The 536,316-nt window shown below is 40.1% G+C and overlaps 4 protein-coding genes, 1 long non-coding RNA gene and 1 pseudogene across 15 annotated transcripts; 3 read left to right on the top strand and 3 right to left on the bottom strand.

Moving 5' to 3' along the window:
* The first annotated feature begins 61,051 nt into the window (after positions 1-61,051).
* Positions 61,052-61,885, top strand: LOC100138079 (malate dehydrogenase, cytoplasmic-like; annotated as a pseudogene).
* A 20,253-nt stretch (positions 61,886-82,138) lies between these two features.
* WWP1 (WW domain containing E3 ubiquitin protein ligase 1) lies at positions 82,139-227,123 on the top strand. 6 transcript variants are annotated; one of them, XM_059893203.1, is made up of 26 exons: positions 82,139-82,329; positions 92,015-92,108; positions 109,245-109,339; positions 121,685-121,775; positions 137,905-138,043; positions 138,684-138,808; positions 158,708-158,845; positions 158,936-159,002; positions 163,153-163,334; positions 174,541-174,877; positions 181,565-181,660; positions 183,048-183,222; positions 184,953-185,007; positions 185,090-185,174; positions 185,305-185,433; positions 191,681-191,756; positions 191,864-191,935; positions 194,715-194,803; positions 199,116-199,275; positions 205,216-205,349; positions 205,439-205,579; positions 206,295-206,415; positions 214,109-214,213; positions 216,545-216,641; positions 217,055-217,127; positions 225,529-227,123. In XM_059893203.1, the coding sequence occupies exons 4-26, from the start codon at positions 121,706-121,708 to the stop codon at positions 225,626-225,628; spliced, it is 2,766 nt and encodes a 921-aa protein (XP_059749186.1). In that variant the 5' UTR covers positions 82,139-82,329; positions 92,015-92,108; positions 109,245-109,339; positions 121,685-121,705; the 3' UTR covers positions 225,629-227,123. The 6 variants fall into 6 exon arrangements, with proteins under 6 accessions (XP_059749186.1, XP_024857291.1, XP_024857290.1 ...); XM_025001523.2 differs by lacking the exon at positions 92,015-92,108 and having other exon boundaries at positions 158,939-159,002; XM_025001522.2 differs by lacking the exon at positions 92,015-92,108.
* Positions 227,124-229,339: 2,216 nt separating this feature from the next.
* Positions 229,340-265,794, bottom strand: RMDN1 (regulator of microtubule dynamics 1). Of its 5 annotated transcripts, XM_015474532.3 has the most exons (11): positions 265,561-265,651; positions 265,155-265,258; positions 248,436-248,553; positions 247,603-247,699; positions 245,032-245,191; positions 242,970-243,059; positions 238,965-239,020; positions 237,127-237,214; positions 235,813-235,843; positions 232,662-232,795; positions 229,340-232,087 (listed from the first exon to the last, which is right to left on the bottom strand). In XM_015474532.3, the coding sequence occupies exons 3-11, from the start codon at positions 248,548-248,550 to the stop codon at positions 232,037-232,039; spliced, it is 822 nt and encodes a 273-aa protein (XP_015330018.1). In that variant the 5' UTR covers positions 248,551-248,553; positions 265,155-265,258; positions 265,561-265,651; the 3' UTR covers positions 229,340-232,036. The 5 variants fall into 5 exon arrangements, with proteins under 5 accessions (XP_015330018.1, XP_024857285.1, XP_010810504.1 ...); XM_025001517.2 differs by lacking the exons at positions 265,155-265,258; positions 265,561-265,651 and adding an exon at positions 251,564-251,902; NM_001037600.2 differs by lacking the exon at positions 265,155-265,258 and having other exon boundaries at positions 231,962-232,087; positions 265,561-265,749.
* A 12,760-nt stretch (positions 265,795-278,554) lies between these two features.
* On the top strand, positions 278,555-326,977 carry CPNE3 (copine 3). 2 transcript variants are annotated; one of them, XM_005215676.5, is made up of 16 exons: positions 278,555-278,644; positions 291,841-291,980; positions 292,244-292,423; positions 293,943-294,017; positions 295,271-295,342; positions 299,914-299,997; positions 301,712-301,801; positions 306,208-306,306; positions 309,766-309,852; positions 311,152-311,211; positions 311,752-311,885; positions 316,597-316,651; positions 316,732-316,783; positions 320,043-320,176; positions 321,194-321,430; positions 323,751-326,977. In XM_005215676.5, the coding sequence occupies exons 2-16, from the start codon at positions 291,849-291,851 to the stop codon at positions 323,859-323,861; spliced, it is 1,602 nt and encodes a 533-aa protein (XP_005215733.1). In that variant the 5' UTR covers positions 278,555-278,644; positions 291,841-291,848; the 3' UTR covers positions 323,862-326,977.
* Positions 311,152-321,258, bottom strand: LOC132342229 (uncharacterized). The gene is made up of 3 exons (XR_009490549.1): positions 320,476-321,258; positions 319,083-319,502; positions 311,152-311,404 (listed from the first exon to the last, which is right to left on the bottom strand). It is a non-coding gene; the product is annotated as an uncharacterized lncRNA (long non-coding RNA).
* Positions 326,978-340,463: 13,486 nt separating the features above from the next.
* Positions 340,464-530,094, bottom strand: CNGB3 (cyclic nucleotide gated channel subunit beta 3). The gene is made up of 18 exons (XM_015474554.3): positions 529,984-530,094; positions 526,129-526,210; positions 510,050-510,176; positions 434,630-434,775; positions 433,478-433,606; positions 432,472-432,680; positions 424,743-424,793; positions 419,388-419,474; positions 416,081-416,145; positions 415,224-415,346; positions 401,423-401,564; positions 396,702-396,861; positions 394,526-394,623; positions 373,349-373,432; positions 366,809-366,927; positions 344,264-344,410; positions 343,846-344,020; positions 340,464-341,310 (listed from the first exon to the last, which is right to left on the bottom strand). The coding sequence occupies exons 1-18, from the start codon at positions 530,092-530,094 to the stop codon at positions 341,053-341,055; spliced, it is 2,313 nt and encodes a 770-aa protein (XP_015330040.2). The 3' UTR covers positions 340,464-341,052.
* Positions 530,095-536,316: the final 6,222 nt, after the last annotated feature.

Below are 536,316 nucleotides of genomic sequence, written 5' to 3'. Positions count from 1 at the left end.
AGGTAGATAACATGGAGATGTGATCATTGGGATCAGAACTAAAATAGATGAACAGTTTAACATGAAAAATCGATAGAGTGATATCTGCATAGTTCTCTAATGATAAAACAGAATCTAGGTTAAGGACCTATGAAACAAGTTGAGTTATCTTGGAAGGTGTAAAATAAAACTGAAAGGAAGGAGATGATTTCGGAGCGCGTCATTGTCAGGATTTTGCTTCGATGGTAGGAGCACACCTTAGTGATCATACCCCACGAATGTGTCAGGGTTGCAATCCCTTGCTGCCTGGCCAGCATGGGTCTATGGAGATTTTCTTTAGGGCAACACAAGTAAACAAATCCCAAACTAGAAAAAGTTCATACTATAAATCCACAAAACATCACCCAGCTGTGTTTCCATCAGAGGGTAGTAGGTTATTTGGTGTGATTTAAGAGGCAGGAGGGAATGGGGGGAGTGAAGTGAAGCAAAAGTCACTCCGACGTGTCTGACTCTTTGCGACCCCATGGACTTTACAGTCCATGGAATTCTCCAGGCCAGAACACTGGAGTGGGTGGCCCTTCCCTCCTCCAGGGGATTTCCCAACCCAGGGATCAAACCCAGGTCTCCCACACTGCAGGAAGATTCTTTACCAACTGAGCCACGAGGGAAGCCCAGAACTGGTGTGTTGACCAACAATTCCCTCAGCCTTTTCTGAGCTTTATTCCTTCCCCTCACCCCAAATACCTCCACTGCTAGGGCTAATATTTCAGCCACTAATCTCAAACCACATAATGAAGGATGCACCTTTTTGCTATTGAGTCATTGTGCATTCAGGATTTTCTCTTAAAAACTAGTGTGAAGGGTAAGCCATTTGCCTAACACCTTTTAGGATAGTCAAACACTGAGATTAATGGAGAAATAAGAGTGTGCAGAAGATAACTAACTAGGACACACGGACAAATGTTAGTCAATTCTCCCGCACACCCGAGGCTAACCCTTTGCCACTTTTAAGGTGCACATGTATGTCAGGGTATAATCACAATCATAAAACCTCATCTTACTGAATGTTTACTATGAGCCAGACACTGTGCTCAGTACTTGGTTGCCATTATTTATTCGTTTATTTTTTCAATTATTAAGGGTCAAACACTATTTTTGATACATGGGTTTTAGCGATGAAAAAAAATCAGATAAAATGCCTGTTATCACAGAGTGTACATATTAGTGATAAACAAAATGTCAATAGGTCAAATGGCTATGTTGAAAAATAAAGCAGGGAAAGATGGTTAGAGTTGATGCTTTTGAACTGTGGTGTTGGAGAAGACTCTGGAGAGTCCCTTGGACTGCAAGGAGATCCAAACAGTCTATCCTAAAGGAAATAAGTCCTGAATATTCATCAGAAGGACTGAAGCTGAAGCTGAAACTCCAATACTTTGGCCACCTGATGCCAAGAGCTGACTCATTAGAAAAGACCCTGATGCTGGGAAAGATAGAAGGTGGGAGGAGAAGGGGGTGACAGAGGATGAGATGGTTGAATGGTATCACCAACTCAATGGACATGAGTTTGTGTAAGTTCTGGGAGTTGGGGATGGACAGGGAGGCCTGGCATGCTGCAGTCCATGGGGTTGCAAAGAGTTGGACACGACTGAGTGACTGAACTGAACTGAACTAGAACTTCTAAAGAAGGGTAAATCATGGTGTAGTGTCCACGGCCAGTAATAAAAATTTTCCCAGTGCTCACTGTGGGGTGCCTAGCATCCTTTGCTTGTCCCTATGTGGTCCTTACCGTGCTCTACTCACAGTTCTCTGTCTATTTTCTAACTCTTCCATTGGGCTGTGAACTGCTGGAAGACAGGAACAATCATTCATTTTTATGTTCACAATATCTAGCACAATCCTAAGACCACAGCTGGTGGCCAATAAATAATTTCTGGATAAATAAATTAGCATTTAAGTTAGAATTTAAGAGAAATCTTTTGAAGAAGGTAACTGAAGTAGCCTTCATTCTAGATATTCTTTTCTGCCTTCCAACATACTCTCAGTGCATTGGTCAAGAGCTCGGACAGCAGAATCAGAAATTCTGAGATTAGATCCTCAGCCTCAATCTCATTAGATGTCTGTCTACTCCACTTCTCTAGGTCTTAGTTTCTTTACCTGCAAAACATCAACAATAACGATTTCTCATTTTTTGCTGCTATATTATATATATATATATATATATATATATATATATATATATATATATATATATATTCTTGGCAAAAAACCTAATTCTTATCATTGCTTCATACATGTTAGCTGTCATTATTATGATAGATACTTAACACAAGCCTATAATTATATACAGATTATCTCTCATGGACAGAGGAGCCTGACGGGGCTTTAGTCTGTGGGGTTGCAAAGAGCTGAGCATGACTGAGCACACAGCTAGCCTACCTTCTCCAGGTTTAAGTCAAGAACTTTTTGACCACGGTATGCTCAGTCATTCAGTTGTGTCTGAATCCAGTGGACTGTAGCCTGCCAGGCTCCTCTGTCCATGGAATATACTTTTTCATAATAAAAATGTTGCCACCTACTCATTCTTTCTATCAAAATCTTCCTTATCTTTTGAGGCCTTGAAGACCAAATAGTTTTTGAAACTCAAACAAAACCAGAAGGTTCAGATGGAAACTGTAAGGTGGTGGATTGACATTTTGGATTAGGAGTTCTCAAAGCTCCACTAAGAAGTTGTCTCTTCTACTTGTCATATGATTAAGAAGAAATGCAGAGTGTGAATTCATAAATGGCTTCCCTGGTGGCTCAGCTGCAAAAAACCTGCCTGCCAGTGCAGGAGACATGGGTTTGATCCCTGGGTTGGGAATATCCTCAGGAGGAAATGGCAACCCACTCCAGTTTTCTTGCCTGGAAAATCCCATGGACAGAGGAGCCTGGTAGGCTACAGTCCATGGGGTCACAAAAGAGTTGCACATGACTTAGTGACTAAAAAAATAGTTTCTGAATGTTCCAGTAATGGTTTGTATGCATGACTAGCTACAGAACTGCTCTTCAGAAACAGAGTTAGGCCCTAGGATACAGAGTGTCCCTGGGTGTATCCACTCTGTAAGGTGTTCTAAGGACTTCAGTAGCTCCAGTTTGCCTTTGATGGCATCAACATATTGTCCACTCATAAAATAAAAAGAATGATGAAATTGCAGCATGATGAAATTACAATGACATCACATGGTTCAACAATTTAATAGCTTCACTGAGTTCACTTTTTAAAAGCTTATGAATTATTTTTGTTCTCTTTCTAATGCCAGTATACCAAAAGTCACTTAGATTTTCCTCTTAAGAGCGGTTATATCAGATTTACTGTTCATGTCCAATAATGATATCAATGATGGCTGCTCCTGGACACTCTTACTTCTATACATTGCCCTTCTACACTCTTCTACAAGACCCTTGCCTATAAAGAACCTGAAGCAAAACAAAGCTACTCTGAAACTGTCTATTCACATTAAGTAATTGAAACAATGGAAACAAAAATTGAAACAAAAACCAATCAAACCAGTCAAAAAACCACTAAACCAAACAGTGAGATAGCTGTCATCTAATATTGTTTTCTTAACAAAAGGAAAAACAAGAGGGAAAAAATCCACAAGATGCTGAAGCAAAATTGGATGATTCAGTGTGATAAGCCTCCAAACCCCCCTGTTCTGAACCACTTCTAATTCACCTTGTTGGTGAAGGAGGGATTTTTCACCCTAAGTAGTTAGATATCTGAACACATGACCCCCAAAACTGGACAGATGATCCAGGGTATTCGAAGGAGAGACGGCATAGGCGAGGATCAGGATACAATAGCTTCAATTAGATATTAATTAAAGATATAAAGAGTAATAGAATAAGGATAGCTCAGTAGGAAAATTCAGTGGAGAAAAGAGGCTGAGTAGCTTGGTTTACGCGGGAGACCAATAAAACTTCAAGACAAGAAGTTTGCACCACTTACGTAGGCCACAGGCGTCCTTCCGTTCTCCCGAAGGAGAGGAGACACTGAGGCCTCCCCGGTCGGATCTTAGAAGCCCAGGCATAATTAGTAAGCATGGTGGGTTCCGCGCTCCAGATGGAGACTCAGCCAGAGTGAGAGAGAGAGCGACATGGGGAGACCAGTATTTCGAGAAACTGATCCCAATTCTTTATTTTCCAGAGTCTGTTTTTATACACTGAGATGTTATACAAAAGTCACGTGGGGACAGCAGTCCTGACTTTTATTAAAGTCAGGTGCTTCACACAAATGTATACAGAGGTCTTAGGGGTGTTACATCATCTTCTGGCCAGGGGGGCCTGCTGACAATTTACGACCCTCTCCTTGTGACAGCGGTCAGTCAACCAGGACACTTATTTCTCCAGGGCTGATTATTCTCAAAACAGATGCCACCCAAATAAAGTTACATTCCTACAGGGTGAGGGTGTAGTGGGTTTTAGTTAAGGAAAGAATTTACTTAGCCTAAGGTCTAACGTGATTAATATCAAAGGTTAATTCTATATATTCATTAATGTGTATAAGGGCAGGGGATATGGAGACTTAGCAACAAACATTGGCTCAACAAATGGAAAACCCTTCACCAACACAATTTCTAATTAGCCCACTATACTTATAGTTTTCTAACTTTTCTAAGGAACCTGTTTTTAGAGGGTTTAAAGCATCTTGTGCCTCTCAAGATTGGTTGGGAGGCTGTGAGCAATCACATGTGGCCCGACGAGCCTGTCAGGCAGGCTAGAGAACCTTCAGAGGAGTTTGTAGGTTAAAACACTCTTGTCACACCCAAGAGTTTTTATTGACTGGAGCTCTAGGTTAACTCCTTCTCCGAAAGAGGTCGTGGGGGACAGCCCCCCGTAAAGTCAGAGGTGTAGGTAAGAGCACAAAGTAGTAAAGTAGGCAGGCTCTGGTTATGGGGGTAGACGCTCGAGGATTTCCAAGGGGACTCCTGAGGCTCGATCCCGCCTTTGCGTATGTCGAGCCTCGTTCCTCATGATCTTTGTCATGGGCGGAGTACCTCACTCTGGCCCCCAACAGATGAGCACGACAGCAGGTTATCAGTCACAGAACTCACACCTTCAGGTCAGAGGACACTGCCCGCCGTGCAGAGCCATGCACGCCAGAGCAGAGGGAACCAACAGAGACTGTGGGAGTCAGGCTTTGCAGGAATAAGCGGATCACCCCTGGAGGACGTGATCGCTTGTTTGAATAATTTCCAGGCTAGCACAGAGGTAAAACCCAGTAGCTTAAGGACTAAGTACGGCAGGTCCGGCTGAAAGAGGTACTAGGCAGGGGAGGAGCCTCTCCTGTAGGGTGGGAGGCGTATCTACGAGAGCGGGAGTGGAAGGATGTCACGGCAGCACTGGAAATCGAATGTCCTCACCCCTCTCTACTGTCGAGTAAACAAATTCCTCAGAATTCTAACACTCCAATACTTAGCCTTTAAAATAAAAACTAAGTGAGTTATCTTATTTTTGTCATACACATGAGTGATGGGAAAAACTATCCCATGGCAGAAACTAGCCTTGAGTTTGATTCACAGTGAGTCACACTGAATTGGAGAACTTATCTGAGGCTTGATGGTACTTAACTGTTTACAATTATTTTTTGAGCACCAAAGCAGAGTGTGAACCTGCAGCAGAAACATTGTTATGTGTTCATTAAATCCTTCTAATGTTTCTGCTGAGCACACATTTTCTCTGTATCTCCAAGCTACTTTTCAACGACGTGTGGCCATGAAACTAAGTTTTGGCCAATGAAATGAGGGTAAAAGCTAAAAATGATACTGTCAGGCCCATGTGAGAGTATTTGTTTTCTCTTTCCTTTCCATTGATGACCCTGAGAGCCACGTGTTGAAGATGACAACCTCACAAGATGGAGGCTTTTAGCCCCTGAATGACTAGATGACAGTGGTCTTTCTCCACAATATCTCATTGGACAAAGACTAAAATAAGTGAACTAAAACAAGGTTTTATTGTGCTAAATCTCCAAGGTTTGAGAATCACTTGTTACAACAGATAGTTTAACCCTCATAGATAACCCCTGTACACAATGTTAAGAAAGCTTCAGATATGAGAGCAAAGCCTAGGTATTGTTACAAATACTAGATATAATGTCTTCTGAATTATCCCTTTCTCCTATGATTGTTTGTGCTATCGAAAACATCTCTAAATTGTATCACACAAAAGAAAGTCAACTCCTCCAGGCATGGTGTAAAGAAAACCAATAATTAAATATATTAGAACAAAGATAAATTCTGAACTACACTAACCAAGAGTGGGGCAAAAATAAATGGGTAGACAACCTACTATGGAAAAGTTTTTAAAAAGTTAAAAACAAAAGATGATAAGAACAGGAGAATAAATGAGAGATTATAAGAATCCAATTGAGGGGCAAAAGAACATCATTACAGATAAATGAATTTAAAACATGATGGACAGAAATGAAAGTTGAATTATTAAATAGATGAAAAATTTGAGAAAATCACCAATAAGATTAATCACCAGATAAGAATATGGCAAAGGTTTGCCTACTGAAATGATCAATTTCAGATTGGAGCACAGATGGCTACAATTCAATAGAAGCATTCTGAAACCAAAGAACTAAACAAATGTAAGAACAAAAGCCTCCAAAAAATTACTGCCAACTAATAACCCTCAAATAATGATTCCAGCAGACTGAACACACATAATCAACATTCATCAAGCCATAACTTGGTAAAATCATGATACTTTAAAAATAAAGAAAACAAACATAAGGAAGAAAAAGAGAGGAGAAAGAGAAGGACAGGAAAGGAAAAGTTAGGAAAAGAAGAAATCTTCAGACATCAGGTAGGAAAAAACTCCACTGAAAAGGAGAAAGAATTGAGGCACTGCTGCTGCTGCTAAGTCCCTTCAGTCGTGTCCGACTCTGTGTGACCCCAGAGACGGCAGCCCACCAGGCTTCCCTGTCCCTGGGATTCTCCAGGCAAGAACACTGGAGTGGATTTCCATTTCCTTCTCCAATGCATGAAAGTGAAAAGTGAAAGGGAAGTCGCTCAGTCGTGTCCGACTCTAGCAACCCCATGGACTGCAGCCCACCAGGCTCCTCCGTCCACGGGATTTTCCAGGCAGGAGTACTGGAATGGGGTGCCATCACCTTCTCCGAATTGAGGCACAGCATGATGCAAAACAAAACATAGCAGAGAGGCACATCCAGAAAACTCTAAAAGAGAAAAAAAAAAAAAAAAACTCATATGGCCCAAGGAAATAATACTCATCCAAGAAGTGAGAAAATCAAACAGACCTTCCATCTATTTCAAAGAAACTGCAAGAACATAGGACTCATGGGTTCTTATAAAGAGAAAAAGAAAGCAAAGCAAAAAACCCCCCAAAATTCCAAATTACTGAACTCAGAAACGGAAAATACAAGTAAAAGGACTGGGGGTGGAATGAAAGTCACGTTAAGTGTGAAATAAGTGCCTGAACTGTGGTGTTGGAGAAGATCCTGAGAGTCCATTGGGCTGCAAGGAGATCCAACCAGTCCATTCTGAAGGAGATCAGCCCTGGGTGTTCTTTGGAAGGAATGATGCTAAAGCTGAAACTCCAGTCCTTTGGCCACCTCATTCGAAGAGTTGACTCATTGGAAAAGACTCTGATGCTGGGAGGGATTGGGGGCAGGAGGAGAAGGGGACGACAGAGGATGAGATGGCTGGATGGCATCACTGACTCGATGGACGTGAGTTTGAGTGAACTCCAGGAGTTGGTGATGGACAGGGAGGCCTGGTGTGCTGCGATTCATGGGGTCGTAAAGAGTCGGACACGACTGAGCGACTGAACTGAACTGAAGTGAATTGTGTTCAAAACACAGTGGTATAAAGTTGACCCTTGAGCAACACATGTTTGAACTGTGAAGGTCTGCTTATCTATGGATGTTTCTATCTATCTGTAGATTTTTTCCAGTAAATGCATATTACACCACTACACGACTCACAGGTGGTTGGATCTGCAGGTGGAAAACCAGGGATATGGAGGACCACTTGTAAAGTTAACATGGATTGTTTTTGCTTCACCAAGCGATCGGCACCCCTTATCTCCAAGCTGTTCAAGAGTCAGCTGTGTATATACAATGAAATATTGTTCAGCCATTTAAAAAAAAAACAAGGAAAGCCTACCATTTGTGATAACATGGATGAAACTTGAAGACACTATGCTAACCAAGTCAGAGAGAAAGATAAATACTATACGATCTCACTCACAGGTAAAATCTAATACCAACAAACAAAAAAAACCCAAAAAACACCAAGCCCATAGGAAAAGAGATCAGATTTGTAGTTGCCAGAGGCAGAGGTTGGAGGTAGGGGCAGTTAGAGAAAGGTGGTCAAAAGGTATAAACTTCCAATTTTAAGGTGAGTAAGTACTAGTTTTAACATGTATAACATATTAACACTGCTATGTAAACAGAAAAGTTAAGAGCATAGATCCCAAGAGTTCCCATCACAAGGAGAAATTTTTGTCTTTTGATGGTATCTGCATGAGATGACAGATGTTAACCAAACCCTCTTGTGGTAATGATTTCATAACATGTGTAAATCAAATAACACCAGGTTGTACACTGGAAACTTATACAGTGATGCATGTCGATAAACCTGGTAAAGCAAAATGAAAAAAAATGAAAAGAGGTAGGAAAAAAAATTCAATTTCACCTTAAACTGAAGAACACAATGAGACAAAACAAATGGACCGTACGAAAAGTAGAAGTGGCATACAGTTTGACAAAATAAAAAAGAATTCGGCTAACCAACAGGGGTGCAGGCACCAAAGCGGAGCAGTGGAGCCAGGAAGCCAAGGCTTCGGGCCCCGGCTTCAACTCTGCTGCTGCTGCTGCTAGGTCGCTTCAGTCGTGTCCGTGCAGCCCATAGACGGCAGCCCACCAGGCTCCCCCGTCCCTGGGATTCTCCAGGCAAGAACACTGGAGTGGGTTGCCATTTCCTTCTCCGATGCATGAAAGTGAAAAGTGAAAGTGAAGTCGCTCAGTCGTGTCCGACCCTCAGCGACCCCATGGACTGCAGCCCACCAGGCTCCTCCGTCCGTGGGGTTTTCCAGGCAAGAGTACTGGAGTGGGGTGCCATTGCCTTCTCCGGGCTTGAATTCTAGCTTCACTGATTTCTTAATTAGTGGCCCTGGGTGATCGTGACATTTTCTTTACCTTAGTTTTTTCATGTAAAATAATAAGGATGATGCCTCTGTCTTGTGGGACTGTTGTAAGCATTCTATGATTTAATGCACTTAAAGTATTTAGAGAAGTGCTTGGCCCTTTGTAATCACTCAGTCACTGTTTGCTTTTGTTAGTAATGCCCTCATTTCCCACAGCAGAGACTTTAATCAATACCATTTAAAGTGGAAATAAGTAATTTTTAAGTATGACTCCAACTTCTTAATGCACTTTATTTTCTCTTAAGCTCAGATAAATCTTTCAGAACATAATGGCCCATTGAGAGGAATCTTATTCCTCTTAAACATGAATAAATTTAAATATAATATTTTTCATTTAGAATATGATCTCATTAAAAAATCACTTTCACCAATTTATATACCTATGCTTCCATTTATGCATATGTATAGAAAAGCATCTGGAGTAAAGTTATTTCTAAATAGGGGACTGGCAATGATTTTTTAACTTCTTTAAAAAACTTTTTTAACAAATCACTGCAGATGGTGACTGCAGCCATGAAATTAAAAGACGCTTACTCCTTGGAAGGAAAGTTATGACCAACCTAGATAGCATATTCAAAAGCAGAGACATTACTTTGCCAACAAAGATCCGTCTAGTCAAGGCTATGGTTTTTCCAGTGGTCACATATGGATGTGAGAGTTGGACTGTGAAGAAAGCTGAGCACCGAAGAATTGATGCTTTTGAAGTGTGGTGTTGGAGAAGACTCTTGAGAGTCCCTTGGACTGCAAGGAGATCCAACCAGTCCATTCTGAAGGAGATTAGCCCTGGGATTTCTTTGGAAGGAATGATGCTGAGGCTGAAACTCCAGTACTTTGGCCACCTCATGCAAAGAGTTGACTCATTGGAAAAGACTCTGATGCTGGGAGGGATAGGGGGCAGGAGGAGAAGGGGATGACAGAGGATAAAATGGCTGGATGGCATCACCGACTCAATGGACATGAGTCCGAGTGAACTCCAGGAGTTGGTGATTGACAGGGAGGCCTGGTGTGCTGCGATTCATGGGGTCGCAAAGAGTCAGACATGAATGAGCGACTGAACTGAACTGAACTTCTTTAAATGGCAATCCACTCCAGGACTATTACCTGGAAAATCCCATGGACAGAGGAGCCTGGTAGGCTACAGCCCATGGGGTGGCAAAGAGTCGGACACAACTGAGTAACTTCACTTCACTTAACTTCTTTATATAGATCCTTTGCTACTAAAATAAAATTAATATTACAAGGGAAGGAGAAAATTTGTTTCTTGCACTGTGGATTGTATATCTTTAGGTGTTACATACTTAGCTATATTTACTGTTGCAATAGCAAAGGATTTTGTACAAACACCATGCTCCTGGCAAAACTAGCTGGTTATAGTCTGTAGATCTTTTGGTTCAGCTCACTACCTAATAGAGCCTGCAGGAGGTTTTGGTGTTTTGGGGTTGTTTTTTTTTTTACTGTATTTATCTTTTAAAAATAATTTTAAACATTCTATATTGTAAAAAGTACTACAAACTCTTGGAACACTTCAAACAAAAAATGTGATGTGAAAAGCAAATTCTGTCATCGACAGTCCCCTCTTCCATTTCCATTGCACAACCTTTTTAAAAAACATTTAACTAAATAGTTGATTTGCACTATTGTGTTAGTTTCAGGTGTACAGCTTCAGATTTTTTTCCATGATAGGTTACTACAAGGTATTGAATAATGCTCCCTGTGCCATGCAGCAAATCTTTATTGTTTATCTATTTTATACATAGTGGTGTGTATCTTTTGATCCCATACTCTTAATTTATCCCTGCCCTTCCTCTTTCCCCTTTGGGAACCATAAGTTTATTTCCTAAGTCGGTGAGTCTGTTTCTGTTTTGGAAATAAGTTGATTTCTACTATTTTTTGGGCTGCACAGATAAGTGATATCAAATAATAATTGTCTTTTTCTGCCTGACTTGCTTCACTTAGTATAGTAACGTCTAGGTCCATCCATGTTGTTGCAAATGGCAATATTTCACTGTTTTTTATGGCTGAGTAGTATTCCATTGCATGCATATGTGTGTGTGTATATATATATATGTATCTCCGCCATGTCTTCTTTATCCACAACTTATTACATCATTTCAGACATTTTCTAAGCACCTACAAATGTGCACACATGCATAGAAAACATAAATCTAGTCATTATTTTTTACATACATAAGGTAAAACTACAAATATTGTTCACTGCCTTTAAGTCAGTTTCCTGGGAAATAGACTTGAAATGCAGATTTGCATGCAGAAGGTTAACAGGGAACTGATCTCAGGAATAATCCCTGTGGTGGATTAAAGTAAGTACTGAACTGCTGTGCTAAGAGCGTTGGTACCCAGGTTGCTCTCGGCAACTGCAATGATTCTATACAACTTCATCCTAACTTAACCTATCCCATTCTTACTACCAGAATTTACTTACGAATTAGATCAATATTCGGTTTCTCCAATGGAGTAATATGGGAACAAACAGGTCAGAGTTCAGAACCTGGGACTGGTATAAAAATCCACAAGAATTCTGACTTTCTATCGTTTCAATCTTCTGTTTATTTCACAGCTTTGAATGAGTTTTTCAATGCTGACCAAGACAGGCACGTTGTCCACATATCAGTTATTGCTGCGGTAATGATGCATAACAAACCAAATCAAATTCAATGACTTGTAAAAACAAGCATTTGTTCTTAAGTTTATTACATTTTATAGCATATATTTTAGTTACCATTAAGTTGTGAGCACTGTATCAAGTCATTAAATTTTCTTTTTAAACATGAGCTGTAGTCACGTATTGATGTGAGAGTTGGATTATAAAGAAAGCGGAGCGCTGAAGAATTGATGCTTTTGAACTGTGGTGTTGGAGAAGACTCTTGAGAGTTCCTTGGACTGCAAGGAGATCCAACCAGTCCATCCTAAAGGAAATCAGTGCTGAATATTCAATGGAAGGACTGATGCTGAAGCTGAAACTCCAATACCTTGGCCACCTGATGCAAAGAACTGACTCATTTGAAAAGACCCTGATGCTGGGAAAGATTGAAGGTGGGAGGAAAAGGATGAGATGGTTGGATGGCATCACCAACTCAGTGGACATGAGTTTGAGTAAACTCCAGGAGTTGGTGATGGACAGGGAGGCCTGGTATGCTGCAGTCCATGGGGTCACAGAGAGTCTGATACGACTGAGAGACTGAGCTGAACTGAATTTATTCGATAGTATACACTACTAGACATCGATGTGCATAAATTTTGGGACAACTCTGATTTTTTTCTGCTCATTGCCTTCTCACTCTGCTCTTTGTTCCAGTCACACTTGCCTTCCAGTTGCTTGTCAATATGTCAGACACATTCCTGCCTTAGGGACTTCGCACTGGCTGTTTCCTTGGTGTGGGGGAACGCTCTTTTCCCTTACCTTCTTGAAGCTTTTTTAAAAATCCCAGTAAAACCTTCTGTGATCACTCCGTTTGAAATTGCAACCCTTTGTCCTTTCTTTAGCCTCATCTTTTTTTGAACAACACTTAACATCTAATACCCTAACAACAATACCTTATAATATTCATCATCTAATACCTAAATTATTATTTATTTGCTGTATTTACAATTTATAGTCTCTCTCCTTTGCTAAAACTAAGGTCCATGAAAATAAAGATTTTAGTCTAATTTTTTCACATATAAATCCCCAGTGCCTAGAAAAGTGCCTAGAACTCACTAGATGCTCAGTAAAGATTACTAATTAATAAACATCTAGAAGTAGAATTAGACTGTATTTCTGAACTTCTAAAAGTTAAATTTACACCCAAAATTGGCTTAAGAGTAGGCATTTTTTAATCAGGTCACATGTTATTCAGTACACTTTATAGTGTGTCCAGATTCAAGCAAAAATTTTTTAATTTTATTAAAATTATTACCTATTCATAGGACACTTATACTTCTTGAAAGTTAAAAATTGATCATTAATCATACACAAGGCTGTCGAATTCTGTTACTAGAAAAACTGATCCCACTTCTGTTTAGTTAGCATGTCCGTAGTACGGCTAGATCATTACAATCCAACTTCTTCTTCTCTTGGCATAATTTAAGAACAGAGACAAAACTAAAAACCATTATTAAAGTCTCACATACGCTTTCTAAACTTCTTAAGCACTCACTAAAGAAGCAACAACCATGTACTCAAAAGGAACTTGCTTTCATTATTTATAACAGATACATGAGGTTTAGTGTTTTATTTAGGAAATTACTAATTTCCTACTTCTCTAGTCCTTGCTTTTTCCCACATTTCCACACCTTCCCTGGATACATTACTCCTGTTTAATACACGTTCTTCCCTTTGAGATTCTTATGGTGCACGTTCTTATTCTTTTTCTTATTTTTTTCCCATTTTCTGTACTTAACAAGAACTCTAAAATACTGCTGTTCTAATTTTCATTATCTTAAGGGCATATTTTCAAACTGACTTCACAACAAATATCTGTAAGAGTATTAGATATTGTTGGTTTGTTGGCATTTGTTTCTATTAATCTTCAGTATGTACTCTTTCAAGAGAAAATACCCTTTTACACTCATGAGCACAATTTTTATTAAAAAAAAAAAACAAAGTCACAAGGGTTGTTAAAAATATAAAGAAACTGAAACCTTAGTGTATTACTGGTGGGAATGCAAAATGGTGTAACTACTGTGGAAAATGGTATGGTGAGTACTCAAAAAATTAAAACTGGAATTTCCTTGTGATCCAGAAATTCCACTTGTGGTTATTAAAGTTAAATTAAAAGGATTAAAAGCAGATATCCAAGCTAATATTTGTACACCCATATCAATAGCAGCATTATTCACAATAGCCAAAAGGTGGAATTAATACAGGAGTCCAAAGTAAATGAATAAACAAAACACAGTATACATAACCAATGAAATATTGTTCAGTCTTAAAAGGGAAGAAAATTCTGACACATTCTACTACATGGATGAGCATGAAGACACCATGCTAAGTGAAGTAAATCAGCCACTAAAGGATAAATATCATGATTCTGCTTATATGAGTTACATAGAGTAGTCGAGTTCATGGAGACACAAAGTAGACAGATGATTGCCAGGGTATGCAGTGAGCGTGGGGGTGGGAAGTTAATGCTAATGGTTATGGGGTTTCAGCTGGGAAGAGAAAAATGTTCAGGAGATGGATGAGGTGACGATTGCTCAACAATGTGAAAATATACCATGTCACACAACTGTCCACTTATAAATGGTTAAAATTATAAGCTTTACATTATAAAGCTTTAAACATTTTTAGTGCCCAAGAACAGATAAATTAGAGTAAACACTCTTTTCAATTAAGAACTGTGAACTGCAAATTCTTCCAAAGATGTTATAGATGGTAGCCCTGTTCATGGGGTGCTTCAGGGTGTGTGTGCTCAGCTCCTTAGTCATATCTGACTCTTTGGGACCCCATGGACTGTAGCCCACCAGGCTCCTCTGTCCATGGAATTTTCCAGGCAAGGATACTGACGAGGATTGCCATTTCTTCCTCAAGGGGCTCTTCCCGACCCAGGGATTAAATCTGCACCTCCTACCACTGAGCCACCTAGGAAGATCTCAGATGGTGTTTAGGAAAAGTCTTATGAAAATGGACAACAACAAAGAAACCAGAAACTTTAGTCACATCTTTACTATGCAGTTTCAGTTACAGTATTTGAAATGCATTCAATATCATCAAAGCTCATATTATATTTAAGGATAAAAGTTTCCCTACACAGAAATTAGCTTTTTTTGTTTATGACAGATAATTACATATCTATATGTAACTATAACTGTACAAATTATATAAGTACAACTGTCCTCTACATATAGAGCCACGACACTCCTCAATAATTCAGTAGCACTTGAGCACTTGACGAAGATAAGCTCATTTTCCTCTTAGTTATTTACTATCAAAGATAAATAGACGACTTCTTAGAGTGTCTGAAAAAATAAGCAGAGAAGATACCACAGTCAGTAAAGGAACTGTTGTTAACAACATGCTTTGGAATCATCTGTGGTTCTTGTTGGAGAAGGCAATGGCACCCCACTCCAGTACTCTTGCCTGGAAAATCCCATGGACAGAGGAGGCTGGAAGGCTGCAGTCCATGGGGTCGCTGAGGGTCGGACACGACCGAGCGACTTCACTTTCACTTTTCACTTTCACGCATTGGAGAAGGAAATGGCAACCCACCCCAGTGTTCTTGCCTGGAGAATCCCAGGGACGGGGGAGCCTGGTGGGCTGCTGTCTATGGGTCGCACAGAGTCGGACACGACTGAAGCGACTTAGCCACAGCAGCAGTGGTTCTTCTGTTTCTCTAAATATCAAAGAAAAGAAAATAAGTACTGTTCATTAGTTATGATTTCTGAAAAAGATATGCTCTGCAATTCTAAGGAAATAGACACATATGTTCCAGACACCTATCACAGACTTTTCAAGGTGTTGAAAATTTCATCAAATTGAAACCCAGTTTCAAATATTATTACATCCTGTTCTCACATTGTGGGCCCCAATTTTTGGTTTAAATTATGGTAAATATAGAAATGAGAACAGGAAACTCTGATCTCTCACTAGAATGTGAGCTAGGGCCATTGAAGCTCTCTAAGCCTCAATTTCCTGAAACCTAAATAAATATGACTGATAATATCTACCTTGCAGTTATAAGAATTAGATATAATGTCCCTGGAAAACAGTAGGAATTTAGTAACTCATTATTAACATAAGTATATTCAATAATAATAGTACAAGAACGTGGTAGCACAGGGGCATCTGTTTGGATTATCTGTATCCTCCTGTTAACTTTGTGTAGTACTCACACACAACTAAACTGGTAAGAAGAAATAACTGATGTTAATAAAGGATACTGAAACACAATTATCATCTGTTCTTAGGACTCGAACCCAAGGCACAATAGAATAAATGCTTTTTATAAATTTTAACCCAAATTGCTTTTAAATTATTTGTGTACAAGAAACTGTACACTAGGCATCCCAGTTCCGGGACCCCACGTAGAGGAGACAAGGCCCCCAGGCTGCTGGGGAGAAAGCTGGGACAGATGGAAGATGCGAAGAAGCCTAGACTCCACTTGTGACGAGTACACGGGTGCTCACTTGCCTGCAGGCAGGGCAGAGAGAGCTCTGCACTAGCAGCTGTCCCCTCGCCTTACTCCCCAAGCCAAGCTGGGCAGACATACCAGCTCCACTCAGTCCATGCCATGGCACAGGATGTAGGGCAACCCGGTCCCAGAAAGGGATGATATGGTCCTACATGGATGACCAACAGGCCTGGGCAGTGATCCGTGGGAGGCAGCAGTGACCACGGTCGACACTTACAGAGGCAGCACCACAGATGTAGCCCAAACTTTTGGCAGCAATGTAGGTGCTCAAAAAACTCCTTGCAACCAAAACACTGCAACCCCAGTCCCAGCTGAGACATGCCTTGGCCCTGCCCACTCCACACCACAACTTTGCGCTAGATCTGGAACGCCCACAGAAGGGGAAGGGATGTGATTTTCAGCCTGAACAGGCAACATCTTGGACCTCTGTGAGTGCAAGAGCCTCCCTTTCCTATGCACTTCACTTCTTTGGGGAAAAGTCTCCAGGTCAGGAAGAAGAAAGGGCAGATACTTAAAGTGAGCTCAGCCTGCCTGAGCTAATCTTCAGGGCTTCCACTCCAACAACTGGGGAGTAGACCCCACCCCGGGCAGGGGGACCACAGTGATGGGGCAGGAAGTCCTGGCTCACGCCCTGCATGGGCTCTAGCACCTCCAACACAAGCTACACACCCAGACAAGATGACAGTGGCCAGCACACCCGCAGGAAAGACGGGGCTGGCATCCACACCAGATCCAGCCCTCCCTCCAAAGGCAAGAAGCAAAGCAGTCTACACAGGGAGTTCCACCAGAAGAGATAACGGTTTCATCCAAACTCATAGATACAGAGAAAGTGAAGTGAAATGAAAGGCAGAGGAACTACTTCCAGTTGAAAGCAAAAGAAAAACCCTGAAAAAATAAATAATGGAACATAACAAGTCTACCAGACACTCACGTCAAAAAGCTGGTAATAAAAATGCTAACTGAATTAAGAAAGAGTGTCAATGTAAATGTACATCATTTTAATAAGGAACTAGAAACTATAAAGACCACCCAATCAAAAGAGGATAATTCAATGCCTGAGATTAAAAAAAAAAAAACCACTTCAGAAGCAATAAAAAACTGAATAAATGACACAGAGAATGCATACGTAATCTGGAAGGTAGGATAATGGAAATCATCCAATCAGAACAGATAGAAAACAAATTTTAGAAAGTAACATACGAGAACCATAGGATAATATATTTGTGCCAACATACACATAATAGACGTTCCAGAAGGCAAAGAGACAAAAAGGAATCAAAAATGGTTTTGAAGAAATTATGGCTGAAAACTTTCTAAACCCGAAGAAGGAAATAGATTTTCAGGTCCTGGAAACACAGAAGATCCCAAACAAATTAACTCAAGGCATATTATAATTAAAGTTGTAAAAGTTAAAAATAGAGAGTTCTAAAGGCAGCAAGAGAAAAACAAAGAGTCATATATAAGGGATCCCCTGTAAGGCTATCAGTTGATTTCTCTGCAGAAATTTTGCAGGCCAGAAGGGAGTAGCATTATATAGTCAAATTCCTGAAGTGAAGAAACGTGCAAACTAGGATACTCTACTCAGCAAGTTACTATTTAGAAATAAAGAAGAGGTAAAGAATTTCTCAGACAGGCAAAAACTAAAAGAATTCAGCAATACCAAACCTACCTTAAATGAAATGTTAAAAGGTTTTCTCTAAGGGCAAAAGAAGCAAGAATCTATAGGAAAGGGACAGTCTCAAAAGGAAAGGCACATATACTGTATGGATCGAAGATAACTTATATAAGTCAGTATGTAAATTTTTTAAACACCCAAAGTGAACAAGTAACTATACCTACAAAAAAGAATAAGCATGAGATGTAAAATATGAGATGAAAAAAACAAAATGTAGGAAAGGATGGTAAAAAAAATGAGCTTTAAGAATATGAACTTAAATTATTACCAGTTTAAATCAAGTATATATAATTGGGGATCAACATATATGAATCCCACGGAAATCACAAATCAAAAATGTATAATAGATATGCAAAAACCAAAAAGAAAGGAAGTCAAGCCCACTACAAAAAAATCATCACATCACAATGGGAAAAACAAAAAAGAAAAATGAACAAAGAAATTAAAAAAAAAAAACTGGAAAACAAGGAATAAAAGGGCAATAAGGACATTGTTTTTTAGTTGCTAAGTCATATCTGACTCTTTTGGAACCCATAGACTGTAGCCTACCAGACTCCTCTGTCCATGGGACTTCCCAGGCAAGAATAGTGGAGTGGGTGACCATTTCCTTCTCCAGGGGATCTTCCGGACCCAGGGATCAAATCTGTGCCTTCTGCTTGGCAGACAGATTCTTTACTACTGTGCCACCAGGGAAGCCATGAGTACACACATACCTATCGGTAATTACTTTAAAAGTCAACAGACTAACTGCTCTGATCAAAAGACAGAGGGTGGATGATTAGGTTAAAAAAAAAAAAAGGAAAGCAAGAATCTTCAAAATGCTGCCTACAAGAGACTCACTTCAGGGTGAAAGATTGAAGGTAAGGTGAGGGGATGGATATTTCATGCAAATGAAAATGACAAGAATGTAGGAAAGCAATACGCATATCAGGCAAAATGCACTTTAAAGCAAAGACCATTTTTTTTTAAAAAAGAGGGACATTATATAATGATAAAGAAATCACTACAAGGAGGGAATATTACATTCATTAACATATATACACCCAATACAGGATCACATAAATACACAATCGAATACTAAAGGAGAGGGAGAAATTACAGGAAGGAAATGACAAGCCACTCCGGTATTTTTGCCTGGAGAATGCCGTGGTCAGAGGCTACAGTCCATGGGATCGCCAAGAGGAGACACAAGTGAACAACTAACAAGGACAATAATAATAATAGTAGGAGAATTTAACACCCTACTGACATCAACAGACAGATCCTTCAGACTGAAAGTCAATAAGGCAACAGATGTCCTAAATGACACAGCAGAACAGTTGGACTTAATTGATACCTACAGGGCACCACATCCAAACAAGAATATACTTTTTTCAAACGTGCGTGGAACACTCTCCAAGGCAGGCCACACAGCAGGTCACAAAATAAGCCTCAACAAATTTAAGAGTATAAAAATTATATCAAGCATTTTTTCCAACCACAAGACTATGAAACTAGAAATCAGCTACAAAAAAGAAAAATAGGAAAAGAACAAACATGTGGAGACTAAACAACATGCTAACAAAAAACCTCATCAGTCAGTTCAGTCGCTCAGTTGTGTTCGACTCTTTGCAACCCCATGAATCACAGCATGCCAGGCCTCCCTGTCCATCACCAACTCCCGGAGTTCACTCAAACTCATGTCCATCGAGTCAGAGATGCCATCCAGCCGTCTCATCCTCTGTCATCCCCTTCTTATCCTGCCCCCAATCCCTCCCAGCATCAGAGTCTTTTCCAATGAGTCAACTCTTCGCATGAGGTGGCCAAAGTATTGGAGTTTCAGCCTCAGCATCATTCCTTCCAAAGAAATCCCAGGGCTAATCTCCTTCAGAATGGACTGGTTGGATCTCCTTGCAGTCCAAGGGACTCTCAAGAGTCTTCTCCAACACCACAGTTCAAAAGCATCAATTCTTCGGCGCTCAGCTTTCTTCACAGTCCAACTCTCACATCGATACATGACCACTGGAAAAACCATAGCCTTGACTAGACGGATCTTTGTTGGTAAAGGAATGTCTCTGCTTTTGAATATGCTATCTAGGTTGGTCATAACTTTCCTTCCAAGGAGTAAGCATCTTTTAATTTCATGGCTGCAGTCACCATCTGCAGCGATTTTGGAGCCCAAAAAAATAAAGTCTGACACTGTTTCCACTGTTTCCCCATCTATTTCCCATGAAGTGATAGGACCAGATGCCATGATCTTCGTTTTCTGAATGTTGAGCTTTAAGCCAACTTTTTCACTCTCCTCTTTCACTTTCATCAAGAGGCTTTTGAGTTCCTCTTCACTTTCTGCCGTAAGGGTGGTGTCATCTGCATATCTGAGGTTATTGATATTTCTCCCAGCAATCTTGATTCCATCTTGTGCTTCTTCCAGCCCAGCATTTCTCATGATGTACTCTGCATATAAGTTAAATAAGCAGGGTGACAATATACAGCCTTGACGTACTCCTTTTCCTGTTTGGAACCAGTCTGTTGTTCCATGTCCAGTTCTAACTGTTGCTTCCTGACCTGCATATAGGTTTCTCAAGAGGCAGATCAGGTGGTCTGGCATTCCCATCTCTTTCAGAATTTTCCACAGTTTATTGTGATCCACACAGTCAAAGGCTTTGGCATAGTCAAAAAAGCAGAAATAGATGTTTTTCTGGAATAAGCATCTGAATGCAGAGTTCCAAAGAATAGCAAGAAGAGATAAGAAAGCCTTCCTCAGCAATCAGTGCAAAGAAATAGAGGAAAACAACAAAATGGGAAAGACTAGAGATCTCTTCAAGAAAATTAGAGATACCAAAGGAACATTTCAAGCAAAGATGGGCTCGATAAAGGACAGAAATGGTATGGACCTAACAGAAGCAGAAGATATTAAGAAGAGGTGGCAAGAATATATAGAAGAACTGTACCAAAAAGATCTTCACGACCAAGATAATCATGATGGTGTGATCACTCACCTAGAGCCAGACATCCTGGAATGTGAAGTCAAGTGGGCCTTAGAAAGCATTACTACAAACAAAGCTAGTGGAGGTGATGAAATTCCAGTTGAGCTATTTCAAATCCTGAAAGGTGATGCTGTGAAAGTGCTGCACTCAATCTGCCAGCAAATTTGGAAAACTCAGCAGTGACCACAGGACTGGAAAAGGTCAGTTTTCATTCCAATCCCAAAGAAAGGCAATGCCAAAGAATGCTCAAACTACCTCACAATTGCACTCATCTCACACGCTAGTAAAGTAATGCTCAAAATTCTCCAAGCCAGGCTTCAGCAATACGTGAACTGTGAACTTCCTGATGTTCAAGCTGGTTTTAGAAAAGGCAGAGGAACCGGAGATCAAATTGCCAACATCTGCTGGATCATCGAAAAAAACCTAATAAGTCAATGATAAAATCAAAGAGGAAATCAGAAATACCTCATGACAAATGAAAATGAAAATACAACTTTCCAGAATCTGTGGGATGCAGCAAAAGTAGTTCAAAAAGGAAAGTGCATAGTAATGCAGGTCTTCTTCAAGAAAACAAGAAATATCTCAAATAAAACACCTAACCTACCCACTGAAAGAATCAGAAAAAGAGCAAAGTCCAGAGTCAGCAGAAGGAAGGAAATAACAAAGATCAGAGAGGAAATAAATAAAATAGAGATTAAAATAATTGAAAAGATCAGTGAAACCAAGAGCTAGTTTTTGAAAAGATAAAACTGATAAAACTTTATCCAGGTTTACTAAGAAAAAAAAGAAAGAGGACTCAAACAAAATAAAAAATAAAAGAGGAGAAATAGCAACTAACACCACAGAGATACAAAAAAATTGTGATGCCATGATTCTCTACACCAGCAGTACCTAAACTTTTGGTGCCAGGGACTGGTTTTGTGGAAGACAGTTTTTCCACGGACTGGGGGGAAATGGTTTGGGGATGATTGAAGTGCATTAGATTTGTTGTGCATTTTATTTCTCTTATTATTGTATCAGCTCCACCCCAGATCATCAGGCATTAGATCCTGGAGGTCGAGGACCCCTGTTCTATATAAAGAACCCTAAATTCTCTACCCTAAAAGTATTCAAACTAATAAGTGAATTCAGTGAGTTGGCAGTATACAAGATAATGTACAGAAATCTGCTGCACTTCTATACACTAATAATTAAATAACAGAGTTTAAAAATTCCATCTAAAATTGCAAAAAATAAAAAAACCTAGAAATAAACTTAACCAAGAAGGTGAAAGATCTGCACTCTGAAAAATATAAAACACTGATGAAAAAACTGAAGATGATTTCAAACAATGGAAACATATCTCATTCTCTTAGATTGAAAAAATTAACGTTATTAAAATGTCCATACCATCCAGTGCAATCTACAGATTTAATGAAATCCCTATCAAAACACCCAGGGCTTTTTTCACAGAACTAGAATAAACAATGCTAAAATTTATATGAAAGCACATAGGAAACCTTGAGAAAAAGGAACAACCCTGCCTGTCTTCAGACTATACTACACAGTCACAGGAATCAAAACAGAATGGCACTGACATAAAAACAGATACATAAATCAATAGAATAACAAGCCCAGAAATAAGCCCATACACGTGCATTTAAGTAATTTACAACCCAGGTGGCAAAAACATACCACGGAGAAAGGATAGTTTCTTCAATAAGTGGTACTGGGGAAATGTATACTCACATGTAAAAAATGAAAATAGGACATTCTCTCAACCATATACCACACAGAAAAAAAACTCAAAATGAATTAAAACCTAAATATAAGACATCGTGAAGTCGTGAAGTCGCTCAGTTGTGTCTGACTCCTTGTGACCCCATGGACTATAGCCCACCAGTCTCCTCCATCCATGGAATTTTCTAGGCAAGAGTACTGGAGTGGGTTGCCATTTCCTTCTCCAGGGGATCTTCCCAACCCAGTGATCAAACCCGGGTCTCCCACATTGCAGGCAGATGCTTTACTGTCTGAGCCACCAGGGAATCGCTACAATATAAGACATATTACCACAAAATTCCTAAAAGAGAACATAAGCTAAATACTTCGACATAAATCATAGCATTATTTCCTTGGATCAATCCTCTAAGGCAAAAGCAATAAAAGCAAAAATAAATGAATGAGACATAATTAAACATAAGAGCTTTTGCATAGAAAAGAAAATCATCAACAAAATTAAAAGACAACCTATAGAATGGAAAAAAAATTGCAAATGATGTGTTCGATTCCTGGGTCAGGAAGATCCCCTGGAGAAGGGATAGTCTACCCACTCCAGTAATTCTTGGGCTTCCCTGGTGGCTCAGCTGGTGAAGAATCTGCCTGCAGTGTGGGAGACCTGGCTTCGATCCCTGGCTTGGGAAGATCCCCTGGAGATGGGAAAGGCTACCCACTCCAGTATTCTGGCCTGGAGAATTCAGTGGACTGTAGAGTTCGTGGAGTCACAAAGAGTTGGACACGACTGAGCGACTTTCACTCACAAGAGTCTAATATCTAAAATATACAAACAGCTCATATAATTCAGTATTTTAAAATCCAATGAGAGTGTGGCAGGGGCCACCACAGTGTTGTGAAGTGATTGTCCTCCAGTTAGAATAAATAAATAAATAATTTAAAAATCAATGGAAAAATAAGCAGAAGATCTAAATAGATATTTTTCCAAAGAAGGCATACAGATAGATAATAGGCACATGAAAAGATGCTCAGCATCACTAATTATTAAAGAAATGCAGATCAAAATCACAACCAGGTACCACCTCACATCAAACATCAGAAAGTCTATTAATAACAAATATGAAGAGAATTTGGAAAACAGGAAACCCCTGTACACTATTGGTGGGGCAACCATAGAGAAAACAGTATGGAGGTTCACACACACACAAAAATTAGAACTACCATATTATCCAGCAATTCCATTTCCAGTATATATCTGAAAAAAATGAAAATACTAATTTGAAAAGATACACAAATACTAATATTCAAACTATTATTTACAATAGTTAAGACACAAGTGAAAGCAACTCAAGTGCCTAGCAACAGATGATTGGCTTGAGAACATGTAGTGTGTGCATATATATAATGGAATATGCATCATAAAAAAGAAGAAATGCTATCATTTGCAGCGACATTAGTGGACCTAGAAATACGCTTAGTGAACTAAGTCAGGGTATCAAACACTATACAACATCACTTACATGTGGAACCTAAAATGTAATACAGATGGATGTTTATTCAAGACAAAAAAGACTCACAGAGAGAACAAGCTTGTGGTCACCAAAGGAGAGAGGAGAGTGGGGAGGGACAGATTAGCTGTATGCAAGGTTCATGGACATGAGAAAACAAGCTTGTGGTCACCAAAGGGGAGAGGAGAGTGGGGAGGGACAGATTAGAGGTATGCAAGGTTCCTGGACATGAGAAAACAAGCTTGTGGTCACCAAAGGGGAGAGGAGAGTGGGGAGGGACAGATTAGAGGTATGCAAGGTTCCTGGACATGAGAAAACAAGCTTGTGGTCACCAAAGGAGAGAGGAGAGTGGGGAGGGACAGATTAGAGGTATGCAAGGTTCCTGGACACAAACTGCTATAGAGTGGTAGTAGTGTTCACACGACTACTGTATATAAAGAAGATAAGCAACAAATACTCACTGTAGAGCACACGGAACTATACCCATTATCTTGTAATAAGCTCTAATGGAATGCAATAATCTGGTAAAATCCTGAATCACTCTGCTGTACACCTGAAACTAACACAATATTTTAAGACAACTCTACTTCCATTATGGAGAAGGAAATGGCAACCCACTCCAAGTAATCTTGCCTGGAGAATTCCATGGACAGAGGAGCCTGGCAGGCTACAGTCCATGGGGTCACAAAGAGTCAGGCATGACTGGGCAATTGTCACTCACTCATACTTCCATTAAAATAATAAGTAAACAAAGTACTTATATTTTTTCCAAAAAAAATAATGATTTTATTTCCTTTGGATATACACCCAGAAATGGAACTGCCACATTACATGGCAGCAATGTTTAAGTTTTTGAGGAACCTCCATACTGGCTTCACCAATTTACATTCCCACCACCAAAGTACTGGCTAGGGCTTCCAATACTACGTTAAATAAAAAAGACGAGAACACGTGTCCTTGTCTTGTTCCTGATCTTAGAGGAAAAGTTTTGAGCTCTTCCATGTTTAGCATGATGTTAGCTGTGAGCTTGTCATACACGGCCTTTAATATGTTTATGTATGTTCTCCTTATACCTAGTTTTCAAGAGTTTTTATCATGAAAGAATAATAAATTTTGTTGAAAGTTTCTTCTACCTCTACACTCAGTATGTTGAGAGTTTTTTTAATACCTCCATTTCATTCCTTAGGTCTAGAGGTCCCTAGCCAGTCTACCTTTTTTTTCCCACTGTTCAGAGTTTCTTTTTTGCTTTATATATGATGTCCAGAAGTTTTCACTGTATTTACTGGGAAGAATAGGGAAATACATGTCAACTTAACCTTCTCTGGAGCGAAGTCCTCCTGTGATGATGTTTGGAAGTGGGGTCTTTAGGAGGTGATCAGGCATGGAGGGTGGAGCCCTCGTGAGTGGGACTGGAACCTCTATGAAAGAGGACCCACAGCAATGTCTCTACCTTCCACCATGTAAGTCACAGAACAACAAAAAACAGCCATCTGTGAACCAGGAAGTGGGCTCTCGCCAGACACAGAAATTGCAGGCACCTTGATCTTGAACGTCTCAGCCTCTGGAACTGTGAAAAACAAGTTTCTGTTGTTTACAAACCACCTAGTTCACAGTATTTTACTATAGCAAACCCAGACAGAAGAGACTAAGCCTCCTGTTTAGCAGTTTTAAAAATACTGTAACATAGCAAACAGCGATATGCAGATTTTCTCATTCATCAGAATCTGAAGATTTCTCATACAGTTGATATTGTTGTGAGTTGTTATGAGCTGAACGTGTCTCTCTAAACATTTTTATATTGTAGTCCTAACCCCCCAATACCTTGGTTGGTGGCTCAAAAGGTAAAGAATCTGCCTGTAATGAAGGAGATCTGGGTTCAATCCCTGAGTCAGGAAGATCCCTTGGAGAAGGAAATGGCACCCCACTCCAGTACTCTTGCCTGGAGAATCCCATGGACGGAGGAGCCCGGTGGGCTACAGTCCATGGGGTCGCAAAGAGTCGGATCCAACTGAGCGACTAATACTAACCCCCAATGCTTCAGAATGTGACTCAGAGATAACGTCTTTAAAGAGGAAAATAAATTAAAATGAGGTCTTTGGGGTGGCCCTAACCCAATACGACTGCTGTCTTTCTAACTACAGGAAATTTGGACACACCACAGGCACAAGAGGAAGATCATGTGAAGACACAGAAGAAAGCTGTCTACAAGTCATGGGGAGAGGCTTCAGAGTAAGACAACCGTGCCAACACCTTCAGACTTCTAGCCTCCAGAGTTTTGCAAACATAAACTTCTGCTATTTAAGCCACCCAGCCTGTGGTACTTTGTTATTGCATCCTCGCCAATTGATGCAGTACCAGAGTATTAAAATTATTTAATTACAGAAAATGTTTTCTACATGATAGAAGATAGTTATCTTTTCTTATCTCTTCCTTTTGATTTAGACTAAAAAATCACAATTGTAATAGCCAGCATATGCTCAAAAAGAGAATTTCTTTTCCTCAAGAGAGATATTCGGAGTAAACAGTTAAAAGTTGAAAATCTGGAAAGTCTTCTGCTATTGACTCTGTTTCATAGCTTGCTGATTAAAGACTCCTAAAATCACGAGAGATATACCTGTCTGGAGCAAAGGCAGATGGTGCCAGAAAAGAAAACAGTCTTGAAAAATAAAGCCATGTAAATGTGGAAAATAGCCATATGGAATCATATGATGAGTCAAGTAAAAGAGAGACTGAAAGTTAGATGTACGCTCAGAAGAATAAATGAAAGGAAGAAAGACAAGAAGGACGAAGAGAGTGACGGGAAAGCCAAAAATAAAAGGCACTCAAGAAGGAAGAAAACAGAGGAAAGGAGTAGGCTGGAGAGACTGAGAGAGGAAAAGATTGTGAAATCATTTTTTTTTTTTCTTTATTTAATGTTGCTAATACATGCTGATGGAGCTCTTCCAGAGTGGAAGTGTTCATTTGGCTTGATAACAATTGTTTTGGAGAAAACGGCTAACGTGCAAAAAAATAATGTCACGAGTGTTTATGAAATAACTCCTTTGGTGTGTTCAGTTTTTGCAGTGGTCAGGCAGAGTGATTGGAGAGGCAAGGGAAGTTCTCTAACATGATGACTTTCCCCCAAATGGCAAGGCATAGAAAGCAGAGAGAGGCTTTTCCTCTTAGTAATTGGTTTCAGCAGTATTACACCTTCCAAGCATTTGTCAATACTGTTACCAATGACTGTTTTAATTCTTGTTACCGGCTAGTAACGATTCACGCTCTCATTCTCCAGAGTATTGCCCTCACCCAAGTGACACCCCCTTGCCTGGACAGAAACTAATAAAGGAAACCTTAACTGTGATACGATGTCTGCTCTAGAGCTCCCCTGCTGCTGCTGCTAAGTCGCTTCAGTCGTGTCCGACTCTGTGGGACCCCATAGACGGCAGCCCACCAGGCTTCCCCGTCCCTGGGATTCTCCAGGCAAGAACACTGGAGCGGGTTGCCATTTCCTTCTCCAATGCACAAAAATGAAAAGTGAAAGTGAAGTCGCTCAGTCGTGTCCGACTCTTAGCTACCCCATGGACTGTAGCCCACCAGGCTCCTCCATCCATGGGATTTTCCAGGCAAGAGTACTGGAGGGGGGTGCCATTGCCTTCTCCAAGAGCTCCCCTAGGGGAGAATAAAGCCTGCCTCTAGTTGAGACCACAATTTTGCTTAGCTTTTAATTTCCTGCTGTACCCTGCTTCCTTCCTTCCCCTTTATCTTTAGCATGTTCCTGCAATAAATCGCTTACAATTAAGATCCCCAGCCTCAGGCTCTGTTTATGTTCTAGAATGCAGTGTTACAAAGCAGTCTCTAAGGATGAGATTCTGGAGCTGCAAACCTGGTGAATGGCACTGAGGACCCATCACGGGCAATACGTGTAGCAGTCACTGTCACTGAATTGCTGTAGTTGTGTGATTGTGAAGACTTTCATTTCTGGCAAGCTGTAAATATGTGTAAGGGCTTACAAAAGCCGGTGCTATGGCTGGGGCATGTGAGAAGTATTAGAGAAAGCAGGCATAAAGATTGGAATGAAATGCTAAGTGTTACTGATTCATGGAAAAGAAAAAAATTAGTCTCAGATTTGTTAACCAACAACTTAAATATGATACTCAGAAGACTTCCTTGACTGCCTTTAAATAGAACTTCATGGTCTTATAGTTGAAACACTGAAGATCAGGTACAGGATTTGATTGTGAAGTGGCAGAACCACAGAGAAAGCTGGGTTCTCCTTCTGCGAATCTTAGATGGCAAAGTCAGTGTTCTGATAGGGAAAGGGGAGAACTGAGATCTGGGATCAGAACTGAGAGGGAGCCTTTGGGGCCTTCCTGGGACAGCTCCCGCCCTCAAATCCTCTGCTTAGGTCCTCTGTGAAGTCCCTTGATAACAGCATCTGATGCATATTTCCTGAGCTATTTTTACAGATGCTAAGGTCTCCTCTCCCCTCACCAAATGGATGATGTTAACTACATAGTCCCCAGCCTGCTGGAGCCTGATAATGTGAACCCCTGTGACACTGCCCGGTTATTTCACCATCAACCAATCAGATGATCACAGGCTCTGGGACTTCGCCCCTTCATCACCTGGCCTTTAAAAGTGCTTTCCTGAGACCCATCGAGGAGCTTGGGCTTTTTGAGCACTAGCTGTCCTGGACTCCTTGCTTGGTCCCTGTAATAACGCTGCACTTTCCTTCACCAAGACCCAGTGTCGGCAGATTGGCTTTATGGCACATGGAGGCTTGGATCCCAGTTTGGTTCAGTAACAGGCTGAGGATCACCAAGTAGAAGAACTTCAGAAGCCTGAATGTCTGCATTCCTCTGAGCCCTCTGGGCTTGCAGAATTGATCGACTTTCTCTTACTGACAGACAGATCCAACCTTCACTTCCCTGCTTGAAGGGTCTGTGGAGACTTCATATGAGGCCAAAGCCTGGCAAGATCACATTGCCTTCCTCAGCATCTGCTTCCATCTCCCTGGCTATGGACACACGATCAGGGTCAAATCTGCACAACAAGACTGGAGAAGTGCTCGGCCTGCTAAGGGAGGAGAGAGAGTGTATGCTAAAGTTGCTATAAGACTTTGCTGATGTATCCCAGCAGGAATCAAGAAAATGAGGGTCAGATCAAGCCAGATGGAATATGAAACTCCAAATGGGTGTTTTTCATTATAGGGATATCCTTCCGTAAGACGTTAACATCTTGGTCAAGGCTGTGGGTGAGGGTTCCAATATGCTACTGGGATAGTCCTGGAACTTCAGAAAAAAGAATGGCCCTCATCAGGCAAAGATGTCAGATCCATCATATCAAGTTAGTGGGAGAAGGAGTCAAAGGCTTGGAGAAGTGGGTACGCAGGGATGGGTTCACAGTGTGAGACTGGAAGACCCTCCATGTGACCATGTGCAGAAACTTCTGATCTTAAACTCAGAATTTACCCTCAAATTCCCTTGGATCTACCTGTCCCCCTGGTGGCAGGAGGAAGATGGCACTGGGAGAAGAGGGATGATTTACATTGCTTACCCGCGTGAGGAGCAGGGGTCTCATCCCAGCATCTGCTTCTGGTTCTCAAAGGCCTCCATGGAGGCAGAGCTTCTCTAGCTTAGCCTTTAGGCTTTCAGACTATTGCCTCTATTTTACAGTTTAACACCATTGATCCACAATTAACTGAAAAAGGCTTTTAAATACTCCTCTATCTGTGTGAGATCAAATTTTCTTTATGTAATTCAGCTGGACAGTATATTGTATATGACTGAATGCAAAGTAGGTAAGAGAATTCATTGATCAAGCCAAACTAAAGATATTGGCAAAAATATAAATATAAATATATATATATATATAGACACACATACTGTTTCTACTATTTGTTTAGAAAAATATAACTTCTTTTCATGAGTCTGCAAGGTTAACATGTGACAAGTTTACTGTTATTGGTAGTTTAAAATAAAGGAATACATGAATGTTTTCAATTGTCTCACTTTTGACTTCCCTGTGGCTCAGGTGGTAAAAGCATCTACCTACAATGCTGGAGACCTGGGTTCGATCCCTGGGTTGGGAAGGTCCCCTGGAGAAGGACATGGCAACCCACTCCAGTATTCTTGCCTGGAAAATCCCATGGACAGAGGAGCCTGGTAGGCTACAGTCCATGGGGTCACAAGAGTCGGACATGACTGAGCGACCTTACTTTCACTTTGGCTTATAATACAGTAAATATGTAGCTGCTTTGCAAGTCTGGTATTAAATGAGATCGTGCAAGGACACTGGAGGCTTCACAGGTGGTGTTAGTGGTACAGAACCCACCTGTCAATGGAGGAGACACAAGAGCCATGGATTTGACCTCTGGGTCTGGACAATCCCCTGGAAGAGGGCATGGCAACCCAATCCAGATTCTTGCCTGGAGAATCTCATGGACAGAGGAGCCTGGTGGGCTACAGTCCCTAGGGTCCCAAAGAGTTGGACACGACTAAAACAACTTAGCATACACATGGACAGTGCATGGTATGTACATACACGGAAATAATAACAGACTATCTTCATTATTTTGTCCACATAATAAATCCTTTGAGTGCCACTCAAAAATGACAGACGGCATTACTATTTTTACAGACCCTTCCTGGCACATGGTGGGCACTCAAATGGTATCAATGTCTGTTCTCATCCTTTCTCAACTCTCTTTACACAAGGACTATTCATTCATGACATAACCAAGTGAGCTAAATAAGTAAAATAAGAAAACACATTTTAAAAGCAAAACAATATATGGTAAAGGAACACAGATGTAAGCTACATTAACAAAAGCTCTTTGGAATCCTCCATAATCTCCAAGAGTGTAAAGAGTCCTTGAGATTAAAAGGCTTGAGAACTGCTAATCTAAAGGATAGTAATCAGAGTTCTACCTCTTCCATAAAAAACTGAACCAAACAGAAGCTTGAGCAGAGCATCCTAAACTCTTAAAATGATTGGCATACACCAATTTGGTCAGCACCATCCTGACAAGACAGCTCCTGCCGTGAACTCCTTGTTCTGTGGCCTCCCAGCTTCTTTGGGTCTTGCCTGTTCTCAAGCCCAAATCATCAGACTAAAATCCTGTATCTTTCCAATAAACTGATTTTGCTTAAATTTATAGGGTTTAATTTCTCTTGACTGTAATCCAATCATGCTAACAGAAAGCATCTAACAATACTCCTTTATTAGGTCTGAGTCTGAAATTGTTCCCTCACGGTGCAAACTCTGTTCTGTCAATGAGTTCCTGCCTATGGAGGCAAGCATCTCTGACATCAGAGGACCCACAACAACAAATGAGGAATTTAGCTGAAAGTGTGGGAAATCCAAGTCTCTTCTCCGTGGGCTGTTTTAAACAGTAAGCCCACAGACACCACCTCCTTCTTTGATTACATGTTGACAAACCAGTCATTAAAGATCTACCTAGCCCTTTATCACAGAGTCAGAGTGATTGTTATGTTTTATCTTCAAAGTGTGGTACACACATCTGTGGAATAGTCTACAAAATAAATATGGGTATTCCTGGAAATGTTACCAGCTGCATTTTGTAAAGTACAGCAATTAAATCTTTTTCCTTAGGTCCCCAGGGGGATACATATTTAAAAATCCTGGCTCCACACCTCACACCATTCAATGCAATCATGGCTCCCAGAATAAACATGAATGTTTAGCATGTGTACAGAAGGAATTTGAAGGCAGCATATTTATTGAACACATTTTCTATAAGGTCTTCTTTTAAACTACAGTAAACAATTCATGTTGCAAATGAATGTTTTTGCATGTTTGACTTCCCTCAAAGACAAATTTTACATTTTTCCTTTCTGTCAAGGTTATCTAATTTTTTTTTATCTTTCTTGGAAGAATATGTTCCCTGGGAGGACCTATACACTATCTTTTGTAAATGCAATAATCAAGCTCTAGTTTAGGTAAGAGATTTATGAAACCCATGGACCTATGTATGGTCTGAGAGTCAACAGACTTAATATCTAGAATTAGAAAAGATACAGCCCTGCCCTACACCTCCATCCTCAGACCGTATCTGGAGAGATGACATTTATTCTTGGGTCTCACATATATAGAAAATATATGAAGTAAAGAAAATTGACCAGGTTGATAAATCAGATAAAAATCAGATATTTTACAAAGAAATTAAGAATAATTAGCCTAGAGAAATAAGGGTCATGGCAATAGTTGCCTTCAGCTCCTTCACTGAAAGAGGTAGTAGATCCCACCAATTTATCACCAATTTGTGAAGGCTAAAGGCTTTCAGAGATGCTTTCATTCTATAACTGTTCTTGTTTGTTATTTAAATAGCTCCCGTGTCTGAATCTGAAACAAATTTTGAGTTAATGCAAATAACTATGCATCCTACATCATAAAAATAATTTTGGGCTTCAAGTCAATCAGTTAATAAAAATGAAGTAGCTCTAAGTATGTGTCCTATTTGTAATTGTATAAAAACATAGAAATGCTTTCCTAGGCATTTAAGAATACTAAGAAATGTACACAGAATGAAATGAATCACATTTTAAGATGATAGTACTAGAAATTTAAAAGTGGACACAGCAAATGAAGTTGTCTTCTAAACATGAAATCAAGGCCTCAAATAGGTTTTAGGGAAGAGAAAAAGATTTTATTTTTAGCAACTTTTGTTAATAGTGTAGTTTAGATTTAACAGAGAAGGAAAAAATAAAAAGAATAAATGAGTGGGATAGGCAGGTTATAATTTATGAAGATGTGAAAAGGGAAAGTCTCCACACTAAAAAAAGGCACCATCTCAGGGCAGATGCCGCCACCAGTTGCATGTAATAGAGTAAGTACGGATGTATCTCTACACATGGACATCACCAGATGGTTAACACTGAAATCAGATTGATTATATCCTTTGCATCCAAAGATGGAGAAGCTCTACACAGTCAACAAAAATAAGACCAGGAGTTGACAGTGGCTCAGATCATGAACTCCTTATTGCCAAATTCAGACTTAAATTGAAGAAAGTAGGGAAAAACACTATACCATTCAGGTATGACCTAAATCAAATCCCTTACGATTAGACAGTGGAAGTGAGAAATAGATTCAAGGGATTAGATCTGATAGAGTGCCTGAAAAACTGTGGATGGAGGTTTGTGACATTGTACAGGAGGCAGTGATCAAGACGGTCCCCAAGAAAAAGAAATGCAAAAAGGTAAGATGGTTGTCTGAGGAGGCCTTACAAATAGCTGAGAAAAGAAGAGACACAAAAGGCAAAGGAGAAAAGGAAAGATATAACCACTTGAATGCAAAAATTATACCTATTTGAATGCAGAGTTTCAAAGAATAGCAAGGAGAGATAAGAAAGCCTTCCTCAGTGTTCAGTGCAAAGAAATAGAGGAAAACAATAGAATGGAAAAGACTAAAGCTCTCTTCAAGAAAATTAGAGATACCAAGGGAACATTTCTTGCAAAGATGGGTTCAATAAAGGACAGAAATGGTATGGACCTAACAGAAGGAGAAGATATTAAGAAGAGGTGGCAAGAATACACAGAAGGACTATAAAAAAAAAAAAAAGACCTTCATGACCCAGATAACCACGATGGTGTGATCACTCACCTAGAGCCAGATATCCTAGAATGCAAAGTCAAGTAAGGCTTAGAAAGCATCACTACCAACAAAGCTAGTGGAGGTGATGACATTCCAGTTGAGCTATTTCAAATCCTAAAAGATGATGCTGTGAAAATGCTGCACTCAATATGCCAGCGAATTTGGAAAACTCAGCTGTGGCCACAGGACTAGAAACGGTCAGTTTTCATTTCAATTTCAAAGAAGGGCAATGCCAAAGAATGTTCAAACTACCGCCCAGTTGCACTCATCTCACATGCTAGTAAAGTAATGCTCAAAATTCTCCAAGTGAGGCTTTAACAGTATGTGAACCGTGAATTTCCAGATGTTCAAGATGGATTTAAAAAAGGCAGAGAAACCAGAGATCAAATTGCCAACATCCATTGGGTCTTTGAAAAGCAAGAGAGTTCTAGAAAAACATTTATTTCTGCTTTATTGACTATGCCAAAGCCTTTGACTGTGTGGATCACAACAAACTGTGGAAAATTCTTAGAGATGGGAATACCAGACCACCTGACCTGCCTCTTGAGAACTCTGTATACAGATCAAGAAGCAACCATTAGAACTGGACATGGGAAAACAGACTGGTTTCAAATTGGGAAAGGAGTACATCAAGGCTGTATATTGTCACCCTGCTTATTTAACTTATATGCAGAGTGCATCATGAGAAACACTGGGCTGGATGAAGCCCAAGATAGAATATAAGGGAGCAATATCAATATGATCAGATACACAGATGACACCACCCTTGTGGCAGAAAGCAAAGAAGAACTAAAGAGCCTTTTGATGAAAGTGAAAGAGGAGAGTGAAAAGGCTGGCTTAAAACTCAACATTCAAAAAACTAAGATCATGGCATCTGGTCCCATCACTTCATGGCAAATGGATGGGGAAACAATAGAAACAGTGACAGACTTTATTTTTGGGGGCTCCAAAATCACTGCAGATGGTGACTGCAGCCATGAAATTAAAAGACTCCTTGTCTTTTAACTAAAATTAAAAGAAATTTGCTCCCTGGAAGAAAAGCTATGACCAAACCAGACAGCATATGAAAAAGCAGAGACATTATTTTGCAAAGATAAGTCCGTCTAGTCAAAGCTATGGTTTTTCCAGTAGTCATGTATGGATGTGAGAGCTGGACTATAAAGAAAGCTGAGTGCTGAAGAATTGATGCTTTCGAACTGTGGTGTTGGAGAAGACTCTTGAGAGTCCCTTGGACTGCAAGGAGATCAAATTAGTCAAATCTTAATGGAAATCAGTCCTGAATATTCATTGGAAGGACTGATGCTGAAGCTGAAGGTCTAATACCCTGGCCACCTGGTGCGAAGAGCTGACTCATTTGAAAAGACCCTGATGCTAGGAAAGATTGAGGGCAGGAGGAGAAGCGGACAACAGAGGATGAGATGGTTGGATGGCATCACCGACTTGATGGACATGGGTTTGGGTGAACTCCGGGAGCTGGTGATGGACAGGGAGGCCTGGCATACTGTGGTCTGTGGGGTTGCCAAGAGTCGAATACGACTGAGCGACTGAACTGAACTGAAAGCAAGCATGCCAGCTGGCTGCTGCAGCTCCACTAAACTGTACCTTCTTAAGAAGCAGCCATGTGAATAAAGGCACTTGATTTTCATTTTAACAAAAAAGTTGTCTTTAAGTATAAATTTCGCTCAGTTTTAAAAATATACCTGTTACCATATGCTAGACACTACATATCTAGGAATATGTAGACACATGATCTCATTCTTAAAAAAGAAAAAGTGTATAGAACTTTCACACTGATGGTTTTACAAGGGTGTATCTCTTTTTTTATAAATACAAGAAACATTTATTAAACTCATAGCATGCTAAAACATTACTAAGAAATGGTCTACAAATATACAAATGGCTCTCAAGGAAACAGGGAGCCCTATGTTGTTAATAATTTCTCTTTTTAAAATTTATTTATTTTAATTGGAGGATAATTAAAATATTGTGATGGCTTTTGCCATATATCAGTATGAATCAGCCATAGGTATACATGTTTCCCCTCCAGAAGGATGTATCTTTACGTAGAATTTGGAGAATCTGTTTCCAGACACTTCAGAGAAGAAAGTATTCAACAGTAATTTTAAATATTAAATGATTTTTCTTTCAAACTCAATGGAAAGAAAGTGAAAGCACACTCAAGTTAATTATAATAGAAATTTCTATAGAGAAAGACAGATTTTTGAAATGTATCTGTGAAGGCTTGATCATTGGGATCAAAGCCAAGCAGAATTTAAGGGTTTCTCGGGAATAGGAAAAGAACAGTTGTTTTTTTAAAATTCTTTCTATAAAAATTCAGATTTTTTTAATGTATCTTCCCATAAAGATATAGGAAACAGTAGATGATTTACTGGAAAAAAATGAGCTAAAATTAAGTTGTTAGCTGAGACTCATTTTCAAGAGTTGTTTTATTTTTTGAAAGATATTAGTCCAAAAATCAACATTTAAGAAGCAGATTAATTAAGCAGCATCCCTCTTTTGGAACAGGGGTGTAAGGCTAAGCATTCTGCAAAACTAAGTGGAATAAATTGTTTATGAGAGTCCCCATGGAGCCAGTATAAGTATCAATAGGTTTCATCAGACAGATCTCAAGGCAGAAAAATGTCAATGATAAAAATCACTAGTAATATTTTCGTCTATTGCCATTCATCGTTGGAAAAGATTGACATCAAAAGGCATAATTTCAGGCCTGTGAAGTAGTGGAAATGAAGAGGGAATTTGGAAACTTGGCCAAAATAATTCCCCTTCAAAGTCTGCCAGGAGAAACATAAATCTCTGCTCTTACACTCTACTTGAATTTAGCAATCTGAGAATCCTCCTGCACTAACCTGTGCCTTTTGGAAGAAAGAAAGCAGACAGACACTTCTGACATACAATTTGAGAAAAGCAAGTGCTCTCCTCTACCCCAAAGTATCTCCACAGCTCGTGTGAGATGCTGCACCCCATAATTAGATGTGCATTCTTTCTGAGTCTTGAAGGGCTTTTGTGTTTGGTTGTCTTATGCAATTGAAAAATATTCTTGGGAAGAGTAAATCTATCAGTTAACACTTATTAACACTCTAGAGAGAATTAGTTACTAAATAAGGGAGTGAGAGATCCGAAGCAACACGAAAGAAGAAAAGCATGAAGCAGGGTACACCTGCAACAGATTCCAAACACTTCTCAGTCATCCCCAGGCTTTGTAAATGTATGTGCATAATACCATTAGTAACAATAAATAGTGCTCATTGAATATATTCTATGTGGCAGCGTGCCAGCCCCCTCCCATGGATAGCAGATTTGAAATGAACAGTCAAAAACTCTCAGATGCTCCAAATATGACTTCGTTCACTTCTCTAAGAGTTGAATATGAATCAGTATGTAAGTACCCATGTCCACTAATTGAGGAAAAATATAAATTTGCCCACCAAAGTAATTCCAGACACTTTCAACTGAAAAGAAGTAAACTCAGAACTTAATCTCGGTGCAAAATTTCAGCCTCTTGATCTCCTCTTCTCCTTGGTAAAGATGGGATGTAAAGACGGGCCCAGCCCAATGCCGTCAGTGATGCTCACAGGCCTCCACTGTGAGAAGACAGTTTCTCTAGTCCGGTCTTCAGCCTTTCAGGTTATTGTCTCTATTAGAGATGTTAACTTTCCATTTGGAAATTTAAAGATAAGCAGTTTTACTGACTTTTTAATTCTAGGCTGAAAACTCCAACTCCATATTGACTAATAATGAAAGCCCAGGACAAGAAATAAAACCTCAGGAAACACTAAGAATGAAGAAATTCTCTGTCAGTGCTGCACAAGGACGCTTCATTACACATGCATTATCGTCCTGAAGCTTGTTCGAAGGGTTACTGAGCAGAAAGTCTACGATTTTCCTCAGATGCAACCAAGTGCAGAGCCTGGCCAGCTGCTCACACCTATTTACACTGTCATTCAGAGGAACAAGACCACAATCCACAATGAACTCCTCAAATTGTTACAGCATTAACTTCAATGATCTCACAAAGGTCTAGGACCAGAAAATCAAAGAAAGAAGGGGGAAGATATGCTCTCGTGTGTTACTCTTAAAGAGAGACTCTAGGGAGAAATACCAATAACCTCAGATATGCAGATGACACCACCCTTATGGCAGAAAGTGAAGAGGAACTCAAAAGCCTCTTGATGAAAGTGAAAGAGGAGAGTGAAAAAGCTGGCTTAAAACTCAACATTCAGAAAACTAAGATCATGGGATCTGGTCCCATCACTTCATGGCAAATAGATGGGGAAAAAATGGAAACCATGACAGACTTTATTTTCTCAGGCTTCAAAATCACTGTGGATGGTGACTGCAGTCATGAATTAAAAGACATTCGCTCCTTGAAAGAAAAGCTATGACCAACCTAGACAGCATATTAAAAAGCAGAGACATCACTTTGCTGACAAACATCTGTATAATCAAAGCTATGGTTTTTCCAGTAGTCATGTACAGATGTGAGAGTTGGACCATAAAGAAGGCTGAGAACTGAAGAATTGATGCTTTTCAACTGTGATGTTGGAGAAGACCTTTGAAAGTCCCTCAGACAACAAGGAGATCAAACCAGTCAATCTTAAGGGAGATCAACCCTGAATATCCACTGGAAGGACTGAAACTGAAGCTTCAACACTTTGGCCACCTGATGCAAAGAGCTGACTGACTGGAAAAGACCCTGATGCTGAGAGAGATTGAGGGCAGGGGGAGAAGGGGACGACAGAGGATGAGATGGTTGGATGGCATCACCGGCTCAATGGACATGAGTTTGAGCAAACTCCAGGAGATAGTGAAGGATAAGGAAGCCTGGCATGCTGCAGTCCATGGGGTCTCAAAGAATCAGACACAACTTAGCAACTGAACAACAACAAAGGAAGATGCTGAAACATACCTTCCTTTGGAGCTGAGGTGCTCTTCAGAGATTGTATCCACTTGGGGAGACAAATCTCTAGGTGTCTCTTATTTCCCTGCACTTCTGAGTGGAGCCACGGATGGCCTTTGTTCTGGATGGTGTTTTCAAGAATGTGTGTAGAGCAAACAGCCTTGGAGGATACTGGTGTCTCCCACTCGAGAATACAGATTTATTTATTGGCAAAATAAAATCATGTCTTCCTCCAGAGCAAAAATTGGGGAGGTTTGATTGTGGTGCATTAAAAAAAGATTCCGGTTTCTTAAGCTTGTGGTTTTAATTGCATGTGCAGCATCTTCCCCAGGCCGCTCCACTTCACTTCTGACTTTGGGAAAAAGAGGAACCTCATGCTGCTTTTGGTGCTGTGATTGATACAGTCCTTTGTGTCTGATCTGGGTATCCTTTGACAGCAGCCATGAAACTGGCTGGTGAACTTGTGGGCTTACAAGTAGGATGACACCCCAGCAGCTTCACAGCTTCTGAAACTCAAAAAATCCTGTTCGTGCCTTAATGCAGCACTTTCTACAGTTGACCCCTGAATAACTTGGGGGATTAATCTGTGTATAACTTGTAGTCAGCCCTATGTGTCAGCAATTCCCCTGCATCTGTAGATGCAACTGGACATGGACCTTGCAGTACTGCAGTACTGATATCTACAATTGAAAAATATCCACGTGAGAGTGTGTCTGCACAGTTCAAACCCATGTAGTTCAACTGTAGAATGCTGTCCTGGTTTATCCTATTAGTATCTACCATAGGTTAAGAACTGTTGGAGAACAGCGAATCAGACAGCTTAGGCTAAGTTGTGGTGTGGTAATGAACAATCTCAACTATCAGTTTCTTTAAACACTGCTGCTGCTGCTGCTAAGTCACTTCAGTCATGTCCGACTCTGTGCAACCCCAGAGACAGCAGCCCACAAGGCTCCCCTTTCCCTGGGATTCTCCAGGCAAGAACACCAGAGTGGGTTGCCATGTCCTTCTCCAATGCATGAAAGTGAAAAGTGAAAGTGAAGTCACTCAGTCGTGTCCGACCCTCAGCAACCCCATGGACTGCAGCCAACAGGCTCCTCCGTCCATAGGATTTTCCAGGCAAGAGTACTGGAGTGGGGTGCCATTGCTTTCTCCGTGCCCTTATCCAGGACACACCAATTTGTAGCAGGGGAAAAGAGCAAGAGTGGAGCCATAGGATGACTCTTGGTGGTTCTGTTCTGAATTGCTGTAAGTCGCTGCTACTCACATTTTCTTAGCTAAAGCAGATCACCTGTCAAGGCAGACCCAGTAAAGAGGGGCAGCAAGTATTTTGACATTAATACAGTCTACAGTAAAGTGAATCATGTCTTACTGTTCCTTGAATCCACACCACCCAAGACAATACTTTGCACAAAGTACTAGGTTAAACAAAATTTAGCTAAAGTCTTAATGATAATCTTCAGTTCAGTTCAGTTCAGTTGCTCAGTCGTGTCCAACTCTTTGCAACCCCATGAATCGCAGCACGCCAGGCCTCCCTGTCCATCACCAACTCCCGGAATTCACTCAAACTGAAGTCCATCGAGTCAGTGATGCCATCCAGCCATCTCATCCTCTGTTGTCCCCTTTTCCTCCTGCCCCCAATCCCTCCCAGTATCAGAGTCTTTTCCAATGAGTCAACTCTTTGCATTAGGTGGCCAAAGTACTGGAGTTTCAGCTTCAGCATCATTCCTTCCAAAGAACACTCAGGACTGATCTCCTTTAGAATGGACCTTAGGACAGGCTAAAATGTTTGCCATAAGACCAGCTAATATTGTGATTTGCACTTTGTTTTCCATTTCCCTAGTTGTTTCCCAGAGGTTTATACAGACATCTCTGTGGAACCCCGTGTGTTTCTTAGTTAAGACTATTAATGTCTTAGAATTCCAAGCTCAGAAAAATTTATTGAACCCGTACTTTGGGTCAGGCATTGTTTTCGAATTTGAATAGATGGTAATATGAAGAAAATAAAGTTCTTGTTCTTACCGAGCTAAAAATCTATCAGGAGACTTTTCATAAACAAACAAACATGCCATTTTGTGACAAGTTCTATAGAGAAACATAACAAATAATATTTGCGAACCCGTTTTTATGAACACTTATGAACCCACAGCAAGAGTACAAAGGGAGGCTTACCTATATGGTCTTTGTCCAAATTAGTAGTGAAATCTTTATTTAGCAAAGAATATGAAGTTGCACAGATTTCATGACATACATGTATGTTGTGAATTAGATGAAAATAATCTTCCTGCTTGCTTTTATTATTTTAATCACTAATTAAATCTTCATTAAATAAAGAATATGCAATGTGTTTTCATGAATTTTACGTGGGTTGTTCTCGACTCTCATTGTTTCTGGTTTTCAAAAATTTAAGCAGTCTGCTTTTTTAGGAGATTTTCTGTTTAATTTTTATTTTCAGGTTTTCTTATTTGGGGGTCTCTGTCTTGTAATTTCAATCTGCTTTCAACTTGTCCTCATTCTCAATGATCTAAAGAATAATACATATACACATACATACATGTGTATGTATGTGTATATATAATAAAATTGTACTCAATGAGGTCATAATTTGAATATGTAGTTATCCAAAAATAAAATGAATATAAAGATTAAAATTTTGATTCATGTTTTCAGAAGTGTTCTACTGTTTCTAAAATGCTTAGAGTTATCTATTAAAATTAAGCAGCAAAATTCAATTCGTGACTAAAGAACATAAAAAATTTTAATTATATAAATAAAACAAACATTTGAATTTCATTTTCAAATTTTTAATTAAATCTTATTACATTTTTGTCAAAGAAGGAAAGCTATTTGTAATTTTATATTTTGGGCCTGATTGCCTATTATGCCTATTATGTGCCTATTATGCCTATTAGGCATAAAATGTAAAATGTAAAGAATTGATATTGTTTCATATGTTGTGTTGAGATCTACTTACATACAAATTTAGAAGTAAATATAAATTTTTAAAAAATGTTCCTCAGGGCCCACTTGCAATTATTGTTCCTCAGGTCCCAAACAATTTTTCTGAAGCATGAATCAAAACAGAAAAAATACGCAGGGCATACTGTGAAACATTACTTCATTACACAAGAATTTTTGGTATTCATGCTTTCTGAAAGGGTTTGAGAAGTTAATTATCAGTTGTGTTTTTTTTTTCTTTCAAATTTTACTGTAATCATGTACTTTAATACCTATGTATCTGCTTAAATTTTTAAAATTTATTTATTTTTTACTTGAAGGATAATTGCTTTACAGAATTTTATTGTTTTTTGTCTTTTTCTCTTAGATTCTTCCACTCCTTTTTGAAGTGCTGTCATTCTCAGCTGTTGGCAATAGCATAATCCACAAATATTCACAGCATTTTGAAGACCTAGGGAAAAGATGTAAAAGACACTTCCCTGGGGCCTAAACAGTGTTAGTCACAAAAGTGTAAGAGTAGGTTGGGGCTGTGCCATGCCCGTGCTGAGGAATGTCTCCTGAGTGACGAAGGTTACCTGTATGTCATCTAATAACATCTACTTTGGTGTGTTTTTCTAATATATGGGTGCCTCTAATGCATGGAACCATGCAATGTCTTGGAGGCAGTGGTAAAGGGTTTAGGTTTTATTTGGGCTATAAAATCTTTGGGGAGTTTTGAGCAAAGATGTGGCCTGATTTTACATTAATTTAAAAATTATTTTTCTGAACGCAATGTGAAGAATAGTAGGAGATCAAAAATAGAAACAGGGAAAAAAAAAAAAAATAGAAACAGGGAGACCAGTTTGAAGACTATTGCAATGGCCAAGTGGAAAATGATGGTTCAGACAACAGGGATGAATGTAGTCAAACTGGTCTAATTCTGGCAATATTTTGCAGGCGAAGCCCAAAGGATTTGTTGACTCATACCTCCACACTTCTAAGATTAATTTTCTTCACTTTGAAATGGAGTCTTATTAAAATTAGACTTATATGAAGATTAACTATTATAATCTTTATGAAAGTATTCTCAGGATGCTTTGTATATAATAAGCATATAATAAATATCAGCCATTAAATTACTTTTAAGGCATTTATCTGATAAACTCACTTTCCCCAAATATCCTCTTCCATGCCTCTAAATTTTGCACATTTATATTTCTATAATTGGAAACACATTTGATCCTATTCTGTTCTGGTCCAAATCTTCCTATCTATCTATTAAAGCTTTGAAAATCAAAAACCTTTTCAGACTCAAAGGAATGAAAAGAAAGTACTGAAAACAGCAGAGAATGGACTTGTGTTGGGGGGACGAGCGATCTTCCTCTTTACAAGTCAGTGGCATACACTGACCACCTGCTAACTCTGAAGCTGACTAGTGAGTACCACAGAGTACTAATTCACTAGCACTTCATTAATATTTTTTAAAAAATTTCACCTGTGTGCATGAATAGATCCATAAAAATAAAAACTAATCTTCTTCTCAAGAGAATAGTAATAATCTTTGCCTAACTGCCCCAGGAACCATTTTACCTCCCTAATGAAAATATATTTTGCACTGAACTGCAGAGACCTCATATTGAACAGGGGTTATATACGATACACAACAATACACTGAAAATTAGACCTAGACGGCATTACCGTTATATGTTTTACAGTTAGTAAATTAGCTGAGCTGTAAATAATTTTCCACATTGAAATTCTGAATACAGACTTCCAGTATCACAGAGCTAAAGTTGTCTTTTCAAATAGAGGAAAAATTACAAAGCCCATTGAATTTTAAAACTGGTTTCTCAGTTTTAACAGTCCTATCCCCCTCCTCTATCCATGGAATTCTCCAGGCAAGAATACTGGAGTGAGTTGTCATTCCCTTCTCCAGGGGATCTTCCCAGCCCAGGGATGGAACCCGGGTCTCCTCCATTGCAGGTAGATTCTTTACCATCTGAGCCACCGGGGACGCCCCCCAAAGTTATCTTTTCCAAACAGAGGACAAATTATAAAGCCCATTGAATGCTAAAACTGGTTTCTCCGTTTTAACAGTGCCATCTTAATAATGCAGTCCAAAGTGGATTGGCAAAGTGAAGACAGTTTCTCAAAGCAATTAACCCTATGTGATATTCAAAATGGCTGCCACGATAGTCATGACTGATTCAGCCAGGGCTGAAGAAGGGGGAACTTTAAACTTTGTGAATAATGAAAGCAGCTGGCCCTTTTGGCTAGCAGTTCAATTCAATTTTGTAAGGAAAAGACAGGAATCAGAAAGGCACTACATTCTCAGGCAGAAACACCAAAAAGAATGACCCATGTTATTGAAGGGGTGACTCTATCAGCCCATAAGACAGACACAACATTTGCAGAGAAGGAAGAAAGATAACATTTGAAAAGAATTACCCAGTGATGTATGCTTTAAACTACTCTTGAATGATAGCAGGAAATTCCCCTCTGATAACAAGAATGTTGCGCTTTTTGCTCCATTGAACTTAGTTGCACTCACTGCCCCTCCCTCAACATACATATTATCTTGGGTCTGACTCCATGAAGGCACAATTACAGTTCCATAAATGTTGTTTATCTTTATCTATTTCTTCCATTAAATTGTAAGCCACTGTTTAAAATAAGGATGACTAAGAAAGATCCTGATAGGGAGTGAGTGGTTCTATTCTGAACATGTCAAGTTTGGGATGCCCGTGAGGTAGCAGCCTGTCTTACCAAAGGAATACATATCTGCCAATTAACCCCTAATGAAAATTTTATTACTGGATTTTAAAGCTAATTATGTCATTCTGCAACAATAAATTTCACTCTAACTTGCTGCTTTCAAAGAAAGAGATCCTGTGTCAAGTCATCGTACAAAGTAGACATTCGCTTAATGATTCCAAAATTGACTTTTGTGAACAGAATGCTATTTTTACTTGATTATACCCTCTAAAAGAAATATGTATTTCCAGCGTGGCAGTGTTCATGCTGATAAATGGAGCCCCACCACTTGTCAAGAAGTGCTGGGCCAAGTTTGGATTCATTCAAACAGGTTTCTGAGAATGGAAAAGGAAATTGGGAGGCAGGGAAGGCTGACTCAGCGGGAGACTCTTTGTTAAAGTAAACACGTGCTGCACACATACTGAGCCACGTGGCTGCTTTTCAAAAAGCAAAGTACAGGGAGAAATTTCAGCTGTTTCCTGCAAACATGCTCACTTACACTTCCCTGAAAGAGAGGTTTTTATTACCTGCAAGAACTGAGGAGCTTGTTTATTGGGAAGAAAGGGACAAAATGGGGGGCTGGGTCGGGGACCCCTGGAGAGTCATCCCAGAAGCAGGCTGGGCAGGACAAAATACCCACAGCTGAGGGCTCCTTCCACGGGAACAAGTGGCTACACAGTCTTCCCTCCAGAAGTGCACAGTCACATTTTTTCCTCTTACAAAATCTGCTAAATCAGTTGGCAGCAGAATCTGGGTGTGGTTGGGCTGGGATGTCAGTGTGCATGGTTGACACCCACTCAAATTCTCTAAGTATATTTAAAATGCAGACAGCTTAATCCAGGGCTCTTAGGATCACCAGGACTCAGACTGTTGTCCAGGCCCTTGGCTGTTGACCGCATCACCGAGTTCATGGACTTCTGTTTATTTATTCAGTAGATATTTACCAAGAACCTACTAACCGCTGAGCAGTGTTCAAGGCGCTAAAAAGACAGCAATAGAGGAAAATACAGATTAATGTTTCTATTCTAAAGGAATTTACCTTTTACTGGGGGGAGATAAAAGGTAAGCAAATAAGATTTCCAGATGGTGATAAGGACTAAGAAGAAACTAAACTAGGGTAATGTGAGACATGACCTTGACATTCAGTAGAAGGAAATCCTCTCCAAGGTGCTGGGTTGGCACCATTGGGGCATGACCCTTCAGAGCCCCTGTGAGGATCGCAGACTATTCAAAAATCCAAGTCTATGCAGAAGATGGCACAGTCATCCCTCTTGGGCAACAGCTCTGAAGGCTCCTGCCTGGTCCTTACTTTGGCTACAAAAGGCTCTTTATGATCTAGAAGCAGGAATGTTGTCAATAACTCTGATATGCTCTGAAATTATGGGCCTCTTTCAGCAAATGCTCTCGACTGAAATACCTGCTCCCTCCAAGCATGCTCTGACTTATGACCTCTTTGATTATTTTTCTTGACTGCCTTAATATCGGTGGTATTAGTTTTCATTTAACCTTGAGCCTTGCCTGTTTTTTCTACCACCTTACCTACACTCTCTTGCTTGCTTTCTGCAACAAGCAAGCTTGCCAATCCTCTCTAGGGCTTAACTCCAGTTGTAACTTGGATGAAACATGCTGCTGACATGCCCCACAATGATGACATCCTGGCAGGATCTGGTCTTTGCTTTCCCTGTGCCAGTGTCAGGACTTTTGCCAACTGGCTTATACTTACAAATGCTCCAGCGATGCCTTTTAAATCTATACTATCTAGAATATTTTGCCAACTTAAGATTAAGATGTTACGATCTGAACACTTGGTAGTAAAAGGTCTTGAATGAGGTATCAAATGTCTAAGATTGCTAGTTGGCAGAGAATAACTCTACCCATCAGTACCAAAAATGTCAACTGCTTGTATATCCCTGGACACAAGAATTCAAAGTAAGTCACAGCAGAGTTTGACTTTGTAAGCAGTAGCATTTACTGGAACTGTAATATCAAATCTGTGCCAAAATGGCTCCAGAGAAGGACAAAAGGTTCACGTTAAACTGAAGTTCCTTAGGAACAGGAACTAAGAGCCGCATGAAAAAGCCTGACTGCCTTAAGGAGAATGAAATGGAAGTAAAGATGGAGAGATGCAGAGAACAGACATGGTGGTGACTGAAAAAAAAAAAAAAAAAACAAAAAGAAGAGAAAAGAGCTTGTCTGAAAATTTTCAGCATGTATGTGGCATGGTGGTACTACCTGCAGTTGGAGTATGGAGACTCCGACACAGTCTTCAAATAAACACCCTACTCAGCTGGCCCATCGGAAAATCTCCTTAGCTCTTTAGGTGAATGACTTTGTAAGCAGAATCTACAGAGCTATTTTAAGGCACCTCAAACTCTTTAACATAGCAACCTGCTGCTACTGCTGAGTCGCTTCAGTCGTGTACAACTCTGTGCGACCCCATGGACTGCAGCCTACCAGGTTCCTCCATCCATGGGATTTTCCAGGCAAGAGTACTGGAGTGGGTTGCCATTGCCTTCTCCATAGCAACCTAATCCCCTGTCTAATAAGTCTTGGGTAGGAATTCTTATTGCTACCTTGCTTCCTCTACCTGAGGTATACTTCTCAGATTGTTGACATTTTTGGTCCTGATGGGGAGAGTTTTTCTCTGCCAACCAGCAGGCCTAGAGTTTAGATATCTTATTCAGGACGCTTTACCACCAAGTGGTCAAAGTATAGCATCATAACATCACACTCTCAGAAAGAATCTTATTGGCCCTACTGAGCTTTAGGTTGCTTTAATCTGGGCTATCTGTCTAGTCAGCTATGCTAAGCCTTTGGGGTTGAGGACCTGAAGATTCTGTGCTATAAACATGGTAGCCATGGGTGTGACCAGGGGGAAGATTTCCTTTAGATGGAGGGCTGGGTGAGGGAAGCAATGATTAGTAGACATGACCAGCAAAGCTATAAAACCCAGTCACCACCCATAACCACCAGTGAGGCCACACTTTCTTGGCCAACACCCATGAAGAATCAGGTGCTTCCAACTTATATGAATGCTTGAATTGTCCAGTGTTGGTGTAGAATGTAGTACTAAATGTGTGCCCTTTCCAAAAGCAAACCAGATTGGAGACATGCTAAGGATAGAGATCTTGTAAATTGTAATCTAATACAATTTCTCTAACTAAACAAAAACTCTGAGGTAATGGTGAATAAGACTGTGAATAAAATATAGTTTAGAAGGAGCTAGAAAATGGAGGCAGGCTTCCTCACACTTGCATATGCTGATCGTCTCCCTAGAACGCCTTTCCTTCCACCGTCTCCTTGGCTAAGTCTCATTCGTTCTTCGAGACCTAGATTAACCATCCCTGCTGGTCATCTTTTTCATATGTGGTCCACTTTTCTCTTTCAGATCAAAGGCAATCTCTTCTTTGATCGACACTGCAACACAAACCTGGTTTCATCCTCCACTGCAGCAGTTCTCACACTAGCTTCTACGTGCTGCTTCACGACACTGCGTCTGAAATGAGACTTTCAAGTCCCTCCGGGGCTGAAATAGTGTCTTATTCGACTGCATATTCCTGGCATCTACCTCAGTGTCTGATACAGAGCTGGTGTTCAAGAAACGTGACTGAATGAGAGAGAGTAAAAAAAAAGTATGTTATTCATTTGGCACAAGCGTAGTCTAAGGAATCTTCTAGATAACTGAAGTTTATACCCTCAGTAATCAAAACTTTTAAAATGTTTTATGAAGGCAGAAATCTTTAGCAATTGTCTTACAGATTTTTCTGCCTCATTAAAGAAATGAAATTATAATGAATACTCTATAAGCTATTCAAATTCCTTTTTTTTGAATCTATCATATTTTTCTCTAACATGGTCTCAAGAAAGCTTAACTCAGGCTCCACATCCTCCAGGAACCCTATCCCATCAGACATCACTAGATACCATCTTATATTCACAGAACCCCATCTGTATACTGCTTACACTGTTATGGAAATTATCTGTTCACATGGTTTCACTACATCATATGGTCACACACATCCTATGTCTCTGTTAGACGGTGGGCAGCTCTGGACAGGAGACCATAACATTCATCTTTTCATTGCCAAGGCCAACCAGAGCATAATAGGTCTAAACAAATGCTGACCTTAAGTGAATAGATGTTATTATTGTAAAGATATTATTATGCCCAATTTTTCTGTTTTAATAATGTTAAATTTTTTATATTGTTTCTTTTTTCCTTCCCAATTATTTCATGTGACTTTATCAGATTAACTGTCTCAAGAAAGCTGCCCCTGTCCCTTGTACCAATTCAATGACTTACAAACTTTTTGGGTCACATATCTTGATTAGTAGACAGTATTTGAACCCACATCTCTATCAAATAAGGGAGAACAAATTTGCATATAAATTTATACACATTTTAAAATAAATTGCATACATGTATTATAGTACTGATATTTTGTGGATGTACACTCATAACCAGAAGCAGAAAAAAATAATTGAAAGGAAAGGTTAGATAGCAATGAAACCAATATTTTAAAACCAATGTGGTATTTTATTGTGTTTATTAACAATATAGAGTATTTTGCTCCCAGTTAGTGAAATTATCTTTTTTTCAATCTTGGTATAATATTTAGTGATATAATATTTTGATGGCTTGGGTTCTAAGTTCAACTGAATCAGTGCTAAATATTAACAGCTATCACAGATGAAAAAGACACTTCAAAAATGTTGACACAAATGGATTAAGTATATATCATTATCCTTAGTTTTAAAACACGAAATTCATGTTCACTCCCAGACACCAATTATGCCAAAGTTTTGAAATTCAGATAGGCAATTCAGTTCATCTTGATGTCACCTTGATGTAGGTGGTAATGGTTTAGTCGCTAAGTCATGTCCGACTCTTGCAACCCCATGGGCTGTAGTCTGCCAGCCTCCTCTGTCCATGGGCATTCTCTAGGCAAGAATACAGGAGAGGGTTGCCTGTTCCTTCTCCAGGGGATCTTCCCGACCTAGGAATCAAACCCAGGTCTCCTGCATTGCAGAGAGATTCTTTACAAACTGAGCTATGAGGGAAGCCCATAGGTACTGGGTTTAAAAAAAAAAGAAAAAAAGGCTAACCAAAAGGATTCAAATTTTTCATTTAGAAGATGATACTGTGGGAAATTCTATTTGGAAAGTTGTAAGTAAGGAATTTTACAGATGGCACACCTGTATCACTTTCAGCTATAATACCATATATTAATATAAACATTTCCAAACATCTGTTTTCAAATAGTTTCCACAATACAAAGTTTCCCCCAAATTGTTTATTTTCTATTCACTGTAAAAATGTGCCCTTTATTTTGATGATATGTAAAGGATAAGTGCACTCTGCAGACAGCCTTTTGTCATCAGTGAAAAGGTCAACACATTTTCAGCACTTATCTTTTTGTAAATGAAATACTTAATTTGTTTTTAAATTCAGCAACTCCTTAAGCACTTTTCAGTGGAATAATCAGTGAATTTCTCTGGCAGCAAATATTAACATTGTTATTCCCTATCTTATTACAAAGTCATATAAATATTTGATGTCATTTTGGAGTTGTGTTCTTGTGAAATTAGAAACATCATTGTTGATGCACTCCTGACTTCAGAGTCACTGATGAAAAACCTGGCTAATCAATGATGCAGTTAAGATCTCACGTATGAAAACATTCACAATTTTTAAATTCCATCAAAGCAATATACTTCCCATAAAACAATTTAAAAAAAATCAACAAGGATTCTCTTACTGCTGAGAGTTGATCTTCAATATACTCTTCCTTCAGAGGCACAAAATTATGATCAATCATGAGCTTTCTTTTTGAAATGCAATCTAGCAAGTATATTTTGAGACATGGTAGAAATGCTGATAGACTCACTCAGTTCTAACCCTGCCTAAATTCTGATGTTTGTTCTATTATCTGTTTCTCAAAGTCTTTAGAAAACTTTCTGTGTATCTTCTAACACTGCTGACAACGGACTACATATTAGTTTGTCTTATGTGGAAGGAAAACAGTTTTCCAAGGGGTCTTTTATTAGCAAGGAAACTTTTGAACATTTGTCATTAACGTCAGTGAAATTTCATTAAATGCCAGATTGAGTAACTCTTGACTTTGAAAATTTCTGAAAAACTTGTAAAAGATTGTCCTTATTTTTTTTTAATGCCTTGTTAATCACGAACACATCTCAAGGCACAATACATGCAGATAACTATCTTCATTACCAAGAATACCAAAAAATCCACATTTCAAATGTTTTCATCATAACTTTGATTCCAGGGGGAGATGGCTTTTTGTTAGATCTGATTAGATCTTGTTTAACAATTTGCAGAAAAAGCTTATTCACAAAGAGCAGTGTCACAGCTAAAATTTTCTTTTGTGTCCAATTGTGCTTGCGTTTTAAATTTTATTTGCTCTCACTTTGTGGGACTCTTTTAAGCGAGTTGTCCATTTCATGAACGTCAGTTAAAACTTAAGGCATGTCCCATAACTTGCAATGCCTCACAGTGAAGGATTGGAAGGAGCTTCCCTTTGTTCTGGGGGATGTAATTTCCACTTTCATTTCCATGTGATGCCAGGTCAAATACTAATACCATACATCCATGGGCTACCCATTGATAGTCCATTGTCAATCCTTTTTATTAAATGTTAGTAAGGACTAGATTCTTTTTTTAAAACCATTTCTAAATAAGTAGAAGTTTTAATATTTTCTTCCCAATCTACTACTATTACTACTGCTGGATGGTCTTGTCGTACTTTGGAGAAACTTCCAATGTTTGGTCGAAAGAGAAAACGTGTCCATCCTTTAAGAGATTTCCATCCATTGAAGTCTTAAGACTTGCATGATCTTCAGCACCAGAACATACCACTTATTGTTTGGTGTTATTTTCATGTTAAGTATATTTGTCTTACTGCCTCAATTAAATTATAAGCAAATTGAAGGCATGGCATACTACTTACTCGTTTCTTTTTTTCCCTCATATTACCTAGGACAATACGTTCTCTAAAAGATATAAAAGGCATATCTTTTCTCATGCGGAACTGTTTGCAAATTCTCATATGTTATTGTCTTTTTTGTCCTGGATTGCAGTTTCTATAAGGGAACCTATTCTGTGGATTCCTCACATCTGCCACATAACTTACAAGAACTTCAAATAAATATTTGTTGATATAAAACCAGATAACCAAACAGATTTGGGCAGTAATCTCATTTTACACAGAAACAAAGTCAGTAAACTGTTGAGCAGGGCTTTAATGGAATGCTGAAGAGTACAAACTAACTTTGCTGCTGCTGCTAAGTCGCTTCAGTCGTGTCCGACTCTGTGTGGCCCCATAGACAGCAGTCCACCAGGCTCCACCGTCCCTGGGATTCTCCAGGCAAGGACACTGGAGTGGGTTGCCATTTCCTTCTCCGATGCATGAAAGTGAAAAGTGAAAGTGAAGCCGCTCAGTTGTGTCCGACTGAGTGACCCCATAGACTGCAGCCTACCAGGCTCTTCCATCCATGGGATTTTCCAGGCAAGAGTACCGGAGTGGAGTGCCATTGCCTTCTCTGACAAACTAACTTTAAACAGTACTAATTACCTGCACCATTCCCATGAACATTTCATTCAATTAACAGATGTATTATAAGAGAAAAACATGCACATATTCCCACAAAGGGTACATATGCTTTCAAGCAATAGTATTAAAGTAATAATTTAATGATAAAAGACAAATTCTATGAGGAAATATTCATTTATTCTTTCATTCAATCAAGTAATGTTTATAGTGTGTTTTCCATGTGCTAAATATTAATTATAAATGTAGCATAATAAAACAGAAAGCAGAGGACATAAAGTAAAAACCTGATAAAGTAAATACGTTGTATAATCATCATGTGATAATCCATATTGAATAGAGACTTAACAAAGCTGTTACACACTCACAGGAAGCTATTCACTTCTGTTTGTAAACTCACTGTGCTTGTAAATTCTCTGTTCAATGTTGGCCTGCTTACCTCTCTGGACTATATGCTCCACTGGGGCCCAGAGCAGGTCTGAACTCATACTACTCTGCTCCTAGTGTGTATCACAATGCTGGCATAGAATGAAGTATTCAATAAGAATATGTTGACTAATAATATAAATGGATGTATGGGGTGAAAACCACAGCAAGAGTTGCATATATTTAAACATCCGAAAATAGAGATTAGGTTGTACACCTTAACCTTATACAGTGCTCTATGTATGTAAGTTACATCTCAAAAACTGAAAGAACAAACGTAGAGGGAATGATAAAACTGAAGATTAAGCTGTCTTTATTGAAGACATTTGAGAAAAATAAATTATTCAAGCAAATAAGTCTTTATGAATAAATGATTTTTTAAAAGAATAATTTAAAGATAACTTTCTGTTGTATTTTGGTAGGGGCTGATGCATTTGAGAATTCAGTGATTTGCTCAATATGGAGCTCCATACCAAGGTCACAGGTGTGAAGCCTTGTAACGAGGCCACAGATTCAGGGCCCTGCACCAGGGTCGTCTTCAGGACTGAGCCCCAGAGCGACCATCACCATGAGTCTCCCTGATCTAAACTTGCCAGCTCTCTCACCCCATATGAGGGTGGGTAAAAATACCCACCCTAACCAATCTCCTAATGCCACCCTCCCAGCAGGAATTTTCTGTATCTTGAGGCTATAAAAATTGGCTTCTAACCCATGAAAAGCATCGCCTCTCCCTGGTCTGTCAGGAGGTGTCAGTCCGCTGTGCTCTCCGTGTCCACATTATCTCTGTTCTTTGTTCTTAGCAAATTTACTCCTTCCTGAAATACTCTGTGTCTAGAAATTCTTTACCAACCCATGCTCAGTAAAACACTCAACATATATTACTGAATTCAAAGAGCCGGACCCTGTGCTGGGTGCTGAGATGCAGGAGAAAATAAGATAAACTTGGGCTCCATCCACACGGCATTTAAAGAAAACCCGAAGGTACTGAAAGGCTCAAAGATTATTTTCCTAACATGTAATATAAAACAAAAGTCTTATAACTACAAAAACTGCACAACTGACAACATAAGCAAATACCTAACAGGTCTTTAACTATACTTTGGCAAGTATAACTCCTGGTCCCACATGATGTTCTGTGGCCTCCAATATAATCCACGCTGTGGCACACTCCAGGTCATCATTCATACCCTTGTGCATGCATGCGTGCTCAGTCACTTCAGTCGTGTCCGACTCTTTGAGACGCTATGGACTGTAGCCCTCTGTCCATGGGATTCTTCAGGCAAGAATACTGGAGTGGGTTGCCAGGCCCTCCTCCAGGGGATCTTCTCGATCCAAGGATCTAATCCGCATTTCTTGAGTCTCCTGCACTGGGAGGCGGGTTCTTTACCTCCAGCGTCCCCTGGGAAGCCCTCATACCCTTGTAGCTTGCTGGAACTCATTTCCACCAAGGCTCATCTTTTACTTGCCTAAATCTACTCACCCTTTACGTTTCTCAACACAGCTCCCCGTCCAACATCTGACACCACTTAGATGATCACATGCTGTGTGTGAATGCCTCATCACTGTATTTGCCATACTGAAATGGTGATTTACTCGTCTGTCTCTTTTCCAGACTCTGAAGTTCCTCTAGGACAGAGGCTAATTTTCACTAACTCTGCATTCTTTTTTTAAAATAATTTATTTCTATTTGGGGCTGTGCCGGGTCTTCGTTGCTGCAGAGGCTTTTCTCTAGTTGCAGCGTGCAGGCTTCTCATTGCAGTGGCTCCTCCTGTTGCAGAGCAGGGCTCTAGGCTTCAGCAGTTGCAGTCCGTGGGCTCAGTAGTTGCAACTCCCGGGACCTAGAGTGCAGGGTCAATAGTTGTGGTGCACGGGCTTAGCGGCTCTGCAGCATGTGGGAGCGCCCTGGACCAGGTATTGAACCCATATCTCCTGCATTGGCAGGCAGATTCTTTACCATTGAGCCACTGGGGAAGCTCTTGATTTTGTATCCTTAATGCCTACTACTATACAACAGGTGATCAATAAATGTTTGTTAACTTGAACTGAAACCCCTGTGTTTTCTATTTAGAAACCTACATCTGCCTAATGTAAGAGTGAAGACTTCATGTGACAGCCTTTATTTCCAAATATCTTTAAAAAGCATCTATCAATACAGTCTATGAGATGTCAGGAAAGACCATACTGAAAGTATTCACAAACTTGGTTACACTCTCTTTTTTCTCATCCACACCTTAGGTGGACATGAGAATCTGAGCCAGAGAAGGGCATTATGTCCACCATCCTGATCACATAAAGCCCACACCTTCTTAACACTTCAAATACCAAACGATAGCCTAAGTCAGACAAGCCTAGGGTCTAAAACGCTACTCAAGTGCTAGAGGGAAACATTCTCTGGTACCAGAACTCTTCCTGGGGTAGTAAATGAGCTTTCTCAGAGACAGAAGGAAACAAAAAGAGATATGAACATATGAAAGTATCTACCATCTGTGAATATTATCTCTGATTTGGCACCTCAAATACACAGGAAGTTCCCCTCATTGATTAATTATCTCTGTGTTATCCATTGCCACAATTGTGCTTCATAATAAACCACTCCAAATTCAGGGCTTTAAAGTGACAAGCATTTATTTTGTTCACTACAAGTTGACGGTTTTGAATGAGTTTAGCTGGGCGGTTCTTCTGATCTCAGGTGGATTTCCCCACAGATAGGGGGCCCGGCTGGTAGCTGGCTGGTCTAGGGCGGCCCGAGCTGGGAGGTCTGGACTACACGTCGCTCACGTCCTTCCTGCAGACTAGCCTAGGCATGTTTGCAAAACACGGCCGAGGGGAATGGTGAGCAGGCCCGATTATGCAAGAGGGAAATAAAAGAGCATTTGTGCTTTCCAAGTCTCTGCTTGTATCAGGGAGGCTAACATCCTATTGCTCAAAGCAAGTCACATGCCCAAGTCTAGAGTCAAAGTGGGAGGAAACGTTCAAGTCATAGGGCAAACACAATGGACTTATGGAGGCCATTAGGTGGGGTCATTAACACAACTAATTGATGGACACCTGGATTCCTGAACCTACCATGACACTAAACTTCAAAAACCCATTCAAGAGAAACGGACATTTCCACATAATGAATTCTGGATACTTCAGAAAGTAGAGTTCTCTAAGAAATATACTGTGTGTTTAAAAGTTTTGAAGTTTTATTTGGAATTTGGCACAGTTTCACAAATCTACAGATTTTTTAAAGATATATGTATTCTCCGTCTGAGGTACACTCCTCATATATAAGGGTAAAAGAAAGCTATGCAAAAACAGCAATGGTAAACTGAAAGTAATTTTGTCAAATCCAGCAAAGTAAAACTGATAAGACAGGTAATACAGAGCATCCAACAAGAAAGAATGTAACAGAAAAAAAAATTTAACCTACGAACTGTGCATGTACAAGTATACACATGCATCCCCACAAATACATGAAAAAGTTTAGGCAAATATTTGGGATGCATACTAAAACAAACAACCCAAGACCAAAACAAACACAAATCTGGAAAATTGAATCTTGCTGTATTTGAAGAAAATAATTGCATTGGCTGTGTTTTTTTTCAGATAGCAAGAAGCCACATGTTGGTAACATCTTTTGATACAAGGGGATATATGCAAAAACAGTCTGTCAATAGTCCCACAGGTCAGGTTTTCTGAGAAACTGGAATGCCACTCGGGATGCACAGGTGCTGTGTCTCTGCAACTGCAGTATTGCAACGGGGGTCCTGTTCATCTACGACTGCTCAGCCCCATGTACCTGTGGCTCTTCACTCCAGCTGTCTTCCATACTCATGGCTAAGCCTACCTTTGCTCCTACAGTGACTGTTTCATTCCTTCAGGAAACTAGAAACTTTTATTTCACAGCCACTTTCATCCAACTGCTTTTACTTCTACTTCATGGCCTCTGGTTACTGCTTCTCTCTGTGAAGTTTCTTTGTTTCCACGCCATTCTATCATTTACCTCTCTCTCTCTCAGTGTCTGGTACAATCATCTTCCAGAAGACTGTGGCAAAACCTTAGTCCAGACCATGTCTTAAACTACAGTCTAATTTAAATATGAATGTCTTTGGGTTAAGAACCCATCACTGCTCTGCTCAGTTGTTGTCAAGTGTTTGTATTACTGGGGAAAAAAAAAAAAAAAGAATCCCCCAGTTGGGGGTATAAATATTACAAGCACACTGAGGCTTCTCAGAGTGGGGTAGCCTCATTGTCAAGCTGCTCTTAATTGACAGTTTAATATAAAGTGAAAGTGAAGTCGCTCAGTCGTGCCCGACTCTTTGTGACCCCATGGACAGTAGCCTGCACTAAGCTCCTCCGTCTATGGGATTTTCAAGGCAAGAGTACTGGAGTGGGTTGCCATTTCCTTCTCCAAGTTTAATATAAAAACCACTACAAACAAGAAAAGGCTGATACAAGAATGCAAGGACAATTCACTATGAGAAAACCTGTTTATACAATCCCAGTGTGTGTTTTCTCAACTCAGGAGACACTGACAGGAGTCTTACAATGTATCCCAGTTCTGACGCTAGCTACCTAGAGACAGATCATCAGATCCCATAGGTTAAGGGCTCAGTCCTTCAAAACTGCCTCACTGACCACTTCAGAAGCCAGTCCCCAGCTTAGTTTGTACCAGTGCTGTGGGCTATAGACGGGAAGTTCCCATGACCCCCTTCATGAGTTTAAGGAATTTGCTAGAGTGGCTCACAGAATTCAGAGGAATGCTTTCTTATTAGATTGCTGGTTTGCTATAAAAGGATGTAACTCAGGAACAGTAAGAAAGGATGTGTAGGGCAAGAGTTGGGGAAAAGTGCAGAGTTTCCATGCTCTCTCCAAGCACACGACTCTCCCCACAAGTCACATCATTAACATAAACTCAGGAGTAGTAGAAGGGGAGTTCTTATGAATATCAAGGAACTTTTCTCATCTTATTACATAGGAAATTCCAAGGGTATTAGGAGCTGTGTGCCAGAAACAACTGAAGACCAAATACATATTTCTTACTATAAATCACAATAATATAATAATACATCCATGGGCAAAGGGGAAAAATGGAAAGATGTATTGAAAAAAAGAGCTGAATCATTTGAAAAGACCCTGATGCTGGGAAAGATTGAAGGCAGGAGGAGAAGGGGATGACAGAGGATGAGATAATTGGATGGCATCACCGACTCAATGGACATGAGTTTGAGTAAACTCCGGGAGTTGGTGATGGACAGGGAGGCCTGGCGTGCTGCAGTACATGGGGTTGCAAAGAGTCAGACACAAGTGAGCAACTGAACTGAACTGATATTGAAGAAAGCAATTGATGTACTCAGATAGAGTTGACATTATTTCACATAGCTTTCTAGTAAGGTTCTTAATCTGGTGGGTCTAAATAAAGAAAACTGTAACATTTTGCTTGGGAAACACAGATGTAAACATTCTTTAATGAAAACACAGAAGTGATGGTGAGATTAAAGTGGAGTTACAGGTACCCAGGAAGACCTGAGTGGAGCCGTGGTCCCTGAGCACTGTATATACAGTGGGGCTTAGGATGGAGGAGGAAACGGCAACCCACTCCAGTGTCCTTGCCTGGGAAATCCCATGGGCAGAGGAGCCTGGCGGGCTACAGTGCACAGGGTCGCAAGAGAGTTGGGACACGACTGAGTGGTTAAACAGCAACAAGGATGGAAGAAGATAATGTAATGAAGAGATACATCACTGTGCCCCCTAAAAAAAAAAAAAAAAAACTTGTATGAAGAGAGAGTAAAGAGAGAAGGAATCACTGTGCTGGTGGAGAGAGGTGAGAAATTCTTGGCTGTATGTTGACTAAAGTTGTTTTGAAAGCAAGGAGTTTCCAGAGACTTTAAGCTGTTGGCACAGCTGCATGCAAATCCCCTTTGTCTCCCCCTAACTGTAAACGAAAAATGTTACACACGAAGAATCACTTTTGTGGGTGAGATTTTTTTTTAAGGGTTGGGATGTTGAGAAGGAATCCAAGAAAAAGAGTCTTGAGATTCATGCCTAGCGTGGGGCAGAGAGGACACCAGCCATGTGGGATGAGAGATCTGTGAAAGTAAACGTTAGTTTGACGCTAACACAGCCTGAAGACACCATTGGACACTGTCTCTGGAGAATTCAGAGAAGCTGTAGGAGGGAGGGAAGGCAATTGGACTTCTCATAGGATGCTGTCTGAGTCGTTAGAGTTGGTTTTCTTTAAATATCAAAAGGTGAACCAGCCTCAACTGACAACTGAGTTAACTAGTACATGTAGTAATTCAGTTCATGATTTTACAAGAAGAAAAAGTGGCATTATGAATCCATGCGAAAGGATGCATATATAAGAGAGAAAAAAAAGCAGCAGCCACCATTCCATACTGATTCAGCTAGGGAAGGATGGAGTCTTATCTGTGTGCTAAGTCACTTTGGTTGTGTCTGACTTTTTGCGACCCCATAGACTGTAGCCTGCCAGGCTACTCATCCATGAAATTCTCCAGGCCAGAATGCTGGAGTGGGTTGCCATGCCCTCCTCCAGGGGATCTTCCCAACCCAGGGATCAAACCTGTGGTTCTTAGGTCTTGTGCATTGGCAGGTGGGTTCTTTACCACTAGCACCACCAGGGAAGCCTTGTCTGAGTTTAACCAGGTATCTGGTCAAGGGATCATCCATTAAAAATTATACACCTACTCTGTGGCAGGCTCTGTCTTAGGCATTGGGAATAAAGCCACGAACAAAGTAGACGAAAACACCTGTTCTCAAAAACTTTCCATTCTGGAGGGTAGAAAAAGACATTTTGAAAGTGAATGGTAAAGCTCTTGGTGGTTTCGTAGCTAAGTCGTGTCCAAATCTTTGTGACCTCGTGGACTGTAGCCCTCCAGGCCCCTCTGTCCATGGGATTCTCCAGGCAAGAATACTGGAATGGGGTGCCATTTCCTTCTCCAGTAAAGCTGTTAACAATAGGCTATTTTTGGTATACTGAAAAGTATACTTTGAAAGTAGGGGATATGAATGAAGAGAATTTACATGGTGAGCAAAATGACGTGGAGAAACTACCTCAAGGTAACAATGGAGATGGGCCTTGAAAATTATAGAGTGATTAATTCACAATTTAAAGCAAGGGTCAGCAAACTCATTCTGTAAAGGGACAGATAATAAATATTTTAGGCTGTTATTCAGGCTATACTGCAACTTCTCAACTCTGCTACTATAGCTCAAAAGAACTCACAGACACTACAAAAATGAGTGTCCTTGGCTCTCCTGGGAATAAAACTTTATTTATAAAACAAATGGCAGTCTGCAAGCCATCGTTTACCTATTCCTCCTCTACAGTCAGGTTGGTTGTACTCAAACTTGGCTTCATCTGTTCCTTAATGCATGACCTTGTATAAATTACCCCAATTCTCTAACCTTCATATTTCAAAAGAAGAAAAGAAAATAATGCACCTAAATTGTCATAGTTTCTGGTTCATAATAAACTCTCAAAAGATCTTAGCCGTTATTTCTATGTGGCTATTTTTATTGTGATAATAAAATAGCTACTGATATTAAACTTTCTCCTTGATGAGTATGTGTGTGTGCATATGTGTATATACATGCTTGTATAGGTGTACATGTATACATGGAAATGTATGCTTGTGTGAGACTGATCTAACATCCACTTTCTAGATTATGAAAAGATTAAAGAGTGTGCAAATAATATTTCACCAAAAGTGAATATATTGGAGTTTTCATGGCAGAGGGGCTTTGGGTATCAAAATCACTTCACCTTCTGAGATCATCCCACTGGATCTGGAGGACCAAAAACCAACATAGATAGAGCTTCTGGGGCCCCAGAGCATTATTTTAGACAGAATAACTTAAGCTTTGGAATTCGATTGCTGCAAGAGCTACAGTAGAGGAAGACTCAATGGATACTAACGTGAAATTAATCCCGAGTTGATGTGACAACTTTGTAGAGCAAAGAACTTTGAGAGAAGGAAGCAATATGAAGGAGGAGACTCAGAATCCAGCACAGAGTCACCATGAGACTGCTGTTGAATACTCGGTGACACAGGCACGTGGTGAGACTTTTCAAAACTAGACAAAAATGGGCCGGGAGGCTGTAACGTGGACGATCCTCAAAGCTCACACAGAACTCGGAGATGTTTGAGTGCTGACCAGCCAGATTCCGGGAGTCATTTGAATACCCACAGTCTATTCTAAATCAGTCCACCAAAAAAAAAGCTTAAAAGCAAGGCTTAAGAGAATCTAGTCAAGGCAGGTGTTGAAACTGTCCACAGAGCCCCCAAACCTACCAACAGTGTTTCTAAGGGTTTCTGTCACAAAACTCTTGAAAGCAGAAGGCCCTTGACTACAAATTTTGAAACAAATCAGAGTCCTTATGACTGGAGCAGCTGGTCAAATCACATAGTCACTACTGTACGGTGTTAGAAACGGATCTGCCTTTGGTAAAGACCAGCCTATAATTTTTCTGCCGTTGGCTATTACTCTCATAATGGGTGTCTTGGATGGTGTCCTAATGGAACCGCAAGACTGGGCCCAACCCTCCTGAAAGAGGTCACTGCCGCAGATGAAAAATAAAACACAGATTGCCTCAAACACCTGGTCGTGGCCGTGCTTGTGGGCTCCACATCAAAAAAGGGATGGCATGGAGAGGAAAGATGTATTCAAAGCAAATATGAAAATCTTCAAATGCCAGGGTGCAGCCTTGAGAAACATGCCAAGAAGTCAGTTACGGTTCTCGTGGTAGGAAGTCCAGCCAATACCAATGGCCTGATTGCTCCAAGCCCATCCCCAGGGAGAACTTTGATTGCTTGACTCTTTTGGATCTTAACTGAGCTGATATGCTCTGTTAAACTCGGTGTAAAACTTGGTGTGACTTCTTTTTTTTTGTGGCTGTGCCATGGGGCATTCGGGATCTTAGTTCTCTAACCAGGGAGCAAACCCATGCCCCCTGCAGTGGAAGTGCCAGGCCCTAAACCCCAGACCACCAGGGAAGTCTCCAGTGTGACTTGCAATGGTGTGAAGAATGTCATCATCTGGGGAAACCACGCCTCACCTCAGTATCCAGATGTCAATCACGGCAAAGTGAAAGCGTACAGAAAGGAAGATGGTATTTCCGAAGCTCTGAAAGATGACAGCCGGTTCAAGGGAGGATTCCTCATGGCCGTGCAGCAGCATGGCACTGGGGTCATCAGGCCTGAAACCTACCCAGTGCGGTGTCGGCTGCAAAAGCCATCTGTGACCACCTCAGACACCACTTCAGACACGTCCGGTGTGGAACCCCAAAGGGAGAATTTGTGTCCTTTACGTGTTATCTCTTAAGGCAACTTTTACAGTATTTTGGGTGATCTGCTCATTACCTGTTATAATCAAGAACAAGACCTGCAAGGTGGTTGAAAGTCTCCCTATTAACGATTCCTCAGATGAGAGAGGACGGATCTTACTGCAAGGGAACGGGCAAAAAGAAAAGAAACTGCGTTTGCACTGCTTTCCTCTACATGACTAGATCATCATTTTGATGTCACTAAGTGCCCCAAAGCGGAAAACTCTAAAGGTTGTCTTTGACTCTAGTATCAAATAATAATAAGGCTATACTTAAATTGTGAAAACAACACATTTTAAAGATAGTGTGTTTCTTGGTATAAACTGGTAACAATTTATCATCGTGTTGTTACTGCTGCATCCTAAATAAAATATGTACTCAAAAAAAGGGAATCTAGTCAATTATTAAGTAACTTAGCTAACAGAACAAACTTTCACAGTTTAGCACTCTTTAAAAAAAAAAAATACATAAGGAAACAAAACCCAGAACTCAGCAGGCTCACACTTAAAATGCCCAGCATGCAATTAACATTTGCTAGACATGCAGAGAAGTATGAACTTGTTTCTCATACCAGATTTATAATCTGACAATAGAAACAAACTGGGAAGTGATAAACGATGGCATTAGCAAATAAGAATGATAAAAGAGCTATCTTAAACATATTCAAGTATCTAAAGGAAAATATGAATATAAAGAAGAGGAAAGAGAAGATTTTTTTTTAAAACGCCAAATATAATTTTCTAGGATTGAAAACTACAGCAACTGAAGTAGGAATTTACTAAATGTTCTTAAAAATATATTAGATACTATAAACGAAGAAAAAAATTCAGTGAAACTTGAGATCTATTAAAAAACAATTGAACTATCCAAACTGAAGTGAAGACAGGGAAAAAAAAAAACCACCTCTAGAAATAAACTGAAACATTAACAATGAAAACAGAGCCTCAGTAGCCTATGGCGGGGTGGGGGGAGCGTGGCGGGGGAATTAAGTAGTAATTATTTAAAATATGCCATTCCCAGGTGGCACTAGTGGGAAAGAACCCACCTACCAATGCAGGAGACCTAAGAAATGTGGGTTCAATCCCTGGGTCAGGAAGATCCCCTGGAGAAGGGCATGGCAACCCACTCCAGTGGGAGCCTGGTTCCTCCAGTTCTGTTTCTCTTTCTCAAGAATGTTTTTGCTATTCAGGGTCTTTTGTGTTTCCATAACAATTTTAAGAATTTTTGCTCTGGTTCTGCAAAAATTGCCACTGGTAATTTGATAAGGATTGCACTGAATCTGTAGACTGCCTTAGGTAGCATAGTCATATTGACAATATTGATTCTTCCAATACACAAGCATGGTATATCTATCTTTCCATCTGTTTGTGTCTTCTTCAGTTTATTTCATCAGCATCTTAAGTTTTTGGAGTACAGGTGTTTTGTCTCCTTAGGTAGGTTTATTCCTAAATATTTTATTCTTTTTGATGTGATGGTAAATTGAATTGTTTCTTGAATTTCTCTTTCTGATCTTTTGTTGTTAGTGTATAGAAATGCAACAGATTTCTACGCATTAATTTTGTAACTTGCAAATTCATTGATGAGTGTTACCAGATTGACCAATGAGCTCTGGCAGTTTTCTTATAGCATCTTTCGGATTTTCTGTGCACAGTATCATGTCATCTGCAAACAGTGACAGTTTAACTTCTTTTCCATATTCAATTCCCTTTACTACTTTTTCTTCTCTATTGCCATAGCTAGGGCTTCCAAAACTATGCTGAATAAGAGAGGTGAGAGTGGACATCCTTGAAATGAAACTAGATTATTCTTTAACAAAATACACAAAAGTAAGCTCAAAATGCATTACAGATCTAACTGTGAGACCGAAAACTATAAAACTCCTAAAGGAAAACATGCACAGAATACTCTCTGACATAAATCACGGCAGTATCTTTTTCAGTTCATCTCCCCAAATAAAAACAAAAATAAACTAATGGGACCTACTTCAACTCATGCACAGCAAAGGAAACAATAAACAAAATGAAAAGACAACACACAGACTGAGAGAAAATATTTGCAAATGATGTGACTGACAAGGGATTAGGCTCCAAAATTTACAAATAGCTCATGATGCTTAAAATGGGCAGAAGACCGAAACAGAGATTTCTCCAAAGAAACTAATAAACACAAGAAAAGATGCACAACATCACTCATTATTAAAGAAATCAAAACTACCAGGAGGTCATCACCTCACATCAGTTAGAATGGCCATCATCAAAAAATAGACAAACAGTAAAGGCTGGAGAGGGTGGGGAGAGAAGGCAATCCTCTTACACTGTCAATGGGCGTGCAATCTGATACAACTGTTATGGAGAACAGTATGGAGATTAAAAAACTGGTACTAAAACTACCTTGCTATGCTATGCTAAGTCACTTCAGTCGTGTCCGACTCTGTGTGACCCCATAGATGGCAGCCCACCAGGCTTCCCCGTCCTTGGGATTCTCCAGGCAAGAACACTGGAGTGGGTTGCCATTTCCTTCTCCAGTGCATGAAAGTTAAAAGAGAAAGTGAAGTCGCTCAGTCGTGTCCGACTCTTAGCGACCCCAAGGACTGCAGCCTACCAGGCTCCTCCATCCGTGGGATTCTCCAGGCCAGGCAAGAGTACTGGAGTGGGGTGCCATTGCCTTCTCCGATGACCCAGCAATCCCACTACTGGGTATGTGGCCTGAGGAAACCATAGTTGAAACAGACACACGTACCCCAGTGTTTGCTGCAGCACTGTTTACAACAGCTAGGACATAGAAGGCAATGGCACCCCACTCCAGTACTCTTGCCATGGGTGGAGGAGCCTGGTAGGCTACAGTCCATGGGGTCACGAAGAGTTGGAAATGACTGAGTGACTTCACTTTCCCTTTCACTTTCATGCATTGGAGAAGGAAATGGCAACCCACTCCAGTATTCTTGCCTGGAGAATCCCAGGGACAGAGGAGCCTGTTGGGCTGCCGTCTATGGGGTCACACAGAGTTGGACACAACTGACACGACTTAGCAGCAGCAGCAGCAGTACATAGAAGCAACCCAGATGCCCATCGACAGATGAATGGACAAGGACATTGTGGTATATATACACAATGGAATATTGCTCAGCTATAAAAAGCAATGTATTTGAGTCAGTTCTAATGAGGTAGATGAACCTAAAGCCTATTATACAGAGTGAAGTGAGTCAGAAAGAGAAAGACAAATATCACATACTGCTATATTTTTAAATGGATAACCAACAAGGACCTACTGTACAGCACATGGAACTCTGCTCAACGCTAAGGGCAAGCCTAGATTGGAGGGAAGTTTGATGGAGAATGGATACGTGCATATACAAGGCTGAGTCCCCTCACTGTTCACCTGAAACTATCCCAACACTGTTAATGGGCTACACTTCAGTACGAAATAAAAAGTTTAAAAAATATATCAGAAAAAGTAAATTTCAGAACAAATAAGACTAACATCTTAAGAGGGAAACTGTAATGGTAAAGTATATATAACTATCCTTATGTGTAAACACCTAATAAAAAATCCACACAATACATGAATCCAGAACTCACAGAATGAAAAGTGCATCCATTGAATAGATTTATAGACATTTTTTTATTCATCTCAGTAATTGATAGAACAAAGTAGACAAAATTCAGTAAAACTACAGAAAGTCTGAACAATACTATCATCCACTTGACTGAGCCATTTATAGAATTATCTTCACTCTTCCCAGCAAGAGAACACACACTATTCAGGTGCAAATTTTCACCAAGAATGCTGGAAAAGATATATAACAAAAGATATATGGAAAATTCCCAAATATTTGGAAAATGTACAACCTATTGGAGATCCAACCAATCCATCCTAAAGAAGACCAGTCCTGGGTGTTCACTGGAAGGACTGATGCTGAGGCTGAAACTCCAATACTTTGGCCACCTCATGCAAAGAGTTGACTCACTGGAAAAGACCCTGATGCTGGGAGGGACTGAGGGCAGGAGGAGAAGGGGACGACAGAGGATGAGATGGCTAGATGGCATCACCGACTCGATGCACATGAGTTTGGGTGAACTCCAGGAGTTGGTGATGGACAGGGAGGCCTGGTGTGCTGCGATTCATGGGGTCGCCAAGAGTCGGACATGACTGAGTGACTGAACTGAACTGAACTGAACTGATTTCCTAATAACTGATGGGTCAAAGAAGAGATCACAGGACTATCAGAAAATATTTATAACTAAATGAAAATTAGGATAAAATGTATTTAAATTTGGGGGGTATATCGAAATAAGGGCTCAGAAGAAACCTGTGCTCTGAATGCTTATTGTAGAAAATAAAAAAGGTCTCGAGTGAATAATGTAAACTTTCACCTTAATGAGTGAGAAAAAGAAGAGAAAATAAGCCCTAAATAATAGAAATATGGCAATGATAAAGGTAAAGGAAATAAAACGAAACAGAAATAAATAAAACAGAAGATGAACAAACAAAATTAATGAAACCAAAGCTTCTTTTTTTGAAGAGCTCAATCAAACGAAACACTTTAAACTAAGCTTATTGAGTGAAAAAAGAGAAAGTATAAAATACTAATATTAGGAATAAATGAGACATCAAACACTGAACAAATGTTAAAGAATAATAGAAGAATAAAATAAATAACTTAAGGCCAAAAAATATGACAAGTGAAATGGAAAAAAATCTTGACAGACACAAATTACCAAAACTGGCACAAAAAAGACATATAAAATTAAATTTTTTATCTACAAACACACTTAAATTCATAATTTACATTTTCTCCAAAAGGAGACTCTTGTCCTAGAGAGCTTCACTGATGAAAGCTATCATGTAAATCAATTATACTTCAATAAAAAATAAACTACAGTTTTTTGGAAAACCTTTCAAACATTTAAGAAGTAAATAATAAAAATATCACACAACTTCCTCATAAAATAGATAAGAAGCTACCATGCTCATCTTATTGGGCCAAGCTTACCCTGAAAACAAATCTAGAAAAAGACATTACAAGCAAACTACAGACCAATATTCCCAATGAATTTGGATTCTTTAATATTTTTAAAATTTAGCTAGTAGAATCCAACAATATATAAAAAGTATAATACACAAAGAACAAGTTTGGTTTACTTCAGGAATGTAACTTGGTTTAACATTAATCAATTTAATCCATCATCTCAACAATCTAAAAAGAAAAAAAAAAAAGATAAAATCATCTCAGTAGAAGCCCCTTGAAAGCAACTGATAAGTCAACAATCATTCATGATAAAAACTCTCAGCAAACTAAGAAAGGAAAGAAACTTCCTCAACCTGGCAAAGGACATATGCAAAAAATCTAGAGACAATATCATATTTAACAGTAAAACACTGAGTGATTTCCCTAAAATTAGGAACAAGACAAGGATGCTCTTTCTTATTACTTCTGTTTAGCATTGTACTGTGTGTTCTAGCCAGTACAATAAAATGAGAAAAGTAAATAAAAGCATGCAGGATGGAAAGGAAAAGTAAAACTCTCTTTATTTGCAGATATATGATCAGATCAGATCAGATCAGATCAGTCATTCAGTCGTGTCCGACTCTTTGTGACCCCATGAATCGCAGCACGCCAGGCCTCCCTGTCCATCACCAACTCCCGGAGTTCACTCAGACTCACGTCCATCGAGTCAGTGATGCCATCCAGCCACTTTATCCTCTGTCATCCCCTTCTCCTCCTGCCCCCAATCCCTCTCAGCATCAGAGTCTTTTCCAATGAGTCAGCTCTTCTCATGAGGTGGCCAAAGTACTGGAGTTTCAGCTTTAGCATCATTCCTTCCAAAGAAATCCCAGGGCTGATCTCCTTCAGAATGGACTGGTTGGATCTCCTTGCAGTCCAAGGGACTCTCAAGAGTCTTCTCCAACACCACAGTTCAAAAGCATCAATTCTTTGGCGCTCAGCCTTCTTCACAGTCCAACTCTCACATCCATACATGACCACAGGAAAAACCATAGCCTTGACTAGACAGACCTTTGTTGTTGGCAAAGTAATGTCTCTGCTTTTGAATATTCTATCTAGGTTGGTCATAACTTTCCTTCCAAGGAGTAAGCGTCTTTTAATTTCATGGCTGCAGTCACCATCTGTAGTGATTTTGGGGCCCAGAAAAATAAAGTCTGACACTGTTTCCCCATCTCTTTGTCATGAAGTGATGGGACCGGATGTCATGATCTTCATTTTCTGAATGTTGAGCTTTAAGCCAACTTTTTCACTCTCCACTTTCACTTTCATCAAGAGGCTTTTGAGTTCCTCTTCACTTTCTGCCATAAGGGTGGTGTCATCTGCATATCTGAGGTTACTGATATTTCTCCTGGCAATCTTGATTCCAGCTTGTGTTTCTTCCAGTCCAGCGTTTCTCATGATGTACTCTGCATAGAAGTTGAATAAACAGGGTGACAATATACAGCCTTGACAAACTCCTTTTCCTATTTGGAACCAGTCTGTTGTTCCATGTCCAGGTCTAACTGTTGCTTCCTGACCTGCATACAAATTTCTCAAGAGGCAGATCAGGTGGTCTGGTATGCACATCTCTTTCAGAATTGTCCATAGTTTATTGTGATCCACACAGTCAAAGGCTTTGGCATAGTCAATAAAGCAGAAATAGATGTTTTTCTGGAACTCTCTTGCTTTTTCTATGATCCAGCAGATGTTGGCAATTTGATCTCTGGTTCTTCTGCCTTTTCTAAAATCACCTTGAACATCAGGAAGTTCATGGTTCACATATTGCTGAAGTCTGGCTTGGAGAATTTTGGGCATTACTTTACTAGCGTGTGAGATGAGTGCAATTGTGAGGTAGTTTGAGCATTCTTTGGCATTGCCTTTCTTTGGGATTGGAATGAAAACTGACCTTTTCCAGTCCTGTGGCCACTGCTGAATTTTCCAAATTTGCTGGCATATTGAGTGCAGCACTTTCACAGCATCATCTTTCAGGATTTGGAATAGCTCAACTGGAATTCCATCACCTCCACTAGCTTTGTTCGTAGTGATGCTTTCTAAGGCCCACTTGACTTCACATTCCAGGATGTCTGGCTCTAGGTCAGTGATCACACCATCATGAATATCTGGATCGTGAAGATCTTTTTTGCACAGTTCTTCTGTGTATTCTTGCCACCTCTTCTTAATATCTTCTGCTTCTGTTAGGTCCATACCATTTCTGTCCTTTATCGAGCCCATCTTTGCATGAAATGTTCCTTTGGTATCTCCAATTTTCTTGAAGAGATCCCTAGTCTTTCCCATTCTGTTGTTTTCCTCTATTTCTTTGCATTGATCGCTGAAGAAGGCTTTCTTATCTCTTCTTGCTATTCTTTGGAACTCTGCATTCAGATGTTTATATCTTTCCTTTTCTCCTTTGCTTTTCGCTTCTCTTCTTTTCACAGCTATTTGTAAGCCTTCCCCAGACAGCCATTTTGCTTTTTTGCATTTCTTTTCTATGGGAATGGTCTTAATCCCTGTCTCCTGTACAATGTCACGAACCTCATTCCATAGTTCATCAGGCACAAACTAAGCCATGTCCGTGGGGCAACCCAAGATGGGCGGGTCATGGTGGAGAGATTTGACAGAATGTGGTCCATTGGAGAAGGGAATGGCAAACCACTTCAGTATTCTTGCCTTGAGAACCCCATGAACAGTATGAAAAGGCAAAATGATAGGCTACTGAAAGAGAAACTCCCCAGGTCAGTAGGTGCCCAATATGCTACTGGAGATCAGTGGAGAAATAACTCCAGAAAGAAAGAAGGGATGGAGCCAAAGCAAGAACAATACCCAGCTGTGGATGTGACTGGTGATAGAAGCAAGGTCCGATGCTGTAAAGAACAATATTGCATAGGAACCTGGGATGTCAGGTCCATGAATCAAAGCAAATTGGAAGTGGTCAAACAAGAGATGGCAAGAGTGAATGTTGACATTCTAGGAATCAGCGAACTGAAATGGACTGGAATGGGTGAATTTAACTCAGATGATCATTATACCTACTACTGCGGGCAGGAATCCCTCAGAAGAAATGGAGTGGCCATCATGGTCAACAAAAGAGTCCGAAATGCAGTACTTGGATGCAATCTCAAAAACGACAGAATGATCTCTGTTCGTTTCCAAGGCAAACCATTCAATATCACAGTAATCCAAGTCTATGCCCCAACCAGTAATGCTGAAGAAGCTGAAGTTGAACGGTTCTATGAAGACCTACAAGACCTTTTAGAACTAACACCCCAAAAAGATGTCCTTTTCATTATACGGGACTGGAATGCAAAAGTAGGAAGTCAAGAAACACCTGGAGTAACAGGCAAATTTGGCCTTGGAATACGGAATGAAGCAGGGCAAAGACTAATAGAGTTTTGCCAAGAAAATGCACTGGTCATAACAAACACCCTCTTCCAACAACACAAGAGAAGACTCTATAGATGGACATCACCAGATGGTCAACACCAAAATCAGAGTGATTATATTCTTTGCAGCCAAAGATGGAGAAGCTCTATACAGTCAGCAAAAACAAGACCAGGAGCTGACTGTGGCTCAGACCATGAACTCCTTATTGCCAAATTCAGACTTAAATTGAAGAAAGTAGGGAAAACCACTAGACCATTCAGGTATGACCTAAATCAAATCCATTATGATTATACAGATATATGATAGTACACATGAAAACTCTCAAGAAATCTAAAAAACACTACTAAAACAAATAAACTTATTAGCAAGGGTTCAGCATACCAGGCCAATATTAAAATATCAAATTATTTAAATATACTATCAATGAACCATTAGAAAATGAAATTAAGAATCCATTTATAATAGCATTAAAAGTATAAAATACTTAAGGATAAGTATCTGCTATACCAGTGTTATCAAAAATATAAAATATTGCTAAGAGAAATTAGAGAAGATCTAAATAAACTGAGATCTATACTGTATTTGTGGATTAGAAGACTAAATACCTTTCTTAAAAGACATTTTTCTTGATGGATTTACATCCAATTTACTTACTGGTGCACAAATCTTCATTGCTGCTCGTAGGCTTTCTCCAGTTGCAGCAAAGTGAGCTACTCTCTAGTTCAGGACTGAGGACTTCCCCTTGAGGTGGCTTCTCTTGCTGGCAAGCACAGGCCCCAGAGCACATGGGCTTCGGAAACTGCTATGTCAGTAGTTACGGCTCCTGGGCTAGAGATCACAGGCTCATTAGTCGTGATATGTGGACTTCGTTGCTCCACAGCATGTGGGATCCTCCCAGGTCAGATCAGATCAGATCAGTCGCTCAGTTGTGTCCGACTCTTTGCGACCCCATGAATCGCAGCACGCCAAGCCTCCCTGTCCATCACCAACTCCCAGAGTTCACTCAGACTCACATCCATCGAGTCAGTGATGCCATCCAGCCATCTCATCCTCTGTTGTCCCCTTCTCCTCCTGCCCCCAATCCCTCCCAGCATCAGAGTCTTTTCCAATGAGTCAGCTCTTCTCATGAGGTGGCCAAAGTACTGGAGTTTCAGGTTTAGCATCATTCCTTCCAAAGAAATCCCAGGGCTGATCTCCTTCAGAATGGACTGGTTGGATCTCCTTGCAGTCCAAGGGACTCTCAAGAGTCTTCTCCAACACCACAGTTCAAAAGCATCAATTCTTTGGCGCTCAGCCTTCTTCACAGTCCAACTCTCACATCCATACATGACCACAGGAAAAACCATAGCCTTGACTAGACAGACCTTTGTTGGCAAAGGAATGTCTCTGCTTTTGAATATGCTATCTAGGTTGGTCATAACTTTCCTTCCAAGGATAAGTGTCTTTTAATTTCATGGCTGCAGTCACCATCTGCAGTGATTTTGGAGCCCCAAAAAATAAAGTCTGACACTGTTTCCACTGTTTCCCCATCTATTTGCCATGAAGTGGTGGGACCGGATGTCATGATCTTCATTTTCTGAATGTTGAGCTTTAAGCCAACTTTTTCACTCTCCACTTTCACTTTCATCAAGAGGCTTTTGAGTTCCTCTTCACTTTCTGCCATAAGGGTGGTGTCATCTGCATATCTGAAGTTATTGATATTTCTCCTGGCAATCTTGATTCCAGCTTGTGTTTCTTCCAGTCCAGCGTTTCTCATGATGTACTCTGCATAGAAGTTAAATAAACAGGGTGACAATATACAGCCTTGACAAACTCCTTTTCCTATTTGGAACCAGTCTGTTGTTCCATGTCCAGTTCTAACTGTTGCTTCCTGACCTGCATACAAATTTCTCAAGAGGCAGATCAGGTGGTCTGGGAACACAGGATCCTCCCGGACCAGTGATCAAACCCATGTCCCCTGCACTTGCAGGCAGATTCCCAGCCACTCAATGACCAGGGAAGTCCCCTTGATACTTTTAATGTGTCAATTCTTCCTAAATTTATCTACATATTAATGATCCCAAACTCCTAGAGGTATTTTTAAAATAAAAATTAAATAGCTAATTTTAAAATTTGTATGGAAGTGCAAAGAACCTGGGAGAGTCAAAACCATTTTGAAAAGAACAACAAATTTGGAAAATTTACACTTTCTGGTATCCATACTTTTCAAAATTATTATAGTCAACACAGTGTGATAAAGATAGGCTTACAGTTAAATAGAATGGATTAAAGAGTCCAAAATGATGCTGAGTTTTCCCAAAGTTAAAGGACTGTCTTTTCAACCAATGATATTGAAATAATAGTATATCCATCTAGAAAAAAAAATAACATTGATCCTTTCCTTGAGGATACCTTATGCAAAAATTGATTTGAAATATATTACAGTTCCAAATGAAAAGGTTAAAACTACAAATTTCAAGAAGAAAACATGTAAAAACTTATTTTCTCTATTGCAGTAGGTAAACTTTATTTTCTCTGTAGGAGTAGGTAAACTTTCTTAAACATGTCATTCAAAAAGCATGAGTCACAAAACAAAGAGTTAATAAACTGAACCTTAGCAAAATAAAAGCTCTGTTCTTCAGAAGACATTGTTAAGAAAATGAGGAGTCAGTTTCACTGCTTCTGTGTAAAAAATTGCTCCAAAGCTTAGTGACTGAAAACAACAAACAACAATGATCACCTCTTACAGTTGTTGTGGATTAGGAATACGTGAATTTCTTGGCTGTCCAGTTGTGGCTTGGAGTGTCACATGCAGTCATCTGAAGGCTGGACAGAGGCTGGAGCGTTTGTTTCTAACGTGCCACATCTGACTGGCAAATTGCTGCTGGCTGTTTATCAACAGGTCTTGGCTCTCTTCCCAAAGACATTCTTTAGAACAAGCAATCCAAGAGGAAAGGGTAAAGGCTGTAAACGACTTTCACGACCTGGTACCAGGAGTCACGTACCATTGCTTACACAATTCCTCTTGGAAAATCTGACACGGGTCTGCTCTAAAGATGAGGAGACTGTCCAGGATCGTGGGTACCAGGAGGCAAGATCTCTAGGGTCCATCTTGGAGGCCTGCCTACCACAGCAAGCCACAGTCTGGGAGAAAAGATTCACAACACGGATCTGACAAAGGACTGGTGTATGGAACATACAGAGAATGGACAAAAACAATTTGAAAAGGACAAAAGACTGGAACATACACTTAATAAAAGGAAATAAACAAATAGGCCATAATCACATGAGAAGATACTCAACATCATTGGTTATCAAGAAAACCAAAATTAAAACACAGTGGCTTACTCTTACACATCATTACAATGGCTAATATCAGAGAGGACTGATATTACCAAGTGTTGGAAAGGAAATAGAACAGCTGGAGCAACTCCCATACATTGCTGGTGGTAATGAACAATGGTACAACCACTTTGGAGAAGAGTTTGGCAATTTCTTATAATTAAATATATACTTACTATGTGACCTAGCAATTCCACTCCTAGGCATTATTTATCCAGGAAAGATAAAAACCAATGTCATCACAAACACCTTTAACCCAGTGTTCATAGAATCTCTAGTCATTATAGCCAAAAAAAAAGTCAAGAAGCAACAGTTAGAACCGGACATGAAACAACAGATGGGTTCAAAATTGGGAAAGGAGTACAACAAGGCTGTATATTGTCACCCTGCTTATTTAACTTATATGCAGAGTACATCATGTGGAATGCGAGGCTGGATGAACCACAAGCTGGAATCAAGACTGCAGGGAGAAATACCAACCTCAGACATGCTGATGATACTATTCTAATGGCAGAAAGTGAAGAGGAACTAAAGAGCCTCTTTGATGAGGGTGAAAGAGGAGAGTGAAAAAGCTGGCTTAAAAAAATTTTGAAAGTTTGAAAAACTTTGAAAAATCTAAGATCATGTCATCCAGTCCCATCACGTTAAGGGGAAAAAGTGGAAGCAGTGACAGATTTTATTTTCTTGGGCTCCAAAATCACTGCAGACAGTGACTGCAGCCATGAAATCAAAAGACGGTTGCTTCTTGGGAGGAAAGCTATGACAAACCTAGATAGCGTATTAAAAAGCAGAGCTATCACTTTGCCGACCAAGGTGCATATATTCAAAGCTAAGGTTTTTTTCAATAGTCATGTACATGTGTGAGAGTTGGACCATAAAGAATGCTGAGTGCCGAAGAATTGATGCTTTTGAACTGTGGTGCTGGAGAAGACTTCTGAGAGTCCCTTGGACTACAAGGAGGTCCAACCAGTCAATCCAAAAGAAATCAACCCGGAATATTCCTTGGATGAATTGATGCTGAGGCTGAAGCTTCAATACTTTGGCCACCTGATGTGAAGAGTCAATCTATTGGAAAAGACTCTGATGCTGGGAAAGATTGAAGGCAAAAGGAGAAGGGGGCAGCAGAAGATAACATGCTTGGATGGCATCGCTGACTCAATGGACATGAATTGGAGCAAACAGCAGGAGGTAGTGAAGGAAAGGGAAGCCTGGTGGACTGCAGTCCATGGGGTCGCAGGGTTGGACATGACTTAGTGACTGAACAACAAAGCCAGAAACTGGAAACAAATTAAATGTTTACCAATAAGACAAATAGAGGGAGGCACTAGGGCCAGTTTCTGAAAGTTTGGCAGATCAAGACAATAGAATAATAGTCAGCAATGAGGAAAGAAGTGACTACTGCTGCACAAAACAGGAATGAATCTTTAAAATATGCTGACCTGAAGAAGTCAGCCACAAAAATACACACTGTATGATTCCATTTACCCTAGATCCTTGAAAAAGAAAAAAATATTCTCTAGTGACAGAAAGCAGATTGGTGGTTGCCTAGGACCAGGGGTAAAACAAGGTAATACAGTACTTAGAGGAGCAAAGGATGTGGAACGAATCTGTGTAAAAGAGAGAGAGTATAAGTGAGGGGAAAACGGAGAGGCTAGTGCAGGTTTTCTCATCTTCAGCATACCGCCATTCGGGATCTGCTCATGCTTTGCTTCTGTGGGGTATGTGTGTGAGTGTGTGTGTGTGTGTTGGCCTGTGCACTGAAGGATGCTTAGCATTCTGTGGCCTCTACCCACAAGATGCCAATGGAAACTGCCCCCAGCTCCCTAGCTGTTATTAATACAGTTAAAAATGGCTCACAACATTTACAAATGTCCTCTGAGACACAAGATGGTCCCCAACTGAGAACCACTGGGTTAGTCGGTTTATCATATTGATGCGCAAAAAATTGTCCCCCCTCTTTAGTGCCTTAAAGCAGTGAACAATTTATTACTTCACAGTGACTGTATGGGTCAGGTATTTGAGTTGAGGGTTTCTGGTTAAAGTCTCTAACGAGGTTGCATTCAAGATGTCTGATGCCTGACTGGGGCTGGTGGACCCACTTCCATATACAAGAGGGTTCCATACACATAGAGACTGGCAGGAGGTCTCACATCCTTGCTGGTTGCTGGCTAGATATTCAGTTCCTCGCCACATGTGCATCTGATAAAGCTATTGATATGCCTTCACGACATGTAAACTGCCTTCCTCAGAGCAAGTGATCTTAGAGAGAGTAGCGAGAAGCCACGACACCCTTTTAAGACTTGCTCTTGGAAAGTACATACGGTCACTTTTATGGTATTGTATCCATTAGAAATGTCACTAAATACAACCCACATTCATTTGAAAGGGACTTTGTCTCTACTTTTCGAAGGGAGGAGTACTGGATAAATTCATTGGCGTATTTTCAAATCTTCAGAGATGGAGAGAGAGTCTTTAACAAAAGAGCTGGGGGAGACCATGAGCTCTTTAGAAAAAGAAAAGGTAGATGAGAGTAAATTAAATCTAAAAGGATTAAATTATTTAATGGATAAAACAAAATGATCATGTAGAAAAACTCAAAGGCAGATAAATGACATGATCCCAGGGTGGTAATGGAGTTGTGAAGCAAAAAATAAGAGAAGAAAACAAAAATGAGAAAGTAATGATTTTATCTCACATCAGTATCTCAGTTCAGTTCAGTTCAATTGCTCAGTCGTATCAGATTTTTTGAAACCTGATAGACCACAGCACGCCAGGCCTCCCTGTCCATCACCAACTCCCAGAGCTTTCTCAGACTCATGTCCAATGAGTCAGCGATGCCATCCAACCATCTCATCCTCTGTTGTCCCCTTCTCCTCCCACCTTCAATCTTTCCCAGCATCAGGCTCTTTTCAAATAAGTCAGCTCTTCGCATCAGGTGGCCAAAGTACTGGAGTTTCAGCTTCAACATCAATCCTTCCAATGAACACACAGGAGTGATCTCCTTTAGGATGGACTGGTTGGATCTCCTTGCAGTCCAAGGGACTCTCAAGAATCTTCTCCAACACTACGGTTCAAAAACATCAATTCTTCAGCGCTCAGCTTTTTTATGGTCCAAATCTCACATCCATACATGACTACTGGAAAAACCATAGCTTTGACTAGATGGACCTTTGTTGGCAAAGTAATATCTCTGCTTTTTAATATGCTGTCTAGGTTGGTCATATCTTTTCTTCCAAGGAGCAAACTTCTTTTAATTTCATGGCTTCAGTCACCATCTTCAGTGATTTTGGAGCCCCCCAAAATAAAGTTTGTCACTGTTTCCATTGTTTCCCCACCTATTTGCCATGAAATTATGGGACCAGATGCTATGATCTTAGTTTTTTGAATGTTGAGTTTTAAGCCAGTATCCACACTATATAAATGTATCTATATTTATATCATCAATATCTACATTATATAAATTGTACATCACATCTAATTATATATTGTAATTGTACATTACAATATATGCATTATATATACATCAATATCTACATTGTATAAATTGATTTTTGTGAATACTCTAGCAATAAAATGGATAATGGACCAACAATAAGATACCATTTTTGCCCTGTGAAGAGAATATACCCAGATAAGACTTATACCATGATGACTTTGGCACAGTGAAGAAGGATAATCACATACTCTCATATGGTGGTATGGGAAAACTGAGAATGAAAATTATAATATCAGTAACTTATTATGTGCCACGTAGTTCTAGTTATTTTATTTGTAGCAACTCATTTTCTTTTTACTACAACATCATGTGGTGGTATTAAACCAACTTTTTGGTTGAGGCACAGACTAAAGATTTTGGCCAAACCTCATAGCTCATACGAAGCAGGAGTGTTGACTTATTCAATTGACAAGATAAGTACAGTGCCTCAGGCTAACCAGACTTTCAGAGGGCCATAGGGCTTCCCTCATAGCTCAGTTGGTAAGGAATCTGTCTGCAATGCAGGAGACTCCAGTTGGATTCTTGGGTTGGGAAAATTGACTGGAGAAGGGATAGGCTACCCACTCCAGTAATCTTGGGCTTCCCTGGTGGCTCACCTGGTAAAGAATTTGCCTGCAATATGGGAGACCTGGGTTCGATCCTTGGGTTGGGAAGAGTCCCTGGAGAAGGGAAAGGCCATCCACACTAGTATTCTGGCCTAGGGAACTCCATGGATTTTATAGTCCATGGGGTTGCAAAGAGTCAGACATGACTAAATGACTTTCACTATAATGTTTTACTGTCTTTTAAAATCAGAAAGAAAAAATGAATGCTTAGGCCAAAGAAATGTTTTAATGTATATTACCAGTATGCTATCTTTGTTTCAATGCAGTTATAATTTTAAATATTACTTTATGGAGGAAGAGGCCCAAGTAAAAGCACCCAGAATCCATGAAAATCTGAATGTGATGCTGGGTGGCAGAGGTGTGTTTTTTATTCCAGGCAATGTGATACCTACACTGACGTCCTTCCTGAAAGGTAACTTGCCAATATATTTCAAGAGGGCTAAAATTGTTCACATCTTCAATTACTTTTAAGCATATAAATTATGGCAGTAAGTTAGGACATGGGCAGTGATTTGTGAAAAGGTACTTATAATAGTGTTCATTTGAACACCAAAGAAACATTTAATAATGAAAGGCTGGTCCAATGTTGGCTATCAACTTAGGGGCCCTGGTGAGTACTGGGAACTTCTGAATGGAGCTCAGCAGAGGTGAAAACTGAGGACTCTGGAGAGCCGTAAGGAGAGCAAGAAGTGGGAGGAGGCCTCTGTGTGCAGCAGATGGAGCACAGACCTTGGCCAGGAATGTGTGGGTTTATGTCTCAGAGCACACTTGCCAGCATGTTCTTGAGTTTATTTTTAAAGGAGCTGGACAAGCAAAAAGGTGAGGGAAAGGTTAGAGGAAACAGTACTCTTCAAAGTAGAGATGAGTGAGTATAGTCAGGAACTTTGAAGACTTTGTCCTAACAGGAGGGAAAAGCCCATGAACATGAAAGAAGCCTTGAAGATTGTGTTAATTTTTGTCTCAAAAGCGCTGATGAGCCAATGAAAGATTTTAAGCAGTGGAGTCATGCGCTCCAAAGTATGTGTTAGAATAATCATTGTGGATACAGCTTGCGTGAGATTCAAGTAGGAAGTCAGAGGGTAGGAACTGATGGAGTAGAGAGGAAGACAATGTGCATTTATTTAAAAGATTTTTTGCTGAATCCTACAAATATTCAAGAAATGCAATGTTCTAGATACACAATTCTTTCAAAGGCTTAGTTATGATGGAAGAAAACAGAGAACCAGAAAGAAGTTTTAAAGTCAAGGGAAGCTTTCAGACACAAAAGTCTTACCTAATTATCCTGGAAAGTAATACCAAAAGGGATAATGTTAAAGATATGCCAAGGAGGGCTTCACAGTGGGGATCAGGCAGTGGAGAGGTTCACTTGGAGGGGAGCAGAGACACCCAGCCTGAGATAGAGGAAAAAGAGTAAGCTTGGGTGTGGACACAGGTAATTTATGGAGTTTGGGTGAGGCAACTGGGCACAAATTGTAGAAATCCATGCTGGATGACTTTATTATCTCTCTGACGTAGAGGATCAGTTCATCTTGTGAGTAACGTGGTCATTACTTTTTTATCTGCAGGGTAGCCTGGGTTCTAAAAGCAAGACACAGAGCCAAGAGCTCTTCTCCAGACTGCTGCTGCTGCTGCTAAGCCACTTCAGTCGTGTCCGACTCTTTGCGACCCCATAGACAGCTGTCTGGGGAGGCTTTACAAATAGCTGTGAAAAGAAGAGAAGCGAAAAGCAAAGGAGAAAAGGAAAGGTATAAACATCTGAATGCAGAGTTCCAAAGACTAGCAAGAAGAGATAAGAAAGCCTTCTTCAGCGATCAATGCAAAGAAATAGAGGAAAACAACAGAATGGGAAAGACTAGCGATCTCTTCAAGAAAATTAGAGATACCAAGGGAACATTTCATGCAAAGATGGGCTTGATAAAGGACAGAAATGGTATGGACCTAACAGAAGCAGAAGATATTAAGAAGAAGTGGCAAGAATACACAAAAGAACTGTACAAAAAAGATCTTCACGATCCAGATAATCACGATGGTGTGATCACTCATCTAGAGCCAGACATCCTGGAATGTAAAGTCAAGTGGACCTTAGAAAAGCATCACTATGAGCAAAGCTAGTGGAGGTGATGGAATTCCAGTGGAGCTATTTCAAATCCCGAAAGATGATGCTGTGAAAGTGCTGCACTTAATATGCCAGCAAATTTGGAAAACTCAGCAGTGGCCACAGGACTGGAAAAGGTCAGTTTTCATTCCAATCCCAAAGAAAGGCAATGCCAAAGAATGCTCAAACTACTGCACCATTGCACTCATCTCACACACTAGTAAAGTAATGCTCAAAATTCTCCAAGCCAGGCTTCAGCAATACGTGAACCGTGAACTTCCTGATGTTCAAGCTGCTTTTAGAAAAGGCAGAGGAATTAGAGATCAAATTGCCAACATCCACTGGATCATGGAAAAAGCAAGAGAGTTCCAGAAAACATCTATTTCTGCTTTATTGACTATGCCAAAGCCTTTGACTGTGTGGATCACAATAAACTGTGGCAAATTCTTCAAGAGATGGGAATACCAGACCACCTGACCCGCCTCTTGAGAAATCAGTATGCAGGTCAGGAAGCAACAGTTAGAACTGGACATGGAACAACAGACTGGTTCCATAGGAAAAGGAGTACATCAAGGCTGTATATTATCACCCTGCTTATTTAACTTATATGCAGAGTACATCATGAGAAATGCTGGACTGGAAGAAGCACAAGCTGGAATCAAGATTGCCAGGAGAAATATCAATAACCTCAGATATGCAGATGACACCACCCTTATGGCAGAAAGTGAAGAGGAACTCAAAAGCCTCTTGATGAAGGTGAAAGTGGAGAGTGAAAAAGTTGGCTTAAAGCTCAACATTCAGAAAACTAAGATCATGGCATCTGGTCCTATCACTTCATGGGAAATAGATGGGGAAACAGTGGAAACAGTGTCAGACTTTATTTTTTTGGGCTCCAAAATCACTGCAGATGGTGACTGCAGGCATGAAATTAAAAGACGCTTGCTCCTTGGAAGGAAAGTTATGACCAACCTAGATAGCATATTCAAAAGCAGAGACATTACTTTGCCAACAAAGGTCTGCCTAGTCAAGGCTGTGGTTTTTCCAGTAGTCATGTATGGATGTGAGAGTTGGACTGTGAAGAAAGCCGAGCACTGAAAAATTGATGCTTTTGAACTGTGGTGTTGGAGAAGACTCTTGAGAGTCCCTTGGACTGCAAGGAGATCCAACCAGTCCATTCTGAAGGAGATCAGCCCTGGGATTTCTTTGGAAGGAATGATGCTAAAGCTGAAACTCCAGTACTTTGGCCACCTCATGCGAAGAGTTGACTCATTGCAAAAGACTCTGATGCTGGGAGGGATTGAGGGCAAGAGGAGAAGGGGACGACAGAGGATGAGATGGCTGGATGGCATCACTGACTCGATGGATGTGAGTCTGAGTTAACTCCGGGAGTTGGACAAGGAGGCCTGGCGTGCTGCGATTCATGGGGTCGCAAAGAGTCAGACACGACTGAGCGACTGAACTGAACTGAGACGGCAGTCCACCAGGCTCCCCCGTCCCTGGGACTCTCCAGGCAAGAACACTGGAGTGGGTTGCCATTTCCCTCTTCAATGCATGAAAGTGAACTCATTAACGAGGATAATGGACCATTCTTATGGAACTGCTGTTTGGATTAATTGCACGTACACAAGCTCTTGCTTAGTATTTATCACTGTACTCTAGTGGGGTTCATTTCAGTTCAGTTGCTCAGTCCTGTCCGAGTCTTTGCAATCCCATGGACTACAGGACGCCAGCCCTCCTTGTCCATCACCAACTTCCAGAGCTTGCTCAAACTCATGTGCATCCAGTCTGTGATGCCATCCAACCATCTCATCCTCTGTTGTCCCCTTCTCCTCCCGGCTTCAATCTTTTCCAACATCAGGGTCTTTTCCAATGAGTCGGTTCTTCTCATCAGATGGCCAAAGCGTTGGAGCTTGTGGGGTTAGGGGAGTGAATGTTTAGGTTAGTAGCAAAAGTCTTCTGGTATGACCATGTGCTAAATGCAATTATTTACTCTTGCAATGGTTCTGGGTCAAACACTCAGCGAGATCACGGAGTATTAACAGCCTCCTTTTGCGTAAAGGGATCAAGGGAAGAACTCCACGGCCCCGTGAGCCTTACTGGAAGCCAGGCACCCGTTCGGCCGTGAACCAGAAAGTCCAGCCCGCAACACCCACGTCTGGCTTCCAGAAGCCTCTTCCCAAATCTCGGCGGCGGTCCCGCCCCTTGCACAGGCTCAGGCCCCGCCCCCTACCTCCCATTGGCTGGCCTTCCCCCTTCCTCGCCCGCCTCGAAGACCCGGAGGGGCGGAGTTCTCCACAGGCGGCCGCGGTGAAGGCGGGGCGGGGGGGCCGGGGCGCTCCCTCGCTGCGCATGCTCGCGGGGAGCCGGATTCCGGGTCCGGGCTTGGAAGCACTGAGCCCGGGCCGGCGCGGGGCGTAGGTGGCGGGGCGCGCGCGCGCTTGGGGAGCGGCGCCGGCTGCGCGGGCACGCGGCGCGCTCCCGGGCGGGGAGGCGTGGGGCCGGCTGGGGGCGGTGCGAGGCCGGGGCGGGGTGGGGGGAGGGGCGGGTGTCGGTGAGCGCGGCGAGCGGGTTCCTAGTGGCTGCGGGCGGCCTGGGCTGCCGGGGCCGCCGCCTGGGTCGCTGCCGCCGCCGCCGCCGCGCCTGCTGAGAGATGGCGGTTTTGGGCGCCGAAGGCTGAGGGCGCTCGCCTGTGGAGGAGGCGCCGCCGCCGGGGCCGCCGGGAGCCGACGGCTTCGCGCCGGGTGAGGACGCCGCGGCGCGCGGGGGCGCGGGGGCGCGGGCCGGGACCCCCTCAGGCAGAGACCCCTTAAGGCGGCGCCCGGGGCCAGCGCGGCCCGCCCCGGGGCGGGAACCCCCCGAGGGCCGTCGGGGCCCGGCGGCCGGCAGTGCTTTGAGGTGGGGTCGCGGGTCCGGGCCCGAGCTGACGAGACGGGCGCCCGGAGCTTCCGTGACTCGGCAGCCGCGGTCCTCGGGCTTCCTCGGCCCGCTCCCTGCCTACTCCTCGCCTCCCCTCAGAGCCCTCGTCCGGGGGCTCGCTGCCCCGGCTTCCACCTCAGTTCCGCCGTCCCGAGGCGAGGGTCCCCGCCTCACAACGCCTTTTTTTTTTTCCTGACATGTTATCGCCACCGGTTCTTCCCCGACTCTGCGGCTCCCCCCCAACGCAACCCCCACCTCCACCTTTGTGACCTGCTGGGTCCCAGTGACCTTGCAGTTTTTACTCGTCCTTATCTTATTGTGACTCGGACCTTTCTCCTTTTCGTCTCTTTAGACATTTAGAAATTTTTTGTCATCTGCCCATTGCTTTTTGCAGCCTTTAAACCATCCGTCTTGTGCACAACCAGCCTTTTCTTTGCTCCATAGGTTTCGGAGTTGAGCTTCCTTTGCTTCACCGTGATTCTATGAAACCTTCATCACCAAAGAAGAAAAGTATTTGTTACGTTTGCATTTTTGCTCTTCCAGGATAAAAATTTTTTCCAGGGCTTTTCATGTGGCTTTCTTTTCCTGTTTGCTTGGTTTTTATCTCTCTGTGTAGCTAGTGTGCAAAAGATGTGAGTTTCTGCTTTAAAATGTTACTGGTAATAGTAGTGTAAGGGATACAGTCCAAAGTTACCTTCCTTCTCTTTGGATTTTTGTTTTTTGCCTGAAATACCTGGTGTACAGTTGTATGTACATTTCTGCAAGGGCTCATGCTTATGTGTAAATCCACTCTACCTGTCTCATTAAGTCTGTATGTATTATGTAAGCGAAATGGACCTTTTAAAGAAGGAAGGCATTCTTTTATTTATATGACTTGTTTTTAGTCATAAAGTAGATAATTATCTGTGGCTGAATTTATCACTTTTCATAAATAGTTAATATTTTTTAAATTGAAAACAGTGTTGGGAGCTCTTCAAATTGAGAAGTGTAAAGTATGTGGGAAAACCTTTCTTTCTCAGGTAGCTTATTAACATTTTTAAATGGGTCTTCCCTTATAATGCAAAACTTTATATGACCTACAACATAGGGGCTTTGAAAGGCAGTAACAAAAGGTTACATTTTTGGAAGCTAGAATGTTGCATGTAAGGTCTCTGCCTTCAAGAGATAATAATCTGCTTATCCTGTGAAGGCTGAAATTTCTTCTACTTCCTTACACGATTATTAAGCATCTACTGCATGACTGCAGTGTATTTGGGGGAATATGAAGATGAGGGTGTTAACACTTTCTGCCTTCAAGGACTAGTTAGGCAGGAAGTTCTGTACACAAATGTCTAATTTGTCTTTTAATACATAACATTAAAAGAATCTGAATCATATTGAATTCAGATTCATAGGGGTTAGAGCTCACATCTTATTTCAAGGTGAGAATTAGAGGGGTTATTTCATAGAGCTTCTGGTTTTTGAAATCTTTGGTTTGAAGAATGACTATAGACTTTTGATAGGCTGGGAATCCAGGCAGAGAGAAGGGATTAAGAGAGCTCAGAGTTCATACATTTGGGGAAGAGGCAAGTATGTTTGGATGAAATATAACTTAGCAGTGCCAATATAAGGGGCCTCCCAAGTGGCACTAGTGGTAAAGAACCCACCTGTCAGTGCAGGAAATGTAAGAGATGTGGGCTCAGTCCCTGGGTCAGGAGGATCCCATGGAGGAGGGCATGGCAACCCACTCCAGTATTCTTGTCTGGAGAATCCCATGGATGCAGGAGCCTGGCGGGCTATAATCTGTAGGGTTGCAGAAAGTCAGACACGACTGAAGCAACTTAATACACATGCATGCATAATGGGTGGTAAAGCTTCAAGTAAAAATTTCAACCAGTTTATGGGCTGTTTTTAAAGCTGGGCATGTAACCTTGGATTTAGTAGGTGACGGGGGTTTTACAGATGATTTTTGAGTTGGGAAGGAAATGATTAAAGCTTTGTTTTCAGAGGATTAATCTGGCAGCAGCTTGTAGCATGAATTGAAGTAGAACTTGGAGGTACAACAGACGTCATTGCTGTGGTCAAAGGTGTCAGGGTGTCAACTCTACTGGCAGTAGTAGGGATGGAGGAAGGAAGTAGAATAGACAGAATTTGATAATGAGAGAGAAAAGAAAGTAAAGTAACTGAGGTTCTGATCCAGGCTGGTTGAGAGAATAGTGGTACATTTTGAACAACATCCACGGAAGCTTTATCTTCAGCCTACTTTACAGCGGTAGTTTTCAGGTAGTTCTCAACCTTTCAGGGATTAGTAACCCTTGCTGAAACTAAAGAAATCTGCTGGCCTGGAAAATTTCCATATATACCTGTGCTTTGTGGATAATTTTCGAGGAGTCTGGACCACCTAAATCTCCTTCATGGAACCTATAGGCTGGTGGGTTGGGAGCAGTGCTTAGAGTTACTGGGGACCTTTTAAAACAATAGAACCTTCAGATGTTTCCTATTACCAGTAAGAACCTCTGCTGTAGAGAGGTAGGCACATCTAGTGACAGTGTCTCCTTAGACTTGTGGTTTTTCACTTACCGAGAATTTTGACTAACTTATTTACTATTCAGTTACAGAACCAACTAATCCAAGAAGTTAAGTGATTTGTCTCAAGTGTTTCAGTTAGCGAATGGGTAAAGTAGAATCAGGAGTTGATGGACAGTGATGGTTTTCTTGTCTGGAAATGTGTACAACCGATTTACCATCAGTTGAATGCAATCACTATCTTTAAGTGACCTCATCAGTAGGGAAACTGGGAGGTTCCTTCCAGTTCTTAACATTTTGTGATTCTTGGGTTTTAGATTTTTATTAGACTGTCTGTACCTTTCCTGTTTTCTATGTACAGGGGAGCTAGTGAGACTGATAGGTGAGTTGGGTATATGGAGATCAGATAGGAATACCAAAACAGTCCTGCTCTCATTTATTTCCTTTGTATCTCACTTTGGGTTGGAGAGGTGGGGCTGGAGGGGAAGTAAGTGGAATAAGAACTTTTAAGAACTTTTATCTTCTATATTCAGGTGTTCCTACTAGAGAATAGTTCTTCATTCAGGAACACTTTATTAAGTAAAAATTAAAACTTTACAGAATACTGAAGTGTGGAGACCTAGTCAGCGATTTTTTTTTCGTTGGATTAAGTAGCTAATGCTGCATGTTATGGTTAAAGTGTAATTTGATTAGTAAACGGTTGACTTTTCTGCCTCTATAGGATTGTCTTCTTGGTAGGGAACCAGAGTAAGTTATTACACAGTATCCTTTATAGCTCTGGAAACTTTGATTCCATAATTATTAGAAAGGCTAGGATCTTTTTTACTCTTTCTATAAAAATATGATGTAATAATAACAAGCACTATACACTAATAAATTAGCCTTAGTGGTGGTTATAGAAATAACTAGCTAGTAGTCCATGGAGAAGGGTGTGGCAACCCACTCCAGTGTTCTTGCTTGGGGAACCCCATGGACAGAGAAGTCTGGTGGGCTACAGTCCGTGGGGTCGCAAGGAGTCCGACACGACTGCGACGACTTAGCACGCACCCACACATGCAGCTGGTAATACACAGTGGAGGAAAAATGTCTGATAAAAAGCACATACAGGGGTGGTTTTTTTACTCCCTGCTGGTGCTAAGAAGGATATCATATTTTATATATTACAGTATTTTACATGTTTTCATCATGGGTTATATACGTCATCATTTGATTCTCATGACAGCTGAGCAGTAGGTGTGTCAGGAATAATTGCCTTTTAGATGAAGACAGTGAAGCCCAAGTGAAAAAAACATGAAGTTTCCAGGATATATGGCAAGCAAGCTAGCAAGTGGCTAAAATTAGAACTAGAGCTAAAACCCATCTTTTTGTTCCTGAGTCAGTATTCTTTTCCCATCAACTCTTCATCTAAAATGGAAATTTAACTGAAGATTTTATGTGAGGAATTTGAATTTACCTGTTTGGAACCTGTGGTAAACTTTTTTACTTTAAAAAAAAAAACAAAACTTTTTTTACTGTGTAGATCTGAGCTTGTCTGTTTCTTCCTTTGTATTAAAATGGTACCTTCATTGTAGTTGCTATTGGTAACGTAAATTTGAAAATTTTAAGTATTTATCACAAGTAGTTATCCTTCTATCAAGGAAAAAGCAAAAGGTGATTTCTTGTCTGAAAAATACATTGGTGAAATGTAGATATTAATTTCCTTTTAAAAATCTGTTGGTTTTAATTCACCTGTTTTTACATTAGAAGTTCTTTTATAAGCTTTTTAAAATGAATATTTGTATTTTGGAAGCATATAAATCAGGATCTGATTTTCAAAAGTGTGTATCATGATACTTCACAGTTTTTGCCAGTATGTAAGAAGCTTTATCATTTAAAAAGAAATTTACCTTAAAAGCTCTTAGGATACATTTTAAATTCATATGTTTAAATGACTTTTGGGGCGTATATTTTGTAAAGCCATTTGTCAGGTAATTCCTAAGGTTTGTTAGGAATTTGCTGTCTAGGTCTGACCAACCTAGACAGCATATTAAAAATCAGAGACATTACTTTGCCAACAAAGGTCTGTCTAGTCAAGGCTTTGGTTTTTGCAGTAGTCATGTGTGGATGTGAGAGTTGGACTATAAAGAAAGCTGAGCACCGAATAATTGATTCTTTGAACTGTGGTGTCAGAGAAGACTCTTGAGAGTCCCTTGGACTGCAAGGAGATCCAACCAGTCCATCCTAAAGGAGATCACTCCTGAGTGTTCATTGGAAGGACTGATGTTGAAGCTGAAACTCCAATACTTTGGCCACCTGATGCGAAGAGCTGACTTACTTGAAAAGACCCTGATGCTGGGAATGATTGAGGGCAGGAGGAGAAGGGGATGACAGAGGATGAGATGGTTGGATGGCATCACCGACTCAATGGACAGGGGTTTGGGTAAGCTCTTGGGAGCTGGTGATGGACAGGGAGGCCTGGCGTGCTGCGATTCATGGGGTCACAAAGAGTCGGACACGACTGAGCCACTGAACTGAACAAAGAAAGACCCACATCTGCCTTGACTCTCCTGGAGCCTGTCATTTGCTCACAGCACTCCGCGGTGTCCCTGCTGCCTGGTTGGCCGGGGTCTCAGGGCTGGGCGGGCAGGGCCGCGAGGATGGCCCGGGAGCCTGCGCTCTGGGTTCAGGGAGCTAAGGGGAGGTTCTGACCGCGGGAAGGGCACGGACGTAGTCTTCTGGGATTGTGTGAATAGTTCGGATTGTGATAATTTACCTTTGTCGTTTTTTCTGGGTTTTGAACAAGTGATGCAGAAAGACAAGGGGAACAGAGGAGCCTTGTTTCAGGTTACTTACTGTGTAACAAACGTGAAAATAAGTGACTAAACAACCAGATTTTTGGCGGGGAGGTTGTTTTTGGGGTTTTTCTTTTTTGTTGTCCTTTCTTTTTTGTTTTTGGTTTGCAAGTTTGCTCTCCCAGGCTGGGCCACTTGAGCAGTTGTGCTGGTTTTGCCGGTGATAGCTTAATGGCTAGCATCCATTTAGGTGCTGGTCTTCTCTCTCTTTCTCTTCCTCTGTCTCATTTACCACACAGACTTGTCTCAGGGCCAGTTTTCTCCATTGGCCTTTCCAGGATTGCTGGCCTCACATAGTGGCTTAGGGCTTCCAGGAGTGCAAAAGCAGAAGCCACCAGAACTTCTTAAGGCATAGGCTTGGAACCAGCCTAGTTTTATTTCTGCCACATTCTGTTGGTTAAAGCAGGTCACAGGTCCAGCCCAGATTCAAGGGAAAGGGACTAGACAAGTATGTGAATCCCGGGAATCGGGCTTCTGGAAAACTATTTTGGCGGCTGAGACTTGAGCTGCCTGATACTTTCAGTTCTTGGAGTCTGGGCCTGTCAGATGGAAAGCTGAGTCTCAAGTGCAAATGATAGTGTGTTTGGCTTGTTACACAGATGGGAATAGCCAGTTGTCCTGGGGTAGAAAAGAAGAGAAAGTTTGCGGTCTCTGGGGTTTGACCCAGTGTGCCACCATAATGGGCAGGATCGACTTGCTGTACTTCAGGGTAAGAAAGTTCTAGATCCAGAGCTCAGGCCCCTCTGAAGCAGTGATTTACTCAGGTTAACCGTTTGGATCAGACAAATCCCAGTCAGCATCCCGTGCATAGACAGAGATCCATTAGTCCTTGTGATTCAATGCCAGACCTGGGGTAGCAGAGCTCCTGGCCTTAACTAGCCTTGAGCAAAATGGTGCCTCACAAATAGTATTGTCTGTTTGCAGTGTTGGGAAAAGTTTAGGATAAGCTGCCCTTTCTTGGAGAGTGTTAGAATGGAGAGAATATTCTTTCCTTTTGGAGACTGGAATGGAAGTCCTGTATCTCACTGTCACTATCTCAGTAGTATGTTTTTTTTTTTTTTTTTAGTTCGAGTTATATGCTAAGTAATATTATGGCTAACTATGGAATGAAGAAATTAAATGTATGTTTTGTTGTTATTATAGCTTCTGCATAGAATAATGAATCAGTATATTTCATTTGAAGAATTTAGGTGTAGATTTGGAGCATTTTTTAATTTTGAATAGATTTCTGCCTCCTGGTACAAATCTCTTTGCAAATTTCTGAGTATAGTAGGATGTTGGCTCTTGTGGGCAGAACTTGGTAATTGAGTGTACGCACTGAGAAACATTATTTATATAAATAGGAGCAGCTAGGGCACAGAGAAAGGTGTAGATCGAATTACCTTAAGGTGTTTCTTTATGACCCTCCTCCCTGTCCTAAATTACATGAGTGGTTTAAAAATATGCTAGCATTAACAGAATTGCTGGTGTGATAGCTTTTTATTTAACTAAGGAAAACAAGTTCTTTGATAGCTGTTTAGTATACCCGTAATTAGGGCCACACGGGACGGGTAGAAGCAAACTGCCTTGCGTCCTGACTTGAAGTCCGATACTCCTGTCGTACCTTAGCTCCAGCTTGCCACGGTGAACCACGCTTTGTGTTTAGTTAGTATGGGGAGGAGAATTAGTCAAATGAACTTGCTCTGTATAAATTAGGGCATACTTATTTTACCTTAGAAGTAAATAAATTAGATCTTTCTGCTCTTAAAATCAGTTTAAGAATTAAATGTGTGCATTCCTGCATGTGGGTCAGGAGCTGTAGCTTTAGAGTCAGGCACACCTGAGTTCTGTCAGTGATTGTTAATAGCAGTGTTACCTCAGTTTCTTCTTCTGTAAAAGGAAAAAAAATATCTTCTGAGTTTTTGTAAGGATTCATTGAAATATTATTATAAAGCAGAAAGAAAATGTGGTCCATTGGACATTAGCAGCCCTTGAACCATTTTTACTGCCCTCAATTCATTATTATTAACAAGTTGAAAATTTTCTGTGAGCCACTCATTTCTCAAGGACAGATGTAGTTTAGTTTGGCATAGGCAGAGCTGCATGTCAAATCTCACCTCTTAGCTTAAAAAATAAGTTGCTGAAAGGTTAAGAGTGAATCTGAGAAAGACACTGACTCAGCAGGGCTGCAGTATATCAGCTGGTGATGGTTTGGCTATACAGTCTGGGAACAAGAAACTGTTCACAGCGTCATTGGCTGAAGTACAGAGTGGGTCATAAGTTGTTGAGGTGCAGTCCCTGTATCATGGTCGTCTGGTTTACCAACATATTGGTTAAATGTAGGTTCTGTACTCTTCAATATCTGTGGTATGTTCCTAGTGGAGCTCAGGAATCTTCATTTTTAGTAAATACCTCAGATGATTTTGTACAAGTTAGTTTGAGAGCTGTTGGTATAAACTGAATGGATAATTTGGGGTTCTCATGTTCTTTGAGACCATTTTTTAACCTGTAGGATTCAATAAATTGTTGTTCGGTCACTCAGTCATGTCCGACTTCACAGCCCCATGGACTGCAGCACACCAGGCTTACCTGTCCTTCACCATCTCCCAAATTCTGCCCAAACTCATGTCCACCGAGTCAGTGATGCCATCCAACCATCTCATCCTCTGTCGTCCGCTTCTCCTCCCACCTTCAGTCTTTGCCAGCAAATATTGGTCTTTTCCATTGAGTCGGCTCTTTGCATCAAGTGGTCAACGTATTAGAGCTTCAACTTCAGTCCTTCCAGTGAATATTCAGGGTTGATTTCCTTTAGGATTGACTGGTTTGATTTCCTTGCAGTCCAAGGGACTCTCAAGAATCTTCTCCAACACCACATTTTGAAAGCATCAGTTCTTAGGTGCTCAGCCTTTTTTATTGTCCAGCTCTCACATCTGTACATGACTACTGGAAAAACCAAGCTTTGACTATACAGACCTTTGTCAGCGAAGTAATGTCTCTGTTTTTGAATATGCTGTCTAGGTTTGTCATAGCTTTTCTTCCAAGGGGCAGACATCTTTTAATCTCATGGCTGCAGTCACTGTCCACAGTGCTTTTGGAGCCCAAGAAATATATATGTATAATGTAAATACAAGGAGAACTTAACATCTGAACCTTTCAGATAGTTGTCCGGCTTCCCAGGCAGCTCAATGGGTGAAGAATCCACCTGCAATGCAGGAGGTGAGGGTTTAATCCCAAGTCTGGAAAGATCCTCTGGAGGAGGAAATGGAAACCCACGCCAGTATTTTTGTCTGGAAAATCCCATGGAGAGAGGAGCCTGGTGGGCTACAGTCTGTAGGCTTGCAAAGAGTCGGGCACAACTGAAAGACTGAGTATGAGCAAGACAATTGTCAAGGACTTGGTCCAAGCAACCTACAGAAGCCTAATACATAGAAATTACAGTGAGAAGCAGGCAAGAGAAGTAACCCTGAAAGAGGCACCCATCACGAGTCCTTGTTTAAAAAGTTTCCCTATATTTCTACAAAATATGTTTTTATGAATGAAAGTATTTCTTTTTTAAAAACTGGCTTAGCTGAAACAGTTAAGTTAGATACTATGATTATTTATCCAGTAATCTTCCTGCTTTTCACTTAAGAGAAATTAAGCTACTCAGAAATGGAGATTTTGAATGAAGTGTGTTTAATTTGGAATTTTTTCTTTTGGGTAGAAAGTAGTTTGAATGGGGCCATGATGTGTCTTTTGTGGAGAAAAGCCATTGCTTTGAATAAGGATATTGATTTGAGAAGAAAGTCGTGAGAGAAAGTTTAAATTTTAAATCGATCAATCCAAAAGAAAAAAACAACAACAAAGCCTTGAAGCTTCTTTTCTCTGACTTGTGTTCAGAGCAGTGGTCCTGACGACTTGCATCTGTGTGACTGTGACCCTCCTCAGTCCTGTGATCCTCTCTCTCGTTGGAACAGCAGGTCTTTACATTGGGGCTGTTCCCGGAAAAACTTAAGCTACGTATCAACCTTATTTTTATCGTCTTAGTACATATTGTGGTTAAAAAACATGCTAAACCCATGATTCTTTCTAAGTTTCAGTGGAAAGGATCAGTTGGCATTTGTTTAAGGAGCCTATTGTTTTCGTCTATTTCCACTGACTGACCAGTTCTTTGGGAAAAAAAGTGACAATAAACTCATCTCTTTTTGTCCTTCAGGCTGTGAAATGTGTTGATGTTTAGATGTGACTACCCAGAAAGGAAAGTGTACATCATACTCAGGAATTTCAGTGTGCTACATTAGAAGTTTTTGGTAATTATAATTTGTTTTAAAAAATTTCATTGTGACTTAATTTTCCTGTAAAGTATTAGCTAAACTGTTTAAGAGCTTAGGCCTTCAAGTTAAACAAACCTAGACTTCAATTCTGGCACTTATTTATTGGTTTGGCTTCCCAGGTAGCTCAGCCGGTAAAGAGTCGGCTTGCAGTGCAGGAGATCCGGATTCGACACCTGGGTTGGGAATATCCCCTGGAGAAGGGATAGGCTACCCACTCCAGTATTCTTGCCTGGAAAATCCCCGTGGACAGAGGAGCCTGGTGAGCTCCATAGTCCATGGTTGCAAAGAGTCAGTTATGGCTGAGACTAAGCACACACGGCACAGTGACCTTGGTGAAGATGGCCTTAGATTAGACCCTAGTTTCAGTGTATGTAAACTGGGTATTTACATGTAGAATGGTAATAGTAATAATAAAACCTATTCGTAGATTCATTGCATGACTTACACCTGACAGTACTGAGTAAATATTCACTAGGATGGGTTTATACCTTGTTTTTGGTGTCAGATGTGTTATAGAAATAATTCTTTTTTTTTTTTAATTTTAGAAATATGTAATTACTCCATATTCTTTGTTATATAAAACCCCAATAAAACCTTAGGGAAGCACTCTATACTTTCCCTGGCAAATGTTTAGTTATGGATAAATGAGGACAGTAGATAGTCACACATCTGATCAAATTTTGCTGCCAGATGAGCTCAGGTCAGTTCGGTTTTTGTCGCCAAATGAGTTACGAAGTTAAGTTTGTAAGAATGGGGATATCTGAAAGTTCATACTTAGCAGCCTGGTTTAAAATTCTTTGTAAAAAGTAAATTAGCACTGTGTTTTGTTACTGGAGTAGCCGTAAAGTATCTTGAAATCATGTAATTGTAGAGAGTTTTGCAGTACTATGTACCTTCAAGTGATTCAGTGTGGTTTTGATCTGATCCTTACTACAGATGTGGGCAGTTTGCTTTGTATCTCTTTGCAACATGGTCATGTGATGGACATGCTCCTCAACCTGCTGTCCTCTGTACTGTTGTGGAAGTATTGATATGGCAGAAAAATAGTGGAGTTTCTCAGAGTAATTGAGAGTATTGGAGTGGTGGTAGTGATGAGAGTTACCAGTTTAGGAAGTTACCAGTTTAGGAAGTTAACAGTTATTAGACATCTTCTCTATTTCATTCTGGAAACAATTCCAGTGTCTTAGAGTTAATGGTAACACTTTTCCCCTTCACGAAAGATAAGTTGATATCTTCATTTTACAGATAAGAAAACCAAGCCTCAGAGAGGGTGGTGAATACAACCGAGTAGGAGAACTGAAGTTTGGACTCTGCTGACATTGTCCAGCATGCTCTTCTCACACTAGGAACTGGCACTTTGAAACTGGAGAGTTAGCAGATCTCCACGGCTGCTTACCTGCTGGGAACTGAGAAGCCTTCATGTATTTGGAGATAGGCAGGCCGCGTTGTGGGGTGAATGTCGCTTTGGGTTGTGCTGTCTAGTGGCCAGTGCAGGGCAGAGGGGTGCTGGCCTCAGCAGCGGGCCTGGGTTTGGCCTTGACATTAGGAACCTTTCTGTGTGTCCCTCAGCGGTTCTCTCAATCACCTCTCAGCCTCAGCTTCGGCTCTGATTGGTGACTCGGTGCTTTTTGCTACTTCAGAGCAAATACTGTGTATTTGAAAAATACCAAGCCTTTAACATTTTTGAATTTGAAGGAAAGTTTTATAGGCACATATTATTAAAATACTGCACTTTGAAAGAAATGACAGATTATTGATGGAAATGTTTGTCATTTTGAAATATGAACTGTTACATGATGTAATTAACTTGAAATTTGATCTTTGCAGAGTGAGAATGTTACATTGGCCTGGATGTTGTTTCCCAGAATACATGGAAATGATTTATTAAACACAGTCCCAGCAGTCTACCTTCTTCATTGTTATGTGTTTATGCTTTTTACACATTCCTTGTTTTAAAATACTTTTTGAACTTTCAGGGAAAGCATTTTTAGTGACCTAGCTTAAAAGCCCCACAAAACCACCCTATTATAAAGTTGCTTAAGTGATAAAATAGTAAAAGAATAGAACATCAGATTGATATAGGAGACTATTCATGTTCAGTCTTGGGTTTAGCTCAGCATTTCTTTTTTTACTATCCTTTTTGTAACACAAATGTTGTGAAAGAGCATTGGCTTTGAGCCCAGGAGATCTGGGTTCAAAATTCTGACTTTGTAACCCTTTGTAACCCTGTGCAATTTACTTAAATTCCTAAAACCTCATTTTCCTTACCTGCTAGAAGAAATAGTAAAGACTGTGAAGGACATTAGAGATAGTTTGGGGGACTTTTTTTTGCAACATAACAAGACAAATAATAGGAACCTAATAAATGGTCATTGTGATTTTTACTATTTTTGGAGTCAGAGGCCTGACGATTCACATTCCAGGTTTAAGATTGGCCATGTTTCTGTGTCATTTAGGTGCCCCACATAAGTGCTGCCCAGCTGCCAGTCTCACGTAGCCACGCTCTGTCATCTTATTCTGCTGCCTAGGGGGGTATATTTATGAAGCTTTTTTTTTTTTAAGTATTATCTTAAATTGGTTCTGTAGGTTTAGAACCCAAGTTTTAAGATGCTGTTATTTGATTTTTCTTTTAATTGACTTCATGCACCACAGGAATGAGAAACCAGCCTTCTACTGATACTCAGTAGGGTGTAGGGAAAATGACCAACTGCAAACATTTTTCTGCTTGAAAAGCTTTGGTTAAAAAAAAAAAAAAAAAAGCTTTGGTAATTTGCCGTTACAAGCATAATATTGTGTAAGAAACTGAGAAATTGTGCAGATTAGAAACTATGTCATTTGCATTTTGGTGTAGTTTACCTTTGTTGATGGAAATACATTTTAGTATCAATTCTTTTAAAATAGTAAAAGAATTTTTTTTTTAAATTATGTTAGTCAATGTTAGTTGACTTATGTTAGAATAAGGTTCAGTTCAGTTCAGTCGCTCAGTCGTGTCCAACTCTTTACGACCCCATGAATCGCAGCATGCCAGGCCTCCCTGTCCATCACCAACTCCCGGAGTTCACTCAGACTCACATCCATCGAGTCGGTGATGCCATCCAGCCATCTCATCCTCTGTCGTCCCCTTCTCCTCCTGCCCCCAATCCCTCCCAGCATCAGAGTCTTAGTCAATAAGTAAAAATGTTTTCTTTTTTCATGTTTTGTTTTTAGTGTCCTGAAGGAGGGGATGGAGCAGGGCGCGAAGGAAAGATTCGTGTGATAGAAGACACAATAATAGTGTGGAGTCCTGTGTTTTTAAGGACCGTAACTGTTGCCTTGAAAATCAAAACAGTTGCTGCTAAATTTGATGAGTATATTTTCTTCCTCATTAATGTTTTCTAGTAGGTAGAGTACAGACATTTTAATATTCTTTACTTGGAAGTGGAGGAAAACTATTAGTATTTTGGAAAGTTGGTATAAGATACTCGATTATATTTTTAAAAGGTGCGCTTCCCTGGTGGCTCAGAATGTGTAGCATCTGCCTGCAATGCAGGAGATCCCGGTTCGATCCCTGGCTCAGGAAGATCCCCTGGAGAAAGGAATGGCTACCTACTCCAGTATTCCTGCCTGGAGAATTCCCATAGACTTAGGAACCTGGCGGACTACAGTCCATGGGGTCACAAAGAGTTGGATGGGACTGAGTGACTAACACTTTGTTTTAGAGAGCAACATCACCATCTTGTGGCCTTCTAGAAAATTGTTGCCAGAGGTATACTGTGAAAACTACAAGCATCAATTAAGTTGTTCTCTGATGTTGGCCAAGGACTCAGTCAAATTTGTATTCAGTACTTCTTACTATATGTAAGTGGGAGATTGGAGTTAGAAAATAAAATGATTTGTACGGCTTTGATTGCAACTTTGTAAAAATAATCAATATTGGAGGAAAATAACAGTATAAAAATGGAAACAGTTGCAAGTTGAGTTGATGTAAAGATTGTGGATGATTGCTACTCTCTGTTTTCATGAAATAGGCAGTGTTTGTAGTCAAGCAGTTCTGAGCTAGAAAAATCTCCATGTGTTCTGTCCTCCATTTCTGAATTAATAAGATTACAAGGCCAGAGAAGTTCTGATGCCCTGTCTCATTCAGTCATTTAGTGAGACTTTATCTTGAGCAGTGTTGGCTAAGCTGGTGACTCCTAGGAGTATTTTCTACATGAATTTTTATATGTAAAAAATAAAGGAGTGTTTTCTACATGAATTTTTATCCTTTTTTCCTTCATTTTGGAAGTAGTTTTAAAAGGAGAAAAAAAATCAATTTGAGAAGTACTGTGGTTCACTTAAGAGAGCACCTAAGAACTAAATAAAGCTATTTGATTTTACGCCTGTAGTTTACTTAGTTGTTTTTTAAGATTCATTTTGTTGACAGTAAGTATCCAAATATAATTATCTAAATAGTATTAAGCACTCCTGTGTGCCAAGCTTTGAGGGAGGCATGGTGAATAGGCCAGGAGTTCTCTGCACTCTTGGAATTTACAGTCTAGAATGAAGTGAGAAAAATAAAGATATTTGATTAACACAAAAGTTTGAAATCAAAGGTCTTGGGGGAAAATAGCTATAATTTAGGGTAAAGACTGTTTATCATAAAAAAAATATTTATCATGTGTCAAGCACTGCAAAGTGCTTTTGGTATTTTTTTTTCTCAATGTCATTTGTTTATTTTGGAATTTTGCTTTCGTTTTTGCATATGTATACAAATAAGCTTTTGTGGAAGCTCTGAAACATCTCTGTGGACAGTAGTAGATTGGTACAAAAGTAATTGTGGTTTCAGACCGTGAATTGTAAATCGTTTTACTAGGCTCAAACACATCTTTATGAATCAAAATAGGAACTGTTAAAATCAACACATTTTTGCCACTGAGAAGTAAGTTTGTTTATTGTTGTAGCATAAAAATTCGTGCTTCAGGATTTGAGAAACTCTTGGAAAGCATTTTCTGCTTCCTGCTGGTTGTGGAAGCGTTTTACCTGCCAAAAGTTGTTGAGATGCTTGAAGAAGTGGTAAGTTGGTTGGTGAGAGGTCAGGTGAATATGACAGATGAGTCAACACTTCGTGGCCCAGTTCAACTTCTGAAGTGTTGGTTGTGCAGTGTGCAGTCAGACATCCTTGTGGAGAAGAACGGGGCCCTTTCTGTTGGCCAATGCCGGCTGCAGGCGTTGCAGTTTACAGAGCATCTCACTGATTTGCTGAGCATACTTTTCAGAAGGAATGGTTTCGCCAGAATTCAGAAAGCTATAGTGGATCAGACCGGCAGCAGACCAATGACCACTGACCTTTTCTTGGTGCAAGTTTGGCTTTAGGGAGTGCTTTGGAGCTGCTTCTTGGTCTAACCACTGAGCTGGCCATTGCTGGTTGTTGTATAAAATCATTTTTCGTTGCATGTCACAATCCGATGGAGAAATGGTTTGTTGTTGTGTAGAATAAGAGAAGATGACACTTCAAAAATGATGATTTTTTTGATTTTCAGTCAGCTCATGAGGCACCCACTTATTGAGCTTTTTACCTTTCCAGTTTGCTTCAAATGAGGAATGACCGTAGAATGGTCAATGTTGAGTTCTTTGGCAACTTCTCAGGTAGTTGTAAGAGGATCAACTTTTTTTGATGACTGCTGTCATTCGGTTATTGTCCACTTCCGATGACCAGCCACTGTGATCTCCATCTGCAAGGCTCTCATCTCCTTTGCAAAGCTTCTTGAACCACCACTGCACTGTGTGTTTGTAGCAGTTCCTGGGCCAAATGTGTTCATGTTGCAAGTTGCCTGTGCTGTTTTCTGACCCATTTTGAACTCAAATTAAAAAAAAAAAAATCACTCCGATTTGCTTTTTGTCTAACATCATTTCTGTAGTCTAAAATAAATATCAATTAAATGGCAGGTAATAGTCATTAGCAAAAAAAACATAAAGTGAGAAATGAGCATTAAAATGATGTATAACATAACCACATTTACTGAAGAATGTAATCCATTATCAAATGACAAAGTTCAACAATGCAAAACCGCAATTATTTTTGCACCGACGTAATAACAAGTGGTCTGGCTCTTACGGGTTTGCTAGGCTCTTGTAGCTTGGTCTTGGCATCTCACCAGCACTTATAGCATTTCTGTTGGGAAAATCTGTACCATGTTCTAAGTAGCTGTCTTTCCCCCAGACTTTTAGAGTCTGCTTTATGTATGATTTGGGGATTTGCTTATGACTTCTGAATTATTCTGAATAGTTAGGGACAGAAAGTATTGAGTTTCATGAGCTCTTCTCTTGTTAATATATTTTTGGATATTTGAGTATTTAATAAGTCAAATGAACATTTTAGGTAACAATTATCCTCTACTTTTGTATTGAACGTTTTTTAATTGAGACTTTATTGTGGGCTGTCATGTTGGTAAGGTTGCGCATGGACTTGGTACTCAGAATTATCCAGGCCAAGATGGGAGGGGGTACAGGTGGTTTATGGTCCCACCTGTATAGGATTTTCCTTAATATTTTAATTTAAAAGTTTCAGTTCTATGCTATATAAGTATACTGTTTAACATAGCCACTCTTTTTACCATTTCTACAGGTTAAAAATTTCATTCATTGTGAATCTTCATTCAGCACAGGTTTTTTGAGTGTATAGTAAGGGATGAGCAGTGGGCCAGGGGCTGGAATTATAAAGATGAGAATTAGTAAAGAAATTTCCAGTGTAGTGGGGGTAGATAAAGAAAAAACACGGTTACAGTGCTATGTTTGCTTGAGCTGAATCTTGTGGGATGATTAGAAATACGTAGATGAGCAGTAGGAATAATGTGTAGGAAGTCACGGTGCCCAGATGTGTCTGTGAGAAGCACTTGGGGCCCGCTGGCAGAATCCCCTGGCAATTCTGACATGCAGCTCCGTTGAGGAAAGCTGGTAGTGGATTAGAAATGTGTCATTAGTGAGCTTTGGATAAAGAGCTTTCCTTTTTTTTTTGAGAAAACCAGTTATTTTCCCTAGCTGAATTTTAATGAACAGAGGTGGCAGAGACTGTGTATACTTAATGCATCTGAATAACCACAAATATTATAGTTTGTTAGTAGCTAGAACAGACCTGTTTCTCGTCTAGACCCTATGCTCTAAGCAGTTCTGCCATGGCTTTACTTGTAGGCGTGAACTGTGAAGGTGAATTGGAAAGAAAGGAAATCACGCAGGGATGGGTGCTGCTGCCTGCCTTGAGTTCCTTACCTACCACGTCCCTTGTAAAACAGGGATTGTTGTCTGCGTTTATTGACCGTTGTATTCCCCAGTGCCTCAGAGTGCCTCCTTCACCGAGGGAATTGGCAGTTAATCCCCTCCTTAACTTTCCAATATCGGAGATACCTGCATTTTCACCCATTCTTTTCTCTCTCTAGTCTCACTTGTAAGGATTGTGTTTCTGCCTCTGGGTTAAATCTCAGCCAGTGCTTCTCAGAGATCTTGCCTTAGCAGTCATTGTCTTCTCTGTGACGTCAACATTTTCCTGCCTGAAAGCCCATTCAGGTCTCTTCTGTCTTCAAAAACAAAGCTATGTACCCCTCCCTTTAAGACTGCATCTCTTTTCCTTTATTATCACGCATCTGAAGAGGTTTCTGGCTGTTGATTTGCTTCTGAAGCTTGGCCTCTGGGCCTCCCACTCTGTTAAAATTGCCCTTGCTGAGGGTCTGGTGGCATCCCTGTAGTCTAGTAAACTGTTTTCTCTTTTACGGATCTTACTGGAGTACTTGCTGGGCTGAGCCACTCTTCTCCTTCAAATTCTTAAACTTTTGTTTTTTTTCAATTCTGTGCACAGTCCGAATCTACCGTTCCACCTTTCAATATTGCTGTTCGCTAGGTGCTATCTGTACTGCTAATTGTGTGCCAGTGGCCTTTCCTGGGTGAAAGACCACCTGTCGCAGCAGGTGGCTTCCGTTGGTTCTTGAGCTCCTGCTTATGGGATGTCATGTGAACATTTACCTCTAGCATCTATTTTCTGAGCTCTGTCTCAGTTGGTCAGTAATAATTTTGGGGGGCCTTCACTCAGCCAGGCTTTAGCCTGGGTTCTGGGAATGAATGAGATAGAATTTCTGCCCTTGGAGGTAGATACAAGGTTGGAGATAGAAATAAGAGGGTAAAATAACTGAACATAATGAGAATTACTAGGAAAGATAAAATAGGGTGAGGTGGTAGAGTTGAAGGAGCGGGGCTCTTTCTGTGCCTGGGCTAACTGGAGATTCTTTTCGGATGGATTATATTTGAGTGGAGCCCTGAGGCTGAGAAGGTAGCTGAGGGACTGTCAGATGGAGCAGGGGAAACAGAGAAGAGGGGAGGAGAGAGGTATGAGTTGTAGGGGCAGCAGGTCACATGGAGCCAGGTTTGAGTTTGGGTTTAGTGGAGTTAGAATGAGAGACCTTTGGAGAGCAAAAGAGTTTTTGCGATGATCCTGCTTTGGAAAGCTCGCTCTGACCACTGGATCGGGGATGGATGTGAGGGGCATGCAAGCATATGACGTGAGAGGAGGAGTTGAGAGGCGGGGCAGGGAGATCACATGCTGCAGTCTAGGTGAGAAATCATGAAGCTTGGAGAAGAAGGTGGTATTGGAGAGGTGAGAAGTAATCTCTTTTATCCCTGCATCTGATTAGTCCACCAGTTATTATAGATTCTGGACTTACTATCGCTGCTGCTTCCTCTGTTTTTAGTCCCTTTCCAGCCTAGCTCACTGTCAGGCTCCCCTCACAACACTGTTAGAGCAGTTCTTCCAGAGTGGGAGTCCTTCCCTGGTGAAAATGCACTGGTGCTCTGAGGCTTTCTCAGTACTCTTCAGGGGCAGCTTCTTTCTCGCTCCCTTAAGGGCTCATCTCTTGAAACTCACTCTCCACAAACTTCCCTGAGCGGAATCAGTGATGTATTCGCTGTCCATATTGGTGGCCTTCTCTGAGTACAGAAGGCTTGAAAGCACTCTTTCCTCTCGTATGGACAGCCTGACAAAGGAGTCCTGCACTGCTCATCTCCGCTGTTGACCATCTCTCAGAAGCCTTTCCAGACACCTTGTCACTGTCCCATGGAATCTGACTTAGATGCTCCTCTGCTGTTGTTTAGTCACCAGGTTGTGTCTGACTCTCTGTGACCGCGTGGACTATAACACTCCACGCTCCTGTGTCCGTGGGATTTCCCAGGCGAGCATACTGGAGTGGGTTGCCATTGCCTTCTCCAGAGAATCTCCCCAACCCAAGGACTGAACCCACGTCTCCTGCGTGGGCAGGCGGATTCTTTACCTCTGAGTCACTGCTCCTGGGGAAGCCCGCCCTTCCTCTGTATTTCTGCTGCATTCTCTGCACTGCCCTGTCAGCTTGATGCTGCTTATTGCTTTGTCTGTTTTTATGGCGAAATTATAAACTCACTGAGGGCAAAGAGCCTATCAGAGATGAGTTTTGTATTCCTAGTGTCTAACACACTACCTGATAATATGCATTAGTAGATTTATATGCTGAATGACTTAATTCAGAAGTGTTAAAAGATGCCTACTTTGATTATTGATTTGATTATTGATACCTACTTTGATTATCAGATACCTGCTACCTGCTTTGTTTACTGATCAGCTCTGTTCTGTCCCATGGCAAATTGATTGTCTTTTACTGGAAAGGTTAGAGGCCTGAGTCAGGATTTCATAGGGAGCGTATGGAGGCCCAGACCGTGTTTATTGAGTGGATCCCTGTCTGACGGTGCAGAGAGCCGCAAGAGAGAGTGGGTGTGAGGTGGCCATTTGGTCACGGAAGAAGAGGAAGATGTTTCAGCAGAGGGTGAGGTGGCAGCTAAACCGCATGGGTGGAGAAGTGAGCAGGAGGTGAGAAAGGTTGGCTTTTCCTTTGAGAGGTTATTTGATCAAAGCATTTGGTCTTTCTTTTTATTGTCTTCTTGTTTTTTTTAAATAACATAAGCCTCAGATCAATTTGATGGCTGAAAAGACGAGGGTATAAATGGGAGGAGAGAGTATATTTAGGAGGTGAAAAATGTGTAGGTACTCAGTCACTTTGGAAAGGAGAGTAGTCTTCATTTTCAGAGACTCAATACTAGGACAGGGTCTTGCATAATATATTTTTATAAGAATCTCCCTCAGAAATTATTTAAAATATGGTAGATGGGGTGAGTATCTCAGAAGGCTAAAGAGTTGAGTTTAAAAGCAACCTCACTGTTCAGAAAAATTTATTGATAGAATTGCGATAAGCAAGATTATATTTTTTATAAATGCTTTGTCATTGTCTTATATGTAATGTTTTCCTGTGTTATGTGCTTAATAATTTAGTATTTATATATCACTTTGTAATTCACAAAGTGCCGATACAATAGTAATTTCTCCTAAGACATGTGCTGCTGAGAGAGGTTAAGTTACTTGTTGAAGGTTATGTCAGTTTACTTATTAGGCCTTTGTAAGCCAGACTGTTTTCTTAGCCATTTGTCAATATTAACCCATTTAATTCTCTTAATAAATCTATGAGGTAGGTACCATTATTTTATAGGTATAAAAACTGAGGCAGTGTAGGATAAGGAAGCTTGCCAGTAGTGGAACCAGGATTTGAACCTAGACAATCTGGCTGCAGAATTTACTCTCTCAACTACTGTTATGGTGTCTTTTAGTAAATGTGGGTGCAGAAGTTCAAATTCAGACTTGCCTCTGGAAATAGTTCTTGTTTTCAATCATTGTTACTCTCTTCCCCCTACTCCCACCCCCATCGGCCAGACTGAAGGACTGCTATCAGTGAAAGTTTACTTGTTGACAGGATCTGAGTTGGGTTTCTTCTAACATTACTAGATATTGAGAGTTTTATATTAAGTTTGCTGTAAATGTAGTGTTGTTTTTGTTTTTTTACTAACCTCTGACTTGGCATCTGGTCTTATCACTTCATGGGAAATAGATGGGGAAACAGTGGAAACAATGTCAGACTTTATTTTTGGGGGCTCCAAAATTACTGCAGATGGTGATTGCAGCCATGAAATTAAAAGACGCTTACTCCTTGGAAGGAAAGTTATGACCAACCTAGATAGCATATTGAAAAGCAGAGACATTACTTTGCCAACAAAGGTCTGCCTAGTCAAGGCTATGGTTTTTCCAGTAGTCATGTATGGATGTGAGAGTTGGACTGTGAAGAAAGCTGAGCGCCGAAGAATTGATGATTGGTGTTGGAGAAGACTCTTGAGAATCCCTTGGACTGCAAGGAGATCCAACCAGTCCATCCTAAAGGAAGTCAGCCCTGAATATTCACTGGAAGGACTGATGCTGAAACTCCAATACTTTGGCCACCTCATGCGAAGAGTTGACTCATTGGAAAAGACTCTGATGCTGGGAGGGATTGGGGGCAGGAGGAGAAGGGGACGACAGAGGATGAGATAGCTGGATGGCATCACTGACTTGATGGAATGAGTTTGAGTGAACTCTGGGAGTTGGTGTTGGACAGGGAGGCCTGGCGTGCTGCAATTCATGGGGTCACAAAGAGTCGGACACGACTGAGCAACTGAACTGAACTGAACTGACTTGGAAAATGGCAAAACTCAGTATTTCTGTCAGCTCCAAATGGAAATATCTTTGATATTTGATCTCAACTGTCCTTTACTTTTTGTGTGTTATAGTTACTGCTAGCTTAGCCTCTAGTGTGAAGTAAAAGCATTAGTTGCTCAGTCATGTCTGACTCTTTGCAACCCCGTGGATTGTAGCCCTCCATGGCTCCTCCGTCCATGGGATTCTCCAGGCAAGAATCCTGGAGTAGGTTGCCATTCCCTTCTCCAGGGCATCTTCCCCACCCAGGGATCAAACCTAAGTCTCCTGCATTGCAGGCACATTCTTTACTTCCTGGTCTGAGCCACAAGGAAGTACAAAGTCTGTTGTTGATTATTAATTGCTTTTTGGGGAAGGAATTTGCATTCTGTACGGACAGGAAGATCTTGTAAATTTTGCTGACTGGAAGTTTAGTGAGTAAAGATGTAGGAAATAAACTAGGAAATAAATTGCAGGGAATTAATAGGCAGTAGGTATAAGGGTATATGTCCTGATAATTTGAGGAGGCATGAGCTTCCCTGGTGGCTCAGAGGTTAAAGCGTCTGCCTGGAATGCAGGAGACCTGGGTTCGATCCCTGGGTCGGGAAGATTCCCCTGGAGAAGGAAAATGGCAACCCACTCCAGTACTCTTGCCTGGAGAACCCCATGGAGGGAGGAGCCTGGTAGGCTACAGTCCATGGGGTCACAAAGAGTCAGACACAACTGAGCAACTTCACTTTCACTTTTAAGGTTAAATTCAGCGAGGCTTTTGACTGTTACAGCAAGGGAAATGCAGTAACAATACAAGTATTTGAAAATTTGAGAAAGGAAAAGAAATTTTTATTAATTAGGTAACTGATTGAGTAGATTGATTACACAGAGTGAGTTGAGAGCATGGTGGTCACATAGTGTGAAAATCTGAAACTGGGTGGAGATAAATAATAAGAGTTGGATATTAATACAGACTTAGGAAATTTGACATTTTGAGGATAAATACATTTTCCTCATTAAAAAAAAACACCTCCTGTGTTCGTCCTATAAACTGGCATGTATTGGGCACTAAAATAAACTTTGAAGTTTACTGCAAGTACAGAAAGGTGGAAGCAGATGCAGAAAGGTAGAAGAGAGAAAGTTGTGATTATTAGATCCTATGATTAAATAGGCACTTTTAGATTAAAAACAAAACAAAACACCCAGACTACAGTTGGAGGATAAAAAGTTCCTGTGGATGCTGGTCTTCGTTAGTCCATTGTCTGGCAGATACTGCAAGTGCTCTTCAAGTCACTGGAGTTACATGAGTCAAAAGCGTTATTTTCACTCAGTGGCACTTGCAGATGTGATCAGGAGGGTGAAATTCCTGTGTTTTGCTTTTAAAGGATTAGTCAGTGAAGTTTATACAGAGGTTAGTGTGGACAAGTAAATTTTTAAGAAATCTTCTAGGTTCTATCCCAAATAATTAAAAGTACACATTGAGACCTCAGCACCAAGTTTATTTGAAGGTAGAGGAGAAGGCACAGTGGTTGAGGGCTCCTGGGAAGAAAGCCCTGTAGGAAATAGAGAAGAAATGCGGACACAGACATAGAGAACAGACTTATGGACACAGGGTGACGGAGGAAGGAGAGGGAGGGACGTATGGAGAGAGTAACTTAGACACAAACATTGCCACATGTAAAACAGATAGCCCATGGGAATTTGCTCTAGGACTCCAGGATCGCGGGGCTCGGTCACAATTGAGAGTGGTGGGATGGGGAGGGAGGTTCCTGAAGGAGGGGACATACAGGTACCATGTTGATATTTGGCAGAAACCAAGGCTGTAAAGCAATTATCCTTCAATTAAAAATAAGTAAATTTTTAAAAATTAAAATTCAACCCAATAAAAAGAGAATAATGTTAATGTTGCAGTGTTAAATCTGAAATGGTTGTACTTAGCCTGTTTCCTTGAGATGGGAATGTGAATGTGTAACTGGGAAGTGCTATGCAGACATAGGTAGAGGTGCTCTCGGCCGGCGGAGAGCTGGGGGTCTGAGGGGCTCGAGTTCCGTGGACAGGACACAGCTCCTGGAGCCCGGCACGGGGTCGCCCCTGCCTTCGGTGAGATGGAAGGGGGCGAGACCCAGGGTTGGTGCAGATGCCGAGGCTGGAGCGAGGGCGGCGACCTCAAGTGGGGAGGAGGCGTAGGACTGTGTTCAGAGGCCGCTCGGGAAAGCGGAAGTAATCTCGGAATCGTAGGAGACCATGGTGGTGATCATTCGGAGAGTTCGATAAAAGGGAACGATTCTGAAGTTGAAAGGAACTGGGTACTGAGAAGGGTTTTCCTCCTTCCTCTCCCCTTCTGCCCACGTGCAGTCACCTGGGCTTTGAAACTGAAGCCTCGTAATATGTAGTCCAGATAAAATGGATCTTTCCTTTCTGAATATTTCGGTCCTACAGAGACTGTAAAATTTAACAGAAGTGTGCTTTATTATATCAGGATTCTAGTGAAATATTCTTGAGATACATCCAAAAGCTATCTCGGCAGTTAGAGCCATTGCATTGTTTTCTAAGGTTACCCTTTAGGGTCCCCATGTACCCAGGACTGAGACGTTCCCAAGAAGCAGGACTCAGCCTGGATGGTCTGTCTTTATCTTTGCCACATTCATTGAGTTTTAAATTTTAATTCATTGTTAAAATTCATTGAGTTTTAAATTTTAAATTTTGTTGCCTAAATGGCTTTTTAACCTTTCAAGTTCCGTGTCCATTGGACTAACTTTCTTTATCAGCTGATATGTACCATCCTGTCTTGTTGCTGGGATGTCACCTGTGTATTAATGTCCTCAAACTAGAGTACCAGTGTGGAAACGGGAACCACTTTTGTGTCCTTGCCATACCCACTTTAATAGACTAGGCAGTCACTAAGTATATTTATTAATTGATCCAGGCAGATGGATACATGATGATATTTCTCTGCCTTTTCTAATCTGTAATGCTGTGCATAGTATGCAAAATGAATCAGATCTGTTGGATTTTTTTAAAAAAAAATTTGCTTCTGACTCAAGAATGACATCTTAAAGTAAGCAGGCAATTAAGATCAAGACAGTATGGTACTGGCACAAAGACAGAAATATTGATCAATGGAACAAAATAGAAAGCCCAGAGATAAATCCACGCACATATGGACACCTTATCTTTGACAAAGGAGGCAAGAATATACAATGGATTAAAGATAATCTCTTTAACAAGTGGTGCCGGGAAAACTGGTCAACCACTTGTAAAAGAATGAAACTAGAACACTTCCTAACACCATACACAAAAATAAACTCAAAATGGATTAAAGATCTCAACGTAAGACCAGAAACTATAAAACTCCTAGAGGAGAACATAGGCAAAACACTCTCCGACATACATCACAGCAGGATCCTCTATGACCCACCTCCCAGAATATTGGAAATAAAAGCAAAAATAAACAAGTGGGACCTAATTAAACTTAAAAGCTTCTGCACAACAAAGGAAACTATTAGCAAGGTGAAAAGGCAGCCTTCAGAATGGGAGAAAACAACAGCAAATGAAGCAACTGACAAACAACTAACCTCAAAAATATACAAGCAACTCCTACAGCTCAACTCCAGAAAAATAAATGACCCAATCAAAAAATGGGCCAAAGAACTAAATAGACATTTCTCCAAAGAAGATATACAGATGGCTAACAAACACATGAAAAGATGCTCAGCATCACTCATTATCAGAGAAATGCAAATCAAAACCACTATGAGGTACCATTTCACGCCAGTCAGAATGGCTGCGATCCAAAAGTCTACTAGCAATAAATGCTGGAGAGGGTGTGGAGAAAAGGGAACTCTCTTACACTGTTGGTGGGAATGCAAACTAGTACAGCCACTATGGAGAACAATGTGGAGATTCCTTAAAAAACTGGAAATAGAACTGCCTTATGATCCAGCAATCCCACTGCTGGGCATACACACTGAGGAAACCAGAAGGGAAAGAGACACGTGTACCCCAATGTTCATCGCAGCACTGTTTATAATAGCCAGGACATGGAAGCAACCTAGATGCCCATCAGCAGATGAATGGATAAGAAAGCTGTGGTACATATACACAATGGAATATTACTCAACCATTATAAAGAATACATTTGAATCAGTTCTAATGAGGTGGATGAAACTGGAACCTATTATACAGAGTGAAGTAAGCCAGAAAGAAAAACACCAATACAGTATACTAACACATATATATGGAATTTAGAAAGATGGTAACAATAACCCTGTGTACGAGACAGCAAAAGAGACACTGATGTATAGATTAGTCTTATGGGCTCTGTGGGAGAGGGAGAGGGTGGGGAGATTTGGGAGAATGGCATTGAAACATGTATAATATCATGTATGAAACAAGTCGCCAGTCCAGGTTCGATGCACGATACTGGATGCTTGGGGCTGGTGCACTGGGACGACCCAGAGGGAGGGTATGGGGAAGGAGGAGGGAGGAGGGTTCAGGATGGGGAACACCAAGGAGTATACCTGTGGCGGATTCATTTCAATATTTGGCAAAACTAATACAATATTGTAAAGTTTAAAAATAAAATTAAAAAAAAATTAAAATTAAAAAAAAATTAAAATAAAAAGTTAAAAAAAAAGATATATTTTCTGAGTGAGGCATTGATAGGTCTGTAACCTTGGAGGACTGGAAATGTCATTTATTATCTACATTCAGGACTCTCGCTGTTCTTGGCAGTTGAATAGTAATGAGCTCTTATACAACTCTGTGATATTTTTAAAGGATTGAACTGGACGTAATCAGCTTTGTTATGACCTAAATTAATTTGGACGAGTAACCAGTTCACTCAAAAGTTTGTTAAAACTCAGACTTTGTTTTTTCCTTTTGCCACGCCTGGTCACACAGCTGTTTCAGTGGCAGAATTGGAAATGAAATTCAAATAGTCTGACTGCAGAATTGGCCCTTGAAAACTCTGTGGCATGTTGTCTTCCACAATTCGTTCCTCTTCTGTTCTCTGTCCTGGTTATGGCTCCGTTGTCCACCCAGATAACGAAGTGGGACATTTTAGTTGTGTGGAATCCTCCTCCTTCTAAGACTCAGCTATCCATAATCATCTGTCAGAGATCTTACATGTATGCTGAGCTTTCTCCTTCTCATACCCAGTGCTGTGGTTCAGATAAACTTGTTACTTTAAATCTGGACCCATTTCTACCGAAGTATTCTTCTAAAATGCAGTTCTTGCTATGGAAACCTATCAGTGTTACCTTCAGGATAAGCTTTAAACTTTAAACTACTGTGCTTTGTTTACTTTGGATACCATATGAACTATCCCATAGGGTTCTTTATGGTTTAGATTACTGTCTGCCTGTGGGCCTCCTCCCTTTGCACCAGTCTTACAACAGTTTTCTGAATGCTCCATATTTTCTGTGATTCGTTATTGAAGAATTGCACTCTAACACAGTTTATTCGAAGGTTTCTTTCTCTGTGAACCTCTTCCTGACTGAATTACCCACTTTCTCTCATGTGCCCCAGATGTAGTGGTTGCCATTTTGCATCTGTTTTAGTAACTGTCACACTGAAAGCCGCTTATCTTTTTATAGGTTGTCTCCTCACTAGACTATGAGCTCCGTGGAAGAAGGAATCGTGTCTTACTCATCTTTATATCTCCAGTGTCTAGAACAGTTCCTGGTACAAAGTAAGTGATTAACTAAGACTGTATTTAGCAGTTAAACTCCAGACATGTTGATAGTTAAGTATACCTATGTAGACTGAGAATGTATTGTCATAAAAAATATGGTTGTGGACTTTTAACACTTCTGAGCCACAGTTTTCTCATCTATAAGATGGAAATAGTACCTCCCTACTCATACAGTGTCACTGTAATGCTCATATTAAAGAATATATATATAGGTACAGAAGCAACCTAAGTGTCCATCAGCAGGTAAGTGGATTAAGATGTTATGATGTGTGTGTGCGTATATGTGTACAGTGGGGTATACATTTTAAGTGGCCAGAAAAAGGAATGAAATTTTGCCATTTGTATCAACAGATGAACTTGGAGGGTATCATGCTCAGTGAAATAAGTCAGACAAAGGCATACTGTATATCACTTATATGTGGAATCTAAAAAAGCAACCAACTAGTGAATGTAACAGAAAAGAAAGACTCAGAGATACAGAGAATGAATTAGTGGTTACTGGTGTTGACAGGCAAGGAGGAGGGGTAATATAAGGATAGGAGATTAAGAGGTATCAACTATTATGTGTAAAATAAGCTACACAGATGTATCTGTACACTTGGGAATACAGCCACTATTTTAAAATGATTATAAATGGAGTATAATCTTTAAAAATTATGAAACTATACTGTACATCTATAACTTACATAATATTGCACATCAGCTATACTTCAATAAAAAATTCATTATCACATTAAAAAGTCAGGTATGTAGCAGTACTTTCAGAGAAGGCAATGGCATCGCACTCCAGTCCTCTTGCCTGGAAAATCCCATGGGCGGAGGAGCCTGGTAGGCTGCAGTCTGTGGGGTTGCTAAGAGTCAGACACGACTGAGTGACTTCACTTTCACTTTTCACTTTCATGCATTGGAGAAGGAAATGGCAACCCACTCCAGTGTTCTTGCCTGGAGAACCCCAGGGACGGGGGAGCCTGGTGGGCTGCCGTGAAATGACTTAGCAGTAGCAGTGGCAGCAGCAGTACTTTACGTGTATTTTAAGTGCGTGCCTGCTAAGTCACTTCAGTTGTGTTTGACTCTTTGCGACCTTATGGACTGTAGCCCGCCAGGCTCCTCTGTCCGTGGGATTCTCCAGCAAGAATACTGGAGTGGGTTGCCATCCCCTCCTCCAGGGGATCTTCCTGACCCAGGGATCAAAACTTTGTCTCTTAGGTCTCCTGCATTGCCAGGCACATACCAGGCATTTACCACTAGCACCCCCTGGGAAGCCCTTAAGTGCCATGCAACTTTGTTATTAAACGAAATATGAAAGCTAAGTGTTGAAGTAGATGATTTTGTTTGCTGTATATCTTGCCTGTTAAGGCAAAGTAGTACTATTTTTGAACCATTTTTATCACTTGCAGTTTAAATTTTCAGTTACTGGTGACTAGAGGCATGTACTCTAGCGTCTGAGGACTGGTCTGTATAGAACAAAGGGAGTAATAGCTCGGGGGTGGAAATATGGGAACAGAAAAAGTTTTAAGCAGTTAGCACGAACAGTCTTTTGCCTAGTTGGCAGTTTCATAGTCTGCACAGCGTTTTAAACTTTACAATTCTTTTTAAGTAACTCTTCCTCAGTCTTTATCCTCAGCAGTGACCTTTTGGTCTAATTCACTAATAAAGTCCCTCAATTTTCTTTTAATCTACCTCCAGATTAATTCATATCTTCACTTATCCTTCGATCCCTCATTTACTGTTCAGGGGAAGAAGTACTTCCTTTTCTTGGAAGACATCTGTGGGAACGTTGTGGCTTTTCTTTGTTTGGCTTATCAGGCTGCAGGCGTACTCCCTACCTCATCTGATGAATTGATGATCGACACTTTTCTATGTCTACTTCCTTGTCATCATGTATTTTTTACACTTTTTAAAATTCTGTAATTTGAACATGCCAGTTCTGGATTGTATTAATATGCAGAAGTTAATAATAAAAGCAAACCTTTGGGAACCAGTTACTCTGCTCAGAACTGGGTCAGTACCAACACAGTTAAAGAGGTACCTGTGAGTACCTCTGTTACCTACATTCCCTGCCCTGCCGCAACCCCTGAAGTAATTGCCATTTTCAATTTATTTTTAATTATATTTAAAAAAAAATAGTATTACCACAGATATGTTTCTTTATTTTGAATTTAATGTTATGTTTAGAGTCTTTTTAAAGCTTGCACAAATGATGTTTTAAGAAAAGTCTAGTTTATAAACAGATCTTTATATTTCAATGAAAATATCCAAGCATCATAAAAGAATGATAGAAAAGGCTCAGTGCATATTCAAATTTATAACAAGAAATTAACCATGGAGAAATATTTTTGTACAATGTGGATATTGCTGTACCATATATAAAAGAAAGCTCCTTAGAGTGCAGAAGTGTAGCCAGATGTATCTCCACACTGTGGTTTCTTGAATTTGTGAAGAATGTTTCAGTTAGATTCATAGCGTCCTCCTTGAAGAGTGGTGACTGTCCTTTGCTTGCCCTTTGCACCTCAGCAGTTCTTCGGTGGGCCTCATTCAGTTGTTCATACTGATCACGTAAGCTTTTGAGACACAGGATCCACAGTGTTCCCATGTTTCTGGATTGTTTTCTTTTTTTCTGTTGTGTAATTGTAGCATTTTCAGAAGAAGTACATAGCAAAAGATGAGGCTATGGTAACTGCCAAAAGAATTCATTTCTTCTTTGTCGTTAAGAATTGGAAGTCTTCCTTGATGCTCAGTGTAGAACATTAAGTCTTGGAGGTGGGACTCAGTGAAAGAAAGATGTTACTACTTTGAACTCCTTTTTGTCTGTTTTCATTTACTATTCCGTTTTCTAAGATCCATTCATGTTGTTGCCTACAGCTATAGTTCATTCATTCTCACTACTGTATAATGTTCCATTGTGTATTAGCCTAATTCTTTTAACCATTTTTCTGCCAGTGAACATTTGAGCATATTGGTGATGGCTTTTATTATGAAGAATGCTTAAATTTGGAATGAGTATCTGTGCAAAATTTTTGTAGTATGTACCTAGAATTGTTTGTTAAGGACATGCAAATGATCAACTTTATAAAATAATGCCAAGTTGTTTTCCAACAAGTTTACCAAATTTAATACCTACCAGCAGTTTAAGCTTTGCCAGTTTAAACAACTAGCAGCAGTGTGTAAAGAGTCACCACTGCCCCACCTTTTTTTCTTTGCATTATTTAGGTCAAAATTCCTAGTCTTTACCATTCTTGTGAGTTTGAAAATAGCATCTCTTGTGGTCTTAACTAGTATTTCTCTGATGAATAATTGAGATTCTGTATTTCTTAAAAATACTTCTTGGCCAGACAAGTTTCCATGTCTATAAAATTTCTATTCAGTTTGTTTTCTTTTCCCCACATTTGCTTACTTTTTTTTTTTTTTCAATTTTTTTGTCAAGGTTCTTACATAGTTTAATTACTAACATTTATTCAGTTTTACATTTTGTAAATATCTCCCAGTTTGTGGCTTGTCTTTTAGTTGTTTGTTTTTAATGATGTGTTATGCTAAATAGAAGTTCTCAGTTTCCACACAGTCAAAATATTCATTCTTTTCTTCTTTGGTTAGTATGCTTAAGAAATCTTTCTTTTTGGGAGGATGCAAAACAATAGTATAATTTCTTTTAAAACTTTGTCTTTCATACTAATATCACTAGTCCATCTTGAATTGATTTTGTATATAATGTGAGGTAGGAATCCAGTCTAATTCTTCCAATGTAGATAATATCAGGACCATTTAATTGTCCCTCCTTTCTCACAGTTCTGCATTGCTACATCTGTTGTATTAGTATGTCCTTAGATATGTAGGTCTTTTGGGAAATTTTATTTTTTACTTTTTATTTTGTGTTGAAGGATACCAAATTAACAATGTTGGGATAGTTTCAGGTGGACAGCAGTGGGACTCAGCCACACGTATACATGTGTGCATTCTCTTGTGGGCCTCTTTATGTTGTTTCACTTTATTTGCTGTTGTTTTTATTCAGTCGCTAAGTTGTGTCCAACTCTTTGCAACCCCATGGACTGCAGCATGCCAAGCGTGCCTGTCCTGCACTAACTCCCGGGGTTTGCTCAAACTCATGTCCATTGAATTAGTGATGCTGTCTAACTCTTTTATGCTCTGACATGAACTTCTCCTCTTGCCTTCAATCTTTCTCAGCATCAGAGTCTTTTCCAGTGAGTCAGTTCTTCACATCAGGTGGCCAAAGTATTGGAGCTTCAGCTTGCATCAGTCCTTCCAGTGAATATACAGGACTGATTTTCTTTAGGATTGACTGGCTTGATCTCCTCACAGTCCAAGGGACTCTGAAGAGTCTTTTACAGCACCACAGTTCAAAAGCATCACTTCTTCAGTGCTCAGCCTTCTTTATGGTCCTACTGTCACATCTGTACATGGTTACTGGAAAAACCACAGCCTTGACTCTGTGGACCTTTGTCAGCAAAGTGATGTCTTTGCTTTTAATATGCTATATAGGTTTGTCATAGCCTTCCTTTTCTCCAGACAAGAATCCCAGAGTGGGTAGCCATACCCTTCTCCAGGGGATCTTCGCAACCCAGGCATCCAACCCAGGTCTCCTACATTGCAGGCGGATTCTTTACTTCCTGAGCCACTAGGGAAGACCCTCCAAGGAGCAAGCGTCTTTTAATTTCAAGGCTGCAGTCACCATCAGCAGTGATCTGGGAACCCAAGAAAATGAAATCTGTCATTGTTTCCACCTTTTCCTTCTTCTATTTGCCATGAAGTGATGGGACAGGATGCTATGATCTTAGTTTTTTGAATGTTCAGTTTTAAGTCAGCGTTTTCAGTCTCCTCTTTCACTTTCATCAAGGGGCCTTTAGTTCCTCTTCACTTTCTGCTGTTAGAGTGGTATCATCTTCATATCTGAGGTTTTGATATTTCTGTCACCAATCCTGATTCCAGCTTGTGCTTCATCCAGCCCAGCATTTCACATGATGTCCTCTGCATAGAAGTTAAATAAGCAGAGTGACAGTATATAGCCTTGACATACTCCTTTCCCAATTTTGAACCAGTCAGTTGTTCCATGTAAGGTTCTAAATGTTGCTTCCTGACCTGCATACATGCTTCTCAGGAGACAGGTAGGATGGTCTAGTATTCCCATCTCTTGAAGAATTTTTCACAGTTTGTTGTGATTCATATAGTCATTGAAACAAATATTTTTTGGAATTCCCTTGCTTTCTCTATTATCCTACAAATTTTGTTAATTTGATCTCTGGTTCCTCTGCCCTTTCTAAACCCAACTTGTACTTCTGGAGTTCTCAATTCATGTATTACTGAAGCCTAGTTTGAAGGATTTTGAGCATAACCTTACTAGCATGTGAAAAGAGTGCAATTGTATAGTTTGAACATTCTTTAGCATTGCCCGTCTTTGCAACTGGAATGAAAACTGATCTTTTTCAGTCCTGTGGCCACTGGTGAGTTTTCCAAATTTTCTGGCATATTGAGTGCAGCACTTTCACAGCATATTCTTTTAGGATTTGGAATAGCTCAGCTAGAATTCCATCACCTCTACTAGCTTTGTTTGTAGTGGTGCTTCCTAAGGGCCACTTGATTTTACACTTCAGGATGCTGGCTCTTGGTAAGTGACCACACTATCATGGTTATTCAGATCATTATGATCTTTTTTGTATAATTCTTGTGTGTACTCTTGCCACCTCCTCTTAATCTCTTCTGCTTCTGTTAGGTCCTTACCGTTTCTGTCTTTTATTGAACCTGTCTTTGCATGAAATGTTCCCTTGATATCGCCAATTTTCTTGAAGAGATCTCTAGACTTTTCCCATTTTATTGTTTGCCTCTACTTCTTTGCATTGTTCATTGAAGAAGGTCTTATCTTCCCTTGTTATTCTCTGGAACTTTGTATTCAGTTGGTTATATCTTTCCGTTTCTCCTTTGCTTTTCACTTTTCTTTTCTCAGCTATTTGCAAAGCCTCTTCAGACAACCACTTTGCCTTCTTGCATTTCTTTTTCTTTGGAATGGTTGTGGTAACTGCCTCCTGTGCAGTGTCACAAACCTCTGTCCATAGTTCTTCAGGCACTCTGTCTACCTGATCTAATCTCTTGAATCTATTTATCACCTCTACTGTATACTCATAAAGGATTTTATTCAGGGCATACCTGAATGGCCTAGTGGCTTTCCCTACTTTCTTCAATTTAAGTCTGAATTTTGTAATAAAGAGTTCATGATGTGAGCCACTGTTAGCTCCAGGTCTTGTTTTTGCTGACTGTATAGAATTTTTCCATCTTTGGCTGCAAAGTACAAAATCAATCTGATTTCAGTATTGACCATTTGGTGGTGTCCATGTGTAGAGTTGTCTTTTGTGTTGTTGAAAGAGGGTGTTGGCTATGATCAGTGAGTTCTGTTGGCAAAACTCTATTAGCCTTTGCCCTGCTTCATTTTGTACTACAAGGCCAAACTTGCCCATTACTCGAGCTATCTCTTGACATCCTACTTTTGCATTCCAATCCCCTATGCTAAAAAGGACATCTTTTTTGGTGTTAGTTCTAGAAGGTCTTGTAGGTCTTCATAGAACCAGTCAACTTCAGCTTCTTGGGCATTAGAGGTTGGGGCAGAGACTTGGATGGCTGTGATGGTGAATGGTTTGCCCCCTGCTCTTCCCCTGTAGCATATTGGACACCTTCCAACGTGTTGGGCTTATCTTCCACTTGTCACATCTTTATGCCTTTTCATATTGTTCATGCGTTCTTGTGGCAGGAATACTGCACTGTGTGGTTCATAGCTTCGTTGAGTCACACGAGCTCCTTCACCACAGCCAGGCTGCGATCCATGAGGCTGCCATTGTATTTACCCTTCACCAAGTCTTGCCAGACATTTATTTGTTTTAATATTTTCTAAGAACTGTGACTTTGTTGATATTCTCTGTTACTTTTTTTTAACTTCATTAGTTTGTTTTTTTATTAACTTTTGCTTTCTTAGGGTTTACTGATTACTATCTTTCTAATTTAACAGATTGTCCTGTTAACTCATTTATTTTCAGCCTTTCTTCTTTTCCTAGGACAAGTCATTAAGGCTATAGATTTGCCTCAAACTGTAACATTTACTGTATTCCAAAAATGTTTGTAATTAAGTTACATTCATTTTTTAGTGTTTTTTTGGAAGCCTTATGTGCTGCAATCCATGGGGTCACAAAGAGTCGGACACAACTTCACAGCTAAACAACAAAACATTTTTATTTTTTGAAATTGTATTCAGTTATTTATGTTTGGTTGAGCTGGGTCTTCATTGCCACTCAAGAGCTTTGTCTAGTTGCAGTGAGCAGGGGTTTTGCTCTTGTTGAGACGTGGGGGCTTCTCGTTGCGCTGGCTTAACTTGTTACAGAGTACGTGCCCTAGGGCAGGAGGCTTCAGTACTTCTGGCTCGAGGTTTCTACAGCACAGGCTCAGAACTTGTGCCCTGTGGGCTCAGTTGCTCCTGATGTGTGGAATCTTTCCAGACTGGGGACCTCACCTGTGTCCTCTGCATTGGCAAGTGGACTCACAACCCCTCTTCCCAGGGAGTCTAGTTTTTAGTATTTTTAGAAAAATTTCCATTACCATTTCTGATGACTCATGCAATATTTAGAAGTGTTATTATTTTCTATTTGTATTTTAAAAATTAATCTTTTATTACTGATTTTTAACTTAACTGCATTTTGATCAGCACCCAGGAACAAAATTATACATATTCTTTGAAATTTAGTGACATTTTCATTACCTCCCAACATATGTATTGTTTTTCTATATGTCCCATGTATTCTTGAGAAGCCGAGAAGGCAATGGCACCCCACTCCAGTACTCTTGCTGGAAAATCCCATGGATGGAGGAGCCTGGTAGGCTGCAGTTCATGGGGTCGCTGACTGAGTGACTTCACTTTCACTTTTCACTTTTATGCATTGGAGAAGGAAATGGCAGCCCACTCCAGTGTTCTTGCCTGGAGAATCCCAGGGACGGCGGAGCCTGGTGGGTTGCCGGCTATGGGGTCGCACAGAGTCGGACACGACTGAAGCGACTTAGCAGCAGCAGCAGCAGCATCCTTGAGAAGAATGTTTGTTTTCTAACACTTATTAGGTTCTGTTCATTAAATTCTTGTTCATCATTTTTTGATTCACTTGATCTATAGAAAATTAGTGTGTGTTGAAATCACCCGAATCAGTGGTCAGTTGGTCAGTTTCTTCCTGTAGTTCTAACAATCTTTACAGGCTTTTATCCTCCTGGGAGATTGTGAATTATTATTATTATTATTTTTTTTTTGCCTTGTCTGGATAGAGATTTGATTTGCTTAGAAATGTTTCAGGGTAGAGAGAGGCTAGGAGAAAGCACAGGGTGTAGAATTCTCTTTTTAATTTTCACTGTCAACTGGGAAAGCAGTGTACTCACAGTACTGAAACTTAGAAGCTGCGTTCTTCAGGTTCCTTTGGGTTCTCAGATGCAAGTTAGAGCTCTTGATCCTTTTTGTTCTGTCTCCTCTCGGGCTTCTTCCATTTGTCCTTATTACTTCATCTCTTGGTCCATGCTGGTGTTCCCACTTTCGACCTTTTGGGGCACTCACCACATCTGCCTTATTTTCATCTTTCCAGGTTGATTGATCCTTGCTGAGATGGTTGAACTGGAGTGGCATCTCCCCATCATTTGTAGGGGACTGCTGCTCTGTGTTTGAACTGAGATCAACAGAGGATTAGCACTTCACTTCACCTAAGCATTCTCTCGATAGAGGGGCCAGCATTTCCTCTGGTAGCTCATCAGGTTTTGGAGGCTTAGAAGTTGGAGAGTGACAGTCTTTTGGTTTTACTGAGTATTTCGTCTTTTTTCCAGAGAGGTCTCACTCTGTTTCACACACCCTGATCTGACTTCTGGTGGATACGGCAAGGTCCCAGTCCAAGGTGACTCACTTCCTGTTCTCGACCATCACTGTTCTTGAAATTCTTTACTTTGCCAGTTTTGGTGTCCCTCCGAGGCTGTCACTGCAGTTGGAGATCAAACCAGTCCGTCCTAAAGAAAATCAGTCCTGAGTGTTCATTGGAAAGACTGATGCTGAAGCTAAAGCTCCAGTACTTCAGCCACCTGATGCAAAGAGCCAACTCATTGGAAAAGACCCTGTTGATGCTGGGAAAGATTGAGGGCAGGAGGAGAAGGGGACAACAGAGGATGAGATGGTTGGATGGCATCACCAACTTGATGGACATGAGTTTGAGCAAGCTCCGGGAGAGGGTGAAGGACAGAGAAGCCTGGCGTGCTGCAGACCATGGGGTTGCAAAGAGTCGGACACGACTGAGCGACTGAACAGCAAGCTGATGCTGCCATTTCTCCCGTTCCTTCTGTAGCTGCTCTTCTGCTTGTTCTCTCACAACTGGGGCATCAGGCTGAGCTTTGCTGCTCCAAAGATAGAAGCTGCCTGAAAGCTAGATAAGGAGATACAAGCAGAGGAGACATCTGTTAGGAGTACTCTGAGGCTTTAAATGCAGTTTGGGTCTCTGGAAGGGTCCTCTTGTCGTCATACCTATAACATCTTGAGAGCAGTTGTCTTTGGTGCTCCGCGACTGAACGTCCTATCTATAGAGCTTCACAGTCATTGTCCTCTTGTACCCGCTACAGCTTGCCTTTTTCCACTGTTTATCCTGAAGTCATGGCCTCTGTCACGGCCTCTGCTGCCTTAGTCATGACAGCAGTCGTGGGCTCCATAGCGATCATGTTGTTTGCCTTCAAAGCTCTCTTCACCTCTTCTAGGTGAATAGGCAAATCCAGGCCGTCTGTGCAGGACAGCTTCTCTGGTCCGTATTTGTTTTGTGAAAATTCTGATTTCTTTTTCAGTGAAAAGAACCACCATCCTTATCCCTGTCCTGTCCTTGATTAGCAGTGTTCCCTGGAATTCTGTTGTCTAGAGATTCTTTACTGAGGCTCTGGATGCTGAACAGGGACTCCAGGTTCTCAAACTGAGCATAATGAAAACCTTTCAACCTCCCTGCATTACTGGATTCTCATGGTAAATGCTCGGTGCTGATAACTCGCTAAAGAATTCCTGAGTGGAGACTCCTGCCTCTCACAAATTGGGCTCCCTAGAAAGACAGTGTAGGGTGGCAGATGGGGAAGTGGCCCTGTTCCCAGCAGCCTGCTGAGCGGTGGGCAGGATGGAGCAGTCAGTCTCAGGTGCTGTGACGTGCTGTCATCGTAACTGTGCCAAGTGGTTGAAACAGCTGCCAGATAGTCTGTTTCGGGGTCGCAGATGCTGTTTCTACCATGCTATACCATTCCTCAACCCGGAAGTCTGTTAGGGACTGCCCATCCTTTTTGGCTGAGATCACTTTGTTGGGCTGGGAGAAGGAACCAAAGCTAGGCTATTTTTTTTTTTTTTTAAAGCATGCAAATTTGGAGTTCTCTATCTGCTTACTTAGATTGAATCTTGTATCATTTTCTTTGTTTTCCCTAATAATGCTCTTTTTCTGCTATTATAACTCAGCCCAGCTTTCCTTTTGTTTGTATTTGCCTAATACGTCCTTTTCCATATTTTTGCTTCCATGCTGTCAGCATCTTTATTTTATGGGCATCTCTCATCTTACTCTTGAATTTCCTGTTACTATGATTATTTCTATATTTGCACTCTCTTTCTTTTGCTTTCTGATAATGCTGGTCGTTTATGCCTTTTTTTTTTCCTTTTCTAGCCGTTTTTTGGGAATTGAGTTTTTTTTTTTTTTAATTGTATTCTCTTCTACTCTGCTGGTTTGGAAATTACACTCCTATTTCTGTTCTTCTGTGGTTACCCTTGAAATCCTGCTGGGAATGCTATGTAGTCCAGAGTTAAGCCAGAGCACAGGCCCTCTGCCGGGTGATGCAGAGAGTTGACCTCGTCAGTCCCTGTCCTCTCACTCCCTGCCCAGCCCCTCCACTCTGTGCTTCTGTATTTTAATGGTTTATTCTGGTTTTATTTACATACCGTAATAAGATGTCACTGTTGTTATTTTATTGGCAGTGTTTATCTAGATGTACTTGTATGCTGACCAGTTTCTTTACTCATCTTTCCCTTCCTGCATCTCAGAGCACCCTCCTGTGTAATTTTATTCTTTTTTGGAAAATGTGTCTTTCAGATTTTGTCGAAGTAAAGGCCTGCTGTTGGTAAACTCTTTTTGGTTTCTCTGGCAAAATCTTGATACCTTCTGTGTTCCAAAGAGAGTTTTGGTGCTTGAATAAATTTTCTCAGTTTTCGCAGATAGGTGCTTGTTCCGCCTTCTTTGTTTCCATCGCTGCTTGTTGAGAATTCTGCTGTCACTTGACTCTCTTCTGAGTGTCGTCACTCTTGTCTCTGGCTGCTTTTAGCATGCCCTGTGTTTTGGTGCTGTGCGGCGTGACTGCTGTGTGTCCCTGGGTGTCCACACGTGAGTGTCTTCATGTTTACCCCAACTGTTTTATTCAGTGTTTCTTAGAATTGTGAACAAGTGTATTTCACGGGTCTAGAAAACTGAGTCATTTTGTCTGCTAGTATGACCTCCTGTGTCTTCATTTTCTGAGATTATGAGTAGAAATATATGTCAGGTCACATTTTATCTTTTCATGTCTTTTAGTTTCTCTTTGATTTTTCAAGCTGTTTATCTCAGCATTACTTCTAAATGAATTTTTAAACTTTATATTCAAGTTTGGTGATTCTCTCTTAAGTGCTATCTAATCTGAATAAACTATAGGCTCTAATTAGTAACAATATATTGATATTGGTTCATTACTTATGACAAATATAGCATCCTAATGTAAGAAATCAATAGTAGAGGATACTGGGTATAGGATATATGAGAATGCTATTTTCTTTACAACTTTTCTGTAAATCTGAAACTGTTCTAAAATGAAGAGTTTAAGCAAATTTGAAATGGTTCTTTTTCAGATATGCAATGCCATTTTCATGGTCTCTTTGCTTGACCAATATGCCTTTTATTGCTAAAACTAATTTTTTAAAATTTATGTTTAATAATTTTTATTATTTTTATGTTTATTAAATTACGCTTAATAATCATAATAATAAAGTCCATAAGGGTAAGAAACATATTTATATTACTTTTTTCAATCTTGCCCTTAATGTTCATCTTTATCTTAGTAGGTTAAAGGTGAATAGAATTTAGCCTTAAAATAGTTGCCATGCAGGAGAAAGCTGAAGTAGCTCAGCTTTGTGTTTTATTTAAAAAGTAAAAATAGGGTAGGGCAGTGAAATAGAACTTGAAAAAGTTATCTATAAAAGGAAACATGCAAGATTTACTGGGGACAAGGTGTTAATTGTATTGAAAATTATAGTCTCTAGTCTAATATATGAATAAATTAACTTTTTTGTAGATTTAAGCTGAATTTTGGGACATGGCCACTGCTTCACCAAGGTCTGATACTAGTAATAACCACAGTGGAAGGTTGCAGTTACAGGTAACTGGTAAGTTGTTTTCACAGTAATTTAAACTAATAGTTCTCTGATGAAACTTTCTTTTTAATACCTAATTTAGCAGACTTATTTCATAAGTATCTTTTCTTTTAGATTCATGCCATGGTGTATTTGTTGCAATAGGCCTCAAAGATAGAAACTCTGTAAAAATATTTATTCCATGAGTATTTACTGAACCTGTACTGGATGCAGAGGAGCTCTATCCTTTTTGGTAGTGGGAGAATTTGGGTATTAGAATAAGCCCTATTGAACTGAGCTGGTCTTTAAATGATTATTAGAATGGAGAAAGATGCTAAAAGCCCTTTTCCATGCATTTAAGCCATTCATTCAATCATGGGCAAATATTTGTTAAGTGGAAATCCATATATGAAAACACAAGACCCTAGTACTCCAGGGACTTACTATATAATGTCAAGCAGGTTTGTTTTGCATGGACAGTTACCATGCAAAGTGACTATTAACTGGATGCAGTGAGCACTTAAAGGGAAGTGTCATAGTTCTGCTTGGAACTGGAGATGGCCTACAGGTCTGTGAAAGTAGGGTAAGAGAAGGATTCACAGACGGTAACACTTTGACTCTTGTAGGAAGGATTAGAGTTCATTGCAGATTGGCAGCCAAAGGTATGCGAGGGAGAAGGAACAGCAAATGTAAAAGCATGGAAGAGCCTTGGTTCAGATCATTTATTCTAGCTAACTGGAGTAATGATTCAAAGAGTGGTCCTTAAATCAGCAATTTTACTTGTATAAATTTATCTTGCAGGTATTTATATTGTTTATATATGCATATAAATAATGTCCACATATAATGTATGTGGATAGTTTATATGTAAATATCTGCAAGATAAATTAGTAGGAGTAACAGAAAAAGAATCTTTAATACCAAAAGATTGGCAGAATTCTAGATAAACAATGATGTGAAATGAATATGTGTACCAGTAACAGCCAAGTTCTAAGGTAATATTTTTAAGTGAAAGAGCAAAGTATGAAATAGTGCATATAGCCATATGGATATGAAAAAGGAGGGGTGTTTGTATGTGGCTCTGTGTTTAGAACATTAGAAGTAATATTTGCCTTAGGAAAGGCAGGTTGAGTTTTGGATAAGAAGGAGATAGACTGTAATTCCCATGGTACTCATAACCATCAGGTCAGCTGTTAATAGGAGTTTTCAGTGAACAGAACTAGAAGACGTTTATTGTCTTAGCAAAAAACCAATCCCGAGTTCATGCTGATATTGCTAATTCTAAAGAATAGCTGTAGTCTGTAAATAACTATTTTCCACTAAAAGTTGTTTTTACTTCATTTTACTTTATATTTCTGTTTTCTCTTAACTTCAGAATTTTAATTCTAAATAATATCAGCACAGGTATATCTGTTTTATCCTAACACACACACACACACACAAGAAGTCTTAGCAGTGTTAAAGTTACTGAAAGTAACAGGCCCTCTCATTGCAGTTTTAAGATTTCTCTGTGAGAAATGCCTCATATGCCTTCTTCATATGTATAGTCAGAGTTATTTTTACATTTGGTTATTTTACATTTGGTTATGCCACCAACTGGGTTAGTCAGATTCATTGTTTTCAGTTATTTATTTTTTATTTAATTTTATTTTATCACCATATAAGGCATTTATACAGTTCTAGAGTCAAAATTGTTAAGTCAGGATGATATTTGGAGAAGTCTGGGTACTCTGTCCATTCCTTCCCCTTCTTTCTCTTCCCCTTTGGAAACATTTTTATTAGTGTTGTTTTATCCATCTGTTGTTTTTTTTTTTGAAAATATAAGCAGGTATACACATTATATGCATGCATATCTCTCCTCTCAATCTTCCTAGTTCTTAGCATCTAGTTCCTGACCTTGCTTTTCTTCATTTAACAGTAATATCCTAGGGTAATGTCCATAGCAGAGTATTCCATACACCTTTTTATCGCTGCCCAGTACTGTTAACTGGATGTACCAAAGTTAATTCAACTAGTGCCCTACTGATGGACATTGGGTTCCATTTTTTGCTATTGCAAATAGTGCTACAATAAAGGGCTTCATGTGTCATTAGGATAGAATTCTAGAATGAGATTGCTTGATCAAATAGTAAGCACGTGTGATACTATCAATCACAGTTGACCCCTGAACCACAGAGATTATGGTGCCGAGTCCTGCGCATTTGAAAAATCTGTGCATAACTTTACAATCAGCCCTCAATATCCATGGTTCCATATCCATGAATACAGCCAACTCCTGATGGTATAGTACTGTAGTATGTCCTTATCTTAAAAAATCTGTGTAGAAGTGTATCCCCATGATTCAAACCACTGTTGTTCAGAGGTCAGCTGTTGTGAAGTTCCTTTCCATAGGGTCTGTACTATTTCTGTGTTCCCACCAGGTGTCTGTGAGAGTGCCTGTTTTCCTATAGCCTCATCAAGATACACTATCAGGCATGATGACACTTAGGTAAGAGGCAGTATCTGAAGTGTCATTTTATATATCATTTCTTTCATTATGAGTGAGGTTGAGGCATATTTCAGGGATATTTGTATTTAGTTTTCTGTGAACTGTGAACTTACATATTGTCAAGCAATTCCCTGATGATTCTGATGTGTATTCCACATAAGTGTAATTCCTGATACTTATGCTTTTCCTCTGCATAAGCTTAGAGCTGTATCCTTGGTTATTCACTGTTACTTGTGCAGCACCTGTGGCTACCATATCTGAGGTGTAACTTTCTTCTTGGTCTTTATCTACTGTATGAGTACTTAACTGAAGTAACAAAGACCTGGTCTAGCTGATTTGGGCCAAAAGGGACCTTAGAGAAAAGCTATCAGGTAGCTAATAAATAGAATCACTCGAAGCCTGGAGAACCAATTGGAAAATAGATATGGACCAAAGGAGTGTAAGTAGCCAAGATAGTGCCTCCACAGTATTTATCATTTTGAGTATCAGTTAATACAGCTAAAGCCTTTGACTGTGTGGATCACAACAAACTGTGGAAAATTCTTAAAGAGATGGGAATACCAGACCACCATATCTACCTCCTGAGAAATCTGTATGCTGGTCAAGAAGCAACAAGTTAGAACAAGACATGGAACAACAGACTGGTTCCACATCGGGAAAGGAGTACGTCAAGGCTGTATATTGTCACCATGCTTATTTAACTTATTTGCAGAGTACATCATGTGAAATGCTGGGCTGGATGAAGCGCAAGCTAGAATCAAGATTGCCAGGAGAAATATTAATAACCTCAGATGTGCAGATGACACCACCCTTATAGCAGAAAATGAAGAAGAACTAAAGAGCCTCTTGATGAAAGTGAAAGAGGAGAGTGAACAAGCTGCCTTAAAGCTCAGCATTCAGAAAACTAAAATCATGGCATCTGGTTCCATCACTTCATCTCAAATAGACAGGGAAACAATGGAAACAGTGAGAGACTATTTTCTTGGGCTCCAAAATCACTGGAGATGGTGACTGCAGACGTGAAATTAAAAGACACTTGCTCCTTGGAAGAGAAACTATGACAAACCTAGACAGCGTATTAAAAAGCAGAGACATTACTTTGCTGACAAAAGTCCATCTAGTCAAAGCTGTGGTTTTTCCAGTAGTCATGTATGGATGTGAGAGGTGGACCATAAGGAAAGCTGAGCACCGAAGAATTGATGCTTTTGAACTGTGGTGTTGGAGAAGACTCTTGACAGTCCCTTGGACTACAAGATGAAACCAGTCAATCCTAAAGGAAATCACTCCTGAATATTCATTGGAAGGACTAATGCTGAAGCTCCAATCCTTTGACCACCTGATGTGAAGAACTGACTCATTAGAAAAGACCCTGATGCTGGGAAAGATTAAAGGAGGGAGGAGAAGGGGATGACAGAGGAGAGATGGTTGGATGACATCACCAACTCAGTGGACATGAGTTTGAGTAAGCTCTGGGAGTTGGTGATGGACAGGGATGCCTGGCATGCTGCAGTCCTTGGGGTTGCAAAGAGTTGGATAAGACTGAGCGGCTGAACTGAACTGAGCATCTGAACACACACACACACAAGTTGTTTATCTATGCATCTACTACATCTTGGTTACTTAGATGTTTTGACAGTTGTATAAACAAACCTGTGATAAATATCCACTTGGAGGCTTTGTGTGGACATAAGTTTTCAGCTCCTTTGTGTAACTACCAAAGAGTGCAATTATTGGATCACATGGTAAGCCTATGTTTAGATTGTAAGAAACCGTAAAACTATCTTCCAAAGTGGTTGAACCATTTTGCATCTCCGCCAGCCATGAATGAGAGTTTCTCTTGCTCCACATTCCCCCAGCATTTGTTGTGGTTAGTGTCCCAAATTTTGGCCAGTCTAATATGTGTGTGGGCTTCACTGGTGGCTCAGTGGTAAAGAACCCACCTGTCAATGCAGGAGACATGGGTTCTATCCCTGGGTTGGGAAGATGCCCTGGAACAGGAAATGGCAACCTGCTCCAATATATCTTGCCTGAGAAATCCCATGGACAGAAGGAGCCTGATGGGTTGCAGTTCATGGGGTGGCAAAAGAGTGGGACACGACTTAGCGATTAAACAACAGTAGGTGTGTAGTGATATCTTACTGTTCTTTTAATTTATGTTTCCCTGATGACGTGTGTTGTTGAGCTTACTTGCTATCCATGTATCTTTGGTGAGGTGTCCGTTAAGGTCCTTGGTCCATTGGGTTGTTTGTTTTCTTATTGTTGACTGAAGAGTTTGTTGTATGTTTTAGACAATAGTTCTTCATCAGATATGTCTTTTTTTTTTTTTTTTTTTTTTTTTTTTTTTTTTTTTTGTTCACACTCACTTATTTTTTTTTTTTTTTTAAACTTTACATAATTGTATTAGTTTTGACAAATATCAAAATGAATCCACCACAGGTATACATGTGTTCCCCATCCTGAACCCTTCTCCCTCCTCCCTCCCCATACCATCCCTCTGGGTCGTCCCAGTGCACCAGCCCCAAGCATCCAGTATCGTGGATCGAACCTGGACTGGCAACTCGTTCCTTACATGATATTTTACATGTTACAATGTCATTCTCCCAAATCTTCCCACCCTCTCCCTCTCCCACAGAGTCCATAAGACTGTTCTATACATCAGTGTCTCTTTTGCTGTCTCGTACACAGGGTTATTGTTACCATCTTTCTAAATTCCATATATATGCGTTAGAATACTGTATTTATGTTTTTCCTTCTGGCTTACTTCACTCTGTATAATAGGCTCCAGTTTCATCCACCTCATTAGAACTGATTCAAATGTATTCTTTTTAATGGCTGAGTAATACTCCATTGTGTATATGTACCACAGCTTTCTTATCCATTCATCTGCTGATGGACATCTAGGTTGCTTCCATGTCTTGGCTATTATAAACAGTGCTGCGATGAACATTGGGGTACACGTGTCTCTTTCCCTTCTGGTTTCCTCAGTGTGTATGCCCAGCAGTGGGGTTGCTGGATCATAAGGCAGTTCTATTTCCAGTTTTTTAAGGAATCTCCACACTGTTCTCCATAGTGGCTGTACTAGTTTGCATTCCCACCAACAGTGTAAGAGGGTTCCCTTTTCTCCACACCCTCTCCAGCATTTATTATTTGTAGACTTTTGGATTGCAGCCATTCTGACTGGTGTGAAATGGTACCTCATAGTGGTTTTGATTTGCATTTCTCTGATAATGAGTGATGTTGAGCATCTTTTCATGTGTTTGTTAGCCATCTGTATGTCTTTTTTGGAGAAATGTCTATTCAGTTCTTTGGCCCATTTTTTGATTGGGTCGTTTATTTTTCTGGAGTTGAGCTGTAGGAGTTGCTTGTATATTTTTGAGATTAGTTGTTTGTCAGTTGCTTCATTTGCTATTATTTTCTCCCATTCTGAAGGCTGTCTTTTCACCTTGCTATTAGTTTCCTTTGATGTGCAGAAGCTTTTAAGGTTAATTAGGTCCCATTTGTTTATTTTTGTTTTTATTTCCAATATTCTGGGAGGTGGGTCATAGAGGATCCTGCTGTGATGTATGTCGGAGAGTGTTTTGCCTATGTTCTCCTCTAGGAGTTTTATAGTTTCTGGTCTTACGTTTAGATCTTTAATCCATTTTGAGTTTATTTTTGTGTATGGTGTTAGAAAGTGGTCCAGTTTCATTCTTTTACAAGTGGTTGACCAGATTTCCCAGCACCACTTGTTAAAGAGATTGTCTTTAATCCATTGTATATTCTTGCCTCCTTTGTCGAAGATAAGGTGTCCATATGTGCGTGGATTTATCTCTGGGCTTTCTATTTTATTCCATTGATCAATATTTCTGTCTTTGTGCCAGTACCATACTGTCTTGATGACTGTGGCTTTGTAGTAGAGCCTGAAGTCAGGTAGGTTGATTCCTCCAGTTCCATTCTTCTTTCTCAAGATCGCTTTGGCTATTCGAGGTTTTTTGTATTTCCATACAAATTGTGAAATTATTTGTTCTAGCTCTGTGAAGAATACTGTTGGTAGCTTGATAGGGATTGCGTTGAATCTATAAATTGCTTTGGGTAGTATACTCATTTTCACTATATTGATTCTTCCAATCCATGAACATGGTATATTTCTCCATCTATTAGTGTCCTCTTTGATTTCTTTCACCAGTGTTTTATAGTTTTCTATATATAGGTCTTTAGTTTCTTTAGGTAGATATATTCCTAAGTATTTTATTCTTTCCGTTGCAATGGTGAATGGAATTGTTTCCTTAATTTCTCTTTCTGTTTTCTCATTATTAGTGTATAGGAATGCAAGGGATTTCTGTGTGTTGATTTTATATCCTGCAACTTTACTGTAGTCATTGATTATTTCTAGTAATTTTCTGGTGGACTCTTTAGGGTTTTCTATGTAGAGGATCATGTCATCTGCAAATAGTGAGAGTTTTACTTCTTCTTTTCCAATTTGGATTCCTTTGATTTCTTTTTCTGCTCTGATTGCTGTGGCCAAAACTTCCAAAACTATGTTGAATAGTAATGGTGAAAGTGGGCACCCTTGTCTTGTTCCTGACTTTAGAGGAAATGCTTTCAATTTTTCACCATTGAGGATAATGTTTGCTGTGGGTTTGTCATATATAGCTTTTATTATGTTGAGGTATGTTCCTTCTATTCCTGCTTTCTGGAGAGTTTTTATCATAAATGGATGTTGAATTTTGTCAAAGGCTTTCTCTGCATCTATTGAGATAATCATATGGTTTTTATTTTTCAATTTGTTAATGTGGTGTATTACATTGACTGATTTGCGGATATTGAAGAATCCTTGCATCCCTGGGATAAAGCCCACTTGATCATGGTGTATGATCTTTTTAATGTGTTGTTGGATTCTGATTGCTAGAATTTTGTTAAGGATTTTTGCATCTATGTTCATCAGTGATATTGGCCTGTAGTTTTCTTTTTTTGTGGGATCTTTGTCAGGTTTTGGTATTAGGGTGATGGTGGCCTCATAGAATGAGTTTGGAAGTTTACCTTCCTCTGCAATTTTCTGGAAGAGTTTGAGCAGGATAGGTGTTAGCTCTTCTCTAAATTTTTGGTAGAATTCAGCTGTGAAGCCGTCTGGACCGGGGCTTTTGTTTGCTGGAAGATTTTTGATTACAGTTTCAATTTCCATGCTTGTGATGGGTCTGTTAAGATTTTCTATTTCTTCCTGGTCCAGTTTTGGAAAGTTGTACTTTTCTAAGAATTTGTCCATTTCTTCCACGTTGTCCATTTTATTGGCATATAATTGTTGATAGTAGTCTCTTATGATCCTTTGTATTTCTGTGTTGTCTGTTGTGATCTCTCCATTTTCGTTTCTAATTTTGTTGATTTGATTTTTCTCCCTTTGTTTCTTGATGAGTCTGGCTAATGGTTTGTCAATTTTATTTATCCTTTCAAAGAACCAGCTTTTGGTTTTGTTGATTTTTGCTATGGTCTCTTTTGTTTCTTTTGCATTTATTTCTGCTCTAGTTTTTAAGATTTCTTTCCTTCTACTAACCCTGGGGTTCTTCATTTCTTCCTTTTCTAGTTGCTTTAGGTGTAGAGTTAGGTTATTTATTTGACTTTTTTCTTGTTTCTTGAGGTGTGCCTGTATTGCTATGAACTTTCCCCTTAGGACTGCTTTTACCGTGTCCCACAGGTTTTGGGTTGTTGTGTTTTCATTTTCATTCGTTTCTATGCAAATTTTGATTTCTTTTTTGATTTCTTCTGTGATTTGTTGGTTATTCAGCAGCGTGTTGTTCAGCCTCCATATGTTGGAATTTTTAATAGTTTTTCTCCTGTAATTGAGATCTAATCTTACTGCATTGTGGTCAGAAAAAATGCTTGGAATGATTTCTATCTTTTTGAATTTACCAAGGCTAGCTTTATGGCCCAGGATGTGATCTATCCTGGAGAAGGTTCCATGTGCGCTTGAGAAAAAGGTGAAATTCATTGTTTTGGGATGAAATGACCTATAGATATCAATTAGGTCTAACTGGTCTATTGTATCGTTTAAAGTTTGTGTTTCCTTGTTAATTTTCTGTTTAGTTGATCTATCCATAGGTGTAAGTGGGGTATTAAGGTCTCCCACTATTATTGTGTTATTGTTAATTTCTCCTTTCATACTTGTTAGCAGTTGTCTTACGTACTGTGGTGCTCCCGTGTTGGGTGCATATATATTTATAATTGTTATATCTTCTTCTTGGATTGATCCTTTGATCATTATGTAGTGACCTTCTTTGTCTCTTTTCACAGCCTTTGTTTTAAAGTCTATTTTATCTGATATGAGTATTGCTACTCCTGCTTTCTTTTGGTCCCTATTTGCATGGAAAATCTTTTTCCAGCCCTTCACTTTCAGTCTGTATGTGTCCCCTGTTTTGAGGTGGGTCTCTTGTAGACAACATATGTAGGGGTCTTGTTTTTGTATCCATTCAGCCAGTCTTTGTCTTTTGGTTGGGGCATTCAACCCATTTACGTTTAAGGTAATTACTGATAAGTATGTTCCCGTTGCCATTTACTTTATTGTTTTGGGTTCGAGTTTATACACCGTTTTTGTGTTTCCTGTCTAGAGAATATCCTTTAGTATTTGTTGGAGAGCTGGTTTGGTGGTGCAGAATTCTCTCAGCTTTTGCTTGTCTGAAAAGCTTTTGATTTCTCCTTCATACTTGAATGAGATCCTTGCTGGGTACAATAATCTGGGCTGTAGGTTATTTTCTTTCATCATTTTAAGTATGTCTTGCCATTCCCTCCTGGCTTGAAGAGTTTCTATTGAAAGATCAGCTGTTATCCTTATGGGAATTCCCTTGTGTGTTATTTGTTGTTTTTCCCTTGCTGCTTTTAATATTTGTTCTTTGTGTTTGATCTTTGTTAATTTGATTAATATGTGTCTTGGGGTGTTTCGCCTTGGGTTTATCCTGTTTGGTACTCTCTGGGTTTCTTGGACTTGGGTGATTATTTCCTTCCCCATTTTAGGGAAGTTTTCCACTATTATCTCCTCAAGTATTTTCTCATGGTCTTTCTTTTTGTCTTCTTCTTCTGGAACCCCTATGATTCGAATGTTGTAGCGTTTAATATTGTCCTGGAGGTCTCTGAGATTGTCCTCATTTCTTTTAATTCGTTTTTCTTTTATCCTCTCTGATTCATTTATTTCTACCATTCTATCTTCTAATTCACTAATCCTGTCTTCTGCCTCTGTTATTCTACTATTTGTTGCCTCCAGAGTGTTTTTAATTTCACTTATTGCATTATTCATTATATATTGACTCTTTTTTATTTCTTCTAGGTCCTTGTTAAACCTTTCTTGCATCTTCTCAATCCTTGTCTCCAGGCTATTTATCTGTGATTCCATTTTAGTTTCAAGATTTTGGATCAATTTCACTATCATTATTCGGAATTCTTTATCAGGTAGATTCCCTATCTCTTCCTCTTTTGTTTGGTTTGGTGGGCATTTATCCTGTTCCTTTATCTGCTGAGTATTCCTCTGTCTTTTCATCTTGTTTAAATTGCTGAGTTTGGGGTGTCCTTTCTGTATTCTGGCAGTTTGTGGAGTTCTCTTTATTGTGGCGTTTCCTCACTGTGTGTGGGTTTGTACAGGTGGCTTGTCAAGGTTTCCTGGTTAGGGAAGCTTGTGTCGGTGTTCTGGTGGGTGGAGCTGTATTTCTTCTCTCTGGAGTGCAATGAAATGTCCAGTAATGAGTTATGAGATGTCTATAGTTTTGGGGTGACTTTGGGCAGCCTGTATCTTGATGCTCAGGGCTGTGTTCCTTTGTTGCTGGAGAATTTGCTTGGTATGTCTTGCCCTGGAACTTATTGGCCCTTGTGTGGTGCTTGGTTTCAGTGTCGGTATGGAGGCATTTGATGAGCTCCTGTGAATGAATGTTCCTTGGAGTCAGGAGTTCCCTGGAGTCAGGGTTTGGACTTAAGTCTCCTGCTTCCGATTATCGGTCTTATTTTTACAGTAGTTTCAAAACTTCTCCTTCTATACAGCACCATTGATAAAACATCTACATTAAAGATGATAAGTTTCTCTACAGTGAGGGTCACTCAGAGAGGTTCACAGGGTTACATGGAGAAGAGAAGAGGGAGGAGGGAGTTAGAGGTGACCCAAATGAGATGAGGTGAATCAATAGTGGAGAGAGTGGGCTAGCCAGTAGTCACTTCCTTATGTGCACTCCACAACTGGACCACTCAGAGATGTTCACGGGGTTATACAGAGAAGAGAAGAAGGAGGAAGGTAACAGAGGTGGCCAGAAGGATAAAAGCGGGGAATGAAAAGGAGGGAGACAGATCCAGCCAGTAATCAGTTCCCTAAGTGTTCTCCACCGTCTGGAACACACAGAAATTCACAGAGTTGGGTAGAGTAGAGAGGGGTTAGGGAGGAGACACAGGCGACCTGGTGGAGAAAAAGGAGGGTCCAAAGGGAGAGAGAGCAGTCAAGCCAGTAATCTCACTCCCTAGTGAAAAATGGGTCCTGAAGATTGGGTCCTTAAAGGTACAAAATTGGTAACAAATACATAAAAGCAAAAATTAAAAATCTAGAGTAGTGTTTGGAATTTCAAAAATACGATGTTAAAGAAAAGAAGAAGGAAAAGAAAGAGAGAAAGAACGAACAAACGAAAACAAACAAGGTCGCGAAAATTATAAAGAAAGTACAGGTACAAAATTGATAACTAATACCAGAAAGCGAAAATTAAAAATCTAGAGTAGAGTTTGGAATTTCAAAAATACGATGTTAAAGAAAAGAAGAAGGAAAAGAAAGAGAGAAAAAACGAACAAACAAAAACAAACAAGGTCGCGAAAATTATAAAGAAAGTACAGGTACAAAATTGATAACTAATACCAGAAAGCAAAAATTAAAAATCTAGAGTAGAGTTTGGAATTTCAAAAATACAATGTTAAAAAAAAAAAAAAAAAAAAAGAAGAAGAAGAAAAATAAAGAGAGAAAACAAACAAACAAATACGAACAATGTCACAAAAATTATAAAGAAAATACAGGTACAAAATTGATATCAAATACCAAAAAGCATAAATTAAAAATCTAGAGTAAAGTTTGGAATTTCAGATATACAATGTTATATAAAAGAAGAAGAGAAAGAAACAGAGAAGAAGAAAAAAAAAAAAAAGTCACAGAAATTATATAAAAAAAAACTATAGGTACAAAATTGATAACATATACCAAAAAGCGAAAATTAAAAATCTAGAGTAGAGTTTGGGATTTCAAAAATACAATGTTAAAGAAAAGAAGAAAAAAACAAAAACAAACAAACAAAAAAAACAAGGTCAAAAAATTATAAAATATATATATATGAAGTTTGCTGAAGAAGAAAAAAAAATAGGGTTTTTTTTTTTGCAAAGTAATAGGTTATAAAAGTGAAAATTAAAGGAACAATAGAGGACTTAAAATTTTTTTTTTTTTAATTAAAAAAAAAAAGAAAGAGTGATCGTAAAAATAATAAAAATATATCTAGGACTTTTTTTTTTTTTGGGTGTTGTGGGTTCAGTTCATTTTTGGCTAGTTCCTTGGTCAGATTTATATTTCTCAAGATCTAAAGGCCCCTTCCTATGTAGTCCGTAGTAACCACAGGGTTTTGATCTATTGTCTGTAGCTTCCAAGGCGTTTCCCTCTGTTATATCTTCTTCTGTTTGCTAGGCTCTTCAGTATCTGGTTTCCGCCCTGACTCAAAGGGCACGGTGGAGGACACTTTTTTTTTTTTTTTTTTTTTTAGGCTTACTTGTTCAGTCGCGCTGTGGGGAGGGAGGGAGGGATGCTGCAAACAAATAACACTGGCGTGGGCTCGCAGTGCCTCAGCCACCCTGGGTCTGCCCCTGCTCACGGCGCGTGTAGCCTCCCTGTCCACACTGCTCGGACTCTAGGTTGTTCCGCCGGGAACAATCCGAGGCTGGCCCTGGGCTGCATGCACCTCCCAGGTCCAAGCCGCTCAGGTTCAGGCACTCGGGTAGTCCTCAGAGGCGCAGACTCAGTTGGGCCTGCGTTTTGTGCTCTTCCCAGGTCCGAGCGCCAATTTGCTCTTCCCAGGCGAGCGCCAATGCTGCGACTTATCGCCTCCCCGCCACTCGGTTATCTGGATGTAAAACTGGCGCACCTTCTCAGGCAGATGTTGACCGTCCAGACCCCCAAGAAGTTTTAGTTAGCAAAGAAGCCTGCTTACAATTTTATAGATAATGTCTCTCTGGGGCTGCGATTGCCCCCTTCCGGCTCTGGCTGCCTGTCACCGGAGGGGGAAGGTCTGCAGCCGGCTATCTCTGTTCAGTCCTTTGTTCCGTGCGCGGGCCTGGCGGTCTTAGGTTAGGGCTGGCTTTTTGCGTGGTAGGTATCCCACAGTCTGGTTTGCTAGCCCAAATTATTTCGCTCAGATAGCGCTCAGGGTATTCAGGCCAGATTCTTACTCTCAGCGATGCAGCCCACGCCGCGCCTCCCTGCCCAGCCCCGGTTTGCTAATGGCGGATGCAGGCGTCTGCGTTGCTTCTCTGCTGGGGGAGTTACTGTAGGGCTCGCAATCTGCGAGTTTTAAATTGTTTATTTATTTTTTCTCCCTTTTATGTTGCCCTCTGTGCTTCCAAAGCTCGGCACAGATTCGGCAGTGAGAAGGTTTCCTGATGTTTGGAAACTTCTCTCTTTTTAAGATTCCCTTCCCGGGACGGAACTCCGTCCCTCCCTCTTTTGTCTCTTTTTTTTTGTTTTTAATATTTTCTCCTACCTCCTTTCGAAGAGTTGGGTTGCTTTTCTGGGTGCCTGATGTCCTCTGCCGGCATTCAGAAGTTGTTTTGTGGAATTTACTCGACGTTTAAATGCTCTTTTGATGAATTTGTGGGGGAGAAAGTGTTCTCCCCGTCCTACTCCTCCGCCTTCTTGGCTCCTCCTCTTCATCAGATATGTCTTTTGCAGGTATTTTCTCCCTGTCTGTGGCTTGCCTTTTCATTTGTCTTGACTTTGTCATTCACAGCGCAGTTTTGAATTTTAATTAAGTGATACTTGTAAGTTATATCTTTCAAGGACCATACGTTTGGAAAGTGAAAGTGAAGTCGTTCAGTCGTGTCTGACTCTTTGCAGCCCCATGGCCTATAGCCTACCAGGTTTCTCTGTCCATGTGATTTCCCAGGCAAGGATACTGGAGTGGGTAGCCGTTTCCTTCTCCAGGCGATCTTCCCAACCCAGGGATCGAACCCGGGTCTCCTGCATTTGTCATTATCTAAAAAGACATCTATCACCATACCTAAAGTCACTTAAAGTTTTTCCTGTGTTATCTTTTACGAGTTTTAAGTTTTGTGTTTTGCCTTTAAGTCTGTGATACATTTTGAGTTAATTTCTATAAAGGGTATAAGATCTGTGTTTACATTTATTTATTTGCATGTGGATGTCCAGTTGTATGTGCACCATTTGTTGAAAAGATGTCTTGTGCTGTTAACACCATCCAATACTGCCTTTCCCTTCTTCCAGTACACAGATAAGTCCAGCGTATACTGAGGAAATGACTTTCATTTGGAGTGAAGAACTTTGGTTGGGGGATGTCTAGGGAGAGATCTAGTCCTTCTGTATCACATTAGTGATACAGAGTTTAGAGCAGTTTGGAACAGAGAAGGATGAAAGTGAGTTTTGCCATCACCCTAATAATAACACTTCAGAGGTAACATTAAACACTGTTTGATTGTTTTATGTTGCTGGTATATAAGTATAGTATTCCCTTTGAATCTCTTCCTGTTCTTCAGTTGTGAACTGAGGACTGCTGTATTTCAAATAGTCTACTTCTGCTCCGGCTTTTTTCACTTCATGTTTCTGTGACTACTTGTTTGCACCACTGTCCCCTCACAGTAGAGTGTGAGCTTGCATCAGCATGTTTATGTTCACATCTTAACATGCGATACCCACATGACATGGAGATGGCTTTCCCTTCTTATCTCAGACTCACAGTGTTCATCGGTGATTGACTACAGAAATGATCTTAATAAGTTCTTATGACTACTTGGTAGTCAGTACTTTGCCCTGGAATTATGTATTCCCCATTTGAATTAGTAGTTTTAAAAGTTATTTAAAAATCAGATGTTTAGCCTAAATTAAACAAGTCTTCCTCCAAGTCGGATAAATTCACTTTCAAATTCACTTTCTGTAAAGAGGTATGATTAGCTTCTATAGTGACATTTTGATTTCAGAATTTTTCTTTGAAAAGGCAGATAACCTCCTTTTTTTGAAACCAACTTCCTAGGAAAAGCATTTTTTTTTTTTAAATTGCCAGTGTTTGTGTAATTTCAGAAGGGTAAGTTATGAATACTACCTCACGGAGAGGTTAATAGATACATTGAATCTGAAGACACTTACCTTTCTCTTAATGCTGGAGGCAGCTTAGAATTAGCAAAGATGTGGAGAAATCAGAACTCTTATACGCTGCAGCTGGGTGTGTAAAATGGTACAGCCATCATGGAAAATAGTCTAGCCGTTATTCAACAGAATTACCATGTGTGTGCGTGCATGCTAAGTCGCTTCAGTCCTGTCTGACTCTGTGCAGCCCTGTGGATTGTAGCCCGCCAGGCTCCTCTGTCCATGGGATTCTCCAGCAAGAATACTGGAGTGGGTTGCCATGCCCTTCTCCAGGTGACCTTCCCCCCTCAGGGATCAAACGTGTGTCTTTTAGTCTGCCGCATTGCCAGGCGGGTTCTTCACCACTAAAGCCATCTGGTAAGCCCCAGCCATTGCACTCCTAGGTAAGAGAAATGAAAACAGATGCCTACACAAAACCTTCTAAGTGAATGTTTGTAGCAGTATTATGCACAGTAGCCAAAAAGTGAAAACAACCCAAATGTCTTATCAGCTGCTGAATTGATAAATAAAAAGTGGTATGCCTATACAGTGAAACATTATGTGTAAATAAAATGAATGAAAATACTCATGTATGCTACAACCTGGATGAAGTTAGAATGCTAAGTGAAAGAAGCCAGTCACAAAAGACCATGTTATGTGAATCTAAATCCACTATTTGAAATGTTTAGAACAGGCAAATCTATACAGACAGAGAGTAGATGAGTCATTGCCTAGGGCTGGTGGGGTGGAGGAGGTGGGATGAAATAGAAGGGTGACTGCTTAATGGTATGAGGTTTCTTTTTGGGGTAATAAATATATTTTAAATTGCTTGTGGTGATGGTTGCATAACTCCTGTGACTATAATGAAAACTATTGTGCAGTTTAAATGGGTGAATTATATACTATGTGAATATATTTCAGTAAAACTACTTAAAGCCAAATGGTTCTCAGGCGTTAACAATAGCCCTTTTGTATTGTTTCTTCATCTTGCCAGCAAAAAGAGTCTGAGTTGCTCAAGAAGCACGATTCCATTCGTATTGATTTATACTATTTTGTATGCTAAGTCGCTTCAATCCTGTCTGACTCTTTGTGACTCCATGGACTGTAGCCCGCCAGGTTGCTCTGTCCATGGGATTCTCCAGGTAGGAATACTGAAGTGGGTTGCCATGCCCTTCTCCAGGGGATCTTCCTGACCCAGGGATCGAACTCAAGTCTCCTGTATTGGCAGGCAGATTTTTTACCACTAGCACCACCTTGGAAGTCCCTAATAGTCGGACACAACTGAAGCGATTTAGCACACCCACACTTTGTGGCTAAATATATTCACTAGTGGTTATCGTGTTTCTTGTTAGTTTCTAGTGCCAAACTAAAAAGAAAAAAGAACTGGTTTGGAACAGCAATATATACAGAAGTAGCTGCAGATGGAGAAAGTAAGAAAACAGCAAAATCCAGTAGTTCTTCTAATCCAAAATGGGACGAACAGCTAACTGTGTAAGTATCTGGTGTAAAGAATGCAAAATTTTCAAACGAGTGTCGTTTGGGGAATGTTTTTCTGGTGATGGGTTTTTTTTGGTGATTTTCTGTTGTTATTTTGGTAAGATAACTTCAGAGTAAGGAATTCTATATTTTAGTGTGACTAGACAATTTTAAATGTGAAAAAAGTTTTGGATAATTTTATTTTCTTTAGAAATGAAGCATAATAATCCTTGGTTTCGCTTTACAGACTTTTCCCATATAATCATATTTTCTCTTAATTGTCTTGTAAAAATAAATAGAGCAGAAAACCATTTGGCATTTCTGAAATACAGTGTTACAAGTTTGTGTATAGTAAAAGTATTATAACTAATGCAGTCAGCTTAAATCTTTAGATATTTGTTCAAGTAGAAGTAATGTTATTGGGAAGTCTTAATAAGACTTTTGATGTATTGTTGGTGTTTTGGTTTGTCAATTGCAGAAATTGTTTAGGTATTGAATTCCTAATGTACTTGAAAATAAATGTTTTTATTTATAATTCAGCTAGTTTACTGTTTCATGTAGTATTTTTCCTTAAATAAACTGAATTCGTGACTTTTTCAAAGTTATTGAAGTAAATGTATTCTCCTGTATTTTTGTTACAATTTTACCTTTACAGAAATGTGACCCCACAGACTACATTGGAATTTCGAGTTTGGAGTCATCATACTATAAAAGCAGATGCTTTGTTAGGAAGAGCAACAGTAGATTTGAAACAAGCTCTGTTAATACACAATAGAAAATGTAAGTTTTTTGTTCTAATCTTTGTGTTTTTTTTTAACTTTATTTTAGACATTCTTAAAATATCCTGAAGTCTAAAAGCCAAAAAAAAAAAAGTTTTATATTTATAAAAGGAGAGATTCATTTATTGCCTGTGACTTTTTAAAAATTTATAACATTATATGAAATACAAAATATATTCACTGGCATTTCTCTATCCAAGAAATTTATACAAAATAACCCGAGTCATCTGTGAATATACCCTTTTATCAGTGATCATCAGTGATTTATTTTATATTCAAAGACTTGAACACAATAATCATTATCTGAGCCTACTCTTTGTTTCTTAGTTAATAACAATTTTGTTTGTACAAAATAGATTCTGACTCTTTAATTTTCTTTTTTCATTATGTAGTTCATGTTTTGAAAATATGGAGTCTATAGAAAATCACAGAGGAATATAAAAATTACCTGTAATTTTTACTATCCAGAGATAACTATAGACACATTTTTTTTCTTCTTTTGTTATCTATTGGTTTATCCTGTATCATTACTCTACATACGAATGCTTCTATATTTTAAATAAAATATTCTCTGATAAAAAAAAAAAAGAATATAATATGAACGTTATGTTTCCGTTACATAAAATTTTTCTAGCATAAGAATTCATAAAAGTAGTTTAAGTATTGTAAACTTTCTATCATGGTATACAAAAATTTGGGTGTATATACTTGTTACTTCTAATTCTAAGAAATTGCTTTTGTGAAATTCTCAAAATATTGTGTGATCCAAAGAGTATTAAAAACTGGATGATTTAACTGATTTCTTATTTGATGTTTAGGCAGTTTCTAATAGTTCACTCAAATACAACTGTAAATCTTTATGTTCATCATCTTATTTCCTTAGAAATTTTCTTATTCCTAACAAATGTGCTAAAATGCTTATTTTTAAAATGTTAATTTTTTTTAAAAACTGTTTTTAACAAAAAATTCATATTAACTGAAAAATCTGTTTTTAATATAGTTTTTGGACATAAGGAGTTATGAGTCAAGAAAATGTAAAAGCCACACTGATTTTTATGTATGAGTGCATGCTAAGTCACTTCAGTCATGTCTGACTCTTCGTGACCCCCATGGACTGTAGCCCACCAGGCTCCTCTGTCCATGGGATTCTCCAGACAAGAATACTGGAGTGGGTTGCCATGCCTTCCTCCAAGGGATCTTCCTGACCCAGGGATTGAACCCACATCTCCTGCGTTGGCCACCAGCGCCACCTGGGAAGCCCCAATGTTTATGTATAGTGATTTAAAAAAAAAAAATTAAGCATTGAAAGTTTAATTCTCTGTTACGTTATGGCTTTTGGTCATTCAGTTCATCTTTGTGACAGAAAGTAGTAGGTCTTGTATGCAAAGGTACGTTGCTTGGTCTGATGGTGGCTGGATTTGTACTTTCCCCAGCTCTGTGGCATTATTGGTATAAATATGTAACACCTCTCAGTTTACCTGTGTTATTTCAGAATTGACTGTTCGGTTTCACCTCTTTATATGCTGTTTCTACTCTGGATTAAGCTTTTACACGGGACCTCTTTTCTAGTACAGTGATTTTTTTCTCATAATCTCACAGCCTAGAGATAATGAGTGCTAATATTTTGGTGAATTTTGTCTACATGTGTACATGTATAATAATTGGGATCATATTCAGCTTCATATTCTGCATAACTCTCCATGTTATATCTTGTGCATTTCTCTGTAATTCAGTGGTATTCTTTGAAAGCTAATTTTAGTAGTTTCATAATATTTTACCACAAACCATGATTTTTAAACCATGTTCCTACTGTTGCCATTTAGATTGTGTCCAAATCTGTTACATTAGGTTGTATTGAACCTTCCTATAAAGTTTATAATTATGCTCTATACAAAGATTACAATGTTTATCTGCCAAAGTGATTTTGTGGAAAGGTTGTAATGTCTGTATACTTGGAGATGAAACTCTTATGAACTGTATATACTTAAAATTATCTCTTATGACTTAATTAGGCAGAATGTTCTCAGAGGAAAAACAAAATTTTATAAACATTCTTGCATGTTTAAAGTCAGAGGTTTCAGAAATTGTAGTAGGAACATACTGTACACCCTAGGCAGTCAGTGTTTTTTTTTTTTTTTTTTAATTGAAAGGTATATTAGTTTTCCAGGGCTGCCATACCAAAACACCACAGACTGGGTAGCCTAAACAAAAGAAATGTACTCTCTCACAGTTCTGGAGGATAGAAGTCTGAGATCAAGAGGTTGACAGGGTTGGTTATTTCAGAAGACTTCTTGGCTTGTGGCTAGCCATCTTTACCTTACATCTTTACGTGATTTTCCCTATGTATGTGCATCAGTTTGGTTCAGTTCAGTTGCTCAGTTGTGTCCAACTGTTTGTGACCCCATGAACTGCAGCATGCTAGGTATATCTGTGTCCAATTTCCTTTTCTTGAAAGGACAGCAGTCGCATTGGATTAGGACTACCCTGGTGATCTCATTTTAAGTTAATTACCTTTTTAGAGATCTTCCATATAAAAAAGTCACCTTCTGAGGTACCAGAGGTTAGAGCTTAAACGTATGAATGGTACTTAGCTTATAACAAAAAGGGAAGTAAATTAGTAAATTAACTTCAAAAATTAAAAATGTTATTGAATCATAGTGCCTTAAATGCAAGAGAAACCTGTGAGCATTAATCCCAGTCACTCATTTTGTTGATTAAATAAATTAACCTAAGTTAATTGCTTGGGGCTTCCATGGTGGCTCAGATAGTGAAGAATCTGCCTGCAATGTGAGAGACATGGGTTCGATCCCTGGGTTGGGAAGATCCCCTGGAGAAGGGAAAGGCTACCCACTTCAGCTTTCTTGCCTGGAGAATTCCATGGACAGACGAACCTGGCGGGCTATAGTCTATGGGGTCACAAAGAGTCAGACATGAAGAACAGAAATAATCACAGATTTTGAACTGGAGTACAGATTTTCTTATTCTTAGCTGCTTAATTTTAAGTAGAAGTAATAGAAAAGTAATATGGTTCTAGACAACCTTGTGGAATTTACAGATATACTCATAGTTGATAAAATCCTTGGTTGCCTTTGATTCAGCCTCTTGGTTTAGCACTTGAACATTGTCCCTCTTCAGATTTATGAGGCTAACTTCTTCCTGTACTCAGGGCCTTGACCTTTTCTTCTCATAAGCTCATGTTTTTATGTATCTGCTCTCCTGATATATTTGGGATAGAGCCAAGGATTAATTCATTTGAATAGTTTTTTTTTTAATCTGTTTTTGAAGATATTTACTTCTTCAGGCTTCATGGTGTAATATGAACTGGTAGTCAGCCATGCTGCTGTTCAGTTGCTAAGTCATGTCCAGTCCTTTGTGACCCCGTGGACTGTAGCCCCCCAGGCTCCTCTGTGCATGGGATTTCCTTGGCAGGAATACTGGAGTGGGTTGCCATTTCCTTCTGCAGGGGATCTTCCCGACCAAGGGATCAAACCCACATCTCCTGTGTTGGCAGGTAGATTCTCCAGGCCAGAATATTGGAGTGGGTAGCTGTTCCCTTTGCCAGTGGATCTTCCCAACCCAGGGGTTGAACCCAGGTCTCGCGCATTACAGGTGGATTCTTTACCAGCTGAGCCACCAGGGAAGCCCAAGAATACTGGAGTGGGTAGCCTAGCCCTTCTCCAGCGGATCTTTCTGACCCAGGAATCGAACCAGGGTCTCCTGCATTGCAGGTGGATTCTTTACCATCTGAGCTATCAGGGAAGCCCCTGATATAAATCTTCAAATTCTATAGAGATAATTGGGCATTTCAAAGGGAGAATAGGGGAGTAGAAAGAGGGGTAAGTGGAAACTAAGTGGAGTCCAGGAAGTGAAAAATTACAACGAATTGATCAGTGTAAATGTAATTAGGCCAGCTTTCTCAACTGCTTAGAATTTCATTCTCCCACAAAGCCTGAGACCCCATCCTTCCTGATGATTACGTTTTAGAGGAATAGCTTTGAGAAAGACACTTCTGAATAGTGGACACACACACATCTTACAGGGACAAAGGCAGGCTCCCTCATTGTAAGCCCTTTCTAGTCACACCTCTTGGAAAGGGTGGCCTGTCACAGGTGTTGCCTGAAACAAACAGTAGATTCTTTCAAGGCAGGCTAGAGTCTAGAGTCTCCTTGAATTATTAAAATGTGTTACTGTTTGTTAAAGTGTTTTCATTTGGGGAAGAGGGGGGTGGATAAAATCTTTTGTGCTTTTATTTTTACAGCCAAGGTTGAGGCTTAGTGGAGAAGACAGCTCAGAGGAGCCTTAGTTGAATTTGGGCAAGGAGAAAATCCTTGTCATTATATTCATGGGTGAACAGTGTAAGAGCAGTGTAGCTAATTCTAAGGTTGGCCTGAATACAGAATTTCATTTTATATTTCAGTTTTGAAACTGTCAGAGCCACTTGAAACACTCCAGAGAGGAGTCAGATAGCTGCCTTTTAAACACTGGAATTACACTGTTTTTTGTTTTTCATGGCTTTTTAGCTTTTATCAACAAAAGTATTTTGAAATCCATTAAGATCACTTCAAATTGAATATGTCCAAAATGATTTACAGTGAACATTATCTCTTTAACATTGGATGATAGAGAAACAAAGCAGAAGAATGTGTCATTTATTGTAGAAGACAGAGCATAGTCAAATTTATTAAAATATTTTGTTTTTAGCCTAATTTACTTGGTTAATGCTATTTGTTTAGTTTACTAAGTCTTAAGTTCTCCTTTGAAAATTCACTTAGTATCAGAACAACTTAAGATATTTTAAGCCAAGGATTTGAACAAACAATATTTTTATTACTGGTGATACATGTGTTTCTAGTCTTAAGAAAGATTTTTAGGATTGAAATTACTTGGTGGAAGGGAAAATAGTATTAAGCCTCTTAGCTATGCATGGCTGTCTAGTTGCTTTCCTTAAAACTTAAAATAATTTGTACATAAAATGTAGCATATGAGAGTGCCCATTTGGAAATATTTGCCATACTGATAGATAAAAAAGATGAATATTTTTCTTACCAGAACATTTCTTTAACTTTTAATTAAGTTAGATGTTTATTGATCAATCATATTTCATCATTTGTGATTGTCATTTTCTTACTTTTTTTTTTTTTTGCTGGTTTGTTCCTTTTATTCTTCACTAATTTGTGAAAGCTCTTTTTTTCTTCCAGCTAATCATTTACCTCCTTATTTTTGTTCCCAGTTTTTATTTACAGAAGTTTAATATTATTTCAGTCATTAAAGTTTATTCATTTTCCATTATTACTAAGCTCAAGAAATCCCTTCTAGTACTTATATTTAATAATTATCCATTTTCTTCCACATTGTAGCTTTATTTTTAATTTTTTTTTCATAAATTCTGAAATTTATTTTGTTACATAATAGGAGATGGGAACCTAGCACACTAACTCATAGTATGATGTGATGGAAAGACTTAGAATTCAGAAAATCTGGTTATTCTTGAGACTGTTCCTTACAAGCTTTTGTAACCTAATGTACTCATTCTTTTCTGAAATCCTGTTATCATATTTATGTGTATGTTGGCTAGCTTCCAGAGTGGCCCTTATATATTCTTATCTTCTATTTCATACATTTCTGTAGTCCCCTCCCACATTGAAACAGAGATGGTCTGTGTGAAAAATAGAATATGCAGAAGTAATGGTATGTGACCTCCAAGACTTCATCAGTGAAGAGATTTCAGCTTTTGCCCTGGTCTCTTAGATGCCTCACTCCAGGAAACAAGTCACCATTGTGAAGACTGTCGACAAGTCCGTGGAGGGGCCCAGGTGGAGAGGAAACTGAGGTGGCTTCATCAATGCCAGCTTGTCAGTTCTGTGCATGAGTCACCTTTTAGGCAGAGTTTCCCACCCCTCCCAAACTCCTGGCCCAGAGAAACTATGAACAAGATTAAGTGGCTGTTGTTATTTTAAGTGACTGAATTTTAGGATAATTTGTTCCTTTGCAGTAGATAGCACTATATGCAAGCACTTTTAAAAAACAGCTTCAGAATGTGACTGTGAGCTCCCGTCTAATTCTATAAAATGCCGTGAAGACCAGGATTTTTGAAGATCTCTTGTTTTCTGTGATACAGAAAGAGTATATGTTTTTGACAAGCCCATGGTGAAAGACTGTTGTTTTGCCCAATCAAAACTAAGGAAGAGGACTTCCTGGTGCTTCAGCGTATGGGAATCCACCTGCCATTGCAGGAGACATGGGTTCCATCCTTGGTCTGGGAAGATCCCATGTGCCGTGGAGCAGCTGAGCCCCTGTACCCAGACCTTGTGCCACAGCTCCTGAAGCCTGTGCACCCTGGAGTCCACATGCCTCAACTACCGAGCCTGCGTGCTGCAGCTGCTAAAGCCTGAGGGCCTGGAGCCTGTGCTCTGTCACAGGGGAAGCCCACGCACCGCAAGGAAGGGTGGTCTCACCTCGCCGGGACCAGAAAGCCTGAGTGCAGCAGTGAGGACCAGCGCAGCCAATCAGTGAATGAGACTAAGCCAGAGTGTCTCGGAGGCAGGAGGAAAATCAGCTACTGCCTCGCAGGTTTTCTGAGGATAGCCTTATCTCCATAGTTGATTTTAAACTTTATTAAGCACCTGCCTTTTGTCGAATACTGAGGACATGCCACTGAATTAGATCTCTGCTCTCTTGGAGACTTCACTTAAGTTGGGGAGGTGGGCTCCCGCTCCCAATTCTGGTGGTAAATCTATTGAAGGAAATAAGTGAAGTGATGGTAGGAAAGAGGCCTGCTTTAGGCAAATCCAGGTTTATCCTGCTTTCCCAGAGTGCAATATCTGACACACACCATGCATTTGCATACTGAATGAACAAATATGTCAGAGTTGGTTTGTTTATACAATAATGGAATAATACCCTCATATTCCACCCCCAGCCCCCCACACACGTAGAATTATTAATGTGATAGTTCTCTCAGTTTAATGACTCATAAATGTTATATCCCAGTCTTCCATGTTTAGAATTGTGAAAGGCTTGATGTTATAAAGAACCTCCCACTGCAGAACAATTAGGTCCTGAATAGGGCGGCTTTCTATGGCCTTGATGAGTTTTGCAAAGAGGCAAGGGTGGTCTGCAAGGCCCTTCTTCGAAAACAAAAAGGCAAAGAAAACTTATGAGCTAGAGTTATATTAGTGGATGATGCTGAGCAGTTTTGACTGACAGCCTGCTGGGGAGCTGAGCTTAGACTCCTGTAGTGGGTGTCTTCACACCACTGACACAGTAAGAAACAGACCCTGCCTGTACTAAAGCCCAAAGTCTACCCTAACATTAAGATCAGAAAGTGAACTCACCATCAAAGATTACAAATTACAAAAAGCCACCCATAAGCAGAGGTTGGCAAACATTTTTTCTAAAGGACCAGATGGTAAATATTTAGTCTTTGCAGGTTATATAATCTCTGTTGCACTTATTTAGCCCCGTTGTAGTCAGAAAGCAGCCATTGAAAATATGTACATGAATGAACATGGCTGTGTTCAAATAAAACCTTATTTACAAAAACAGGTAATGGGCCAGATTTGGCCTGTGGTTTATAGTTAGTTTCCTGAGCCCTGGATTAGTGGGTGGAGTAGAGGAGATATTTTAAGAGATAATGGCTGTAGTAGGGTTTTTGAGCACGGATGAAAAATAAATCCATGATTCATGGTATTCAGAGCAAGATGATAAAGAGGAAGTCATGCTTTCATCAGAGTGAAATACCTGACACCAGTGGACGGGAGGCCTGGCGTGCTGCGGTTCATGGGGTCGCAGAGTTGGACCCGACTGAGCGACCGAACTGAAAGTCCAAAACCATCTGTGGAACAAAATAGGTCATTCGTGAAGATTTATAAATTAGACAACATAATTAACAATAGTAGGATAGAACAGTAGAAAAATATCTTCCAAGAGTTGAGAGAGATTATCGATACTAAGTGGGCATACCCAGGAAATCTTTCAAGGATGAGAATCCAAACATTTACAGGTTAAAAAAAAAAAAAGAGAGAGAGAAGGAGAACAAGATGATGGAGGAGCAGGTGAACATGGAGTAAATCTGTCTCCACAGACACATCAGGAATATGCCTTCAGACAGAGAAGTGCATGCAGAACACCAGCTGAGAGCCCACCGGAGTACCTGACCAGTGGAAAAGAATATGTAGAACTACACAAAACTTGGTAGGATGAAGGAACTAGGGGGAGAAACAGGAGTGTTCGTAGGACTGGACCTACCCTCAGCGGGTTGGGGAACTGAAGCAGGGATCCGATCCCCACGTGGGGGCAATTGTCTGAGTCAGAGGAGAAACATTTGAGGCTGAGAGTGAAACAGCTGATCTGTGGCAGCCTAAATGGAATGAGAATCAGACAGCCCTTGCCGCAGCCAAACATACCCCAGACAGAGACGCAGGTCCCTTAGAAGGTGCAGCGGCCGCAAGCCGGTGTTTAGGGATTGTGGAGCAACCCCAGAGTGAGGGCTGCTGTTGACTGTGGAAAGACAGATCGAAGGGATGTGAGGAAGGAGATTGTGGTGGGAAATGCCTGTGGAGGAAAGCCAGGCAGCCATGGAAGCGAGGCGATACTGCTGAGTCACGCATAGTGGGTGGAGCCATCACCACAGCCCCTCTCCCGCCACAGCCAGCATCTGCAGCTGAACAATAAAGAGGCTGGCCCATCAAACGCCTGAGGCACTGAACTACAGAGTAGGACCCCACCCAGGGTGCCCCTTTAGTGCCTGATGTACTACTGATCTATAGAGTAGGACCCCACCCAGGGTGCCCTTTTAAGTGACTGACGCACTGATCTACAGAGTAGGATGCCAGCCTGGGGGGCCCCTCTATATGCCTGATGCGCTGAACAGAGAAGGACCCCAGGCAAGGGACCCTGCTAAGTGCCTGAACGGGCAGAGCTATGGAGAAAGACCGCCCAAAAAGGCCTAATTGCCAGCTACAAGAGGTTAGAAAAAAGACTCTGGTAGGGCCATAACTCAGAGAAGACGATGGCACCCACTCCAGTGTTCTTGCCTGGAAAATCCCATGGATGGAGGAGCCTGGTGGGCTGCAGTCCATGGGGTCGCACAGAGTTGGACACGACTGAAACAACTTAGCAGCAGGGCCATAACTCCTGCAACGGAGACAATCTGAGTCCCTGCACACTTGGCGCCACCAGGGTCTCCGCAACCCCAGCAGCTGTGCTACCTTCACGCTCAGCCTTCACTGGGGCAGAGCTGCCACAGGCTAAAAAGTCTTGCATCTGTGCACGTGGAGTCGCTTCAGTTGTTTCCAGCTCTTTGTGATCCTGTGGACTGTGGCCTGCCAGGCTTCTCTGTCAGGGGGTGTTCTCCAGGCAAGAACAGGAGTGTATTGGCCAATACTGGTTGCCGTATCTTTCTAGAGAGCTATATTTCCTGCTGCCATACCCGCCAACTCCCCCGAGTACCTGATGCTGCCAGAACCCCTATGACCCAAGCAGCTGCACCACCTCCACACCTGGCCCTCACTGGGGCAGACCCAAGTCCTCCAGGGCAGCCTCAGGAGCAAACCCCAGTGGACGACCCACATAAAAAAATAAAAGGTGCAAATAAAACTACAGTTGGAACCCAGGGGTAGTACAGGTAAGAAGACCCAAAACCATCCCACCAACTGTACAAGCTGCAGATTAAATCCACATGATCAACTAGGCACACTCTATGTCTATGGAATATATAAAAGGAAGCCGAGAGCCCCCATGAAAGAAAACGCACTAGTTCTGATAGCTGTGGACATTGGAGGCAAGAACACATGGAGTAGGACCAGACTAGAATCTGGGCTGCCCCCACCGCAAGTCCAGAGCACAGTGTTGGAGGGCATCCTAGGCAGGCAAGGTGGACTGTGACTCCCAGAGAGGGAAAGGGCTGACAGCAGTGACTCAGGAAAAACGTTTATTATTCTTACGTTTTGACTTGTTCTGTACATTCTTTTGTTCTTTTTTTTCTTTTCATTTTATTCCCCCTCTGTTGTAGTTGTTGATTTTCCTGGAAATATGAAATACAGTTAAGCTTTTGAACTTTTTTTTTCCCCTCAGTTACATTTTTTATTGTTGTTATAAACCTCTGGCTTTTGCATCTCTGTGGGGTTTTCCTTTTTTTTTTTTAATCTTCCTTTCTCTTTTTTTAATTTTAATTTTTTAAACCTGTTATTATTTTTTCTACATTTATTCCTTTGTTTGCTTTCACTACTGTTCTTTTCCTCTTGCAGTTAATCTTTAACGTATTTATATCTTCTTTATCCACCTATATCTAACTTTGCATATCTAGTTTTTCTTTTCTTACTCCCCTTTCCTCTCAACATATTTGTTTTGTTTTCATTGCTTTATTCCCCAATTGGCACCTTGCTTTAGTTTTGTTTTCCACCTTGTGCTTTAGTTAATTTTGTTCTGGTAGATATAATTTTTGGTTTCCTTTGTTCACTGGATCAATCTATTGTACTTTAATTTTGTTGGACTGTTTTTTGCTTATAGGAGTATATGTATATGTGAATATTCAGCCACATTTTTTATTGTTATAAACCTCTGCCTTTATGTTGGGCTTTCTTGAAGCTCCGTGGAGTTTTCCTTTTTTCTTCCATTTTTTTCTTTCCTTTTTTTAATAATTTTAATTAAAAAATTTTTTTAAACCTGTTTTATTTTTTCTACACTTATTCCTTTGTTTGCTTTTCCTATTGTTCTTGTCCTCTTGGCAGTTAATCTTTAATGTATAAAAATCTTTATCTAGCTCTTCAAATTTGCATACCTATTCTTTCTTTCTTTTCTTTCCTCTCAACATATTTGTTAGTTTTGTTTTCATTGCTTTATTCTCCACTTGACACCTTGCTTTAGTTTTGTTTTCCAGTTTGTCTTTTAGTTTTATTCTTACCTAATAAATATTTTTGATTTCCTTTGTTCGCTAGGTCAGTCTACTGTACTTTATTTTTGCTGGACTGTTTTGACTTTGCTCATGGGTGTATATGTATATTCCATTATTTTAATTATTATTTGCCTGATTTTGTAACGGTCATTTGTCTGGGGTTCACCTTTGGTTTCTCGTTTTTGGATATTTGTTTTAATCTCACTTAATGTCATAACAGACAACTTGCGGAATCTTCATTCCTGACCAGAGATCAAGCCCTGAGCCGTTGGAGTGGGAGCACTGACTCCAAGACCTTAGACTACCAGTTTAGTCTCTCAGTCATGTCCGACTCTTTGTGACCCCATGAATAGCAGCACGCCAGGCCTCTGTGTCCATCACCAACTCCCGAAGTTCACTCAAACTCATGTCCATCGAGTCGATGATGCCATCCAGCCATCTCATCCTCTTTCGACCCCTTCTTCTCCTGCCCCCAATCCCTCCCAGCATCAGAGTCTTTTCCAATGAGTCAGCTCTTCGCATCAGGTGGCCAAAGTATTGGACTTTCAGCTTTAGCATCAGTCCTTCTAATGAATACCCAGGACTGATCTCCTTGCAGTCCAAGGGACTCTCAACAGTCTTTTCCAACACCACAGTTCAAAAACATCAATTCTTCAGCACTCAGCTTCCTTCACAGTCCAACTCTCACATCCATACATGAACACTGGAAAAACCATAGCCTTGACTAGACGGACCTTTGTTGACAAAGTAATGTCTCTGCTTTTGAATACGCTATCTGCTGCTGCTGCTGCTAAGTCACTACAGTCGTGTCCGACTCTGTGTGACCCCATAGATGGCAGCCCACCAGGCTCCCCCATCCCTGGGATTCTCCAGGCAAGAACACTGGAGTGGGGTGCCATTGCCTTCTCCCAATATGCTATCTAGGTTGGTCATAACTTTCCTTCCAAGGAGTAAGTGTCTCTTAACTTCATGGCTGCAAGCACCATCTGCAGTGAATTTGGAGCCCCCAAAAATAAAATCTGGCACTATTTCCACTGTTTTCCCATCTATTTCCCATTAAGTGATGGGACCAGATGCCATGATCTTCGTTTTCTGAATGCTGAGCTTTAAGCCAACTTTTTCACTCTCCACTTTCACTTTCATCAAGAGGCTTTTTAGTTCCTCTTCACTTTCTGCCATAAGGGTGGTGTCATCTGCATATCTGAGGTTATTGATATTTCTCTTGGCAGTCAGGATTCCAGCTTGTGCTTCCTCCAGCCCAGCGTTTCTCATGATGTACTTTGCATAGAAGTTAAATAAGCAGGGTGACAATATACAGCCTTGACATACTCCTTTTCCTATTTGGAACCAGTCTGTTGTTCCATGTCCAGTTCTAACTGTTGCTTCCTGACCTGCATATAGGTTTCTCAAGAGGCAGGTCGGGTGGTCTGGTATTCCCATCTCTTTCAGAATTTCCCACAGTTTATTGTGATCCACACAGTCAAAGGCTTTGGCATAGTCAGTAAAGCAGAAATAGATGTTTTTCTGGAACTCTCTTGCTTTTTCCATGATCCAGTGGATGTTGGCAATTTGATCTCTGGTTCCTCTGCCTTTTCAAAAACCAGCTTGAACATCTGGAAGTTCACGGTTCACATATTGTTGAATCCTGGCTTGGAGAATTTTGAGCATTACTTTACTAGCATGTGAGATGAGTGCAATTGTGTGGTAGTTTGAGCATTCTTTGGCATTGCCTTTCTTTGGGATTGGAATGAAAACTGACCTTTTCCAGTCCTGTGGCCACTGCTGAGTCTTCCAAACTTGCTGACATATTGAGTGCAGCACTTTAATAGCATCATCTTTCAGGATTTGAAATAGTTCAACTGGAATTTTATTACCTCCACTAGCTTTGTTTGTAGTGATACTTTCTAAGGCCCACTTGACTTCACATTCCAAGTCTGGCTCTAAGTGAGTGATCACACCATCGTGATTATCTTGGTCATGAAGATCTTTTTTGTACAGTTCTTCTGTGTATTCTTGCCACCTCTTCTTAATATCTTCTGCTTCTGTTAGGTCCATACCATTTCTGTCCTTTATTGAGCCCATCTTTGCATAAAATGTTCCCTTGATATCTCTAATTTTCTTGAAGAGATATCTAGTCTTTCCCATTCTGTTGTTTTTCTCTATATCTACTACTGTGGGCAGGAATCCCTTAGAAGAAATGGAGTAGCCATCATGGTCAACAAAAGAGTCCAAAATGCAGTACTTGGATGCAATCTCAAAAACGATAGAATGATCTCTGTTCGTTTCCAAGGCAAACCATTCAATATCACAGTAATCCAAGTCTATGCCCCAACCAGTAACGCTGAAGAAGCTGAAGTTGAACGGTTCTATGAAAACCTACAAGATCTAACACCCAAAAAAGATGTCGTTTTCATTATAGGGGACTGGAATGCAAAAGTAGGAAGTCAAGAACTAACCCTAGGGAGTATCAAATAAGGGAGTATCAAATAGTGAGAACTCACACAAATGAAATCACTTGACCACAAGACCCAACATCACCCAAGCCCCAGTAGCACCCTGTGCAGGATGCCTCATCTAAACAACAAACAAAACAGAAATACAAACCCAGTCATCAGCAGACAGGATTACCACCTCACTCAGCCTTGCCCATCAGAGGAAAAACAAACAAACAAGAACTCAGCACAAATCTCACCCTATAGGAAGCTTACACAAATCACTGGACCAAACTTAGGAGGCCAGAAACCAAAAGGAAAACAGAATTCAACCTTCTTAAAGGAAATAATTCAGCTTTCCTTGAAGCCTGGGAAAAGGAACCCTCAAACACAGTAAGTTTAAAAAAAAATAATGAAAAGGCAGAGAAATACTATGCAAATGAAGAAACAAACTAGGAACACAAAAGTCCAAATAAATGAAGAGGAAATAGGCAAACTACCTGAAAAAGAATTCAGAATAACGATAGTAAAGATGATCAAAAACCTTGAAAACAAAATGGAGAAAGGTCAAGAATCAATTAACAAAGACCTAGAAGAATTAAAGAATAGGCATACAGAGACAAACAGCACAATTACTGAAATTAAAAATACTCTAGACGGAATCAATAGCAGAATATCTGAAGCAGAAGAATGAATCAGTGAGCTGGAAGATAAAATGGTGAAAATAACTTCTGAAGAGCAGAATAAAGTGAAAAGAATGAAAAGAACTGAAGATAGTCTCAGAGACCTCTGGGACAGTATCAGACACACCAACATTTGAATAATAGGGTCCCAGAAGAAGAAAAGAAAAAGAAAGGGTATGAGAACATTTTTTGAAGAGATTACAGTTGAAAAGTTTCCCAGCATGGAAAAGGAAATATAGTCAATCAAGTCCAAGAGGTGCAGAGTCCCATACAGGATAAACCCAAGGGGAAACATGCCAAAGCACATACTAATCAAACTAACAAAGACTGAACACAAAGAATATTAAAAGCAGCAAGGGAGAGCAACAAGTAACATACAAGGGAAACCACATACACTTAGCAGCTGATCTTTCAGCAGAAACTCTGCAAGCCAGAAGGGAATGTCAGGATATGTTTAAAGTACTGAAAGGGAAAAATCTACAACTAAGATTACTGTACCCGGCAAGGATCTCATTCAAAATTGATGGAGAAATAAAAACAAAACAAAAACTTTTCAGACAAGCAAAAGTTAAGAGAATTCGGTACCACCAACTGAGCTTTACAACAAATGTTAAAGGGGCTTATATAGTCAAGAAATACAAGAGAAGAAAAAAGATCTACAAAATCAACCCCAAACAATTAAGAAAATGGCAATAGGAATATATATATCAATAATTACTTTAAATGTAAATGGATTAAATGCTCCATCCAAAAGACACAGACTGGCTGAATGGATACAAAAACAAAACCTGTATATATGCTCTTTACAAGAAGACCACGTCAGATCTAAAGACATGTATAGACTGAAAGTGAGAGGATGGAAAAATATATTCCATGCAAATGGGAAGCAAAAGAAAGGTGGAGTAGAATCCTCATATCAGACAAAATAGACCTTAAAATGAAGATTACAAGAGATAAGGAAGGACACTGCATAATGATCAAAGGATCAGTCCAAGAGGAAGACACAACAATTGTAAACATCTATGCACCCAACATAGGAGCACCTCAGTACATAAGACAAACACTAACAGACATAGAAGGAAAAATTGACACTAACACAATAGTAGGAGATTTTAACACACCAATGGACAGATCATCAAAACAAAAAATTAATAAGGAAACACAAGTCTTAAATGATACATTAGATGAGATGGATCTCATTGATATCTTCAGGACATTGCATCCGAATGCAGAAGAATACACCTTCTTCTCAAGTGTGCATCGAACATTTTCCCAGGTAGACCACATGTTGGGTCACAAATCAGACCTCAGTAAATGTAAGAAATGTGAAATCGTATCAAGCATCTTCTCCAACAACAGTGCTATGAGACTTCATATCAGTTACAAGAAAAAACTGTAAGAAACACAAACACATGAAGATTAAACAACACGTTTCTAAATAACCAGCAGATTACTGAAGACATAAAAAGGGAAGTCAATAAATTTGCAGAAACAAAACAATGAGAACACGACAACTCAAAACCTGTGGGATGAAGCAAAAGCAGTTCTAAGAGGGAATACAATCCTACCTCAAGAAACAAGGAAAACATCGAATAGACAGCCTAACTTTACACCTAAAATAACTGGAAAAAGACAAACAAGAAACACAGAATTAGTAGATGGAAATAAATCATAAAGAGCCGAGTTGAAATAAATGAAAAAGTAATGAAAGAAGCAATAGTAAAGATTAATAAAATTAAAGCTGTTTCTTTGAGAAGGTAAACAAAAGTCACAAACCTTTAGCCAGACTCATCAAGAAAAAAAGAGAAAATCAAATCAACAAAATTAGAAATGAAAAAGGAGAGGTTACACTAGACAATGCAGAAATAAAAAGGATTTTAAGAGACTGTTATGAACAGCAATATGGCAGTAAAATAGATAACCTGGAAGAAATAGACAGATTCTTAGAAAAGTTCAGTCTTCCAAGAAGAAATAAAAATTATCAACAACCCAGTTGCAAGCACTGAAATTGAAGCTGTGATCAAAAATCTCCCCAAAAAACAAAAGCCCAGGACCAGATGGCTTCACAGGAGAATTCTATCAAACATTTAAAGAAGAGCTAATTCCTATCCTTCTAAAACTCTTTCGGAAAATTGCAGAGAAAGGAACACTTCCGAACTCATTTTATGAGGCCACCATCACCCTGATACCAAAACCAGACAAAGACAACACAAAAAACTATAGGCAGCATTACTGATGAACATAGATGCAAAAATCATCAACAAAATTTTAGCAAACAGAATTCAGCAACACGTCAAATAGCTCATTACACAATGGTCAAATTGGGTTTATTCCAGGGATGCAAGGATTCTTCAATATATGCAAATCAATCAGTGTGATACACCATATTAACAAATTGAAAGATAAAAACCATATGATAATCTCAATAGATGCAGAAAAAGCCTGTGACAAAATTCAGCATCCATTTATGATTGAAACTCTTCAAAAAATGGGCATAGAAAGAATCTACCTCAACATAGTAAAGGCCGTATATGATAAGCCTATAGCAAGCATTATTCTCAATGGTGAAGAAATGAAAGCATTTCCCCCTAAGATCAGGAACAAGACAAGGGCGTCCACTTTTGTCATTATGATTCAACGTAGTTCTGGAAGTCCTAGCTACAGCAGTCAGAGAAGAAAAGGAAATAAAAGGAATCCAGATCAGAAAAGAAGTAAATCTCTCACTGTTTACAGATGGCATGATGCTGTACATAGAAAACCCTAAAGATAGTATTAGAAAATTACTAGAGCTAATCAGTGAATTTAGGAAAGTTGCAGAATAGAAAATCAATGCACAGAAATCACTAGCATTTCTGAAAAATCAGAAAGAGGAAAAGTCAAAGGTGACATAAACAGATGGAGAGATTTTCCATGTTCCTGGGTAGGAAGAATCAATACTGTGAAAATACTGTAGTACCAAATTTAATCTACAGATTTGATACAATCTCTATCAAATTACCAATGGCATTTTCCCCAAAACTAGAACAAAAAATTTCACAATTCATATCGAAATACAATAAGACCCTGAATAGCCAAAGTAGTCTTGAGATAGAAGAATGGAGCTGAAGGAATCAACCTTCCTGACTTCAGATTATATTAGAAAGCTACAGGCATCAAGACAGTATGGTACTGGCACAAAACAGAAATACAGACCAATGGAACAAGATAGAAAGCCCAGAAATAAACCCATGCACCTATGGCTACCTTATTTTAGACAAAAGGAGGAAAGAATATACAGTGGGGCAGAGATAACCTCTTCAATAAATGGTGCTGGGAAAATTGGACAGCTACATGTAAAGGAATGAAATTAGAATACTTCCTAACACCATGCACAAAGATAAACTGAGAATGGATTAAAGACCTAAATGTAAGACCAGAAACTATAAAGTTCTTAGAGGAAAACATAGGCAGAATACTCAATGATGTAAATCAAAGCAAAATTCTTTATGATCCACCTCCTAGAGTAACGGAAATAAAAGTAAACAAGTGGGACCTGATGAAACTTAAAAACTTTTGCACAGCAAAGGAAACTATAAGCAAGGTGAAAAGACAACCCTCAGAATGGGAGAAAATAATGGCCAATGAAACAACTGACAGGATTAATTTCCAAAATATACAAGCAGCTCATACAACTCAATACCAGAAAAACAATCAACCCAATCAAAAAGTGGGAAAAAGACCTAAACAGACATTTCTCCAAAGAAGACATGCAGATGGCTAACAAACACATGAAAAGATGCTCAACATCGCTCATTACTAGAGAAATGAAAATCAAAACTACAATGAATTATCACCTCACACCAGTCAGAATGACCATCATTAAAAACTCTACAAACAATAAATTCTGGAGAGGGTGTGGAGAAAAGGGAACACTCTTGAACTGTTGGTGGGAATGTAAATTGATACAGCCACTATGGAGAACAGCATGGAGCTTTCTTGAAAACTAGGAATAAAATCACCGAATGACCCAGTGATCCCACTCCTAGGCATATACCCTGAGGAAACCAAAATTGAAAGAGACACATGTATCCCGTTGTTCATTGCAGCACAATTTACACTAGCTAGAACATGGAAGCAATCTAGATGTCCATCGACAGATGAATGGATAAAGAAGTTGTGGTACATACACACAATGGAATATTACTCAGCCATAAAAAGGAATGCATTTGAATCAGTTCTAATGAGGTGGATGAACCTAGACTCTATTATACAGAGTGAAGTAAGTCAGAAAAAGAAAGATAAATATCATATTCTAATACCTATATACAGAATCTAGAAAAATGATACTGAAGAATTTATTTACAGGGCAACAGTGGAAAAATAGACATAGAGAATAGATTTATGGACATGGAAGAGGGGAGGAGAGGGTGAAATGTATTAAAAGAGTAACGTGGAAACTTACATTACCATATGTAAAATAGATAGCCAACGGGAATTTGTTGTATGACTCAGGGAACTCAGGGACTCTGGATCAACCAAGAGGGTAGGATGGGGAGGGAGGTTCAAAAGGGAGGGGATATATGTATACCTATGGCTGGTTTTGTATGTGTATTTAAGACTATACTTCAACTAGTGTTTGTATCTTCAGCATGTGTACTTTAATCAGGTGGTGAATTATTCTTTCAGTCTTTGGTAGTAACTGGAAGTTGTCTTATGCTTTTGGTATTGCTTTGTAAAAGATTTTTATTTCAGAGAGGAGTGTTCACCTTTACCATTTAGTATAGTGATTTAAGTGTTGATCATTCCATTCAAGGAGAGTCATAATTTTTAATGTTAAATAGTGAGGTTTTGGTGGCTCAGATGGTAAAGCGTCTGCCTACAATGCAAGAGACCCGGGTTCGATCCCTGGGTCGGGAACATCCCCCTGGAGAAGGAAATGGCAACCCACTCCAGTACTCTTGCCTGGAGAATCCCATGGATGGAGGAGCCTGGTGGGCTACAGTCCATGGGGTCCCAAAGAGTCGGACACGACTGAGCGACTTCCCTTTATGGCTGATTCATGTTGAGGTTTGATAGAAAGCAAAATTCTATAAAGCAAGTATCCTTCAATAAAAAATAAATACATTTTCTTTAAAAAAGAGTGTTTTCCATCAAGAGACTCACTTTAAAGGGATTTCAAAAGGCTTTTTTAAAAAAATGTTACTGAGGTACAGTTGATTTGCAGTGCTGTTAGTTTCAGGTGTACAGCAAAGTGAAGACATATACATCTATCCACTCTTTTCTAGATTCTTTTCACACATAGGCCATTATGGAGTGAAAGGCTATTAAGAATCTCCTTAGCTAAATATTTTAAGAATGAGAGCTAAGCCCCCAAATTGCAGATGAATGAGACAGGATGGTGGTCAATAACTTTCTTCAGATACAGTTTGTTAGAATCTAGATACAACTGAAATTTATGCATTTGCAGGGTTGGGTTTTTTCCTTGGTACTTTAAAATTTCCTCTAGTTTTTCTGTTTTATTAATGTTGATTTTGTGATTTTAAATGGAAATGTGGTTTATGGGGGTGAAGATGGTTGGGGTAGGTCTTCTACAAGGCTTTCTTTATTGCATGGTCCTTAACTTTTTTGCAAAGAATTCCTGTGTAATGATTAGAGGTTCCAGATTTTTGTTTGTCTTATCTTGGATAATTAAAGTACATGTGCTAGATATTTGGTAAATGGGAAAAAAATCTTGTTAAATGTAAGAGGAACCAAGAAGGGCCTACAGATAAAAACACAAATAATTCCTTTCACACGTAGCCATCAAGCACTAAATAAGAGTCATTCTTGATATATAGTTTTGATTTCTGAAACATGTTTTTGTACATAACAAAAGCTTTTAAATTAGTTTTTCTTTTCCCCCCCTCCCTTAGTGGAAAGAGTGAAAGAACAATTAAAACTTTGCTTGGAAACCAAGAATGGTGTCGTGCAAACTGGTGAATTAACAGTTGTGCTTGATGGACTGGTGATTGAGCAAGAAAATATAACAAACGGCAGCTCATCTCCAGCCAGTAAGCTAACTTTGGGTTATTAAAATTTGAAGGGAAAAAAAAATCAAGAAGTATGTAAAAAACCTAATGTCTGTCTCTTTTGTCCTTCAGTAGAAGTACAGCAAAATGGTGATGCCTTACATGAAGACAGAGAGCCTTCAGCAAGGACGACCACCAGGTAGAGTGTTTTATTTTGGCGTTTGTGGCAAAGTAACACCACATTTCCCATATATGAAGTTTCTAACCTTCGTTTAGAGTTTGCCATAGACTTTAAAAGCTTATATCTAAATGTATTATTTGGTTGAATTCTTATCAAAGTGGTTTAAAAAAAAAACCACAGCTGTAACAAGATATATTATTGGAATAAAGTGTATATCTCAGTGGTTTTTAGCTTAGCAGAGTTGAGTAACCGTCACCAGTGTCTCATTTCAGAACATTGTCTTCACCCTCAAAAAGACACTGTACCCAGGGGTATTCTCTCTCCACCCCTCTTTTTTCCCAGCTCCTGCCAGCCACTCACCTTCTGTCTCAGTGAATTTGCCTTTTCTGGCCATTTCTTGTAAACGGTGTCATACAATATATGACCTTCTGTCACTGACTTTTACTTAGCATATGATTCATCCATGCTGTAGGAAGTATCAGAACTTCATTCTTTTTTATTTTTTATTGGAAATGGCTCTTAAAAATCTGTATTTAGGCATATTTTATCAGTAAATAGAGTCAGGTGATGTGGAAAAATGGTTATCTCACTGCTGTCTGAGTTGGCGGCCTCCTGATTACTGTTACTGATCTGTAACCACTAGAAGATAGATATTGCACTAATTGTGGTCTCTTCTTAGAGGTCACCCTGCCATCTCAGCAACTCCCATAGATTCACATTTGATGACAGTTAATAGAGACTTTCTGTTTGAAATAATTTGAATTAGAATAAAAGCATGTAATAGATCAATTATAATGGAATGAATATGTGAAAGTACATTGCTGTGAAATACATTTGAAAAATCATGCTGGTATATGAGACAAAGTGTGACTTTTATATAAATCTACAGTTACTGATATTGCTACTAAATTGCTGTTAAATGATCTTCACAGAGCCTTTGAACAGATCAGTATGTCTTCTGAATACATATTTGGCTTAAATAAATGTATTTATTTAGTATCCACATGATTATTCACATAGAGAAAATTCAAAAGTGAAAAGTCATTCAGTCATGTCCGACTCTTTGCGGCCCCATGGACTATACAGTCCATGGGATTCTATAGGCCACAATACTGGACTGGGTAGCCTTTTCCTTGCTCCAGGGGATCTTCCCAACCCAAGGATCGAACTCAGGTCTCCCACATTGCAGGTGGATTCTTTACCAGCTGAGCCACAAGGGAAGCCCAAGAATACTGGCGTGGGTAGCCTATGCCTTCTCCAGTGGGTCTTCCCGACCCGGGAATCAAACTGAAAGGATACAGCAATTAGGTAGATTAAAATGCTCTAGTGTGTATGTGTGTGTGTGTGTGTGTGTGTGTGTGTGTGTGTATATATATATATATATGTATCAAAAATTATAATTTTTGAAATGAAATTTTAGATGGTTAAAGGAGCCTGAATCACTACAAACCTAAAGATTAATGTTACCTATTACATAGCAATACATTTTGAATTAAAGATTAGTTCTACAGCACCAGGAAAACTTGAGTTGCATTCTTTTACTATGTCTCCCAGGTCACTGATCCTTGCTGAGTGGCTTAGGGAAGGGTGTACAAAGTAGATTCACTTGAGAGAAATTTCAAAGCTTTGTGTGCCTGCTAAGTTGGTTCAGTTGTGTCTGACTCTGTGTGCTATGGACTGTAGCCTGCCTGCCTCCTCTGTCCATGGGGATTCTCTAGGCAAGAATACTGGAGTGGGTTGCCATACCCTCTTTCCAGGAGATCTTCCTGACCCAGGGATCGAACCCAAGTCTTTTAGGTCTCTTTCATGGGCAGGCAGGTTCTTTACCACCTGTGCCCCCTGGGAAGCCCTTTCAAAGCTTTACCTGCCCCAAATTCCTGAACACATCTTATTCCAAATATGTGGGTGACAAGGAAAAGTGTTGTTAATTTGTCCAGGTGCTTACTGAGTGCCTGTTTGGTGCCAGGCACTAGTCCAAGCACTAAGAACACTAGTCCTGTTCCTGTGGAATTTTCATTCTGGCAGGATAGAGGTAGATAGTAGACAAGTGGGGAAAGAAATTAGCTAATTGGAGATAGTGATAAGATCTATGAAGTCATCGAAACACAGGACAAGGTGACAGGAATGTAAAGGAACCCTTTATAAAGAGAAATGTCACGGAATCATCTCTGTGGAAGTGCCATTCAAGCTACAATTAAAAGGCCAAAAATGTGCCATCCATACAGAGATTTGAGAGAAGAACATTCCAGAGGAAATAGCAAGTAGAACAAGGACACTGATTCTTTCTAGTTAGTTTTTGTTCTGTGTGCGTGCTCGTGTGTGCTCAGTCCTGTCTGACTCTTTGTGACCCTGTAAACTGTAGCCCACCAGACTCCCCTGCCCATGGGATTTTTCAGACAAGAGTACTGGAGTGGGTTGCTGTTTCCTCCTCCAGGGAATCTTGCCAACGCAGGGATCAAAACCATGTCTGTTATATCTCCTGCATTGCAGGCAGATTCTTTACCACTGAGCCATTGGAGAAGCCCTTTTGCTCTGCAGATTCTTCTAACTCTAGAATATATTTAACCTTTCTTTGATAATCTTGTAAGTCATTATAATTTTACTCCCTGTATCTAATAGTTTGTAATAAACATTTGAAGACTCTTTGGCATGATTTTCGTATAAAATTGATATACTAATATATCTATTGCAAGGTAGGCAAGGAACAGCTTGGAGAGAAATAGATCAGAGAGATAGATGAGGTGGGGCAGGACTGAGATGTGCTCTGATTTATTTATTTTTTTAAATTAAGAAAAAAAAATTAAGGCTGCTCTGTGGAGAAGACATATAGGGTTACCAGTGTATTTGGGAAGGTTCTCCTGGTTACTTATGTGATACTGCCTAACTCTATGCCAATAAGATTTAAAATGCTTGATTTTGTAATTGTAGACATATTTATTTATTTCCAGTAATGAATACACTGTAAATTCTTCTAACTCTGGAATATAATATTTAGCTTTCTCTGATGATCATGTGGAGAAGGCAGTGGCACCCCACTCCAGTACTCTTGCCTGGAAAGTCCCATAGACGGAGAAGCCTGGTGGGCTGTAGTCCATGGGGTCGCTGAGAGTTGGACACGACTGAGTGACTTCACTTTCACTTTTCACTTTCATGTATTGGAGAAGGAAATGGCAACCCACTCCAGTGTTCCTGCCTGGAGAATCCCAGAGACGGGGGAGCCTGGTGGGCTGCCGTCTATGGGGTCGCACAGAGTTGGACACGACTAAAGCAACTTAGCAGCAGCAGCAGCAGATCATGTACTCATTATTTTAGTGCTGGTAATAGCTTGTGATCAATATCGTAAGACGTTTTTGGTCTTTTCAGTACTCAACAGTTTGGAATTGATTTTTATAAGTTTCATGACCTTTTTGAAAATATTTCCAGACATTTTAAAAATAAATCTAATATTCTTAAACTTAAATATTTAAAATATACAATTTGATCATTGCTTTGAGGTACTTTTGACAGTATGATTATATATCTCAATATACGTTTACTGTGTGGATACACTTAGAACTGAAAGTAATTTAAACTTGTGCTGCTGCTGCTAAGTCACTTCAGTCGTGTCCGACTCTGTGTGACCCCATAGACGGCAGCCCACCAGGCTCCCCCGTCCCTGGGATCCTCCAGGCAAGAACACTGGAGTGGGTTGCCATTTCCTTCTCCAGTGCATGAAAGTGAAAAGTGAAAGTGAAGTGGCTCAGTCATGTCCGACTCTTAGTGACCTCATGGACTGCAGCCTACCAGGCTCCCCTGTCCCTGGGATTTTCCAGGCAAGAACACTGGAGTGGGTTGCCATTTCCTTCTCCAATGCATGAAAGTGAAAAGTGAAGGGAAGTCACTCAGTCGTGCCCGACTCTTCGAGACACCTGGGCTGCAGCCCACCAGGCTCCTCCGTCCATGGGATTTACCAGGCAAGAGTACTGGAGTGGGGTGCCATTGCCTTCTCCAATTTAAACTTTTAAGTATGTAATAAAATGTAAAAAATAAAATGTTTTAAAAACATAATCAAGATATCTCTTGTTCATTACTCTTTATACCTATCATTTTGCTTAACTTCTGATGAAAAGTTATATGATTGTTTTTAATTCCTTGAAGTAAGATATCTTTTTTGTTTGTTTTTTTGGAGATTGGCTGCTGAAGATACTAACGGGATAGATAATTGTGTACCTACAAACACTGTAGTACAAAACTCATGCTGTTCATATGTAGTTAATGGGGACAACACACCATCTCCATCTCAGGTTGCTGCCAGACCCAAACACACACCAGCTCCAAAACCACTCCCATCTGAGCCTGCCAATGACACTGGTAAGCATGGTTACTTATGACATTATTTAAATGAAAACCAAATTTTATGTATCTGTACATATACTTTCCTTATTGTACAGTCTTTCTTAATCTTCAGTTTTATAAAAGGAGTTTGAAGATTACACCACCTGAATTTTTTTTTTCATAATTTGATTTTCCTAGATTATTTAGGAAGATATTCCAAAAGTACATTATAATAGCACATTTCACTAAGCAAGTACAAGTACTTGCATGATAGTCAATCTTAGGCTTTATGCTACAAAAAAAAATACTATTTATAATGTAGAATGTATTTCTAAAAGCACTTTAGGGAATTCATTGATTTGTTGTTAGTGATGAATGATTCCTTTAACCATTTTGGTTAAATGCTTCTCTTTTGCCAGACAGATATTTACTGCTTGGCATGTAACTTAGTAAAAAAATGTATTGTGAGGTGATACAGCACTCTGAAAGTTTTATATTTTCTAAGGAGAAGTGTTCTACGATTATAGAAGGACTGTCTATGGAAGAATTTTTTCTGTAATCCTGTTTTTCAGTGGATTCAGCTGTAATAGTCATACATCATTTTTTGTTCGATCTTTATAAATTAACTCTTTCAGTTGAATTTCTTGAAACGCAAACATCATAAGATTACTAGTGTATGTCTTGAGGCTAGAATTGGCATCCTGTCTTTCGATCCCAGAGCCTGTATTCTTTCCCTCATCTATTTATGGGATTATTCAAAAGTAGAAACATGTAAAGAAGTAATTATATGAAAATAGATGGGGATGGGTTTGTAGAGAAGACTGTTGTATATTTATACTGAAGGTTGGGGAAATATTGACTGTGTGCATGTTGTGAGTTTTTGTAAATGTGGGAACTGACATGGTTTTCTGAAAATGTAATTTATTAATGCTCCTCTTTTTTTATAAAAAAGTTAGGCTTAAACATCCTAAGTCCTCACAATAAATTGATGCTTTCATTATTAATTTAAGGTGTCTGGAAAATGAGAGAAAATAAACACAGATTACCAGGCTGAAATGAGTGAACAGGATCATTTGTTTTCTGATTCTGGTATGCTTTCTAGTCAGAACGTTTGTCTCAGATTTATTAGCAAAGGGATAAAGGAACAAATTAAAAACAGACCAGTTAAAACAATTCCCATTGGGAATTCCCTGGTGGTCCAGTGGTTAGGATTCAACACGTTCACTGCCAGAGCCAGGCTGAGGTTTAATTATCTGGGGGACTAAGATCCCACAAGCTTCAAGGTGCAGCCAAAAAGCCCCTCCCAAAACAAAAAATATGAACACCAGCTTTTATGCCTGATGTTCCATCTTATGGATCTGTATGAAAAAGCATCATAATGTGATCAGTATCCTTGCTAATTCCAAGAGAGTAAATACAGTAGTGAGTTTCATAGAACTCTGCTTATATTATGGGTCCTAAGTTAAATTTATAGTTTTAAAAAATAGTCTGGGAAAATAAGTGTGGGAAGGACCACCCATGTATATACTGCTGCTGCTGCTGCTAAGTTGCTTCAGTCATGTCCGACTCTGTGCAACCCCATAGACGGCAGCCCACCAGGCTCCCCCGTCCCTGGGATTCTCCAGGCGAGAATACTGGAGTGGGTTGCCATTTCCTTCTCCAATGCATGAAAGTGAAAAGTGAAAGTGAAGTCGCTCAGTCGTGTCCGACTCTTAGCGACCCCATGGACTGCGGCCCACCAGGGTCCTCCGTCTATGGGACTTTCCAGGCAAGAGTACTGGAGTGGGGTGCCATTGCCTTCTCCCATGTATATGGGTTACCACCAAATAATCACCCATAGAAAAAAGGTTTATATTAGTACTAGAGTTCTTAATAATAAAACATAAATCCAGGGCATTTGACCTATAGATCTGTAGATTATCAAATAGTTACCTGTATTTACTCATACCAAAAATGACACACAAACTAGGTATCCACCCATAAGGAAATTTAGATTGTAAGTATTGTAACTCCCTTGAGAACGCTCTGAAGAGGTTGTAAAAATAAAAATACCCTTATGTGACCAGACTTGATTTGTTATATGGGATTATCATTAGATTCATTAGAGTGGTAGATCCAATTCCATTATTTCTGTAAGTAATTAGACATCAGGACCAATTACTGAGTCTATTCTTTTTTCATGAGAAGTATAAGAAATTTGAATGCTCATTTTAGAAAGGCTTATACAGTCATTCTATTTCATACTTGTCATCACCTTTCCAGTTAAAAATGTATGAAATTTGGAGATTTAGCTCTTCTTCCTAAAATATTTAGCTGTTAGAATAGATTGGGCAAAGTATCTATTGACCACTAGATAGTTGCATGTTTGGGCTTGTGGGCTTATTCAGATGTTGTTGCAAAAGAGAGAACTTTCTGAGTTCCCTCTCATTGTAGAATCTCCAGTTTATATTCTGCTTCTAATTTTGTACTTACAGACTGCTTCTGTTGGGAACAGATTTGCCTTCCACATTCTTGTCTTATCCTTGCCTGAAATTTCAAGTTGAAAGCAAAACACACACGAGGAACTAGAAATGAAGGCGCCATTGTAAATAATTCCCATGACATTCTCCATAATTGCAAGGAAGCCTAAGACGATCAGAATAACAGCTAATATCTGTGCTACACGTGTTGCAAACACCATATACCCACCGATCAATACAGCTCTCAGGTTAACTCTCTGAAAATAGGCACTAGTGTTTTTCTCCTGAAGGAACTGAGGCCCAGAGATCCCAGCTGGTGGAGGAGCTGTCCCTGACACCCACCTCGGTGGTCCTCTCCTCCCCGCTCTCCTGTTCATTTAGATGTGTGTGATATCTGTAGTGTCTCAGTGTTGGGTTGTTCATCTTTTACACCTTTGATAAACTTCAAATAATATTCCCCCAGTCAACTTAGTGATTGTTTGCATGTTCTTTGACACATGACAAAACAATCCAACTGCCCTCATTCCATTGGCTGGTTTAGAAAGGCTTCTGGAATCTACTCTGTTGGTAGAAACCACTTTATCAGTGTCTTCTGTATGATCTGTCATCCCTCAGTAGGAAGATGAATTCAGGTATATTTTTCAAGGGGTAGTCTTCTTTAAGGTGTTGGTGTAAAAATAGGATTCTTTTTTCTGTAGTCAAGAACTTTAAAAATCAGTTTTCATTGTTAGAGTGGTGATGGAGTGGAGTGTGCATATTGTGTGTGTAACATATTACATGTTTTTAATCCATTACCTGTGATTCCAAAATCCTAAAATCCTTAAAACCAAAAGTTTTTTGGTAAACTCACTCGATAGCAAAATGACTAGGACTAACTTGAAGGTATTTATAATTTTTTTCTGCTTAGTATGAGTATCCTGTTTCACTCCAGAAATGATACTGTGTTTAGCTACAGTGTCTAGCCCCCAGTCTGACTTGATATTAGTGTAATAGATAATATATGTGCCATACTACCTTTCTACATTCCACAGTTATGAATTCTGAAACACACTTGGCCCTAAGAGTTTCAGATGAGGGGTTGTGGTCCTGGAACTGCAGATAAATGATTTCTTTTCACCAAAGACAGTATTGTACATGAGGGCTTTGGAGGGGAGGGCATTTTCCCTCACCCCAACCTGTTCTTTTGAGTCTTAAGAAGATCCATTTGCTAAGTTTAGTTGGTAAATGCTGATACTTTACGCTAAAGTGGGAGGCAGTCATGATTGAAAAGATTAGATTTGGTTTCTAACAGGACTGCGTTCCAGTCCTAGCTCTGTCATTGAACACTTTAACCATGGGTTGTCATTCCGTTGCTCAGTCGTGTCTGACTCTACAGCCCCATGGACTGCAGCATGCCAGGCCTCCCTGTCCTTCACTATTTCCCGAAGCTTGCTCAAAATCACATCCATTGAGTCGGTGATGCCATCCAACCATCTCATACTCTGTCGTCCCCTTCTCCTCCTGCCTTCAGTCATTCCCAGCATCAGGTCTTTTCCAACGAGTCGGCTCTTCACATCAGGTGGCCAGAATATTGGAGCTTCAGCATCATCATCAGTCCTTCCAATGAATATTCAGGACTGATCTCCTTTAAGATTGACTGGTTTGATCTCCTTGCTGTCCAAGAGATTCTCAAGAGTCTTTTCCAACACCACAGTTGGAAGCATCAAATTCTTCGGCACTCAGCCTTCTTTATGGTCCAACTCTCACATCCATACATAACTACTAGGAAAACCATAGCTTTGGTTTTTCTATATGGACCTTTGTTGGCAAAGTAATGTCTTTGCTTTTTAATACCCTGTCTAGGGTTGTCATAGCTTTTTTCCCAAGGAGCAAGTATCTTTTAATTTCATGGCTGTAGTCACTGTCTGCAGTGTTTTTGGAGCCCAAGAAAAGAAAGCCCATCACTGTTTGCATTTTTTTCCCCACCTATTTGCCATAAAGTGATGGAACCCAATGCCACGATCTTAGTTTTTTGAATATTGAGTTTTAAACCAGCTTTTGCCCTCTCCTCTTTCACCTTCTTCAAGAGTCTCTTTTGTTCCTCTTCTCTTTCTCCCATGAGGGTGGTATCATCTGCATGTCTGAGGTTGTTGATACGTCTTCCAGCAGTCTTGATTCCAGCTGGTGATTCATCCAGCCAGGCATTTCACATGATGTACTCAGCGTATAAGCATGTGATCTTGGACAAATTTAGCATTCTAAAAATTTAGGTTCTCCACTTATAAAATGATACAAATACTTAATAATACCTTACAGGATTGTTTCAAAGGTTAAATGAGATAAATTTAAAACATCTACCATGTTTCTAAGACAGAGGTATTTAAGAAAAATATGATTTTCTTCTTTACTTTTCCCCCTTGCCCTTAGCTTCTAGAAGAAATGACTTTTTCTAACGTATAATTATTGTTTTATTAATAAAACAGAGCTCAGTGTAGTAAGGCAGAACTAACCGATTTCACAAATTTATTAGACTTTTGCTTTTAGTTTTTTATTTTGAAATACAGATTCACAAAAAGTTACCAGGAAATGTACAGGGAGGTCCCGTGTTCCCTTCATTGGCCTCCCTGAATGTTAATGTCTTGTATAACTATAGTACTGTATGAAAATGAGGAACTTGACATTGATACAGTCCCCATTTCACCGGTTATACCTGCAGAGAGAGAGAGAGAGAGAGTGTGTGTGTGTGTGTGTTCGTGTGCGTGCACGTGTGCAAACGTGCGTGCAGTTTTGTCATGTATGGCTTCACGTAACTAGCACTGCAATCAGTACACGGAACTGCATCATCACCAAAGGCTTCCGTGTGCTCCACCTCCTTTAAAGCCATAGCCACTTTCAGGTGTGAATTGTAAAGAAATTTAGTGTATATATATGTGTGTGTGTGTGTATATATATATATACAAGCAGTTTTTCATGTCATACTTTTTAAAAGGGGCAGAAATGATACTAGGTACTTCAATATTCCCTCCTTTTCCTGCTTTATTTGGCTGAACCATTAGAGGACAATGCATGGTACTATGAGATGTACATATCATAAAGTCCATGGGAAATTTACTTCTCAGAGATAAAACCTGAAGTGAGGGAGATCTGCCTCCTAAATCAAAAGTCATAATTCATAAAGTCAGGCTTGAGATACACTCATTAAGAAACCAAGTCAGAGGGTGTGATCTCACATCTGTAGAGAAGGAAATGCTTTGCATAAGCGTCTACTGTCATTGCTGTCACATGGGATTTTAATTATTTGCCTCCGTACAATTTTTTGTTCTTTCCTGAGGAGGGAACCTATGATCCCTCCCTCCCTGCCTGCCTCCTTGTTTCTCATCGTCTTTATTGTCAAGTTTATCCATTCAGTCATCCTTGTATCATTTGTTAAAGAGGTATTTATTTTGCAACTACAATAGACTGAACGCTGCCTGGTTGCTGATTATATATGCATTAATCAGAGTTTCTCAGCTTTGGCACTCTTTGACATTTTGGGCTAGATAATTCTCAGTTGTGGGTGGCTGTCCTGTGCATTTTAGGATCGCAGCCTTTCTGGCCTGTACCCACTAGACGCCAGTAACACCCACCCATTCCCCTAGTTGTAACAACCAGACATGTCTTCAGACATTGCTAAATTTCTTCAGTGGATGTCCCGTTGAGAACCATTGATATGTATGAATAGTCATCCCTCTAATCAAATGCATGCTCCCGGTACCCCACTGAGAACTTGCCCTGCTATTAACATCTTGCATTACTGTGGCATATTTGTTATTAATATAATTAATGAACCAGTATAAATGCATTATGATTAATGAAAGCGCACAGTTTATGTTAAGGTTCCTCTTGGTATTGCCTGGGTTCAGTGAGATTTGAGAAATGCATATTGCCATGTGCTGACCATCACAGTATCATTCAGAATTATTTCACCTTAACAGTCGCTATGCTCCAGTCATTCGTCTCCTTTCCCACACTCCTAGCAGCCACGGATCCTTTACTGTCTCTCTAGTTTGGCCTTCTTCACAGTGTCATGTGTAGCCATTTCAGATTGGCTTCTTTTACTTAGAAATATGAATTTAAGCTGAGTGCCAAAGAATTGATGCTTTTGAACTGTGGTGTTGGAGAAGACTCTTGAGAGTCCCTTGGACTGCAAGGACATGCAACCAGTCCATTCTGAAGGAGATCAGTCCTGAGTGTTCATTGGAAGGACTAATGTTGAAGCTGAAATTCCAATACTTTTGTCCACCTGATGCAAAGAGCTGACTCATTTGAAAAGGCCCTCATGTTGGGAAAGATTGAAGACAGGAAGAAAAAGGGACGACAGAGGATGAGATGGTTGGATGGCATCACCAACTCGATGGACATGAGTTTGAGTAAACTCCGGGAGTTGGTGATGGACAGGGAGGCCTGGTGTGCTGTGGTCCAGGGGATCACAAAGAGTTGGACACGACTGAGCGACTGAACTGACCTGATGAATTTAAGGCTTTTCTATGGATTTTCGTGGCATGATATCTCTTTTATGTTTGTTGCTGAATAATAAATATTCTATTGTGTGGATGTACCATAGAGTGTCTATCTGTTCACCTATGCTTTGTCCACAACCAAGCATTGTGGAGGTTTATAGTTTTTCGCAATTATGAATAAAGCTGATGTAAATAGTCACGTGCAGGCTTTGGTGTGGACCTAAGTTTTCAGCTGAGCTGGGTTGAGGACTGTCACTTCGGGATCTTACAATAAGAGTGTTATTCCTTTTGTAAGAAGCTGCCAGTGCCACACTGACACCCAAAACGGCTGTGCCCTGTGCGTTTCCACCGCCAGCGAACGAGAAGTTGTGCGTTTGGAGGATAGTTTACTTTTTAAATTTTGAAGCAACACTGAATCTTCTCATTCAGAGAGAATTCTGTCTCCAATCTATGCTTTAAACCTTTTAGAAATGTTTTTTCTTTTTCTTCAGATAGGTCTTGAGTGTAATCTTGATGTTGAACTTGAATCTATCTGATCATGGTGCTGAAATGTTTTGGTCAAATTAATAATTGGTTCTAATTTTTTTTTCAGTTGATTCTCTTGTGATATAAATAAGTACTCTTATCTCTCTCAGTGAGTTTTACCATTTTATATCTGGTATTTTTCACTTCTCTTTTGTCTTAATGCATTTTCGTACTTAAGCCATAGTATTGAAATGGAGTGGTAATTGTGATCTTCCTTGTTTTGTTCTGATTTTAAAATTTGTTCCTGATCTTGATAGAAATTCTTCTAATGTTTTACCATTAATATATCATGCTTACTCTTGGTTTCTGGTGGATAATCTAGATTATTTTTGAATTTTCCTAGATTCCTCTTATCAACAGTTTTATCAATATTTTTTGATCCTTTTTGATTTGTATTGAAAATTAACGTGTAGCTTTTAACTTTTAACCTGTTAAATATGTTTTCCTAACATAATTTCCTATTATTGACCCATTGTTTAATTTATTCAGTTTCAGTTTCAGGGTTATATTACTCTTGAAGAATAAATTAAGAAACTCCTTTTTCTTTTTTGCCACCAATGTACTGTTAACATTTCAGAGAACACGGGGGCAATCTGTTCCTTGAAGGCTCAAAAACTGAATCTGTTGACTTTTGGAGGGATACTGTTCGATCTTTTATCCCCTTTTACATTTCTACTCTGATTGATCAATTTTTCTTTCTCTTGAGTTAGTTTAGTTAATATTTTAGACTTACTGATATAAAGTTGTACATGGTATTCCAAATGCTATTGAAACTATATTTTTCTTTATAAAATTTGCTAAGGCACTATTTCATAGTTTTTCCAACCTTACTTGTAAGAATTCATCTGAAGCATTTGCTAAAAATACAGATCCCAGAGATTCCCTAGGAGATTCAGTAATTCTAGAATGGAAAGTGAGATCTATACTTTCTATAATATCCTACAGATTCTAATCAGGTTAGGAAATTCTGATCTATTATATTTTTCTTATAATTCCTTTCCTTCTACCATTTTCCCCTGGGTCTGGAATTGAATGCTAAGCTCATTTATGGCTGTTCGTTCTTGCTGCTGCTGCTAAGTCGCTTCAGTCATGTCCAACTCTGTGAGACCCCACAGACGGCAGTCCACCAGGCTCTGCTGTCCCTGGGATTCTCCAGGCAAGAACACTGGAATGGGTTGCCATTTCCTCCTCCAATGCATGAAAGTGATAAGTGAAAGTGAAGCCGCTCAGTTGTGTCCGACTCTTTGGGACCCCGTGGACTGCAGCCTACCAGGCTCCTCTGTCCGTGGGATTTTCCAGGCAAGAGTACTGGAGAGGGGTGCCATTGTTCTTATACCCTTGGAAACCTCTTTGCCATGTCAAATATTTCATACAAGTATTTTCATGCCATTAATTTCCTTAAAGTTTGTAATTTCATAACTATCATTTTTCTTTAACTTAATAATTATTTAGGGTTTTATAAAAAAATCTTCTAAGCTAAACTGGTTGCAGGTGGGGGAGAACTATCATTTTTATAGACATGTAAGCATCCATCTTCTTACTAATAAAATGGGTAGTATCTTCCTCATAGCATTGTTCTGTGGGAATTAAATAACATGATCCTTAAAAAATGTTTTACAGAATCTGCCAGACTTTCAGTAAACATTTCAGTAAGTTGTATTTTGTTTTGTTTCTAGTTTACTTGAATTATGATCGGTTTCACCTCCTGATTGTAAAACTGGAATTTTCCTTTGGTCCTTTACGTGTCACTTTTTTTTCTTAAAATGCCTAGATTGTTTGGATGGAATATGTATGTAATGAAAACTCAGAACTCCTTCTCTAATGCTGTTATTTAGAACAGGTTTATTGACTGTGTCATTCAATCCTTCATGTACTTAATTAATGTTTCTACTAATGTTCTTTTTTTCTGCCTAGCTTTGAGAGAGATATGTTTACTTCTTCTGTGATTTGCCCTTACTTAACATTTCTTGTTTTCATATGCCAGGTGCATTGTAACTGTTGAGAATACACAAGTGGAACAAGTCTGACAAAGTGTTGGGTTTTGAACTAAAGGAAAACTAAAAACAAACTGTTTCAGAACATGAGAAGGAAAACAGTCTAGTAGGCAGCCTGGGCCGAGGGTGGGGCAGGTGAAGAATTAAATAAGGTGCCTGAGCGCTGCCTTTCTGAAGGAGTGGTTGAGCCTGCCCGCTGCCTGATAAGAAGCAGGAGCTCTTCTGAGGCCAGCGAAGCGGCCAGAGCACGTCCCTGAGGGGAGGGAGTTGGCTCTGCTCACAAGATGGAAGGGAGACCCCTGTGAGAAGTCAGGTGGAGCTGTGGGGCAGACTTATGTGGAGTCTTTGTCATGAGCCATGGTAAAGAACTTGGAATTTACTCTGGGTGCAATAGGTGTGTTTAATTAGGGAGTGAAAAGATCTTTTGTATGCTTTAAAGAGATTACTTTGGCTGCTGTTTGGAGAACGGGTTGGAGTTGGACCAGAGAGGAAGCAGACCAGTTAGGACGCTGTTGCAGCGAACAAGGAACAATGAGGGGGGCGGTGGTACAGATGGAGAGAAGAGCTGAGAGCACTTGGAGGAGCTGAATTGTTGTGGGAGAGAAGGGTTTGCCTTGAACAACTAAGAGCTGCTGTTTAATAATTAATTTTCCGCTTCTGTTTTTAACACTTTGTTAGCATGTGTTATGTTTTAGTATGATAAGGGTTTATGATTCTTTCTTATTGGGCTGGATTATGTTGTCTCAAATATTCCTCTTTTTCCATTTAGTGTTATTTTGCTTTCCAAAGACTGTTGCTAATCTTTTCTTTTTTTTGGAAATCAATTTCTACATTGTTCAAGATTGAAAGTTAAATGAAAAAGTTCACTTTTAGACATCATATAAGAGACCAGAATTTACTCTCTCTGTACACATTCTCTTTTCTTCATGTTTTCTAAGTGTTGAGTACAGGTAGCACTGTGCATTTTTATTTCTTATGTTTTCTTATTGATATTTTCCCCAAAGTTGCTCTCCCCTGTAGTTGGTACAGAACTTGATTGGTTCTGTTTTGCTCCTACAGTTTGATTCATTTTAATAGTACTCATTTCTCTTCTTCCCACTGTTTACATCTCTTTCTTTAAAAATCTACCTGACCGTTCCATTACTCTTAATTATGTCTCCTTCCTCTGTTTCAATTAGAACTTTGCTGTGTAATTTTCTAATAGGTTTTCTTCAATAATCTATTCCCTTCCCAGTTTTAATTTGACTTTCTCTTATAGTGACATGTAGTTGAATGGATCGATTACATTTAAAATGAAAGAATTTTTAAATTATGTCAGTGGATCTCAATGCTGGGTTATTTCTCCAGCAAGTGTGGAATGAATTCCTGGATCTTTTTGCAGTCCCCTACAGTACTGTCTTAAGAGTTAATGCCACTTTATATTTGACAAGAATTCTTTTGATATTAGCTGTATTTGCATAGGAAAAGGGAGATTGAATGGGGTCATTTTGAAGTTTTTATATAACCCATGTAGATACTCAGAATTTATTGTGTGGAGGAAAAATGTTTGTTCATGTTGATTTCTCTTTGCTTAAGTTTGGGTTATTGTTACATATAAATTCTTATGTTTTTATTATTTAACATTCATCTCAAAAATACGAGCCACAAAAAGTATTATCTGTCTTATTTCCATCAGTACCTAATACGCTGCTTGGTGTGAATTAGGCTCTAAATAAACACAGTTGATGAGTTAATTGGGCGCTTGGTCATTTCTCAACAGATCATCTTACTGATTTTCCCTTTTCAGTTAATGGAGACTCACCCTCATCTGTACCGACTGATAATGCTTCCAGCACGGGTACTGCAATAGGATCTGGAGAACCCGCCTTGTCTTCAAATTGCACTAGTACTCCTGTTGAAGACCCTCCAGTTCAAGAAACACTGACCTCCTCGGAAAACAATGAATGTATTGTCTCTAACAGTGCAGCCTTTGGATCTGAAGCTCAAAGTACATTAGATCCTTCCACCTCCAGTTCTGCAAGTAGCTCTGCTTTTGAAGCAGCCAAATTAAGACAGCCCGACGGATGTGTGGAACCTGTCCGGCAGCAGTCTGGAGGTGCCAACACAGAAACGCTGCCATCAGGGTATGTTATTTATTTATTTTTTTTAAAGATTTGTGACTTACATTTAATTGCAACTTTTTGGTAATAACCTGAGTGTTGAATATGTATATGAAATTTTTCCTTTCAGTTATTTGAAATCTAAGTTGGAATCTAATTCATACAATTTATTTGCTACAAACCAAGTATTTTTTAAAAACTAAGAACAATTGCTAGTTATAGTTATAGCATGTGCTACATGACAGGAAGAGGAAAAAAACCTTATATTAATTTGCAAGACTGTTGATTTGATTCTTGGCTTACTTTTAGAGAAGAGTGACCCTGACACACTCTATAATAGCCTCAGTTCTCTAGCTTTCTTTACTGTTGCCTCCCCAGGCTAAGCTTGAAGCAAGTAGCCATCTTTTTTTCTCAGTTTATACTCAGTGCTGGGAAGGATCTAATAAGCCTGCTGAGAAGCACTGTTACGAACTCAGGTTTTCATTGAAAGTGAAAGTCACTCAGTTGTGTCCCTTCTCTTCGACCCCATGGACTATACAGTCCATGAAATTCTTCAGGCCAGAATACTGGAGTGGGTAGCCTTTCCCTTTTCCAGGGGATCTTCCCAACCCAGGAATCGAACTGGGGTCTCCTGTATTGCAGTCAGACTCTTTACCAGCTGAGCTACCAGGGAATAATTCTTCATCTTTTAATTTTCCATGGTAATAATTCAGCTTCCTATGATTTTCTTTAAAGAATATTCTGTGTATTCCATTTGGTCATCTCTCCCATATTCACTTAATATGTTTTGAGCTCCTTTGAGAATCGAGTGCTGCTGCTGATCTGACAGGAGGCAGCTTGCAGGTGGTAACGTGAGCTGTGGGGAGCAGCCCTGAATACAGATGAAGATCCTTCCTCTCCACCGCCACTCCCTGCCACCCTGCTCTGCTGCACGCCCCAGTTCCTGACAGGCCAGGGACTGAGACCAGTCCATGGCCCTAGAGTTGGGGACCCCTGGTGGATGCAGTGTCCTGTATCCAGGACAGTGTACACAGTCCTACCTCCTACAGCCGTTAGAACTGTCTCCTCTCGCAGCTGTGAAAACGGTGCCTCTGGTGGTCTCTGCCTCCGTGCCCTCATTCTCCCATCACAGCTGCTGTGCCCGCAACCCTTTCTGACTTTCTGAGCTGTTTTTCTCGGTGCTCTTTATTGGATTATAGAACTTTGCCTGTTGCCTGATTGTGGTTTCAGGCTTTGGTCTGCTCCTGAATGGGTACTTCTCTTGAGTCTTGCATTCTCCCATCGTTTTAACTGTTAAATTTATATGTGCAGGCCAGACCTTTCTCTGAGCTTATTTTTATCCACTTACTGGAAATCTCCACTGTTTCCTGCAAGCATTTTTGGCCATGAAGTATCTTTCCTTGCTCTCAAAAACCTCTCATTGTTCCTTTGTCTTCTCTTTGACAACTTATCATTAGTCATTTATCTTAGTCTCACGTGTCTGCCCTTATGACATTGATATGTAAGAAGCTTTCCATACTGTCAAGAACCTCTGATCTGATGGGAGATAAAAGTAAGTAAATAGTCATTGACTGTACAATTTAATTAAAGCTAAGCTAGAGGTCCAAGTTTAGGGTGCTGTGGAGGGAGCGGAGCATGTGTAGAGGGGGTTAATAGGATATCCTGTGATACTGAGATCAAAGAATACTTTCTGGAAGAGATGACCCTTCAGTGGTTTCTAAAAGAGGAGTAGGCGTTAGCAAAGCAGCAAAGAAGGCACATGTGGTGCAAGATTTCATTTTTAGGGGAGCTATCTGCATGTTCAGCTCTCTGATACCCATACATGAATAAGCTGACCTCAGGAAGTGGTATTTTGTTACAGCTTGAGTTGAGCATTCGAGGAAGCAAGCTGTGTAATACTGAAGAATAAACAGCCCTCCGAAGAGTTTTGTATACCTGCTGAAGCTTTGGAGTCCTGCCCCCTCCACCCTCCTCCACTCCGGCCCCCGGAAACCATGGATAAACATACAGGAATTTTAAGCAGGAGAGTGGCACAGTCATATTTGCATTTAAAGATTATTCTAGAAGTGGTACAGACAGATGAGGAGTTAAGGAGACAAAGCAGAACAAAACAGACCAGGCTTTTGTAAATGAGAAAAGTGGGCACATTCCTGTTTAAAATGATAAGTACATAAACTTAATTCTGTGGGGCCAGGTAAATGCTTCTGTGTGCTTGTAGCCACTGTATGTGAACTTTGCATGAAGAGAAGTTTGTAGGAATCTACATGAGTGAGGAATCTAGATGAGTGATTTTCAAATCACAAGTTGCAGCCTGTTAATAGATTGTGACCAGCACTTGAAAGCATAATAAAGTAAATCAGTATTGACCAGATTGGAAACCTGGAGTGTGTTAAGTAAGCATTTTTTCCTGGCAGTTTGTTTTTCCGGTATGTTTTTGTGTGTATAAAATTTGTAGGTGAATAGCAGCCTAGGACAAACAGATATGTTTATATAAGATGTATTCTTACTAAAAGGTTAGAAGCAACTAACCTGAGTAAGAAATTAAAATAGACTGCCCCAAGGTGGATGCTAGTCTTCTGGGCTGATGTTACGATGGGTTGTGGGAATTAGCTGTGGGAGGTGGAATGCGAGAGTGGGGCCAAGGTTGGTTCTTCTGGCTTAGGCAGTACTTGGCTTCTGTAACCACCTTAGCAGTTTGCAAATCTACATCATCTTCCCTCTTTCCTCAGAAATCTTTCTTAGTTCCTTTATTTTATCTCTTTGGTGACTTATTTCACTGGTGCCCAGAATTACGAGCGATCTGAAGGGAGCCTGTTCTAGCCTGGAGGGTTATCCAGCGTGGTCTGACATAAGCCCTTTGCATTTGCTCTCACTTCCGTGTGGAATGTTATTCCTCAGATAGGTGCATGGCTCTGCCCAAATGTTACCTTATTCCAGAGGTCTTTCCTGATTCCCTCTGGCCAAATCAGGCCCCCCCGCCGTCCTTATCCCAAGCCCCTGCCTTATTTTTTTCCAACCTTCTGTTAAGAAAATTTACAAACATGCAGGAAAATATAAAGAATTTTACAGTGAACACCTGTGTATCTGTCTATCACCAAGTTCTAGAGTTGACATTTTACTCTCTTTGCTTTATCGCATATCTCTGCACCTCTCCATTTGTCTAATGTTTAAGTCTAATTCAGTAAGTTGTAGTTGTACATTTTGCCCCTCAAAACTTCAGCTTGCATGTCATTCACTAGAGGTCAGTATTTGTTTATGGATTTTTAGGTAAAGTTTACATAGAAATGTGTAAGTCTTAAGTATGTCATTGATGAGTTTCGACAGGTGGAAATAACCCAAACTTTATCAAAATTAGAGTGTTATCATCACCTTAGAAAGTTCTCTCAGGCCCCTTTCAGTCAACCCCCGCTCCCGCTTTTAGGGAGGCAACACTGTACCTCCCTGAAAGTGTTTTTCCACAATAGATTATAGATTAGCTATGTTAAGTTGGTGGAACTTAACATAAACGGAATCAGTATAAACTTTTGAGTAGGGTCCTTTTAATCAGCATGGTGTTATTTGTATTACTGTTCAACACTTAAATCATTATGTGACGTATTTATGTGTTTATCAGTTTTCTCTCCACTGCACTGAAAAGGGAGCTTTATTTTGTCCGTTTCTGTATCCCTTGTGCCTAAGACAACACCTGCCATATAGCAGGTCCCAGTAAACGTAAGTGAACTAGTGCTTGATGCAATGGTTTTGAGTGAGTGAGCAATTGGGCAAAGGCCCTGGCTTGCAAATGCTTAGGAGGAAATTGTTAACAAGGTCAAAACCTACTGAAAATTCAAGTAAGATAAGAACTGAAAAGGCACCTTTGAATTTAGCAACAAAGAGATTATTTATTGTTGACCTTTGACAGAATGATTTCTGGGAAGGAGAGCTACATTCTGACTGCTGTGTGATGGAGTGAATGGGATGGGTGGAAATTTGATAGAAAACTGTTTGAAGGAGTGAGAAGTAGTGCATGCAGGTTTTTCCCTGTGAACACACGGGGAAAGAGGAATGTTTGGTAGAAGCAAGCAAGAAAAGACCCAATATTGAGGAGTAGTTTTTTGGTTTAAAAAATGAGAGTGACCTGAAGGGTGGGCAGGAGAGAGATTAGCAGGCCAAGCAGCAGCGGAGAGGGGCAGCCATTGACCGTGGTTTGTGAGAGCCCAGTCGTCATCCAGTCAGTAACTACATTCTGTCATTTTTACTGTAATACATTTAACAAAATTCTCCCACTCTTATTATTTCTTTCTTTTTTTAAAATAAGGTCTTTTTCAGCAGTAAGTTTTAGAAATGTGTGTATATGAGATAAGGAAGCCATATCTGAATACTAGGGACAGGAGAGTATTATGGTTGAAGGTGACATGTAGCAGTTATAAATTAGCACATATCCCTTTGAAATCGAAGAATTCTGTTGGGAAGTCCCATCACTCAGCCTGGTAACTTGTGCCTGTTTGTGGCAACCCACTCCAGTTTTCTTGCCTGGAGAATCCCAGAGACAGGGGAGCCTGGTGGGCTGCCGTCTATGGGGTCGCACAGGGTCGGACACGACTGAAGCGACTTAGCAGCAGCAGCAGCAGGAGTCTCCACTGCGGGGATGCTCTAGCCTCTAACCAGTTCTGTTCTGGCCCATTGCTGCTGCAGGACACACGGGCTCAGCTCTAGCTGGCTGTCACTGAGTCCCCGGCCAGGCCCGAGGCAAGCCCCTTACCCTTGTACCGCCTTCTCCCCCGCCAGCACCTTCTCTCCTCCCTGCTGCCCGACATTAGCTCTGGTCACCCCACACGCACGGGGGCTCCTTCTCGGCAATGGTACTGCCCCAGAAGGTAAACTCTCACTCTGGGAGTGACAGTTTAGCAAGTTACCTCCCTGTGAACCAGCTTCTGGGGGAGGAGGAGAAGCACCCTGAGACCCTGGTCACTGGGGCGGGTGGTGGAATTGACCAGGCTCCTCCCCCGTGGGCCAGGAGTTCTTTGTTGCAAGAATGTTGTCAGCATAGCACAGCTGGGAACATGGCACATCCACAGCCTGAGTGACCTACCTCAAGAAGACACGGTGGGGCATGACAGGAGTTTTTGCTCTTACTATGTTAGTACCTACATAATAGTCCTGATTTTGCCTTTTGGCCCACAAAGTCTAAAATATTTACTGTCGAGTACTTCACAGAAAAAGGCTGCCTTCGCTTGATCTAATGAATGGAATGTAGAAAATTACAAAGATAATATCCAAAAGGGGGTCTGGTCTTCATATGATGTGTGTAGCAAGCAATTTAGTTTGAGGAAGATAAATTCTCTTTGGAGGAAAACCCTGAAATCTGGAAGTGATATGGAAAAATTAATTGGAAAAAGTAAGAACTAGTGGCCAGAATTATAGTTGGAACCTAAGTGCTTACTGAATATTGAATATTAAATTAGAAATATTTCCAGCTAACTTAGGATCAAATTAGAAATGGCTTCATAGCCCATTTTATGGATGGTGCACTCGGTTATGTACATTACACTCCTCTTACATTACACTCCTTGCAATTCAGGAGACCAGGTCTGGAAGATCCCCTGGAGAAGGAAATGGCAACCAGTCCAGGACACTTTCCCAGGGATGGAGAAGCCTGGCAGGCCATAGTCCCTGGGGTCGGAAAGATTTGGCCATGACTGAACAACTTTAAGTTTCACTTTTCTCTAATTAAAAAGAAGTCAGATTAAATTGAATCCTCGTGTTTGAGAAAGGAAAATATTTCCCATTTATTCTACTTTCAGCTGAGAACAAGAATGTTAAACTCAGAAATAGGAAGTTTTTGTTTTTAACGTTTGAAGTTTTTTCTTCTGTGCCATTCCAAGGAGAGAGTGGAGAGTGTAGAGGAGAGAACGAGGGTGGGGAGAGGAAGAGGTGGAGTGTGTCTGAGACGGAACAGAGAAAGACAAATGAGGATGTCCTTAAACTCAGAGGTGCACCAAAGACAAAAGAGGGGTAGCTATACACAGAAAGAAGACCCTGTATGCAGATGGAAGAAGGAACGTTCATGGAACTGTCTCACTACATACTTTAATGCAGTTTCTGCTAAAATCTTTTAGATGTGTATTTTTTTCAGTTGCCAAAAACAGATATTACTTAATTGACATTTTGTCCTTTGGGCATGATATTAGGGTGACAGTTCCTCAGCTCTTGATTAAATTTCTGTTTGTGATGATTTGGAATTCCATGAATTAGTCACTTTAAAAAACTTTGGGTGTTATTCTGTCTTCCTCTGCTAAATGTACTTACTGAGTTTCCAGTGTGTGCTGTGTGGTAAGTCGCTTCAGACATGTTCGATTCTGTGCGACCCAATGGACTGTAAGCCACCAGGCTCCCCTGTCCCTGGGATTCTCCATGCAAGGATACTGGAGTGGGTTGCCGTGCCCTTCCCCAGGGAATCTTCCCCACCCAGGGATTGAACCCACATCTCTTATGTCTCCTGCATTGGCAGGTGGGTTCCTTAGCACTAGCGCCCCCTGGGAAGCTGGGAAGTTTCCAGTACTGCTAATGAAAAGGGAATAATTAAGCATTTACAAAGCTCAAAAGAAACAACTTCATTTTGTGGGTATACATGACTCTTTAAAACGTACCTGTAATTTTTTGGCTTATAAAAAGGAATCGTTCTTCAGATAGTCTGTAGCTTATTCTTTTATTTCTGTATTTTTATTAAAGGTGGGAACAGAGAAAAGATCCTCATGGTAGAACCTACTACGTGGATCATAACACACGGACGACCACGTGGGAGAGGCCGCAGCCTCTGCCTCCAGGGTAAGGTAGCGTCTTCTCCAGCTTCAGCTGTGTTGTATACGTGGAATTTTAAAAGTTCAGTTAATGCAATATAAAATGGTTCTTTTCTACTACATGTTACGTTTCCTTGATTTGCTTTTATGAATAGTAAATGTTCAGTAGATGAGATTTGTTACCCTGTATCTCATTTACAGTTAGTCTGAAGGGCTTCCTGAAGAGATTAAGAGATGTCGAACACTGGCATGAGTTTACTGAGAGGAGTTGCAGACTTCTGATCCAGTGTCAGTCCTTGCTGTTTTTTTAAGGAATGAGAGTCATATTTAGGGCAATTTGTGTGTATGTTTCCTCATAGACAGGGATCTAAAGTATGCTATTGCATGATATTTACATAAGAGATCCTAGTGTTCAAAATTATTATCTAAAAGATCATTACAAGTAAAATTGTATTAATTATGGCTGAAGTTAATAGAGCATTTTAAATGAAGAGGCATTCCTATTACATACTAAATAAAGCTTGTGCTGTTAGGCTGTTATTCACTAACAGTCCTTCCAGATGCAACTCGGAGCTCGCCAATATAAACATTCAAAGTCCAGAAAATTAAAGGCAACAAGTGTGTTATCTCGTGAAATTGGTTGCTGAAAGGATATCGAAAGCCTATGAATTAATAATACAGATTGATTGGAGGTGAACGGAACCCTGGAGGGTAGGGGTTCAGGAGGACAGGGCGTCTTCTAGCTGGTGGAAAAGGGTATTCCGTTGGCTGAGAGAGGATTGAAACAAAGGCATGACGGGATGAGACGTCTGACATGTTTGGGGCCCACCAGGAGTTGATTTGGCCCCTCGGATGGGTCCCTTGAAAGAAAGGAAAGTGAGGGTGAGGCTGGAGAAGGGCAGTGAGGCTGAGGTGGTGACTGGGTTCATTGTTTTGCCATGCCAGCAAACGGTGATAGGCAGAATGGCATGGCTCCATCTGCACTTTGGTTCAGCAGAAGTGTAGCCGCAAAAGGTGGATTAAAAAGCTGTACAAGTTGAGTTAAAACCCTTCACATGGACAGGGATGATAGAGGCAGATTGCTTGGTATACAGTTAGCACTCAGTAAATATTTATCAAAGAAAGAGGGAGAGTAGTCACATGGATAGTGTTCAGTCTATGACCTCTTTTTTAGACAGTCCTTAGAAATCATGTATGGGAAGAATGGGAAGGTAATTTAGCTAAATAGATAGCAAGTTACATGTCTGTAATTTTTCTGAAGAATATCAATATTTACATTCTTTTGAACTCATCATCTCTTGGACTTGATTTTTAAATTATTTAGGTAACATGTTGCTTAACTACTTTCCAGTTTCTTATATAAAGAGATGGTTGTTTATTTTCATTTTCACTGCTGCTCCGTTTATCTTTACTAGTTGGGAAAGAAGAGTCGATGACCGGGGCAGAGTGTATTACGTGGACCATAACACCAGGACAACCACCTGGCAGCGGCCCACCATGGAGTCGGTGCGGAACTTTGAGCAGTGGCAGTCCCAGCGGAGCCAGCTGCAGGGAGCTATGCAGCAGTTCAACCAGCGATACCTCTACTCGGTAATTAGGAAGTTACAGGCGTTAACGCATCTTTTTCTTCCAGACGTCTTCCCTGTTCTCCCTTAGTGACTTTTCTTAAATGTTATAGATTGTAAGATCATTTTTAGTTGATCTTTAATAACTAATTCACATTTCTGATATGCATAAGCACTTTAAGTTTTTTTTAATCCTAGTTTACATAGCTATACACTCATGCTTTTGTCCTTATTAAGAGGTAGTCTCATAAATGCAGTTTCTTAATAATATAATTTGTCTTGGTCAGTTCCCAATCTTCTACTTTCGGTTATAATCATTTTGTTTGCTTTAAACAAACCTGGTTGCCTCCTGACTTTACTGAAGGCCAGTCTGGCCATATCCCGCTATCCTGGTTCCATCCCAGCTTTGTAGAGACGCTGTCATCTGTTTTGGCCCACTAAATATGTATTCCTGGGATCGGAGATAGTTTTGTCCAAAAAAATTTAATGCTGTCTGAAAATTTGATCAATTGGTGATTTACTGCCATAAGCAAGCATCCACGGGAGTGTGGAGGATGGGGGGAGGATTTCTGTCTAAATAGATTTGATCTCAAGAAGTAGAACGTATAAATCTCAAGTACTGGGCATCTCTAGGTAGTGTTTCAGGGCAGCTTGAAACCCCAAAATGTGGAAAGAAATTAGGAAAGATACACAACGAAAACAGCTCTTCAGAATCCTGCCTTGGGCAGGCTCATTCAGCTCTGCGTTTTTGGGAGGTTAAGTAGCAAGGTTTGGTTGCTCTCATTTGCAGGTTGGTCCACTCTCCTGGTTGTCTGACCATCAGAGAGTGGGCCGGCCCAGCCTGCTCAGCATCTCGTGTGGTCAGTTCTTGGTTCCTGAGTAGCTTGTGCAGAAATCTGTGGGGATGTTCCACCGTTTAGCTGTATGTACTAAACAGATTGTGTGTGTGCATTTGTTTTGGTTGGACTTTGCTGTATCTGTGGAAAACCTTGGGGAAACAGGGCAGAATTAGGTAATAGTGTGCATCAGAAGTGTGCTCTTCTGCAGAAACAGAATATCCTAAGGTTGAGATTTAGTTGTCTAAATGATATTGAGTACAATTTATAGTATCTGTTATGAAGTTATAAAATATTTATCAAGATGTATATATTGTATCATTAAGAAATGATTTTTCAGGTAATAAGTTTTTGTCTTTCTTTAAAAACTGATGGTAAAAATGTTTATTTTCTTTGAATATAGTTCTGAGTTGTCATAATATGTGAGCATTAATATGTTTTTATGTATGTTTGAATATATAAAATATACTAATACAAAGGTAAAAGTTTATTTTTACAAAGATAATTCTGGAGTTTAATATTATTATGTTAGTAGACATTTGTTTTAAAGAGAACTGTGGTAATTATTCTGTTTTTCAGCAAATAATGTTACCTCTTTAAACACTACAATTTTCTATATGTTATTCTCTCATGTCATTTCACTCTTATGGACTGTTACAGAAGGGCTAAGAGATTAAAGTGCTAATGTTGATACATTATTTGTAAATCATTGTAGAAAAACTAATAATTTATCACTTATTTAACTCCTCTTAACTCATGACAATTTTAGAATTCTGTGCCTTGAAATTACTATATTCACATTTCTTTATCATATTTTTTAGAAAATGACTATTAAATGTGATTCAGCCAAGTGCTTAGTTTATGCTTTTATATTAAAAATCTGTTCTTTTAACTTCTCCTAATCCTTTTCTCCATTCAGGCTTCAATGTTAGCGGCAGAAAATGACCCATACGGGCCTTTGCCACCAGGCTGGGGTAAGCTAATGTGTTGTTGATAAAAATATTGAAATGTATATATAGCAAATAGTTATTAAATGCCATGCTCACTCTTTTTTAGAAAAAAGAGTGGATTCAACAGACAGAGTTTACTTCGTGAATCATAACACAAAAACAACCCAGTGGGAAGACCCCAGAACTCAAGGGTATGTATATCCTGGAGCCTTACTTAAGTGAGCTTACGTGTCGGGAGACAGAATCAAGTGAACCTCAACTCAGACGTTTTTAGCACCTTGAAAATGTTCACCTTGTGTCTCTGTGACTTTTATCTTTTAGTTTGCAGAATGAAGAACCCCTGCCAGAAGGTTGGGAAATTAGGTATACCCGGGAAGGTGTGCGGTACTTTGTTGATCATAATACAAGAACAACAACATTCAAAGATCCTCGCAATGGGAAGTCATCTGTGTAAGTGAAGTTCTGAGATGCTGTTTAATGAGAACGTAAAGTTTGACTTCTAATTTAGCCTCAAGCAAATTTTACATTATGTATCGAGAAAATCTACGCAAGTAATAATCTAATATACCTGTTTTGCTCTACTGTATATATTATAGAGTGGATTTGTGGCATATAATTCCTTAAGAAGAACAATAGTAAATATTTATCTAGTGATTACTATGTGCCAAGGATTCTTCTAAGCACTTAATTTATATAAAGCACTAATTTATATAAGCTTTTATCTTCTAACAGTTCCTTGAGGTTGATACCCTTACTTTCCAAGTGTGGAAACTGAGGCCTAGGGAGCATAACTGACTTATGCAAAGTCATACAGCAAGTGATGAGAGTGGTTTCAGACCAAGGCAGTCTGTCCACGGAATGTGTGCTCTTAACAGGCACATCCTGCCTCTGCAACATCAAGGACTGAGACATTTAACACGGTTTTCCTGGTAAAAATAGCTTAATTAAGTATTTGAAAGGTCTCTCCTTCATCCTTATTCTTAGATGTGATGTCTTTACATTACTAAGAAAATGGAAGCAACCATTAAAGTTATTCACGAATTCCTACTGTTACATCTCTCTACCAGTCAGCATCTGTCTTCCCTCTTCATCCTGAAGTTAAATTGTCGTTATTCCTATCAAAGGCCAATCCCTCTGCTGGTGCTCCAGATCTTTCCCCTGTCTTCCGATTAGCTACTCCAACAGTAATTTTCATACCATCCATCTTTCTCTGCTGCATCATTCCCATCAGGTGTTACTTCTCTGAGATTAGAAATGGACAAATGGAAAGCCATGACTCATCACCTTATGAGTCCATTTAATGGAGAATTCATTTTTATTGCTACCTCTACAAGAAAACTCGGAGAAGGCAGTGGCACCCCACTCCAGTACTCTTGTCTGGAAAATCCCATGGATGGAGGAGCCTGGTAGGTCGCAGTCCATGGAGTCGCTAAGAGTCGGACATGACTGAGCGACTTCACTTTCACTTTTCACTTTCATGCACTGGAGAAGGAAATGGCAACCCACTCCAGTGTTCTTGCCTGGAGAATCCCAGGGACGGGGGAGCCTGGTGGGCTGCAGTCTATGGGGTCGCACAGAGTCGGACACGACTGAAGTGACTTAGCAGTAGCAGCACAAGAAAACTACCTGAACGACTTGCCTGTGTAATTGCTGTTTCTAGTTTCTCTCTCAAACCAACAACAAGAAAGTTTCACTGACCCTGACTGACCTTACTAAGGGGACCAGTGTCCTCCACTTGGTTAGTCCCTAGGTTGGTTTACAACTCTGTCTAATTTGGCACAGTTAGGAGTATTTGAAGGAAGTTTCTCTCTCCTGAGAAGTAGTACAGGGACTCTGCTTCCTGATTACCTTCTGCCTGTCTGGTCTTACTTCTTCCTCTTCCTTTTTGTGGGTGACGGGGGACCCTTCTTTCCTGTCAGCCTGTTAACATTGACCTACCCAAAGTGCCTCCTCAGATCTCTTCTCTCTGCTATCTATACTCATGCTCTTGGTGAATCTTACCCAGCTCACAAATGTTTTTCTCTAGCGTTTCACTTGTAATTTTGTTGCTACTTACTTGATAGCTATTCTTAACTTCTTCCTGATAACTACCATCAGTCAGACTTATTCTTCCTGGGATATTTCCCATCTCAATGGAAGGGACCTCCACTCTTAGGTGTGTTTGAGCCAAAAATCTTGGAATTGTCCTTGACTACTCTCTCTCTCACGTCACATACATCATGAGTTCCAGTTACCTCAGCTTCGAATGTATTCAGGACCAGCTGTGTCTCACATCCACTGCTGTCACTTTGGTCCAAGCTACCGTGGTCTCTCACCCGGAGTGCTTCTCTGAGTATCACTCTGCTTTCTACCTACACTTCATGTAACACTGTCCCCCATACAAGACTTTTTACTTTTTTATTTTTTCTTTTAAGTAAGAAGTTACTCCACAAAACCCTTCCGTCGCTTCCATCTTAATCTGAATAAAAAAGCAGAGTACTTGACTGTGTCCTCTAAGCCCTTGGAGCATCTGACCCCTGTCACCTTGTCAGCCTCACGTCTGACATTTCTCCTCATTCACTCTGCCTCAGCTTCCCTAGCGACTTAGCTGTATCTCAGACATCTGAGGCTTCCTCGTCTGGGCTCTGATTTCCTCTGGTTGGCATACGCTTTTCCCCAATAGTACCTGTATGACTTACGCCCTCCATGTTTTCTGCTCAGACGCTGTTCTATGAATCCTACTCTGTTTATTCTGTTCACAGTTGAAAAATTCTTCTCCGCACTTCACTCCTTGTCCTTTTTTCATCTTTTTTTCCCTGTTTTAGGAGTGGGAATGGTGACACGTTTATGCTCTTCTAACACTAAATGTATAGTTTACTTTTTCATTGTCTCTTTTCTGTTCTCTTCACTAGTACATAGACCACACAGAAAGAGGTGTTGTTTTTCAGTTTGTTTTATCAGCCAGTAGTACTCTGTCTAGAACAGTACAGGGTACATACTGAGCATTTTGTAAATATTTGTAGAATGAATTCAGTTGAAGCTGACAGCAGAAGAGAACATTTTCCATCCATTCCAAAATGTTCCCTAGGAATGTAAAAGTTCTTCATGCCTGTCTCGTAGGCTGTCGCTCAGTGGGAAAAAGACCCAGGTGCTCTCAGTGTGAATAGAACTTCCCCTAAATGCCGCCCACCCTGCTTTTTCCCTCACTGACCTACTGAGCTGGGTGACCTGGACATCACTTCCTAGGAGCTCAATTTTGCTTTGCTTACTCTCTCCAGCAGTATTTCTTTTGATTTCAGATTAACTTTAACATGTGATAGAATATCCTTTCCTGTCTCTTCTACTTAGAGCCTCTTGTCCTCCCCTCCTTGGATTTAAGGGTTAGCAAGTTTTTTTTTTTAAATAGTCATAGACTTTCATATTTAACTAACTTTTTAATATAACATAACATTAAATATTTGCACTCTAATTCATGGTTAAAATCTAAAATGTGGTGGAAAGTATAACCCCAGAAAAAGCAATATATACCATCGGCAACAAGTCCTGGTGCCAATCCTGGTGTTATGACACAATTCAGCTTTATATTTTCTTTATATTATAGGTATTATGCCTATCGCCCCCTTCCCCATCTATATTCCTGCAAATTCAAGTGTTAGTTTATATTTTCTAATAAAAATGTAAATCTCATTATGTTAGTGAGAAGTAATCCTTTGAAACATATATTTTTTTCACCTGCAACACTGTGTTAGAAGTGCTGGGTTATTTGAAAATCTATCCTTTTTTTTAATATCTTTTAAATTTTTAAAAAATTTCATTTTATATTGGAGTATATTTAATTTATAATATTGTGTTAGTTTCAGGTATTTAGCAGAGTGATTTAGTTATACATATCCACTCCAATATTCTTGCCTGGGAAATTCCATGGACAGAGAAGCCTGGCGGGCTGCAGTCCCTGGGGCTGCAGAGTCGGACACGATTGAGCACGCATCAGGTCAGTGCAGTCACTCAGTCTTGTCTGACCCTTTGCGACCCCATGGACTGCGGCACGCCAGGCCCCCCGTCCATCACTAACTCCCGGAGTTTACTCAGACTCGTGTCCATTGAGTCGGTGATGCCATCCAACCATCTCATTTTCTGTCGTCTCCTCCTCCTGCCTTCAATCTTTCCCAGCATCAGGGTTTTTTCAAATGAGTCAGTTCTTTGGATCGGGTGGCCAAAGTATTGGAGTTTCAGTTTCAATATTAGTCCTTCCAATAAATATTCAGGACTGATTTCCTTTAGGATGGACTGGTTGGATCTCCTTGCAGTCCAAGGGACTCTCAAGAGTCTTCTCCAACACCACAATTCATAAGCATCAATTCTTTGGCGCTCAGCTTTCTTTATGGTCCAACTCTCACATCCATAGATGACTACTGGAAAAACCGTTGCCTTGACTAGATGGACCTTTGTTGGCAAAGTAATGTCTCTGCTTTGTAATATGCTGTCTAGGTTGGTCATAACTTTTCTTCCAAGGAGTAAGCATCATTTAATTTCATGGCTGTAATCACCATCTGCAGTGCTTTTAGAGCCCCCAAAAATAAAGTCTGCCACTGTTTCCCCATCTATTTGCCATGAAGTGATGGGACCAGATGCCAGGATCTTAGTTTTCTGAATGTTGAGCTTTAAGCCAACTTTTTCACTCTCCTCTTTCACTTTCATCAAGAGGCTTTTTGGTTCTTCTTCGCTTTCTGCCATAAGGGTGGTGTCATCTGCATATCTGAGGTTATTAGCATTTCTCCCGCCAATCTTGATTCCAGCTTGTGCTTTGTCCAGCCCAGTGTTTCTCATGATGCACTCTGCATGTAAGTTAAATAAGCAGGGTGACAATAAACAGCCTTGATGTACTCCTTTCCCTATTTGGAACCTCTGTTGTTCCATGTCCAGTTCTAACTGTTGCTTCCTGACATGCATGCATACATATATCTGTTCTTCTTCAGATTCTTTTCCCATATAGGCTATTACAGAGTATTGAGTAGAGTTCCCTGTGCTATATATATAGTAGGTCTTTGTTGCCTATTTTAGTTTATTATTTTTTAGTTTTAATTAAAAAAGTTTTTTTCATTTTTGCCAGGCAAAAGTATCTTTGTGTGGATTTATATTCCACACCTCTCCCCCACAAAGAAAGATAGCTATAATGTGCTAAAGGGATTCTTTTAATCTCTAGCTAAATTTTAGATACTTACATAAGTTCTCTGAAACTTTTCAAAGAGAGGTTAAACTATTGATAATTAGGCTTATTTGGTATGTTGAATTACATGGGCTGCTACTGCTGCTGCTAAGTCGCTTCAGTCGTGTCCGACTCCGTGTGACCCCATAGACTGCAGCCCACCAGGCTCCCCTGTCCCTGGGATTCTCCAGGTAAGAACACTGGAGTGGGTTGCCATTTCCTTCTCCAGTGCATGAAAGTGAAAAGTGAAAGTGAAGTCGTCCAGTCGTGTCCGACTCCCAGCGACCCCATGGACTGCAGCCTACCAGGCTCCTTTGTCCGTGGGATTTTCCAGGCAAGAGTACTGGAGTGGGGTGCCACTGCCTTCTCTGAATTACATGGGAAGCACTGTCAAATGTAATGATAAAACTTCTTAGATTCTACAGCTAAATGTTAATTAATGTAAATGTTCTAGAAATTATATGGCATTCCTCAAATTGGGTATATCCTGGAATAGTGTTGCGTCATAATTTTAGTTTATCTTAAGATGTTATATGTTGCATAAATAGCCAGATTTCTTTTTCAGTTGCATTGCAGTTGATTCTTTAATCATGCCGTTTCAATTCTTTGACATTTATATTACTTTGATGCTTTTACAAATATGAAGATCTTCCAGAAGATTCATAGAGAGGACTTTTTTACAAATATAGGTTTCTAATAACTTTTAGATCATACCACTTAACTGAGTAAGAAATTACAGAATTCTAATGGAAAACCTGATGGCTTCATAAACTGCTAATAAGAGATCAAGACCAATAAGAATAATTACATGGGACTGAAAGAACAATACGATTTATGTTTTAAATGCTTTTTTTGTCTGAAATACTACTGGCTTTTAATATTTGTTTTCCAGATATGAGAAAACATTTCCCATTATGCTAACTGTAACTATGTATAATATACATATATATTTAAATTCTATCACATATTTTCACTGTTTTGTACATTTTTTATTTATTTGGAGTTACTCACATATTGAATATTGTTCCTGCGTCTTCATTCTGTTATGTGGGAACTTCTTCCTCTTAAAAATATTTTTTACTATTACCCTTTAGTTTGTTATGCTAATGACAAATCTGTTTTTTGTTTTTCTATAAATGCTTTCATTTTTTCCCAAAAGATGTTTTTGCTTATATACAGTTCTTTTGTTTGTTGTTATATGTTTCTAGCACAGTAACTAGCTTCTTTATGTGTTGTATCCTTTATGTGTTGTATCCTTTAAGTACATTAACTAACTGCTTTATAAAAGATCCATCCATGCACATCACCCCCATCTGTGTGTGTATATCATGTGTCCTCGTTGCTCAAGTCTCTGTTGGCCCCTAAATATTACCTTCACTTCTCTCCCAGCAGGTGTTACAGAGTAACTTTCCTGTCATTTGTAGGACACCGGTACACTCCAGTTTCATACTGAATAGTGAACATCCAGCTTTATTATTTATTAATATATGGTTTGTTTTTCTTATTCTTTAGAACTAAGGGTGGTCCACAGATTGCCTATGAACGCAGCTTCAGGTGGAAACTCGCTCACTTCCGTTATTTGTGCCAGGTACTGCGGTGGTAAATAAACCTTCTGTTCATAATCATTTAGTTTTCTTGTTACAGGGCACACGTACTGTAACTTACATGATATTGCAATATTATTTTTGTTTTCAGTCTAATGCTTTACCCAGTCACGTAAAGATCAATGTGTCCCGGCAGACGTTGTTCGAAGATTCCTTCCAACAGGTGAGAAAGATGTACCAGAATAAAATTGTATAGTCAGCCCTCTGTATCCACAGATATAATAGCATCCATGGATTCAACCAACTGTGGATAGAAAATATTCTGTGGTGGGGTGGAGGGAGATTTCCAGAAAGTTTCAAAAGGCGAAGTGTGAATTTGCTGCCGCTAGCAGATTGTTTTACTGTGCCTTGCTTTATTTCACTTTGCAGATACGGTGGTTTTCACAGGTTAAAGGTTTATGACAGTCTTGTGTTGAGCAAGTCTCACAGCACCGTTTTTCCAACAGCATGTGCTCACTTGGTAGTGTCTCTGTCACATTTTCATAATTCTTGAAATACTCCAAACTTTTCAATATTATTAATTTGTTAAGGTAATCTGTGAACAGTTATGTTTGATTTACTGTTCCAAAAAGATTCAACTTGCTCAGATCACAGCATTTTTTTTTAACAATAGAATATTTTTTAAATTAGGGTCTGTACATTGTCTTTTTAGACATAATACTATTGCCCCCTTAATAGACTATAGTACGATGGAAACATGACTTTTATATGTACTGGGAAACCAGAAAATTAGTGTAACTTGATTTATTGTGATATTCTGTTTATTGTGGTACTCTAGAACCAAATCTGTAATATCTCTGAGGTATGCTTGTGTGTATGTGGTATTTATATTGTATTAAATATTATAAGTAATTTAGAGATGATTTAAAATTATATGGGATGATGCACATAAGATGAGCACCCCCATATTTTGGTATCTGTGGAGCTGTCCTAGAACCAACACACCTTGGATACTGAGGGAAATCATACAACTTGAGTCATTATATTCGTTATATCTAAAGGGAGTTAAGGTTTAGAAGTTTTTAGCCATTTAGAATACAACTGTGACAATGACTGCCACTTACTGAGTGTCCCTTATAATAATAAAATCCATCATGTATTGAGTGATTTTAATATGCTTAGCACTGGCACCTTCCATTTATCATTTCATTTAATTCATCACAAAATCCCTTTGAGGTAGCTCCTGTCATTATCTCCCATTTTGCAGGCACAGGTACCTAGGCTGAGAAACAAAACCATTCTACTGTGAATTAGATTACTAAAATAAAGTATAACGAGCTCTGGAACAAGTTGACATATTTTGACACCTATCTAGTTTTTTACTAAGACCTTATTAACTCAAAGCAGAAAAGTCGTGATATGAGACTGAATTAAAATTAGATTGGTATAGGCACTGTATTCCCTTTAAATAATTCTTTCATACCCTAGTGTTAATACTCACATCCTCCTGGTTTCTGTTAAACGTCATGACCTCAGACCTTGTCCAAGCACTCATTTAAGATGGCAGTTCTCTGCTCACCTCCCTCACAGTCCCATTGTAGCCAGTCATGGTGCTTCATTCCTGTTTGTAACACTTCTCCCCACCTGTGGAGAAGGACTGGCAGCCCACTCCAGTAGTCTTGCCTGGAGAACCCCATGGCGCCTGGCGTACCACAGTGCACGGAGTCACAGAGTTGACACAACTGAGCGACTAAACCACCGCCAACACCTGACACAGTTTACCGCCCTTACCAGAATGAAACTCCAGGAGAGCCCAGCTATTTTGTTTACTGCTGCTTTGCACAGTACCCAGAAGCAGTGCTTTGCACATAGCAGGTATTAATAAACAGTTGGTGGCATGAACAAATGAATGTAATACCTTTGCTGAATTATCTGTAGAATAAAGATGAAAAACCAAAATATTGCCAGTTCTTTTTTTCTGATGAGGTTGAGAATTTTTCTTCTCAGTCCTCTCCCGAAGTATTACAGTGATGAATTAAAATTCTCTGTGTGTTCAGGTACACAGGGACTTTTATGTATAGAAGCCAAAATGGAATAACAGTTCATAAGTCAGTGATGTTCAAATCCTAGCTTCAGTTTAGTCACTTGCTGCAGTTTGGACAAGTTACTTAATATAGCTATCATCAGCAACTCTATTTGATTTAATAAATTCTTATCTTGTTCCAAGCTCTGTGTAAACTTTTTTTTAATACATACACATCTGAATTCATGGTAGATTTTACTTGGCTTTGTCCTCTGGCTTGCGGAGAATCGTGCCCTGTGAGCCCATGACTCGCTGTAAAGTGGAGGCCAGCTAGTGAGCTGTCGCCTCACCCAGGCCAGTCCTGGCTTTGGAATGTAATTCGCTTTATCTGGAAGTAAAGCTTATTTACTAGTAACCTTAGTGTGAGCCTTTAAGGCTTATAAAAAATCTAGTGTAGATATAGTTTTAAGATAAAACTTTTTATGCTAAAATTCATCATCTTATAATTAATTATTCACAAGAGCTGAGTTCCTTTCCTACTGAGAAATGGAATGTGTGGTGTAGGCAGTAGATTCTACTTCTCATTAAGTTGCTCATGAAAAAAATTTGCTAGTCACCTTTTATAATATTTCGGTAAAATTCGGAGAGTGACAGAGAAGGGAATATTTTCTAACCTGAAAAACATCCTGTTTCAAGCTGTTCCTCTCTTGCTACTAACCCAAAGTAGAACTACCATTTAACACCAGAAGAGGGGAAAGAGATTTGTGAAAGTTAATCAGAGAAAGCTTAGTAGAGTAAGATGCATCTTTGCTAGTTTGTGGAATAAACCAGTTGATCTCTTTGAATTAAAAGCATTGTTGTATAAGATAACGAAATGTGTAATTTTGAAAACACAGATGAAATTTAAATAAAACTGTTTTTGGAGGAAACTTGTATTGCATATGAATGTTTAAGCATCCATGTTTTTGTTTTTAATTAGATTATGGCATTAAAACCCTATGACTTGAGGAGGCGATTATATGTAATATTTAGAGGAGAAGAAGGACTTGATTATGGTGGCCTAGCAAGGTAAAATAAAAGACATATCTGCTTTGAAATAAGTGTATCTCCACTGTAGATATATTCTTGAAAAGATAACATTTTTTCAGTAGCAATCTAGAATTATTTTTAAAAACAAAAATTGAAATATTCACGTAAATCTAGCAGTAACCATTATTATTATGTTGTTGTTTATCCCATGCATTTTCTCTGTATATTCATTTGACCCTTGAAAACACAGGGGTTGGGGTGCTGACCCCTATGTTGTCAAAAATCTGTATACTGCTACTTCTGTTTCAAAAACAAAAGAGTATGGAATTAATCAATACAAGCTACTATACATAAAATAGATAAGCTACAAGGATTTACTGTATAGCACGGAATTATATTCAATATCATATACAAACCTATAATGGAATATAATCTGAAAAATTCAACTGAAACACTTTATGCCTTAAAACTAACACAATATTGTAAATCAACTTTACTTCCATTAAAAACAACATAAAACAAAGGATTTGATGATTGATTTACCAAAGGACAAGAAGCTAAAGCAGTTTGGATAAAATCTGGATTCAAATCCCTAGTTCTTTCATTTCCACACACTGTGATCTCTAATTGACTTTTGCTGCACTTAATTGATTTTAAGATATTTGTAAAATGAAAATACAGGTACTATATTTATTGAAAAAAAAATCCACATATAAGGGGACTTGCAGAGTTCAAAAGCATGTTGTTCAAGGGTCAACTGTATATAAATTTGAATATATGTGTGATATCATACATATTTGCTGATTTTTTTAAAACAGAATTGATCATACAATTTGCAAAATATAGCAGCTTGATTTTGTTACTTTGTATATCATGGATATCTTTCCATATCAGATATAGACCTTATACTCATGGTTGCATAATCTTCCCTTGTTTGGACATAGTATAGTTGATGAATCAGCATGAATAAGGTTGTTTCTTATTTTTTGCTATTATAACAATTTATGTTGGTTTGATGTTTGTGTTTTTAATCCAGTCTGAGTCCTTTTGACTAAATAGTTTTCCACATTTACTAAATATTTTTTTAACAGACATTTATGAAGCAATAAGAACGGGAGATCCTTTTTAATTTTTTTTTCAATTGCTTTGCTCAGACCTAATTTGACAGCAGTTTATTTTTTAGTCAAAGCATTTTCATTAAATATTTACAAAGAATTAAATTTTCTTTTCTTAGAAACAGCTCTCTTTTTGAACTCGTACTTCATGGGTGTTCAAAATTACATAATCACAATTTTAGTACAGCTGACTTAAAAACAGGTAGACAGCTAGAACTGGCGGAGTTATCAGAGCTGGTTGTGTTAGTATATTTTCTCATCTAAGTTTTTTTGGAAGAGAAAACTGCCTGTCACCATGGATATTCATATCACATCTATTGTGATTTGTCTCAATTTCAAAAATGTTCAGACATTAAAAAGGCACATCTTAGAAATGAAATATGGTATTGTTTTTACAGTGTATGACTTTATAATATTCACATTCTTAACCATTTTTTACCTCAACTGTTTGGGTTTTGTTCTATATTTTGTTGGTTTTAATGTATCTAATGTACATAATCAGTTACTGCACACCATGTTTTTCTTATTCCCAAATTATTTATTTTAATTCATGTATTGGTTTTGGTTTAATCAGTTCACAAGGGTGATATATCCCTCTAGTTTTACGTGTTTGAGAATATGTTTTCTGCTGCTTTTGTATTTAAACAAGAACTTCACTAGATATAAATTTCTCACACAATACTTGTTTCTCCAGTGCTCAGTAGACACTGCGTCACTGTCTTCTAATTGAATGTAAACGCTGTCAAATAGGAGGCCAGCCCCTTGTAGGGAGTTTTTTTCCTCTGGGTTCCCATACAGGTCTTTTCTTTGAAGTTCATTAATTTCAGTGTTGATTGTTTTATATCTTTTTTTGGAGCTTATTAAGATCTTCCTTAATTTAAGGGACATTTTCTTCTATTAGGTCTTTGAATATTTTTTCTGTTCCATTTGTTCCATTTTTCTTCGGGAACATCAGTCATGGGTATGTGGACTCTGCTCTCTCAGTCGTACATGTCTGTCATCTCTTCTCAGGTCACTTTCATCTTTGTGCTTTTCATTCTGTTCTGATTTTGTCCGCGCATCTCTGATTGCAGTACTGCCCTGTGTTTTGCTGCTTCTAATGTGACTTTTCATCGTTGGTGGTTTTACTGTTTTCCTCTCTAGGCTCTGCTTACTCATTCGTTGTCTATTAATTTTTTCAACCTCTTGTAACTCTTTATTTGAGAGTATATGGAAGAATATGTTAACAGGAACTCTTCTACCTCTTGTTACTTAGAATTTTTCCTTCTTTTTTCTTACTGTTAGAGTATATAGGTTAGATGCCATGCTGTGGTCATTCTTTTTTTCAGTGTACCCAGTTTTCTCTGCGCTGATTGCTGAAAGTCATCTGCAACATCTGGGAGTTTTATTTCTAGTTTTTTTGTCTAAACACATTCTCACTGATGCTGCTGCTGCTGCTAAGTCACTTCAGTTGTGTCCGACTCTGTGTGACCCCATAGACGGCAGCCCACTAGATCTGTTCAGTTCTCTTCCGGGGGACATGTGTTACTTCAGCCTCACCATAGTGGGAAGTCAACTTGGTTCAGCTACTATTTTGGGACTGAATTTCGTTTTATAAATTGGTTTTAACATTTCTCAGTTGATTTAGACTCCCTTCTCTACCCTTCATTAAGTTTCCAAGATTATATTTTTAAAGTTTCAAAAAAGCATTTCTGAACAGGCTGCCAGGCCAGACCTAGCTTGCATATTGATGGCCCCCATTGTGATTTTAATTTTTTTATATTATTTGACAACATTAAAGAAATCACTAGATTACTCTTATGAATCAAGATTTTCGGCCTCTTTTTAAAAACAATTGCCACACCTTCTCACGTGGCATCAATTGCTGAATCAGAGTAGCTGCTTTCCCTGTTGGGTATCATACATTCTTTTTCACTTCCTGCCCACCATAGCCAAGTTGTCTAAGGACTATGATAGATGCCTAAAAGTAATTCTTCCTAGACCAGTGGTAACTTTTATCTGGGATACAATGAGGAATAGGGGTTTGTGACTGAGTAGAAGACTCTGAGCCCATGCAGAGAAGGAAGCCCCTTGTACTCACTAATATCTTTAGGTATTTGAGTTTGGAACCCTGTATTAGAAGAAATTGCTATGGAAGACAGTCTTTGCATATTGAGTTTATTTTATAATACAAATTATTAGTCTTTTACCTAGTCAGGTTTTCTGTATTGGACTTTTTAAAATGAGACAAATTACATGGTAATAAGTTAGATAATGCCTATCCCATTTAAAGATTTCACCTTTTAAAATTTTAGTTCCATTTTTAATCCATTGCCTGAAAAAAACAGTTAAAACTGTCCATAGCGGCCATGCTGTGTTTCCTCAGTATCACCAGCAAATATTCACTGAAGCCTATTGTTCAGGGCTTCCCTGGTAGCTCACTGGTAAAGAATCCACCTGCCAGTGCAGGGGACATGGCTTCCATCCCTGGTCTGGGAAGATCCTGCGTGCTGCAAGACAGCTAACCCGTGTGCCACAGCTATTGAGCCTGTGCTCTAGCACCCAGAGCACAGCTCCTGACACCCGCGTGCCCTAGAACCCTGTTCTGCAATAAGAGAAGCTCTTCCAGTGAGAAGCCCGAGCACCACAATCAAGAGTAGCCCCGTCACCACAGTTGGAGAAGGCCCGCATGTAGCAACGAAGACCTAGCACAGCCACAAATAAATAAAATAAATCTTCCTTATAAATCTAGTGTGTATAGGTTGTCAAGTGCCTATAAGAGTTAAAGGTACAAAAAATAGAGACATGGCTTTTGTTTTTGAATTGCTTACAGTCTGGTGGATATAGTGGTCATGTGGGCCAGTCACGTGCAGAAAAATGAATAATATTGTGGGATTGTTACCACAGAGTATTAAGTGACTGAGACGCTGAAATACACTGAAAAATGCTTCCAAAAATTGCTGAAATAGATATCAGCTGAACTTGAAAGTGGGATCCCCATAGGCTGAGTGGAAGTTCAGGGTTCATACACAAACATATGGCCTAGGAAGAAGCACACAATATGTGAGAAATACCTAGTTTATAGTTTGGCATTGTGGGAACTGGCAGGTAATTTAGAATGGGCGGCTTAGGAATTGGACAGTAGAGTTGTTAAAGGCTGCTGAGTAGAGATGTGATGTTATGTATGAATTTATTTAAGGTCTGTTTTTAAATTTATATATGGTTGCTAAAAATAATATTGACTTATCTTCTTCTAGAGAATGGTTTTTCTTGCTTTCACATGAAGTTTTGAACCCCATGTATTGCTTATTTGAGTATGCTGGCAAGAACAACTATTGTCTACAGATAAATCCAGCATCAACTATTAATCCAGACCATCTTTCATACTTTTGTTTCATTGGTCGCTTTATTGCTATGGTGAGTCTTGACTTTCCATTACCTATTTATTTATTTGAATTTTGCTTACTCCAAAAGTATTTCAGAGAAGATTTTTTTTTTAAGTGATACATATCATCCTTGGTTACATGTGTTCACAAATTTGGTTACCAAGGAAGTTTGCCTAGAGAGTATCAAAATAAGTTCCTGTGTGAAATCAAGATTGTGAATATAAGGATTATTGATACAGCCAGTTGGTCTTTAGAAGTCCTTTCATTTAAGCCTAATTGTAGTATGACCACTTTTCAATAAGGGGAAAATCCGAGTTGTACATATAATCATTGAACTTGATTGATATTTTTGGAATTTTCATAGCTTTGCAGAAGATCTTGTGGGACTGTAAACTTCTTGAGAAGTGTTTGTGTTTATATATGTATTTGCACTTTATTATCTATCCATTCATTCAGCAAATATTCATTGCCTGCTATGGTATCATAGTATGAACGGGATGAAACCATGATAAGACACAGTCCTTGTTCTTAGGGATATAAATATTGTTAGAGGGAGACAATAATAAATATATACTGAGGGAAAGGAAGTGTTGCTCTGTTATTTAATATGAGTAGAGGAGGCCTGTCTGACGGGCAACACTTGAACAGAAATAAGAAAGCAAGGGATTGAATCATGCAAATATTTTGGAGAACAACATTTGAGGCACAGGGAACAACCTGAAAAAAAAGATCTTGGGTAGAAGTACGTTTCTGAATGAAAATGTCATAGCTGGCGCATAGAGGGAACGTGGTAGGAGATGAGACGGAGGCAGTTTGTAGGATCATTCAGAAATTCAGCTAAGGGTTTTGAGCTAGGAGTGGTGTGATCTAAGGAACATAATATGACCATGGATTTGATTAAGCTCAGTTTGCTGCCTTGTAGAAAGAGACTAATTGAGGGCAAAGGAAAGCAAGAGGAAAAGCAGGAAGACCACTCGCAACAGCTCAGCTGAAAGATGGCACCTGAGTCCTCAAGCTCGGACTCAAGAGCTATAGCCGTGGAGGTGGTGAGGCGTGCTGTGTGGGTTCTGGATGTATCTGTACGTAGAGGCAATCAGGTCTTCTGTCCATTTAGATGCAAGATGTGCGAGTCAGGTGTTGCACCAAACTGTAAGGTCTGTGCATCTGGTTGCAGCTGCCATTTCCCAGGATGGCAGGGTTGTGACAAAGAGGAAATTTGTGGGGGAGGGACTCCAGAATTGGGATTTGGTTTAAGATTCCTGCTGACTTTCAAGTGGGGATGTAGAATAGATAGTTGGATATACAAGTCTGGCAATGAGGGGATATCTCAGTAAGACGATATAACCATTTAAAGAATCAGTGTAGACAGAGAAGTTGTTTAAGGACACTTATAAGTTGGGGAGATAAGAAGGAACTGGCAAAAGAGCCTTGGCAGAGGAGGAGATAGGAGAATAAATACACATGGTTTCCAGAAGACCAAGGAAGAAGAAAGTGTGTTTCAAGAAATAAGAAGTGATCAGCTATGTCGAATGCTGCTGGCTGATCAAGATGAGGTTCAAGAAGTAAATGTTTGATTTGGCCAGGTGAATGATATTCATGTGCAGTGGAGAGGAAAGGTGGATGGGAGGAGCCCCAAGAGAGAATGGAAGGAGAAATGGGGACAATAAATATGAACTAATCTCTTAAATAGGAAAAGATGTACGTGAAGGCTGTATATTGCCACCCTGCTTATTTACTTATATGCAGAGTACATCATGAGAAATGCTGGGCTGGAGAAAGCACAAGCTGGAATCAAGATTTCCAGGAGAAATATCAATAACCTCAGATATGCAGATGACACCACCCTTATGGCAGAAAGTGAAGAAGAAACTAAAGAGCCTCTTGATGATAGTGAAAGAGGAGAGTGAAAAAGTTGGCTTAAAGCTCAACATTCAGAAAACGAAGATCATGGCATCTGGTCCCATCACTTCATGGCAAATAGATCAGGAAACAGTGGAAACAGTGGCTGACTTTATTTTTCTGGATTCTAAAATCACTGTGAATGGTGATTGCAGCCATGAAATTAAAAGATGCTTACTCCTTGGAAGGAAAGTTATGACCAACCTAGATAGCATATTCAAAAGCAGAGACATTACTTTGTCAACAAAGGCCCGTCTAGTCAAGGCTATGGTTTTTCCAGTGGTCATGTATGGATGTGAGAGTTGGACTATAAAGAAAGCTGAGCACTGAAGAATTGATGCTTTTGAACTGTGGTGTTGGAGAAGACTCTTGAGAGTCCCTTGGACTGCAAGATCCAACCAGTCCCTCCTAAAGGATATCAGTCCTGGGTGTTCATTGGAAGGACTGATGTTGAAGCTGAAACTCCAATACTTTGGTCACCTGCTGGGAAGAGCTGACTCATTTGAAATGACCCTAATGCTGGGAAAGATTGAGGGAAAGAGGAAAAAGGGATGACAGAGGGTGAGATGGTTGGATGGCATCACCGACTCGATGGACATGAGTTTGGGTAAACTCCAAGAGTTGGTGATGTGTAGGGAGGCCTAGTGTGCTGTGGTTCATGGGGTTGCAAAGAGTCAGACATGACTGAGCAACCGAACTGATGAATCTCTTAAAGGAGCCTCCCTGGTGGCTCAACTGATAAAGAAGCCACCTTCAGGGTGGGAGCCCTGGGTTGGGAAGATCCCCTCGAGGAGGGCATGGGAACCCACTCTAGTATTCTTGCCTGGAGAATCCTATGGACAGAGGAGCCTGGAGGGCCACAGTCCGTGGGGTTGCAAAGAGTCAGACACGACTGAGCAACTAAGCACACACACACAAAATCTCTTAAACTTGCTCTAAAGGATTAAAAAGAAATTGGGCAGTACCATGAAGTATGTATGGAACCAAGAATGGGAGGAGAAGAAAACATTTATATGCTGCCGATGATCAGTAAGAGAAGAAGGAATTTGATGAGGTCAGAGAGATAGGGGATATGGGAGCAGTAACCTTGAATAGGAAAACAAGGACACTCTGTCCAGTGCACAGAGAAGTCATAGCTTCTCCACAGTAGGAATACATAGATTCAGATACTGTTAGGTTTGTGCAAATGTAAGTACAGTTTCAGACAGTGAATTTTAATTCATTATAACTAGACTTAAACACATCTTTATTAATCAGAATAGAAACCATTACAATCAGTGCATTTTTGCCAATGAGAAATAAGTTCGCTTATTCCTGTGGCATAAAAATCCGTGCTTCGGAATTCCACGAACTCTTGGAAAGCATCTTCTGCCTCCTGCTGGTTGTGGAACTGTTCTCCCTGCAAAAAGCTGTCGAGATGCTTGAAGAAGTGGTGGTCTGTTGGTGAGAGGTCAGGTGAATATGGTGGATGAGGCAAAACTCCATGGCCCAATTCATTCAACTTTTGAAGCATTGGTTGTGCAACGTGCAGTCAGATATCATCAGACACTGTCAAGGAGAAGAATTGGGCCCTTTTCTGTTGACCAGTGTTGGCTGCAGGCATTGCAGTTTTCAGTGTATCTCATCGATTTGTTCAGCAAATGTCTCAACTGTAATGGTTTTGCAGGGATTCCGAAAGCCGTAGTACATCCGACTGGCAGCAAACCACCAAATAGTGACCAGTACCTCTTTTTGGTGCAAGTTTGGCTGTGGGAAGTGCTTTGGAGCTTCTTCTCAGTCCAACCACCGAGCTGGTTGTCACCAGTTGTCATATAAAATCCACTTTTCTTCACACATCACCATGTGGTTGAGAAATGGTTCACTGTTGTTGCACAGAATAAGAGAAGACACTTCAAACTGAAGATGTTTTAAATTTTCGGTCAGCTTATGAGACACCCACTTATTGAGCTTTTTCACCTTTCTGATTTGCTTCAAATGCCAAACGAGTATAGAATGATGAGCTTTGAGTTCTTCGGCAGCTTCTCATATAGTAAGAGGATTGTCTTTGATGATCTTCTCAGCTGGTCATTGTCAACTTCTGATGGCCAGCCACTACATTTCTCAACTTCAAGGCTGTTGTCTCCTTTGTAAAACTTCTTGAACAACCACTGCGCTGTGCGTTTGTTAGAAGTTCCTGGGCCAAATTGCATTGTTGTTGTGAGTTGTCTACGTTGCTTTACGACCCATTTTGAACTCGAATTTAAAAAAAACAAATCACTCAATTTGCTTTTTGTCTAGCATCATTTCTATAGTCTAAAGTATATAGTAAACAGCAAGTAATAGTTATTAGCAAAAAAGAACACTATAAAGCAAGAAATATGCATTAAAAGGATGTATAATACAACTACATTTATTTAGAATGTATTCTGCCATCAAATGGCAAATTTCAACATTGCAAAAACTGCAGTTCTTTTTGCACCAACCTAATACTAGTGAGCAGGTGTTGGGGAAGCACAGAAGTTCTCTCGTGGTGGCTATTTCCTCCGTGAGATGGAGAGCACGCTCGTTAGTGCAGAGTGAGGAGACAAGGTTTGAAGGTACACGGGACAGGTGGCCAAGCGGTTAAGGTGATTGTGCTCTGAAGGTCCACGGGAGTAACTTTAGTGACTGACGATGGAATCTAAACTGAGTAAGGGGAGGACTTCCCTGGTGGCCGAGGAAATAAGACTCCTGAGCTTTCCACTGCAGAGCGTGTGGGTGCCATCCCTGGTTGGGGGAACTAAGATCCCACATACCATGTGGTGGGGCCAAAATTTTCAAGAAAAACTGTGTAAGGGGAGAAATAACTTCATAAGGGGGCTGAGCGACAGTGACAGGCTAACAAGTTCGCTGGAGTTTTTTAGATCCCAGTAGGGTCAAAACTTGCTGGTGTTTACTGCTGAAGGTGGTGAGCTGGAATGTCAGGAGCTCTTTGGAATTCAGTTTATGAAGGAATTGCAGTCAGTGCTAATAACAGTGTCGAGGGTATGGTGTTGAGAACATTTAACTAAGTTAAAGACTAAGATCACAGAAAGGATTAAAACGTGCCAGGGTAGTAAAAGAATCATCAGTGCAGATCATGAAATCTTAAAAATGATGACGGTTGTGTTAAAAAAGCATGGGACTGAATGAGTAAAGGGGGGAAACCGGAAGATCTAAGGATGACTGCAGTGAGGAAGTAGGGGGTAGTGAGCCATGAACGTAGAGGGCTGGCATGGTCTTGCATGCTGGGGCAGGTGAAGGAGGTGAAATCAGTGATGAGAAGCAACAGACACCCACTCCCAGACTTGGTGACATGGGGATAGGAGAGAGACAGCCTATTCCTAATCCTGTTCCTAGGATTTGAAAGGAAACAGGGTCCTCAGAAAAATGCCAGATTTTTGTTAGAACAAGATGCGAAAGGATGAATTGAGAATGTGGGGGGATTTTGCTAATGATGGACCATGAGCTTGAAGAGGACAAAACATAGTAGGGTGGTTTTGAAAGTTAGGTAAGACGTGAGACACGGACTCAGATTTCAAAGTAGACAGGCGGGTGGTGGTGAGAGTCAAGGTACTGCAGCTCTGGGGCTGTCTGCATTGGCTATTGTGAAGGCAATACAGGTTAGTCCTAGAGCTCTCTCAGGCAACTGTGGGATAAGAAAGGAGTTGGGGAGGGGTCTTCCCAGGTGCACAGGGACCCCCAAAATGCCTTCTTTTCTGTGTCCAGTGGGGTTAATGTAATTCATGAAACGTATTTAAAAGTGGGAGTTTGATAAGGCTCCACTATCATCCTCTTTTAAAGTTATTGACAGGATATTATATAGCTAAGTGTTTGACCTCAGTTAAAGAGATACTGTTTTCACTCTAAATTTGTTTTTCATGCTTAGCATCTTATAGAATATTTTATTTTTTAGTTTTCATGATTTCAATCTTTTAGTTTTCATGATTTATGCTGATTAATGATTAAGTACTTTTTTGCCTGTAAAGGCTTATGATACCTCTGTTATCATTGTGCCCTGAATAGGAAAATTGCTACTTTGTAAATTTTTTCAATTTTTTGTTTTTCTTGGCAGGCACTCTTTCATGGGAAGTTTATTGATACTGGTTTCTCGTTACCCTTCTACAAGCGTATGCTAAGTAAAAAACTGACTATTAAGGATTTGGAATCGATCGATACTGAGTTTTATAATTCCCTTATCTGGATAAGGTTTGAAGATTTATCTTTCAATAAGGTATTTTCTTGAAACCAGTTTTACATATTTTGTTAATTATTGGTTGTATCTCTCTATCACCCAGAGACAACAACATTGAGGAATGTGGCTTAGAAATGTACTTTTCTGTTGACATGGAGATTTTGGGGAAGGTTACGTCACATGACCTGAAGTTGGGAGGTTCCAATATCCTAGTGACAGAGGAGAACAAAGATGAATATATTGGGTAAGGTGACTGTCCCTACGTTCTACAACTGCCAGAGCGTCTTAAAACTGTCTTTCTATACCCTTGTCTTTATGCCTTGTTTGCTCCTCTGGGGACATGTTTCACATTCATTCCCTCTTTCAGTGATCCTTTTTAATTATTTTTTTCTACTCAATATTCCTCTTAATTTATAAACATGTTGCAAAAGCACTCAAAAATTCAAATATAATTTTAAGAAAACTCACTTCCCTTGCCTCTGACGTACATTTATTTAAGTTCTTCCCAACAGTACTAACATTCTTGGAAAAAAGTGTATATGATGACCTCCACTTTCCCACTGCCACTTACTGTATTGCATCCTGCCTTGTCTGGATCAAAAATCAGAGAACATTGGTGCTAAAGAAGGGCTTTCCAAAGCCCATGCACTTCTTCATTTCTAGATGAGGAGATGGAGGCCCTCTGTAGATAGTAGCAAAACCAAGTCTGGAGCCGCACCTGACAAGCACTGTAATACTCATTCCTATTCCATTTCACTCTCCCTTTTTAACTTATTCTTTTAATAGTGCTCACCGCAACTTCTGATTTGAAACTGTGCTCACTTGAATTCTACAATCCATAAAACTTACTGATTTTCTTCACTTTCTCTTTTAATGATGGTTAAGAAGTACTCTGTGTTTTAAACCCTTTTACCTTACATAGAAAGTACCATCTTTTTAAATACCATCTTTATTTTCAGTTTAATGACTGAGTGGCGTTTTTCTCGAGGAGTACAAGAACAGACCAAAGCTTTCCTTGATGGCTTTAATGAGGTTGTTCCCCTTCAGTGGCTGCAGTACTTTGATGAAAAAGAATTGGAGGTTAGGATCTTTTATTATGCTATTATAGGGAAAGTTAATGGGAGGAGGGTCTGTTGTTATGCTTCTATAATAGAATGTCCACAAGCTTTAAAAACATATGGCACCATCTTCAATCCGCTCTCTGATTCATCGAAATGTTTAGGGGGTGTAAACCTCCAGCACTGAGTAAGGGTCTTAAGTTCTCCCAAATGTGATGCTGTCATAGCGCAAAATCATCAATCAGTGCCAACTCTTAGGGCTCCTGAAGAGTGCAAACTTATTAATAATTGGGGGAACTCAAGTAGGGGAAATCATACAATATTTGTCTTATTGTGACTGCCTTATTTCAGTTACCATAATGTCTTCATGGTTCATCCATATTTTAGCATGTGTAAAAATTTTTTGCTTTTTAATACTGAATATATACAATATACAGATATACATATATAACATATATGTATATATTTTCAGTATTTACTCTATATATGTAAGTAACATATATATCCTGGAGGAGGAAATGGCAACCCATTCCAGTATACTTGCCTGGAGAATCCTGTGGACAGAGGAGCCTCATGGGCTACAGACCATGGGATGACAGAGTCAGGCACGACTGAGTGACTGAACAACAACATATATATGATAAACAGTAAGAAAAGGCAAAAACATGTGACACTGAGAAATGAACTCCCCAGGTCAGTAGGTGCCCGATATACTACTGGAGAAGAGTGGAGAAATAGCTCCAGAAGGAACAAAGAGGCTGAACCACAGCAGAAGCAACGTCCAGTTGTGGCTATGTCTGGTGGTAAAAGTAAAGTCCGATGCTGTAAAGATCAGCAGTGCATAGGAACCTGGAATGTTAGGTCCGTGAATCAAGGTAAATCGGAAGTGGTCAAATAGATGGCAAGAGTGAACATCGACATTTTAGGAATCAGTGAACTAAAATGGACCAGATTGGGCAAATTTAATTCAGATGACTATTATATCTACTACTATGGGCAAAAATCCCTAGAAGAAATGAAGTAGCCATCATAGTCAACAAAAGAGTCTAAAATGCAGTACCTGGGTGCAATCTCAAAAATGACAGACTGGATCTCAAAAACGACAGACTGGTCTCTGTTCATTTCCAAGGCAAACGACTCAATATCACAGTAATTCAAGTCTATGCTCCAACCACTAATGCCGAAGAAGCTGAAGTTGACAGGTTCTGTGAAGACCTACAAGACCTTCTAGGACTAACACCGAAAAAAGATGTCCTTTTCATCATAAGGGACTGGAATGCAAAAGTAGGAAGTCAAGAGATACCTGAAATAACAGACAAGTTTGACTTTGGAGTACAGAATGAAGCAGGGCAAAACCTAAGAGAGTTCTGCCAAGAGAACACACTGGTCATAGCAAACACCCTCTTTCAACAACACAAGAGATGCTTCTACACATGGACATCACCAGATGGTCAGTACCGAAATCCGATTGATTATATTCTTTGCAGCTGAAGATGGAGAAGCTCTATACAGTCAGCAAAAACAAGACTGGGAGCTGACTGTGGCTCAGATCATGAACTCCTTATTGCCAAATTCAGACTGAAATTGAAGAAAGTAGGGAAAACCACTAGACCATTCAGGTATGACCTAAATCAAATCCCTTACAATTATACAGTGGAAGTGACAAATAGATTCAAAGGATTAGATCTGATGGGCAGAGTGCCTGAAGAACTAGGGGCAGAAATTCATAACATTGTACAGGAGGTGGTGATCAAAACCATCCCCAAGAAAAAGAAACGCAAATAGGCAAAATTGTTGTCTCAGGAGGCCTTAAAAATAGCTGAGAAAAGAAGAGAAGTGAAAGGCAAAGGAGAAAAGGAAAGATATACCCATTTGAAGCAAAGAATATCAAGGAGAGACAAGAAAGCCTTCCTAAGTAAACTGCAAAGAAATAGAGGAAAATAATAGAATGGGAAAGACTAGAGATCTCTTCAAAAAAATTAAAAGATACCAAGAGAACATTTCATGCAAGGTTGGCACGATAAAGGACAGAAACGGTATGGACCTAGGAGAAGCAGAGATTATTAAGAAGAGGTGACAAGAATACACAGAAGAACTATACAAAAAAGATTTTAATGACCCAGATAGCCACAATGGTGTGACCACTCACCTAGAGCAAGACATCAAGGAGTGCAAAGTCAAGTGGGCCTTAGGAAGCATCACCATCAACAAAACTAGTGGAGGTGATGGAATTCCAGCCGAGCTACTTCAAATCTTAGAAGACGATGTTGTGAAAGTCTACACTCAGTATGCCAACAAATTTGGAAAACTCAGTTGTGGCCACAGGACTGGAAAACAGATTGAGTTTTCATTCCAATCTCAAAGAAGGTCAGTGCCAAAGAATGTTTAAACTACTGCACACTCATTTCACTTGCTAGCAAAGTAATGCTCAAAATTCTTCAAGCTAGGCTTCAACAGTACATGAACTGTGAACTTTCAGATGTTCAAACTGGATTTAGAAAAGGCAGAGGACCAGAGATCAAATTGCCAACACCCAATTTGATCATCAAAAAATCTAGAGAGTTCCAGAAAAACATCCGCTTCACTGACTAGGGTAAAGACTTTGACTGTGTAGACCACAACTGTGGAAAATTCTTAAAGAGATGGGAATACCAGACCACCTTACCTGCTTCCTGAGAAACCTATTGCTTCTATGCAGATCAAGAAGCAACAGTTAGAACCAGGCATGGAACAATGGACTGGTTCCAGATTGGGAAAAGAGTACATCAGGGCTGTATATTGTCACCGTGTTTATTTAACTTTTATGCAGAGTACATCATTGAAGTGCCAGACTGGATGAAGTGCAAGCTGGGATCAACATTGCCATAAGAAATATCAATAACCTCAGATAGGCAGATAACACCATCCTTAGGATAGAAAGCGGAAAGGGCCTAAAGATCCTCTTGGTGAAGCTGAAAGAGGAGAGTGAAAAAAGTGGCTTAAAACTCAGCATTCAGAAAACTAAGATCATGGCATCCAGTCCCATCACTTCATGGCAAATAGATTGGGAAACAATGAAAACAGTAACAGACTTTATTTTCTTGGGCTCCAAAATCACTGCAGATGGAGATTGCAGCCATGAAATTAAAAGACACTTGCTCCTTGGAAGAAAAGTTATGACAACTTAGACAGCATTTTAAAAAGCAGAGTCATTACTTTGCCAACAAAGTTCCATTTAGTCAAGGCTATGGTTTCCAGTAGTCATGTATGGATGTGAGAGTTGGACTGTGAAGAAAGCTGAGCGCCGAAGAATTGATGCTTTTGAACTGTGGTGTTGGAGAAGACTCTTGAGAGTCCTTTGGACTGCAAGGAGATCCAACCAGTCCATTCTGAAGGAGATCAGCCCTGGGTGTTCATTGGAAGGACTGAGGATAAGGCTGAAACTCCAATACTTTGGCCACCTGATTCGAAGAGCTGACTCACTGGAAAGATCCTGATGCTGGGAAAGATTGAAGACAGGAGAAGGGGACAAAAGAGGATGAGATGGTTGGATGGCATCACCAACTCAATGGACGTGAGTTTGAGCAAGTTCCAGGAGATGGGGAGGACAGGGAAGCCTGGCGTGCTGCAGTCCATGGGGTCACAAAGAGTTGACTGATACATCACAAAGGTCACATCTGATGCACGTAATACATATATGTGTGTATTTTCTTTATCCATTCATCAGTCACTGAATCTTTGTCTTCATTCCACCTTTTGGTGATTGTGAATAATGCTGCTCTATACATGAGTGTACAGAATATTCTTTGAGACCCTGCTTTCAGTTCTTTTGAGTAAATACTCAGGAGTGGTATTGTTCTATCAAATAGTAATTCTCTATTTAACTTCTTGAAGAACCGCTACCGTTTTCCATAGCAGCTGTACTATTTTCCATTCCCACCAAATGTATATAAGGCTTCCAACTTCTCCACATCTTTTGCCTATACTTGTTATTTTCTGTTTTTGTTTTTAATAGTAACAATTCCAGTAATAATAGTATGAGGTGGTAGTTCGCTGTGGTTTTGATTTATGTTTCTCTGATGATTAGTTATTGTGAATTCTCCAAGTCTCTCCCATGTAAATTAGAAGGTAGGGAGGGCCATTTAGGAAAGTGCTTGCATTTCCCCCTGCCACCTTTTGGGGGCAGTATTTTAACTTCAGCCATCTTGCGTCCTCTGTTAAGAAACTTGGTTTGTCCATGTGATCAAAATGTGCATATGAAAAAATTAGCATTTTAAGTTTTATAAAGTAATAGTCCTATGTAGGACTTAGCCTTCTAGAAACTCTGACACAGGAAATACATGAAAATCAGGACTCAGAGCCTGAATTACAGGCAGACTCTGTAAACCTTAGTTAATGGCTCTTTCCTAACAGCTTGCTTACACAGATTAGCAGAAATGCATTAGTAGAATGGAAGATACTTTTTAGAGTAGTATTAATCATTTTTTTAAATCACCAACTGTATTAAGAATCTGAAGAAAATGAAACAATTTTGCATCCTCAAAATGCTTACATCTAAAATACTCTGTACCCTTGGTTAAGAACTGCTGTCTTAGAGGCCACTCAGTGAGAGAGGGGTGTTACGACAAGAGCCTGACATCAGAACCCAGAGGAAACTTAAGACAGTAGATAAAGAAAGATATTAACAGGTGCATACTTTTATATCACCCATGGTAGCGCTTACAGTCTTCTCACAGGACACCTTGTGAAATAGTCTGGCTGCATGATAATTTTCTAACCCAGATAAGGAGACTAAAAGCCTAATTGCTTACTGATTTGCTTTTAGCTCACGGTACAGAGCCATGAGGAAATAGAAATTTGTTTTGTTTTGTCCTGTCTTTCTCTTGTTTCTTCTTCTACTCCCATTCATTGTCTCTTTTAACCATGAATAATACCACAGTAAAGAATATTTACACCATTATCCAAAAGAATGGTTATCCATAATCATGCCCCTTTTTTACAGATTAAAATCTGTTTGTAAGAAGATAAAACAGTCATTCTGTATAAAAACTCTTCATCACACTAGGAATAGAAGGTAGCCTTCTCAGTTTGATAAAGGGCCTCAACAAAAAAGATAAATCCTAACAGCATTCTAATGGTGATACCTTGGATATTTCTCACTGAGATTGGGAACTCAGTGATGTCCACTCTCATCACTTGTGTTCTCCATTGTACCAGATTCCGAAGCCAGTGCAATAAGGCAGAAGTAGAAGCAAAAAGCATAAAGTTTGGAAAGAAGTAAAACTGCCTTTATTCACAGATGATAACATGATTGTCAATTTAGAAAATTCTAAGGGACCTACCAAAAAACAACTAGAAATGATAACGAATTTTAATAATTCATTGTAGGGTGCAAGCTTAGTTATTAAAAAAAATCAATTGTGTGTCTTCTGCATGCTAGCAGCAAACATTTAGAAATTGAAACTTCAAAGTTTCATTTACTAAAGCATTAAAAAAAAAATGAACAAATGTAGCCAAAGCCATGTAAGAACTCTAAAAACTGGAAACATTGCTGAGAAAAATTAAAATTTTAATAAGTGGAGACATATTTCATCATATGTATTGGAAGATTCGGTATTGTAAATATCAGTTTTCTCCAAATAACACAATCCAATCAACATCCTGGTAGAATTTTCTGTAGAAATTGATCGGCTAGTACGCTGCAGTCCATGGGATCCCTAAAACTCAGATATAACTGAGTGTCTTCACTTTTCACTTTTCACTTTCATGCACTGGAGAAGGAAATGGCAACCCGCTCCAGTGTTCTTGCCTGGAAAATCCCATGGACAGAGGAGCCTGGTGGGCTGCAGTCCATGGGGTCGAGAAGAGTCGGACACAACTGAGCAACTTCACTTTCACTTTTCACTTTCATTCACTGGAGAAGGAAATGGCAACCCACTCCAGTGTTCTTGCCTGGAGAATCCCAGGGACGGGGGAGCCTGGTGGGCTGCCGTCTATGGGGTCGCACAGAGTCAGACACGACTGAAGTGACTTAGCAGCAGCAGCAGCACTTCTAAAATTACAAGGAAATGCACAGGTTCTAGATTAGCCAAAACAGTTTTGAAAAAGGACAAATCTTACAGGATAAACGTTTACTACCTGATGTCAAGGATTTTTATAAGCCATAGTAATTAAGATAGTGTGATATTTGTGTGAGGATAGACAGACAGGTCAGTGAAACACTTTAATTAGAGTCCAGAATAGATCCACATATATATTGTCAATTATTTTCATCAAAAGTACTAATATATTTTTATGGGGAAAGGGGAAAAGTCTTAAACAAGTGATTCTGGATTAACTTGATATTCATATAGAAGAAAATTAATTTTGACCCTGTCAGCTCATAAAGATTAATTTGAAATAAATTATGAACATAAATATGAAAACTAAAAATATAACATAGTAGAAAAATCTTAGTCTAGACAGAAGTGTCTTAGGAAGAACACAAAGGATGTTAGATTTCATCAAAATTAAAAACTTCTCTTCAAAAGATGCTGTCAAGTAAATGAAAAGGCAACCTACCTGCTGAGAGAAACTCTTGAGACAAAGGTGTTACATCCAGACTATATTAAAAACCTATCACTCAATAAAAATACAGTTTTTAAGTGGACAGAGGCTCACTTCATTAAAGAAGCTCTATTGATGGCATAGAAACACGGGGAGATGCTCACTAATCATTGGGGAAATACAGATTCAAGCTGAATGAATCGTCACTGTTACACACGCCTCCGCTTATGCCCTAGCGGTCCCACTAGTAGTGCTTACTCATGTGGAAATGAAACACGTATGTTCACAGAACTTTTCCATAAATGTTCATCACAGTTTTATTCATCAAAATCAAAAATTCGAAGTAACCTAAATGTCCATCAACAAGAGAATGGGTAAATAAATTGTTGTATATTTATGAAATGAAACACCACTCAGCAATATGAAAGAACCACGGGTGCCCCTCACAGCGTGGATGAATCTCATAAACATTCTACTGGTGAGAAAAGAAAACAGAAAAGAGCGGATGAGTGTAGTCTGTCTGCTGCGTTCAGAAATCTAACCTGTGGTGAGATCACTGAGGTGGTTAACAGGTGTATATACTGCTGTCAAAATGCATATAACTCTGTACTTAAAATATGCATGCTTTATTGTGTCTAAATTATAGATCATAGTTGATATGAGAAATAAAGTACAGGTTATTATGCCCAAAATAGTTTTCATCCCATATATAATAAACTAGAGTTACTTGAGAATTTTGCATATCTAGAAGATTTTATTCTCAAAGCCTGGATAGATGAATAACAGGAGGTTAGTATACTTTTAATTTTAAATAGGTAAGGTAGCGTAGATTAAAAAAAAGAAGAAGAACCAGAAATTTATGTTTAAAACTTATTTGTAATGTATGTGATTTGGGATATATGTGTAGTAAAAGTGATTGTTTTTGTATAGCTGATGTTTTTCTTGAAGAATAGTTACTTTTGAACGTTTTTAAGTTCAGTAAACATGAATAAGATAAGAACCAAAGAATTCTGCATGTTAAATTGCCACACAATTTAGTTAGACTTGCTTTACTGTGATCATTATTTGATGTACACATAGCCATTTGACATAATTAGCATGTGCATAGCTGGGCATTAGCAGATTTCTGTCCTGTAGTTACTGTCTTCACTAAATCTTTCCTCTGACCTGATACTGTGCTCATTCCCCAGGTTATGTTGTGTGGCATGCAGGAGGTCGACCTGGCAGATTGGCAGAGAAACACTGTGTATCGACATTATACCAGAAACAGCAAGCAAATCATTTGGTTTTGGCAGGTATTTGCTTTTATCTTCTTAACACTAAATACTGAAAGAAAATGTTTTCTGATGAAGTGGTAATTTGAAAAGTTAATTTTTAAGGTTGAGACTGCTTTTGGACATGGTATTTAGTCTTTGAATTTTAAATTAGAAGTGGATAGTGTAAAAACTTGTTAAAGGATTTTCCATTTCTTATTTCCTAAATGAAAGAACAAATGACCATCTTTAAATAATAGTTTAACGGTAATGGTTTTAGGTATAATATTTTTTCTAGTAGTATGAAAGTATTCTATAAATTCTACTTAATTTTGGAAGTAAAAGAGGAGTATGTTTTTAATGAGAAAGTCAATGAAAATACTTAATTCCTCTAAAGGTGATAATATGCCAGCAAATTAGAACAATCTAGAGGATAATGTTCAAGAATGACTTTTCTTTCCTTTCCTTTCTCTCTCCCCCTCTCCCTCCTTCTCTCTTTGTCCATCAGGGGAACTGAGTAAATAAATTGTAATATATCCGTTCTGTAATTCCATACCTTTTTGTCATTCTTTTTCTTAATGCAAATTAACAAAAATATTGGAGAATAATGTTTTTCAATACAGCATTAAGCTTAAAAGGAAGTTGTATCTATTACTTGGCTTAAAGGAAAATATCTATTCTATCTAGACGAAGTGTCTGCTAGTGTATGAACACAACCTCTGAGAAGGTGGCGGGCGCCTGGGCAGAGAGCTGCCCTGAGGCAGAGGTGTGCGCGGGGGCGTCCCGCTGCGCCCTCCTGCTGCCTGAGGTCCACACCCCATGCACATGTTATCTACTGCAAAAAGTAAATGAAAAGTGGGAATAACTCTGTTTTCAAACCTAACACATCAGAATTGCATCCATACAGAGCACATGCAAGTGTCTGTATCTTCCCTTTCGGCTCTTCACCAGCTTCCTTGTTCCTTTTGTTCCCTGACACTCCCTTTGGGCATTTCTTCCTATACACCTGAGGAGCTTAAGCACTGGGTTATATAAATCCAAGTGAATAGTTGTATTTTCTAAATGGGATTTCCCTGGAGAAGGAAATGGCAACCCACTCCAGTATTCTTGCCTGGAAAATCCCATGGACAGAGAAGCTTGGCGGCCTATGGCCCATGGGGTCACAAAGACTCAGACAAGACTAGCAGCTTCACTCACTCAGCTCATTCCAATGGGTTTGTTCTGGGGAAAGTGGTGAGATTTATGCCAGCCCTGTTCACCTCCATTTCTACGTCTTGATGAAACATGTTGCCTCAGCGCAGTTCTGTGCAGAAACATTATTTTTTCGTATTTAGCACAACATTTTGTCTTATTATTAGCTAAAGTTTAGTCTCTTGTTTTTAAGATACATTTCTACTCTCACACTGTCCCCTAAGTTCCTTACCTTCTGTTGTAAGACACTCAGAGCAATTCAGATCAGTATTACCTGTCTATGTCCACTTTGAAAAGAAATAGTCCATGAAGAGAGATATTTTTAGAAGAATGCATACTTTGGGTTTTCAAGTATGAAGAATATAGTTGGGAAAGTGATGTTTAGTGAAAGAAAATATCAGAAACTGCTGAGAGTGGCAATTGAGAAGGATTTGTTCACCGTCACCGTCAGTAGCTTGCAGGGTAGTCCGCTCAGGTCAGGATAACAGGCCTTTAGAGCTCAGTTAGACCTGAGTTCAAATGTTAGTTCCACCACTTAGTAGCAGGTTGAGAAGGACAAATTCTTTCACCTCTCCAGGCCTCCATTTTCTTTTTTTCTGATTACTTGTTTATTTTTGACTATGCTGGGTCTCTGTTGCTGCACACGGGCTTTTCTCATGTTGCGGCGAGCAGGGGCTCCCCTCTGGCTGTGGTGCATAGGCGTCCCATCGAGATGTCCTCTCTCTTGTGGAGCACAGGCTCTGGGGCACGAGGGCTTCTGGAGTCGTGGCCTGTGGGCTCAGAGGTGTGGCTCCTGGTCTCTAGAGCACAGGCTCAGTAGCTGTGGCCCACGGGCTTAGCTGCTCCGTGGCATGTGGGATCTTCTGGATCAGGGATCGAACCCATGTCTCCTGCATCAGCAGACAGGCTCTTTACCACTGAGCCATCAGGGAAGCCTGGCCTCCGTCTTCTGAACATGTGTCGTGGGGATGCTAATGATAGTTCCTGTCTCATAATACTGTTGTTAGGGCCAAATACACAAGAAGCATATGGCGCATCCTCTGTTTTCATTTTCCTCTTAAAAATAGGAAATTGGGCTTTGAAATCAATACAAGAGTTGTAAGTTAATTTGAAAATAGAAATAGAATTTTAGTACGAATAACTTTCACCAGGTTGTAAAGTAAACTTGCTTTTGTTCCGCAGTTTGTGAAGGAGACAGACAATGAAGTGAGAATGCGACTACTGCAGTTTGTCACTGGAACCTGCCGTTTACCTCTAGGAGGATTTGCTGAACTCATGGGTAAATGTGGTTTTCTCTGTAAATAATTTTGTGATAATGCGTCTAGACACACAGCAGACTTAAGCCTAAGGATTATTCTTCTATGCTTTAGGTAGGGCATCTACTGAAATAAAGACAAATTAATGCTTAATATCAGGTACATTTGTAAGATAGGTTTGAAAGTCTGCTCTCAGAGGCTGGTTGGCCATTGCTTTGTGAGGGGATCACAATTCTTAGACACTGATCTTTCTACTTTGTGATTCCTATTGCTGGATCTCTGCAGCATTAACAAGCTTCTCTGGGCAGAAGCCATTTACATTGTAGTTTATTCTGTATCATTTATGTTGATTCTGTGATGTGTTCTGGTTTGACTGGTTGTCAAAACTAAAAAGTTTAAAGGACCAAATAAATTTTGTCATATTTTCCTGATTTAGGAAGTAATGGGCCTCAAAAATTTTGCATTGAAAAAGTTGGCAAAGATACCTGGTTACCAAGAAGCCACACATGGTAAGTTCAAAAATCTTAAATAGTACAGTGACTGAGTATAATTGTTGATTCATTAAAGTAGTCAGAATTTTAGTTTTTACTGATTAATATGGCACTCTATAACTAAACACTTTAGAGTGACTGGTTAATATAAATACTTGAGAAATGTATTCATTGATTCAAAAAATATTTAAAGTACCACTAGGTATAAAATAAAATAAGATTGAAGTGCTCCCTGCCTTTTATGAAGTTTGTACTCCATTGAGGGTGGGGGCACAAAAGACAAACAGGTCAACACCTCTTTACAAATGCTAGGAGTCCTTTAAAGGGAACCAGGAGAACAGCTGGAGAGGAATCCCCACCAGATTGGTGGTCAGGGAAGTTTCTTGGAAACAGTGATGTTTAAGTTGAGTTTGATGAATAGCATGCTGTGGGAAGAAATGGGGAGTATATACTTTGTATAGTCATTTTTAAAGGAAATAAAAGATGACTTGGTATGAATGGAACTTAATGATTCCGAGGAGGAAGATAAAAGAATTTGGAAATGCAGGCAGGGGCTACATTATGTAGAGGTTAATAGGCTATGATGAGCAGTTAGATTCTAAATACAATTAGGAGCCATTGAGGAGTCTTATATAAGAATAATGAGATCTAAGAAAAACGACTCTGGCAGCAGGGGGCGGGCGGGAACTGGGCGAGTGAGACCAGGGAGGTCAGAGCTGTTAGTCATCCAGACAGAAGATGGTGATGGCCCGAAGGTATGCGTTGCTGTCAGGAGGTCAAAGTCAGTTTTCACACTGTCCTTTTTTTGCCTTTTTGTTGTTTTGACATTTGCACTTGTGGTACCAAAGTAATGGTGGGTCAACAGCTGTTGCCTTAGCACAAGTCAAGGAAAAGGCAGTTGACACCAAACTGCTGTCTCTGCATTTTTCAACACCACACATTTGAAGTTTAAAAAAAAAGGAAAGAAAAGGCCAGGCTTATTGAAAGTTGTTGATTATGAAGTAGTAAAAACTATTAACTTTATTAAATCTTGACACTTGAAGTATATGTGGTTTTTTTTTTTAATATTCTGTATGACAAAATAAATGGCAAGTCTACATGAAACACTGGTTTTTGTCTTGTGAAGAAGCTCTTAGTTGTCAAGTTGAAAGCTGCAGAGCTTGCTTTTTTTGTGAAATGCTCTAGTTACTTGAAAACATAACAGACTGTTTCATTCAGACATTTTTCTTGAAAATTAAGTAAAAGCTCATCATTTTAAGGAAAACAGCTAACAGCATTTATTGGTGATGATAACATTGAGGTTTCATACAAAAATCAGAATTTTGGAAAACTTGTATATTCAGCTTCTCAGCTTCCCAAGACTTTTAATATTTTAAAATTCATTATAACTTGGTGAACCTGTATTTCCAAATAACTGATACATGATGTTATAAACTCATGCATGAGAAAAACATCCAGAGTGCAAAATAAACCAATGGCTTTCATATAACAGAATACAAAGGGTTCTGTGATATGATTTCAAAACCCATATTATGCATAACCTTGTCAAACTTAGTATATCGTCAAAGAATAGTATCCATAATTATCTGGAAAAAATTACTTGAGTATATCTCTGTTTTCTAATTGCATATCTGTATGGGAAGAGTTTTCATATGCTTAATCTAAAACAATGCAGTTTGATAGTATAAACACATAGGTATTAGAATCCAGATGTCTTCTATTAAACCTGACATTAAAATAATTTGCAAAAATATGAAACAAGGCTACTTTTTTCACTACTTTTTTGAAAACAGTCACTTTTTTCATAAAAATAACTTACTTTCATTTTCACAGTAAATTATTTTTAAAATTTATGGTAAATATCAATAGTTATAATTCACATAAACAGAAAGCTCTTTGGATTTCTCAATATTTTTAGATGTGAAAAAGGATCCTGTTCACCAAAAACTTTTAGGAACACCAGGTTAGATTAAACTGGTGAGTTCAATGCAGGAGAGAGTGTTGAGGCAGGGGACAGAGAATTCATAACCAAAGGAGATGGAAAGAATTGGGATTCTGAGTGTGAGTTAAGGAATTCACTTTTGATGAAAACAAGAACATTTCCTTTGTTGTAACAGAAGAGGAAGAAAAGTTGGGTTAAACTACAAATAGATTTTAGATTTTGTGAAGGAAAAAAGAGTTGATCAACTGTTGATTTTTTTCCTCCAAGTATTTATAAGGTGAAGTCACTGGCTAACAGTGAAGAAGGGAAAGACTTGGAGAAAGAAAGGGAGAGTTGTCAGGGACGAGACAAGTGTTTTCTAGAGAAACATGGCTGAGAATGCTGGGCAGCATTGGATTGCCCACTTGGATCTAGTAGTTAATGTGAAGTCGTCAGATATCCCCTGCAGTAATTTTCAACTGATTAGGTACAAGGAATGAGAAAGTAGAAGGCTGAATTCATTCAGAGTATGAGTAAGTTCAAAAAGGAGAGATAAGATTTTAAAGTATTTGCAAGGTAGTGATTTTAACGATGGACCATGACTTCTATAAACTATTAGGTTGGTGCAAAAGTAATTGCAGTTTTAGACCATGAATTTTAAATCATTGTAACTAGGCTCAAACACATCTTTATTAATCAAAATAGGAACCATTACAGTCAGCACACTTTTGCCAGTGAGAAATAAGTTTGTCTGTTCCTGTAACATAGAAATCCATACTTTGGGATTAGACAAACTCTTGAGGAAAGCATTTTCCCTGCAGAATGTTGTCCAGATGCTTGAAGAAGTTGTAGTCAGTTGGCGAGAGGTTAGGTGAATACGGTAGATAAGGCAAAACTTCATAGCCCAATTGGTTCAACTTTTGAAGCACTGCTTGTGCAGCGTGTGGTCGGGTGTCGTGGAGAATTGGGCCCTTTCAGTTGACCAATGCTGCCTGCAGACGTTGCAGTTTTCAGTGCATCTCATCAATTTGCTGAACATACTTCTCAGATGTAATGGTTTCACCATGATTCAGAAAGTTGTAATGGATCAGACGGGCAGCAGACCACCAAACTGTGACTGTGACCTTTTTTTTTTTTTGTATTTGACCATGACCTTTTTTTGGTGTAAGTTTGGCTTTGAGAAGTGCTTCGGAGCTTCTTCTCAGTCCAGCCACTGAGCTGGTCGTTGCTGGTTGTCATATAAATCTACCTTTCATCACATGTCACAATCCAATCGAGAAATGGTGTGTTGCGTACAATAAGAGAAGATGGCATTTCAGAAAAACAGTTTTTTTAAAATTTTCAGTCAGCTCATAAGGCACCCACTTACAGAGCCTTTTCACCTTTCCACTTCCTTTCAAATGTGGAATGACCGTGGAATGGTCAACGCTGAGTTCTTCAGTCACTTCTGCAGTGGTAAGAGGATCAGCTTTGATGATCTTCTCAGTTCATCATTGTAACTTCCGATGGCCAGCCCTTACGGTCCTCATCTTCAAGGCTCTCATCTCCTTTGCATACTTCTTGAAACACCACTGCACTGTACGTGCATTAGCAGTTCCTGGGCCAGATGGGTTGTTGATGTTGCAAGTTGTCTCTGCTGCTTTATGCCTCATTTTGAAATCAAATAAGACAATCACTCGAATTTGCTTTTCATCTAACATCCTTTCCATAGTCTAAAGTAAATATAAAATAAACAGCGTGGCCACAGGACTGGAAAAGTTCCATTTTCATTCCAATCCCAAAGAAAGGCAATGCCAAAGAATGCTCAAACTACCGCACAATTACACTCATCTCACATGCTAGTAACGTAATGCTTAAAATTCTCCAAGCCAGGCTTCAGCAATACGTGAACCATGAACTTCCTGATGTTCAAGCTGGTTTTAGAAAGGGCACAGGAACCAGAGATCAAATTGCCAACATCCGATGGATCATCGAAAAAGCAAGAGAGTTCCAGAAAAACCTTTATTTCTGCTTTATTGACTATGCCAAAGCCTTTGACCTTGTGGATCACAGTAAACTGTGGAAAATTCTGAAAGAGATGGGAATACCAGACCACCTGACCTGCCTCTTGAGAAACCTGTATGCAGGTGAGGACCTAACAGAACTGGACATGGAACAACAGACTGGTTCCAAATAGGAAAAGGAGTATGTCAAGGCTGTATATTGTCACCCTGCTTATTTAACTTATATGCAGAATACATCATGAGAAACGCTGGGCTGGAGGAAGCACAAGCTGGAATCAAGATTGCCAGCAGAAATATCAATAACCTCAGATATGCAGATGACACCACCCTTATGGCAGAAAGTGAAGAGGAACTAAAAAGCCTCTTGGTGAAAGTGAATGAGGAGAGTGAAAAAATTGGCTTAAAGCTCAACATTCAGAAAACTAAGATCATGGCATCTGATCCCATCACTTCATGGCAGATAGATGGGGAAACAGTGGCTGAATTTATTTTTCTGGGCTGAAAAATCACTGCACATGGTGATTGCAGCTATGAAATTAAAAGATTCTTACTCCTTGGAAGGAAAGTTATAACCAACCTAGATAGCATATTGAAAAGCAGAGACATTACTTTGCCAACAAAGGTTCATCTAGTCAAGGCTATGGTTTTTCCTGTGGTCATGTATGGATGTGAGAGTTGGACTGTGAAGAAAGCTGAGCGCCGAAGAATTGATGCTTTGGAACTGTGGTGTTGGAGAAGACTCTTGAGAGTCCCTTGGACTGCAAAGAGATCCGACCAGTCCATCCTAAAGGAAATCAGTCCTGGGTGTTCATTGGAAGGACTGATGTTGAAGCTGAAACTTCAATACTTTGGCCACGTGATGCGAAGAGCTGACTCATTTGAAAAGACCCTGATGCTGAGAAAGATTGAGGGCGGGAGGAGGAGGGGACGACAGAGGATGAGATGGTTGGATGGCATCACCGACTCGATGGACATGGGTTTGTGTGGACTCCGGGAGTTGGTGATGGACAGGGAGGCCTGGCATGCTGTGGTTCATGGGGTAACAAGGAGTCGGACACGACTGAGTGACTGAACTGAACTGAATCATTAGCAAAAAAAAACATAAAGGGAGAAACGTGCATTAAAGTGATGTATAACATAACCACATTTATCAAGAATGTATTCCAGTATCAAATGGCAATTTCAACAGTGCTGAGACTACAGTTAACCTTTGCACCAACCTAATACTTACAATGATGGGCTGTGGCTTAAGAAGTGAAGATCAGAAGAGTCTGTGGACAAGGTATGATGGTGAGAAAGTATTGGGTTAATAGGTTGGCATTTTGATTGAAGTAAGTTGGGGAAAACAGATAATCAGAGAATAGAGTGTCTCAGTTAATAATTTCCTTCGCTGCTGGTGACCAAGTTCAAGGTATGATACTAAAGTAGGGGAACAGATCCCTGAAGAAGGGCCAAGACCTGGGAGGCCGTAGCGTTGCCTGTCACCTGAGTGAACGAGAGGACTGTGAAGCAGGGGCCAGAGGTGTCAGTGAGCGAAGGAACATGGTCAGGAAGGAGGTGATAGCAAGAGTGCAAAAGGCTTCATCGCCAGATCGTTTGCTTCAGAGGACGAAAGTGTGTTGGCTGGCTGCAAAGGAAATGGACTGTTTCAGACTAGCTGAGTTTTAGTTAAGGCAAGAGAGGAGCTGTTAAGACTGTCTCCAGGGGATCTTCCTGACCCAGGGATCAAACACAGCTCTCCGCATTTACAGGCAGATTCTTTACCATCTGAGCCACCAGGAAAGCCCATTAAGACTATAGAAGCCTGCAAATCATGTAATATAAGTTCAAAAGAACGGACTGGAACGCTGTGAGATGGAGGGCACAGGTGGAGATACTGTTCAGATCGGGGGAAATAGAGTAGATCAGGACTGGGGTGAGGATTTAGGTGAAAAGATGACGCAGAGAGACTTGCATGTCCGGCAGTGACTGAGGGGCGCGGTGCGGTACCTGCAGTCTGGGGAGGCAGTCCTGATGGCCCTCAGACGGGGTCCCGCTGCTGCGGTCCCCAGGGCTTTGCTTAGAGAGGTGGCTGCTCTCTGGATATGGGGACAGCAGGCGACGTACGTGTGAAACAAGCTAATGGGGTACTTGTCCCCTCCCCTTTTTACATATAAGAAAATAGAAGTAGTGAACACTACCTACTCCAGTTTTAGTTTAGTTTAAAAAGCTAAACTAAAACAGTATTCTGATATTCACATAGTAGATACTCAGCAAAAGATGAGTATTTTTAGTATGTTTTTGTCTTTTTGTAAAGCAGCATAGAACAGAATAGCTCATGTCTTAGAGCCATGGTTTTGAATGCTTTAAAGATACCCATTTTCTTACATGGTTCAACTCAACATGTACTAAATGTCTCCTGTACGCAAAATGGGTCTGTGTCAGGAGAATAAAGGGGACTCTGCCCTTGTGAACTTTAGAATCTAATGGAAGAAACCAGTCAGTCATAATACAGAGTAAATCCTAAATAGAAATAAAAAGACCTTATGGAGAGCGGAATTACGAAGTCTGTATAACGTGTTCAAGAAGAATTCTTGGAGGAAGTTTTGTAGCATTTGGACTGATTCTTAATAATAATTTCATAGGCAGAAAGGGTATTCCGGAACATCGGAGAGCCGTAAATAAGAGCATAGCCGTAGAACAGACGAGCGTGTGGTCTGCCTGGAGAACACTGAATAAGCGGTGGGGCTGCACCAAGAGGCCCAGGCCTCCCCTCCCACTCCCCCTCCACAGGAGTTAGCAGCAGCAAAGGGGCTTTGCACTTGCATGTCTTTTTAATAAAGGACCGCTGAAGGTGATGTAAGGCCAGATAGATTGTGAAGAAGTGAAAAAGAAAACTGTACACAAGACCAGTAGGCAGGAAATTCTGATGGTACAGATAAGAGGAGGAGGAAGTAGATGCAGGTGGATATGGCAGCAACAGAGATGACCGGGGGGAAACGGCGGGGCGACCTGATGAGCAGGACAGTCTGACACAGGCAGGGGATCGGCTGTCCTAGTGTGGGACTCCTGTTGGGAAGTCTCACCTGGCCTCAGTCCACTGTCAGACTGCACCTCAGGCAGAGGCGGCGGGAGGGGCCGGGGGAAGAGAACGCTTCCCTTGCTTGGTACTGTGAACAGCTTTTCAGAGGGAAACATGGTCTGAGAAGAACACAGTTTTAATTGGCTGCCTTTCCTGTTTCAAAAGGCTCTCTCCTGATGTAGTTTCCTGACTAGGGCAGATAACTGGTAGGAGGAGTAGAAGGGAACTGGACCATCTCTAGAAGCCTTCCACATGAGAAGATAAAAGTACAGAACGGTTTTGACTTCTCAGAGCTATCTCACTAGACCCTAGTAGAGTGGGGACCGAAATCCAAAACTCCTGAATCCTGACCCAGATACTCAGTGATGTATCTTAGAAAAATTAAATGTTAGTCTACACCTGTTTAAATTGTAAAACAAAACTCTGGTGATTTAAGCATTTTCCATGTTTTTTGTATTTCATCAGTTAATCCCAGCAGGGAATTCTCTTTGAGTCTGGCAAGACTGCAAGCATATTATTTTAGAAATAGTTCTACATACGACAAGTGAAAGTGAAAGTCGCTCCCTCGTGTCCGACTCTTTACGACCCCATGCACTATACAGTCCATGGAATTCTCCAGGCCAGAATACTGGAGTGGGTAGCCTTTTCCTTCTCCAGGGGATTTTCCCAACCCAGGGATCGAACCTAGGTCTCCCACGTTGCAGGCGGATTCTTTACCAGCCGAGCCACCAGGGAAGCCCAAGAATACTGGAGTGGGTAGCCTATCCCTTCTCCAGCGGATCTTCCCCACCCAGGAATAGAACCGGGGTCTCCTGCATTGCGGGCGGATCCTTTACCAACTGAGCTACCAGGGAAGCCCAACATAGGACAAGATACTTGAAAAGACAAAAGTATATATTTGGTGATAGACAGTCTCCACCCTAGAATATAAGTTCAATGAGAACATGGACCTTAGTTTTTCATCTCTATCACTAGCTCCTGGGAGAAATACCTGGTACAGAAAAGATTCAGTAAGTAACTGATGAGTGAGTGAATTCATAGGTGAATGAGTGAAAGAAATGGACTCTTTTAACCCAAGAGAAGTTAGGGGGATTTCAGAAACAATGTGACCTGATACTATAGAGAAGAGGAAAAATATTCCAGTGGTTTTATCCATTACTGCTACAGTTACATTTGTAATTCCAGCTTTCTCTGGGAAACACTAAAATATTTTTATGAATAGGTCTTAAAATTGAGTTGATTGCTATAAGAAAATTTGTATATTTAATATGTTCACTAAGTATTAATATAGTAGTAAATTGTCTGTTAGAATACTTCCAACAAAATTTTTATATTCTTCCTGTTCAGTTTTTCAAATGTATTTTTAAAATATATTGTATTAGAAATATTTTGTTTATTTTATTGAAAACACATTTTGTTTTTGTTTTTGTTCAGTTTTAATCGCTTGGATCTACCACCATATAAGAGTTATGAACAACTAAAGGAAAAACTTCTTTTTGCAATAGAAGAAACAGAGGGATTTGGACAAGAATGAATGTGGCTTCTTGTCTTGGAGGAGCTCTTGCATTTAAATACCCCAGCCAAGAAAAGTTGCACAGATAGTGTATATAAGCTGTTCATTCTGTACAGTGAATTTTCTGAATCTCTCAAAAGTATAAATGTTTTCCGTTCTTCCACAGAAATATGCAAAACAGCTCATCCTTTTCTACTTTTATTTATTGTTCCCTTGAAATGACTGACCAGGAAAAAAAAAAAATCATCCTTAAATTTTGAAGCAAGCAAGAGACTTTATTAAAAATAAGTATATATCTATATAAGCATATATGATAGTGGCTCTAGTTTTATAGAGCTCAGAGTGTATTAAACGTGACAGCCACTCATTTGAAAGTAGTCTGGATTTGCTTTACCTTGTTTTCTGTTATCCAGGGGAAGAAGTTCAAATTGCTCCATGTTTTTTTCCCTGATGTAACATCTCTTGAGGGTGTTTAGCTGCAATGGCTGTTCAGGAAGGTATTAAGGGCTTAGGCCAAAATCTTACTTTGAATATGTTAAAAAAGTGCTGCTGGCTTTTCTTAAGATGGGTGCTTGAACCTGTCAGTTTATTTTAAATAAATACAGTAGTTGAAAATTTTCCCTCTTTGCTACATCACTAATACAGTCAGTCAAAGTCATTAATGAAACCGTAACTTACATGAGTAAATCATATACTAGATCTACTACCATTTAGTTTATTCTGGAAATTGGGGAGAATTCACTGAGCAGCATAGAGGTCTGTTTACATGTTACTTTGAGATGCTAGCTTTTTGTGGAATTAAAAAGAATCAGACACTTCTGTACTTTAGTTTTAGTATCTATGATGTTCTTTAAATACAGAATAAATTGATATAATTTGATACTTAGGAACATATAAAAAGGTAATGTGAACTTTTCTGCTTTTGTGTTCGAAATTTTGGTTTTATAAAACCAGATGGATTGAAGACTTAACATAAGCATCTAAATATTCAAATAAGTCTAATGATTTCCTATTACAGTTTGAATATCTTCATTCCTCTTAAATTCATAAAAGTTCTATGTATCTGAATAAGCATATAAAAAATATTTTGGTCTTCCCCCCTTTTTATATAAATTATTATTTTTGTCCTAGGTAAATACTTTGTTTTTCATTATCAAAGACATTTACTGAACTACAAAAATGTGTAACAATCTGATGTGAATGGTATTAATGCTACTTTAGCAAGTGGGGCTTCCTTATTAATATAAAAATTTAAATTTCCACTTGTATCATTTCAGTATACACTATAAATTTCATTAACGTAAATTTTTTTTAACCATGGAACTGACATCTTAGAATGTTACCAGTAACATATTTCACTAAGTACATACAGATAATACTAGGATACAATTTAACTTCTCTAAACAATACTTTTTGCTTTGCCAAAACTTTTTCTACATATTTAGATTATGTTCTACGTTTTTATTCAGAATTCATAGTAAAGATGAAATAAAAGTCCGTGATCCACTTGGTTGAATACTTTTCCCAAATCCTCATTCCTGACTTTCTAGTTATTCTCATGCCTAAAGAATAAAAAATAAGAGAATGAGTGTACAGGACAGATTACACATGCGAGGGTGCCCAGTCTTTGAGAAGGGCCACTTGACTTAGACCATGAGGGCAGCGCCGCTGAGCTTCGCTGAGACGGCAGTGGCTGTCGCCCAGCGTGCGGAAAGGGCCATGTGGCAGGCCTGACGGAGCTCTCAGGGTGCCCGTGCCTGCCTCCTCACTCCCGGTAAGAAACTGCTGTACCACAGGGGCTTCAGAGAGGAAACCAGCGTCCTGGAGAGCTCGTCAGGCTCTTCTGTCTGATTCCTAGAAACCCAGGCCTGTAGGCAGGATATCCCGGCTTGTCTGGTATGTGCACTCTGGCCGTGAGAGGAACCTGAGACCTGTGTCCTCCCCTCCCTTGGCAGTGCCCGTCCTGGGCTGGGCTGAGCAGAGAGAAGTTGAGTGCAAGGCCCCCGGTGCCCGACCACAACCCCGCAGTGGGTGCAGAGGCGGGCCCAGCACCCTTCACTCCCAGCACCGCGCGTCAGCGCACGAGTCCACCCATCAGAGCAGCTGCCTGCCTGCCAGGGAGAGAGGCCACCCGTGGGGTTTGTGTGTTCAGTGCTTGTGGGGCAAAAGGGTTAACCAACACTTGCGCCCTTGGGCCGCAGCTCAGACACCCTAGCTTTTCCCGTTTTCAAAACTAGGTAGGTTGGTGTGCCAACAGTGCTGTGGGCAGTACCTTTTCTGTTCATAAAAAGGACCCCTAACTGGTACATTGTGTCCAGACTGGGAAGACTCCAGATACTTGATAGGAAACCACAGCTGCGGACTTCCCGGGATGGGAAAACTCTTACGGGCCTGTCCCTTTGGGATTCCCGAGCTGTGACCCGGGGCGATGGTCGTTCTGGAGCTGCACGGATGCGCTGCTCCTGATGCTGCTGTAAGGTCATCCGAATGTCGGGAAGCCTGACATGGACCGCCAGGGCCAGCTTGGTTTTTGTCCATCTGAGTGAACTGGTGCCAGATGAAGCCTGTCACAGGCTTTTTGAGTCTGAATATTTGGTTGAACCTCAAAAGAGTCTCCAATGGGCATTACAGAATGTACCAGAAATATTCTGTGGTTGAAGTAGGTAAAAAAAAAAAAAAAAAAAGGGCAGGGGGATCCCAAACCAATAACAAAGAGTAATAGTACAAAACTGGCACCTTCTGCCCTCACTTCCACAGCACATGCACTCTAGTTGGAACAGAAGTGGCATTCTCCTCAATTCCAAATTTTCTCTCCCCAGTCTTTGACCAAGGACAATCAGATGTTAACAGCATTTTTAAATATTTACTGATACTCTTGGTAAATACATGTTTTTTAATCCTCAAAATTCCATCAAGTTCTCAGGGTGTTTTGTTTTTTCCTTGATGTAATTATGTTTATTTTAAAAAGTGAGTCTGAGAAAAATCATTTTTACAAAATCTATAACTAGTCCACTCAGATAGGAAAATTTCTGGCAACAAGAGTAGGATAATAGCCACTTTCCAAGTCAGATGTCTGCTCTCATTCTTAAAAGGTAACAGGTGCACAAGCAGAGGCAGTTGTAATCACCCGTAGCCCATGTCTACGGTATGCTTAGAAGACAGAATACAGCACACTTCTGCTGACATGTATGTGGGGAAATAGGCATCTCAAACTAGCAGTCAGCTCTGGACACGAGCCGATTAAGTGGGCACTGCACAGGAAGGGGAATAATGGGGCCCCAGAGCTCACTCCCGGAAGCAGCAGTTCTCATCCAGAGTGGAGAGATGCCAGGAGGCAGTGTGAGACCTGGGAGGTCAGACTCCTGGGAAGTCAAAAGAGGCTGAAAAAGCACACAATCAGAATCTCAGGAAGGTGCCACTTCTTGGAGAAGGGGGAGCTATTCCTTTGTAAAGGGGCGGGGGAAGAAACACAGCAGCTCTATAAAAGACCCGGCAACCACACTCCTGGACGTTTATCCCAGAGATGAAAAGCATGCTGATAAAAGTCATACCTTATGTTCACAGACGCCAAAGTTGGGAAACCACCCAAATGCCGCAAGGTGGCTAGTTTAAATAAACTGGTACGCCCATTCAGTGAAATATAATCAACAATAAAAAGGAACTGTTGACTAAATTTAGATGGATCTCAAATGAGTTATGCCAAATGAAAAAAGCCAATCTCAAACGATCACATTCTGTATGATTCATTTATATACTGTTTTTGAAATGCCAAGATTATAGAGGACTACAGAGAATTATTTGCAGTTGTCAGGATTAGGGATGGTGGCAGGCAATGTGTGTGACCGTAAGGGACGGCACTAAGAGTTTTTGTGATGGAACACTTCTATGTTTTCATCATGGCAGTTACAGAAATTTACATGTGACACAACTGCATACATGACACTGTGAGATGACTTAAAAGTGGTAAAACCTGAATACTGTCTGTGGACTGTACAGTCTCCTGGCTTTGATACTGTACTGCCGTTAACTGTTACCATTGAGGCACAATGGGGGGAGGATCCGCAGGACCTTTCTGAGTAGTACGTTTTGGCAACTTCTTACAAATCTATTGCAAAGGGAAACAATTTTAAACAGCTCTACATAATATCAAAGACAGATCCTCCCCTCCATAAAAGGCTTTGTGACTAAAAGAAATCTTATTTTTACAAAACTATTTCATTTTGTAAATTACTAAGGATGTTACTGAACTAATCCAAACTGCTTACCTCCCATTTGATAAAGTGGCATTGCTGGTTATTAAATACATACAAAAAAGTCATACCTCCAAAAAATGACATTCAAAGTCACTCTAAAGAGAAAACTGAAATTTCAGGAAACGAAATTTCAGATGAAAATGCTAAACAGGAAAAAAAAAAAACAAAAACACAGTAAAATCCTTAAACACTAAGTACTAGTCTGAATTATATCTAAATAATAATTGCAGACGAGAAAAATCCAAATTAGAAATTCAGAACTGGACCAAAAAACATGAAGATGTGAAATGCCTACTAACTTAAATCAGGGGGAAAAAAAAAAAACACTGAAGAAAAAGAAACATCTCAAAAGTGAACACAAGCAGTAGCTATCAGAGAAAGTGATAAATATAAACGTCAAAGAAGATCTAATATACATATAAGATGAACAGTGTTTCTCTAAAGGTGGTCAATAAGGCCATTCTGGAAGGAGGGACGGTTTGAAAGACAACTGGACTGGCCTTTTTAAAAACTCAACGCTGTGAGAGAAAGATGGGTTACTGTTCTAGATTTTAAAAAACTAAGGTGGAAAATTAAATGCAATGTATGATCTTTGAATCTTGGTTTCTAGAAGTATAAGACATTTTGGGACATTTAAGGATATTTGAATATGGCTGGATATTAAAGAATTGCTGTTAACTTTCTAGTTGTAATATGAATTTGTGTTTAGAAGGATGTCTTTATTCTGAGACAATGAATGCTGAAATATTTAGGGATGAAATATGTTGTCTACTATTTCAAAAGTTTACAGATACTTGTAAATATATGAATATTTACACCTAAGTAAAATATAGCAAAAGATTAGCAACTGTTGAATCAGAGATGGGTATAAATAGTCCAATACTTTGAGTGTTTGCTTCTGTTTGAAAATACACATGATAACCACAAAGAGTACATACGCACACTGTATGTTTTCCCTTTGAGAAAACTCCACCTAGACATACACTCAGATGTCTCTAAGTGACATTCAAGACACCACTTCTCACAGAACTTAGGGTCTGCACTGGTGGCACCCCAGGGATCACTGTCCTATTTAAACACCGTCGTTTCCATTTCTCCTTGAGTTCCACGTTCCTTTCACCCATTAGGGAATAGACTTTGGGCTCACCAACCTAGATAGCATATTCAAAAGCAGAGACATTACTTTGCCAACAAAGGTCCGTCTAGTCAAGGCTATGGTTTTTCCAGTGGTCACGTATGGATGTGAGAGCTGGACTGTGAAGAAGGCTGAGCACCGAAGAATTGATGCTTTTGAACTGTGGTGTTGGAGAAGACTCCTGAGAGTCCCTTGGACTGCAAGGAGATCCAACCAGTCCATTCTGAAGGAGATCAGCCCTGGGATTTCTTTGGAAGGAATGATGCTGAAGCTGAAACTCCAGTACTTTGGCCACCTCATGCGAAGAGCTGACTCATTGGAAAAGACTCCGATGCTGGGAGGGATTGGGGGCAGGAGGAGAAAGGGACGCCAGAGGATGAGATGGCTGGATGGCATCACTGACTCGATGGACGTGAGTCTGGGTGAATTCTCGGAGTTGGTGATGGACAGGGAGGCCTGGCGTGCTGCGATTCATGGGGTCACAAAGAGTCGGACACGACTGAGCGACTGAACTGAACTGAGTGACAAAATCAATCCACTTTTAAGACTACCTCACGTTTTAAAAAAGAAACCACTCCATTTTCAGTCCTCTCCTGACAGCTCTTCCCTTATGCAGGCTGGCTCCAAGACACATCAATTAACTGCTGAGCTCCTGTCACTGTTGCTTCTCTGCAAGGGCTCAGCTTTTCAGTCCAACTTGAAAATGCACCCCTCCTAAGCCAGCGCTTCTGCACTGTAGCTTTCCTTTCTTGATCCCCATCCTGACATGCTGCCATCCCCCTTGGCAATCTCACGCCCTGCTGTATCGCTGGCAGCTTGGGTGCAGTCATCTCTGCCTCTCAGCCATAGAGACGTCTCTACCACTCTTGTGGGAACCATTTCTTTTGCCTTGTTATTTGTGAAGAAATCTAGAGTTTTGTATATCTGTTAAATGGTCACAACGTTAAAAGAACAGTCATAGAACAGTTATAGTTAATGTATTTATTATCTTTAAAATCTGATGAAAAGGCAATGCTCCTTAGGTACTTCACTGAAAAATTCTCAGTTCTTGTCACTGAAACCTCTAAGTAGCTGAGCAGCTTCTGTCTGTATCTAAAATGGAAGAATGCATATTATAAATAAACAATACAGCACAGAGATCAACTTGTGAAACAAGTTTATAAAGTAGTTTTCTAAGAGTTTCAAAAAAAACCAGACTAGTACACAAAGAATAAAATTCCTTAGAGAACTCAAGAGATGAGACGCTTGGAGAATTCTTTCACATTAGCACACATTCCTTGCCTTTTATGTTTTAGAAATCTTACCTGATCTGTTATATATAGATATGTCAAACAGGAACAATTCTATATTGTAGTGAGAAATTCATACATGTTTGTTGGTAGTAACTAAATATTTGCTATGTGTGTGTATTCAGTCGTGTCCAGCTCTTTGCAACCCTATGGACCGTAGCCCGCTAGGCTCCTCTGTCCGTGGGATTTTCCAGGCAAGAATACTGCAGTGGGTTGCCATTTCCTTCTCCAAAAACATTTGCTATATACATTTGAAATAAGCACTATTATTTAATAATATGCATTTAGACAATGACATTTTTAAAGCAGTTCTTGATTCCCCTTTCCTTCACGTGCCTCAGTGGAAACCTGTTTGCCTTGTTCTGGAGATGCTGTACCTGTTTATCCTCCTCTGTGTGCGCTGGGTAGTCCTTGGCCTTTGTTAGCCAGAAAGCAGCGAGCTTTTTGTTGTGCAGCTTCAAATATGTCTTTCCTAGAAGGAGCAAGTTTTTGCTGTAGAAGTTTGGATCCACTGTACGTAAGAAAGAAAAAGGATTTACATTTTATCTCCAGTGAAACAGTATTGCTCTTATTTTGCAAGGCTTAAATTTTCTGGTCTAAATGCCAATACAGTAGGTCCCCTCCATTTGAACAAGACCCATTCTGAGAGTGCACACATTCGTACGTCTGGTTGGTTCCTAAGTCCAAGAAAGTTAGCCTAGGCCAACTAATACAATGGGCTATGTAGTATTGTAGTGGAATACTTTTCACAAATAATACATAAAAAACTTTACAGTACAACAGCTGGCATCCAGGGGCTGGCACTGAGCGGACAGACAGAGTTACTTTGTGGAGGAGGAGGAGGGGAGATGGCAGAGCTGAAGGGTCGTCAGTCGGCACAGGAGATACCAGCTACAGCCCTGCTGCTCTCACACCTGCTCCCGGACCTCCTGGGCGTGAAATGAAGACCCTGCACCTCCACAGCACTGCCCAGCACACGGAAGCCCACACTCCTGTAGGGGACGCGCACGCTGACAGTGTACACCAGATACGTGAACTAACGTAACTATCTCTTCAGGTTCCCAACTTGAAAGTTTGTATGTAAGGGACTTACTGTAATATACTAGGCTAATGAGGATTCTATTTCGCTCAACTATTCCTATCAAAAAATTTTGAGATAATTACTATTTTTTGAGTGTCTACTTTGTGCTGGCCATTTATATTACACATATTTCTTATTTTCACAGCAATTTTATAAAACTGGTACTCCATTTAATAGATGAAAACCTGAGGGGTCCTGATAGACAATAAGCCCCACCTCTTTTGTTCCCTGGATCCTAAGTGCCTAGAACAGTGCCTCGAACTGTGCTCAGTATGTACTTGGTGCCTGAGTAAATGAAGTCATGATGAGTGTGTGTGTGTGTGTGTGTGTGTGTGTGTGTGTGTGTGTGTGTACACAGATTTGATCAGCCTTTACTGAATGTGGGCTATGTTTGGTGGTGGTGCCCAGTTGTTGTCTGACTCTTTGTGACCCCAGGGACTGTAGCCCACCAGGCTTCTCTGTCCACGGATTCTCCAGGCAAGAATACTAGAGTGGGTTGCCATTTCCTTCTCCAGGGGATCCTCCTGACCCAGGGATCGAACCCCTGTCTCCTGCATTCCAGGCAGATTCTTTACTGCTGAGCCACCAGGGAAGCCTGTGGGCTGTGTTTAAGCACAGATAAAGTCTCTGCTCTTTTGGAATTTGTAATGAAAAGCAGTGACAAGCATTAGCACATATGAATGTAACATAAGAATAAAGAGACTGCTTTGACAGGAGTACAAATTTTAAAGTTCTATGGGAAACCGAAAAAAGCAGCTAAGAGGTTACACACGGGCTGACTTGGGGGCTGAGCAGAATTTTAACATCTAAGTGGAGAATATGTTTGGCTGAAGCAAAAATGTGAACAAAAAGCCTATGAAGGAAAGCATGGGACTGTCTTACTGCATTAATTTATAGTTTCCTCCTATCAACCTGGGACCCTTCTATTTTTAAAGTATAATTTTTCCTGGATATGATTTATGATTAACTACATTTGTTTCTTAACCCAAACTTGTTTTAGTTCTTTAATCTGAAGATGTTTGTAAGATGCCATGCTGATGTGCGTAAGGCTTCCTCAGAGTTAAGCAGACTCCGTCATTCTGCCCCCGCTTACGCCGCCCTTTGGCAAGTCTGCCCAGTGTTCTGTGCTAAGCGACGAGGGTGCCATGTACGAAGAAGACAGTCACATCTTCCCTGAATTTCATTTCATACAGGGAAATAGTCACACTGTGGACTGCTAAGGGCCATGAAGGGGGAAATAAAGGGTACTAAAAGCATGGGAAGAGCTTCTAAACCAAACATCAGCCATAAGCAAAGGCCCCCGAGAGGAGGTGACCGTACAGTGAAGCCTGGAGGATGATGGAATTACCAAGGGTCATTTGGCTCCATAAAAGTATGACCATGTTCTTCTCAGCAACCCAAATGCTTAAGTCTCTTAAGGTGCTTTTTTAACTTTGTAGTTATACTTCTAAGTTTGAGAAAAATGCATTCCCACATCATACCCATGATAATGTAAAACTACCATCATGAGAGGATGTCAATGGAAAGTCATTAACAGTGTCAGAATTAACACATAACAGTTAACATTCAGACAAAATTCTTTAGAAGAAATGTGTTTCAAAAATGCTTGGCTATTATGAAAGCATTTGAACAAGTCCATATGAGTAGGCTCTCAAATTTAGTAAATTGTTTTAATTTTCTTCTGATTAAGTTTTATAGACATATTGGCAATGGTGTTTTTTTTTGGGGGGTGGGAGTATTTGGACCTTAGGCTTCTGTCTCTGACGTCTCTAGTTTCTGCCGTTAGAAAGGATAAACGTAAGCTAATGTTTTCTAGGCTGGCTGTTTCTTCAAAGTAAGGGTAACATAAAACTCTTCACCACAAAAGGCTATCTGCAACAGAACAAAGACTGACCTGGTTTAAAGCAGAGAGTTCTCATTTAAATGCCATCTGAAATTTGCTAAGACAGTTGATCTTTAAAAAGTGTCTTTTGGTAACTCTGTGAGGTGACAGGTGTTGACTGGACTTGCTTTTGTGATCATGATGTGTTTCATGATGTCTGTGAATATCAAGTCATGCTGTACACATGAAGCTAATACAGTGTTATATGTCAATTATACTTTGGTGTTAAAAAATAAAAATTTTAAATGAAGATAAATACATGCTTCTGATTTGCTGTGCAATCTTAAAGAGTTAATCCGTCAAAGCCTCCTCTCAAAAAGGAAGGTTGAATTACATCAAATGAAGGACTGTTAGAACTGCAGCTCTAAATTCACTAGTAGTCTATTTCTTTCTCAGATCTTTACTAAATAAGGACTTCTAAAAATTGTTTGAGGACTTCCCTCGTGGTACACTGGACGGGAATGCAGGGGACACGCATTCTACCCCTGGTCTGGGAAGACCCCACAAGAAAAATTACTATTACATGTCTGACATTCATACAGTTATATGAAATAAAAAAGGTTACCTTGCTCTGCCCTGTGAAAGTAGCCTAGGGCCTGTCAAATACACAAAAATTGTATTTTCAATACATTGAAAAGGATTAAAACAGAGTACTGAAAAAGCATTTTTTCAAAAGATCTATTCCTACATTAAATATAGGAAGTAAATCAAACCATCCTAAAATAATGATCCCCTTAAATAACAGTCAGTTCATCAACAATGAGAGTTAATATAGCAAAATTGAACATAACACTATTAAATCATCAGAATACAGATTACATACATTTCTAGTAATAACTTGATTGTTACTCAGAACTCGGACTGAAACCAGCATCACATGAAGAGAGGAAAGATCATTATCATGTACAACTCAGATTATTCTGACATTTTTCTTCTTCAATCAGAACAGTGGCTTTATGAATAAAAACTAGATAAAATTAAAAGGTGTGTTTACAGCGATACACAGGTTGGGCCAATGTATCTCTAAGAGTCCTTTGTAACAGAAATCCCTACATAAGATGTTCATGTCCACCTGCAAGTCCCTGCTAATTCCTTTTTGTCCCACTTAAACTTGTTTCCATAGTACATCAACTGACACTTAATCTTTTAGATACATAACTAATTTGTTGGAGTAGGGATGATTCTGTCTTTTTTGTGAGAATGCATTCTTTTTAATAAAAACAAATATTTCACAACTCTACCTCAAATTCTACACTATAGCTTCACAGAAAACACTGTGATCAAGTATTAGGAAATGTTTTTCAACCGTCTCCTTCCTTACCCTGAAAATTTTGTGATAAGTAAACCCAAAATATGTGCCCTGAAATCCCTTTCAGGTTTTACTTTTAACAGGAAAAGCAAAGACCTTAGAAATGAGACTATAAGGCTTTCAAACCTGCTTTTACAAAATGCTCTAAGTACTATCTATCAATACAAACATGCTCTAATTCCCAGACGGCTGTTATCTTACAGAATGTGTGCCATCTGGGCCACCAGGGAAGCCTAGAATGTGTCCTTAAAATATACTGAGAAGCAATTGCGTATTTCCTGCTCTACTTTATAATTTTCATATGTTACAGATTTCAAAAAGAAAATGAAGGTAGCTTTCAGCCACGGGGTTCTTTAGGGGCAATATACCAGAATGATCAGCCATTCACCTAAAGGGGAAACAAACACTCACCATCACGGATCATAAGCATTAGGCCTCTGTGATAAGAGCCGCACGGGGCCATCAGAACGTGCTGGCGGCCCTCACTGCTCAGAGCTCCGGATGAGTGGACACCGCAGAGCGGCCCAGCGGTTAAGAAACCAGAATAACCAACAAAGGACCTCACACTACCTCCTCATAGGTGGAGCCAGGCGGAGTTGCAAACAGCACTTTAGCGATCCTTCTTTGATACCACGGCATTTCAGCAACTGTGTAACACCTACAGGGAAAGAAAATGACACATGTATTCAAATTGCACCTCCTTTTTTTCTCTTAAAGAGAACTAAGCATATTAACATATATAAAGGGGATCTTCTCCTACTGTATATTTAAACAGCTTATACTTCTCATAATACCCAGTAGGTTAATATTTATACTGAGTTATTTAGAGAATGACTGATATTGCTCCATTGATCACGGTGTATTTTGTGACTAGGTGTAAACAGTAAGCAATATTTATAATAGTAATGATACTACAGTGTATCATTCACCACTGAGTACTCACTTTGTACAAAGTGCTGAGCTGAGTGATTATCTCATCTACTCCTTACAATAATAAAATGAGATAGAATCATTACCCCTATTTTTTTTACATAAAAACTAACTCAGAGAAGTTTTTAAAAAAACAAGAAAAATAACAAAACATGGTATACTTAAATGACAAGAACAACCAACAAGTTTACAAATGTGAAAGGGAGAGGCAGTAATGAACATCGATAGTAGAGGAGGCCCTTGCTGCTTATCCATCTTAAACACAGCAGTGTGTGCCTGTCCATCCCACACTCCCTAAATTCTCCTTCCCCACTCACCTTCCGCCCCCACTAGCAGCCCTAAGCTAGTTCCACAACACAGGGAGCTCTGCTCAGTGTCACGTGGCAGCCTGGATGGGAGGGGGTTCGAGGGAGAAGGGACACATGGATATGTACGGCCGAGGCCCTGGCTGTCCACCTGAAACCATCACAGCATCGCTAACCAGCTATACTCCAGTACAAAATAAAAAGGTTAATAAAAAAAGTAACAGCAAAACTCTCGACAACTTTCTGAAATAAGGAGGAAAAAAGTGTTCGATCTTTGATTAGGGTCTGAAGTCCTTGAGAAAGAAACTAGTTCATTCATATTTGGTCACCAGCATCTGAATTACTATCCCTCAATCATCATTAATTCTCACTCAGTATGTGTTTTGTTAAAACATGTCCTTTATCCAGTATTTACTTCTCTTTAAAGAGAGTTTGATACGGGACTTTGCACCCCTCATGCTGCTGCTGCTGCTAAGTCGCTTCAGTCGTGTCCAACTCTGTGCGACCCCATAGACGGCAGCCCACCAGACTCCTCTGTCCCTGGGATTCTCCAGGCAAGACCACTGGAGTGGGTTGCCATTTCCCTCTCCAATTGCACCCCTCATGGAAGACAATAAATACTCAGCTCTGTAGACCACACATAAAGAAAATGGTGGTAAACCTAAGACTCTCAAACCAGTAAGCATTTAACACACTGGTGTATGCTCATACCAGCAAAATAAGGATGTGCTTTGAAGAGAGATTACATAAAAATGGAAAGATACTAAAATTCCTCAGATGAATCACACTGTATTTGACATACTTTGAAGATACAAAGACCCTCTGAGGCCATCCTATTTTTATATAGTTAGCTTAATCCAACTCCATTTAGTCTGGTAAATGAGAATAATCTTTCCCAAAAAAGGGAATGTAAAGTCTAATGAAAAGTTTCAATGCCTGTTTAGTCTTAGTACCTATTTCTAAATAATCTGAACAACAATATTTAACAAAATCACAATCAAATTTAATATTTTCTAAATACTAAACACTAAATAACCACTACAACTGTAAGTTAATCTAATGGATTAAACACTCTTGACTCCCAAATATTTGAAACATTTTACTTTTTTATATACTACAAAATAAGATGATAATAAGTACCACTGAAATATTTATTTCAAGAAATTTTCTTACCAAATACCCATAAGGTGAATTGAAGTAGCGTCTTTAGGGTTCAGTTCAATTGCTTTCTAACAAGAAATGAGAAAATAAATCATATTTGTTTTCTAAACACCAATAAGTACGTTACCATATTTGCTGACAAAACCCATGATTTAAAAAAAAATGCAACCAAGAATTTCATTTTTCTAAGATAATCAACACCAATTTTCTTCCTTTTGACTCTTTAAATTTATTTCAGCACACTATTAATTACTTAGATTACTATTTTATAAGAATCAGAAACTGATAGCAGGATATAGCAAGAGGAAAGAAAACAAAATCTGTGAATGAATCGAATTTGAAAACAGTGATAATATATCACTCTCAGTTATATCTTCAAGATTAAAGGAAAACAAAATAATAGTTCTTTGTGGCAAGTCCTATATGACTGTTAAGTAAAATTATTCTTTGTTAGAAAAACAAAATACATAATTTTAGAAAGTCTCTTCCTATGTGCAAATTTGGTTTAACTTCCCCATCTATATTTAACAAAGGGAGAATAAATACTACTTATTCACAGAATTCATTAATAGAATAATTATGTACAATATAAAATATACTGATAGTCTCCCTAGTTTCTATTTACTATGTGCAGGTCCTATATGAATTAATGTAAAGCATAAACTACAGAACTACAACAACAACTTTAAAAAAATTACTCCTCAATTTTTCATTATTTTGTTGAAAACCACTAAGGAAATCTCACAGATTAATGTTAATCCTATTAAATATATATATTAAAAAAAAAAACAAACCCTTTTTAAGACTTCCTAGCTTACACTTTTCTATAAAAACACATTTTCACTTTCAGTTGATAATGTGTGAAATACACATTTTTAAGTACCTGTACTAGTTACTACAGTGACTCTGAAGTCAGACCAAATAGGGTTCAAATCACAGCTCAGTGACCTCTAACTTTTTGACCTTAGCAAGTTCTATATTCTTTCCAAGCCTGAGTTTGCTCTTGTACAAAATCAGGAAAGCAGTACACTTAACTTATAAGGTTGTGGTAAAAATTAAATGAGCAAGTTAACAGAAGGTGCTTAACACAGTAATATTTTCTATCATCAGAGTCATCATTATTTTTACTTTTTTGTAAGTCTCATAATGTTAGTAATGAGAGAGAGAATAGCTAAATAAGGCTAATCACCTATGACTTGGCGGAAATCTCGTTACCAATAATATGGGTAGGAATCACCACTGACCTAATTTTGACTTTTCTATAAATAAAGTGATGTGCTTTACACAGAAGAATATATTTTAAAGTATATACAGCTCATATTCTAAGCAGGCTTTCCAAATCAGAGTTCCACCAGAAAATTAAGCCCTACAAAATATTATACAAGTTACTATATTTTCCATTCTGCCAAGAATGGTACAGAGCTAGTCCATTTTGATGCAAAGGAAAGAAGTTAATTCACCATATACAACTGATGCCTTGGGATATTACAGTTTAATTTACTTTTGGGATGTATTCAGAGGGGCTATACTTAAGCAAATCTTTTCTTTTATAATCCTTTCTGTCATAAGTTTAAGTTTCTTCAAAAACAATACCGAGATAGTAATTCCTTATAGTTTTAGATGTAATAATGGAATGTGAAATAGAAATAGTTTAAATGATCTTTTAAGTATATAAACACTAAACACTGTCATTTAAAAAATATAGTTAATATACACACTTAAAAACTTAGAAACATTGCTTATTTTTAAATAATCTATAGTCTTCACAGTTTCTTTGAAGTGTATGTTAATTTATTATATGCAGTGTTTCATTATTCACTTGGAAGTTATCAGGTATTTCTACATCCCAAGGCACAAAATAATCTAAGTGATTTATCTAATGCATCTGAGATTCTATTTCACTGAATCTCTAAGATAACATAAAAGGTATGACATCATCATTTTATGTACCACTAAGAAAAAAGCACTGCTGATTATATATAATGCAATCTGATTTCAAAGGTCTTAAAATGTGAAAAATCTATATTACTAAATCAAAATATGTATGTATGTATATCAACGTATATGTGTGTGTGTGTGTGTATGTATACATGTATATATATACTATTGATGCCCAAATTAGAAGCTAAGTCTTCTGACTCCTAGTCCAGTGCTCTTTCCTGCTAGTCATTACAATAATTAGGAATTGAATCAGTAATGATAAATATGTTTGTTTTCATCACTTTCTCTTAATTTGTATTTTTGAGATGGTCTATAATATCAAAAGATAAATACACTGGGTTTTTAGCTGCAGTTTTTTTGTTGCTTGTTTTTGGACAATAGAATAATGTGTAAGTACAACATGAAACATACAAATTCCTGGAGAGTTTCTGGCACCTAAGGAAGAGCTTACTATAATAAGTAAATGAACTTTGGGGGAAATATTAAAACACAGAGATCATACTCATATATAGTACTATTACCTTTGCAAGTGGTATGTTGCGGGGAGCAAGCTCCGCCCCTGGCAAAGGTCATGAGGAAGGAGGCTTGGCATACGCAAAGGCGGGATCAAGCCTCAGGAGTCTCCCTGGAAATTCTCGAGCAATCTACCCCCAAAACCAGAGTCTGCCTACTTTCTGCTTTGTGCTTTCACCTACACCTCTGACTTTACGGGAGGCTGTCCCCCACTACCTCTCTCTGAAAAAAGAGTTAGCTTACAGCTCCAGTTAATAATTCCTGGGTGTGACAGTGTTTCAACCTACAAACTCCCTTGGAAGTCCTCTAGCCTGCCTGAATAGGTTTTTCCGGCCACATGTGATTGCTCAGAGCCTCCAAACTGTGAGAGGCATGAGATGTTCTAAACTGTCTAAATACAGATTCCTTTGAGCAGTCAAAAGATTGATTAGAAATTGTATTGGTGAAGGGATTTTCACTTGTTGGGCCAATATTTGCTGCTAAGTCTCCATATCCCTTACCTGCTGTGTGCCTGGCAGTGTATTGATTAATATAATTGGTGTAAATAGTAGCTTTAATGTTTGTAACCTGGGACCCTTGAGTTAATTCTTTTTCTTGTTATAGCCCACCACACCTTTGCTTTGTAGGAATGCAACTTTATCTAATGCTTTTTGGAGGCTGGCGCCTGACTTTAGCCTCCGGGCCAGAAGATGATGCAAATCACCTAAACTTTTGCATATGATAAGTTTGCAGGAAGAAAGCCTGGCTTACAGCATGACTCTACCCCTTCCCCCATTATCCTCTATGCATAACTTAAGGTATAAAAACTACTTTGGAAAATAAAGTGCAGGCCTTGTTCACCGAAACTTGGTCTCATCATGTCGTTCTTTCTCTTACCTTCTGGCTGAATTATTCAGCCTCTTTTCTCCACTGAATTTCCTCACTGAGCTATCCTTATTCTATTACTCTTTATATCCTTAATTAATGTTTAATTAAGCAGTTATTTCCTGATGCTCGCGGATGCCGTCCCCGCTTCGAATTCCCTGGATCCACCGGGGCTGGACCCCGGCAGTATGTCAATTATATTAGACCGCTGGATGAGACCATACCTCCTGGCACGCAGGACTTTGTATAACCCCCTCTCACGTTCTCTGGTCTTGGCCAAATGACTTGTTTAGGCCGACAGGTTATTACTAAGTGTGATGCAAACATGCTTGATAAAAGTCTGCACAGTGGAACTTTTCCCCTGGCACGCTCACTCTTGGAAGCAGTGACTATGCGACACAGAAGCGTGGGCTACAGCACTAAATGATGAGAAGAAAAGTAGGGAGAAATGCCACACGCGAGAGGGCATCTCGTCCATTCCTGTCCGAGCTGAGGTCCAGGTGAAGGGAGCCCTTTAAATGACCTCAGCCACAACGAGCAGAATGGAGGCACGACTGTGCACGGTTAGTCCACAGAATTTTGAGAAATAATTTGTCACTGTTTTAGGCCACTGAGCTTTAGGTGGTTTGCTATCCAGCAAGAAATAAGTGAAACAGAAGTCTACTCAGAAAACTATTGACTCTTCAAGTCCATCGGTACCTCAAAATGCTCCTTGATAATGTAGGCATTTGCAATTTTAGCCTTGATTCCTTCATAATCTCCAACATCACCAATACAGATTGCATACCACTAAAAACAGAAGAAACAAAGGTATAAGAGCACTAATATTCCATAATATCCCATTCAATACCAGGCTGCAACTCCTCAGTAGTTATTCTCACTTAACAAAAGCTGAGCACAAAACCTGTATTAAATATACTAGAAAATACAAAGAAAAAGTAGACATAGCCCGTATAAGTTAGGACATGTTTATAGAGAACTATAATATAAGACAGAGGTCAGTGTATCTCTAAGAAAGTTACCAACACAATGGGGATATAATGATTCATATTTATGATATGAATATAAATTTATAAAAATGTGCAATTTAACATTATCGTTTTATTTTCTCAACCTATTTTCTGGGCACTGTTTCTTATTTCACAGCCACGTTACTATAGTAATAACGGCCATATCTATCAATCGTGACTTTGTCTTCACGCCCATAGCTGGACAACAAACCCAAACTGAGATAATCTGAGCTTCTTCCCTGAGAACTGAAACCAAATATCCAAGCTTCATAAACCTAGGTGCTGGCGAAAGTCAGACTCAGGACAAGAAATGTAAATCGAAACCACAATGAGGTTTATCACCTCACACCAGTCAGAATGGCCATTGTCAAAAAGTCTACAAACAATAAATGCTGGAGAGGGTGTGGAGAAAAGGGAACGCTCTTGCACTGTTGGTGGGAATGTAAATTGATACAGCCACTATGGAGAACAGCATGGAGCTTTCTTGAAAACTAGGAATAAAACGACTATGACCCAGCAATCCCACTACTGGGCATATATACCCTGAGGAAACCATAACTGAAAAAGACACATGTATCCCAATGTTCACAGTAGCACTATTTACAACAGCTAGGACATGGAAGCAACCCAGATGTCCATCGACAGAAGAAGGGATAAATATATGGTACATATATACAACGGAATATTACTCAACCATAAAAAGAATAAATTTGAGTCAGTTCTAGTGAGGTGGATGAACCTGAAACCTATTATACAGAGTGCAGTAAGTCCAAAAGAGAAAAGCAAATATAGTATATTAACCCATATATACAGACTCTAGAAAATTGGTATTGATGAACCTATTTGCAGGCAAGGAATGGAGATGTGGATGTGGAGACTGGACTTATGGACACAGAGGGGGAAGTGGGACGAACAGAGAAAGCAGCATCAACACATACACACTACCACGTGTAAAACAACTTGACCGGAATGACACGCATGACGCATGCGCAACAGCAGCTGAATAAATACGCCTTCCCTGTGCAAAAAGAACATGTACAAATATGGACATATTCCAGGCCATAAACAAGTCATAACAAATTTAAAGGGTCTGTATGTTTTATTCTTAATATAAACAAGAAAACAGTGGTGGTGGGGATCAGGCCAGATGGAACCATCCCCTAAAGGGAGCATTTGCAAATGCGTAAAGACAGAATTCGGCTGTCACAATGACTTGGGGGCTTCCCTGGGGACAGTCTAATATGGTAAAGTAAGGTCCTAATCCAAAATATCAATAGTGTCCCTTGGCCTCCCCACCATGTCCATTGAAAAGATTATTCTAAACCAGTCAGGAAATCTAGAAGCTAGTGGAGTCACATGTAAAAAGTTACACTAGGTATCTGCTGTCCAGCTGCTATACTCCTATCTCCACATGAGACAGACATAAAATGTGAGGAAAATGAGAAAACATTAGTCCCGTGTTTTTACAACTAGAACTAGAGAGAGAGGTAACTGATGGAACTAATGCTTCAGTTTAAAAATAAGCCTTCACAAAGTAATTTATCGAGCACACTAATGAATCTAGAACAGATGTTCAAGAACACAAAGAAAAATACTACTTCTTTTTGAAAAAAAGTTTATAAAAATAAATTTCTTCCCTACTTCTTTAAAAGAGAGCGATTTCGTTCCTATGTAAGTTACATATAACAGATAAGTACAGACCAAAATCCGTTTCAATACACGGTAACAGTCTCATTACTTAAGCACCTCACCTTATGGGCTGCACAACTGGATTCGTTTTTCTCTAGTGCCCTTTTCGCATACTCTAGGGCTTCATATACCAAGAACTTTTTCTCCTCTTCCGAGGTTCCACTAAGCTGAGCTACATCACGTGATGCCCGTGCCAAACGCCACAGTAACTCTGCATCTTCACTGATGTGAAATAAATATAAAACAACAACCATTTTAGCTCACACTTTCATGGTTAAAGGTCATATCACTAATGAATACATACAGTCTTTCAGGTCAGTGAGGACATAGCAAGCAACACAATATCAAAATCCATAATTCATAATGTTAAATTTATTATTTTCTATCACACAAATCTATATGTGCTAAAATTTCCTCCAAAATATCCAATATTATATACAAACATTAAGTTACCTGTAATATCTAAAATACTAATTTCCTTAGAAAATATCTTTATATTTGAATTCTCTAAACAATTTCCCTACAAAATTCAACATATAACTTGACATTTGAGTTCGGTGGCACTGTGCTTCAGACAACTCACTAACTGCTTCAGACAGGACTATAAAATATATTAATTTAAAGACAAGGTTATGCACTATAAAACAAAATGCTGTATCCATAGCTCCAAATATAGTACCTGGCATACAAAAATATATATGATAAATACCTGTTAATGAATGATGATTAAATATAATGTAATCTCAAAATAAATCTTATCTTTGAATATGTCACCCATACCATGATGCATGGAATATTTAAAGCAAGGGCTCTGGACTCCTTGAAGAACTGCCGTTTAAATAAAATTATATAAGATAGAAATGTCTAATAAATAAAACAAATTGTGCATGCATGCTCAGTTGCTCAGTCATGTCCAACTCTTTGCAACCCCCATGAACTACAGTCCACCAGGCTCCTCTGTCCATGAAATTTTCCAGACAAGAACACTGGAGTGGGTTGCCATTTCCTCCTCCAGGGGATCTTCCCGACCCAGGGATCGAACCCACGTCTCTTGTGTCTCCTTTATAGCAGATGGATGTTTTACCACTGTGCCACCTGGGAAGCCATTTTAATAAAAATTCCTTTTATTAAATGTTTCTCTTTCAACCTACTAAGTTATACTTTAAAACAAAAATAGTATTCGATGGGGAACACGTGTATACCTGTGGCAGATTCATGTTGATATATGGCAAAACCAATGCAATATTGTAAAGTTAAAAAATAAAATAAAATAAATAAATATTACTTAAAAAAAAAAATTGAGTGAAACTAAAGGTAGGGACTTCCCCGGTGGCCCAGGGGTTAAGAATCCACCTGCCAATGCAGGGCACATGGATTTGATCAGTGGTTCAGGAAGATCCCACATGCTGTGGAGCAGTGAAGCGCATACACCTGGAGGCCGTGCTCCTCAGCAGGAGGAGCCACCACAGAGAGCAGCCTGCGCACGGTGGCCCCGCTCTCAGCAACCAGAGGCAGCCCACGTGCAGCAGTGAAGGCCCAGCTCAGCCCGAGACAGTTAAATACGTAAATCAAAGTAAAATCTAAATAAAATATCATTAAAAAGAGAAACGGAGGGTAAGTAGCAATAGCATATCTATAATCCAGTGAATATAGAATAGCCTCCTGACAGCCTCCCTGGTGGCTCGGTGGTAAAGAACCACCTGCGATGCAGCAGACCTGGGTTCCACCCCTGGGTCAGGAAGACCCCCTGGAGGAGGGAATGGCAACCCGTTCCAGCGTTCCTATCTGGAGAATCCCATGGACAGAGGAGCCTGGCAGGCTATAGTCCATGGGATCAGCAAGAGTTGGACACAACTGAGCCAGAGAACAACAGCCACCTTATAGCTTATGTTGCTATTACTGAAGTGACTATAAAATGCCAAGTCAACCACCTCAAGTTACTGAGGGGACGAAGGAGAAGAGAAGTTGGATCCTACAGATATTTAGGAAGTGAAATTGATGGGTCTTCTGGGGAAAACTGGTTTGGGAAAATCTAAGAAAGTCGGTTGAAAATGGCTCAATATTTTTAGTTCAGTAGATGAGGCAGATCAATGACCTGGAAATGCCATTTAGCCTGATTTGACTTATTTTATTGGGCTGAATCTCCTCTTTCCATCTCCATTCTCCCCCACAAAATGAGTACACATTAATGTGCTGGACTAAGCATGCATGCTAATATTAAAAATAGGAAAGGGATTATTCAAAGGTGACAAAAAAATCCTAGTTCATTCAAATCCTACAGCAGTAAGAAATTAACTCAGAAGAAATGAAAAATATATGACATAGATAAAGACAATAAACGTCTATTTAATGACTACCTTGTATTCAAAGCAAAGTAACAAAAAGAAAAAATGTCAACATTACCTAGAATGAGTAAGTAGAACCACCTTTTCTAAATCAATGAAATATATGTAGCACTTTTGAGTCACTTAACATAAGAAAAAAAAATACTATAAATTAAACTCTAAGAAATATTACTTTGAAGTAAAAACTTTTAAAAACTATAAAAATTCCAAGCACCAAGAATATGTTAATTATTAAATAACAGAAAATTTCAGTCAACAGCAAACCTAGGCCTATGATACATCACCCACCTTTCCTTGTACTGGGTTAGCAACTGGTAAAGTTTTTCTGTTTCTCCACTTTCATATAAGTAGTCTGCTTGTTCAAGGACTTCTTCAATTTCGAAGACTATAAAAGAAAAAAGGCAAAATAAAGTAAGTCTTCCCAAGCCAGTTGGCAATAATTCTAAGACACATGAACACTTTTACATAGAAGCAAAAGAAATCAGATACAGAAATCACCTATAAAGAAAGATCAGAAATTCTGAACAATCAAAATGTGAAGTGTAGTAGAAATAAGTATGAAGCTATTACACATAATACTTAATATTCACTTACTTAATGAATATGAATATTCATGTTACTTAATATTCATTTATTAAAACCTTCAAAAATAAAAAATTAGAAAACTTACTCTAGTACTAACTAAATATGACACAGTTTTAAAAATGAAAAAAGTAATTCCCTGTGAGGAATTTATGATACCCTTACCTACCACACAGAGCCTTTGTTATTGCTGCTGCTGTGGTGCGCTCAGTCATGTCCCACTCTAAGACCCCAGGGACTGCAGCCCGTCAGGCTCTGCTGTCCACGGGATTCTCCAGGCAAGAATACTGGAGTGGGTTGCCATTTTCTTCTCCAGGGGATCGTCCCAACTCCGGGACAGAACCTGGGTCTCCTGCATTGCAGGATTCTTCATCTGAGCCACCAGGGAATATATATATATAATATATATATATATATATATTATATATATATATATACACACATACACATCAGACTGACATTCAAACATAGTAAGTTATTAACAAAATATAACAAATACAAATAACTCTAAGTGTTCTCGATATTTAGCTTAGGCTTACCTTTGGCTGCAGCATGAACCAGAACAGCCTGGGAAATGACTTGATAAGTTTCAAAACCCAAATAAGACAGGGCAGAAAATAAAAGACTTCTTTTGAAAGTTCCTGAGTTTCCCATCGCCTATGGAAAGAATTATGATCAGGGTTGTGAAACAGAAAATTTGAAGAAACTGCTACCACAAGCAAAGAGTACATCAATTTTTTCCCCACCCTCAAAGCAATCAATCCTAAGAGTATTACAAGTGCAAAATTTACTTTGACAAAAATAGTTTTACTTTGACAAAATTTTTACTTTGTCAAATTCTTCTGTAAAACTATTTCACATAGCTACTTTATTGAGAGAGCACATCATGTTAAGGAAAGACTCTTAGCAGCTAATGATGGTAGCTTGATGTAACAATCTCAGTTATCCTGGTAAATGCTAGATTGGAAGATCTACATTCTGTTTGAAGAAGCATGGATATTATAATTTCTTGAAACAAATAAAAGACACCAGTATATAATCAGTATCAACCTTAAGAACAGACAAGATGAAGAATATCAAACACGGCAATTATATATAAATAACATATATGGCTTTAAATAAAGCTATCTTCAAAAGTGACCCATGAAGTTTTAAAATAAACAATGAATAAAATAAAAAGCATATCCAAACAGATTTAGAAATTCATTGTCATAAACATGGGCAGAATTCTCAAGACCAATGGCAAAGGAATATATGGATATCACTACAGAAACTCTTCTCTTTTCCCATGACGCTTTTCCTTTCACATAGCATCTATTTTTTCCAGTCAATTTATTACCATCTATATAAAAACAAGCTAACCTACCTTTGTAAGCTGTAACTGTTCCCTTCTTAAAAACAAAACAAAAAGCTTCCTTTTGACTTCACATCTCCCTTCAATCTCATTTTTCAAATTCTCTTTTCAGCAAAACTCTTTTAAAAAGTTGTCTGGAGCTCTGTCTCTATTTCCTCTCTTCCCATTCTCTCTTGAACTCATACAAATCACACTTCTATACCCACAACTCCACTGACAGTATTCTAGTTAAGGCAAGCAAGGATGCTATTTCCTAGAAAATTCTCATCTTACTTGATCTATCAAAAGCATTTGACAGCTGTTCACTCCTTCCTTTAAAAAAAAAAATAAATGAATATTTAATACAAGAAATTTTTTAAATGTTGCCTTATTGAGAAATTGGACTTCTCTGGTGGCTCAGATGGTAAAGCATTGTAGTGGGAGACCCGGGTTCAGTCCCTGGGTGGGGAAGATCTCCTGGAGAAGGAAATGGCAACCGACTCCAGTACTCTTGCCTGGAAAATCCCATGGACAGTCCATGGGGTCACAAAGAGTCAGACACGACTGAGCGACTTCACTTATTGAGAAATAAGTGATATAAAAACTGCATATGTGTAACATGCAGCATATGTGAAGGATACATGTAAACCTGTAAAACCATCCACAATCAAGATAATGAGCACATCTATCAATCCCCCAAATTTCCTCATGTCTCTGTTTCTTTTCTAAACTCTCCTTGGCTGCACTGGGTCTCAGCTGCAGCACGTGGCACCTTCTGTTGTGCTGCCAGTCTCCTCTCGAGTTGTGGCTCACAGGCTTAGCTGCCCTTCAGCATGTGGGATCTCAGTCCCCAGCCAGGGCTCGAACCCGTGTCCTCGGCCCTGGAAGGCAGATCCCTAATCCCTGGACCACCAGGACCGCCCCCTCATGTCTGATTCATCCAACCCCCTTTTCTTCAGTACTTGCTGTGTTCTCTCACCCTTGAGACGCTCTCCGCCTGGCTTTAAGAATACTACTCTCGAATTTACTCCTGTTCAACAGCTGCTCCTTCTCTTCTGTTGGTTCCTCATCTCCAAAACCTCACTGTCCAGGTGTGTCCCGTGCTCAATCCCAGAGCTTCGCTCCTCTATTCATATCATTTTGGTGATTTCATTTTGTCTTATGGCTTGCAATGCCATCAACATGCCAAAAACATGCAAATTTAATATAGCCAAGAGGTCTCCTCTTAACTTCAGAATCATATATGCAGCTGCCCAAACAACATTTATGTCCACATACAGCGTAAAAGGCGCCTCAAGCACCAGCCAGTGACTGTCTCCCTCAAATTCACTCAGTCTTCCCCTTCTTGGTAAACAGCAACTCCATGCTTACAGTTTCTCAATTTGAAAAAACAAAACTTTCACTCACAACCCAAATCTGAACCGTATTTTAGCTTCTCATAAGTATCTAGGATAAGAATGAGGAATTCAACATACTATAGTTTGCTGAGTGCTTTATTTACTTTCTTGAGCTTGAATATCCAAGATACCAAATACATCTGGATTACAAACAAACCAACAGCAAAGCAGTAAAACCAAATTTGACACAGTCACATTTCTTTCATTGAATGTTCTGAGTTTACTCATAGTTAGCAAAGAGAACGGAGACCCGGCAGGAGCACAGCAGATGGGGGTGGAGGGTGTGCATGGTGATGGCAGTACAGGGAGAAGAGGGGGAACCACTAGGATCTTTCAGTAAGCCCCTGGTTTCACCTACTGTTCTGGCAGGTGTACCACATAGAAGAAAAGATGGCACAGATTATCACAGCTTGAGGAAACTATATATTTAGGGTGTCTAACGCCCCTGCTGATACGATGCTCAGTAAACAATATCCTGGCTTTCTTAGAGGGGAGAAAAAACACTGTTGGGCAGCTGACATTTCTATTCCTTATTCTACCTTAATGACGTGACAGCTGACCAGTGGAACTTTGACATCAGTTTGGTTAAGGTGAAAGAGCTCTCTGCTCACTTCTGAGAAAGTAAACAAAAATCATGTTTCTAGAACTCAAATAGTCAACTGAAAGAATCATAACTTTGTGACACCTCTGAGATGCTAACAACTTGTGAGACTGTCTGAGCTAGAATTTGCCATTTCACCTCGAACATTAGGTATTACTCAACACAATGTCTTTCATACAATGAAGTCTGAAAAATATATGTGTTGAAAAAAAATGTTGAACAAAAGAAGCCAGCTATCTCTTTGACATGTCTTTCCTTCAACATTGATTATACTGTTTTCAAGCTAGAAGGAATTAAAAACTACAGACCCATCACCAGATGGAAAGAATGTGTCACCTTCATCTCCTGCTTTTTTCTAACTTCCGGCCAGCTCCTCCTCCTCCGCTTAAATGGTGGACTTAAATTGTTCCCTTTGGTCCTGTCCCAGGAAACAGCGCCACCATCCACACTACTGGAGGAGACAGAACACGGAGAATCATCCTTGACTTCTTCCTTTGAACTCCCTCATCAAAGCTATCTTTTAGGTACACAAATTTCACATCACTGACATCCTTTTATGGTATCCACCTATTCCATTTCCACAGCTACCACTAAAGTTCAAACCACCACAGCATACTCATCCTCTATACCGAACCGAAAGTCGCTCAGTCGTGTCCGACTCTTTGCGACCCGTGGACTGTAGCCCGCCAAGCTCCTCTGTCCATGGGATTCTCCAAGCAAGAATACTGGAGTGGGTTGCCATTTCCTTCTCCAGGGGATCTTCCTGACCCAGGGATCGAACCCAGGTCTCCCGCATTACAGGCAGACGCTTTAACCTCTAAGCCACCGGTAATCTTTTAGTTTCCAGCATCCACACTAGCCTACCTATTCCTGACACTGGGCAGTTATTTTTTAATTCAAATCTGAGCTTATGAATTCTCTGTTTAAAAGTCTTTCATAGTTTCCTATAACCTTTAGAATAAAATAAATACTTAACATGGTCTACAGGTTTTCAGAATTTAGTTGTGGTAAGCAGCCTTGAAAACGATCCCCACTGGGTCCTAGTTTAAGACAGCAACCTAGGAGGATGCTGAACCCACCTCCCACACAGACACACCAGACCTACAGTTACATTTAGTAAAGAAAGAAAAGGTTTCTTTCTCTGAAAGAAATGCCCAAACCAGCTGAGTGACTCCTTCATATCAGGCAAAGGAAGAAAAACCCACTTCAAAACAGGTAGGAAAGACTGAGACAAAATTTTCCCACAAACCACAGTTTTGGTGAGGAGGGAGGCAACTCACAACCCTGAGCTTCTCCCTGAGGAATGAAGGGTTTGAACCCCACAATGGGCACCCCAACTTAAAAGACCTATACCTGAGAAATGAGCGCTCAAAGTATCTAGCTCAGAAAGGCAATGGAGCTCGGGTCTATGACATGTAGAAGACTGCAGCGCACTGAGAAGTGGCTCTTAAGGGCTCACTCAAGCTCACCTACCCCAGTGTCCAGCACAGAGGCAGTCAGCCTTTCCATGAAAGAGCCTTATTGGCTTACATTAAAACTTCAGCCTGAGGAGCAGGCATCTACTTTAACACGTGTCTAGGGGCCTAGAGTAATCACTTCAGAGAACTCAGAGGGTGGGCATGTCACGGCACTCTCCCTTGGCCATGCTGCAGGTAACCAGTATCTCCCCCAAGACCTGTGCATACTGAAAGGGCTTCCCTGGAGGCTCAGACATAAAGCGTCTGCCTGCAACGCGAGAGACCCGGGTTCAATCCCTGGGTCAGAAAGATCCCCTGGAGGAGGAAATGGCCACCCACTCCAGTACTCTTGCCTGGAAAACCCCATGGACCGAGGAGCCTGGTAGGCTACAGTGTATGCATTCCCAAAGAGCTGGACATGACTGAGCAACTTCACTTTCACTGGTGGCTCAGACAGTAATGCATCTGCCTGCAGTGCAGGAGACCCAAGTTCTATCCCTGGGTCAGGATGATCCCCTGGAGAAGGCAATGACAACCCACTCCAGTGTTCCTGCCTGGAGAATCCCCATGCACAGATGAGTCTGGCGGGCTGCAGTCCCTGGGGTCACAAAGAGTCGGGCCGACTGAGCGACTGACACTTTCACTTGGTGCTCCAGTCTGCGCAGCTCCCACCAGGGGGCGCTCCTGGTTCTCTTGACTCTGATGGCCAATGAGGCTTAACGTTCATGAGTTTCACAGACCTGTAACAAACAGAAAAACAGTTCTACAGTGGCTAGCCTCCCTAACCCCCAGGGCACAGTACAGTTAAGTCCCCTACACGTGAACCTTCAAGGAGCAAACTTTCAAAGACGTGAACGTGCATTCTCATCCTAATCACCTAAGTTAGTTCACGTGACCAGTGTACACTGTCACCTGCATGCATACTCCATAAGTGGTTGTGCTTTTGTGCACTTTACTGTCCAGTACTATTATACAGAGCACAGCAGTAGGGTATCTTTATTTCATGCCCAGGATGCTTGGAAGCAAGCGTAACAGTGGCGGTCAAGTAGCTGGTACTGCTAAGAAACAGTAACGATGGAAACAGAAGCGAAAATAATTGAGAGAGGGGAGCAAGGCGAAAAGATAGGAGACATTACTTGTTCTTAAAACATGAATCGTTCCACACGATTTTAAAGCAGCAGCAGGATTCTAAAGAACAAGATCACAGAACACATGAGGTCTGCTGTCGATGATGTCAACAGTAACACCAAAGCGCGGAAGAGTGATGGAGAAGACGGAGAAACTGCTTGGTTTGTGGATGCAGGGTCAGCATCAGCCTTGAGTCCCACTAAGTTTAACACTGATTCAAGAGAAAGCTAAAACCCTTTATGAAGACTTGAAGCAGAATCACAGCGAAGAATCAGAGGACGCATCTCTTAATGCCAGCCATGGCTGGTTTCATGAGTTCAAGGCGAGAGCCAAATTTCACAACGTAAAAGTAAGTGGTGAGGCAGTGAGTGCAGATAGAGAAGCTGCCCAGGAATTTCCTGAAATGCTTTGAGAAATTATTGACGAAGGTACGTATTTACTCAAGCAGGTTTTTAACGTGGATGAGATAAGCCTGTTCTTGAGAAGATGCCAGACTGAAGTTACATCAGTATGGAGGAAAAATGACGCCGGGCTATACAACAACAAAGGACAGGCTAACTCTGTTGTTCGGTGGCAATGTTTAGGCGACATGAAGCTGAAGCCTTCCTTAGTTTATCATTCAGAGAGCCCTAGAGCCACTGAAAACATAGCCAAGGGCTCTCTTCCTGTTGCATGGAAGAGTAACCCCAAAACTTGGGTTACACAGGCCATGTTCCAGGACTTGTTTTTCCACCACTCTATCCTGGAGATAGAGAAATACTGCTTGGAGAAGGATGCCCCATTCCACAATGTTTTGCCATTCAACAACACTCGATGTCACACCATATTCATGGATGACTTTCATCCCATGTACTGCATCTGCCACAAAATATTCATTGCTCATCTAACTCATGGACTAGGCAGTTAAGAGTCACTTTCAAGAAATATTATTCATGTCATACTTTATCGAATCAGGAACAACCTGTGACAACTTTGGAAGAACTATAACATCTACAAGGCATAAAAAAAAACATTGACTTTGCTTGGTGTGAACTTATGGCCATCATCATGAATGAGGCTTGAAACAAGCCCACAGTCTGTTCACAATTTTCTTGGATTTGAAAAAGTGGATGAGGAGTTCAAAGAGGTCTTCAGCAACTTAGTGACCCTCAGCAAGAAGCTGGAACTAGATCTGCAAAAGGACGACTTAACTGAACTCATGGCTGTGCAACATGAGGAGCTTACTAATGATGATCTGATGGAACTGGAGGTCCAAGGAAAGAATGAAGAGAGACAAGTGAAAGAAGTAACTAAAGAACCGAAGAGATTCATGGTGCAGGAAACAGCAAGGGCATTTTCTTTATTTGAGGAGGCACTGTTAGTTTCTGAGGCACAGGACCTGAATGCAGAACGGTACACAAAGGTTGCAGGAGCCATCAGAATGCAGTCCAGTGCTATCATGTCATCTATGATATGAAAAAGACCTACTACTCAGACAGCACTGGATCATTTTATCAAGAGGGTGGATAAAATAGAACCACAAGGAACCAGAACCTATGCCATCAACATCATGTGTGAGTCATATTGCAACTTGCCCTCTGTCCCCTTTGCTGATGACCCTTCAGCTCTACTTGGGCTGTTCAGTCACTCAGTCGCAAACCCAAAGACCACAGCACACCAGGCTTCCCTGTCCTCCACCATCTCCCAGAGCATGCTCAAGTTCATGTCCACTGAGTCAGTGATGGCATCCAACCATCTCATCCTCTGTCATCCCCTTCTCCTGCCTTCAATCTTTCCTGCATCAGGGTCTTTTCTAATGAGTCAGCTCTTTGCATAGGCGGTCAAAGTATTGGAGATTCAGCATCACTCCTTCCAATGAATATTCAGAATTGATTTCCTTTAGGATTGACTGGTTTGAACTCCTTGCAGTCCAAGGGACTTTCAAGAGTCTTCTCCAACACCACAGTTCAAAAGCATTAATTCTTTGGCACTCAGCCATCTTTATGGTCCAACTCTCACATCCATGCCTGGCTACTGGAAAAACCATAGCTTTGATTTTATGGACCTCTGTTGGCAAAGTAATGTCTCTGCTTTTTCATACACTGTCTGGGTTTGTCACATCTTTTCTTCCGAGGAGCAAGTGTCTTTTAACTTCATGGCTGCAGTCACCATATGCGGGGATTTTGCAGCCCCGGAAAATAAAGTCTGTCACTGTTTCCATTGTATTCCCATCTATTTGCCATGAAGAGATCAAACCAGATGCCATGATCTTCATTTTATTAATGTTGAGTCTTAAGCCAGCTTTTTCACTCTCCTCTTTCACCTCTATCAAGAGGCTCTTAAGTTCCTCTTTGCTCCTCCACCCCGTAAGGGTGGTGTCCTCTGCATAGCTAAGGTTACTGATATTTTCTCCTGACAACCTGATCCCAGCTTGTGCTTCATCCAGCCTGGCATTTCCCATGTTGTACTCTGCATGTGAGTTAAATAAGCAGAGTGACAATATAAAGCCTTGATGTACCCCCTTTCCCAATTTGGAACCATTCTGTTATTCCATGTCAGGTTCTAACTGTTGCTTCTTGACCTGCACACAAGTTTCTCAGGAGGCAGATAAGGTGGTCTGTTATTCCCATCTCTCTAAGAATTTTCCAGTTTGTTGTGATCCACACAGTCAAAAGCTTTAGTGTAGTCAATGAAGCAGAAGTAGATGTCTTTCTGCAATTCTCTTGCTTTTTCCATGATCCAACAAATGTCGGCCATTCAATCTCTCATTCCTCTGCCTTTTCTAAATCTAGCCTGCACATCTGGAAGTTCTTGGTTCACATACTGTTGAAGCCTGGCTTGAAGGATTTTGAGCATGACCTTGTTAGCACGTGAAATGAGTGCATTTGTGCAGTAGTTTGAACATTCTTTGGCATTGCCCTTCTTTAGGACTGGAATGAAAACTGACCTTTTCCAGTCCTGTGGCCACTGCTGATTTTTCCAAATTTGCCAGTATTATTGACTGCAGCACTCTAAGAGCATCATCTTTTACGATTTGAAATAGCTCAGCTGGAAATCCACCATCTCCACTAGCTTTGTTCACAGCGATGCTTTTTAAGGCCCACTTGACTTCACACTCCACGATGTCTGGCTCTAGAAGAGTGATCACACCACTGTGGTTATCTGTGTAATTAAGAGCTTTTTTGTATAGTTTTTCTGTGTATTCTTTCCACCTCTTCTTAATATCTTCTGCTCCTATTAGCTCTACTATCGTCTACCTTTTCTCCCTCTTCCAGTCAGGAACTCTTCTTGCCCGTTCGCTCAATGCCAGCCCCCATATGTCACATTCGGTACTGTACCACTGTACTTTTCAAGGTAAAATACTATAAAATATCAGATGTTTTATTTTTGATGACTTTTTAAATGTATTATTTGTGTGAAAAGTATTATATTTTTCCTATATGTATAGTATGACCTATTACAGGATCATACCATACAGCCAACACAGTACAAGACTGTGCTAGTTAGATACCTAGGCTAACTTTGTTGGACTTAGGAACAAATTGGACTTAACGAATGTTCTCTCAGAATGGAGTTCACTCATATATAGAGGATTTACTGTACAGAGAAAACAGACCAAACTTCCAACCTTTCTGTGACAGAGGCCTATTAGTTTATCTTCAAAGCTAGGCCTAAGGGAAGGTTGCTAATTAAACACACAGATAAGGACCAGCTGTAATCCTCTCTTATAAGGCCTCAGAAAAAGACCTTAATGAAATGGAAATCAGGGATTTATCTGACAGTGTACAAAATAAGCCATAAAGATGCTCACTGAGCTCAGGGGGAAAACAGATGAAGGTCAGAATTTCAACAAAGGAAAAGAAAATACAAGAAAGCAGCAAACAGAAACCACAGATCTGAAGAATACAGTAACTAAATTGAAAAATACAACAGAGGGCTTCAACAGCAGACTGGAAGAATGAAAGAAGGTATTAGCAAACTCAAAGGCAGAGCAATGGAACTCATGTAATCAGAGAATCACAAAGGGAAAAAAGAATACAGAAGAGTGAAGATAACTTAAGGGACTTAAGGGACAGCATCAAGCAGACCAATCTTTGTATTGTAGGTGTCCCAGAAGGAAAAGAAGAAGGGCATAAAACTTATTTGAATAAATGGTGAAAACTTCCTTTACCTAGAGAAGAAAACAAGTATCCAGATCCAGGAAACCAAGGCAAAAAAAAAAAAAAAAAGATGAATCCAAAGAGACCCACACCAAGACACATGAAAACAAAAGTGACACAACAAGCAGGAGACCTTAAAGCAGCAAGAGAAAAGCAACCTTTTACACACAAGGGATTCCCCGACCCCGCCCTGCAAGATTTATCAGCAGATACTTCAGCAGAAACTCTACAGGCCAAAGGGAGATAAATAGACAGGATATATTCAAAATGCTGAAGGGAAAAACTGCCAAATAAGAACACTCCACCCAGAAAGTTGCCCTTTAGAATTGAGGCAGAGATTCAGTTTTCCAGACAAGTAAAACCTAAAGAAGTTTATCATCACTAGAATGGTCTTACAAGAAACCTTAAAGGGACTTAATCTGAAGCGAAAAAGTGCTGATGAATAACAGGAAAACACATGAAAGTATAAATCTCACCTATACGAAAATTCAAAAATCTAATGTCATAAAGATGAGTTAATCGCTTATAAAGCTAGTATGAAATTTAAAAGACAAAACTAGTAACAATAAGTACAATAATTTGTTAACAAACACAAAAGATAAAAAGAAATATATTGTGATACCAAAAACATAAAACATGCGAGCGGGGAGCAGCAAAAACTTACAGCTTTAGAAAACATTCAAACCTAAGTTACTATCAACTTAAAATAGGCTGTTAAAGCTCCAAAATGTTTTATGTAAGCCTCATGGTAACCACAAAGCAAAAACCTATAAGAGATACACCAAAGAGAAAGACAAAGGAATATAAGCATTCTATTTTGAAAAATAAATCACAAAGAAAGACAACAAAAGAATAAACAAAGGAATAACAAAACAACTAAAAAAAATTAAGAAAATAGCAATAAATAAAAGAGTTAGTCACTCAGTCACATCTGACTCTTTACAATCCCATAGACTGTAGCATGCCTTGTTATTGGAATTCGGCCCATGGGACTCTCTAGGCAAGCATTCTGGAGTGGGTTGCCATTTCCTTCTCCAGGGGATCCTCCCAACACACGGATCAAACCCAGGTTTCCTGCATTGCAGGCAGATTCTTTACTGTCTGAACCATGCATGTGTGCATGCTAAGTCACTTCAGTCATGCCTGACTCTATGTGACCGTATAGACTGCAGCCTCCCAGACTCCTCGGTCAATGAGGATTCTGCAAGCAAGAATACTGGAGTGGGTTGCCATGCCCTCCTCCAGGGGATCTTCCTGACCCATATCTCTAACATCTCCTGCACTGGCAGGCAGGTTCTTTACCACTAGAGCCACCGGGGAAGCCCGTCAGAGCCACAGCTATCAATAATTAGTTTAAAACTAGATAGACCAAATTCCCCAATCAAAAGACAGAGAGTGGCTGAATAGATTGTTAGGAATATTTTTTTTTTTTTTAACCTTGTGTATTTTTTATCTTTGGCTTCAGAATTAGCAAAACAGACCTCTGACCTGCTTCTGACCTGCCTGGACACTGCTCGGATTCCATGCTTGCCTGCAAGCACAGTAAGTTAGGCAGCACTTTAGATAAGAAAGGGAGTAGATAAGAAAGGGAGTGGGTCTTGGAATTCTTGAATCCAAGGAGGCCTGGCCAACCCTCTGGGCTCTAACAAAATCATAAGACTCACAAAGTGAAACAAACAGCATTGTAAAAGTTAAAAAAAAAAAAGTTGCATTATTGTATGCAAACTGATGATGATAACCAATACAACAGAAGTACAAAGTGCCATAAGAGATTACTATGGAAAATGACACACCAACAATTTGAATCCAGAAGAAATAGATCAATTCCTACTAGCAAACAACTTGTCAAGACTGTATTATAAAAAAAATTTTTGAACAGACCGTTTAAGACAACTGAGTCAGTAATCAAAAGCCTCTCAACAAAGAACAGCCTAGGACTAGATGGATTCACTGGTGAATTCTATCATTTAAGGAATGAATACCAATCCTTCTCAAATTCTTTTAAAAGTTGAAAAGGAAACTGCCAAACTATTTTTATGAGCCTAGCATTACCATAATACCAAAGACAGACAAGAACATTAAAAGAAAAAAAAAAGTACAAGCCCATATTCCTGATGAACATAAATGCAAGAATCTTCAACAAAATTAGGAAATGAAATTCAACAATACCTTAAAATAATCATAAGCCAAGATCAAGTTAGATTTATTTAGAGGATGCAAAAAGGTAACATGTGCAAATCAATCTGATATACTACATTAACAAAATGAATGCCAAAAATCGTACAATCATCAATAGATGCAGAAAAAGCATTTGACAAAATACAGTATCTATTTAAGATAAAATTCTGAACAAAGTGGGAACAGAGGGAATGTACTTCAACAAAATAAAAGCCATAAACAACAAGCTCATAATCAACATTACAATGAATCATTAAGTCAGAAGTTTTCAGAAGTTTTTTCTCTAACGTGAGAAACAAGACAAGGATACCCTCTCTTTCCACTTTTATTCAGTATAGTATTGAAAGTTCCAGCCAGAACAATTAGGCAAAAAAAAAAAAAAGTAAAACTGTCAGTATCTGCACATGACATAATAGTACACACAGAGAACCCTAAAGACTCCACCAAAAAACTATTAGAAATAACATATACATTCAGTAAAGTTGTAGCATACAAAATCAATATACAAGAATATACTGTTTTTATATACTAATAAAAAACTATCAAAAAGAGAAATTAAGAAAACAATCCCATTTATGATTACACCAAAGAGAATAATACCTAGGAATAATAAACTTAACCAAGCAAGTAAAAGACCCGTACACTGAAAAGTATGACTGATGAAAGAAACTTAAGAGAGTGTACTGGAAACACATTCCACGTTCATGGTTTAGAGGAATTAATATCGTTAAAAGGCCCATACCACCCAAAGCAATCTGCAGGTTTAATAAAATCCCTATCAAAATTCCAATGGTGTTTTTCACAGAAATAGAACAAACAATCCTAAAATTTGTATGAATTACAAAAAATTCGAAGTAGTCAAAACAATCTAGAGAAAAAAGAGCAAACCAAAGGCATCATGCTTCCTGATTTCAAACTAAATTAGTGATCAAACTAGTATGGTATTCACATAAAAAACAGACATATAGACCAATGAAACAGAATTGAGAGCCTGGAGATAACCCCATGCCTATGTTGCCAGTTAATTACCGTCAAGAATATATAATGGAGAAAGGATAGTCTCCATGGTGTTGAGAAAACTGGACAACCACATGCAAAAGAATGAAACTGGACCACTTCCTTACTCCATACACAGAAATGAGCTCAAAATGAATTAAAGACTTCATTTTAAGACCTGAAACCATGAAACGCCTAGAAACATAAAGATAAGCTCCATGACACTGATTTTGGCTATGACTGAATTTGACACCAAAAACAACGAAAGCAAAAAAAAAAAAAAATAATAAGTGGGATTTCATCAAACTAAAACAACCTCTGCACAGCTAAGGAAACAATGAACAAAATGAAAAGGCAACCTCAGTTCAGTTCAGTTCGGTAACTGAGTCATGTCCGACTCTTTGTGACCCCGTGAATCGCAGCACGCCAGGCCTCCCTGTCCATCACCAACTCTCGGAGTTCACCGAGACTCATGTCCATCAAGTCAGTGATGCCATCCAGCCATCTCATCCTCTGTCGTCCCCTTCTCCTCCTGCCCCCAATCCCCCCCAGCATCAGAGTCTTTTCCAATGAGTCAACTCTTCGCATGAGGTGGCCAAAGTACTGGAGTTTCAGCTTTAGCATCATTCCTTCCAAAGAAATCCCAGGGCTGATCTCCTTCAGAATGGACTGGTTGGATCTCCTTGCAGTCCAAGGGACTCTCAAGAGTCTTCTCCAACACCACACTTCAAAAGCATCAATTCTTTGGCCCTCAGCTTTCTTCACAGTCCAACTCTCACATCCATACATGACCACAGGAAAAACCATAGCCTTGACTAGATGGACCTTTGTTGGCAAAGTAATGTCTCTGCTTTTCAATATGCTACCTAGGTTGGTCATAACATTTCTTCCAAGGAGTAAGCGTCTTTTAATTTCATGGCTGCAGTCACCATCTGTAGTGATTCTGGAGCCCCAAAAAATAAAGTCTGACACTGTTTCCACTGTTTCCCCATCTATTTCCCATGAAGTGATGAGACCAGACGCCATGATCTTCATTTTCTGAACGTTGAGTTTTAAGCCAACTTTTTCACTCTCCTCTTTCACCTTCATCAAGAGGCTTTTTAGTTCCTCTTCACTTTCTAACATAAGGGTGGTGTCATCTGCATATGTGAGGTTATTGATATTTCTCCTGGAAATCTTGATTCCAGCTTGTGCTTCCTCCAGTCCAGCATTTCTCATGATGTACTCTGCATATAAGTTAAATAAGCAGGGTGATAATATACAGCCTTGACATACTCCTTTTCCTATTTGGAACCAGTCTGTTGTTCCATGTCTAGTTCTGTTGCTTCCTGACCCGCATACAAATTTCTCAAGAGGCAGGTCAGGTGGTCTGGTATTCCCATCTCTTTCAGAATTTTCCACAGTTTATTGTGATCCACACAGTCAAAGGCTTTGGCATAGTCAATAAAGCAGAAATAGATGTTTTTTCTGGAACTCTCTTGCTTTTTCGATGATCCAGCAGATGTTGGCAATTTGGTCTCTGGTTCCTCTGCCTTTTCTAAAACCAGCTTGAACATCAGCAAGTTCACGGTTCACGTATTGCTGAAGCCTGGCTTGGAGAAGCTTGAGCATTACTTTACTAAAGTGTGAGATGAGTGCAATTGTGCGGTAGTTTGAGCATTCTTTGGCATTGCCTTTCTTTGGGATTGGAATGAAAACTGACCTTTTCCAGTCCTATGGCCACTGCTGAGTTTTCCAAATTTGCTGGCATAGAGTGCAGCACTTTCACAGCATCATCTTTCAGGATTTGAAATAGCTCAACTGGAATTCCATCACCTCCACTAGCTTTGTTCATAGTGATGCTTTCTAAGGCCCACTTGACTTCACATTCCAGGATATCTGGCTCTAGGTCAGTGATCACACCATTGTGATGATCTGGGTCGTGAAGATCTTTTTTGTACAGTTCTTCTGTGTATTCTTGCCACCTCTTTTTAGTATTTTCTGCTTCTGTTAGGTCCATACCATTTCTGTCCTTTATCGAGCCCATCTTTGCATGAAATGTTCCGTTGATAACTCTAATTTTCTTGAAGAGATCTCTAGTCTTTCCCATTCTGTTGTTTTCCTCTATTTCTTTGCACTGATCGCTGAGGAAGACTTTCTTATCTCTTCTTGCTATTCTTTGGAACTCTGCATTCAGATGTTTATATCTTTCCTTTTCTCCTTTGCTTTTCACTTCTCTTCTTTTCACAGCCATTTGTAAGGTCTCCCCAGACAGCCATTTTGCTTTTTTGCATTTCTTTTCCATGGGGATGGTCTTGATCCCTGTCTCCTGTACAATGTCATGAACCTCAGTCCATAGTTCATCAGGCACTCTATCTATCAGATCTAGTCCCTTAAATCTATTTGTCACTTCCACTGTATAATCATAAGGGATTTGATTTAGGTCATACCTGAATGGTCTAGTGGTTTTCCCTACTTTCTTCAAAAGCAACCTAGTGAAAAGGAAAAAATATTTGCAAATCATATATCTGATAGGGGGTTAGCAACTAAAATATATTAAGAACTCATACAATGCAACAGCAAACAAAAAATCATGCATTAAAAAAAAAAATGAGCAGAGGATCTGAAGAGACATTTTCCCAAAGATTTAAAGACAGCCAACAGGTACATGAAACGGTACTCAACATCACTAATCACCGGGGGGGAAGCAGATTAAAACCATAATGAAATCTCACCTCACACCCATTAGGATGGCCATTATCAAAAAGACACGATATAGCCGTTCTTAATTCATAAGGTTCATGGAAACATTTCAGTAAACAAATCAGGTAATATTTAACATATAATGCCTGGTTATAGTAATGGTTCAACAAATGTTAGCTGTTATTATCTAAACTATGATCATTTCACTAAAATGGAATTTTTAACTCCCCAAAGCTCTAATTTGGAAACTTGAGGCTAATGTCATACTTAATACACCTCCTGATGAAAGGGAAAGTGGACAGTGAAAAAATTGGCTTAAAGCTCAACATTCAGAAAACGAAGATCATGGCATCCGGTCCCATCACTTCATGGGAAATAGATGGGGAAGCAGTGGAACCAGTGTCAGACTTTATTTTTGGGGGCTCCAAAATCACTGCAGATGGTGACTGCAGCCATGAAATTAAAAGACGCTTACTCCTTGGAAGGAAAGTTATGACCAACCTAGACAACATATTAAAAAGCAGAGACATCACTTTGCCAACAAGGGTTGTCTAGTCAAGGCTATGGTTTTTCCAGTGGTCATGTATGGATGTAAGAATTGGACTATAAAGAAAGCTGAGCGTCGAAAAATTGATGCTTTTGAACTGTGGTGTTGGAGAAGACTCTTGAGACTCCCTTGGACTGCAAAGAGATCCAACCAATCCATCCTAAAGGAGATCAGTCCTGGGTGTTCACTGGAAGGACTGATGTTGAAGCTGAAGCTCCAATACTTTGGCCACGTGATGCGAAGAGCTGACTCATTGGAAAAGACCCTGATGCTGGGAAAGATTGAGGGCAGGAGAAGGGGACAATGGAGGATGGGATCGTTGGATGGCATCATCAACTCGATGGACATGGGTTTGGGTGGACTCTGGGAGTTGGTGATGGACAGGGAGGCCTGGCATGCTGTGGTTCATGGTGTTGCAAAGAGACGGGCAGGACTGAGCGACTGAACTGAACTGAATACTCCTCCCATTCCTCTGTTCACATCATGAAACATCAACTCATGTGGCTATAAGCTCTGACAAGGAAAGGGATCTATCCTTACGGTCATTCATCCCTCCCTCACCCCAGAACTCTGAACATAGCAGGAAATTAAAAATGTGTGTTTAAAATAATGAAGCCTCTAGTTCAAACGATACATACCCAAAGCGCAACCTCGCCCTTCCACCCTGTTTCACAGATTACACAAACCAAGACCAATCAGTCTAACAGAAATGCCAAAACTGGGATGACAGTCTATCCCAACATCCTTCCTTACATTATGCAGATGAAGCAAGAAACTAGAAAATAATTTTTTAAACCTACATAGCAAAAAAGTCTGAGTCGCAGGAATTTTCTTTTCACACCGCAAGCTTTCCCAGGTACGACAGACTGACAGCCTCAGGAGCCGTCACTGTATCGGGCCATCACTGAAAGGGAAAAGCATCTCAGGGCGGTCAAGGGCTTTCTCCCCACAGGCAGGAGCAGGTTCTCCCGGGCCCTCGCTCCTCCTCCAACCCCGGTTTTCAGAAAGGAAAGCAGGCTTGCGCAAAGGAGAGGACCTACATCCCTCGCGGTCACGGGAGTGCTCCAGGCGCACGGCCCTGAGGTCCTTCCTCAGCTCCCCACGCACCCTAAGGCGACGCGGGGCCCCCGGGCCTCAAGAAGGAAGGCGCCGCCGGAGAACGGTCGCTAGGGGAGGAAAGCGGGAGAGCTGGGGCAGCGAAGGTACCTCAGAGGCGCCGAGTCGCCAAGGAACGCGCTGCCCCCGGCTGCCGGCAGCACCTGCCGGAAGTCTAAGTCCCCAGGCGGCGCTACGTCCCACAGGGAAAAGGCACCAAAAGCGCACGGCTAGCGCCATGTCGTATAACTCTCAGTGCTGACTTTTCACCTCTTCAGCCGCAAGGAGCGGGGCAGAGCTAAAGGCGTTCCGTCTCTCCAGAGGGAGTCGCGCCTGCCCACTTCCGGTTTCACGTCCGCTTCCGGTTTCACCCCCGCTTCCGGTACCGCGCGGCAGCTTCCGGCGCACTACGTCCGCGGGCGGGCAATGCCCCATTAGGTGGGACGTAGTGGCTACTCTCCCCTGCGCCCGCTGGGACGCGGCCCGGAAGATAGCGACTTTCTGGCTGCAGACTTCTACCCATCCTAGGAGTTTGTCTTGGCTTTGGCACAAGGGCAGATCAGCATTCCGTAATTTACGTCAGATCAGTCGCTCAGTCGTGTCCGACTCTTTGTGACCCCATGAATCGCAGCACGCCAGGCCTCCCTGTCCATCACCAACTCCCGGACTTCACTGAGACTCACGTCCATCGAGTCAGTGATGCCATCCAACCATCTCATCCTCTGTCGTCCCCTTCTCCTCCTGCCCCCAATCCCTCCCAGCATCAGAGTCTTTTCCAATGAGTCAACTCTTCGCATGAGGTGGCCAAAGTACTGGAGTTTCAGCTTTAGCATCATTCCTTCCAAAGAAATCCCAGGGCTGATCTCCTTCAGAATGGACTGGTTGGATCTCCTTGCAGTCCAAGGGACTCTCAAGAGTAATTTATGTATGCAAATACAAAATGCTTTAAAAAAAAAAAAAAAATTCTCTGCTGCCTCCAGAGGTGGGGAGAATGCTGGTACTGGAGGGTCCGTTAAGGAAATAAATGCTTGGGAGGATTAAACTATTCTATGTAAAGGAAAGAATGAAGGAGGAGGAGGATGTCAGAGAGAAGTCAGAGACAATGACCAGCCTAGGGACTTCCCTCCTGGTCCAGTGGCTAAGACTCCATACTTTCAACTTAGAGGGCCTGGGTTCCATCCCTGGTGAGGGAACTGATCCCGCATGTTGCAACTACAAGTCCACAATCTTCACCTAACAAGGGGCTTAGCCGAATAAACAATGACCTGCCAAAACTGATGCAGTAAGAAGGACTAGAAAGAGGAAGCCTTTGGGCAGAAGGTTGACAGCTGTTATATGCTTTGGATTGTATGGTATGAAACCCCTGGCTTACCCTCAAAGTATTCAGTACTGTGGGCCTTGCTTCTCACTGGACTAGAATTCTTTTGAAGGGAAAGAAGAGGTTTTGAACCTACCTCAGAGTTGATGTGAGAGAAAATACAGGCTGAAAACCTAGTAAATGGATTACATGAAAAATTTTTATGGCCAATAAGGGAAGATAGTTACAGTTTTGTTTTTTAATTAGGTTACACTTATATAGTACTCTTAATACTATGTAGTGAATTAACACACACTTTCATTTCATTTGATCTTCCCAACTACATTGTGAAGTGGTATCCAAAATTAATAAACAAGTGAACTATAGCTTAAAGAGTTTTATTATTCAAGGATACATAGCTGGTAAGTATTGATTGGTCATTGCTCAGTCCTGTCCAACTCTTTGCGACCCCATGGACTGTAACCCGCCAGGCTCCCCTGTCCATGAGGTTTTTCAGGCAAGAATACTGGAGTGGGTTGCCATTTCCCCCCTCTAGGGGATTTTCCCAACCCAAGGATCCAACGCCCATCTCCTGTGTCTCCTGCATTGGCAGGCGGATTGTTTATCATGGAGCCATCAGGAAAGACCAGTAAATATTGGTAGAAGAGTTGAATTCATGTCTTCCAACAACAAGTTCAAAGCTTCGTCTATGGGATTTCTCCTTCCACCGGTTGATCAACCACATTTCTTCAGGATTATATCAGTGATATCCCTATTGTGTTTATTTTTAAAGCATTTTGTAAAAGATATACAGGTCCTTTTCACAATTTACTTTCTCTTTAAAAAAAATTTCTACTGGTAGCTTTCTCAATATTGCTGAATAATAGGTTTTTACCACTGAATGGCATCATAATCCTGAGATTGACTTTCTGATATTTAAACCAGAGTTAAAATTTTAATTAAATTTTTTATTTTGAAAAAAAAAATCTAGATCCTTAGAAAAGTTGCAAGAAATCTGATATATTCTTTGCCATCCATTATTTTTAGATCCTTAGAAAAGTTGCAAGAAATCTCATATTTTCTTCACCTAAATTCATCCATGATTAACATTTTGTCACATTATCTTTAAGTATCATACATATAACATGTATATTTTATTCCTGTTATTATTTTCTATTATTGAACTTGTTAAGAGTAGATTACACATATCATGACTCTTCAAGCCCAGAAACAAGGACATTCTCTTATTTAGTCCTAGTGAAGTGAAGGTCGCTCAGTTGTTTCTGACTCTTTGCAACCTCATAGACTATACAGTCCATGGAATTCCCCAGGCCAGAATACTGGAGTGGGTAGCCTTTCCCTTCTCCAGGGGATCTTCCCAACCCAGGGATCGAACCCAGGTCACCCACATTACAGGCAGACTCTTTACCATCTGAGCTACCAGGGAAGCTCAATAATACTGGAGTGGGTAGCTTATCCCTTCACCAGCAGATCTTCCCCACCCAGGAATCAAACTGGTGTCTCCTGCGTTGCAGTTTAGTCCCAGTACAATGATCAAATTCAGGAAATCAAAGTTGACAGAATATTATTGTTTAATATACAAGGTATGCTTATTGTCCCAATGCTTTCCTTCATAGTAACAATTTTCCCCAACTCAGATAAAATCCTGATTACTTGTTGTGTTTAAGTCCTGTTTCTTTAGTCTCCTCAAGTCTGTGATATTTCTCTCTTGGCTCCAGGGACAGTATCTTTGCTTACCTCCCGTGAGCCTCAGATTTCCCTCTGTGATATTTTTTCTGTCAGGATTCCTTCCCATTCTATTTACTTCCTTGTCACCCTCCCCTGTCCCCTGATCACACTCCACTATTCCTTACCTAGGTAATTCCTATTCATCTTTCAACTCTCTGTCCAAATGTTACTTCCTCAGAGAAAATTTTCTTGATTCCCCTTAGTATATTTTCATTTTCTTTATGACTCTAAGCACATTTCATAATTTATTTTATATATTTGTGATTATTTGTCAATCTGGAATAAATTTTAAAGATAACAGTGATAAGAATCAATAATATGTGCCTTCACTATACTGTAACCTCAATGATGTGTCAGATTTTTGCATATAATAGGGCCTGACACAATTTCTTCACTCCTTAAACAAATATATTTTGCTCTGCTATAGTATGCCTGGGAGAAGTCAATGGCACCCCACTCCAGTACTCTTGCCTGGAAAATCCCATGGATGGAGGAACCTGGTGGGCTACAGTCCATGGGGTCACCAAGAGTCAGACACGACTGAGTGACTTCCCTTTCACTTTTCACTTTCATGCACTGGAGAAGGAAATGGCAACCCACTCCAGTGTTCTTGCCTGGAGAATCCCAGGGACAGGGGAGCCTGGTGGGCTGCCATCTATGCAGTCGCACAGAGTCGGACACGACTGAAGCAACTTAGAAGCAGCATAGTATGCCTGATATTCTTCTAGGCTGAATGAGTAATTCTTAGTGGAGTATATGTTTCAGCTGGGAAGAGATAGTAAACAAGATAAAAGATATGATAGATAATAAAAGATATAATGTGTGTGTTAGTCGCTCAGTCGTGTCTGACTCTTTGCAACCCCATGGACTATAGCCCACCTGGCTCCTCTGACCATGGGATTCTCCAGGCAAGAATACTGGAGTGGGTGGCCATTGCCTTCTCCAAAGATATGAGACAGTGCTAAATGCTGAAAAGGAAGATAAGCAGGAAGGGGTATAGGTATGCTTCTTTGTAGGCATTACAGTTTTAAATAGGTTGGTGGCCACAGAAGAAATCACTGAGTGAGAAGGGGGAATGAGTCATTGAAGATATATGGGGGCAGAGCATATCATGTGGGGGGAAATGAAAGTGCAAAGGCCTGAATTAGGAAGTCAAGCGACATTTTCTCTGAACATAAGGGCTTCCCTGGTGGCTCAGATGGTAAAGAATCTGCCTGCAATGCAGAAGACCCAGGTTTGATCCCTGAGTCAGGAAGATCCCCTGGAAGAGGAAATGACAACCCATTCCAGTATTCTTGCCTGGAGAATTCCATGACAGAGGAGCCTCGTGTGGTAGAGTCCAGAAGTCCTAAAGAGTCAACACAACTGTGTGATTAAAACTAACTAACTAGCACTCTAAATTGAATGAGCAAGGAGGAGAGTATTAAGAAGAGATAAGGTCAGAGAAGAGATGGGGACCAAGTAATGTAGGACCTCATAAACCATTGTAAGTGTTTTCCCTTTTTTTCTTTGTATGATTGTATGTGACACAGGCTTTCCAGGTGTCTCAGTGGTAAAGAATCTGTTTGACAATGGGGAAGATGCAGGTTCTACCTCTGGGTCAGGAAGATCCCCTGGAGTAGGAAATGGCAACCTGCTCCAGTATTATCGCCTGGAAAATTCCATGGACAGAGGACCCCTTGTGGGCTGCAGTTCATTGGGTTGCAAAGAGTTGGACATGACTGAGCACACACACACACACACACACACACACACACACACACGACACAGTCTAATTTACATTTTAATTAGATTCTTCTGACAGTTTTGAAAACAGACTAGGGGAGCTGGTAAGGAAGCAGTTACTAGGATTTACTGTAATCTAGAAAGAAATTGTGGTGACTTGGACTAGGCTGGAAAATAGTCAGAAGCCAGACGTAATTTGAAGGCAGAGTTGATAGAATTAGCCAACACCCTGGACCAGATGAGGTGGGATCTGACAAAGGCAAAGATTTCTCCAAATGTTTTGGCCCAAACAGCTGACATTACTTGAGATAAAGACTCTGGGAGATACAGATTTTGGAAGGAAGATCAGGAGGGTATATTTGTACATTTATATTTGAAATGATTATTAGACATCTGTGTTAGCCACTCTTCAAGATGGTCCACAATGGTTCTTAACTCCTGAATATACTCCTTTGTGGGATTCCATCTCAAATTAGATATAGTTAGTTCAGTTCAGTTGCTCAGTTGTGTCTGACTCTTTATGACCCCATGAATCACAGCACGCCAGGCCTCCCTGTCCACCAACTCCCGGAGTTGACTCAAACTCATGTCCATTGAGTCGGTGATGCCATCCAGCCATCTCATCCTCTGTCGTCCCCTTCTCCTCCTGCCTCCAATCCCTCCCAGCATCAGGATCTTTTCCAATGAGTCAGCTCTCCCCATCAGATGGCCAAAGTATTGGAGCTTCAGCTTCAACATCAGTCCTTCCAATGAACACCCAGGACTGATCTCCTTTAGGATGGACTGGTTGGATCTCCTTGCAGTCCAAGGGACTCTCAAGAGTCTTCTCCAACACCACACTTCAAAAGCGTCAATTCTTCGGCACTCAGCTTTCTTCACAATCTGACTCTCACATCCATACATGACCACTGGAAAAACCATAGCCTTGACTAGATGGACCTTTGTTGGCCAAGTAATAGCTCTGCTTTTTAATATGCTATCTAGGTTGGTCATAACTTTCCTTCCAACAAATAAGTGTCTTTTAATTTCATGGCTGCAATCACCATCTGTGGTGATTTTGGAGCCCCAAAAAATAAAGTCTGACTCTGTTTCCATTGTTTCCCCATCTATTAGCCATGAAGTAATGGGACCAGATGCCATGATCCTTGTTTTCTGAATGTTGAGCTTTAAGCCAACTTTTTCACTCTCCTCTTTCACTTTCATCAAGAGGCTTTTTAGTTCCTCTTCACTTTCTGCCATAAGGGTGGTATCATCTGCATATCTGAGGTTATTGATATTTCTCCCAGCAATCTTGATTCCAGCTTGTGCTTCTTCCAGCCCAGCGTTTCTCATGAGGTACTCTGCATATAAGTTAAATAAGCAGGGTGATAATATACAGCCTTGATGTACCTTGACTTTCCTATTTGGAACCAGTCTGTTGTTCCATGTCCAGTTCTAACTGTTGCTTCCTCACCTGCAGATAGGTTTCTCAAGAGGCAGGTAAGGTGGTCTGGTATTCCCATCTCTTTCAGAATTTTCCACAGTTTACTGTGATCCACACAGCCAAAGGCTTTGGCATAGTCAATAAAGCAGAAATAGATGTTTTTCTGGAACTCTTTTCCTTTTCCCATGATCCAGCAGATGTTGGCAATTTGATCTCTGGTTCCTCTGCCTTTTCTAAAACCAGCTTGAACATCAGGAAGTTCATGGTTCACATATTGCTGAAGCCTGGCTTGGAGAAGCTTGAGCATTACTTTACTAAAGTGTGAGATGAGTGCAATTGTGCGGTAGTTTGAGCATTCTTTGGCATTGCCTTTCTTTGGGATTGGAATGAAAACTGACCTTTTCCAGTCCTGTGGCCACTGCTGAGTTTTCCAAATTTGCTGGCATATTGAGTGCAGCACTTTCACAGCATCATCTTTCAGGATTTGAAATAGCTCAACTGGAATTCCATCACCTCCACTAGCTTTGTTCATAGTGATGCTTTCTAAGGCCCACTTGACTTCACATTCCAAGATGTCTGGCTCTAGGTGAGTGATCACACCATTGTGCTTATCTTGGTCATGAAGATCTTTTTTGTTCAGTTCTTCTGTGTATTCTTCCCACCTCTTCTTAATATCTTCTGCTTCTATTAGGTCCATACCATTTCTGTCCTTTATTGTGCCCATCTTTGCATGAAATGTTCCCTTGGTATCTCTAATTTTCTTGAAGAGATCTCTAGTCTTTCCCATTCTGTTGTTTTCCTCTATTTCTTTGCATTGATCGCTGAGGAAGGCTTTCTTATCTCTTCTTTCTATTCTTTGGAACTCTGCATTCAGATGCTTATATCTTTCCTTTTCTCCATCTTTGACTGTGAAGAATAAAATCAGTCTGATTTTGGTGTTGACCATCTGATGATGTCCATGTGTAGCGTCTTCTCCTGTGTTGTTGGAAGAGAGTGTTTGTTATGACCAGTGTGTTTTCTTGGCAAAACTCTATTAGCCTTTGCCCTGCTTCATTACATACTCCAAGGCCAAATTTCCCTGTTACTCCAGGTGTTTCTTGACTTCCTACTTTTGCATTCCAGTCCCCTATAATGAAAAGGACATCTTTTTTGGGTGTTAGTTCTAAAAGGTCTTGTAGGTCTTCATAGAACCGTTCAGCTTCATCTTCTTCAGTGTTACTGGTTGGGGCATAGGCTTGGATTACCGTGACACTGAGTGGTTTGCCTTGGAAACGAACAGAGATCATTCTGTCGTTTTTGAGATTGCATCCAAGTACTGCATTTCGGACTCTTGTTGACCATGATGGCTACTCCATTTCTTCTAAGGGATTCCTGCCCACAGTAGTAGATATAATGATCATCTGAGTTACATTTTCAAATTAGATATAGACTGGTTTATTTGACCACTGGAATATGGCAAAAGTGATTGTATATGACTCCTGAGGCTAAATCATAAAACTCATTGAGCTTTTGTTGTGGTCTTTTAGATTGTTTGCTCTGGGGCAAGCCAGGAGCCGTAGGATACTCAAGCAGCCCTATTGAGAGGGGCCGGTGGGAACGAAGCTGAGGTCTCCCACCAGCAAAGTGCACCACTGTTACATGTAAGCAAGCCATCTTGGAAGTGGATCCTCCAGCCCCAGAAGACAGCTGCAACCCTGAAGAATACCTGCCTGCAATTCTCATGAGAGATGATGAGCCAGAACCACAGAGCTAAGCCACTCTGAAGTTCCTGAGACACAGAATTTATATAATAAATGACAACTTTATTTTTGTCATCAGTCAGTTCAGTCTCTCAGTAGTGTCCGACTCTTTGCAACCCCATGGACTGCAGCATGCCAGGCCTTCCTGTCCATCACCAACTCCTGGAGTTTACTCAAACTCATGTCCATCGAGTCGGTGATGCCATCCAACTATCTCATCTTCTGTTGTCCCCTTCTCCTCCTTCCCTCAAGCTTTCCTAGCATCAGGGTCTTTTCCAATGAGTCAGCTCTTCATATCAGGTGGCCAAAGTATTGAAGTTTCATATTCAACATCAGTCCATCCACCCAGGACTGATCTCCTTTAGGATGGACTGGTTGGATCTCCTTGCAGTCCAAGGTACTCTCAAGAGTCTTCTCCAACACCACAGTTCAAAAGCATCAATTCTTCGGTGCTCAGCTTTCTTTATAGTCCAACTCTCACATCCATACATGACCACTCAAAAAACCATAGCTTTGATTAGATGGACCTTTGTTGGCAAAGTAATGTCTCTGCTTTTAAATATGCTGTCTAGTTTGGTCATAACTTTTTTCTTTCCTTAGTCATATCTCATTGAATTTAAGTTTTTATTGGAGTATAATTGCTTTACAATGTTGTGTTAGTTTGTGCTGTACAACAAAGGGAATCAGATAAATGAATACATATATCCTCTCCTGCTCAGACCTTCCTCACTCCTTCCTGCCCATCTGACCCCTCCTGGTATCACAAAGCACCAAGCTGAGCTCCCTGTGCTGTACAACAATCTGCTTTACACATGATAGGATATATATGTCAATGCTACTCTCTCAATTCATTTTACCCTCCCTTTCCCTCTCTGTGTCCAGAAGTCCTTGCTGCATGTCTGTATCTCTATTCCTGCCCTGCAAATAGGGTCATCAACACTATTTTTCTAGATTCCATGTATATTGTTTTTCTTTTTCCGACTTACTTCATTTTGTATGACAGAGTCTGGGTTCATCCACATCATTACAAATGACTCAATTTCACTCCTTTTTATGGCTGAGTAATATTCTGCTCGCAAAGAGTCGGACACAACTGAGCGACTGAACTGAACTGAACTGAATGTTCATTGTATGTATATATCATATCTTCTTTACCCATTCATCTATTGATGGACATTTAGGTTGCTTCCATGTCCTGACTATTATAAATAGTGCTGCAATGAACACTGGAGTACATGTATCTTTTTTAGTTATGATTTTCTCAGGGTATATCCTGCCCAGTAGCAGGATAATAAATGACTACTTAATTGCAAGCCCCTAAATTTGGAGTAATCTGTTATGGAGTAGTAGATAACTAATACACCCCCAAAGTAGAAAGCTGGAATCTAGAGTTTCAGGATTTGGAAGTTTGGTAAACTTCACAATATAGATGGAGGACCTCCCTGGTGGCCCAGTGGTTAAGAATATGCCTGCTAATGCAGTGAGCTTGGGTTCAACCCCACAAGCCTGGGAGCAACTAAGCCCGTGTGCCACAGCTACTAAACACTCATTCTAGATCCTGCAAGTCTCAGCTACTGAGCCGAGTGCTGCAACTACTGAAGCTCATGTGCCCTGGAGCGTGTGTTCCGAAACAAGAGAAGTCACCACAATGAGAAGCCCACGTTCTACAATGAAGAGTTGCACCCACTCGCAGCAACTAAAGAAAGGCCATGCACACAAAATACATAATAAATAAATAATTTTTAAAAAGAATATAGATGAATTTCAAAGCTGTAAGGCTAGATGAGATAGCTAAACGTTTGGATGAAGATAGAAAAAAGGAAAGTCAAGATCTAAACCCTGGGGCACTCCAGTGTAAGAACTGGGAATAGGAGGACCAAAAACCAAAGGATATATGAAGGAATAACAAGTGAAGTAGAAGAACACCAAAAGAATACATATATATATATATATATATATATATTTTTTTTTTTTTTGTATTTCTCGTTCATTTTAGCATCCCTTTTCATCCCTTTAAATCTCCGGCAGGTGTTTAGTCCCATGTCTATTTGTTCTTTGTTTCTAGAACCTTGTTATGCCTGATACATAATAATCATTCAATACATGTTGAATAAAAGAGCGCATAAATAAGTACAAAAGTAGAATGGAATTAAGACTATAGTTTGAGAAGAATAAATAAGTTAATCAGCAACAGCACTGTCCATTTAGATGAGAGAATGCTTATTGGACACTAAAAGTACAAAACCATTTCATTGTCTCTGCTCCCAGTGGTAGTGGAGACAGAGGTCATCAAAGTTGGTATTGATATTATGTATTCTGAAAATTTTGAAACTTGCAACAAAATTAAGGTAACCCAAGGACCTTCACTTTACTGTTAAAACAGAATAAAAACCAAAACATAAAGGTTGTTTTTACCAATCTTTTAGTAAAAACAAAATAAGATACTTCTCTTTCCTTTCTGCTATGTTCCAACCACAAAGGTTGCTTCTGTTCCTGCAGTTTGCCAAGTCTAGACTTGCCTTTGCCCCTGCTGTCTTTCCTCTGCCTTCAGATCCTCTTCACATGACTGGCTCTTTAAATAAAATACTGTAACCTTAGAGAGGCCTTCTCTGTCTGAATAGGCTCTCATTATCCTCAAGTCCCTTTCTGTCACATTGTGTTGTTGTTCATTCATCCAGTCATGTCTGAATCTTTGTGACCCCATGGACTGCAGCACGCCAGGGCTCCCTGTCTCTCACCATCTCCTGGAGTTTGCCCAAGTTCACGTCCATTGCATCAGTGATGCCATCCAGCCATCTCATCCTCTGAAGCCCTCTTTACCTCCTGCCCTCAATTTCTTCCCAGCATCAGGGACTTTTCCAATGAGACGGCTCTTCACATCAGGTGACCAAAATACTGGCGCTTCATCTTCAGCATCAGTCCTTCCAATGAATATTCAGGGTTGATCTCCCTTAAGACTGACTGGTTTGATCACCTTGCTGTCCAGGGGACTCTCATGAGTCTTTTCCGGCATCACAGTTTGAAGGCGTCCATTATTTGGCATTCTGTCTTTACGGTCTAGCTCTCACAACTGTACGTGACCGTTGGGAAGACCAGAGCCTTTACTATATGGAACTTTGTCAGCAGAGTAATGTCTCTGCTTTTCAACACAATGTCTAGGTTTGCCATAGCTTCTATCACATTACTCTGTATTATTTTCCGCATAGTACAATAATGTGAACAATAATCCATGTCAAGGTTGCAACAATGAGCTTTACTCAAGGGCCTTAGGAATTGCAATTTGGGAGACAAGGACTTGGGTAAAAACCAGAAGAGTGCTTCTGGAGAGAGAGCCAGGGGCTTATAAAGGGAGATACTACGAGGTTGTTAAAGTTGTCTGGTGAGAATTATGGCTGATTCTGATGCAGAAAAGAAGATATTTCTTCTTAATGGGGAGCTGTTACTAGGGTCAGATAAATATCTTGAGTCTCATGGATTTTGGGCAGATGGTCTAGATGCTCCTACTAAGAGTCCACCTGAGCTGAGATGTGCATGTCTCACTCCCTCAAGGGTTCCTGGCTCCATTTTAGGAAGCTCTTTTAGCAATATCTACTCCATTTCGATTTTTCTCTCACAGCACTTATGGTTATCTGAAATCATTTTGGTTCTTTTAATAACCAAAATGATAGGTTCTCCCTCTAGAATAGAAGCTTCTGTTTTTTTGCTAGTTTATCCCATCTCTATAGAACAATGCTTGGCACGAAACAAGGACCCAGGAGGTGTTGAGTAAAGGAAGGAATCTTCACTTGCTTTGATACAATTATACTTTGCATATTTTTGGATTAAAAGAGAAGCCTGGTTTAGAAGTCTGTATTTCTTCATTTACTTTCCCATATCTTCCGTAATTAAAAAAAATTATCCTTTGCCCATTTTTCTATTTTTTTGAAAGCAATTTATACTTAAGATACTAACCCTTTCTTTGAAAGTCAGTTTTGTAGCAAATATTTTTTTCTCATGTTTGCCTATTGATCTTTGTCCCGTTTTTTTTGGGCGGAAGTTCAGATTTCAAGCAGTCAAATGTAGCAATGTTTTCCATAATACTGATAATTTGTTTTAACTCAGGCAGCATCAAGTCACAGTTAGGTGGGGTGCTTAGAGATTACTTTGAATCTGTGAATTCGGGCAGTAGGCCAATTACTTAGCTATCAAACCTCAAGTTACTCGTATTTTTCTAATTTGCAAAATGGGGATAATGGCACTAAATACGTCACAAACTGTGAGGACTGAATGAAATTAAGAATATCAAATAATTCCGATAGTGTGCACATTGAAAGCGCTCTAACAGTGGTTCAGTTCAGTTCAGTCGCTCATTTGTGCCCAACTCTTCGCAACCCCATGGACTGCAGCATGCCACACCTCCCTGTCCATCACCAACTCCCGGGGGTTTACTCAAACTCAAGTCCATTGAGTCGGTGATGCCATCCAACCGTCTTATCGCCTATCGTCCCCTTCTCCTCCTGCCTTCAATCTTTCCCAGCATCAGGGTCTTTTCAAATGAGTCAGTTCTTTGCATCAGGTGGCCAAAGTGTTGGAGTTTCAGCTTCAGCATCAGTCCTTCCAATGAATATTCAGGACTGATTTCCTTTAGGATTGACTGGCTTGATTTCCTTGCAGTCCAAGGGACTCTCAAGAGTTTTCTCAACGTAACAGAGGGTAGGAGTTAGCACTTGTCTACTTTCATGCTGAACCTGATTCTTTCCTGGTTCACAATGCGGTCTAAATTTTCTCAAATGTAAATTCTTATATTTTCAGGAATTTATTTTGGTGTACCGGATAACTTACTTTAAAAGCCTGAAGTTTCCTAGGGGTTTTCAGTAAGAAACCAGTTTCCGGCAGGCAGTGGCCGAGGTGGGCGGAGCCGGTCTCAGCCCCGCCCCACCCCGCCCCTCAACCGGGCCCCGCCCTGCCCCTCGTCCGGGCCCCGCCCCTATCCCCGCCTCGTCCCTCGGCCGGCCCCAGCCTCGCCTTGCCCCTCAGCCCCGCCCCGCTTCGCCAATCATCCCCGCCCCTCGCCCCGCCCCTCCACCCCGCCCCTAGGCCTCGCCCCTCGACTGGGCCCCGCCCATCAGCCCTGGCCCTGCCCCGCCCCTCGGTCCGCCCCTCCGCCCCGCCCCGCCCTTCGGCCGATCCCCCGGGTTTCCTTGGACTCACGGCGACTGGGAGACTGTGCGGTGTCCGCCTGCCGGGTCCTTACGGAGGGACTCCCATCCCTGTGGCCGAGCCGTGAGTGCGGACTCTCCTCTGCTTCGGGCCCGGTGTGGCGGGGCACCCGGAACCCAGCGGTCCCCTGGAGAGGAGAAGGAGCCAGGTCGGGAGAGCCGGGGATCCGCGCGACTGGGCCGGGCCGCACTCGCGCTGCGGGCGCATCCGGGGCTCCGCGCGGCCCGGACTCGGCCGGGCGCATGGGGCCTCTGCAGCCGCTGGACGGGCGATCGGCGACCGACCCAGGGCCAGAGTTGCCCGGAGTCTTCCGGGGGAGCCGGAGCTCCGGGCTCAGCTCCGGGCTACAAGGCGCCGCCTGCGCTTGACCTCTGGTGCCCGGGAACCCACGGCCTCCTCCGGCGGGGTTGGCGGGCTTGCGGCCCGGGGAGACACGCGGACTCGCGGCCCGCTCTGTGTTTCGCTAGTACCGGGGGGAGCGGGGCGCGCCTCGGTAGCGGGGGACCCCAGGGGAGCTGCCAGATCGTGGGGTGGACAAAAGTGACTCCGTATGGGGGTAACGCAGGAGGCTGCGGGAAAGCGTATCCTAGCGGCTCCAGTTCCGGCTCCAGCTTCGAATTTCTAAGGTTTAGTGTTTTGGGCTCACTACCACCGAGGGCGTGGAGGAAGTGCGGTTAGGTTTGTTTTGCATTACCAGAACCTCTGGGAGACCGAGCAAACCTATCACTGACGTTACCTGTGATGGTGATCCACACTTTCTGTTTATCCTCGGTACTATCTTTCCGTGGCTGCCTCTGTAACTGCTAATCAGGTAGGAGGAAGAGTGGCATTGAGTGCACCGAGTACTGGTTACAGGATGGCACAAACCCTGCTAGACAACTTTCCTATATGTTAGTTCACTGAGTGCTCACAACCATCAGCTTAAGTGGTATTGCTATTTCGTTTCATACTCGAGGAAACTCAGATTGCATAAGTTTCCAAATTGCACAAGGATTAAGTGGTAGTAGCATTAGAACTGAAATTCAGATCTGTATGATTTCTGCACCCAGGCTTTATGGCCTAATGTGAAAAAACATTATTGGGGCTTTTCTGATGACTCAATGGTAGAGAATCCACCTGCTAATGCAGGAGAGGAGGGTTTGATCTCTGCGTTGGAATGATTCCCTGGAAAAGGAAATGGCAACCCACTCCAGTATTCTTGCCAGGAAAAATCCTATGGACAGAGGAGTCTGGCTGGCTACAGTCCATGGGGTCGCAAAGAGTCAGACATGACTTTGCGACTGAACAACAACGAAGAATATTATTACTCTTTGGGATAAGATGGATACCAAGGTTTGAGATCTATTCTTTGAGATTTGTTAGCTGTATGACCTTGGGCGGGTTGCTTAGCCTTTTAGGGCCTGTTTCTGCACTTGTAAAATAGAGATAAAATACCTCCTATGTCATAGGGTTGTTATGAAGATTGAATAAGATCTTTTTAGACCACACTTAGCCAAGTGTCTGGCACATAGTGGTGAACTATATATAGCAACATATATCCCACTGTTGTCATTAATTGTGGACGGCAGACTGCACCTCTGAGTGCTGCCAGCTAGCACTTATGCGGACCTAGAGCAGAGGCAGAGGGAGGCAGAAGAGGGTCAGAAGGGAAAGCTGAGGACAGATGGCACGGATGGTGGCGATTATGGGCGTGCCAGTGATCTGTGCGGCCCAGGGCCACTCTTCTGCTTTCATGAGAGTTTTTTAAAAGGCAGTTTGTTATAGCTGATGAACTGGAAAAACATCCCACTCTGGGCTGAAAACATTCTGAGAGGTGTCTGGGAGGGGACTGTGCTGAGGACTCCCGCCTGTGAGGGGGAGCGCGTTTCCACAGGGCCTGGCACAGCCTTTCAGGATTTCTTCTCCCAGATCGAGCGCCTGAAGAAAGGAGAAAGACAGGAGATTTCAGGTTGGGGAAAACAAAACACCTCTTTGCCTTTTCACTTCAGTTCAGTTCAGTTGCTCAGTTGTGTCCGACTCTTTGTGACCCCATGAATTGCAGCACGCCAGGCCTCCCTGTCCATCACCAACTCCCGGAGTTCACTCAGACTCACGTCCATCGAGTCAGTGATGCCATCCAGCCATCTCATCCTCTGTCGTCCCCTTCTCCTCCTGCCCCCAATCCCTCCCAGCATTAGAGTCTTTTCCAATGAGTCAACTCTTCGCATGAGGTGGCCAAAGTACTGGAGTTTCAGCTTCAACATCAGCCCTTCCAATGAACACCCAGGACTGATCTCCTTTACGATGGACTGGTTGGATCTCCTTGCAGTCCAAGGGACTCTCAAGAGTCTTCTCCAACACCACAGTTCAAAAGCATCAATTCTTCAGCGCTCAGCTTTGCCTTTTAAGAGTTGGTAAATGGCTGGACACTTCTTCTAATTTTACCTGTAGCTGTGGACACTTTATAGACAATGATATTCATTTTCACTCAAAGTTAAGGCAGCCTAAATGTTGCAAATTTGTACAGCCTCTTTACAGGGCTCTCACTGTTGCCCTGAGTATTTCCTCTGTAGCGTGGGTCCAGACACCCAGCTCATACCGCACCCTAGCTCCTGTCAGTTCTCGTGTGGCTTTGGACACAGTTTACTTGCCCTCTTTTTTTTTCCAGTGATTCCTGTGATTTTTTTTCTCCTACTATTATTATAATTTACTTTTCTGTTTCTTTTTTCAAAACTTTATTTAGCCAGTGATTTACTATACTGGAAAATATGCCTGTCAGCAAAACCTAGAGAGTTAAAGTAGGATGTGAAAGTTGATTCAATAACACTTGAACTTCAAGGATTTGTGATTGGCTACTCTTGTACATCAAAAGCACGATCTTTCAGGTAGCTCTCTCAACAAGGATTAATACTACTTCCAATGGTGCTATTCAACAAGTTGAAGAGTCCAACTTTGGCCATTCCTTTAATTTACCCATTATTACCTTCACCCTATAGGCCAGCTTCCTTCCCACCAATATTTTCCCTTCCTGTTCTTTCTTACCTTTTAAGGATTGCTAATTGGTTAAAGTCCAGACAATTAAGTAGAATATTTGGTAGAAGATTTAGTAAAAGATTGGCTGAGAAGAAGGTTTAAATTAACATCTAAAAGTAAAGTATCATAGATTTAATTTGACTACATTATTTGAGTTTCTAATATGATGATCAAAGGCAGACATTATATATACATTTTATTTATTTAGTTGAAGTATAATTCATCTACAGTACTATGTTAATTTTAGGTGCACCAGTGATTCAATATTTTTATACATTACATTACAAAATGATCACCACTATATATATTTAGGTAAGATTATACCTACAATTCAGCCAGTTATTCTGGTTAAAATCTATTTAGAAGTTGAAACAAGGAGAAAATGGGATTCTTTTGGAGAGACTGTTTACTCTTTTAATATATAACAGCTCATGAGTGTGCATAGTTTTTAAAAAGACCTTAAAATTAGCCTATGTGATAGTCAAATTTACCAATATAAATTAGATGGCTAGCATACTAACACAGTTTCCCCATAAAAATAGCAGGAAATTACTACATATTCATTTTAGCAAACAATTCTGAAATGGATGTATTTCAATTTTGAAATGGATGGTACACTTGGATGTCCCAAGTGGATGTATTATGTCTGGTTCCTGTGAAAATTACCAAAGCAAGAGTGTGGCTGCAATATGTGTCGTCACCAGGCTACCTCAATATCCTTAGCATTTAGCTTACCGTGTCTCTAGACCCTAAGGTGATAGATGGGACATGTTAAAATAGATATCTGAGACTGTATGGAGAAACTTGTCGTCACTCCCTCCTCCCCCATTTCTTGGTATTTCACTTATTTTATATTTAAAAAAAGCAGGCTTCCCTGGTGGCTCAGTGGTTAAAAAAAATCCACCTGGCAATGCAGGAGATGTGGCTTTGATCCCTGAATTGGGAAGATCCCCTGGTAAAGGAATGGCAACCCACTCCAGTACTCTTGCCTGAGAAATCCCCTGGACAGAGGAGCCTGGCGGGTACAGTCCATGAGGTCAACAAGGAGTCGGACACGACTTAGCAACTAAACAACAACAGCAATAAAAATACACAACCTAAATATATGTGACACTCTCTATTTAAGACAAAAACACTGTTAGATTTAACATTTTCAGTTATTTCAACAGAAAGCAAATATGTAAATGGCCTTATAAGAACAAAGTGTTTCTTTAGAGACTCTGCATTCCAGGTCTAAGGGAAGAATACCACTTGAGTGAGCCATTTAGGAAGTAATCCAAGTCTCCAACTCTCCAGCATGTTATTTCACCAGCAGGACCTTTATCACACAGTATCATAACGCACTGCTTGTTAGATATAACCTAACATCCACACTCCAAGTTTAAGGTTTTATCTTCCCTAAAAGCCTTTAACAAAAAAAACAGTGTACAATCTGCCTAGTCGTCAGGATTTTTTTAAAAAGAAGGGAAAAATTTTTAAAGTTTTTTTTCAATGATGTCATCAAAATAAGTTGATAAAAATATATAAATATTACACCCATCTGCAATACTTCTTGATCCCCTTCTGTGCTTTATTTCTCTCTTTAGCACTTACCGTCACCTAGCATACTATATATCTCCCTACAGTGTAATCACATCAAAGTAGGGATATTTGCCTGCTTTGTTCATTGTTGTCGCCTAATCCCTTAGAATAGTGTCTGACACACAGGCATTCTGTATTTGTTGAATGAGTATGGAGTGAATGAACAGTACTATCAAACTGTTCATGATTGGGAAATATAAAGTGGTTGGCCAGAATGTTAAAACCGATGAAATGTGTGCACTCAGCATCCAGAAAACGAATATTCTTGAAATCAGGAAATGTATAACATCCCAGGTCCTTTCTCAGCATTACAAACTTTTAAACCTTGAGGACCAAGGAAGGTTTTACAGTCTAGTTGTTGCAGCTCTAAAAGGAAAGAATTTTCATTATCACTGTTCACCATGAACGAGAGAGGAGCATGAAGTGTTAAAATGTGAAAACACCTGTCTTGCCCAGTTAAATAGTACATGTGCCCAGCTAAGAAGAGAAATAAGGGAGCCAGGTTTTAGAAAGCACGCTTTCAGAATTGGGCATCATTGGGTAACACAGAGGGTGAGACCTTCTAATGGCTGGTCCAGCCTCTGGTAGATTGAAGAAGGTAGGCAGTTCTTAAAATGCTCAGAGGGAAGTGAGAACCCCAAGGAATGCCAGTAGGTTGCTGTGCCTTAATATAACATCCAACCAGTGCTGAATATTTGGCCAGTAGCTTTACTGAGTCTCTGTTGCTTTTTACTTGCTAAGTCATGTCTGGCTCTTTTGCAACCCCTTGGACTGTAGCCCACCAGTTTCCTCTGTCCATGGATTCTCCAGGTAAGAATATTGGAATGGGTTGTCATTTCCTTCTCCAGGGGATCTTCCCTACCCAGGGATCAAACCCACATCTCCTGCATTGGAAGGCAGACTCTTTACAATGGAGTCACCAGGGAACCTTAAATTTTCGGTTGAGCATCCTGGAATTTTCTGCTAGGTGATGCAGCTCTGATTTTTATCAAAGGTGTTTTGGTAAAAGATGATTCACTTAGTAGGTAAGGTACGTATAAGTGAAAGTGAAAGTCGCTCAGTTGTGTCTGACTCTTTGCGACCCCATGAACTATACAGTCCGTGGAATTCTTCAGGCCAGAATACTGGAGTGGGTAGCCTTTCCCTTCTCCAGGGGATCTTACCAACCCAGGGATCAAACCCAAGTCTCTGGCGTTGCAGGCAGATTCTTTACCAGCTGAGCCACAAGGGAAGCCTAAGAATACTGGAGTGGGTAGCCTATCCCTTCTCCAGGGGATCTTCCTGACCCAGGAATCAAACCGGGGTCTCCTGCATTGCAGGTGGGTTCTTTACCAACTGAACTATCAGGAAGATCCCCTGGAGATAGGGAAAGGTATGTATACTCTGTAGCTAACTTTGCCAAGATGCATGTTTCATAAGGTGAGGCAATATGATGTGATCATTACTTCTTTTATTAACACTTCACTCACTACTTATGGTGAACTGTTCATTTGATATGCTTGAAAGTAAAATAACCGGTGACATTTCTAAAATGTATGTACAGCAACCAGGGGATTAGTAAAGCAGGACAACCTGAAGCACATGGTAAGTAAACTGAATGATAGCTCAGGCCAGTGCATCTCAGAAATTTTCTAGAGAAATCAAGGGAGGGGCCTTAATTGATTCCTCACTTTGTGGTGGGTGGGATAGAGTAAAACTGCACTAACAGTTTAAAGAAAGAGGGGTCAATGACAACTCTTTCATATTAACCTCTGCTGACCCCAGTTCTGCATGTCCAAGTATCAGCAATAGTGTTGGTTTAGATTTTATTAGGATGATTGAAGAATCTGGAAGTTCAATAAAAAAACAAACAGTGGCCAAAAGCTGATTCCTTCATTCCTGCCATGATATGAACTGAGAGTTTAATAATGTGAGATTCTGTGGATGGTCGTAAAATTCACTTCCTTACTATGCTGCATGTACCTAATAGACTGAGCCCTCTGTTTTGTTTGTTGATGTGGATTATTTTTTCAAGTCATCTTGGGATGGAGAATTGAATAACAATTTTAAGTGAAGGTGCCTCCTTCAGTGGGCAAGTATCTGAATATATATATTTTTTCAGATATAGCTTTTTCAATAGTGGGAAACGGAGTTTGGAAACCTGTATCTTTTTTATTTCTCTTCTTGGTTCTTAAAATTTTCTGTTCCCCTTTAAAAAAATTAAGAAAAAAAAATATTTTTAAAGGAGTAGGAGCTCCTTTAGTTCAGTTCAGTCTCTCAGTCGTGTCCGTCTCTTTGCGACTCCATGTTCTGCAGCACGCCAGGCCTCCCTGTTCATCACCAACTCCCAGAGTTTACCCAAACCCCTGTCCACTGAGTCGGTGATGCCATCCAACCATCTCATCCTCTGTCATCCCCTTCTCTTCCTGTTTTCAATCTTTTCCAAGCATCAGGGTCTTTTCCAATGACTCAGTTCTTTGAATCAGGTGGCCAAAGAATTGGAGTTTCAGCTTCAACATCAGTCCTTCTAATGAATATTCAGGACTGATTTCCTTTAGGATGGACTTGCTGGATCTCCTTGCACTCCAAGGGACTCTCAAGAGTCTTCCCCAACACCACAGTTCAAAAGCATCAATTCATCAGCGCTCAGCTTTCTTTACAGTCCAACTCTCACATTCATACATGACCACTGGAGAAACCATAGCCTTGACTAGACGGACCTTTGTTGGCAAAGTAATGTCTCTGCTTTTTAATATGTTGTCTAGGTTGGTCATAACTTTCCTTCCAAGGAGCAAGCTGGTACTTCTTTAGTACTAGTTCCTAAACAAGTGCTTTATTCACTGTCATTAAGTTGGGATCATAGAACATTAACGGGAAGGAGCCTTAGGAGTTAAAGTGATTGACTCGACTCTTAGCTTTGACTCTTAGCTTTCCGGACTGAAAGAGCCCGAGGCCCAGAGAAACTGACTGCAGCGCTTGCCCTCCTGTGGTGACTGACACCGAAGTGCTTCCCGTCTGTCCCGCTCTCCTTGGTTCCTTTTGCACACTGAAAAGAACACTCGCCCTCTCTCTGTTTTTATGCTTCTGTACTTCATTCCCTATCCCCATGTGTAGTATCCCACGGCAAGGATTAAATAAAAAAGTGGGCATCCCTATCTTCTGAGTACTGGGCAAACTCAGTGTACTTTTCTTTACTGTGAGGTGTTTGATCTCAGTCTGGGCTGTTAAGTGCAGCGTGTTCTGAGGATAGTTTTGCCTCCTTAAGCTGGTCCAGCAGGGCCCTCTGAGAACACTGAGATCCCGGGACCCTGTGTAGATCTGCGTGTGTGGGGACTTTACAGAGAAAATACCTTCTTAGCCTGAAGTCGTTTACAATCTCATGGGCTGTCTTGAAGAGAAACTGCTGTGATGTAAATATAAACCTTTCAGCTCTTCCCAGTCTTTGGCAAGTTACTGTTATTCTGTTTACATTTGTTTCAGAATATAGTAATAGTTATAGTATAAGTATTAATCTTGTAATTTTGTACGATCCTATTCATTAAGTTGTGCCGGGCTGAATATTAATTTGACACACTAACTAAAAGGTCATAAGGAAATTAATAAGAGAATATTGCTGCTGTATTAAATAATGATTAATTAGAGGCTTCGGTGCCCTCAGGGCATTCTGGCAAGAGGGGGGAATAATCTAAGTGCTTTCTTTGGCCTTGCTACTTATTAGCTTGTTTATCTAGGGTAATTAACCTTTTTGGATAAATTCATTTTTTAAAATGGATACTATGCATTGTTTTGAAAACGTAACAATGTGCTAAAAATTATCAACATATTCAGAGGCAATCTAGTTATTTGCAGGCTTACTGTTATAGTTACAGCTGTGATGTATTGACCTCTTATCACGTAGGAGTGCTCCTTGTCCTGGCCAGTTCACTAGGATTTTTTTTGGAGAGCACAGAATAAAATATATTATTTGGAAGCACTTTGAAAACTGCAAAAAGCAAACCCGCAGATTATCCAGATGAATGAAGTTGTTAACTCTTTCCTTTCCCACTGTCCTTCCCTTCTCTGCTCCCCCGGTCTCTCTCTACTTAAAGGGAGTCAGTGACAGTATGAATGCAAATGTTTTTATAGTGAATATAGTTTTCATCCTCAGTTTTGAGGATTAAAAACCTCTGAGGTGTTCTGTTGCTCTGTCTGAGCCACGGTTTGGATATCTTTGTATACAGAGAGAGCCAGGGGTTTATGTTGTCTTCTGTTTGCATCCCTCCATCCTCTGCATTTACAGCACTTGGAGGATCCTGTGTGGAATGACTGGGTGCCCAGCGTGCTTATCATGAGCTCCAAGATCTTCCATTGTTGCAGCACCCCTCCCCCAGCCCCGTGTCCTTAGCACAGTGATTGGTATATAGCTGGAGAAGGACATGGCAACACACTCCAGTGTTTTTGCCTGGAGAATCCCAGGGATGGGGGAGCCTGGTGGGCTCTGTCTGTGGGGTTGCACAGAGTCGGACACAACTGAAGCGACTTAGCAGCAGCAGCAGCAGGTATATAGTAACCTCTTAGTATATACATCTGTTGGTTTGACTTGGGGCTTCCAGGTAGGGTGGCAGCTCTTGGATTTACTGCCATCTGACCCTTTTCCCACTTTGTTTGGAGGGGGTCCCCGTTGCTGTTGTGAGTCACGCAGTCTGAGAGCCCTTGTCTAGGCATGCACTGCTGATGCTGCTGGGCCGCCTTCCAGCCGCCCCAGGGTGGCCCCGGTTGGTTCCCTTTCAGAGGAGGTCGTGCAGGACACGCTGTGGCTATCAGTTAGTGAGTCATGATGCTGGAACCAGGAGAAACCTTTGAGGACATTTTAGTACTGCCAGACTCCTCATTTTGTTGAAGGGAATGGAAACCCACTCCAGGATTCTTGCCTGGAGAATGCCATGGACAGAGGAGCCTGGCGGGCTACAGTCCATGGGGTCACAAAGAGTCGGACCCAGCTGAGCTACTCTCACTCGCTCCTCCTTTTGTAGCCAAAGACTGAAGTGTACTAAAGGCACTGGCGGGTGGGCCCCGCCTTTTCCCTCCCGATCGCTTTAGGGCAGATCATGTTATTGTCGCTGGTCCCCGTGCAACTGTTGCAGCTGCTCAGATAAATAAACTCTCCCGAGAGGATTTAGGAAAATTAGCACTTACCTGTAGTCAAGGCTAACTCCTTTGGCAAATTCATTTTGTGTAAATTCCAGAGGTTATTGTGTTATCATTCCAAGATGTTCTTCATAAGCAAGGATGAAAAAGGTGCTTTATGTCTTACTATTTAATAATGAGCCACCAATGCGTAGACAATCAACGGAAATACTTGAGTACTTAATAAAATAATAATCGCTACACTTTGTGGTGTGTCTAATATACATGCAGTTTGCATGCTGCAAACCCACGACCGTGAGAAACAGCTGTTTGGGTAGGATGCAACAGCTGTAAACAGAGCTGTGAATTCCAGGCAGAGCTGAGTGGACTAGGGTATGCCCTGGGCAGCCAGTAATGGTTATTATTATTATTTTTTTTCATCAGAATTGATAAAATCGTGATGTGAGTTGAGGGAAGATGGCAGTGGGAAGACTCTTAGGAGACTATTACAGTAGGCAGAGGAGCGCTACGGAATACCTGAAGTTGTGACTGTGGGTGAAGGAAGATGCTGTGCCTCCACCTTGGAGAGATTTGGGGTTATCGCAGGCGGACTCTGCTGCCGAGGGAAGATGGAAACTCGGGAGCAGACGAGACTGAAGGATTTTCAGCGAGGTCGTGGGAAAAACCATATGCCTTAAATTTCACACCTCAGGTCCTACTTAAGATATTAGGCCTTAATTTTCAATTCCTTTGACTGATCTGTGTTATATAGTGTTGATTCAGGAAAGTTCGGGTGACTCGGAGAATGACCGAGATGCTTTCTAGGAGTTATTTGCATTTAGAAACCAGATGACTCCCCAGTAAGCGATCTGTACCATCAGAGAAGCCGTTGTCTAATCCTGGGGACCCTTCCTATCTTCTCTGTCACATGGCTTCCTCTGCCCAACCGCTTGTCCCAGGAACGTCTCCTATTTTCCATACTAAAGGATACAAAATAGTTGCTTCATTTTCTTCCATCATGAAAGAATGCCTATTGCTCTTTAAAAAGCTGAACATTTTAATATAATTGAATAAAAATTATTCTGTGCTCAGTAATTACTTAGAAAGGAAATGAAAATAACATCTTCATGTTAAATATTCAGAATGTTTCAGACCAGTGTGTTTATGTAATTTCTCCCATTTGCATTCAGTCATAATGGGTTTCTAGATAAAAATGGTGCTGCGTTGAGAGTCCTTTTCAGGCGGGGCGAGGAGCACTGCTAATGGGGACACTCGTGTCCCGGCTACAGTGCAGCAGTGCAGCTGTCAGCAGTTTAATAGTGCTCAGTAATCGGTGTGCCTGGCATGTTGTTTTTGTATCTCTTGTGTGAGCACTGTTAAGGGAAAAATAACACTCTTCTGATATGTGATGTCTCTTTCCTATGAGACTGACTTTACATGTAAGGATTACCTTCACTGGGCTCCCCCAGTGGCTCAGCAGTAAAAGAATCCACCCGCAACGCAGGAGAAGAGGGTTTGATCCCTGGGTCAGGATGATCCCCTGGAGGAGGGCAAGGCAACCCACTCCAGGATTGTTGCCTGGAGAATCCTGTGGACAAAAGAGCCCTTTGGGCTACAGTCCATAGGGTCAAAAAGAGCTGGACATGACTGAGGCAGCTTAGCACCCACTCATGCCACTTCCTATTCCAGGGGACCTTCCCGACCCAGGGATCCAACCCACATCTCTTGTGTCTCCTGCACTGGCAGGTGGATTCTTGACCATTAGGGCCACCTAGGAAGCCCCTTGTAATAGTAATCCTTATTATTTCAGACTTGACCACACATTTTGTAGAGCCCAGAAATCTCTTGACTGTAACAAGATGATGAGTAGATTTATTCTACTGTATTTTCAGAATTTCAGCTCAAAATGGAGTGCAAAGGGCACTAACCACTCCACATTCTAAGGACGTTGCCAGCAGCTCTAAGGGAGGGGGTACTTTTCTACCGCTAGGACCCGAAAGCTTCACTTTGCTTTAGACTGCCAGCTAGGTGGACTTCCAGCTGGGGAGTGCAATGCCCGCTTCCTCTTCTGATACCTGCAGGCCCTTTCCCCTGGTTCAGGGAAGAAAGGGCTCACCCTCAACCCCGCCTGCGTCTCAGGGCAGCACCCACCGCTCTGCCCGCTCCCGGGTCCTCTCTGTATCCTGATGGGGAGTTGGGGCAAGCAGGGTGAGTGAACGCGAGGCCAACTCTCGGGTTGTCTTGAGGAAAGGGAAGCCATGCTCGTTTGCTGGATACATTGTAGGTCGTGCTTCCCCAGTGGCTCAGCAGTAAAGAAACCGCCAGTAACACAGGCTGTAATGACCTAGGCTTCCCCGGTGGCTCAAACTGTAAAAAGTCTGCCCGCAATGTGGGAGACCCGGGTTCGATCGCCGGGTGGGGAAGATCTCCCAGAGAAGGAAATGGCAAGCCACTCCTAGCATCCTTGCCTGGAGAATCCTATGGATGGAGAAGCTTGGCGGGCTACAGTCCACGGGTTGCAAAGAGTCAGACACGTGACTGAGCGACGGACACACACTGTCATGCAAAAGACAGTGGAGACCCTGGTTCGATCCCTGGGTCGAGAAGATCCCCTGGAGGAGGAGGGACAACCCTCTCCAGTATCCTTGCCTGAAAAGTCCCATGGACAGGGGAGCCTGGTGGGCTACAGTCCATAGTGCCGTGAAGAGCTGGACACGACTGAAGCAGCTGAGCGTGCTCTGTAGATGGTAGTTTGTCGACCTTGTCTGCACATGGAAATTATCCAAGGAGCAACGCCCAGGCTGCACCCTAAACCAGTTAGAGCACATCTCTTTGTGTGGGCCACCAGCCTGAGGGGCTTTGTAAGCGCCCGGGTGATTCCAAGAGCAGCCAGGCCTGAGGACCACTGCTCGAAAACGTGCAGGGAGGGGCGCAGGGGTATGTGAGGGTCTTTTATTCCCCAGGTCTGGGTCTTAGCCAAAATTCCTTGAAAACAGCAAGTATCTCACTCAGTATTTTGTCAAACAAACAAAGTTAAGATTAAGGTTGAGGTTTAATCTGTCTCGTGAAGCAGAAGGCTATGTTTGCCTTTCCGTGAAAGGTCACGATTACACTTGGACTTTTTCTGAAGGGTAAAATGTACAGGGAAATGATAAGAAGATTAGTATATCTTATTTGCCATCTTGAAAGCTGCATTTTATTGTCACACTGTAAAATGAGTTTTATCCCAGAAAGATAACCTGGCGGAAGCAGTATGATTGGCACGGGGTAATGAGGCATCTGAGTCCCCTGGAGACACATGCAACAGTCTTATTCCAGCAAGTCCACTCTGTTATCCTGTTCTGACTGTGTGTCTTAAGAATTTAGGTGTTTCATTAAGAATGCATGTGCCTTTTTCTTTGTTCTTTTTTTGGCTGCTTCACATAGCTTTCAGGGTCTGAGTTCCCTGACCAGGATCAAACCCCGGATGGAAGTGAACACAGAGTCGTAGCCGCTGAACCTTGAGGGAAATCCCAAGGAAAGCGTGTGCTTGTTAAAGGCACCGCTTCACTGGCTTACTCATTTCTTTCTTTTTCTCACAGCTCAAGAGATGGCTGCCCAGTGCGTCACAAAGGTGGAGCTGAATATTTCCTGTGACAATCTTCTGGATAAAGACATAGGGTCAAAGTCAGACCCTCTATGTGTGTTATTTTTGAATACGAGTGGTCAACAGTGGTATGAGGTAATATTAAATACTTGCAGCTGAAACGCCGCCTGAATTGCTTTTTTGACAATATGAAGAGTTTATTTAAAAAATAAAGCCATCTCATCTGTTAGTGCAGTTTTTCAGGCAAATTAGTCCTTGATTGTGAAATATTTCATATACATATAGACACTTCTTTTAGCTATCATGCCAATATTTAGTCACATCTAGTATATAAAGATAATAAACAAATGCACCTTTCATCTGAGGTAGCTTTTTTTGTTTTGGTGGGGTGAATATAGGTTGAGCGCACAGAAAGGATTAAGAATTGCTTGAACCCCAAATTCTCCAAGACATTTATTATTGATTACTACTTTGAAGTGGTTCAGAAATTGAAATTTGGGATTTATGACATCGACAACAAAACTGTCGAGCTGAGCGATGATGACTTCTTGGGAGAATGTGAATGCACCCTTGGACAAGTAAGTATGAATGGTACAGGTGTTTTCTACAGTTGAACCAAAGCATCAGGTGTTTTTGATAAATTCTCTTTAATTGTTGGGCTTTCCAGGTGGCACTAGTGGTAAAGAATCTGCCTGCCAGTGCAGAGGCTTGGGTTTGATCCCTGGCTTGGGAAGATCCCCTGGAGTAGGAAGTGGCAAGCCACTCCGGTATTCTTGCCTGGAAAATCCCATGGACAGAGGAGCTTGGAGGGATTCAGTCCATGGGGCCACAAAGCGTCGGACACGACTGAGCGACTGAGCTTGTGTTTGCCTTAAACATTATGGAATTTATCTTACTTTTTATGGGGGTAGGGACCATGGGTTTTTTTGTAGACTGTATATTAGTTCTTATGAGTTAAAGATGTTCCATTTGCCATTTCAATAAATAGTCCCGTTACTCTAGCTGCTTGTCTGCAGTACAGTGTTGTTCTTACGTTTAGGTCATAAATGGTGTCAAGGTGACGGCAACTTCTCTGACGTTCTAACTTGCATGACCGATGCCTCTTGACCCCTTGATAGCCCAGCACAGTCCCTTTTCCTGGCTTGCTCCTCCTTTTGCCTTGGGTATGAACCCAACGCCCCCTCGCAAAGCCTTCTCTGACACCCTAGAGTCGTTTGGGTCACCCTGCTGTGCTCACTTGGTGGTCTTCTCCACTCCTTCTACCTTAATGTTCATCATATTTTATTGTAGTTGCTTAATTTTCTGTCTTTCTAGGATATCACAGGTTGGGTCGGAGCACGGGTGTGTCTGTGGGCTCACCATTGTGCTCCCAGCTCGGTTTGACTTCAAAGGAGAGCCAGTGACCATGTTTATGGGACTTTCAGAGGGAGAGGTTATTTTTTTTCAGTGGGTGACATCTAAGATTTGTCTTTTATGAGTTTATCTTTTAGTCTTGAATTTTTTGGAGATCATTGTATTTCCTGTGTCTCAAGGACAACATGGAGCTGGTCAGATTTCTAAAACTTTGATAGTTGTATCAAAAAGAAAATTAAAGAAGTATTTATTTTTTGGAAAAAAATCACTGTATCTAAAATTATAGCAAATTTGAGAAACATACTTGTGTGAGAGTATGTGTGCTTACTGTATTATTCTAATCAAAATGATATCTTATGAGGATCATACATTGAAGTTATGTGTCAGTTGAAAAATTGGCAGGTAACCCCTGTTTCCTATAGGGGTTTCGTTTCAGCTTAGGGATTTGTATATGTGATGAGAATCTGGCCCTCTTTTTTCTTTACAAGGAAGAATTTGAAGTGGTTGATAAAGAAACTAGTGGTGTGGGGAGATTTTATCCGCCAGGATTGGCTCCTTGGGAGTCTTTTCCATTTGGGTGCAGATGCATTTTGTAATCTCCAAATCTTCAAGGAATGAACTTAATGTTTCCGTTTCTAATAACTTTCTATACTGTATTCTCAACTGTCTTTTGAAAACTGTTTAGTTTAAACGTTTACATGTTGAAGTGAAATAGCTCTTTGTATCACTTTCCGATTTTAACAGATTGTTTCCAGTAAGAAGCTAACGCGACCACTGGTGCTTAAAAATGGCAGACCTGCAGGAAAAGGGAGCATTACGGTAAAATAAGACCCTTTAAAATACAAGTCTTTTGCCTCCTGAGACTTAGCACAAGAGGACAAGCTGAGACTGTGTATATCAGACAGAGATTCTACAGCAGGCGTTATCGTTTGATCCTGAATGTTGCCCTCCACCCACCCTTGACTTGCCTTAGAGTGATCGGAAATGGAAACTGTGCTGTGCCTAAAAGAAAGTCACACGCATCGTGCTAATGCCTGCCTCTTCCTGATGGAAGCATCAATTCCCAGATTAGGAGGAAATTACGTAATAATGTGAATGGATCAATTTGGCTCTCAACAAATCAAACGTAGGCCCCTCGGCATGACAGAAACTTTCCATAGTGGTTTTGATTCCCGAATGATCTTGTAGTATGACATGGCCATTGAACCGCTCAGCTTTTAACCATGTTTTTTTTCATGTGTGTGTGTGTGTGCGCGCGCACGTGTGCACTTTGCTACCTGTCCTCTTACCTAAATTTTTCCTTGCTGATTGCTGGACCTGGGCAAGTGAATATACGTATTATCTTATTTTAGATTTCAAATTATATAGTGCCATGCTTTTAAATGTTCTAAATGTTCTAGAGTTGCTGTCCGGGTAGTCACAGCTGTCTGAAGAGACAGCTGTCTTACTTTAGCTCTGCCCGGGAATGGCTCCCTGAGAGAGTCGTGTTTGAGGATTATTGCAACTACCAAACACATTTCTCTGAGAAGTTTGCTCTAGTTTAGGTGCCATAAGAATGTCCAGTCTGTTGGGGGTGTTGACTTCTATGTAGGGAACAGAGATCATTACAAGTAGTTAGCTTTATGGCTTTTGGGACCATCACAGCCTGGAATTTGTTTTTGAGTAGAGTAAGTCTTTCAGTTACCTTGGATGAAAAATGCGGAGCTGATATTTGAATGTGTAATGTTCTCTAGGTATAACTTACTCATGCTTCTCCATCTCTGGAGAGCTCTCGCTAGTGCTGTGCATGGCTTTGATTTTTTCCATCGGAAGAAGGAAGATCCAGTTTTGGCAACAACATTAAAAAGAAAGTTGCATGTGTAAATTAGGCGTATTTTGAAAATATATTTATTTCACATGCATAAAGGAAATAATGACAAATCTTTCTTAATGGTACCATTTTGTTACTTATTTTAGACTACCCTATGTTAGTGTAGACTTTGTATACTATTAGATAACAGACTAAATCAATACTTCATGACTGTATCAGAATCCCCAAAACACTTTCTTTTACTTACCTTGTCTACTCATAGATTTCAGCTGAAGAAATAAAGGATAACAGAATTGTCTTGTTTGAAATGGAAGCAAGAAAACTGGATAATAAGGTAGGTGGGTGATGCAGATTTCAACAAGGATATCATCTTTTTTTCCCCTCACATTGGTCACTTTTTGAGAAAATAATAATGCAATTAATATTATGAACTCTATCATCTAAAGCATCATTTAGAGTGTTATTTCCAATTTACATTTTCTGGATGTGTGTTTAAGCAGAAGATATTTCTCTTTACCTCTTTCCTCTGGATGTAACCGAAGAGTTTGTATAGCTTAAAAGAAGAGTTAATACAAGCATTAACGTTATTGTAAGAGATATTTTAGAGTGTATTTGAATTACTTAAGGAAAAAAGCGAAAATTCCATGCTTTATTTATTAGATTTTCCTCTTTGGGAAAGGAAAGGTGGCGCTAGTGGTAAAGAACCTGCCTGCCGATGCAGGAGACGTAAGAGTCGTAAAGAACCTGCCTGCCAGTGCAGGAGACGTAAGAGTCGTAAAGAACCTGCCTGCCGATGCAGGAGACATAAGAGTCGTGGGTTCGATCCCTGGGTCTGGAAGATCCCCTGGAGGAGGGCTTGGCAATCCACTCCAGTATTCTTGCCTGGAGAATCCCATGGACAGAGGAGCCTGGCGGGCTTCAGTCCATAGAGTCTCAAAGTGTTGGACACGGCTGAAGCACAGATATTGAATCAGAATTCAGCAAAGCCTTTTCTTTTTTGGAGAAGAGAAAGGCTACCCACTCCAGTATTCTGGCCTGGAGAATTCCATGGACTGTGTAGTCCACGGGGTCACAAAGAGTTGGACATGACTGAGCAACTTTCACTTTCACTTTCCTTTCTGCATTCAAAATTTAGGATGAGTACTAATAAGAACACTTAAGTGTAGTGTATACCCTGGATTGGAATAATTCTTTGAGTGAATTTTGTATGTAATTCTATAATGCAATCAATATTCTTCATCATTTTCATCTACCTTACAATGCAGTTTACAAATATCTTAGACCAGTAGTCAGTTATCTTTTAAAAAATATTTTGGAAAAATTTAAACATACACAAAAATAGAATAGTATTTCTAAAAAATTCCATGTTCCCACCACCTATCTTTAAAAATGTTAAAGCTCATGACCAATTTTATCTCATCCTTACCCCTGTCTACTTTCTCTCCTCCCAGACAGCATATCACTGCATCCATAAATGTGGATGTATCTCTAAGGACTTTTTAAATAATACAGTTGATTAATGTGTCTCTTACATTTTTTAATCTTTACATTCTCCCCTTCCCTTTACTTCTTCCCTTTTTCTCTATTGCTCTCTTGTTCCCTCTCTCTCCCTCCGTCCATCCATGGATTTATTCAATAAACTGACTCCTTTGTCCTATAGAATTTTTCACACACAGTGTACGCTAATTAAATCCCTGTGATGTCATGTAATATGTTTGTCTCTCCACATTTTATTTCCTGATTTCTATCAGCTGAAATTGAATCTAGAGTTATGATCTCGTGGCATTTTGAATTGGTATGAATTTCATAGGTGGTGACACTAATTCCATCAAGAGGCTCACATTGTCAAGTTCTGTTTTTTGGGGTCTTAGTGACCACTGATGGTAACTACCTAGATATACTATCTTATTAAGAGTCTTGCTGCTGCTGCTGCTGCTGCTGCTGCTAAGTCGCTTCAGTCGTGTCCGACTCTGTGTGACCCCATAGACGGCAGCTCACCAGGCTCCCCCGTCCCTGAGATTCTCCAGGCAAGAACACTGGAGTGGGTAACCATTCCCTTCTCCAATCCCTCAGCGACCCCATGAACTGCAGCCTACCAGGCTCCTCTGTCCATGGGATTTTCTAGGCAAGAGTACTGGAATGGGGTGCCATTGCCTTCTCCAATTAAGAGCCTTAAAATAGTGTTATTCTCATGCTGTCATTGCTTCTTCTTTTATTAGCGAGAATACTTCTCTAGAGAGAAGTATCTTTCTTCACATTAGGTATTTATTTATTCCAAGATAGTTTGTCCAGAAAAGGCAAGTTGAAGTGTTTGATTTTTTTTTTTTTTAATATTTACTATTTTTTAGAAGAATAAATTTCTTTAAACGTGACTTTTACAGAAGAACTTAAAAAAAATTTTTTTTTTTGGTATTTCTAGGAACTCTATTCATACTTATTGATGCTTCAAGCATCCTAGGTTTGACCTATGGGGGAACCTGTTTAAGTTTGTTCCTGAGCCATTTGGCAGGGTCTCAGAAGCCTTTGGCTAGCTTCTTGCTCTGTGGCATGACAGATGTTCCGTGCTTATTTTATCTAATTTCTGCCCCAGATTAGCAGGTTAAAGGGAGCTTTTCTATGGTGAGTCCACGATGTGGTACTAGGGGTACTTAATGTTTATTGATTGCTGTTGCTCATTCTTTCTAGGACTTTTCAGTAGATAGCTATCGGAAAGTCTTTTCTTTTTTAAGGAAAACTAAATCATAAACTTGTATAACAAATTCCAATTCAAATGTAAAATTACAAGGCTGTTATTTCTTTAATTCTGTAGTTGCACCTATTTTTACTTATGTCAAATGTTGATTCATAAGGAAACTAACGTAACTGCTTATGTTTTGCCCTATATAATATCTAACAGTTTAAGAATACAAATATACATGTTATAGCAAAAATATTTTTACTGAAAATAGTTTGAGCTTTCTTTGAAGTTCTTTTTGCCTTTAGGGTTATATATTCCACTTGAATTATACGAATTTAATTCTTGGGTTTTAAAGGAATAATTGTTCTCCAAGTGGTTATGCTGTAACATTAACACATAATCAAATTTTGCTTTTGGTATTTAGAGATTGCTTTAAAATTTTGGGGGTTTAATTTTGCTGTATAATCATGTATAAGATGGTTCCAAAGCCAATAGAAAACAAGGTATATTCAACAAATTTAGCTTCTTTCCCTGTCCACGCTGCAGTTTTTTCTCTTGCTGTATTTTATTCGTTTGTAAAATTTATATTTAATGGCTTAATCCTTCATTTTCCAAAAAACGAAGGGTTTTTTTGTGTGTGTATGTACACGTGTGTCTCTCTGTGTGTATATAAACGTACAAATAGATAGATATGGATGTATATGTCATATAGGTAGATATGAGTGTGCACGCCTGTGTATATGTATATATTTACATTTCCATACCCCAGCCCAGCCCCAGTCTTTGATTAAGTGTAGCATGATATATTAATACTACACATGCATCTCTCTGTCTTGTTCTTTTGACTTAACTTATCCTGGAGATAAGATTCAGGGAGTTTTACTTCTTGTTTTAGTTCTACTGTTGACAGTTTCATGAACTGTCAAGCAGGGTCTGTTTTTTGACCTTCATTATAGTAATAATGATATTCTACCTTTCTCAAAAGATTATCTCTAAGATAAAAGAGACAGAGGACGTTCATGTGCTTTTGGGAAAGTTAGCTTCTCTAGGTATAATATTGTTCCTAGTTTTATAAAATGGAGCATAGAGAGGCTTATTACATTGCTTAAATTCTTCTTAGAGAGAAGGTTAAATTTTAAAAGTTCTGTGTAGTCTTTGTGTTTTTATTTTTGACTATGAGAGATGTATTCCTTTCTTAACATTAAACTATGCTGAGGAAGGAAATAATATTATCTTAGTTCTTAATTTAATATTGAAGTAAATTCAAGACTGAAAAAAATCTTCGGTTTAGGAATGTATCTGCTTACATTCCTGTGGGCTTAACCAATGTCTTTTCACTTTCACAAATAATAAGTAGTAATGCTAAGGAGGATAGAAATTTCAAAACGAAGATAAATGAAAATGAGAAAGTAAAGTCATCCACAATCTTACTATCTTTACCTTTGTGCATCTCTCCAGGATTTTATCTCCCTGTGGAAGAGTCTCTGGGTGTGTGTGTGTGTGTGTAAGATGGCCATGAGGGGACGTTTGCACCCTCACTGTGCTTGCGCGTTGTACAGGAGAGCTGTGCGTGGTGAATCACAGAGGAAATAGGGTGTGCCTTGTGCTCTCCAAGCACTTCTGTTGTGCACTTCCCGTGTCTCCTTGTCTGTGCTCTCTTGCGTTTGTGTAAAGAAACGTGTGGGATTGCCGAACAGGTATTGGACATAGAAGGGTAAGATGTGAACTCAAGGCTCAGATTCATCACTTCATTAGATGTGTGATTTTGGCAAAGTCTTTAACTCCTCTGAATCCAGTTTGTCCTGCCTCTCGTGGAGCTAGTACGACTACTGTATGGGATTATATAAGACTACTTAGTGCTGTTTGAATGAGTGAATGCTGCTAATAATGAAAACCAGCTAAAAGCGTCCTGTGTTGATCATGGGTTCCATTGATCACTGTATTTTAAAGCCATCTTGTGTTTTGAGATGTAAGGGTGTAAGGATAATGAGCATTTATCAGGAATGCCTTAAACGTTCTCCTCGTAGACTTCAGCAGGTTTATGTTTGTGAGGAATGTATTGGGATTTGTATTTACTGTTGTATTGTACTATATATATGTATATATATATATATGTTTATCTGTACTATAGAATTAAACTTCAGGTACTACAGACATGTAACATATACAAAGTGTGTTTCACATGTTTTAGGAGGAGAATAATTGCTTTGCTTTTTATTTTAATGTAGGATCTATTTGGGAAGTCAGATCCTTACCTAGAGTTCCACAAGCAGACATCTGATGGAAACTGGCTAATGGTTCATCGAACGGAGGTGAATATCTGAATTTGAAAAGTAGGGTTGAAGTTTCCTTTGGAATTGTGGTAATCTGAATTTTAAAAATGTATGTATTTATAAAAATATTCATCTGAATTCAGACGTATATAACTGCCAGAGACACAAGGTCAGCGTGCTCGTTTCTTTTTTTTTAAATGAGAAGGTGCTGCTATGCTTAGTTGTTTTTAAATTCTTTACTTTTGGCTCAGCTGGGTCTCTGCTGCTGCCCACGGGCTTTCTGCGGTTGCAGTGAGTGGGCTCTGCTCTCTAGGGTGGTGCCCGGGCTTCTCATACTGCTGGCTTCTCCTGTGGGCCGAGGGCTCCAGGCGTGTGGTTCAGTGGTCGTGGCACTCATGGGCTTAGTTGCCCCAAGGCCTGTGGGATGCTCCAGGGACTGAACTGTGTCTCCCGTGTTGGTGGGTGGATTCTTCGCCTCTGGGCCCCCAGGGACGTCCCTCTGCCTTACTTTTAAAATCCTGTAAAGGACACTGAAATGTATGCCAGTGTGTCCTTCACCTAGATTTATCAAACGGTCACACCTGCACACGGGTGTGTGCTCTCTCTTGTTCACGCCCACGTCCATGCCCTTTTGCAAAACTATCCTAATGTAGGCAGCAGACATCGTGGCTCTTCACCTTTAACTGCTACAGGTATTTCTCAAGAACAAAGGCGTTTCTCTACACCTCCATAACTGAGAGAGTTAGCATTGATTTAGTAACATCATTTACTATACCATGCATCTTCAGATCCTCCCAATTTCCCCAAACACGATTTTTATGTGTTTTGTTTTGTTTAATACAGGGTCCATTCCAGGTTCACAGTTTGCATTTGGCTATTATGTTCCCAGGACTCCCAGGTGACTCAGTGGTAAAGAACCCTCCTGCCAATGCAGGAGACTTGGGTTCGATCTCTGGGTTGGGAAGATCCCCTGGAGAAGGAAATGGCAACCCACTCCTGTATTCTTGCCTGGGAAATCCCATGGACAGAGGAGATGGACTGGCTATGGTCCATGGGGTCACAAAGAGTCAGACGCGACTTAGTGACTAAACAACAACAAATCAGTCTTTAAGCACTGTCTTATTTTATGTGAAATTATGTTGTCAGTTGACCTAGTACTTACCCTATCCCGTCTGGAATGAACTATTTCTCTTAGGAAGCCTGATTTTTCCTTTAAGAGGGTAGGATTTGCACAGCAGGGTATGAGTGCTCATTACTGCTGAGCACTTTCAGACCTTTTCAGTGGACATAAATGATAAATATGTTTGTGTATATATGTTTATATATATTAAACATTAAAAAAAACCCTAAAATCATAAATTTACACCATTTTTCTCATTCAAATCAAACATAGCAAGATCCTTTCCCAACTTTTCTTATTCCATATTTGAATCTTGTGTCCTGCAGTGAAAACTCTGGTTTCCAACAAAACCAATAATCTTCTGTAATTTGTAAGTGCATCTTGTAATGGCTGGATACATTTCCCAGTTTTTTTTCTTTCTCAGAATGTATCTTGACTAGACAGTCCCTCACATTTTTCATATAACAGGTGTATAATATGGTCCTGGCTAGATTTTCGCTGACGAAGTTGGGTGGGTGAAGAGGTGAAGGATGAATGGTATGCCTGGTGGGAACCTGGGAAAGGCAAGAGCAGAACATTGATGATGAGTGGAATGTTTTTCTAACTGACCTTCATTATTATTTTTTTAAATAGGTTGTTAAAAACAACTTGAATCCTGTTTGGAGGCCTTTTAAGATCTCTCTTAACTCTCTGTGCTATGGAGATATGGATAAAACTATTAAGGTAATTTGAAATTATATATATATTATGTACACACATACACACTCACTGCTTTTATAAATTAATTCATTGGCTAGTACTTAAAGAAAGTAAATGATGTAAGTTTGAATTTTATGTATATTTAGGAATGCTAAAATAGAAATGTTTCTGATAAGCAGTCAGTCTAAAGGAGCAGAGACATTTTGAGTGATCTGTTGACCTGTTGAATGCTTAATCAAACATTGTGGTTTTTATTTTATTCTTCATTTTTTAAAATAGAGTATTAAAGTCTTCCCTACTTTTTAATAAGATTCTTCTGCTCTGGGAATAGAAACGGTTAACTGCACTCTTTGCCTTTGGTGTGTCCCTTGCAATAAAAGTAGGTATTACTTTAACTGAGAACCCAGAGCTTCCTTCTGCCTTCAGCGCAGAGCACGATAGTGGTGACACTTGCATCACTGATGTTCAGTTCAGTCCAGTCGCTCAGTCGCGTCTGACTCTTTGTGACCCCATGGACTGCAGCACGCCGGGCCTCCCTGTCCATCACCAACTCCCGGCGCTCAGAGGAAGGTATAATTTACTACAACATTTGGATGGCTTTAGTTTTAGAGTTTTTAAAGGAAAGCAAAGTAGAAGCAGGGAGCTGCAGCAGATAGCTAAGAATTTTCTTAAATGTTTTCACTTCTAGCCAATATAGATATATTATTTTAAAGACACGTTTATATTAGTCACCTTTTTACATAAGATTCCCGATAGGAGCCTTTTCATGTATTGCAGAGGTCAGCAAACTGGGGTGAGTTTTTTGTTTATTTGTTTTATTTTTTTTTTTTCTTTTGATAATTAGTATGGTGAAAGCAGGAAAGGTCATGAAGGGACCTGGAGTCAAACCATAGTCCAAGTCTTGACTTAGACCTTTAACCAGCTAAGGGATCTTGAGCAGGTTATCTAACTTCCTTACTTAACTTCCTTACTTATATAATGGAGAACATAATGTCTACATGGCAAAATTAAATCAGGATTAAATTAATGTACGTGAAAAGTTTCATAAACTGTTAAACACAGTAGAGATGCTATTATTATTGAAAACCATTTCATTTCTTAGATCCATAAATGTTTTCCTCATTTTTCAGAGAACTTTAAAGATCAATATGATTTGTGTGATATTTCAAACAGCAGTGAAAATTTTGGTACAAAATAAATAGAAAAGTAGCTTTGTACACTACTGTGGTCAACTGTAAAAAATGCACAGCGTGAGAGTTTTGAGTTAAGTTTTATTTGGGACAATCTGAGGGCTGCAGAGACAGCACCTTGGAGAGCTCTGAGAAACTGTTCCAGAGAGGCAGGGGAAAGGTCAGTGTTCATGTGATTTTGGTAAAGGGGGAAATACATGGAATCAAGCACAGGTTTTCCCTAAAGGTTTCTACGAGTCTTGTGAAGCTTCTGCTAGTCATGAGAAACCGTCGTGACCGTGAAGGATTTTAGTGCTTTTCTAGATATGCGGAGATGCAAGAATTGGCTTCATAAAATCAGACAGTATTTAACTGTCTGAAGACCTGTCCTGCCAGTTTTTCCCTGAACACAGGGTGCCTCCCTTCTGCTCTCCACCCTAAACTCCTTCAGGGGCCATTAAACGTCTGCAGCTGCTGCTTCACTTGATTTAATCCCTGTAGAGGTGATGGCAAGCCCCCACGGAGAGGGCCAATCTGTGGTTGACACTTTTTACTGTTATATTAAATCTAGACCTTTTGCTTTTCACATTAAAAATAACAAGTTAAGGCTTCATTAGATCTAAGGTAAGAAAGGCTAGGAAAAAAATGCCTAAACAGTTTGATTGTTTGTAATAATATATTAACAACGAAACAATATTTCTTTAACTTCTTTTTTTTGTGCACAGCGTCATGCTCACAGGGCTATTTTATTATAGTAAGTAAACTGATTTTTTGAGCTCTCTCTGATGAACGTCTTCATTCTTAAAAGATTCTCCACTTGTTTTCACTATGCGCCAGCTGGTTGGCCACCCCATCTCTGTCTGTCTTTCTTTAGTTCTGTATTTCTTGCAGTCATCAGAAAGCCATCCATCACCGATTCTCTTGGGGTTTGGAAGGTGCTTAGAGGTGTAGTACAGAGTTATAGAGCAGAGAACAGAGTCGGAATCATTGGTGATTTCTTTGCTGCAGTGTGAACGTCCCAGTGTTACCATTCTAGCATGGATTATTATTTTCATAAGAGTGTGTGAATAAGAAGAATAACCATGCATGTCTAAACTGAGAATGCATTAGTGAATGTAGTATTGTGTGATGTGTGCATTCTTTGCATATATACATATGCACATGTGTATATATGTGTACATTTCAGGTTCACAGACTGCTGAAGCTGTTGTTTAAAACAGCTAATAGTACTGGTTTTTGAATTCTTGAGAAGAGAAATTAAATGACATAAATCGTTACACCCTTTGCCTCAGGCTGTATCTGAGCACATGTCAGCAGAATAAATATCACATTTTCCTTTAACATCTAACATTTGTCTTTGATGGGGCAACAGTGAGCTTTTCCTATATGTTTATTACAGTGAGTTATCAGGAATCACATTCTAAAAATGCTTTGCATTCCCAGAAGTTTTGGACAGTCTAAACATGAACTGTTTTAGCTCTTCCATAAGTTTTGTTTAAATAAAATCTTGGTCTTATCAAAGCCTGATCTTGTTGTCTTAGGTATAAATTGGAGTTTCCTGAATGTAAATCTAAAATCCAATGTTCTGTTTTCTGTAATTAAAAAAAAAAACCTCTTAAAAATGAAATTATTAAAATATTATTTTAACTTTAATTTTAATTCCTCTGGAAAAATTATTGATATCATTAATTTTCTGTCAGATAAAGGGCTTTTGGTTTAAAAATTGAGTATGAAAAAAATAAAAATGAGTATCAGATGTATAGATCAAGAGTTCAAGATCAAGATGTATAGGTCTTGCTAAGAGTTCACTCTTGATCTATACATCTGATACTCATTTTTATTTTTTTCATACTCAATTTTTAAATTGAGTATGAAAAAAATAAATTGACTGAAGTACTGGAAACAAATAAAAGCACTTACTGTTACTCAGAATTGCAATTCTAGACCTAGTTTGTATTCATTTATTGATCGTTTGATTTTTAGTCTTGAAAAATAATGAAAATATATGCAGTGAAAGACTTCCTGTTTTGATAAGCACTCAATTCACTTTTCATAGAACTGAGGAAGAAAAATCACCTTGCTTGGTGAATATATATAAATCCTGAGTGTTTTAGCTTGATGATTAATATAACTTTGTAAAGGATTATAGCATAGGGTAAATGCAAATTGCTTTTCAATCATAGACTTTTATCTTAAATCACAGGCTCTAGAAGTATTCAAAAGTTTCCTTGGCACAGATGTGCTTTGTCGGTTACCACACAAGATAGGTCATCTTCTAAGACTATTAAATTCTTCTGTCTACCTGACATCCTCAGTAGATGCTGTGTGCAGTGCACATAATGAATGTTTGCGGAAGAAATGTTTGTAATTATAAAGCAGTATAAAAACTTAAGTTATTTATGATCACAGTGAGCACTTCTGCTTGCTAAGAGTTCACACCGTGTTAATTTTCTCACTGCAATGAATATTCAGATATTCTTGTGAATATTTACTCTTTGACAGCATCTGCCAACATGGGAATCAGATACCCTCAGCTCTCTTCCATGTGTTTTCAGAAACAGTGAGCATTTAATGGAAGCCACAGCTCAGACTGGACTTGGCCTTGTCTTATATGGAGACAGTGTTGTGATGGCCCAGTGTAGACACTTCCTCAGTGGGTTAAATACCGTTTTCCTGGAATTTTCCTTTTCATTGTGGGAGTTGTGATCCTCACAATGATGCAAATCCAACTTCATTTAATCGAACTCCTAAAAGAAGCCAAGCCTCACCAGATTGCAGCTAATGAAATACATTTTCCATAGTTATAAACCATCTAGAATTTAATTATATGATTTTTAGCTGCCTAGGATACTGACTTCCTTTCTTCCTTCAGATAGATAATGGCTTTTAGCCACTGTAAAATAGCAAGGTGAAAAGTGGGCGAGAGAGAAGGTCTAATTGCATTTCAGTTTTATTAGAACTTGTAAAGGGCATATACAAGAACTGGAAACTGGTCAACATGGAATTTCAACAGTATTTGTGTTTTTCATGTGCCTGCAATCTGTCTTAGAATCCCATCCCAAGAATAGCCAGGGCTTGAAAGAGTTTCAGTATTATTCCTCTAGGAACTTAGTTCCTGCTTCTCCAAGTAGGACTGTGTATTAAACATTTTCACTTATTTGAATTAAAAGTGCACTTCTTGGTAAGTCCCATTTATTGCAACCAGTTCTTTTAAACAAGATTGTATATATTTTTATATATTTATATTATGCTTCCTTATAGGTAGAGTGTTATGATTATGACAATGATGGGTCGCATGATCTCATTGGAACCTTTCAAACCACAATGACAAAACTGAAAGAAGCCTCCAGAAGCTCACCTGTGAGTTGCGCCTTTGTTTTTGAGTATACCTTATACTTGGCCGTGTATTTATTACTTCATTTTTTTCTCTTGAAATAGCAAATAGCTTTCCTTGCTTTTACTCTATAATATGTAATATTCTGAAATCTGTGGATTTTGTTTAAGTAGTCAGATGACTCAAAATTCTTACTTGGGGTGAGTTTACATTTATGTTTAGAGGTTTGGTTTCCTTTCGCTATGGACAAATTATGTGGTTTGTTTGAAAAGCCTTCGTTTTAAAGATCTTGGCATTTCATTAGCCACAATAATTAATATCTACATGAGACAAATACCAAGGCTTAAATTGTGGACATTTATTCTCCTTTTGGATACTTTAGAAATTGGCTTTTACCTTCTCTCCCTCTCTGACATGTCCTTGCCCAAAGGATGGATAAAAGAATAGGTATACTACTTCAAATTATGTAGTATTAAGCTGCCATCTAATGGACTGACTTTGTTAGGATCATTTGTTTGCCTTAATTGCATTCAGTTTGTTAGCTAACATCCCCACATATTTCTACGATTGCTTCTGAAACTTTCCTGTCTCTATGGCAAAGTGCCTAAAAACTATTCCAGAGTGTTTTTTTATAAATAAAACTTATAAACTGCTTCCCTCTTACTTAACTTTCTAGTTTGAATGAAATAAGTTAATTCTCTTTCTAGCTTGCCTAGAATAATCTGAAATGTTTTTACCTGCTTAGTGACCTGAATAATGCTCTTGTATATAGCATTTGCTTTTGAAAATCCAAACACGAAGTTTAAAAGGTAAGAGATTATGGTCAGATGGCAAGGTCTTTTTTACCAAGTTATGTAAGTGAAGTGACCCAAAAGAAGATACTGATAGTTTTAGATCAAAACTTAAATACTAAATGAATAAACAAAACTTAATAGCTTTTTGATTTACATAATTGGGAGAAGTGAGTTTTGAGCTGACATAGTGGGACTAGAATTCTCAGGAGGTCATACAGAGATCTCTAGTCCTATCTCTACAGGCTTGCCGTGTGGCTCAGGGGTAAGAATCCGCCTGCCAATGCAGAAGATGTGGATTTGATCCCTGGGTCAGGAAGATCCCCTGGAGTAAGAAATGGCAACCCACTCCAGTACTCTTGTCTGAAGAATTCCATGGACAGAGGAGCCTGGTGGGCTATAGTCCATGGGGTCGCAACGAGTCAGACATGACTGAGTGACTGAGCACACAGTCCTGTGTCACAAAGCCCAGGTACTTGTGTAGCAGAAGTACTTGTGTGAAGTAAGAAGGGCTTTTCCAACCACGCCTAATGGTTTAAATGCAAAGGTTGAATTAACAGTTTAAATAAAAACAACAGTAAAATTCAGCTGTAAATATTCTGCTGAAAGATATATATGTTTATTTTTAAGGGCAGAAATAATGGAAAATTGTGACAATCTGAACATTTCTATAAAGCAAGCTTCCTAAAAGAACTAAACATGAGGAGTGATGTGTATCGTTGTTTCGCTGGTTTCAGTTTGTTGTTGTTTTGCAGAACCAGTAAATGACCTGTTTTTAGAAGAGAATGAACCAGAAACTAACTGTGTAATACTTTACAGAGCATGTAGGTGATGGTGGTTTAGTCGCTAAGTCGTGTCTGACTCTTGCGACACCATGAACCATAACTCGCCAGGCTCCTCTGTCCAGGGGATGTTCCAGGCAAGAATACTGGAGCCAGTTGCCATTCCCTTCTCCAGGGTATCTTCCTGACTCAGGAATCGAACCCGGGTCTCCTGCACTGCAGGCAGCTGATTTACCAACCGAGCTATGTGGGAAGCCCCTTCAGTTCCTAAAAGGGGACATTAATTCTACATTACAAGGTTGTTGGGAGAATTACATGAGATAATTGATGGAAAAATAAAGCGTTCGGGGTCTAGGAACTCACTCCTTTGGTGCAGTTGAGGAGAGGATGCCGTCTTAGCATGCGGAACTCTCCTAAATCCAGCTAACTTGGTCTTTCCCTCCCCCATGATAGAATGAGGCTTTTAATACTATTACAGTGACAAGGTTTACCCACTCGATCTTCAAAGACAGGACTCTATCTTATCAACTCTGTGTTCAGGACCTAGAACGGTGCTTGTTGCTTGGGTGGATACTGTAAAAATGTGGATAAATGAAGTGAAGTAATGTAGCCTTTTACCAATGAGAGTTCTGCTTAGGGCATTTCTGCATCTCTAATATTCAATAATTAGTGTGTATGATGGAGAAGGCAATGGCAACCCACTCCAGTACTCTTGCCTAGAAAATCCCATGGACGGAGGAGCCTGGTAGGCTGTAATCCATGGGGTCGCGAAGAGTAGGATACGACTGAGCGACTTCACCTTGACTTTTCACTTTCATGCGTTGGAGAAGGCAATGGCAACCCACTCCAGTGCTTTTGCCTGGAGAATCCCAGGGACGGGGGAGCCTGGTGGGCTGCCGTCTATGGGGTCGCACAGAGTTGGACACAACTGAAGTGACTTAGCAGCAGCAGCAGCAGCAGTGTGTATGATAATGACTGAAACTCTGGCAGGATCCTAAACCATCAAGAGATTTTTTTTTAAACATCATTTTGTTTGGTATCATTGTTTCAAAGGTATTTTTAAATGTTTGATTCTTAGAAAATTAGTAATGCCTCTGGCTAAAGTATGTAAGTTGCTTTCTATTGACCAGAACAGGTGACTTACCCAGTATTCACTGAGTGTCTCTTATTATTTGGCAAGACAGTGAGAATTTCAGGGTATAACTTGGAAGTGACTGTACCCTAGCTATGAAAAAAATTAATGAAATGAAACAGTTGAGATTAATGCCAAGTATGTAAGTTTTATGTAGTTGTGGAAGCTTAATGAGAGAGATGGCGATCAGAGAAGACCAGAACAGGAGTTGATGCTATGGAGAAGGATGACTCGAGCCAAGCCTTCCAGAGGCATAGTGGGTAGGCGTTGGAAGGGAAGATGGTCTGTTTGTGGGAAGAAGACATTAGATCTGTTTCTATGCATATTCCCAGTGGAAAGGAATGATCTTTGCTGCATATTTTACCATAGAGTTGGGCTTCATATATTTCTGTTTTCTGATGGTTGTTTTTTTTCTTTTTCAAGCGGTATGTTTTTGTACTTTGTGTGGGTGACAGCTAAAAATAATATTTTATTTCTTTTGTTGTAAAGAAAAAAGATGATTACTTGGAGCGTTTATAAGGAAATGATCTACAAAGGAAACATTTATACTTAGAAACTATTTTAAAAGGTACAAAGTTTTAGAAGTGCTTTTAGGAAACGGGACTGATACATATTTCATATATATAATATAGTGTGCAATTGTTTCACAGTTGTATTTTGTAACAGACCTATATCAGTAGATGGTTTGTTTCTAAGAGAAAAAAGTCATTCACTTAAATTTACATTGGCATTTTCTAATATCACTAATAATATTGAACATTTTGTCTTTTCTTCCTACAGGTTGAATTTGAATGCATAAATGAAAAAAAGAGGCAAAAGAAGAAAAGCTACAAGAATTCAGGGGTGATCAGTGTGAAACATTGTGAGGTCTGTTGCTCTTGACAGCTTATAGTGTAATGAGATCACATTTTAAGTTCTTCCATCAATATGGTATATATCACACAAACACTTTGAACAGTTGAAAATTACATGAGCATCTGGGCCCCTTTAGAGAAGAAAATAGGAAATAGTAGAGAATTCTTTCAAGTAACTTTGCTTCCAAGATTTGACAGCTCTCTAACAAAGGAAAAATTAAAGTTTTTCATTATCTTAGGAAATACCGGGCACCATTGGTGTTTTTCTGGTGCATCAGTGGAAATGACTTAACTCAGTGCATCAGTCCTGGTTATAATTTCAAGATGAGATGTTATGAGTGAAGGGGAAAAATCCAAGAGTTTCTTAAATGAGTGGGAGTTTTTGCTTTTGTTTTTAAACTTATTAAAGTCTCAACATATTAAACTCATTACTAGTTTCTTAAACCAGTGCATTTCATCTTTGGCTATTGATATTCTAATCTTCAGTTCAGTTCAGTCGCTCAGTCTTGTCCGACTCTTTGTGACCCCATGAATCGCAGCACTCCAGGCCTCCCTGTCCATCACCAACTCCCGGAGTTCACTGAGACTCACGTCCATTGAGTCAGTGATGCCATCCAGCCATCTCATCCTCTGTCGTCCCCTTCTCCTCCTGCCCCCAATCCCTCCCAGCATCAGAGTCTTTTCCAATGAGTCAACTCTTTGCATGAGGTGACCAAAGTACTGGAGTTTCAGCTTTAGCATCATTCCTTCCAAAGAAATCCCATGGCTGATCTCCTTCAGAATAGACTGGTTGGATCTCCTTGCAGTCCAAGGGACTCTCAAGAGTCTTCTCCAGCACCACAGTTCAAAAGCATCAATTCTTCAGCACTCAGCTTTCTTCACAGTCCAACTCTCACATCCATACATGACCACTGGAAAAACCATAGCCTTGACTAGACGAACCTTTGTTGGCAAAGTAATGTCTCTGCTTTTGAATATGCTATCTAGGTTGGTCATAACTTTCCTTCCAAGGAGTAAGCGTCTTTTAATCTCATGGCTGCAGTCACCATCTGCAGTGATTTTGGAGCCTAAAAAAATAAAGTCTGACACTGTTTCCCCATCTATTTCCCATAACATGCTATAATTATCTTGAATCTTACAGATTCATGACATGTAGGGGTAGGTTGCTTTAAATTCAAATGTAGGGGTGGGTTCTATGTGTTTGTATCTTGTGCTGTTCAGTTTATAGATGATTAAAAATGTATACCAGGGAGCTCTTTGCTTCTCTTAAAAAAGTAGGAAAGTTTTAATTTTGTTTACTATTTATTTTTAGATTACAGTGGAATGTACATTCCTTGACTATATCATGGGAGGCTGCCAGCTGAATTTTACTGTGAGTAACACACTGGATTTTTCACAGTAGACTGTAACATGTGGCTTTTTCCCTCTATTTTACAGTGTTTTTTCTTTTACTGCCAAACTGACTTTGTGATGAAATGTACACAATCTGTTGAATATGGTCTCTGCAGAGAGTTTGTCTAGGTTGATCCAGAAGCTTTTGGCCTTGTCGATAACACTTTTTCCACCTGAAAAAAAGCATTTGTGTATAAATCAGTGATTATCCTGCAGAAATTTAATTAATAAAAAACATTAATCAAATGTACCCAAAAGTCCTCTATGTCTAAAGTCATAGATATAATAATCTATGATTTAAGACGTCTAGAAAATTAGGACTAGCAGGTTGCTTCAAGCTGAGGCTGTAATTGTTTCATTGTCGTGAAAATACCTGTCGGCTCAGGGACTTGTTAGCAAATCAGAGTAGGCTCAGGGATGAGTGTTTCTGTGTCAGCATTCAGTGTGTGCGTTTTCCTGGACAGCAAGCAAGGATGTCCCTGCCTTCCCTTGAGTAAGGACCGCAATTGTCATTTGGCAGGTGGGAGTGGACTTCACTGGCTCCAATGGTGATCCGCGTTCTCCCAACTCCCTTCACTACATCAGCCCCAATGGTGTTAATGAGTATTTGACTGCAATCTGGTCTGTGGGACTGGTCATTCAGGACTACGATGCGTGAGTATGACTCCAGTGCATGACTCCCCAGAAACGGCAGTGTCTGGATCTTCTGCTGATTCTCTGATGTAGTTGATGGGATAACCGTGCTGGGGAGAAGTAACTTTCTCCTTAAAATTTCTCTTATCTTTTCTATTTTTCCCTTTGTGAACAGTCAGTGTTTACCTTTGGCCTCTAATCTCTGGCTGTGATTAGTTGTATTATGCGTAGCGTCCTTCTCTAACAGCTGACTGTTGGCAAGGCTTTTGTTTCTTTGATCCGGTTTTCTTGGGGCTTACTCATTAGGGATAAGTTATTTCTGTGGTTGAAGTCCAGAAGACACATTTTGTAAACACTCATAGACACTAATTTTTAACGTCTATTTTCTAGGCGGTTGTTGTCAAATTAGTTTCTTAATGGTGATTTTCAGCAAGTGCTACAGGATACCTTGATATAATTGCTGTGAAGTATTTTGAATTGATTCTCAATGGATAGATTTTGAATAGATTAAAATAGGTCCTTCTGAAGGTGTACTAAACAATAGAAAAAAATCCACGTTATTAATTTTTTGTTCTGTATCTGTTAGGGTACAGTATACGTTTTCACTTGTTTTTGTCTGTCATTTTATGATAAAAGTCCATACATGTTGATGGGATTTTTCGTTAATCTGTTATGCCATTTAGATGAAATTCTTAGACAAACAAGTTTAAGCCAAGGGTAGCAGTTCCAATACCAGCCTAACAGAATTTAAGACAAAACTCATTAAAGGCAATTTAAAAGTTACTTTATAGACACTTTGTTGTATAATCCAAAATGAAAATGTAAGCATGGATATGGTTAGTAATACAGTATCAATGTATTTCAATTGAAAATAGCTAGAAATATGATAAAAATTTCAAAGAAACACAGTTGTAATGGGACTTAGATAAAAAAAAGTAGTAAATTTACAGGGTTACTTTTTCAGACTGCTTCTTGGAAGTTAAAACAAAAAGTTAACTAAAAAAAGCTTACCACATGAAAATTAAAAAAGCTCTTCAGTAGTTCTTAGATCAAAGAGGAAATCAGAGTGTAATAACAGACTGTCTAGAAATAAAGGGTAATGAGAAGGCTATACATGATCTCCAGCAACTTAGCTCCCCAGCCCACGGCAGTGAAAGCATCAAGTCCTAAATGCTGGACCACCAGGGAACTCCTCTTACTTCATTTTTTTCTTCTTTTTTTTAAAGCATCTCCAGGGACTTGAACCTATGCCCTCCGATTAAAAGTCTGATTACTCTACCAACTGAGGTACCCAGGCAGTACTCAGGCATCTTTATAAAGGAAGATTTCTGACACTTTTATTTTTTAAAAAAGAATTGAATATAAATGAACTAGCTTTTCAACAAAGTAAAATTCAAGGATAGAAAGAAAAATATACACACAGTAATAGTAGGAGATTCCATATACGTGTTAGCTGTTATATGTCAGGGAAAATTTTAAATCCTTTCTATATGATATTCATCTAGTCCTCATGCTTGGTTGTGAGAGAGGTGGTATCATCATCTTGATTTTACGGATGAGAAGCCTGAGGCAGGAAGGCTAAAGTCACGTGTCCAGGGTCCCTCAGCGGGTAACGGCAGACACAGAACCACACCTGGGCTGTCTGGCTCCGGAAACTTGTCCTCACCACTTGGCTGTGCTCTGCTTCCTCCAAACACACAAAGTGATGACTTACACACACCAAGTTAATAAATTAAATGAAGAGATGATTCTTTGCAAGTTCAACAAAATTTAGGAAAACCTTTGTTGACACCGATCCCCAAGAAAAAGAGAAAACACATAGAATATTAGTAATGAGACAGAGATCATAAGCATAAATTCAGAAAAAAAATCATTAAACATTTGTATGTTATGTTTGGTAACATGTTATACTATTTCAGTGAAAAAATCTAGGTTGCAGGATGATTCTTTTAGAAAGCTACAAATTACCAAACTTGGCTCAAAGAGGCAGAGAACCTCCTCAGACCAGGAACTGGTCAAAGAGCTCTTCTCACAAAGGCACCAGCCAAGACAGCTTCATACATAAATGAGGAATGAATTCAAACCTGAGAGAATCAAGTGAAAAATGTTAGAAAGTAGTGAAAGTTCAAAATGTGGTTACATACAACATAAAATAAAAAATCAGCAATTTTTCATGAACTATCAAAAACCAGTTGAAGAAACTGGAGTGAATAAAAGATCACAGTTCATAATGCAATAAAAAATGAGAATAAATTTAGTCAAAGGTCTAAAGTGAGAGAAAACTACAGAATTATACCCAGGGACAAAGAAGGAAAGATACGCCATGATTCTAGATAGGCAGATGTCACAGTGATGAAAATAGAATGTTTCTCTCTGGATTATTCAGTTTTAATCAGAATTCCAGTGGAACCTTGACAAAATGATTCTTATAATTTTCTAGAGGGCAAAATGAATAAGAATAGCCAAGTTTTTCAGGAAAGAAAAAAGGAAATTTGTGCTTGTAGATATTAAAACTTGGTATGTATACATATATGATTTATTTCCCTAGTGGTTCAAACAGTAAAGAATCTGCCCACAATGTGGGATACCCGGGTTCGATCCCTGAGTCAGGAAGATCCCCTGGAGAAGGGAACGGCTACCCACCCCATGGCTATTCTCTGTAGTATTCTTGTCTGGAGAATTCCATGGACAGAGGAGCCTGGTGGCTACAGCCCATGGAGTCACAGAGTCAGACACGACTGAGTAACTAACGCTTTCACTTTGGGCTTCCCTGGTGGCTCAGCTGGTAAAGAATCTGCCTGCAGTGTGGGAGACCTGGGTTCCATCCCTGGGTTGAGGAGACCCCTGGAGGAGGTCACCGCAACCCACTCCAGTATTCTGGCCTGGAGAATCCCGTGGACAGAGGAGCCTGGTGGGCTACAGTCCATGGGGTTGCAAAGAGTCGGATACGACTGAGTGACTAAGCACAGCACAGCAACATTATATATGTTTCCTGTGTACGATATTAAGTATATATTGACAGCATGGAACTATTACATGACCAGTAGAAACACGCAATCTTGAAATAGACCCAAGAATGTCTGTCAATTTAAGTATATGATAGAGATGGGGTTGTAACAACTGTCAAACTGCTCACGAACTGGATTTGAATCCCTAACTTGTGCTTGTATATGTTAGGATACTTCTGTACAGACTATGGATAGAACTGCAGAAATAGATACCCCAGCACACCGTGATTTTGACAAAATAGAGATTTGTGTCTCGTTCCTGTTGCACGTCTAGAGATAAGCAGTTCGGGGCCAACAGGGCCATGCTGCCACTCAGAGCGTCCACCCTGGGTCTGAGTTCTCGTCCTCTCCAGCCAGTGGGAGGAAGACAAAGGGACTGAGGATGCATGTGCTTTCCCCAAGGGTGCGATTCAGAAGTGGCTGCAAACCCCTCCACTCACACATCCGGCTAGAACCTCGCCCCCGACCACTGCCAGCACAGAGGCTGGATCGGGAGAATGTGGTCACCGGGGCCCACGGGATCCAGGGTTAAAGGGGGAGAGATGGATGCTGGTGGATCCACATGAGCAGTTTCTGCTTCACATGCCACTCCGGATGAATTATACGTTTAATATCAAGATCAAGGCTTGGAAGTCCTAAGAGAACATATATGTGAATTGTCTATAATACTGCAGTGAGGACAGCCTTTAAGCAAGACAGAGAAGGCAACAATCATGAAATAAGTTTTGGGTGTTCACAGTCATTAATGTTAATAACTAGAAAAGGGAAGCTCTTTTAAAGTCAAAGGCAGACTGTTGACTGGGAAACATATTGTAACATCTGTGACACAGGTTCTAGCCTTGGTGCAAAAAGAACCATTGAGAAGTAATATAAAAAAGAGTCCCGCTAGTAGAAATGTTAGTATCATCGTTACAGGGTTCTGCTATGGCCAGCCGCTGGTGTCTGTCCGTTGGGGGAGAATCTCCGTACAGTGGAACACTTGGCAGCCACTCTCATGATATTGTATATTCTGTCCAAATTATCTCTAAGCCCTTGGGTCAAATATTCATATATTTTGCTGCAGAAATGGAGAGTTTTATGATGTGTAGCATTTGTACCATATTTCTGTGGCCAAACGTATGATATCTTATTCATATTAAGTGGTATAAATAAATACAGGCTATAAATAACCTCTTGTCAGTTGAGGTCACGTTTTGCTGCCAAATGACTATTTTTTTGTAGACAAATGAAAAACTTGTGCTTTTTAAAGCTTTATTAATTTATTTACATATTTATTTAGTGAAATGATAAATGATACATAAGTAGAGGTGTGTTAAGTGTTAATTGCTCAGTTGTGTCCAACTCTTTGCCACCCCATGGACGGTAGCTCACCAGGCTCCTCTGTCCATGGAATTTTCCAGGCAAGAGTACTGGAGTGGATTGCCATTTCCTCCTCTAGAGGATCTTCCCGACCCAGTGATGGAACCCAGGTCTCCTGCATTGCAGGCAGATTCTTTACTGTCTGAGTCATAAAGTCCATATTAATAAACTCGTATAGAAAGACTTTAAATTCCTTCAATGCACAGAAAAATATTTAGGATGAGAGTTTCCAAATATTAACATTAGTTCTAGTCTTTATTTTTAGATTTTTCTAATATTTTGAATGTTTTAAAAGTAAGCTCGTATTGTCTTATTATGAGTAAAGAGACAAATGACCTTTTGCTTTTTTCAAATTTTCCTTTTAGTGATAAGATGTTTCCAGCTTTCGGCTTTGGAGCGCAGGTCCCACCTCAGTGGCAGGTAGGAAGAGCTCATTGTGAAGGTTTGCCTCCTGGCAAAGCAAAACAAGCCTCATCAGTCCTTCTTTCATCTTTTGGCAGGTTTCTCATGAATTTCCAATAAACTTTAATCCATCCAATCCCTACTGTAATGGTAAGTTAAAAATCAACGTGAATTTTTAAACTGAAAGGCTTACTAAGTCTTTGTCAGTTGTTTTTTCCTCTATGATTGAAAGCTACTCAGATTTCCTTTCTAATATATTTTTGATATATATATATCTAATATATATATATAGTATAATATATATTATTATATAATATAATATATATATATCTAATATAATAGAATAATATGTATCTAATATATATTTTGTGATATATTAAATTTCCTATCACGTAAAGTAGAATTTTACACCAAGTTGGTGGTTAGTGTAGTAAGAAGGCAAATCACTATGATAATGATGAAGACTGCTGGCTAAATTCTTCTACCTTAAGAGGTCTAATAGAATAAAAGATTTCTCAGTCTTGATGGTAGATCAGTAAGAGTGATCATTTTATATTCACATATAAGTTGATTTAAAAATAAACCTTCAATAAAATGAATCATTTAATATGCAGCTGTTTTTCTCAGATTAACAGTTAACTTTCTATGAAGAAAGTGTTCAGCAGCTAATTACTTGTTACACAGGTTCTGTAAGGAGGTGGATATAGGCTAAAGAAGCACAGAATTAAGCTCTGGGAGTAGCTTTCCTTTGTGTGGAAAACAGGCATAAATATTGCTGTCATTCCACTTTTCTGTTTATCCCTCAAATATCCCAGTGCCTCTTCCTTTTTACCATATTGCTGCTGCTGCTGCTAAGTCGCTTCAGTCGTGTCCGACTCTGTGCGACCCCATAGACGGCAGCCAACCAGGCTCCTCCATCCCTGGGATTCTCCAGGCAAGAATACTGGAGTGGGTTGTCATTTCTTTCTCCATTTTACCATATTGAGCAATGCCAAATCTCCCACAAAATTAATATAAAACTAAACAGTTTGGAGGAGGGAAAGAGGTGGGGGCAGAGGCATACAAGTGTAGACCCTAAGCTAATTTTCTGCAAAGTGTCCTTTTAACAGTTGCAAAATATATAGATTTCTAATAGAAGATGATGTCCTTCCCTCCTCCTCTTATGATATTCATAAAGTAGAAGAGCATGAATATTTTGTTGGGAGTAGTTTGTATTAGGATTTTCTCCTTTTTTGCAAAACTCTTTTCTCATCCTTTATGCACGTTCAGCAGCTTTGGTTGTGGCCTTTTATATCCCTAGCCATATGAAACTGGGAATATTTTTCTTTTTTTGTATTTGGCAATGGTTAATTGGATATGATACCAACACAGGCAACAAAAGAAAAAATAGATACATTAGACTAAAATTTAAAACTTCTGTAAATCAAAGGACACTGTCAAAAGAGTGAAAAGTCAGCTCATAGAATGGGCATTGTCACTTCATACCCACAATAAATAGCTATTATTTCTTTTTTTTTTTCAGTAATTTTTTCTTTTTAAAAAATGTGCTTCGTGCTTATGATGAAATTGGAACAGTTTTTAGAATTTGTTGTAATTAGATTTTGTTTTGCAAGTAAATATGGATGACAGATCGTAGGATGATTCGTTTTAGAAGTTCATCCACTCTGAGTAATAAGAGCCTGTCTGTGGGCTGTCACGATGTGCAGCTTTTCTGCTTTCGGTTTAGTCTGGACAAAAGAAAGGATCGTTTTGGTTTCAGACAAAGGAAATGTCACATAGAAAACAATACAACTTTATTTTAAGACAAGGAAGTTTAATCCTCTTCTCTTAATTAGTCATTGAATTTAGTTGCCCATAAAAAAACATGTCTCAGTTGTTCCTTTAATGCAATGGAAAGATACTAGCATAATTCAGTTTTAGTTGAGGAATTGAAGGCTGTTGATATTTATGAAAACATTTAATAGCTTGTATACCTTATTGAAAAGCAAGCTAGATGATAGAAATGGAAGAAAATATTACTGTTGCTTTGGTTATGGGTTCAATTTTTCTATAGCATATATCATTACAGAAAGATCCTGCTGCTGGCTTATGTTAATACTATTTTTGTTACTACTGGATTGACTAACCACTAGTTACAGCCTCACCTTATGCCTGTAAAATCATCTCTCTGTATGAATTAGTTACATTCTCAAAGGTGGTTCATAAGACCACTTATTCTTAAATTCAAAGTGCCTAAGGAGTCTATTGGCACTCATTCTAAGTGGAGAAAGTTGATCTCGTTAAGCTTTAAACCAAATATACGCTGCTCCTCCTTATTAATCTATGTTCTACGGGAAATTTTAAAAGCAGGACACCTGTTTTGGTTGACATTAAAAAGTCTTTTCAGATTTTCTTGATACTCTCAGCAAAGTACTATGGGGGAATTACTATAGGCTTTCTAGTCTCTTACCTACATCCCAGACACTCTTGTGTATTAAGGGCAGATTCATCAGCAGTGCCTTAATCAGGAATGCTGTTCAGCTCTTGATAGGCTGTCTGCGGTAATCAACATTCTCCAACTGTCAGTAATTTGTAATGACAATGATTTATGTCTCGATCACTTGACAAATCACTCGACTCTTGGTTAGACCGCTGCACTCCCCTGTTCCTTCTCATTCTGGGTCTCAGGCAGTCTGGAATACGCTGTTCCCATAGCAGGGCGGAAAAGCAAGACAGCTGGCAAAAACCGGCAGTAAAGATTCTTGAAACATCTGCTTAGACTTGGCTGTCGCGTCCGATCACTTGCACTGGGCGAAGCTACCCTGCAGGCCTAAGCCGCAGCCCACAAAGACATGCTTGAGTGTTTCTGCAGCAAAATGTGATAAACAACCTGGAAGTGAATACTTGCAATTAGTGCAGTCCACTATACCACGCTTCATCTCTAAGTTATCCAATAAACCCTTGGCTAGAATTGACATTAAGTTCACAGCTGTCTGACATTTTTGTAGACCCTCTGGTCATATGTGCAAAGGTTTCCCATTTTTATCAGTTACTTTTTCATACCTTGTCATCAGTTGTATGTTGCAGCATCTTTCGCATGGTTCTTTTTCCGTCAGAGTCTCATTCTCAAAACATATCAAAATTAAACAGTATAACAACCCTACTGAAGACTAATGAATAATTTGACTGAGGTGAAAACAAATGCCTTCTACTGGGGGAGAGTAAAGTTTATAGGTTTTTTTTGTGTGTGTGATGGAGCATCGCTATGGAGCTTTGTAATATATACCTTAGAGAACTCCTAAATATGGAACTTTTGACTCTTTAAAGCACTGTATGTTAGTATATAAATTAAACCAGCCACTATGGTGAAAAGTAGACAATTAAATTGTGCTTGACAATTTTTAATCCTGCTTTTTTTTTTAAAATCTAGGAGTCCAAGGCATTGTAGAGGCATATCGGGCCTGCCTTCCTCAGATAAAACTCTATGGACCGACCAACTTTTCTCCAATCATAAACCACGTGGCCAGGTTTGCCGCTGCAGCCACACAGCAACGGACAGCCTCTGTGAGTGCCCTGTTGCCAGGGGCAGGGAGGACATGGGCTGGTAGTTGGCCCCAGTGCCCCTTTCCTGCTTATTTGGTCTGTCGAGATGCAAACACAGGGCATGAAGCAATGATGTGTCCTCCTTGGTTTGGGAGTAACATCTGTTAAATCGGTGATCGTTAAAAACAAGAGAACAGCAAAACAACCTTTATACTTAATGAGTTTGTTCTCTGTCTTTTGAAATAATTTTCCTGGGTAGGTTCTGGAAAAAAAATTTTTTTTTGAGTAGATTTAGCAAGTTAAGGCTTGAGGAGACTTACCACTTCGGTTGCTGTTGCAAAATGCCTGTTCGACCCTGGAGAACGAACCTCATTCAGCTTCATATCTTCAGAAATGAGTCAGGGATAACTGCCTCATACAGTTATTGAAAGAAGTGTGAGGAGATAAACCGTAAACACCCAGCACATGATAGGTTCTATTATAATTCTGCTTTCCATTCCAGATGTAGATGACCCAAAAGATGGAGTCGCAACTTTATGTCCCATGGTATCACTCTCTAAAATGATTCAGCAGAGATGGCAGGATTGAGAGAAAGATTCCCTTCTGCCCCTCCCTGAACCATATCCACTTATTCAAAAGCATATTTTAGCTTGATAAACAATTCTACTTCCATATTTGATCTTTTAAGAATGTAGTTGTTGCCAGTTGCTCCCTTGACAGGTACTTTGACATATCCAACCCTCCAGATCAATCAAAATGTTTCTGTGCTAACTGAAAGTTTCATCTTGCTTCTGTGTATTTTTCCCAACGTTCTTCTGTGGTCTGTTGCACTTTTAATTAACCTACAGTTTTCGTATCAGTTAATTTCCTTGTCATCAGAGAATCTTGGAAAATTTCATATAGATGGTATCCTGGGTAGAGACTGACAAGGAAAATGAGCGACGAAATGACTCATCAGGCGGGAGATGTCATTAATTGTTGCTTTTATTCTTGGGGAGCTCAGCTCGCTCAGCGGACATCATTGTCTTTTTTTGGCAGCAATACTTTGTGCTCTTGATCATTACTGATGGCGTGATCACAGACCTCGATGAGACCAGACAGGCGATTGTTAATGCTGCCAAGCTGCCTATGTCCATCATCATCGTCGGCGTTGGAGGCGCGGACTTTGGCGCCATGGAGTTCCTAGATGGCGACGGCGGAAGCCTCCGCTCCCCGACCGGCGAAGAAGCCGTCAGGGATATTGTCCAGTTTGTGCCTTTCAGGCAGTTCCAGAACGTGAGTACCACGCCTCCCTGCCCCTCACGCGCTCCAAGGTGTTTGAACAGACTCTGCCTGTCCGTAGCCGGGCAGTTAAGAGTAGATGTCCGGAGTCGCCATGCATATATGCTGAGTTGTGTCCCACTCTTGGCAACCCCATGGTCTGCAGCTCACCAGGCTCTTCTGTCCCTGAGACTCTTCAGGCAAGAAGACTGGAGTGGGTAGCCTTTTCCTCCTCCAGGGGATCTTCCTGACCCAGGGATCAGACCCAGGTCTCCTGCAGATTCTTCAATACTGAGCTAGTAGAGTGTGTGAATTTTCCATTTGAAGAACCTTGATTAGATTTGGCTGTTTTTTTTTCAAGGTTGTATTCTTGTGTACCTCTTATAGTCCCTATGATAAATTATTTAAAACGATGTTGTTGTGACTGCTGTTTTAAAATATATTTTATCTTTACAAATGTAACAAGAGAAAAACTATGTAAGTATATGATGAATTTACCAAACTAGAAGTTGATTTGATGAAAAACCTCTGAGGAGACTGTTTTACCCAGATTCCTCTAATGGTAACATCTTGTAAAACTATGATCCAGAATCATAACCAGGATATTGACGATACAATCAAGGTCCATCACAGCAGGCTTCCTCACGTAGCCCTTTTACAATCACACCACTTCCCGGCCACCTTCGCTCCCTCCTTAACCCCTGGCAACCACCAGTCTGGCTTCATTTCTATGTTTTTGCCATTTCAAGAATGTTATATAAATCACATAGTATATAACCTCAACATTGTCTTTTTTCCCACTCAGCTTAATTCTCTTAAGAGTCTTCCCACTTGTTGAATATATTCCTTTTTTATTGCTGAGTAGTATTCCGTGGTATGGGTATACCAGTTTAACCATTCACCCATTAAAGGACATCTTCAGTTGTTTCCAGTTCTCATCTGTCATACACAAAGCTGCTGAAAACATTCATGAGCAGGCTGTTGTGTGCACATAAGTTTTTATTTTTCTGGGATAAATACCCATAAGTGCAGTTGCTGAGTTGTATGGTTGTTGCATTTTAGTCATTAAAGAAGCTTCTGAACTTTTCTGGCATAATTGTGTCCTTTTACACTCCCACCAGCCAGGGTGTGCCTGGGAGTGGATGGAGGGGAATGAGCTGGGTGTGTATGCAGAAGGTGGCAATGTTAGGGATCTTTGTGATAATGAAGCTGTTCTGTGTCTTGATTGTGATGGTGGTTATACAGATAGACCCCGATGAGAAAATGACGTATAACTGTGTACACACAGACTGGTGAAATCTGAATATGACAAAAATGTCATATAATGTAAATCATGTCATTTACATAATTATGTAAAATTATGTCATAGCTTTACATTCCCACCAGCCAGTGTATGAGTGGGAGTGGGTGGAGGGGAATGAGGTGGGTGTATATTAAAAAAGGTGGCAGCGTTAGGGGTCTTTGTGATGGTGAAACTGTTCTGCATCTTGATTGTGACAGTGGTTATACAGATATGCTGCTGCTGCTAAGTTGCTTCAGTCGTGTCCAACTCTGTGCGACCCCATAGACGGCAGCCCACCAGGCTCCCCCATCCCTGGGATTCTCCAGGCAAGAACACTGGAGTGGGTTGCCATTTCCTTCTCCTATGCAGGAAAGTGAAAAGTGAAAGTGAAGTCGCTCAGTCGTGTCTGACTCTTAGCGACCCCATGGACTGCAGCCTACCAGGCTCCTCCATCCATGGGATTTTCCAGGCAAGAGTACTGGAGTGGGGTGCCGTTGCTTTCTCCCTACACAGATATACCCCCATGATAAAATTACATATAACTATATACACACAGGCACACACACACACACACAAATGAGTACATGTAAAACTGGTGAAATCTGAATAAGTTGTGAGAACCGTACCAATGCTGGCTTCCTAGTTTTGTTATTGTCCTATAGTTATAAAAGATGCTACCTTTGGGGGAAACTGGGTAATGGGTACATGGGAGCTCTCTGCACTATTTGTAATTATTTCAAAATAAAAAGTTAAAAAAATTAATACCCAGAGAATGAAAGACCCACATTTAAAAGTTGAAAAGCAAAAGAACCAACATCATTAAATGCCAAAATGCAGGCACCAAAAAAGGACTTGTTAAATGTGAGCATACTAAAGCGTTCCCGAGTAACGGTTTGTTGTGTGTTTCGTGGCCTATTCTCGAGACAAGATACAAGCCTAGAAATTGGGAACTAACTGCTTTTTCCCGGTGGGGGAGGAGTTCTTAGTCTTTTATCAAAATCCCAGTTAAAACTTGGTTGCTAATAAAATTGCTTTGATTTCATCTGTTCACAGGCTCCAAAAGAAGCACTTGCTCAGAGCGTCTTGGCGGAGGTCCCCCAGCAGGTGGTGGGCTACTTCAACACATACAAACTCCTTCCTCCCAAGAACCCGGCTACGAAATGAGAGGCGCCCTGGTCGTCCGAGCAGAATTCTGTTGTGCTGTGTGGAGCAACAGATTTCTCACCATCTCAAATCGCGAATCTGTCATTTTACACCCTTCTCAGAAACCCTACGATTTACAATGCAAACCTAGCTCTCTCTGGAGTATGTCTATTTAAAGCATTCTTTTTATACTGTTTTTGGAGGAGAGCGCTAACTTAGGCTTTGCCCAGTCAACCCAGTGATTGCCAGTCATTGCAGTAATTGCGGTGAGGCTGTTTGGATTAGGAGCCGGTGCGAGAAAAGCACACGTTCTTGTGGTTGTTTACTTTCATGTGATGAAAATGCTGTTTTTGAATGTTTGTCAATAGAAAGAATGGGAAATTGTTGGAATGATGCAATTTACAGGTTGCTGTGCTTTGCTTAGGCGATATATGTATTATAAGCCGATGTCCACACCAGATGACCAGAGTTTCTTAAATTAGATGATACTGAATTTGTATCTAGAACTATATTTTATGCTTTTCCGTGGGATAAAACTACCTTCACTTGTGCTTGAGTTTTGCTGCAACTTAGACATGCACAGTTCAAAACAGAATGCATCCTCAGAAGACTTCATAAGAAGTCCCAAATTAGAAAGGAAGACACATACATATTCAGTTCTTAAAGCTGTAAAATCAACAAGTAGAAGGAACTTCCTGTAAGCCATTTTATTTGCCTTCCTGGATCTTTCATTTTCACTATTTAATATTGTAAATGTGGTCAGATTTGACCTTTTCATTGATTGTATGTGACACTCGGGATTCTGTATGTGCATTAATGATAGCTTGTCCTAGACTCAGCATTATTAGATGATTTCAACTGGAGTTTGTTAAAATGGGTAGGACTGGGTTTGTCCAGGAAAAGCTATAAGGACCAAACATATAAGGGGAAATTCGGAATTGCACTTTCTGTTAGTTAATGAAAGACATTACTTATTAAAAAAGGCAAGCTTTATATTTTCCTTTATATCTTCCAAGGTCACATACATTGATTTCTACATTTATATAGATTCATTTAGGTATTTTCTCCTTTTTTTGTTAAAGTGATTTTTTACTCTGATTTTTTAAAACTCATGATAATGGTTATTAATCAAAATCCTATTTTACATTTTAATACCATGCTGCTTCCTAAGCCCAAAATGTATGGTATTAAGCAAAAACCTACTATAACTTAAAAAAAAAAAATCCAACTGCTGCATAGGATAGAATGGACTTTCCATGCTTTTTTTTTTTTTTTTAGTATATTTTTTTTTCCTGATGTTTACACTTTGGAATATAATCCTTAGCAAACATTACCTTTTCAGAATGGATTAAGGTTTTACTGAGGACCTGTGTGCCAAGTACTACACATGTCCGTGTGCTGGCCGGTCATGAAGTAACATCTGGTTATTGAGGACTGCATGTCGGTCACAGATCCGTATGGGATGCACCTTGTGCTGTGCTGACGTGCCTTCCAGGGTTACTGAAAATGTGCCACCGCGCGGGTCTTTTGTCCCCTGAAATATTTGAAGGAAGCGAGCCCTCAGCCATGAACAGCTTTTGGCTTCTCGGAAGCCGCTCATTGTCCAGGTCAGGCTGAGAGGGGCTCTGCTGACCATCGTGGGTGCCTGCCCCCGGCGAGCAGAGAGGGCGTCTGCTGACCATCGTGGGTGCCCGCCCCCGGCGAGCGATTAACACTTTCCACTCAGCTAGCTGGCCTCTGGATGTGCGTTGTTAACCTGAAGGTACTTATTAACTAGTCGTCTATTACCCTATAGTATGACTTATGAGATGACAAGTCATCTTGACGTCCGTCAGGAGAGGAATGAACTGCTGACTCTCCCAGGAGTTTGCAGCCTCTGTGTCTAAGATGCCCTGCTTTCAGTTCTTTTTGGTGCTGGGGAACAGCATATATAGTTTGCTTTGGTTTTCAGAATTTTCTTTTGTAAACATACGCGGCCTTTAAAAGAAACGATTTGCATGTGATCTTGGTACACTGCAAGACAGAAGTAGAGGTTCTAGTGTGAAGCTGAGGTCCAGGGGTCACCGGGCCCCCTCCTCAGTCTCCTGAGCCCCATCCTGGCGGCACTGGGGCCGCCTGCAGGGCACCTGGGCACCGCTGGTCAGAAGCATTCATTGCTTTCATCGGCCAAACCAGTGTCCTGTCACCACTGTCATTGATTTGGTCTTCATAATTTTATATTCTGATTTTAACCAGAATTGTTCTCTTTTGAAAATTAATTTTGTATTATGCATTCTTGATTTGGTTCATCAGTAGGTGCTATTATTCATAAGACCTGTGATTCCAGTAGATTAGGGGAATTGATACCTTTTTGCAGTTTTGAATAAAAGTGTTGATAATTTCTAAATTATCATTTATAAAATTCTTAGAGCTTCAACATTTTGCGTCATCACAGGCTGATTTAGTATTGTTTTGTATTAAAATAGTCCTTTTCCCTTTCGTGCTGCCATTCATTCCGTGCCATTAGTCCTTAAAATGCGTTTAAAGAAGAAATAGCCAAGTTGACTGTTACACCTCATCCAAACAGATACATCACAAACATACGAGGGCGACAGTGCCTGGGATGGACGTGGTACTTCTCAGTCTGCCTGTTCTGAGAGAAGAGCAATTAGCATGGTCACGTCACCTTGTGCTTGAAGTGGAAAACTTTAAGATCGGAAAAATTTAAAGTCAGATCAGGGATTTACAGCTGTCTACTTTGGTAGTGCCTTAGGCAGCCTTTCCAGAGTAAATTCAGGGCCCCCTTGTTGCCTATGCCTTATTTAACATACTTTGCCTTATTAATTGTGTAAATTTTCTGGAAAATCATCTTCAATAAAATTTCTCCTAGTCTCTTTATATGTGTGGTTGGTAGTCATGGAAGTGACACATATGGTAAACCAGAAGCTTGGTTGAGATTTCGAGAGACTATTTTGTGGTTTTATGTCATATTTGATAATAAGTATGTAAGTTACTAATATATGAATTGATGTTAAGTATATCTTCCATTTGGATAAAGTCATTTCTTGATGTGTTACAATAGTACCTTGTTTTTATTTTTGTTCTTTCTTCAAATGATATTGGTCAAAAAGTTAGAAATAAAGTTAGTGCTTTAATCAGCCTGTATTCTGTGTTTTTCTGAATTAAACAGTTTGGGGGGTTTATTCTTTTATGGGATGTAATCACTTAAAGATATTGAATGTATTCAAGGTATTTTTCAGGGTACAGTAAGGGAAAGGTTCCCAGCTTAACTAGGGTGCTCACATGAGAACTGTGCCCTCCTATTTTATCGGTTGTTGGGCAGGACAGTATATTCACCTAACTTTTTCTTCTAAGTTGCTTCTATCGTGTTGCAGTATTGGGCAAGGTCTTGGGGGAACAGTGTGACCTCGGAAGCCAAAGTTGCCGCCTTCATGGAAATAATGGACCGGAAGAGAGAGGAAAGACTAAGTAATTGTAGGGACATGAGGTCAGGGGGGAGACCCGACCCACCTACTGCCAAGGAGCACTTTTCCCAGGATGTGCACCCCCATTCAAGTTGAGACCTGAACCCTCACTGGACGACGAACGTTCAAAGCATTTATGAAGGTGTCGTATCAACAGCAACTGTGGAGTTGAATGTTTGGGGAATGGGAAGAATTTAAGTTTGCTGGAATGCAAAGTGCGAGAGGGAGAGTGTGAGAGAAGAGGGGAGAGGGGAGACGGGGTGGCGGGTGGCTTTGCATCCTGTCCAGCCCCCGGGGGCATTCAAGGGCGTCCCTGCTTAGGCTAAAAGGAATGGGATGCCACCGAATGGACTTAGCAGCTCTGATACGATCCAGGTCAGGTTTTTGAAGAACAGAAGGGCCTTACGTTAGAGGGGTAGGAGGGACCCCACTGCCAAAGTTGCTGTGGTCACAGTGGCCTTGGTGAAGGCCTGATGGAATAGGTGGTGGTCACCTTATGGCAAAGACTCCGCTGTTTGGTTACCCACTTGCCAAGTTCGGATTCTAGGTCAGTTTCTGAATTCTAGACTTTTTCTGCCACAGCCCTGCCTCCACACTGAATCATCTATCGATTAGCCCCATGTCAGTTCTTTCATGGCTCCAATGCTGACTCACACCTGATAATGGCACAGAGTCCCAGCATTGCCAAAGCCTTCTCATCTGTCACCCTTGTAGCAAGACCAACACCCTCGTCATTTGTCATTGAGCGTTCCCAGGTGGCTCAGTGGTGAAAGAATCTGCCTGCCAATGCAGGAGATGCGGGTTCAATCCTGAGGTCCAGCAGACCCTTTGGAGGAGGAAATGGCAACCTGTTCCAGGATTCTTGCTTGGAGAATCCCATGGACAGAGGAGCCTGGTGGACCACAGTCTACGGGGCCGCAAAGAGCAGGACAGGACGGAGCGACTGAGCACACGGCTGTTTGGCCAACTTCTCCAGAATACTCTCAAGAGGTTGCAGTGTCCTTGAAGAGTTATACTTTGTCTTGGCTATTGATCTTCTCTCTAAAAGGAAATGATCAGGAAGCAAATATCATTATAAGCAGAACTGTGACCTCTTATAATAGGTAAATGAGAGCCCTAGTATCTTTGATTTTTTCATAAACTCACAGCGTGCCAGGTTTCACAACAGCGCTTGGTCATCTAGGACTGGACGCAAGAATCTTGGGTTGGGGAGCTCCAGAGAGTTCACAGAGAGAAGACTGAGTGTAATAGGATTAGTCTTCAGCCACGTCTTCCAGCCAGTAAAAATTATTTGCTTGTTTTTGAAGAAATATTGAATAGTTTAGTGAAACTTGCTGAGTCATGTCTGACTCTTTAGGATCCCATGGACTACACTGTCCATGGAATTCTCCAGTCTAGAAAGTCCAGAATACTGGAGTGGGTAGCCTTTCTCTTCTCCAGGGGATCTTCTCAACCCAGGGATTGAACCCAGGTCTCCCGCATGGCAGGCAGATTCTTTACCAGCTAAACCACCAGGGAAGCCCAAGAATACTGGAGTGGGTAGCCTTTCCCTTCTCCAGGGGATCTTCACAACCCAGGAACCAAACCAGGGACTCCTGCATTGCAGGCGGATTCTTTACCAACTGAGCTATCAGGGAAACCCAAATCGTTTAGTACTAGCAATCAACAGGTGAAGTCAAAGTGAGTAAAATTTCTTAGTAACCTCAAAGAGTTTATGATCTAATATGAGAAAGGAGACAGTACATGATGCTAAAACAAGCAAGGTGAGGCAGGCTTTTTGTGAGACTTTACCTATTTTTTTCCCCCAGTTTCTCCGTCCCAGGAGGTGGGGTCGCTGGGAGCGGGGTGGGCAGGAAACTTTGCTCCGGGGCCACGGAGTCCGGGCTCCTTCAAGGCCCTGCGGGTGCACGGGTGCAGCGGTTGACCAGGCGGCCGCCCAGCAGCTCGCTGTAAGAGTGGACCTGATGGATGCGGTGCAGCCTGCAGAGCGCGCAGCCTCGCTGGAGCCCCGAAGGCCGAGAGCCGGTCCTGGACCCCGCGCACCGCGGTGTGCTATGCCCGCTTGCCCGCGGCCTGCGACAGCCACTGCCTGGGTTCGGAGAGAAGCCCTCCGGCTCGGAGGCGTGGGGCGCTTTGATGGTCCATATGAACATCCTTTGCGTGACGCACAGGGACTGCGGGGACCTGCAGAGGCACCGACCGACTCTCGCCCATACCGTTCCTTATCCCTTCAGTCATCTTGGTCAACAGTACAGTTGTTCAGTCGCTTAGTAGTGCCTGACTCTGTGATCCCATGGACTGCAGCACGCCAGGCCTCCCTGCTCCCTGTCCATCACCAACTCCCGGAGTTCACTCAAACTCAGGTCCATCAAGTCGGTGATGCCATCCAACCATCTCGTCCTCTGTCGTTCCCTTCTCCTCCTGCCCTCAATCTTTCCCAGCATCAGGGTCTTTTCAAAAGAGTCAGTTCTTCGGATCAGGTAGTCAAAGGATTGGAGTTTCAGCTTCAGCATCAGTTCTTCCAATGAACATTCAGGACTGATTTCCATTAGGATGGACTGGCTGTATCTCCTTGCTGTCCATGAGACTCTCAAGAGTCTTCTCACAGTTCCAAAGCATCAATTCTTCAGCGCTCAGCTTTCTTTATGGTCCAACTCTCACATCCATACATGACTACTGGAAAAACCATAGCTTTGACTATACAAACCTTTGTTGGCAAAGTCATGTCTCCTGCTTTTTAATATGCTATTTAGGTTGGTCATAACTTTTCTTCCATTCACTTAGCTACCTTTTATTGAACACACGCTATTAGTTATGCTATCCTGGGGTGGGGGCAACCCCACCTTATACAAATTTTTCATTTTTAATCAGAAATTATTTTTGAAATTCATAAGGGAAAGTGTCTCCCCCATCTATGTTTTTTTACCAGGTTCTCACTGTCCCCTCCACATATTTCACATTTTTAAGCAAAATATGGAATTGTTATCAACAGTGGGTTGTGGGCTTGGTGTCTGCTAGGAACTAGGAGATGATACGGCCTTTTGGTTTTACGTAGAATGAATGAATGTATCAGAGTTTGTTGAGAGAAGTGTGGTCAACATCTGTGGAGGTTGTGTGTGTGCGTGTGTGTGCGCACTCAGTGGCTAAGACATGTCCGACGCTTTGTGACCACGTGGGCTGTAGCCCACCAGGGTCCTCTGTCCATGGGATTCTCCAGACAAGAATACTGGAGTGGGTTGCCATTTCCTCTTCCAAGGCATCTTCTGGACCCAGGGATCAAACCTGCGTCTCTTGCATCTCCTGCATTGGCAAGCAGATTCTTTACACTGAGCCACCAGGGAAGCCCCATGGAAGTTACAAATCCAGTTTTCAACTACTGTTCTTCTCTGTAACTAAGGTGCTGGGAACTCTGTTTGCCATGTACCCAGCAAATGAGCTGATATAATTTAAGGTGGGCATTATGTACATTCACTCACAGCTGTGGCTCCCTTGGTATGGTTATTTCACACCTCCACAGACCTGTCTTATCAGGTCTGCCTCTTGAATCTCCATGAGATATTTCTCATTCTTATGTCCTGCTTCTCCAACCAACAGCTATCTCCTGCCATAGTTCATGAAATTAAATATGTTAGTCTCCTGGTGCTGTTGTATAGAATAGTATGTATAGAATGCGTATTTAACAACAGACATTTATCTTCTCACAGTCTGGAGGCTGGAAGTCCAAAATCAAGATGCCTGAACTTTTGGTTTCTCCTAAGGGTACTCAGTGATTAATGCAAAGAAATAGAGGAAAACAATAGAATGGGAAAGACTAGAGATCTCTTCAAGAAAATTAGATATACAAAGGGAACATTTCATGCAAAGATGAGCACAATAAAGGACAAAAATGGAATGGACCAAACAGAAGCAGAAGATATTAAGAAGAGGTGACAAGAATACATAGAAGAGCTATACAAAAAAGATCCTTTTGACCCAGATAATCACGATGGTATGATCACTCACCTAGAGCCAGACACCCTGGAATGCTAAGTCAAATGGGCCTTAGGAAGAATTACTATGAACAAAGCTAGTGGTGTTTCAAATTCGAGTTATTTCAGCCGAGTTACTTCAAATTCTAAAAGATGATGCTGTGAAAGTGCCGCACTCAGTATGTCAGCAAATTTGGAAAACTCAGCAGTGGCCACAGGATCACAACAAACTGTGGAAAATTCTTCAAGAGATGGGAATACCAGACCACCTGTCCTGCCTCTTGAGAAATCTGTATGCAGGTCAAGAAGCAACAGTTAGAACTGGACATGGAACAACAGACTTGTTCCAAATCAGGAAAGGAGTAAGTCAAGGCTGTATACTGTCACCCTGCTTATTTAACTTATATGCAGAGTACGTTATGAGCAATGCTGGGCTGGATGAAGCACAAGCTGGAATCAAGTTTGCTGGGAGAAATATCAATAACCTCAGATATGGAGATGACACCACCCTTATGGCAGAAAGAGTAGAACTAAAAAGCCTCTTGATGAAAGTGAAAGAGGAGGGTGAAAAGTTGGCTTAAAGCTCAACATTCAGAAAACGAAGATCATGGCATCTGGTCCCATCACTTCACGGGAAATAGATGGGGAAACAATGGAAACAGTGACAGACTTTGTTTTTTTGGGCTCCAAAATCACTGCAGGTGGTGACTGCAGCCATGAAATTAAAAGATGCTTACTCCTTGGAAGGATAGTTATGACCAACCTAGATAGCATATTAAAAAGCAGAGACATTACGTTGCCAACAAAGGTCCATCTAGTCAAAGCTATGGTTTTTCTAGTAGTCATGTATGGATGTGAGAGTTGGACTATAAAGAAAGCTGAGTGCCAAAGAATTGATGCTTTTGAACCATGGTGTTGGAGAAGACTCTTGAGAGTCCCTTGGACTGCAAGAAGATCCAACCAGTCCATCCTAAAGGAAATCAGTTCTGAATATTCATTGGAAGGACTGATATTGAAGCTGAAACTCCAATACTTTGGCCACCTCATGTGAAGAGCTGACTCATTGGAAAAGACCGATTCTGGGAAAGCTTGAAGGTGAAAGGAGAAGGGGGTGGCAGATGAGATGGTTAGATAGCATCACTGACTCAGTGGACATGAATTTGAGCAGACTCCTTCAGATAGTGAGGGACAGAGGAACCTGGCGCGCTGTAGTCCATGGAATAACAGTGAGTCGGACGTGACTTAATGACTGAACAACAGCAAACCTCTGCCTTTCCCCAAGATCCTATCATAACTCATCCTTTTTTGTGCTTGGTGAAACCCTCATGTTTCCTCTAGTGATTGGTCTCCCCTGTTGCTGCAGGTTAATAAACTTGGCTTTTTCAGGCTACAGATTTGTCCCCAATAGTCTTGATTAGGTCGGCTTTATAAAAATGTGATGCATGGTATAACTAAAGGTCTCATTCTTTTTTCTTACTTAAAAAAATACACTAGTTTTAAAAGAGACCTATCCATGTTGTTAGATGTAAATCTAATTTGTTACTTTAATGGCTGAATAAAATTTCATTAAAACACATCCATACTCCACATACCATATATAAATTTTTACCTATTCTGCTAGTATGGCCTATCTGGTTGCCTTTAGGTCTTTGTGTACTACAAGCAATGCATTTCCTCTTGCATTTTGTTGTATGGGCCTACTTGAGGATTTTCTGGGATGTATGTAAATATGAGCCAGTACTGCTGGGTTCTAAGATGTACTGCCAGAACAGTAGCCCAAATTTACATACCAGCACTCAGTATTATTGTCTACTACCAAATATTTTCCCACTTGATGGGTATATTCCTTTTTCATTCTGATTTATATTTCTTTGAGCATGAGTGAAGTCAAGCCTCTTTTCTATGCTGATGTCCTATGTAGTCTGCTTCCATGAATTCACTATTAATAATCTCTCTCTTTAAAAACAAAAAAACACAGTGGGGCAAGGAGAGGGTGGGACAGATTGAGAAACTAGCATTGACATATATACACTGCCATGTGTGAAATAGATAGGTAATGGAAAGCTGGTATACGACGCAGGGACCGCAACCTGGCATTCTGTGCAGACCTAGAGGAGTGGCGTGGGGTGTGGGGTGGAACGGAGGCTCAACAGGGAGGGGACAGATATACGCTTACGTATGTGTATGTGTATACACAATGTATATACTGATTTTTGTTGCTGTACAGCAGAAACCAACACAACATTGTAAAGCAATTATCTTCCAATTTAAAAAAAGTTACAAAAATAAAAAGGTGAAAACAAAACAAACAACCCCTGGGCTTTCTGTCTTTATAGAAATAAAGTGTAAGAGCTAGTCTTTACCTTATTGTAATATAAAATTAAGCAGAAGTTAGAGAACAACAGAGACATTACTTTGCCAACAAAGGTCTGTCTAGTCAAGGCTATGGTTTTTCCAGTGGTCATGTATGCATGTGAGAGTTGGACTGTGAAGAAAGCTGAGCGCCGAAGAATTGATGCTTTTGAACTGTGGTGTTGGAGAAGACTCTTGAGAGTCCCTTGGACTGCAAGGAGATCCAACCAGTCCATCCTAAAGGAGATCAGTCCTGGGTGTTCATTGGAAGGACTGATGCTGAAGCTGAAACTCCAATCCTTTGGCCACCTGATGCGAAGAACTGACTCATTGGAAAAGACCCTGATGCTGGGAAAGATTGAGGGTGGGAGGAGAAGGGAATGACAGAGAATGAGATGGTTGGACGGTATCACTGACTCAATGGACATGGGTTTGGGTAGGCTCCGGGAGATGGTGATGGACAGGGAAGCCTGGCGTGCTGTGATTCATGGGGTCGCAAAGAGTCGGACACGACTGAGCGACTGAACCGAACTGAACTGAAAGAACAACGGAGGGCTTTACTGTGTGATAATCCCTTGAAACTGCAGCCATCAGCAGTGGGAGAGGTTTGGAAGTACTGGAAAGAGGTAAGTGATGGAGGAAGAATGATGCTTCTACTGTGGTAGAAGCATGGACAAATGCCAGAGGGTGAAAGGCGGGTGTTGGTTCCAGAAAAAGCAAGATGGCTAGCTTCAGTGGAGAGTATGGTTGGGATAGTGGTAATCACATTTGGACAAAGAAGATTTAATCACTAGGATGAATTAGTAGGTCCCTGAGCAGAGAAACAACATGGTCAAAAGTAGTTGCCATGGTTTGAATGTTAGTGTCCTTCACCGCTGCCTCTCCCCAGTTGCAGCAAAATTGTGTATTGAAATCCTCACCCCAAATACGATAGGATTAGAAGGTGGGGCCTTTGGGAAGTGCTTTGGGAGGTATTCAGCTCTCGTGAACAGGATTTATTTTCTTGTTCAGTCACTCGTTTGTGTCTGACTCTTTGCAACCCTATGGACTGCAACACGCCAGGCCTCCCCATCCTTCACCATCTCCCAAAGCTTGCTCAAACATGTGCATCGAGTCGGTGATGCAATCCAACTATCTCATCCTCTGTCGTCCCCTTCTCCTCCCCCCTTCAAAGTTTCCTAGCATCAGGGTCTTTTCAAATGAGTCGGCTCTTTTGGTGGCCAAAGTATTGGAGTTTCAGCCTCAGCATCAGTCCTTCCAATGAACACCCAGGACTGATCTCCTTTAGCATGGACTGGTTGGATCTCCTTGCAGTCCAAGGGACTCTCAAGAGTCTTCTCCAACACCATAGTTCAAAATCTTCAATTCTTTGGTGCTTAGCCTTATTTATGATCCAACTCTCACATCCATACATGACTACTGGAAAAACCATAGCTTTGACTCTACTGACCTTTGTTGGCAGAGTAATACCTCTGCTTTTTAATATGCTGCCTAGATTTGTCATAGCTTTTCTGCCAAGGAGCTAGCATCTTTTAATTTCAGGGCTGCAGTCACCATCTGCAGTGATTTTAGAGCCCCAGAAAAGAAAGTCTGTCATTGTTTCCCCATCTATTTGCCAAGAAGTGATGGGACTAGATCCTATGATCTTAGTTTTTTTAATATTGAGTTTTAAGGCAACTTTTTCACCCTCCTCTCACTTTCATCAAGAGGCTCTTTAGTTCCTCTTCACTTTCTGCCATAAGGGTGGTGTCATCTGCATATCTGAGGTTATTGATATTTCTCCCAGCAATCTTGATTCCAGCTTGTGATTCATCCAGCCAGGCATTTTGCATGATGTACTCTGCATACAACTTAAATAAGCAGCGTGACAGTACACAGCTTTGATGTACTCCTTTCCCAATTTTTAACCAGCTTGCTGTTCCATGTTCAGTTCTAACTGTTGCTTCTTTTTTTTTTTTTTTTGGTCTTTCTTTTTTTTTCAATTTTATTTTATTTTTAAACTTTACATAATTGTATTAGTTTTGCCAAATATCAAAATGAATCCATCACAGGTATACATGTGCTCCCCATCCTGAACCCTCCTCCCTCCTCCCTCCCCACACCATCCCTCTGGGTCGTCCCAGTGCACCAGCCCCAAGCATCCAGTATCGTGCATTGAACCTGGACTGGCATCTCGTTTCATACATGATATTTTACATGTTTCAATGCCATTCTCCCAAATCTTCCCACCCTCTCCCTCTCCCACAGAGTCCATAATACTGTTCCATACATCAGCGTCACTTTTGCTGTCTCGTACACAGGGTTATTGTTATCATCTTTCTAAATTCCATATATATGCGTTAGTATACTGTATTTAACTGTTGCTTCTTGACCTGCATACAGGTTTCCACCAGCTAAGGTGGTCTGGTATTCTCATCTCTTTAACAGCTTCCCACAGTTTATTGTGATCCACACAGTCAAAGGCTTTACCGTAATTAATGAAGCAGAAGTATATGTTTTTCTGGTATTCTCTTGTTTTTTTCTATGATCCAATGGATATTGGCAATTTGAACTCTGGTTCCTCTGCCTTTTCTCAATCCAGTTTGAACATCTGGAAGTTCTCAGTTCATGAACTGTTGAGCCTAGCTTGGAGGATTTTGAGCATGACCTTGCTAGCATGTGAAATGAGTGTAATTGTGTGGTAGTTTGAACATTCTTTGGCATTGCCCTTCTTTGGTACTGGAATGAAAACAGACTTTTCCAGTCCTATAGCCACTGCTGAGATTTCCAAATTTGCTGGCATATTGAGTGCAGCACTTTCACAGCATCAACTTTTAGGATTTGAAATAGCTCAGCTGTAATTCCATCACCTCCACTAGCTTTGTTCGTAGTGATACTTTCTAAAGCCCATTTGACTTTGCACTCCAGGATGTCTGGCTCTAGGTGAGTGATCACACCATCATGGTTATCTGGGTCATGAAGATCTTTTTTGTGTAATTCTTCTGTGTATTATGGCCACCTCTTCTTAATATCTTCTGCTTCTGATAAGTCCATACCGTTTCTGTCCTTTATTGTGCCCATCTTTGCATGAAATGTTCCCTTGGTATCTCTAATTTCTTTGAAAAGATCTCCAGTCTTTCCCATTCTATTGTTTTCCTCTGTTTTTTTGCATTGATCACTGAGGAAGGGTTTCTTATCTCTCCTTGCTGTTCTTTGGAATTCTGCATTCAGATGGGTATATCTTTCCTTTTCTCCTTTGCCTTTCACTTCTCCTCTCTTCTTAACTGTTTGTAAGGCCTCCTCAGACAACCATTTTGCCTTTTTGCATTTCTTTTTCTTGGGGATGGTTTTGATCACTGTCTCCTGTACAATGTTATGAACCTCCACCCATAATTCTTTGGATCTAATCTGTTGAAACTATTTGTCACTTCCACAAATCCTATGAATAGGATTAGTGACTCCATAAAAGAGACTCTGGAGGGATCCCTTGCCCATTCAACCCTGTGTAGACAGTGAGAATGAGCCTTCTAAGAACCATGTTGGGCTTCGATCCTGCATTTCCCAGCCTCCAGACCTGTGAGAAATACACTGTGTTGTTCATAAGCTACCCTGTATGTGGTACTTTTATTACAGCAGCCCAAACGGTCTAAGACAGTTGTATTTGAGAAAGGCCTGACTTTAGCCATGGCAGAAGGACCGAGAAAGATAACGTGATTAAAGCGGATAGTGGGTAAAAAGTGATTATTTATTTGAATTGAACAGAAAATATGAACTGGATGGTTAGCATTGAAGTTGAAAAGGAAAGGGAAATTAGTAAGATTTAAGAAAGAGACAGGATTTGGTGCACTATATAAGCAATGGAAGAATTGCTAATTATTCTTAGATTTGAGTCTGAGAGTCTGGTAGGATGAAGATATTATCTAAAAAAGGATAGTTTGGGAGAGAAAATAAATGACAGAGGAAGAGCATAATAGAGGTTAATTTTACTTTCTTTATAGGATATAAGGGGAACATATAATTCATAAGCTCAGAACTTTTCTCATTTATTTTTTTCCTTATTATCAGACTTTTTAGAGGTCCTATTTTTACCTAACAGAAGCAGAAGATATTAAGAAGAGATGGCAAGAATACACAGAAGAACTGTACAAAAAAGATCTTCACGACCCAGATAATCACGATGGTGTGATCACTGACCTAGAGCCAGACATCCTGGAATGTGAAGTCCAGTGGGCCTTAGAAAGCATCACTACGAACAAAGCTAGTGGAGGTGATGGAATTCCAGTGGAGCTATTCCAAATCCTGAAAGATGATGCTGTGAAAGTGCTGCACTCAATATGCCAGCAAATTTGGAAAACATAGCAGTGGCCACAGGACTGGAAAAAGTCTGTTTTCATTCTAGTACCAAAGAAGGGCAATGCCAAAGAATGCTCAAACTACCACACATTTGCACTCATCTCACACGCTAGTAAAGTAATGCTCAAAATTCTCCAAGCCAGACTTCAGCAATATGTGAACCGTGAACTTCCTGATGTTCAAGCTGGTTTTAGAAAAGGCAGAGGAACCAGAGATCAAATTGCCAACATCCGCTGGATCATGGAAAAAACAAGAGAGTTCCAGAAAAGCATCTATTTCTGATTTATTGACTATGCCAAAGCCTTTGACTGTGTGGATCACAATCAACTGTGGACAATTCTTCAAGAGATGGGAATACCAGACCACCTGATCTGCCTCTTGAGATATTTGTATGCAGGTCAGGAAGCAACAGTTAGAACTGGACATAGAACAACAGACTGGTTCCAAATAGGAAAAGGAGTTCGTCAAGGCTGTATATTGTCACCCTGTTTATTTAACTTCTATGCAGAGTACATCATGAGAAATGCTGGACTGGAAGAAACACAAGCTGGAATCAAGATTGCCAGGAGAAATATCAATAACCTCAGATATGCAGATGACACCACCCTTATGGCAGAAAGTGAAGAGGAACTCAAAAGCCTCTTGATGAAAGTGAAAGTGGAGAGTGAAAAAGTTGGCTTAAAGCTCAACATTCAGAAAACTAAGATCATGGCATCTGGTCCCATCACTTCATGGAAATAGATGGGGAAACAGTGGAAACAGTGTCAGACTTTATTTTGGGGGGCTCCAAAATCACTGCAGATGGTGACTGCAGCCATGAAATTAAAAGACGCTTACTCCTTGGAAGGAAAGTTATGACCAACCTAGATAGCATATTCAAAAACAGAGACATTACTTTGCCAACAAAGGTCCATCTAGTCAAGGCTATGGTTTTTCCTGTGGTCATGTACAGATGTGAGAGTTGGACTGTGAAGAAAGCTGAGTGCCGAAGAATTGATGCTTTTGAAGTGTGGTGTTGGAGAAGACTCTTGAGAGTCCCTTGGACTGCAAGGAGATCCAACCAGTCCATTCTGAAGGAGATCAGCCCTGGGATTTCTTTGGAAGGAATGATGCTAAAGCTGAAACTCCAGTACTTTGGCCACCTCACGCAAAGAGTTGACTCATTGGAAAAGACTCTGATGTTGGGAGGGATTGGGGGCAAGAAGAGAAGGGGACGCCAGAGGATGAGATGGCTGGATGGCATCACTGACTCGATGGACGTGAGTCTGAGTGAACTCCAGGAGTTGGTGATGGACAGGGAGGCCTGGCGTGCTGCGATTCATGGGGTCACAAAGAGTCAGACACGACTGAGCGACTGATCTCATCTGACCTGATTTTTACCTTTAAAAAACATTTTTTTTTTACCTTTTCTTTCTGGCTCTTGTAATCACTCTCCACAACAAACTCCCATTTACCAAATAAGCACTATTTAACAATTTCTCTCTGTTTGCTTAACTATGGAAAAACACCACCCAACCTTTTGTAAAATTTGTCATGTCTCTGTGATACTCTTAATATTTTTGCATATAAAAATGGGAGTAACAAATGATACATTTTCTTCTAGTGATTAATTTATACATGGTTTGCTGAATGTGTCTGTGTTATAGGCTTCTTGGCTAATATAATTTGTTAAAACACTCTCAGCAAAGTGCTGTTACAGTGACCATCTTCTGAGACTTGGAAATAGCCTTATTATACTGAACGTAATGTTATACAGTAACGGCATTTTTTAGAATGGAATTCTATATGTATTATTACCTCCGACAGCAGCCTGGCTTTTTTAGCCTCCTCACAGCATGAGACTTTGGTAATTATGCTAATGCTAGCTGATTCATGAGGACAACTTCCTAAAGTGCACTTAATTAACTCGGAGATTTTGTAAACAGCTGTACATGTAGTTTCCGGAAATTGTAGGGATATGTCAATCTGACATGTGTACAGTCTGCCTTCCTAACCTCATCAGTTTTTACTAAAGCTGAAAACAAGAAGCTCAAATTTGGCACCTTCTGAAGCAAATGCCTGCAAGCTTCTGAGAAATGTTGCTTTAGCCTCCTGGAAGATGGGGACAATCTGATTTCTCCTGTTTGAGTCTGTTGAGCCAGATGAGACTTCTAAGCTGGTATGAATGAAAATATTAAAGCGTTGTCTTTAGTAAAGGGTATAGTTTTTCCAACATGTTGCTGCAATGTGATTTTGCTTGTGGGTTTGGGCTTCCCTCTTGGCTCAGAGGGTAAGGAATCTGCCTGCAATGCAGGAGACCTGGGTTCGATTCCTGGGTCAGGAAGATACCCTGGAGATGGGAATGGCAGCCCACTTCAGTATTCTTGCCTGGAGAATCCCACAGAGAGAGGAACCTGGCTGGCTACAGTCCATGGGGTTGAAAAGAGTCTACACAACTAACACTTTCACTTTCACTGTTGTTAGTATTGCTGACCAGCTGTGGTCTTCAGAGGACTCCTCTGCAAGGTGGGTTTTATATCCATTGAGTTCATAATGATTGCTTCCTTTAATCCCACCTGGTGGGTTGATCTGATACTTGACTGACATAACCCTGGCTTGGATAAAAATCAGTTGATGTTTGACATTTTATTAAAATCTCACACTCCCCAAGTAAGAGGTAATAGTCATATACATAGAACATTTAACCAAGACTAACAGTGCAAGACTTTAACACACACACACACACACACCACACACACACAATTAAGAGAAAAACCTAGTGAATTATTTCAGAGCCAAGACCAACCTAATCAAAACGGAGGGAAGAAACATCATCAAGAAAGTACAGAAGAAAAATAACCTTCTAGGTACCATTAGGAGAATACCAATTGCACAAAGCTGATGACAACGGAGAATAGGGATTTTTTCCTTAATAATCTTCTTATTGCCACTGCAGAAGATCACACTCTCAGATACGCCCTAGAAACTAAGCTAGAGATTTGCCTGTGGTTTCTCAAGGGTGCCGGCAAGGTCTTTTCCTGTCATTAGATTAAACTCCGATCCTGGCTGTAATCTCTCAGGGAACTAGCTAGAGTATGTCTAAAGATCATCACATATTTATTGCTTAGCCTTTTCTTTGACTTCGATCGTCAGAACCTCTTCCCCGGCCTCGGCAGAAGGAGCCATGCTGATGATGAGCGAGTGACGGGTAGTTCCTCTGGGCAAAACCGCCTTTCTAGTTGCCTGGGGCGCTTCCTCCGCTGTAATGGAACTCGTTTCACATTTGGATGTTTCAAGTGGTTTCTCTGCTGTTGCTCTTCCTTTATCTTCAGATTCTTTTCCTTTATCCTCTTCTTCCTGGTTTTCGTCTTTTCTCTAGAAGAAAGTTATTGAAAAGAGTTGATTGGTGCTGAAATCTTAATCGAGGATGTTGGAGTCTTTTGATTAATATGCAATACCTAAGGATCGCCGTCAAAAGACTGACGTAATATGGGAATCATGTCTGCCTTTGACTATCCTTTAACTAAGTTTTCAGATGTGCTGGAGAATGGGGTTGAGCTGTCACCTTTGAACTCAGGGTTAGTGTGCCTTACATTTCTGTTCCTGCCAAGGAATTTGCTCCCTATTGGCTCCCATGGTCTCTGAATTATTAGACTTAGTGCTCAAGACGCTTTGCTTTTCAAATATTTACTTATTTATTTTATGAAGATGAAATTTTAAATATTTATCTTTTAATAAAAAAGTATTAGCTCAATACCAAATAATGCTGTAAAAACACTCTAGAACTATGGTTTCCCTCCTGCATAAGCTCATGGGAGCATCTCAGGGAGAAATTCATGTCTCCTTCCTAGTACAGTCTTCTCCATTTGCTCCATGGGTATTTGATATAATTTTAGAAGCTTTGGCATTTAGGGTCATCTGTATAATTTTCAGATTAAGAAACATACCATGCTGTTTGCTGGTGATGCTTGAGATCAGTTTGAAAGAGGCTTGTACAGGGTATGAAGGTGCATATACAGAGTTGAAAGCCTTAATTAACACACTGACCTACAGAGTTGTTTTCCCCATAAGTCTTCTACACAGATTATTATTTGTCTGCCAATTAAACGAGGCATCTGGTGTACCCTGACCTCTATCACAGTGTTGCGTGTGTGGAAAAGGAAGAAGCAACTTTGAATCTCTTGAGTGTGATTGACTTTATAATATTTGCTTTACCAATTTTCAGAAAGAGTCAGATACTCATTTCTTACTGTTTTAGAGACAACATAATAACTAGATTCAGAAAACTTGAATCTTTGCTCTGTTTTTCAGGATCTGGCCTCATAAACTTATCATGAGAATCAAAGAAATATAAAAAAAAAGAGAAAAACTAAAACATTTCCGTTTCATGACATTTCTAGGAATTAGGAGACAGCTTGGTGTAGGTGTTGAAGTCTGAATTTCTGACTAATAACTTTTGCTCTGTCATTGATGGTGATCTTATCTAAATAATTGATCTGGATCTCAGTTTATTCAGCTATAACATGAAGGCTGTGATGCCCTCTGTGAGGTTACTTCTGTCTTAGTAATTGAATGAATACTGGTGAAAATGTTTAATGGCTGGTAAAATGTCTTACACATTTATAGGTATATATATGTTTATATAAATACAGTTGATCCTCATTATTCATGGTAGTTTTGTTCTATAAAGCTTCCATAAACACTGAACTAGCAAACCCTTCTCTTTGGGATAATGCAAGTTTAGGATCCTACAAGCCTCTGGTTTTAACATTTTTGTCAACTCCTCAATACATAACCTTGTTTTACATACATTTCTATTTAGAAACACCTTATTTAATATGTATGGTTTATTCATTACATTGAACTCACAGCCAGTAGCACTCTGACTCATGCCCGGATGAAGCTTATCTAATACACGTGTTTCTCTGTAGGGCACATCACTGCTTTTTTGCCCTTTGGAACACAGTACTTTGGCACTATGTTTGAGGGCCATTTTTAATAGTGGGAGGGGGGAAATGCACAAAAATACAAAAAACGTGACAATAAATAGACCATGAAAAGTTCATTCATTCACAGTGTGAGAGCTGAAACAACAAGGCAGAGTGTCTCCTTGTTCAAATTCAGCTGAAAACATGTGCCCCCAGCAACTTAAATTTTCGCTATTCTGTACATGTATGCCTGTGAATGACCCCCCAAACCCCTTAAATATTGGTTTTGAGGCTACAAACACACTTTAGTGAGTAAGCAGTTTCACAAACACAGAAAACACAAATCGAGCCGCCAGGGATGCCATATACACACAAGTGCGGTGTTGGGTTTAGTTGCTCAGTCGTGTTCAACTTTTTGTGACCCCATGGACTGCAGCCCACCAGACTCCTCTGTCTATGGGGATTCTCCAGGCAAGAATACGGGAGTTGATTGCCATTCCTTTCTCCAGGGTATCTTCCTGACCCAGGGATCGAATCTGGGTCTCCTGCATTGCAGGCAGATTCTCTACCGTCTGAGGAATATAGAATCCAACAGAAATCAGTCTAGATTAAAATGGCTACCTAGTCCAGTATTCTTGCCTGGAGAACTCCTTGGACAGAGGAGCCTGGCGGGCTATAGTCCATGGGGTCGCAAAGAGTTAGACACTGCTGAGCGACTAACCCTTTCACCTTTTCTCATATATATATATATATATATAGTCACAAAACACTGAAACTGTCATAATAAACCCAGGGGGTTAACTGTGATGATACATGGGTATACAGTAAATAATAGTAAGTGCTGTGTATAATGTAGCAATTATATGCATTAGATGAATCCAGATTATCCCAGTGTCTGACACAGGATTAAAGTAGGAGCTTGTCTGAGTGTATTTCGTCCGGGGGTCTCTGTTACAGCCCTCCTTTCCCTCTGTCCTATTACCTGAGCGGTTTGTTCTCTCTTCAACGTGAGTAGTCTTGCAAGACCTGCTTTTCCAGAGCTTCCCAGAAGAGCTTTAAACATTTTGGGTGTTTCTTGTTTCGGTGGGAAGAGAAAGGCAAGTCCTTTGTTTGGGGGGGTTGCCCCTGTGCCTGGAGCTTTGTTCTTTAGAAGCACTCTGTGGGCAGGAGAGAAAGGCCATTTTAGATAGCATTGTGAGGATTCTGGAAGAACTTCCCAGAAATACTATCTTTTCGCCTAATCTGTGAAGTTTTCAATGCATAACCGCGTAAGCAATAGTATGTTAGGTGGTTCTCCTGGAAACAGTTAACTGCAGCCATGAACACAGTGTCAAGTGAAGCCAACTCCTCTCTAATGGGTTTTTTTTTTTTTTCCTCTAATGAGATTTCAAAGATGGTACCTGGCTTTCTTCATGAGCAGCTTTTCAGAATCTGGATAATGCACTAGAATTTCTTGGAGGGTCTTTTTGTCGAGAGTTAAAAGATTGGCAAAGCCGTGGGCCACCACGTTGGCTGTTCTTCGGTTTCCTCCTCTTGCCGCTAGAAGGCTGTAAGAGAGAAAAGCAAATCTTTGCCACAATTTTCTATCTCCCTCCACCAAAATCTTTTAAAAAATAAATACCACATGTCAGAGCCATTTATACTGCCTCGGGGTAATTCCCTGGGGTGAGAGGTCAGGTGATCCTGTGGAGAGAGTCAGGATGTGGCGGCAATAGAAGTGGCAACAGCTTTTGACATGTTTGGCATCTAACTCCCACCTCAAATCAAGGCTTTGTAGCCATCAGAGCCCGGGAGACTCTTCCTCCCAGATTCCAGAAGCGCTGCCTCTCTTTGGTGGGAATCCTTTATTTGCTCTTCCAGACTCACCTTTTATCCCTCCTGACCTCTTTGCCCTCCAGGAAGCTGAATTGCGGGTTTGCTCTCTGACTTTGATTTGGGGTGAGCCAATGGGAAATATGAGGAGGAAGTCAGAAAGCAGGTAGAGAGTGGTTTTGGAGCATTTATTCCCCCATTCTTGCCCTGCCAGGACTTAGGTTAGCAACGGCTGCAGTTGCTACCAAAAATCCACAGCCCCTGACACGTGGCCGTCTCCTAGAACAGCTGCCACAGATTTCTTTCTGGGCCCTGATAACATGCCCTGCCCTTGTCCCCTTTAGGCTTGGCTGTGAAAACAGCTCCCTTGTAGCTAGCTTTGAGATGTATCAGCATCTCTTGTTGGGTACTCTTAGATTTGTCTTTTAATTTTCTTTGACTGACTTCTGTCAATAATCCCTTTATTAAAGCCTTCTTAGTTAATTTCCTTAAATGTACATTCTGTTTCGCCTGTACTCTGAGTAATAAAGCTCTGACAGCAAATCTTAATGATACTTTGGTAACACTAGGTGAATTCAGTCTCTTCCTGTAAGTAGTTTCCAGATCAAATTATTTCTCAGTATCATAAATTGCTCTGTAGTATGGTTATTAGGGCTTCCCAGGTGGCTCAGTAGTAAAGAATCTGCCTGCCAAGCAGGAGACACAGGTTCAATACCTGGGTGGGGAAGATCCCCTGGAGAAGGAAATGGCAACCCTTTCTAGTATTCTTGTCTGGAAAATTCCATGGGCAGAGGAACCTTGGCAGGCTACAGTCCGTGGGGTTGCAAAGAGTTGAACGTGGCTTAGTGAAACAATAGCTATGGTCATTCATATACCACTTCCCACTTGGAATCTTCGAGAATTGTGGGTTTTATATCTCTCAGGGTATTAGATCAGATCAGATCAGTCACTCAGTCATGTCCGACTCTTTGCGACCCCATGAATCGCAGCACGCCAGGCCTCCCTGTCCATTAACAATTACCAGAGTTCACTGAGACTCATGTCCATCGAGTCAGTGATGCCATCCAGCTATCTCATCCTCTGTCGTCCCCTTCTCTTGCCCCCAATCCCTCCCAGCATCAGAGTCTTTTCCAATGAGTCAACTCTTCCCATGAGGTGGCCAAAGTATGGAGTTTCAGCTTTAGCATCATTCCTTCCAAAGAAATCCCAGGGCTGATCTCCTTCAGAATGGACTGGTTGGATCTCCTTGCAGTCCAAGGGACTCTCAAGAGTCTTCTCCAACACCACACTTCAAAAGCATCAATTCTTCAGTGCTCAGCCTTCTTCACAGTCCAACTCTCACATCCATACATGACTACAGGAAAAACCATAGCCTTGACTAGACGAAACTTTGTTGGCCAAGTTATGTCTCTGCTTTTGAATATGCTATCTAGGTTGGTCATAACTTTCCTTCCAAGGAGTAAGTGTCTTTTAATTTCATGGCTGCAGTCACCATCTGCAGTGATTTTGGAGCCCCCCAAAATAAAGTCTGACACTGTTTCCACTGTTTCCCCATCTATTTCCCATGAAGTGATGGGACCAGATGCCATGATCTTAGTTTTCTGAATGTTGAGCTTTAAGCCAACTTTTTCACTCTCCTCTTTCACTTTCATCAAGAGGCTTTTGAGTTCCTCTTCACTTTCTGCCATAAGGGTGGTGTCATCTGCATATCTGAGGTTATTGATATTTCTCCTGGCAATCTTGATTCCAGCTTGTGTTTCTTCCAGTCCAGCGTTTCTCATGATGTACTCTGCATAGAAGTTAAATAAACAGGGTGACAATATACAGCCTTGACGAACTCCTTTTCCTATTTGGAACCAGTCTGTTGTTTCATGTCCAGTTCTAACTGTTGCTTCCTGACCTGCATACAAATTTCTCAAGAGGCAGATCAGGTGGTCTGGTATTCCCATCTCTTGAAGAATTGTCCACAGTTGATTGTGATCCACACAGTCAAAGGCTTTGGTATAGTCAATAAATCAGAAATAGATGCTTTTCTGGAACTCTCTTGTTTTTTCCATGATCCAGCGGATGTTGGCAATTTGATCTCTGGTTCCTCTGCCTTTTCTAAAACCAGCTTGAACATCAGGAAGTTCACGGTTCACATATTGCTGAAGCCTGGCTTGGAGAATTTTGAGCATGACTTTACTAGCATGTGAGATGAGTGCAATTGTGTGGTAGTTTGAGCATTCTTTGGCATTGCCTTTCTTTGGGATTGGAATGAAAACCAACTTTTTCCAGTCCTGTGGCCACTGCTATGTTTTCCAAATTTGCTGGCATATTGAGTGCAGCACTTTCACAGCATCATCTTTCAGGATTTGGAATAGCTCCACTGGAATTCTATCACCTCCACTAGCTTTGTTCGTAGTGATGCTTTCTAAGGCCCACTTGACTTCACATTCCAGGATGTCTGGCTCTAGGTCAGTGATCACACCATCGTGATTATCTGGGTCATGAAGATCTTTTTTGTACAGTTTTTCTGTGATTCTTGCTATCTCTTCTTAATATCTTCTGCTTCTGTTAGACCCATACCATTTCTGTCCTTTATCGAGCCCATCTTTGCATGAAATGTTCCTTTGGTATCTCTGATTTTCTTGAAGAGATCCCTAGTCTTTCTCAGGGTATAGCTGGGGCATTTTGCCTTTTGGAAGTAGCCAATAGATAGTTATCAAATAAATGAACAACGGAGTGAATGAAACAAATAAATATAACTTCTATAATTCAGCAGTAATCTAGCAAATGAGGGTTGATCTTTGAAAACAAGACAATAAAAAGCACATTTCAAATGTTAAAAAAAAAAACACACTACAGGCTCGGCAGTGAGATGGTAACACTCACTGAGATTCAGCCTCTTGGAGTCAACCATTTAGGAATGGAGAAAGAAGTCTCACATTAATGAAAACAATCTCCAGGGTTGGGAAGGACTGAGCAAGCGGTCTGGCAATGGAAATGCTCACGCTTTCACAGCCCTGCCTTTGGGGGCAATGAGATGTGAGAAGCTGCCTGGATCTTGGGCCTGAAGATTGATATCAGACCATGTGTACTTCTCCAGCTGTTGTTGCAGAAAATGGAACATTCTGACTGGCCGTTAATCATTAGAAAACTAACAGAGTTTAGCTGTGACATGTAAAGAGCGTGGAAGCTGTCATTCCTGTCTTTACCACTTGAAAAAGTTGAACAAACTGAAAACCCAATGACTTTTCTCAGACCTGTCAGAGAACTGAGGTTGCAAGGTCAACGCCCACCCCAATCTGGATAATCAGATGCTTTCAGAAGGTCATGGCCAGACCTGCTTATCTGGGCAGAAGCCCCTGGAGCTGTAACTGGGAGGGAACACGTAAACGGTCATTTTGACAAACTGCTATAGGTTGAGAGTAAATCATCAAGAGAATGAGAAACTCAGAGGGTCACAATGAGGGGGAAACTGATACTTTTATGGGTTTGACGTTGAGAAACTCCAGCAAATCCTCATGGTTGAGAGCCAAGAAAGATCTGCTTGTTGCTCTGGCAGTAAGAGGGGATAATTAATCATTGTTAAAAAACAAAACAAAACAAAACTCCCAGGGTGTATTTTTTTCTCCATCACAAAGGCCTACATCCAGGGAAAAAGATTACCAGAGTCTTATCCACCTTCAGGAAGGGCATTTCTCTCACTCTAGGCACTTCTAGCCTTCCTGTCTTATGTAATAGGATAAGAAGGACCTGTGAAGATCGCCTTCCAGGGACATAAGTGCCCTAAGAGACTGAGATTTAATCCTAAAGTCTGAGCTCTCCCCCATACCTTAGCACCATGTCAAAGGGGCTTCTGTATAAAAAGAGTGGATTGTAGTTGCAAAATGCAGACTTGCTCTGAGGAGGAGTATTTAAGGAAGGCCAAAGGCAACAGAGGAGATGGAAACAAGGGCGCTGGAGACATTTAGAAGGTCCAGCACCCACAGCTACAGCAAACGGTAAACACAGCTCGACTCCTAATGAGAGTAATATAACATCTCATTCTAAACCTTTTGCCTCAGTTCCCATTACATCATGTACAATTTTTAACAAAAATTACAAAGCACGCTAAAAAATTAGTGAAATACAGCCGGAAGAGCCAAAGAAAGCATCAGAACCAGACTGAGATGTAAAACAGATGTTGGAATGATCAGATAGAGAGTTTAAAATAACCATGATTAATATGTTAAAGGATCTATTGGAAAAAGTAGACATCATTCAAGAACAGATGGGTAATGTAAGCAGAGAGATAAAAATTCCAAGACAGGTTCTAGAGGAAATGTTAGAAATCAAAAATACTGTAGCAGAAATGAATAGTGACTTTGATGGGCTCATCAATAGACTGAGTATGGCCAAGAAAAGATTACATGAGACGTGTAGAAAGTTCCTGAACTGAAATGCGAAGAGAGAAAAAGAAAATAAAAACAGAACATCGAGAACTGTGAAATATTCTCAAAAAGTATTATATATATACACACACACAGAGAAGCAACTACCAATCTCTAATACTAAAAAAAGAACTTGAAGTAATTATGGCAAGAACTTTCCCAAATTAATGACAGACAACAAACCACAGTTCCAGGAAGCTCAGAGAATACCAAGCAGAAGAAATTCCCACCCCCATTCCTGAGCATATCATATTTGAATTGCAGTAAACCAAAGACAATCTTGAAAAGAGATAAGAGGGGAAAACATTACTTATAAAGGAATGATAATAAAAATTATGGTGAACTTTTCATCAGAAACCATGCAGGTAAGAAGAGAGTGGAGTGAAATATTGTGCCTGAGAAGAGCAAAATCATCAACCTAGAATTCTATGCATAGTAAAATTACTCTTCAAAAGTGAAGGAGAGACAAAGATTTTCTCAGAAAACCAAAAACTGAAGGACTTTGACATTAGCAGAACTACTTTTAAAAAATGTTGAAAGAATTTCTTTGGGAAGAAGTAAAATGATACAGATTAAAAACTTAGGTCTATAAAGAGAATTAAAGGGGAGAAGGAATAAGTAGAGGTAAATAAAAGTTTTATTTTTCTTATTTTTAATTGATCTGAAGTATAACTTTAAATAAAGTAGCAGTGTATTGGGTGACTGAGCATGGGGAGAAGTGAAATGACCGACATTAATGTCTTCAGGGCTGGTACGGAAGGCCGTTATAAAGCTCCTGGATTACCTGGTAGGTCAGTCAGTTCAGTCCCTCAGTTGTGTCTGACTCTTTGTGACCCCATGGACCACAGCACGCCAGGCCTCCCTGTCCATCACCAACTCCTGGAGTTTACCCAAACTCGTGTCCGTTGAGTCAGTGATGCCATCCAACCATCTCATCCTCTGTTGCCCCCTTCTCTTTCCGCCTTCAATCTTTCCCAGCATCAGGGTCTTTTCCAATGAGTCAGCTCTCGCCATCAGGTGGCCGAAGTATTGGAACTTCAACTTCAGTATCGGTCCTTCCAATGAATATTCAGGACTGATTTCCTTTAGGATGGACTGGTTGGCTCTCCTTGCAGTACAAGGGACTCTCAAGAGTCTTCTCCAACACCACAGTTCAAAAGCATCAATTCTTCAGTGCTCAGCTTTCTTTATGATCCAACTCTCACATGTATACATGACTATTGGAAAAATCATAGCTTTGACTATACAGAACTTTGTTGGCATAGTAATGTCTCTGCTTTTTAATACGCTGTCTAGGTTGGTCATAGCTTTTCTTCCAAGGAGCAAGCGTCTTTTAATTTCATGGCTGCAGTCACCATCTGCAGTGATTTTGGAGCCCTAGAAAATAAAGTCTGTCACTGTTTCCATTGTTTCCCCATCTATTTGCCATGAAGTGACGTGTGATAGTGGTTTAGTGTAAATGTGAAGGTAAACTTATTTTAAAATGTGTATTGCAAACACTGAAATTTTTGAATCATCATAGATATGTTAAGAGAAAAACAGAATTATATAAAATGCTCAATTAAAACCAGAGAAGGCAAAAAAAAAAAAAATAAAATAAAATAGAGGGAAGAAAAGCTTACTGTTAGGCCACCATAAGGCATCAGAGACCCCACCTGAACTTCATGTTAAATTTGAGTCCAAGACTATTCAGGTCACTTAAGAATGGATTTACTCCTCCTAGATGGAAACTATTTCTTTGGAATCCACACAAATTGAGCATGTTAATGCCTAATTTTGCTCAAGATCTCACATTAAAAACTTAAAAGTTTGTTTCTCCATGGCCAAAAAAACCCTATTTACTTTATAGTCCTTTCCCGAGGTTCTCCCCAAGACAAGCTCTGCCTTCAATTTCTTTTCTTTTTTGAGGAAGAAAAAGAAATTTTACTATATCATTCATCTATTTTATCATCTGTCTTCCTACCTATCTATGAAATGGATGTTACCATTTGAAGGACAGTGATTGGATGAGCCTATTTCATTCACAGTCCTATCTCCTTGGAATAGAGTAGTCCAGTGCCTAGGCAGGGCTAGATGGCATTGAGGGGCTTAATTTGGACCTTAATTTGGACCTGAGATTGTCTCTGTGTGTGTCAGACTATGAGAGCAGAACAGAAAATAACATATTTAAATGTCAAGTTATTTTGAGATTTCTCAAGCCTTAATTAAAGTTGCCTACAGGTTACACATTTGGAGCGCTTGATGAGTTTTTGAACGGAAGAAATAGTCCTTCTGCCAGATGGATTTTGCCCAAACTCTCTCAGCAATGTTTAAAATAGCATCTTTTTTTTCCTTCTGTCCACAAAATGCTTCTCCAGCATTCCACCAATGGAAAGTTTCGCTCACTAAATAGCTTAGTAAGAAGATCTCTAAATATTTCCAAGCCCACAGAGTTTCGGAAAGAGCACGTGCTGGAGGGTGAACAGCTGAGGTTAATGATAAGTGTCCCCAGGTCAAAAATAGTGAATAGAGCAACAGCTCGGAAAACGATGGGATGGATTCTAATTCCAGGTCTGCCTCTGTTTGCTGGGACCTTAAACAAGAACTTAAGGACCTTTTAGATGTTTCCTCCAAGCACATAAGTAATTATTGAGCACCTATCATGTATTCAGCAGGCCTGAAGGAAAAACACTAAAGCATGATATGGTTTTGTGCGAAGAGTACAGATTTTGGAACCAGATAACTCTACCATTTATTTATTTATAATGCTTAAAATTTTAAAAATTGAACTATAGTTGAACTTTGCTATTTATTAAGTATAGTTCTGAGCAAGATACTTAATCACTCTTTTGGGAAGCAAGACCATCTTTTAGCACCTACTATCGGAGAAGGCGATGGCACCCCACTCCAGTACTCTTGCCTGGAAAATCCCATGGATGGAGGAGTCTGGTGGGCTGCAGTCCATGGGGTCACAAAGAGTCAGACACGACTGAGTGACTTTACTTTCACTTTTCACTTTTATGCATTGGAGAAGGAAATGGCAACCCACTCCAGTGTTCTTGCCTGGAGAATCCCAGGGATGGGAGCCTGGTGGGCTGCCGTCTGTGGGGTCGCACAGAGTCGGACATGACTGAAGCGACTTAGCAGCAGCAGCAGCAGCATAGGTATCATTATCCTTAGGGAGAAATAGGTGTTTGTAGACTCCTGACGTTCAATTATGAAGGTGTAATTAGGTAAAACTCCTGGCTGAGAAGTTTTAAACCCTAATATGGGGTATGTAATTGTAACAAGTATCAATAAGTATAATAAACTTTATTATTCAAGGTTTTCCAGAGAAACAGAAAAAACTAGGGTGTGTGTGCACGCGCGCAAGTGCACACGTGTGTGTGCATTCGCACACACACACACACATTTAAGTATGTACGTATAAAAGGAGATATATTGTGGGTATTGGCTCACGTAGTTATGGAGACTGAGAAGTCCCACCGTCTGCCACATACAAGCTGGAGACCAGCAAGCTGGTGGTACAATTCAGTCTGGGTCCAAAGGCCTGAGAAAGCAGAAAGAGGAGCCTCTGGTGCAAGTGCAAGTCTGGGTCTGAATGTGCAGAACCAGGAGCTCTGATGCCTGAGGGCAGAAGGCAGATGCGCTAGCTCAAGCTGAGAGGGTGAATCTGCCCTTTTTTTGCCTTTTTGTTCTTTTTTTTTTTTTTTTAAACTTTACATAATTGTATTAGTTTTGCCAAATATCAAAATGAATCCACCACAGGTATACATGTGTTCCCCATCCTGAACCCTCCTCCCTCCTCCCTCCCCATACCATCCTGGTGATTCCTCCTATGTTGCTGAGGGTGATCTTCCTTACTCTCTTTGATTCAAATGCTAATTTATTCCCCAAACACGCTCACAAACACACCCAGAAACAATGCTTTATCAACTATCTGGGCATCCTTTAGGCTCATCAAGTTGACATACAAAATTAACCATCATATTACTAGCATGAGAAAGGTGAATAAGTGAATGAAATCGGTGATGGGAATGTCAGAAGCAAAAGGTATAAATATATTTAGTGTGAGATGACCTGTATGTGCAAAACTTGATAAATGTCAGGAGTCAGTAGCAATATGGAGGTTATATATGTACGTATTAGCATATTTACATACACATCTATTCTACACGTATAATATACACATATATTATACATGTATGTAATAAACACATCATATACATATAATATGTAATATGCACATATACAATAAACAATTATGCCTATATATGTGTTTATGTATACATATGTGCATGTTGTGCGCATACATCAGAAAGAGCTAGAATATTCAGATGGTCCATTGTCAGTCATTCGTTCCCAGTTCTTTTCCAGGCCTGCCACGTATGGCATCATAAATTGTGCACAGCACACACCAACTATAATATGACTGGAACACACCCTCACAGCCCTTTTTAGCAGAGCTGGTTTACGCAGAAAGCATTCACAAGGATAAGTAGAATACAAAAGAGCCTAAGAGCAAAAGAAAAACAAGAATGGAAACATAAAATGAGGTTTACACAAGATTGCGAACTCTGCCACCAGAGGGCTTCAAATTTGGCTTTAAGTCTCTTACATCATAAAAAGCAATCAGTTCTTAGTTTTAAGACAGAAATACCTCCTGAAGGGCTTTAGTAGAGAGGCCACTATGAAACTGGTGGACAACATGTTCATATTCTTATTACAGATGCGAAACTAAGCTTGCCAGCACCGTTTGTGATGTGGACCTCAGTAAACGCCGTGTGTCATTCGAAAGTCCAGTTCCATCAGAGCAATTCTGTGGGTGGGAAGGGCAGTCAGTGTAGGGCATATCAGATACTCCTCTCTCTTTGTTTTCAGTGGTACCCAGACTATCGAGAAAAAAATAATCCTCCTAAACAATGTCTTTCTCAACTGTTCTCTTGATTAGTAGTTTTTTCTAAGAGTTTGAGATTGTACGGACCATTATACTTTGGAGGCCAATCATGCAGAAACATATAAGAAATCCACTGTATGAACTGAAAAGGAAAGGAAAAAAGAAATTAGAGATAAATTAGGAGTGTGTAGAAATAGCATACTCCATAATGACCTAGATACTGTGCTAAGTTCTGGGGTTATAAAGATGATTAATATCTGTCCTCAAACCAAGAGGGCACCCACCTACACTGTTGGTGGGAATGTAAATTTGTGCAGCCAGCGTGGAGAACAGTGTGGAGGTTCCTTAAAAAACTACCATCTGGTTCAATAATCCCACTCCTGGGCATGTACCCGGAAAAGACAGAAGCGCTAAAAAAGATACATGCGCCCCAGTGTTACAGCATCACTACTTACAATAGCCAAGACGTGAAAGCGAGTGTGCATTGACAGATGAATGGATAAAGATGTGTTATACACATCTTTGTGTATGTGTTACACACACATATACACAATGAAATATTAGTCATAAAAAAGAATGAAATAATGTCATTTGCAGCAGCACAGATGGACGGAGACATTATCATATAAAACGAAGTAAGTCAGATAAAGACAAATATTATATTACGTATATGTGGAATCTAAAAATTAGTACAAATGAACCTATTTGCAAAACAGAAATGGACTCACAGACATAGAACACAAACTTATGGTTACCAAACAAGAAGGGACAGGTGGTAAATCAGGAGTATGGGATTAACAGATGCACACTACCAAATATAAAATAGATGCACAAAATTATTTACTGTAGAGCATGGGGAAGTATATTCAATATCTTATATAAACTATAATGGAAAAGGATAAAAAAAGAATATAGATATATACATATATATGTATAACTGAGTCCCTCTGCTGTATATCTGAAACTAACACAATATGGTAAGTCAGCTATATTTCAAATTAAAAAAAAAACTATCTGACCTCAAGTTTCTTGCGATTCAGGAGTGGGAGAAGCATGAGTGAGGTTATCCGACTTTTTCTAGTTGTCTAGTCAACCAGAAAATACTGATAGTGATATTAGTAATAGTGACAGTTTTATAGTAATAGCTAATATTTGGGGGTATTTTTCTAAGTTCTTTTTGTATATTAATACATATAATGCTTTTCAAATCCTATGAGGTAATTATGTATTATTATTACTCCTTTTAACTTTCATTTCATGAAGAAATGAAACCTCAGTTTGGAACCTTGCCCAGAGTCACACAGCTCATTGTTGATGAGTTGGATGCAAACCCAGACAGACTTCTTAAACAGAGACGCACAGTTCAGAATGATTAATGCCTTGATAACTGTAAGAAATGAGAATGCTTCCTAAAATGAAGAAGTTTCTTGACTAAAAGCATTTTCTCACATAGAATTATTCCCTATAGTAGAAATAAATCCAACTCTAAATACTGTCTATGGAAAAATAGCAATCATATCCCATGCCGAGTGAGAGATCACAACTTCAAATATCTACTCTCATTAAGCAAATTTCCAACTGGATTATATTTGGAAGGTAGGAGGTTAGGTCACCTAAGTAGGATTTTTGAGATATTCTTTAAATCTTTTCAGTGTTATTGGAAAATACTTCGTTGCTTGAATATTTTTTACCACTTCACTAAAAATAAATTCTTATGAAACTTTAGTGGGTTAGCAAATATCAGACGACATTCTTATGTCACCTCTGCCCAGGCTGCTTGCTCTTTGCCGTGACTTTGATATTCATAAAATTACTGCAAGGCAAACACATGTTAACCTACATGTTTGAGAAAAATCTCTGGGTATGGATTTTCATCAGGGTTAGAGGGTTCAGATTTCACAGAAACAAAACATGTAGCCCTCTTTCCCCCAAGAGGTCTTTATTTCAGAGTTGAATTGGCCTTAGAAGTGGATGATCAATGAAGAATCCAGGTAAAAATTCTAAGAAAGGAGAAAGGAAAAAAAGAATATCATGCACTTTTTACTCCATGCTTTACTTATATCCCTTCAACTATCCAGGAAGATATATGATACTCTGCTAGAAAATAGCTAACGATGTGATACGTTAATGACCACATCAACCTGGTGAGGTAGGTTCTCAGCCTACACTTATTGACATGGAAACTGAGGCCCAGAGTCCAGTGAAGTGACTTATTCCAGAACAGATACTTATGCTTTCCACTGTTGAAATCCAAGATCAGAGCTGACCTCAAGTCTTGAGGTCTTTTCTTTATACCCTAACTCTAGCGCTGCTAATGAAGCCATTGTTATTGTTCTAACATTACGGATTTGCCTATGGATGTCAGAAAAAATCAGGGAGGAAGCCTGCTAGGCTGGCCAGGATAAGCTCTGCCAAATTCTGAGCGTTAGATTCTTTACTCCCTCTCTGCTCTTCCAATTAATGGTAAAGATCCTTGATTTTCATGGAATTAGAGTTACCAGGTAGCCACTTTATGAGGAGTTCTGAGAACATCTGAATACAGGTTTAAACTGGTACTGATAACAAGTATCAGTGTTCTCCAAGCCAGGCTTCAACAGTAGGTGAACCTTGAACTTTCAGATGTTCAAGCTGGATTTATAAAAGGCAGAGGAACCAGAGATCAAATGGCCAACATCTGCTGGATCATGGAAAAACCAAGAGAGTTCCAGAAAAACATCTACTTCTGCTTTATTGACTATGCCAAAGCCTTTGACTGTGTGGATCACAATCAACTGTGGAAAATTCTTCAAGAGATGGGAATATCAGACCACCTGACCTGCCTCTTGAGAAATCTGTATGCAGGTGAGGAAGCCACAGTTAGAAGTGGACATGGAACAACAGACTGGTTCCAAATAGGAAAAGGAGTACGTCAAGGCTGTATATTGTCACCCTGCTTATTTAACTTCTATGCAGAGTACATCATGAGAAACGCTGGGCTGGATGAAGCACAAGCTGGAATAAAGATTTCTGGGAGAAATATCAATAACCTCAGATATGTAGATGACACCACCCTTATGGCAGAAAGTGAAGAGGAAGTAAAGAGCCTCTTGATGAAAGTGAAAGAGGAGAGTGAAAAAGTTGGCTTAAAGCTCAACATTCAGAAAACTAAGATCATAGCATCTGATCCCATCACTTCATGGCAAATAGATGAGGAAACAGTGGAAACAGTGAAAGACTTAATTTTTTGGGCTCCAAAATCACTGCAGATGGTGACTGCAGCCATGAAATTAAAAGACGCTTGCTCCTTGGAAGAAAAGTTATGACCAACCTAGACAGCATATTAAAAAGCAGAGACTTTACTTTGCCAACAAATGTCAGTCTAGTCAAAGCTATGGTTTTCCAGTATTCATGTATGGATGTGAGAGTTGGACTATAAAGAAAGCTGAGTGCTGAAGAATTGATGCTTTTGAACTGTGGTGTTGGAGAAGACTCTTGAGAGTCCCTTGGACTGCAAGGAGGTCCACCCAGTGCATCCTAAAGGAAATTAGTCCTGACTATTCATTGGAAGGGTTGATGCTGAAGTTGAAACTCTAATCCTTTGGCCACCTGATGTGAAGAACTGACTCATAGGAAAAGACCCTGATTCTGGGAAAATTTGAAGGTGGGAGGAGAAGGGGACAACAGAGGATGAGATGGTTGGATGGCATCACCAACTTAATGGACATGAGTTTGAGTAAACTCTGGGAGTTGGTGATGGACGGGGAGGCCTGGCGTGCTGCAGTCCATGGGGTCACAAGGAGTCAGACATGACTGAGCGACTGAACTGAACTGAACTGATAACAAAGTTGTTCACAGGAATATTGTGAAACTTAGGTGAGGGTTGCTCTTTGCTCTAAGGAAAAAGATGTTACACAATCAAAGACACTGTCTCTTAAAAAATGTGATGAAAATACAAACACGTTTTTAAAAACGTGGGTAGTATTCACAGTATTGAGCTAGAAAAAGATGGAAGTAAAATTTTTCTCCTTCAGTATTAATCAGTCTTCTTACCCCTTTCATACTTCCAATGTATCTACTATTTCTGTATTTTAGGAAAAGCAGTGTTGTGGAGGAAGTGATAACAGAGTTATTCTGATGAAGAATAAAAGTATGGAATTAAAATAGTTGGAAATAACTAAAACTCTGCCTTATGTGCTTCTGTGTGCTAAGTCACGTCGGTCATGTCTGGTTTTGAGATAGTATGGACTGTAGCCGGCCAGGCTCCTCTGTCCATGGGGATTCTCCAGGCAAGAATACTGAAGTGGGTTGCCATGTCCTCTTCCAGGGAATATTCCTGACCCAAGGATCGAACTCGCATCTCTTTTGTCTCCTGCGCTGGCAGACGGGTTCTTTACCACTAGCGCCACCTGGGAAGCCCAGAACTCTACCTTGGTACTCACACTTTGAAAACTGAGTGTTTAAGAGAAACAGGCAAACGTTGTTTGGAGGGAACAAAAAAGTTTAAAATTATTTTGCAAAATATTTGGCCTTTTCACAATGGCTTAGAGTAAATATTTGTTAAATATTCTGCTAAATATGCAGAAGGTGTGATTTGACCAATATAGCTGGTGGAAGTCAGAACTTAAATACTTTAAATGAAATCCAGAGTACATAAAACATCAGTTCAGTTCAGTCACTCAGTCGCGTCCGACTCTTTGCCACCCTATGGACTGCAGCACACCAGGCTTCCCTGTCCATCCCCAACCCCTGGAGCTCATTCAAATTCATGTCCATTGAGCTGGTGATGCCATCCAACCATCTCATCCTCTGTCGTTCCTTTCTCCTACCACCTTCAATCATTCCCAACATCAGAGTCTTTTCAAATGAGTCAGTTCCTAAAACATATCAGTGCCTAAATTCTACTCAATAACTTGTTATGTGTGATGAAAAAAGAATGTTGTACAACAAAAGAAATGCAGAAAGTAAACGATTGTGTTTATGAAAATAAATAGGCCCAGAGGAAATTAATTCATTTAGAAAATATTTATTAAGGACCTATTATTTTCTATGCACTATTTAGAGAAATGAAAATTAAAACAACCTATTAAAATGCAAAACCAGTGAGAGTAATGAGGTAATATCACTGATGCTAGGGGAAAATAGCTTTATATTGCACGTTGTATCATAAATTGGTTCAATTTTTCTAGAAAATCATCTGCCCATATATTCCAAAAGTTATAGAAATGTTTCCACTTTTCGACCTAGTTATTTCACTTTGGGGAATAAACTTTAAAGAAATAAAAGAAAAGGAAAATGACTTTACAAGGACAAACACAGCAGTCTTATTCTTAATAAAAAAGCTGACAAAAAGGGCACAAGGCCGAATATGCACGCTCAGGACAAAATGAATATGCGTTAGTACATTTACAAAGATAGAAAGATAATGATGTTAACTTATTTATTCAGTAGCTATTTATTAGGCGTTTATGTGGGGCAGGCACAGCCCTAAGGGCTGGGGATCAAGAGCAGATTGAGTGTGGTGTCTGCTAGGGCCTGTGTCTTTGTGCACAGTGGAAAAATACAGCCTCTCTGGGCAAATGCAGTCCTGTAGGTCAAGCTTGGCCAGAAAAATGCCCCCTTTTTCAAAGTAGAGGGCACCTGTGCATGAGGGGAATACAACAGCAGGGCTCACACTCAGGAGCGGCGTACAGGCTGCATTGCAGACCTCCCAGCCCTGCCCTGGACATCCTGATGCAGAGGGTGACCAGCACGACCATCCAGAGTAATCCTGGTGCTTACAGTTTAGTGAGGAAGGAAGAAAGACGCCGAGGAAATAAATGCACCAGTGAGTGCATGCTTACAAAGGTAAGTACTCTGAAAGAAAGGAATGTAGCCCAACCAGAGCATATGGCAAGGAGACCAGGGAGGTCCCTACAGTGGAGAATAAAAGAGGTCCCCAAAGAACCTGAGGTTAGGTTAATGGGGTGGGTAGTGCATTTGGGCAGAGGTAAAAACTCCCCATGGTTGCTATGGAAAAACAGCATGGAGATTCATCCAAAAAATTAAGACTAGAAGCACCATATGATCCAATTGTTCCACTTCTGTATGTTCATCCAAAGAAAACAAAGACTAATTTGAAAAGATATATGCACCCCTATGCTTGTTCATTGCACCTCTATTTACAATAGCCATGATATGGAAACAGCCTTAGTGTCCATCAGTGAAAGAATGAAGAAGATGTGGTATACATACGTAAAATACATAACCAGTGGGAATTTGCTATAAGATGCTGGGAGCTCACCCCGGTGCTCTGTTACAACCTAGAGACGTGGGATGGGGTGGGAGGTGGGAGAGAGCTTCAAGAGGGGGGACTTATGTATACCTATGGTTGATTCATGTTCACGTATGGCAGAAACCAACAAACCAACAGTGTTGTAAACAACTCTCCTCCAATTAAAAATACATAAATTAAAAAGAAAAGGCGTGGTAGATACATTCAATGGAATTCTACTCGGCCATAGGAAGATGAAATCTTGCCACTTGTGACAAGGATGGATCTTGAGGGTATTGTACTGGGTGAAATAAGTCAGATAGAAGAAGACAAATACTATATGTTTTTACTCATATGTAGAATATAAAAAGCAAAAACAATGCAAAATAAATGAATAAACCAAACAAAAACATAGATACAGAGAACAGAACACTAGTTACCATAAGGGGTTTGGAGGACAGTGACATGGATAAAAGGGGTCAAGTATATAGACAGATGAAAACTACATTTTTGGTGCTAAGCTTGCAGCAGTATAAGTCAAAATGTAATGTATGCATGAAACATACCTAATGTCATAAACCAACATTACCTCATTTTTAAAATTTAAAATTAGGAAAAAATAAACCAACCCTCCACGGTTTGTTGGCATGTGGCACATTCAAGGAATTGAAGTACGGATTAAAGTGGGCAGGGGGAGTGTGGTGCACCCTGCAGTGGAGAGGTAGGCAGGAGCTGGATTCTGCAGGGTCTTGGAGGTCAGGCAAGAGCTGTGATCTTATTCTCTGATCTTATTTCTAGGAAAGCACTGACAGCATTGAGTGGTTTGAGTGGTTTTAAGCAGGAGGGGAATGACACGGTCATCCCTATTTCTGAAAGACCTCCCAGCCTATGAGTGGGGCCTGGATTACAGAGGGCGTGGTGGTCGGGGTGGGAGACTTGGAGCAGCGGCTGCAGTTGTCCAGTGAGAGAGGGAGGTGGTGTGGACGGAAGTGTGGGCAGCAGAGAAGGAAAGGTACAAATGATCGGAGACACACTTTGGAGGTGAAACTGATAGGTATTAGGTGTGGACCCGCCATGTAGGGTGAGTTGAAGGGGTGCCACGCAAACCTTTTTTTTTTCCCAGTAAATTTCAAAGGTTAACAGTGTAAAGAGCTTAGTTTTATATTAGTTTCCTGGGGCTGCTGTAACAAATTCCTGCAAAACCAGTGACTACCAACAGATATTTATTTTCTCACAGTTCTGGAGGCCAGAAGTCCAAAACCAGGACGTTGGCAGGGCTGGCTCTCTCCGAGGACTCTAGGAAAGAATCCCGTCTTGCCTCTCCCAGATTTGGTGGTTCCAGGAGTCCCTTGGCTGTGGCTGTGTAACTCCAGTTTCCGCCTCCGTCTTCACGTGGCCGTCCCCTCTCCTCCTTGTGTCTGTGTGTCTTCTCTTCTGTCTCATGTGAGGACACTTGTCATTAGATTTAGGGCCCATCCGACGAAATCCAGAATGATCTCACCCTGAGATCCTTAGCTTAACTGCATCTGCAAGCTCTTCTCCCCACCTCCCCCCCACCGCCGACTCACAGGTTCCAGGGATTAGGGCATGGATATGTCTTTGTGGGGGCCAACGTTCAACCCATTACAAGCATTATGTGAACAATCTTTTATATACTGCTTGACTTTCCTGGTGGCTCAGACGGTAAAGAGTCTGCCTTCAAGGCTGGAGACCCGGATTCCATCCTGGGCTGGGAAGGACCCCTGGAGATGGAAATGGCAACCCACTCCAGTATTCTTGCCTGGAAAATCCCATGGATGGAGGAGCCTGGCAGGCTACAGTCCATGGGGTCACAAAGAGTCAGACAGAACTGAGCAACTTCACTTTTTCCTTTCTTTCTTTTTTCACTTTGTATGGGCTACCAGGACTGACCTTCACGCACACATATTGTCCCACAAGTCTTTTGAGAAGCTCTGAAAGGTCTGCCTTCACCTCCCAAAGCAACTGCTAAATCTAACGGATTGATGCTTGTGAAACCTCTGCATCTCTATGCTAAGCATCTGTATGCTCCATCATTGCGTGCAATCCGAGCATTTTGTCACCTGATGTTGGAATCTTGCTGTTTCCTCGTCTCTTATTTGTAAGGCCCTTGGAGGAGGTGATTGTTTACCTTTCTTGTTCACCAGGCCAGGTGTGGCCTTCCTTGAGGCACTTCACATTATGCTGTAAGGTGTCTCGAATATAATTTTTTAAAATCAAATCACAATTAACTACTTAATTAATTAGAGATTTCTGAATAGCACCTGCAAACTATTTTGGTTGGCAGAATATCAGCGAGAATGAACACATTGTATAGTTTTTCTATAGCTGCTGGTGACTTAAAGATGGAAAGTTTTAGTTCTTACATTTTAATTGCTTAGTCTATTAAGATTTGTTTGAGCAAATTAATTATAAATTAGTGGTAATTCCTGTTGTAAAGCCATGCATGAAATGCTATGGAACAACAGGGAGCAAGCAGCTGGTTATTTTGGTGGAGGTTAGAGATGGCTTCCCCTGGAGGAGGGCATGGCAACCCACTTCAGTATTCTTGCCTGGAGAATCCCATGGACAGAGGAGCCTGGCAGGGCTCCTGGCAGTCCATGGGGTTGCAGAGAGCTGGACCCAACTGAGCGATTAAACAGCAGCAGTAGAGATGGCTTCAGGGAGGTGACATGTGAATTGAAGTCTTGGGAGGCGAACAGATATTTTCCAGGGGGAGGTTATCCAAAGAAAGATGAAACTGGAGGGATTCCTATTGAAATCATAAGAGCACTAGCAGGGGAAAAATTTCAGATGCATTTTCAGGAAAAGTGAGATTTTTAACAGATGCAGAAGAAGGAGAGGAAGCGGTTAAATATATTCAGTGAATAAGACTTGGCAATAAATGTATTTGTGAAAAAAAACAGCAGTGGAGTCAGAACTACTACAAGGCCATCGCCCAGCAGACCCTGGGCCTCTCTGTTAAAAATGGGGTGTCTGAACTCTTCAGATGTTAATTGGAAGTGCGGTCTGGGTTTTCTCCATGACAGGCTGTAAATCTATATTTTAGTCAGGGCTTTGCTCTTCTGGATTAGTATGTAATGTCCTTGAAAGCCCTCGGTTCTTTTTTCTTTCTTTTTTTTCCAAAGAAAAAAGAACCTTCTTCAAAAAGTTACATGATGCTGTTGGACTTAGCTAGTTTTTACAAAGGTCACAGCATTTTTGAGTAGTAAACACGATTGCTAGATCTTTCCAGCATCTAGATATTTGGCAGGCAAGCCTCCATTGCTGGAATAAATAACTAGAGGGCCAGGGGCATATGACAGCTGTGGGCCCGCGAAGCCTGGGAGTATCTGGGAAGAAGCAGACGCATCCTATCTCTCCTCAACCACGGCCAAGAAGACAGTCGAGGCAGAAATCTCCCTGTTGCTTGAATTAACCAGATTATTGAGCAAATTTAGAGCTTGTCTGGTCTACTGGTTTCAATTTGGCCTTACAAGCCCAGTGCGAAACAGGAGATTTATTTGAGAAACTGCTGTCAAGAATCTAAGAGTCCTTTCAATCGCAGTTCAGCAGCACCTGGATTGTATTTTTAGAGTATTTCCTCCCGTGATGATAATATCAGCAATTAACGTACTTGTATTTATAAAGCCTTATTCTTCAGGGAGTACTCGACCCTTGAGAGAGGTCACCTAATTAATTTCTGCAATGTTTTAGATTAGACTGTTGCTTGTTTTGTGACCTTGAAGACTGCAGTGATTATTAAGTCACTAAAATATTAAATCACTTTTGCAAGGACTCCCAGTAAGGAAGCAATAGGAAACAGGCAAAGAACACACAAAGACCTGGATATTCTGGGAAGCGTTTTCACTCCTGCAACAGAGCAGGACCCCCACAGGCATGCCCACCCTGTTTTAAGCAAGGAGGAAAAATTAAAAAAGAGAATCCACATTATCAACAGAGAAATAACATGCTTCAATATTCTAAGGAAACTTTAGTCATACTCATATAAACTCATCTGAAATAGTCATATCTCTGGAACCTTGAAGATAACTTCTTAGCAGCTCTGAAATAAAAGGTTGAATGAGCACCTTTCTTCCTGGTATGGTAGAAAGATCACTTGACCATGATCCATGAAACTTGTGTTTGAATATTGTTCCTTTCACTTATTAGCTATATTATCCTGGGCAAGATAATTGATGCCTTGGAATTACAATTTTCCCAATTGTGAAATGGATATGTTAATAACTGCTTGACAGTGCACTCTACCTTAAGGGCCAAAATCCTAGTTCAAGACTCTATCATCTTTCACTTGAACCACTGCAACTGGCTTCTAACTGATCTCCTGTATTTCATTCTTGTTCCGCTGCTGCCTTTTCTCTGCATAGCTGTTAGAATGGTCTTTTAACATCACAGTTCAAATTGTATCATTCTTTTGCCTAAAATCCTCCACTGGCATCCATTGGTATTTCGAATAAAATGCAAGTCCCTTATCATGGCCTAAAAGATCTGTACAGTCTGGTCCTTGCCTACTTCTTTGTCCCCGTCGCTCCACAGGGCCCCTTATTCACTGAGCTCCAGCCATACTGACCTCTGTGACGTTCAGCCAGACATGGCTGCCTTCCCTCTAGCCTCCCACACGTGCGGTTGCATCATCCAGGAGGCTCTTCTGCCACGTCTGGAAGCTTGCTCCATTTACTCTCTCAAGGCCCAGTTGGAATACTATCCGTCCAGAGGGGTGTCCCTGGACACTGTATGTGAAGTGGCATCCCTGGTCACTTTCCAACAATTTTTACCTCCATAGCAGTTATCACCACGGGAGTCTATCTTATCTAGTTAGTTGTTTATTTATGGTGAGGTTTATCCCACAAGACTGTAAGCTCTTGTTCACTTACACAGTACATTCCCAGAGTTTAGAGCAATACCTGACAGTCTAGCATTTACTAGGCACTCAAAATAAGGGTTTATCAGATGAATACATGAGTGTAATAATATATATGAAATGTTTAGCCCATAAAATGCTTAAATTTGCTGTCGGTAGCATCAGACCTTTGTATCCACAGGTTGTGCATTTGCACACAGGTTGTGCAGGCTGGTCTGTTGAATCCTGGGGTGTGGAACCCTCACACGAGGGACCCACAGACACAAATGGCTGATTCTACTATGTTATTTTACATAAGGAACTTGAGCACTGGTGAAATTTGGTATCTGTGGGGGTCCTGGAACCAATATCCTGGTAGATATTAAGGGTCAACTAGAAGCTGAGAGGACCCCATGCCTGAAGGGCGGCGGCCAAGAGGAGTTACCCCACGTCCGTGGTCAGGGGCAGTGGCCGAGAGTGCCAGACTGCGACGGTGCAGGAATGGCGGAGAGGAGCTACCCTGCGTCCGAGGCCAGGGTGGCGGCCGCGAGGAGCTACCCCACGCCCCCAAGCCCGAGGCCCAGAGCGGTGGCCGGGAGGACCAACCCCACGTCCAAGAGCCATGGCTGCGCAGGGCGCAGGAGGGCCTAGAGGAGCTATCCTACGTTGAAGGTCAGGAAGGGCGGCGGTGAGGAGATACCCCTCGTCCAAGGTAAGGAGCGGCGGCTGCGCTTTGCTGGAGCAGCCGTGAAGAGATACTCCATGCCCAAGGTAAGAGAAGACCAAGTAAGACGGTAGGTGTTGCAAGAGGGCATCAGAGGGCAGACACACTGAAACCATACTCACAGAAAACTAGTCAATCTAATCACACTAGGACCACAGCCTTGCCTAACTCAATGAAACTAAGCCATGCCCGTGGGGCAACCCAAGATGGGCGGGTCATGGTGGAGAGATCTGACAGAATGTGGTCCACTGGAGAAGGGAATGGCAAACCACTTCAGTATTCTTGCCTTGAGAACCCCATGAACAGTATGAAAAGGCAAAATGATAGGATACTGAAGGGAGGCCTGGTGTGCTGCGATTCATGGGGTCGCAAAGAGTCGGACACGACTGAGCGACTGAACTGAACTGATTCTTACTCTTGGGGACTCACCTTTAGGACAAACTTCTCCTGGCCAATAGCAAATAATAATAACAATAGCTAATATCTATTGAGCTCCTAATAGATGCTGAACATTTCTCTAAGTGCCTTTAATGAATTAACTCACTTATCAATCCTCTAAGATATGTGTTAATATTATCCAACTTATTAGGATGAGGGACAGATGGTTCAAGAAACAAAGAAACAAAGGTTTTGTTCCTAAGTAGAGGGATGGGGATTTGGACTCAGGTAATTTGGTCCCACAGCGATAATCATTATCACTCACCTACTCAAACTACTGTCTTATCCTGGCATCCCAGCTTTCCAACAATCTGATGTCTAGCTCTCCCAATCTCTTCTTTCATCATTCATCCATCCGTTCATGCATTGAACATCCATTGTTCAACATATACTGAGTGAATACCTTATGCCAGGCACTGACCTAAGTCTTGGGCTTAAATGGTCTTTGGAGGAAGGGAAAGGATAAATAGAAATGTGAAACTCTTTATTTTATCCATGTTGTCAGCGCAATAAAACCACTGATGAATTTGAGCAGGAATTTTACGACTTAAGACTTCTCTTTTATGACAAATGACAAGGTGTCTTTTGAATACCTGATTTCTCCAAACACTGCCCCAGCTTTCAGAGTGACCAGAACTTGAGTTCCATCAGCACCTCCAAGAACTTGGACTTCTCCTTGCTTAATGATATACATTTCCTTGCCAATTTCTCCCTGTATGCCAAATAAAAAGAGGAAATGATAGTCACTTTATTCTTGACAATTATGCCCCAAATTAAAGAAATATACACTCCTCTAGATGAATAAACATAAAGGAAAGAAGCGTAAAAGTAATTATTTGAAGTCTTAAGGGGGTTATGGACATTAGTTTGATATATCGTGTGAAAAGAAACGATAAGGAAAGTGATACTCTTCAAAATGAGAGCACTGTGTGCCGTCACTGGATAGTCAAAGATATTTTAGCTAGCACATTGTTTCAGGAATGGGATTGGAGAGAGGAAATTAGAGACTGTAAGAATAGCAACCTTTTCTTTTTTCTTTTTTGGTGACCACTGCTTTGTTTTGAAGAAGTTGCTTAATTTATGCAGAGAGTATGGGTTACAGTCATTCAGAGATGAACTCTGCTCATCTGCCTATAGCACTGAGATCTCATTTTAGTAATTGGGGCATAGGAGGCCCTTAAGCTATTATTCTTGTTCCACATTGAAAGTGTTAATGCAGCGGGTTATTTTTATTCAGTTCTTATTTATCTCTGGGGACCCTGGAACCAGGGCAATGACCCTTGTTCAAAGCCCCGAGAACTAAACTCCTGGAGTGTTCACAGAGCCCCTGGTTAATGATGCTGCTCTGTATGCCTCAGGCAGCGTGGCGGGATGGACCCGGCTGTCAACACTGTTTAATGTAAACACGAAGATTTACGATGTGTACTTGGTGTCTAGTTTGTAGTCTGAACCATGGCTGGTCATGCAGCTGTGTGGCCAGACCCATTTAAAAATTCTAGACTCCAAGACTGTGTTGAGTTTTCCTAGCAGAGATGTTTTGTCCTTGTCCACGGTGGGTGATAAAGATGAATTTCATGTGACCCTCGTGGAAGTAGGACCTAGTAAATCTGCACCGTATTTTTCTAGTCTTTGCCTATGAATGTCTTTTTCTTGCTTTTCCTGCACTGTATGCTTTACTATAATAAATCTTAGTTGATAAATACCATTTTATATTGAGTCATGCAAATCACCAAACTAGTGGGTGATTGTGGGACCCTTGGAACACATCTCACTCCAGGATCCAAAAAGAATAAATATGCTTTACAAGAGACCTGAATGGCACTTGGGTCAAGAAAAGCTGTTAAACTTTAAATAAGACAGTTGTCATAATACTAGGCAAACTGGATAATAGTACCTATATGTCTTAATGAGTTGAGTCTTGATCAATCTGAGCTATTAAAAATAGCATGAATACAATAAATTCTCTTATACTTGGCTTAGGAGGGGACTAGATTATTTGAGTTCATCAAATATTCTTGTTAATCATATTTTCAGAAGATTAGAACACACTAAAATTAATTTAGGATTAAACAAGGTTGATTATAGTTTCTGCTCTGCAAAGACTGAGACAATGTCTACTTTGTTCCAGTGCTGAGCATAGGAATTATGACGTAGACAGCTCATTTATGAATAATTTATAATTTCACCATTCTCTGGGAAGTTCTTTAATACCAGGGGTTATTTTCCTGATCATTACTTACTGTCACATTCTAACTGTTAGGTTAAGTTTGAAGTTTTTGGGTTCTATCTCTTAGCTGACATCTGTGACATTCTCATTTTATCTCCCTATGACTTTTATGAGGAAGTTAGCATAGATATTATTATTTCCATTTTACAGAAAGAAAATAAAGGCACAGATTGACTTACTGGCTAATATTGGGCTGAGTAACCAACGCTCCATGACAGTAATTAGAAGCAAAAGGAAGCCTAGAATGCACATCTCTGGATGAAGCAATGCAAAAAGTATATTTAAATTCTGCATTGTGGAGAATATTAAGCATATATTTATTCCCAAATGTAGATCTGAGTAGAAATTCCAATACAGATGGATCTAATTATAGTTATTTCCATAATATCAATACTAATAATACATCTTGCATTTTGCAAAGTATTTTTAAACTCACAATGTCAGATTTTACATTGCTCCTTATTTTATGCCTGTGTTTGTTTGATCAGAACATGCTACTTTATAGCTGCAAAATATTTTCATAGATATTAACTTATATAATTCTTGCAAAAATCTCAGTGAGGTCATATAGGAAAGATATCATTAGTTGTATTTAAATTTGGTAGTGTGTAAGTCATTCAGTCATGTCTGACTGTTTTCAGCCCCATGGACTATATAGCCTGCCAGGTTCCTCTGTCTATGGAATTCTCCTGGCAAGAATATTGGAGTGGTAGCCATTCCCTTTGCCAGGGGATCTTCCTGACCCAGAGACTGAATTCAGGTCTCCTGCTTTGCAGATCAGATTCATTACCATCTGAGCTACCAGTAGAGACTTGAAAAGTTAAGTGTCTTGGGCAAATTCGTGAGGCTGGCAGACGACAGCATTAGAACCAGCAACACCTGAGTCACCTGACTATATAATATGTCTATTAAATATGATATAGTATATCTATACATACAGAACATATTTAATGATGAATCCAATATCAAGACTGATCTCTTTAAAACCAACAAAATAGCTATGAGTTATTTTTAAAATGAGGGAAAGTGTCTGAAAATTAGTTTTTCAAGAAATACTCCAAGAAGTAATGATTAGAACATGGTCATATTCCTTCATTTTTTGCATGAAGTCATTCTCAAGGAACTGGAATGATTTTTCAAAGGCAGTTTTTACAGCTGACTGGAGGTAGAAGTACATAATGGGTACTTAAATATAGTTCAGCACTTTTAATTATTTTTTAATGATCATTTCAATAATTTTTCAAGGAGATCTGGCATAATCACCGAACCAAAACTTCCACTATTTCTTGCATATTTCTAGGCTAATTTAAGACTTTCCTGCAAGTTTAATTAGCATTCAAATGAAGTAGACATTCCTTAGAGAAGAAGGTCTGACAGCATGTGCAAAATAAGACCAAGCCAAGCTTTGGTGGTTGGTTTACCTGCTAATTTGGAGAAAGCATAGAAATGCAAGCACTTCATATACAGTAGGGTAACTCTTCCTGAGAGAGCATTTAAAATTTTCAGAGTTCCCCTGTGAAAGGCTATTCCAAGCCTGGCAGGGATATTATGACACTCAAATTAATTCTTGCAAATTAATCCTGGGAAAACTCCCAAACACTCTTTGAAGCAGTCCAAGCTAGCCACTCAGTAACTTTAGGAGCCATCCAGAGGATTAGGGCTTCTCTGGTGGCTCAGACAGTAAAGAACCTGCTTGCAATGCAGGAGACTCAGGTTCGATCCCTGGGTTGGGAAGAGGGGAATGGCTACCCACTCTAGGATTCTTGCCTGGAAAATTCCATTGACAGAGGAGCCCGGATGGCTACAGTCCATGGGGTCACAAAGAGTCAGACACGACGGAGTGACTAACACTTTCACACTTTCAAGCATATGTATCTAATTCCTCTGGGGAAATTTGGGAATGCGAACCCAGTGTTAGGAGATGTTTAGAGGATTAGGTAGGTCAGCAGACTCAGTCCTGAGCCCTGCCATTTCTTCAATTATTTAAACGACCTCTAATGAACATGTTTGTTGTTTGTTTTTCTTCCCTTTTCCTACAATGATTTGTGGAAATGATAAAGCAAAAGCAAAGCTGAATTCAGCTGTCTAAAATCTGGTCAAGTAACAACTTTTCATCTCTACATTTACTATTAATTAAATCCCTTCTTTAAAACAGAAACGGAAGCAGAGAAATGTGGCTTGGGTCTTTTCATTTCTGCTCTTCCCCCTGCTTACTTTTTTCCCTTCCTTCATTTGTGTTCAATTGATCCATTTTTATTACTAAGTGATGGATGTGATGCAAGGAAGGAATTAGAAGCGAAAAGGCTGCATCTACTCTGCATTTCACACTTTGTTAAGCAAGTTTTCACTGCTTAAGGGCATGAGTGCTAAATGCTTAAGGGCATGAGTTGTCTCAATTTTCAGTCCCTGCTGCTATTGGAACAAATTGAAAGGCTATTTGGGTGCATTAAGGCCATGCCATCCTAATGCATCATTGATTGAAAGGAGTCCTTAAATCGAGCTGTGGTTTGCATTTCCCATTTTCATGAAAATGATTTCATATCATCAGTATGCCCACTTTTAATCTGGGCTTATTTGTGTGGGCTTATATATTCCTCGGATGGTAAAGAATCTGCCTGCAATGTAGGAGACCCATATTTGATCCCTGGGTCAGGAAGACTTCCTTGGAGAAGGGAATGGCAACCCACTCCAGTATTCTTGCATGGAGAAATCCAGACAAGAGAAGCCTGGCAGGCTACAGTCCCTGGGGTCGCAAAGAGTCGGACATGACTGAGCGACTAACGCTTTCACACTGTATTCCTGGTTTCATTAATATCACAATGTCTCATCCACATTTTCCTCTCTTACTACTGAGAGCTCCTTCTCAGTTGCCCTCCATGATTCTTCTCCACTGACCTCTTCCATAAATACTGTTTTTCTTCAAAGTTACAACCTTGGTCTTTTTCACATACCTTTGTTGAGCTTCTTATGATATCAGTTCTGTTATATGCTGGTTCCTAAAGATGTACCTCCAGTCGTATCCTCTCTCGCAGAGTACATTATTTCCACCTCTGCACCTGGGTGCCTTGAAGTACCTTCCCTCTATCTGACTTTGTCCTTTGCCATTATGCTAGTTGATGATGTGCTTCAATTCCTTAAGTTTGTCAAGTTCTGTCCTGCCTCATGTCCCCAAGTCTTCATCTAAAAAACTGTCCTCTCTAGTTTTTTTCTTTTTTTTTAAACTAGAGAACTATTTCTGTTTAGACTTTCACAAAGATTATGTCTGACAATCTGACAATCTTAAGTACCTCTGCCACCACACAAATTCTGCGTTCCCTTCATAGAAGTTAGCATGTTTTGGAGTTACGCATTTATTTAATTTATTCATTGTTCATCTCTTCCATCAAGACAGTGATATTCAACTTTGGCTGCACGTGAGAATCACCCAGGAGGCCTTAAAAGTATTGATATGTGGGCTCTACCAGACCAATTGAATTTCTGGGGATGGGGCCCAGACTTCTAAATTCTGGTGAATCTGATGTAGACTGTGAATTGAATACCCCAGCATCAGACAGTAGGCCTCTGAAGGGCAAGAACCACCCTTTTCTGATATATACTGAGTATATCCAGTATCTAGCACAGTGCCTGGCCCATAGCATTTCAAAATTATTTATTGAGTTTTGCTGAATAAATGACACTCAAATTTTCCATCTTTTGACTTGCGGTTCCATACAGTCTGTCCGCAGACAGCTCCTTCCTTTCTGCCTGAGCTCATGTGAACTTTTTCCCTTTATCTGGAACGCCTGCTTCTTCTTTCTCCTGGTTCATGCCGATTCATTGTTCAGGACTTTGCTTGACCAGCATCTTCTCCAGGAGCTCTTACCAGCACCCCAGGGAGAAACATTCTTGACCTATGTCCCACTACAGCTTGTGCTTACTTCTCCCACCACATTTAACACATTATTTTGGGATGTAAGTGCTTCTTACCCCCACTTGTCTGTAAACTCCCTAGGGTTTTGGATCATCTTTCATTTCTTTGAACTACTTATCTTTCTCTACGTTTAATTTTGATTGTTGCCTTCACAACTGATTTAATGTCTCAAGATGAAAAACCCAAGGTCATCATTCCTTCTCTCTCCCTTAAGTTAGTAATCAGAGATGTGCAAAAATACTCATTTTGGAGTTATTTATAATAGCAAACACTTGGAAATTGATTATGATACATTCATAGACTGGAATACTATGCAGCTTTAAAAAGGAGGTTGTAGATTACTTCCTATGATATATTGTGACGTGACAAAGCAAGTTTCACCCATAAGGGAGGTATGATGCTAATTTTATGAAACAAGCTCTACCTATCCATCAATCTATTTATAAAAGAGATAGGTTGAAATATATTAATAGTGGTTATTTATGGATGCTGGAGTTTTTGGCTTTGTGCTTTTATGTGTTTCCCAAGTTAAAAATAATGACCATGTATTACTTTGTAATTACAGTAAAATTTAAAAAATATGGCATTGATTATCCACTAACTGGGTGAGCTAAATGGAGGTAACTGATAGTTTGCTGAAGACATAAAAGGGGCAGAACCACCTTTCACTTCTTAAGGGAAAAGGTAGAAAGGTAGAATTAAGGGAAGGTATTTGGAATTAATGGGGTATGACAGTTGATGACTTCCATATACACAAACTGACTTTTCAGACCACCCACCACTCATATGCTATAAGTAATGAAATCCATATTGTCTTATTCTGTTTTGAACTCTGAAAGCACATTATTGTTTTACAGAATTGTATCTCATGATTATTTTCATACTTTGGAACTCACCCTAGGCAGATTTTGTTTAAACTGTTCTCCTGACTTATATCTGAACTCTTCAGATATATTTATTTATGAGTCATGCACTTGAAAAATTGCAGGCACTCACCTTTTTGCAGACAAAGTCACCAGGTAAGTAGACAATGGACTTCAATCTTAGCAGCATGTCATAAATCATCTGTGTGTCACAGCCCTAAAGAAAAAACAGTAAAGAGAAAAGTAATCCTTACTGATACAGCTAAGAGGCAAATATTCCGAAAGGCTTAAAAAGGCAGTGAAAATAAACACTAACAGATTTTTGTCTGTGTTGATGCTAAAATAGTTGCCAGTAGATATGGACTTGTCTTAGAACAAAACATAGAAAAAAAATACCTACAGCATAATAGTTAGAACTTAAATGCTGGTCAGATATATTAGATCCCTCTGGAGAAGGGACTAGCTACCCACGCCAGTATTCTTGCCTGGAAAATCTCCTGGAGAGAGGAGCCTGGCGGGCTAAAGTCCATAGGGTCACAAAGAGTTAGATACAGCTGAGTGACTAAGCATGCACTCCTGCAGATATATTTGGGTTTTAATCCTGTTTCCACTACTTATTGCTATGTATCTACATATCTCATGGCCTCATTTTCCTAGTCTGCTAAATGGGAGTTAAGTGGTACTAATTTTGTAATAGTAAAATTTTACTCATGTAAAACTTAACATAATCTTAATAAATGATAAGTATTAAAGATTATGGTAATGTAATGGTAATAACAATTGATTATTAATATATTAACACTGACATATAAAATATTTGCCACATATTTTTCTTTTTAATAACATCTTTCATACTATTGTGAGACAGTACATTTGCAAACTTGTATGTTTTTCTTCCCCAACTTGTCCTCTTCTTTAACTGTACTTAAGAGATATAAAAACAATATATGTTAAATAAATGACTGTTCATATTCACTTCAGTAGTGTAAGAAACAAATTTGATTCATTTGAAAATATGTTTATATTTGTTCTCTGTCTAAATAATTATAATTCACCTATGTGTGTGTGCTTAGTCACTCAGTCGTGTCCAACTCTTGGTGACCCCATGAACTGTGACCTGCAGGCTCCTCCATCCCTGGGGATTCTCCAGGCTGCAATACTGGAGTGGGTGGCCATTTCCTTCTCCAGGGGATCTTCCAGACCCAGCGAACGAACCCAGGTCTCCCACATTGCAGGCAGATGCTTTACCATCTGAGGCACAAGGGAAGCCAATAATTTATCTACAACATAGGTTAAAGAAAAATCTGTAGATGTTCCAAAAATCTCACCTCACATAGTGATTTTGAATTTTCTACTTTCATTAGACTTTCTACTCCTCATAGTCAACAAAAGAGTCTAAAGTGCAGTACTTTGGTGCAATCTCAAAAACGACAAAATGATCTCTGTTCATTTCCAAGGCAAACCATTCAATATTATAGTAATCCAAGTCTATGCCCCAACCAGTAATGCTGAAGAAACTGAAGTCAAACCATTCTATGAAGACCTACAAGACCTTATAGAACTAAGACTCAAAAAAGAAATCCTCTTCATTAGAAGGGACTGGAATGCAAAAGTAGGAAGTCAAGAGATACCTGGAGTAACAGGCAAATTTGGCCTTGGAGTACAGAATGAAGTAGGACAAGACTAACAGTTTTGCCAAGAGAACGCACTGGTCATAGCAAACACCTTCTTCCAACAACACAAGAGAAGACTCTCCACATGGACATCACCAGATGGTCAACACTGAAATCAGATTGATTATATTCTTTGCAGCCAAAGATGGAGAAGTTCTATGCAGTCAGCAAAAACAAGACCAGGAGCTGACTGTGGCACAGACCATGAACTCCTTATTGCCAAATTCAGACTGAAATTGAAGAAAGTAGGGAAAATCACTAGGCCATTCAGGTATGACCTAAATCAAATCCCTTACATTGCATTTCAGTGGAAGTGACAAATAGATTCAAGGGATTTGATCTGATAGGCAGAGTGCCTGAAGAACTATGGATGGAGGTTTGTGACATTGTACAGTAGGCAGTGATCAAGACGATCCCCAAGAAAAAAAAAAGCAAAATGATTGTCTGATGAGGCCTTACAAATAGCTGAGAAAAGAAGAGATCAGATCAAATCAGTCACTCAGTCGTGTCCGACTCTTTGTGACCCCATGAATTGCAGCACACCAGGCCTCCCTGTCCATCACCAACTCCCGGAGTTCACTCAGACTCACGTCCATCGAGTCAGTGATGCCATCCAGCCATCTCATCCTCTGTCGTCCCCTTCTCCTCCTGCTCCCAATCCCTCCCAGCATCAGAATCTTTTCCAATGAGTCAACTCTTTGCATGAGGTGGCCAAAGTACTGGAGTTTCAGCTTTAGTATCATTCCTTCCAAAGAAATCCCAGGGCTGATCTCCTTCAGAATGGACTGGTTGGATCTCCTTGCAGTCCAAGGGACCCTCAAGAGTCTTCTCCAACACCACACTTCAAAAGCATCAATTCTTCAGCGCTCAGCCTTCTTCACAGTCCAACTCTCACATCCATACATGACCACAGGAAAAACCATAGCCTTGACTAAACGAACCTTTGTTGGCAAAGTAATGTCTCTGCTGCATTTCATGGCTGCAGTCACCATCTGCAATGATTTTGAAACCCCCCAAAATAAAGTCTTACACTGTTTCCCCATCTGTTTCCCATGAAGTGGTGGGACCAGATGCCATGATCTTCGTTTTCTGAATGTTGAGCTTTAAGCCAACTTTTTCACTCTCCACTTTCACTTTCATCAAGAGGCTTTTGAGTTCCTCTTCACTTTCTGCCATAAGGGTGGTGTCATCAGCATATCTGAGGTTATTGATATTTCTCCCAGCAATCTTGATTCCAGCTTGTGTTTCGTCCAGTCCAGCATTTCTCATGATGTACTCTGCATATAAGTTAAATAAACAGAGTGACAATATACAGCCTTGACGAACTCCTTTTCCTATTTGGAACCAGTCCGTTGTTCTATGTCCAGTTCTAACTGTTGCTTCCTGACCTGCATACAAATTTATCAAGAGGCAGGTCAGGTGGTCTGGTATTCCCATCTCGTGAAGAATTTTCCACAGTTTATTGTGATCCACACAGTCAAAGGCTTTGGCATAGTCAATAAATCAGAAATAGATGTTTTTCTGGAACTCTCTTGCTTTTTCCATGATCCAATGGATGTTGGCAATTTGACCTCTGGTTCCTCTGCCTTTTCTAAAACTAGCTTGAACATCAGGAAGTTCACGGTTCACATATTGCTGAAGCCTGGCTTGGAGAATTTTGAGCATGACTTTACTAGCGTGTGAGATGAGTGCAATTGTGTGGTAGTTTGAGCATTCTTTGGCATTGCCTTTCTTTGGGATTGGAATGAAAACTGACCTTTTCCAGTCCTGTGGCCACTGCTGAGTTTTCCCAGTTTGTTGGCATATCGAGTGCAGCACTTTCACAGCATCATCTTTCAGAATTTGGAATAGCTCCACTGGAATTCCATCACCTCCACTTGCTTTGTTCCTAGTGATGCTTTCTAAGGCCCACTGGACTTCACATTCCAGGATGTCTGGCTCTAGGTCAGTGATCACACCATCGTGATTATCTGGGTTGTGAAGATCTTTTTTTTACAGTTCTTCTGTGTATTCTTGCCATCTCTTCTTAATATCTTCTGCTTCTGTTAGATCCATACCACTTCTGTCCTTTATTGAGCTCATCTTTGCATGAAATGTTCCTTTGGTATCTCTGATTTTCTTGAAGAGATCCCTAGTCTTTCCCATTCTGTTGTTTTCCTCTATTTCTTTGCATTGATCGCTGAAGAAGGTTTTCTTATCTCTTCTTGCTATTCTTTGGAACTGTGAATTCAGATGTTTATATCTTTCCTTTTCTCCTCTGCTTTTCGCTTCTCTTCTTTTCACAGCTATTTGTAAGGCCTCCCCAGACAGACATTTTGCTTTTTTGCATTTCTTTTCTATGGGAATGGTCTTGATCCCTGTCTCCTGTACAATGTCACGGACCTCATTCCATAGTTCATCAGGCACTCTATCTATCAGATCTAGGCCCTTAAATCTATTTCTCACTTCCACTGTATAATCATAAGGGATTTGATTTAAAGGCAAAGGTGAAAAGGAAAGATATACCCATTTGAATGCAGAGTTCCAAAGATAGCAAGAAGAGATAAGAAAGCCTTCCTCAATGATCAAGACAAAGAGATAGAGGAAAACAATAGAATGGGAAAGACCAGAGATCTCTTCAAGAAAATTAGAGATACCAAGAGAACATTTCATGTAAAGATGGGCTTAATAAAGGACAGAAATGGTATGGACCTAACAGAAGCTATTAAGATATTAAGAAGAGATCGAAAGAATACACAGAAGAACTGTACAAAAAAGATCTTCATGACCCAGATAACAACGATGGTGTGATCACTGACCTAGAGCCAGACATCCTGGAATGCAAAGTCAAGTGGGCCTTAGGAAGCATCATACGAACAAAGCTAGTGGAGGTCATGGAATTCCAGTTGAGCTATTTCAAAACCTGAAAAATGATGCTGTGAAAGTGCTGCACTCAATATGCCAACAAACTGGGAAAACTCAGCAGTGGCCACAGGACTGGAAAAGATCAGTTTTCATTCCAATCCCAAAGAAAGGCAATGCCAACGAATGCTCAAACTACCACACAAATGTACTCATCTCACACACTAGCAAAGTAATGCTCAAAATTCTCCAAGCCAGGCTTCAACAGTTTGTGAACTATGAACTTCCAGATATTCAAGCTGGATTTAGAAAAGGCAGAGGAACCAGAGATCAAATTGCCGACATCCGTTGGATCATCGAAAAAGCAAGAGAGTTGCAGAAAAACATCACTTCTGCTATGCCAAAACCTTTGACTGTGTGGATCACAACAAACTGTGGAAAATTCTTCCAGAGAAGGGAATACAAGACCACGTGACCTGCTTCCTGAGAAATCTGTGTGCAGGTCAAGAAGCAGCAGTTAGAACTGGACATGGAACAACAGACTGATTCCAAATAGTTAAAGGAGTACATCAGGCTGTATATTGTCTTATTTAACTTATATGCAGAGTACATCATGCAAAATGCTGGGCTGGATAAAGCACAAGCTGGAATCAAGATTGCCTGGAGAAATATTAATAACCTCAGATATGTAGATGACACCACCCTTATGGCAGAAAGTGAACTTAAGAGCCTCTTGATGAAAGTGAAAGAAGAGAGTGAAAAAGTTGGCTTAAAGCTCAACATTCAGAAAACTAAGATCATGGCATCAGGTCCCATCACTTCATGTCAAATATATGGGGTAACAGTGGAAACAGTGAGAGAGTTTATTTTTTTGGGCTCCAAAATCACTGCAGATGGAGACTTCAGCCATGAAAAGATGCTTGCTCCTTGGAAGAAAAGCTATGACTAACCTAGACAGCATATTAAAAAGCAGAGACATTACTTTGCCAAAAAATGTCTGTCTAGTGAAAGCTACATACATGACTTTTCCAGTGGTCATGTATGGATGTGAGAGTTGGACCATAAAGAAAGCTGAGTGCTGAAGAATTGATGCTTTTGAACTGTGGTGTTGGAGAAGACTCTTGAGCGTCCCTTGGACTGCAGAAGATCCAACCAGTCCATCCTAAAGGAGATCAGTCCTGGGTGTTCATTGGAAGGACTGATGCTGAAGCTGAATCTCCAATCCTTTGGCCACCTGATGCGAAGAACTGAGTCATTTGAAAAGACCCTGATGCTGGGAAAGATTGAAGGCAGGAGGAGAAGAGGACGAAAGAGGATGAGATGGTTGGATGGCATCACTGACTCTATGGACATGAGTTTGAGCAAGTTCCAGGGGTTGGTGATGGGGTTGGAAGCCTGGCGTGCTGCAGTCAGTGGGGTCATGGGGTCACAAAGAGTCGGACACAACTGAATGACTGAACTGACTTTCATCAAATATTTTTAGTTTTTCCTCCCAGAACTGTTAGCATGTAGCTGCTTTCTTTTTTGCTTGTCCATTTTTTAGGGACATTATTATTTTCAGATAACTAATCCCAGGTAGAAAAGCAAAGGATCTACCCCCAGTTCACGGATTGGATAATCATTTCTTTAGCGATCATGCTGCTGCTGCTGCTAAATCGTGTCAGTCGTGTCCAACTCTGTGCCACCCCATAGACGGCAGCCCATCATGCTCCCTGTACCTGGGATTCTCCAGGCAGGAACAGCTGGAGTGGGTTGCCATTTCCTTCTCCAATGCATGAAAGTGAAAAGTGAAAGTGAAGTCGTTCAGTTGTGTCCGACTCTTAGCGACCCCATGGACTGCAGCCCACCAGGCTCCTCCATCCATGGGATTTCCCAGGCAAGAGTACTGGAGTGGGGTGCCATTACCTTCTCCATTAGCAATCATAGGTTTCCATAATAATTTCAGTAGCAAACACTTGACCTAGATCCATATAAAATTTACACCTCAGGCTTGCTTGACTGATAAGGAAAGTTAATGATTTATGATCGAAATATTTTCAAATAGCCATGGGTTAGAAGCATTCAGATGAACTTGAAGCTGGGATTTAACAATTTATTTGAGAAGCTATAGCTTTGGGTTCTCTTGAATAGAGAGAGGCTGAAGCCAATAGGAATACCTTCTTAACACAGTCCAACACGTAATGACGAGGAGCTGCTATGAACCATGCCCTTGGCCCAATCAGAGGTGAAAGAGAGTGAGTCTAGTTGGGAATGATGTTTTAAGCAAACAGAAAAACAGTAATTTGTGGTAAAAGTTAATCATGCTGTAAGTTATGTCATGTAAATATCCATAAAACTTTTCAGAGACGGGGGCGCTTACTTCTGCCTGGGAGTGCAGACAGGAGACAGGTGAGATGGGAAGAAGGTGCTAATGTGGGCCACAAAGCCAAGTCATTTGATGAGTGTGATTTATATTTGAAAAGATGTGCAAAGGTCCTTTGAGGAAGAGAGAAATGTACCGCTTCTTTCTTTGTTATATATTTGCTTAGTGCAAAATGTATAATTTTTATTTATATTGATTTTATTCCTACTATGTCTCAGATTATCATATTTGTTAAGGCAAATGACAAACATTAATTTCTTTCTAATATTTATTATTTTGCTTTTAGTAAAGCTTCTCTAACTCTACGGCTCAAGTGTTCTATTTCTTTCAGGGCTGTCACTGATTCAGAGAAATTTCATTTCAGAAATTGGTGTTATGATCACTCAGAACTCTATTAGGGAAAAAACAGTATTTTAAGATCTCTCCCACTAAAGAAAGTTCATGTTTTCGATATTTTAAAGAAAATTCATTAGAAATATATTTGGAAGTTCTTAAAGCTTAAGCGTGACTTCTCTGCCCACAGATTGCACTTTTGTTGTTTCCAGTCTTTTCAGTACATTTATGGAATTATTGCCATAAGAAAACAACACTTAAAATAATTAATAATTCATATTAACATAACATAACACAGTTGGGAACTTTCATCAAAGTTCATTCCAGCAGGAATGACTATCACTGCAATGAAGGTAACTCTCAATTTTTTATACCTATGGAGAAGACTTTATTTTTTTGGGCTTCAAAATCACTGCAGATGGTGACTGCAGCCATGAGATTAAAAGACGCTTACTCCTTGGAAGGAAAGTTATGACCAACCTAGATAGCATATTCAAAAGCAGAGATATTACTTTGCCAACAAAGGTCCATCTAGTCAAGGCTATTGTTTTTCCTGTGGTCATGTATGGATGTGAGAGTTGGACTGTGAAGAAGGCTGAGCGCCAAAGAATTGATGCTTTTGAAGTGTGGTGTTGGAGAAGACTCTTGAGAGTGCCTTGGACTGCAAGGAGATCCAACCAGTCCATTCTGAAGGAGATCAGCCCTGGGATTTCTTTGGAGGGAATGATGCTGAAGCTGAAACTCTAGTACTTTGGCCACCTCACATGAAGAGTTGACTCATTGGAAAAGACTCTGATGCTGGGAGGGATTGGGGGCAGGAGGAGAAGGGGACGACAGAGGATGAGATGGCTGGATGGCATCACTGACTCGATGGACATGAGTGTGAGTGAACTCTGGGAGTTGGTGATGGACAGGGAGGCCTGGCATGCTGTGATTCATGGGGTCACAAAGAGTCGGACATGACTGAGCGACTGAACTGAACTGAACTGATGGAGAATAATGGGTCTCCCCAGTGGCTCAGATGGTAAAGAACCTGCCTGTAATGCAGGAGACCTGGGTTCAATTCCTGGATTGGGAAGATCCTCTGGAGGAGGGCATGGCAACACACTTCAGTATTCTTGCCTGGAGAATCCATGGACAGAGGAGCCTGGCAGGCTATAGTCCATGGGGTCAGAAAGAGTCAGGCACGACTGAAGCAACTTACCACGCATGGAGAATAATAGCATTGCAAATGATCACAAAGAGAAGGTCTTTTAAAAAATCTACTTACATTTATTTTAATGTGCATAATTTGAAATTTGATGTTTTTGGCCTTAACTTTTACAATTATAATGTATAGGCCAAAATACAATATAACGTGTAGGCCTTGCAGTCTCTTGGACTGCAAAGAGATTCAAGCAGCCCACCTTAAAGGAAATCAGTCCTGAATATTCATTGGAAGGACTGATGCTGAAGCTGAAACTCCAATACTTTGGCCACCTGATGTGAAGAACCGACTCATTGGAAAAGACCCTGATGCTGGTGAAGATTGAAGGCGGGAGGAGAAGGGGATGACAGAGGATGAGATGGTCGGATGGCATCACCGACTCGATGGACATGAGTTTGAGTAAGCTCCGGGAGTTGGTGATGGACAGGGAAGTCTGGCGTGCTGCAGTCCACACGACTGAGTGACTGGACTGAACTGAACTGAGGCCAAAGTAAAGTTTTTATTCCTTAAACAATTCCTGCTGGAATGAACTTTGATGAAAGTTCCCAATTGTGTTATGTTATGTTAATAGGAATTATTAATTACTTTAAGTGTTGTTTTCCTATGGCAGTAATTCCGTAAATGTAAAGATGTATGCGGCAGTATCATTTTCAGTACTGAAAAGACTGGAAACAACAAAAGCGCGATCTGTGGGCAGAGAAAAGTACCAACGGTGTGTAGGTTGCAATAGCATACAGTGGTTAAAATCAATACACCGATTCTCTCTCTCCAGATATGGTTGAATTCAACAAATAATGTGTTCTGCACAAAAAAAGCTACAGAATATGTTCACTATGACTCCAACTATGAAAAAAACACTGAACAAAATAATACTGCCCGTCACTGATTATAGATACTTCATACTGCCTGATACTGTTTATAGATAAAAAGTAAAATAAAAATGAGGGTTGGAAGGCTATTCTTAAAATTATCTTAGTGGCCACCTCTGGGGAGGGAGAAAGGAGAATGGAACTGGGGAGAAGAACTGATTAGACCTCAGCTTTAACTTTTATTAATAATAGTAAAAATAAAGCAAAACACACATCCTAGGATTGCTTGTAGGAACAAAAATCCTCTTCGAGAAGGACCACGTTTCATCTTTCTCTTCTACCTTTCAGGTTAACTCAGGCAGAAAGCACTATAAAGAAACCTAATTAATGGAAAGTATTGGATGAAACTAGGAGATAAACCTTAAAATAACTTAGCAAACGATTAGTGCTTTCCTCAGTAGAAATGCCCAAATACTTAAAAGGAGAGATTTTAGCTTATGTCTTGGATTTCTTCAGAGAAAAACGTATGAACCACTACAAATATATATTTTTATCAACATACTTGCATAAAATATGTATTATTCATGTAAATAGGCCATAGCAATTGTGTGCTAGAAAAAAAAAATCTACAACTTAAACTTCATCAATTGATTCTGGACCCTAATGATTGCTTTGTGGACAGGTTGCCACTGGCCTTGGGGCAACTGTGATTTAGGACTAGGTCCTTCCTTTCTCTCTTAGTGAAACAAAGTTTGTGTTATGAAGCCGTTATATCTTATGATGTATTTGAGGATAATTATCTTCTCCCCCTCTCCTGCCAAATGATTATTTTCTTGAGATACAGTTTGTTCCATTATCATATGATTTAAAAGAATCACATCCCAGGGTTGGCATTTTTTCCTTTATAATGCAGCTCCATTTCCTTTATAGAAGTAATTAGGAAAAATTTCTGATTCTCAGAAAGTCAGCACACAGCCATTGTTTCATAGATGTTCCTTTTTCTATAAAGTGAGTGTACCTGTGAGAATGTCAATATTCACTTTTGTATGTATTCATCGTACATTTGCATTACATTTTATTTCTTATATTTTTTGCTTAATTTTTTTTGTATCTGTTTAATTCTCTCAGCCTCCCTGTGAGGCCTGACATTCATTAACACATTGTCAACACTCTGATTTTAGATGAGGGAGCACAGGCTCAGGACGTCTATTGACTCTTCAGCTGAGGTCACGTGTGGAATCTGTGTCGGAGGAAGACTCACCAGGGCGTGTGCGGGGGAGTGCGCTGCTTAATCCGAGATCTGAGCAACAGGACAAGACAGTGCTTCCATCTCCCCGGTGTCTTGCCAGGGCTGGGGGCATGCCAGGCACTAAATAAATAAGGCCTGATGTCCGTCATGAAGTTGTTAGAAAGCATTCTCTTTTCAACAATGGGAAGTTCAGGGCCGTATAAAATTGGATTCATATTTGAATAAGGCTCCTGGAGATGTGAATGAAGTTGGGAGAAATTCTATTTTTATTCAACACATGAGCTATATGTTAGATGAATGTTCCCATACCCAGGAAGTCCTTTTAATACCGGCAAACTCTGAACACAATTGTCAAGTTGGTAAAATTTATCTCTGGGCGCTAACCTTCTCAGTCTTGAAGGATTTCTTCATTTCTAAGCTCATTCTCCCTAAGTTATTTGAAAAAGAACTCAAGATACTATCAGTAATATATAACTACTGGGACTTTCAGTCACCCTCACGTATAAGCAAGAGTCTTCAAGGCTTTTCTCAGCTCAGCCCTGTTTGTTAAAAGAGGCCTTGCTCTGTCCCATCTGAAACTGCACTCCCACTAAGCCAGGGATGGGTGATATGTCTAGGCAGGAATTCTGAACCCAGTCGCCCATACTATCGACTATACCAGTCATGTTATTGATTGGTAGCTTTGGGAGCAGCAAAGTCAAATGTGATAAATAATTTGCAAGGCACTATGATGGCACAACTTATTGAGTTCTAAGTGGTCTTAGACCGAACCCTATGCTTCATATCTGCAAACACGAGGAGAGTCATTTCCATCAGGCTTTCCCTGAGAACTAACAATAATTCTCTTTTTCTAGGAGCCTCAGTATCACAGTCAAAATGGGAAGTCACAAGCTGGATGCAACCCGCAGGATGAATCTAATCCATCTTCCTAGGATCAAGCATGACCACACACTGGTTTTACCTGTGTGAAAACTCCTCTGTGGCTGAATCAGTTTTATTCCTCAGGGATAGTAGTAATAATCACAATATATGAATAATGTACGTATATCTGATGTATTGATATAAGCTCTTTGTATGTTTTGAGTTACTGAATTATCGCACAACAGCCAAGGATGTCATCTTATTTGTGTAGTTTGCCTACCTTCTGGGAGGCAGTGGAGAGCAGTGACCATAGGGGTACAGGGTCTGAGGCACCCCACTGGTGCTTTAGACAGAGTGACTGCTCAGCATGTTTCGCTGAGTGGAGTTCATCTGGATTATAAGCTCAACGTCAGAATACTTTCAACAAGTCTAGTAACAGTATTTGGAGAAGGCAATGGCACCCCACTCCAGTACTCTTGCCTGGAAAATCCCATGGACGGAGGAGCCTGTAGGCTGCATGAGAGTCGGACATGACAGAGCGACTTCACTTTCACTTTTCACTTTCATGCATTGGAGAAGGAAACGGCAACCCACTGCAGTGTTCTTGCCTGCAGAATCCCAGAGAAGGCGGAGCCTGGTGGGCTGCCGTCTATGGGGTCGCACAGAGTCGGATACGACTCAAGCGTCTTAGCACCAGCCGCAACAGTATTACTGATACCACCGTAGTTAAACATAGTTAAAAATGAAAAGTAGTAAGCCTCCTGTAATGCTCTGATTTCAGGCCCCTGGGAAGAAATATGTGAACAGGTGGACCCTGGGTGAGGGGAAGTAATAACAGTGCCTTTCCCGTCCCACCCCTGGCGCAGTCTGCCTTCACAGACGAAACTCGTCTCCGCGTGCTTCCTGTCTCTGACATCACAGCCTTTCCAGGCTCTGCTTGCCACACAAGGACGAGTCCCAGCCGCCCCTGAGGGGTCCTGTTTGGGAAGCAGTCTGCATTGTTACCGGAGCAGCGGACGGTGAGACGCTTCGCGCTTTCCTTGACAGGCCGGTGGTACCTTCATTTTCAGTTTGGTGTCTTTCCTTTCCTACCTTGGAGCTGGGGCTCTGTGTGCTCAGTCGTGTCCAACTCTTTACAAACCCCTGGACGCCTATGGAATTTTCTAGGCAAGAATTCTGGGGTGCGTTGAAATTTCCTACTCCTGGGGGCTTCCCAACCCAGGGATGGAACTCCTGTCTCTGTGTCTCTTGCATTGGCAGATGGATACCACCGCTCCATCTGGGAAAGTGAAAGTCGCTCAATCGTGTCCGACTCTCTGCGACCCCATGGGCTATACAGTCCATGGAATTCTCCAGGCCAGAATACTGGAGTGGGCAGCCTTTCCCTTCTCCAGGGGATCTTCCCAACCCAAGAATCCAACCGAGGTCTCTTGCATTGCAGGTGGATTCTTTACCAGCTGAGCTATCGGCTTCGGGGAAGCCGATCCGGGAAGTCCTACTAATAAGCTGCTGCTGCTGCTAAGTCGCTTCAATCGTGTCCGACTCCATGCGACCCCATAGACAGCAGCCCACCAGGCTCCCCCGTCCCTGGGATTCTCCAGGCAAGAACACTGGAGCGGGTTGCCATTTCCTTTTCCAATGCATGAAACTGAAAAGTGAAAGTGAAGTCGCTCAGTCGTGCCCGACTCTTAGCGACCCCATGGACTGAAGCCCACCCGGCTCCTCCGTCCATGGCATTTTCCAGGCAAGAGTGCTGGAGTGGGGTGCCATTGCCCTCTCCGTACCAATAAGCAAGGGGATCTTTTTCAGTTTCTAAAGGATGCAATCTTAATTCCACACACTAGGTGGCGCAACAGAACTTTCACTAAATTTTCTCCCATTTCTGGTAATTTAATGGTAGACACAAAATGTGATTTCCCTAGCATTTAATTTGATAAAACATATTTAAAAATCAATACAAAAGTAATAAATCAACAGATAGGAAGGGAAATTGTCCAACCTCATGGGAATAAATCACTCCTTATTAGCTTAATACTTGAGTTTGGGCTGGAAAAAGAGACCCATTTTTGTGGGGGGAAAAAAAAAGTCAAAAAATGACTATTCATCTCGAAGCTCTTTGGAAACTCTGATCACCCCATGTAGAAGGAGCAAATCTTACTAATTCACCACAATTGATTGAAGTAAAGTTTTAGTGAAATTCTGTGACTTTAGTTCTACCTGCTTTGAACAAGAGGGGAAAAACCACCTGAGCTACAAGGTCTTAGTAGGAGAGTAGCAAAGAGTGTGTAAATTTAGGTGTCTGGTGTGAGACTAATCGATGTGCCGAGTCTAAGTCTGTGACATCCACCTCAGGATGCTATGTTGCTGTTTTTTGACTCTGGGGACACTTTCTCAGCATCTTACCACTATCTAGACAAGGCTGGTGGGGAGCTGAAAGGTCTCATCACCGAGCTGCTAAGACTCTAGCCTTTGCAGTAAAAATTTGCTTCCTGCTCTCTTTGGCCTCAGTCAGGTAAACAGTTTCTTTCTGTAAAATGAGGGGTCATAAAACTTTTCTCAAGAGACTTGCTGTGAGAATTAACTGAGAGAAGGTAGCAAAGAAGATAATACAGTACAATCAGAACCCAATAAACAGTAGCTATGATTTTTGAGAAGTAAAGAACCCATCTGACAATGCAGGAGACATAAGAGATAAGAGTTTGATCCCTGGGTCGGGAAGATCCCCTGGAGGAGGGCATGGCAACCCACTCCAGGACTCTTGCCTGGAGAATCCCATGCGCAGAGGAGCCTGGCGGGTCACAGTTCATGCGGTCACAAAGAGTTGGACACGACTGAGCAACGAAGCACGCATACACACGAAGCAAGTTCCACTCCGTTATGTGGGTTGGCCTCATCCAATAACTGAAGGCCTTCAGAGAAAAAAGTCTAAAGTTCCCCAAGGAGCAGGGGAATCTGCCTCCAGACTGCCTTTGGATTTGAGCTGCAACAGTAACACTTTCCAGGGTTTCCAACAAGCTGACCTGTCCTGAAGGTTTTAGATCTGTCGGTCTGCATGATTACACGAGCCCTTCTTTAAAATAAATCCCCCCCTCCAGTCGTGTCCAAGTCTGCGACACCCTGGACCGCAGCCCACCATGGGATTCTCCAGGCAAGAGTACTGGAGTGTGCTGTCATTTCCTTCTCCAGGGGATCTTCCCATCCCAGGGACAAGCTGAATCTCCTGCATCTCCACCATTGGCAGGCTGATTCTCTGGAGTACCCTAATACAGGGGCCATGAGACAATTGGTTACAGCAAGGTATGAGGTGACAGCCCTGGGAATGAAAGATCAGGGGCAGCACAGACCACCTTCATGTAACACTGTCCGTATTATAATCTGTGATACTCCAGCATGACTTACATTACTTTCATTAAAGCATTAGGACACTCACTGTTTCCCTAGTAAATAAACAAACTTCACAAGGTTAAAAGGAAAGAAATAAAAGCACGTTGTCCTTTGGACTGGAAAAGGTCAGTTTTCATTTCAATCCCAAAGAAAGGCAATGCCAAAGAATGCTCAAACTACCGCACAATTGCACTCATCTCACATGCTAGCAAAGTAATGCTCAAAATTCTCCAAGCCAGCCTTCAATAATACGTGAACTGTGAACTTCCAGATGTTCAAGCTGGATTTAGAAAAGGCAGAGGAACCAGAGATCAAATTGCCGACACCCATTGGATCATCAAAAAAGCAAGAGAGTTCCAGAAAAACATCTAATCTGCTTTATTGACTATGCCAAAGCCTTTGACTGTGTGGGTCACAACAAACTGTGGAAAATTCTTCAATGGGCATACCAGACCACCTGATCTGCCTCTTGAGAAACCTGTATGCAGGTCAGGAAGCAACAGTTAGAACTGGACATGGAACAACAGACTGGTTCCAAATAGGGAAAGGAGTATGTCAAGGCTGTATAATGTCACCCTGTTTATTTAACTTATATGCAGAGTACATCATGGGAAATGCCTGGCTGGATGAAGCACAAGCTGGAATCAAGATTGCCAGGAGAAATATCAATAACCTCAGATATGTAGATGACAGCACCCTTATGGCAGAAAGTGAAGAACTAAAGAGCCTCTTGATGAAAGTGAAAGAGGAGAGTGAAAAGTTGGCTTAAAACTCAACATTCAGAAAACTAAGATCGTGACATCTGGTCCCATAGCTTCATGGCAAAAAGATGGGGAAACAGAGGAAACAGTGACAGACTTTATTTTTTTGGGCTCCCAAATTACTGCAGATGGTGATTGCAGCCATGAGATTAAAAGACGCTTACTCCTTGGAAGGAAAGTTAGGATCAACCTAGACAGCATAATAAAAAGCAGAGACATGACTTTGTCAACAAAGGTCCGTCTAGTCAAGGCTATGGTTTTTCCAGGAGTCATGTATGGATGTGAACATTGGAATATAAAGAAAGCTGAGTGCTGATGAATTGATGCTTTTGAACTGTGGTGTTGGAGAAGACTCTTGAGAGTCCCTTGGACTGCAAGAAGATCCAACCAGTCCATCCTAAAGGAAATGGGTCCTGAATATTCATTGGAAGGACTGATGTTGAAGCTGAAACTCCAATCCTTTGGCCACCTGATTCGAAGAAATGACTCATTTGAAGAGACCCTGATGCTGGGAAAGATTGAAGGCGGGAGGAAAAGGGGACAACAGAGGATGAGATGATTGGATGGCATCACCAACTCGGTGGACATGAGTTTGAGTAAACTCCGGGAGTTGGTGATGGACAGGGAGGCCTGGCGTGCTGCAGTCCGTGAGGCTGCAGAGTCGGACACGACTGACTGGCTGAACTGAACTGAACTGTCCTTTTAAAAATTGAATACAATGCACAGTTAAAGCAACAGACATATATCTTTGGAAAAGCTGAAACAAGTTTATTCTAATTTGTTAGTTTATTCTAATTTATTTAGCATAGACTTATTTTCTGGTGCTACATTGCAAACAAATGCTACTACATCTGCATCCCTTCACACATTTACAAAGTGCAAAGAGTCCTTGTGAAATTTCTAACTGAAGATTCAAGATACAAACTTAAAGTATTCTTTCAGTTCAGTCGCTCAGTCATGTCCAACTCTTTGCATAAAGTATTCTTTCGGGCATCTTACACTAGGTATTCGTGAATTAAGTGATTTTCAAGTACTTTTAATTTACCCTAATCCTGAAGGTTGGAAAGACACAGAGCATGCCCGCCAGCCCCTAGTCCTGGTATCCTTCTGTGTGTGTGTGTGTGTATGTGTTTATGCGTGCGCTCTCTGTCTCTTTTTCTCTCTGCTCCTGCCTGCTGGCCTTTTAAAGATATGGAAGATCCATTTTCAGGGAGAATTCAAGATATGGAGGTTGTTAACAGTTGACAGTCACTTTTTTTTTTGTTATCCCTGGATGTTCTGTTCTATTCGAAGTATCCCCATTTCTTGTCTTTGTAAAACTGAAATCCGTGCTGTTGGGTTCCTCCTTTCCAGCTTTCTTGGCCTGCAGGATCGGGCCCGCGTGCCTTGGCCTGGCTTCAGCTGAGCTTTCTAGACTGTCTGTAGCTGTTGCCACATGCTCTGGTCCTAACGAGTGACAACAAGGCCCCTGCCTGGGAGCCCCTCTCTTTTCACTCCGAAGCTGCCGGGTGAACACAAAAGTTTTCTCCTTTGTGCCTTAGACCCTCGAGGGCAGAGGTCACTCTCAGTGAACTCTGACTGAATGAGAAGCAGTGCGTCAATTGGGTATAATTTATGAGCTAAGGGTGTAGGATTCCCTAGTCAATTTCCTCCCTAAGAAAATAACAAATTTGTGTCAACTACAAAGATTGTCTTCATAGATTTAGAAAAGAAATAAATTTAGGAATTTTTCCATACCTGCTTATTTTCTACTTCACTGGCTTTAGGGGAAAAAAATAACTTTTTTCATTTAACAGAAATATAGATGGAAATGGGTTCTTTCTGGAAGGAACTACATCTTTAATGGAAATGTCAGGGAGGAATGAATCTATGTTTATGAATAATGGTAGCAACATGTGATGATCTAACCTTTTTTTCTCAATCAGATATTGTTGATTTTATGGATTTCCAAAAATATATGCAAAAACAAAAGAAAAATATTTTTAAAGCTGGAAACTGATAACTTCCTAAGTCAGAGATAATTATATAAAAGTCATCGGTGTATCAATTAAAGGTTTTGTTTTCTTAAACACAGTTCTGGTTGTTCTCACTTAGTCTCAACTAAGCCAGTCATTGATGTGAAAGTCATTCATTGGTGTCTGACTCTTTGCGACCCCATGGACTGTAGCTGCCAGGCTCCTCTGTCCATGGGATTCTCCAGGCAGGAATATGGAGTGGGTTGCCATGCCCTCCTCCATGGGATCTTCCTGACCCAGGGACTGAACGCGAGTCTCTTACGTCTCCTGCTTTGGCAGGCAGATTCTTTACCACTAGTGCCATCTGGAAAGCCCATAGATATGCATATGTATATTTAAAAGAGTAAATAACAGAAACAAAAATTCTGTAGTATAATGCTTACCCTTATTTATGTGTGTAGCACTCTGATATTTTCTTGTCTATTTTATATGCTGGTTATGACCCATTTAATTGAATTCATGATTCCCGAATGAACTGCAAGCTGCAGCTTGAAAACGATTTATTTAGAGGCACCTGTTAACCAAGGTACAAATCCCTCTCCTAGTCTCCCTGATAGAAAATCAGAAAACTGAACGCGTTCCATGATGCTTCTACTTCACCAGAGCTTCCACTGTGGTGCTTGCACTAGAAATTGGAAACCGCTTTCCAATTAGGAAACCACATTCTAAAATCTCCAGGAATTGACCCCAGGGCACCTTCCCTCCCGTCCTCTTTCTTTCCTCCTAAGACCCCTCCTGTGGGGATCAAGACCATTAGGACCAAGCCTTTTTCTCCAAGAATGTTTTGTTCCAGTAGATGTATCTGCAGCTTAGAAATGGGGTTTACAGTTGAGTGTTATTTTGCCAAAATAGGGAGAGTAAATGTTATTCCTTGTTCATTTAACAAACATTACTCTATGTAACTACTGCTGCTCTTGAATTAATTTTCCCAGTAACTAAATATGCTCAACATCTATACATTTTCTTTTGAAGCCATTATTTTTTAAACTGAAGAATAATTTATATGCTGTGAAATATATAAATTTTAAAGGACAGATCAATTTTGACTAATGCATGCATTGTGGCACTTCCCTAGTAAGACAAAAAAATTTCTATCACTCCATAAAATTCCCTCATGTCTTCTCATAGTTAATATCTTCTTACCCACTCCCAATTATAAGCAGTCATTGGTCTGATTTGTACCATTATAGAATAATTTTATTTCTAAAGTCATTCTTTTGCTATCTTCTTGGTTCTCTTCTACTCAATCCATACTTCTTATCCCCTGAAAGATGGTCTAATTTGTCCAAGTCCTTCCTAAAACTGAGCTTCCCTTTTGGCTCAGCTGGTAAAGAATCTGTCTGCACTACAGGAGACCTGGGTTCGATCCCTGGGTTGGGAAGATCCCTTGGAGAAGGGAAAGGCTACCCATTCTAGTATTCTGGCCTGGAGAATTCCATGGACTATATAGTCCATGGGGTTGCAAAAAGTCAGACACGACTGAGTGACTTTCACTTCACTTCTTAAAACTGGTTATTTACCATATATGTTAAAAGAAATGTAGTTGTAATAATCAAGAAAACTAATATTAGGTTAAATTTTAGGGCAATATTGTATATAACTCTATTGACTCACATGTAGCTTGAGGTCAACTAAAACTCCCAGGTATTAAAAAAATTGTTATAAAACTGTTGCTCTTTTATAATTTTAGGACTAAACTCAGGATTTTTCTTTTATGCCTATGGAAGTTAATCTTGGTTTTGCTCATTGTTTCCAAGTATTCAGTTAATTTTGTTTCGTCATCTAACACATTTATAACTATTCCTCTTGCTTTGTTTCATCTGCCAATTTGAAAATCACATGGTTTATATCTTCATTCAAATCCTTATGGAAATTTAGAACAGAAACTATCACCCAAGAAAAGGGTCTGGGATACCGACACATCTCTAGTTTCCTGCAGTCTGGGGTTAAGCTAATCTCGAGAGTGACCCTGCCTAACCATTTCAGCATATAGTGTCTGCTTCTTCATCTTTTACGCAAAAGTATCTTTCACCTATTTTCAAGCCATCTCTTTCTGTGTGGATTACATAATAGGGAATCGTATCTAGTCCTTAGCTTAAAGTCCATCAGTATATTGATTTGCCCAAATTTATGGCTCCAGCTTGGACCTCTCCTCTGAACTCAGATTTATTTATCAAACTGCCTACATGACATTCCATCTGAATTCTGGTTCTCACCTCACACTAACACATCTCCAAACAATCTGTTTCTATCTTTCTCACTCTATGCTTGCTTTAAAATTTCCTATTTTGCAAATGGCATCTTTGTTCTTACTGTTCCTCAGCTTAAATCCTAAATTATCCTTGATTTTTTTCTCTCTTCACACAATCAAATAGCAAAAACTATAGGCTCTTTCTTTGAATGCATCCAATATTGGGCCACTTCTTAACTCTGCTGCATGGGGTCACAAAGAGTTGGACCACTGAGCGACTGATCACACAACACACACACAGACACACAAACTCTGCTCCAACTACTCTGGGTCTGAGGGCCATTATCCCTATAGAACTCTGTAGATGGTGATCCCTCCTTGGCTTCTCTGACTTCCATATTTGCTTCTGTGGTCTATTCTCCACACAGCAGGAAAAAATCCCTTTCAAAAAGATCTCAAGTAGGTCACCTTCTGCTCAAGATCTTCAGTGGTTTCTGCATCTCAGAGGACAACCCGAAGTTTATGCCACAGCCTCCAAAGCCCTCCATTAAGCCCTCCATTAACTTGCCCTGACTGATCATTCCAGTTTTTCCTCTCCTCTGCCTCCTCTTGCTGCACACGACTCTGCCTTTAGCTTTGCAGACCAGAGCTTCATCTCGTCCGTCCTCCTGCAGGGCACCCTCTCTGTCTATCCCTCCTTTCCTGCTCCCAGTACCTGCACGCTCACTCCCTTGCTGCCTGCAGTCCTCTGCCCCAATACTCAGTTGCACTTCCCTAGAGCAAACCTTTCATAGCCAATACCACCCTTACTCTCCTTAACCTGCTTAATTCTGTTCCTAGCATTATCACCTCCACACATGTTCTATATTGCTTTTTTATTCCTCTCTTTTGAAATTTAAGCTCCATGTGTGCAAGTATTTTTTCTTTTAAACCATTGAATTCCTAGTAGCTAAAATGGTGCCGGGAACATTTAAGTAAGAACTGAATAAAATGTTTGTTGAATGAGTTAATTAAACAGATGAATCAGTGAGTGCCCCACACAGAATAAGTGTTAGGTGAAAGACACTTAAATGTAATATAATGCATTAAGAAGAGGAAAATTAGAAAATTAGAAACATTCAAAACATTAAAATTTCTTTGCTATACATTTTTTATTTACAAAAAAAGACCTCTAAATTTGAATTTGGCCATGTAAAACGTTTGGATCCAAATCATTTGTATTAGAGACATAATTAGGCGCTGATTCTCTGACTGTCAGGCCAATCCAGAGCTAATCTGGGGCCTGATTGTCATGCATTGCCAAGGCATATTCTTAAATGGGAAATGACGTGCTTAGTAGCAAAGACATAGAGCTGTAGAATTTAATTATATTTAAATTAATGCCAGAAGAGCCTGAAGAGCTCTTCTTCTTTGACACCAATTAGGAGAGAGGCTGCTAAAGAATAAGTCATCTGCTGAAGAGAGACCCATAGTTTATTTGACTCTAATTTCACATAAAGTCTCCAGATAACTTTCATTTTATTAAAAATAGGGCAAAAAATCATAAATGCTGTATTCAGGAAGAGCTTTGATACTTATCGGGAAATTGATGTGTTGCCTTCCTAGGCACTGGAGAAGCACTTGCCTTGAACAAGTCGACTTTGCTGATGACGCCGAAGTTGACGTCAACAGTGAGGGCGAGCTGCATGGTGGTCGGCAGCGTCTCCAGCAGATCGGACTCATCTTCATAGAGATAAACACATCGACCCACAAAGAAGAGTCATTAATAAACAATACCGAAGCTCATTAAACATTAAAACAATAACAGTAACAAAATGCCAAGTCCTGTTTTGTAAATGAACAGCTGCACCACTGTCTATATTTTCCTTACTTTTATTGAACCGGCATACCCCATCACAATGGAAAAGAAACATATTTTCACTATTGACGACACGACAATTCTGAGTAATTCCAGAACTTTGTGCTTGCTGAAACTTTAGATATAAAATTTAGAGAGGATGGGGCCAAGGCTAGTGAGCAAACTGGGGTGGGAAAAGGATCTGGTTCCCATCTTCTGATTCCACAGCCCTAACATCCTAGGGATGGCAAAGAAAAATGAGTATAATGAGTACCAAGTGGCTTACAGAGTTCTGTCATGATCTTATTGGATGCTTGGGGCAACCCTAAGTATGTTCATTCCTGCTTTCTGGAAAGAAGAAAGGAAAGGGGAAATGAAACTTAGAGCAAAAAAGTGTTAAGTGTCTTGTTTTTGTGTAAGTGGTGAGTGGCTGAGCTGGGAATGGAATCTAAAGAAAAAATGTATTAAGTGAGCAAATTCAAATGATTGTTATTTCCTTGCTTATTAACTCAATGAACTATGTGAATACATTAAAGATGTTTCTACCTGTGAATTAAATGATGGGCCTTTAGGCTGATAAAATGGTCCATGAACAAGACTACCCATTCTTAGTCTATAGTATAGTATGGGTTTCTGAGAGTTGATTATGTGTGATGTTTTCTTACATCCATTTAGATAAAAAAAATCCATGCTGTCTAATTTTGATTCAAATATTGAAATTTGAATATACTCAAATATTCAAATCAATATTCAAATATTGATTCATATTCTAAATATGAAAATCCTTCCTATAAAAACACAGCTCTTTGTTTCCAAGGGCTGCTTATCTTTAGGTCCTTCCTAAGCTGAGGATTTGGAGCAGGGTCCACAGGGAAAGAAGGAAGGGGTCTGCTACCCTTTCTCTCCCTGCTCCTCCCTCTGCATGAGACACCCTCAGGAATATTTGTGGGTGCTTAGGAAAAGGTTTGATTTTTGTCATTTAGATTCAGGAAGATGTTCTAAACCTGTGGTTGGCATCTCTTAAGACCAGCAGAGAGGAGAAGAAAACCATCAACAACCAGTGGTTCTTACCTGCTTTTTGGGAACTTTCATGATTTGGGAATCACATTGTAATTTGCATTCTGAAGGCAGTAGCCTTTTTTACTTCTCAGTAGCACCAGTTCTTTGGAGAAGGAAATGGCAACCCACTCCAGTGTTCTTGCCTGGAGAATCCCAGGGACGGGGGAGCCTGGTGGGCTGCCATCTATGGGGTCGCACAGAGTTGGACACGACTGAAGCTACTTAGCAGCAGCAGCAGCAGCAGTTCTTATTTTTATAGGGTGAGGTGCAAACTAGAAGTTGAATCTGATTATTGTTAAGTAGCACATTATCTTTAACTTACTTTATATCTTTTAGTAAGTGTTACTTTTACCTCCAGTGCTATGGTACTAACAGTAGACACGGTGAATGATTAAGGGTCTCCTGGTAGAGACCTGCAGCTGAGAGTGGCCTGAAAGATCGCTGCTCTGAGCGCTGAGCTCTGGGAAGAGGATGATATTGCAGAGACAGCAAGGGTTTGGAGAACAGGTGCACATCTGAGCTCAGTATAGGCCATTTGCTGGCTCTGTGCCCTTGGCCAATTTTTTTTCAGTTAGGAGCCTCCATTTCCTTGTCTCCTAAAAGGGGGTTGGTAACGCCTAATTTCCCCCATTTTTCTGGGTGAAGATTAGATGAGGTAATGTGTGTAATATCTAGCATCTGTTGGACACTAAAGAAAATTTAGCAAGCCTTCCAGGATTTGCATAATCAGTAAGTTATGTTTGATTTGAGGAAAAATCCCATGATATTAAGTGAGTGCTTTAAAGATTATTTAGTTGTTTCCCAATCTTTTGTTCAAATCCAATTAGTCTCTGCTGCTGCCTTACAGGATTTTCATTATGGGACACGGTTTACAGGGACTTAATCAGTAATTCCCAATGCTTACCTAGCATTCTTTGAGAGGCCCACGTATATTCATACCAAGTCCGGACCCGATTCTGCACAGTCTTAGGAATGGAATAAGTATTCATATAGGCAATGGTATGATCCATGCAGATGCGGAAGTTGTTCTGATTGGCTGTAGCCGCCCCAATTACGTCTTGCATCTAAAACCACAAATATGGTCACTCCACACCCAGCAGAGGAAGTGGAAGAGTTACTGTAAGCCCAGGTGAATTGAGTTCTCACATGACACAGTCCATTCTAATGCTGATCACCTGATCTTTTAACACACTGATACTGGGTCTTACTTTCAACCATTCACTGATTAGATATTGGACAAATCATATCCTTTCTGACCCAACGAGGACAGTAGAACCTATTTTACCTACCATGTGAGGCTTTTGTGAGGATTCAGTCTCATAATGCATATGACTGCACACGTTCTTCTTTGCAAGCTTGCATATTACTACAAAGGTGTTAGTTGATATTTTAAAAATATATAGCTTGTGCTTATGCAAGAAATGTGCAAAGAAAGTTAAAGCAATTGATTACGTGGCAGAATGGCTAGTCCATTTCGGTGAATCTCGTTTTGCAAGCATCCTTCACAGATTTTTGCAGTGTGGCTGGCTATATGGACTCAATTCATCATGAAACTGCAACCTCTGTACTTCTCTTTGTGTTGTTTAGACAGATAAAATCAAATCTCATCATGCTTAAGGCAAGTATTCAGCCTTAAAGTTGAAATGTGCTGAAATTACTGACACATCATGTACAGACGTGACAATACTTAAGGAAATGTCAGGTTTTAGCTCTTGGATGTTTATAACTCAGCCATAAAAACCCACTCTAGGTTAAAAGCTGATCTTTAAGGTCTCAGCACAAAAAAGATATATAGCCCGACTCTTCCTCTCACATAGAGGGAAGCGAGTGGTTGTAAATTTGCTTTGACTGTGGGTTTATAATAGGGAGGAAAACCTGGGCCTCGCTTTCACACTCTTAAGACTTCGCTCATTCATTCTAGTAGCTGAGCCTTTTCTGCTTATGGAAAAACCACTCATTCTTTGAGGTATAGATCAAAAATGGCTCTTTTGTTGCAATGCCCTCCTCAGTTTCCATTTTTAGAGTTAACAGGTTCTTCTACTTGTTGGGAGCATCTACTGAGGAGCTATGCAGAGAGTCAACTGTACACACCTTTTCCAGTTCTGAACTTACGCCTTGAGGGCTATTTATCATCAACCTCAATTCCTAGACCCCCTTTTTCCAAGCCATTTTAGACAAATGATGGACATTACCCACTCACCTAAGGCCTTGAGAATTGGGATATTAGAGGCTGGGTTGGGAGATTTAATAGAGTTTTAAATTGGGACCCAAGGACAATTAAAAGCCTTATGGATTGGTGTTGAGGGCAGAGGATTTGTAGTGACAGTAATCTGAATGCTTTATGTGCAAGGCTGGATTTTGATGGTATAGGTGAAGAAGACATATATTCTATGATGTGTGTTCCAGATTGGAGGAGGAAAATGTCAGTCTCTATGAGCTGTATTCAAGACTAGAATATTGCAGTTAAAATGGGATGTGGTTATCTAGGGTGTAGCTCTTGGTATGGTTATATGTGGGAATTTTGAATCAGTGGAGATTCTGTTCAGGACTTTCTGACTTTTGTTTCTGTTTTTCTCAGCATCTTTTATTCACTGTGAGAGTCAAGGCACAAACCTCTATCTCCTGCCTCAACCTTTCTTTTGGGCTCTACTCCATTTTTTCGTGGCTTGGTGGTTCTCACTGATCCAGTTGGAATGTCACAGTCAAGGTACAGGCAGGTGTGGTGTGGGGAATAAAGCAGCGCTTTCAAACTTTCGTGTGCATATGAATCTTCTGAAGATACTATTAAAATGCAAATTCTGACCCAGTAGGTTTGGGGTGACGCCTGAATTCTGAATTTCTCAGGTGATGCTTCTACTCTTAGTCCAAAGACCACTTCGAATGGAATTTTAACTGGAGCTGGACATAGTTTTTTAATCTTGTAAGAATTGCCTTGAGCATAGTAACTGCTAAATATGCCAGATTTTACTATTTTCATTGATATTATATGGTCTTATCTTATGACTTCTGAATTACATGTATGAATTTGGCATACTTTTTAATCTCCTCAAACTAGAGTTGTCTCAACTGCAAAACTGAGAAAATACTGAAGGAGATCTGGCTACTTCACATAGATTTTAGAAGTTATAAAATAATATGATCTTTGCCATTTATATTCAAATTAGTTGCATTTATATTCAAATTAATTGCCTTTCTCTATAAACAAACTTCCTATTTTCAATCACTGTTAATGTGTCTCCCCAAGCATTAAGATTATGATAATTTATACTCATAGTTTTAACTGCATAGTGTTCATCTTCCAAACTGAAATATTTTCTAAATAGAGTTTCCTTTACAATCTCTCTCTCTACTCAATTACCACGTTCAGGTTGAAGTGGCATGTATTCACCGTATGTTTTTATTTTTTGTATTTTGATGCTTCGATTTCTTGGACTATCCCTCCCAGAGTTAGCTAAGCCAGGTGGCACAGTGGTAAAGAAACTGCCTGCCAATGCAGGAGATGCAAGAGATGTGGGTTCCATCCCTGGATTGGGAAGATCCCCTGGAGCTGGAAATGACAACTCACTCCAGTATTTCGTGCCTGGAAAATTCCATGGACAGAGGAGCCTGGTGGGCTACTGTCCACGGGGTTGCAAAGAGTAGGACAAAACTGAGCACACGAAGATTGCAACCAACTCAACTAGGAGAGCCCCTTTCATATGCAAAACAGCCAATCCTGAGCCCTGACTTCAGCAGGCTTCTTCACTGGCTCTCATATTCCAGGCTACTCTCCACCTGCCGCAATTACCTCAGGGCCAAGTGCCAGGCCACTGAGAGAGTCCCTACAATCCAGAGCCTGTTGAAATGATACAAACTTGCCAATCTTAAATGCTGTTACCCTGCTTGATCAGTTCCTTTCCTGGTTCCCTCCTAAGTAGGCCTCTAGGCAAGGAGTGACCATCTCCTCCTGGATCTGTTTGTATAACAGACTATCTTTTCAGTGTCAATAGTCTCCTGATCTGTTGCCCTCACCATCTGTAAATGATAATAAAACCTCTATTTTAAAACACTATGTGTGCATGCATGCTAAGTGGCTTCAGTTGTGCCTGACTCTTTGCAACCCTATTGACTCTAGCCCGCCAGGCTCCTCTGTCCATGGGATTCTCCAGGCAAGAACACTGGAGTGGCTTGCCATGCTCTCCTCCAGGGAATCTTCCTGACCCAGGGATCAAACCTGTGTCTCTTTCTCCTACATTGGCAGGCAGAATTTTTTTTTTTAAAACCACTAGAGCCACCTGGTAAGCCCTTAAAACAGTATAACCCTTCCAATTTATATTTTGATTGATCTTCCATAAATCTCTTTGTTCAAAATTCTTCCCTGGCTGACTTTCCATTGCCCTTAAGATGAAGTTCAACATCTGCAACATTCAGAGCCCTTAAACTATCTGGCCCTTACTACGTCTCTAACCTTATTTACAGGTGTCTTTCACTCCAGCTGTTCTGGTATTCTTCCATTTCCTTAAACATGTATGGTGCTTTATTATTGCCATCTTTCACACATAGTTTCTGATTGAACTATCTCTCTGTAACTACCGAATCCTATCTGCTTTTTTAAGATGTTGCAAAGACATTTTCTCCTCCATGAAACCTCCTGGGAGGCTTCCTTTTTCTGCTCTAATACAGAGCTTTCAAACTCCCCTCTGGAACTTATCATGGTTAGCAGCTCCTTGACATTCATGGAAGTAGGATTTGAGTTTTGACTATTTGTGATCAGCTTTTTGTTGTTATTTAGTCACTTCAGTCGTGTCTGACTCTTTGCGACCCCATGGGCAATAGCCTGCCGGGCTCCTCTGTCCATGAGATTTCCCAGGCAAGAATGCTGGAGTGGAATAATTTTCATTGCTAAATTTTGTTAAAGCATATTCATAACACTGTTAGTGTAGTGAGTGGGAATCAATCGCTTATCTGGTGGTAATAATCATTTTGTGATTACAATCTCAAGATGGCTTTTTGCTTTCAGACATATAGTGTGTAAAGCACCTTACAAGGAAGTATAATTCTAAAGACGCTGTGCTGTTGAGCTTTTTTTTTCTTGTGATCTGAGAAATCTCAAAGGTGCTGGGCTCTAACCTTGGCAAATGCCAATCATCTTGCAATAAAGTTATTTGGGTATTTGATTTACTTTCTCACAAGACTGTGATTCCTTAAGAATAAGGACAAGAAGATGCCATAATAAACATTTATGGGCCAATGATTTTAATTAATTTAGATGACATTTGGTAACCTCTGATTTAAATGACCTCTGAAGTTGACTTTAATCCAGGGATTCTATGACAATATTTGAAGTTTAAGTAAAAAAAAAAGAGGGTTTCTAAAGGTTTTCAGAAAAACTTAGAAATGTGACTCTCTGAGAGTCTAACAGATACTCATTGTGTACAAGTTTTCTGATAGATTTAATAGTTTAAAAATGGAAAGGCAATGTTGATCCATTTACAGCCCCCTTCAATTCATTAAAAGAGATGAAAGTTAATAAAATTTAAAAAGCACCATATAGGTTTTTATTTTTCCTATGTAAAGTTTATAAAAAATTGATAGGCTTTCAAAAATGACAGCATCATGTATCTAGGGATTCACATCTCAATTTACCTGACCAATTAAGCTGGAGAACACAAAAACTCCAGAAAAGAAGTTCAACAGTTGAAAAACAATTTCAAATGAAGTTTGTGGTTCTGGAAGGCCCCCAATGGTAATCAAAGTTCGAACTGCCCAATAATAACATCTCAGATACCTGTGTAAAGAGAAGATATACATTTTGCTTTTTACTATAGCACTAAAATGCCATTATGCTTGGGAATATATTGCTATAATACTAGATTTTAACACATTCCCTCATAATTAAGATTTCCTATCTTTAAGCAGCATTAGCAACTACCGTGTGTATTAATGTAAACTCCTCTTTTAAGGTAAACTTCTTGATAAACACTGTGAAATGACTAAACAAAGCCAAAGAAGGTGCCTATTAGTCATTCCACTTATTTCTCCCTGCAGAACAAGTCACCCTAGAGTTTAGTGGTATGAAGCGGCAACTATTTCACTAGGCTTGTGACGCTGTGGGTCAGATGTTTGTGGAAGACCCCCAAGACGGCTCATCTACTCCATGAGGAGTGAACCCTCAGGAGACTTGAATGCCAGGAGACAGCTGGGGGGACATGATTGAGGCCAGAGTCCTGAGGCCGTGGTTCCAACTGTTGGCTGAGTTCTTCTGTCGTGCATGTCTGTTGGAACACCCAGGTGGTCTCCTCTCACAGTCTGAGCTGGGATGGTTGCACCCGCTGGGGCTGGCTGTGTATTTTCATTCAGCCTGTGAGTGTGGCTAGCTTGAGCTTCCTTACAGCATGGAAGTCTTGGCGTAGATGGACTTCTTGCCTGGCTGGCTTCCCCCCGAGTGGTAGAAGCTCAGGCAGTAGCTTGTAAGGCTTCCTGTAACTCAGAAGCCCTATAATGTCTTAATCTCTTGCCACATATATTTGCCAAGCAAGTCTCTAAGACCAGCCAGATTCAAGGGAAGGGATATTTGAATCTACCTTTCAATGAGAGGAGCAGCGAAAAGTGTGAGGCTACCTTTAAACTACTTCGTAGTGACTAGTGAGGGATATCATAGATATCAAGGGGGTTTATGGAGATTGAAAAGACCTTTATAGTTTAGAACCAGCTGTTTTTTTACTGATGGAAGATAGAGTAGGTGGGTATATACCTCCTCTCTCTTCTACTCATATCTTACTATATGATTGAATATATAAACCATGACAGAGACAGAGAACAGAGTTCTATCTTAAAAGGGAAATTACTCTTGAGTGTAATAGCTAATTTATCTAGAAATTTAGTATTGAAGAAAACCAAGTATGCTCAGAAATATACTTTATAAAGATTCTGTACTAAACTTTAGCAATTGCAAATGGAGAGACAGATCATTATAGCCCAGATGGGAAGAAAATCTGGGACCAGGGCAACAAAAACAAATATGATAAAGATGAGGACAGAACATGTGAGATTCACTTGGCTATATGTGGCTAAGGGTTTCATGGAGTCCCGAGTGAGGTGGGAAGAGAAATTAGTATTACAACCCATTGTATATATATTATAATTTTGGTCCATAATTAGATACTGTTTATTGCTGTTTAGTCGTTAAGTTGTGTCCGATTCTCTGCAACCCCGTGGACTGTAGCCAGCCAGGCACCTCTGTCTATGGGGTTTCCCTGGCAGCAATATTAGAGTGGGTTGCCATTTTCTTCTCCAGGGGATCTTCCTGACCCAGGGATTAAACCCATGTCTCCTGCTGGCAGGTGGATTCTTTACCACTGAGCCCCCTGGGAAGCCCACACAATTAGGTGCCTATTTGGTATATTCCATATAGCTCTGATAACATGGTCTGGATCAGATATTTCCACTGAATCCTGGAAGAAAAATGTCCTATATATAGAGGCCATTTTCAGATATTGTTGCAGAGAGGCATTCAGATTCAGTGGGTTCCAGCCAGCTATCTTAGTTTCCAGAGTACATAGAAAAGCAGCACTGTTACTGAATTCTGCCCTGGTCAGTCCTTTATTTCTTATCTGGGTGTGCCACATAAACCTTTGCACTTTAAGAAAACGTGCATTTGTCTTTGAACAAGGATGGCCTTTTGGATGGCCTTTTGTGTGTGTGTGTGAGAATAGGTTATAATTTTCAGATCTTCAAACAGTAAGAAGTTGAGGTTTACAAAGAATCAAACTGCAGTTAAAGTCAGTATTCAAATAAAAACAGATCTAGAGAGAAATCACTTGTTTTGAAATTCAATACCTTTTGAAGGACATGAGTCTTGTTGTTTGTTTTATTTGGTACATACAAGAACGGACAAATAATTAACTCTTTGGTAGGATCTGAAACCACTGTGCCAAGAGAATAAAAGTATCACTAGTCTGCAACATTTTTTCTAACAAGCTTCCTTGGACTTACAGATACTAGTGAACTGGATGTCAGAGAGAACTGCCTTGCAGAAGTGTGGAATTAATTTTATGGATTGCATTTAATTTTCAACTCCAGTTTATAATTTCTCATCACCTGACTTAGCATGATCACAAGTCCTGGGCCTGCGGCTCTCTGAATTAAGGAAATTTATTGACCCCAGCGCAACCCACGAGTGGGACACGGACCAGATTCTCTCCCTACGTAGCCAATTCCAACTGTTGGGATTACTATGCCCTACAAAGTCCCTCTAGTATTGAGAGGAACAAACACAGGAATTGCTTTCTCTTACTTTCTTATTTACAGATGTTAGAAAATAACAAGTGTAAAATTTAGGCATTGATTTTCCAAATCTGAAGGGTCAGCCTTGAACCATTTTTTTCATGATGAAAAAGCCTGCAATGTTAATTGGAAGTTTTCTGTCCTGATGCTTTGTGGTTTACCTTGGAATTCTTTTCTCAGTCATGTCTTATATCCAGGCATGCACAACCAGAGGTAAGATTTGTAATTTAATTAGATGGCACCATATTGATCTTCCAGGATTAGCTTAATTAGTCAAGTGTGTCCACCTCTAATATTTACACCCTGGGCAGATAGATCTTTTCAAGGAGATTCTGTCTGGCTGATTTAATACGTGAGCTATCTTATAGGCTATCCTCAAGTTAAAGCACTAAGGCAGAATTTGACATAAAACCATAAAAAATCATTTTGTATGAAAATAGAACTTCTTCCTCTGTGAAACAAATGCAACATGAAACTTCCCCCCAGCATTTTGTTTTGAAATATTTCAAACAAGCAGAAAAAACTGAAATAATTTCACCCTTGTATTCACAGCATAGATGTTATTAATATTATGAACATTTTACTTTATCTTCTTTGTCACATGTTTCTCCACTTTCCATCCATCAACCCATCTTATTTTTGGGCGCATTTCAAAGTAATTTGCAGACAGACACTTCCTCCTAAATACAGTACTTCAGAATATATATGTGTGTGTATATATATATGTATGTATTACTACAGGTCTATACTGATATTTAAAAAAACTTGAACATACATTGAAAGCACAAATCTTAAGTATACCTTCTGACACAATTTGATGAATTGTGAGAAATCCATACATCTGTGTAATTCAGAAACCCATCAAGACAGAGGACATTTCCATCACTCCAGAAATTTCTCTCATTTCTTTTCCCCAGTCAGTTTCTGCCCCCAGGGGTGGCTGTTGTTTCAGATGAGCTTTGCCTGCTTTAGAATTTCACACAAATGAAATCACACATGTGTACATGGTTGTGTAAGATGTCTTTCACTCAGAATAATGTTTTTGAGATTTAGCTGGGTTTTTGTGTGTTTATTCATTTTTACTGCTAAGCAATATCCCTTGCATGACTACAGTACAGTAAGTTTATCCATCTTTCTGTGGATGAAAACCTAGACTGTTTCAAGCTTTTGGTTCTCATGAATAGACATTCTATGAATATACTTATATATGTTCTTTCATAGGCATATATTTTTAAGTTCTCTTGGGCAAATATTTAGGGTTGGAATTTTTGTTTTTAAGGTAGGTGCTATATTTAGTTGTAAAACAAACTGTCAGATTTTATCCCTCCAAACGTGTATGAGATTTCCGTTGCTTTATATGTGTAACCCAAGAATATGATGTTTTAAAAAATTTTAGCCAATGTGGTGGATGTGTAGTGGGACATGCAACTTTTGAAAGTACCCAATTCCATACTTTATGAGTGAACCTTTTAACTACCTCCACCTGTCTTACTTCCAGTTCCGAGTTTCTATAAATTTCTCACTGAAGACACTGAATCTGGAGGAGAACGTTAGGAGTCTAGTCTCATTAGAAGATAAACTCCTCAACAACAGGCATGACAAATAGGAGCTGAATAATATTTGTTAAACGTTGTGAAAGAATAAGTGGAAGGTCTTGCAAACCCAAGACTGAAGAATGTGGGAGGCTGCATCTGTGATTACGTCCATGCAATCCCCATGCGGACTCCTCCCTGTCACGCCACCAGCTGCCTTTCATCTCCCTTCTGGTCTGCCGATCTGCTGTTCTGGAGTGGCTGTGATGCATTTGAGGGGGTCTAAATGTCTAGTGTAAAGACCACTCTTTCTTTCTTTTTCTGCTAGTGTCTGAACTGAAGTATCTAGGGGACCCTGACTTAATAACTTCATTTACCCTTGTCTCATCTTCCTCATGTACAAAGGGAAGGGAGTAAGTTATCCCAAATTTCCTGAGCACTAAAGTATGGACATTCCGACTCCTTCTTCACCCCATCTGGAGTTATGATTCCCATGACACACTTGCTTGCTCTTTCACTCGTTCATTTGATGATTTATGTGTCGGGGATTGAGGTTAGGGATTTGTTAAGAAATTTTTGCACATTGGGAAATTTGTATCAGAAAATAAATAAATTGTGGTATATATGGATAAAGGGAGACTGGGAACATTTCTGGATACCAAATAACTGGAGGAAGGAATGGCAAACCACTCCATTATACTTGCGTGGAGAACCCCATGGACAGTATGAAAAGGCAAAAAGATATGACACCAGAAGATGAGCCCCCAGATTGGAAGGTGTCCAATATGCTATGGAGGAAGAGTGGGGGGAAATTACTAATAGCTCCAGAAAAAACGAAACAGCTGAGCCAAGGTTGAAACGATGTTCAGTTGTGGATGTGTCTTGTGGTGAAAGTAAAGTCCGATGCTGTAAAGAGCATTGCATAAGAACCCAAAATGTTGTAATTGGACATGGTCAAGCAAGAGATGACAAGAGTGAACACTGACATCTTAGGAATCAGTGAACTAAAACGGACAGGAGTGGGCAAAGTTAATTCAGATGACCAGGATATCTACTACCGTGGGCAAGAATCCCTTAGAAGAAATGGAGTAGCCCTCATAGTCAACAAAAGAGTCCAAAATGCAGTACTTGGATGCAACCTCAGAAACAACAGAAAGATGTTGGCTCATTTCCAAGGCAAACAATTAAACATCACTGTAATCCAAATCTATGCCCCAACCACAAATGCCAAAAAGCTGAAGTTGACTGATTTATGCAGACCAACAAGACCTAACACTAAAAAAGATGTCCTTTTCATCATAGAGGATTGAAATGCAAAACTAGGAAGTTTAGAAATACCTGGAGTAACAGGCAAATTTGGCCTTGGAGTACAAAATGAAGCAGGGCAAAGGCTAACAGTTTTGCCAAGAGAGCACATTGGTTATAGCAAATACCCTCTTCCAATAACACAAGAGATGACTCTACACAGAGATATCACCAAGTGGTCAATACCAAAATCAGATTGATTATATTCTTTGCAGCCAAAGGTGGAGAAGCTCTATACAGGCAGCAAAAATAAGACCAGGACCTGACTGTGGCTCAGATCATGAACTCCTTATTGCAAAATTTAGGCTTAAATTGCAGAAAGTAGGGAAAGCCACTAGGCCATTTAGGTATGACCTAAATCAAATGTCTTACGATTATACAGTGGAGGTGATGAATAAATTTAAGGGATCAGATCTGGTAGACAGCATGTCTGAAGAACTACAGAGGTGAATATCATAGTACAGGAGGCATTGATCAAAACCATCCCCGAGGAAAAGAAATGCAAGACGGCAGAGTGGTTGTCTGAGGAGGCTTTACAAATAGATGAGAAAAGAAGAGAAGCAAAAGGCAAGGGAGAAAGGCAAGATACACCCAACTGAATGCAGGGTTCCAGAGAATAGCAAGGAGAGATAAGAAAGCCTTCTGAAGTTAACAGTGCAAAGAAATAGAGGAAAACAGTAGAATGGGAAGGACTAGAGATTTCTTCAAGAAAACTGGAGCTATCTAGGGAACATTCTATGCAAGAATGGGCATGATAAAAGGCAGAAACAGTAAGGCCCTAGCAGAAGCAGAAGTGATTAAGAAGAGGTGGCAAGAAATACACAGAACTATATAAAAAAGGTCTTAATGACCTGGATAGCCATGATGGTGTGATCACTTACCTAGAGCCAGACATCCTGGAGTGTGAAGTCAAGTGGGCCTTGGGAAGCATTACTACAAACAAAGCTAGTTGAGATGATGGAATTTCAGCTGAGCTATTTAAAATTCTAAAAGATGATGCTGTTAAAGTGCTGCATTCAAATATGCAAGCAAATTGGGAAAACTCAGCAGTGGTCATAGGACTGGAAAAGGTCAGTTTTCATTTTAATCCCAAAGAAGGGCAATGCCAAAGAATGTTCAAACTACTGTGTAATTGTGCTCATTCCACACGCTAGCAAGATAATGCTCAAAATCCTTCAAACTAGACTTCAACAGTACATGAACTGAGAACTTCCAGGTGTACAAGCTGAGTTTAGAAAAAGCAGAGGAACCAGAGATCAAATTGCCAACATTCATTGGATCATAGAGAAAGTAAGGGAATCCCAGAAAAACATCTACTTCTGCTTTATTGATGATATGAAAGCCTTTGACTGTGTGGATCACAAATAATTGTGGAAAATTCTTAAAGAGCTGGGAGTATCAGATCACCTTATGGGTTTGCTGAGGAACGTGCATGCAGATAAGAACACTTAGAACTGGACATGGAACAACAGAGTAGTTCAAAATTGAGAAAGGAGTAAGTCAAGGCTGTATTTTGTCCCCCTGCTTGTTTAACTTCTATGCAGAGTACATCACGTGAAATACCAGGTTGGAGGAATCACAAGCTGGAATCAAGATTGCCAGCAGAAATATCAACAACCTCAGATATGCAGATGATACTTCTCTAATGGCAGAAAATGAAGAGGAACTAAAGAATATCTTGATGAGGATGAAGGCGAGTGAAAAAACTGGCTTAAAGATCATGGTGTCTGGTCCCATCACTTCCTGGTAAATAAAAGGGAAAAAAGTGGAAATGGTGACAAATTTTATCTTCTTGGGCACCAAGGTCACTGTGAATGGTGACTGCAGCATGAAATTAAAACATACGTGCTCCTTGGAAGGAAAGCTATGACAAATCTTGACAGCATGTTAAAAAGCAGAGACATCATTTTGCTGACAAAGGTCCTTACAATTAAAGCTATGGTTTTTTCCAGTAGTTATGTACAGATGTGAGAGTTGGACCACAAAGAAGGCTGAGCACCGAAGAATTAATGCCCCTGAACTGTGGTGCTGGAGAAGACTCTTGAGAGTCCCTTGGACTGAAAGGAGATCCAACCAGTCCATCCTAAAGGAGATCAGTCCTAAATATTTTGCTCAAGTTCCAATACTTCGACCACCTGATGTGAAGTGCCAATTCATTGGAAAAGACCCCGATGCTGGGGAAGATTGAAGGCAGGAGAAGAAGGGGGAGACAGAGGATGAGATACTTGGATAACCTCCCTCCAATCAAACTCCAGGAGACAGTGAAGGATAGGGAAGCCTGGCGTGCTGCAGTCTATGTGGTCTGAGTTGGGCATGATTTAGGAACAGCAGCAGCTTATGTTCTGATTTTGAGCTAAGTAAGCCCTTTCCTGCTTTGTCATATTTCACAGTCAGATGAAGGCTGCCATGTACTTAGTATAAATGAAAATAACCTCTTGTCTTCTACTGAAATGAACAGACATTGTTATTTTGATGAAGATTAATAGAATAGTAATACATGCCTCTTATTTTAAATGTTCACAGTGCTTCACTTACACCCTACAGTTGCTGCATAATTCTAACTAGGACAAGGTTCACAAGTCCAGTGATCTCATAAGCAACCTCCAAATTATATGTCGTCAGGAGCCATCACAAGGGTTAACTAAAAAAAGGCTTCACGCTTTTGAGGTCAAAGAGTAATATGAAGTAAGAGAAGAGGCAGGTGCTGCTTTAAAACTGTGGGAAATGCAGGTGTATTAACAACTGCCCTTTACAAATTATTTATTATCATTTTATTTGCCTGTGCCGAGTCTCAGTTGGGGCATTTGGGATCTAGTTCCCCTACTAGGGGTCAAACCCAGGCCCCCTGCATTGGAGTGCAGAGTCTTAGCCACTAGGTAAACTCTGGGAGATGGCGAGGGACAGGGAGGCCTGGCATGCTGCAGACCATGGGGTCGTAAAGAGTCGGACGCAACTGGGCGACTAAACGATAAGAAGAACAATTATTTATACATAATATATATATACACATATACATATATATATATATAAAAATAAAACAGCACACACACATTTGCTACTTTTAAAGGCATTTTCTTGGTAAGGATGTGTCCCTGACACTTGGTAAGAGGATTATTGGGCTTCCCTGGTGGCTCAGCTGGTAAAGAATCCGCCTACAATGCGGGAGACCTGGGTTTGATCCCTGGATTGGGAAGATCCCCTGAGAAGGGAAAGGCTACCCACTCCAGTATTCTGGCCTGGGGAATTCCATGGACTTTATAGTCCATGGGGTTGCAAAGAGTTGGACACGACTGAGCAACTTTCACTTTCACTTTCAAGAGGATTATTAGAGCTTTGGTTTTGGGTGAGAACCCTCCTGTCTAAAGGAGCAGAGAATGCAGCTGTTTGATAGCAAGGCTGAAAAATGTATCGAAACTTGCTCTTTGGGCTAGAAAAAGACCACTTTTTTGTAATCTATCATGAATGATTAAGAAGAATGAGTGGCTTCTTTTTCCAAAGAGAAAATGCAGATGGCCTATCAGATCAGATCAGTCTCTCAGTCGTGTCCGACTCTTTGTGACCCCGTGAATCGCAGCACGCCAGGCCTCCCTGTCTCTCACCAACTCCCGGAGTTCACTCAGACTCACGTCCATCGAGTCAGTGATGCCATCCAGCCATCTCATCCTCTGTCGTCCCCTTCTCCTCCTGCCCCCAATCCCTCCCAGCATCAGAGTCTTTTCCAATGAGTCAACTCTTCGCATGAGGTGGCCAAAGTACTGGAGTTTCAGCTTTAGCATCATTCCTTCCAAAGAAATCCCAGGGCTGATCTCCTTCAGAATGGACTTGTTGGATCTCCTTGCAGTCCAAGGGACTCTCAAGAGTCTTCTCCAACACCACAGTTCAAAAGCATCAATTTTTCGGCACTCAGCCTTCTTCACAGTCCAACTCTCACATCCATACATGACCACTGGAAAAACCATAGCCTTGACTAGACGGACCTTTGTTGGCTAAGTAATGTCTCTGCTTTTGAGGATGGCCTATAGACACATGAAAAGATGCTCAACATTGCTAACCATCAGGGAAATGTAAATCAAAATCACAAGGAGATATCACCTCATACATCTTAGAATTTCTATCATCAAAAAGAACAAAAATAACAAATGCTGGCAAGGATGAGGAGAAAAGGAAACCTTTGTACACTATTGGTAGTAATGTAAATTGGTATAGCTGCTATGGAAAATAGTACAGAGGTTTCTCAAAAAAACTAAAAATAGAACTATCATATGACCCAGCAATTCCATTCCTGGGTATATATCCAAAAAACCCACTAATCTGAGATGCACCCCAATGTTCATAGCAGTGTTGTTTACAATTGTCAAGATATGGAAGCAACCTAAGTGTCCGTTAATAGATGATTGGTTAAAGAAGACGGACACATCTTTTCCGTACAGACACAGTGGAATACCACCCAGCTATGACAAAGAACGAAATCCTGCCATTTGCAGCAGCATGGATATACTTGGAGGGTATTATACTAAGTGAAATGGATCAAAGACAAATATTGTATGATATCATTTCTATGAGGAATTCAAAAAAATACAACAAACTAGTGAATATAACAAAAAAGAAGCAGACTCACAGACACAGAGGACAAACTAGGGGTTTCCAGTGGAGTGAGGGAGGGAAGGAGGGGCAATGTGGGGACAGGGAATTGAGAAGTACAAGCTATTACATATAAAATAAGCATAAGAATATATTGTACAATGTGGGGAATATAGTCAATATTTTACAATAACTATAAATGGACCACAACCTTTAAAAATTATGACTCACTGTATTGTACATCTATAACTTACATAATATTGTACAGCAACTATAACAATAAAAATTTTTGTAAAAGGATGAGTAGCTTCTAATTCTTTGGTACAAGGTTCCATTTGCATCTCCTAATACAAGCTTATTAATGAGGTTCTCAAATCTTTTATCTTTACTGTCTTTGGTGCTCGATCGGTTAATAGTTGTGTGATGTCTCAGACTTTGATGGTGTGTTTGCCAGTTTCTCTTCCTTCTAGTAATTTTTGCTCTGCAAGTTTCTTTGACTCACTGTAACTATTTTGCATTAGGTGCATTACACATTTAGAACTGGGAAATACTGATGGTGAATCGAAACTATTACCATTATATGGTGACTTATTTTTCCCTAAAATAATTTTTGTTTCGAAGTCTATTTTGACTGATATAGTTTGATAATCTCTTTCAGCTGGTGAATTTAGTCCATACTAACTTATTCTGCTTACTGATATATTTTATCAGTAAGAATTGATGCTTTTGAACTGTGGTGTTGGAGAAGACTCTTGAGAGAGTCCCTGGACTGCAAGGAGATCCAACCAGTCCATCCTAAAGGAGATCAGTCCTGGGTGTTCTTTGGAAGGAATGATGCTAAAGCTGAAACTCCAGTACTTTGGCCACCTCATGCGAAGAGTTGACTCATTGGAAAAGACTCTGATGCTGGGAGGGATTGGGGGCAGGAGGAGAAGGGGACGACAGAGGATGAGATGGCTGGGTGGCATCACCGACTCGATGGACATGAGTCTGAGTAGACTCTGGGAGTTGGTGATGGACAGGGAGGCCTGGCATGCTGCAGTTCATGGAGTTGCAAAGAGTCGGACATGACTGAGCGACTGAACTGAACTGAACTAATATATTTTAAATTGTTTTAGCATCTCACCATTTTTTTTCTTCTAATGATTAAGAATTTATCCTCTCTATTTCTATTCTTTACTGATAATCTTACCACTCAACTCCAGCTTCAGGACACATAATTTTTTTTTAGATTTCAGAGATTCCTTTTACTTTCTAAAGAATTTAGCAATCGTTGGGAACTGTTGTAATATGTTATATAGAAATGTGTCTTATAACAAGTAATTACAATACCTAATACAACAAACATTTCAAGTAGGTTATCTTCTTGTATTTTAGTGAGAGGGCATTTTGAATATCTGGTCTACACTATAGCTGGAATTAGATGTCTAAAATATTAGCACACTTTAGCTTTAGCTTCTTATGGGTCAAAGCTGAGGTTTCTTTCTTCTTATTATAATAATATAAATTTAATTGCTCCTTCCTTTTTTCTTTCCTTTCTCTCTCTTTCATACACTCAGTATATGTTAGGTATTTAAAGAAGGCGAGAAGGAAGAGAAAGACTGAAGAAACTCCCTTCTTGTCTTCTCTAAGACCTGCATATACTAAGCGTGTGCTGTATACTTAATATTCTAAGCACTGAGAGCAAGACATATTCTCTAAAAATGCTGCAGAGAGGCATCCAGGGATGAAGAGAGAAATAGCTCTCCTCTTTCTAGACGGCAGAAAATTTTCTAATTTGAGTAAAACAGTAATCAGACTCATGCATCTGATGATATTGAATTATATACTTCTAGACAATATTTTGGAGAAGGCAATGGCACCCCACTCCAGTACTCTTGCCTGGAAAATCCCATGGACAGAGGAGCCTGGTATGCTGCAGTCCATGCTAAGGTTCAGACACGACTGAGCGACTTCACTTTCACTTTTCACTTTCATGCATTGGAGAAGGAAATGGCAACCGACCCCAGTGTTCTTGCCTGGAGAATCCCAGGGATGGGGGAGCCTGGTGGGCTGCCTTCTATGGGGTTGCACAGAGTCGGACACGACTAAAGCGACTTAGCAGCAGCAGCAGCAGCAGACAATATTTAATATAGTTGGTATCTTAATCAGTTTTCTACATAGTTATATTAAGCTGAATACATATGTAGTTTCTAAAGGAAATTACTTATAGATTTGGTTATAAACTTTCTTCTGTTGCTGTGTGTGTGTGTGTAGTTTCCCAGTCAGTGGGCCCTATGACTTTAAATTTTTAAATTAGTTCTGGCTAAAAGTTCAAAAAATGTTGTTACCATCCCTCATTCAGATCCTGCTCACTCTAGCTGGTGTGTAATTCCGTGAGTTATCTTTCCTCCCTCCTGTAATTGCTTTCCTTCCCAAGGCTGCTGTGAGTTGCCCTTCAAAATCATGCTGGGACCCGCTATTTTCCAGTAAGGACATTGCCTTACAGTATGCTCAAACTCATTTCACTGGAGCAGAAAGTCAGTGGCGGCCACTTTATGCCAGGCCTTTATGTCTACCAAAAATTTCACTATTAAATAACTCAGCTGCCATTATTGAGTTGTGATTCTACTGCACCAAAATTTTCAGATAATCTCTTTTAATCTCGAAGTACTTGCACGTCTAATTATCAAGTTTAGTTTATGATCCTTGTTTAAACTTTATCCTAAGTTTAGTTTATGATCTGTAAGCATTTAATTGAGTTAGTGGTTATAGCTGACTCATAACCCATAAAACCCTTCAGTGGTAAACTAATTAGTCATTGCACCTGCCTTCCAAATAATTAACATTGTTCATTACTAACATTGGCGTTGGAATTATTAAAAGTTACTTTACCACTCCGTTATCTATAGCAGAGGCTTCCCAACTTCTCTGATCTTGATCCAGAATAAGAAATGAATTTTACAGGTCAACTCAGGACACACACACACACACACCCCCACACCCACACACAAGCACACGCACACACACACACACAGATGCGCACATGCACGCGCACACACACACACACACGGACGTGAATGCACACACACGCACACACACACACAGATGCACACACACACACGCACACACAACACACCCCTACTAGGAATGACAGCCTATTTTCTACTCTGTCATCCTCTATTTATTCTACCCTCTCTCACTCAAAAGCATACTGACTTTCTACAGAGTTTTTACTGTCCACTAATGGACTGTGCTTTACAGTTTCAAAAACACTGGCTTACGAAAACTCCCACTGGAACAGAAGTTAAGAAGAGTCAGTAAAAGTTTCCTTCAAAAGGAACGCTTACCCTGCACGCAGACGTAGAGAACAGACTTGTGAACACGGGAGGGAAGGAGAGGGCGGGGTGAACTGAGCGCAAGAGTGAGATATACACGTTACTATGCGCGCAATAGACGCTCCTAGCTCCTGGGAGGCGGCTGTGTCACAGAGGCGCTCAGCCTGGTGCTCTGTGATGACCTGGGGGTGCGCGCAGTAGACGCTCCTAGCTCTGGGAGGCGGCTGTGGCACAGAGGCGCTCAGCCTGGTGCTCTGTGATGACCTGGGGGTGGGGTGAGGCTGGACGGGGGAGGTTCAAGAGGGAGGGGTTACATGTACACTCGTGGCTGATCCACACTGCTGTACAGCAGAGCCGACCCAACATTGTAAAGCAATCATCCTCCAATCAAAAATAAATAAAAAAATAAAAAAAAATAAAACTCACTTGTTTCCCTCACCATCATACACCCATCTGGTACTTCCAATTCCTTCATAGTTTGAAGCCCAATAATACATACAAGCATTAATGTGCAGCGTAAACAGCAAGTATCCAGTTGTTCGAATTACTCTGTCAACGAGAAGAAGTGCAAAGTGAGGCTTTGTGTTGGTTCTGGAATACAGCCTATTTTAACATTTTCTTTTTCTTAAAGTCTCTGCTGAATCTCCTTGCTTTAAATTTGTGAACTGTTAGCTCTCATTAGTACAGTATAAAATGATGCTGCCATCACAGGTTTTCAGGCTTCAGTCTCTTGACTGGGACTGACAGAGTGGAAAAAAAACCTCTTCTCTTCTCACAGATGGCATGAGTCAGTTCCCTGAAAGACATGTCTCCAGGGTCACCTCTCCAGTCTGAGTTCCATAAAATACACCATGCTGATTTCACTGGGTATCTCCGAAAAGCTCATGGGACTTCATGCTACAGTTGACTGACTAGAGGTCTCTGGGCAAGTTAAGTTCAGAACAGCGAATGAATGAAAATTCAGATTGGAATGAATTGTCAGGAGAGGGATGTAAAGTCAGCTTGGAAAAGAACACATTTCTCTGACCTTGTTCTGAGGGAAGCAGGTAATATGCCCTCTTTTTTTTTTGTCAGGTATTCTTCTAAATCTAAGTTTCATACTTTCTTCTCACTTTGAAGTGTTCAGATCTGTTTTAGAACATAACCCAATATTCTACATAGCCCCAAATCTGAGATTATTCCTTACTCTCTTGCAGGGAGGCCATATTCGTCCCCAATTCTGTCTAAAATGTCATAGCACTGCGCTCTCTCCCAGCCCCAAAGTACACTGAGTTATACTTTACCTGTAAATGTACGCCTTGTTCATTATAGACTCGAGGTGATGGTTAAACTCAAAAAATGAAGAGTACTGTGTACGAAACAAGCAAAGGAATCCAAAAGTGTGTTAGTCTTAAATACATCTCTTACATTTAAATAAAACAATATGAAATAGACTTTATTTGCTACTGAAAATAATTATATTCATGTCTTAAACAAAAACTGAGATCTGTTTAGTGGTGTTTTCCTCTGGGCAGTGCATTTTAGCAAGGTGCCAAACTTATAGAGCTTCTTGCTTTTTTTTCATTTCTGCTCTCTAGTTATGTCTTATTTGTAATGCTTTTAGAAAATCAAGCTTAAAAACATTTCTTTCCTTTTTTCTTTTTAAAGCATATAGTGGAACTTTGTTTCACAATAATTAAAAATCACACCTCCCTTCAAAATATAAGTAAAATAGGAGAAGAATAATAAAATACATTCAAGTCACAAACAGGTGTTAAGTCCTGGTGCTCAACACTGGCATTACATATAAGCAAGCTGCATTAATTGTGTATTTATTTCAACAAAATTTAAAGTCCAGTAACTGTTAGCATTGTTTTCTATCCTTGACGCTGTTCAAAGATACAGTGGGTTTAGATGCATCTGAACAGTTGCAATTTGCCTCAAGGTTTTCTTGTGCTTACACCCACTTCCATCTCAGCAGATACTCCCTACATGCATCCTCTACTTTCTCTTTTAATTTATAGGCTGTAAAATGCAAGAGCATGAAATGCAGAGCTGAACACCAATCTCTTCTCTTCCATTTATTAACTGTGTGACCTTGGAAAAGTCACTTAATATTTCTGTATTTCACTTTCCTCATCTGTAAAATGAGGACATCAGAGAACATGACTCCAAAAGAGGCTGCATGCTTACATGACTTCATGCATTTAATCATATAATATGCTTAGACTCATAGGACCTTACAGATTGGAAGGGCTATGAGAGGTTATTAAGTTCAAAGAGTATTTGGTTCAAAATTTCATCCAATGCAGGTATGACTGTAACAGAACATTTGGGAACTAGAAAACAGGTGTAATAGCAATGACTACTAATCTCGGAATATGCACAAACGATTTGTTTTTCTAGAATTCCTGAGTAGGAAACATCCATTCAGCACTCAGATTAAGATAATTTCCATTTGTGGTAACTTGTTTACTGTGCTCTTGATAGAAGCTTGCACAAAGACACATTTTAAAGTTTTGCTTAAGTGTTCACTGTAGAGAAAATTCATATTCTTAATTTGTTTTTTCATATATACTTTGGGGGTAGACAAATGATATTTTCTCTAGAGAACCGCACACTAAAATGACACGCTTCTGTGGAAATGGCTGGACTGTGGGGCTATGATAAGAAGATTAATGCTGACTTTCAGGACTTCCTAGATTTTAAAAACCTACTACAGATAGTGAGCTTTTGGACACCATAGGGATGCAAAGATGGGGTGTGAAGAGCTAGCATTTTATAAGATTTTATTATGATACAAAACTCCCCAATCCATAGGAACCAGAGACTCTCTAAAAGTTGCTCATCTGAGAAGTGGGCTCCTGAAATGTCCATTTGACACTAGAAAATTGATGATGGATGGCCAGCCCACCAAGCTGCCAGGAATGTTAAATTCTACTCAGTCTAGACCCACACCCTGTGGTCAAAACAGAAGTCCCTAGAATAGTCTTGAGTGTGTGAGACTATAGAGTAACATCCCTCTTGATGTGGAAAAATCATGAATGTGGAAAGACAGCCTTTTAGCCTGAAGTTCATTTGCTCATCTGATGATAGTAAAGACTTTGGAGTCAAAAAATATGCGATAGACTCCAGATACTGCCACTCACCAGCTGCGTGTCTGGACAGATTTTCTTAACCCTGCTTATTCTCATTTTCATCTCCAGAAAGAGCTTGTTTGGAGGAATAAATGAGACAATGAATAAAAGTTCAACAAAGTGTGTAGCACCGAGCACGGACCCAGCAAACAGCAGTTGCTGCTGCGTCAGGATCCACTCGAGTCTCCAGGTTAAGCCGTCTTGTCTTCCCAAAGTGTCAAAGAGATAATCGCCTAAAACTGAAAGAATCTGTGGTATTCCTTTTAAGAAGGCTGTCTTTGGGAATGCAAGCTACTATTGCTATTATTAAAGATTTGTACAAAATTCCACATGCTGACTCTTCTCAGACTCATTTTAGGTACCTGATAAAGCTATGAGTTATAAAATATTTATATCTTAGAATCTTTATCAATAGGTAATTTATTAATACAGTTCAAGAACAGTAAGAAATGCACACCTTCAAAGTCTTTTCTTCTATTCTGCCCCCGTGCCTGCCTGCTAAGTCATTTCAGTATTGTTCAACTCTTTGTGGCCCTGTGGACTGCAGCCCGCCAGGCTCCTCTGTCTGTGAGATTCTCCAGGCAGGAACACTGGAGTGGGCTTCTGTGCCCTCTTCCAGGAGATCTTCCTGACCCAGGGATCGAACCCGAGTCTCTTATGTCTCCTGCACTGGCAGGTGGATTCTTTACCGCTAGGAAAGGAAGCCCCATTCCTGCCCCTATGCATCCTGATTTCCTCTCCAGCCTCAGTTAACCATTTTTATTCGATTTTTTTTTGTAGTTGTCCACTGTTTACATAATACAGAAACATAGAATATATTCTCTTTCTGTTGCAAGACTTAACATTGTTCTATAAACTGTTTTGTAACTAACATTTTTTCCTTAACTTTGTTGTTTTATCTTGGAGGTTGTTCTCTACCAGTTCACAGAAAACTCCCTCTTTATTTTTACATTACAAAGTCTTCTACTGTATAGAGGTACTGCGATTTAACTAGTTCCCTCTCAATGAACATTTGAGCTCTAACTATATAAATACTTTTGTTATGCAAAAGTGTTTGCATTTTTCTATAATTGTAGAATTTTAGATGAGTAAGATAGCTTAGCGGTCATCTCATCTGACACCCTCATTTTAAACCCAGTGTTCCAAGCATTCAGTGACTATGTAATAAAAAGTGACAAGTGGAAAAGAATAGATTTATAAAATATTCATTCATAATTATAGCTGTATTTAGAAATACAAAAGCATTCCTATTTTTAAAATACCTGTTATGAGGTACAGACTCAAAACAACCAAGAGCAAGCAACTTTTATCAGTAGAAATAATGATGTTTTCCCTTCATTCAGTTTTTAAAATTTATAGCATTGATGAGGGCAGAAAAAGGGAGGACAGTTTTTTGGAAACAATTGGGATATTTTAAATTACTTGAAGATTTCCATTATTAGAAGAAGAAGACAATTAAATATAGTAATCTTACCTTTAGCATCCTATTTGTCCTAAATATTGGATTAAGCCCAAAGACGAGGTAGAAAACATCAAAGGGCATTATTGATGCCATATCCAGCTGTTGGAAGAACATACTCATAATTATGATGTGATTACATAAGGTTTTGGACATAAATGGACATAACAGTGTATGTGAAAGTTAACTAGTCACTGCAAATTATTTGCTGTTTAATATAAAATTGTTTTCAGTTAGATATTCATGGTGTCACTGAAAGGTAGATCAACACCACGAAAACAAGAGCACTATTTCATAGCTTCTGGCCAATGAATTTCATTGCCAGCTTCATGCATCTGATCTTGCTAAGCTTAGGCGTTACATTTGTCTGGAATTTTGTTGAGCTGTCATATGTATTTCAGAGATGGCATGGTTGCTACTGTTAGAATATATTTTAATAGTATTTTGAACTTGGGGTTTTTGGACTGAAGCTCAAGCTCATTATTGATTTTATTTGAAACAACTGGACATTCATTGTAGTGATAGATTTTTATATTTCAACCAGTTCTCCAGTGGTCAGGCTGATTATATTGTTGGTGGTACATCCAGATGCTTCAGTTCTTTCTACTGCTCTCTACTTTGGATCATATTGTTAACAACAAACAGCAGGGAGCATATCTGTCACAGACTGTATAGGCTAACAGAGATGAGAGGAAAGAAATCAGTTCCATTTATAATTAATTATCAGTTCTGATGGGAGAAAGTATTGAAAGTACCATTATAGCTAAAAACATATTTTAAATATGTGATGTATTTAAATTATTCTGGCTTTATATTACCTTGGTAATTGTGAGATGACAGCATCATATTTGCATACTTTCTTGATTTCAATGATAACAATAAAAATTTTTATGTAAGATAATGATTCATTTTCATTCATCTTTATGTTATCTTGAAAAATAGGGTACATTAAAGAAACATTTAATTTATTTAAGATAATTAAGAGCAGTTAAGAATTTTCTGTAAGGCCATACATATGAAATGAAAAGTTAAAGTAATTAATTGTGTACTAGAATTTCAAAGCCTAGTGATATTGGAAAGAAATGGGACTGTCAGTTTGAATCAACCAGATTAGTTACCATAAACAAATGCTTTACTAGAAGTATTGGCTTAAAAATGCATAATGTCATCAAACCTTATTGATTTTATCCTACAGATACTGGGCCTCCTGACAAGTTGAGAGGTGTACATAGAGTTACTATAATAATGTCTTATAAATGAGGAAGCAGGAGCACAGAATCGCTGATTTGTCTAGTGCTATTTCAACATCCAATTGCTTGAAGGCCCATTTGACTTTTCCATGCAGACAGTCAATAAGTTGTGCTTGATATTAACATATTGTCATGGATTTGTGTAGATAGAGATGATTTATTTCTCACTGAATTGTAGAAAATTGAATTAATGACCAACACTGTACTCTGTACAAGGAACTTTGCAAAGCACATTGGAGTTAAGATACTGTTTCTGTCCACAAGAAATTAACAGTCAATGATAGCATAACCAAGCACAAAAATAGGTATAACACAATGCTATAAGACATGTATTATATGTCCACCTGCAATGCAGGAGACCCCGGTTTGATTCCTCTGTCAGGGAGATCAGCTGCAGAAGGGATAGGCTACCCACTCCAGTATTCTTGGGCTTCCCTGGTAGCTCAGCTGGTAAAGAATCTGGCTGCAATGTCGGAGACCTGGGTTGATCCCTGGGTTGGGAAGATCCCCTGGAGAAGGGAAAGGCTACCCACTCCAGTATTCTGGCCTGGAGAATTCCATGGACTGTATAGTCCATGGGGTCACAAAGAGTGGGACACGACTGATTGGCTTTCACTTCACACATGACCTGTGGGATGTGCTAAGGAAATTCAAAAGAAGTGACCTCAATTAAACGTGAAAGTTTACACTTAGAAACCCAAATTAAATATGTGAGTTTATTTGCATTTATTCAAATTCAAGAAAGTGATTAAGAGTTTGAAATAAGCTTTGTAGCACTTACAAAGAATGTTAGTTCTCTTTGTAGAGTTCATCAAAGCAGTTTAGATCTTTTATGACTATGTCTAAGTCTGTGGGAAATTTTTACAAAGAAAATTAGTTGGAGATGAAAACAGATCGAAAGAAATTACAATCACCATAGATTGCCAACAGGGACAATCTGGCACCTAAACTTAGATCTGTGTATTTTACAAAGTTTGAGGCCACTGTAGTGTCCTTGAAATGGGAAGTTGGAGTTCAGTCATACAGATTGGGTAAGCTTGGATCACCCTCAACTCTCTGCCTAATTCTCAGAGTTAGATAAACAATAAAAGATAATAAACTACCTTGTAAATAATTATTCGAAGAGGCAGAGGAATCAGAAGTCATATTGCCAGCATTTGTTGGATCATGGAGAAAGCAAGGGAGTTTCAGAAAAACATCTATTTCTGCCTCATTGACTATGTTAAAGCCTTTGGCTGTGTGGATCACAGCAAACTAGAAAATTCTTAAAGTGATAGGAGTATCAGACCACCTTACAGTCTGCTGAAAAACGTGTAAATGGGTCAAGAAACAATGGTTAGAACTGGGCATGGAACAAATGACTAGTTCAAATTGGGAAAGGAGTACAACAAGGCTGTATATTGTCACCCTGCTTATTTAACTTACATGCAGTGTTTTTGTTTGGTTGCTAAGTCGTGACTGACTCTTTTGTGACCCCATGGACTGTAGCCTGCTCCTCTGCCCATGGGATTTCCCAGGCAAGAATACTTGAGTGGGTTGCCATTTTCTTCTCCAGGGGATCTTCCTGTCCCAGGGATTAAACCTGCGTCTCCTGCATTACAGGCAGATTCTTTACCACTGAACCACCAGGGAAGCCCATCATGTGAAATTCCAGGGTGGATGAATCACAAGTTAGAATCAAGATTGCAGGGAGAAATATCAACGACTTCAGATATGCAGATGATGCTACTCTAATGGCAGAAAGTGAAGAGGAACAAAAGAGCCTCTTGATGAGGATGAACGAGAGTGAAAAAGCTGGCTTGAAACTCAACACTGAAAAAATGAAAATCATGGTGTCCAACTCCATCACTTCATGGTGAGTAGAAAGGGATAGAATGGAAGAGTGACAGATTTTATTTTCTTGGGCTCCAAAATCACTGCACTGACTGAAGCCATGACACTCAAAGACGCTTGCTTCTTGGAAGGAAAGCTATGACGAACCTAGACAGTGTATCAAAAAGCAGAGACATTACTTTGCCAAAGAAAGTCCATATAGTCAGAGCTATGATTTTTCTAGTAGTCACGTACTGATGTGAAAGTTGGACCATGAAGGCTGAGTGCCAAAGAGCTGATACTTTTTACCTGTGGTGTTGGAGAAGACTCCTGAGAGTCCCTTAGACTTCAAGGAGATCAAACAGTCCATTCTAAAGGAAAACCAGCACTGAATATTCATTGGAAGGATTGTTGCTTAATCTGAAGCTTCAGCATTTTGGTCACATGATGCGAAGAGCCAGCTCATTGGAAAAGACCCTGATTCTGGGAAAGATTGCAGGCAGGTGGAGAAGGGGAAGGCAGAGGATGAGATGGTTGGATGGCATCACTCACTCAATGGACATGAATTTGAGCAAATTCCTGGAGACAGTGAATAAGCATGGTGTGCTGCAGTCCATGTGGTTGCAGAGTCAGACATAACAGTGACTGAACAGCAACAACAACAGATAATTATTGGTGAAAAACTACATATGGGTGAAAAAATAATATTATACAATTATTTGAAAAAAAGAAGGTGCCATGTTATCTATATAATTGCTTCTTTTTTTATTTGCTGTATGCCATTTGAACAATTTCTAGAGATTTTATCTTATTTAAAAGTTTTTTATTTTGTATTGGAGTATAGGTGATTAACAGTGTTGTGTGAATTTCAGGTGTACAGCAAAATGATTCAATTATACATATTCATGTATGCTGTTGTTTAGTCACTGGGTCATGTCTGACTCTTTTGTGATCCCATGGATTGTAACCTGCCATTTTGCTGTGTCCATGAGATTTTCCAGGTGAGAATCCTGGAGTGGGTTGCCATTTCCTTCTCCATGGGATTTTCTGACTCAGTGATCAAACCCGTGTCTCCTGCATTGGCTGGCAGATTCTTTACTGCTGAGTCACCAGGGAGACCCTGGTGTTGGATGTATACATGTATATTGTATACTGAAAAGCAAAGACATTACTCTGCTGACAAAGGTCATATGGTCAAAGCTATGGTCTGCCCAGTGGTCACGTACGGTTGTGAGAGCTGGACTGTAGAGAAGGTTGAGTGCCAAAGAATTGATGCCTTTGAACTGTGGTGCTGGAGAAGACTCTTGAGAGTCCCTTGGACTGCAAGGAGATCCAACCACTCAATCTTAAGGGAAATTAACCCTGAATATTCATTGGAAGGACTGATGCTGAAACTGAAGCTTCAGTTTTTTGGCCACCTGATGCAAGCAGCTGACTCATTGGAAAAGTCCTGATGCTGGGAAAGATTGAGGGCAGAAGTAGAAGAGGGCATCAGAAGATGAGAGGCTGGATGGCATGACTGATGCAATGGACATGAACTTGGGCAAACTTCGAGAGACGCAGCCTGGCATGCTGCAATCCATGGGGTCACAAAGAGTAGGACGTGACTGTGTGACTGAACAACAGCAGCAGTGTATATGTTTGTATATGTACACGTGTTAGTTGTGTAGTTGTGTCTGACTCTTTGGGACCCCATGGACCGTAGCCTCTGTCGATGGAATTCTTCAGGCAAGAATACTGGAGTGGTTGCCATTTCCTTCCTTCCTTCAGAGGATCTTCCTGCATTGCAGGCAGATTCTTTACTGTCTGAGGCACCAGAGAAGCCCATGTATATGTACATTCTTTTTCAAATTCTTTTTCCCATTTAAGTTATTGCAGAATATTGAGCAGGGTTCCCTGAGTTATTTCATACTGTATTTTATGTTATATGAACAAGAATGAAATAGGAGTAGAAACAATTTTGTTGACTTTTACATCATCTTGCTACATGAATTGGAGGCTAAAATTCTGTATGGACAGGACAAAAATACACTCCACATTCCTTTACTGACATTTAATAGGATTTAAATATGGCCACTCTGCTTTGTTTTGCTTAATAAAGACCCGTATTTTGAATTACACACTTGCACACACACGGAAGTATATTGTATAATTATTGAGAAGAAGAAACTCAGCCTAATACAACTTCATCTGTATAAACTTTGTTAAACAGGCTGCAGTTTTGAAAGGAGGCAGTTTTTTTGGTAAAAATTTGTGGATGGACTTAAACTCAAAATGATATTGGATTTTGGAATTGTAAGTCACCTACCTGAAATTTTGTAGAATTCCTGTAGTGTCTCTTTAGTTCATTTGAATCCACCTGAAATACATTATAATTCATATTAATTTTATGCAATTTTATTAAATATATTCTCACTTAAAAATATTTATAACTCTTTCTATTAGGCCCTTCCAATTTCAGCCTATAAATATGCTTCCTCTTTACATACCTTAAATCAATAAACCTTCCTTGGCTTTGTTTTCTTTTTGTATTTTTTCTAATTATTTGTCACACTCAAGCTTCTTAGAGAGTTGCCTACCTTGTTTTGTTCTATGCCCTTCCCTCATATTTATTCCTCAATAAACGGTAATTTGATGGTGATTTGACTTTTGCTTACTTCTTCACTTTCACCAAGGCTACAGTTTTGAAAGCCACCAATGATCTCCTAATGAGCACACCCAGGGGGTCTTTTATAACACTATCATTCTTTTATGGTGGGGCTTCCCTGATAGCTCAGTTGGTAAAGAACCTGCCTGCAATGCAGGAGACCCCGGTTCGATTCCTGGGTTGGGATGATCCGATGGAGAAGGGAAAGGCTACGCACTCCAGTATTCTGGCCTGGAGACTTCCATGGACACAGTCCCTGGGGTCGCAAAGAGTTGGACAGGACTTAGCGACTTTCACTTTCACTTTTCTTTTATGGCATTCACTGTGTTTTGAAATCACACATACCTTTCGTTCCCATTTATTTAAAATCGGTCTACTCTGTGAATGATAATGTATTTCTGGACAGGGTTGATTTTGTTTAGCAACTGTGTATAACTAGTGACTATAAATATTAAAAGCTCAATAAATATTTGAGTGGATGAACAGGTAAAGGAACAAAGAGATGAAGAAAACTTTTGAAGCAGTTGACTTTTTGGGGACAATTTTAAACTTTCTTTTTCCCAAGAATCTGTAATGCCATTCTTTACTTCCTCAGTTTCAACTGAAGAAGTTGAAAAAAACTGCTTCATTTCAAAACTGCAGCCTGTTTAACAAAGTTTATACAGATGAAGTTGTATTAGGCTGAGTTTCTTCTTCTCAATAATTATACAATATACTTCCGTGTATGTGCAAGTGTGTAATTCAAAATATGGGTCTTTATTAAGCAAAACAAAATAAGAGTGGCCATATTTAAATCCTATTAAATGTCAGTAAAGGAATATGGAGCGTATTTTGTCTTGTCTATACAGAATTTACTTCTTCAGTTTCAACTTTTCAGTGTCCCACTTGCATTCTTTGACTAACCATTTAAAAGTCAATATTTCCCAGGTTTCAGCCTTCTTCTCTTTTCTCTTCATATTAATTATACTTCCTGGGAAATTTCATCCACTTGCAGAGTTTCAAAGTCACTAGGTATGTTGATGCTACCAAACCTCTACCTCCATTTAATACCACTTTCTGGAGCTGTTAACCTGTCCAGCAATTGGCTCCTCACTTATCAGTTTTGCTAATCGCAAAGTTAGCCTACAACAAACGTGAATTCAGCATCATCTCCATTTCCCCTGAAGCCTGACCACACTCCTTCTCTCACTGAGTATCCCACGCACGTTATCATCTCCCTAGTCAATGAGCCCACACCACGCCCTCTCGCTCAGCTCTCATCCAACCAGCAACCAAGTTCTACTGGTTCTCCTTCCTACAATTTTCTCATGCCCAGGGATCAGACCCACATCTCCTAGGTCTCCAGCAATGGCAGGTGGGTTCTTTACCACTCACGACACCTGGGCAGCCCTGTTCTCAAGCCTATTTTCTCCTCTGGCTTTGGTTTCCTTGCCTTGAGTCATGCTCTCTTAGATCAGTTCTACAGTGGCAGTGAGATGATCGCTGTAGATCACTAACAATTCTATTGATTCATGATATCACACGACCTAAAGGAAAAAAAAAAAAACCTGCTCCCTTTCATGTACACAAAGCTCTACTCTGTCCACTTGCCTCCTGCAGCATGTCATACTCACTCTGTTTAGAAGTGCATCACCAAATTTCCTACTGTGATGCCTTGACTTTGCTGTTCCCAGAGCTTGGGACATATTTTTTCCTTTTTCTTAGGGGAACAAAGGTGTGCAGACAATTTCAACTCATTCCTCAGAATGTGGACCAAGTGTTCCCTCCTTTGTATGGTTTTCTCTGTATCAAATAGCACCCAGGGCTCACCTATGTCATGACTCACATCACAAAACGCCACCGTTTTTCTTTTGTTTATTTCTCCTTCATCCTCTGAGCTACTTAAAAAGATAAGGATCATATCTTTGTCCTCCATTTCTCAGCTCCTAACACAATGTCTAACACATAATGGATGAGCACTGAATGTGTGATAAGAGGTAGAGTAATAGAAAGACATTCATTCATATTCAGACCTAAAGGAGTTAATGCTAATGTTGGACTGATGGGGCTCCCAGATGGTCTTAGTGGTAGAGAATCTGCCTGTCATTGCAAGAGACTCAAGAAACGTGGGTTTGATCCCTGGGTTGAGAAGATTCCCTGCAGAAGGGCATGGCAGCCCACTCCAGTATTCTTGCCTGGGAAATCCCACAAACAGAGGAGCCTGGCGGGCTACAGTCCATGGGTTGCAAAGAGTCGGACATGACTGAGTGACTACTATTACTACTACTATTGAGTTTATATTTGTCGATTTTAGCTATAGGTAGGAAGAAACTGTGTATTATTAATTATTCAACCAAAGTATTATAACTTGGACACATGGAAGCAGCATCCTCTAACATTATTATCCAGGCTGTCCATGTTCAGAAGTTTTAAGCTGCTCTTGAACAGTGTTGAAAATCGGTTAGCTAACTTTCCAATTCCTGTCCCACCACCTCATTTTACTTATCAAATTTTACAGAAGTGTATTAGAAAATAAACGACAAACTTATTTAACAATTGTTTTCTCTGAAACAAAATGGCATCCTGAGCCACAGGTAGACACAGATATGTATATATAAGTTTATGTTGAATCAAGTACCAAGCTTGAGTAAGATGAGTCAGTTGCTTTAAAGCTTATATGGAACAAGCAGACATTTCAAGTGCTAAGAAGTTATGTTAAAGTGTAACCATATCCTTCAACTCTGGAAGAATTTTCTTAGCATATTCATACTTTTGCTTTCAGAGTTGTCTCTGATCCTATGATGGAATAAATGGAAGTGTGCTAAAACTTGCTGCTACTGCTGCTACTGCTAAGTCACCTCAGTCATGTCCGACTCTGTGCGACCCCATAGACGGCAGCCCACCAGGCTCCCCCGTCCCTGGGATTTTCCAGGCAAGAACACTGGAGTGGGTTGCCATTTCCTTCTCCAATGCATGAAAGTGAAAAGTCAAAGTGAAGTTGCTCAGTCGTGTCCGACCCTCAGCGACCCCATGGACTGCAGCCTTCCAGGCTCCTCTATCCATGGGATTTTCCAGGCAGGAGTACTGGAGTGGGGTGCCATTGCCTTCTCTGAAAACTTGCTAGATTATATGAAAATGCCGTCTGGGGTTTCTAAAACCTCTCTTCTTGGCACATTAAATATATTTGGCGTCGTTAGCCTTCTGAAGATCAGTTTGCTAACTGAGGACAATTAAGCACTTATTTTTTAAAATGTGAAAAGTGAAAGTGCTAGTCACTTAGTCGTGTCTGACTCTTTGCAACCCCATGGACTGTAACCCACCAGGCTCCTCTGTCCATGGGATTCTCCAGGCAAGAACACTGGGGTGAGTTGCCATGCCCTCCTCCAGGGAATCTTACCAACCCAGGAATCAAACCCAGTTCTCCTGTGTTGTAGATGGATTCTTTACGATCTGAGCTATTAGGGAAGCCCATAAAATAACTACAATGTAGATTAAATAGTTATTCAAGAGAAAAAAAAGATCCTTGAGCTAAGACTGCCATTCACGCACTCCTTCAAATATATCTGGAATATATCCTCTGATTTCCTAAGGTAAATAGGGAAATTAATTGAATGCTGTCCCTACTCTCAGGAGACTTATCAGGTAAGAAAGGAGACCACATATACAAACAGGAGATGAAAGGAAGTTAGTGTGTGGACATTCATCATTTGATTCAGTCAGCACTTTACTGCACACCTTCTAGAAGCCAGACCATGGCTAGGTGTTCACGTTGTCTTATTTAATCTTCACAATAAGTTTATGAGGTGGGTGTAATAGTTCTGTTTTATGGATGACAAAGATAGTACACAATGAAAGGGTGAATTTATTTTCTTCAAGTATTATTCTAAGTTAATTTCAGAGGTGAAACTTGATCCTAGTCTATTACTATTTATTTCTGCTACGTCATAGTGAGCTTAATGGTTATATACCAAGTAAATAACAGAAGTATGAGCAAAATCTGCAGAGCAAAGAGAAGAGAGTGGTTAATTTTCTTCAGATCAGTTTATAAATAGGAACTAAATCACCAAAGGCAGTTGACTCTAAGGGCAGGCCTGATAGACGTGGTCACTAGAAGGGCTTCCTTGGTGGCTCGGAAGTAAAGAATCTGTCTGCAATTCAGGAGACCTGGGTTCGATCCCTGGGTTGGGAAGATGCCCTGGAGAAAGAAATGGCTATTCTTGCCTGGAGAATTCCACGGACAGAGGAGGCTGGTGGACTATGGTCCGTGGGTCACAGAGTCAGGCATGACTGAGAGACTAACGCTTTCACCTCTTTCACAGAAGGTGCTGAGGGTTTCCATGGATCCTTGTGATTGGCAGGCTCAGCAAAGTGTTGTGAGTGCAAATCTCATCTAAATAACCCAGACGGTCATTGCCAGCTCTACTCCTGCTGTCAATGAAGGACATTTTAAATGAGATTTTTTTTTTTTTTTTCTATGCCAACAAGTTGGTTGCTTGTTGGTTAGGTTGCCCAGTCGGGGTGGGCTGTCATCTTTTTTTTTTTTTTTTTCCTAAATTTTTAAAAGAGATTTTTTTTTTTTTGGTCCTTGAATCAAAATTCTGCTCTCTATGGAGCACCATTTTCAGAAGAAAGATATTGCACATAAATACTATGGAAAACTTGTAAACACTCACCATTCCCTCTATTGCGGCCTCCAGCACTCAATCTGGTATCTATTTTCCCTCAAGCCTTTCAGGAATTAATATTTCTGTACTCTGCCTGGAATATCTGGTAACTGTAGGTATGTAATAAATGTTTGTTGAATGAATGAATAACTTGGAGGTGTAACATAAAGGTCACATGAATAGCTCAACTGCAGTGAGACTCTCAGTTTGGCTACTCGACTTGGATCGTCCTCTTGTTGCAGCTACTGCTAAGTCATGTCAGTCGTGTCCGCCTCTATGTGACCCCATAGACGGCAGCCCACCAGGCTTCCCCATCCCTGGGATTCTCCAGGCAAGAATACTGGAGTGGGTTGCCATTTCCTTCTCCAATGCATGAAAGTGAAAAGTGAAAGTGACGTTGCTCAGTCGTGTCCGACTTTCAGCGACCCCATGGACTGCAGCCCACCAGGTTCCTCCGTCCATGGGAGTTTCCAGGCAAGAGTACTGGAGTGGGTTGCCAGCGCCTTCTCCGGATCGTCCTCTTAGCGACATGTAATCAAAGTTTTAAAGTCTAAAACTACCTACTCTGAGTTAAAGAAACCATTAAACTTCATTTGAACAAACGAAGCAATTAGATCCTGCTCTATATTTGTGGCTTGTGATAATGAGTTTTAAATGGAGCCCATTGAGTGTATTTTTATTGGTTATTTTTCTTGGTTTTAACACTCCATTATGTGCAAAGATGTCTTCGAAAATTGAAAATAAAGTTTCTCCTTGCTGATTTTGTCATTTTCCATTTGTCAAACATTGATTTTTCTCCCCTTCTTGTGCATCTAATGGAGGTTGAAATTAGCGCTCATTTTCTTGCGTGGTGTTTCCTTCTTATTTGTGTGCCGTCATCACCGTTCGTCAACCTGCCAGCGTGCTTAGAGGAGTGCCGACTTAACTGGTGCTCTGAAGTCTGCACAAGGAATGGTTTGAATAGATTGTTGCAATAACTTTAGCTCTGGCCTTTAGAATTCTTCCTAGGAAAGATTTCTTTTTTAAAAATTAAATGTATTTACTTTAATTGGAGGTTAATTACTTACAATACTGTATTGGTTTTGCCATACATCAACATGAATCCACCACAGGTGTACACGTGCTCCCCATACTGATCCCCGCTCTCACCTCCCTCCCCATACCATCCCTCTGGGACATCCCAGTGCACCAGCCCCGAGCATCCTGTATCCTGCATCAAACCTGGACTGGCGATTTGTTTGTTATATGATATACATGTTTCAATGCCATTCTCCCAAATCATCCCACCCTCTCCCTCTCCCACAGAGTCCAAAAGACTGTTCTATACATCTGGGTCTCTTTTGCTGTCTCATATACAGGGTTATCATTACCATCTTTCTAAATTCCATATATATGCGTTAGTATACTGTATTGGTGTTTTTCTTTCTGGCTTACTTCACTCTGTATAATAGGCTCCAGTTTCATCCACCTCATTAGAACTGATTCAAATGTATTCTTTTTAATGGCTGAGTAATACTCCATTGTGTATATGTATCACAGCTTTCTTATCCATTCGTCTGCTGATGGACATCTAGGTTGCTTCCATGTCCTGGCTATTATAAACAGTGCTGTGATGAACATTGGGGTACACGTGTCTCTTTCCCTTCTGGTTTCCTCAGTGTGTATGCCCAGCAGTGGGATTGCTGGATCATAAGGCAGTTCTATTTCCAGTTTTTTAAGGAATCTCCACACTGTTCTCCATAATGGCTGTACTAGTTTGCATTCCCACCAACAGTGTAAGAGGGTTCCCTTTTCTCCACACTCTCTCCAGCATTTATTGCTTGTAGACTTTTGGATCGCAGCCATTCTGACTGGCGTGAAATGGTACCTCATTGTGGTTTTGATTAGAAGGCACTCCCTATCAAATGGTATTTTTAAAGGAAAAAAAAAGACAAAACAAAAGCAAAACTACTCCTTTCAGCTTTTTGATAACTTAAAATCATCTAAGGATTTAAAAGAAAATATTCAGGAAATCAAGGAACCTACCTCTTATCTTCAAAAACATGTACGAGCCTAGGGTGCCATGCACTCGGTTGCTGTGCTCACCCCAGGGTGGCCCTGGAGGGTCTGTTTCTGTGCAGCGCTCCCCAGAACTGTGACGAAGATATCACAGGGCACGTGCGTTGGAAAGGAAGCATCCTTTTAGTGAGCTGGGGAGGGCCCTGGGGGGCAGGGGAGTGTAAGAGATTTGGGTGTGTACTTGTGAAAACTTATTCTTCTCTTTCTGCCTTAGATTGATTGGATTAACTGTGAAATTCCCTCAACAGTAAGAATAAATCCAGTTGAAGATGAGGGTGAGAATGCTCTTTCTCAGGTGGATCAAACAGGGCGCTTGATGCTGAGGAATGAGGTGTGATGAGTCTGGAAAGTGAAGTGCGGAAAGAAGACAGGCAGCAGACACAGTTGCAGGCGCCCTACGGGCATCAATTCATCCAGTCTCCCCATCAATATTATGAAGGTACTACTGTTGCTATTTTTAAAATGAGGAAACTAGAGCACAGGGAGATGCATGGTTCCCAGCACACAGGGGAGAACTCAGCGGTTGTTTTGTTATGGTCGTTACTAAACTGATGGTTCCAGTGGTTAAAGACCCACTCATGCAGTCCCTCAGACGTTAAATTAACAACAAGCAAACATTAATTGTTTTTTTGTAGTTCAGTCTTTGATATTCCTTTGTCAGTTTCTGCTTCTCCCGAGCCCCTACTTACTATTATATCTCCCCCTCTCATAAACTGGAGCCTGGGCTGGATTAATAGCAGATCGAAGAGGTAGATGGTATCGCATATGAGGTCTGTAATAAGCCAGTAGTGTGTGTTGTGTGGTGTCTGGTACGGGAAGACCACTCGCAGGGGTATAAACCAGCAGTTCCAGTTAAAGGCGATGGTGACAAGTGAGAGCCACAGGAGATAGAATCGATCTGGAAAAAAAGCGACAGGAGCAACCCACATGGCAGGTACAGAACATTAAAATAATTCTGTTGCTTAGTTTGGTCAAGTTGGGGCACTCCCCTCTGGAGATAAGGGATTTGTGTACGAGGCTCTATTTACAGCAATCACGAGGTTCTGCCACTAGAGCCGAGGCGCCGGGCTTTAAGAGGGATGTTAGATGATCTTAGCAGCTTTCCTAACTTTGGAGGGCGTCCTTCCTGTTTCCTAGAGTAGTAGCCACTGTGTCTCTCTGCCGGAGTAACTGCATGATTAGCGTCAGGGGAGGAGAACCCGAGGAAAAGCCGAAGGCCTCACTGTGTCTGGAACTGCAGCAGGACCCTCCAGCGGGTCCTTAAGGAAGCTGCAGGGTCAGGGCTTGTGAACCAGGGCCTACATCTTGCTCACCGGGGGGGAGGCTGGGGATGGGACTTGTCCAATTAAATGCACAATGTGAACCCATGGAAGAAGACATATTTTATAAGGATTTTTTTTTTTTTTTTTTGGTGGGGAGAATGTTCAATGAACATATTGCTGAATGCTTCTTTTCAAAGATTATTAGGGACTGGACCCGCTTTGGACTCTTTAAAAATAGACAGGAATATTTTTATATCTTCTTTTCACTAGAAAGCGGCAAATGATCCACTGCAGACCTTAAGTTTAAATACTGGTTTCTAGACAGGCTCAGAATACTGGATGGAGAACATGGAAGCTATCTGTGAGCTTGGGTTTCAGGGGTTCTTGGGAATAGCCAGCCCTCCCACCAAGACAGTCCACTCCTTGACGGTACCTGTGTAGGAATCAATGCTTTTTGGAAGTCTGAGTCGCTTTAGGTACTCGGTCAGGGGTGCCTTCTGGGAATGCTCTTCTTTTAGCTTAGCACTACTTTCTTGGGTTGATGACACAGCTGTGGGCTTTGCTTTATAGGAGAAAAAAGATGAAAAGCTTTTTAAGAGGTTAAGTTAGCTTAGGGAGGAAAAAGTTTAGATTGGAATGAAAACATTTTGTAATCTTCCTTCACGCAGGCAGATGAGGCGTTTTATGACATTTACAATATTGTTGTGTGTGAAAATACCTAAGTAACGAAAACATTGAAATTTGGAAAGAAGTAGCAGATTTAAAGTTTAACTTAAATGACCTAAAGGTGTTGCAAATAGGATATTTTAAATACAAGCCTCATTCCCACATATTTTGGAGCATAAGTAGTTAGTACTTTGGATTGACATTGAACAGAAACTTTACAAATATACACCATTCCACGGGTTCTAGTTTTGGGCTTCTTTAGCTTTATTCATGTCCTTCCAGTATGGGTAAGTAAAGCTCAAAACATTCTTTTTGGTGTATCTTTATAAAGCTATGATGACTATATTTTAGACCTTTCCCTTTAAAAAGAAACTATTATATAATAGTTCATCTCCCTGCCAGGGCATTGTCTCCCAGCTGGCTTGCTTAAAGTGCTGGAGTATTAGGAAACAGCAACCCTCTCCAGTGTTCTTGCCTGGAAATCCCACGGACAGAGGAGCCTGGTGGGCTAGAGTCCAGAGGGTCACGAAGAGCCAGGCACGCTGAGTGACTAGGCACAGCACAACGCTTTAGCAGCTTGCCTCAGCAGCAGACCTCAGCCGACGAAGGGCAGGAGTTGGTGGACTGATCTCCCAGCTTCGTGTTCCTCCAGGATGATTCTTATGTGTCGTCCACACAGATGTTCAGCTGAATCAGGCCCCAGTGGCCCTGCCATTAGCACACCTTCATTGTCTTAACTCCCTTCCCCGTCTCTCTTGCTGTCTCACCTCCTGCACCACCCTCAATATAAAATATTCCTAGCTAAGTCATTGTCTTGGGGAAACTGCTTTTGGGGAAGCCCAAGTGAAACCATTTGCAAAATACTGATACATACCCACTCATCCCCTTCGTCCCAGAACTTTGAGGTAACACCACTCACCAGTTTGGGGACTGCTCTCAGGTGAGGACATATCACCTTGCACTAACTTCCTTTTGTAGAAATCTGTTCTTTGGCGCAGTCTTCTCACCAGGCTGTGCAGCTGGGCATCCGCGTACTCGTTAATAACAGGGGCTACAGGTGGTTTGCTTTTTGGATGAAATGGAAAAAAAAGGTGACAGAGTCAGATCTATAAGGAGATACATATGGGGAGGGATTAAGTTTCTTCCTCTTCCCCATAAACCTAAGGAGATACATACGGGGAGGGATTAAGTTTCTTCCTCTTCCCCATAAACCTAAGGAGATACATACGGGGAGGGATTAAGTTTCTTCCTCTTCCCCATAAACCTAAGGAGATACTACAGGGGAGGCATTAAGTTTCTTCCTCTTCCCCAAAACCCAAGATAATGTACTAGCTTCTCCTTCTACAACTGAGTAGAACAACTCAAGAATAAAATTTAATGGATAGGGTGCTCTGTGCAATACAGGTTTCCCACTGAAAAACTAGAATCCAAAAATAGCAAATGACTATTCTGTGATGCAGTCCAGAGGGTCGTAAAGAGTCAGACACGACTGAGTGACTGAACTGAACGGATTCTGTGATTCCGTCATTAGATGGTATCATGAGAAGAAAAAATGCTATAGTTGATATGGTTGCTGCTGCTGTGGCTAAGTCGCTTCAGTCGTGTCCGACTCTGTGCGACCCCATAGACGGCAGCCCACCAGGCTCCCCTGTCCCTGGGATTCTCCAGGCAAGAACACTGTAGTGGGTTGCCATTTCCTTCTCCAATGCATGAAGGTGAAAAGTGAAAGTGAAGTCGTTCAGTTGTGTCCGACTCTTCGTGACCCCATGGACTGCAGCCTACCAGGCTCCTCTGCTCATGGGGTTTTCCAGGCAAGAGTAATGGAGTGGGTAGGCAGAGTTCTAAGATGTCTCCATGGCTTGCATGTCCTAGGTAATCCCAGGGACAATGAATATGGTGGAGTTTACTTCCATAATTGGTTGTGTTATGTGGCTCAGCTGACTTTAAGATACGGAAATTATAACGATGTGTCTGATGTAATCAAATGAGTCCTTTAAAAGCAGACAGTTTCTCCAACTGGTGACAGAACAGAAAGTCAGAGATTTGAAGCACACGGGGAATTTCTCCATTTTTGGCTTTGAAGGAGAAAGGAGTCCCCTGATAAGAATTGCATGAAGCCTCTGGGAGCTGAGAGTGATCCCTGGCTAGCAGATAAAAAGGAAGCAAGGACTTCAGTCCTACAGCTGTAAGAAACTGCATCCTACCAATAATTGAATAAGCTTAGAAGTGGATTCTTCTTTGGTGCCTCCAGATAAGACCCCAGCCAGGCCTGGCTGGTACCTTAATTTCAACTGTGTTGTGCCTAAAGCAGAGAACCCAGCCAAGCCCACCCGACCTTCTGAGCTGTGGAAATGTGAGCTAGTAACTGGTTGCTGTTTTAAGTCTCCAGAATTGCCATAATGTGTTAAGCTATAGTAGAAAACTAATATATCTAGCATGCTTTAATAAACTTCCCTTCTAAGAAGACATACAAAATAAAGCATACAGTAAGTCCCCTGCATAAAAACGAGTTCTACTCTTATTTCTTTTTGTTCTTTCTCTGAGCCTCCAATTTCATCAGGCCTTCTTTAGTAAGCTTCTTGTATTGCACAGCAAGGTGTTCAGTGAAGTCGTCCTCTTGCAGACCTCGCTCCAGCTTCTCAGTGAAGGTCATTAAGTTGCTGAAGACCTCTTTGGACTCCTCATCCACCTTCTTAAATCCACGATAGCTGTGAACAAACTGTAGACAAAGGTTCTCCCAAATACCATTCTTGGTGACAGCTGTAACCTCGTGCCAAGCATAATCAGTGTTTTCATGGTCTTGTAGACCAGAATACTGGAGTGGGTTGCCATGCCCTCCTCTAGGGAGTCTTCCCAACCTGGGGATCAAACCCAGGTCTCCTGCATTGCATGTGGATTCTTTACTGTCTGAGCCACCAGAGAAGCCCTGTAGTTTTATGGTCCTTCCAATGTTGTCACAAGGTTTTCCTGATTCATTCCTTGTCTTCACTGCCTGACAAAGTGTGATGTAAATAATATTTCTTGAAAGTCACTATAATTCTCTGGCCCATAGGTTGGATGAATGACCTAGGTGCTATGTTGATCCTAGGATGAAAGTTGTCCATGAATTGGGAGTTGGTGGTGGTGACCCAAGCATTGTCAAGCAGCAAAAGCATGTTGAATGGGATGTCCTTCTCTGAGCAATATTTCTCCACGTCCAGGATAAAGTGGTGGAAAAAACCAGTTCTGGAAAATTGCCTGTGAGACTCAAGCTTTGGGGTTACAGTACTCTTCCACACAATAGGAAGAGAGTCCATGGCTATGTTTATAAAGGCTCTTGTGTTAGGGAGTGTTTAACAGGATTCCTATGTGCTGTTTCTCACAAGTCCTTTGTTTCTTTTTAAGCGGAACAGCAGGCTGCTCCCAGGAACTGAGGTCATTGTGTGAGACAGGCCTGAATCTCCTTTAGTAAACATTCTCTTTACGACAAACTCAATTAATCAAGACCCTTTTTACAAATATAATAAATAAGGGGGATTGTCAGGAACATTTAACAGGAGGAGTCCTGCGTGCTGCTGTCTGTTTCTCAAGGATTCTCTGTTCCTTATCAGTTCCTATTCCAAGAATGAGTAAAGCTGCATGCAGTTCTCAGGACTGAGGTCACGGGATGAGACATGCAGTGACTCTTTTCAGCGTCAGCGACCTTGTATGTGTTAGACTATCCATACTGTGGCTATTGATAAAATTTCATCCTGTGAAATAGCTGAGTAATCATCTTACTAAAGATATATAAGCCTGCATTTCTGCTAATAAGGCACCTTTGCGCCATCAGAGCTTGGGTCCCCATGTCTTTCTTTCTTTCTGTCTTTCTCTCTCCTCGGCTAATTCTCTGGAATGCAGAAACCCGTCTAGCTCACTCTCCTGCCCAGGCTTCTAAGACTCTCTTGAGAAGGTGCCCCGTGCCTTCACCCCCACCTCGAGAGGGCGCCCGGTGCCTTCGTGAGAGACTCGAGTCTTATGTCAAGGACTTTATTGGTTCTCTGCGTAAACCAGGGTGTATCATCCTCTTTCTCTCTTTCATTTTTGTTATGGTCACCTCCGGACCGCCAGGTCCTGGTTCATTAAAGGACACCAACACTCTTGAATTCTTAGAATGATTAAGAGAGATTTCAGCTTCATATCACCAGAAGCATTGCCACCAAACAAGAGTTAGCCTGTCCTTTGCTGCTTCGTAGCCCGACATCACTTTTCCTCCTTACTGATGCAACTTCAGTCTGGCACCCTCTTTAGTACAGTCCTGTCTCATTCACATTAACATCCCGATGGGACAAATATGTGCCTTCATAAATAATTTCTCAAAACACTTCAGGAAATTTCCAGCTACCGTATCTGCATTTGTTGCCTTGCCACTTACTTTAACATTGTAAAGGTTGGCTCTAGCCTTGAACTGATGAAATCATACACGGCTGGCATTAAAATGTGTGCCATCTGATTCTTCACCACGTTTCTTCTTCAAGTCTTCATAAAGGCTTTCAGCTCTCTCTTGAGGCAGCATTAAGCTGAGTGGGGCTCGACACTGATCCTGATCCTGCATCTACACGCCGAGAAGTTTCTCCACCTCCTCCATCACTCTTCCTTGCTTCTTCGATTTTATTGTTGACGCCATCAGCACAGCAGACTTCACATGTTCCATGAGTTCATCCTTCTTCTTTAGAACCATGTTGATGGGTGAACAATTCATGTTGTAAGAACAAGTGGCGTCTGCCATACCGTATCTGCATTTGTTGCCTTGCCACTTACTTTAACATTGTAAAGGTTGGCTCTAGCCTTGAACTGATGAAATCATACACGGCTGGCATTAAAATGTGTGCCATCTGATTCTTCACCACGTTTCTTCTTCAAGTCTTCATAAAGGCTTTCAGCTCTCTCTTGAGGCAGCATTAAGCTGAGTGGGGCTCGACACTGATCCTGATCCTGCATCTACACGCCGAGAAGTTTCTCCACCTCCTCCATCACTCTTCCTTGCTTCTTCGATTTTATTGTTGACGCCATCAGCACAGCAGACTTCACATGTTCCATGAGTTCATCCTTCTTCTTTAGAACCATGTTGATGGGTGAACAATTCATGTTGTAAGAACAAGTGGCGTCTGCCATCTTTTCGCCTCTCTCTACTCTCTCAGTTATTTTCTTTTTGTTTCCATTGTTGCCGCTCGGCACTTCTCAGCAGTTACAGCTAAATCACCGCTGCTCTTACACTTGCTTCTGGACACCTTGGGCTTGAAATGAAGACACTGTACACTGTGCAGTACACAGTGCTGCACAACAAATCGCACAAAAGTACAACCGCCCCTGGAGGATGCGTGCACGTGACAATGTACGTCAGACGTGTGAATAGCTTACACTACTGGGCGTGTGAACACGTGTGTGCATCTTTGAAATTGTGCGGCTTGAAGGCTTGTATGGAGTGGACTTACTTTATAAACTAGTATATTTTATAATGATCTGAGTTTCCTCATAGTTTATCCTCAAAGCTCTAACTCACTCTTGACCCTCCTGAGTCTAACACTGGGTCTACATAGACCCACATAAGTTCCAGCCATTCTCACCTTCTCACATCCATATCTGCCTTTTCCGTCTCCCTTCCAAATGGGAACCCATGGGGTTCACAGTGGAACTGGGTAACCTGTGCATTCTATTTAAAGAGGACTCTAGCGTGAGCCCCTCTCCACTAATATCCATTTTCCACCAGGTCCACAAATAAATCATATCTAACTGTTTACAAATTCCCTAACCATTGATGTCTTTCTCCCCTTACAATTATCATAGTATAATTTGCACCTCTTTCAAATGTCTAAAGTCCTGCTTCAGCATCAAGATTCTTCAGGTGTGTCTGTGTCCCATTAAGACCTTTATAAACCATTCAAGGATGGAGCAGCAGTGGAAGAAAATCTGATATACGATATAGAAATAGGAGGGCATTCAGTCCACAAAACCAAGAAAAAATTTTTATTTTCTGATGAAAACTTGTTGCCATTTATATCATGTCATAAATTTCTGCTTAAAATCTTAGTATACCTAGAAGCTTATTCATTCATCAAACAGTTATTGAGTTTCTACTTTTCGTACTGGAAATAGAAAGATATGTTGAACAGACACTAGCCATTTGGATGTTCACAGTTTAATGGGGGAAGCAAGGATGTAAATAAGTAGCTAATTAGAAGTAATAAACATACATAGAGAATGCTATGCTCACACTGAACTTGGCCTGGGGATCAGAGTGGCCCCATAGGGAGAGCATCACAAGTCTGGAAGGGTTAGAATGTCTTTGACAGAAAAATGAAATGAGGCCCCTCCTGGCCTTGAGAACAACATGTTAAAAAATGTGAAATAAATATGATACGTTGAACAAGTGTTTTGGTGTGACTGGAAGGCAATGTGTACATGTAAGGGGCCAGGTGGTGGGGTGGCAGGAGAGGTAGTGGTTAGGTCTGAAAAGGTGAGTGGGGTCAGGTTATGATGGTTCCTGTTTAATCTGCTTGCGGGTTTAAACACTGACCTCTAGGTTAATGGGAACCAATGGAGAATATTACGCAAATGAGGTGTATGAGCTGATAGACGTTTTGGAAAGGTAGCAATAACGGGAGGATTGAAGAGGAGCAGTGTAAATGCATACAGGCAAGGAAGGAAGCTAATAGGTTAGGTTAGAATTGATGAAGGGAAAATGGACTAAAGAAGTATTGTAGAGGCAGAAATCAAAGAATTTGAACTTTCTGGATCTTTTGGATAAACCCAAATAAAGAATCAAGTCTAATTTCTCAGTTTTTATTGTGAGAGACTAAATTCACAAAGATTACTATTACAGGAGACCAGATTTAAGAAAACATTAATAAAAATTTGAATTCAGAAAGAGATGCTTGTTTGTAGTGGGTATATGAAAAAATGAATTGTGTCTATAAGTATATGTGTGTGTGTTCAATTCATGGTGTTTGTAGGACTTTGTGTGATAGGACCTTGCTTGGGACACTCAGGAAGCATTCAGGAATATAACTCTTACAACAAGATCTTGATGATCTAGTGTATCTGGGATTTTTGAAGCTATGTTTGTTTTTGATAGTATCATAAACTGACAGTTTCAAGATCAGGAACTGTATGTCTTCTTTAGATTTTGCAAGATCTAGGACAAGGTGTATTTTAAATACATGTTTGTTGAATAAATAAACCCACTACTTTCAACCTTTTTCTTTGACCTTATTTGATGTACTTCAATGCATTAAAAAAAATCCATAAAAAGTAAGGTTGAGGCTTGGTGGATTACTGACTGTAAAGTCAGGTGTTCAAACTGTCAAAATGTCTAATACAAGCACTAAGACTTAAAGAGAATGCTTTTCTTTTCCTGAATTATCTATGTCTTATTTGATTGTATAATTGGCCCTTAATCGCACCAGTTTGTACTGTGCAAACATATCTCACAGTTACATGTTTAAAATTGTATTATAAAGCATGTCACTATTTCTAATCCATAGCTATATTTCACATACTCTGTATTTTTCTTTTTGTGTTAGCTGAACATCAATATGCTAATCTATTCCACCTTTTCTGTTTTTTTCCAGCTTTTTTCCACAGTAATCCTTGCCTATCTTCTTCTCCACCAATGTATATACAGAAGTTATAAATGTATTTCTCCTTAGATAATTTGGTGAATGAATGAAAAAATGGAGATGAAGAAACAATATTCCATAAAATAAACAAAAAATTGTATGGAAGTATGAGGGAACCAATGAAATATGCTTTTATAACAAAGGTTCTTTTGAGTTATACTTGATAATTCTAGTTCATATTGTATATTTTTAAAAGAATTATTCCTCATAACTCCTTGGTGAAGAATTTAGGAAACAGTAAATATATTTTATAAATTTTGATAAACAAACATGAGAGTAAAGTTTTATTGATAGTCATCTCTGATTGACATGGTTAAGCATTTTAGATTTTGTGTGAGAATTGGACTATAAAGAAAGCTGAGTCACAAAGAATTGATGCTTTTGAACTGTGGTTTTGGAGAAGACTCTTGAGAGTCCCTTGGACTGTAAGGAGATCCAACCAGTCAATCCTAAAGGAAATTAGTCCTGGGTGTTCATTGGAAGGACTGAGGCTGAAGCTGAAACTCCAATCCATTGGCCACCTGATACGAAGAACTGATGCATTGGAAAATATCCTGATGGTGGGAAATATTGAAGGTAGGAGGAGAAGGGGATGACAGAGGATGAGATGGTTGGATGGCATCAGCGGCTTGATGGACAAGAGTTTGAGCAAGCTCCGGGAATTGGTGATGAACAGGGAAGCCTGGAGTGGTGCAGTCCATGGGGTTGAAAAGAGTCAGACATGACTGAGCAACTGCACTGAACTGAACTGAATATGTACTTATGGAGGAATAAAGAATTAGTTATTGTTAAAATACAATTTATTTCTCTTTTTGATAAGGGTTCAGAGGAAACTCATTTCTAAAATCAATTGATAGCAAATAAGAGAATTATAACAGTATTCCTTACTTCCTAAATTCAATCAGATAGAGGCAAAAAAATTACATAATTAACAATTGTCCCTGTGTTTGGGATTGAAAAAATTTTTACACTCCAGGACAATGTATCATAGTAGTATTGGGATGGGTTAGAAACAGGCTTTTTTTTGGCAACTGAGAGAAAAGCCAATGTGAGAGGAAAGGTAGGAAAGAAAAACTCATCTGCAAGTGGCTTAGGAATACCAGTTTCACGAAAGAGTATGTATGTAAATTATAGATTTTGAACTTGATTATTTATAAACCATTGGTGTTTATAGGGCTCTAGGAAAGTTTTCATGTGCACCCTGTGATACATATACTGTAGTTCAAGATTGTAGCTTTAGCATAACACAAACGGATGGCAAATTTTGATGGGGCAAAATGAATAGATAGTAATCAGGGATGAGTCTACAGAGGAGGAGGAATGATACTTTAATGACGTAAAGGGAAGATACTCAAAAGCCTGAGGAAAGATGTATTAGTTGTTGCCTTGTTGAGGACAATAAAGCCTCAAACATTTTAATATAGGATCTCCAATCACCTGTAATTTAGTTTGAAAGGTCAGTTGAGACCACTGAAGAACCATAACAGAATTATAAACAGAAGAGGGACATTATTAGCTATGTTTTAGAAAGTTATTGTAAAAAGAAAGATAGTAATTAATTGTGATGAGGAAAAAGTATGATTTGAAGAGGGAAGAGAGTTGAGTTAAAATCTGTGGATTAGTGTAACAGTAGGAAATGTCAAATTTGGTGAACATAAGACATGGATAATGTTCTGCCAAAATTCATGTCCATCCAGAGCCTCAGAATGTGACTGTACTTGGAAACAGAGTCTTTGCAGATGTAACTGTTTACAATGAGGTCACACTGGAGTAGAGTGGGCTCTTAATCTAATGACGGGAGTCCTCCCTATAAGAATGCCAAGTGAAAACATGGAAGAAACACATGGAGAAAGACATGTGACCATAGGGGCAGAGGCTGGGGTGATGTGTCTACAGTCCAAGAAGCACCAAGGATTGCTGGCAATGACCAAAAGCCAGGAGAAAACCGTGCAACAGATTCTCCCTCAGAATTTCCCGAAGGGCCAACCTTGCCAATAGCTTGATTTCAGACTTTTAGTCTTCAGCACTGAGAGAGTAAATTCCTGTTGCTTGAACCCACTCAGTTTGTGGAAATTCATTATGGCAGCCTTAGGAAACTAATAGAATTAGCAAAGTAGGTAATTGTGATACCACATGGACAACTCAGATGGAGATATAAAATGTTGCAAGATAAATTGAAATATATTAAATTTAGCATATGGTAAACTTGAGGTGTGAATGAATAATCAAGATCTTTTAAAATACAGTCAATATTTCAGGCAGTTGAAAATTTGGATCTGGAAGTCAGTTGGGGGCTGAACGGAGAATCACCTCTCTAGAGGAAATGGTGCAAATTATATAGAACAACATAAGACTGGGAGGTCACAATCTTGGAATTTGCTGATGTTTAAGGAGTAGCATAAGTAAAGGAACTGAGAAGCAACAATTAGGGGGAACTGAAAGGAAAATGTTACAAAAGTTGGGGAAGCCGAGAGTTTGAAAAAGGAAGTCAGTGCTATACCCAAAGCAAGATGGGGACTAGACTAAGGAGGACTCTATATATTTAGCAAGTAAGATTTCATAGGTGATTTTTAAGAAAATTGATTGGGGAAAAAAATGTAATGTGATCAAATTTTGTCATTTTTATCCTCTATTGTCTCAAGTATTTTGTAAAATCAGTACTTAGAATCGACCTTTGTTCTCTAAATAATACTTTAGATTTCCATTCATTAGTTCCTAAATTCATTTAAATGTAGTGTTTATTTCCTATAATAAAATCTTCTTGAATGATTTTTGGCTTTCTTTTGCAAACTTTGCTAGATTCTTCTTAATGCTTAATTAAATGACAACTCATTTAAGAAATTCCAGTTGGTTAAAGTCTTTAAAACCTATGATTTCTGTCTTGAGTAACAGACAGGAATTAGCTAATAAATTTTAGGAAAGGTGTGGTCAAAATGGAGGAGTAATAGTCCCTGAATTCACCTAAATTACAACTATTTATGAGCAACTATCTAACAGAGAAACTCCCTATGAGAAAAACAGGAAGACTAGCAGAAAATAATTTTACAGCTAAAGATATAAAGAAGGAACCACAAGAAGATGCGCGGGTGAAAAGGAGACATGAAACAGTCAGGACCCACATCCCTCCATCTGTGACCCACAATCACAGAGGTCCTTCCTGAGAACTGAGGGATCTCAGCCCCAAATTGGGCTCCTTAGACTGGGGGTCTTGCATTGGGGAGATGAGCCCTAGAGCGTCCAGCTTTGAAAATCAGTGGGGCTTCTGTGTGGGAGAGCCAGAAGACTGTGGAAACAGTGTCTGTTCCAAAAGGGTGTATGTAAAATCTCACACTCTGTAAGTCTTAGCACAAAGGCAATGGTTTTAGAGAAGCCTGGATCGGATCCCCTTGCTCATCTTGAAAAGCCTCCTGAAGAGGCAGGAGGCAACGGGGACTCCCTCTAGGGTTGGAGATGCTGGCTGCAGCTGTTTTGGGCAGCTTGTTTCACTGTGTGGACACTGGTGCTGGACAGTGCCATTTAGGAACCCTCTCTTTAGCCTATTAGAACTTCAGGCTTACCTGCCTATCTACCAGTGGACTGACACCACATCCGCTGTCCTCTATCCTGTACAGCCAGCCATGAAGGGCTGTGACCATTGGCAGACTGGTATCAGTGTTGTGGCCCCTTGAACCTCAGTCTTGGGGGCCAGGCATTTGGGACCCAGCCTCACCCACCACTGGGCCACAGTCACTGCATGAGGCAGGCCCTTGCAGGCAAGTGGGCTGGGAAAAGCCTTGCTTACCAGCATGCCCACAGAAGTCAGGCCTACCGTAACAGAGGAGGGTTCCCAGATTATATAGGAGTACCCCGAGAGCATACATCTGGTGGCCACAGCAGTATGATCCTAGAAATCAACTATAATTTTTTTTCAACTACAGTTTTTTAAAAATACAAAACACACAAACATGTGTAGCCAAAACAATATGCTACAAAACACTAAAAATATCAAAGGGGGGAAAAAAACCTGAAGACAAATGGAAGTGGAAACACAACATTTCAAAATCAATGAGAGACAGCAGAAACAGTTCTAAGAGACAAGTGGGTAATGATACAGACCTACCTCAAACAGCAAGAAAAATCTCAAGTACTCTATCCCCGAACCTGAAAACTAGGAAACAAACAAACAAGCAAACACATCTCAAAGTTAGAAGGAAGGAAATAATAAAGATCAGAACAGAAATGAATGAAATAGGGGAGTCTCTCTCCCCACCCACCAGGAAAAACCGATACAAGAGATCAATGAAGCTGAGAGCTATTTCTTTGAAAAGATACACAAAATTGACAAACCTTTAACCAGACTCATCAAGACATAAAGAGAAAGAACCCAAATAAATAAAATTAGAAATGAAAGAAGTTGTCTCTGGCACTACAGAAATACAAAGAATTATGAGTCTACCATGAAAAGTTATACACCAATAAAATGGACTATATGGATGAAATGGATAAATTCCTAGAAATGTAGTTTTCTAATACTGAATCAAGAAGAAATAGGTACTATGAACAGACCAATTATCAATAATGAAAGTGAATAAATACTACTACCAATAATAATTTAAAAAAAACTCCCAACAAACAAAAGTCCAGGACAAGATGGCTTCACAGGTGAATTTTACCAATTGTTTGAAGAAAACTACCACTTATGCTTTCCAGCTATTCAAAAAATTGAACAAGAAGGAATGCTTCCAAACTCGTTCAATGAGATCAGCATTATTCTGTTACAAAGACCAGACAAAAACATCAAAAAAGATTACAGGCTTATATCCTTAATAAACATAAATGCAAAGATTCTCAACTAAGTATCAGCAAACTGAATTCAATAATACATTAAAAGGATCATGCACCGCGATCAAAAGGAATTTATTCCAGGGATGCAAGAGTGATTCAATATCTGCAAATTGACCATGTTAACAAATTGAAGAACAAATAGCATGATCATTTGGATATATGCAGAAAAAGCTTTTGACAAAATTCAATATTCATTTATGGCAAAACTCTCAACAAAGTGGGTAAAGAAGGAATATCTCAACATGATAAGGGCTATATGTGACAAACCCACTGTCAGCATCATACTCAATTGTGACAGCTGAAAACCTTTACTATAAGTTCAGGAACAAGAGAAGTGTGCCCTTGCCACTCTCATTCAACATAGTTTTGGAAGTCCTAGCCATAGCAATGAGACAAGAAATGAATTAAAAGTCTTCAAATTAAAAAAAAAAAAGTCTTCAAAGTTGAAAGGAAGAAGTAAACCTGTTGCTGTTTGAAAATGACATGTTAGTATATGTAGAAAATCTTTGACACTAGCAAAAAAGTGTTAGAACTAATAAATTCAGTAAAGGTGAAGGATACATAATTAATACAAAAATCTGTTGCATTTCTATATGCTAATAATGAACTATCAGAAATAAAAATTAAAAAAAAAATTCATTTATAATCGCATCCAGAAAAAAGCCATGAAAAAAATCTAATGGAGGCAAAAATTTTGTTCTCAAAATATCAATGTCAGTTTTCATAGAACTAGAAGAAATAATTTTAAAGTTTGTATGGAAACACAAATGATGTTGAAAAGTTAAAATAATCCTGGAAAAGAAAAATGTGAGTTTATCATGTTCCTTGATTTCAAACTTTATTGCAAAGCTAATGTAATAAAAACTTTATTCTTTTAAAATAATGTTAAAAACAATAAAAAACATATGGTACTGGCCAAAAACATACACATAGATCAATGGAACAAAATAAAGACCACAGAAATAAACCCTCATTTATATGGTCAATTAAGTATGATGACAGAAACAAGAATATACAATGGAGGGAGACAGCCTCTTCAGTAAATGCTATTGGGAAAACTGGATAGCTACATGCAAAAGTATCAACCTGGATTATTTTCTCACACCATATACACAAATAAACTCATAATGTATTAAAGAATTAAATGTAAGGCCTGAAACCACAAAACTCCATACATGTCATGTCCTTTGATGTTGGTATTAGCAATATTTTTGGATCTGTCTCCTCAGGCAAGGAAAACAAAAGCAAAAATAAATAGATGCAACTACATTAAACTATAAAGCTTTTGCATAGCAAAGGAAACTAGCAATGAAATACAAATTCGGCTTACTGAATGAGTGAATATATTTGCAAACAATATATCCAATAAGAGATTAATATCCAAACTGTAAAATGAAATTAGAGAACTCAACATTAAAAAAAAAAACCTGCTTAAAATTAGATATAGGATCTGAATAGAGATTTTTCCAAAGAAGATATCAGTCAGTTCAGCTCAGTCGCTCACTTGTATCCGACTATTTGCAACTCCATACAAATAGTCTGCAGAATGCTGGGCTTCCCTGTCCATCATCAACTCCCAGAGCTTGCGATGGCAGAATAGAAGGATGTGCTCATCTTCTTCTGAGAGAACTTTAAAATTGCAACTTGATACTGAACAACCATCGACAGGAGAATGTTGGATGCCACCAAAAAAGATACCCCACATCCAAGAGCAAAGGAGAAGCCCCAAGAAGATGGTAGGAGGGGTGAAATTGCATTTAGAATCAAACCCCATACACACCAGAGACACACAGAGGGCTCAGACAAAACTTTGTGCACACCAGGACCCAGAGGCTCCACATAGACTGAGCCAGACCTGCTTTTGAGTGTCTCCTGCAGAGGCACAGGTCAGCAGTGGACGGCTGCGGGGACAGGGGCTCTGGCTGCAGCAGACCTGGGACACGCCAGCATGTGGCATAGGCCCTCTTTGAAGAGGGTGCCATTAGCCCCACCATAGATTTGCTGAGCAGATACCCACAAACTGCAGAACAATTATACTACCAAAGAAATTCTCACACTGTTAAGAAAGTTCTAGGACCCACAACAGATTTCCCAACCTGGGGATTCGGCAAAGGGACTGAGAACCTCCAGGGAATTTGACTTTGGAGACCAGTAGGATTTGTTATAGAACTTCTGCAGGACTGGGGAAACAGACTCTTGGAGGGCACAAAGAAAACCTTGTGTGCACCAGGAGCCAGGAGAAAGGAGCAGTGTCCCCACTAGAGACTGACCCAGACTGGCCTGTGAGTGTCTGGGAGTCTCTGGCAGAGGTGTGGATTGACAGTGGCCTGCCACTGGGGTCAGGGGCACTGAATCCAGCAGTGTGGGCATAGTCCTTTTGAAGGAGGTCTCCATTATCCCGTTACCCCTACCGTAATTTGGCCTCAAGCCAAACACCAGGGAGGGAACACGACTCCCCCCATCAACAGAAAATTGGATTAAAGGTTTACTGAGCATGGCCCCACCCATCAGAACAAGACCCAGATTCCCCCACAGTCAGTCTCTTCCATCAGGAAGCTTCCACAAGCCTCTTATCCTTATCCATCAGAGGGCAGACAGACTGAAAACCACAAACACAGAAAACTAACCAAACTGATCACATGGATCACAGCCTTGTCTAACTCAATGAAACTATGAGCCAAGCTGTGTAGGGCCCCCCAAGACAGACGGATCACAGTGAAGAGTTCTGACAAAACGTGGCCCACGGGAGAAGGGAAATGGCAAACCACTTCAGTATTATTGCCTTGAGAACCCCATGAACAGTATGAAAGGCAAAAAGAAGCCATGGAGACGGCCAAAAGACTTGAAAATCTGCCCAAGGTTAGTAATCATCAGTGAACTCCTATCAAAACCACAATGAGATCTCACCTCACACACATCAGAATGGCTATTAAAAAGTCACAAGTGTTGGTAAGGATGTGGAGAAAGGGAACCCTTGAGACTGTTGGAGAAAGTGTAGATTGGCGCAGTCTCTATGGGAAACAGCATGGAGTTTTCTCAAAAAATTAAAAATAGAACTAAGGTATGATCCAGCAATTCCACTTCTGGGTATTTGTCCCCAAATATAAAACACTAATTGGAAAATGTATATGCACCCCAGTGTACACTGTAGCACTATTTACAGTAGCCAAGATATTGAAGCAACCGAAGTGTACACGGCAGACAAATGGATAAAGGAGATATTGTGTGTGTGTGTGGGGGTATAATATTATTCAGCCATAAAAATAAGTAAATATTAACATTTTTACAACATTGATGGATCTAGAAAGCTAAGCTTTAGTGAGATAAATCAGCTAGTAAAAGACAAATAATGTATGATCTCAATTATATGTGGAGTCTGAAAACAAACAAAACAAAAGTGTAACTGGCCCATAGAGATAACAAACGGGTGGTTGCCAGAGGAGAGAAGGTGGAGGTGAGTAACACTGATAAAAGGGATTAAGAGGTATAAAATTCTAGTTATAAAATAAATAACACACAAGATATAACATACGTCTTAATAAATATCAGTAATATTTAATAACTTTATTTGGGAACAGATGGTTACCAGATTTAGTGGTTATCATTTCATATCTTTTGAAAATGTCAAATCTCTGTGTAGTATACTTGAAAATAACATAATATCGTATATCAACTATATTTCAATACAAAGAATTTTATATTCTAATTTGGGAGGTTTGGGAGGGAGAGAGTAGCACGTCATTTTTCTAGTCTTGAGAGCAAAAAAACAGGCTTAAAATTCAACATTCAAGAAAGCTAACATCATGGCATCCAGCCCCATCACTTCATGGCAAATAGAAGGGGAAAATGTGAAAACAGTGACAGATTTTATGTTCTTGGTCTCCAAAATCGCCGTGGACCATGACACGCAGCCACACAATTAAAAGATGCTTGCTGCTTGGAAGGAAAGCTATGGTAAACCTAGACAGTGTGATAAAAAGAAAAGACATCATTTTGCTGACGAAGTTTCATATAGTCAGAACTATAGTTTTTCCAGTAGTCACGTGCAGATGTGAGAATTGGATAGTAAAAAAGGCTGAATGCGGAATAATTGATGCTTCTGTATTGTGGTGCTGGAGAAGACTCTTGAGAGCACTTGCACTACATCCTACATCAAACCAGTCAATCATAAAAGAAATCAACCTCGAATATTTATTGGAAGGATTGATGCTGAAGCTGAAGCTCCAACACTCTGGCCAACTGATACGAAGAGGCGACTCAATGGAAAAGACCCTGATGCTGGGAAAGAGTGAAAGAAAAAGGGGAAGAGGGTGACAGAGGATGAGATGGTTGGATGGCATCACCGACTCAATGGATATGAATTTGAGCCAACTTTTGGACATAGTGAAAGATAGGGAAGCCTAGCATGCTGCAGTCCATGGGGTCTCAAGGAGTTGGACATGACTTAGCAACTGAAAGATATTAATTAATGATAAATTCATAGAGCTGTCCTCTATGAATTTTACATCTGCAGAAAAGAAATCTGATTTGAATAAGTGAACATTTTTGTAGGATTAAATTTCTAAATAAAAATATTTGAAATTTACACACAATTCTGATTTTAAGCCATGTATCTTTTGCTGTATCCTAAAAACAAGTTGTAAGCAAAGTTGGGTCATTAAAATAAAGCTTAACCAATTCTCACTTTGCTGTCTTCTCACATTTACCTCTAAATACTGAGAAAATTTGAGTTGCTTGTCACATTTCACGTCTACATATGGTATTGTTTGTACACATTAATTTGTACATATGGTAGTGTACATATGGATATTATGATCCACAACTTCCTAACCTAAATTATTTTTGATCTGTGTAGAACAGCCTATGATGCATTTGTGGCTCCAAATCTTGTTTGCAAACCTATTCCAACAGTCTGCTCTCTAGATCTATTCTTCTGTTTACCTGTAAGTGCTAGAGACTGTGTACATAGCACTAACTTTTATTTTTAGTGAATCATGTTCTAATAGTCTATAAATACGGTGGTGCCTAACTTTGTTAGAACTTAAGTGACTAGTTAAGACTGAAGTCACAAAAGTGTTACAGAAATATTGCCACAGAGATTTAAAATTTGTAAGTCCCATATGTATACTAATATGCACAGATATCCACAAACACATCACTAGACATAAGAACAGCAACCCTTTCCAGATCTTAGCCCAGTTGGAAAGAGAATTTTTTAATAGCATATCAATATCAAAATTTATTAGTCTTTAATACTAATATATTTCATTGAATAAACATCTTAAATTCCCGAGTGAATTTCATGTTTGAGAGTAAAGTAAGGAACAGTCATGTTTTTATTATTTGTTTTATACAAATCCAACCTAAATGAATCAAAGAATACATTCACAAATGTTCCTGAAAATTGGTGTCTTGGGAAAGCTGAAGTGCATTTTGAGTGTCTCATTCATTTATTCTACAGATATTTTTGCACACTACTTTTCATCAGGAAAGACAGCATGTTCTACATTCACTTCGAAGATTATTTAGTTAATATCCCTCTCTTTCACTTTACACGTGCCCTTACATTTGTTCTTGCTTATCAGCTTCTTCTGAGTAAATTGCTGTTTTCTTTAAGAATCAATCTATTAAAATTGCTATTGACTGAATGCTGTTCCTCCAAATTCATATGTTGATATGATCATCCTTAATGTGACTATTTGGGAGATAAGATTTTAGAAAGGTAGCTGAAGTTAAATAGAGTCATAAGAGTGAGATCCTAATCCAACAGGATTTGTGTTCTTCTAAGAAGAGGAAGAGACACTGGAGAACTCTCTCTCTGATTGTTTACAGAAGAAAGACCATGGGAGGAGATTATGAGAAGGTAGCTGCCTACATGCCAGGAAAATGGTCTTAACAAATCAACCATGACAGCCCTCTGATCTGGACTCCTATCTTCCAGAACCATGAGAAAATTAAGTTTCAGTTGTTTAAGCTGCCCAGTCTGTGGTATTTTGCTATAACACTCTGAGCAGACTACTCCAGAATGACTGAATGTCTAGAAAAAAAAGGGCAGAGCTATTTTAAGAAGCAGATAAAAAAATTAGTTCAAGATAATAGACTGAATGCCATAAATCTCTAGAAATGACAAAAATGATGGTTAAGAAAATATACAGTGCTGGAAAACAGGAAATTTCTAGCTGGAAAATAGGAAATTTGAGAAGTTTCTTAATGAGAAGTCACATGGGTTCATATTATTTAATTTGCACAAATTGTGAAGTGCTTAGAATAGGCTACTGTTGTTACTATTAATGAAGAAAACTAATACCCAAAACACTCATAGGAAACATTTCTTGCAAAGTGAGAAGGATTCTGGAAATGCTCTACCCTTGAAGAGGGTAGATTCAAGTGCCATGGTCAATCATTAAGGTGATTACATGGGGTTAGTAAGTGAAGTAAGTTGACTTCTTTCTCACCAAATCTGCATGGAATGGATGAAAGCAGAAGCAATTGTCTCCAGGGTGGGGCGTAAGATTGGGAATTTGAGCTGGAAAAGCAGTGCTGTATCCCAGGTGGATGGCAAAAATCAGAGGGAGTTGGGGACTCTATGCCCAGACAATGAGTTAGTGTTATACCCTTCTTAGGAATTTTTAAAATTAATGTAGATCTCTTGGAGTAGGAATTGGCAACCCACCCCAATATTCTTGGCTGGGAAATCTCATGGACAGAGGAGCCTGGTGGGTTACAGTCCTTGGGATCACAAAGAGTCAGATATGACTTAGTGACTCAATAACAACAATTCAGTATAGTTTATTTACAATATTGTGTTAGTTTCAGGTATACAGAATAGTGATTCAGCTTTCTGGCTGATAAAATTTCAGATATTCCATTATAGGTCATTATAATATATTAGGTGTAATTAGCTGTGCTTTACCATAAAGCCTAGTTGCTTACTTATTTTTTCTTAGCAATGTTTTCCCCACAATCACTGTAGAAAGAAGACATTTAATGGAACAGAATCTATAGCAATGGCTTATCATGTGGTGGGATGAATTGAGAAGGTGGATTAAGTGAGGGTGTAGTGGGACAGATCTTTCCCAGGTGATGGCAATAAAGGGGAGTAATGTCTGCAGGGAAATTAAAAAAAAAACTATAAATAACTCAAAGTCAGTCCTTATATTGTCACTGTGTGCTGATAACAAATTATTCTGATGATAAAATACTTCCACTGCTAAGGTAGACCATGCCTATTATCCCTCTTTGTATACTACAAATCTACCTAAATTACAAAGAATTTCAGTACAAAGATAATCATACAAGACAAAGACTGTCAAACAATTGCGCAAAATGAGCACTATGAGAAGCATTAAAGAAAACAAACACCTGAGGAACTAAAATGAACAAAACAGACAACAATTTTTGTAAAAGATTAATGTCCTCATGGAGATAAGAGAGGGTATCTATTTTATGTTAGTCAGAATCTTTATTGTGAAAGAATCAATTAGAGACTTGGAGATAAAAAATTTTAATCATCCAGAAAGCAAAAAAGCAATAACAATAAAAACAAAAACAGATATGAGATTGATTAAATTTCAGGATGGACACAACTGAAGAGAGATTCAATAAGTTGAATAATTCTCCCAGAATATAACACAGAAAGACAGGAGATGTAAAAACATGCAAGACAAGGTAAGAGAGAACTGATGGCAAGAGAGGTGAAATAGACATGAAACATACAACTAGAAGTTCTGACATAAGTTAGGTAAGTCCCTGAAGCAGAGGATATAGAGAAAAATTAATAAACTATAGAGAAACTTTTTTTAGAGAGAGCAGAAGAAATGCACAAATCTTTAGATTTAAAAAGGTCACCAAATGTGAGTGAGGAGTAAAATTCAAACATAGCAAACTGTTTTAAATCTCAAAACATTAAGATAAAAGTCCTAAAAGTTTCCAGAGGTGGAAAAAATGTCTATAAATAAACATAAGATTGGCATGAGATTTCTCACTGATACTGCTGGATGCTGGAAATTTCTAGAAATTACTAGAAGACTTAGACATTTCTGCTGCTGCTGCTGCTTGAAAAGTGAAAGTGAAGTCACTCAGTTGTGTCCGACTCTTCACAACCTCATGGATTGCAGCCTACCAGGCTCCTCTGTCCATGGGATTTTCCAAGCAAGAGTACTGGAGCGGGGTGCCATTGCCTTCTCCTTAGTCTGTTGCTGCTTAGTCACTCAGTCCAACTCTCTGTGACCCCATGGACTGTAGCTCGCAGGTTCCTCTGTCCATGGAATTCTCCAGGCGAAAATACCAGAGGGGATAGACATTGCCTTCTCCAGTGAATCTTTTCAACCTAGAAACTGAACTTGGCTCTCCTGAATTACACGTGGATTCTTTACCATCTGAGCCACCGGGGAAGCCCTTAGACATTTCTAAGGGAAAATAATATTTTTCTTGAACTCCCTGGTGTCAAATCTTCTGTAAGACCACCTCTTGGCTTTGCTCAGGAAGACAACTTTCTAAGCAAGCTCTGACTTGATTACAAAGCAGTAATTCAATATTCACATCAACTATTGTATGGTGGCCTCTTCCTTCGACACTAGGAATACAATTTAAAAGGTAAAACAGTTTTGAAAAAGGAAGCAGATGAAGGGTTTGGGATTTCTGTGAGTGGAGAATGAAGGGCTCTGATAAAACCTGTGTTGAGAAATTCAGTCTAAACCTTGAGGCCAAAGTAGATTCTCCAACTTCTCTCTGAATCTAAATTTTGAAACATCTTACTGAAGAGAAATATGCTAGTTCTGCAGGCCTGACTGTTGGGTCTACTAGTACAGTTCAGTTCAATCACTCGGTCGTGTCCGACTCTTTGAGACCCCATAGACTGCAGCACGCCAGGCCTCCCTGTCCATCACCAACTCCCAGAGCTTGCTCAAACCCATGTCCATCAAGTCAGTGATGTCATCCAACCATCTCATCCTCTGTCGTCCCCTTCTCCTCCTGCCTTCAATCTTTCCCAGCATCAGGGTCTTTTCCAATGAGTTAGCTCTTCGCATCAGGTGGCCAAAGTATTGGAGTTTCCGCTTCAACATCAGTCCTTCCAATGAACACCCAGGAATGATCTCCTTTAGGATGGACTGGTTGGATCTCCTTGTAGTCCAAGGGACTCTCAAGAGTCTTCTCCAACATCACAGTTCAAAAGCATCAATTCTTCAGTGCTCAGCTTTCTTTATAGTCCAACTCTCACATCCATATCTGACTACTGGAAAAACCATAGCCTTGACTAGACGGACCTTTGTTGGCAAGGTAATGTCTCTGCTTTTTAATATGCTGTCTAGGTTGGTCATAACTTTTCTTAAAGGTGCAAGTGTTTTTTCTTATTTCATGGCTGCAGTCACCATCTGCAGTGATTTTGGAGCCCCCCAAAATAAAGTCTGCCACTGTTTCCACTGTTTCTCCATCTATTTGCCATGAAGTGATGGGACTGGATGCCATGATCTTAGTTTTCTGAATCTTGAGCTTTAAGCTAACTTTTTCACTCTCCTCTTTCACTTTCATCAAGAGGCTCTTTAGTTCTTTTTCACTTTCTGCCATAAGGGTGGTGTCATCTGCATATCTGAGGTCACTGATATTTCTCCTGGCAATCTTGATTCCAGCTTGTGCTTCTTCCAGCCCAGCGTTTCTCATGATGTACTCTGTGTGTAAGTTAAACAAGCAGGGTGACGATATACAGCCTTGACGTACTCCTTTTCCTATTTGGAACCAGTCTGTTGTTCCATGTCCAGTTCTAACTCTTGCTTCCTGACCTGCATACAGGTTTCTCAAGATGCAGGTCAGGTGGTCTGGTATTCCCATCTCTTTCAGAATTTTCCACAGTTTATTGTGATCCCTACAGTCAAAGGCTTTGGCATAGGTGGGTCTACTTACCCACCTACTAACCTTAAGTGAAAATCTTCTCTAAGTAGAAGTCTGTACCTAGGTAGTTTTACTGCATCATAAAGGAAAAAGTCAAGAAAAAGGACAAGACTTGATCTCCTTTCTTTAAGGCACAGTAATCCCATTCATTACTAAACCATGGAAGAAGAATGTTTTGGGTTCCAACTTCTCCTACCAGGAGAAATTGGGAATGAGACGGTGGAGAGCAAAAGGCTGATGTGACAAAGGTAGGGTAGAAATATCTCAGCTCCGCTCCCCCCACGACCAAATGTCAATTACCCTGAGGCAGATTTGTAATTGTCTCAGCAGCAGTATGTGTTGCTGGGGCCTGAGGATGGAGCAGAAGCTCATAAAGCAGAGATCGACTTCCCTCATAAGAATGCCAATGGAGAGTTCCTGCCAGGAAGAGATTCCTCTTGAAGCAATTTAGTAATTTAAATGCAAAGAAAGGCAATTTGTAGAAAAACAGAAACCAATACTGTCTGAATCAATGAGGCAAAATCATAAGAAAGCCTCAGAGAAACTGGAAATAGCACAGAAATAAATCAGACTAGGGAATGGAGGAGGATTCAGGGTGCTTGTAATCAGACAAGTGAATTTATGTCATGATTCTGCACCCTGTGTACGGGACTGCTGAACAGAAGTCTAAACTCAGGTGGTTTGTGTGTAGTTGTGATCAGCTTTTTAAAAATTGAAGTGCAACTGACATACAGTATTATATTAGTTTCGGTCATACAGCACAGTGATTCAACATTTATATATATTTTTAGATGATCATCATGATAAGTCTAGTAACCAGATGTGACCATTTAAAATTAATACCATATTATTGTTTATTATAATTAAGGATGGTGGCTCAGATGGTAAAGCGTCTGCCTACAATGCTAGAGACCTGGGTTTGATCCCTGGGACAGGAAGATCCCCTGGAGAAGGTAATGGCAACCCATTCTAGTACTCTTGCCTGGAGAATCCCATGGACGGAGGAGCCTGGTAGGCTACAGTCCATGGGGTCGCAAAGAGTCGGACATGACTGAGCGACTTCACTTTCACTTTACTGCATATTATTAATACAATATGTTCCTTGCTCTGTGTATTGCGTCTCCACGACTTATTTTATAACTGAAAGTTTCTACCTCGTGATCTCCTTCACTTATTTTGCCATCTGCTTACCTGCCTCTAGCCTGTAAACCATCTTTGTTCTTTATATCTATGAGTCTGCTTTAGTTCAGTTTTTAAATTTCATATATAATTGCAATCATAAGATAGTTGTCTTTCTCTATCTGACTTACTTCACTTAAGCATATTACCCTCTAGGTTCACCTGCTGCTGCTGCTGCTAAGTCGCTTCAGTCATGTCCGACTCTGTGCGACCCCATAGACAGCAGCCCACCAGGCTCCCCCATCCCTGGGATTCTCCAGGCAAGAACACTGGAGTGGGTTGCCATTTCCTTCTCCAATGCATGAAAGTGAAAAGTGAAAGTGAAGTCGCTCAGTCGTGTCCGACTCTTAGGGACCCCATGGACTGCAGCCTACCAGGCTCCTCCATCCATGGGATTTTCCAGGCAAGAGTACTGGAGTGGGGTGCCATCACCTTCTCCGGTTTGCCCCAAATGCCAAGACTTCTTTCTTTTTTATGGTTGAACAATATTCCACCATATATACTACATCTTCTTTACTAGTCATCTACTAATATCAATAGACACTGAGGTTTCTGCTACATCTTGGCTACTGTAAATGCTGCTTCAATACACACCGGGGTGCATCTATCTTTTTCAATTAGAGGTTTTGTTTTCGTTGGGTAAATATCCACAAGTGGAGTTGCTGGATCATCTGGTAGTTCTATTTTTTTTAATGTTTTGAGAAACCTCTATATTGTTTTACATAGCAACTGGACCAATTTACACTCCCAGCAAGAGTGAGTAAGGGGTTCTCTTTCTCCACATCCTCATCAACACTTGTCATATTTTGTCTTTTTGATGAAAGCCTTTCTGAACCATCATTGCTTCCCTGCAGTAAATCTCACCTGATTACAGTGTATGATTCTTTTAACGTATTGACTTTGGTTTGCTAATATTTCATTGAGGACTTTTGCATCTATCTTCATCAAGAATACTAGCTGTAATTTTCTTTTTTGTGTGATATTTTTATCTAGTTTTGGTATAAGGATGATGCTGATCTTCCTGAAAGAGTTTGGAAGTGTTCCTTCTTCTTCAGCTTTTTGGTAATAGTTTGAGAAGTTCAGGTGTTCACTTTTCTTTGAATAATTGGTAAAATTCATTTGTGCAGCTGTCTTGTTCTGGACTATTATTTGTTGAGCTTTTTTTTCCCCTTTTAGTACTGATTCAATTCGCTATTGATAATTAGTTTATCTTATCTACTTCTTGATTCAGTCCTGGGGGATTGCAGGAATTAATAGAAATAAATTAATAGAATAAATTAAATAATATAATAAATCCCTAGGAATTTATTCATTTCATCTAGATTGTCCATTTTGGTAGTTTCTTATGATCCTTTGCATTTCCTTGGTGACAGAGGCAACTTCTCCTATGTCATTTCTGATTTTATTTATTTGGGTTCTTTAATCAATTTTGTTTATCTTTTCAAAGGACTAGCTCTTAGTTTCATTGATTTCTTTTTTTCTTTTTTGGTCTCTGTTTCATTTATTTCTGCTTTTATCTTTTTTATTTCCTTTCTTTTAACTTTGAGCTTTGTTTGTTCTTTTTTGTAATTCCTTCAGGTTTAATTGGGGCCTCCCTGATAGCTCAGATGGTAAAGAATCCACCTGCAATGCAGGAGACCCTGGTTCGATTCCTGGGTAGGGAAGAACTGCTGGAGAAGGGATAGGCTACCCTCTCCAGTATTCTGGCCTAGAGAATTCCATGGACTGTATAGTTCATGGGGTCCCAAAGAGTTGGACACGAATGAGTGACTTTCACACTAGGTTAAGAATAGAATGAGATTTTTCTTGCTTCTTAAAGTAGGTGTGTACCACAATTAACTTACCTCTTAGAATTGCTTTTGCTGCCTCCCACTGATTTTGGAATGTGGTGTTTCAATTTTCATTTTTCCCCAGATAGTTTTTTATTTCCTTTTTGATATTTAGGTAACTCATTGGTCATTTTAGAGCACACTGTTTATACTACATGTGTTTTTTTTTTTTTTACAGCTTTTAAAAATTGTAGTTGATTTCTAGTCTCACACTATGTGGTCAGAAATTATGTTTCACACGAGTCCAGATCAGATCAGATCAGGTCAGTCGCTCAGTCGTGTCCGACTCTTTTTGACCCCATGAATCGCAGCACACCAGGCCTCCCTGTCCATCACCAACTCCCGGAGTTCACTGAGACTCACATCCATCGAGTCAGTGATGCCATCCAGCCATCTCATCCTCTGTCGTCCCCTTCTCCTCCTGCCCCCAATCACTCCCAGCAGCAGAGTCTTTTCCAATGAGTCAACTCTTCACATGAGGTGGCCAAAGTACTGGAGTTTCAGCTTTAGCATCATTCCTTCCAAAGAAATCCCAGGGCTGATCTCCTTCAGAATGGACTGGTTGGATCTCCTTGCAGTCCAAGGGACTCTCAAGAGTCTTCTCCAACACCACACTTCAAAAGCATCAATTCTTTGGCGCTCAGCCTTCTTCACAGTCCAACTCTCACATCCATATATGACCACAGGAAAAACCATAGCCTTGACGAGACGAACCTTTGTTGGCAAAGTAATGTCTCTGCTTCTGAATATGCTATCTAGGTTGGTCATAACTTTCCTTCCAAGGAGTAAGCGTCTTTTAATTTCATGGCTACAGTCACCATCTGTAGTGATTTTGGAGCCCAGAAAAATAAAGTCTGACACTGTTTCCACTGTTTCCTCATCTATTTCCCATGAAGTGATGGGACCAGATGCCATGATCTTAGTTTTCTGAATGTTGAGCTTTAAGCCAACTTTTTCACTCTCCACTTTCACTTTCATCAAGAAGCTTTTGAGTTCCTCTTCACTGTCTGCCATAAGGGTGGTGTCATCTGCATATCTGAGGTTATTGATATTTCTCCCGGCAATCTTGATTCCAGCTTGTGTTTCTTCCAGTCCAGCGTTTCTCATGATGTACTCTGCATAGAAGTTAAATAAACAGGGTGACAATATACAGCCTTGATGAACTCCTTTTCCTATTTGGAACCAGTCTGTTGTTCCATGTCCAGTTCTAACTGTTGCTTCCTGACCTGCATACAAATTTCTCAAGAGGCAGGTCAGGTGGTCTGGTATTCCCACCTCTTTCAGAATTTTCCACAGTTTATTGTGATCCACACAGTCAAAGGCTTTGGCATAGTCAATAAAGCAGAAATAGATGTTTTTCCGGAACTCTCTTGCTTTTTCGATGATCCAGTGGATGTTGGCAATTTGATCTCTGGTTCCTCTGCCTTTTCTAAAACCAGCTTGAACATCAGGAAGTTCACGGTTCACGTATTGCTGAAGCCTGGCTTGGAGAATTTTGAGCATTACTTTACTAGCGTGTGAGATGAGTGCAATTGTGCAGAAGTTTGAGCATTCTTTGGCATTGCCTTTCTTTGGGATTGAAATGAAAACTGACCTTTTCCAGTCCTGTGGCCACTGCTGAGTTTTCCAAATTTGCTGGCATATTGAGTGCAGCACTTTCACAGCATCACCTTTCAGGATTTGGAATAGCTCCACTGGAATTCCATCACCTCCACTTGCTTTGTTTGTAGTGATGCTTTCTAAGGCCCACTTGACTTCACATTCCAGGATGTCTGGATCTAGGTCAGTGATCACACCATCGTGATTATCTGGGTCATAAAGATCTTTTTTGTACAGTTCTTCTGTGTATTCTTGCCATCATCTGCTTCTGTTAGGTCCATACCATTTCTGTCCTTTATCGAGCTCATCTTTGCATGAAATGTTCCTTTGGTATCTCTGATTTTCTTGAAGAGATCCCTAGTCTTTCCCATTCTGTTGTTTTCCTCTATTTCTTTGCATTGATCGCTGAAGAAGGCTTTCTTATCTCTTCTTGCTATTCTTTGGAACTCTGCATTCAGATGCTTATATCTTTCCTTTCCTCCTTTGCTTTTCACTTCTCTTCTTTTCACAGCTATTCGTAAGGCCTCCCCAGACAGCCATTTTGCTTTTTTGCATTTCTTTTCCATGGGGATGGTCTTGATCCCTGTCTCCTGTACAATGTCACAAACCTCATTCCATAGTTCATCAGGCACTCTATCTATCAGATCTAGGCCCTTAAATCTATTTGTCACTTCCACTGTATAATCATAAGGGATTTGATTTAGGTCATACCTGAATGGTCTAGTGGTTTTCCCTACTTTCTTCAATTTCAATCTGAATTTGGCAATAAGGAGTTCATGGTCTGAGCCACAGTCAGCTCCCGGTCTTGTTTTTGCTGACTATATCGAGCTTCTCCACATTTGGCTGCACACGAGTCCAGTCTTCTTCAAACTTGTTTTGCAGCCTAACGTGTGTTCTATTCTGGAGAAAGTTCCATATGCACTTGAAAAGAATGCATACTTTATTATTTTGATGGAGTGTTCTATATACATCTATTAAATCTATTTGTCTAATATATCTTTTAAGACCAGTGCTTCTTTGTTGATTTTCTGTCTGAATGATTTATCCTTTGCTGTAAGTGGTGTATTAGAGTCCCTTACTATATAGTATTAATGTCAATTTCTCTTTTTATGTCTGTTAATATTTTTTATATACTTAGGTGCTTCTATTTTGAATTCATTAGTATTTCCTCTTGTTGGATTGATCCCTGTATCATTATACAAGATATTTAAAGTATTAAAAGGTACTTTAAAAATCTCTTTTAAAACCTTTGTTTTTATGTCTATTTTGTGGATATAAGTACTGCCACCCTAGCTTTCTTTTTGTTTCCGTTTATGTGTAATACTTTTTTTGTATCTCTTCATTTCAGTCTTTGTGTATCCTTAGATATGAAGTGTGTCTCCTGTAGACATTATATAGATGGTCTTGTTTTTTATTCATTCAGGCACTCTATGTCTTTTGATTGCAGCAGTTAGTTGATTTACACTTAAAGCAACGACAGGTATATACTTATTGTCATTTTGTTGATCGTTTTCTGCTGGTTTTTGTAATTCTCTGTTCCTTTCTTCTTATCTTGTTCTCTCCTTCTGTGATTTGATGACTGTCTTTAGCGTTATGCTTGGATTCGTTTTTCTTTAATTTTGTGTATCTCATAAGTTTTTGAGATTTCATGGCATATTTTGCATCTTTTTAATTTGTGCATCCTTTGCTAATTATTGTAGCTATATTTCTGCTTTATTGACTATGCCAAAGCCTTTGACTGTGTGGATCACAATAAACTGTGGAAAATTCTGAAAGAGATGGGAATACTAGACCACCTACCTGATCTGCCTCTTGAGAAATTTGTATGCAGGTCAGGAAGCAACAGTTAGAACTGGACATGGAACAACAGACTGGTTCCAAATAGGAAAAGGAGTTCGTCAAGGCTGTATATTGTCACCCTGTTTATTTAACTTCTATGCAGAGTACATCATGAGAAACGCTGGACTGGAAGAAACACAAGCTGGAATCGAGATTGCCGGGAGAAATATCAATAACCTCAGATATGCAGATGACACCACCCTTATGGCAGACAGTGAAGAGGAACTCAAAAGCTTCTTGATGAAAGTGAAAGTGGAGAGTGAAAAAGTTGGCTTAAAGCTCAACATTCAGAAAACTAAGATCATGGCATCCGGTCCCATCACTTCATGGGAAATAGATGGGGAAACAGTGGAAACAGTGTCAGACTTAATTTTTCTGGGCTCCAAAATCACTACAGATGGTGACTGTAGCCATGAAATTAAGACACTTACTCCTTGGAAGGAAAGTTATGACCAACCTAGATAGCATATTCAAAAGCAGAGACATTACTTTGCCAACAAAGGTTCGTCTCGTCAAGGCTATGGTTTTTCCTGTGGTCATGTATGGCTGTGAGAGTTGGACTGTGAAGAAGACTGAGCGCCAAAGAATTGATGCTTTTGAACTGTGGTGTTGGAGAAGACTCTTGAGAGTCCCTTGGACTGCAAGGAGATCCAACCAGTCCATTCTGAAGGAGATCAGCCCTGGGATTTTTTTTGGAAGGAATGATGCTAAAGCTGAAACTCCAGTACTTTGGCCACCTCATGCGAAGAGTTGACTCATTGGAAAAGACTCTGCTGCTGGGAGTGATTGGGGGCAGGAGGAGAAGGGGATGACAGAGGATGAGATGGCAGGATGGCATCACTGACTCGATGGATGTGAGTCTCAGTGAACTCCGGGAGTTGGTGATGGACAGGGAGGCCTGGTGTGCTGCGATTCATGGGGTCAAAAAGAGTCGGACATGACTGAGCGACTGATCTGATCTGATAGTTTATTTTACTACCTTGGTTTTTAACATTCATAGTAGATTTGTAAGTATTGATCCAGTACCTTTTCTTTATTTTCATGTTTGTAAGTGAGATTATTTCATGTATTTTCTTATCTGCAGCTATGGCCTTTTTTTTTTTTTTTTTTCCACTTAAATAAGTTCTTTTAACCTTTTGTCTACATGCAAGTTAGAGGTGATGAACTTCTTTAGCTGTTGTCTCTCTGGAAAACTCTTTATATCTCCAAATCTGAATAATAACATTGCTGTCAGCGTATTCTTGTTTTTTCCTTTTAATGCTTTACACATATTGTTCCAGTTCTTAGTGGCCTGTAATGTTTCTGGAGAAAATTTCCTTACACATTACTCGTTGTTTTTCTCTTTCCACCTTTAAGATTCTGTCTTTAACTTGTGACTTTGTCGTTATAGTGTGTCTTGGAGCGTATCTCTTTGGTTCATCTTATTTGGGACTCTCTGTGCTTCCTGTATCTGGACATCTGTTTCTTTCTTCAGATTAGGAAAGTTTTCAGCCATTATTTCTTCATATAAGTTTTTTGTCCCTTTCTGTCTCTTTACGCCTTTTGGGACCCATATAATGTGGATGATAGTATGCTTTAAGGTGTCCCAGATATGTCTTAAACTATACTTTTTAAATTAATTAATCAATTTTCAGTTCTGATTAGGGGATATCCACTACTCGGTCTTCTAGTTCATTGATCTGGAAGTTCACCTGCTGCTGATCCCATCTGGTGTATTTTTCATTCCGGTTATTGTATTCTTCAGCTCTGAGTGGTTTTTATATTTTCTGTCTCAGTGTCAAGGTTCTCATTATATTCATCTAGTTTCTCCTGGTTTTTGTGAGCATCTTTATAACCATAACGTTTAATTCTTTAGTGGATAACTTATGCATATTTGGTCTCATCCTTTTTCTGAAGTTTTGTCTTGTCTTTTTGTTTTGACCATATTCCCCTATCTCCTTGTTTATCCTAAGGTTATGTGTTTATTTCTATGTGTCGGGTAGACCAGCTATGTCTCCTGGTCTTGAAGGAGTGGACTTATGTAAAAAGTTGGGGCCTGGAAAAGCAGTCCCTCCTGGTTACTAGCTCCTGGTGCTCCAGATGTGTCCCCCATGTGGGCTGTGTGCCCTTTATTTTGTGGTGCTGCAGTTGGTGCACTGGTGGGTGGAGTATGCTCCTGGTGTGGAAGCCACTTTGGAGAGGTGCCTGTCTGGTCCAGGGCTGCCAACTGGGTGTGGTAAGTAGGGAGCCACTCTGCAGGTGGGGGATACCTGTCCTGGTGCAGGCCACCCACTCACTGTAGAGCAGCAGTAGCTAATTTGTGGGGTGCTAGTCTGGCCCTAGGAGTAGTGTTAGTTGGTCAATTGTATCTAACTCTCTGTGACCCCACGGACTATAGCCTGCCAAGCTCCTCCCTCTGTCCATGGCATTCTCCCAGCAAGGAGTGGGTTGCCATTCCTTTCTTCAGGAGATCTTCCCAATCCAGGGGCTGAACCCAGGTCTCCTGCATTGCAGGCAGGTTCTTTACTTTCTGAGCTACAGGGAAGTCTGGTCCTAGGCCACCAAAAAGATGCGGCAAGGTGGGAGCTGTATTGAGGGGTGCTTACTAGGGCAGGCTGATTGTGCAAGGAAGTGCTAGAGAGGATTGCCACATGGGCAGAGGGTGTTAGCAATACAGACAGTGAATGTCACAAATGGAGCATGCCAGTGTCCGGCCAACCAGGAGAAAAAAAATGGCATCCACCAGCACTTTGAACCCCAGAGAAAGTTCCAGTGCCTTTTTGGTACTTCTCTTAAAGTTAGTCAGTGCACCTCCTTCACTTAGGGTTCAGGTGCTTCTCAAACTGCTGCCTCTCTGCTTGGACTTGGAGTGAGTTTTCATGTGAGCCCTTTTAGAGTAAAGTTTTCATTTTCCATGGCCCTCTGGCTCTTCTAGATGAAAGCCCTGCTGGTTTTCAAAGCCAGATTCTATGGAAGCTTGTCTCCCTGGTGAGGGTCCCCAGAGCTGGCGTGCCCACTGTGGGGCTCAAACCCCTTCTTCTGAAGGAAAGCCTTTGCATTTGTGATTCCTCTCCTTCTTGTGGGTCCTGCTCCTACCTATCTCTGTGTGTTTTTTTCTTTATATCCATAGTTGTAGAAGAGCTGTTCTGCTAGTGTTAAGGTCCTTCTCGTAGGATAGTATTTCTACATCTAATTGTAGTTTTGGTGTGTCCATTTATGGAGGGGAATGAAGGATCTTTTTACTCCAGTATCTTGATCCTTGTCTGGTAGTCAGCTTTTAAAGCCCAGGAGCACCAGGATGCCCTTCCCTGCCCATTTAGAAATTTGGCAGTTCAGTGTCTGATTGGGCAAAGTGCTCAGGTAGAGTTTGCCTTAAGAGTGAGTGAGCAGTGAATGGTTATCAGAGATACATATATTTGATTTGAAAATATTTGCCCAACTTCTTTTCTCTGAAAGTACAGATATATCAATCATATCTCAGGCATTTAACTAATAGTATAAGAAAATAATATTCAGCTTAATGTTGAAATAAATGAGAAAACAGGGCATATATTTAAGAGATCCTCTGAATGCCCAATTCATGTTTTTCTCCCCCACTTCTTCTAAATGCTTCAGTTCAACAGACATCAAGTTGAAATGAAGCACTAAGGAGCCAAACTAAACATGTTAAAGCAGGCATCTGGGCGTGTAGATAAAGTTTGAATAATTTCTGACCTTTAAACCACTAAATGAAAAGATAAACTATTAGAACTAGATAAATAAAGAGCAAGATGAAACTAAACAAGTTTCTGATAACTGCTGAAAGTTAGCGAGTGAATTGTGCTAGTAGTCTGGCTCTGTATTGAAGCTTTCCTTAGGATGAAAGCAGACTATAATAATTTTCTTTCTCTTCTAGTAATTGTATTTTCATGAGGAGCTTTGTACTGACTGCTTCACTAACACAGTCTCTCTCTCTCTTTGTTTGCTTGCACCGCATGGCTTGTGGCAACTTAATTTCCTCACCAGCGATAGAATCTGATCTCATGGCAGTGAAAACTTTGAGTTCTAACCACTGGACCTCCAGGGAATTCTCACTGCTATAGTCAGTGATTGCAGGGGACAGACCTTCATGTCTGAGGACAAAACATTAACACCACCATTAAAAAGGCACCAGTTGACTTTTGACAAAGGTACAAAAGCAATTCAGAGGAGGAAGAAGCCCTTTTAACAAATCACGCTGGCACAACGGGACATTCGAGGCAAAGATATGAACTCAATCCTAAACCTCATGCTTCATAGAAAACTAACTCAAAATGGATCATAAACTTATGTGTTGAGTATAAAACTATAAAACTCTTAGAAAAAAAGGGAAAACTCCTCTATGCCTAGGAATAGGCAAAGAATTCTTAACTTTGACACCAAAAGCATAGTCCATAAAAGAAACAAATGGATAAATTGTGCCAGGTTAAAACCAAAAACTTTTGTTCTGTGAAAGATTCTGTTAGAAGGATGAAAACAGGCAACAGAACGGGAGAAAATATTTGCAAGCTACATATCTGACCAAAGTCTAACATCTAGAGTATATAGAAAACTCTCAAAACTTATTAGTAAAAATTAAAAGACTCCAAGCATAAACCCAAGTAAGATGGTAGGTGTTGCAAGAGGGCATTAGAGGGCAGACACACTGAAACCACACTCACAGAAAACTAGTCAATCTAATCACACTAAGGCTACAGCCTTGTCTAACTCAATGAAACTAAGCCATGCCCATGGGGCAACCCAAGATGGGCGGGTCATGGTGGAGAGATCTGACAGAACGTGGTCCACTGGAGAAGGGAATGGCAAACCACTTCAGTATTCTTCCCTTGAGACCCCCATGAACAGTATGAAAAGTCAAAATCACAGGATACTGAAAGAGGAACTCCCCAGGTCAGTAGGGGCCCAATATGCTACTGGAGATCAGTGGAGAAATAACTCCAGAAAGAATGAAGGGATGGAGCCAAAGCAAACCAATACCCAGCTGTGGATGTGACTGGTGATAGAAACAAGGTCCGACGCTGTAAAGAGCAATATTGCATAGGAACCTGGAATGTCAGGTCCATGAATCAAGGCAAATTGGAAGTGGTTAAACAAGAGATGGCAAGAGTGAATGTAGACATTCTAGGAATCAATGAACTAAAATGGACTGGAATGGGTGAATTTAACTCAGATGATCATTATATCTACTACTGCCGGCAGGAATCCCTCAGAAGAAATGGAGTAGCCATCACGGTCAACAAAAGAGTCCAAAATGCAGTACTTGGATGCAATCTCAAAAACGACAGAATGATCTCTGTTCATTTCCAAGGCAAACCATTCAATATCACAGTAATCCAAGTCTATGCCCCAACCAGTAATGCTGAAGAAGCTGAAGTTGAACGGTTCTATGAATACCTACAAGACCTTTTAGAACTAACACCCAAAAAAGATGTCCTTTTCATTATACGGGACTGGAATGCAAAAGTAGGAAGTCAAGAAACACCTGGAGTAACAGGCAAATTTGGCCTTGGAATACGGAATGAAGCAGGGCAAAGACTAATAGAGTTTTTCCAAGAAAATGCACTGGTCATAACAAACACCCTCTTCCAACAACATAAGAGAAGACTCTATACATGGACATCACCAGATGGTCAACACCGAAATCAGATTGATTATATTCTTTGCAGCCAAAGATGGAGAAACTCTATACAATCAACAAAAACAAGACCAAGAGCTGACTGTGGCTCAGATCATGAACTCCTTATTGCCAAATTCAGACTTAAATTGAAGAAAGTAGAGAAAACCACTAGACCATTCAGGTGTGACCTAAATAAAATCCCTTATGATTATACAGTAGAAGTGAGAAATAGATTTAAGGGCCTAGATCTGATAGACAGAGTGCCTGATGAACTATGGGATGAGGTTCGTGACACTGTACAGGAGACAGGGATCAAGACCATCCCCATGGAAAAGAAATGCAAAAAAGCAAAATGGCTGTCTGGGGAGGCCTTACAAATAGCTGTGAAAAGAAGAGAAGCAAAAAGCAAAGGAGAAAAGGAAAGATAAGTATCTGAATGCAGAGTTCCAAAGAATAGCAAGAAGAGATAAGAAAGCCTTCCTCAGCGATCAATGCAAAGAAATAGAGGAAAACAACAGAATGGGAAAGACTAGAGATCTCTTCAAGAAAATTAGAGATACCAAGGGGACATTTCATGCAAAGATGGGCTCGATAAAGGACAGAAATGGTATGGACCTAAACGAAGCAGAAGATACTAAGAAGAGGTGGCAAGAATACACAGAAGAACTGTACAAAAAAGATCTTCATGACCCAGATAATCACGATGGTGTGATCACTGACCTAGATCCAGACATCCTGGAATGTGAAGTCAAGTGGGCCTTAGAAAGCATCACTATGAACAAAGCTAGTGGAAGTGATGGCATTCCAGTGGAGCTATTCCAAATCCTGAAAGATGATGCTGTGAATGTGCTGCACTCAATCTGCCAGCAAATTTGGAAAACTCAGCAGTGGCCACAGGACTGGAAAAGGTCAGTTTTCATTCCAATCCCAGGAAAGGCAATGCCAAAGAATGTTCAAACTTCCGCACAATTGCACTCATCTCACACGCTAGTAAAGTAATGCTCAAAATTCTCCAAGCCAGGCTTCAGCAATATGTGAACTGTGAATTTCCTGATGTTCAAGCTGGTTTTAGAAAAGGCAGAGGAACCAGAGATCTAATTGCCAACATCCGCTGGATCATGGAAAAAGCAAGAGAGTTCCAGAAAAACATCTATTTCTGCTTTATTGACTATGCCAAAGCCTTTGACTGTGTGGATCACAATAAACTGTGGAAAATTCTGAAAGAGATGGGAATACCAGACCACCTGACCTGCCTCTTGAGAAATCTGTATGCAGGTCAGGAAGCAACAGTTAGAACTGGACATGGAACAACAGACTGGTTTAAATAGGAAAAGAAGTACATTAAGGCTGTATATTGTCACACTGATTATTTAACTTATATGCAAAGTACATTATGAGAAATGCTGGGCTGGAAGAAGCACAAGCTGGAATCAAGATTGCCGGGAAAAATATCAATAACCTCAGATATGCCGATGATACCACCCTTATGTCAGAAAGTGAAGAGGAACTCAAAAGCCTCTTGATGAAAGTGAAAGTGGATAGTGAAAAAGTTGGCTTAAAGCTCAACATTCAGAAAACGAAGATGTCATGTCATCCGGTCCCATCACTTCATGGGAAATAGATGGGAAACAGTGGAAACAGTGTCAGACTTTATTTTGGGGGGCTCCAAAATCACTACAGATGGTGACTGCAGCCATGAAAGTAAAAGACGCTTACTCCTTGGAAGGAAAGTTATGTCCAACCTAGATCAGATCAGTCGCTCAAGTCGTGTCTGACTCTTTTCGACCCCATGAATTGCAGCACGCCAGGCCTCCCTGTCCATCACCAACTCCTGGAGTTCACTGAGACTCACGTCCATCGAGTCAGTGATGCCATCCAGCCATCTCATCCTCTGTCGTCCCCTTCTCCTCCTGCCCCCAATCCCTCCCAGCAGCAGAGTCTTTTCCAATGAGTCAACTCTTCGCATGAGGTGGCCAAAGTACTGGAGTTTCAGCTTTAGCGTCATTCCTTCCAAAGAAATCCCAGGGCTGATCTCCTTCAGAATGGACTGGTTGGATCTCCTTGCAGTCCAAGGGACTCTCAAGAGTCTTCTCCAACACCACACTTCAAAAGCATCAATTCTTTGGCGCTCAGCCTTCTTCACAGTCCAACTCTCACATCCATACATGACCACAGGAAAAACCATAGCCTTGACTAGATGGGCCTTTGTTGGCAAAGTAATGTCTCTGCTTTTGAATATGCTACTAAGTTGGTCATAACTTTCCTTCCAAGGAGTAAGCGTCTTTTAATTTCATGGCTACAGTCACCATCTGTAGTAATTTTGGAGCCCAGAAAAATAAAGTCTGACACTGTTTCCACTGTTTCCCCATCTATTTCCCATGAAGTGATGGGACCAGATGTCATGATCTTCATTTTCTGAATGTTGAGCTTTAAGCCAACTTTTTCACTCTCCACTTTCACTTTCATCAAGAAGCTTTTGAGTTCCTCTTCACTTTCTGCCATAAGGATGGTGTCATCTGCATATCTGAGGTTATTGATATTTCTCCCAGCAATCTTGATTCCAGCTTGTGTTTCGTCCAGTCCAGCATTTCTCATGATGTACTCTGCATATAAGTTAAATAAACAGGGTGACAATATACAGCTTTGACGAACTCCTTTTCCTATTTGGAACCAGTCTGTTGTTCCATGTCCAGTTCTAACTGTTGCTTCCTGACCTGCATACAAATTTCTCAAGAGGCAGATCAGGTGGTCTGGTATTCCCATCTCTTTCAGAATTTTCCACAGTTTATTTGTGATCCACACAGTCAAAGGCTTTGGCATAGTCAATAAAGCAGAATTAGATGTTTTTCTGGAACTCTCTTGCTTTTTCGATGATCCAGTGGATGTTGGCAATTTGATCTCTGGTTCCTCTGCCTTTTTAAAACCAGCTTGAACATCAGGAAATTCACAGTTCACATATTGCTGAAGCCTGGCTTGGAGAATTTTGAGCATTACTTTAGCAGCGTTTGCATATTCAAAAGCAGAGACATTACCTTGCCAACAAAGGTTCATCTAGTCAAGGCTATTGTTTTTCCTGTGGTCATGTATGGATGTGAGAGTTCACTGTGAAGAAGGCTGAGTGCCGAAGAACTGATGCTTTTGAACTGTGGTGTTGGAGAAGACTCTTGAGAGTCCCTTGGACTGCAAGGAGATCCAACCAGTCCATTCTGAAGGAGATCAGCCCTGGGATTTCTTTGGAACGAATGATGCTAAAGCTGAAACTCCAGTACTTTGGCCACCTCATGAGAAGAGTTGACTCATTGGAAAAGACTCTGATGCTGGGAGGGATTGGGGGCAAGAGGAGAAGGGGACAACAGAGGATGAGATGGCTGGATGGCATCACTGACTCAATGGACGTGAGTCTGGGTGAACGCCGGGAGTTGGTGATGGACAGGGAGGCCTGGTGTGCTGCGATTCATGAGGTCGTGAAGAGTCGGACATGACTGAGCGACTGAACTGAAGTGAATATAAATTGAACAAAAGACTTGAACAGACATTTCAAAAAATAAGGAGCGGCGCGGCCTCAGGAGGGCTGGAGCGGCCCTGCGCCCCGCCGTCCGGGAGCCGCAGCTACCTCAGCCGCCCGCGCGCGGGTCCCCGCCGGCTGCCTTCGCCGCCCCGTCCGGCCGCGGGTCGGGCAAAGAAAAAAAAAAAAGAACAAAAAATAAGATATAAAAGTGGCAAATAAGCATATGAAAAGGCTTAGAATATCAGTGACCATTACAAATGAAAGCTGCACTGATGTGTCACTACACATCTATCAGAATGGCTAAAATAAAAAAAAGTGACATTACCAAATGCTGGCAAGAATGTGGAGAAATTGCATCATTTCTTATAAATCTAAAAGTGATTACTGTATGACCCAACAATTTCACATTTGCACATTTATCCCCAAGAACTAAAAACTTGTGTTCACACAAAAGCCTGTACACAGATGTGCAAAAGCAGATTTTTTTTCTTCATAAACCCAAATAGGAAACAACTTAGATGCTCTTCAGTGATTGAATGATTAGACTATGGTACAGCCATGTCATGGGGAATAAAAGGAATGCATTATTGATGCACATTATACTTTGCATGAATCTCCAGGGAATTATAATGATTAAAACCAATCTCCAAAGGTTAGAAGCCTTTTCCATTTGTATAACCCATTCCATTTGTATAACCTTTTTAAACATGGGAAAATTTTAGAGTTGGACAACAGATTAGTGATTGTCAGGGCCAGGGAAGGGACAGGGTGTTGGGTAGGGAGAAAATGCATGCGGCTATAAAAAGCAACAGGAGAGACCTTTGATGGAACTGTTTTGTATTTTGACTGATGATGGATACATGAACTTACACGGGATAAAATTACATAAAACACACATGCATACAGGGAAAATCTGCGTAAGATCAGTCGATTATCTATCTTAATATACCAGTTGTGCTATTGTTCTGTAGTTTGCAAGGTGTTATCATTGGATGAAAGGTATATGGCAAATTTCTATATTATTTCTTATAACAGTATGTAAATTTACTGTTACCCAAATTGAAAGTTTCATTAAACAAAACAACAGCGAGCTACCTGCTTAGTTACCTTTAGCATAGTCAGGTTAGAAGCATGGATCTGTAACCTTGCCACTCAAAGAGTGGTCTGTGGACCCGTATTGGCATTGCCTGAGAACTTTTCAGAAACCCAGAATATCAGGTTCCACCCCAGACCTATTGAAACAGAATCTGCATTTCGACTAGCTCCTCAGATAGTTTGCACAGTAGTTTGAGAAATACTGTTCTGTAAGAGTGGCTTTACAAGCTTAAGTCTGTAAATGTTGGCAGAATTCATACTTTTTCATTGACTTAAGCACCCATTAAGTAAGGGGGCAGGGGGAACGCTATAACTTTTATTGAATGCTGGCTGTGTCAATAGCACACGTTTCCCACAAAGCTCAGTGAGATGGGCTTCACTGTATCCCTTTTCTGATGGACTGAGACTCAGCCTACATGATGAAAAACCATGTATGTATGAAAATTGGTGATGGAAGGTTATTAACAGATTATGACGGAACTGTAGAAGGGAAAATGCAAATACTTAGAACTCAATATTTTGAGATCTGTGAAAGGTGAGTATTTTGATTTTAAGAGGCCAAGCTAGGTTTATAGTGAGTTACTTCTCTTAAAAAATGGAGAATATTCTGAGAACACGGAACACAACTGAGCAAGAATCTAGTCATTTAGTCCCATTTTAGCAATATGAACTGGAAGGTGAACTTGTTAAAATTGAATGACACGAACTTAAACTTAGTTTGCTCATATGTAAGGTAAAGTGAATATTTTACAGGGGAGAATAACATGACGAACTATGGGAATGCGCTTGAATCTTTAAGAGGAAAATGTGGAAAGCAAAGAACAGCATATGGGATGATAACATAAATCGCCAGGGCTTTTTGGAGCGGCAGGGCACCCTCCTGATGAACACTGTAATCAAGCTTTACAGTCAAAATTGCTTACCATGTCTTGTGCAAATAATTTGCATCGTCTGTCACATACTGTATTACACTGAACATTCGGTTCAAATAACCCAGTTTCTGAAGGGCATAACAGTACGTAGAGTAAAGCTTAGCCATAAATCATATAAGCATGGTTGAGGGAGCTTGCCATTTGATCTATTTGTAGGCAGTACAGATCTTGGATGTGCACCACAGATTTTTATGTAAATCAGGGACATCAATAGTCATATAAATTTGCATCTGCAACTTGATTCCTCTCAGTGAATGTGACAGAATCATCTTATTGGCTACAAGCAAAATGCAGAAATAATGTAAAAGAGATTGCAGCTTTAAAATATTGTAGACACCCTATGGCTCTGTTCTTTTTAATTTGATATTGGAAAAGAAGAGGTAATTGTCAGCAGAACTGCATATGTATCCTTTTGGAAACAAAAATTTATGCTTGGCTTTCTAACCATAAGCTGGATTCAGGTTGTCCTGCAATTGATAAGTGACTGGGATTATTAAGATTCCTGTCATGCCATCTGTAATACGAGGTTCTTAAACATCTTACTCAGGAGGTAAGATTATTTGTCATAAAGGCTTTGAGTCAAATATGGTGACTCTGCAAGCGAAAGAATGCACCACCACAGCTGGAGATAGGGATATTTTTGTTATATTCTTAAACACTAGATATTTTCATTTGGTTGTGTGCAGGGAAACTTCAAATTTTGGGAGCTGGAAACTATATAATTTATAGGGCTCTTTTAATTAAAAAGAATAGGAAATTGAGTCCTAATTTCAATGCCGAATCTTTAGTGAGGGGCTCTAAAACATAAAGCTTATTAGCTTTACAGTAAATTCACCCCTACAGATGTTAAAGATGTATTCAAAACAGTGTTTTAAAGTCATCATCCAGAAGTACCACCTCAAACCCAGCAAAATGAAAAACGAAAAATTAGTGTTGACAAGGTTTTAGAGAAATTGGAACCCTTGTACCTCATATATCATTGGGAAAATAAATGGTTCAGCTGCTGTGGAAAATAATTTGACAGTTCCTCAAAAAGTTAACCACATGATTATTACATGAGCTCACACCCCCACTCTTGGGTTTATGCTCCAAATAGTGGAAAACAGGCAGGTAGACAAACATGGATACAAGCCTGTATAACAGGCTTATTCACAACAGCCAAGAGACGGAAGCAGCCCGAACGGCCACCAGTGCGCGAGTGGATAAAGAAATTCTGGTATCCACGTATAATGGAATGGTATTTGGCCACGAGAAAGAATGAAATAGGGATGCATGCCACGGCAAGGATGAACCTTGAGACCATTACACTAAGTGAGAGAAGCCAGGAACACGATGTCACGTATTATCTGACTGCATTTAGACAAAATATCCAGAATGGATAGATACATGGAGGCAGAACACAGATTGGCTGATGTTAGGCATTGGAGGGGGAAAAATATGGAGAGAAACTGTTTAACGGATAAAAGATTTACTTTAACATAATGGAAATGTTTTGAAACTAGATGTGGTCGAACAGCACTGAATGTACTAACCACTACTCAGTAGCTCATTTTAAGATGGTTAATTTTATGTTGTATGAATCTCACCACAGTCATTTTTTTTTTTTAAATCCACAATCCAGTCATTCACTCAGAAGCTAATTGCTACTAGTGTTGTAACATTATAACGTCACCTTATATTACAGTGTGCTAAGCTTCAAGGAGAAGTAATCAAGTGTTTACAGAGGACTCATAGGTATCTTGATATGCTAAAAAGGTAAGTCACATGACTTGTTCTTAAATAATTTAGTATAAAAATGAAAAAAGAAAAAACCCTGTAATTGTCAATACATTTCCAGAATTGTGTGATTTCCACCATCCTTGATAAAGGGAAAGAATCCGCCTGCAACGAGGGAAACCTGGGTTCAATCCCTGGGTGAGGAAGATCCCCCTGGAGGAGGGCTGGCAACCCACTCCAACATTCTTGCCTGGAGAATCCCCATGGTGAGGAGCCTGGCGGGGTGCAGTCCATGGGGTCACAGAGTCGGACACGACTGAGTGACTAAGCACAACACAGCAAGGAATTATCAGACAAATCTTCAAAAAGTAGATAGCTTTGAGATGATTGTGTAAATCATCTCACTTGATATGTGAGTTCAAGTAATGGAGGAAACTGAGGGGGTAAGAGAGTGAGCACAAGCGTGGAGATATGAATGAGCACAGAACTCCTGGGAGCTAGAGAGGACCAGCAGAGATATGTTTTGGGTAAAACGGGTTAGTTATTGTGAGGCTAGATAACAGAATTAATGACCCAGCAGGAGGTGGGTGGGAGGGCATGTTAGTGCAAGAAATAACATGAGCAGAATATACGCATGGGAACCACCAAGTACTCAGTTTGCTGCTGCAGGAGTTCTTAACTTAGGCTTCATTGATTATTTAAAGGTTCTTTTGGTTTCAGAAATTCTTTGAAATCCTGAAATTGCATACCCTTTAAAACTGTTCATGCATATTTTTTCTCTGCGGAAAAAATCTATATATTTTCAGTAGATTTTGAAAGGGTAGCACCTCAACTGTTAGGATTTAGCAAAGCTCACATATTGCTAAAAATTGCTAGCAAACACTATTCTTCTTTTCACGTTTTAGGAACTCTTGTTGTTCACAGAGCCAGAACGTTAACCTTGGGTCTGAAATAGCAAAGAAATGTCTAATTTAGGAGTCAACTCTTAAAGTAGTCTTTCCCTGCAGTAAAGAGGTGTGGTATCCTAATGAAATTGATCAATCTCAGTGGAATATGACCGGTCTCACACTTGTGGCAGCTGACAATGGCAGTTTGCAGTATGCCTGGAGGGAGCTTAGTTTTGACATTATAGACACACTGCCACATCTCCCTCCCACTACAGTTAGATTGTGGTCGAAATACAGGCATTCCTGGTGGCCTCAGAAGCAGCGAGAAGCAAAGGGAGTATTTGACGAGAGCTACACCTTGATCCGGAGAAGGCAATGGCACCCCACTCCAGTACTCTTGCCTGGAAGCTCCCATGGACAGAGGAGCCTGCTAGGCTGCAGTCCATGGGGTCGAGAAGAGTCGGACATGACTGAGCGACTTCACTTTCACTTTTCACTCTCATGCATTGGAGAAGGAAATGGCAACCCACTCCAGTGTTCTTGCTTGGAGAATCCCAGGGACGGGGGAGCCTGGTGGGCTGCAGTCCGTGGGGTCCCACAGAGTCAGACACGACTGAAGCGACTTAGCAGCAGCAGCACCTTGATCATTTCTAATGGATTAAAGGGGGAGTGATAGGGCTCTTCGGGATCAAGCAGTTTAACCTTCCTTTCAAAGGGAGAATCCTCTCTCCCCTACTTGGGACAGATGGCCGTTTGATCTCTCTGTGAACTTTCTTGATGATAGCAACTGCCTGTCTCTGAAAGTTGTGCATTCCATGTGTAAATAGCTGTCATTACTGGCAAGATTTTTTTAATTAATAGACTTTGTTATCATTACTTTTTAAACAAAGACTTTATATTTTAGAGAAGTTGTAGGTTTACATTTGAGCAGGAAGCATAGAGAGCTCCTGCCTCATATGCCTCTCCTCAACCTCCATTTCCCCTATTATTAACCTCTTGCATTCATGTGGTTTATGGGACTTCTCTGGTGGCTCAGACAGTAAAGAATCTGCCTGCAATGCAGAAGACCTGGTTTAGATCCCTGGGTTGGGAAGATCCCCTAGAGGAGGGCATGGCAACCCACTCCAGTATTCTTGCCTGGAGAATCCCATGGACAGAGGAGCCTGGTGGGCTACAGTCTACGGGATAGCAAAGAGTGGAACATGACTGAGTGACTAACACGACTACTTTGTTGCAATCATGAAAAATATGGTTATGAACTAAAGCCTATAGTTTGCATTGGGATTTACTCTTTGTGCTACACAGTTATGTGGATTTTGACAAGTGCATAACGATATGAATCCATTACAGTATCATACAGGATAGCTTCAATGTCCTAAAACTTCCCTGTATTCCACCTATTTATCCATATAAAATCCCTCCCTCCCCCAAATCCTTGGAAAGCACCGGTCTTATGTTTCTACAGTTTGCCTTGCAGAATGTTGTATAGTTGGAAGTACATAGTACATAGCTTTTCAGATTGGCTTCTTTTACTTAGCATTATGCATTAAAGAGTCCTCTATAAATTTTAGTGGCTTGATACTTATTTGTTTTTATCACTGAGTGATATTCTACTGTGTGGAATAAAGAGTTTTTTTTTTTTTTATCCATTAACCTACTGAAAGGCATCTTGTTTGCTTCTCAGTTTTGGCAATTATGAGTAAAATTGCCATTAGCCCCATATGCAGGTTTTGTGTGGACAAAAGTCTTTAACTCACTTGGGTAAATTTGGGTAAGAAGTGCGCTTGCTGGATTATGTATTCAGACTAAGATTATCTTCGTTAGAAACTACTGCGCTGGCTTCCATGGTGACCCCACCGCTTTTCTTTCCTGCTCGCAGTGAATGAGAGTTCCAGTTGCTCCATGACATTATCAGCATTTGGGGTTTCAATATTTTGAATTCTAGACATTCTCACAGGTGTGTTGTGATATCTCCTTGCTTTAATTTGCAATTTCCTAAAGACAAGTGATGTTGAGTGTATTTTCACATATTACTTTCCATTTGTCTATCTTTGATGAGATGTCTGTTCAGACCTTTTGCTCATTTTTTTTTGGATAACTGGGTTGTTCGTTCCGTTATTTTCTTTTTCAATTAAAGCATATTTGATTCACAATATAATATTAGCTTCAGGTGTACTTAATAGTGATATAATATTTTTATAGATTATACTCCATATAAAAATATTATAAACTGTTGACTATATTTTCTGTGCTAAACATTACATCCTTGTATCTTATTTTTTTTCTGCCTAATAGCCTGCAGATTCTTAATCTTCTTTACCTGTCTTGCCTCTCCTCTCACCCTAAGTGGCTCTCCCTCAGTCTGTATTCAAGTGGTTGAATATTTAAAACTTCTACTAGGAACTCTACATTTGTTTCTTGCACATTAAAAAAAAATTTTTTTTTAATGGCACTCATGATTTTAAAAGGGTTTTTACCATTCTTGCCTTATTTGACTCTCTCAACAGCCCCATGAATAAAACTACTTGAGATTAGTCTCCTTTTTAAATGAGGAAATGAGGTTCTACCAAATTAAAAGGTTTGTCCCAGTCTGTAAGAACAGTAAGTGAAAGTTTGAAGAGAAGAATCAAGTTCTTTAGTTTCATTTATTTTAATCTATTATTTCAATCTGTTATTTTTTTATCCACCACAAATATATTTGCTATCTTATCTTATTTTGTTTTAATTTTAGACTTGGGACTTGTATCATCTGTGACTTTCTCCTAGTCATTGAAAAATATGTTGAGCTGCACAATATAACATACAGAGTCTGGAGTAATGACATTACAGATGATCAGGTTTACACTGGTTCATTTATTAAAATTTAGTAGGTCTATGTTTTCAGAGAACTGTGGATTTACTGAACACATTTCCCCATCTTGTTTGAGAATATACGATAAAAAACTGTGAAATTCTTTCCTAAAACGAGGTTAATGGGACGAATTCTAGCAACTCCCACTTGCTATTTAAGGAATACCATTTTGTTTTCTAAGTGTTCAAAAGTCATATTTAACAATCCATTTTAGAGTTCTGCATGGGATCAAGCATAGAACTGTGTGGTCTATAGTTTCTAGATTTTATATCATGCTATTCTTTGAAAATTAATACATGGGAATATTTTTATATAGTGTATTCAAATCAGTTGTAGTTGAAGATTCTTCTAAATGTTATTTGTTATTTAGATGTCCCTTGGAAATTCAATAAAATTTTCATCAGGACAAAATAATGCTTCTGAATCTACCTGTGTGTGAGCATTATTATGACCTTATAGTCAAGGAGAAGTAATTATCTTTAATGAATGGAATAGAAATGATATTTCAAGCTTGTACTGGGTGGAGGCTTTGACTGAGTCAAGGACACCTTTATAGAAAGAGAGAAAAAAGTTGCCTAGCGTTTGATTCCTTTGCTCTGCTCCCTTCCTAGAACTGTCCCACATTTTTGATGACATGCAAGATTTCTTAATAGGGGAAAAGCTTTCCATTCCATAATTAGAATTAGGCTCAACTTGCTTTTGAGAGAGGCATAATTTATGTTAAGATACAAATGACCAAGATTGTTTTATTTCAGAAGGAGCCTTAGGAGTGGGGTGTAGATGATGAGGTGAGTGGTAGTGGCCAAGGATCGGGTGTTAGGTGGAAAGAGTTCTATGAAGAGTCTGGGATCCTCACTGCGGTGTAGAGGGCGAGCGTAAGTTGAAAAGCGCTGCTAGGATGAAGTCAGGGCTCCCTGGGTCACAGTGATGCATGGTAGCTGCTTCGCGATTTAAAGCTGGATCACACTGGACCACGGCAAGTTTACAAGTAACAGGATGAAGATAGTCTGTCATTGAAAGTATTTCTCTCTTCGCTCACCTTTCTCATTCTGGACTCTTCTCTGTTCTCTGACCCTGCCACACAGTTCTTATTTATTGTCCCCTCTTCTACTTCAGCGTGCAATCTACTGTCCTGGGTGCTGGGTTTATTTTCTCAGTTTTCTCAGCTAATATTATCTTCTTCAAATTAGTGATCAATGACAAGGCAAGTAATCATCTAGTTATAGCTTTGCATTTTGAAAGTTAGTGAAGTAGAATACTCCCATAATTTATTTTTCAACTGACAACATATATTTAAAAGTCCTCTCAAGTTGAACCTCTTTTCCTATTCCAAATATTGCACATTAGTGTCATGTTAGAAAATACAACAGAATTTAAAAATCCTCTTCATTAAGATGTTATTGTGTTAATAGCTCAATTATAAGTTAATTGGCTCTTATTTAAAAAATAACAGAATTCAGACTATTGCATGTCAAAATATAGCGTACGTGTACCATTTCCAATAGACCATTTTTTAGCGCTCGTGGTTCCTTGTTAAATACTGTGTATGATTCTGGCCTAAGAAAAATAATGTCCTGACATCTACAATAACTAATAAAAAGAAAAAAAAACTCCTGAAGCTTTCAAGTCTTTTATCCTTGAAAAATTGCAGTTTGGATAGTTAGATTTCCCCTATGTCAATCTCATCGTGTTAGATCCTTTTTGCTAAATTTATAGGGTTGTCAGAATATTTTTTTTTTGCACAATGCTCATAATCTTCCAACCTTAGCAGGTGGTAAATCCTTTAATCTTTCCTCTCAGGCTCTCTGAGAGGAGACTCAATTAGAATCGAAATACAGTTTCTCCTTTTTCCCCCCTTCTTCCTCACCACCCCATCTTTCCCCCACTTCCTCTCCCCCTTTTCCCTGCCTCCTTCCCCACCTCCCTCCTTTCTTTGTTCCTACCCTCTTTCCTTCCTTCCTTCTCTGTTTCTCTTTCAATCCAAATCAAGTCAAATAAAATAGCAAGGCCCCCCAAAATTTTAACATGCTCAATTTCTTTTTTGTGTTTACAAAAGCGCTTCATTGCTGTAGATTTTTATTTCGAAAAAAGGACGCTTAAGAATTTCCAAACGAATTACTATAGAGTAAGAGCCACATACTATGAGAAGCAATATTTTAATAGGGATATTTCACTTTAACATAAATATCTGAAACTTCTTGTGATATTAAAAAAAAAAAAACCTAGTCAGTGATTAACTCAGCTCTGACAAGGGCTTTTGCATACATCTTAGAGATTATTACAGTATCTTGCCTACCATTTCCAAGCACTTGCATACTCAGCATCATTTAGTTGATCACATGGAAATTTACCACCAGGAAATTTCCGTGAGTAGATATTTTCACCTAGTTGTATTTAAAAGGTAGCTAAAGAGACTTTTCTAATGGTCCAATGGTTAAGAATCCATCTTGCAATGAAGGGATACAGGTTCAACTCCTGGTTGGGAAACTGGGATCCCACAGGCCAGAAGGCAGCTAAGTCCAAACCCACAACTACTGAGCCTGTGCCCCACAACCAGAGTCCACGCGCCTCAGTGAAAGAGCCACGTGGCTCAGGGAAGTCCTGAGGCAGCCAGATAAACAAAGAAATGATTAAAAATGGGACCTATGGTAAACATTCTGGAAAATTTTCTTGATAAAGAATATACATCTCTTTAATATTATTTTCTATTTGCAAAATGTCTTCCAGTTACAGTGAATAAGATTAAACTGTTTAAATTCTAACTCCTTACCTCCAATGCCTTCTGGTTATAATATGAATCAAAAACAGAACAGCCCCAAAGCAGATGAACTGGTAGAGCAAAGGGAAAGAATGTTTTAGATATTTCTAAATCATGTTTTCTAGCTTCTGGGTAATTATCATTTCAATATAATTTAAAATATAAACAATATTACAAATATTGAATCCTAACTCTACTAAAACCTTTACCTCCTTAGCCTGAAAAGAATGCCTTATTTTTATACACTTTGATAGTCTATGAAAATAAATTATTTTTATATTTTAATAGCTATGAGCTCATAGACTTCCCTGGTGGCTCAGACAGCAAAGAATTTGCCTGCAATGTGGAGACCTAGGTTCGACCCCTGGGTTCGACCACTGGAGAAAGCCTGGAGAATCCCACGGACAGAGGAGCCTGGTGGGTTACAGTCCATGCGGTCACAAAGGGTTGGACATGATTAAGTGACTAACACTGTCAACACTTTGATAATTTTCCAAATCACAATTTATGCACATAGCATTCATTGCTCTTTTCTTTTAGGTTCAGATGTTCCTTAGTTGTAAAAAATCTCTTTGGCAAGCAAAAGAAAACATATTATGAGCTGGAACTTCAAATTTTCAAGTCTAAGATGGTAAAATATGTTAACATTAGTAATATTACAGATTTCTTGGGATTTAGTTTCTTTCAGTATTGAAAGAGGCCCACGTTCCCTGAAATGTGGGCCTCTAGCACCCACTAATGGTCCATACTATTGGTGGACTGGGGTGCAGAAGGCAAGCTTTGAAGGACATCTCAGTTCAGTCGCTCAGTCGTGTCTGACTCTTGAATTGCAGCACGCCAGGCCTCCCTGTCCATCACCAACTCCCAGAGTTCACTCAAACTCGTGTCCATCGAGTTGGTTATGCCATCCAGCCATCTCACCCTCCGTTGTCCCCTTTTCCTCCTGCCCCCAATCCCTCCCAGCATCAGGGTCTTTTCCAATGAGTTAGCTCTTCGCATGAGGTGGCCAAAGTACTGGAGTTTCAGCTTTAGCATCATTCCTTCCAAGGAACACCCAGGACTGATCTCCTTTAGAATGGACTGGCTGGATCTCCTTGCAGTCCATGGGATGCTCAAGAGTCTTCTCCAATATCACAGTTCAAAAGCATCAATTCTTTGGCGTTCAGCTTTCTTCACAGTCCAACTCTCACATCCATACATGACCACTGGATAAACCATAGCCTTGACTAGACAGACCTTTATTGGCAAAGTAATGTCTCTGCCTTTGATTATGCTATCTAGGTTGGTCATAACTTTCCCTCCAAGGAGTAAGTGTCTTTTAATTTCATGGCTGCAGTCACCATCTGTAGTGATTTTGGAGCCCCCCAAAATAAAGTCTGCCACTGTTTCCCCATCTATTTCCCATGAAGTGATGGGACCAGATGCCATGATCTTAGTTTTCTGAATGTTGAGCTTTAAGCCAACTTTTTCACTCTCCTCTTTTACCAAGAGGCTTTTTACTTCCTCTTCACTGTCTGCCATAAGGGTGGTGTCATCTGCATATCTGAGGTTATTGATATTTCTCCTGGCAATCTTGATTCCAGCTTGTGCTTCTTCCAGCTCAGCATTTTTCATGATGTACTCTGCATATAAGTTAAATAAGCAGGGGGACAATATACAGCCTTGACGTACTCCTTTTAAAACTATTTGGAACCAGTCTGTTGTTCCATGTCCAGTTCTAACTGTTGCTTCCTGACCTGCATACAGATTTCTCAAGAGGCAGGTCAGGTGGTCTGGTATTCCCATCTCTTTCAGAATTTTCCACAGTCTATTGTGATCCACACAGTCAAAGGCTTTGGCATAGTCAATAAAGCAGAAATAGATGTTTTCCTGCAACTCTCTTGCTTTTTCAATGATCCAGTGGATATTGGCAATTTGATCTCTGGTTCCTCTGCCTTTTCTAAAACCAGCTTGAATATCAGCAAGTTTACGGTTCACGTATTACTGAAGCCTGGCTTGGAGAATTTTGAGCATTACTTTACTAACGTGTGAGATGAGTGCAATTGTGTGGTAGTTTGAGCATTCTTTGGCATTGCCTTTCTTTGGGATTGGAATGAAAACTGACCTTTTCCAGTCTTGTGGCCACTGCTGAGTTTTCCAAATTTGCTGGCAGATTGAGTGCAGCACTTTCACAGCATCATCTTTCGGGATTTGGAATAAGTCCACTGGAATTCCATCACCTCCACTAGCCTTGTTCATAGTGATGCTTTCTAAGGCCCACTTGACTTCACATTCCAGGATGTCTGGCTATAGGTCAGTGATCACACCATCGTGATTATCTGGGTTATGAAGATCTTTTTTGTACAGTTCTTCTGTGTATTCTTGCCACCTCTTCTTAATATCTTCTGCTTCTGTTAGGTCCATACCATTTCTGTCCTTTATCGAGCCCATCTTTGCATGAAATGTTCCCTTGGTATCTCCAATTTTCTTGAAGAGATCCCTAGTCTTTCCCATTCTGTTGTTTTCCTCTATTTCTTTGCATTGATCGCTGAAGAATGTTTTCTTATCTCTTCTTGCTATTCTTTGGAACTCTGCATTCAGATGCTTATATCTTTCCTTTTCTCCTTTGCTTTTTGCTTCTCTTCTTCTCACAGCTATTTGTAAAGCCTCCCCAGACAGCCATTTTGCTTTTTTGCATTTCTTTTCCATGGGGATGGTCTTGATCCCTGTCTCCTGTACAATGTCACAAACCTTATTCCATAGTTCATCAGGCACTCTATCTATCAGATCTAGGCCCTTAAATCTATTTCTTACTTTCACTGTATAATCATAGGGGATTTGATTTAGGTCATACCTAAATAGTCTAGTGGTTTTCCCTACTTTCTTCAACAAGACTGGGAGCTGACTGTGGCTCAGATCATGAACTCCTTATTGCCAAATTCAGACTTAAATTGAAGGACATCAGAAGACCTTTGATCTGATTCTTCTGAAGCAAGAATCCTTTCCACATTATATCTAGAGAGTTAATTACCCACTCTTTCTAGGTGTGTCCACAGCTAACTTGAGGAAGTAATTTAAAAGATTAGAAAAACAGGACAATTACACTGTAGTAGTGTGTTATCTAAAACAACTCTCTGATGGACAAACTGTACCATGCCATCTCATGATATAACCAAAAAAAAAAAAAAAAAATTCAATAGGTAACCCTTGGAAATGGCTACTTCCGCTGTAGTATATTTGTACTCTTGTAATCTTGTTATGGATTTTACAATTTAAGACTTAAACATTTTTTTCAATGCTTAAAAATGAGTAATCATCTTTGAGAACTTGGAAAATACAAAAACATGAAGGAAGAAAAATAATATGAATTTTAGGTTTAGTAGTCAAGGAAAATTATTATTAACATTTTGGTGTATATTCTGTATAGATTTGAAAAATGTATTTGAGGTTATATGATATGTATGACTTTGTGCTCTTTTTTTTGTTATTAGTAATCTGAGTTTTTACATTACAATTTGTAAACTTTTTAATGGTTAGTAATAACCACATTTAATGTTTACACTATAAAATGCTTCCTAATCTTTTTCATATCATGGCACACCTAGAAAATGACTATTTTTACGACCCTCTAAGGTGAACAGATGAAGGTGGCTGGAGGGTCAGAGACAGACCCTGTGATCATCTTTGAGAACACAGAGGGTAAGTGATTGTGTGATCCATTTTGCAGTGTGACAGGAGCCACCAGTGAGCAATTCTTAAGGCTCTTCTCTATTGTTCTATCGATGGACATGTAATATGCCTGTAAGTTTGAATCATTATAGATAATGTTGCAATATCATCTTTGACCATAAAGCTTCTTACACATTTAAGAATCTTAAATATTTCCTTAAAATAAATTATCCAAAATAGTAGGGTTGAATATTTTTTGAGCATGAATATTTCTGATACATGCGAATTATTTTTCTAAAGGTATGCAACCAATATTTGAGAATGTTTCTTTTACCTCCTCTTCTTCAGCACTGGATGTTCTTATAAAAGCATTTCTGTTAATGTTAGGTTGAAAATTTTTCATTAGCTTATAATTAGCTTATAATTTTCATTAGCATTTTTTTGTTACTCTCAAGGTAAATGCTTTCACATTTTCTTTTAAGCCATTTTTTACTTGTTAACTGCTGGTTTAGAAATTGTATTGTTTCTTATATATTTGTATCAGTTTTTCATAGCCTATATAAGCATAGACATTTTCTCAGCTTATTGTGTTCCTGCTCAGTTTTTTAAATAATGAAGTTTTTATTTTGATATAAATTATCCACATTTCCCTTTGTCATTTCTTCCAGCTTAGAAGGTTCTCTATATATGTACCAAATGTTCACTTGAATATTCTTATTTTTTTTGAAAATCACTTTTTGGTTTAAATTTTAAGCATCTGAAATCTACTTGGCTCTTTGGACTTATGTGAAGACCTAACTACAACCCCCTTTCTTAAAGCTAGCTCACCACCCAACATTATTCTTTGAATAGTCTTTCATTTTTTTTTGTGATTTATGATGTCATCTTCATTCTCCATTAATACACTATTCTTTTTCTATCAATCAGATTTCTGTTTTAAACAAGGCTACTTAATCCTTCAGATACATCCAAATATTAATAAATAATATTTAAGTTTTAATTCACAGCTTTATCACAGGATCCTTTTCATTCCACCCACAGACATGGCCAGAATGAAAAACAACACGTGTATTGCATTGGTAAAGAGAGAGGGGGGTGGGGCTGGGGTGGGGAGGAGGAGAAAAGCAGAGCTTTTTGATAATTTATTTTTCCATAATAGAAGTTCGCTGAGTGCACGCGATCTGATTTCTTTTCTAATCATTTCCTTCTACCCGGTAGCCACTGCTTTCCTTTGATCTGCGTTCAGCTTCGTGGTTAGTCGGATAACGCCGCATCCGATGGGTGGGCTCTAGGGGGCAGTGTAGACGCACGTTACGGGCGCAAGCCCTGACGCTGCTCAAAGGCAGTTCCGAGGAAAGTTCAAGCTTTGTTGTGACTGATTGGCGCTGCGCCTCTTTTTCTTAACTTAATCCATGATTTGGTTCAGCAGTCCACCGCACAGTAGGAGCCAGGGCTAGGCAGACTATTGCAGACTGCCACGGAGCTTGTACAAGCGAGTCAAACCTCCTTTTGGTCTTACGCTGTGAACTTGTTCATCCAATCATTCTTTCGTTTGCACTTTTCAACAAGGACTATTATAACGGGTATTATATACAACTATTGAGATCATGAATGGTTTTTACTTTCAATATGTGCTATTTATCAGATTTCCTAGTGGCAATGTGTAAAATTATTATATAAAAGAATATATGCCGTACAAACTAATACTTCTTATTGTCCCCAGGGACTTCCCTGGTGGATCAGAGGGTAAAGAATCTGCCTGCAATGCCAGAGACCCTGTTTTGATCCCTGGGTCAGGAAGATCCTCTGGAGGAGGGTATGGTGACCCACTCTAGTACTCTTGCCTGGAAAAGCCCATGGACAGAAGAGCCTGATGGGTTACAGTCCATGGGGTCGCCCAGAGTCACACAGCCACTGTTCCTAGCAGTCAAAACCGACTGTAAATTTACTAAAGGACTGTGCTTTAATGATGGAGATAGAGGGGAAGAGAGACCCGTCGAGTTACATTTTCCTATATTGTAAACCAGGGATGCTGAAAACGTCGCCATCAAGCACTGATGGAACAAGGAACGTGTGAGTCCCTAGAATTAGACATTCGCGGCTGCCTGGGGGAAGTTCTGCCTCACTCTTGAGGCTGCCTGGGTGGGAAGTTCTGCCTCACTCCCGAAAGCCAAAACCCTTGCTGCTTTTGCCATTTTCTTGCAGACGGTGCTCTGAAGGACTTTCTGCCTGGGCTTTGGAACCACATCAGAGGCTACTTTCTAGGTCAGAGGTCCCCAGTCTTTCTGGCGCCAGGGATCGGTTTCATGGAGGAGAGTTTTTCCATGGACCAGAGGGGAGGATGGTTTGGGGGTGATTCAAGTGGATTATATTTATTGTGCACATTATTTTGTGGCCATCTCAGATATTCCATCTTTAGAGTCAGGGTTCTTGCTCCTGCAAAAATCTAATGCAACCGCTGCTCTGATAAGAGGCAGAGAGCTCAGGCCATAATGCGAGCGATAGGGAGCGGCTGTCAATACAGACGAAGGAAGCTTTGCTCACCTCCTGCTGTGCAGCCCCTTCCCGGTACCAGTCTGAGGCCTGGGGGCTGGGGACCTCTGCTCTCAGTGGCTTGATCCACCTCGGGAGTTGAGACAGGAGCTCTGTGTGAAGGGCACTGTAGCAGTGATGGGTTCCAAGCTGAAACTTGGAATACAGTTTCTCACAATTAGCTCTATAGTCCTTTCAAATAGCACTGGTCTTAAGGAAATTATAATCTAAATTGAATTCTATAGATCTACCTTGGCATCTGTTGCTTTTAACATTGTTACAATGAAAAAATGCATTAGGACTTCCAAAGCACCATCTATTTTTTTTTTTTTTAAACCTGGGGGATCATCTATATGAGCAAATGACAGAGGGTAGTTGATCTCCTTCATTCAGGGGTCACTAGCATACCAGGGACTGGAAATGTATCAGCAGCTACATTTAAGGACAGAATAGAGTTAAAATTAGATCTGTAATTTAAATTAGCCCATGTCTAAGTATTTAAAGCTATCCAGAGATGATAAACCCCTCCCCACACCTCTCAAAAAGCATCTTGGAAGAAGGAAATTGCCTAGGAATTCTAATTATCTGCTGAAGCTGTTTGCCAGTATTTCACTTTGAGTGGAATTCTCATATGTATTTCTGTCAGTGAGTAGGCAGCTTTTTTCTTTGGCCAATTAAAACTCAAGTCTTGGAAACTTTTCATTGTCATTGTTTAATTTTTGCTCAGTCTTTTACTGTATTTACCTGTCAAAATTATGCTTGGGCCTGTAAACTTGAATAAAAGAAAAGGTGACCCTTCCAAAGATGTCCACACTCTCATCTCTGGAACCTGGGAAATTCTTATGTTAGTGGCAAAAGGAACTTTGCAGTTTATAGACTTTAAAATGGGGGATTATTTGGGTGGGCCCAGTCTAATCACATGAGCCCTTAAAAGTGGAAAACCTCCTCTGGTTGCAAGCAGAAGAGAGCATCAAATCTAAATACAAGGGCATACCTGACATGAGCATATGTGGATCCAGAGAAAACCTAGAACCTGAGTTTCTGGGATGCTGCTGCTGCTGGTTTATAAATGGCACCAGAGGCTTAGCCTGCAGTGGGCGGTGAGATGCTTCGTTACTAGGCCTGCTGGATTTATGTTTGCCCCAGTTCAGGGAGCTGATCCCAAGAAACTAAAGGGCCTCTTGATGAAGGTGAAAGAGGAGAGGGAAAAAGCTGGCTTAAAACTCAACATTCAAAAAACTAAGATCATGACGTCCAGTCCCATCACTTTATGGCAAATAGATGGGGAAACAATGGAAGCAGTGAGAGACTTTCTTTTCTTGGGCTCCAAAGTCACTGCAGATGGTGACTGTAGCCATGAAATTAAAAGACGCTTGGTCCTTGGAAGAAAAGCTATGATAAACCTAGACAGCATATTCAAAAGCAGAGACATTACTTGGTCAACAAACGTCTGTCTAGTCAAGGCTATGGTTTTTCCAGTGGTCATGTATGGATGTGATAGTTAGACTATAAAGAAAGCTGAGCACTGAAGAATTGATGCTTTTGAATTGTGGTGTTGGAGAAGACTCTTGAGAGTCCCTTGGACTGCAAGGAGATCCAACCAGTCCATCCTAAAGGAAATCAGTCCTGAATATTCATTGGAAGGACTGATGCTGAAGCTGAAACTCCAATACTTTGACCACCTGATGTGAAGAGCTGACTCATTGAAAAAGACCCTGATGTTGGGAAGGGTTGAAGGCGAGAGGAGAAGGGGACAACAGAGGATGAGATGGCTGGATGGCATCACTGACTGGATGGACATGAGTTTGAGTAAGCTCCGGGAACTGGTGAAGGACAGGGAGGCCTGGCATGCTACAGTCCATGGAGTCGCAAAGAGTTAGACACATCTGAGCAACTGAACAATAATAACAGTGGTGTTGGCCCAGACGCTGTAGACGTAGGGAGGTGTAGAATAGGAACAGGGATGAGCAGAACCAGATGCTGATCTGAAGAGACCAAGACAGAAACTTATTACACCTGGTTAAATTTTACACCGGGTTATTGATGAGCAAGAGTTGTTGATTTCAGAACTTTCTTTACTGAGGTCCTCTACCAGGAGTGAGCTAAGTATGGTAATTTAATGGTAGTTGCTTGTATAAATTGCCTGTTAATCAGAACACAGTTTCTTCCATATTGTAGTTTACATTCCTCAGTAAGTCTTTTCAAAATTGTCTTTAAAAGTTGAGGGTGAAGTATTTCGTCAGGTTCCATTAAAACCAAATATCTGATCTAAGGAGAATCGTTGATGATTGAGTAGAGATTGCTGTGCCAGGGGGGATGGCTAGGCAAACAGCCCCTCTTCCCCTCAGATTAATGTCCCAACAAGGCCTGTTTCCGTCTATGTGAACCGTATGTTACATTTCCAGTTCCTTTCAAAACACATGTTGGTACGGTTTAAGCAAAACAGTCATTACTTAAAAAAAAAAACCCCTCTGATTCTAATTTTAAAAACATGCGAGTAAATGCATTGCTCATTAGTGCGGGGAAAACACCATGTTGAGCCCCAAGTGGGGAAAAGTGCAACAGCCTTGAGAGCTCTTCAAGCAAGTGGCCACCATGCTTCTCTCCGGTTCGCTTTGCCTTTCTCTAATTAGCTTTGCCCTGAGCAGGAAACCTCCTCTGTCCGATAGCTTGGTACTTTTGTTACATGGACAGATGCCTACTGAAGTCCAGACTGTAACCACTGTTTTCCTTTCACTGGAGTCTTAACTCATATCCTAGACTCTGGAGGTGAATATTGAAAGCAGTCCCCTCCTGATTACAGTGCTCTCTCCAAATCTGAGTCACACGAGTCATTATAACGATTGTAGTTGAAACCAGCAATTGTAGAGAGGAAATCAAATGCATAGCTCCTGCTTATACTTGTGGAAGCAGTTAAAGCATGAGTCCAATTTTGTTTTTGACCCCAAATAGCTTAAAAGCACATTAAACTGTGAATTTGCTCTGAGCCATTGGAAAAGACTTGGTGGTATTTTGTGATAAAAATGTTGTGAAATCAGACATGGAGCTTGATCAAATATATTAATGGAGGAAAATGTTCAGTTGCTTAAGAGAAATTAACTTGGCAATGGTTTAAATTTCAGAATGAAGTAAATATTTATGGGGAAAACATTATTATCCCTCCAGAATCATATAATTTGGGGATCTCATTCAATCATTCAATTAGTCATTCATTGGTTTATTGTAGGCCTACTATATGCCAGGAGTCTTCTGGACATTGAGAATACAGGAATTTGGAAATAAGCTTAATGAAATCCTTCCGTCAGGTATCCTACTTTCTAGAAGGGAGAGACTGACAATATAGACATTTAAAAAATACAGACTATGTGAGGTGATGGTAAATGCTACAGAGCAAAGCAAGTCAGGGTAAGGGCACAGGAGGAGTGACAGGGACTGCCGTGTCCCATCAGGTGGCCAGGGAAGGTCCCTTCAAGGAATGAGGTGACATTTGAGCGGAGACTTGGAAAACAGTGAGGGAGGAATTATAGAGATGTGAGAGAAGCCTGTTCCAGCATGGCTGGGTCAGAGTAAGACAGTGAACATGCTGGGGGCTGAGGGCAGAGAAGCGGGGGTGAGGTTGGGGGACAGGGAATGGAGGGCCCTCTGGCCCGTTGTGAGGACGGCTTTCACTCTGAATGAAACGAGAAGCTGCTTGAGAGCCTGGAGGAGAAAGGGGTGATTTGCATTTCAACTCGATCGGTCAGGCTTTCTGTTGAACATAGATTACAGAGACGAATAGTGCAAGTCAGGTGATGGTTAGGATGATATTGCAACAGCTATAGGTGGGATGCTGAGATGTGGCAAGATTCTGACCAGGTCCCAAAGGAATAGGCAACAGAAGTTGTTATTGCCTCGGCTGGACTTTATGAGAGAAAAAATAGGGTGATTTTTTTGGCTTGAGAAAAGGGAAGAATGAAGGTGCCTTGTACCGAGAAGGGGAAGACTGTAAGAGGAAAAGATTTGCAGGAAGACAGGGAAATTAAGAGTTGGTTTTGGACATGTCTAATAGACACCATAGTGGAGATATTAAGTAGGTAATTGGTATGTGAAACCCAGGTCTCAGGGAGAGAGATAGATTGGAGATACAAATTCAGGACTCATCAGGGTATCAGTGTTGGTTAAAACCATAGAACCAGATAAAACAATACACTCAAAGAATTTAGTAAGGGCAGAGGAGGGGTCTGCAGATCATGCTTGGGGACTTCCAAGTTTAGGGAGACCCTAATCACCAATGGACAGTGGTGCGAATGTCCAAGGAGGTCGGGCATCAGTCAGAGCGAGGCATCTGGGATGAAGAGAGTGTTTCAAGGAAAAGAGAGAGGTCAACCCTGGGCTGCTGTTGATGAGCAGAAAGGAACAAAAGTGAGCCTGCCCACTGGCTCCGGGAATGCAGGGGGCTTTCTTGACTTTGATACAAATGGACAAAACCAGTAAAAACATCCCTAAAAGTAGAAAAAAACCCTAGTGGAATGAAGGAATAAAATCCTGGTTGAAACAGATTCAGGAAGACAGGAAAGGATGGGAAGTAGAAAACGTGAATATAGGTCATTGGTTTGAGGAGACTGACTTTAAGGAGGAGCAGACAAATAGGACAATAGCTGATGGTCATTTGGAATTAAAGGAGGCATTCCGTTGCTGTTGTTTAAATGTGAGAAATGCTGCAACATGATCATATGCTTATAGAAATGTACAGAAGTGATCCAGCAGGGAAAGGAGAGATTAGATGTTGCAGGAGAGAAAGGGAACACTGCCAGCATGATGTCCTGAGTAGGTGGGGGGGAGGAGCACTCCTGAGGGAGTCACCTTGAGACATGGTGTGCTCAGCCCATCCACTGTAATAGGAGCAAAGACTGATTAAAAGGGTCCAGACCCAGACATGTGTTACACTGGGTGATGGATGCATGTGCAACGTCTCTCCTGATTGCTCCTGTGCTGTTCACTTGTCCCTGTGCTGCTTTTCCTTTTCGTGTAGCTGTTTCTCTACTGTCTATCAATGTCTTGCATGCCCAGGGCTTGGCTGGGCTCAGACATGCTTCCTGTGAGCTGGATGCCCAGATAAGACCTCTGGTGAACAACTGCATGTGGACACTTAGAATGAAATGAACCAGCAGGCTAGGTGGAAGTGAATTACCTAGCTGGTGGTTGGCACATAAACTGGTTGAGAGACTATCTCTTACCTCGACAGAAATAGGTGAATGTTTATTGGTATGGGCTTCCCTTGTGGCTCAGCTGGTAAAGAATCTGCCTGCAGTGCAGGAGACCTGGGTTCGATCCCTGGGTTGGGAAGATCCCTGGAGAAGGGAATGGCTACCCACTTCAGTATTCTGGCCTGAAGAACTCCATGGACAGAGGAGTCTGGCAGGCTACAGTCCATGGGGTTGCAAAGAGCTAGATGTGACTGAACTACTAACCCTGGCACACTTTTATTGGTGTAAGATTATTAGAGATTTAAGCTTTCAGATTTGTCTCACCACATTACATAATAAATTGACCAGATACAATGGGATGCTGGAAGACAGTAACAATAAATGAAAACATTACCTGCTGCATAAAAGAAAAACTGTTGAGACATATCATGACTGGTGAAAATAGCCATAGTTGGAAAGATTCCTATACTTAAAATGACAACAGTATTTAAGCCTTCAGTTCAGTTCAGTTCAGTACTCAGTCGTGTCCGACTCTCTGTGACCCCATGAATCGCAGCACGCCAGGCCTCCCTGTCCATCACCAACTCCTGGAGTTCACCCAATCTCATGTCCATCGAGTCGGTGATGCCATCCAGCCATCTCATCCTCTGTCGTCCCCTTCTCCTCCTGCCCCCAATCCCTCCCAGCATCAGAGTCTTTTCCAGTGAGTCAACTCTTCATATGAGGTGGCCAAAGTATTGGAGTTTCAGCTTTAGCATCATTCCTTCCAAAGAACACTCAGGGCTGATCTCCTTCAGAATGGACTGGCTGGACCTCCTTGCAGTCCAAGGGAATCTCAAGAGTCTTCTCCAACACCACAGTTCAAAAGCATCAATTCTTCAGCGCTCAGCTTTCTTCACAGTCCAACTCCCACATCCATACATGACCACTGGAAAAACCATAGCCTTGACTAGATGGACCTTTGTTGGCAAAGTAATGTCTCTGCTTTTCAATATGCTATCTAGGTTGGTCATAACTTTTCTTCCAAGGAGTAAGTGTCTTTTAATTTCATGGCTGCAGTCACCATCTGCAGTGATTTTGGAGCCCCCCAAAATAAAGTCTGACACTGTTTCACATGATATGTATTCATAAAATTTCCATCAGAAACTTTAAAAATACATGTTTTATGGTTCATTTCGGGCTTCCCAGGTGGCACTAGTGGTAAAGAGCCCATCTGCCAATGCAGGCAGGTAAGAGACACAGGTTTAATACCTGGGTTGGGAAGATCCACTGGAGGAGAGCATGGCAACCCACTCCAGTATTCTTGCCTGGAGAATCCCATGGACAGTGCAGTCTCGTGGGTTATGGTCCACGGGGTCACCAAGAGTGGGACACGACTGAAACAACTTCGCACGCCATGCACATGGTTTACTTTGTGATTTCTGGGCTTCCCTGGTGGCTCAGACGGTAAGGAATCTATCTGCCTGTATTGCAGGAGACCCAGGTTTGATCCCTAGGCTGGGAAGATCTGCTGGAGAAGGGAATGGCTACCCTCTCTAGGCCTGGAGAATTCGATGGACAAAGGTACGGTTCAAGGGGTTACAAAGAGTCAGATACGACTGAGCAACTAACACTTGCACTTTCTTTTCTTTCTTTTTTTTTTTAGATTTAAATTTCTGGAAATCTACTTGGAGTAGACTAAATACTTGATGTCTTATTCACAAAGCAATTATCTCTAAGTGCCTATGAAAGTGTTAGTCGCTCAGTCATGTCCAACTCTTTGCGATCTCCTGGACTGTAGCCCGTCAAGCTCCTCTGCATATAGTTAGGTGCCAGATCCTGGGCTAAATATCTGAGATAAAATCATCAGCCCTTCTGATAACTGCCCCACTCTAACAGCTAAGTAATTCTGCTCACCTTTGCTGACTTGCTGAAACATTCAAGTCCCTTCCTTGCTCAAAAAGGTAGGAAAAAAGCATAGGAGTCTCTGATAGCCTCTATTTCCCATCCTGACCCCCATAGGCTAACTTACTTATCTTTTAGGTTGCTTATGGGGTTGCTCCCTCGGCTTATCTGTATGGCATTTTTGCTGCTTTTTGGATGCTGCAAGTCACTGCCATTTTTTCTGCTCCCCATAACTGAAATCTCTGTTTTCTCTTTCTCAGTTCATTCCTCTCTTTTGTCTGCTGCTGTGACCAGGTAGGGAGGCACTCCCTTCCCATCTCTAGTCCTTGGTCTCAGCATTTTCTTGTCTCCTACTAATGCCAGTCCTTGGCAGATCCATCCTTTTCTTCTTCCCAAGGAGATAAAGATTTAAAAAAACTCGATGAGCCATCTAGTTACTCTCTCACATTAGGGAGCTTCCATTTTACCTGTTTTTACCAGGTCTTCCAACTTCCATCAGTCAATGAACTTTCAAATAAATCAACAAAACCTTTTTTCTAGACTATTGCTATTGATGCACATTTGGACTATTACAAATGCATTTAAGAGAATGTGTTTGGCTACAAAAACATGCTATTCACGTGGAAGACTGCTTATTAAATAATGTCAGACAAAAGATATCCAAAATATCTGAAATACAATATCTAAAAATACTACTATATAAGTCCAAATCCTAAAGATAGCAAAAGAATACTGAAAGGAAACACACAAATTTATTAATTATAATCCACAAAATGTTCTTACCACCTTGATTCTGTCTTCTCTATGGGCTTCACATTGGGAACAGCCTTAATGAATGTTTTCCCTGCGGACCACATCTCTAACTTTACAGTGGAATTATATTTTTTAACAGTGAACTTGTTTAGAACTTGCCTACCCTTTTAAAGCAGAGATGGTAGCTGTGTTCTGTTTGGCCCGTAGTTGAACATAATTTCAATTTATTTTGGTAGTATTCATTCTGGGCTCTTTTTGAAAAAGTCAGATGATATTCACAACACCGGCCTCACTTTTCCCTATGGCAGCACTCAGCTTGATTGTCTCTTTGCGGAAAGGAAGAGCCCTTGGGTACACTCAAGTGCACTTCAGTGTGCCCTCCTCTTGTCTCTTACCACCCTGCTCACGCCTTTGTTTCCATATTCTCTGCTTCATTCATGGGTACTATTCTCCTGCCTCATAGTAATCTGAATTTGTCCACTTGCATAATTTTTAAAAAGCTTTCAATCAATCCATTAATTATCCTATGTTTTCCTTCACTGTACCAAGTAAGTAAGACTCATTTTTTTTTAAATCATAATTTTGGTGAAAAAATTATTACAAAATTTGTCTAATTTCCTTAGTTTTAAGGCAAATTAAAAAAAAGAAGGTAGACACAAGTTCTGTCTGCTCTGGTTTTCTATGGCAACAGGCAGCTGATTTGCCTGATAATGAGTGATATTAATCCATGATAAAGACTGAAGTGATTTAAATAGGACCACAAACCATGTCTGTAGGCTTGTACCTCTCTCAAGACAACTATGAATGTTCTTAAATTTGTCTTTCGTGTGCTGACTCATGTCTGACTGCCTACCAGTACCTCGCTCTTGCTGTTTCTGACACTGGTCTGTTCCATCTTCACATGCCGCATCTAACTTCTGGCAGCAGTATTAATGTCTTTTAAGAGTAGAAAGCACAGATGTAGACTCTAGCAGGTAATATGTCACCAAATACACACATTTGTTTGGAGAAGGAAATGGCAACCCACTTCAGTATTCTTGCCTGAGAATCCCATGGACAGAGAAGCCTAGTGGGCTACAGTCCATAGGGCTGCAAAGAGTTGGACATGACTGAAGCGACTTAGTACACACATACACATTTATTATATGTATATGAATCAGTTCAGTTCAGTCGCTCAGTTGTGTCTGACTCTTTGTGACCCCATGGACTGCAGCACGCCAGGCCTCCTGTCCATCACCAACTCCTGGAGTTTACCCACACTCCTGTTCATCAAGTTGGTGATGCCATCCAACCATCTCACCCTCTGTCGTCCCCTTCTCTTCCTGCCTTCAGTCTTTCACAGCATCAGGGTCTTTTCAAGTGAGTCAGTTCTTCACATCAGATGGCCAAAGTATTGGAGTTTCAGCTTCAGCATCAGTCCTTCCAATGAATATTCAGGACTGATTTCTTTTAGGATGGACTGGTTGGATCTCCTTGCAGTCCAAGGGACTCTCAAGAGTCTTCTCCAATACCACAGTTCAAAAGCATCAATTCTTCGGCGCTCAGCTTTCTTTATATTCCAACACTCACATCCGTACATGACTACTGGAAAAACCATAGCCTTGACTAAATGGACCTTTGTTGGCAAAGTAATGTCTCTGCTTTTGAATATGCTGTCTAGGTTGGTCATAACTTTCCTTCCAAGGAGTAAGTGTCTTTTAATTTCATGGCTGCAGTCACCATCTGTAGTGATTTTGGGGCCCAGAAAAATAAAGTCAACCACTGTTTCCCCATCTATTTCCCATGAAGTGATGGGACCGTATGCCATGATCTTGGTTTTCTGAATGTTCATATGAATAATGTATACATAATATATGTATATTATATTACATATATATATATATATACACACTAATAATTACTTTATTTGAGGTCAAGATGGAGTTTTAAATTGCACCATATTGAGTGTCAGAATTATTGTTTTACTTCTGGGATTACATGACATAATGGTTTTACTCTATGCTAATTACCTGGTGGCTCTGTGGTAACGAATTCACCTGCCAAGCAGATGTTGGTTGGATCCCTGAGTCAGGAAGATCCACTGGAGAAGGAAATGGCAACCCACTCCACTCGTCTTGCCAGGATAATCTCACAGACAGGGAAGCCTGGTGGTCATAAAATAGTTGGACATGATTTAGCAACTAAATAACAACTTGTGGAGTGTGTGTCTGTGTGTCTGTTGCTCAGTTGTATTCAACTCTTTGTGATCCTTTGGACTATAGTCCTCCAGGCTTCTCTGTCCATGGGATTTTTCAGGCAAGAATACTGGAGTGGGTTTCCATTTCCTTCTCCAGGAGATCTTCCTGACTCAGGGATGAAACTTGTGTCTCCTGTGTCTCCTGCATTGAAGGTTGATTCTTTACGATCTGATCCATTGGGGATAGCATCTTTATTATTCCGTAAGTTTGGTGTGGGATATTTTCACTGTTGTTCCTTTCTACATGTTTTCTAGTTTCACTCATGATGTATTTGTTGACACAAGGGTCACTTAAAAGTTTGTTTTAAATTTCTTTTTTTATGACATTTTTTCAAAATTTTAGTTTCTTAAAAATTAACTTCTAACTTTACTGCATAGTAGTTAGAAATATATTCAATGTGAAATCTTTAAAATTTAAGACTCATGTTAAGTCTAGACTTAAGAAGTGGTCACTCCTAGTGAAATGGTTCTTTGCTCTGGATGGATGGTGGAATTACCTGAGGAGGTTTTTAGGCATGTTAAAGACCCACTCCAGACCAGTAAAATCAGTATCATTGGGAATAGCACACAGATATTTGTATTTTTAAGGAGGGTGTACCTCGGCAGTATATTGTGAATTTTTGTAATGTTCTATTTAAGCTTGAATTAACCGTTTATCCTTCAGTTACTGGATATAAGGGTTCTCTAAATTTCTTTTATGTTTGTCAGTTGTGTTGTTCAACTATACTATATACCTAATGAATTTTTAAAAACTATTAATAAACAAAAATTTATATTTTAAACTCAGCCATCAAGGAGCTGAATCATTAATTTCATTTGTAATTGATGTAATTACTCAGTGTTCCCTCTGTCTCTTGTCTATCATCTTATAATATTAAAATCATATAGATTTAGTGTATGTTTTAATTAAATTAGTGTTTTTCAAATATATTTTAACATGTGTGTTTCATTAGGAAGTTCTAAAATTGATCGAATTCTTAATTCTTTGTATGTAATCACCTTACCATAGAGGCAATAGTTCAGTTCTATCTCATTTTTTACCTTCAGTTTAGACATTATTATAATTATTTTGCTGGTGGTTCAGATGGTAAGGAATGCGCCTGCAGGGCAGGATACCCAGGTTCGATCCCTGGGTTGGGAAGATCCCCTGGAGAAGGGCATGGCAACCCACTCCGGTATTCTTGCCTGGAGAATTCCAACGCTTTGCGACCCCATGGATGGAGGAGCCTGGCGGGCTACCGTCCATGGGGTCGCAAAGCGCTGGACACGGCTGAGCAACTAACACTTTCACTTCCGTAATTATTTCATGGTGTCAGTGTTGGTCTCCGTTTGTCCACATGTTTTCCTTCATTCATTTGTTATCGAATCTCTGTGCTGAATTGTCTGTTTGCAATCAGCAGCATTTCTGACTCTTCCTTGTTATTGCAGTGTCTGAAGGCCTGGCAACCTTATTTTTAAGACTCCTCTGCCAGAAGGGTTCTGATTTACATTCCACCAATGAGAGACTTTTTGTAGGCAATTTGAAAGTTAAAAGGAAGTTGTTATCTGGCAGAAGACCAGAGCATATTTCCTCAGAATCAGCAGATCTTCTTAAGCCTTCTTCAGAATCTATATTCTACTGCCAGTATCCAGCTTTGAAATTAATGGGCAGCTGTGGCTTTGGCAGCTAATTTCTGGATTGCAATTTCCACCCTTGAACTTATAGGCAGCTCTCCTACCTCTTACAACAATTCTCAAACTGCAGAATTCTTTGTATAATATTTAGAATAATAATGTAGAATTAAGTATAATAAATTAATTTTAAATTAACTATTTATTAATTAAATGAATAATTGGTATTTTTATTGAAATATTTACAATAAATTCTTTTTCTTGTCTGATCCCTGACTACCCCAGTGTGAATATTTCCTCCTCAGATAGTTTTTTTTTTTTTCCTAAAGTATACATTAAAACATTTCTAAGCTCTCTTCTTTTTGCTTGACTGAAAGTATCTCAATTTTATGCTAATTTTTGAACAATAATTTCACCAGGTAGACAACCCTAGACTATTACTTTTAGAATCATGATAATGTTATTCTCCTGTCTACTAGTTTCCACTGTTACAGTTAAGTCAGATATTAGTTTATTTTTCCTATTTTATGTGGCCTGTATTTTTTAATTAAAATACCTTTTTTTTTTTGGTCTTTTGTACTTTTAAGTTTTACTAGAATATATTTAGGGTTTGTTGCTGTTCAGTATCTAAGTCGTGTCTGACTCTTTGTGACCCCATGAACTGCAGCACGCCAGGCATCCCTGTCCTTCACTATACCCTGAATTTGCTCAGTCTCATGTTCTTTGAGTCAGTGATGCCATCCAACCATCTCATCCTCTGTCGTCCCCTTCTCCTCCTGCCCTCAAACTTTCCCAGCATCAGGGTCTTTTCCAGTGAGTCAGCTGTTGGCATCAGGTGGCCAGAGCATTGGAGCTTCAGCTTCAGCATCAGTCCTTCCAGTGAATATTCAGGGCTGATTTCCTTTAGGATGGACTGGTTTGATCTCCTTGCAGTACAAGGGACTCTCAACAGGCTTCTCCAGAACCACAGTTCAAAAGCATCAATTCTTCAGTGCTCAACCTTCTTTAAAGTCCAACTCTCACATCTGTACCTGACCACTGGAAAAATGATAGCTTACATGGATCTTTGTTGGCAAAGTGATGTCTCTGCTTTTTAATATGTTGTCTAGGTTTGTTATAGCTTTTCTTCCAAGGGAGCAAGTGTCTTTTAATTCCATAACTGCAGTCGCCATCCACAATGACTTTGGAGGCCAAAAAGATAAAATCTGTAACTGCTTCCACTTTTTCTGCATCTATTTGCCATGAAGTGATGGGACCAGACGCCATAATCTTTGCTTTTTGAATGTTAAGTTTTAAGCCAGCTTTTCCACTCTCCTCTTTCACCTTCATCAAGAGGCTCTTTAGTTCCTCCTAACTTTCTACCATTAAAGTGGTATCATCTGCATATCTGAGGTTGTTGATATTACTTCCGGGAATCTTGATTCTAGCTCGTGAGTCATCAAGCATGGCATTTCACATGATGTACTCTGCATGTACATTCTGACTTCCCTGGTGGCTCAGACAGTAAAGAATCTGTCTGCAATGCAGGAGACTGGAATTTGATCTCTGGGTCTGGAAGATCCCCTGGAGAAGGGAATGGCAACCCGTTCCAGTACTCTTACTTGGAGAATCCCATGGACAAAGGAGGGTGACAATATACAGCTTTGTTGTACTCCATTACCAACTGGGAACTAGTCACTTCCATATCCAGTTCTAACTGTCGTTTCTTGACCCACATATAGGTTTCTCAGACGACAGGTAAGGTGGTCTGGTATTTCCATATCTTTAAGAATTTTCCACATTTGTTGTGATTCATACAGTCAAAGGCTAGCATAGTCAATGAAGCAGAGGTAGATTTTTTTTGGAATTCCCTTGTTTTTTTTTCTGTGATCCAGTGGATGTTGGCAATTTGATCTCTGGTTCCTCTGCCTTTTCTAAATCCAGCTTGTACATCTGGAAGTTCTTGGTTCATGTATACTGAAGCCTACTAGCTTGAAGGATTTTGAGCATCATATTGTTAGAATGTGAAATGAGTGGAATTGTATGGTAATTTGAACATTCTTTGGCATTGCCTTTCAAGGAAATGGCAACCCACTCCAGTACTCTTGCCTGGAAAATCCCATGGACAGAGAAGCCTGGTAGACTACAGTCCATGGGATCACAAAGAGTTGGACACGACTGAGTGACTTCACTTTCTTTCACTTTCTTTGGGATTGGAATAAAAACTCTTTGAATATTTATTCTCTACCATTCTATTTATTACCTTTTTTTTTGGAATTCTGATTATATGCATTTTTTATCTTTTCCTGCTTGCCTCCACAGTTAATTTTAATCTAGCTCTCATAGCTTTTATCCTTTTGCTTTCTGGTGGAAGTTTGGGTGATTTCTTCTGATTTATCATCCACTTTGCTAGCTCTTCAACTCTCTAATCTGTGGTCTAGCTCACGAACTTTCTAATTTTAGAGGTTATATATATTTTTTCTAGATGTTTTTCTCAGTTAATTTGCAAAAATACCTTGTCAGTTCTGACAAATTCTTGTTTGATGTTTCTTGTCTTATTTTCAATCTTTTCTTTCTTTTAATATATATATATAGCATACTTATTTTATGCAATATACTATTTTGGATAATTTCATCCTCTGTAGGTTTTTAAGAGTCTGATTCTGCAGTTTGTTGCTTCTGCTGTGTTGTTCATAGTTATTTATTTCCTCATATGTTTATTAATTTTTGACTAAATTGGACTAAAATTGGACTTTTATCAATAAGGATATTTTGAGATGTGGTTTTAAGGTTTACTATCTTCCAAATGTTGTTGGATTTTTGAAGATATCTGGGCTTTTAAACTTAATTATTTTAAATATTTTTTAGCTTCCATTTTTTTTTTAGGATACAGATAGTATAAGAATCTTGGTTCCAGGCCTATATGAATACTGACTTGTAGCTAATATTTTATTTTCTCCCCTTTCCTTTTCTTCCTTTCCCTTTCATCTCCTCCCATGTTCTTTCCTCTTTTCTTCCCCATCCCCTGCCTCCCTCCCCAATTTTAAATTTCTTCCATTTTTCCCACTCAAAATCAGGACAAAGACCAAGTATTTCTCAAGCTTTTTCTCTCTGAGAAATAGTTTACCCTGCGGTGGGTTACCTGGTGGAATTCTAGTTTTATGAAAGAATTTCCAATCTGTTTTTGCATCCGGTTTAATCCCAGGTTTTATTTCACTAGTGATATATTTCAACTCAGATCTAGGTTGTAGAGTTTCGAAAAATCCTCAAGGCAAACATCCAGTTTCTAAAACTTTCTATCAGAAGAATTTATTTTTCACTAGCTGGGGAATGCTTTCAAATGTAGGTTTTGCATTTTACCTAGTAGATTTGATTAAATTCTCCTCAAAGAATTTTCTATTAATATAAATATTTAGTCTGCCATATTGCTAGAAATGTAGTTAGCAATCATTATTAATATGAGTTGCCAATCTGTTGTTAAAAGTGTTTGCAATGTCTAATTATAAAAGTATTGCTTACCATAGAGGCAAATTTTAATTGGGGCTAAGTGTAATAGTGCATCATTCTTTATTATTCATCTCATAAAATCAGCAAATGGGTAGCTGATTTTATGGTTTCTACAATCTTATAAATTTTTACAGTATCAATTGTATTTTATTTTATAAACTTGATAGCTGACATTCCTTTTCTACTGCAATTATAAAGTCACATATGGATTTTTAAGTATCTTTCTGGCAGTGATTCTTGCCTTTTCTAGCTACGAGACAATAAACATCAGTGTTTATGAGTGCTGATAAGACTCTGAATTCTATTCTGTATTCATTGTTCCTGCTGTGAAGTACTGCCTATTTGAAAACCACCCAAATAGAGACTGATTGCTATTATGAACACAGAAGACTATTCAAAGAAATAACCTTCCTTCCTGGCATGATGGGTAGCGGTGGTGATGAAAAGCCATACACTAGACGGTAAAAGTCAGTCTTGCAGTGCACTCTAGTCACGGCATTGAACTTTTCACTCACTTGCTTGTTCATCATTTAACCACTTAACCTATCAGGCATTCAACTTTGTCTCCTTTTCAGACATAGCTATTTGACATTTCCAGGCAAAACACATCTTCTTTTGCTTGCTATTCATTAGCGCCCATCAAAATACACTTTTTTATATTAAAAAATAAGACTGTGCTGAGATGGAATGCCAGAAACAAGCTGTTTTTCTTAGTAATGGACAAACAGCATCACTGGGACTTTCCAGGGGTGAACCCCATGTCTTTTAGAAGCTAAATGATTCATCTGACAAGATAATGAGTTCGTTGCTTTTTTCCTGGGAATATTTGCAAAGAACATTTTCCCCTTGGCTAAACAGTTTACAAAAATTCTGAAGTGATATAAAAAATAATAAATATAAAAAGAAATAAACTAGTTTACCAAAAATGGATTCAGAATGGAGTCAGAAAGGTAGACATGTAATACTTGGATATCTTGAAAAGAAATCTCCTCCTGGGCTGACATGTATCTGAGATAAGTATTATTACTATGGCTAGAAAATTAATTTTAGACTGTATTTAGAAACTTCTTGGGAGTTGGATGAAAAAAATCACAGGATCACAGTAGTGATTTTATTTTATGAATTCACATCTTTATAATAATAATATAAACTTTACTCACCTTTTTGTGTTTGTATAAAGAGCTAATAGACATAAATAATATGTCAGTTTCGCTTTGGCATATATTCATACTCCTCTATCCTCACAAAACTGTATTTGAGAAAAGAGAATATTTTTTAAACATGTGGTGTAACTTTGTAAATAGTTAACATTAGAGTTTCTCTTCTGTGGCATAATGAAGAAGGTCACTGTTGTGTGTGTCTAAGCATACTGAGGCTGTAAGTTAAGGAGTTGGGTGATGTCTTGCTCAGTTGAGGTTGCTATAACAAATACAATGGACTGGTAGCATATAAACAACCGAAATTCATTTCTCACAGTTCTGGAGGTTGGAAGTTTATCACTGTGCCAGCATAGTTGGGTCCTGGTGAGAGCTCTCTTCTGTTTTATAGGATTCTTGTATTCTCTCATGGTGGAAAGAGGACAAGATGGCTCTCAAGGGCCTCTTTATAAGGGCAAGAATTTCATTTATGATGGAGTCCACCTCCTAAAGACCCAATCTTCTAACCCTATCACAATGGGGGTTAGAGTTTAAGCACGTGAATTTTGAAGGAGCACAAACATTCAGTCCATTGCAGGTAAGAGGAGAGGGCTGTGAAATGGTGAGAAAAGACCATATTTTAGCATCAGAAAAACAAGGACTTGTATAGTGTCAACTGCTTTATGTGAGTAATGGAGCTGGTGTGATAATTAATAGTATGTGTCACCTACCCTGAGCCACAGGGTCCCGGGTATTTGTGCAAGCAAGCCAGGTCACGACAGTCAAGGCCAACTCTTTGCAATTCTATGGACCATGTCCTGCCAGGCTCCTCTGTCCATGAGATTCTCCAGGCAAGAATACTGGAGTGGATTGCCAAGTCCTCCTCCAGAGGATCGTCTCAGGGATCGAATCCTCACCTCTTATGTCTCCTGCATTGGGAGGTGGGTTCTGTACCACCAGGACCACCTAGAGACCCAGGAGAGCCAATGACATAGTTCAGGTCTAAATCTGAAAGTCTCAGGATTGATGGCATAATTCCAGTTTGAAAGCTGGCAAGCTCAAGACCCCAGGAGGCACAGAGTCTGAAGGCAAGAAGAGCTCCTGTCCCTGCCAGGAAGAGTCTCTCATTCACAGGAGGGTCAGCCGTTTTGTTCTACTCATGCAGGCCCTCAACTGATCTGATGAGGGCCACTTACATTAGAGAGGGCACTCTGCTTTACTTAGTCTACACATTCAAATGTTAAAGTCATTCAAAGCACCCTCACAGCCACAGCCAGAGTACACAGCTGTGTGTCCAATCAGCTGAGGGCCTGCATGAGCAGAACAAACAGGCGGACCCTCCTATGAGTGAGAGGGACTCCTTCTGGCAGGGACAAGAGCTCTTCCTGCATTCAGACTCTTTGTGCTTTCTGGGGTCTTGAGCTTGCTAGCGTTCAAACTGGAATTGTACCATCAATCCTGAGACTTTCAGATTTAGACCTGAACTATGTCATTGGCTCTCCTGGGTCTCTAGCTCACTGCCTGGCGATGTTGGGACTTCCCAGCCTCCATTATCATCGGAGACAATTCCTTATAATAAATCTCTTTATATACATAAAGTCTTGTTTATACACAGGACTGTAAAAGGTCTGTTTTCATTCTAATCCCAAAGAAGGGCAGTGCTAAAGAATGTTCAAACTACCACACTATTGCACTCATTTCACATGCTAGCAAAGTAATGTTCAAAATTCTCCATGTCAGGCTTCAACAGTATGTGAACATGAACTTCCAGATATATAAGCTGAATTTAGAAAGGGCAGAGGAACCAGAGATCAAATTGCCAGTGTCCATTGGATCATAGACAAAGCAAGAGAATTCCAGAAAACATCTACTTCTGCTTCACTGACTATGCTAAAGCCTTTGACTGTGTGGATCACAACAAACTGGACAATTCTTAAAGAGACGGTAATATCAGACCACCTTAACTGCTTCCTGTGAAACCCGAATGCAGGTTAAGAAGCAACAGTTAGAATTAGACATGGAACAACAGACTGATTCCAAATTGGGAAAGGAATACGTCAAGGCTGTATATTGTCACCCTGCTTATTTAACTTATATGCAGAGTACATCATGCGAAGTGCTGGGCTGGATGAAGCACAAACTGGAATCAAGATTGCTGGGAGAAATAGCAATAACCTCAGATATGCAGATGACATCACCCTTATGGCAGAAAGCAAAGAGGAACTAAAGAGCTTTTTGATGAAGGTAAAAGAGGAGAGTGAAAAAGTTGGTTTAAAACTCAACATTCAGAAAATGAACATCATGACATCAGGGCCCGTCACTTCATGACAAATAGATGGGGAAACAGTGGCTGACTTTCTTTTCTTTGACTCCAAAATCACTGCAGATGGTGATTGCAGTCATGAGATTAAAAGACACTTGCTCCTTGGAAGAAAAGCTATGACAAAACTGGATGGCATATTAAAAAGCAGAGACATTATTTTGCCAACAAAGATCCGTCTAGTCAAAGTTACAGTTTTTCCAGTAGTCATGTATGGATGTGAGAGTTGGACTATAAACAAGGCTGAGCATTGAAGAACTGATGCTTTTGAACTGTGGTGTTGGAGAAGACTCTTGAGAGTCCCTTGGACTACAAGGAGATCCAACCAGTCAATCCTAAAGGAGATCAGTCCTAAACATACATTGGAAGGACTGATACTGAAGCTGAAGCTCCAATACTTTGGTCTCCTGATGCGAAGAACTGACTGACTGGAAAAGCCCCTGATGCTGGGAAAGATTGAAGGCAGGAGGAGAAGGGGATGACAGAGAACGAGATGGCTGGATGGCATCCCCAACTCAATGGACATGAGTTTGAGCAAGCTCCAGATGATGAAGGACAGGGAAGCCTGGCATGCTGCAGTCCATGGGGTCACAAAGAGATGGGCATGACTGAGTGACTGAACAACAACAATCTTGTTAAAAATATATTTATATCTATATCCTGTTGATTCTCTTGTTATCTACCTCTGGCACATCTTTTGCTAAGTGTGACAGAAACTAAAGGCATAATCAATAATATCACAGTGCACTTTACACACAAAGACAGAAAAAATCTACAACAAGCATTCTCCCCAATACTAATCAATCAGCTTGGACACATAATTCCTATTCAACCCACGGCTTAGGTCAGAGGATAAAATATATGCACTTACAATAAAAAACCTGACTTTAAGTTTTATTTATTAATAATCTAACTTTTTTAAGTTCAAAAAGTTAAGGTGAGAATGTCATTCACACAGCTTCTATATTTAGCACCTGCAATCAATCAAATCCTTAATGTTTTTCAAGGAGAAGGAGCTTTTTAAAACCTGGTTTTGCCCAGGTTTAAAGTTGCTGATTTTTAATAACTGAAGATATCAAAATCATTACTACTCATTGAGAGTGTTGTGAAATAATACTTTTAATAGAAATTTATTTTACCATTGATATTTTCTAGTTATGTACAAAACCTCTGCTCTCTAGGACTCAAGATGTGGTACCCTTGATGCCTGTGAAATCAAAAGAGGAAGGCTTTGGTAAGTCCTCCACGGGATTTAAAATTAGGATTTCTAGTCATATTAGTCAAAAGTGACGCTGGAATTTCCAGTCATCCTTTTAAGCTGCTCCTTCAATGTAACTGGCTGTCCCTCCATCCTGAGGAAAAGTGTGGTTGGCTATAAAGCCAGAGCTTTAAACTAACATGGGTCTACTCAGTCTGTCAGTAATTCTCAAGAGATTTTGCTGCTTATATTGCAAAGTGAAAGTGTTAGTCACTCAGGCGTGTCTGACTCCTTGTGACCCTGTGGAATGTAGCCCGCCAGGGTCCTCTGCCCATGGGATTCTTCAGGCGAGAAGACTGGAGTGGGTTGCCCTTCCCTTCTCCAGGGCATCTTCCTGACCCAGGGATTGAACCCAGGTCTTCGGCATTGCAGGTAAATTGTTTACTGTCTAAGTCACCTAGGAAGCCCATATTGCAAAATGAATAATCGAACGTTCCAGAGAATAATCAGTTCATGAGTCCAAGAGTCTGAAATGGGACTGGTGTGACTGGAGCAGAGACATAGGAAGAAGGGGAAGGAACTACGCTCTGGGGTAACAGACAAGGCCATGTCCAGGAGTTTCGTGTGTTTAAGATATGATCCATTTTCCGGGTAACTGAAATGTCTGCATTTTCATACTTCAGAAAAGTGAAAGTACTCTGTTAGGTGAAGAAGAATGTATCCTGAAAAATGTTAGTTATGGCTTCCACTCCAGTCCTTTGAAAAACTACCTATCATCCTGGTTGTTACAAAAAATAAAATATACTGAAATAAATGCTAGAAAGAGAGATCAGTTCAGAAAGTTAAGCTGTTGATTAGCAGCGAGTGTACTGGTGGGAGGCAGGGAGAGTTCCGCTCCGGGATCTGACTTTTCCACTGTCTGATCTTGGCGGAGCTGACCCTACAACTAGAGGCAAACTAATTAATCTTTTTGTGCCTTGGCAGCTTGTCTTTGCAGTAAAGACAACAGTGACTCACCAAAAGGACTGTAAACCGTCTATAAACGCCAACTGTTACAGATATAATATAAATACTTATCCCAGTTTTGAGAGTCCAATATTTACTTCAGAGTTTAAGTATCTTCTCTCTGCCTAAATAAAATGTCATGTTTACTTTTTGTCAAGCTGTTTTTTGTATGTGTGGTAGAGTAAGCTTGAATTTATTTTCTCATGCAGTCAAATCTATGCTTATTAAAAATGAACTTTTTCTGATGCCTATTGTTCAACCCAATACCCTGGGCCCCAGATGATCTTTGTAACACCTCTTGGCAGCTCACAGTTTAATGCAGTAGAGCGGCTGGGAGAGGAGTGGGAATAGGGGGTGCAGGAGAAGCCAAGGTACTTTTAACTTTTTTATAAATGACAGGTCTTCTTGCCTCTTAAATAAGGATACGCTTATTTCAGAAAAGTGAAAGTACTCTATTAGGTGAAGAAGAATGTATCCCGAAAAACGTATCCCGAAAAAGCAATTCAAATTGGATCAGCAGACACATAAAAACATGCCAAGCGGTGGCCAAGTGAAGGAGCTTCAAATTGGGTTTTATTGTGGATTTGCTGATTCACATGGAAATTGCCATTTCCTTTGTGATATTTCCACTAATTTTGTGGGAAGTATTTATATAATTGTATTCCTTCAGTGGCATGAAGATTATCTCTTTCTATAATTATTCTTGGTTATCATATCACACTTTCTTTTGCAGATGAAAGGAAATAATAATCTTCTGGAACAATAAAATGTTTGCAGAATTGAAGTAGCTATTTCTTTGCAATTCAGAGAAGAATCATACATTCTCTTCAAGTCCTTTAAAAAAATTTAAGCCTCGTAACTATGTAGGCTATTGGCAAGATGATATTAATGACTCAGATATGTGACTACAATGTCTTTGTTGGTGTGCTTTGGACTATGGCCAACTGGCTGCCTAAAGATCCTGGTTCGCGGCCGTGGCGGGCTGCTAAGGAACAGTGAGCTGGACAGACAGAAACCACCCTGTAGCTCCGGCCCGGGTCCCCTGTGCCGTGTGACTGCTGTAGTTCTCTCGGCCTGTGCTCAGCTCAAGTGAGGAATGGGAAAGTGTGAAAGTCGCTCAGTCGTGTCCATGAGGACTAGCTGTCTGAAGTTCAGAGTGCAGAGTTAGGTGTTTTATTGAGCTCTTACCTGACCGGGTCTTCTTTCCCTGTCTCCATTTCCTTCTGCTCTGGTTTTGCTCCAGTTGATGCTGCTGGATTTTGAGGGTCAGGGTTTGTGGTCCTATCTTCATGTGTATTTTTCTCAGAGACTTTATCTGTGGAAAAGAAACAACATATAAATAGAAGAATATATGCCACTCTTAATACAGCTGTGTTGGACAGCAGATGATGCTTGTTTTTGTTTTTTCAGGATGGTCTTCTCCAGAACACCTCCTCTCAGATTCCTCTGAACAAAGTAGGATCTTATTCAGGAGATCTTAATAACATGCAGAACCTTCAGACTGATTAAAAAATACACTTAAATGTGGTGCATTATGCAACAAAAATTTCACATGGTATAATTTCTTTTTGATATTAGCAAAGCTGAGATTAATAAGGATTAATATTCAAAATAATTAACATTCAAAAGGCATTTTCAGTTCGCTAAAGTATTCATAATTTATGGCTGAAATTGATTCATCAAAAATTCAGAAAAATAAAATAGGCAAAAAGGATGTCATTGGTATTTAGAATTTTGCATTCTAATTTTGCTTATTGATAAAAATGGCTTTTGATTTGATCATTTTAGCTATGACCTCTTTTCTGAAGAAGCAATGCAAGCTAATATGTATTAGATTCATTTTTATTTATTCATTCAAACCTACAAATACAATTTCCAATTAATATAGTTTAAATTGTAATTTACCCAGGGAATAATCAATTCATGGGTAAATATTTGAATTTTAGAGAATATTTTAATGAAAGTAAATTGCTTAATATAAAAAGAAAATATAGAGGGGGCAAAGAAATACAATGAATACAATTTAATTCATTATTCACAGTTTCTAATTTATTTTTAATTGGATGTACTATGTTTAGGAAATTGAAATCAAAGCCCAAATAATGATTCTTACTTTATTATAGTACATTATAATTTTAAAAACTTAAGCCAACACAGTATTGAAAATTTGGGTTTGCAAAACTGATAAATCGGGAGATGATCGCTTACTTTACAAAAGTTTTCACCATACAAGTACTTTAATATCAAAATTGCTATGATCCATCTAAAGGTTTTCAATATACTAAGCTTTTCAGGAACATGTTTCAAGAATAAAGTCAAGTCATTACTTGAGCAATTAAAAAAAAAAAATTATCTGCTGACTCAGTAAAAAATCTGCCTGTGATGTGGCCAGATCAGGATTTGATTCCTGGGTGGGGAAGATCCCCTGGAGACAGGAATAGCAACCCACCCCAGTATTCTTGCCTGGAGAATTCCATGGACAGAGGATCCTAGTGAGTTATAGTCCATGGGATCGCAAAGAGTCAGACATGACTGAGTGACTAACACAATATACAACAAACTCCTGGATTTTCCAAGATGATTTTTTTTTTCATTTTGCATCTATTTACCTTTGTTTTGGAATTAAAGTAATTTTGGCTGGAAGATAGGAAACACACTTTCCATATGTCATTTTGTACTAAGAAACTTGAGATAGAAATAAAAGAGAAGAATTTTCCTTATGTATTTGGCTCAAGTCATATCTATTTCTTTTTATCCACCTCCCACAGTCATTTTCCAGATCTTTGACACTGTGCCATGTACTGCTGCCTAAGAAAGCGGATGGCCAACTCTTTTTCCTATGTCTACAAATATTGGGGGCAATCACTGTATGGTATTTTAAAGCAGAGTTCTTAACCTCTGGCTGTGGATGTCCAGTACATTCCTGGACTGGAACTCTTGACACTATATGTTTTGTATAAATTTTTTCCCATGGAGAGGAACTAGGGTTAACGTGAGCTCATCAAAGGAGTCTGGACCAAAAAAGGGCTATGAGTTATTTTGTGCACATATGAATTTCTAGAAACACCTGTCCCCCAAAGAATATTAGGATTGAAGTAGAGCATGAAAAATGAATAAAAGAATTCAGAAAAAGCCCTCCTGAATATAAAAGAGGCAGAATCTGTAAAACAGAATATTCCTTAGGAGACTTTTAGTGACTACTTCTTAGAGAGGCACATGGGTATAAGTTATATTATCCTCTTCTTCCTCTTCCATTGCTAATTCAATCCACAGCATATGTATCTTTGCTGTGTTACTTTTCTGCTAGTACCAATTATATGACCAATCGTTTTGCAGCAGTTATTTTCTTCCATTCTAATAAAGAATTTATCTTTATTCCACAACATTTGGATTAAACTAAGTAAGCAGATCTTCAGATCTTACCAGGTCTCCTCTAGATATTACCAACCCTTTCTAAAAGGATGCTCCATTATGACAAATCTGGGCTATTTAGAAATTAATTATAGCCTAATTTGCTTTGTGGATAAGCATTTCAATTATAAAATAAATCCTCAATCATAGCTTATTGATGAAGATGAGAAACCAGTTATTTTCCATTCTTGGATTCAAAGCAGAACAACTTAAAAAAAAAATACCTCTGAGAACTGAAAACAAAAGGCTCTCCATCAACCATAGTCAGTGTGGGTGTCTTTTCATCCATGCAGCATGTTATTTTGTTTGTGGGAACAGATGGTCACATTGTTTGCATCATCTTCGTCATGAAAGAGAAATCCAAAATACATGGCAAACCTCACATTGGCATCTGGGTAGAATTCTGTGAGCTGGGCATTGTACTTGTTCCCAGTTTTGCACATGGACAGCAGGATTCCCTCTTTTGTAGCTGCGCAAATGAACGGAATGAGCCTTCCTGCCAACTGTGCTCTTTGCACACTGTCGAGCAATTGCCAGATCTCATCAGGATACTTGGTCAAATTTGGCCCTGGAATGTGTACCCATGGCAGATATCAGAGTGTTCTGATATGGCTGCTTTTACTGAATGCGCAAGGGTGAGTACTGAGTGCTCTCCAAAAACCTGGCTGATTCTGTCTCCAGCCTGGGCCTCAGTAATGCACCTCCAGACTGCCTGACCCCCTGGTAGCAGGGCTTGGTGACGACCTGTGTGGGTGTGAAACACCTGCTTTCCTCTTCAAGACAGGAAACGATTGATGAAAAGTCATCAACCTTCTATATTTTATCAGTGGCACTAAAAAACTGCTGCAAAAGGAGGGATTCAAATAAAGAAACTAATTTGGGAATAAAGTTCTTAATTAGGCATTGGTTCAAGTGGCTCTTTTTTGGATGAATGTAAAAAGAAGACCTGAAAATGCTTTCATTGGTTGGAATATTTGATGCAGGTGATCTTATTACTTAGTTAAATTTCTAACTCTTAAAACAGCAAATACATTATGGGTTCTGTTTCAAAAACAAATCTTTTTATTCAGTTCAGTTCAGTCCTTCAGTCATGTCCAACGCTTTGCAACCCCATGGACTGCAGCACACCAGGCTTACCTGTCCATCACCAACTCTGGGAGCTTGCTCAAACTCCATTGAGTCTATGATGCCATCCAACCATCTCATTCTCTGTCGTCCCCTACTCCTCTCGCCTTCAATCTCCCCAGCATCAGGATCTTTTGCAATGAGTCAGTTCTTCCCATCAGGTGGCCAAAGTATTGGAATTCCAGCTTCAACATCAGTCCTTTCAATGTATATTCAGGACTGATTTCCTTTAGGATGGACTGGTTGGATATCCTTGCAGTCCAAGGGACTCTCAGGAATCTTCTCCAACACCACAGTTCAAAAGCATCAATTCTTCAGCACTCAGCTTTCTTTATAGACCAACTCTCATATCCATACCTGACTACTGGAAAAACCATAGCTCTGAGTAGATGGACCTTTGTAGGCAAAGTAATATCTCTGCTTTTTAATATTCTGTCTAGGTTGATCATAGGTTTTCTTCCAAGGAGCAAGCATCTTTTAATTTAATGGCTGCAGTCACCATCTGCAGTGATTTTGGAGTCCAAGAATATAAAGTCAGTCACTGTTTCCCCATCTATTTGCCATGAAGTGATGGGACCAGATGCAATGATCTTTGTTTTTTGAATGTTGAGTTTTAAGCCAATTTTTTCACTCTCCTCTTTCACCTTCATCAAGAAGCTCTTCAATTCCTCTTCACTTTCTGCCATAAGGGTGGTGTCATCTGCATATCTGGGGTTATTGATATTTCTCCCAGCAATCTTGATTCCAGCTTTTGCTTCATCCAGCCTGACATTTTGCATGATGTACTCTGCGTATAAGTTAAATAAGTAGGGTTACAATGTACAGCCTTGACATACTCCTTTCCAAATTTGGAACCAGTCTGTTGTTTCATGTCTGGTTCTACTGTTGCTTCTTGATCTGCATACAGATTCCTCAGGAGGCAGGTCATATGGTCTGGTATTCCCATCTCTTTAAGAATTTTCCAGAGTTTGTGGTGATCCACACAGTCAAAGGCTTTGGTGTAATTCATAAAACAGAAGTAGATGCCTTTCTGGAATTCTCTTGCTTTTTTGATTATCCAACAGATGCTGGCAATTTGATCTCTGGCTCCTCTGCCTTTTCTAAATCCAGCTTGAACGTCTGGAAGTTCTCGTTTCACGTACTGTTGAAGCCTGGCTTGGAGAATTTTGAGCATTACTTTGCTAGAATGTGAGATGAGTGCAATTGTGCAGTAGTTTGAACATTCTTTGGCATTGCCCTTCTTTGGGACTGGAATGAAAACTGACCTTTTCCAGTCCTGTGGCCACTGCTGAGTTTTCCAAATTTGCTGGCATATTGAGTGCAGCACTTTCATAACATCTCTTTTAGGATTTGAAATAGCTCAGCTGGAATTCCATCACCTCCATTAGCTTTGTTCATAGTGATGCTTCCTAAGGCCCACTTGACTTCGCATTCCAGGGTGTCTGGCTCTAGGTGAGTGTTCACATCTTCATGGTTTTCTGGGTCATGAAGATATTTTTTGTACAGTTCTTCTGTGTATTGTTGCCACCTTTTCTTAATATCTTCTGCTTCTGCTCTTATTAGATGCCAACAATACCTGAGTGCTAGTTGCTGGATGAATTAATAAAGACTAAATCTGAGTACTCTGATTAGATGCATAAATGATACTGTTATTTTCCTCTTAATGAATGAACATTTGGCATTAAAAAGTGAATAACACAGTTTACGAAGCATATGATTAATGGGCACCCAAGGTTATATTTATGGCTCAGCTTGTGATTAATTTTATAGTTGCTAGACTATAGGTATCCTTAGAATAATTTTAATTAGAACATAACACTTTGATCACACTTGAAATTTTATTACATCTTTGCAGATTGTGAAATGACACGGAGGACGCTGGCAAACATTATAGCAATGCATGTACAATGGAGTCTGATGGAGCACCCTGAAATGCCACTGAATAGAAAAATGGAGTACTTTACATTAAGTGCTCATGCAATTTTTAAAAATCTAAGGAAGAAGGAATCAGAGTAGGTGAGAGTTCTGGAAACCTTCCTATTAGAGGAATGGTTGAGGAACTTAAGTTCTTTAGCTAAGGTACTGAAGACTAACTAGTGACCTAGCCACTATTTCCAATTCTTTGAAGGGCCATTAAATAGACAAGAAAATAAAATTATTTCACACAGTCCAGAAGGCACAGGAAGAATCCATCCATGGAATTTATAAAACACACAAACAAACCTCAAACATTCTTAAACTTGTCTAACAGTGAAACGCACATTTTTGTGAGGCAGTGACGGCCCCATTGCTGGAGGTGTGCAGGCAGAAGCCTTTGCCAAGAGTGTCAGATGAGGTCCTTGAATCTGGTCAGAGGTTAGCGTTCCTCCAGGCAGCCGTAACACGCTAAGAAGTCCTGAAGGGGTTTTTACATTTAGGCAGATTTTGCTTTAACATGCATCTCCATAAGTAAAAAAATGAATAATAGCAAACAAAAAAGAATACAGATCCACATAAGGTAGCTTTGGTACTGTGTCAGAATCAGCTCTGGTACTTTCTCAACGTCATGCTTGATTTCCAGGACATTTTGTAGGGAATAATTCATCTAGAAAATACATTTTATGTATAGGTATTAAGGCAAGTGGTGATTTACTGGTGCTAGGTACCGAATAGAGAGCTCTAATCCTTACATCACTAATTCTCTGGGTGACTCTAGATAAGTCGCTTTTCTATAACAGTTTCCTCATCCATAAAATGAGAAATACTTTTGTCATGGGGATTTCTGTGAGGATTAGATAAAGACTGCATTTGAGAAAAATGCAATATAAATACAAAGTGTTCCACCAGCCAGACTACGATAAATTAAAATTATCTTTTAAAAAAGTATCTATATTAACTCCTTCATGTCTGCACAGCATTAATGTGTGTGGGGTATACAGGAACTTTTGTTTACTTGAAAGGATTCCAGGGATTTGGAAAGCAGAATGTGATTTCCTATATTTTTTTTAGTAGAAAGAAGCCTAAAAACAGAGTTTGGTGTAACTGAATTATGCAAATATATTTAAATCATTCAAGCTACAAAAAATGGCATTTTGTCCAAAAAATAATAAATGAGCAAAAATACCCATCCAATTCACATTGGTTACAGTCTCAAGCTTTTAGTTAAAAAAAAGATGGAAACGGAGGTATTTGATCCTAGTCTGCTCTTCTGTTTGATATTTAAAACAGAGTATGGTTTCTCTGCCTAACGTATTTTTTTAGCCGACACAGCCCCCCACTTCCGCTACGTCACAAGCAGGAACAGTGCCTGAGGGCGCCCAGAGCGGGGCAAGCAAGAGAAGGCGGCCGTCCGCAGCTGCCTGGAGAGCGCCACGCTGTAACGGAGGCTGCGCACTGGGAACAAAGGCTGTTATCTGAGTCAGGCAGACCACTCTCTCTGGACTATGGACCGGGAAGTGAATAGATGGCGGGAGAGCAGTCCAGAGGAGATACGCAGACAGGAACATAGCCATCTTGAGAACTGAAGCCACGTTGACCGTGAAACAAGAGTCAGAGAAGGCAATTAGCCCCTAGGACAGCTTCTGTCCCCAGACTGCTTTTTCAGTTCCAGTTATCCACAAGTTTTCCTACAGTGAGCCGTTGTCACCCAAGGTGCCCTGATCACTCCTCTGACCCTTGCCAACCCAGCATGGTTTGGACTTTTCTTCCTCATTTCAAACCATAAAAGACACGGTATAGATATATATATTTTTTTCTAGACTAAATTTTCAGAAATTTCACATGCCAAGTTTATTCATTTCTCATTTCTTTTGTCCATCACTACATTAGGTATCATTTTTGAAAGAATATTCCTTAGTGAGCTCTATAATTCTAGTTATATACTATATAAGATTGTTTCTTTTCAGATGAAGCAGAGAAATATGCTTGGAGCAATTTTGGTAAAAATTTAATTCATTTTTGTCGTCGTTGTTGTGGTTTCTATATTCCCATCTTACCTTTAGCTGGTGAATAGGACTGACAGTCACAGAGAATGGACTATAATGCTAAAATTAACCATAGTAGTTCCTCTTCTGGATGCCAGTCAAGCTGTTTGCTCTTACATGGGGAATTTACTGATACTTATAAATTAGATTTCAGTAGATAGTCTGTCTATTTTCCTATCCCACATAAGGCAAGTTAAATTGTACAAGTTAATTGTTACTGCCAAGGACTAAAGAGTGGTGTTAGTTGCTCAGTGGTGTCTGACTCTTTGCAACCCCATGGACCAGAGGCGGCAGGCTCCTTTGTCCATGGAGTTCTCCAGGCAAGAATATTGGAGAGGATAGCCATTCTATTCTCCAGCTGATCTTCTGGATCCAGAGATCGAACCCAGGGCTCCTGCATTGCAGGTAGATTCTTTTCTGTCTGAGCCACCCAGGAAGTCCAAAGAAGGGTCTCTTGTTTAAATAAGCTAGGATTGCCCCTCTTTTTTTGGTCTATATTTTAAAAAGTCAACACGTTTTATTTTTTAGAATAGTTTTGCTCTAGAGCTGTTATCTCTCTGGATCTCTGTTCAAACTGTTAAGAAGCAGCTGAGATGCAGGCCACGTCAGTTTGGAGAGATGGAGGGAGCTGGCAAGGCCTGGGATGCTCTGCAGACCTACACTATGCTGGACCTGGAGTGCTGGGATCTTGGTTGTGGAGAGCTGTTCGGCCCAGAAGATTCAGGGGGATCCCACAGCTGTAATCTGTTCGCAGCACAGTCTGGGCTGAAAGGCATGAGTGGAGAGGAAGGGAAGGGTAAGAGGAGAACTAAACGCATCTTGTTGAGGGCTGTCAGCGTCCACAGGTTTGAACAACATGGAGAACCTACAGGTGGTGGGTTAGAGGCCACGGGATGGTGGTATGGGTTAAATTTGACAAGAATTCAGTTTTTCCTTCTGGGATTTAAAAAAGGGAATCTGTGAACATTTAAAAAGTCAGTGTTTAAAAACTGGGACACTTCAAGCTAAGATTTGTCTTTGCAGTCTCTCTAGACTAGAGATGGAAATGTCTGGAAGCACATGACCCATATCCCCACGTGGAAGCGGCTGGTAGGATCCGCGTGGCCTTGGGGCTCTTTGGATCGGGCATGAGCAATCCTCACTTGCACGCCCTGACTTCCGTCAACACTGAAATTTACAAACCTCAATGCTCAATACTTCACCTATATTACTTAAATTTATACCCACAACCTAGTCGTGACAGTATTATCCTTATTTTATATATAAGCAAGCTCTGAGTCAGAGATGTTTAATATCTTGACTGCTACTGCTAAGTCGCTTCAGCCGTGTCCGACTCTGTGCGACCCCATAGATGGCAGCCCGTCAGGCTCCGCCGTCCCTGGGATTCTCCAGGCAAGAACACTGGAGTGGATTGCCATTTCCTTCTCCAATGCATGAAAGTGAAAAGTGAATGTGAAGTTGCTCAGTCATGTCCGACTCTTCACGACCCCATGGACTGTAGCCTACCAGGCTCCTCCGTGCGTGGGATTTTCCAGGCAAGAGTTCTGGAGTGGGGTGCCATTGCCTTCTCCAATATCTTGACTAAGGTCACAGAAAAACTAGTAAGTAGTAGAATTATAATTTGAATTCAGGAGTGTCAAACTATAAAATCAATGCCCTTTCTAGTATAAAACACTGCCTTTAGTATTAATTGCATGATTGTCTGGACAGAAAAAAATGTTTTTAATTGTGACTTTTAAAAGTATGGAGTGTTTTGAAGCCATATACGTCAGTTTTCTATTGCTATAGCAAATTACCACAAATGTAGTGGCTTTAAACAACAGAAATTTTGTAAGTCAGAAGTTTTAAGACAGACTGTGTTCTTTCTGGAGGTTTTAGGAGAGAATCTACTTCCTCATCTTTCCCAGCTTGTAGAGGCTGCCTGTATACCTTGGCTCAGGGTCCCTTCCCCCGTTTTCAGAATACATCAATGCAACCTCTGCTTCCCTTATCCCATCCCCTTCTTCAGCCTTTGGCCCTCTTGCTTTCTGCTTGTAAAGACCCTCTGGCTACACTGTGGTCCCCTTGATAACCCAGACTAATATTACCATTCTCAAGATCCTTAACGTAATTACATCAGCATTTTTTTTCCATGTAAGGTAAGAAATTCATAGGTTTTGGGGGTTGGGGTGTGGACATGTTTGAGGCGGGCATTATTCAACCTACCACATTGTACTGGCGATGGGCACCTAACTTTGATACACTTCCACACAACAGAGTCACTTTACAGCATCATGAATCACTAGGTAAGTATTTACATATTCCCTCCTGGTACCAAAACATTTATTTAAAGAACCATTCAATGTAACATAAATGAAGTGTAATCCTAAGAAAGATGATTGTAATCAAAAGAGGACTTTAGTAAGTTATCTTTATTTGAATCCAAAATATATTGCATTCTTCATTTCCATGCAGATATAAATTAAACCATGCTCAGCAGAAGATAAGAGTTCTATAATCAGAAATCAACATCTGCAGATATTATGACATTGCACCTGCATGTTTTGAAGTGAAGAACACAAAAATACCAACCATGTGTAAGATGCTATCTTTAAGCAGTAATAATTTTGCTTTTACTTTTTCAAAACAAAGTATCTGTTATTCCTATTAAAATTTTTGAAGACATGCTTAGTTTGCAAATTTAAATGATGCTGTTTTTCTCCTTCCTACTCAAATAGCTCCTCTGTTAAATGAAGCTTCCACAAAGAGTTTTTATTACCAATCATGAAAATTAAGCTTACAAATACACTTTGAATAAAATATAATAAGAATAAACTTATAATCCTGAAGATGTGATCCTTGGTTTCATGCCATTAAGCTTATATTTTTATGTGAGAACCACAGATTTGAGACCATTACTATTATAAAATAACTCATACTATTAAAATCTCATCAAAAAACAAAGTACTTAGAAATGAACCTGACCTAGGAGGTGAAAAACTTATATGCTGAAAACTACAAAACAATGATAAAGGAAACAGAGTGATTTAAAGAAATGGAAAGATATCTCATACTGTTTGATTTGAAGAATTAGCATTATTAAAATGGCCATGCTACCCAAAGCAATCTATAAATTTAATGTGATTCCTATTAAATTGCCCGTGATTTTTTCACATAATTAGAATGAATAATCCTAAAATTTATATGGAATCATATAAATATAAGAGATGCAGAATTGCCAAAGCAATCACGAGGGAAAAAACAAAGCAAGAGGCATAACTCTCCCAGGTTTTAGACAATATTACAAAACTACAGCAATCAAAATAGCATGATCTTGGCAGAAAAACAGTCATGCAGATCAACAGAACAGAAGAGAGCCCAGAAATAAACCCACATACCTGTGGTCAATTAATCCTTCCACGAAGGAGGCAAGAATATACAATGAAAAAAGGCAGTCTCTTTGGCAAGCGGTGCTGGGAAAGTTGGACAGCTGTGTGTAAATCAATGAAGTACATCATACTCAAAACTAAACTCAAAGTGGCTTAAAGACTCAAACATACACCATGACAATATAAAACTCCTAGAAGAGGACCTAGGCAAAACATTCTCTGACATAAATCATGCCAGTGTTTTCTTAGGTCAGGCTCCCAAGGAAAGCAAAAAGAAACAAATGAGAACAAATCAAATTTATAAACTTTTCCACAGCAAAGGAAACCATAAAAAAAGTGAAAAGATAGTCTACAGACCGGGAGAAAATACTTGCAAATGATGTGACTGACAAGAACTTGATTTCCAAAATATACAAATAACTCATAGAACTCAATAAGAAAAAACGAGCAACCCAATTAAAAAAAAATAGATGGAAGGCCTAAATAAACATATCTTCAAAGAAGACATACAGATAGCCAGTGAAAGTGAAAGTCGCTCAGTCATGTCCAACTCTTTGCGACCCCATTGACTATATAGTCCATGCAATTCTGCAGGCCAGAATACGGGAGTGGGGAGCCTTTCCCTTCTCCAGGTCCAAACAGAAACAGACTTAAAGACATGGAAAACACACTCAAGTTTACGAAAGGGGTAAGGGGGTGGAGGAGGGATAAATCAGGAGTTTGGGATTAGTAGATACAAGGTACAATACGTAAGGTAGATAACAAACAAGGTCCTACAGTATAGAGTAGGGAACTATCTTCAATATCCGGTGATAAACCATAATGGAAAAGAACATGAAAAAGAATGTGTGTGTGTGTGTATATATATATATATATATATATATATATATACAACCTATGTATAACTGAATCACTTTTCTGCAAACCAGAAAGTAAAGCAACATTGTATATCAAGTATACTTCAATACAAACCTAAAAAAGGTGATAATAAAACAGAATTATAGTTGAATCATCTTGAATCAATTGAATCATCTTGACAGTTTTGTGGGTTTTTTCTTCCTTTGGCTTATGTAGACTTGGTTTCTACTGTAGGGTGTTTCTCTTCCTCAGTACCTCCCTTTGTTAACCACAGTTCATTGTATGCAGTGAAAATGCTTATATGATCTACAGAAAAACCTTCTATTCCTTTTGAAAAAAATTGAAGATTAAATAATGTTCTTAAATCGTTGCTAAGAAGATGTCAAGAGCTGGAGCGGGTGTGGAGAAAGGGGAGCCCTCCTACATTGTTGGTGGGGATGTAAGTTGATGTAGCCACTGTGGAAAACAGAAGGGAGGTTACTCAGAAAGCTAAAAATAGAATTAACAAATGATTCAGCAATCCCTGTCCTGGGCGTATATCCAGACATAACTATAATTCAAAAAGATACACACACCTCCATGTTCATAGCAGCATTATTCAGAATAGCCAAGACATGGAAAAATCCTAAATGTCTACTGACAGATGAATGTGTAAAGAAGATGTGATACATATATGCAATGAAATACTATGCAGCCATAAAAATGAAAGATGCCATTTGAAGTGATATGGATGCAACTCTGGGAGTTGGTGATGGACAGGGGCGCCTGGCGTGCTGCAGTCCATGGGGTTGCAAAGAGTCGGACAGGACTGAGTGACTGAACTGAACTGAACTGGATGCAACTACAGATTATCATACTAAGTGAGATAAGTGAGAAGGAGAAAGACAAACCCCATGTGGTATCACTTATATGTAGAATCTAAATCACAGCACAAATAAACCTATCTATGAAACAGAAACCGAAACAGGGACACGGAGAATAGGCTGGTGCTTGCCAAGAGGGAGAGAGAGGGAGAGGGCTGGTGAGAGCCTGGGATCAGCAGATGCAGACTAGTCCATGTGGAATGGACAAGCAGTAAGGTCCAGCCATAGTGTGGCTTTGTAGAAAAGATGTGCACAGACTTCCCTGGTGGTTCAGTGGCTAAGACTCCGTGCTCCCAAGGCAGGGGGCCTCGGTTTGATCTCTGGTCAGGGAAGTAGATCCCACATGCCACAGATAGACCAGGTGCAGTCAAATTAAAAAAAGAGAAAAAGGTCCAGCTGTATAGCGCAGGGAACGATATTCAGTATCCTATAATAAGCCATAATGGAAAATAATATGGAAAAGAATGTATGTATATGTGTAACTGAGTCACTGCTGTACAGCAGTAATTAATAGAACATTAAAGCAACTATATTTCGGTAAAAAAGAAAGGGACCACAGGAATCCGAGACAAGTATATATAGCTATTTCAAGCAGTCTTTACTCTAAAGGAGGACATGGGAATGAGGCAATAGTCAAAGAGGAATTAGGATCCAGAGAGGTCTCTTTTGGTTGAAGTTTTGTTTTCATTAAGGTGTTAGGGAAATTAAATAAATAGTCTTGTTCAGGCTTCAGAGACAAAGCAGAGTGGGTCTCTGACCTTGCTTCTAACCTGCCTGGACACTGCCCAGACTGAGTGACTGTTTGCTGGGAGTGGAAGACCTGCAGCACCGTAGATAAGATGGGGGAGGAGCCTTGAGATTGTTGAGACCTGGAGGGGGCCAGGGCAACCAGGTCCCAGCCTTAGCAACAGTCCAAGTTTTACATGCTAAAACTAACATGAAACCAGAGCTGCAAACTGGTCGCCGATGGATGCTGAAATCGGTGTGCGTCCTGGGATTATAAGCGGGAACTCCAAACTGCAGTCTTTGAAGTCCCACCCAGGGTGCGGCCTCGCTGCCTGGGACCCTTTCCCAGCTGGGACTCCAGATGCTGTGACTCGGGACTTAGTCTGGATGTTGGTCAAAACCCAGTTTGGTGGTGTATCTTCTGCTCTTTCTGTTTCTCTTTCTGTTTAATGTTAGTTTATGGAAAGTAAGCTAGATAATTCTCTAACAAATGTTTGTATTATTTATTTGTAGATGAGTGGCTTATTTTGTTAACATCTCTGAACCTGAGATGAAAGTGAAAACTTTCAGCAAAACAAAAAATGGGAGGGAAAAAAATGTCAAGAACACATTTTTTGTTTTTTAAATTATATCATCTTGGTATAGGAGTCTTACTATCTGAGGAAATTTTATATATGTGAACTTTTATCAGAAATAGAGTCTTATGCTTATTAAATATTTCCCTTTCAGTGACACATCATAGTAAATATTTTAAATCAAATAATCTAATTGAAGAGCCTAGCTTTAGTAATGAGTTCAGATCAGATCAGATCAGATCAGTCGCTCAGTCGTGTTTGACTCTTTGCGACCCCATGAATCACAGCACGCCAGGCTTCCCTGTCCATCACCAACTCCCGGAGTTCACTCAGACTCACATCCATCGAGTCAGTGATGCCATCCAGCCATCTCATCCTCTGTCGTCCCCTTCTCCTCTTGCCCCCAATCCCTCCCAGCATCAGAGTCTTTTCCAATGAGTCAACTCTTTGCTTGAGGTGGCCAAAGTACTGGAGTTTCAGCTTTAGCATCATTCCTTGTGATATTAAACTACATTTATGTTGAAAAACATTGCAGAACATTCACTTTTTTTTTTTTTTCTTTCTTCTTAGGTAAATAAATGGTAAACGCTGACTCTTTGATAAACACTGTTTTTTTTTTTTGTTATCTTGGAGGAGATGAAAATGCAAAAGAATGATAGTGGACAAAATAGCTGATTTCTATAGAGAAAAGTAAGTATTCTCTTCATTCTAATAAGGACAATAAAAATCTAGAACTATACTTCAAAATAGATAAACAAAATCAATAAAACTAGAGAGATAATAAAAATAGAAATATGACTTAACTATAAAAATAGATTTTTATTTCCACAATGTTATCTTTCAAACTGGGAACATATTATTTTCCTCCAGTCATTCAAGATTATTCTACAGTTTTCTGTTACATTTTTATTTTCTTCACATATACACTTTGTCTTTCTCTTAAGTGAGAGCAGTCAGATATAATGGCAGTGGGACCATTTCTTCAGCTTTTGAGTGTGTTGATATTACTTTGGAGTAATTTGTTTACTTACAACCTTTCTTGTGATTGTTCATTTACAATCTTGTTTGTAATTTTCATATTCTTCTTATTTTTCCTCTTTATAGACAGGAATTTTGGCTAGTGAAAAGTCAATTGTGCCTCAGCCCCAAGATTTATTCTAGTAAAACTAGAGAATCATTAAAAATTATCCTAGATAGACCTTTGTCCAATATATGAAAAGCTAAGACATTTACTCTAGTTTTGTGACAATAATTACGTTATTGTTTAACAATAGCATATTCTGTTCTAGTGATTCCCCTACCATTTGTCTGTTTCCCTGGTGGTCGTGTTCCTACTCAGGAGAAATAGGAGAGAAGGGCTGGAAAGAGGGACTGGGAGTAGATTTGATTAGATCCTGCAAAGTCAGGTGAAGTAATTTAGATTTTGTCGTGCAGGCAATATTGAGGCACTCAAGGTTCTTTAGAAGAGACTAGCAGAGATGGGAGATCAAAATAGTGATTAATTTTGAAAAAGTAATCTGCTAATACTGTTGAGAGCTGGACAAAAAGGAGAAAGATTGGGTGAAATAGAGCTCTAATCAGAAGAGATCACTTAGGGCCTGGGAGTCATGCAGGCATGAGTTACTAATAAGGATAGTACTGGTGTTGGGATCGGAAAGGAATGAAGTGGGTTTGAGAGCCCTTATGAAAGAAGATTTGGTGGCTAATTTTCTTTATAGGGCAGCCTAGACAGAGGAATAAAACATCAATTAAGTTTTGAGCCCAGGAGACTGAAAAAGAAAAAAAAGATAGAACCAGGAATAGAAATAAATCAGGAGAGGGAGCTTATTTGAAGGAGAAGATAAGGAATTCAATTTTAGTCATGCTTTCTTTGAGATGGCAGTAGAACATTCAGGTATATTTGTCCAGTGGTTACTTGGAAAATATTGAACAGGGTCTCAAAAAAGAAATTGGTCTGATATGAATTTAGAATCATCAATGTAGAAATGAATGTGGCAGCCTTAGGAGGAGACAAGATTTCTAGAGGAGAGAGTTGGCAGAGGAACACAGAACCTTTACACATGCACAAGCCACATCTATTTTATTGTTTTCATAACACTTATCTGAAAAACTATTTGCTATATTAACATAAACAACCCAAATTATTTATCACTGTTTCTCTAACTCACAGGCCAGTGCCTGGCATGTGATAGGCAAAAAAGAAGACATCTATTGAATAAATGACTGAATGAAGAAATAATTTTTGTAAATATTCATATTTTCACATTGTCTCAAGCATCACCCTAGGTAATATCTAGTCAAGGAATAGTGTGCTTCATCAGACAATACATTTCAGAGAAATACACTTTTTACTTTTTTTCCTACAAATTTGGGTCTTACCTTGGATTTTGGTCTGTGACTCTTCAGCTGAGACTGGTGGCATCTTGGTTTTGAGACATTTCTTTTCATTTTTGTTTTCTCCCTTTGAGAAAAAAAAATAGAGACTGTACGTGTGATTTTGAACTGTGATGATGGAGAAGATTCTTGAGAGTCCCTTGGATTGCAGGAAGATCCAACCGGTCCATCCTAAAGGAAATCAGTCCTGAATATTCATTGGAAGGACTGATGCTGAATCTGAAACTCTAATACTTTGGCACCTGATGCAAAGAACTGACTCATTGGAAAAGACCCTGATGGTGGGAAAGATTGAAGGTGGGAGAAGGAGATGACAGAAGATGAGATGGTTGGATGGCATCACTGACTCGATGAACATGAGTTTGAGTAAACTCCGGGAGCTGATGGACAGGGAGGCCTGGTGTGTAGCAGTCAGTGGGGTCGCAAAGAGTCGGACACGACTGAGCGACTGAACTAAACTGAATATGTGATTTTACATAAAAATGAAGTTGAATGTAATTATGAGTTTTTCATTTCATTATCAAGCCTATCATCAAAACTGATCATTTGTTTATGATATACTAAAAGTGATAGTTCTTGCACTTAGATGGATATTCCTGACTCTACTATTGGATAATAAGCTTCAACATCAACAGTTTGTTGGCCACTGTCTGTTTTTTCTGGTGTGGTTGCTGCTTCTCCGTGACACATGCTTCTCACAATTCTGGTTCTCACTTCCCGTAACCTGAACATTGGTTCTGAGCTAAGTCTTTGGTGATAGAAGGTAAAGTGATGGAGAGAAGAAAGCACTTTGGTGTCTTTACTCACAGCTCTCTTCTTTATTCCCTCCACGATTTCATTTGCCTCTGCCTCCTCATTTATCTGAACACTTAAGCTTTCCTTGAAATGTAAGTATATCTCGCTGGATGTGGCCAGTGTATACCTGAAGATTTTCCTATGGGGACAGAGTGAATCAAGAGATAAGGTTAAAGCACAGAAAAACTGGCTCCCAAGCTGCTCTCAGTCTTGCAGGGGGAATAAACACACACAAATGTAACTGACAAGAAATGTTATAGATGATGAGAAAATGTTTGTGGACCCTAGAGGTGGGGCTAAAGGTGGAGTGGTCAGTTCTACTGGAGTGGAAGGGAAAGGATGGACACTGTTAGAGAGAAAGTGACTCTTGAATTTACAAATCAAGATGAGATTTTTGTTTTCCAGATGGACAAAGCATAGAAAATACTCCAGACAGAGGATGCATGTTTAGCAAAAGCCTAACGTGTGTATAGATGAAGGGAGACCACGGAAGTGCTCAGAAGGGGAAACATGTGAGGATATGAGGCCAATGAAGAAGGGAGGGGTCTTGAGAGTCTTATAAGCCTTGATATGAATCTTGACATTACTTTTAGACACTGTATATCAGACACATTTTAAACTGAAAAGCAAATGAATTAGATGATTTAATTTCAGCCTTGTAACAACATACGTGTTAGGCAAGGCAGCTATTATCATTCTTATATTATTGAATAAGGAATTGATTAACTGCCTAGAAAATGGATCTCTGGATAGATTATGAAATAGTGACAAAGCCTTCTGACTTCAATCAAGTACTTTTACGTCATATTATTCATTAACATTTTCATCATAGTTTTATGTGTACATAAATATAAATTTATGTGAATAATGCCTTACTCTGGAGTATGAGAGAGAGTTTGGACAAATGTGAATTTGCAATTTTTGATTTAATGACTATTTACAAATCTGAATTACCTATGATATTTTGGTTTGAGAATTAACTGTTTAAATGACACTTAAAATACAATGCAAATTGATTTATTCATTCCTAGATATTTCCTTATAGGACTGAAATAATCTATTTGTATTTCAGAAATGTGTTGTTTAAATGTCATTTTAAAAGGTTATATTCTGTAGAGGAAAATAGGGGTTTAACTTTGTGTCAATTTTAACATTTAGCACTGTTGAAACTGGATAAAAAACTATTTTCCTTTTACTGACATATTATTGGAAAAAGTAGACTCAAATAATTCCCTAATATGACTTTTAAGATAGGTGATGCTAGCAGACTTCCTGATGAGCATCCATAAATTGTGGCCGTCAGAATGGCACAGAATGTGTAAGAGCGTTTCTACTGGGGTCTACTCTGACTAGCTCTCCAGTATTAATGTTTCTGAAGGAAAGACAACTCCTGAATTTTTGTTTACTTTGCCTTGTCTCTAGCATCTCTTTTTTCCCCCCTGTAGGTTAAGCATTTCGAAAAGTTGATTCAACTACTATTTCTCCTGTTCTGTAGAAACATAACCTAATGATTTAGTTCTCAGGCACTACAATCAGACAGAACAGGGTTCCAATTCAGAGTCTGCAATTTGTCAGTGGTGTGTAAATAGCAAATTATAACAGGGCCCGTGGGTATTGTGAGTATTCAATACAATAGTGCTTGAAAAGGGACAACACTTTGTTTGGCACATAGTAATTCCTGTTAGCTATTATGTTCTCCGAGAGAATAATGTATTAGCTATTTTTTATGTGCTCTGTGGGAAAATAATCATGATAGTTGGCAAGTTGGCAAGCATCGCTGTGATGACTTTCCCAGAGAGAAACACAACAAGGCTAGCGGAAGGGAAGTACCCAGCTCAACATTTGTGACCGTCTATAAGTTTTTAAACATATAAATAACTCGTAAAGTGTGAGATTATTTATTTTGACACAAGAATTAGAAAGAAGTCAAGGACACTCTCATAAAGCCATGCTAAGCACATTCTCTCCAATTCTCTCCACTGCAAAAACGGTCAGTGTTAATCAGAAAAGGAAGGCAAATTTTCCAGGGCTAACATTAGGTAATCTTGATATTTTATGTACTCTAGGCTCATTTAAACCTGAATCATTAGACCATGCTATGCCAGTCCCTGAGGTACCTTCTTGTTTGTACTTGACATCTTTCATCCAGTTCCCTTAGATGAGAAAATAATTCTTGCTTTAAAAATCTTATGTTGTGATTTTAGGTAAATCTAGTGAGTAATTCATGAAAATTGTTCTTTAGAGAGCTGTAAGTGAATGTTGATCATATGATTATCATTTGGACTTAAATCTGTCATAAGGATACAAATGGTTAATAATGGTAATAAGAATTGCCCTACTATATGCTTTCTCTATACTGTCTCTAGTTTGTATACCAAGGCTACAAAGCAGGTATTATCTTTATTTTAAAGGTGAACAGAGTTAGAACTTAAGAAAATATTTTTTCCAGAGCATGGTTTCTCCACTTTGGTAATATTAAAGTGTTAACCTGGATAATTCTATGTTGTAAAGGGCTCTCCCGCACATTCTAGGATTTATAGCAGCATCTCTGGCCTTTCCCCTTTAGATACCAATAACTTCCTACCCTTCAACTGTGACAACAAAAAATATCTTCAAATACTGATAGTTGTCCTCAGTGCAAACTACTCCTCATTGAGAACTTCTGGTCTAGAGAAACCACCATTAAAATATAGTTTACTAAGACCAGGATGTTTGACCTTCTCTGTTGGAAATAGATCATATACCATGCTTAATATTTGAGAAACAGTTTCATTTTGGATGATGGCAGAAGTGAAAATCAACAAAGAGAAGTCTTACTTGGTTTTTCCAAATTGTAATAGAGTCTTCTACGCATTAGTCCATTTTAAAGCCAATATATGCAGTATATAAAATGATGAGGATAAACCCCAAAGACGAACAGTCCATGACTTAGTCGGTAGCAGGTAAAACTTCAGAGAAATCACATATCCCAGTGTTTATGAAAATCCCTCTCCCAGCCAAGAAGTGAAGCGAATCAGGAGTGATTTAGGGACATGGGGCACATACCTGTCCCGTGGCTTGCCGCGACTCACTGCTTGGATCAGGATCTTGGACATTCTCATTGCTTCCTTCACTAGGCTTCACCTTGTTGAATTTTACTGTCAGTGATTTAAACATCTCTGAGGTGGTTCTGAAAACTTCTGTTTTATGACTCTGTATCTCAAGGTAGAGAAATGTGCTTCGATTTTCTTTTCATTAGCAGACAAGCCAATTAGTTGTTTAATCAGGATTTTGTTCTAGTTAATTCCTAGAGGCAACTCTCTAGCTAGTCAGGGCTTTGGCTTAAAAGCAGCAAATTACTTCTGCTTGGGTGATTTAAATTCTGTTTATGCACTTCAGAGAGTCAAAATACCCTTGTGAATAATTTAGAAGTGAGAATTAAAACTTCATTGTTGATTTAAATTGTTTAAATGGTTATTTAAATGTGGGCACATTGCCCATTGGTTTATTTTTCTTTCTTTCTTTGTGATTACCCACCTACCTATCTCCATCTATTGAATTTAGGGTTAAAATAATACATGCAAATGATTAAAGACTCTTGAGAGTCCCTTGGACAGCAAGGAGATCAAACCAGTCAATCCTAAAGGAAATAAACCCTGAATATTTATTGGAAGGACTGATGCTGAAGCTCCAATACTTTGGCCGCCTGATGTGAAGAGCTGACTCACTGGAAAACACCCTGATGCTGGGAAACATAGAAGGCAGGAGGAGAAGGGGATGACAGAGGACGAGACGGTTGGATGGCATCACCGACACAGTGGAGATGAATTTGAGCAAGCTCTGGGTGATGCTGAAGGACAGAGAAGCCTGGTGTGCCACAGTCCATGGGGTTGCAGAGTCGGACACGACTGAGCGACTGAACAAAAACGAAGTGCTTATGATATAAAGCAACTCCCCCAAAGTCCTCGTTTCTAGTTCTGAACTGTGAGGTAACTACTTTTTCTCTTTTTTTCTTCCTGTGATTATTTTCTTTAATTGGCATTTTATTATTTGATTAGATTAATGATATTTTTTTAGAAAATATAATGGAGAGTGAGACAGTATTCCCCATTCCCAGTAGCCTAAACGTCCATCTTCGATGCACGAGGATGGTTACATTAGAATAAAGCAGAGAGACTATTAGCTTGCTAGGGCTGCCATAACAAAGCGCCACAGGCTGGGCTGACTTAAACAACATGAGTGTATTTTCTCGCAGTTCTGGAGGCTAGACGTCTGACATCAAGATAACAAGGGGCTTCCTTTGAAGGCTGTGGTAAAGGAGCTGTTATCAGTCTCTCTCCTTGGCTTGTAGATGATCATCTTCTCCCTGTGTCTTTCCTCTGTTCGTGTTCGTGTCCAAATTCTGTCTTCTCATAAGAACACCAGTTACATTAGATTAAGGCCCACCTCAATGACCTTATTTTAATTGACCTCTTTAAAGACTCTTATTTCCAAATAAGGTCACATTTTGAGGTATGGGAGATTAGAACTTTATCACCAATTTTTGAGGGGACACTACTGAGCCCATAACACAGAGACAGTATGTTTGACGAATATCACTTTAGAGGAAATGTAATTTATTGCTAGGAAGCAATCTGCTCCAAAATTTCTTTCAAGTTTCCTATTTTCTTACAAATTGCTGAAATATTATGAATACTATATATGTGATTCTTAGTTTTATAAGTCTAGATAATTCTGTTGGATTATTAGTTTCTTAAATTATTAAAAATATATCTTTCACTAGTATTAATTTTTTTCTCTGATTAATCATTGAATCAATAAACCTAAACTCCTTGAAGGAGGACACTATGCATCATTTATTTTGCCCCCAGAGAGCCTTCATATAGAGTAGAAACTCAACCCCTGCTGAATAGAATTTAACTGAAGCCCTTTGTGTGATCTGACAGCTCTAGGTTTCCCCTATATCTCTGCTTTAATTCAAAACTAATTAAATATATTACACTCACAGAATCTAAATTTTGCATTTCTTAACGACACTTGGCACCACAATATGCCATTTCTTTCACTAATATTTTCCTGCATCTCTGCTGTCTCCCTAAATAGCTGGAAAGATGATTTCTATCAGAACCTTTGCTGCATCACTTCGAGTATCACCTTGTCATCAAAAATAGTGTTCTTTCATTGTATGTGATCCAGTTTAAACATCTATATAAAATATCTGAATATTTCTTTCACAGTTTGACAGATTAACATTTAGCTGTTAACCAAATTATGAAAGAAATATTGCAGTTTTTAAAAAATACTATCTTTTAACCATTTAGCTTTTTAAAAAATATCAAACACTTTTGTAGAAAAAAAAGATGAAATGAATATTTCAATTGCAAAACTTTGTTCTGCCCTTGTAAAAAAAGAATTGAAGTAATTTAAATAATAGAAAATGCTCTTTTCATAACAGGAAAATCCTTTTGAAGTGAGATCTTGCTTACTACATCAAGTTCCAAGGACACCAGAAACATTAAAATACTGATGGGTTAATTACATTTTACTTGGTTTTCTGGAGAATAAATATTTTACATAAATGCAAAAAGAGCTACTTTTATAAAATAAAATCTGGGCCTGTAGTTTGTGAAGCAAAAATACTTGCATATTAATAGGTGGAATCTTATTCCTTAACATGCCTTATTTTAAAAAGTAAAATCTCCTAGCTTTATTGAGGTATGATTGACATATACCATTTTGTAAGTTTCAGGTGTACAATATGATGTTTTGATGCACGTATATATTGCAAAATGATTTCCACAGTAAAGTTAGACCACACAGCCTTTCCCTGACATATTTACCATTTCATTGTGTTGTATATTGCGACACATTTAAGCTTGATTCTTCTCGCGACTTACAATCTTGTTAGTTATGGTTACGTCTGGTGGTTATTTCTGCATTACTAAAAAATCTGCTTATTCTACCCTTTTTGTGTGTGTGAATTCGAATCCCAAATCAGTGTGAGGGAGATTCAACATTAAAAATTATTAAGGAGAACTTTATTTTCCTACCCAGAGCCCAAACAAACTTCCTTGATGGTCTGTGCTGTTGGACAGATTTTTTTTCAGTCCAGCAAGAATGTACTTTTTTAAGGGTGCTTTGATTTTGTTTTCAATAGAGTTTTTAGTGAACTTCTCTTGTGCACTTGCCAATTAAAACCAGAGCCTTTCAGCTCCAAGACCACCCTCCACATTATCCACACCCAGGGCAGCCTGAGTTAACACATCTAATACTTCTTCCTTCTGGATTTCTGGAACCTGGGGATTTCCTTGAGATAACAGTTATGTATTTTAAGAAAACAATATGGAAAAAATATGCATAACTGAATCATTTTAATATATAGCAGAAATTAACACATTTTAAATCAATTATACTTCAATAAAACTAAAAAAATACTTAAGCATTTAAAAGTGTATTTGTAAGAGGAAAAATATGCAGGAAAGATTTTTAAGGAAGAATTTTAATTTAGTTTTTCATATTATCAAAATCATAAGTCTTTTATTGATTTTTTATTTTTTTAAATTTATATTTATTTATTTTAATTGGAAGCTAATTACTTTACAATATTGTATTGGTTTTGCCATACATCAACATGAATCTGCCATGGGTGTACATGTGTTCCCCATCCTGAACCTCCCACCCACCTCCCTCCCCATACCATCCCTCTGGGTCATCCCAGTGCACCAGCCCCAAGCATCCTGTATCCTGCATCGAACCTGGACTGGCGATTCATTTCACACATGATATTATACATGTTTCAATGCCATTCTCCCAAATCACCCCACCCTCTCCCACTCCCACAGAGTCCAAAAGACTGTTCTATACATCTGTGTCTCTTTTGCTCTCTCGCATACAGGGTTATCGTTACCATCTTTCTAAATTCCATATATATGCGTTAGTATACTGTATTGGTGTTTTTCTTTCTGGCTTACTTCACTCTCTATAATAGGCTCCAGTTTCATCTACCTCATTAGAACTGATTCAAATGTATTATTTTTAATGGCTGAGTTATACTCCATTGTGTATATGTACCACAGCTTTCTTATCCATTCGTCTGCTGATGGACATCTAGGTTGCTTCCATGTCCTGGCTATTATAAACAGTGCTGCGATGAACATTGGGGTACACGTGTCTCTTTCAATTCTGGTTTCCTCGGTGTGTGTGCCCAGCAGTGGGATTGCTAGATCATAAGGCAGTTCTATTTCCAGTTTTTTAAGGAATCTCCACACTGTTCTTCATAGTGGCTGTACTAGTTTGCATTCCCACCAGCAGTGTAAGAGGGTTCCCTTTTCTCCACACCCTCTCCAGCATTTATTGCTTGTAGACTTTTGGATCGCAGCCATTCTGACTGGCATGAAATGGTACCTCATAGTGGTTTTGATTTGCATTTCTCTGATAATGAGTGATGTTGAGCATCTTTTCATATGTTTGTTAGCTGCTGAGGTCCAGCCCCGGCTGATCCAGGGAGTTCGAAGCGGGGACAGCTTCGGCGAGGATCAGGCTACAATAGCTTCAATTAGATATTAATTAGCGATATAAAGAGTAACAGAATGAGGATAGCTCGTAGGAAAATTCAGTGGAGAAAAGAGGCTGAGTAGCTTGGTTTACATGGGAAACCAATAAAACTTCAAGACAAGAAGCTTGCACCACTTACGTAGGCCGCAGGCATCCTTCCATTCTCCCGAAGGAGAGGAGACACTGAGGCCTCCCCGGTCGGATCTTAGAAGCCCAGGCATAATTAGTAAGCATGGTGGGCTCCGCGCTCCAGATGGAGACTTAGCCAGAGTTTGCGAGAGAGAGCGACATGGGGAGACCAGTATTTTGAGAAACTGATCCCAATTCTTTATTTTCCATGGTCTACTTTTATACACTGAGATGTTATGCAAAAGTCACACGGGGTCAGCAGTCCTGACTTTTATCAAAGTCAGGTGCTTCATACAAATGTATACAGAGGTCTTAGGGGTGTTACATCATCTTCTGGCCAGGGGGCCTGCTGACAATTTATGACCCTCTCCTTGTGACAGTGGTCAGTCAACCAGGACACTTATTTCTCCAGGGGTGATTATTCTTAAAACAGAAGCCACCCAAATAAAGTTACATTCCTATAGGGTGAGGGTGTAGTTGGTTTTAGTTAAGGAACAATTTACTTAGCCTAAGGTTTAACGTGATTTATATCAAAGGTTAATACTTATTTCTTCTATACATTAATGTGCGTAAGGGCAGGAGATGTGGAGACTTGGCAGCAAACATTGGCTCAACAAATGAAAAACCCTTCGCCAATACAGTTTCTAATCAGCCCATTATACTTATACTAATAGCTTTCTAACTTTTCTAAGGAACCTGTTTTTAGAAGGTTTAAAGCATCTCGTGCCTCTCACGGTTGGGAGGCTGTGAGCAATCACATGTGGCCGGACAAGCTTGTCAGGCAGGCTAGAGAACCTTCAGAGGAGTTTGTAAGTTTGGAACACTCCTGTCATACCCAGGAATTATTATTAACTGGAGCTCTAAGTTAACTCCTTCTCCGAAAGAGGTGGTGGGGGACAGCCCCCCGTAAAGTCAGAGGTGTAGGTGAGAGCACAAAGTAGTAAAGTAGGCAGGCTCTGGTTATGGAGGTAGATGCTCAAGGATTTCCAGGGGGACTCCTGAGGCTCCATCCCGCCTTTGCATATGTCGAGTCTCCTTCCTCATGACCTTTGCGATGGGCGGAGTGCCTCAGGCCGGCTTCCAACAGTTACCCATCTGTATGTCTTCTTTGGAGAGATGTCTATTTAGTTCTTTGGCCCATTTTTTTCCCCCACATTATCAAAAAGTAGTTTTTCATATTATCAAAATCATAAATCTTTTATTGATTTTTTAAAAAGAAACTATAAGTTTTCATTTTAGATTCAATCATTTCATCAAAAAAAAAAACACATAAAAACCAACTTTATTGATTATATGATTTGATTTGTATGTCTTGAAAATACAAAATTATCAATATTTATTTTTGTTCAAAAAATGGATGTTCATTGTTTTAAAAGGCAAGCTTTTCTTTTTGATTACATTTTTGCTTCAGAAACAATTATGAATGAATTTTCAGATATGTATGGGGTCATTTTAGGAGCTTCTCAGTTAATCCTCTATGCCTGTGGTCAGTTAGATTTTTGAACTTAGGATATAAACATGCAAGGAAATGTTAACAGCAGATTTGTGACTGATTCTCTCCCTTCCTGGGGCCCTCAGAGGAAGAAACAGCTTCATCAGACCTCCTCGTAAATCTGACCATGGTATTTACTGGTGGAAAGATACCAGGAAGAGCCTATATATAGGAAATGTATTTAGTAGGACGTTTTTGGTCTGTCTAGGTTGCTTAGGAGATCA

This window comes from Bos taurus, chromosome 14 (genome assembly GCF_002263795.3).
Source record: "Bos taurus isolate L1 Dominette 01449 registration number 42190680 breed Hereford chromosome 14, ARS-UCD2.0, whole genome shotgun sequence".
Taxonomy (NCBI): Eukaryota; Metazoa; Chordata; class Mammalia; order Artiodactyla; family Bovidae; genus Bos; species Bos taurus.
Note: the sequence above shows the minus strand (reverse complement) of the source record. Positions and strands in the feature narration are given on the sequence as shown.

Coding starts and splice junctions, on each gene's coding strand:
- WWP1 (XM_025001522.2), top strand. CDS start 121,706: ATGGCCACTGCTTCACCAAGGTCTGATACTAGTAATAACCACAGTGGA. Junction 121,776..137,904: donor GTTGCAGTTACAGGTAACTG/GTAAGTTGTTTT, acceptor GTTTCTTGTTAG/TTTCTAGTGCCAAACTAAAA. Junction 185,008..185,089: donor GCCTTTGCCACCAGGCTGGG/GTAAGCTAATGT, acceptor ACTCTTTTTTAG/AAAAAAGAGTGGATTCAACA.
- RMDN1 (NM_001037600.2), bottom strand. CDS start 265,689: ATGGCGCTAGCCGTGCGCTTTTGGTGCCTTTTCCCTGTGGGACGTAGC. Junction 245,192..247,602: donor CTAACCCAGTACAAGGAAAG/GTGGGTGATGTA, acceptor ATTTCACATCAG/TGAAGATGCAGAGTTACTGT. Junction 232,796..235,812: donor CTTTCACAGGGCAGAGCAAG/GTAACCTTTTTT, acceptor TCTTACGTACAG/TGGATCCAAACTTCTACAGC.
- CPNE3 (XM_005215676.5), top strand. CDS start 291,849: ATGGCTGCCCAGTGCGTCACAAAGGTGGAGCTGAATATTTCCTGTGAC. Junction 291,981..292,243: donor GTGGTCAACAGTGGTATGAG/GTAATATTAAAT, acceptor GGGTGAATATAG/GTTGAGCGCACAGAAAGGAT. Junction 316,784..320,042: donor ATCCAATCCCTACTGTAATG/GTAAGTTAAAAA, acceptor TTTAAAATCTAG/GAGTCCAAGGCATTGTAGAG.
- CNGB3 (XM_015474554.3), bottom strand. CDS start 530,094: ATGTTTAAATCACTGACAGTAAAATTCAACAAGGTGAAGCCTAGTGAA. Junction 433,607..434,629: donor TGAGAGCAGTCCCCAAACTG/GTGAGTGGTGTT, acceptor TCTCCTATAAAG/CAAAGCCCACAGCTGTGTCA. Junction 366,928..373,348: donor GTGACTTTGTCTGCAAAAAG/GTGAGTGCCTGC, acceptor TTTGGCATACAG/GGAGAAATTGGCAAGGAAAT.